This window comes from Pogona vitticeps, chromosome 4, assembly GCF_051106095.1.
Source record: "Pogona vitticeps strain Pit_001003342236 chromosome 4, PviZW2.1, whole genome shotgun sequence".
Lineage (NCBI taxonomy): Eukaryota > Metazoa > Chordata > Lepidosauria > Squamata > Agamidae > Pogona > Pogona vitticeps.
The window spans coordinates 23326425-23807778 of NC_135786.1; the positions used below are offsets into that span (position 1 = coordinate 23326425).

Sequence of the window (481354 nt, forward strand, 5' to 3'; positions counted from 1 at the left end):
GTCCAACATGCTACCACTGCTGTGACCAGCTCTTTAGTCCACAACTTGCAGCTAATCCTAATAAATTAGGATGTCTATATTCTTTAGGGTGCAGAGTAAGGAGAAGACATGCATACACCAACACAGCTGTCTGCATAGTTAGAACTTTCTTGTGGTAGATGCTACAAGGATTGATGAGTGTGCTGTCTGCTCTTCAAAACTACTGTACTACTATACCAGGATATCTGTTTTGTGTACTATTAGTCTAACAGGAAATCTGTTCTCTACAACTGTACAGCAGGGTCATTACTTTCAGGGATTTTCAGCTTTTAGAGGCAATGTTGTATCTCAGACAGTTTTACAGAACATTTGTTTCCTGAAAAATTGGAGGTTGTGTTTAAAGTTAGGATTCAGGATGCCTGAAAGCTGGGAAGTATGCAGAAATTTCTAATTTCATGTAATAATGTTGTACAATCCTGAGAGAGAGGAAACTGGCAACCACAACACAATGGGATCTAGACTTGAGGAAAATGGAACATTCTGTGACATCACAACCTTCATAAAGCCCTGGATTATTGTGCCTGATGGGTAGAATTAATTATTTGCAAACTTACAAAAAGCTGTTAACTGCCTCTCTTTAAAATAATTAATGACCTACTAATGATGAATTAGTACAAATTATTTTTGTAACACCCACAAACCTTTTAATTTTATTCCATTAAAACTCAATTTGTGGGTGTTTATTATATTAACAGTGATTTTTTTGTCCCTGTATTGAACTGAAGTCTAAACTGCCAAACAGCTGGACTCTCTTTTTTTTTACTCCCCCCCCCTTTCCGACAATCTTTTTATTGTGGGGGTAAACACTGTGTTTAGACACTATTTTGTGTTGCAGACTCTCGTTGTAAATTGCTTTAGTGCAGCACAAATTAGCAAAATTATCTACTTCATTCTTCTCCCTCTAATACCTCTGGATTAAAGAATATACGAATATCCCCATGCAGTTGGAGTTAACAAGGGTTCACCCCGTGGGTCCATACCATCCACTCACATGCCCACCGGCGGCAGCAGCCTCACTCATCCTTCCAATCACTCCCGGAGCCCTGCCCTCTTCCTACTCAGCCAGCCACTCCAGGCAGGGGGAGTCTCCCTGCACGGCTGCCAAATCGCCAAGCAGGAAGAGAGCAGGGAGTGATTGGACGGATGAGTGAGGCCACTGGCGGACAGGTGAGTGAATGGTCTGGCCTCAGGGGGCGGGCCCTTGTTAACTCTAGCTATGTGGGGATATTTGTATTCATATACAAATACAAATACCCCCATGTCTATTCTGGATATAGAAGTCTCTTGGTTCTGAATTTATGAACGTACTTAATGCTAGCACTTTCCAAAGCATGCATTGTAGCTGTGAAGGCTTATTATATAATCATTTACTCCAATGTGAACACCACAATACAGGACATATTCCCAATGAAATGTGCACAAAATGTAGCTTTAGTCACCACCAGGTAAATGGAGTGTCAAGGATTTACTGCATAGAATGAGTTGAGAGATGAGATAATAATTGCTGTGATTTGCTGTGATTAATGCTGGGGAACAGTTTATTACTACACGCTATGCCTCTGTAAACAAATGAATGCTATTGTTTCCATTAATCTCACCTATTATTTAGAATATTAGCTCCATCTTAGTTCTTAAGAAGACAAGTAAAGTTAAGCGACTTGGATCAAAGTAGAAGAAAGTACAAAACAGATTAACTATCTTACATGAGAAGGTACACCTAATACCGTATGTTTTTTTCTGAGAGTCAGTGCATTGTGCTTAAATCAGCAGAATATAGTGACATTTTTCATTTTTCTGTGGTTGAATTTGTAGTCCACATCACTCAAAAGACTAAGTATTGACAACAATATATTGTGTGTGGGTAATGCAAGTACAATATTATAGAAAATAAAATTTATTATTTGGGCTACCAGTTCATAGAATAATGGTGTTTTGAGGAGTAACTCCTCTTATTTATTTGTGGATTTCATTGCTTCCAACTGTGGCGATAGCCACTGACTGGGATAGTTTTAAAAGTAGATTGGGGGGGAAATGTGTTGCCTTCCAGATGCTGATGGACTACAACTCCCATTATTCTTCATCATTGGCAAGGGCTGATGGGAGTTACTGTCCAACAAAATCTAGAGGGTCAGATGTTCCCCATCCCTGTCTTAGAAGATAAATTTTTAAAACGTTACAGTAATTAGTTCTGACAGCCATACAGAACAATCTTTGTGGTCAAAGCTAGAATTAATATCAAATGCCAAAGAAAAACCATGAGAGAAGGCACAGAGAACATTCCTGTGCTTTCCATAAGCATATTAATCAGGTCCTACTTTTAAGTATAAGGGCACACTGGGCAAAAGGCTTGTGAACATGTGGATTGAACTGACCTACAGATATATAGCTTATGGACTAGGCCAGTGGTTATTAACCTTTGTTACTCAGGTGTTTTTGAACTGCAACTCCCAGAAACCCCAGCCAGCACAGCTAGTTGTGAAAGCTTCTGGGAGTTGCAGTCCAAAAACACCTGAGTAACCCAAGGTTAAGAACCAGTGGACTAGGCTACTGACCTGTGGAATTGTCTGCCTATGGGATGGCAATGAGGAAATGTTTGGTTGGTTTCATACACAGCACAATTGACTGTTTCCTGTTGGGAAAAGGGCTGAGGATTTTTCCCAGCCTGGACTTTTGCATGACGGAATGCGCAGGGGGGTAAAAAAATCAGATACATAGTTGTTGTGGCTGGAAGACAATGGAACAGTATGCACATTCTATGAAGTTTGATACTTTCAATGGCTTCAGACTCAAGAGTGTGCCCTAATAAGATATTATGGTCACATCATGTGATGCAGGATGAAGGATTTACTTTCTGAGAGTAAAGAAAATTGGTGCAATGCACATTTTTCCCCAGCTTGCCATCTACCAACACCGCATTGAATTTTAGGGGTGAAGATAAGGAAGCCAACCAGAATGCTGGAAAATTACAAGTATCAGTGGAGCAAAAAGTAATTGTTGCTTGGGTCTCAGAGTCACATTCATTCCTACGCACATCCATGCTTGCAGATGCTTTTCGGTTCACTTTTTCTCATGTAATCTTTACTTTTACAGATTTTGACTGCTCTGGGGCCTTTGAGCCTTAGTTCGTCTTGATTCTGAGAGATGGTTCAGTTTTTATAATGGATTAGATTACTCTTGGGGGATTCTACACCACACATACATACACACACATAGTTATTTCACTACTTTATTTTACCCTTTTCCTTTTACTTTTCTGGATTAATTCTCCTGCATATTTCCCTGTATTTTCAAGTCTTTCTTTCACAATCTTTAGGCCAAACAGCTGGAACATAGTGAACTTCAATTATAGGGCTGATGGAAAGTTAGGAGGAAACGTGTTTTGTAAAGGGCTAACTATGGTTTACAGGGACATGGTGGCACTGTGGGTTAAACCGCAGAAGCCTCTGTGCTGCAAGGTCAGAAGACCAGCAGTCGTAAGATCGAATCCACGCGACGGAATGAGCTCCCGTCGCTTGTCACAACTCCTGCCAACCTAGCAGTTCGAGAGCATGTAAAAATGCAAGTAGATAAATAGGTACCACCACGGTGGGAAGGTAACAGCGTTCCATGTCTATTCGCATTGGCCACGTGACCATGGAAATGGTCTATGGAGAAACGCTGGCTCTGCGGCTTGGAGACAGGGATGAGCACCATGCCCTAGAGTCAGACACGATTGGACTAAATGTCAAGGGGAACTTTTACCTAACTATGGCTTATTTTGCATAACTATAATTTCATCTGATACTTTACTACAGGTTATCCTGCTTTGCACTTTTCAAGTAATCATTGCACTGTATTTTGACAGAAATTAATTGATTTTCCTTTGATTTCTTTTATATTGTGCTTTCATTTTGTGCATCTTACTCTATGTTTATCTGCTGTGGTTTAAATAAATCTTCAAATTAATTGTACCTGTAGATAGCCTCAAATGTGGGTACACATTTCACCCACTTGGGTAAACAAAGGATCCTGTTTTCAAAGCATATAGCTGGCTAGATTTGGAAATGATAATAGACCACAGTTGATCCTTCGCCTGCTCCAAGGGATTCCTTATGTACTTACAAATTTAGATGGATGCAGAGAGTGGACAATAGTACTGTACCATATAGAGGTTTTTAACACTGAATGCTTCTTCACACTGTATATATGCTCATTCATATGACTGTGGAAATCTAACTTCGTGTTAGAGTTTGCCTGCAACATGAGTAGGATAAAAGAGAGAAGGGGATGTGAACGTGCAGAAGTACTCCATAGCCATCATCTCCATGTTCTCAGCAGCCTTGGAGATCTTTGTTCATTAAGCATGAAGATCTGAATGGGGCTTTGTAAGCACTTCTCAGCAGATATATTCAAGCTTACCCTAGCAGGGTTCCTGGTATAGTGAGTTGGTGTAGGTCCATATCCACTTCCTACCTTTGTCGCATGGTTGCTTAGGACTTTGGCCTATCTGCATTTGTAGCAGATTTGTGTCTAGGTTCAAGAAACCAACTTAATTGAAGGTACATGCATGATAGTAGCAATGGGTACTATACCGGGTTGATTGAAATATATATCATCAAGTGAATTGTCAGGGTGTGCTTCAACCACAAAACTCAGTGTAGACTCCAGATTGTTTTGTGTTATAGGAAAACAGCCTGATTCAACTCTGGCTCATTTGGAGACTGCTTAATTTGATTTAGGTCCAAATCTAAATCTTCGGAAATGCAAATCTTTGTACCTTCCATTGTTTATAAATACACAGTGTTAATGCTTTTTTCTGTTTGTCAGAACTGGATAAAATTTGCCAACACTTTAAACAAATAGATGCAGTAGGGGTTTTTGTGTGTGTGTTATAACTACCATTAAGTGGCAGGTTTGTTAGGAAATAAAGGGGAGAGTAATGGGGAACTGGTGGCAATTTTATTTCTGGAAGAAGTGTTTAAAATTTGCGCCACTGTTGTTCCTCTGACAGGATCAAGCCTATCTAGTTTCAAAAAGATCAGTTGTGTATTTATGGTTTGGGGTCTCCAGCATAAAAAAAATTTAATCCCTAGAAGTTGGGGTTTTGGTGCTTTGATGGGCTGGACAGTCCTTACGAAAATTACACAAATGGGATAGCCCTGCTGGAAATACATTTTAAGAAAGATAGGTGGAGAGTTCACAGGGAATTATATTAGGGGAATGTTCCAATTTTGGATTTAGGGAGTGCTTTTAATGAAAATGGCATATGGCATAGACAGTATTTGAGAAGGATAGGTGCATATAGGTATTGTAGTGGATGAAAAACAAATCAAATTTCCTTTTCTATTCTACATGATTTACCTGGAATGAATAGAACATTCATTGGAATTGGGAAAGTAGATGATAGATGGAAGACTTTCCATGGCAGAGATGGAAAGATACGAATATCAGGCATTTCCCAAGTAACTTCTTAACACAGCACTTTCCTTGGTGTTGCAGATTCCAGCAAAACACTTTCAACATACCAGATACTGAAAGAACCAGCCCCCCCAAAAAACTCCCAGTGATTAGAAGCTAGTCAGATTGACTACAAAATTAACACCCTCTCTTCTACTCTACTCTTAACCTGCTTTCTTTTCCTTATGCAGAACTTGGAGAGAGATGCTTAGTACAGTATTTGAAGATTCTATTGTGTGTGCCCCTACAGATATAGATAGTTAATGAATTTTCAGGAGTGGTCAAATTTAGATTTGGTTCACTCTAAAAGAGCCCACCTTAAATCCAGATACCTCCCAAATATATCCAAGTCAGCCTGAAGACCTTTCTATTAGTGGTACTCAGAAACAGAAAAGTCTTCCAGAGCAAATAATGAAAAGTCTTCTGGTACTTGAAAAACTGCAAGTTTTATTTAGCACACATGTTTGTGAGCTGCAGTCTGTGAAAACTTATGCCAGACAGAATGTATTGTTATTTTCCATAGTATTTTAATGTTGTATTTGTTTTTCTGAACCATCCACAGAACTTGTGTTGCAAATAAGCAGTTATATCAAAAGATAAGAAGACCAGCATGTTAGGGCAAAACAAGGCCATGGAGGACTTTAAAAACAGACAAAGGAAGTTGTGTTGGTTGTCAGAAGGACATTGCATCTTGCAAAAAGTAACAAAATGGAATTATTTTGGCACTGGAGTTTTGAGCAGAGGTGAAAAGTGTCCAATGAACTGTGGGAACAGAAGGCCAGAGGAAAGGTAGTAGTCATGATGATTGTGGCACTGACAGTAAAATCTGTTAGAGGAAAAAATCTATGTTGTGGCTTACCATAGTGTGGAATGCATACAGTGAAGAACGATGGGCACACATAGATTTAAAATACACAACAATTGATAATTTAAAAAAAAACCAGAAACAAACATACAGTATACCCAAATATTTATCCATTCTATATTATACTATGCCTAACAAAACCTTGTATTATTATGCATTTGGTTTAGAGGTTGTACATAAATTCAAGAAATACAAATACAGTACTGTACGTTTTCATGTTATGGGGTGGAACTGGATGCCTGGCATGTACCTACAGAAATCCTAGAGACACCATGAAACCAAACTAAGGTCTATAGCTGGATAATTCGATGGTTCACGAAGAGTCAGACACGACTTAACGACTAAACAACAACAACCTGTTGTCTGTGGAGACAGAGGCTGGGAGTTTGATTTCTGTGCCTCATTGACAGGAGCTTGAAACTATGGCTCATAAGGCCTCTTCTAGATTATGTGTGTCCTCCTTTTGGTCCAATTAAAGCTACCAGCTACACAGCCTTTTAGATGTCATCAAAGGACAGCAATTTGTTAGTCATATAATTTTTGTTATTTTAATATTTTCCAGTGTGTGAGAGAGAGACTTTGTGGCTTTCCTCTTTCAGATGCCAAAGCACATTCATTTGGCTGGCTTTGGGTAATAATAATGCAGCTTGTCTTGGGTGAGCAGATTTACCATTGGCTGTTCTGCTTATGTTCCCCCTGCATCCCTGCCAAGTGAGGGAGATTCAGATCCACTGTAAGCAAGTGTAGCGGTAGAAGAGATAGCCAGGATAATCTGTGCAAACATTATAGGTAAAAACAAAATAAAAATAAATAAAAATAAAAGAAATGAGAAGGTGCTTAAGCTTCTCTCTCCCCCCCCCCTTATCCTATTGGGAAAACTGGCGCAGCGTTTTGTTCGGGGAGAGGCGATCCACGAAGGGGTGACGAAGTTGGGAAGCGGGTGAGGAACGCTCAATAGAAAACCGCGCGGGTGCACACGCTGGACGTCCAGTTGTGCCCATCGGCGTATAATCCTCCATTCCTGCATCTCCCTCCGCCCCGTGGAGGAGGAGGAGGAGGAGAATGTGGCGGTGTCTCTCTCTCTCTCTCCCCCCCCCCCCCGCCCTCTTCTCTCCTCAGCCCCGAGCAAAAGAGGCGTTTTGCAACAGATGGTTCAAGACATTCCCTTCGGCGCGTCCCGCGCTCTCTGGCTGGCGAAGCGACCGGGGAGCCCCTCGGCGCGCCGGAGGAAGGGCGGGACCGAGGCCAAAGCAGCTGTGTGGTCCTGCGGGGGGGGGGGGACGCGCGGGGCTTCGGGTGACACTGGGGGCGCGCGCGGCTTCGCTCCCCGCAAGCCCTTTCTCTGCCCCCCCTTCCCCACTGAAAAGCAGCCCGGCTCGTTCTCTGTTGCCAGGGCAAACCCCAACCCCGCCTCCTCCTCCTCCTCCTCCTCCTCTGCCCGGGTCCACCTCACTTGGCAAGTGAAACAAGCGCCGCCTTGGCCCTGCGTGCAAGGGAAGGGCTGCCTGAGGTAAGTTCGCCGGGGGAGGGGGGGAGGGAAAGTGACCCGCTCCTTTTCGTTGTTGTTGTTGGCTGCTTTCGAAGTTTGACCTTGTTTCTGCACTTGAGGCATCAGGGCGGGAGGAGAGGCGCGTTTGTTATCACTGCTGCTCCTTTTTATTTCTTCCAAACCCAGAGGGGGAGGTGGGGGAGGGAGGGGGTGTGAAAGAAACCCTCACATCAAAACCTGGTCTCTCTTTCCACCTTGGTCCCACCCCGTCCCCAGAGCACCATCTTTGCTTTTCAGTGAGGGCGAGCTCAAGACACGCAGGTTTCCACAGCTGGTGTGTCTTTATGCTTAATAATAATCACGTGCCAGTCAAGTCATTTCTGACGTATAGCCACCCTTTTTAGGGGTTTTCAAGTAGAGACCATTTTACTCGAAAGTAAATCCCGCCTAATTCAGTGGGGTCTTATTTCCCAGTGGATATTGGGTTGCAGCCCAAAGAACCTGTTTGCTTGTTGGCTTGCTTGATTTATTTATTTTTGCCCAGTTATCCAGAGACAGTCTTCCACCTGCCTCAAAGCACATGTCTGCAAATCAAGAAGGAGTGCCCTTTACTGGGGCTCAGGAGGCCCCCCAGAGAACTCTGTTCCTCCAAAAAGGCAGTGAATAAATAAGGTATAGAATTATGAGAGAATGCCCTCCCCCTGATTATTTGAGAATATAGTGTACAGGAGTCATAATTTGTGGAGTGACTGGGAAGCACGTTGCCTCACAAATTTTGGGAAAGGTGCCCTCCTTGCTTGGTCCTATGGTTGGCAAGTTTCAGCCCCCTCAATGCATTTTTGAATGTTGGGGAGCTCTTTCTGCTCATATCACAAATTATTTTTGCACCATTGCTGGTGAACTGCTATAGCTGTGCACCTAGATAGGCTGGTTTGAAGCCTGACAACTGCCCACTTTAGAAATTAAGCGCTAACCACAGCTCCTTGCAACAGACATTAGAATTTGAGGACATCCTTTACTGTTGCAGCATTGATCTGCCACTATGGTTTCCCTGGGGCGACCTTGCAAGAGTACATGTATGTATAGACTATCAAGTAATCCACAGAACTCCATTTGTCACAGAATCGTTTGGGTTGGCCTGTTAACAAGAAAAGTGACTTCAACTAGCAAAGAATGAGCAGTTTTGATCTGGTAACTTAATTTCATAGGCCCCAAGGTTTCTGAATGGATCTACCTATAGGGTAAGAGTGCTGAAATTTATTTTATGCATCTGCACTGAAATGGTGTGCCACATCCAGTTGGCTTGAGTTGCAGGCTAGTGCAACTGAAAAGTTTACAATGTCAACAGGCTTCTATCACATCTTCTGTCACATGATGTGCATGAATTAAACTGTTTCCATAAGCTTGGTTTGTATGCTAGCTGCAGTCATTGTCCTCAGGTGACAATGACTGCAGCTAACATAGGATAAATTAGTACATCTACTGCAAGCATCACATAATGACTGCAACATCAAAATTTGGTTGAAATTGAAGAGATCTATCACATATCAACTGCCAAAGGTGTAGCTTCTCATAGTAGTTCTCCTGAACTCTTTCCATGGTGTTAGTTCACACTTTTCCATGTGTGAGGCAGTAAGAAACAGATTAAAGCACTGCTGTGCTATAAATGTTTATAACATATAGACAGGGCTTTCTAGGTATCAAGTAATCAGAAATGGTTTACCAATCCCTCCTTCAGAAACTATTTGGATTGCTCAAGGCTGCACAGTGGACAGAGGATGCAACTCCATTAGCCGCACATGTTCCTGATTATTTCAGCCGATCCCTGTCTCAGAAGTTGTAGTGGGAATTCAAATCCCAAACTCCTGAGTCCACAGCCTGGTGCTCCAACCCACTAAACTGTACCAGTTCATAAACAAGAAATGTGTTTAAAGTGTTTCTTGTGCAGCACAGTCTTTTCGCACGTTCCCTGTGCACAGTGCACACCATGAAGTATAAGAAAGTTCTGTCACTTAGGAAGCAACAGAATAGTGGTAGATAACTTTGCAGCGTATACCCTGTCTCTAACTAGGATGGGAAATTTGCCAAGAGATTGTGCTGTGTATAGAAATACTCTAAAGAAATTTCTTGCATGCTTTGTTTGGTGTGAAGCCATGGGTGGAGAAATGTGAGTGACAGTTCTGCTGGGTCACCCTATAGCAATTTGGTCTTCCCACCTGTTCCAAAGAATTAGCAACCATACGGTGGAACTCCTGATCTTAAATTCCAACTGCTAGCATGAGGAGAAGTGCTTTTTTAAAAAAGTGAGCCCAAAACTTTAATCTTTACCCAAGTTGCATTTATTATCTCCATGGCACACTTAAAAGGAAAGAAAACCACTTAATGTCAGAATGTTAAAAAAAAAGATTGACAATAATTCACCTCTTAGTCACTTCATAGGCTGGATTATTATTTACTTATTTTTATTTATTTAAAATATATTTTATCCCACCTTTCTCCTTTAAAAGGATCTAAGGTGGCTTGCATCATTAAAAGAAAGCATTTGAAAGCTAACAACAGTAAATAAACAACTACTGAAAAGGATCAATACCACATTAAAAATTATAAGCAACACAAAAACATTCAAAACAGTAAGGGACAACAATTCATTTAAAAATCTCACTCAGGTTGTCAGTCATTGAGGGAAGGCATGCCTGAAAAGAGAGGTCTTCATGTAAAGAGATTAGAGGAGAGGGGAAGTCCTTTTTCTATGAGCCTTTAGCCTGTGAGACCACCAGAGATTAGCACAATTTACCTTTAAGTTGGGGAAACCCCTTGAAAGGCATCCTAGCCTCTCGACTTAGGCTCCAGAAACTGGGGTTTAATGCTTTACAGTAGATGCTGCCACCATTCTCTGCTGGATCAGAGCATAGTGCTCTTTTTTACATGCCCAGAGGAGCTCCAGCTGAAAGACACAGTCATCTGGGAATGACCTAAAACAGCAATGATAGCTGGTTGAGCAAGTCTGGGATTCCGTGTGACTTTACATCAGTCTTCCAGCCTGATGTTCTCCAGATGATTTGGACTACAAATTGTATTGTTCCTAACCTTCCACCATCAGAATCCCTACCTGCCCCTAAATTATTCATTCTGCTATCTTGATTGCACCTTAAAATAGTTTTCTGTGTTGTATTTTTATGTTATAATGTTTATTATAATGCTTAGTATAATGCTTACTATTTGCTTATTCATTTTATATTATTTGATAGTATTATAATTAATGTTGTTTTACCGTGTTGTAAACCACCCAGAGTGGCCTTTGAAGCCAGATGAGTGGTAAATTAAACAAACAAACAAACAAACAACTATTATGTCTCAGATTGAGATTGAGGAATTTCCTGATGCTCTTGATAGAGCCTTTGCATTGATGAAAATGAAGTTTTGCACAAAACAAGAAAATTCTTGTGCAAAATTGCAGACTGCATGCATCATGTGAATTGTGTCAAATGCCCAAAATTAGGATGGTCACTGCTTTATGAGTGTTTTAGTGTGATACCTGTTTTGTACCTCGTATATCTGAAGAAGTGCGAGATGTTCCATGAAAGCTTACATTAAAATATAAGTTAGTCTTTAATGTGCCACAGAAATTTTTGTATTTTATCTTTTTTATTTTAGTTTTCGTTTTGCCTTATATATATGTACAGACTGACACAATTACCTCTTCTAAAACTGCTTTTTTAAAGAATTTCAAACACTAGATAGGGTTTTTTTTTGGTATCTTGCTTAACAACTAGACAGTCTTTCTGTGAATGCTTGCTGTGTGTATGTGTGTGCATATGCACACACATGTATCTGTGTTTGTATGTACGTGTGTTTGCTTCTCAGGGGAAAGGACACTAGAAGCATTTTATCTTTCTTATTAGGTTGAAATGTTTCGCTACTCAGAGTCCAAGTAGCTTCTTCAGTCTGAGGAGAGTTAGTAGGAGATCTCTCTGGTTTGAGAGAGGGGTGAGGTGCATATAGAAAATCCTTCACTCAACAGGGGTGGAGGCCTTAGATACAATCTGTCTCCTATTTATCATGTTGCCCTTTCATCTGTCCCCAGAAAGATTAGGACCACACACACCAGAAAGACCACTGTTAACGACTCTTAATGACCCACGGCAATGGGTGAAGAAGGACTGCAGAAGTGGGATTATCTCTCACCCCCAGTCCTTTGTCCTTCTAATGAGCCTATTCAGACTAAGGGGAAGTGAAACCAATGTGGAGATATCAGGGATCTCCTACCAACTCTCCTCAGACTGAAGAAGCTATTGTTTGTCACTTATTATGCTCCTCATAATTTCTAAGCCCTGCAGAAAAATAAAAATAAGGTGGTCTATGACTGCCTGGAATCTAATGACATGAAAAGAAAGGTAGAAAGAATTGGTGAAGAAGTGGAAAGCAAGGAAGTTGTTCGGTTTCTATAATTTCTGTGGCATAATATGATTTGGAAATGTGAGTCTGTGTGCCTTTAAGTACACAGATACACACAATCAAACAGCTGTTAGTTCCTGGCTGATAGCAGAGGCTGGAGCATTTTGCCTCTAGCTTTTCAACTCCAGGGCAACTGGCCTTTGGAGCCAATTTGGAAGTCAGGGAAAAAGGTGTTTATCCACTGATTGATGGATGGGGCATAGTGGATTTGCTGTTAGTTCTGGGAGGGCGGAAGTGCGGCGTTTTGTTCCCCAATTTCCTAGCTGGAGGCAAAGATGATGGTATTTTTCCCTTCAGGTCTCTAATAGGACAAAATTAGTCGTTTAGTCGTTTAGTCATGCCTGACTCTTTGTGACCCCATGGACCAGAGCACACCAGGCTCTCCTATCTTCCACCGCCTCCCGGAGCTGTGTCAAATTCATTCTGGTAGCTTCGATGACAATGTCCAACCATCTCATCCTCTGTTGTCCCCTTCTGCTCTTGCCTTCACACTTTCCCAACATCAGGGTCTTTTCCAAGGAGTCTTCTCTTCTCATAAGATGGCCAAAGTATTGGAGCCTCAGCTTCAGGTCTGTCCTTCCAGTGAGCACTCAGGGTTGATTTCCTTTAGAATGGATAGGTTTGTTCTCCTTGCAGTCCAGGGGACTCTCAAGAGCCTCCTCCAGCACCACTGTTCAAAAGCATCAATTCTTTGGCAGTCAGCTCTCTTTATGGTCCAGCTCTCACTTCCATACGTCACTAGAGGAAAAACCATATCTTTGACTATGCGGACTTTTGTTGGCAAGGTGATGTCTCTGCTTTTTAGGATGCTGTCAAGGTTTGTCATTGCTTTCCTCCCAAGTAGCAGGAGTCTTTTAATTTCATGGCTGCTGTCTCCATCTGCAGTGATCATGGAGCCCAAGAAAGTAAAATCTGTCACTGCCTCCATATCTTCCCCTTCTATTTCCCAGGAGGTGATGGGACCAGTGGCCATGATCTTAGTTTTTTTGATGTTGAGCTTCAGACCGTTTTTTGCACTCTCCTCTTTCACTCTCATTAAGAGGTTCTTTAATTCCTCCTCACTTTCTGCCATCAGAGTGGTATCATCTCCATATCAGAGGCTGTTGATATTTCTTCTGGGAATCTTGATTCCAGCTTGGGATTCCTCCAGTCCAGCCTTTCGCATGATGTATTTTGCATAAAAGTTGAATAAGCACAGAGACAATATACAGCCTTGTCGTATTCCTTTCCCAATTTTGGACCAATCAGTTGTTCCATATCCAGTTCTAACTGTTGCTTCCTGTCCCACATTTAGGATTATCAGGAGACAGATAAGGTGGTGAGGCACTCCCATTTCTTTAAGGACTTGCCATTGTTTGCTGTGGTCCACACAGTCAAAGGCTTTTGCATAGTCAATGAAGCAGGAGTAGATATTTTTCTGGAACTCTCTGGCTTTCTCTATAATCCAGCGCATGTTAGCAATTTGGTCTCTACTTCTTCTGCCCCTTCGGAATCCAACTTGTACTTCTGGGAGTTCTCGGTCCACATACTGCTGAAGCCTACCTTGAAGATTTTTGAGCATAACCTTGCTAGCGTGTGAAATGAGTGCAATTGTACAGTAGTTGAGAATTCTTTGGGATTGGGATGTAGACTGATCTTTTCCAGTCCTCTGGCCACTGTTGAGTTTTCCAAACTTGCTGGCATATTGAGTGTAGCACCTTAACAGCGTCATCTTTTAAGATTTTAAATAGCTCAACTGGAATGCCATCACCTCCACTGGCCTTGTTGTTAGACAAGCTTTCTAAGGCCCACTTGACTTCACTCTCCAGGATGTCTGGCTCAAGGTCTGCAACCACATTATCTGGGTTGTCTGGGATATCCAAATCTTTCTGGTATAATTCCTCTGTACATTGGTTGAACAGTTATCCTATGGATCACATATTTCTCCATCTCCCTACCTTACCCCCCCCCGAAAAGGGGAGGGGAGAAAAAGACTAAAAATGCTCTTTTTGTTGTGGGTCTTGTAGAATGAGAAATATGGCACAACTCATGCTTGAGGGTAGCAGTGTAGGAATAGGGAGGGGTTTGTTTGTTTTGCATTTCAGTATGGACTTACCTAAATTCATGCTTCCCAAACTATTGTATGAACTGGAATGCAAATCTCCTAATGTTGTTTACACTTCTCTTAATTCTGCAATGTGGTTCTCTGACCAAAACATACAGTATGTGCAAAACAACATACACACTTTTTCACAAATTTATTTTTGCATCAATCATTAGCTTAAATTCATACAACTATCTGTTGCATACAGATTGTTAACTCCAACATTCACAAGTTGACGCAGAAGAAGGATGGATCAAGTTTGTCCTTCAAAAACTTAAAAAGGTATAAAAAGACAAACAGATTTCTCCATAATTTGTTTTTATACCTTTTTAATTTTGTCCTGATGACAAAGGACAAAAATGGGAGAGACCCCACAGAAGCAGAAGACATCAAGAAGAGGTGGCAAGAATACACATTGTATTATTTATTTATTTTATTTTATTTATATGCTGCCCACACTACCTGAAGGTCTCTGGGCGGCTGACAACATTTAAAATACAGTCGTGCCCCGCTTAACGATTACCCGGTATAACAATGAATCCGCTTCATGATGATGTTTTTGCAATCGCAATTGCGATCGCAAAACTATGTTTTAATGGTTTTTTTTGCTTTGCGACGATTGGTTCCCTGCTTCGGATTCTTCGCATTACGACGCTCAAAACAGCTGGGTTTTCAAAATGGCCGCCGGCTGCTCAAAATGGCTCCCCACTGTTTTTAGGAGGCACTCAAAAATGGCTGTTGTATGGAGGATCTTCGCTGGATGAGCAGGTATTCAGCCCATTGGAACACACTGAACGGTTTTCTTTTAAAAAATTTTTTTATTTCATTTACACAGAAAAGAAGCGAGACAAATAAGAGACAAGGGAAAAAAGGGGGGGAGGAGAAAAAAAACTAACCCTTCAAATTAAACTAACCCCTCCCCTTTTGGAGTCAGAGACTCCAGCCTCGTTAACCCCTCTGCTCCCCCAATTTCATTTTTAGTATATACTGAGTAAATATACAGGCATCCTAAACTTTGCCCTACGCTCCTGTCTTCTTCTGGGCCCAAGAATATATTAGTTCCCAGCTTTGTTTTGCATAGTCTCTTGGCTGTTCCTGTAGAGTGTCCAATTCTGCTATATCCCATAGCTTCTTTAACAACTCTTCTATTGTCGGGACCTCTTCGGTTTTCCATTTTTGGGCCCAGAGTAATCTAGCTGCTGTGGGTATATACATAAGACAATGCTACAATTTATTATCGTTGATTCCTGATATGACATTCAATAATGCCATTTCAGGTTTTATATCTAATTTCTGCTGAGTGATTTCTTTTGCTAAGTCCCATACCTGTGCCAAATAATTTTTGACCTTTTAGAATGTCCACCACATATGATAATAAGTTCCTGCATTCTTTTTACACTTCCAACATATATTGCTGTTACCCTCTGATATTTTTGCTAATTTTACAGGTGTATAATGCCATCTGTAGAACATTTTAAGGATATTTTCTCTAAGATTTACCGGTTTAAGCATCTTATAACTTTCCACATCTTAAGTCCAATCATTGAGATCCACACTGTATCCAAATTTTTCCCCATTTTACCATTGTCTCTTTCACCCTCTCATCCTATAAATCATATTCTAATAAGTATATGTACATTTTTAAATTATTCTTTCATCCGTATATATCCACAGTCTATCCACTTGGACTTTACCCTCAAAGAAATCCACCATCTTATCTTTTTTGTATCTTGATTCTAATTTTACCATTGACCACCAATCAACAGCTACACCCAATTTTTCCAGCTCTTGTTTGTCCTTTATCTTCTGCTCTTTATTTAACAAATTTTCATATGTGGTCAGCATTCCTCTCTGGTTCAGGGCTTTTAATGTAAATGCTTCTATAGGTGCCACCCACAATGGGACTTTCTCGTAAGTTTGTGCTTGAAATTTTTGCCATACCATCCCTAGGGCCTTCCTAATAATATGTTCTCCAAACTGTGAGTGTTCCTTATGTTTCCCGTACCATACATATGCATGCCATCCCATCTTTAAATCATGTCCCTTTAGTTTCATAAGTCTTTGATTTTCTAAAGTTATCCATTCTTTAATCCAGGTCATCACGCAGGCCTTGTAATATAGTAACCAATTTGGCAAGCCCACTCCCCCCTTTCTTTCAGATCTTGTAGCAGTTTAAGTTTTATTCTTGGCTTCTTAGGTTTCCAGAGAAAATTTGATGTTAATCTGTCCAAGTCCTTGAAGTATTTAAAATTAAGTAGTATTGGGAAATTTTGAAACAGGAATAGGAGTTTGGGTAAGATCATCATTTTTATTGCTGATATTCTTCCCATAAATGAGAGTTGTAGTTTGCTCCAATCCTCCAGATTTTTCTGAATTTCTTTCTGTATTGTTAAGTAGTTCTCTTTCATTAAATTGCTTGGTTTTTTCGGTGATAATAACCCCTAAATATTTAATTTTTTTCACCACCTCAAAATTGGAGTTCCGTGCTAATTTTTTGACATCTTCCTTCTTTATGTTTTTTGTCATAAATTTTGTTTTTTGATAGTTTACTTTAAATCCGGCCACCTGTCCAAAATCTTCTATAACTTTCAATAATCCTTCAAGATTTTCCAAAGGATTTTCTAATATTATCGTGAATGCGTTGAACGGTTTTCAATGCATTTCAATGGGCTTTTTTATTTCTCTCTATGATGTTTTCGCTCTACAGCGATTTCGCTGGAACAAATTAACGTCGTCAAGCAAGGCACCACTGTACAATAAAAAGGCAAAATAATTAAAATGCAATTAAAAATATATACTCTAAAATTGCCTTCGGACCCACAGCTGATATCATTTCAATTAAAAGCCTTCTGGAACAGGAAGGTTTTGACCTGGCGCTGAAATGTCATCAGCGTTGGCACCACACGAATCTCAATTGGGAGGGCATTCCATAGTCTGGGGACAGCTGCCGAAAAGGCCCTTTCTTTACAACTCCTCCCTCTTATCTCCTTAAGGGACAGCTCTTTCAAAAGGACTCCCTGGTTAGATCTTAACTCCCGGGTAGGTTCATATGGAAGGAGGCGGTCCTTGAGGTATCCAGGGCCCAAGCCGTATTCCAGAACTGCAACTTTGATTTATTTACTTGGAAGTACAGATCAGATAGATTTTTCCACCCAACCATGTATGGAACAAAGGAACCCAGGAAACTGTCTTTTATAGAGTATAACCACTGGTCCATTGGGGCTAGTATGTTTGATGCTAACTGACACTGGTTGTCCAGAGTTTCAACTGGGATTCTTTCTTTGCCTGCTGACCTACTGAGAACACAGCTGTTCCCAGTTTCATTGTTAAGATGCAAACTGTTATGCCTGCAAACGTATCTCTTTTTCTGGCCAGTGCCCTCTTTGAATAGGTTGTGGTATTGGTAAGGTTTGGGGCACAATAAAAAAGGGCCATATTATAGCAAATAACAGTGACTAAAGTGCACAGGTCAGCACTAGTTTCAAGATCTAGTAGCACATCATTCTGTCAGCTAGATATACTGTGCAATAACAAAAACAAATCAGGCTCAAAGGTTGGAACTCCAGGACCAGGGACAGCTCCAACACAGTTGATAAGTTGTTTTGAGATGCAAAGAGTGCCCTTTAAATAAAGGTGCCATAATTGGCAGTGATGTAGGAGTTGTTTTTCTATGGTTTCATCTAGTGACACTTCTGTCCAATTTAAAGGCCTGTCACCATTGTACTGTGTCTGTTAACCTGGATCTACTACCCATTTGTCACCTATCAATTGAAATTGTGTGGGCATTACATATATGTGCATAACTGACCCCATCCATGTGGTAGTAGGTTTATAAATGGAGTAGCAGTACATGAATGAACTTACTGCTAAGCAGCTTCTGTTCTGCTGCTCTGATTTTTACAGCTGAGGTAAGAATCAGGCAGTCTGCTACCTTAGACCTCAGGCCGCATGTGTTTCTCAAACCATTTTTGTGGCTTCCAGTTTTCTCAGAAGAGCAAGAAAATTCTAGCAAGCAAAAATTGTAGAATCTTTTTTTTCCCGAAATTATTAGCAAATTGAACTTTTAGGGGGCACTGGCCTCTGAAAAAAGGTGTGCACTCCTCATATTTTAGCAACATATGTGGGGGGAAGAGACCCTGACAGCATTTTTAAAAGAGCAATCTTCTGGTCATTCCTGGTTTTGTTTAGATGGGCTGATAGGGCCCCTGGAGAGATATGAGCCAGAAAAATGTCCCCCAGACCCCTGGATCTTGCCTTTCCCTGACTAAAATTTACTAAGATGCTGAGCTAAATGGAGGCCTAACCTGGTGTATATGTTGTTAACTTCCTATAGCTCTTTTGTTCTTGCTTGGACATTCCAGACTATGCATCAGCTTCCTAGAGTGCTTTATGTTATCTGAAAGGAGGACTTAGTCAGATTTTACTAAGCTTTATCTGGACTTGGGAGAGGCAGGATTTTTCTGTGTATTATAGCTCTGAGTCTGCACCATTTTATGGCAATCACATTGATGGCAGCTGTGCTGGTGCCAGCTAGCCATTCAGGACATGTGCTACTAATATGAGTATATTCCACAAATTGAAACACAGGTCCCATTGCTTGGCAGGCTGCCACATAGAAACACTCTCTTTTTTACCATCTTCCATATGTTGAGTCAGCCCCAAGAGCCACAGGATATCTTGAAGGTTATATTATCTAAGGAAGTTTCACTTCGTTTTAATATTCTCTGAAGTTCAGAATGTCACAGATCCTTTCATCATGTTACAGGGAAGTGGTGACCTCTCCTCCTACTTAATATTTGGTAACAACACTCTGCTAGTTGCAACACAGAGTATTGAAGTGACACATCTCCTCCCCAAGGGACTTGCTATCTCGTTTGTACAGAAAATAAAAAGGAATAGGGAAAAAGCTGGGAATCGTTAGTGAACAGTGGGAATGTTAAGTGGAGGGTCAAACAGCAACAAAGCAAGAAAGGTGAATCCAAGGTGGTTTAGTAAGATTCTGTTGATCAAACAGAAAGTTGAACCTCTTCATACATGCCATGGGTTTTTACATACACAGTGATCAGAGTTTGAAAGTAATTAGTTATAAATAATTGGTCTTTTGTAATCATTTCCTTTTCCCAATAAAAGGTACAATTGCATTACATTATGACTGTAACTTAGTGAGGGAAAAACATTCCTTTTGCAGTGCAAGTACAGTTAATCTGTTCTGGATTAACCCTCGCTGTGTGAAAACATCGCTGAGCGGGACAGAAAGGCTCTTTTACTCACCGTTCAGCGATGTTCCTCTGTGGCCGGCAGCCATTTTCGTGCCCTCCCCTCGCTTAACGAGGGCGCGAAAACGCTGCGCGCGGCCATTTTGGGGCTTCCGGCAGCCATTTTGAAGCCACGGAACAGCTGATCGGTGGGTCGCAAAGCGAAGGTCAGTAAGCGAACCGCTTACTGACCTTCGCTCTGCGATTTTCGCCAATTGGGGCCATCGCTCTGCGATCGCATTAGCGATCGAAAAAACATCCCCGTAGAGCGAATTCATTGCTCTACGGGGTGCTCGTTGTGCGAGGCACCACTGTAATTGTTTCATAGTTACGGAGGTGTATGGCATCACTAGATGGAAGAGGAGGAATGTGACATGATTCAGTTGCTGGCTTACACTTGCTCTATGCTGGAGCCTTATACTCTGTAATAAATATTGAAGCTGCACTGAGATAGATGGGAAGACAGTGTGTATTATAATGACAGGGCAATGATTTATATTGTACAGATATATTTTTAAGTAGCTAAAAAACTTTTAGTGAATTTGAGAAAATAAGTCTTTAAAAAAATCAAACATTAACAAAAATCAGACATTAGACATTAATTATCTACTTTTAGGACCCTGAAATGGTATTTTAAAAGTAACTTTCCATGATCTGAGAGATGTGGCATAAACCAGTGAGAGAGGCAGGAGAAAGAACCTTATTACGTGCAGTATATCTGCTTAGAGTGGTGGAAAAAATAAATGCAAGTGAAAACCAGGGGAACAACTGAACCACTTCTGTCATTTCTACTACAGCAGCTTCTTCTTCTGCTCAGTTTTAAAAGAACCTTACTTCATTAGTCCTGGAAATGACTAGAATAGAAACAGTGAGGAAATCTGCATGCAATTTTCTTCCATTTACATTTCACTGTAGTTGGAAGCAAAGAGTGAAGATCTTTAAAAAAAATTAAATGTGCTCCTAGAATTTATTTTAAAAATTGAAAATCTCCTCCATCTGCAAATTCTGTAATGTGAATAGACTCTGTTCTGAAATTCCAAATCAGTCTGCTAAGAAGGAAATTCTACTCTGTTCATTACTTCCAAGTATTTTGTATTGGATTATAAATCAGTATTACATGGGTGAGCATGATCTATTGTTGTGGTATTGATACTTCAGGCTCTTTTACAAATCTGAGTACATTATCTTGTTACAGTATATTGGATTTGGCACAAAAAGGTGACATATCATGGGAATGTAAATATCAAACATACATGGTGAAAAATACTTAGTTGCTTTATTGTGTCTGATCCTACTTTCTACGAAAGAACAGTGCTCAAAGCAGCTTATAAATTAAGTGTTTTGCAGTGATAATGTTGCAATGTGGGTATAATTTAAATATGTGTAAATAAAACAATCTGATGCTGTTAACTGTGTTATGGAGCATTTAAAAAGTGGCCACTGATAGAACCACCTATATAATCTGAATATGCAGACAGGTTTCTGCTTTGCTCATATCAGACAAAATTGGAATTTCATGTTTGGGAGTTGTGCATGCTGATATGATCTGGAAAATAAGTGGTCCGTCTGTTAAGAAACCTAAAATGATTATACTTTGCAGTAAAAGGAACACACTTATTGTACTAATGCCACTCTTGTAAATTGCATTTCTGGAACAAAAGCAAAAATGGTATGTTTAGTCCCTATCTGTGTGAATTTTGACCAAAGGTCAAATTTTGTAAATCAGTGTGATTTGTTTTACACAAAGTCAATGAATGTGTAAGCAAACATGTAATCTGCATCGAAGTGGAACAGTTCATTATGCATTGGATTTTCAAGAAACTCTTTTTACAGCTCTAAACAGTTTTTAAACATCTGATCCCTCTGTACAGTACTCCTCTTCCAGCATGTCCCTGGCCTCAGACCACGCTCCCATAACTTTGCTGCCCACATCTGTTTTGAAGATCTTCACTGCTTAAAATATGTTGTCCTTTATTCCTACTACATCTTGTGACTAGAGCCTCCTTGTTGAATACCTGCACAGTCCCATTGCCTTTTGTCCTTCAAGTCTGTCTTCAGAAATAGTATACTTTTTGGCTTATTCCAATGAAAAAAAAAATCATAATGCGCAAGAGTTCAGTACCAGATCTGTAATGGGAGGTGAGGCAAGTGAGAGACAAAAGCCAAGGAGCACAATAATATAATGTAAGATATGAATTTATTATCCTAAGTATGCCATGCCATTAAGAAAAGGGAACATTTATATGGCCATATTCAGTCTTCTATCCAGATATGCTTGTCATACTAAAAGGGAAGAGGCTATTCACCTCCCATATTGGTCAAGCCTTTCTTCATGTGGAAAGCGACAGGTCTGCTGAGCAGATATGCCTGTTTGCATGTAGTCCAAGAATGTGTTGAAAGTCACGATAGAGAAGGCGGAGGGGGGTGCTATCTGCTTCCATGTAAATGTGGTTTGCTTATTTGGGTACAGCTGCACAATACTTTCCAATTCAAACTGAAGCAAGTGTTACAATGTTTAAATTTTTCATTGTGCCATGTATAGTCTTGGTTCTGCATTGCCTGCTCTCTCTATTCTTTCTGAGAATACTGGCTTCTTTGTACCATCAGAAAAAGTTTAAAATAGAAATAGTAAGAACTTTCAAATCAACAGTGCTGGTGGCTTGTGATGATATTTCTAGTTGTCTGGCAATATGTACACTTCAAAAATAGAAACACATTGACTTGTTTAATGTTTGGTGCATATCTAGTTTTCCTTTTTTTAAAAAGGACTGATTAGAATATCATACATCTGTCATTTTGGAGGGAATGTTTAGGAGAAAGTATGTAAATTTATGGAAGACATAAGATTGAAATCAACTAGAGGTATTTTAAAAAGTGTACTAAATGCTTGCTTGTGCACAAGTTTATGTATGCGCATCTCATATTGTGACATTATTCTAGTTTCTTTTTATTTACATATTCACTTTTTAATCAAACAACAGCTATGAAAACATAGAAGGCACAATTGTGTATTTTTGCCTCAGACATAACATTAGCTAGTTACAGCCCTGCTCATCATAACTCAGGGTGCAGCTACATGTTGACATTATCTGCTATTTGGATCATTTTTATCCTGCTTGAAATGAATATATTTTTGCAACTACATGACAGGGATCAATCAGCTTATTTTGAACAGGAGGCAAGGGGTTGTTTATTTTGAATTGATTTTATAAGCATACTTCCCCCCCCCCGTTTCCTTATATATGTAATTGCCTCATTTGGGGTGTGTCCCTAGGTGATATATTCATGGGAGCTAGTTCAAGAGTATGGCTGATGTTGACTGCTTCAAGAATGTTTTAAAAAAATTATCCTCTCCAAATTAGCGTTGTATCATATAGTCATTTCAGCAGTGAGATATCCTAGGTTGCTTTTTATTTGGTTGTGTCAGTTCTTTTCATTTCTTAATGCAGCTGCAGTTGCTGTGTCTTTTGGTGTGTCGTAGGGACAATATTAATTCCTCATGAAATGACTCCTGACTGAGCAGGAGGGACGGGAGAAAGGGGGGAGATGGGGAAGAGAAGGAGAAGACTGTGATGGGTGGTAATGAGAGTTGGGACCATAATTTTAGAGTAAATGGAAATGATTGGAGAAGCATGGTGTGGACATTCAAAACAGAGCTCTTTATCTGATAAGTGTGAATGTCAGCACCAGATCAAGACAATGGAAATGATATAGACTGGGTTTTAAAAATGCAAGGCAAAAATAAATAAATAAATAAATAAATAAATAAATAAATAAATAAATAAATAAATAAATAAATAAATCTGAACTATCTTCCCATGTAGCCACAGCATCATATCATAATTTAGGACTGTCTAACCAAGCAATAAGTGACTGTGGCCTTTACATCATTCTGGACTACAGCTCCCATAATTTATCATTACTAGTTGGGTTATCCAAGACTGATGTGAATTATTCAAAAACATACGGAAACCCATGGGATTAGTCTGTCAGTTCTCACTCCCCACTAAAATTTACCACTTATTGACTGACTGACTGACTGACTGACTGACTGACTGACTGATTGATTGATTGATTGATTGATTGATTGGATTTTTATACTGCCCATCTAATGCCATGCTACTACTCTGGGCGGGTTACACACATAAAAGTACCTAACCCCACCACCCATCAAACGTACAAACAAAAAAGTATCCCAAAATGACTCCTGCTAATGATTTTTTGCATAATTCATTACTTGCTAGCTTCTCATCTTTTCTTTTATCATGTTCCATTGAAATTTAGCCTTCAGTCTACTCCAATTACAGACCTGTCATGTTACTCTTTTAAATGCCACATTCCTTGTTGTTTTGCCTCTCTACCTATGTGGCTGTCTATCTGAATATCAAACTGCATATCTTCTTTTCTTTGGGGGGGGGGTATTCCAGAAAGTGAATACCACCACAGAAATTATCCACAAAGGAATAAAGTAATATAAAGTGTTGCAAAATGTACACATTGCAGGCTGAATGTGGATTGTACGTTGAATATGTACAAGGCCCATGATAAGTCTGGAGTACTTAATGTACCCTTCTTTGTTTACTACTCTCATTTGATCTATTAAACAAGCTTTTAATCCTCTGCAGTGATAGTGACCAGAGAGAATAGTTTTATTTTAATTGCTCCAAAATTGTGATGCATTTCTACGAATAGTGGGATAAATGATATGGCATATGACTGTGGATTCTTAAAGTATTTTGCTTTTAATTCTTGCCTTCCTGCTGTCTTATGCCTCTATAAAATTCAGAGAGTGAGATTTGTTTGGCAAAACATTAAGAGACTTCTCTGAATGCAGATGGCTTTTGCATTGCACTGTGTAATAGGTAGATTGATGCTTTTTCATTAGACCGTGACTTGGAATCCTCTTACTGCTTCCAGATCTCCATATCTCACTGTGCCAGGTGTTCACTATGTGTATCTTAAGGTTCAGTTGTTTCAAGAGGCATGTTAATATGTAGAAAAGGGAGATGCTATTTTGCATAAAGGCTAAATGAGGGGACAAAGTAAAAAGAAACTAATATAAAATGCGAACACTTACCCAATAAGGTTATTTTGGCAAGAAATTAAGTTAATTTTCTTGTCTCATTGTTTTAAGTGATTTGTTCAGTAAATCTATACTGCAAAACAGAACTCTGTTTTGTTTTCTTTTTTAAAGATGGTGAGGTTCAACCCAAGTGTCTAATACTCTGACTGCACTGATTTATATATATTTGTACTTGAGAATAACAAAAACCAAACTAATCCCAAAGCAGTTTGTTATTAGGTTATAAGAATTTGGTAAAACTGAAAGGATAGTAAGTTTGCTTGGCAAACATCTGGAAGGAATACCCACCTGACCACATGTATCTTTGTGTGCCTGAGAACATGCAACCAAATAAGTCAATGTGGGTTTGTTTTTAGTTGTACAAAGATTTTTCCCACTGTAACCATCTGCTAGGCACTGCAACATTTTCTTACTACGTTTACATGCCTCTGCTTTATAGTATACTGGCCTAATATAATATTTCCATATTTTACATTATGTGTTTTTGTTTAATTGAATAGTAGTTCCCAATCATAATTCCTCTTTGGAACACTTCCTAATTTCCAAAGCAGCTTGCGCTGTTGCATGGTAAGGCTGTGAAAGAAGGAATAATTATTTTTTTAAAATATTGCTGTACCTGTACACCAGGATCTCAAGGCATGACCAAAATTCCAAGGGTGTTTTAATGGCATACGTAAACCATTCAGTCCTGTGATACCAGCTCGCCACCCTCACGATGTTGAATTTCTCAGTTGTTTTATATAAAACAAAAGCATCTCCTTTTTTTGTGAATTTTTAAAGGAAATATAATGAGACCCAAATTGCACATCATTTTATTTCTTTGGTTCCTGATTCTGTATGCAGGTGCAAACATTTTGCATTGATTTTTGTGTTTCCCTATTGAGTACATTCACATAACTATTAACTCTGATCCCTTCTCTGTGCTATCTGCTATTTGTTCGATTCTTGAGAAGTTCTGTTTTGTCAAAACATTAATAATTCTTACTACATTCCTCTTACACATTTTGATCTGTTCATTTTGTAAATTTGAATTATTATTTTTTTGCAAAGTGAGTGCAGATACCAACTGATGTGCAACCTTTTAGCTGGCTGGGTAGCTCAGTGGTTTAGGTATCTGGCTGCTGAGCCAGAGGTTGGAAGCTTGATTCCCCAGTGTGTCTTCTGGGAGAAGAGCCAGCCTGTGAGGCTTTGGGGAAACTGCACAGTCCCAGGGCACCCCAGAAGAAGGGAATGGCAAACTACTTCTGTGTTATCTCTATCTGGAAAACCCTGAAAAGGATCCCCACAAGTCAGAATTGACTTGATGGAACATGATGATGATGATGATTTATTTCACATGGATAGCATTTTAACGATAATTGCTAGTGATGCCAGGTTTTAGAGTTCTGGCTGAAATTCCAAGGAATTTCCATGCTTTCCTGAGTCTGTAGATGGAGAGACCAATCTCAGGATGGATAGCACTGAAAGGGGAGAAGCTTTGGTTTCTGTGAAATATGTCTTTAAAAGTTGGACCCCTGCATTCTCCAACATTTCTGACTGTTGCTGCAGAAGTGTTTGTATATGTCTCCTACCTGCACGGTATCAGCATATATAAAAAAGCCAGGAGTCATAGTAGAGGACTGGGGAGACAGCCAGTGGTACATATTGTTTAGACCTTGTGCTAGCTGAGAGTGGGTTCTAGAGCACTCACATTGCAAGTTATGAGCCTTCTTGTTGCTGAAGCCCTGGTAGGGGTGTGCAGGACTTGAAGAGAAACAAGACATTCTGATGAGTTGGCAGTGAACCTGCATATCGAAGCGGAAGCATAAGACTAGAAAAATTATCCCATGTGGCATCTGTGCTATAAATAAGGCTGTGTGGAGTTTCAGCCTAGTAAAAATAGGGTTACTGACTACATGTCTGGTAGCTTTCAAATTCCCACCCCTTCCCCATTCATTATTACCCGGTCAGCTGGGTTTTACATGGATATGAAGCCCATTTACTCAAATTATCCTTGGGCCTATTTCCACAATCAGCTGAAGCAGTTATACTTCCCAAACCTTGCTTGTCCTTTGTGACCTGACCCTTTGCCATTCCAATACTGGCCCGGATTTCAATCATAGGCCCTAAAATCTCTGGAGATGCGCTGCTGCTGGCTTGACAATACTATTATCTTGCTCCCGTCATTTGCAGTCACACATCCCTAAAGTGATGCTCAAACAGTGACGTTCAGTTCGAACAGTCCAGCAACTGGGATGTAGTTTTTGACAACATTTGTGCATCTTGTTAAGTAAATATTAATGGCCTATCTTGGTTTATTGTGCATGGCTTCACAAACAACTATTAAAAAAATTAATTGGCCAAAATGTACAGTAATTGGTTATAGCTGCTAGTATCCTGGCACTAGCATGGAGAACAGATCTCACATCAGCTGCCCTAACTGCTAGATGATGACAAGCTGTTGTGGTTTTTACTGTATGTGCCATCAAGTCACCTCCAACTTTTAATCAAATCATGTTTCCTTAGGTGTATACCTCACATTAATACCAAAAATAATGTTTAGGGATTCAGTACAAACACAAAATGTTTTTTTAATATGCAAGATGAACAAAACTGATTAAAACATATTTTAAAGCACAACAATAAAAGAACTAAACAGCAATGAAAAAAATAACCCTCACCCCCTTTAGCAATTACCTGCTTATGTGCAGAAGCATGTCTGGATTAAAAAAAAAAAAAGAGTAGTTCTGCATTGGCAAAAAATAACAAGGGACGGGCCAGCCTAGACCTTGTGGATAGGGAGTCCTAGAACATGCGAACAGCCTTCAAGAATCTTTCTTTTTTCCTCAGTTGAATGTGTTTTAGGTTGCAATTTTCTATTTGTTTAAGTGAGTCCCACTGAACCCATGAACCCAGCTTGGAGTTGAACCAGGTGTGAAAGAGATGTAGCACAAGAGTTTTTTTTTACTTTTGAAGTCTTTGCAGAAAAAGGTATCCCTATCTCCTTGTACAGCTGTAAACCAGCTTTTCCTAATGGTGATCCCTGCTTACATTGCAGCAATGCTTTGCATAAGATCAAGATCCTACGTTATTGCACTAGCAGAACATTACACTCCACCAGTGCCCAAATAGGTCTTGGCCAGTGGCACGTACTGCTGAGTGGACTCAGGATGGCAGTGTTTTAGTATTTATCAAAGCTTTTCATTGTATAGCAGCTTTTTTAAAATTAAAAAAACAAAAAAAGAGAGAGAATCCTTTGGAAGGTTCCTGCATGTAAGCCCTCCATTTCAGGAACAAAATAGTACAAGACTCCAGGGATTTATGTAGGAGAAATGTGTTGGCAACAACAGCAAAATACATCTGCTGAGTTTGATATAAGCTTTATTCATGCGTTGCACGGCAATTTTTCACGCAGGGCGGGGGGAATGACAAGAATATGTAGTTGAAAGCCACTTAGTGAAGTGTTCATGTTACTATTTAGTTTTCTTTCAAGTTTTAACACAACTCTTTTTATCATATGCATTGTCCAGCTTCGTACACTGAGCTTCCTTTAAATTAGGAGGCAAAGAAATATTTTACCTCTCCAAGCTTAGCAAAATTTGTATACTATGGACCAGCACTAGAGAAGCCCTCCCTCCCTACAACTGTGGCAGGGATGTTAGGGCCACCGCGTAGTTGCAGCAGCATGTTGGCATGCATTGTCTCTCCCCCCCCCCGCCCCCATCATGACTTGCTGCATCATCTGCCTCATATGTAGAGATATGTGGATCATGGGAAATGGGAATGGCAGCAGTTACTATGACAGTTGGCTGCAAGCCTATATTATGGCACCAGTGCAAAATATAGGCTTTCACTGTAACAAATGCTGTTCTTACAAAGACCTGTGTTAGTAGTTTGTAGGATGGCAAATGAACTTCTTCGCCTCTTTTCTATTGCATCGAAAGGCATACAGTGAAAACTTGTTTTTCACTTTAAGAACAACCTGCAGTTCTACACTTCATGAATTATGGTTTTTCTAACCATAGATAAAGATAATTTGAGAATTTGGCTTGATAATCCAAGTAAACTACTCATTCTGGGCAAGATACATCAAGACAATTTGTTGTTAACCCGGAGCAGATGGCTCACTGTATCTTTGGTATGAAAATGAAGCAGTGTTTTTTTTTTGGGGGGGGGGTTGATGTTGCCACAATTTGTGCAAAAAGTATTTCCACAAAACTCGGGGTTTTTTTTGGGGGGGGGTTTGCACTTTTGTTAAGCAAAGCAAATGTACAGTGAGCTGAGGACTGGCTGACCCATTAAGAAGATAGAGGCGACCCACCAAATGTTTCTAACTAGGTGGCAGCTATTAGAGAACAGTAGTTCCTATGGAAGTCTGAACGGGAAGCAGGATACAGGGAAAAACAGGATAAATAAAAACTCAAATAAAATGGAGGCATGCAGGAAATATTGGGTGCCCATTTGGCTTTTCATGTTCTTGTAAAAGACCTTTAGGATAGCAAAAAAGAAAAAAGAAAGAAAGAAAAGCAAAGATGTGTTGTTGATTTTAAAGGTCTCAATTAGATTGACCTGAAGCACTAAATAAGATGACAGGCAGAAGCACCTCTAACACAATCAGGAGAGAAGGCTAAGGAGGGAGTTTTATATATCCCTTAGACTTCTGAAGATATGCTTGCCTCTTACATTGGGATTTATGTATTTGCTTTTAATAGTTTATCTCTAGTGAATATGAATGGATCCTTTAAAATAGGCCACTTTTTTGCTACTCAGAATGATTAATATGAAAAATGTAAAACACGCAAATCATCATTATAAAATAATAAAGTAAATGGCACCAGTGGGACATGGAGACAAACAGTTTAAAAAAGAATGGGAGAAACTTTCCCTGTTTCAATAACAACAGAAAATTCTCGGCAGCACTTTGGGTGGAACTTAATGATAAGAGTTAGCATGTCATTATAATCGGAACTCTCTTGAGAGCCCTTTCCTCCCTTCCTTCCACCAGCAGCTGAAAATGTCCTTCTCTAGAGAGGCTTCTGGAGAATCAGCAGGCACCTAAAATGAGGGGAGTTTTTAAAATCTGATTTATAGTTTTAAAATAATGGCTTAAATCCTGTTGCTTAGCTTAGTAAATCACAACTGGTATTAGGCCCATTGACTCAATGAAACTTAACAAAAGAGCTGAATGACCAAATTCCTACTGGTTCAATTAGCTTACTCTAGTCTTGCCATGCCAGGCAACAATTTTTCAAGCCAATATTTTTAACATTTTCTAATTTTGTACCCCTATTCAGATTCCCACTGAGGGAGAAAGGCTGGATAAAAATCATTTTAAAATATAATCATCATCATCATCATCTTAGAAATACAGAAATGGAGAGGACCCTATGAATCATTGAGTCCAGCTCTTGTCAGGGAGGTGCAGTGGTAAATCTAATTTCCAAATTCTGGCTCCACAGCCAGATACCTAAATGACTGAACTAGCCAGCAGACTTGTTTCAATCTGTATTTTGCTAACTAGCTTGCTTTTGTTTCCCAGTGAGGCACTGGGAGATAGTCATGAGTTTCATGCGTAGTATTTCAGGCACACAATTCTGAAATATTTTATATTACAGATGAGCTATGCCTGAAGACTGAAAAGATAAAGATTCGTAGAGGGCCAGATTCCCAGTTTAAAAATCTAATTGTGCCAGGCCAGCCTGAATGTTAATAAACTATGAATGACCATGAACAGTTTTGTAACTATTGATTCAAATATTGGCACTTTGGAAAAAGTGGTGAGAAATGTGCTCGGTCTTTCTTTGATTGTATAAATCTTAAGTGTTTTTCTTTAAAAACAAACAAACACTAGTTACATTTTGCAAGTAGGCCATTTTTAATTGAGCAACATGTCCTGTAGTCTAGCTTTATTATCAAACATCCAGCTATACTAAATAAGCTTTAATACAATGGCCAGAATTCTCTTGTGTGTGTAACGTAAGCAGTCAAGTGTGCAAGCAAGCGTAACTGTGCTATCATAATGATTCCCAAACTTTTTTTGACTCATGTTTCCCTTCACTTACTAGCCACTGGCCATGGCTCCCCCAATATGATACTTTGGGGGGGGGGGAGACTGGCTTAAGTAGTACTTCTGCGGATTCTGTGGAAATACTTCCAATGATACTGCAGCTGCGTTTGGCATTGCTGTGGAGCATCACAGTGCAGTTTGGGAACCACTATGCTATTGGATGGGAACCAAGTTCGAAAATGGAATATTTCCACAATTCTCCATGCTTTATAACAGGTTTTGTATGCTTCACTTATAAAGTGCTCTTTTCTCCAGGTTGCTCAGACTGGCATATGCATGGTTTCCAGGAGGTTTCCTTTTGCGCAATTTACATGGCCTGATCTATTTGGTTTAAACAATGGAACTATCATGTATATTCATTTGAGGCTATTCTCTTAAACTGTATGTGAAAGGGGCTTGTATAAATCAGAGACACAGTGTGATATTAATGGATCCAATGTAGCAGCATCAGCAATATTAACTAATTTCCTCATTTGCATCTGAGACATTTGTTTGGTAAAAGGATCATTAAGCATATGCAAACATTCCATGTAGTGTGTTAAGTTCTTGAGAGTCTAGCAAATGATGAATGGGAAAATTAGAAGTTGCAGGAAAATGTAAATATCATCTTTTGTAAACCTACCCACTGGCAAGAATGAAATATTCTCCCTGAAAGCAGTCAAGCATTCATTATATTCTTTTCACATGAGTAAAGAATGCCTGAGACTGTTTTACATATTTGATTTGTCCCTTTTCCTTTCTCTTTTTTCCCTGAGGACCCCTGTTGAATTGGGATTTCCCTTGGTTTTGTTAAACAAAAGCTCTAGCAATGCCCTGCAGAAAGAAGTGCCACATCTCCAATTAACTCCCATTTTATAATCTCTTTAACAGTTTTGGATGTGTCTCTTCATGTTTTTCATATTAACAGCCATGGGTCATTTGCTAGCTGTTTGGTTAAATAGTTGCACAGTGGATTAAACTGTAAATTCACATCTCAGGCACTATTAAGTACTGCAATCTGTGTATAATTGTGCAAATCTACCTGAAGAATACTGTGGCCTCTGGGCAGTCAACTTAGATGTAAGTGTAAATGGGGGGAAAGCTGTACTTTCTTACCATATATTTTGCAGATGAAAATGGATTGTCAATAGAGCACAATTTTTTCAAAGGAACTTTTCAAGTAATGGCTGAGGGCAAATAATCACCGTAGAGTAATAGGTTATATGGTGCTGCCCCATTTAGCACTGATCTGCTACAGTGTGTGTAATCATGCATCCATTTTATGCTGCTTGGTGGGGGGCCCAGTCTGCTAAAGGAGGTAGACTGGGTCTCTAGAATTCCAAGTGGCCCTCATTCCCTGATGCATTCTCCTTTGCCTCCTGTTCTGCAGCTTTAATCCTAAAAGTGGTGTGCACGCACATGGGCTTAATCTTTACCTGCTTTTCTACGGGTCTGATCTACTTGTTTTTTCTCACCTGTGCTATAAGGCATAATGTTAAAATGACTTCATTTAGTGCTGAATCAGTTAGTGCTCCATTTTCTTGGAATGAGCAATTTCTTGGAATGAGCAACAAGCAAGATATTACTATATTTAGTCAAGAACCAAACATACTAGCAGAACAACCCACCTGGAGAACAGCCCACAAGAATACTCAGTGGGGGCATATTAAAGAATGCAACTTCTGATGTTGTAATGTGTACACTTGTATCATTTCAGGAACTGTAAATGCTGTCTGCCAATCAATGGACAGTATGTATAAGATCAGAACCTTGTCACTGTCTGTCTTCATGCTATGTGGTCCGTTGTGTGTCAATAGTTGTTAAGGTTGGTAAGTTGTTCTTGGGATATAGGAGTAAGATAAAAGCATTGTGTTCTCCCCACAAATGTTATTTAATTTTGTCAGTGGACTGTTTTGCACATAGTGGCAGTTTCCTTCTCCCACCCTTAAAACCCCCCAGATTTTAGCACTTTCTTGTTAACCACTAAGTTTTATCTGTTGCTCCTCATAGGAACTAGTTTAGTAGTGATACTTATTCATACTTTCATATTTATTTGCTAACCCTTTTGTGAATAACTGTTCTCTAAATTTTATATTTCCATGATGTTGTATCTCAGAAGCATACATATGATGGAGCCTGCCCTGAATACAAAAATGACTGAAGTCATTCTGTGTGATACACTTTTGAAGTATGAGCAGAGTAGTATTGCTTTGCCTTAACCACTGGTCAGTCTATCTCAATTTTGTCTATAGAGTGGTGCCTCAAATTACGAACTTAATCCGTTCCAGAAGATGGTCGTAAGATGAAATGGTCATAAGTAGAAGCAGCATTTCCCACTGAAATGCATTGAAACCCGATTAATCCGTTCCGGCTGTTTTTTGTTTGTATGTAGAGGCACCGGTTGCAAGTCGAAGCGTTTGTTCCCATAGGAACTAATGCAAAAGCGGTTAATCCGTCCTCTACCACTAGGGGGAGAATTTTTCTTCTTTTAACCTAAGATGACTTAGGTTGAAAAAAGGGCAGGAAAGGAGGGAGGGAAGGAAGGAAGGAACAATGGGGGAAAGAGGAAAGAAGGTCATCCCTCGGGTAAACAGACAAAGGTCTGTGCCGTTAAGCCCAAAAAAGAGAAGATAGATAGAGAGAAGACAAGGGGGGGGGGAGACTTGAATCTAAACCACATTTTACACCATTCCAACCAGAACCCTTCAGAGAAAGGTTTCTGATTTTAAAACAAAAAGACTTTGGAGTCATATTTTAAACCCACACTTTTAAAACAAAAGAGAGGCCACAGTTCATAAACCCTGGGAACCACAGAAAGCAAAAAATCAATCGATCAATCAATAAATCCAGCAGCCATTATTCCAGCAAACAGATCTCTCAGTCTAATTTTACATTTTAAAATTATCGTCTAATTCTCATATTTAATTTTATTTTAATATTGCAGTATAATTTTCACCTTTTAAACCCACACTGCAAGACTCATCAGATCACAGAAACATAACCCTCCCCAGCCCAAACCCATGCTGCAAAAACCCTGTACACCACTCAGCCAGAACAGGTGGTCTCTCTGTTCTAAAAAAGAAAGTCAAAATCCAAAAAAACAATTTTGTTTTAAAAAGCTAAAAAAATACAGCACAGTACCAAGCAGTCTGAAGTCTCTCTTTGTACCCACACTCTCTAACCGCTGGGGTGAACGAGGTACAGAGAAGCAGCTTCTTCACTGACCAACAGTTAATTGAAAGCAGTTCAAATTTCCCGCTTTCCCCGCCTTGCCTGCGTTTTTTTTTTCGGTTGTAAGTCGAAGCTCTGGTCACAAGTCGAAGCAAAATTTTGCAACCTGAGCTGTTCGTAACTCGAAACGGTTGTAAGTCAGGATGTTTGTACGTCAAGATACCACTCTATTTTTGATTATATAGTGACTAGCGGCTGCTCTCCAAGATTCATAAGAGGAAACTTTCCAAGTCCTACCAAGTGATACTGAAAATTCAACCTGGGTTCTTAGTGTCCATTGGTGTGCGTGCGTTTTACCATCCACATTATTGTTTCAATTATTGTTTCAGCTTGCAAAAAAAGACGAATTATATTCTTTCATTATATCATGAGATTCAATCATGTGACAATTAAGCAGCATGTTAGACTGATCTTGTGCAGTGATTCTCCAGTTATCTACGTACTGCTTTTTATTCTTTCCAAGTTGCAGAGTTTCTCACAAGCTCTGGAGAATTACAGAACTTCTGCTTGCATCAGTTTGTACCTGGGGAGATTTCTAGCAACATTCTGTATCAAGACAGTGCACACTTCTTTTTCTACACAACACTAGTGTCTCAGAGAGAGTAAGATATCACATGCACCTCTTGGTCCCACTATTTCCTTTTCAGAGAATTTCAGGTAGTATTTTACAAAGTTTGAAGTGTAATTGCAATGAATTGATCAGGAATATAAATGCAAACTTGGTTCAAAATTGGGAAAGGAGTATGACAAGGCTGTATATTATCCCCCAGCTTATTTAACTTATAAGCAGAATACATCATGCGGAAGGCTGGACTGGAGGAATCCCAAGCCGGAATTAAGATTACCGGAAGAAATATCAACAATCTCCGATATGCAGATGATACCGCTCTGATGGCAGAAAGCGAGGAGGAATTAAAGAACCTCTTAATGAGGGTGAAAGAGGAGAGTGCCAAAAATGGTCTGAAAACATTAAAAAAAAAAACCTAAGATCATGGCCACTGGTCCCATTACTTCCTGGGAAATAGAAGGGGAAGATATGGAGGCAGTGACAGATTTTGCTTTCTTGGGCTCCATGATCACTGCAGATGGAGACAGCAGCCATTAAATTAAAAGACACCTGCTTCTTGGGAGGAAAGCGATGACAAACCTCGACAGCATCTTAAAAAGCAGAGACATCACCACAAAAGTCCGCATAGTCAAAGCTATGGTTTTTCCTGTAGTAATGTATGGAAGTGAGAGCTGGACCATAAAGAAACCTGACTGCCAAAGAATAGATGCCTTTGAATTGTGGTGCTGGAGGAGGCTCTTGAGAGTCCCCTGGACTGCAAGGAGAACAAACCTATCAATTCTAAAGGAAATCAAACCTGAGTGCTCACTGGAAGGACAGATCCTGAAGCTGAGGCTCCAGTACTTTGGCTATCTGATGAGAAGAGAAGACTCCTTGGAAAAGACCTTGATGTTAGGAAAGTGTGAAGGCAAGAGGAGAAGGGGACGACAGAGGATGAAATGGCTGGACATTGTCTGCGAAGCAACCAACATGAATTTGACACAACTCCGGGAGGCAGCGGAAGACAGGATGGCCTGGCGTGCTCTGGTTCATGGGGTCACGAAGAGTTGGACATGACTAAACGACGACGATAAATGCAAAATGTTTTTCTGTCCAGGCCCAGATGTAACACAAGTTGATTTCCAAGTTGTAACAAGTATCGTAGTTTTATTTAAGATGTATTTAGAATATGTCAGCTGTATATCTGCTGTATGCTTAGCAATGTTTGCTCTGATGTTTTTTATTGCATACTTTATTCCACCCCACAAAGTTCAGGAGAATTAATGCAACATTAATTCAGTACTGATTCATTGCCAGAGCAGTAAAAACATTGCCTTAATACTTGAAGACATTTAAATAATTGTGCATAATATTGTTGAGAATTTTGATTATAACGTGTATTTTCATAACATCAGCAAAGTAAGTAGATATTGGTTAGCAGAGATACTTATGACACTATGACACTGAGAGAGTAAAACCAACGTAGTCTGTTTACATATATACATAGAGAATAGACATTCCTCTGGCAGCATAACATGACATGAAGCAACACACAGCATAGGAAAAAGTGATCTGACTTACAGCAGATAAATACATTCATTTTACACATGACTTATATACAGTTCTGTGACCAATAAAAAATACATTACTTCATTTTCTGTTTCACAAAGTTTCATCATGTACCACAGCTATACAACATTAAGTCTTAATCCTTGATACCCACACCTGAATACAATCAGTACAGTGACTCAAGTAAAATCAGACATTTTACATTTAACTATACAACATTATTATTTAATACATTTTCATATCAAAATCTCAACAAATATTTCTATAACAGAGATATTTAACTTATTCCATATGTGCAGTTCTGAAATCTGACCAATATCCAAGGCATGCTGATGTTACCCTGTGCTGACAGCAAAAAAACAGTTTATTGATGTAAACCATTTGTATTTTGTAACAGAATACAGTACTCTATTTTGTAATACTTGCACTGATGCACGAGAAGCAAGGGCATATTGTGCATGACACACTGTTGGAACTGGGGTATAGTCTATGAATTATGGTTCCAGAATTTATCTCAGTATTTTGCTTGAAAATCCCCTGAAGATCTTCAGGCAAAACAGAGAAAACTACGGTAGGAAATAGTACAGCTGAAGAAACAATGATATAATACAATATATCAATATTTTTGGTATATGACACATACTGGTTACAGTATGTAATCCATGACACATACTGTAGTTGGATAATGCTCTTTCTTTTTATTTTAAGGTTGATATCTACCAGGTAGCTGCTCTAACAATGGCATGATGAAGTGGATTTTAAGGTTGTTGCTTTTTTCCCCCTCAAGTAAGTGATTCTTCCTTTTAACAACCTCTGTATTTCAAAATGTTTGAAATAGGCTATATTTTTATAGTATAAAATTAAGAAGATAATAGGACTTCAGATTGCTTTCTAAACTTTAGCTAGTTATTCGATGCCAGAATTCTGTAGACTGGGCAAAACATTAATGTCTTCTATGTGATTCTTTTTAAAAACAAAACATTTATGCTGTAATAGAATGAGGTATCATCTGGACTACATTTTAAATTAAGAAAAATAGTTACATTGGCTCTGCTACTCAGCAAATTTATTTACACAAAGTCTAGTTTGTATCTAGAAGTATTCTAACAATGAGAATGCTACTTGTTTATGGGTAGTGTAGATGTTTTTCAACTAAATTTCTTTGTGGTGCTGGCAACTCTAGGAAAGCATATTTTGAATGTCCTTGCATTCTGCTTCCAATAGTCTGTTTCTACACTTTTGTTGGCTTTTTAAAAGCCTCTTCATAAACTGTTGCAATATTAAGTTCTTCTGTCTAGTATACCAGCTAGTAAGCAGTGCCTTCCATTCTTTCTTTGTATTTTATTTTCTTGCTGCAAACTTCTTCCCCTTTGGTCTATGGCCATTTTTCACTGGATTCTTTGTGGGGGTTCAGACCTTTAGAGTTCTGCATATTTCTCAAAAAAGTAGAGTTCCCCAACCCTACTGATGCTATTCTGCCTGGAGTGGTCAGGACACAAATAACCTGCAATCTGTTATTTCATAATTCTAGTCTATCTGTGGCATTTTGTAAGGTAGCTGTAATTAAGGGAAATTACTCTTTGTACACAGTTAAACATTCTCCATATTTTTCTGGTTTATAAAACTTTATTATGACTTTTCTTTTGTATTTTTAAAAGGGTGCTATCCTGTAGTTTATCTCAGAAGCAATATGAGGTCAAGTTCAAGATTATAACATTGTGGTTTCTGTGCCTATTGCATAATTCCTGTCCTAAGGAGACTTTCTGTTTGTTTGAGTAATGACAGAATATTTAACAATAAAGGCTTCCCCCCCCCAATCCCACTGGTAAGATAAACCATTTGTCTCTTCTTATGCCTTTCAGAAAAGGAAGAAAAAAGTATTGTTGCACTTCTTTTTCTTATGTGTTCTCAAGTCACTTTCACTTGATGGTGTCCATATGGATTAATGACAACCAGATGGTCCTACCATTAAAAACTCTGTTCAAGTCTTGCAAACTCAATGCTATGCTCTGGTTTGCTTTATTCAGTCAATTCATCTCATGTAAGGCCTTCCTCTTCCCAGTGTATTTTCATTTTTCCTACCATTATTGTCTTCTCCAGTGAATCTTGTCTTCTCATGTTAGTTTCAAAGTATGATAGCCACAGTTTTGTCATTTTAGCTTCTAGGGACAGATCAGCCATAACTTGAACTAGAACCCACTTACTGGTCTTTGTGGCAGTCTGTGATATCTGTAAAGATCTCCTTTTATATCATATTATGAATGAATCAATATTTTTCCTGTCGCTTTCTTCATTGGCCAGCTGTCATATCAGGACATGGTAATCAGGAATGCCATAATATGGATGACCTTGGCCTTGGTTTCCAATAATGAATTCTACACTTAGTTCCTTTGTAGCTGCCCTTCCAGTGCTCAGTACTGGATTTCTAGGCTTCACTTGAATTGATGATTGAATTGAGATACAGAAAATCTTTTAACAATTTCAGTTTTTCTCCATTATCAACATTAAAGGCTTCCAATTCTTCTGGAGTCATTATTTCATTCAGCTGTGTAAGGGTACCCAGTCCATACACTGGCAGAGGGAGGTCAGAAGGTCCACTAGGATTGCTCTTTCTTTTAAGAAAAATACGGAGATTGGTATAACAAGCTGAACATTGGTTACAGAATTATTTTACATAGCAGACCAACAAGCCATGCAAGTCTTCACTCAGTCCCTTTCTTGACATTTTTAATAATCTCTTACTCCTTGTTTCATTTCACCACTGGGGCCTTAATGTATTTGTCCATTTGATACAGTCTTTTGAAATCTCTCTGGTAGTACACTGCCTTAGATGAGTTAAGGTTGGATTGATTGTTGCAGCTTGGTAATCGCCACATTCAGTAGGTAGATTGTCCGATTTGCCCACTGCTGGTTTGAAGTCTGCTGACATAAACCAAAGTATTTGACTGGGTGGAATGTTGGGACTATGGAGGTACCAGCAAAGTAAGAACAAATAGGCTGGAGATCATCTCTCTTTCTCTCTTCAGCCCCACGTTCCTCCTTGTTTCCTTCATCAGCAACCTTGAACTTGGTTTTCCCTGACTAATCAATCTTTCCTCCTTTCATTGCTTCTTTTCGGTGGGAAGTCTCTTGAGTGGAAAACTTTCTGTCTTTTCCCTGTGCCCTCCTCTGAGCGTTTGTTATGTAAACCACTGGGGCAATAGACATCTGTGAGTAGTGCCCCAGCACCACATATGGCCTTCTATCAACCTGTGGCTGGAACCCAGAGAGCATGGGGAAGATGTTGAGGATGACCCTTCCTGCAGCTCTATCTCCATTCACAAACAATAATCATGTTTGTTTTTTATGTTCTTATTTCACTTTCATTAATAGTCTCTTCAGGTTGTTGCTATCAGTAACATGGTGTCACTGGCATACTTTAGAATATTGATGTGTTTTCTACCAATTTTCACATCTGGCCTAATCAGTTTTTTTTGTATGATAGGCTTGGCATTTACTGTAAATTGAACAGACAGAGAAATAAAACACCTTTGTTCTACGTAGCATATAATAAATGGTAGGAAGCAGCAAATGCTTGTGAATATAGAAAAGCTTTTAGTACATACAGTCACTGCTAGAATTCAAATGAAAGTACAAACGCAGCCAACATATACAGATTTTAATTGAAACTTGGCACAAATCATCACTCTAAGAGGAGAAGATGTTCTTACAAATTTACAGGCTAGGAAGCCTGATCTGGAAGCCAGAAGCAGTTCTAGTTAGGTTGTTTGCCATCATATCATACACCTGTTTTGGTGCCATATTTTAAAATATGAAGGATAAGACTCTTAATCTAGATGACAGCAAATAATATTTTTAACAAGTACTGTAGTAAATTACCTGTTGTTGACTGTTTGAAGAACATGGTGTCTGGGCGTACACAGATAACCAGACTATTCTAACATCCTTCTTGTATTAACAGATGGTAAAAGTATTTTGCCATTTGTCAATTGAAGGAGCATAGTGACATAGTCTTTTGTTTCTGTTCATGGAGTTTTCTTGGCAAAGATACTGGAGTGGATTGCCAGTTCCTGCTTCGGGTGGATCGTGTTTAGTCAGAACTCTCCACTATGACCCGGTGGTCATAGTGGGCATGGCGTGCTCTGGTCCATGGGGTCACGAAGAGTCAGACAAGACTTAATGACTAAACAACAACAACAACAGTGACATAGTCTTCGGAATCCAACACATTTATAAATCTGCCAAGCGATAGTGATAATTTTGGCACACTTTTATGTCTGAGTCTAGGGAAACAAGGTAACATTGGCACATCTTCATTTTGTGCGTCTTATTCCCTGTTTATCCGCTGTGATTTAAATAAATCTTCCAATTCATTGCATCTGTAGATAGCCTCAGATCATCCCTGATTATACTTTTCACCTACTGAAGGACCTCATTTTCAGTTCAGAGCTCAGTCCTGGAGCAAGATAATTATTGATACAGGCTTGGATTACTGTCTTACACTGTCTTACTGCAGTACATGCATAAGAATTTTGTCCTTTGATACATGGTCCTTTTGTTATTATCCAGAGGTGTATTTTTCCATTGAATAATTTACAGTTTAATCCCATCTTTCCTGCATGAGCATGCCATTTTATAGCATTCTCTGCTTCATTCCTTTCATGTCTCTTCACCCAAATTTCCTGTTTCAGTACTCCACCCCTTCAAGTTGGTTGTGTGGAGACAGCATGACTGGCTCAAGATAATCTACTGAGCTTTGCGACTCAATGACAGTTTGAACCCAAAATTCCCGAATTCTCTAAATCAATGGACTACACTAGTTTTCAGGTCACATGAAAGTTAGGTGCTATTGTCAATATCTGATCAATGTTCTAACTCAATAAGGTTGGTTTGTAGAGAGCAAGAAGAGAAGATGAACGAATTACAGCAGGTAGACTCAAGAATTGTGATTGATTAACTATAATCAGAAATCCCAGGAAAGGAAGTTGTGGCATGTACAGAGTGGCAGAGAAAGGTGTGACATTCTATATAATAGTCCGTGCATCACAACAGCAGCTGTTGTGGTTCCGCTATCCAGTTTATGCCTTTTTTTTTATTTTTAAGACCCCCAACACTTCTGAACAACCCAGTCCTCCCTTTTTAAAATTTTATCTCCCTTCCCCACCCCTCCACTTTTTTGCAACTTGAGGGCACACAGGAGCTTTTTCAGTAAAAGGCAAAGAAACCCATACCATCATTTCTGTGAGGGTGTGGGTTGTAGATGTGTTGTAGTCTTCTGAATTCTAGGGATGTGTTTATGTGGCCCCTTCCTTTGAAGGCTGACATCTCATTCTGAAGTGTGGATTAATGTTGTTAGACACAGAGTAAAATAGTAAAACACAAAGTCTACTTAACAGCATGGAATTATATATTGTTTTAAAACAGAAGCATGGTGCAGGAGGTATCATGAGTGGTGTGTTTGGTACGAAAATTGGCAATGGATTTCTCCTTCTTTACCTTCTAGTCTTTTACTCAAGCACATTTCTGAGAGTTTTCTTGGATGGTTTTTAAAGCATGCTTTGGTAGAATATTGTACCCCTCTCAGGAGTGAGAAACTGTAAGAATGAAGATTTACTTGGGGTTGTCCTCCTTTGAACAAAGACTTAGAAATATTTGGAATATTTCATTTTATTTACAGATATGTAGGTTGAACATAGGTGAGGATACTGCCTAGATGCTTCCTCACATAGTCAATTTCACTGTACCACATCACATCTCCAGCGAATTAGCTAGCCCCCCAAAATATTCCTAGAGGTGAGAGCACAGCATTCTTTCTTTTATCTAATGCTCTACAAATTGCCACTTACCCTTTGTTCTTCATACAAAGACACCTAAATGAGATTATTGTTCAGTAGCAGTTGAGGAATGGTTGCTTTCATGTGGTCGAATTCAAAGAGTGAGTGAATATCCATCTTTCGGAAGCAATCACCTGAAGGTTACCTCCCATGGAGACACATTGCACATATATTTGAAATCTGTGAACACTCTCTGTTGTTAACTTCAGGGTTCTGTCCAGGTATTACCTTTGGCTAAAGCTAAATGATAATTTTATTCTCAGATGTCTGACCATAAATAACATTAGAGTGCAGATAGTCTGATTCTGCATCTCATTCCAACCCCAGAATGAAAGGCTAGATCAAGTCTAGCTTTATAAAAAAATACTTGATCTGTTTCCAGCAAATTGTTCTACTTTAGAAACATCTGTTTAAAGGTCAGACATTCTCTAGGTGGGTAATCTTCGAAGGCTATTGCTCTCTATCATGTAGCATACTTCCAGAATTGTTTCCATTCTGTCAAGAATAGAGGGACTTAACCAAAAGAATATTTCCTTAAATGGGTTTGTCTGAGATCCCTGACTTCTCTTGGAAGACAATCTCTGCCCCCGGACAAAATATTCCCAATCAGTAACAATTCCATTGTTTCACAATCTTACGCATGCTCTGGCTTCAGGTTTCTCCTTGTTGTGGTAAGACATATTTTCTTGAAATGTCATGGTTTTCATCTAAGCATGCTATCTATTTATATTGGTCTAAAAACTATTAAAACGTCCACATGTATGAAATGTTCTGATTTTCATGCCTGGAATCAATTTTTTTTCCTGCAGTGGTGAATACAATATTTTAAACAACTTGCATAATAAGGGTGTGTTGTTGTTTTATTTATTTATTTTTGCCAAACCACTGGAATGAAAACAATGATCAATTCAATGTCATTGTTTCATGATAAAGACTTTGCAAGGATAGCTGCCATTTAAATGTTCTCAACATGGGTTTGTGCAATGCTTCCCGAAACTGAATTTTGGGGGAGTGCTGGGTTTTCTTGAGTTTATTTTGTTTTGTTTGCCAGCACTGGCACTCAAAATGCTTTGGAAATAATTGAATCTTCCCCTTCTAGCCCTTGGTTGGAGCAAATTAGAATTCAGCTTGTTGCATCTTATCTTAAGGAAGCAGGGTCCACAGCTGATCTACAAATTTGTAAGCAGTAATTGTCACAGATAAATGTTTTTTTTTTCTTGCATATTCTTATATGTTTTCATAATAAGTTTCCCAAAAAGATCAATGTTTAATGTCTATCTTTGCACAACTTCAACTGATCCTCTCTTTGTGGTCTGGGAAACTCACACACATCTCATTTCCAGAACTATTCACTTTTCAAAATGGGAGATGGATTTCCTTTATTGAATGTTTGATCCTGGGTTGGTTGATCTTGTATCTATTCTCTTGTGAGCATGCAAGTGCCCGCTAACCAGTTGAGAGATGTCAGGCAGAACCATGTTTTCTGTAATTTCCAAAATAGGAGAATTATATTTTGGACAGTCTGCTCATGCTTCAGTTGTAAATTGTAATGCTGCAGCATCTTGTATATATACAGGCAAGGGCTATAGCTCAGTAGCAGAGCATATGCTTTGCATTCAGGAGATTGTAGTTTCAGCCCCTGGTGGCTTTTAAAATTTGATTTATATTACCACCTGAACACTAAGCACCTAAATTCTGTGGGGAAGGATGGGAATGAGATTTCATTGAAGCCTAGAAAGTGTAGATAATTCTGATTTAGATATACCAGTAGTTTGACTCTTCATATGTTCAAAGACTTGTTATCTTCTTAAAAGAGGTCATGAAACAATAGTACATAGCTGGATCCTACTTGATTTCTTTGCACCAGTTCTTACAATGAACTGGGAGGAGGCTTTTAAAACTTTGTAATAGCTTGTTTAGTGGTTGTGCAAATTGGTGCACTGATGTAAGGAAAACAAACTCAGGTTGTATCTCTGGTTCTCTTGTACATAATCGCCTTTTCTATCTTTTTAAATACATAGGCTGTTCCATCTGATTCTGCTTGCCTTGAATGAACAAAGCATACTTCATATATATTGTGGTATTTGCAATGCTCCCAAATTGTACTGACTTAGATGTTCCATTATCTCCTATTATGTTGAAATGCTGTCATTAGATATTTTTGTTGTAGCTAGACTTTTAAATACAGTCTTTGTATGGGATAATATCATTAATTTTGATGCAGAGTTAGGACTGGATCAAAATGATTTCATGCACAATATGGTTCACTGCAAGTTCATCTGCAACATTAGCATTTGGGTTTTGACTTGTGTCTAAACCACTTCATTCTGCTTTGATCTTTTGTAATGGTTTTTGTCTGTTTATAGCTGATTATGTTTTCAACTCAACCACAGATGAGAAGAATAGGGGGGACAGAACAGTGTCCTGACTGTATAGCTAGTAGAATAGATAGTGCATACATCATAGCTGCTACTTGAATAAATAGTTCTCCCTGTTTTAAAAGGAGTCTTGCTGTTAGCCACTTACCTGGGTGAGTTTTTTCCCCTTTCACTGACCATCTACAATCCTTTCTAGCAATCTTATTTCACCCCAGGACAGCTCAAATCAACTTCTCTACTTTTTCTTGATGTAATACAGTTCTATATAATTGTGGAGCAGTATAAACCTTTGAAAAGCTGTAATATATATAAATCCTGGGAGCATGCCGTTCTTCTCTTGTCTTCTCAATAGGCTAACCAGTTGCACCTTTTTATTGCTGTTCCTTCATATCAAAGCTTTGGCTCAAGCTGAGTCTAGAGTTGAAGGACAAGATCTAACAAAAGAACTTGTCAGATATTATTACTTTGTATGTAATAACAAACATATGAAGGAATCCAAGTAAGAGTTTTATAAATGAAACAGTGGACCCAAAAGGTCATGAACTGCAGTGAATAGAAATAGACATGTGACATATCTAATCTATATAGATACATATATTTCATTTTAGTACATGCGTAGCGTATCCCACTTTTCTTCTATTGCTGAACTCAATGTGGCATACCTGAAGAACCATCTCAAGCATCCTCCCATCCAGGCACTGCCTCAGTCTCAAATCTGCTTAGCTTTAACAAGGTGGTTGATTAATATGGTCTACTGTACCATGTCCTAGGATAGTGTTCAGATATACAGGAAAAGAACAGTAGCCTTTTGTTCAGCTGCTGAAAGCAATATTGTCCTCAATGCTCTATTTATATAGTCATTGGAAAGAAATGTACTTAATCAAGATTCTGATTTATTTCTAGTACGGGTGGTAATTTAATAGTCCTTATGTTTCATGATCTTCGGATTCCTATCACTTACAAAAAATTTTTTTTTCTGTAACATGTATTGCATATAATCCCAGATAACTGAAGATAATTAGTGTATGTTGCCTAATTACTTCTGACATATGGTGACCCTTTCCAGTGTTTTATATATATAGAAGGGTTTCCATTCACTTCTTCTGGGGGTACCCTGGAACTGTGCAGCTTGCCCAAGGCTATGTGGGATGGCTGTTCTTCTGGGGCACACAGTGAAATTGAGCTCCCAACCAACACCTCACTCACTGAGCTATTCAGTCAGCTACTAAATAAAGACAGTGCTTCTTATTTAGGAATACTCATTTTGGAATAGTCTGGATTTAGGTGTAGTCATGACGACCCACACCTTCTGGTTTGGGTCAGACATTGTGAAGGAAATTAATTCAGAATAATGGAAGGCACTTTGTTTAGAAGACTGTAAAACAGAAACTTAATAAAATAGTGTGAGTGAATAAAGGGAACTGCAAGAGAACTGTACATTCACAGTGAAACAAACAAATAAAAAAAATTCACTGTAATTCTTCTGAAGAAATAATTGCAAGCAGAATATATTAGGTTAGATATTACTTTAGGCTAGTCACAGTTCTGTTTCAGAGCAGTCGGTGGACTAAAACATAAATTGCTTTATGATCCAAGTATGGGAAATTTATCATCATTATATTTTTCAATGACTGCCCCCTCCAGTTTGGATCATGGGCTAACCTAAATCCCATTGATTTAATCTGGTTGAATGCATGACACAGTCTGGATTCACACCACTGTGCTCAAAAAAGTAAATACAAACTATATTTGCGCATAATCTGAGGTTATTTGCTGTTTGTGCTACAGGTAGTTTACCTTTTTGTGCTACAGGTAGTTTACCTTGGGCAACAACAGTGAGAGAGTAATGTTTTGTTTTAAGGTAACCATCCTTACTACCTTTGGCATTTGGTTGACCACTATGGCAACAGCATATTGGGCTAGATAGACCTTTATCCACCATACTTGTTAAATTATCTTCATTCTTCTTCAAGCTTAGATTGAGCTTCAGATCACTTAATTGTTTATGACTGTTTTCTTGAAATCTGTCCAAAAAAACCCCCAACAACACAAGAAAACCCCCCAACAAAGATACATGACAAAAGCAAATTTAAAAAAAAATCTTTAACAGCCCTCATGAGGCAATTTTTTTCTTCTTTATATAAGATATGGCTATATTATCAAGTTGTGTGAATAAAGAAAATGATATAATGCATAGGAGTAAGTTTTGCAGCAACATATTGATTGATGGATGGATGAATGGATGGATGGATGGATGGATTGTTTGATTGATTGATTGATTGGCTGATTGATTGAATTTGTACCCCGCACCATCTGGCAACCAGACCACTCTGGGAGGCTAACAGCAACATGAACAACAATATTAAAAGATGATAAAAATAAATGCATACATAGCCAAATAGGGTAAATTAAAACAGGTGGCAATGAAGGTGGTAAAAAGGGTGATGGAGAGGATGGCAAAAAGGATGGTAAAAGGGAGGCTGAGATCTTAAAGCTCCGGGAAAGCCTGGCATTCTCGTTTGAACCCATCCAGCGAGGGTGCCAGACGATCTCAATGGGAAGGTTGCTCCATAGACTGGGGGTGACCGCTGAGAATACCTGGTTTCTTGTTCTTTCCCTTCCAGGCCTCCTTCGGGGTCAAGGCCCTCAACTACCCTGACTGTGAAGAACGGGTATTACGGACAGATCTGGTTGGGAACAAGCGTTCTGATAGATACCAAGATCCTAAACCATTTACGACGTTGAATATTATCATCATAACCTTGAAGTTGATGTGGAAATGAACTGGTAGCCAATGAAGGGCGGCCAGAGTGGGGGAGAGGTGCTTGGAATTTCTTCACCCCAGTTATTAATCTGGCCGCTGAATTTTGGACCAGTTGAAGTCTCCACATCAGCCTCAAGGGTAGCCCCATGTAGAGAGCACTGCAGTAGTTTATTCTTGAGATTACAAGGGCATGAATCAGCGTCATGAGTGCCCCGACGTCAAGACAGGGATGCAGCTGGACAATCCTCCGAAGATGGAAATGGGCTGCCCAGACCACAGATGCCACCTGGGTTTTCATGGTGAGATCTGGGTCTACACAGATGCCCAAGCTGCAAACCTCACTCTTTGTGGGAAGAGTCACTCTCCCAAAGAAGAGAGAGTTTCCCAACCTACTGACGCCAGGTCCACCCATGCACAAGATTTCCGTCTTGTCCGGATGCAACCTGAGTCCATTTGCCCTCATCCACTCAAGAATGGTCCCCAAGCAGTGTTCAAGCTGCTTACAGGGTGATAATTAACATAGTGGTTTGAGTGTTGTCTTTGCGGACTGCTGAATTTACATTCTGTGCTCTGGCACCAGGGTATGCCCCAGAAGATTGGATCTTCACATTATAAACAAGCAGATATATAATCTGAAGTTCTTCAAAGGCTGGCCTGGAATATAACTGGCATTAATAGTTGTAACTCTGCTTTGGAGATCCAGAAGACAAGAGGTAGAATTAAAATGAAAATATGATGAGGTGGTTTTTTTTACTGCCTTGGGAATTCTGGGTGATTAGAGCTTTTACTGGATATTTCTTAATTGCACCTTCTGTTGCATCTTCAAGAAAAAAAATCCTCAAAAATGTAATGTAGCCTCTGAACTTTTAAATGTTTTTCCTGGCCTAAAAAACCCTGTTTTGATTTTGTAATAATATGTTATATAGTACATACGAGACTGTAACTTTCCATAAGTTAGAGTATGGAACAAATAATTGTATGACTTTGTACTAACAGATGAGCTGACTGGATAGTTCAGTGGTTTAGGTATCTGGCTGTGGAGCCAGAGATGGTGAGTGTGATACCCCACCATACCTCCTGCAAGTAGAACCAGTCTATATGGCCTTGGGCATCCTGCACAGTTCCAGAATGCCTTCAGAAGAAGGGAACAGTAACCACTTCTGAGTATTCTCTACCTATAAAACACTGAAAATGGTAATCATAAATCAGAATTGACCTGACAGCACATTATTATTACTATTATACTAACAGATGGTCTCTTTCTAGAGATGCAGATCCTTACTTGTCTCTTGCTTGCAAGCAAGGATGAGGAATTCCAACTAGTGGTGGAAAAAAAATACTCGCCATATTCATCAGCCTTAGTGATCTAGACAGTCTTGGCATGAGGAGGCACTCGAACAAGGAATTTAAAATTCTTTTAGAATCCTTTTCGCCAGCCAAGAATGAGACAAACAGCAACACCCTTCCCATCTCTGTAATTTGCAAAAGATGGCTTTGGAGAAGCAAAACACACACACGTATACACACACATATATATGCAAAGTAAGCGCAGAAGGACTTGATTGTTAGGATAGATACAAAGAATCCATCAAATGCATCAGATTTTGAAATAAAGCAGTAGTCATATTTGTTTTGAACATTGGTGTGAATTGCACTGTTTTGGACAATAAGTAATAATAAAAATAAACACCATGTGGAAATTGATTATTTTTTAAAAAGCAAAACATCATTCTTGACAAGAACCATATCAGGAGCTCCGGGAAATTCCTTGCTAGTGAAGAGAAGAACCTTGAAATTCCTAGCTTTTTTCTGTGAGAATGATACAAGCAAGCATTTGCATTCTCTAACTGCAGTATTCTCCTCACTAATAACAGTGAAGAATTTCCCAAGGCTTTCAACCAAGTTCTTTCATTGATAAAAATGATATTTTGCACAAAATGCCATTATTAAAAATAAAATTTCCTTGGTTTTGTGCAATTCACGAATTCTGTGAATTGTACAAATTGCCCAAAGTACAGACGGCTGTTGCTTTGTGGAGTTGTTGGCATCTATGAAGCCTGCTGTGCTCACTGTGCGGATAGGGTTCCTGAGACATCGAAGGAGGAAAGTTCTCTTATCCCACTCTCAACTGAAGGTGAGAAATTTTACAAGGTTCACTGAGATGTCTTGCTATATCAAAATGGTCGAAATAGATTAGAATGAGTAATTTAGCAGGTATCCTTTCAATCCCAATATACTCTGCAGAAAGGTTTTTGTAAATTAATTTGTCTTGATAGGCATGCATTATGTTATAAGAGTGAGAAGGTTTTGGTGCTGTGTAGTTTCCCTGTTGCCTTCCTTATCTGGCAATGCCATTACTGTGGCTGACTGCCCATCTTGGCCCTTTGACTGAAGATGAAGAGTTATTATATCCAAATAGGAGAACTAGCCATCTATTTCTTTGGCTGTTGTGTGATGTAATTGATTGAGTGATGGAATAGGACTCAGGAGCCACTCGTTACATATCTCACTTGCTTTGAGAATCCTCTTAGGGTTGTTATAAGTTGAATGTGACTCAGCAGTTTGTAGCACACATATATTTAATGCATGTTTATCTTACCTTACTGTTCATTTCAGAGGAATTTAAAGGTAACTCAAATCATAAAACAAAATAATACCATAGTTTTTAAAAAAGACCTGAAGCCAACAAGTAAAAACAGCACACTAGGACAGGGAAAAAGCAGCAAAAATCCAAAATTACTGACAGTTAACTTTATTTTATAAGCAAATAAAATAGATTTGCACTGGTGTCTGAAATTGTGTATTGGTCGCAGACAAGAGCATTAGATGAAAGTTAAATGGGACAACACCATCTGCTCACCACTCAGGTTTTTAAAGATTATTTTTTACATTTTCTGGTGACTTAATATCTGAAATCCTTTGCCATATATTTCAGCCACCTTCTTTAGCTTCTTTTGATTTTCTAAGGCAACTGTAGTTCACCCTATGCAAAGTACAGCTTTGAATTTTTATTACTCAGTTATGTACTAGTGCATGGCTGATAAAGGCTGCATCTTATTTACACCCAGACTTGGGAGAACTTACTTGTAAGCAGAGTAAAAACAGGCAGTATGCTGTCAGCGTTAGAATACTCTGGAAGCAGAAACTGCATATTTATTTATTTATTTATTTATTTATTTATTTAATTTATATGCCGCCTACACTACCCAAAGGTCTCTGGGCGGCTTACAGCATTTAAAATACAATAAAAAACATGTACAATTAAAATACAATTAAAATATATATAAAATTGCCATCAGACCCACAGTTAATATTATTTCAGTTAAAAGCCTTCTGGAACAGGAAGGTTTTGACCTGGCGCCGAAATGTCATCAGTGTCGGCGCCAGACGAATCTCAGTCGGGAGGGCATTCCATAGTCTGGGGGCAGCTGCCGAGAAGGCCCTTTGTCTACAAGCCATCCCTCTTACCTCCTTGAGGGATGGCTCTTTCAAAAGGGCCCCCTGGCTAGATCTTAACTGCCGGGTAGGCTCATATGGAAGGAGGCGGTCCTTCAGGTATCCAGGGCCCAAGCCGTTTAGGGCTTTATATGTCAAAACAAGCACTTTGAATTGGGCCCGGGCAGCAACTGGTAGCCAATGTAACTTGTACAGAATCGGCTTGATATGGTCCCTGGCGGCCACACCACTCACCAGCCGCGCCGCTCGATTCTGAACCAGTTGCAGTCGCCGGACCGTCTTCAAAGGCAGCCCCACGTAAAGCGCATTGCAGTAATCTATACGGGATGTTACCAGTGCATGTGTAACTGTCATGAGACTCCGCTCGTCCAGGTAGGGCCGTAGCTGGTATAGTTTCCGCAGCTGGAGGAAGCCGCCCCTGGCCACCGAGTCCACCTGGGCTTCCAGTGTTAGACTGGGGTCCAGGAGCACCCCCAAGCTGCGGACCCTGTCCCTTAGGGGGAGTGTAACCCCATTCAGGGCAGGGAGATGGCCCTCCAGCCTGTCTGGCGAAGCACCCACTAACAGCACTTCCGTCTTGTCTGGATTGAGTTTCAATTTATTGACCCTCATCCAGTCCATTATCAGGTCCAGACACGAGTTCAGCACAGAAACCGCCTCACCTGGATTGGTGGAAAACGAGAGGTAGAGCTGAGTGTCGTCAGCATATTGCTGACTCCTCAGCCCAAACCTCCTGATGACCTCTCCCAGCGGTTTCATGTAGATGTTAAACAGCATGGGGGACAGTATCGAGCCCTGAGGAACCCCATGACATGAATGCCATGGGGCAGAGCAACTGTCCCCCAGCACCACCCTCTGGACACGGTCAGCCAGGAAGGAGCGGAACCACCGTAAAACAGTGCCCCCAACTCCCAACCCAGCCAGCCTATCCAGAAGGACACCATGGTCGATGGTGTCGAAAGCCGCTGAGAGGTCCAGGAGTATCAACAGGGTCACACTCCCCCTGTCTCTCTCCCGGCAAAGGTCATCATACAGGGCGACCAAGGCAGTCTCTGTACCAAAACCCGGCCTGAAACCCGATTGAAATGGATCCAGAAAATCCGTTTCATCCAGCAGCGCCTGGAGTTGCCCAGCCACAACCCGCTCCAACACTTTGCCCAAATAAGGGAGGTTCGCTACTGGTCGGTAGTTAGCCACCAGCCTTGGGTCCAGGTTTGGCTTTTTAAGGAGTGGTCGAATTACTGCCTCTTTCAAGGTGGTAGGGACCACTCCCTCTCTCAAAGAGGCGTTCACGGCCTCCTGGACCCAGGTGCGAACCCCCCTGGATGATCTTCTAATTAGCCAGGATGGGCAAGGGTCGAGCGGAGTTGTGGTAGAACGGACAGATCCAAGCACCCTGTCCACATCCTCAGGTCTCAACAATTGAAACTCATCCATTAATACCTGACCAAAGCACGGTGCGCTGGACACATCCTCTGATTCTGCAGTAACTGTGGAGTCCAACCCACTGCGAATCTGAGCGATTTTTTCCTCAAAATGGATGGCAAACTCATCACAGCGAGCTGATGAGCAGTCCAGGACCTCCACCGGATTTCCCGGTTGAAGAAGATCCTGGACCACCCGAAACAGCTCGGCTGGGCGACATTCTGAGGAAGCAATACGGCTGGAGAAATATTGCCGTTTCGCCAGCCGTATTGCCACGAAATAGGCCCGATAATGGGCTCTAAGTCGTGTTCGGTCGGACTCCCAGCGGGATTTCCTCCACCTGCGCTCCAGCCGTCTCCCCTCTCGCTTCATCGCCCGCAGTTCAGAAGTATACCAAGGGGCTGTCTGGGCTCGGCGAGCAGGGAGAGGGCGCTTAGGCGCAATCGTGTCAACGGCCCGGGTCATCTCCTTATTCCATAGGGTGACCTGAGCTTCGACAGGAGCGCCGACCATATCAGACGGATAATCCCCCAGAGCATTCAGGAATCCATCTGGATCCATTAGTCTCCGAGGGCGGATCATCTTAATAGATCCCCCACCCTTGCAGAGGGAAGAAGAAGCTAATAGACTAAACTTGACCAGGAAGTGGTCTGACCATGACAATGGGGTCACAACCAACCCCTCCACATCCAAACCACCATCTTCCAGTCCCGTTGAGAAAACCAGGTCCAAGGTATGGCCCTTCTCATGCGTTGGGCTGATGACACATTGAGACAGCCCCATGGTTGTCATGGTGGCCATGAAGTCCTGAGCTGCCCCAGTCAAGGGAGCCTCGGCGTGAATGTTGAGGTCCCCCAGCACCAACAGCCTGGGAGTCCTCAACACCAGGTCCGAGACTACCTCCGTCAGCTCAGGCAGGGAGACTGTTGGTACGCAGCAGGGTGGGCGGTACACCAACAGAATCCCTAACCTGTCTCGCGAGCCCAACACACAATACAGGCCCTCAAGACCTCCTCTCAAAGGGATAGGAAGCCTGGTCAAGGAGATAGAACTCCTATAGACTATAGCAACTCCCCCTCCCCGACCCTCCGAGCGACCTTGGTGCTGGACCGAGTACCCAGGTGGACACAGCTGGGAGAGGGAAACACCACCCTCCTCTCCCACCCAGGTCTCAGTAATGCACGCCAGGTCAGCCCCCTCATCCAAAATTACATCATGGATGAGGGCAGTTTTATTTTGTACTGACCTGGCGTTCATCAACAGCACCGTGTGGCTCGAGGGTTTGCTGATATGGTCACCTGATACCATCTGGTTGGGAGTAGGACTAGAAGAGAGGATAGATGTAAGATATCTAAATTCTCTTCTCCTACGCGGGCATGTTCTACCCCCACCGCCATTCCTTCCCCTACCCAGCACCACCTCAATGGCTGCCCCCTCCAGCGCCCTCCCCCCTTCCTGTTCCATTAGATCCGCTGTGGGTCTCTTCTTAATTGATGGCAATTAAAAACAATTTAAAAAACATTTAAAACATATATAAAATAAAGCATTTCTAAAGCCCCTTCTCTCCCCCCCACCAAGTCATGTGGCTCATGTTGAGAGGGGATGAGGCAGCCTGGAGCAGCAGGACTTGGTCCTGCAGACACAGAGGGGGCCGAGCAGCTCTTCTGGAAAAGAGGGCTGGCGTCCAGCAGGGGCCCAACCACAGTCCACTGCCTCTCACCCAGTGGCTGTGGCCGGCCGATGGTCCCTGGCTTCCTCCTCACGCAGGCACGCTGGTCTGGTCAGGTCCCAAAAGCAGCTCTGGCTAAGAGCTCTCTCTCTCCCTCTCCTGTGTTATCTTCATGACTGCAGAAGATCTGTATATAGAACAGGTCATTTGTGTCCTTCAGGAATCATACATTCATCTTTGTTGTGTGAGTGAAGGAGAACAACAGAAGTTTGAGTAAGACATACATTATTAATCTTTTATCTCAATGATTCTGAAATCTGCTTTTGTAATGTTGTTAGTAAAATGCCATTTCTTGGTTTTATTTTAATCTGTCAAAACTGTCTTGGAGATAATGTGATTAAAACGCAGTACGTGCATCTTTTTTACGATTGTACAAGCCTGATGTAGTCATGATCATCATTAAGGTTCATAGGTTAGAATAGGGATGGGGAATCTACAGCTCTCCAAGTGTTGCTGGATGTCAGTGGCACGTAGCAAGGCCAGTGGTCTTGGATGGTGGTATGTTAAATCTCAACAATCTGGACTAAAGTAGGTCCCTCACTCCAGAGTTAGAGTATTGTGTTGGGACTGGCAAGACTCCAGTTTCACAAACTGATTAAGCTAGTGAGTTCCTTGGGAGCTTTTAAGCCAGTTATTGTCTTTCAGCTTACAAAGTTGCTTTGAAGCTAAAACATGGGCAAGAATCAGATATACATCCTAACTTCTATGGAGGAAGGAGGGGATGTAAATGTAGTTATTAATAGTAGGACAGAATTCTGTCTCTTGGGAAGCTGATGAGAAAGGTAGCCGAAATATGGTTAGATAGCTTTGCTATGTAAGGGCTATCTGCAGCAGAAGGGCAGTGAGAGGTACATGCAAAGTGCTGTTTACCTGCCGTTTTATAATGCATGGTTGGTGTGCGTGTTGTGATTGTGTAAGCTTTAGGTATAATAAAATTATACGTCTGACATTTATAAAATCTGTCATGCTGGAATGCATTAATATAGATATTTATGTTAGTCTGGTGGCCTCATATTGACTCTTGGTATATGTTAGTCTGTTTGTCTTGATTTAAAGTCAGATGCTGAGCTGTGCCAAAATAGCAGCATTTATTGCACTGACAGTAAAAGCAAGATATAGTGACCAAAATCTGTTTTCATTTTCATGCTGCTGTAACATAATCGTCATAAATCTCAGTGGCAAACTGCCACACATATAGAAGTCAGTGTGACACAATGTGAAATAGCACGAAGTTGTGCAATGGCAAATGCTTATGTTGACATAACTTGTAACAATTCTCTGCTGAAATATATACCGTATTTTTTCATGTATAAGACACCCCCATGTATAAGACACCCCCACTTTTCTAACCCAAAATTAAGAACTCTAAGTGGAGCTTAGCAAGTGTAGGGGGGAAGGGATCAAACTACTGCAGGATCACTTTGATCCCTGCTTTCCCCTCCACTTGTGTTTGTTCTCTCCTCAGCTTACTTCTGCGTATAAGACGACCCTCAATTTTTAAAGATTTTAGACAAAAGTTTAGTCTTATACATGTAAAAATACAGTAGTTTGCATTACATGCATTACATGAGAGAGAGAGAGAGAGAGAAAGAGAGACTAATACGGTTTTGTCTATTAAAGTGTGAACATGTATAGACACCTGAATAATCAGCACCTCATTAATGACCAGCAATTTGCTGCCAAAATTAATATGATTTTCCTTATGCAAATGTAAATTAGCAATAGACTTCTGGCCATCTTGTCGAATGATATATGTACAGTACACTGTATGTATGCATATAAACCATACATTGTGTATTTTGTGTTGCATTCTAACAGATGGTATTATTGTATATTATAACAAGATTAAAACTTAAAATCATGTTACAGAAATAAATAAGTAAAGTGAACACAAAAATAACACATTTCTTACAAGTGAACAAAAAAATAACAAGCACATCCTGACCTTTACTGTCACTGCCACCCCCGATGCTGATGGCTTGAAAGAAGTTTGCGTCTCTCCTCCCTGGTGGGGAGGAACATCAGGAGTAAGGGAACTTCACTGTGGCACAGGACTGAAAGGCAGGCAAATGCTCCCTTGCTCTACTTTGGATTGGTCTGTGAGAACAGGAGGAAAAGCAAAAGGTAAAGTAAAAAAGGCAAACTGTGCTGCTTGTATACCACTTCATAGTGCTTAAAGCACTCTCTGGGTGATTTACAATTTAATTATGCAGGCTATACATTGCCCACCCCCAACGAACTGGGTACTCATTTTACTGACCTTGGAAGGATGGAAGGCTGAGTCAACCTTGAGCTAGCTGCCAGGCCAGCTGCCAGGCACTGGGATTGAATGCTGACTGTGAGCAGGGTTTGGACTACAGTACTACAGTTTAAACAGAGTGCACCACATGGTACTGGAATCTGGATTTTATTATAAGAAAGTTAAAAAGTATGGTTGGTATTGGTGGAGGAAACCATTTCAGTTATATGGTTATATGGGGTAACAGAACAAGGGTGTCTACTAATGCCTACAAATAAAAACAGTGAAGTTATGAAATGCAATATTTAATTGTGGTAACCAATCCATTCCTTCCCATTGGATGTGTTGTATTTGGCAAATGAATTATTTATTTTTGCCAATAAAACAGTGTTCTCCAAGCCACATGTCCCAGCTAGGTCTCTGATTAATCAATATGTCTGTAGAGCTATAATTAGTGGAAATAAAAATAGGAACTAAAATTGCACCTCAGTAATTTGTTGGTGAAGAGGCATTGCTCTCTGTAATATACATTGAACATTTGTCTCAGCAAAATACTAGCCTTCATAAGAAGATTGCACCAGTGATGCAATATATTGTGATTTGCCTTTAGTATGTGCTCTGATGAAGGGAGGGCTATAAATATAATACGTAAACAAATAAACTTTTGAACTATGATATCATCCTTTCCCAGCTATAACACTCTCCACCCCCCCCCCCATCTGATGTCTACTTTTAGTGCTTGGCTGTTGAGAGTGTCTCAATTAGAGATGGGTATGAATCTTTGTTTGGAGGTTCGTGTCGATTTGTTGGTATCACAGGTACCATGCATCCCTTCCCACACACCCCAGCTGAATCCTCCACTCATCAGGTCACATGATGTTTTCCCACCATATAGGACCCCTGCGGGCTACCTAACCTCACTTTGCGCACCACAGGCTTGTTAGAGCAGTGGTCCCCAACCTTGGGCCTCCAGATGTTCTTAGAGTGCAACTCCCAGAAGCCTTCACCACCACCTCTGCTGGCCAGGATTTCTGGGAGTTGAAGTCCAAGAACATCTGGAGGCCCAAGGTTGGGGACCACTGCTGTAGAGCATTCATGCTTGCTAGACTAAATGTGTTTCCCTCAGCCCTTCTTCAGGGCAGATTTAAGGGAATCCCACACCAAGAAAGATTCTGTCCGTGTGAAAAAGGGTCCCCTGAATTTCTTGTGCATATTTTTTTATACTGTCCATTTTATGAACAAATTAGGAATAACCTAATCTGCTCATTGCTGAACATGTTTCAAGGCTACCCTTCCAGTTGGTTAGTACAATACTGCCTACCGTATTAGACCAAAACCCTTATACTACAGCATAGGTGGCAAAGTTTTTCCTAGCTGCAATGCGTAAGAGGGCAGATTATGTCCCGATTACTTAATCTCTCAATGCACCTATCTCCCTGTGGTCCCTATCATTGTTTTATTGTATCCTCATTTTCTGTATGGGTCATATGACCACAATAAACTTGCTTGTTTGTTTGTTTGAAATGTAGGTTGTTTTTTTTTTGAGGGGGGTATGTTTCGTAACAGCTTTGAATTCATCAAAGAACTGACTGGAGAATGAAGAACACATGCATATTCAACTTGCAAAGGCATCTCCCTTCTTTCAGCCACTCTGTGTTCATTATTAGATGCACTGTCATTTCCTGAAGGAGAGTCAGTCTCCATGTGTCACCTCACTTGGAGCAATTTCTTTTTCCCACTGGAGAGCTACATTACTTCTGTTTGGCCACATCTTACTTCTACCAAGGGCAGCATTATTATTTTACAATTATATCCCTGTTTGTTTTCATATGTCAAGGATAAAAAGTGCATTATGGTTGCAACTTTCCCTGCTAACATCTGTGTGTCTTTGGTATAATTTGTGCTGCAAAAGTGATGAAGAACTTGGAAAGCTGCCAACAGTAAATGCCCTACCCATTAAGCAAACGGTTTGTTTCCTCCACAGGAGACAGATCAATAATCAAGAAACAAAAGGAAAAAAAGAAAAATTTTAAAAGGAAAAAGCTTAAGTCATGCAAATTAGAGTGGGGGAGAACAGAGAAAGAGTCCCTCATTGGCATTCAGCAACATCTTCAGACCCCTATGGTTCATTAGCTAATTTCTATTAAAACACACAGCTTCAGAATAAGAAATGCCAGTGGCTTATTTCTAAAGGTTTGTCACAACTGAAGTAAACATCTCCCTGTTCCCAGGACACCAGAAGACAAAAAATTAACCAGAGGTTAACTGGGTCATTAGCTGAAGCACAATATAGGTCACCTCGGTTTTAATTTAGCTTGCCTTCAACCAAAGAATCAAATGCAGCAACCAGTTCTCACAGCAGGGAAACAAGTAACTTATCAGCATGTTAAGGTATCTTGGATACCAGGCATCAAGTCTGTCATGATGATACATGCCGCCCTGTTTTACATTGTTTTGGTGCCACGTTGTCTGTTATGCAGATAGTAAAAAATGGTTTGGTGAATGCCAACATGCAAAGGTATTGTGCAGTATTTACTAGGCTGCCAAATTCAGTGTGTGTATGCAAACTGTTATGCATCATGTCTGAATTTAAGCAAGTGCTTTTTTCTCCTATTCCAAAATGCAGAAAATGTAAGTTAAATGTCTTACAGGTAGATATATATTTATAAACTGTGTTCAGATGAACTGAACTATGTAACTAAAGCAGATGGTCTTTGTAATTAATAGTCATTTCTTGCTGCATCAGAAATTAAAAACTTTTCCAAACACCCTTTCAATAAGCCAGGATCCGAAACCATGGTTTAAAGTTGGTTTAGGATCCTGGCTTGATCTGAAACTGTTAGCCATAGTTTTCCAGTTTGGGCAAAATAAAAATAACCTGTTGTCCCCGTGTTTATTGCTTATGCCACAAATAGCTGAGCAAAGAGACTGCATATGTAGACAAAAGACTAAAGCTTTGGTTTGGATCGCAAAAGCGATCGCAAAACGATGTTCCCTATGGGGGAATTTCGCTTTGCGATGATTGGTTCCCTGCTTTGGTAAGCGATGATTTTCACACAGCTGATCAGCGGTTTCAAAATAGCCACCGGGTAAAAAACATGGCCGCCTGCTGTTTTCTGGGACGGATTCCTCACTGCACGGGCAGCGAAAATAGCTGTGCTATGGAGGACCTTCGCTGGATGGTGAGTTTTAAGCCCATAGGAATGCATTAATTGGGTTTTAATGCGTTTCTATGGGTTTTTTAATATCGCATGCCGACGTTTTCGTTCGACAGCAATTTTCGTGGAACAAATTAATGTCATCATGCAAGGCACCACTGTTGTTGGATTTAGTCTATCACCCTTCATCTTTTTTGTGTTTTAAGGTAGTGTGGAATCTACTTTATATGTATCTTGATTTTATCGCAATTTGTAGGAAAATATTGTTCTATCAAATGAGTTTGAGCAATATGGATACAAACAAATGGTACCTGATGTGTTATAAACGTGTCAATATGATGAACATCTGCCTCTCTTCTTGCAAGAAGCTCCTCCATCCTACTTCTGAGCTTTGAGATGGCAGAAGTAACAGTGATGATTATACCGTGAAAACTATTGAAGCAATTCTTGCAGTTAAAAAAAAATCCTGTTGGAAATGAGGAACAATATGCCCGTGTGTCTTGACAGGGTTGTTTTTTTTTTGCTTCAACACCTGTTTTCAGTGCTCACTGTTATATGATGGAGTTATTTCTTGCCTTCGGCCATACTTTAGAGGTACCACAGAAGTGGAGAATGGAAATAGAAGTGGAGCTTACAAATTTTCTCTGGCTACCAAAGACCCTCTGCCCTTGGTGCGTATGATGTCTGATATCTTCTGGGGAAGGGTCTCACAATCATAGAAAGACAATAATGTGTGAATATTCTTGTATTTAACATCAGGATTGTGTGTTACCTTTGTTGAAGCACCACAAGGTAAGCTTTCGAGCTTTCATTCATCTTCATCAGGGTAGGCATAGTGGAGTGCATTGCCAAGCCTGATTTCAAATTTTGTTCGTGATCTGCATATCTGTGTTTCTCCCCCACCCCCACCTGTTATTTTATTAACCTAGGCTTTAGATTAAAGACAATATTTTGACACTAGCTCCGTATGGTTTGATGTTATGAAGACTTAGATATAAATTAAAGCTAAAAAAGGAAATCAATCTTGTCCATGTTTTTTTCCAGAAGTAAGCCCCTCTGTGTTCAATGTTGTTTTCACTGCAGTCTTTAATTGCATATTACTTAATTTGAGAGATAAAACTGTTTAATGGAGTTCAATCTGGTTTTTTATTTTCTTCCTGTTTACATAAATATCTACATCAAAAAGACTAAATAATACCCTTTGAGTCCAGAAGAATGTTAAATTCCCTGTCCAAATTATTTCCACTTTATCAGCTGGAGCAGATTTTAAAACAGGAACTTCTTTTGTCAGCCCTCCATCAGGAACCAGGGAATTCCTCATACAAAACAGTGCTCTGCTGCCCTGCAGCTAATTCCTCAGCCTTCCCCCTCCCCCTCCCCTCTTCTCAGTTTATGAGCTTATTCTGTCAGAGCCTCTTAGTTTTGGTATTGTTAGAGGTTTAACAGGATTTCATACTTGATGGTGGTCCCCATGGGTCTCCTTCCCTCTTTTCACCCCGAATGTTCCTTGTGTTGCTGGTGATGGTGGGGGAAGGGTGCAACTGAGTATAATTGTTTTGCACATATTTATGGAGTTTGCTTTGATGTTGGTCAGTGCAGTGATGAAGAACTGGCCATTTTCAGTCTTTATTTGCACTGCAAACAGAATACCCAAACAATTAACTCTAAATACCCCAGCAAAATTGTCACCTCCTATTTCAATATTCATAAGCTTTAACACTGATTAAACTGACAAGTACACTCTTAAGCATGAATTCAAAGAATATAACCAATTTTAAATAAATAAATAAGAATGATATGAAACATCCTCACATGAACCATCTGGTCTCTGTGGAAACTGTGTGTCCAATCGCATGGGGATTTGCCCTGTCGTTTCAACTATTTTGGGGACAAGCAGATTTGATAATTTTCCTGGCAATCACATGATGAACAGGCCATCATGAATCAGCCCATACCTTTGGTCTTTATCAGGGGTTATTGGGTGGAGGGGTGGGGTAGGATGGGCAGGATCACTCCATTTTGGTTTGGTCTCTCCTCACAATCCTACTCCATACCACACCTGAAAGCAATCCTGTTGTGCACGATCCAATGTGATCCAGGATGGGATAATTTGGTCTTCTACAGTATATCACAGAAGTGAGTACACCCCTTCACTGGCAACAAAAGTGAGTACACCCTTAAATGACAATGTCCAAATTGGGCCCAAGTAGCTGTTTTCCCTTCCTGGTGTCATGAGACCTGTTAGTGTCACAAATCTTAGGTGTGAAAGGGGAGCACGTGTTATTGCTCTCACTCTCTCAGACTGGTCACTGGAAGCTCCACATGGCACCTCATGGTAATGAACTATCTGAGGATCAGAAAAAAAAAAAGAATTGTTGCTCTACATAAAGATGGCCTAGGCTATAAGACCATAGCTATAAGGCCAAAACCCTGAAACTGGCCAAAACCATACAGTGGTTTAACAGGACAGGTTCCACTCAGAACAGGCCTTGCAATGGTTGACCAAAGAAGTTGAGTGCCTGTGCTCAGCATCATAGACGTATGAGTACTGCCAGCATTGCTGCAGAGGTTGAAGGGGGGGGGGGGGTTCAGCCTGTCAGTGCTCAGACCATATGCCGTACACTACATCAAATTGGTCTCCAGGGCTGTCATTCCAGAAGGAAGCCTCTTCTAAATATGACAGAGTAGACTTCAGTCTAGATGGGCAGGGTATGAATGAATGAATGAGTGAGTGAATGAATGAATGAATGAATGGTGCACAAGAAAGCCCGTATACGGTTTGCTACAGACAAGCAGACTAAGGACATGGATTTCTGGAACCATGTCCTGTAGTCTGATGAAACCAAGATAAACTTATTTGGTTCAGATGGTGTCAAGTGTGTGTGGTGATAACCAGGTAAGGAGTACAAAGACAAATGTGTTGTGCCTACGGTCAAGCTTGGAGGTGTAAGCATCATGGTCTGGGGCTGCATAAGTGCTGCTGGCACTGGGGAGCTACTGTTCATTGAGGGAACCATGAATGGCAACATGTACTTTGACATACTGAAGCAGAGCATGATCCCCTCCTTTCGGAGACTGGTCCTCAGTATTCCAACATGATAATGACCCCAAACACACCTCCAAAATGACCACTGCCTTGTTGAAGAAGATGAGGGTAAATGTGATGGACTGGCCAAGCATGTCTCCGGAACTAAAACCCTATTAAGCATCTGTGGGCATCCTGAAATGGAAGGTGGTCTCTAACATCCACCAGCAGGGTGCAGGGTCTCCAACATCCACCAGCTCTGTGATGTTGTCATGCAGGAGTGGAAGAGGGTTCTAGTGGCAACCTGTGAAGCTTTGGTGAACTCTGTGCCCAAGAGGGTTAAGGCAGCACTGGAAAATAATGGTGGCCACGCAAAATATTGACTCTTTGTGCCCAATTTGAACATTGTCACTTAGGGGTGTACTCAATTTTGTTACAAGTGGTTTAGACATTAATCGCTGTGTGTTGCGTTATTTTGAGGGGACAGCACATTTACACTGTTGTAAAAGCTGTATACTCAGCTTTACATTGTAACCAAATATAATTTCTTCAGTGTTGTCACATGAAAAGATATACTAAAATATTTATGAAATTTGAGGAAGTGTACTCTCTTCTGTGATAGACTGTATTTGCACCCCATGTTGGCTGAGGCCAATGGTTCCTAACCATGGATAATCCAGGTGTTCTTGAACTGCAACTGCCAGAGACCAGCACAGCTGGTAGTAAAGGCAATCTAAGAAGACCTGGGTCACACAAGATTGGGAACCATTAGCGAAGGTTAAAAATGGTAAGTAATCGATGATCAGTATTAAGTGTGTGACCTTAGCAAGAAATATATCAATGTCTCCCAAAAATAAATACTGCTAAGAAAGAGAAAAAAAGATTCATTATGCTTAACTGTATCCAGAATGACTGCAATTTACACTGCAGTTTTAAATAGGATTGTGAGGAAGAGAGAAAATTGGAAAATTCACTAGTACTTTCAGAACTCTGAAACCACTAGCAAGCCAAGGCAGAAGCTTTGCTAGGGTTTTCAGTTTGCTGGATCTTGGTTTTAACACCCAATGCAAGTGTGTCATTGATATCCTTCTTTTGCTACAGAAGCAGGTCCCTATGTCCTTTTATTTTAGTAAACATGATTGCATTTTGTAAGGTACCTGGCTGTGAGGAGAAATACCTTCTCTTTCAGACAAAGAAGATTCAATTATGGAATCTACGTATATCCCTCTATTCTAGTCCATTTGTGCATAGGTTTGTCTTTTGATGGTTATGAACTCTTTGAATTAGCATCAAGAAGCGTTCCATGCTAGTCCTAGCAGTTTTGATACTATTATCAAATTAAGCAGAATCCAATAAATTTAATTTTTCCAAAAACAGTTCACTTACATGCCAAGGGAAGTGGATTGTAATACATAAAAGCTCATATTGAAATAAATCTAGATGTCTTTAAATGTTCTACAACACTTAAAGGTGCTTAAAAAATCAGTAGTGCTCGAAATGTAAGAGCCGCTGACTGTTCACAAAAACACATGTTCTGTTATGAAAAGGTGGCTGAACCTTTTCTAAATACAATGCAGTTCTGCATTCCTGGAAGTCCATATGTCAAATAGCTTTGTACAAAGCAGTAAGTATTGTCCTGCCCTTGAATCAAGGATTCTCTTTTTAAAACTTGGAATGACATGTAAAGATTTTACTAAATTGCAAATAACACAATACCTTGTTTCAGATGCTGTCTGTCTTGCACTAGCTAAAGCAGTAGAAATAAGCTGTTGAACAGAAAAGAGGTCATGCTTAGTCTGATTAAAAAAACAAAACAAAACAAAAAAACAACCTTCACCCAGTTCTGATTATGTGTTGACTTGCATGAATAACTCCAGCGCTATATATATATATATAATATTTGGCATTGAAATTGAAAAACTGTGAGTCCTCTTTGAAAAGACTAGCACTCTGATTACATTCCTGTGAAATCTTTTCTCAGCTGCTAATTTCACACTTGAGGGACAGAATTGTGAGCAGTTTATAACACATAGGTGTCATTTGAATAACTGGTTCCATGAACCCTAAATAAGTTTTGTATTAGCTGTCCTTGTTGGCCTTTCTTTTTTAAAAAAATAAGGTTTTTTAAAAAGTAATCATTTAGCCATTAGGTGCTGTGGATTTAACCTTCATTTTATTTCACAGTTATAGATGGGTGACTGAAGGAGAATAGAAGAGTGATGATATAGTCAGTATTTAATATTTAATAGCATATTTTGACTACATATACTGTATAGGATATGGGATGGGGAAACTGCAGATAATTTGCCTATTTCCCTTGAATATAGTTTGAGCTCTTCAAATAATATTTTATTCAGAATGGTGTAGAATGTTTTGTCTTACATTTTGAATTATTGGTACTAGGGGTTCCAACTTAGCAGAATCCTATTCTTTGAGATTTTAGGGCCAGACCCTAAACCTGAATTCTGATACCGTTATCTGTTACAGAAATTGTTGAAACTCATACTTTTTTTCGTTTGTGATCTTGCCTCATGCTTTTCCTCTGAGAATTTCTTCACGAATTCCAAAGGAAATCTCTCTCTGTGCGTTAAGGAAGCAAGGCTCTAGAACATGTGAGGTAATGAAAAAGAACTGGGTGCTTTCATACACATCTAAATGGCATACGTTGAAGCCATGAAAATTAACAACACGCTGATAACCACAATCACCCATCTCCTGAAAAGGTCAAAATCTGATCCCACAGCTATAAATACTCAACTATCCAAATAAACTGCACCAGAGCACAGACAGTTCTGACTCCTGTCCTCTGAAGATGCCATCCACAGAAACTGGCAAAACATTAGGAAGAACAACCTTCAGAACACGGCAAAAGAGCCTGAAAAACCCACAGCAACGACCATGAGAATTAACTCCAAAATAGGAGTTTAGAGTTCAAGTTTGAGATCTGAAGACTGGGCCATTAAATCAGTTTCAGCAGCAAAATTGAGAGCTGACAACCCTAGTTTGTATATACAGTGGGACCCCCTTATCTATGGGATCAGTATCCACTGATTCACCTTATCTGAAGATATTAAAAGAAAAAAATCCAAATTTATATATGTATATTTAACCATGGAGTTGCAAGAACTGGCCACTAAAGGCAGCCAGTGACCATGCTATGTATAGAATTCTCTATTAAAATAGTGTCCCATGTTTTTCATCATCTGGGGTGGGAGCTTGAAACCATTCTCCTTCTGCATATCAGTGCTTTAGGGTCAATATCAAGTCAGTTTTAAAAATAAAATAGAAATACAGGGGGCTTTGTAGGCTTTTCCATCCAAGCCTCTGCCTGATATAAGAAACTCTAAGCTAAGTGGCTATCAAGCTTTTACTTTAGGACACTGGTTCTTAACCTTGGGTTACTCAGGAGTTTTGGACTGCAACTCCCAGAAGCCTTCACCACCAACTGTGCTGGCTGGGGTTTGTGGGAGTTGCAGTTCAAAAACATCCGAGTAACAAAGGTTAAGAACCACTGCTTTAGGACATCTATTCACCTCCAAATAACTGGCTCCAATGACACAGTCCAGGACGTCTTATGATTAAAAAGTATATCTTGTTGTTGATGTGTTCTGTTATAGAACCCTGAGTTTTCTTCTGATTGCATTTGAGATTGTGTCCTTTCTTGGGTCAGAAGAATCTTGTCTGCACCCTTAATACAGCAAGATAGAACTGACAGACATGTAGCCATGCATTCTTAAATGTCGTTTCTGCCTGTAGGGCACCATTAGGTGCTTCAAAGTTGTTGTCTGGTATTTCACAAATACTTGCATTTTTTTCCCTGTATAGTGTAGCTAAATAGAAAGCAGGTGCTTAGAATTATTTTATGTATCTTTTTAAAATGTTTATTTTTAAATGCTATCTAATCCTGAGTATCTGAGGACAGAGTTATATAACCCCCCACCCCAAGCTATATATTGTAATATGCCTATGATTTGCAGAAAACGAATGCACTAGATACCTGCACATGAATTTTGTATGAGCCATATGCTTTTGATACTGTGCCTGAATATTTGCCTTGCAGAATTGCATTCATTGTCACTTTGGAAGACATGACAAGACTACTACTGGAGGAGGCATCCAGTAACACTAAGAGTTGGTCAAAAGCCTTGATTACTGTTGACATTAAGTATGCATCAGGAGGACAGAGCAGTACATTTTTTTCCAGGTATATACATGGCAGCAGCTTTCTACATATGTTTCACTAAAAGGAGCTTTAAGCTTACATTACACATTCCAAATTGGATGCTATATGTTTACAAAGCTGAGCTTCTTTGGCTGTGCATCTAAATGCACATCTTAAAGTAGACAGGAGTATGCATTAGAATTTGCATTTAAATGTACATTCCACTGAAAAAAATGTCATGTTGATAAATTGTACCTGCATTCAAATGTGCATTTGGATGCTCTTTTAACCTGTAAGAAAGCATTCCCTAGTAAAGCTGAAAGGGCCAGTTGTTCCCCAGGTCCCTTTCATGGTTTTTCATCCAAGCAGGCAGCAGTGCTTACTGCTTGCGCACAGACAGGTCATCCTGTAACATGTGCCTGGTTCCATACCATGCTCCTCAAAGATCATGCACAGGAATCCACAATTCTTTATATTTGAAATAAAGAAGGTTTAAAGCACATGCACCCAAGTCTAAGGGAGCAGGTGCTAAGCTGCTTTCTTCTCTTAACTTTGGTCTCCAAGGAGAAAAGACTGAGCCTTCAGGGTGTTATCTACTACCAGTGTTTTGGTGGCAATACAAAGCTACTAGTGCTCTTCAGCAAACATTTTGTGGTCTTTTGGGAGATATTTGTAAGAGCAATATTTTCCTGAATACTCGAGGCATGCTTGTCCATTTCTCCATTGCAGCATTTGGCATACCCATCTGTGGACACCCACATTTTATATACCTCCCAAGTAACAACTCTCAAGCGTGCTTGGGCAACCTTGAGTTTTTCTGATGTTCACATTTGAAAGAAGATTCAATAAGCATGGACACTGTTAAGGGAGTATGGATGCTGTGGTTCAAAACATCTGGCACACCAAAGGATCCCCATCCCTTTTTCAGGTCTTAGTGCAGAGAATCATAGCCAAGAAAACTAGTTTTCCTAATGCTCACTGTGTTTATTGCATGGAGTTGTAAAATCTTCACTCTGAAGTGATGTGTGGTTGATAAACTTTAATGATACGACCTGTTAGCAGATGTTAAGCAGGGAAAGACATCATGGGAAATGGGACATTTTAATATGCAATATCTCCTGTAAATGTGGAAGTATTTTCTTCGTAACTTTTCATTTATGAAACAGTTACTGTATATGAATGTAAAAATAAAAATAATGATTCTGTTTTTAATAATTACTGCTACTTCTAGGTCCACAAATTCAGTCTTTAAAAATCATGAAACCTAGCTCCTAACCTAAGTGTTGCAAAAAATTACAATTTTTAAAGAGCATGGCAATACAAGGGGAATTTTGAAACACTGAAAGTGAGCAAATGAAGAGGTAGAACTATGTGTAAAGATCATTGTGGCTTGGATCCTAAAGAAAGATAAACAATATAGTGCTTGGTGGAGGTGACTTTCCTTTCCATTCCTTTTTTTAATAATCATGCCATTTGGTAGTGTTTCTTAACTCATAGAGAGTTAACTATAACTTTTGTTTTTAGCTATACAAACTATCCAATAACCAAACAAGCAAAACTATAGCAACCTACATAACCTCTGAATTAAAAATAAATAAATATGCAAATTTGCCTCTTTAGCTCCATGCCATTTTCGAATGTGGTCTTTGTGCTGCCAGGAAATCTGGAAAAAGAAAAGCCCATGGACCCACCTAAAATGAGATGATAAGGGTCTGCCCTGGGAAATTCCTGCCCTGGGAAACAGTAACTCCTCAAGTAAAACACCTGAAGATTTTCAAAGAAGGTCAGTCTCTGTTAAGACTGACAAATTTTCCCAGCAGCATATTACAATTCCTGACTTGATTTGTATAAAATACCACTTCTTCATGTTTTCTTGTAAAATCTCAGAATTGTAGGACCGGAGGGGACTCTAAAGATCCTCTAGTTCCAACACATTGAAGCAGGAAATCTACAGTAAAAACATCTCTGACAGAGGGCCATCCAACCATTGTTTCAAAATCTCCAAAGAAAGGAAATAAACGAAATTCTCAAAGTAGTTCACTCTACTGTTATAATGCTCTTACTGTCTTGATGCTCTTCTTAACATTTAGTTGAAATTTCCTTTTTTGTTATTTGAATCTTTCAGCACATATCCTACATTCTGGAACCACACACAAGAAGCTTGGAATGTCTTTTATGTAACTTCTCCTTGAATATTTGAAGATGGCTATTGTATCACTTCTTACATCTCTTGTATTGATCAAACTTACCAAGCTGGGGCATGTTCCAGCTTGGTAATGTCCTTCTATAATAGTGATACTTAGAACAGGACACATTATGCCACGTGAGGTCTGACCAAATCAGAATAGAATGACGCGGTTACTTTTCTTGAACTAGACATTGTATGTTTGTTGATTGCAGCCTAGTATTGCAGCAAGGGAAGTGGTTGCCACTGCATTACACTGTTGGCTTCTGTTTAATTTGTGGTCTACTGTGTCCCCTAGATCCTTTTTGTATAAATCACTGCAAACCTAAGTGCTGTCTATTCTATATTTGTGCATCTTATTGTTCCTGCCTACATGTAGACATTTTGCCTAATCTGTGAAGGTCATCTCAAATCTTGATTCTGTCTTCTGAAGTATTAGCTCTTTCTCTATTTATATTCTGTAGCTGTAGAGTGAGGAGGCCACAAAGCATTTTGTTTTAAATGAATATTTGTAATTAGTAATCTTTTGAAATAGTTGTGTGCTATGTGCCTATGCAATTGCTGGCAATATCTTCAGTCATATTGGGTTTATTTGCTGATAAATTAGTGATTTGTGGTTGTGATGTTAAAATGCTCACTGTGCTGGGAACTTTGACAGAAGTGTTACCCTGTGACAGCTGTATCATGTGGCAGATGTGAGGCATTAATTGTGATGTTTACTGCTGGGCAGAGCACTTCCTGGAATTAAAAAAATCAATAAAAGATAATCAAATTGTATTCTGTTGACATCAGAAAGGCACCATACATTAAAGGAGATGATTTAAAAGATTTCTTACCAAAGTCCCATGCTTTCTTTATGAGCCTAGCTACAGAGAATTACATGTTCCTTTGGTTGTTGTTGTTTAGTCATTAAGTCGTGTCTGACTCTTCGTGACCCCATGGACCAGAGCACGCCAGGCCCTCCTGTCTTCCACTTCTGGAGTTGGTTCAAATTCATGTTGGTAGCTTCGATGACACTGTCCAACCATCTCGTCCTCTGTTGTCCCCTTCTCCTCTTGCCTTCACACTTTCCAAACATCAGGGGCTTTTCCAGGGAGTCTTCTCTTCTCATCAGATGGCCAAAGTATTGGAGCCTCAGCTTCAGGATCTGTCCTTCCAGAGAGCACTCAGGGTTGATTTCCTTCAGAATGGATAGGTTTGTTCTCCTTGCAGTCCAGGGAACTCTCAAGAGTCTCCTCCAGCACCACAATTCAAAAGCATCAATTCTTCGGCGGTCAGCTTTCTTTATGGTCCAGCTCTCACTTCCATACATCCCTACTGGAAAAACCATAGTTTGCCCAAGGCCACATAGGCTTGCTCTTCTGGGCACAGCGTGAAATTGAACTTCTAACCCCTGGCTCAGCAGCCACCTGCCTAACTCACTGAGCTATCCAGCCAGCTTATTGATTAAAAGCCAACAAAAAATGAAGTTTTCAGCTACTGGTGGAAGGACTGTAAGGAGGGGCCAACCTAGCCTCAAGAGGCATAGAATTCCACAAACTGAGAGCAGCCAGTTAAAATGCTTTCTCCTGAGTCTTTTTACCTTTGCCTTGAAAAACCCTTTCAGAGTTGCTATAAGTTGGTTCTGACTTAACATCACAGAACACACACATAGCTGACTACAGTCAGCAATCTGGTTGCAAAACTTTGAACCAGTTGAAGTTTCCAAACCATCTCACAGAGCCTATCACAGTAATCTGAAAGGACTGTAGCTAGGACATGTGTCACTGCAGCCAAGTTAGACATTTTGAGGAATGGGTGCAGCTGGCGCATCAATTTTCACTGTAGAAATACACTCTTAGACACCACTGAAATCAGGCTCAGAGATGAATCCAGGAGTACACCCAAGCTGCAAACCTGGGTTACAGGGGGAGTGTAACCCCATCTAATACCTGATGGATCCCTGCTCTCCAATCTACCTTACAACTGAATAGAAGCACCTCTGTCTTGGCAGGCATTGGTTTAGAGCCAAAATATTTTCCTTGGAATTAAATGGAAATGAGAGATAGAGCTGGGTGTCATCTGCATACCAAATCCAAAAACTCTAGGTACCTTCTCCCATTGGTTTCATGTAAACATTAAATACATGGGGTACAAAACCAAACCCGGAGGGATGCCACAAGCCAAAAGCCAGGGCGTCAAACAGGAGTCCCCCAAGACAACTCCAGGAGTAAAAGAACCACTGCAAAGCAGTTCCTTCAAGTCCTGTCCCAGTGGAGATAACCCAGAAGGATGCCCAGGTCAATGGTATCGAAAGCATCCAAGAGGTCCGGTGGAACTCACAGTGACATTACTCCCACTGATCCAGTTCTTGGCACAGGTCATCCACCAAAGCAACCAAAGCTGTGTCAGTCCTGTCACCAGCTTGAAGCCAGAAGGAAATAGACCTAAATAACCCATTTCATCTAGCGACCCCTCTAGCTAACACCATGCTCTCCAGTTACTTTGCCTAAGTAACTGAGATTAATTCCATTCTTGGTGAAAACCTATTTCATAATCAAATAAATTTTCAATTAGAATAAGTTATCCATGCCTATTATAAATTCTGAGGTTTCACTGTCCTCACTGTCTCCCTAGTATAAAGTTTTATGCCAGACAGCAGTAGTCCTCTGTATGAGTTGCAAGCACCTGTGAAAAGACTAAATTCCTCAGACTTGTCTATTGAGGCTGTCTTGATATGTCTTGATACAGAATTTTACAGCCATGCAAGATTTCTAGCAAGATTTCTTGCAAGAGGAAAATGTGTATAGCATTGCTGCCTAATAATTAAGAAGACCATCTCATGTATAAGGAAGTCTGACCTTTACAAAAAGCAAGGCCTTATTTCCAGTGTTTGAAGTGTCCTCTTCCAAGGGGTCATGATGCTATCTTAAAAAAAAGGGGGGGGGGCGAAATATTCTTTGCAGGGAACATTTAAAGTTTTATTCTTTTTGCTATTTGCTATTTAATTTGAATTAACATGGTTTTAAATCCATATTATGTATTTTAAAACCTTTCATCTTTGTTCACTGCTTTGTACATGTTCATGAGTATGGAACATTTTAACATGAATAAACAGAAAGCATGATTGGACTTTTTTTGGAAGTATCTCTCTCTCTCTAAAAGTAGACAAGAAGTTGGAAAACATAGTTCTGTCTTCGAATGATCAGCTTTTGAAAATCTTATGTTCTACTTAGGTTTTGGCAGAACAGTGAAATAAAGCAGAAAATTGCATACATATCAAAATAACAGCAAGGCCACCTGTTACTAGCAGCTGCTTTACTATTGTATGCTCAGATGATCATGAAGGTCATGTTGAAAGTCTACCTGAATATGCACATGTGGAATATGACTTAATAGTATTTTTTTTACCTGTAGTGGTTTTAAATGCAAATACTTGTCTCAGAGGTAAAACTTGTGAGCAGCCCTTTTTAGACTGAGAGTTGTTTTTTAGACTGAGAGCTAGTTGCACTGTACTTTAATTGCCCTTGCAAATTCGAGCTCTGTTCTGTGGCTAGCATAATTCATCATATACAGTGGGGTCTTGACTTAAGAACGGCTCGAGTTAAGAACATTTTGACTTAAGAACCACTCTCATAGGAAAATATTGACTTGACTTACATACTTAGATTTGAGTTAAGAACTGAAAAAACCACGTGGGAGGCAGGGAAAGTGCAAAATTTGAACTTTCAGTTAACTATTGGCCAGTGAAAAGGGTGCCTGTCTGCTTCCTCACTCCTCCCAGCGTTTAGAGAGTGGATTGGGAGACAGTCTTCAGACTGCCTGGTACTTGTACTGCCTGGACTGTATTTTCCCTGCCTTCCCTGAACCTTTCTTGACCTAAGAAAAAAAGAAACAAAATATCCCCCTCTAGTGGTCGAAGTCGGAATGGCAGCTTCCCATTAGTTTCTATGGACGGAAAAGAGCAGATACGGACCAAATGGTTTTCAATACATTCCTATGGGAAATGCAGATTTGACCTGAGAACTTTTTGACTTGAGAACCGCCTTCCAATACTGATTAAGTTCTCAAGTCAAGACCCCACTGTATGCCATTCATCTGAAATCAGTTCTGCAGAGGTGAAATTTGGGGTTTGGGGACATACCTCAAAATATTTGTGTGTAGTGTACCAATTTGCAATATAAAATGTATTTCCCACTTCTTAATGAAAGAAAAAGGCAACTTGAAGAAACTAATACCCCTATCTGTTAGCAGACCCACAATAAAGAAAAAAAATGATCTCGACAATGGGCGTTTTTAAGTGCCATTACAAGAACCCTAACTGCTAAACAGCTCAGTGGTTTAGGTAACAGACTGTGGAGCCAAAGGTGCCTGAGGGGGGAGATGATTGAGACATATAAAATTATGCAGGGGATGTATCAAGTGAATAGAGGGAAGCTCTTTTCCCTCTCACACAATACCAGAACCAGGGGACATCTTTTCAAACTGAGTGTTGGGAGAGTGAGAACAGACAAAATAATATTCTTTACCGGGTGTGTTGCTAGTCTGTGGGACTCCTTGCCACAGGATGTGGTGATGGCATCTGGCCTAGATGTCTTTAAAGGGGGATTGGACAGATTTTTGGAGGAAAAGTCCATCTCAGGTTACAAGCCACGACAGGGATGTATAATCTCTAGGTGTAAAAGGAAGGTACCTCAAAATGCCAGATGCAGGGGAGTGGTATCAGGAGACAGGTATTTAGTTGTCTTGTGTGCTCCCAGAGGCATCTGGTGGGGCCACTGTGAGATACAGGGAGCTGGACTAGATGGGCCCTTGGCCTGATCCAGCAGGACTCTTCTTATGTTATTATGTTACGGGTTCAGTTCCCCCTGTGCCTCCTTGACAGGGGCTGGACTTGACAATCCATAGGGTCCCTTCAGCTGTGTAATTCCAAGATGATTATGATTACAATTTCAGCTGCAGGATGTAAATTGAGCAATGTAAAAAATTCAGTATTTTCTGTATCTTTCACTGAAACGTTTATAGCTATTATTTAGGAAACCTTTTCTAGCTTGTATGCTTAGTCATATATTCATAAGAGTTTAACACGAAGCAGTTGTGGAGGAGAGAGTGAAAAATCTAATCTTCATCCAGATTCTAAGGGCTTCCCTACGTGCTCATTTGAAGGCAGTCAAAGCTTTTTTCACATACAACTTTGAAACAATTTAAAATTTATTTAACTTAATAATATATATTTCACTTTAGTTGAGTTTATTCAGAAACTTAATTTGTACAAAGAGCCGTGGCTAATAAGGGTAGACAATTTGTTTTTAAGCTGCTTGAAAGTTTGGAAAACAAGCAGAATTGTGTTTGGGCTTCCTGCAAGTAGTATTATACAATAATGTCAAAATGGCAATTAAAACAAGGCAAACATGTCTGGTCTTTGGATTGCACATCAGTTTTAATTAAGCCTCTTCCTGCATTCACTTTTGCTTCAAGAAAATTAATGGCAATATGGCAGTCCTTCAAAGAAATTAATTATCTCTGCTGATTCCCTATTCTTGTGTCCCTTTCATAACCTTTCACTCCTATGTCCTGCCACGGATGGAGTGGTACTGGTTACACAAGCAGTATGTTTCATTGCCTAGAGCAGGGTGAGCGCATTTGAAAAATGTACCAGCTGTTTCAGGTCACTTATGGCTGAAGCACCTTGTTCCTTCTGAACGATTTATTCAGCTGGTGGCTCATTGAGTTGCCAGAGTTTTACAGACACTAACCATGTGAAGCAAAGATTTATCAGCTTGAGGCAAAAGGACCCATTTGTTAGTCACAGCAATGGGCAATTAGTTCATTTTCTGGGCTTGACATACTATGTCTGAGATCCATGCACGCTGCCACATAGTCCTGTTTTGAGGTGAGACAATGGAAGGACAGTTAAATCAGGGCTTGAATTAAATGGATTATTTTTCAATTAATCAGGTTAATCTTTTGCTTGTTGCCCTATTTTTGGCCAAATACAATTAAAATGGTGACTTAATAAAATTATGTCCCGCTCAATATATAATCAGGTCACAATTAATTCAAGGATGAAAATTAAAAATAAAATTTGTTTTAATTAGACTCTCTTCAAAATGTCTCAGGAGCCAGGATAAGAAGAGGCAAAATTGATACTGTCGTTAAAAGCGGCAGGAGGGTGACATGGAGTGCAAGTTGTGTATTTGTAGAAGCTTGAGAGTGAAAGTCAGCATCGATTGTGTCAATCCCCCTCCCCCAGCCCTGCCCCACTCCAGTGGAAAAAAGAGGTCAATCAACTACTAAGCCAGATATGGCTAAAACAAACTAAAGTGTACTGAGAATGAAGTTTAGTTGGGCATGTTCTAATTGTTACCTTTTAAAATATGCTTTTGAACCATTTTAAACTGGGTTTTTATTCATTGGATTTAATATGATGCTACATTTAATGGGTTTTAAAGAAATAATTTAATCTAATTTTCAGCAGTATATGTATTTTAAATGTTTTATAGTCCTTCTTGAGTCATTTTACTGGGAGAAAGGCAAGATATAAATTAATTGCATTAATTAATGAATCAATGAATTTAAGGGGAAATCGATATAAAGCACTGATCCTTTAAATAGGAGGTGTCTGGAATTATATTTGGGACCTATGGCTCCTTATGCAAACCATGCCGTATTACTGATCTTTGTAGACCATGCTCCTTGATTCTAAGGATGTAGAGAAGCAGAAGGTGGAATTATTCAATAAAGCAGAAAAGCATTTTGCATGTGTTTGGAGGCATTCAAAATACAGTGGTGCCACGCTTGACGATGTTAATTTGTTCCAGCGAAATTGCTGTAGAGTGAAATCATCATCAAACGGAACGAAAAAACCCATTGAAACGCACTAAAACCCGGTTAATGCATTCCAATGGGCTGAATAACTGCTCGTCCAGCGAAGATCCTTCATACGGCGGCCATTTCCGGTGCCTGTATAGCGAGGAATCCGTCCTAGAAAACAGCGGGGGGCCATTTTGAAAGCCGGTGGCCATTTTGAAACCTGACGGTCAGCTGTTTGCTGATTGTCATAAAGCGAAAAAACAGGGAACCAATCATCGTGAAGCGAAATTCCCCCATTTAAAACATCATTTTGCGATCGCAAATGCGCTCGCAAAAACGTCGACATAATGCATATTCGTCGTGGAGCGGGGTAATTGTCTGTATATCTATTTAAGAATTTTGCACACTGATTTATTGACTGATCATTGTAGCCTGATCATTGATCACTTCAGTATTGCTCTGACTGAGTGGACTGAAGATGTCATTCTCTGTTAACCGTTTTATTCAGTCCATGGTGTCGGAAATATGTGTAAATAACATAACCGATTCTGGAGATTTTACTGCAAAGAAGGGAGGAGAGGTGCATATCAACAACAATGCTTAATTGAAGAGTTACTTAGATTGATGCTTTTGGGCAGCAGTTTCAAACTTGGCAATTTCCTTATAGTGGAGCTTGGAAAATACTACCAATAATATTATCTCCAGCCAACAACAGAATTGTGGCATTTTGTAATCCAAGAAATCTGGAGAATGCCAGTTTGGGGAAATCAGTTCAAACTACCAGGAGAGCCAGTTGGAAAGAGTAAACAGTCAAATGCTTCTACAGTCAACTACTGTAATTGACACCATTTTGTCTTAGGGATTTCCTTTAATCCTAGTAATTTAATATTTAACTTAATCTTTTTTTATTTACTTGATATCTTTTACTTAATTTGCTGGTATATCAATCTAAACCAAGTTAGATTTTTGCATCCTCTAAATCACTGGTTCTTAACCTTGGGTTACTCAGGAGTTTTGGACCTCAACTCCCAGAAGCCTTCACCACCAGCTGTCCTGCCTGGGGTTTCTGGGAGTTGCAGTTCAAAAGCATCCGAGTAACAAAGGTTAAGAACCACTGCTCTAAATAAAATATATATATTAAAAAAAATCACTATCCCTGAATTAAATGCAACTGCGGAAAAAAGGGGTGGAAAATCTATAAGTCTCCAGATGTCAGTTGACTCCGATTTCCCTCAGCCTCACTCAGCTTGGCCAGTGGTTAGTGGCAGTGGGAGTTATAAACCAAGAACATCTGGAAAGCTACAAGTGGTCTGACTGTAGAGGATGTAACATAGACTTATTTATTTATTTATTTATTTATTTATTTATTTATTTATTTATTTATTTATTTATTTATTTATTTATTTATTTATTTATTTATTTATTTATATCCCACCCATCTAGTCATTTGACTAGTCTGGGCGGCGTACATCAAACAAAAATATGTGATAATTTGCATCAAGACATGGTGGATGCATTTCTCACTGCAATGGAAGTGCTCTCATGATAATTAATACCATTATTTAGTTAATGAAGATATGAGGGATAATGTGTACTAATGAAACTAGATGTGATTTACACAGTTGCACCTTATCAGTTATGATCCAGTTCTAAAATGGTTGTCACTTGATTATTGCAAATCCAACTTGTGGTCTGCATGACCCGTCACAAACCTCAATTAAATCAACATCACTACTTGGAAGCTCCCGATGAGATATCAAATTGCATACAGAAAGGATATTTGATTTTTCTTCTCTTGAGTGATCCTGCGTGGCTTTTCATAATGCTACGAAGTTAATACAACATGTAATAGTGCAGGAGAGGTGGGGAAAGAAGGGTATGTATAAGGCATATTTTCATTGTGGTTTGGAATATCATCTACAGTATATCAACCCATGCTTTTGGGTGGGTGGGTATGAAAAGACCACTGGAGGTGCCACATTTGGTTTGACCTGTGCATCCGACATGACAGCATGGAAGCCTAGGAGAACCATCTGGACCAGGGCAGCATAAAAAAAGAGTGGCCCATTCTGGCACTGATATAACTTTTGATGAATCAATCCTTGACCCCAGCAGTGCCAGTGATCAAGTCATCTGACAGGGTGGCCATCCTCTGACAGCCCAAGCTATGTCAGACTGGAAATCCAGGCAAGTAAGAGTTGTGGAAAGGAAGCAGGTCCTGGAGATAAGTTTCCATAGGGGGATCAGGTTAAGGGCAGAGTTAGGATGAGAGGGGATAAAAGGAGATCTGCTCCCAAAGGAAGAAGAGTGAGCTGACATCAAACAGGGGCTTGGTCCCTACTGCAGCCATAGTTTGCCAACCTCTTGTGCACTGGGGGACGTTCCCCACTATGCTGTAGCTTAAGGGGATGACTCCCAGCAGACCTTGAGCTACCCAAGGACATGGGAGTCTAAAAGAGTTGTTGAGAGATACCATCACCAACCTGTAGGCTGTGCAACCCATCCTGATGGAGAGGTGGCACAGGTGGCACAGGTGTCAGCTGTGGAGACTCCACCAGCTGGAACAGGCTTTTCTGATGCAAGAGGCCGAAGACTGGTTGTCTAGCCACTGTCACCAGGCACTAGGGCCACCATTAGCTGCTGGACTTCTCAGAGGGAATTAAGAGAAACACCTTTGGAATCCTGAAAAAGAGGCAGAGGAAAGAAACTGCCATACCTCCTGAAGATAGAGAAGAAAACTATTCTTGAGCTGAATACCAAAGACTGTGGATAGTAGGAGCCTGTGGTAGGGTGGGATCAAGGACAAGCTCACTGGAGGAGGAGCTGTATTCCTCAAACACCATGAAATAAGCATGTATCAAGACTTGGAATCCTGTGTCTTACTGACTTGTCGTTTTGACAGCCCTCTTAAGATGGAGGACCTAGGGTCATGCATAAGTGGAGGTAACTAAAATAGAGCGCATTTATAACAATATTGGAACTTTAGTACTGTATCCAAAAACGCGTGAAGGTGAGTGATAATTGTAAATACCTCTCTTCATTTATCGTATGTTACCCATCGTCTAGCAACTCATGATTACAGAAGAAGGTCTGACTTTTTAAAAATTAGGTAATTTTATTACCATTGATAACACAGTGTCTAATTTATGATAAATCTCATGCTTCACAGAATAAGTTGTTCATTTTCAGGAACTGCAAGAGATGGCGGGGGGAGAAAGCAAGCCTCCTGGTATAATTATTTTTTCAGTTGACTACATTCATTGTCAGGGCAGGGGTAACGTGGCCTCTGGGAGAAGCAAGATAGAGAAACAGCAAGGAACACTAATGCTATGTCATCAAACTAGAAATGAAATGCTGTAAAATAAATGTTCACATTTTTCACCTTGAGAAAAGTTGGCTTTGAGTGTCTGACAGCACTTGGGAGTTTGCAAAATGAGATTGTAGAAAGATAACTGCCAAGAGCAATAAGTAATAGCTGTGAGTATTGGGAGGGCCTTTCTGTTTGCTGACTCCTAACAGATCACAGCAGAGGAATGAAGCTGAGATAGACTCCAGAGAGAGCTTACAGGGGTTTTATGGGGAAGGCCCTTTACAAAAATTTTAGTTTATGGATATAGTTACATGTTAGTGAACTTCCCCAGCATTCTTCAAAGCAGACAAGACTAAGGAAAGAGCACTCACAGACAAACAGAAGAAAGTAAAAAAAGTAACAGGGATAATGGAGGGAAGAGACACTTCAGTGGTGGTGACCTGCAAAGTGTGTCCAATGTTTGTCTTCATGGCTGACAACAACGTATCATATACATGCAACACTTGCAAAGTGGTAGCACTATTGGGGGGGAAAGTGAGATAATTGAAGGAGTGAGTGGCTATGCTTAAGATCAGAGATGTGATAGAAGAATGGCCATCACTCGTAAAGTCCATGGATGCATGTCCCTATGATTTCTCCTACAAAGGAGTTTAATAACTGGAGGAATTCAAGGGAAAAATAGACTTTGGTTTGGATTGCTGCATTGAACAGCGGGGCTGGACTTTATGGTTTTATAGTTCCCATCTAACTTCATTATTCCATGATTCTATGATTTAGTTATGTCTTCTACTGTTATAAATCTCGAATAGTTTTATAGAAGGCAGCCATGCTAGATTTCCATGACTTTACTGCAGAGAGGTTATGATAACAATTAGAAATTGCCCAGGTCTGTTTGCAATGTTTATCAAATTTATTGAGGGCTTTTATAGCGGAGCTTCTGTAAATTAATTTTGAACTATACCTTCCAGAATCCCCAAAGCAGTTGGGAATCTGGCTGTGTTGGCTCTGAAATTACAGTATATTAGCAATGAGTTAAAAAAGAAACTTTTTCAAGTTGTGCTATCAGTATGAATTGCTCTTGGAATCTATTCCAGCATTTGCAAAACTGGTGTATGGCATACTAGGTTCATATGATGCCCTGTTGTATATAAAGTGGTACTGCCTTGTTTTAAATGACTGATTTACATGCTATGCATTACAGAAGCACAACTTTGACCTTTTCAGTAGTATGAATGATTATTTCTGTCTTCACATCACCAGTCTGTGACCTGCAATGATTGCCAAAGGCTAAACTCTCCTAGTGCTGCCATCTATATTTCTTCTGTTCACAAGGCCTGCCAGCAATAATTTCTAATCTTCATCTGGAGTATTTTGCTTGCAACCGCGAACTGCAGAGTAGCAGATTCTCACTAAATATCAATATTGCAAGGGATGGTTCATATGGAAAGAAAGAAAGAAAGAAAGAAAGAGAAAGAAAGAAAGAAAGAAAGAAAGAAAGAAAGAAAGAAAGAAAGAAAGAAAGAAAGAAAGAAAGAAAGAAAGAAAGAAAGAAAGAAAGAAAGAAAGAAAGAAAGAAAGAAAGAAAGAAAAGGGAGTTGTTGTTTAGTCGTTAAGTCGTGTCCAACTCTTTGTGAACTCATGGACTAGAGCACGCCAGGCCCTCCTGCATTCTGCTGCCTCCCGGAGTTTGGTCAAATTCATGTTGGTAGCTTCGATAATACTGTCCAACCATCTCGTCCTCTGTCATCCCCTTCTCCTCTTGCCTTCACACTTCCCCAACATCAGGGTCTTTTCCAGGGAGTCTTCTCTTCTCATCAGATGGCCAAAGTATTGGAGCCTCAGCTTCAGGATCTGTCCTTCCAGTGAGCACTCAGGCTTGATTTCCTTTAGAATGGATAGGTTTGTTCTCCTTGCAGTCCAAGGGACTCTCAAGAGTCTCCTCCAGCACCGCAATTCAAAAGCATCAATTCTTCAGTGGTCAGCCTTCTTTATGGTCCAGCTCTCACTTCCATACATCACTACAGGAAAAACCATAGCTTTGACCATTTGGACTTTTGTCGGCAAGGTGATATCTCTTCTTTTTAAGATGCTGTCTACGTTTGTCATCGCTTTCCTCCCAAGAAGCAGGCGTCTTTTAATTTTGTGGCTGCTGTCACGATTTGCAGTGATGATGGAGCCCATGAAGGTAAAATCTTTCACTGCCTCCATATCTTCCCCTTCTATTTCCCAGGAGGTGATGGGACCAGTGGCCATGATCTTAGTTTTTTTGATGTTGAGCTTCAGACCATTTTTGGCACTCTCCTCTTTCACCCTCATTAACAGGTTCTTTAATTCCTCCTCACTTTCTGCCATCAGAGTGGTATCATCTCCATATCGGAGGTTGTTGATATTTCTTCCGGCAATCTTAATTCCGGTTTGGGATTCATCCAGTCCTGCCTTTCGCATGATGTATTCTGCATATAAGTTAAATAAGCAGGGAGACAATATACAGCCTTGTTGTACTCCTTTCCCAATTTTGAACCAATCAGTTGTTCCATATCCAGTTCTAACTCTTGCTTCCTGTCCCACATACAGATTTCTCAGGAGATAGATAAGGTGATCAGACACTCCCATTTCTTTAAGAACTTGCTATAGTTTTCTGTGATCCACACAGTCAAATGCATTTGCGTAGTCAATGAAGGAGAAGTAGATGTTTTTCTGGAACTCTCTTGCTTTTTCCATAATCCAGCACATGTTAGCAATTTGGTCTCTAGTTCCTCTGCCCCTTCGAAATCCAGCTTGTACTTCTGGGAGTTCTCGGTCTACATACTGCTGAAGCCTACCTTGTAGGATTTTGAGCATAACCTTTCTAGCGTGTGAAATGAGTGCAGTTGTATGGCAGTTGGAGCATTCTTTGGCACTGCCTTTCTTTGGGATTGGGATGTAGACTGATCTTTTCCAATCCTCTGGCCACTGCTGAGTTTTCCAAATTTGATGGCATATTGAGTGTAGCACCTTAACAGCGTCATCTTTTGAGATTTTAAATAGTTCAACTGGAATGCCATCACCTCCACTGACCTTGTTGTTAGCCATGCTTTCTAAGGCCCACTTGACTTCACTCTCCAGAATGTCTGTCTCAAGGTCAGCAGCCACACTATCTGTGTTGTCTGGGACATCCAGATCTTTCTGATTTAATTCCTCTGTGTATTTTTGCCACCTCTTCTTGATGTCTTCAGCTTCTGTTAGGCCCCTATCATTTTTGTCCTTTATCATGTCCATCTTTGCACAAAATGTTCCTTTAACATATCCATTTTTATTGAACAGATCTCTGGTTTTTCCCTTTCTATTATTTTCCTCTATTTATTTGCATTGTTCATTTAAGAAGACCCTCTTGTATTCTTGGAAGTCTGCATTCAATTTTCTGTAACTTTCCCCATCTCCCTTGCATTTTGTTTCCCTTCTCTGCTATTTGTAAGGCCTTGTTGGACAGCCACTTTGCTTTCTTGCATTTCCTTTTCTTTGGGACAGTTTTTGTTGCTGCCTCCTGTACACCAAATCTACCGTACAGGCACCCTGTTCACAAAATCTACTGTATTTTTCTGTGTATAAAATGACACTTTTTCCTAAAATAATTAGAGGAAAAATAGAGTGTTGTTTTATACACAGAAGGAAGCAGTCGCATGTGTGCTTGGGTGCCTCTTGCTGCTGCCGCCACTGCCTAATTGCCTCTTCCATAGCTCACAGCTTGTCCCCTCCGATGGCCAAGGTAGCTGGAGCAGCAGCAGGAGGAGGCATGTTTATTCTTGCCGTCTCCTGTTTGACCATATCCAGTTTACCAAGGTTCGTATATCCTACATTCGAGGTTCCTATACGGTATTTTTCTTTGCAGCATCAAACTTTCCTTTCACTTCCAGGCACGTCCACAGCTGAGCATCCTTTCGGCTTTGGCCCAACCACTTCATTAGCTCTGTAGGTACTTGTCCTTGTCCTCTGCTGTTCCTCAGTAGCATGTTGGACACCTTCTGAGCGTCATATCTTTTAGGCTTTTGTTTCTGTTCATGGCGTTTTCTTGGCAAAGATACTGGAGTGGCTTGCGAATTCCTACTCCAGGTGGGTTGCATTTAGTCAGAACTCTCTACTATGATCTGTCCGTCTTGGGTGTCCTTGCACGGCATAGCCCATACCTTCTCTGAATTACTCAAGTCCCTTCACCACGACAAGGCAACAACCCATGAAGGAGAGAAAAATAAAGAAAGAAAGAAAAAGGGAGAGCAGTGGTGATATTGATGACTACAGATTTCATGCTTCACTAACATATAGCCCTATGTCTTCATGTTACATATTAGACTTAGTTGGCATTTCCTAGGTTCATGTGCATGTTGCAGTTCACTGAAATATTCCACCTGCTGGCATTTCACTGTGTCCCTCTTGCCTTCAGCATGCCGCTTGAAATGTGCTTAGCAATTAACAATTAAATCATGCAAATTACCTTTTACACTTTTAATATTCCTAGACATATTGACTTGTGTATGTGGAAGAGTTCCTCACAGAGCTTGCAATGTTTAAAACTTTGCAATAAAACAGTGCTCAAAATCCTGTTGATTAGCATAGTAGAAGACACTACCATGTTTTCCTGAGAATAAGACAGGATCTTATATTAATTTTTGCTCCAAAAAACGCATTAGGGCTTATTTTCAGGGGATGTTTTATTTTTTCATGTACAACAATGTACATTTATTCCAATACAGTCATGCCATCTTCTTCTGGTTGCTGCTCAATGGTGGAGGTCGGGGTTTCACTTAACTGGGGCTTATTTGGGGGGTAGGTCTTATGAGTATCCTGAAAAATCATACTAGGGCTTATTTTCAGGTTAGGTCTTATTTTCATGGGAAACAGGGTAGAGTAGGCCCATTGAAAAAGTGAGGATTTGGTGAGTGATCAGTAAATTCCACTGATTCAAAGGGACCTACTCTCACTGAGACTTATTTTAGCATAGTAGGCAACAGTTAGAATAAACGTATTTGAATCCACAGAACTTGAACCCTCACTGATTCAGTGGGCCTACTTGAATGCAATTTATTAATCAAGCAACAGGATTTTGGCAAGTGTCCATTAACAGTGTATCTTTTCCTTCCTAAAGTGTAGTCTGCAATCCCCTTGTATGAATATTTGTTAATCTCAGCCAGAACTGTTGTTAGTAGATAAAATATAAAAAGCCTAGCTTTTAAAAAAAATGATTTACATATTTAGGAAGATGTGGTAGTTTTAACACATTAAATGATACAACAGATGGATAGCTGTCAACAAAGAAGGTGTGTGTGTGTGTGTGTGTGTTTAGTGTAAGTTTTTGGATGCTTAGTGTAGTTTGGAGTTATTAAGCAATCTTTCTACATCTCACTGGAGAAATCAGTCATCATCTTTCACGGTGTTGCTGCTAATGGGAAACCACTATCAATAGCACCCTGAGGAAAGCAAAACTGAACTTATTTTAAGAGTAAACTTTTAGTAGGTATTTTACTGAATGATACGGAGTGCTGAATCATCGGAAAGCTTCAGTATCCCTTCATGAGCAGCTGCTTCTTACAGATGAAACAGATGATCAAAGGCCGCAGGTGATGTCTCTCCAGCTGAGCTGTACTACTTCACACTGTAGGCGGGGATCAAATATTATCCTACTGCAAAAGAAAAAAAAAAGAATCCAAATCCTTTCTATACAGTAAATATATTAATACATTTTATACTTATTACATTTTACATAATACGATCATACATCAGGGTGAAAACTAGACTAAAACCTTTGTCTGATCAACTGTCTTCATCATCATTGTGACTGTTTTGACTTTGAATGTCGCTGCTCTAAACAAAGATGTTGCACTGCATCCAAACCAGCCTCAAAAGTTTTTGTAACCAATAAACTTTTCCCTTTCTTGCCCTTCTTTTCCCATGTATTTTACCTTGAATAATCATCTCTGACTAGTCATATCTTGTTAATATGACTTCATGGATTTTATATGTCATATGATTTCATGGTCTGTATTCGTTCCCTTTGCATTTCTTCATCGGTCACTCTCTTGATCAAGAATTTCTTAGCATTCAGCAGCAGAAACCAAACTTTGAATGTGTCTGTCTTTTTTTTTTTAATAGAAGCCTGTGTTAAAGTCTGTGATTCCATACTGCACAGAAGTCAGAATACATAGAATGCAAATCATAATTTGCATGCAAACTTTATGACTCACTTTATGACAGTGCTATCATTGGTTTCTTTTGATGATGATGATGATGATGATGATGATGCACATTTCTAGTAGTTTCCATGATCTCTTTCAGCATACATGGTATATCACAGTACTTTCTTTAAAGAAAAATAAATGTGAGAGTTTCACAAACAAAGAAGCCCTGTAGGCCTTCCTTAATTAATAGGTATTTCTAAGCTTGTATCAGAAAGATATATTGCCTAATATTACATTCCTTGCAGTCATATGCTAATTAAAAGGCATTGTGTATACAATTGCTCTCCATCAAAGTGATTGAAAGCCAACAAAAATGCATTCTTTCGCCTGTGGAGAGCATACAGAAGACATCAGTCACCATGTCATGCTTTAGGTTTACATTCTACTGTTTTAGATGCAGAGCTTTTTTTAGACATTAACAAAACTGAGAGATGTTTTATACTGTTCTTAATGCAGTTATCAGGGACTGTGTCTTCATGTAATAAACTATTACAATGACAAAGCAGTTCTCAGTAGACAAATATCTGTATTCAGTATTCAAATGCACATCTTGATCTTAATGTATTTGATGACTACATTGCCAATACAGAATCCAGGAATCCATGTTCTTTGGCTTTAATTTTTCTGGTCTGTCTCTGTCCCAAACTTTCTTGTTTTCTTTTGAAATATGCTGTTGCTGCTCTCAAAAAGACAGTGCCTTTCAAAACATAAGGGATAAAAAAAAGAAGAAAGAAAGAAAGAAAGAAAGAAAGAAAGAAAGAAAGAAAGAAAGAAAGAAAGAAAGAAAGAAAGAAAGAAATCTGATGGAAATCTGTAACATTTTTCACTTCAGGTTCTTTTTTACTACACACATGTAACCTAGCACCTCATTAGAATTTGATATTTAATGCTTGTGTGAGGTGTACCTTTATTTGTGCTCTTGGATACCCTGCTGGGTGCATTATGGAGTAAGTAGCTGAGGAAGTAAATCCCTCCACCTTTCTTAGGGCCAGAATTTATGTAAGGTTACTCACACGGTTTGGTTTTAGACTGCACTTCTTTCCCCTTAAATAGCCAACGTAGGACCCTTGATCTACATCAGAATTCTGGTGTGTATTACAGTACAGTGCTGCCTCGACTTAATGACCGTCCCTACTTACAACCATTTCGAGTTACGACCAGCTCCGGCTGCAAAATTTGCTTCAACTTGCTCCGGAACAGGCACCGGGGGCTGCTTGCTGGGACGGCTGTGTCGGGCCTCAATCCTTCAGCCTGCACAGGATGGCGAGGAGTGCCAAGGATTCACACGGCCACCCAGCGAACAGCCTCTGGTGCTGGTGTCGGAGTTGGAGGCAGCATCGGGCACCAGCAGCAGTAGCAGCATAGGCCCATGGAAGCCATTGGATGAGGCTGGGGACTTCCCTGGTAAGTAAGGTGCCTGTTTTTTGTTTTAAACAACTGTTCTAGGTGGGTTTTGCAGGGCGGTTTTGGGCTGGGGGGGTTATGTTTCTGTGCAGTGTTGTTGGTTTGTTTTTTGGTGATTTTTTTTTTTTGCAGTACCAGCGTGGGGTTTACTCTGGTTATTTTTGTGTTTTTTTCCAGCCCCAGCACATTACTATGGGGCCTGCAGTGTTTTATTTTTATTGTTTTTTAAGGGTTTTTTGGGGGGGGGCGGAACGGATTAATTGCATTCCCATGCATTCCTATGGGAATGCATGCTTCGATTTATGACCATTTTGAGTTATGTCCATCATCTGGAACGGATTATGGTCGTAAGTCCAGGCACCACTGTAATTGCCTTGCATTATCTCGATCTGAATTGTTCTCTCTATATGCATGTGTAGGAAAGCTGTTTTTCACCCTATGCAGGATGTAGTTGCAAGTGCCCTATTAGGAAGGAGGGCACAAAAGGCATAAGCTGTTAATCTCCTGTGTCAGGATGGGAGGGTGATATACTGGTTATTTTTAAATTGCTTTAGAACAACCTGTTCCATCAGTCTTGTTTAGTCTTCTGTTTCCCAAACTAAACAGTTACAATTGCACTGGTCACCTGCATCTTCTGCCCGATACAGTTTCCTTCTCTACTTAAAACGATATCATCATATTATAGAAGTGGACAATTGGAGCTCTCCAGAAATTTGAGGACTTCCATTCCAATAAACTCTCATGATTGGCTAAGCTGACTAGAGCTGATAAAAACCTCTGAAGGGCCGCAGCTGCCCATGCTTGATATGGTGGTGTCTGAGAGAACAAGTGTAGATCCAGTTGGTGTTTAGCTTTTTATATCCTCCCTGGCATATGTCCCAAAGGAGCCTGAAGGAACAAGTGGAAGCATCATGGCTGAAATTAAGTACATCTGGGGTAAGAAAATGACTGGAAACTGCCATCATGAATTTCATGATGTAAGCCTAGTGGTGCAGCATCTGTTTTGCACATAGAAGCTGATAAGTTAAAATGCTGGCATTTCTAGGGAAGGCTAGAGAACGTCCTGCCTGAAAACCATGGAATGCTGGTGCCAATCAGTGTTGATGCTGTTGGCTTAGATGGACCAATGCTCTTATTTACCCTAAGAACCATCCTATGAAGTGCTGAGGAAACATACCTCTAGGCCAGAAATGTGAGTGTAGTTCTGATGTGTTCGCTTAAAAACTTGAAGCAAATTATAAAAAATTTGAAGTATTATCAGATGAGGAATATGACATAGAAAGTGAAAAGATGGGATATGAGGTTGACCACTGAAAAAGCATATCCATTGGATTAAGCAGAGTAAATTTAGTAGCACACCAGAATGTTACCAGAACACGTCATACTAGGTAGGGCGTTCCCTGCTGAAGGTGCAACTATAGGAAAGGTCTCATTTTGCATCACTTCCAGCTGTGTCTTCCTTTGTGAAGAAGATACTTCTCATTGGTGCTTTATAAATGTGGGACATTCACATTGCCGCCCAGAGTAGACTACCTGTCTAGATGGGTGGGGTATAAATCTTAATAAATAAATAAATTAGAAGCGATTGGGCTTAATGTACAGGTATACAAAGCCAAATGCAAAGTACTTATCTAATGACTTCTCAAGAGATTATGTAAATTCACCTACTGTGAATTAAACACTAAAAATCAGAGTTCCTTTATCAATTTTTATAAGCTAATGTGAGGATTTAATGGATGGGCTAATTAATGGTTTTGTCATATAATGAAATAATAGTAACTCAATTCCTTTAACCATTATCTTTATAAAAATAGAGCTGAAATGTGAAGTTTTGCCCTAGGCCATTAAATTTAACACACCTGGCATTTAAGCACTGCAGCCATATTTTGTCAACTAATTGGTATATATAATGTTTTAGCGTCTGTACTGATTTTGCAGATAGAAAAATCATGTTGCTAAATTGTGGGTTAGTTTTATTGTCAATGCTTTTACTGTGCAACTACCGAGGCAAAGTGAACACAAGTGAATAAACCTTTTCTTTTTTGTTTGTGGAAAATCATAGTTTGCATGAAATGCTGTATTTGTTAACATATTTATTCTTTCAATGCATTTCTTAAGACTAAACTAAGACACAGTGGCTTTGACAAAGATTTTTCATTGCATGTTTGTGTTAGAAATAGTTCCATTTTTTGTGCTGGCCATTAGAGGCATGTGCTATATGGATTTTTTGGGACATACATCTCCAAGATTTCTCTAATAATTTTCCAGACAGAATGCTTAGAGTTTTAGCCCACAGACCCAGTCCTACTTTTCACTCACCTGCACCAGGGTCTAATTCTCTGAGGTTTCATGGCTGTCCACTTTTTGTTACTTCTTTTTGTTAATATACCAAAAAAAAAGGAAGTTGGTCAGTGACTTCCTGAATGATGTAGTTCTTTGAGAAATGTCCTTTGTAGAGAGAGCTAAAGGGCATCAAGATTGCAACAGCTTCCTTTTGGGGTGGGATACATTAGCAACAGGAATTAGGCCTGAGATAGCCATGCAGCCTTGGAGAACTAGGCCCTAGGTCAGATGAGCAAACTGTAGGAATCAGTAAGTGTGGATCTGTGGGGTGGAACTACAATAATTCTACCTGGAGAACTGTGGGAATTAAGGTTCAAAAAATGTCATTACTAATACAGTGGTGCCTCGACTTACGAACTTAATTGGTTCTGGAAGATGGATGTAAGTCGAAATGGTCGTAAGTCAAAGCACCATTTCCCATTGAAATGCACTGAAATGCAATTAATCTGTTCTGGCTGAAGAAAAAATTCACAAAAAAAAGTCACTGCAAGACTCATTGGAAATGCGATTAATCCCTTCTGGTCGAAGGGGGGGGGGGAGAAAAGCTTTCAAGCATGCAAGACACATTGGAAATGCACAGAAAGCAAACGGAGCAGATAGGAAATGCACAGAGAACAAAGCGACCAGGTCAGAAATGCACAGAAAACAAATGGAGCAGATCAGAAATGCACAGAGAACAAAGGGGCAGTTCGGAAATGCAAACAAAGGAAAAAGCAAGGGAAGCATGCAAGACCCATTGGAAATGGGGGAAACAACCCAAAAAAGCAACCAAACCCCCCAAGATCCATCGGAAATGGGAAAAAACACTCCAAAAACAACCAAACACCCCAAGGCCCATCGGAAATGGGGGAGAACCAAAAAAATTAACAAACCCCAAGATTCATCACAGCACAGAAACATAACCACTCCCCAGCCCAAAATCACACTGCAAAAAACCCAGAACAGTTTTTAAAAAGCAGAAAATAGCACCTTACCTTACCAGGCAGCCTTCTCTGATCGCACACTCTCTAACTGCTGGGCCGAAAGAGCTACAAAGAAGCAGCTTCATTGCCATCTACAATTAGAAATTTGAATTTCCCACCTTTTTTCCCTGCCTTTTTCTGTCCGTAACTGGAAGGTCCGGCTGCAAATAGAAGCAAAATTTTGCGGCCAGAGCTGGTCATAACTCGAAATGTTCCTAAGTAGGGACGTTTGTAAGTCGAGGCACCACTGTACTGTAATAATCTTAAGTTCAAAACAATGAAGGCATTTATGTGACACAGAAAGGGAAATGAGCTTATTTTTCAAGGTGAATTGTGAAGATACATGAAACAATTAATGCGTAGTCCCATTAGTTCTTTGGAAAAAGCAGATGATGCAAATGTATAAATAAACTGAAGTGCTGAAACATGAAAGTAATATCCTATTAATTTACCCATACTCAAAAAATGGCTCAGTAGTGGATGTCTTTCAGTAGTTACCAAGGACAGTAGAATACATTGAATGGTCTGGCCTCATGATGATGTACATTTGCCTATATTAGAGATGTAAATGCCTATATTAGAGATGTAATTAGATGTAATTAGAGATGTAAATATCATCCCCATGCATGAGGACAAAGAATTACAGCATTCTCGTCATCAGCAAGGGTGGCAAGGAATCGCTGGTGTTCTCATAAAAGATCTCACATTAGAAAAAAAGTATTTTGCATAATATTGTAAAATACTGGATGAAAACATATTTTTTGTTTAAAACTATCAATTTTTGCACAGGATTGTACAAATTCATCCAAACTACAATGGCTACAGGTTTGATTAAGAAGTTGAAGCATGGTGTTGTTTTATGACTCGTGAGACGTTTTATACAGATAGGTCCAAAGTGATTTGTGCTATCTACATTTTGCATTAGTTTTAGTTTACTAAAGATTGTCAATATATGTGATTATTTTCTGTTGTAGAATCTGTGACATGTATCTGGTGCTTATGCGCTAAGACTAACTTTAGCTGTACAAATGCACTGAGCAATGCAAATTGAAAATTACCATATTTTTCAGTGTATATGACCCCCAATGTATAAGACAACCTCCTAATTTTTACCCTTGCCAGAGGAGCAGTTAATGGGCAGCCACGAGGGGCGGCCCAGCACAGCTGCTCTTTCACCTCCATCTACTGCTGCTGCTGCCTCTGCTGCCTGATCACCTCCTCCAATGTGACTGCTGGGGCTTACCTCAAGCTCACGTCACTGCCTTGTCACCTGCCCGAAGGAGACGATCGCTGGAGGAGGCGATCTGATGGAGGCGGCAGCAATCAATGGGCACCAGCGAGAGGTGGCCGAGTGCGGCTGCTCCTTTGCCTCAGCCTCCACCTCCTCCTGCTGTTGCAGTCTCCTCCAGTGCCACTCGCAGGCTCGGCAGTAGGAGGAGGAGGTGGAGACTGAGGCAAAGGAGCAGCCGCACTTGTCCACCTCTTGCTGCTGCCCATTGAATGCTGCTGCCACTGCTGGATCACTTCCTCCAGTGCCACTCATGGGCTCCCTTTGGGCAGGGGACAAGGCAAAGTCATGAGCTGGAGGTGAGCCCCAGCAGTGGTGCTGGAGGGGGCAATCAGATGGCGGAGGCAACAGTCAATGGGCAGCTGCGAGAGGTGGCTGAGTGCGGCTGCTCCACCTTCATTAAGATCCATACAACTCAAATAAATAAAGTATAGTGGTACCTCGCAAGGCGATGACGCTGCTGAATGATGAATCCGCATTACGATGACTTTTTGCGATTGCTTATTCCAATGGGCAGTTTTTACTTAACGACAAATAGGTCTGTGCTCTGCGAACTGTTTGTTCGCAAGACAATTATTTTTCCGGCTCTGCAAAATGGCTGCCCTGTGTTTTCCTCCTCGCTCTCCGCAGGCTGCTGCTGCTGATGCCCGATGACACCTCCAGCTTCGGAACCAGCACCGGCAGCTGCTCACCGGGGCACCAGCAGCAGCGGCGGCATCGGCCCGCAGAGGGCGGCGAAGACTGACGCGGCCGCCCTGGCGGGCAGCTGCCGGTGCTAGAGCTGGAGGCGACAGCGGGCACCACCAGCAGCAGCGGCATCGGCTTGCAGAGGCCATCAGAGGAGGCTTGGGACTGCCTGCTAAGGTAAGGTGCCGGTTTTTGGTTTTACAAAACTTCTGGGTTGTTTTAGCAGGGTGGTTTTGGGTTCTTTGGTTTATATTTCTGTTATGTTTTGTTGTTTGTTTTTTGGTGATTTTTTTGCAATCCTAGCATGGGGCTTGCTCTGTTTATTTTTGGGTGTTTTTGTTTTTTGCAGCCCCAGCATGTTCCTATGGGGCTTGCAGTGTTTTATTTTGGGGGGAGGGCTTTCTTTTGGCCGGAATGGATTAATCACGTTCCCATGCATTCCTGTGGGAATGCATGCTTCGATTTACAACCATTTCGAGTTACGTCCATCTTCTGGAACGATTATGGTTGTAAGTCGAGGCACCACTGTATTGTTTTGCAGCATCGTGGAGACACAATCTCTCTGTCTTTTAATGTGTGATTCACAGTATTGTCCAAAAGGAAATTGGATTGATTTGGACCCAATTGAGACCTATTCATATCCACTTGGGATTTAATTCAGATCAGTCCAATTATCCTGACTCAATTTGGGATTCAGTTAAATTGGTTGCACAGAGCATATAAATTCAGTTTCTGCTGATTTTGTAGTCTAACTCCATAACATCCCTTTTCAACTTGGGACTTCCATAGGGAAGCTGCATGCTTGCTTGGATAATCGGCAGAGGCTCACTCAGTTGCACTTAAACAATGATGGCCTGTCTTTCTGGGATTTAGGAGAGGAATTCTTCATAGTCTCCCATTTAGGCACTGGAATTCCCTTCTGGAGAGAAGCCCAGTGTGATGTAGTGGTTTGAGTATAGGCTTGTAACTTGGGAAATCAGGGTTTTAATTCCCATTGGATAATTAGGCAAGAGACTGACTCACCTTCATGACCTAAGCTTTTCTGCTTTTTCTGCCACTCCTCGCCTTGTCGAAAGCAGCTCTCCTCACAATAGTTGTTTCAACCAGGAAACTGACCATCATTAAGGGTGGAGATTTTCTGTCAGGCTGCCTGAACCATTTATGACAAAGTACTTACTAATGAACACTGGAATTTATTTTTTCTGTCTTCTCTTTCCATACCTCAGTCCTTACATGTCATGTCTTAAGTTTAAATTGAAAGCCTAAGGGCGGACTGTCATACTACATATTTGGTAAGCCATTGTGTAAAACATTTTTGGCTTAAAGGCAATACTTTAGATAAACACATGAATATATACACTCATGCATACATATTCATTGGGTGACCTTGGGCCTGTCTCTCTCATTCTAGCTTACTTCAGATAGTTCTGTGAGGAGAAAATGGGGAGGCGAAAAGTCATGTATGCAGCCTTAAAATCATAAATAATCTCACCTGCTCCTCTCTTTTATCTTACACTATGTAGTATTTTCTCTAAGAAGGAAATCAAATTTGAAGTGTTACGTATTGTGCTAGTGGAGTTACTTTTGCTGCTACTTCTATGGGGCGGCATTTATGCATTTTTAAAATGCTAATGTCCATGTGGTCTTAACTGATTTATAAATATTAATCAGATCCAGTATTTATTGTATGTTATTATCTGATAGATTTTTTAAATGACAGATGCTCTTAAACCACATACAGTGGTGCCTCGCTTAACGATTACCTCGTTAAATGACGAAACCGCTTGACGATGAAGTTTTTGCGATCGCAAAACAATGTTTTAATGGTAAAAAATTGCTTAACGATGATCGGGCCCCTGCTTCGGGGACTGATTTTTCGCTAAACAACGATTTTGAAACAGCTGATCAGCGGCTCTAAAATGACCACCCGCTGTGCAAAATGGTGCCCCGCTGTGTTTTCAGGACTGATTCCTTGCTTTACAGGCAGCAAAAATGGCCACCCTATGGAGGAACTTCACTTGACACTGAGGTATTTAGCCAATTGGAACGCATTGAACTGGTTTCAATGCATTTCAATGAGCTTTTTTGTTTCGTTTGATGAGGATTTCGCTTAACAGCAATTTCAATGGAACGAATTATCCTCGTCAAGCGATGCACCACTGTACTATGGGGTAAGTGCATTACTCCTTCCTACCTTGGTGTCACTTTTAACATGTGACAGCTATAGTGTGAAGCTGAAAAAGTTGCTGTATTCATTAGGGCTTTCCCCATGAGCCAGAACCCAGATTGTGTTTGTGTGCATGCACTCTGGTTCACTGGGAGAGTCTTCATGAATAGAGCAGTCTCCCGAACTTCAAATTTGCTTTTGTATGTTGAAGATAACAGCATGGGAAGGCATAGCTGCCCTGCTACCCTCATTGCATGTGGAGAACTCCTGAATGTGGTTTATGTGTTGGCTAAAAGTATTGGAAGAATTAGTGAAATGTTCTTTTAATTGGTTGTTGTGGGTTTTTCAGGCTCTTTGGCCATGTTCTGAAGGTTGTTCTTCCTGACGTTTCTCCAGTCTCTGTAGCTGGCATCTTCAGAGCACAGAGAGCTATCCTCTGAAGATGCCGGCCATGAAAGCCTTCGCGAATACGTTCTTTTAATTGCCACTATGTCTTGGGACTCCAGACACATTACTAAATCAAGACAAACCCAGTTATTTGCTGAGTTAAAACAAAAAGTTAAACCCATAAATTGTGCATATCCAATACCTTTTCCCTCCAGGTCAGATATAGTAAGCATTACTCATTCAGTATTGATTTGATTCGACTAAAGTTAGCTTTCGTCTCAACTGCTCTGAAAGTACCCAGCAGTGAAGCGTGGTGAAAATGCCTTTTCAGTTGTTTACAAAATTCACCAGAGCTTCTAAAAGTAGGTTTTCCAGAGCTACTTACTGTGGTATATAGTTAAAAATACAGTCCAGCAACTATGACTTCATATTTTGTCAGTGTAAGGAAAAGATTTTAGGAATACATTATCAATAGTACCTTGAGTAATGAAGTTAGTTTAAAGAAAAAACTTTCAGGAGATATTGTAATGTGTGATATAGAATGCTGTAAGCCCAGGAACCAAGAATGAAATTGCATCAATTTTGCTGATATTGGTTGAGTTGACACTAGCTGATTATAGGGCTGGATTGAGACTTTCTCATACTTTTTGCAGTTTTTGCTTCATATTTTTGAAGTTTCCCCTGGTTTTAGAGGGACTCTCCAAACATGCAAAAAATATATATATAAAGAAAGACTTGTCAATCTTAAAAAGGTATGAATAGGTACAACACATATAATGGAAAAATATGCACCCTTTAAACTTTCAGTTAAAGTAATGTCATGCCCACTCCACAGATTTCAGACTAGAAAGCTATGTTCCAGTTTCCTTGAGTAAGGCAACCTGAGGAAGAAAAGCTGTATTAAAAGCTCTACAGACATGTCGTGTGCAAGTTTTCCAAAATATGTCCCTTTGTCTTTTGAAATATATATTAAAAAGAGAAGATATTGGAGTTCACAAAGACTGTCACTGGAAACCAAGGTCAAAATCATTCATATTATATGAAAGAAAGACAGCTGTGGACCCATTCCAGTCGGGCTTCAGGCCGCGCTATGGTATGGAAACGGCACTGGTCGCACTGATGGATGACCTGTTGAGGGAGGCCGATGGGGGCAATATGTCCTTGTTGGTCCTCCTTGACATCTCAACGGCCTTTGATACCATTGACCACAGTATCCTCCTGGGAAGGCTCTGAGTTAGGAGTAGGTGGCCTAGTGCTTGCTTGGCTCCGTTCCTTCTTGGAGGACCGGCCCCAGAGAGTACAGCTTGGAGAGAGGGTTTCAATTCCGTGGAGCCTCAATTGTGGGGTTCCACAGGGGTCAATATCATCTCTCCAATGCTGTTTAACATCTACATGAGGCCACTGGGAGGGGTCATCAGGGTGTGTGGAGCCTCGTGTCACCGGTATGCTGACAACACGCAGCTCTACATCTCCTTCTCGTCTACCTCAGTGGATGCCGTTCTGTCCCTCCAGCGCTGCCTGGAGACTGTACTGGAATGGATGCAATCGAATGGGTTGAGGCTGAACCCGGACAAGACAGAGGTCTTGAGGGTGGGCGGTCCTTCCATCAGCAGTATAGGTAACTCCCTTTCTTTTGGGGGGGACGACCCTTGCCGCAAAGAATGAGGTTCGCGGCTTGAGGATACATCTGGACACGGCACTTACCATGGAAATCCAGGTGGCGTCCGTGGTCTGCTCCGCCTATTTTCATCTATGGCGGATTGCCCAGCTGCGTCCATATCTTGATCGTGGGGCCCTCACTACTCTAGTACATGCGCTCGTAATCTCGAGATTAGACCATTGTAACACACTCTACGTGGGGCTGCCTTTGAGGCTGATGCAGAAATTTCAGATGGTCCAGAATGTGGCAGCCAGGCTACTTAGTGGGGTGAGAAAACACCAGCATATCTCCCCCACTCTGGCTGCTTTGCACTGGTTGTCCATCCGTTTCCGCGTTGACTTCAAAGTGCTAATGATCATTTATAAAGCCCTAAACGGTTTGGGACCTCAATATTTGGCAGATCGTCTTCTCCCACCCAGATCTACCCGAATCACCCACCATAGCCAGCAGGGACGGCTGAGGTGCCTGACGCCGACAGAGGCTTGGAAGGAAAAAACCAGAAACCGGGCCTTCTTGGCGGTGGCCCCTCAGCTGTGGAACGCCCTCCCAACAGAAATTCGGCTGGCACCCTCGCTGGGTGTTTTTAAAAGACAATTAAAAACTTGGCTATTTAGGCAGGCCTTCCCTCCAGTCAGCTAAGTCTTTTTATTTCTTCTTTCCTTATCCTACCCCATCTTGGTAATCCTTTTCTTAAATTAATTGTCTTAATTAATATAGTAATTGTATTTTTAATGATTATATATATATATTTAATATTGATTTATTTATGTTGTAAGCCACCCCGAGTAGACATGGTCTAGAGGGGCGGGGTATGAATAAATAAATAAATAAATAAATAAATAAATAAATAAATAAATAAATAAATAAATAAATAAATAAATTTGATGCTGATCTGATGTCAAGTTTCAAAGTTATTTTCTTTGTTTGGGGGCTCTCTAGTTTTTGAATTTCCTAATGGAAAGCTGAATTGAGCTGTTGCACAATATCTATTGTTGCATGCTTGTGCAGCAATGAATAAGCAGGTGGATTTGATGCAAGCAATTCCTTTTGAATAATCTCTCTGACGGGTTTCTACAGTGTTGAGGGATTCATGGGGCTGGCATTGCCGGTAGCATCCTTTGTCTAGATTTGCTAATATTGTTCCAAAGTGAGAAAGATTATGACACTCTATCACATTCTTTGAGAATTCTGTCTGAAGTCATTATGTTTGGATGTGAAGAGATCCCTCTCATGCCCTTTTAAAAATGTTTGCCCCTTAATGCTGCTTAGTTTGTTATCATTTTAAATTTTAAAATCTGAAGTGTTTGAAAACAGACTTCAGATTTGATTACAGCATGAATTCCTATGATTGTCGGGTAGACATTATCCATACTTACCAGTTATGCAGAGTTTAAGAAATATCTCATAATCCTTTTCTCTGAAATATTTGAGAAACAGGAAGTTTTCCTCTCTAGTGATTTAAGTCCTCCTGTCCTGCTGCTGAAGTTCACAAAAAAAAAAAGGGAAATAGAGAAACCATACAACACAATGAGACATGAACCCTGTGCATGTTGATAATGTGGATCCATGGAAGCTATAAGATTTTTAGGGAGGTCACTTATAGCCCCATGTGTTTGTAAATAACTTTGGATTATATAGAATTTTCTGCCATATTTATTATTAGTTCTTTTCTTCTTTGTGATAGGTAGTGAGTTCTGATTGGATTAGAGATGGGAACAAATTGAAAAATGAATTGCAAAATTCATCAAAAATCACTAATTCATCCATTCATATTCATATGAATCAATGACCCCGATGAAAATGAATCAATGAATTTTTAGCAATTTTTTATTCTTTGATTCATTGAGCTATAACATGCCCTCCCCGGCACTTAGAGACACCAAAATTGCAGAGAAGGTTCCCCTGACTGTCCTTAACAATCCTCCAAATTTGGTGAAGATTGAGTTTCAGATTTCCAAGTTATATACCCACAAAGAGGGCCCCCCAGAAAAGTCCCCCCCCCCAGGTACCTAGAGAGACCAGCATTACAGAGAAGCTTCCCATGACTGTCCTCTACAATATCTCAGTTTGGTTAAGGTTGGGTTTTCCCAAGCCAGCTGCTAAAGGACTATTTCTGAGGGGGCCACTTTGTGGGTGCATAACTCGGATGTCCAAAACCCAAACTTCACCAAACTTGCAGGGTTTGTAGAGGAGAGTCAGGGGAAGCTTCTCTGCAATGTTGGTGTATCTAGGTTCTTGTGGGGGGGTCATTTTATGGGGGTTTAAAGGCAAAAATGAAGTGATGCATTAATTCATCAGTTTGTCAAAAAAAATCATCAATTCATAATTCATCAACCTTGATGAATTCATAATTCATCAACCTTGAAGAATCATGAATCAAAATGAATCACCATTTTTCTGATTCATGCTCATCTCTAGTTTAGATTCCAGAACCTTGTTTTGAGTATTTCCTTCTCCCAAACTGTACAACTTTGCTACAGGAAACAGACATTACTGCAAGTGACAGAATGGCCAGTGATAATTTTTTAAAAGATGCACAAGATATCTCTCCCATTAGTGAGTTTGCATTGTCAAAAAACCTCATATACTCTGTTTTTAAGCAGCTTCTTTTCATTGTTGTAGAGCCTTTGTTCTTCAGTTTAGCAAATATCCTATACACTTTTGAGACTTCCAGGACTTAAATGCTCCCAAGAGGTTTATGCCTCCTAACCTTATAAGAATCAATTGCACACTGCTTTCTGGAACGCAACAAAAATGTGGAGTAATAAACCCCAGTCCTACTAACCTAGAAAATACTTGGCACAATGTTCCCTCTAAGCTGTGTGCACTAGCGCTCACCCAGAGTGCCACTGGAGCTGCACAAGGGCAGACAGCAGCTGGTTTGTTTACTTTCTGTTTTGAATTAAGCCCTGCCCACTCCCACACAGCAGGACAGAAAATTGCTTGCATATGAAACTGCAGGGAAGCTTTAAAGCAGTGACAATCTGTTTTGGTATAGAATGAAGAAAAGAAAAATGTTTCTGCCTTCACTTATACTTTTATTAGTATTTTATAGATGTTAACCATTGTTCACAGAACAATTATAAGCAATGTATTATTATCCTCTTTTATTTACATCTATAATTGGACTAAACTATATGAAATTGTGCAAAGTTTGACTATTTCTTGAGACTAAGTTTGTTCTGGGTAACCTTGCCTCTCACATTTCACATCAGTTGATTAAACCCCTTCAGGGATGGACAACTTCCACAAGTTCTGGGGACCAGTTCCCCACACTCTCTAGAAGTAGTTGTGGCAGCCATGCTCACTACCACTCATCCGTTGATGGTCTTTGTGGCCATGTTGCAGCCACCATGTTATGCATCTTGAAGTAGAAGATGAAGAATCCTCCTTCAAGGGGCCGCACATTGCTATCCTTAAACTTTCAAAGTCCACATCTTCTCCTGCTACCCTCACTCTAGATTTTTTCCTCTAAAAAATATATTTTTTAAAACAAGAAAACCTCCTTTGCACATTATAGTAGTGTGGTAGTGTGGGTAGTGTGGGCGGCATATAAATTGAATGAATGAATGAATGAATGAATGAATGAATGAATGAATGAATGAATAAATAAATAAATAAATAAATAAATAAATAAATAAATAAATAAATAAATAAATAAATAATAATCGTGGGGAGAGGGGCAGATATGCCAAAGGATCCTCCATCTTCTTTTTGTTTGCTAAGCCCTCCTGCTTCATCTTTCTCTGTCTTCCCTCTCCTTCCTCCCTGCTCTGTTGACTTGCTCTTGTGCTTCCTGTCTGTGCCAGTTCACAGTGCCAGTTACACTGACCATCATTTGGATGCTAGCAGGAGACCTTAGAAAGGTTATAAAAGGTTATAAAAGCAGGATATATGTGTGTGTTGAGTTTCAGATTTCCAAATTGAGTTATTGTAAGCAAAGGCGACGTAGTGGCGCTGCGGGCTAAACCGCAGAAGCCTGTGCTGCAGTCAGAAGACCAAGCAGTCATAAGATCGAAGCCATGCGACGGAGTGAGCGCCCGTTGCTTGTCCCAGCTCCTGCCAACCTAGCAGTTCGAAAGCATGCAAATGCAAGTAGATAAATAGGGACCACCTTGGTGGGAAGGTAACAGCGTTCCGTGTCTAAGTCGCACTGGCCATGTGACCACGGGAGATTGTCTTTGAACAAACGCTGGCTCTATGGCTTGGAAACGGGGATGAGCACTGCCCCCTGGAGTCGAACACGACTGGACAAAAATTGTCAAGGGGAACCTTTACCTTTACCTTTACCTGAAGTGTATACACTTGGATCTTGACAGCCCTTCCTTTGATTTCATTTCTCAGGTTAATTCTTAATGAGATGGCAAACAGGCCCTTCAAGTCTCACTCCACATACAACTGATCATGACCAAATGTTTCCCAACCTTTTTGGCCTACACATAGAAGATATTGAAGGACCACCTTCTTTCATGTGAGCTAACCTGCCTGCAGAAATATTCTGCAGTTCCTTTTTTTATCTTCTGGTGTGCTTAGAAATACCAGGGACCAGTGAGAAGGCCTCTTCAGTGACTGCTCTATGAGTTGCAGTTCCTTTTCTGAGGGAAATGAGATTTTTTTAAAAAAAATGAGTAAAAAGCTGCTTTTTATGAAGTCATTTGGCTTATACGTAATGTGTGGTATATTTTAATTGCTGTCTGATTTTTCTAAAAAACTTTATGGCTGCTGTTTTAGTATTAAAATGTAAGGGATGTTTTCAATTATTAATTTAGGATCTTCTTGTTAGCTCCCTTCAGTATATAGGTGGGAACTTTTGAATGAATTGTTGAAAGAAAGGAGTGCCATCATGTTCTTAGGCTTCCAGATCATGAATGAATATTAAGAGAGTCATCTGAGAAATATTGGAGACCAGTTGTTGCATTGATTTGTTTTGTGACTGACAATAAGAAAATACAGTGGTGCCTTGCAAGGCAATGTTAATTCGTTCCGTGAAAATCGGTGTTAAGCGAAAACATCGTCTTGCGAAACACATTTTCCCATTGAAATGCATTGAAAACCTGATAATCCGTTCCAGTGGGAATGGATTGTCATCGTAAAGCGAAAATTGTTAAGTGAAACGCGGTTCCCAAGCAAAGACAGCCGTCTAACGAAACAGAGACCATTAAAAGACTCGTATAGCGAAGCAAGGCCAAGCTGTCAAAAACATTGTAAAGTGAAAAACAGGGACCTAAAATTTAACCGTCTTGCGAGGCAAGGTCCCTAACATCGTAAAGTGAAAATCGCCCATAGGAAACATCGTTAAACGAAGTGCAAGATCGCTCCAAAAACCTCATCGTAAAGCGAATTCATCGTTATGCGAAGCAATCGTCTTGCAAGGCACCACTGTAACCATAGGCTAAAGTTGCAAGTCTACAGACAGTTCTGAAGAAATCCTGTCACTTCAGGACAAATATATGCTAGAAGCAGGAAATATGCTATCTCCGTAACATACAATTTGACCCCTAGTTCTACAGAATTACAGTTAGGACAAACATTGAAGGAACAATGAGTAAGAATCAAGGGGGAAAAACACAAACTTTGCACCTTTCTTTAGGCAGGCTGCATGTGTCCCGCAATAAAAAATGTTGTCCAATAGCATGTTTACTTTTCTACTTATATGCATGCTCTCCGCTGTTATGTAGAGAGAGCAAACCTTGCACACAAGCAGAAACTTCTAAAAACTCAAATTCTATGCAATGTTTCTCTTCACTTTGTTTTTCATCTCTATCTGCATTTGAAACTTAAGCAATTTTCAAAAACCCAGTAGTGCTTACAGATAAAAAGTTTTCATCTATTTTTCATCAAAGATTTAATCACAGATGGGTCAGAATGATGTCTTATTGCTAGGGCACGACTGCTCTTCTAAATCCCAACAGTAACATTTTTTTTACATTACTACATGCTGAGTTGTGATCATAAACAACTGAAACAAAACAGCTGTTCTTCAGCACAAGACATTCCATTAAAAAATGACACTTCTCTGTTTTAAAACTGTGTTTATTTTTAATTGCTGCCTGGTGCTGAGCTTTCTTCTCATTGGCATGAATTACTGTCTCACATCAAAAGTAATCTAGCAGTGTGGAGGAGTTACTCCTAATCTTTTCAGTATTTGCCAAATAATATTTTTGGGGTAATCACAGTAGCAGAAACATTGCCAGCTTGTATGAAACCACAGTGAACAATGCATGTTGCAGGCATCTGGCAATTAATTATCCATCTTTAGAACAGTAAGAAGTAAACTACATCAGGGATAACTGACTGGAAAAGTACTCACACGTCCATTTAAACTGGCTTCTGGTGATCCTTCCAAATTTGAATCATGCTTCCCACCAGTTCAGAGATGATAATTTCGGACGGGGGGGTGGGAAGTCAACTCTACTCCACTCTTCGCCCACAACCCCCAAGGCTAGTTTCTGCATTTATTGTTCTCCTTTATTGTTTGATGTGTGCCTACATATTCAGTGTGCAACTGACAAAAATATATTGTAATTCTAAAAATATAAACTGCATCTTGATGCTTAAGGGAACCATTATAGTTCAGGGATAGAACACATTATTGGTGCATCATGACACCACTGGAATTTATGTTTGAAGGATCCTCAAAGAAGGGGTTGTCCATTAGAATACTGTACACAGTGGTAGTCTTGAGTCGACATATGCCTGTTGTGTGTTTAAAAACTTTTAAACATATCAGATGCTGTTTGGTAATAAAGGAGGTGTATGACTGGAGTTGGGCATGAACTATGCTTTGGTGACTCAGCCCAGTTTGGTGCAGCACAAGCATAAGTGTTCTGTTGGTGCCATATACTTCCCTCCCCTGCCTCTTCTGCATGCTCACCCACTCACCAGCTACAGGATGCTTCCCTCCTCTGCCTTCTCTGTGCAGTTGTCTACTCAGATGAGGAGATGGGGCAGGGAAATCTGCATCACTGGCAATGAGAAAACAGTCGTGGAGAAAGCAGAGGAGGGAAGTGCACTGCAGCTGGTGAGTGGGTGAGCATTTATTTATGACACTAAGAGGAGACAGCGCTTTTAGACCACAGGAAATTATTACAAACATTCTAAACATTAGAGAGTAAGACCCTTGCATCCGCAGGATTATATCCTTGATTTATTACAGCCCTGTACACAACATACAAGGGGGTGGGTCTTGTGGCCTTTTTTCTATCTCCTTACATGTTTTTTTATAAAGTTTGCCCCTATCCATGGTTTTCAGGCATTTGCGGTAGATTGTGGAACAGATGCTCCACAGATATGGGAGTTCTACTGCACTAACAACACTGACACGACATGTAACATCACACCAGAAATTTGTTAGCATGCTTACCTCTAGCAAGTGAATTGTTTGTTTTAAATGTGCCTCTTCTAAGTGATCAGATTTTGGACATTAAAATATACCTGCACTGTAAAACAGCTGCCTTGCATCAGTGCAAACCTGCATTTGCACAAGCTGGCTAAAATCCTGTTGCTTAGTGTAGCAAATCACCAGGAGAGTAGGTCATTGAATCAGTGGAATTTACAAAGGAGTTACCAGATCCTCACTGATTTAACGGGCCTATTCTAGCTACAACTTACTATGCTAGCCAAGGGAATTTCTGCCACTGAGACATTAAATAACTGAATCACCTCATTGTTTCTCTTTTTCTCTCTTTGTTCTTCTAATAAAATTCACACGCTAAAATAGTTATTCCAGTACAAGGGAAAAACATTTATTTCCGTCACAGAGGTTTGTATTCATTGCCATGTTTTCTAGGAGATTTAATCAAGCTGGAAAATTTAGTGTCATCTTGTTCATCACAAGTGCAATCTGCATAGGCAATTTGCAGTGAGTCTATATGTAATAAATCTTCGAGATTTATATGCCAAGATAAGTGGTTCTGCAAGCATTGTCTACTGTGTGACTTTTTACTGTATTACTTTCTGCAGTATTTCCAGAATCTCAGCAATCTTTTTAAGATGTATGAGTGGCCGCTGGTTACTAGCATAGCGCTAGGTATACTTAGTGATAGAAATGAAATAAAACAAGGTTACCTTGGTAAATTTCAGAGCTTTAAAAATTTTATAAAGAGATATTAAACAAGAACAGGTTTCTATGGAGAGAAGAGGATTTTTTTTCCTATGGAAAAATGTGCCAGTGTTTACCCCAAGGACTTGTAGTGCTGCTCTGATTATTTGGATTATATAGGTCTCAGCTGCAGAGCAGAAGTGCTGACCTTCCTGCAGTCAATTTTGACATTTTAATGGTGCTTGCTTTCATTTTTAAAAGACAAACACAATACTGTCAAAATTCTATCCTGACGACTAAATATCTCAGCAAAAATATTAAAACATCCTAAATGTGAAGAATATTTTTTTTCATGACCTTGAATTTGGACGGAGAACTAGGGAGACTGATGAAAGGTCAATAAGCAATTGAAAGACTGCCTCAAGAAGCCTTCCTCTCTCTTTCTGCAAATCTAGTAAATAAGCCATACTGTCTAGCATAATGTCTGGAACATTTTACACATGGAGAAGGGTGCAAGCCTTAAAATTTAGAAGAAGGTAAAGGCTACAGGAAGTTAACCAGTGTGGTGTAGAAAACAGAATGTAAGAACAGATTCCCGGAATTCTGAATGTAAATCCCTTCTCAGTCATGGAAATTCACTGGTGATGTGGACCTGGCAAAACCGCACCTTAAACATCTCATTCACCTTGAAAGCTCTGTTAAGGTTGCTGTAAATCACAACAAAGATTACAGGAGAATGAAAAGCCTGATATTTATAAAGAGTAAGGAACAAAAATAGAGAAGAAAGCTCTGGTTTCTTAGTAAAATGGTATTTGATGGCAGATTTAGAATCAAGGAAAGGAACTAGCATGCAATTAAACACATAATTGGTTTGGAGGATTAACTCCAGAATTCTGTTTCTTAGGTGGCTTCAATATAACTGGGTTATATTCAAGAGTAAATTAGTCATGTTTTAGTTCCATTGGAATAAATGGGACAGGTCAGTGATGACTAAAATAACTACCATTGGCTTCTCTATTGCTAATGAATGATTGTTAGTTGACTGATTTACTGTGCAATCCTATACATGTCTAGTCAGAAATCTGCTTGAATTCAGCATGATTTATTCCAGATTTATTCCAGTTATAGGATTGCAGCTAGAGTACCCCTATGTCCCAGTCTAGAGACAACCAATATTAAAACTAAAACTAAAAGATCTATCTGTGATTATTATATGTGCCTTTTTGTTGCTGCAGTATGTCAAGAAAGAAGTAGATTGTTGCAGAATACAGAATGACTCTTAAGTATGGAGAACAAAGTCTAGCCACACAGCTATTATTGAGATATCCCAAAGATCCAGAGTTGGCCAAACCGCTTTAGAAAAAGGGTGAGACACCAGGTGGATCTTTGTCTGCTTCATCAGTACAATATGTACATTCTTAATCATTTGAAAAGCAGATATTTCTTATTTTATATGCTCTAATTCACATCCCTAAGAGGAGCTTTTAATATACCAAGAAGTGTTGTTTCTTTCTGGGGAGAAAATAGGAAAAAAATGCTAGTGCCGTTATTTACTTGTGAGGCAAACAAGTACTGTATATTTCTGGGAGGAAAGGAGCATATAAATACAACCAACCAACCAACCAATGAAATGAAATCTTTTTTCTTTGACTTTTTCAGGTTCTGCATATTCCATATACAGTCAAGCATTTTGGAAGAACCTGTTGCTTTTCCAGGCTTCTATACTTTCCTATCCAGTCCAGATTATATTCCCCCCAGGAATGAATTGAAGGTAAGTCTTTAAGTAAGATACCTGTGTTTCATACTGCATGGCAGGAAAGAGGGATGCTTAAAACAACAACAACAAAGAAACCTGTATTAAAGAATTTGTGCCTTCCTTTTAAGCAGCTATACATTACTTGCATACAAAAAAGGTGAATAATTATAATAATGTAGGGAATGGTGTGGATACAAGTAGAATTATAAGAATGATCCAATCTTGTTTTTACAAGGTAAAATCTTGTTGTAGAAGATTCTGGCTTTCTCTTTTACCCAGCTTGTTAAATGTCTCAGCTGACACAGAATTTCCATTATTTTTAAATATCTGGTCACCGTACAAATCATAGTAGCTTACTTTTAGGGCCTAAATGGCTAGTTGCAACTATTCCTGGAATGGGGGGGTGCTCTTGAAGAAATGGAATTAGATTTTGAATGCATGACTTTGTTTGCTCTCTTGTTTGGTGTACATGCATTTCTTTGACTTCATTAATTCCTTCACGTATTTTCCATCTGACTACAATGTTGTATCTCCAGTGATGGAGCTAACTTTTCGCTTCTAATACAAGAAGTTGAGAAATTCCCAGTTAACTTTATTTCCGTTGGTGAAGGCAGATGTCTCTTGCTGACTGACAGTGGGCAAGGGGACTTATTTTTGCATCCAAAGCCAATAATACTTCAGTGTCTGAGACCACTTGTAGGAAACTCTAAGAATTTCTTTAAGCTACATTGTTAAAATGCTAATTTCTTTAAAATGCATAATTAAATTGCAGAATTTACACAGTTTGGCTCTGGTGACACTGGATCATATCTTATTAAATGTATGGCACTGGAGAAATGGCAATAAGAAAAGCCAGCAGCATCTCTAACAGCCAGGTCTTAGGGAGGAGGCATGCCATGATTATTGGACATGAAAGGAACAGTGCAAAACAGGATGATAAGTCCAAAATTCCTTTTGGTGTTGTATAGGAGAGCAATAAAAGTCTGTGCCAAGGCAGCTTTGCTGCCCTACCATTCCACTACTTGAAGCAATTGCCTTTGGTTTTACTAAAGTAGAGCCAGTCCTGGCTGGCTGGGTGAACATCAGTATCACAAGAGGCATTAATTAACATTAATGTGGTACATATTCTAGTGCTACAGACAGCATTGCCAAGTGAGGCAGCTTTAGCAGACAGCATGTTAATTTCCATGTAAGGCCTCTGGATCTTCCTCTTGTTTTTTTTCTTCAGACTGTTTGGTCAACAGGAAAAGGAAAATGGCAAGAAAGCAAGTATCAACACAATGGTCCCTGGTCTCACACCATATTTATCTCTACACCATGGGATTTGTTCACTCATGATTTAGTCATCGCCACTGATATGTGCAGCCTTAAATGGGATTTGAAGAGATTCATGGAGGAAACAGCTATTGTTTCCAATCCCAAGATAGATGTACCGTATTTTTCGCTCCATAAGACGCACCTCTCCATAAGATGCTCCAAATTTTTAGGAGAAGAAAACAGGAAAAAATAATCTGTTTTCTTCGCTCCATAAGACGCACAGACTTTCCACCCCCCTGTTTTGTGGTGGGAAAGTGTGTCTTATAGTGCGAAAAATATGGTATATGCATACTGCAGTATCTTAGGTAATAGATTTCTAAATACTAGTATCTGGGGGACAAGAATTGGGAGGGTGAAAATATTGGTTGAGAGTTATGGGATATTCAGTCCAAAACATCTGTAAGGATGGGATATTCAGTCCAGAACATCTGTAAGGGGAAGGCTGTTGACATGATTCTGCTAATGTGTGACATTTTTTTTGAACTGTCTTCAAGAGAAGTTCCAGGCATTGCCTTCTAGACTACTTAGCTTACAAAGAAATTGTCACTTAGTGGTAGAGCACATGCTTTGTGTATAGGCAGTCCGATGTTCAATCTCTGCTGTGTCTTGTTAAAAAAATGGTTATATGTGATGTGACAGATCATCAGCTTGAGAGCCTGGAGATCCATGTGAATCAAACTTGATAGGTACATTATATAAAGAAGCATCCTAAGCTTGCCTGCTTTATTTAAGAAGTACTGTATTTGGGTGGGCTTCACTCACAAGTACGAGACACTTCTCATCAAAAGAATGCACTCTAAATGTTGCAGGGCTAAAAAAAAGTGCCTGGCAAAACTCCACCCCCCTTTTTTCCCTTTTAACTGTTCTTCTCTATCAAATGCAGGTCAACTTTGGTTAAATAAATGATTTCAGGAAAAATAAGGATGCCTTTTCATTTTCAGATAATGTGTTCGAGTTAATTTAATTTTTTCTAATCACACATACTATATTGTGCTTTGAGTTGTTCTGTCAGTTTTGATCCAGGGATTTCTTCCAGACAGTGAGTCCCTACTGCTCACAATGTAAAAACATTCTGGAGTTATTCCATCTATTTTCCTGATGAGATTTTCTCTAGTAAGAAGAAAGATTTAAAAAGTGGGGGAGATTCTGAAGGGAAAACACAGGAGTGCTGCACTCTGGAGCCATCATCAGCTAGAAATCTCGTGGACTTAATGAATGAGGCAGGAAATAATTGCCTCACATGGAAACACCGTAGATTTACTTGTATAATTTGTTCGTCTCTACATTTTCTAACTCAGAATGCAGAAAAGAATAGCATCCTCACTTGTGCTTCAAAATCTGGTGACATCAAACCTCCTTATGTGCGTAAAGCCATAAGGATTAAAGAAATGTATCTTGGAGAATGTAGAGGCTTCATGCTGAGTTCTGCTTTAGTGCTTAGTATGCCTCAGAGGTATAAAATGCTTGTAGGTCAATCTTATTTTCAAGTATGTTAAAGTCAGGTCAAGATGAGATAACACTATTCCTCTTCCTATGTATTATGGAGACCCATTGGTTATGCCTCTAACCTAGTCTGCTCTGCTCAGTTCTTAAGCAGGCAGCAGCACAGCATGAAAGAGGCAGGCGGGAATGACTTGATATCAACTTTGCGCATTGTAGATGTAGACGTTTTGGCCTGCCATCAATCCCAACCAGCATGTTTAAGGGCCAGAACAGTAGAAGTTGCATGTAAAGCAAAAGAGACTTGTGTTGGGGACGGCTCATGTATGCTATATTCAGGTCCATAATCCCTCTTGTATTTGTTCCAGAGTTCTACATGTCTGCTTATACTAGCATGAGCTTGTCTTAATCCACATGTTGCAGATTAGCTTGCTTTTGCTTTGTGATTGGTCATCAGGAGATAAACATGGGTTTCACTTGCAATTTAATACCTCAGACATACTTGGAAGAAACTATGACTGGAAGAAAAACATTGTAATAACAGAAAATGCACACTTCTCTCAATGTGTGATGTCATGCCTGTCTGTTTGTGTCACCTGTGATAGTTGTACAAAGGTTTGCCACTCATGTAAGCCTCTGTTTTTCAGCATGCACCTCTGGATAATTTACTAAGCTGTAGCCATGCATACCTAGTCTGTTATTCTTCTGGAGTCTTTCATTCCCTGACTCTGTCATCTTTTGCCATATCTATACCACTTTTTGCTCATGCATTATGAGGCTGGCAGTATTCTAGACTCTTTCCATTAGGTAATTTTTGTGACAGAGTATTCCGGGAAAAGCTGTAATGGGATACAATCTCAAAAATGATAGAATGATGTCAATACGAATCCAAGGCAGACCATTCAACATCACAATAATCCAAGTTTATGCACCAACCAGCATTGCTGAGGAGACTGAAATTGAACAATTCTATGAAGATTTACAACACCTTCTAGAACTGACACCAAAGAAAGATGTTCTTCTCATTCTAGGGGACTGGAATGCTAAAGTAGGGAGCCAAGAGATAAAAGGAACAACAGGGAAGTTTGGCCTTGGAGTTCAGAACGAAGCAGGACAAAGGCTAATAGAGTTTTGTCAAGAGAATAAGCTGGTCATCACAAACACTCTTTTCCAACAACACAAGAGGCGACTCTATACATGGAAATCACCAGATGGGCAATATCGAAATCAGATTGATTATATTCTCTGCAGCCAAAGATGGAGAAGCTCTATACAGTCAGCAAAAACAAGACCTGGAGCTGACTGCGGTTCTGATCATCAGCTTCTCATAGCAAAATTCAAGCTTAGACTGAAGAGATTAGGAAAAACCACTGGGCCACTCAGGTATAATCTAAACCAAATCCCTTATGAATACACAGTGGAAGTAAAGAACAGATTTAAGGAACTAGATTTGGTGGACAGAGTGCCTGAAGAACTTTGGATAGAGGCTCGTAACATTGTCCAGGAGGCAGCAACGAAAACCATCCCAAAGAAAAGGAAATGCAAGAAAGCAAAGTGGCTGTCCAACGAGGCCTTAGAAATAGCAGAGAGGAGAAGGGAAGCAAAATGCAAGGGAGATAGGGAAAGTTACAGAAACTTGAATGCAGACTTCCAAAGAATAGCAAGGAGAGACAAGAGGGCCTTCTTAAATGAACAATGCAAAGAAATAGAGGAAGATAACAGAAAAGGAAAGACCAGAGATCTGTTCAGGAAAATTGGACATATTAGAGGAACATTTTGCGCAAAGATGAACATGATAAAAGACAAAAATGGGAGGGACCTAACAGAAGCAGAAGACGTCAAGAAGAGGTGGCAAGAATACACAGAGGAATTATATCAGAAAGATTTGGATATCCCGGACAACCCAGACAATGTAGTTGCTGACCTTGAGCCAGACATCCTGGAGAGCGAAGTCAAGTGGGCCTTAGAAAGCCTGGCTAACAACAAGGCCAGTGGAGGTGATGGCATTCCAGTTGAACTATTTAAAATCTTGAAAGATGATGCTGTTAAGGTGCTACATTCAATATGCCAGCAAGTTTGGAAAACTCAACAGTGGCCAGAGGATTGGAAAAGATCAGTCTACATCCCAATCCCAAAGAAAGGCAGTGCCAAAGAATGCTCCAACTACCGTACAATTGCACTCATTTCACACGCTAGCAAGGTTATGCTCAAAATCCTCCAAGGTAGGCTTCAGCAGTATGTGGACCGAGAACTCCCAGAAGTACAAGCTGGATTCCGAAGATGCAGAGGAACTCGAGACCAAATTGCTAACTTGCGCTGGATTATGGAGAAAGCCAGAGAGTTCCAGAAAAATATCTACTTCTGCTTCATTGACTATGCGAAAGCCTTTGACTGTGTGGACCACAGCAAACTATGGCAAGTTCTTAAAGAAATGGGAGTGCCTGACCACTTTATCTGTCTCCTGAGAAACCTATATGTGGGACAGGAAGCAACAGTTAGAACTGGTCATGGAACAACTGAGTGGTTCAAAATTGGGAAAGGAGTACGGCAAGGCTGTATATTGTCCCCCAGCTTATTTAACTTATATGCAGAATACATCATGCGGAAGGCTGGACTGGAAGAAACCCAAGCCGGAATTAAGATTGCCGGAAGAAATATCAACAACCTCCGATATGCAGATGATACCACTCTGATGGCAGAAAGTGAGGAGGAATTAAAGAACCTTGTAATGAGAGTGAAAGAGGAGAGTGCAAAAAACGGTCTGAAACTCAACATCAAAAAAACTAAGATCATGGCCACTGGTCCCATCACCTCCTGGGAAATAGAAGGGGAAGATATGGAGGCAGTGTCAAATTTTATCTTCCTGGGCTCCATGATCACTGCAGATGGAGACAGCAGCCCTGAAATTAAAAGGCGCCTTCTTCTTGGGAGGAAAGCGATGACAAATCTTGACAGCATCTTGAAAAACAGAGACATCACCTTGCCAACAAAGGTCCGCATAGTGAAAGCTATGGTTTTTCCTGTCATGATGTATGGAAGTGAGAGCTGGACCATAAAGAAAGCAGACCATCGAAGAATTGATGCCTTTGAATTGTGGTGCTGGAGGAGGCTCTTGAGAATCCCCTGGACTGCAAGGAGAACAAACCTATCAGTTCTAAAGGAAATCAACCCTGAATGCTCACTTGAAGGACAGATCCTGAAGCTGAGGCTCCAGTATTTTGGCCATCTCATGAGAAGAAAAGAGTCCTTGGAAAAAACCTTGATGTTAGGAAGGTGTGATGGCAAGAGGAGAAGGGGACGACCGAGGATGAGATGGCTGGACAGTGTCTGCGAAGCAACCAACATGAACCTGACACAACTCCGGGAGGCAGTGGAAGACAGGAGGGCCTGGCGTGCTCTGGTCCATGGGGTCACGAAGAGTCGGACACGACTAAACGACTAAACACATTCCGTCTCTGTTCTGAAATGAAAATAATTGTAAACTGATTCAGTGTGGGTAGCAGAATGCATATATAGTAATAACTGAATAGCTTCCAGAAGCCTTTGCCACACCTTGTAGACATGGTATTTCATAATAATAATCAGTGGTATCATTTTAAAGAGCAAGCAGAGTGGCTTGTCCCTCCAATAATGTACATTCACTCCTTGTTTAATGAAAATGCTGTCTTTCTACAGCCTGGCACTTAATGATTGACAGTGGGATAATAATGAATTCATTTTTAATGGTTAAAAATTACTGGCTGGATAGTTCAGTAGTTTAGATATCTGGCCGCAGAGTCAGAGTTTGGGTGTTCAGTTCCCCACTGTGCCTCCTGTGAGAGCTAGCCTGTGTGACTTTGGGCGAGCTGCACAGACTTCGGATGGCTCCAGAAGAAGGGAATGGTAAACTATTTCTGAGTATTTTGTACCTGGAAAACCCTGGAAAGGGTCACCATAAGTCAGAATTGACTTGATGGCACGTGATTATTATTATAAATTGCTCAAAGCTCCTGAAATTTGTGTAGCTCCCAGTATGATTGCTAAGCAGTAGATGAGAGAGAAGTACCTTTTGCAGTTTGAATATGGAATATGAGACCTGAATGTGGAGCTTGCTGAGAAAACAGTCACTAAGATGTTTTTAAAAGACAAAGATTGTTATATTGATCTGGAGTGGGGAAATCTCAGATTCATTATTGTGCAGTCCCTTTGGATGAATCTAAATGTCACAAGTGAGAGTACAAATTTTTGATTGCTCTATAACTCTTTCCCTGATTCACTAGTAAATAGCAGGCATGAGAGACAAAGAAACTTATAAAATTTAGGCTAGATGCGGCTGTGAAGTCTGAATTTGTGATCCAGTCTTGGAGATTGCAGACTCAGTCCATTACAACGGTGTATTACAGATGTTAGGTTACACCTCGGATTTTGGGACAAGAAACAGTGGTTGACCCCATTTCTGAAAAAGTAAAGATGGGATATAAAGATGAATGTATGAATATGAAATGTTAGTTTTGACTAGCTGTTACCTTAGCTGAAACTTACACGATGTGGATAGGTGAAGAGCAGAAGTGGCTGGTTGGGTCACTGACTTGGAGCAGCAGGGGTTGCAAATTCCATTTCTTATTGTGTCTGTTGGGCAAAGAGCCAGCCTGTGTGGCCTTGGGTAAGTAGCAAAGTTCTAGAAGAAGGGGCTGGTAAAACATTTCTGAGTAGTTTGCATTCAAGAAACCCTAGAAAAATTTACTGTAAGTTGATGTGAGGGTTCAGTTTTTGGAACACCGGTCTCCACAATAATTCAACGAGTCTCTTTTACTTTGAACTGGGAGAAAGGTTTAATGGGTATTCAACAAAAATAATCATTCAAACAATTATTCCACAACTTGTTGCCTGCTGCCAATGGGTCCGACAGGGGTGCCCATGCATCTCTCAAAAATAGGTTCATGTCATTATCATTCCAGGTACTCGGCCAGCCTGCTACCCCTTCTTCTCTCAGGACCTCTCCGGCTTCTCCATCCAGGGGGGGGGGGCTCATCCTCGGACCGGTCAGTCCATCCGATGTCTCAGGTCGGGTAGAAGGGGGACCAAGGTCCATCCGGTAGCCTCTTCACCTCCTCCACTCGCCATGCCAGATGCTCTCTCACTCCCCTTTCCACAAGCTCCCTTTATTCCCTTAATTTCCTCCACCTCTCCCGAGCCTCAGTCTTACCCCAGTAAGGCGGCTTTTGGGGGATCCCCTTTCGGCGGCGGTGGTCTGCCTCTTCCCTTGGCACTCGCATCCTCTCCCACTTTCCAGTCCATGGAAGGTCCTATCGGATCTTCCCTCACTTTTATATCCACTATCCCCGCCTCAATCTCCACCCTCTTTTTCCTCCCGCCAGTTCAGCTGGGGTTTGAATTGCTACTGTTAACCCGCACAATTCCCTCTCCGAGTCCCAGGTATCAGTACCCCATTGTTTGGTTCTTCTAGGCTTGAGTACCGGCGAGGTTTGTACCTCCCTTTCTGTCTTTGACACAATGGATGCCACTCCAGTGAGAGCATCTTCCCTCTCACCCTGGCTCTTATATTTGAAATCAACTTTATGGCACATTACCATTATTGTTAGAAGAAGACAGAAACATCACAATCTTTATATTAGCAATAGTAAAGCTGGAAATCAATGTTAAGCTCAGTACACAAAGAGGTCAGTTGCAGCCATTTTTAAAATATAATGTTAGCTGCTGGCTGGAGGAATAGAACTCTCAAAATGTAGCTTCCTGGTTGTAGATTATAACGTGACTACATAGTACTCTCCAATTCACATACTACAAGCAATAATAAGTTGTTTTGGTCCTTGAGAAAAAACAGCAAAATCCACAACTGTTTTGACCAAACATGTCAGAAAACAGTGCATACACTTTCAGCTTCTCTAGAAAGTTTCAAGTAGTGGTGCCTCGCATAACGATTTTAATTGGTTCAAAAAAAAATGTTATGCGAAACATCGTTATGCGAAACACCATTTTCCATAGGAATGCATTGGAAACCGGTTAATCCGTTCCAATAGGCACGGATTGCCGTCCTTAAGCGAAAAAACCCATAGGAAACATCGTTATACGATACAATGTTTCCTCCATTGGAATGTATTGTAGCTGACTCAATACATTCCAATGGCTTTTCGAAGTCAATTTTTGCAAAATTAAGTGTGTCATAAAAGGGTCAAAAATGGTTTTAAATGCTTGGATTAGCTTCTGCACCCTCTAAAACGGATGCAAAAGTTAATTTGGCTTTGATCTGACTTTTCGTTAATTAATGGTGAATTTTTTCCCCCCAACTTTTGACAGCTGTCAAAATCTGACAGCTCCATTATTTCCTATGGGGGAAGAAAAAATTCACAAAAAATTAATGAAGACTCAGCAACTGTTCTAAATTCTTGGGTTCGTTAGAGGACCCCCTAAGTCGTGTGCAAACCTGATTTGGCTTTGATCTGAACTTTCGTTAATTTTTTGTAAATTGTTTTCTCCCCCATAGGAAAGCATGGAGCTGTCAGATTTTGACAGGTCCATTGGTTCCTATGGGCCGGAAAAAAAAAATTAACCATAAATTAACGAAAAGTCAGATCAAAGCCAAATCAGGTTTGCACATGACTTAGGGGGTCCTCTAACGAATGCAAGCATTTAGAACCGTTTTTGACCCTTCTAAGACACTTTTTTAATTGAAAAAAAAAACATCGTTAAGTGAAGCAGGGAACCTAAAATCGCATTCGTTATGCGAAGCATGGTCCCAAACTTCGCTAAAGCGAAAATCGCCCATAGGAAACATCGTTATACGGTGCATATTATTTTCTAAAAAAACACAGCGTTATGCGAATTAATCGCTAAACGAGGCAATCGTTAAGCGAGGCACCACTGTATTCCTGGTTTCCAGAAGTAACTTTGTTTTCATTTTTTTAATGTGCTTTATTGATTATACTCCACCCTATGATCTGTCAACCTAGGGCAGTTTAGAAACACATAAACAAGCTTCTAACATATTGAGAAGCTGGACTGCTTATTGCTTGGGGACTATATTGTCTGTATTCGCATCTTCCTTCACATATGCTTAGTATAACTATGGGTTTGTAAATGTAAAGTTAATTGAAAGAGACACCATGAGCCTCCAGTACTTTTGCATCACATGGAGAATGACCCTGCCCTCAGTGCCTCCTCCACCTTTTGGCAAGTGATGAATGCAAAAGAATGATTGGATCAATAGTAGCTGTGGAGGTTTGTTAATAGAATAGTACAGAAAGCCTTTACTTGAAATAAATAAAAGAAAGTTGAACACCAAGTAATCTTGAAACATTACTGCAGTGGGTTAAAAATGGATGAACCTCTTGCAAGGCAAAAGCATGTGAGAAGGAAGTCAAACTGCGTAAAGCTTTTGCACACCAGTATCTAGGAAGAGAAATATACAGCCCATGCACAAGAACAGATGCATCTGATCTAAGAAATTAGAGATTTGTATGAGAATACAGATGCTGAGAACCTAGGGATGTTGCTTACAGGGTTTATTTATACTGACAGCTGAACATTGCAGAATATGGCAGAAAGAAAATAGTCCTATAGGGGATTTCCTTGGAATTCCTGAAAAATGTTTTAATTAACATGGATTTTCCTGAGTCATGTTTGAAAAGCTATTGCAATAGTGAAATTAAGGGGGGGAACTGTATAAATAAAGCAAATTTGTGAATAACCATGTTGCTTGCTTGGGCACATTTTTAAACAGGAGCTGTCTTTCTGGAGATTATCAGAAAAAGTGACTTGGAAGTTGTGACTTTAAATGTTTTGCATGCATGCAAAATTGAAGGCAAAATAAATAAAAGAAGTCAATGAAAACCAATTAACCACAAATTGATTAAAATACTTTTTCTTCAGAACAGAATTACCAATTCATTCAGTAAAATTGGAAATGCATCTGTCCACCCACCATCCCCTGGCAGCTAAACAAATCGAAACCAATATTTTCTCTCATATCTCTTTGTTTTTGTTTTTTAGTCCTAATCTAATTCTATATTTGTGGCCCTGTGCTTGGATGAGTTTCATTTCAAAGGGGACTTTTTTTTTTTACCTGCTTCACAAATGTATTATGGCTACAGCATCAAGAAAGAACATTTGTGACACCCTCTCCTCTCTTTGAAGCACAGTGGTATCAGTCAGATCACCTGCAGCTACAAGTTACCAAGTAATGATGAAACAGATATTTATGCAATATATGTATGCATATGTAAAACCATTCCTTGACCCAAAGAGATGATATATCCTAATCCAATAGCTACAATCCTGTGGCAATGTGGAGGAAGATTTGTAACTAGAGATGGGCATGAGTTACAAAATGAATCACTGAAGTTGTTCAAAAATCACTAATTCACCAATTTGTATTTGTAGAAATTTACAGAATAACTTCCCAATTCTCCTCTACAAGCCCTCCAGGTTTGGTGAAGATTGGTTTCTCCAGGCCATCTGCTAAAAGGCACTTTCCTGCGGGGACCCACTTTGTGGGTGTATAACCTGGATATCTGAAACCCAATCTTCACCATATTTGAAAGAATTGTAGAAGAGAGTTAGAAAAAGTGTCTCTGTGATTTTGATGTTTCTAGCTGCCTGGGAAGGGGACTTTCCGGGGGGGGGCACTTTTGTGGGTATGCAACTCAGATGTCTGAAACCCAATGTTCACCATCCTGAAAGGCTTGTAGAGGAGAATTGGAAGCTACTCTGTTAATTTGGTGTCTCTAAGTGCTGGGGGTGGTGTTTCCTTTGGGCTTTAAAGTAAAAAACCAAATTGATGAATTGATTCATCAGAAAAAAATCACAAATTTGTAATTCATTATTCCTCAACCTTGATGAATCAAAATGAATCACCAATTTTCTGATTCGTGCCCATCTCTAACTTTCAGTCAGTTTCTAACCAGCAAATAAAAAGTCCCTGCTGCAGTTCTCATAGGCATGCATGCATCAAGCCAGCATGTACATGCTGTTCCAAGAATTGCATCACAGACTCTTCATTGGCCAGTTAGGAATGAACTGAAAGTTATGAAATTTCTGACACTAAGCAATGTGATTTCAGTAATTGATCACTATGTGAATTCCCTCTTCTCTCCAGAGAGGAAGCTATGTGTGATACAAAATACCAAATTTAGGGACAGAGGCACATTACTCCAGTTTCCAATACTCACTATTTCTACTCAAGTCTCTGCAGAAACTCTGTCTCATTCCTTTCGGTACTGTTACAGTACAGTCCTGTGCTTGCCTATTCAGAATTAAGCATATTGAGTTCAGTGGTTCTTACTCCTATGTAGATAGGAATAAAATTGTGCAAGTTCATATACAGTTTAGCCTCAGGTGACTCTTGAAGTTGATTTGTTTTGGCCAACATTGCCCTAATAAGTATTCAGTACCACACTTGTTAACAATGTTAACCAAAGAGCACAATGCTTCAAAATTAAACATTTCCCTTCTGTATAAAATTTATTTTCTGTTATCTTTAGAAGTATGTATGTGTGTCTCTGTGTGTGAACACTTAAAATAAACTCTGCTTATCTCACAGGACGTTTGTAACAAAAGAGGGGATTTAGAATGAGAATTAATTACATTAATGATGCTGTTTGAATGTTAATACTTCAGTGTCTTTCAGATCTCACTTTATATCCTTTGATAAAGCATGCTCCCAAGAATTAACATTTTTATCTTTCTAAGCTTCCTAGTGCAATCAAACTACTGGATATTAATGGCTAAGAAGTGTCTTTAATAAAGTATATTGAACTGGGAAATATAATATTATGCTGTTTATTTGTCTGTAAAACCCTGCTTACCTGAGCTTATCCATGCTGTCTTGTGCATCTTTAAATGTTAAAGAAGCTTTTCTTTATTTCTCTTTGGCAAAATGATTTAGGTTTTATGCAGCAGACGGTGTTCAATGCATGTTTATTTACGTTTATCTACATTTTGTTCTTCCATGCAGCAAACTATTAATCTTCTCAAAAGATGGCCCTTTTTTCTTGTCTTGCACCAGCTGCAGTTCTTGTAGATAAGCTGGCAGTGCGGGGGGGGGGGGGAGAAAAAATGGTAAATCTCAGGCATCATCTCTATATTTTTGCTTGCCCATGGTCACCTTCCATACACAACAGATTGTACAATATGCGAATACTGTTTTAAGACCATGGCTTGTTCCTTTTTAAAAGGTGTTTGCAACAATAACTAGGGAGGTCATTCACTGGAACTATTCTTTTAACATTTCAGTGTTTCAGTTTCTTACACCTTTAGCAATTGTTTCTACTCCTGGCTTCCTCAGTTATATTCATATCTACTCTAGGTAAAACATGCAGCTGTGTCTTTTATGATTATAATTATATGGGTAAAAAGATCATATGTATAGTGAGGTGATGGATCAGTAAAGGGCTTTAATACTACAATGCCTTGAATTCTAATCTTTGTTTTAACCATCTGTAATATGTCAGCTTGCCGTAAATGTCTGAAATCTGGTGTGAAACATATACCACAGTAAGAGTGAGTTGTTAGAGAACAATTCCAGTTGTGCTTGGCCAGGTGGTAGTGGGAGGACCTAGTACATCCCAGTAGATCAAGCAACAAATTCTCTCCCTGTGTGTGGATGCCAATAATGAGATGATCCATTCAAATCTTAAACAAAAAAAAAATAGTAGGATTACGCAGAACAACTTGAGTCAACACTACTGTGTGGATGAGCTCTTATTTGTTTATTTGTTTGTTTGAATTTTTCTGCTGGCTTTCTTCCAGAGAAAGGGACCCAAGGTAGCTCACAAATTGTTAAAAATAAAACCAACAAAATCCTTAAGATAGTGAAGGGTCCTGTTCGTGAAGGTTAAAATATATAGTCTTTGCAGCTAGCAATGAGAAGAGAACCCTCAAAGCTAGAAGAATAAGTCCATGAGTATTGCATCAACACTAAATGTATGCTTGTACATATTTTCAAATATTTTGCTGCAGTCTGGGTGGGTTGGTGGGGATGAGAAATATGGAACTTCATCAGCACCTTCACTTAGTCTTTCATGGGCAGGATCAGGTAAGCGTGTATGTGTTATCCTTCCACGTTTGGGCCTTCTACCCCATGGATGGCCACAGCCATGGGACCAATTCCTTCCATGTGTACCTGCAGACATTTCTGGAGGCTGTGCCTTAAGTCTGATTGCACCTGAGGAATGCTCTGAGGAAAGGATCTCCATCTTCATGGGTGCAATGCTCATTCGGAGTGACATTCAAAGGGCCATTACAGAGATTATCTCAAGTACAGTGCATTAATCCCATGCACTTCAGATTGCAGAACTCATAATGCAGAAACAGCTATGGCCAGGTGCAGTTTTTCCCACCCTGTTTTTATCAGTGGAGATTGTCTTCTCATATCAACCTTCTGCATCTATTCAAAGCATTCTGCAATTTGAATAGATGAAAAGGGAAATAAATATCCATAGTCCCAGCACCAAAGGGGAAGACTGATGATAATTAAATTGCTCAGTGAAGTCCATTTACTGCCCTGGACACTCCAATCACAAAGCTGCTAGGGAGGGCTGAGATGTGGTCATTGTGTACTATATTCTGTTGCATTTTACAATCCATTTTGTGGAGGTGTAGGGCAAAGCGAAAAACTTGCTTTGCTGCTTAGATGCCTTTTTTGCTCAGTTTAATTTACTAAACTTTACTGTTTATTATTGTTTTCTTGATCTTGCAGAGTTGTAGGGCAAAATGGGAGACTTGTGCTCCTGTTAAAATAGCATTTTTTTTTTTTTTTTGCATTCTGGAACAGTGTTCCCCCTCTTTCACTCAGCTTGATTTACTAAGCTTTACTGAAGTATTATTATGATTGAGTGTAACAGTGCTTGAGGGCAACAAGGATGATCAGGGGATTAGAAACCAAGCCCTATGAAGAAAGACTGAAAGAACTGGACATATTTAGCCTTGAGAAAAGAAGACTATAGGGAGATCTGATAGCACTCTTCAAATACTTGAAAGTATTTCAAGTATTTAAAGAGGAGGGGTAGAATCTATTCTTGATCATTTCAGAGTGAGGACATGTAATAATGGGCTCAAGCTACAGGAAGCCAGATTTAGACTGAATATGAGGAAAAATTTCTTAACTATTAAAGCAGTGTGGCAGTGGAATCAGTTACCTTGGGAGGTGGTTAGTGCTCCATGCTGAAGGCGTTCAAGATAACATTGGACAACCATCTGTGAGATCTGATTTGATTTGGATTCCTGCAATGAGCAGGGGGTTGGACTCAATGGCCTTTCAGGCTCCTTCCAACTCAATTATTCTGTGATTCTATGATTGCTGTATGGGCTTTGATGGATAGGCTAATTAGGGCATTAGACTTGCATTTTCTCCCCTTCCTGGACCCCCCCAACTTTTGGTATGGGGATGGAAACATCTGTTTACATACCCCCATTTGTAGTAACGTTTGCTTGTTATGAAGAGTCAAAAATGGACAATGTCATTTACTCTGTATGATCAAGTCAAAATGTCTGTTAAAGGGCACAGATCAGGACAGTCCCAATATATATGTTCATTATTTGAGTGCAGAGTGGATCAAAGGTCTTCTGCACATATCTATTAGTGGCTTACCCACAGGCAGATTTTTATTATCTCTTTAATATGTATTTTTTTTTATTTTATTTTTTTCAAAAATTTTATACTCTGTCTTGTTTCTTAAAAAGAATTCAAGGTGACTTACAGTCAAACCATTGGTTTCACAGTCTGGTGTAAACCACTCTTTTTGGATTTCCTGTAAAATATCTTGCAGACCTAAAATGCAGGGGGAAAAACAGAGGATCTTGGTTACATAAAATACTGTAATCCAGGTGGCAGAAGCTATTCAGCAGTCTAGACATCTTCTTGAACTGAAGCATGACTTTTTGTTTTAGATTAATTTAGATTAAAGCGGATCAAAAAAAGAGAGAGAAATATACTTAGCATTTATTTCTAGTGACTATTGACCTTTCCAAGGTTACTTTGTGATCCCATGCTAATTCTTCTGTAAGAGATAAGTGCTACAGATGCTATAAACTGGCTTGACTTGAGAATCGGAGAAATCTGTGAATATTAGCAACCCGCTTACAACTCTATGGAAGACCATTAATTCACTCCATAGAGAAAAGGACACAGCTTGATGTAGCACATAACTATTCCCATTTTCAAACATAAATTGTGCAACTTTTCAGAGTTCTTAGTGGCATTGACAAATTGATCTGAATATTATTCAGATAGTGAAAGTAGATGGAAATATCAGTCTAGGGGGAGCAGAAATTAATCCTTCATTTTTATCTCTAGTTTTACTGTTTGGATTTTATTACCAACTCATACCATCACTTTATTATAATAAATTCTAATAGTTTAACATCTTGATTCAGTTTAAGCCAATTTACTTTTTCTTATTCTAAAATCTGTGCTTTTACTAAGTGCTGTTTTTTTTAAATTTGTAAACCAATCTGATAGCATTGCTAATTAGATGGTATCTAAGCTGACCAGCTAAATAAATAAATAAATGCAATAAACCTCACATCTAGGCCAATTCAGCAACTCTCATGTGAATTGCTGAAATTGACTCAAGTCCAATCAACTATTCTTTTGGCACAGTACAGTTTACAGTTCCATTGCTATTGGAAAGAGTAAGATGGGGTGGGAGGGAATCTTTGCCTGGAAAGAATAGTAGAAATACCTGCCTTACCAGAGAATGCCATAGCAGGAACCAGAAACATTGTCATTTGTGTTAGCAGAGGGTACAGTTTTACCCCATACTGTAGTTCCTCAGAAGCTAGACACAGCACCTGAGCAGCAGGCCTGATGATGTTCACAGTGGACTCCAGGTATTTGCTGAAGCATTGTCACTAACCATGATATTCTGAGTTGTTTTACAGCTCACCTCTGATTCTTATTCTGATCCCTCCATCTTGCCAGGTCTCACCCAAATTTTGAGGAAGTTATTCTTCTGGATGACAATTTGTGGAATTTCTCAGCTCTGGTGTTGGAAGTCCAAATAGTAACTTCTGGATGTTGTAATTTTTAAAAAGTAACTTTTTGAACTCTGGTCTCACCATTACTCCATGACACCCCAGCATGGGCTGGAATAGATAATTGCTGTCACATATATGCAACATATCAGATGTAGATGGTAAACTCTTGGTGGAGCAAATCTGCCCCTGATACCGTGTAAGGAGCTATACAAGCAAACTGTTTATCCACATATGCATCATAAAACAGTTTAGGACCTCGATATCTGGCAGAGCGCCTTCTCCCTCTCAGTTCTGCCAAAGACACTTGTTCTAGCCAGGCTGGGCGACTGAGGGGCCTAACGCTGATGGAGGCCTGGAAGGAAAGAACGAGGAAGCAGGCCTTCTCGGCAGTGGCCCCTCACCTCTGGAACAACTTGCCCATAGAGATCCGCCTGGCTCCCTCTCTGGGTGTCTTTAGAAATAAACTTAAGACATGGCTATTTAGGCAGGCTTTCCCTCCTGCTCTATCTTAATATTTGTATTTTCACATCTTAGATTTTTGCATGTTTATTGGTTCTATTGTTTTTAAATTTTGTAATGCCGCCCAGAGTAGTCCATTGATCTAGATGGGATGGGAAGGAAGGAAGGAAGGAAGGAAGGAAGGAAGGAAGGAAGGAAATAAATAAATAAATAAATAAATAAATAAATAAATAAATAAATAAATAAATAAATAAATAAATAAATAAATAAATAAATAAATAAATAAAATATTTGTATTCCAGCAATTTGTGGAAGGTCATATTGTGCCTGTTGAGCAAGCGTCCATGTAAAATGGCTTCCCTTCCTTTTTTAAAATTATTCTTAATAAAGAGAATGACACAAGATTGATTTAATTAATGTCTCTTATTATCATGTGTACCTGTATAGTTTGAATTGACCAAGCCAAGTATAATCCAGAATGTTTACTGGCCTACCAACATTAAATGAACTATCTGTTTTTGATGCATTCAATCTGTAGAAAAGGTAGGAAGGAGACCAGCTGACTAGAATGCATTACAGGTGAAATATGTTTAGTTTGATGGGTTACATCATGTGCAGGCCTCAACACAAAACAATTTCGTACATTGACTGGTTCCGGTGCTTTGGAATTCCTGGCAGAAAATCAACGACTTCTCAGCCCTAGTTTGCAGGTGTGTAATTTATTCTGGTCACATCCTGATACAGCTTCATTTTATGCTGCTGTTCCTTGCCACAATATGTTCAAGGTGCTTTTAATAATCCCGATCAGAAACAAGACAGAAATACCAGTGTGATTCTTCTTTAGTCCTATGCTTTTGTATGTCAATGTCACAGCCTTCCTTAAGTAATGGAGGGATATTAAAGAAAGACGAAATATGTTTTTACCACTGCCCCTTCTCTTCTACCCTTTTGAATGCAATATAATCTGTCCTGTTTTTGCTTTTATGTGGGCTGTGAGGAAAAGAAAAGAAAAGCATTCCTCTGATACATTCCCTAGGTTGTAGCAGTGTGTGTAGAAAAGAAACTTTTGTTAAATATACAGAGTTAAATAGCTATTTCTGCAAGAGGCAAAGGAATAAAAAAAAGGAAAATTGATGCATTAATTAGCCATCTGCCCTACCAAATTCTTATGTGGAAAGAAAAGAGAACATGGGAAGATCTAATCTGGCCCCAGTTCAGTTCCTGGCATGCTCTGGTGGCAATATAACTCAATTAACAAACTTTACTTTGATGAACACAGATTGCAAGTTACAGCCTAATTCTGTGCGTATAAAGTTGTTGAATTGTTTAATTAGTTTGACATAATTGCTTTCATGTGCTAGTTTAGCATGAACTGTAAAGAGTTAAAATATCCTATGGAAAGTAATAGCTAGTATATATACACTGATTAATCAATTAATTAAAAATAGACTTGTCTTCTGGTAAAAAGAATACAGCTTGCTGTTGTTTTGTTGTACAGATTTTTTTTTAAAAAAAGACAAATTGCACAAACAGAGGAGAGCTGTAAACAGTTTATATCTTAAATGGCTTGTTCAAACTGTACACTCTAGTACAGTTTTAACTTTTTATGAAACATAATCAAGATGTCTCAGAACCTCTTCCAACGTTACATTTGGCAAAGTTGGGTGCACACAGTTATACCATAAGGTTCATTAAAATGTAATGTTGGAAAGGTGATGTGCACATCTGTTTTCAAAAGAGCACATGAGGGTTTAGGACGAGGCATACGATCCCATTTATCTCTTCTTCATTTTATGACCCTGACCTTGAGCAGAAACCAGAGTTCCAATACAAAGGGGAAAAAATCTAGTTGGCTGAGAGACACAATTGGCAGAAGCCTTTGAAGTTAGAACCATGGTGCTACACTGAGCTTGAATCCTGTTAGCCCAGATCCTGTCAAGACTCTTGGGAAACTTTCACACCCAGAACTCAGAGGACTGAACTTTTTTTTACCCTGGAAGCCTCATATACAGTATTTCACTATTTGCTCATTAGCAGCTAGCATACAAAGCAAGAACTAACAGTGCTAGGATATAGGAGTAGTCTGCCCTGAGGAAGATTCCCCAAAGTGAAGAAATCCTTCAGATTTAAGCAAAAATTTATTATTGACGTTATTATCTCCAGGGAAACTGCACCCATTCACAAAGGAGAGATTGCTGCCATTTAAGCTGACTCTTATCTGGGAAGAATAGCTGATAGCCCTCACTCTTCAAACTCTTCAAATATATACTTTGGCAGTTTGTTGGGTTCAAGATATCCCTCTCTAGCCACTCAGCCATGTTACCCTGTTTTTCCTGGGGTAGATGAATTCAGGAGAGTTAGCTATGGTGGAGACTATGGAACCAGCCTGGCACCAGTGCCTCCCAATGCTCCGATCAACTCAGTTTTGGTAATGCTTCCAGGGACTCAAAAAATTCACAGGCCTGGGCACTTAGGACACCTACCTTGCAAGGTAGACTGCCACCAAACAAAAACACACAGAGATACCAAAATCCCTGGTAACTGGTCAAGGCAAGACCTGGTTTTAGTACCATCAACTTGCTGTGAAAAAAAAAATCCAGATGGTTGGTTGGAAATATATTTATATTTTATTAGATTAGATTAGGCATCCTTCAGTCTCAAGAGTCTATGGTAACATGTTCTGAATAGAAAACTTAGAACAGCGTCTAGTGTGGCTGAGAAGGCTAATTCGAGAGTGGCAATCCCTTCCACACTGAAGACAAATACAATTGGTCCTCTGTCCAGCTCCCTGGTTTTGCTGCTTTCAGGACTGCCTCTTTGCCTTGGCATGCTGAACAAGTGTCTCTTCAAGTTGGGAGAGGCCATGCTGCACCGCCTGCCTCCAGGCTGAACACTCAGATGTCAAGATTTTCCATCTTTTGAGGTCCATTCCTAAGGCCTTCAAATCCCACTTGCAGATATCCTTGTATTGCAGCTGTGGTTACCCTCTGGGGTGATTTCCCTGCACTAATTCTCCATACAGGAGATCTTCTGGAATCTGACCATCAGCTATTCTCATGACATGCCTGAGCCAACGTAGATGTCACTGTTTCAGTAATGTATACATGCTAAAAATTCCAGCTCATTCTAGGACTACTCTATTTGGAACTTTTGTCCTGCCAGATGATACCAAAAATGCGTTGGAGACAGCGCATATGGAAGCTGTTCAGCTTCCTCTCCTGCCATGCACTGAGGGTCCAGGACTCACTGCAGTACAGGAGTGTACTCAGGACACAGGATCTATAGACCTGGATCTTGGTATATGCTGTCAGCTTCTTATTAAGCCATATTCTCTTTGTGAGTCTAGAGAACATGGTAGCTGCTTTGCCAATGCATTTATCCAGCTCGACATCTAGGGAGAGTGTGTCAGAGATCGTTGAGCCAAGGTACACAAGTCATGAACAACCTCCAATTCTTGTGTAGAGATGGTAATAGAGGGGGTGAGTCCATCCCCTAGCCCATGACTTTTGTTTTCTTCAAGATGATTGTTAATCCAAAGTCTTGGCAGGCCTTGCTAAAGCGATTCATGAGTTGTTGGAAGTCTTCAGCAGAATGGGCAGCCACAGCTGCATTTTACAATTTTATTAAAGATAATAAAAAGTAAAAAGACAAAAAGTTTCAAAAGAATACAAAATATAGTTGGAGCAAAAATATATTTGAGACAAAGCAGTTAAGAGAACACACTATAAAATAACAAAATTAAACTAGTCTACCTAATACTCACTTATTAGCATAGAGTCAGCATGGTTCTGAAGAACAGCAGAATGCATCCTTCCAGGCAAAACATAGCAGGACATCAACTGAACATAGTATGTCCTGAAAGGTAAGCTAAGTCAGCTAAAGTAACTTCTAATACTTCTTTTATTATCACTGTACAAAAGTGCAGTGATATTGTTGTGAAGCACAATAAATCAACATTCTACAAGGCAATTCTAAAAACGGGGGCAGCCCAAACAAAAATTCATAACTTTGAAAATGGACTTCAGATCAGCACCCACTTTAGAACAAATGTAGCAAATAGGCTGCTATTGCCCTATGCCATATCTGGGGAAGCATGGGCAAAGGATTTTGAGTTATGATTTGTTGAATAGTAAAACTGCCCCTCTGCAGAAACAAGTGTCCTTTAAATCCTCAGATTTAAATCAGATCAAATACATTTAAAATACCTATCTTGCTTGTCTTGAAAGAGAATGCTGGCCTCACCAGATTTTTTTAAAAAAGGAATTCAGATTGCAGGGGCTGAAATACTGGTCCTTAAATATGGTATTTCAAAAGGGGAAAACAACCACGTTGTTATAAGACTGAGCATGCATGAAAGAGGCTTATAAGCAAGAGCTTTACAAAGTAGATATATTGTTGCAGTTTTGTAGCCCGGGAATGGAGGTGTTTGGAGGGCAATGAAAGGTCACGGAAACACAAGAAGGCATCAGTGTAAGACCATCTTGACTGCTGCCATTTGTGTTGCAACATTCAGCTCAATCACCCTTTGCTTTGCAATGCATTTTTCCTTTTGGCAATACAGACATGGTATTATGCAGCAATATCGGGTCATTTCCTGATAAACTGTGCCTCGCTAGACAATTACCTCGCAAAACAGTTAATTCGCAAGACGATGGGTTTTTGTAATCGCTATAGTGCTTCGCAAAACAATTTTCCCTATGGGCGATTTTCACTAGACGATGTTTCGGTCGTGCTTTCCAAGACTTTTTTTGGGGACAGTTTTTCGCAAGACAACGATTTTGCAAGACAGTGATTTTGACAGCTGGGTCCGCATTTCACAAAATGGTTTTCCTATGGGCGATTATTGCAAGATGACGATTCCCCCCCCCATTGGAACGCATTAAATAGATTTCAATGCATTTCAGTGGGGAACCACGTTTCGCAAGATGATGTTTTCGCAAGACAGCGATTTTCGCGGAACAAATTAACATCATCTTGTGAGGCACCACTGTATTATGAATCATAGATACAGAAGCACAATATGCCACATTCATTAACTAGAGGGTTTATGAAGAATTTAATACATTAACTGCCCCATTCTAAACCCTTGCAGGTGGTCCACCAATCTGATTTGAGTTCCCTCAAATGTTCAAAAAGACCAGAACACTTTCTGCCTTCCTCTGTTCACACAGCTAAAATCATCTCCAAATTTAGTCTGATACCGGGGAACCAGCTAACATGGCCTTGAAGGCCTCTCTCACAGAAGATAAGCTGCCAGCTTTGTTCATGCACTCACACGAGAGCCTGATTTTCAAAGATATTTTATCTTTACCCAGTTTTTCAGTTTCTTGACACATAGATTTTATATTAAGTAATTGGCTGCTAAAATATGGGTTTTAAAGGTATTTTTATCTGTTTAAACATATTAAATATACTAAATTTATTAAATGCTTTGTCAGCCACCAGGAGTCCTTTTGTTGGAAGAAAAGAGGGAATATTAATTAAATAAACAAATAAAATAAATAATTACAAATCTTGAACTTAGAATCATACATCTGTTGTATTTATACACATTCATCATAGAAAGAGAAAATGTTGTTGTTGTTGTTTAGTCGTTTAGTCGTGTCTGACTCTTTGTGACCCCATGGACCAGAGCACGCCAGGCCCTCCTATCTTCCACTGCCTCCCGTAGTTGTGTCAACTTCATGTTGGTCGCTTCGATGACACTGTCCAGCCATCTCATCCTCGGTCGTCCCCTTCTCCTCTTGCCATCACACTTTCCCAACATCAGGGTCTTTTCCAGGGAGTCTTCTCTTCTCATGAGATGGCCAAAGTACTGGAGCCTCAGCTTCAGGATCTGTCCTTCCAGGGAGCACTCAGGCTTGATTTCCTTTAGAATTGACAGGTTTGTTCTCCTTGCAGTCCAGGGGACTCTCAAGAGTCTCCTCCAGCACCACAATCCAAAAGCATCAATTCTTCGGCAGTCAGCCTTCCAGAAAGAGAAAATAATTACTGTATATACTGTAAGCCGCCCAGAGACCTTCGGGTAGTGTGGGCGCCATATAAGTTAAATAAATAAATAAATAAATAAATAAATAAATAAATAAATAAATAAATAAATAAATAAATAAATAAATAAATAAATAAATAAATAAATAAATAAATAAATAAATAAATAAATAAATAAATAAATAAATAAATATAAGCTGATCCGAATATAAGCCGAGGCACCCAATTTTACCACAAAAACTGGGAAAACTTATTGACTCGAGTATAAGCCAAGGGTGGAAAATGCAGCAGCTACTGGTAAATTTCGAAAATAAAAACAGATGCCAATAAAATTACATTAATTGAGGCATCAATAGGTTAAATGTTTTTGAAGATACTGCCCTTCTGAGCTGCGAGACACACTTCACTGTCTGTGGAGGGAGGACTCATACCTGATGCTGCGCTTATCTACTGATCTATTGCTGCGTAACAAGATGGAGGGAGACGGAGGATGGAGGAGGAAGGTGGGAGGAGAAGGTGGGTACATAGAATATGTAGGAGGAGGATGGGAGTGTCCTGGAAGTGGAAATGCTGTGTACTTAACCCGCGTCATCGGACCACCCACCGAGGCTGCAGGTGCCCGTAGATGAGCGGGGGAGAACACCCGCACTGCAGGGGAGAACATGTACTTTTAATGCTGCCTCGAGTATAAGCCGGGGGGGGGGCTTTTTCAGCAAAAAAAATGTGCTGAAAAACTAGGCTTATACTCGAGTATATACAGTAATTATGATACTTACCTCCAGCTCATAAGGTAGTAGAAAGATGTTAACAAATGTTTAGCAAATATGTAGTCATAGTAGTTGGGACAATGATAGCTTTTTTCATACAGAGAGAAGATAGCAATAGTGAGACAGCTATGTGATATATGGAGTTGATAGACCTCAGTGGGTTGGAGTAATTAGCTGCAGAACCAGAGGCTGGGAGTTTGAATTCCCATTGTAACATCTGGGAGAAAGAATAGCCAAGATCACCCACATGTGTAGCTGATGAAGCTCTGCCACCCATGCAGCCTTGGGCAAGCTGCATAATCCCAGAACACTATCAGGAGTTGCAACTGATTAACTGCTTCTGAGTAGTTTATACACAGGAAGACAGGAAGGGTTGCCATAAGTTGGAACTTAAATTAATAGCTGCTGCTGCTGGTGGTGGTGGTTCAGTTGCAGGTGAGAGAGTAACCTAAATAGCAGATATATACAGGAAAGTAATATGGCAACAGAAAGCTATATTATCTGTTTTAAGATAATCTGCTTTATCTACAAAAGGTGGTTAAAAAGTGGGTGTTTTTACAATGGGTTCCCAAAAGCTAGAGGTTACTTGGGACACAGCTATCCTGATCTGTCTCAAAACAAAATGCACAGTAATTCAAACATAGCAACTTTATCCTCAAGCAGCTCTAAAAGGCAGTTGAAGGTTGAGCTATCCTGAACCCTTGTCATCTTACCATGAACAATTCATCCTTTGGATGACGGATCCTGGAACCAAAATTAATAGATTTGGATATTTGCCAATGGGATATTAAAAGAGAAAACATCACAGCAACCCAAGATCCTTGGCAGCTAATTTTGTACTGGCCAGAGAATCATACAGGCTTCCTTACTTTTCGCCTGTGCCCAGAGCAGAGCAGCTCACTGCTGGACATAAGTTTCCCCAAGTGAACAGACAAAGTTTCCACTCCCTATGGAATGTGGTCCAGGGTATGGTCAGATGCTTCATCAGGAGGTGAAGTTTTTCTCTCCCCCTCCCCTTTTTGTCAAGAGGTGGTTCAAGCACACAAAACCAGAATGACTTTGACCCCAAGGCATGGTGTCATTGTGAAGCTGGAGCATGCTAGGTACAGGATAGTCCCCAAATTTATTTTCAGATCTGAGAAGGAGTGCACAAAGGGAACATTGAAAACAAATATACTGTTTTCTGAGCTGGAGCCAGTGATTGATTTTTGATTTCTTAAGGGATGGATCAAAGACATACCGGTCAAAACAAAATGGACAGAAGATTCTTGCCAGATAATGGGAGATGCAAATTTACTTGTTTCCTACTTGTTTCATTCAAAAGAGAAAATCACCATACTTCTAGTGTGTTGTGTGGCTCCCTTCGCATACTGAAAAATTGAAAGGTTGGTTAAGGTTACACCAAAATCTTTCTTTATAAGCTACTTAAAAGTGCTTTTCACTTGGTAATCAACAAGATGTAAGCATGCTGATCAAATAAGACACAGTGCATTTATTCTTGTTAAAGAACCCCTGTTTAGTCCATCATGAGAACATTTGTCAAAGCCTTTTTTGATAAGCTACATGAAATTGATCTTCACTTGATAAATCGATGAAGTGGAGGCATGACAATCAGGTAAGACATAATGCATTATTTCCTAGTTAACAACCCCTCATAAAAAGAAATTTGGCTTCTAATTATGCAACTTTTCAGAATATATACCATCTGAATTTCTGTCCCTGCTTCAGGCAATATTTCCCAGAATCCAGCCACTGAGAAGCAGCATCTCACATTACCTGGGTTACAAGGGTCAGAATAACATGTGGTTAGGATAGTATTGCACATGTATGGGAAGCCAAGATCTCCAAAACTCCTCTCTAACAAATCTACCTTTAGGAATGATTTATCCACAGAGAGTTATTGGGTCCTGGCACTGCATTGTAGAAATCAAATTTGTTAATGATATCCCACACTGTGGTTCATTCATCAGTTCAAAGGGACAATAGTCAAGAAATCAAAGGACAGACACTCAGACAGGTAGTGATCAAGAAACTAGAAAAATTCCTCCAGAATAAAGATGTGTCACTAGAAACAAAGGCCAAGTTCATCCACATTTAATGTGTGTGAGGTGAAAGAAAGAAAAAAAGACATAAAAATTCATTCAAAATACAGTATGGTTTTGGTTGGAAGCTTTGTGGATACCACAGAACACTAGAAATGCAAGTACTTGGGTTCTATTAATTCATAGAGTTGCCATTGATTGGAAGCCACTTGGTGTCATATGATAAGTTCTTTTTGAAAACTCTTATTTATTAATTTGCATTTTTAAGAGTCATTTGATTATGGCTGATATTATGCTATAATTTCCATGTTGGAGAAGTAAGCTTTTTCAAAGAAAAAAAGAAGAAGCAGCAAACAGTCCTCAGAAGAATGAAAGCTTCAGCAGAAGAATGACAGAAGTTATGTCAGCCTTTCCACCATAGTGGTTGTGGTAGGAAGATATAGATTCCTACACATTCCATCACCACTACCACCCTGGGGAAGAAGTTAAAATAATGGCAGGGGAGAGACTTCAAACAAATATTGGATGTCTTTTGTTTAGGAACAAAGAAAAAAAAAGGAAGATACACATAACTAATTGCATGTCACACCTAGTTTAAGCCCCTGGCTGGCTTAGCTAGTTTTCTCTTACTGTGCCTCAGAAAGAGCACACGAGGAATTGTCAACATGTTGTGTTGTTTACAAAAATATTAAATAAATAAATAATTCCCTGTAGTTACTGAGAATGAGATAATCTGCTCTTTAACATAGATTGTTATCATCACCTTCTTGATGTGGTAAAGATTGGTACTACTTAGCTCTTTGAAGTGATTAATAAAATGTTGATCTTGTTAAATATCATGGGTTGCATGTAACAGCTGGTAATTTGTCATGTAGGTCGGTTAAAACTGACATGTTTACTGCCTTTCAGACATTTTATTTCATGTATCTCAACAGTATGAGAAGCTTGTGGCAATGGATGCAGAGAATTACGATTCCAAGAAAGTTACCATATTGAGTGATGTTCTTTAGTAGAGCTGATGTAAAAAAAAAAAGTAAATTATTTGAAATTAGGGATCACAGTTGTGGTTGTTCATAAATTTAGACTTCAGTATGAAGAGATTAACAGTTTACAGTGTAGGCCCTAAGACCTGAGAAGAAACATTGTTGTATACATTAATCAAAAGCATATCAAAATAAGTTTTAGTTCCTAAGGAACTCCTGGACACAAAGAAGCTGCTCAAACAAAGGAGGAGATAGATGTTGGAAGCCACTGCCTGGAAAGAAATGACTTGGAGATTGAATACTCAAAGATACTATTGCTTGGATCTCATTAGATCTTTTCTGAACACAAATGTGTCCTGGGGTCATACAGGCTCTTGTGTATATTGCAGCCTGCTACTCGTGCCATTTGTGTTACAGTTGTTTTGGCCCATGTGCAAGAACTGGCTTTGAAGGTAAGGTCTGTTTGATGATTTAATGCAGCTATTCTCAATGGGGGCCCTGGCATATTTGAAGGGGGCCACAGACTGGAAACAATTCTTCACGTACTGTCTTATAACGTTTGTTACAAAACTTGGACAATCCTCATTTGGCTTATATTTCTTTCATAATGTCTATGGCCATGACCACCCCCAAAAGAAGATTGAGAATGGTGGGAAATGCACTAAACATTTGTGTATGTAATTACTATGTGTTAAGAAGAATTACCTACCTATTCAAACCTATTTAATTGTCATTTTGGCCAAACTGGTTCTTACTTTTTGTGTTAGCTGACTTCTGTGTTCAGCCATTATCTTTGAAAAAATCATATATACCTGATCCTTCCTAATATAGGATTTATCTGAGGCTGAAATTGCTCATATGCAAGGGAAGAAAGTAATTGATGGTGCAGTCCTAAAGTTGACAAAACTCTGAGGAGTTACTGGATGTGGTCCAAAACCAAAGCCATGGAAGCTGGGATAGTAAGCTGGGGATGTAAACTGCTAGTTCTAATCTGTAAAGCTGTAAACATTTTGGGGCCAAGCTATCTCAAGGACTGAAACTCCCTTTATGAGCCTGTTTGAGTTTAAGTTTGTTAGGAGAGGCCTAGACTTTGGAATTCCCTCCCACAAGAGGCCAGACTGGACCCATCTTTACAGTACTGTCCTTCCACAAGCAAAGGGAACTTTCTCTTCAGGCAAGCCTTCCCTTAATGACTGGCTGCCTGAGTGGGGTTTTTTAATGGATACTTGTGCTTTATTGCTTTGAGTGTGTTTTTGGTGTTGCTTTTGTTTATTTTCTTTTAGTGTAGTATCTGTTTGATCCTTTTTAATGTTCGTATACTTTTTTTTAGATTTCATTATTGTCTTTTCATTATGTAAGCCGCCTTGGGTCCTTTTTCAGGAGAAAAGCAGAGTACAAATATTTTAAATAAATAAATATCAATGCCTAGGGGCTGTAGTACTTAATTTCTTCCCATTGATCACAGTGGGGCTTCATAGCTTTCTTAATCTAATGATGACCTTTTCTGATTATGCTCAATAGTTAGTTTTAACACTGCTGTGGCAAAAGACTCCTCCCCTCACCTTTTTTTTTAAGTTAAAAATGATTCCTCATTACCACAACATTAAAACTGAGTAGGTATTTACTTAGGTATTTCTTACTGGAATGTTTTTAAGAGACAACATACATTTGTGGCTCTATGCAGAAACATGATTTAATCAAGATGACAAAATGTGATTTATAACTGGAAGCATGCCTCTCTCTTTTTTAGATACTTATGTTGACTTTAGTCCCTTGTGAATTAAACCATTTAAAACACGAAATGGAAAAAGTCCTCTAATCTTCCTTTTGAATGAGCCGTGAAATAGGATCCATGAACTGCCTGAAGTGTGAAGAGGTTAGCATGGCTGGGTTCCAAGATCTTTCTGTGAGATATTAGGAGATTTATTCTCAGCTGAAAAGCTACAGGGGAAATGGCCATAATTTTTGATAAAGCCAGAACTATATCTAAAAATACCTGCACATGTTCACTGTGGAAAGTTTTAGAAACTTAAATCCTTCTTGGAAATGTGTGTGAAATGTCACAGGCTTGCAAGATGTATTATATGCATAGTTATAAATTATTGCCGTAAATGTGCAAGCAAATGGTAGTTTAATTCACTTGGTTTAGGTCCGTAATTTATTTATTTTTTTGCTGCTTTCCCACCCACCCCCATCTAAGATTAACACAGGCTTATGGAACGCTTTTGAACCATTTTATATGAAATTACCATGTTTTCCCGAAAACAAGACAGGGTTTTATATTAATTTTTGCTCCAAAAAACATGTTAGGGCTTATTTTCAAGGAATGTTTACTTTTTTCATGTACAACAATTCACATTTATTCAAATGCAGTCATGTTATCTTCTTCTGGTTGCTGAACAATGGTGCACAGTGGTGGAGGGCAGCATTTCACTTAACTGGGGCTTATTTTGGGGGTTGGGCTTATATTATGAGCATCCTGAACACAACTGAAAGTCATGCCAAATGGGAAAAGTGCAGTAGAAGAACACAGTAAATGGGAACTAGTGAAACTAGGCCTTCCAGTGATTATTGCAAAATTACGGGCAGATTCATAAATGATAAGGCAATTTGTCATATGTCGCAGCCAAATCTTTTAGTGAAGCAGATCTGCTTTGGGATGGAAAACACTGTATTTAGGACCAGGAACTCTATCCAAATTTAAAAAAATTGTCATCCAAAACTGAACATGGTGACAAGTCTAGCATTTCATTGCATCCCTGTGTAACGAGGGTACATGGAGGAAAATCCCATAAGAATATAGACTTTAAAGGGGTGGATGTCTGTTTTGACCTATTTCCTAAGTACCAGCTGAGTCTTCTCAGTTTCAGTGGCATCTGCCTATATGTAGAGACACTAGAAAATCAGCCCCAAATCTTTCTTCCTCCTAGTTCTCTTAGCAGTTATCTAAATGTAAATTCCTAGACTCAGCATAATCTCACTTATCCCTTATGAACATCTGGATTTAATGATTTTAAGTTCAGATCTTAAAAAACAAAGTCTATTGCATCATTTCCTCAAATTCATATTGTTTTATACTGTGGATGTGGTTTCTGTGTTCAAAAAGGCCACCAGGTGAAACCATTATGGTTCAGATCTCTGGACTCTGAAATAGGCTCCAAACATTTTACACTTGAAGGTCAAATATCTGTCAAATCTTCTTTTGCAATTGAACAGACAATATTCAGACAGTGAAGGAATCCAGAAAGCACTCTATATCCCCCTGTAGTCTTTTCCTTGTGTTCTTGTTTTTCTTTGCATGTATCTCTCAAACTGATCAGTGCCTCCTGATCAGCTTTCCCTCCACCACTTCCTTTTGAACCAGAAATATAAATGCAAATGCAAGGGGAGATCAAATTGCACTGTACCAAGGGATAGATCCACCAGTATCCTAGTTGGTCATATAACCATGATATTCATGCTACATTTCAAGGTGATTATCCAAATGTTCCAGAAAGGTGGAGAAAGAACCTGTGTTCTTTTTAACTATGGTTCCGGCTTTTTGTTTGTTCTGTTTTGTTTTGTTTCTGTTTTGGTGGCTTGGAAAGGCCACCACTTCCTCACTGAATTGCAAGGATGTAATGCTGGCCTAGGTGTATGTCACTAAGATGATGAGTCATCTACTGTTATGTCTTGTAAATCAGTTGGGAACATGCTAAAATCTCTGTCCAGTTTTCACCTGCAATAGTAAACTATCTAATTTAGTTGTCTTTGCAATCTACTATTGTGTGTGGACTTCATGTAGATATTTAAAAACTGTAGATACTGGCAGCAATTACATGCCTTAGAGCATGGTTATAGTAGGGAAAAATATATTTGAATCGGTTCAGCATCTTTTAAATCATTTTTTTAAAAAAAGGTGATTACATGATTCACATGGAAGCTCAGATTTCTTTTCCCAGAAAGTGTGTGTTTTGGTCTGAAAGCAAGGTTGTTTACTGGTGGCAGGAGGGTGGTTTACTTTAACTCACTTGTGAAGTTTGGAATACGACAATGCCTCTACACTGTAAATTGTGTCTATGGGGTTTGCCACTCCCACCACTCACAGGTGTGCCTTTACTCTCACCAACCCCTTGCCAGTTCCCTCTCTTTCTCCACCAGGCTTTTCTCTCTCTGTGTGTGTGTGTGTGTGTGTGTGTGTGTGTGTGTGTGTGTGTGTGTGTGTGTGTGCGCGCGCGCGCGCACGCGCACGCACGCACGCACGCACGCACACACACACACACACACAACTGTGTTGGCTGCAGTCTGATCTGTTTCCCCTCATTTGTTATTTTGTCATAGCAATATCCCAGTTTGACAGACATTTTTAAAGGCAGCCAGTGCAAAGGGGGGTAGTGCTCCTCCTTCACAATCCTAGAAATTACGAATCCTGGAACTTTGTCTTGTCAATTTCTCTTTCCTTCCCTCTTGCCTGCACTGGCTGTCTTGCTCCCCGCATCCCGTTGGGTGTCCTCTTCACTCAGAAGTTTTCAAAGAGAGAAAAAAGGCTGCTGCTACTTAAAGAATTTACTGAAAGAGGAGCCTCATGCTTCCATGGACTTCGTGGATCCTTTGTTTTATTTTTTCCCCCATCTGTAATACTGGCATATCAATATGTCAGTTTGAAATATATAACATAATAAAACAAATATTAAAAATGACACTGCAGCAGTGAGGGTCCAGCATGAGAGTCAACAGCCACAGGACAAAGCATCAGTTGCAATGATTTTAAAAGCTCATGTAACCACCTCAGCTGATATGCAACAAATTCTAAAAATGAATTAAAAGTTTTCCCAAAAGGATATATGTATTGACCCCAAATGCCATGAGAGTACCACAAACTTTTAACCTGATTTCAAATGCCCTGATACTTCTCCCAATTTATTTTAATAATGTAACCATGCCCTCAGTTTCTATTTGGACAATCAGGGCTTTTCTCTACAAAAATTATATTTGCATGTGAAAGACTGAGAGGCATTGACTCTTTGCAGTGATTCTAGAATAATAACCCAACTTCTTTTTTTTCTGTGTCCTAGAGGAGACTTTGGGTGCTAGAGTGCTTTTGAAGGAGACTCCCCCCATAAAACAAAAGTCATATGCATGATGAATCAGATGTCCAACCTTGATTTGCCTTTTTTTCATGCCTATGTGTTAGAAAATGTCCCAAATTTTGGTTGTATGAAATAGGTTCTTTAATCTGTCCTTTGCTAGGACAAATATTGCCATTTTATTACCAGTAGGGAACCTTTTCTTCATGACCTCTGTTCCCAAAGTCTCAGGTTTAGTACTTCCCTCTTGTAATGGTTGCACACTGCACATAACCTACACACAGAGATTATATCAAAACTTGGATTTAATTGCAATTCATCCTAGGGCTGAACCAGATGAGATGCTAACCTTGCAAATTAGACATTTATAAAATATTTCAGACAATTGGTTTGAAAACTAGTTGTGCAGACAGGTCTCCTGTGTTTGCACAATTAGTTTTCAAGCAAAGTCCATGCCTATCTCTCAGTGACCAATCACAAAACAAAAGCAAGCTAATTTGAAGCTTTCAGAGTTGAGAAATCCCATACTGGGATACACAAATAAATGTAGCCTCTGAGAGGACTTCCATACTTCATAGGTTCAGCACAATATGTGTTTTAGTGTATGGTGTTGCCATCCTAACAAACTGGGAGAGATCACCACATATGCAGCGTTTCCCATCCCCTGTCTCCTTATTTTGAAACTCATGGTTTCTGTTGGCCATAAAATGAGATTACATGGAAATGCCACAAACCCGTCTGCCCTCCCAATCAGAGAACTGAGAACAAACGTTAGTTGACCTATTAGACGAAGCCAATTGCAGCAAAATTAAGTGTCACCTAGTGATTGGAAGATGTTTTCTTCTTTCTTTCTTCAGTTTGCAGTCCAGCTTAGCTGATGTTAAGTGTCCATGTTGTCTTCTAGAGCAGTGGTTCTCAAACTTGGGTCCCCAGGTGTTCTTGGATTGCAACTCCCAGAAATCCTTGCCAGCATAGCAGGTGGTGAAGGCTTCTGGGAATTGCAATCCAAGAAAATCTGGTGACCCCAGTTTGAGAACCACTGTTCTAGAAGGTGCTCTGGGTAGCTATTCATAATCTCCTCCATAGAGAAGTAAGAGAAGCTGTAGTTTATTCCTTCTTATTGTGCTTTGTGTACTGTAGCCATCAGGAGAGAATTAAATTTCAGGTCACACTGCAACTACATTGCATGACTGAAAGCAGTGCCAAAGTGGAAAATATTTATAAATCAAATCTGTTATCTTGCTTGAAATCTTAAGCTTCATGTCAAGGACAGTTACTGACATAGTGGTTTACGCAGTGTGTCATTTAATACTCTGTTCTCCTTCTTTTATTTCCCTGTTTTATGTCATTTTTGTTTTAATACAGAGTTTTCCCACCCTGCACTCATATAATATTCTTTCATTATATGCCAACATCAATTAGCTGGAGCAGCTACGATCAGGCTACACATCTGTGAAAGAAAAAGGGATATAGATGGGGTTTTGATTTATAAGACTTCTTAATGCTGTCCTAATGGATTTTAAATGCTTTAAGATGGATGGCTAAATAGAGCCAATTCTTCATTGTTCCATGTGCATTTTTATTGACAAATTAACTTGAAATAAATCATAGGTAAGTGTTTTGACCAGTTTTACTCAGAACATTAAAAACACTGTTTTTTTAAAGCTTTGTAAAAATTATTGATAGTATATTCCAAAACACCATTCTGGATGGATAGCTCAGCGAAATAGGTACTGTATATGGCTGTGGAGCCAGTGGTTGAGAGTTCAGATCCCCACTGTGCATTCCAGAGAAGCTGGCCTGTTTGTCCTTGGACAAGTTGCACAGCTCCAAGATACCCCCAGAAGAAGCAAATGGTAAATCATGGAGTCTTCTCTACCTCAAAAACCCTGAAAAGTGTCACCATCAGCTAGAATGAACTTGTTGGCACACAATTATTTATTATTATGACTGGATTAAGAAAGCTGTTGTGGGAGTTGTAGTTTATCAACAACTGGAAGCCTTGGTTTCTCCACCCATGTTCTACATTGATGCTTTTCTTCCCTTGTTGAAAATGACCATTGATCTAGCAAAGCAGATTCAAATGTTAATATTTAGTGATACCTTAATATTTCAGACAAAATCTTGCAATAAATGGATTTTAAACACAGCTAATTGAATGAATCTTTTAATTTGTGCCCCGATTTTTGCCAAGCACAATTAGAATAGTAGCTTAATTTAATTAGGAGCCCAAAAATTGCTTTATGAAATGCTTATACATTTGAAATATAACATGACATATAGCACAAGCACCTCCTATGCAGCACAAGATCAAAGCCTCCCAGACTACCTAGAACTAACTGCATGATTATTTTTTCCTTGTGTATGAATGCAGTCTGGGACTGAGCAGTTTGCTGAAGGCCAGAAGAAGGGAATGGTAAACACTTAAGGTACTTTTAATGAAAGTACCTCCCCTTTATTCTCTCCCCTTTATTCTCTTCCCTAGCATATAATTATCATTCAGTCAGAATTTGGTACACATCAGAGGACCTCAAGATGCTGGCCACAGAGACTGGTGAAACGTTAGAAGAACAACCTTCAGAATATGGCCAAAGAGCCTGAAAAACCCAAAACAACCTTCAGATCCTGGCCATGAAAGCCTTCGAGAATACATTCTCATGATCCATAAGGACTAAGACTTTGCTGTAGTGTTTAAAGAATAGATTGATTTTCTTCTGAAATTCTTTGTTGTGCTCCAGTAGCCAGTGTATATTTGCGATGTGATCTTTAGTGCTTCCTCCTTTCTTGGAATCCAGTTTGAATGGCAGAAATCTTTCACTCCATATAGGTAAAAAATCTTTGTTGTGATACCTTGTATCACTTTGCTTGCCTGGGAAATTATTGCAGTGGTTTCATTGTGTATTCCTTGGCATCTCTTTTCTTGGGGATTGGAATGTATATTGAATGTTTCCAGTTTGTGGATCATTTTTGTTCCATATTTGTTGCCATATTCTTGTTAGAATTTGACAGATTCAGTTCCTACAGCTTGAAATAGTTTATCAGCATTCCATCTGCCTTTGTGATTTATTTCTTCAAAATGCTTTTAGAACAGCTTTCTCATTAGATGAAGGAAAACTGGAAAACTTTCTACTGTAGAACCTACAATTATTGCTTCTCTTCCTTTTTTAAAAAAATTACGTCTGAATGAGCATTTATATCAAAATTAAATGAGCATTTATATCAAAATATGTATTGGATGCATTGAAAGCATTTGCTGCTGTATAGAAAATAGTGCTTCCAGTTAGAGCCATTTTGAAACCTTGAGAGAGAAATCTTGATGAACCACTGCTAGTCCTCCAGATACTAATGGATAGCAATTCCCATAATCCCTCATCATTGGCCTGTTCATTATAGCCGATGGGAGTTGCAGTCTAACAAATGAGGAAGGACATCGTTGCCCATGGCTGGTATCTGCTAGTGATCAAAATCAACCAAGAATTTGCCACAGTGGGCAAAATCCTGTTGGCGTAACTTTGTGCAGTGTAACCCAGATTGGGTACCAGAAGCATTTACTCTAAACTAATTAGAGGCTTCCTGTCCACCCTCAGGTTCTGAGGCTCCCTTTTGCTATGAAAAAGCCTTTGGAACCTTGAGATAGGGTGAGGGAACCTTTAATAGTTTTTAAAAAACCATTGCCAAAGCTTAAAAGGAGGAGGATAGGAAGCATTTAATTATTTTAAATTAAATGTTTGTGCTGCTGGGTCTAAGTTCCACCCATTTAAAGTGATGCAGTAGGATTTTGCTCAATATATGGTCACTTTTTATGTTCCAGTTAGTGACAATGTACACAAATCCAGCCTTAATTTTCCAAGGCATAATTATTTTAAATTACTGGGAAAGTATTATATGTGAGCTGTACATTAGGCTTCATTAGCACAAGGGCACATCCTTGAGATGTTTGCATACATGTACAAAAATAAGACTCCCAATATTTGTGTTGGTATTCTACTTCTAAAGCACTTTCTCCTCCACTTCAGTAGGTCCCAAATGGCTTACAAAGCAATAAAAATATAAAGCAATTCCATAAAAACCATGTTATCCATTAAAAGATTATTGGTGGTGAATTCAAAGCAAGAACCTAATTATAACAATTTACCCCATAAAACTATGTGGTTGCTTAGTATTTATCTTATATATTTTTAAGTAGGTCGAGTAGGAATTTGACTGTAGATTGCATAGTTTGATAGGCCTTTAGGGAATTGTGAACAGCTGCTAAAACAGCTGTTAAGCCTTCTACTACTTTTAAGAGTTAACTAAAAACATTTCCTTTTGCTTGATCAGCTAAGTAAGTTTCACACTGCATTACATGTGTCTTGTAAACATATTGTTGTCAGCATGTTTATGTTGTGCTAGCTTTTCTGTTCTTCCCCTCTCCCTTTCTTTCCTATAGTCTATATGAATGGTTAGAATCAGTACTGTGTTCTTTAATCTGCCACTCAATCTCTAAATTCAGGCTTGATTTGACTACCAATTTCTGGAATTTCCTTCATCTTTATTGAGCACAAACAATGGCTATATTCATCAATCTGTAAACATCAATAGGGTTCATTCATTTGCTAGCCAATAACGTTGACCTTGTTCAAAAAGTCTCAGGTATCTGAGTCAGTAGCAAGCTTTAGTATACCTTATAGAGCTCACGTTTCAAATCTAAAGAAAAGATACTCCTTAGGACAATGGTACCAGAAGTTAAGATCTCAAATGTTATTGGGATTTCAAATGTTTTTGACTTTTAGTCCAAGGTTTTAGCATCAGCTTTAGGAATCACTGCCTTACAAGGTTCCCTCAAAACTAGTTGCACGTGCACATCTCCGCCCCCTTGTTACCAGCTCTCTTCCTCCTCCACTTTAGGTTCCAGTTGTGATGGAACCCTGTGTGCAGGAGTGGGGGGGTGGAGTCACATGCACACACAGGGGCAGTCAAATGAAAAAGCGCTGGAGCTCGGCCTAGTGGGCTGAAATTTAGAGGGTACGTTGCTGCCTTAGTACATCAGATGCCCTTAACTTTAAAGCATCTCTGCTGAGCTTCAAAACAGCCTGATTTTGTTGATGGAAGTCTTGTCTGTCCTACGTGCCGATCCATCATACCAGATTTACTCTTATTACTATAGAGTTCTACACATATTTACTTGGAGATAAGTCTCACTCATGTCAGTGAAGCTTTCAACTATGTAAATGGACATAGGATTGGATTGCTGGACACACATATTCTTCACAAGATGGGGAGTATCTGGCAGCACTTATAATGTATTAGATGCAGACATAAAACAACAATGTGATGGTAGGATTCCCATGAATGTATTGTGCCTGGGTTTTTAAAGACTTTGGCGTAAATTCAGTTGCTAATCCCATCTAGAATGAACCCACTGAATCAATCACTCAATGGTAAATCAACACTTGGTTGCAAAAGGACATGGTTGCAAAAGGAGGAGCTATTTAATTACATTGTACTTAAATGTAATTAAAACATGTACCGGAGGCAAGATTTGCAGCTGTGATCAAAATGGAAATTCCCATCCCCCTCCTCCATGTATGGTGACATGACCATTAGGACCACCAGGAACTTTGCTGCTAAGCTCTGTCACCACATATAATGATAGAGAAAGGGATAAACCTTTGCTCCCAATACCCTGTAGTCAGGATAATGGTCAGGACATAAATATGACTGGATGCTAATTGTGCAGTCTTGCCTAATGAATAGTGCTAGGGGCACCCGTACACATGCACAGGTGGGCGGGGTGCCCATACATGCACATGGGTGAGTGGGGCATCCTTCATGCATGCACAGGTGGGTGGGGCACCTGTACATGTGCATGTGGGCAGATGGGGCACCCATGTGTGGGGGCATGGATGCATGTGTGCGTGCATGGGGGTGTACGTGCGGGGGGCAGGAAATTTGATAAATAGTCCTAGATTAGCTTGCAAATGAATGAATCCTGTGTAGAACTCGCCTGTTTAGAGTACACTGTACTATTTGAATTTTAAATGTATAGCTGCATGGTTGGTGGCTGCTATTTTGAAGTGAAAGGAGTTACAGCAGCGTTCCCATTTTGTTGTTATGTGCCATCAAATTGCTCTGATTTATGACAACTGTTCGAATGAGTGATCTTCAAAATATCCTGTCCATAACAGGCCTTCTCAGCTCTTGCAAACTCAAGACCATAACTTCCTTTATTGAGTGACACTATCACATATTTGACATTCTTTTCCTACTGGCCTTTAAATTTTCATAGCATTATTTTCTATTCCAGCAAATCTTGTTTTGTCATGATGTGCCCAAATTATGACAGCCTCAGTTTTGTTATGTTTGCTTTCAGAAGAATGCTCAGGCTTGATCTGATCTACAACCCATTTGCTTGTTTTCTGATGGTCTAGGGCAGTGGTCCCCAACCTTTTCCAAACTGCGGACCAGTTGGAGGGGGTGGGGTCCATGCATAAGAGTGGGGCACCTGTATGAGGGTGAGGGGCACTCGTGTGTGCATGTGTGGGTGGGCGGGGCACCCGTACACATGTGCGGGTGGGCGGGGCACCCATACATGTACGTGGGTGAGTGGGCCATCCTTTGCGCATACATGGGTGGGTGGGGGCACCTGTACATGCACATACGGATGGATGGGGCACCCATGTGTGGGGAGCTTGTGTGCATGCCTGGGGGCATACGTGGGGGGGGCAGGAGATCTGTCTCCGCAGCTCAGTCCTGCAAAGGCCATGGCCCGGTACGGGGCCTCGGACGGCAGGTTGGGCACCCCAGGGGTAGGGTACCCACAAAGCTTCTCTCCGGCACCATAATGCAGATGAATAATTTTTTTTCCTGACAAATATCTTCACTTTCCAGCTTTCAGATTCATACATAACAATCAGGAATATAATCGCCTGCGTGGTCTTGCTCTTAGCTTTTAGTCACACATCTTTACACTTGATCTCTCCGGTTGCTTCTATTGCAGAAATAGATGAGCAAATGAACAAATTCATTACCATTTGCACCAATGGGGGTATGTCCCCTAGTGCATTGTTTTAGTTCACTAATGTTTTAAACAAAACATTTAGGCCTGGAAAGACTGTCCTTCCAAGTCTCAAGTCTTCTGATTTCTTGGCTGCAGTCTCTGTTTGGACTAATTGGACCAAATTATACAAAATCTTTAATGATTTCAATTTCTTCATTGTCAACACTAAAGTTGTGTAGTTCTTCTGTAGTCATTTTTTTTTTGTCTTGTTAACGCTCAGCTGCGGTCCTGCTTTGGCACTTTGTTTTTTTTTTTTTTTTTTTTCCAATTTCTTCAGAAGACGTTTCAAGTCACTGCTGCTTTCTCCCAGTAGGATGGCATTGTCTGCACATCTTAAAAATTTGATATTTCTTAAGAAATTTTTACTTTTTCATCTGAATCTTGTCCAGCCTTTTGTGTGGTTATTTACCTATCTATCTACGTATGGAGGTTTATTTTACCTATCTATGTACGGAGAAAGATAGGTACAATAAAACCTTTTCTAACATCATTACCTATGGGATACTATTCTGTTTTACTATTTTCTGTCCTAACAGTACCTTCTTGCCTTCAATACAGGACAATCAAAAGTTGAGGCAAACTCACTTGTTTCAGAACAATCCATAGCCTCTCATGATCCATAAGGACTAAGACTTTGCTGTAGTGTTTAAAGAATAGATTGATTTTCTTCTGAAATTCTTTGTTGTGCTCCAGTAGCCAGTGTATATTTGTGATGTGATCTTTAGTGCTTCCTCCTTTCTTGGAATCCAGTTTGAATGGCAGAAATCTTTCACTCCATATAGGTAAAAAATCTTTGTTGTGATACCTTGTATCACTTTGCTTGCCTGGGAAATTATTGCAGTGGTTTCATTGTGTATTCCTTGGCATCTCTTTTCTTGGGGATTGGAATGTATATTGAATGTTTCCAGTTTGTGGGTCATTTTTGTTCCATATTTGTTGCCATATTCTTGTTAGAATTTGACAGATTCAGTTCCTACAGCTTGAAATAGTTTATCAGCATTCCATCTGCCTTTGTGATTTATTTCTTCAAAATGCTTTTAGAACTGCTTTCTCATTAAATAAAGGAAAACTGGAAAACTTTCTACTGTAGAACCTACAATTATTGCTTCTCTTCTTTTTTTAAAAAAAATATGTCTGAATGAGCATTTATAGCAAAATTAAATGTCCCATATGTATTGGAATGCACTGAAAGTATTTGCTGCTGTAAAGAAAATAGTCACTAGTAAAGCCTGTATTTGGTTTCTTTAAATCATTTTGTGCTAGGCTTTAAGAACAGCTTCAAAATATTTTTCTAACAATTTTGAAGAGTACAACCACTGTTGTTATTTTCAAATATATGAATTTTGCATACATTTTGTTTCTTAAGTGATTGATAATTCTGGATGATTCTCTAACTTGCTGAGTTCCAGTACCATACACACATGACATTGTGCTCTGTAAACACCATGTGCTAGAGTGTGCAAAAGAGGAGAATCCAGTACAGTATCCACTTGCACAATCCATTGCAGAAATAGATGAGCAAATGAACAAATTCATTACCATTTGCACCAATGGGGGAAAAACCAAGTATGTCCCCTAGTGCACTGTTTTAGTCCACTAATGTTTTAAACAAGACATTTAGGTCTGGAATGATTCCCCATAAATAGACATGTCAATGTATTATATGAATAGATACAATACAAGATTAAACCGTTTTTTCATTTTGTTTTGGAAATCTTAATTTCACCAACACATTTCTTCTTCTGCAGTTGTGGGCAGAGGCAGGTCAAGTAGGGTAGCTAACCATCTAGTGAGCTCATTCATAATAAATCACTTGGCAAATTGCAAAGCACTACAAGCTTGGTGATTAAAATGAAATTATTTACAGTGCCAGCTGCTGCTTGTCTGAGACCCTGTGGATTCCTTTATAGTTCAGTGCAGGAATTTGGGGGCAGGTAGGATTAAGATCTAATGCTGCAAGCTATTGGCAGTAATACATAGCCTATTCTCAATTCTCCGGAATTTTTTTTTAAAAATCTATACAAGTAAAGCTAGTGTTTCTTTTCTTTTTTATAAGAGAGAGCTAACACAAACTTTAGTTTTCTGTATAGGCATTATTGTGTTGAACTTGCTATGTATTGCAGGTGGCTTAGAAGGGAATTAGATTTTGTTTTTGTTTCATACTCAGTAAATCTTCTTTCATGTAGAGATCTGTGTTTCCTGTTCACATTTGTCTAGTCATCCACCCTTTCTGTCCAATTTTTACCTTATTCTGCAATTACAAAAATGCATTACAATTTATTTTCAATGTTCCATACTGTTTTCCTGCAACATGTACTTTTTATATGATATTTCCCCTAGCATATGCATGTGCACAGGGTTTTTTCCTATATGTGTATGCTTGTAATTTCCTTTGATACACACTTTAACATAGTTCTTGAGCCAAAACCTGCATTACAAAATTCAGAGAACTGCATCCACAGGATAACTTGTGTTCCATTCAACGTATTAGTCAAAGAACTGGGAATTGGTTAGTCTGCTTCATATTGCAGACAAGATAGAATTAACCCCCTAGCCTGAATTACAGGATGGTCAAATTGGAATTCAGGAGTCTAGAGCTTTCAACTTGACAGCCAATCATCTGTGTTTGCCCATGTTCTTAGAATATTCTGACACACTCAGAGGACTTCAGTGGAAGGGAAAATGAAAGCTGCCTTTTTCTTCTCAACTTGAAGAGCAAAGGAGAAGAATGACTGTCATTTTCTCAAGTCCTCTAGTAAAAGGATTGGATAGCAACTCACATTGCACTCTGCTTCTGAGTCAGTTGGATGAAGCAAGAACGATACTCATAGCTTCCAATACTTCTGAACCAAGTGCAGAATAAGGGTTTGAATCATTTCCTTATTCATGTCCCCCACATAGGAGTTTCTCTGTGCTCCCCAAAATATAGCAAGAAATCCATCTCCTTCCAACTTTTCTCGGTACATTTTCAGCACTGGTCCTCTGTTTGTTGAATGCATTTTCAAATGCAGATCGTTAGGCATTGTCATTATAAACTTATAATTATTGTTCCTCTTCTTGGACAGCATCATGGCCATACCAACTTGGGATGTGGCAACTCTGGATAATGATGTATTGCATCCACACCTGTCTCTGAGGTTTTCGACAGCATGTTCTTCACTTCCTGCACTTTTTTTGCCACTTATTTTAGCTTGAATAACCACCTGTAAATATATACATTTCATTCATCATTACATGACTGAAATATTCTGAGTTTGTTTTCCCTTTCCTTTTTTATGTTTTATGATGTATTCATTTTTGTTCGTTCCTCTTAACACTAGTGATCTCAGCCCAAGAAATTCTTAGCATTTTATAATAAATTTACATTTAAAATGATTTTATCATATTTGAGATAGTCCATGATTCCATGACGTGTATTAGAACCAAGGATACATTGTAAAATACATTATCAAAGGCAATTTTAAGTTTTTGTATCATATTCACGAGCCTGCTCTGGGCCATCTCCATTCTACTTGTGTTGGACGGCTATATATCTCACAGTTCATTCAACAAAATTCCAAGACACTTCTGTTTGTCAACAAACCTCACATTTCATTTTGGATATTCAACTGCTTTTCTTGTGTCATTTTCTTTTTACTGATTAGAATGAACTTGGCTTGCTTAGTATTCATTCTTAGACATGTTCCTTATTTACTTCATTGACTTCTAGAGAGCTCTCAAAGACTCATTTGCTTTCTGTGGCTTTTTTACACACGGGAATTTTCTGACAGTCCTTCATTGTCTCATTTCAGTTGTATTTATTTATTTGATGAAATCCTCTTGCATAGTTATACAATTAGCATAATGTTTGGAGGCAAATTGCCTCAAGTTAAGGAATCTCTGTAGGCATTATCTATTGCATATTGAGTTGCATGACTTGGGCTATAACAGATAAAGCAAAGCAAAGCATGCTGCTTATATACCGCCCCATAGTGTGTCAAGCACTCTCTGGGCGGTTTACAATTATGCAGACTACACATTGCCCCCCCCCCCCCAGCGAGCTGGATACTCATTTTACCGACCTCGTAAGGATAGAAGGCTGAGTCAACCTTGAGACGGCTACCTGGCATTGAACCCCAGGTCATGAGCACAGTTTTGGCTGCAGTACAGCGGTTTAACCACTGCGCCACGAGGCTCATAAGGTCTATGGAGTTTTTTCTTTTTAACTTATCAGAATTTGCCTTTAAAAATTGTACTTCTTGTATAACTACAAAACAGGATTTCAGCCATTTTAAAGCTTTTTTGGAGGCTGGAAATTTTTTTAAATGTTACTTCTATTTTTATTGCTTTAAGGTGTTTGCTGTTACCTTCAGGCACCTTGTGATAATTTCAACCTTTAATGGTTTCATAGAAGTCTTTGAAATAAAACAAAATGTCATGTTTATGGAGGCCTGATAGAATTCATGGATACACCTTTACAATGGTAAAGTAAAGCCATGAATTCATTTTGAAAACTAAATAACCCCAAGGGACACACTCCTCAGTCCTTGAATGTGCCTTCTGGGCATACAATAGAGACTGACAGAATGCACTCCTTTGTTGGCATACTTTTCTGTTTACTGATAAAATTCAAAGTGGTGTGCAGAGCAGCATAGACGACAACTCTGTTTCTTCTCCACCTTCAGTGCACAAGATGAAATAAAAGTAGGGTGTTCACATGAGGTCTGTATAACTTATTGTGGCCAATTGTAGCTAACCCATGAGGTACTTGGGCACATTTTGGTTGTACAGTTAGGAACACGATCAGAGATGTAGTCAAGATGAATCCCAGCATCATGTCAATTAACCACAATTAGTTTGACAAGTTACATAATCCATATGTGAGAACCAGCAGGTTCTCACATGGCCATTAATTCTAACACAGCCATCTGGAACCTGGTAGTCTTCATGTGTGAGGGACTGTAGCTCCTAGGAATTCGTGTTCAGCTAGTAGCATGCTGCATCTGGAGGGCATGAAGGTGAGCAAGGCTGGATGAAGCTGTAAAATCTTTTGCTGAGCTTCATAATTTTTAAAAATCTACCTCCTTCCCTCTCTTTTCATGGATATTTTACTACTTGGGTAGGTTAGACATATGACATTAAAAACTCAGTGGATTGAAGGACCTGTGACAATGGTCTGCCCTCAAAGACTAAGGGATTTTCCAGCCAGAGTAGTTGGCAGTTATTCCAGGAATCTTATTAATTTGTGAAATACGGAGATTACCTAGGCAGCTGTTACAGTCATTCTTAAGCACATTTGTCTCCCTTGCACACCTCATAAGACTCCCCAGTTGATAGGGAGCTGGGAGTGAATTAAGCAAGCAGCAAGACAGCTAGAGTGAGAATGGAGGAACATTTGTAGTGAGCCTGACAGCACACAGTTTAGTGCTCATTACTGAGTTATTCTGTGACATTAAAATCTTACTTTCTCATCACCACTGTATTTGTGCTATATGGTGAAGGACCTTTGAGCTTGGCCTTCTGATGGAAGGGGAAGATTGCCAAGAAGGCTGCTGGACATTCAACAGATACAATTGCTATGATCTGCTTGGGCCTGGACTGGTACTTTTCACCTTTTTGACCTTGAAAATGTGGACATATTCCATTGAAAATGTGGACATATTCCATTGATAAGTGCAAGCAAACACTTACATTCTTGACCCTTGTCTGTAACGGCTTGTAAAATCAATATGGTCAGGCTTGCATAGAGGGGCTTGTATTTAGGAAGGATATTACCCAGGATTTTGAAAAGTACTTGTAGCAGGCAACTCTCTCCACATACTTCATACACAAGCCACTCTTCCTTTAGCATCACCTTCCGTTCACTCACTGGCTCCTTTTACACTGCTCAGCTGTGACGGACAGGTGAGGGCAGGGCTGAATGCTACAGTACTGCACCCTCTTCAAAAGCAACATCTCAAAGTTGTATTACTTTTATATCTGAATAACGTATCGTCCAACTTCATATGCACCTATTCTGGGCAAGTTGTACAAATGAATTGTAGTGTTGCAACTGTAGCACTTTCTGGATAAAATTGATAATTGTAATCTGGCTTCTAAACTGGTCTGGGAGTGGAGACTTCCTTAAGCATCCTGCTGGTTGACATAATTGTTCAAAAAAGAGAGGAAGTATGCAGTCATGTTAATTCTTCTGGATTTCTTAGCACAATTTCATACCAAGCATCCATTATCTTTCTGGGCCAACCCATGGAGATGAAGAATGGAAGTGTTATATTTGGATATCTGTTCCTAATGGATAAGAACCAAAGGGTAATGCTGCTTACACATAGTCCTTATATCTTTTTCACCATGCTATTCAACCTCTCTATGTTGGGTGGCATCATCATGGAACTGGATAGCAGTATGTGGATCACACCTGCTTCTATCTTTCATTTCATCTGAAATTTGGGAGGCAATAGATGTACTGAACTGATGTCTAGCAGCTGGAGTGGTATGTGTATATGTGGATGGATGGAAAAGGGGAAAATTTAATCTCAACAAGTTGAGAATTCTTATCCAGGATGAAGTGACGCTCTCTCTGAAGAATTAGGAGCACAGTTTGGGGATGTTGCTTGATCCTGCTCTCCCCAGCTTTGTCTAGGTCACCTAGTTGCAACCATTTGTAATGAAGGTGGGCTTTATTTCATACCAAAGGTGTATTTTTTGTGGTACTGTCCTTGAAAAGCACCCAGAAACTGCATTTGATGCAAAATATGGTGATGAGGTTCCTAGTGGTAGCAAGGGGTATTGACAACATTAGTTTATTTTAGTTGAGTAACACCAGCTGCAGGTTTGTTTCTAGGACCCGCTCAAAGTCCAGGTGTTAACCAGTGTTTTGGGGAACAAAGGTAAGGACAAAGCATTAAAAAGCATTTGAACTTGCTACTAATTTTTGTTACAGTACAGACACTCTGAACAATGCATTCTAATAAATTGGTGGTCTGTAAATCAGTGGCAAACTACATCCAGTACATACAGAAAGTTCAGTCCCTAGAGCTAGGGGGAAAATGGCTTGAAATCCTGGAGACTGGTTGTTAGACATTGCCAGTAATAATGAGCTAGGTAAACCAATGATCTAAGTATAAGGCAGTTTTCTATATTCCTGTATTTCCTAAAAGATTTGGAATCTGGATATCTTAAAAACCACATTTTCCCATGTATCTCTGCTGCCTGTTGCATGCTCTGGTCATCATCTGAAGAGCTACCTTTGCAAATCTGGCTGTACTATTTGGTTCAGTTACATGGCTGCCTCTGGTAGCAGGGCTCTGGGATATCAAATGTGTTGTTTTCCTTCTTCCCTACTTCAGCAGAATTTACACTGCTGACATTACTACTGTTTCGGGCAGCTCCACAGAGGTGGCTTTTTCCCTGCCTGTGTACACCACTGGAGTCAGAGGCAGAAGAAACTGTATCAACAGAATTAGAGGCCTGTTGCTCTCACACACCCTTGTTGCCTGTGTTTTGTAACTGGGGAAGAGAAAGTGGTCAAGCAAATTGAGTTGATATCACAAAAGAGTGTGGGCTGAAGAGATGGGGAAATTGGACTGTTGGTTGTTGTGGGTTTTTCAGGCTCTTTGGCTGTGTTCTGAAGGTTGTTCTTCCTAACGTTTCGCCAGTCTCTGTGGCCAGCATCTTCAGAGGACAGCACAGAAGGACCTTCAGAGGACCACAACAACCATTAGATCCTGGCTATGAAAGCCTTCACAAATAAATTGGATTGTGTCTGCTGGAAGGGAAAGTGTGTTTTTCAGGAAGGGAGGGAGGGAGAAGACAAGAAAGGTACATGGAGACATTAACCGGTGGTGTTTGATCTGCTGCCAGGGGTGAACCCACCTTCTCTTCTACTGTCTCTTCCTTTTCCTCCTCCAGTGGCATCTACATCATCTTTAAGTCTCCAGTCTAGTTGTGGGGGTGAAGGAGTTGAGCTATAAGGAAACAATGTTGGATAGAAAAGTTAACTCATTTCCCACCACAGGTATCAGGTGACCTAGTGCCTCTCCTGTACTATAGAAGCTTCTGAAGTCCTCATGAAATTAGATGTGCAGACATGAGTTATGAACAACTTCAATGGGTCTGAGAGCCATTGATGTTCCTGTGGGCTATAAACCTCCTGCTTTTCTTCTTGCTACTGCTGCATCTTGAAATTTGGTGACACAGCATCAAATGGGAAAGCATTGTATGATTATTCATTCATTCATTCATTCATTCATTCATTCATTCATTCATTCATTCATTCATTCATTCATTCATTCATTCATTCATTTAATCAATTTGACTTTTATACCAGCCATCTTTCTGCCAGGGCCACTTTGGGGGAATACTTCTCTGAAACCACATTTTAGGTATAAGGCATAGGGAGTGCGTACATCTTATTTTCCAGGGGAACCATGGTTCCTGGAAGTGATCATGGATGCATCTTCTATGTCTTGTTTTAAGGGGAAAAATACATGTGTGCTTGGCAACTGAAACTGGATTTAGCTAACTGGTGAGATGTCTATTGCTAGCTGGTCATGTAACTAGGCAGATCACTAGGCATATGTCCCATCAAACAACTAACACAGGATTGCTATTGTGAACTTGTAATTTGAACAGGATACTGATCATAATGTTTTAATTGTGCCACCCCCAAATGTGGAATAAAAGATTCCTTCTCTTCCTGCAAAGAAAAAAAAGCAAAAAAGTAAATATTCCCCTCACTTACCTTTCCTATGCTCAGACCTGCAGCCTCCCTCCCTGACAAAAAAACAGGATAAAGATTCGTGTGACCTGGTGGAAAGATGCATTTCATTTATATGTTGTTCTCAGAATGAATCTACATTCTTCCTTACAGAAAGTGGTTTAGAGCTATAATGCTGTATTTCTTTAAACTGTTTGATCTTTTCAAATAGGAGTAAAGCTTTGGTTTCTTAAGTTCTTAATCATCCCTAATAATGTAATTTCATGCATGTATGCATGTGTTATAATAAACAGTTCTCAAACTGCTATATCTTTGGGAGCATAATAAGGAGTGTGTGATGTTTTCATTCACGCTAATTTAAATATTTGTATTTTAAATGCCACTAATATGATTCCGGATTTTTGCCATGAAGGACAATGATGCGAATATGTTGCCTTCCAAAACATCTTTTTGATAGTTAATCTTACGTGCAGAATTCTGTTTCATCCTTCTGCCCGCACAGTGGTCTGTTAAACGAAGAGCTAGGCAGTTTTTGGTTTGCACAAGGAAGCAGCCAGTAATACTTTCTTGCACAAGCTCAAAAACTGCCAAGCCACACCCACAACGGACTGCTCCACATGCAGAAGTAGAAACATGCCTTTTCCTAAACTTTTCCAAACACAAAATCTCTATACCTTGTAATATGCATTGCTAGCCTACTCAGAGCAAAAGAGCTGAGATAAGCAGGGCCAAAATACATGTTCATAGAATAACTGAGTTGAAATGGGTCTATAAGGCCACTGAATCTAACCCCACATGTAAATATAAAAAGAATTTCCCTCCATCCATTTTAAGTTTGTTATGGTACAGTTCCTATGGGGGAGGGTCTAGCATACCTGGAGGGCACTAGGTTGGGGATGATTCCATATCTTTGTCGTTAGAATTGAACTGATATGACTCTTTATCAATTGTGAACAACAGTAGATTAACCAGCTGTCTGAGCAACAGCAGTAAATGAAACAATTCCCTCTTTAGTAGTGGAAGGTTTTTTGAGTCCACTCAGTGTCAGGCATCATGGGTGATGTATCTGTGGATATTTTACTGAACATATTACATTATTCTTTTGTATATTATACTCTTAGGTAATACACACTCTCATGTATAGTATTCCATTGGTTAAAACAGTGCCTTGTTTGACAAGAACACCGAGAAGAACTGATCAAGCAAAATGAATTTTATTTAGAACAGTGTAAAAGGTAGGAACATGATTGTTAAGTATTGTGTCGAGCAGTGTCTCTCTGTCACTTGAATGGATGCTGTTAGATTACATGTTCCTTCTCCAGTCCTTCACATGGCCTCTAGTCAACTCTAGAGTAGCCATTCTCAATGGAGACCGTATGGCACCTTGGACGCCCCTGGCACATTTCAAGTGGTCCACAGACTGGAAACAATTTTTCACACACCACCTTATAAGGTTCATTATGCATCTTGTACAATCCTGATTCAGCCTATATTTCTTTCATATTGCATTTATGGCTGGGGCAAAAAAAGGGGGGTTGAGAATGGCGGCTCCAGAGGGCCTTTTGCCATATTCGATTGTTAAGGAGATGCAGAATGTGGCTATGAAGATGACATGCTCTTGTGTGAGCAAAAATCTGTCTGTGTATGCCTACATGGTATTTTATGTTCAAATGTCATGCTGAGTAACAAAGGAACATATTACAAGAGTATCCCGCTGCTGCTGTGGCCCTGTTTGTATTTTGTACTGCAGTTCCTGACCATTGGCCATGCTGGCTTGGTTGTATGTAAGGCCAAAACATAGAAGCCATTGATTCTAAAAGCATTGCAACCTGAAGAGGAAATGTTGTTTGTTAATTCTGACATTAACTTGCGTCAATCCACAGCTGAAAAAAAAAGCTAACATCTTCTTTTGCCATTGGTCAAATCGGAGGTGGCACAGCTTTCTGTGTAAGTCCGATGTTTGAAGCACAAAGCAGTAAGATTTGCAAGCCTGGAGGATGAACATTGTAAGAAGAAGAAATAAGTCCTTGCTTTAATATGAGATCTGATGTTCTGTCTTCGTCAAAGTTGGAAAAGCTACAGACATGTCCAAAATATCTTGGAAACTGGCCCATAAGAAGAAGACACAACACACCCCACTTAGAACAAACAACGAGGCCTCTCTTATCAAGTTGATACATTTCTTTGAAGCATATGGTGTCACAGCATGATATGGCAAGAATTATTTTGAAGACTTAGTCTCATTGCACAAAACTCACAACAATCCTATGGATGTATACCCAGAAAAAAACTTTCATTGTACTGTATTTGATATGGCTTCTTCCTTAGCCAGTGTGACTTAGAATTGTAGCAAAGACAAGCAATCAGAAAAGTAGGAAGATGGTTTATGAATCTTATTACTGGAAGTAGTCGATTTAACAAACAAGAATTTTCAGAGAGTAGGATGGTGAGACTTGGATTCAGCTGAAAGAGAAAGCAGCTGGGAACAAAAGGCAGCAACATATGCCGCCTAGAGTGGTCGAAATGACTAGATAGGCGGGGCATAAATACTATTATTATTATTATTATTATTATTATTATTATTATTATTATTATTATTATTATTATTATTATTATTATTATTATTATTATTATTATTATTATTATTATTATATAATAATAATAATAATAATAATAATAATAATAATAATAATAATAATAATAATAATAATAATAATAATAATAATAATAATAATAATAATAATAATAATAATAATAATATGTTAAGACTTGCTTTTAGCCTAGACTGAGATTAATATATATAAATCCAGACTTTATTTTATTTGTTTTTATTTTATTTTATTTTATTGGATTTCTACCCCACCCATCTAGACCAAAGGTCTACTCTTTCCACCTGAGGCTAGGTTGATCCCCTCCATGCTATCCTTCCACCATCAGGCAAAGACTTTTCTTTTCAGGCAGGTTTTTATAAACCGAAGGGACTCAGAAAGGAATTTTAATTGTGAATTATGTACACCTTACTGATTTAAATTAGAATGTGGATTTCTGCATGTTTTTCTGGTATATTTTTAGAAGTGTTTTAAAGTACTTTAAATTGGTTGTCCTTTAATATTATTTTATAATCAGTTCTATTAAGTTCAACCTGTTTTTCAAACCATCGCTTTGGATCCTTGTATTCAAAGAAAAATGAGATAGAAATGGAATGAATGAATGCCTAAATGAATGATGAATTAGGAAAAATAAACTGTACTATTCACTGATCATATCTGGTTTTCCTCCTGATAAATCAAGAGACATCTGGACCCTTTTGATGGGCCATAGCAAGGGATGAAGCAATGGAAAGTGAAGTGTTATTCTTCTTGGCCTCCTTTATCTTCAGCACCATCACCTTTCCCCATTTTCTACTTTCAAGGCCAGAGAGGAAAAGAAAGCTGTATAGCAGGAAAGGGTTGGGGCAGAGTAACTGCCTGACTAGTCTTGCTTATCTCCCTGTGACTCAGTACAGTTGTTGTTTATACTCGTTTTCTTCTCCTACTGAGTCTTGGAAGCTTGTCATGTAAAAATACTGTAAGGATGGAGGAGTTACTTGGGGAAAGTTTACAAAGAAATACTTGGACATGAAGAAATGAAGGAAATAAACTGTTGGGAAAGGGCGAGGCACTGATCAGCAAGGGTAATACAAGTTTGAGTTATGGGGTCAGTGGCTTCTCTGTTTACTTAATGCTTTCAAGAAATTGTTATACAAAAATGAAATCTGGTAGATAATCATGGGGCATAAAGATACTTTGTGGCTTATAGCACATAATTTTCATTATCCTGTTAAGTGACTGGATTTTTGTACTATACCTCTTATCAAAGCACTGCAATCATCATTGCTCTGACATTCTTGCAATTATCTGCCAAAATCTAATGAACAGTGCTTGCTCTGTTTATAGCTTATACCTGCGTGTTACCCATAATACCACGACTTGTTTGCATATAACAGTAATTGATGTCAATTGCAGATGGTAGAATTGGTTTGTTTACATGCTGGGGACTTTGGGTACATGACTGTCAAGGTCCTTCACAGTGGTATAGATTACATGTGTAGTCTAGGTATTTCCAAGGGACATAAATTACAGCAATTAAAATGAACTAGAGGAGAAGCAAGACAGAGATGCATTATTAATTGGTAAAGTGATTAAAGGGCCACAAACTGCCTAAAAGATATACAGTGTCAATACTCAAACGCCAGAAGTGATGGACTGTGTGCAGTGACCAACAATGGCATTGAGAGCCTCAAGCCACTGAAGACACACAGGCAATTATACAGAGCGTTATAGCTCTGCAGGTAGAGATGAACGTGTTTCAACATAGTAACAATGTGTTACATTGAAAATTGTTATGATTTTATGGGAACAGTGATTTTCTAGTGATTACTTCAAGGAACAGGAAAACATAATTTATGTCCTCTAACAAGTGCCAGCATTCATTCTAGAGAAGAAAGGAGACCTGGAAAAATAACTGGCTGTGCAAGACTGGTTAATGCAAGAAGGAAATGAGTGTTTGGCTCCACCATTCCCACAGAGGTACAAACACTGCAGAGTCTTACGATTACCTACAAGCTGCCTCATCGATGTCATTTTTCCTACACGGAGATAATCTTGCTGCACCAGCTGCCAGACTTGTCTGCTTCTGCCAAAATAAACTTCTTATGCTATGGTCTGTTAAGTGATGGGCCATGCACTTTTCCCTGCATGGAGATTATTTTTACGTGGAAGAAAATGTAATATGTTATTTAGTGTCTTCCACCTATTGGATATGGAGAACCTACAGGGTATGAGGCATGCAACTTTACTGTTGTTGTTCTGAAGATGTGGAGATAACAAAGTTGCCAGGGGAGTTTTCCTTCTAATCTTCTTTCCTGACTTTAAAGTTCTCTTAACCAGAGAATTTTTATCTTACTTCTGAATATCACATGATACAATAAATGTGAGTAGATTTTATTTGCACAGGAATCCACCTTTGCAGAAAGGATGTTATTCCAATTCAAAACTTTAACACAAAGGACCAGGGGGAGAGCATCATGCAGCTGAGTCTCTTGCTCCTTTGAAAAACTCTCTCAGGTTCTTGATTACGCACTTCCAGTCTTCTGGATATCACCATCATCACTTCCTTACTTGAATGGCCAGAAGTTTCAGGGCTCTTTATTGGCTTTCCTTATTCTCTCACTTTCCTCAGATTTGTTATTTCCCAGTGCATTTGTCTCCTTTTTGTTTTAAATTCTCAAAATAGGATACTGCAAGGAGAACAAACCTGTCCATTCTAGAGGAAATCAACACTGAGTGCTCACTGGAAGGACAGATCCTGAAGCTGAGGCTCCAATACTTTGGCCATCTCATGAGAAGAGAAGACTCCCTGGAAAAAACCCTGATGTTGGGAAAGTGTGAAGGCAAGAAAAGAAGGCGACGTCAGAGGATGAGATGGTTGGACAGTGTCATCGAAGCAACCAACATGAATTTGACCCAACTCCGGGAGGCAGTGAAAGACAGGAGGGCCTAGCGTGCTCTGGTCCATGGGGTCACAAAGAGTCGGACACAACTAAACGACTAAACAACAAACAACAACAACAACAGTGCATTTGTCTCTTTTTTGTTTTAAATTCTCAAAATAGGATACTGTGAGCTCAGTAAGACTGCTCTTTATCCTAGAGCTCATTGTCATCCTACCACCCAGAAAACTGAGCCTTATTTCCAGCTGTCTTTTCCCTTAATGGTGGTAGATGCACAGTAAGGCTTTTCCTTTTCATCTCAAGCAACTTTTTTAAAAAAAAAATCAAATTTGCCTTCAGTAGATAATTAACTAGCTATCCAGCCACTGTACTACTTTCCCAATCATATATGTATATTTAATTGTAATCTATTTCCCAATAACAATGTGAAAACAGCTCACTGCTAGTTCACATCTGTACCTCCCAAAATATCATACAGTATGAACTTTTTCCCTCCCTTTTGCAAAGTGGGTGTGCTTTTAGGCTAAGTGCTCTGGCTGCTCATAATTAAAAGGCATTTTTTTCAACTATTTCATATTTTTTTCCTTAATGGATTTTCTCTGGTATGAAAAATTATGGAAACAACAAGGGGGAGAATATGGGAGGGCTACAAACTGAAGAAAATGGCATCTGGATCCCTTGTAAATTTCAGTGAATGGGGAATTTCAGGGCAAAGGTAAAAGTCCACTGAAATAAATTGTTGCAAGCCAAACCTGTTGTTTTAATAATAATCAGTTTCTAAATTTCATTTTGTTGTTGTTGACAGTTAATATTTCAGAGGGCATTCCTAGCTTGAGTTCAAAATGCCAGGTAGAATCATCATCCCATGTTTCTACAGGTGTCACATGGTTATAAGAACTGTTTGGAAGCGACAATCTAACTTAGAGAGGGAGAGTACATAGTTGCCATCCTGCTAAAATCTGCTTGTGATAATAATAGCAAATAGAAACATTAATTGGAAGCAAAGAGATAAAGTCCCTTGTTCTTTGTTTTTTCTCTAGTATCTTCCATTATTTCTGTTTTATCAGTATATTTTTAAGCAAGGGCTCCATTATTCTCATGCTTTGGTGTAGCCATCTTAACCTTATACAGAAATAGGAGTGTGTCTGTCAGGCATAGCTTCATATGAGTCAGATCTGGGAACATGCAGAATAAAAACTGAATGATAATAATTATAGAGACTAAATTATATGAATCAAAACAGTGAATATTGGCTGTAGTCTTCTAATAGGGGGTGTACGTCCAGTATTGCATGGAATGTGGTTTCCCCACCCCTGACCTTAGCCCACAAAATGAAAGAAATAAAAATAGTGCAGCGTTAAGGAATGAGGATTTGAAAAAAAAAATCTAAGCAGGAAAATCACTACATGCTCAGTGTTATAGAATAAGACAAAGGGAATTGTCTACCTAAACTCTTTAACTGTTCAGCTTTTCTTATATGGAGGCGGCAACACATGCTCCAGTGCTCTGAGTGATGAGGAGTTTTCAGGATACATTAGAATCACAAGGTTGGAAAGGGTCCCAAGTGACCGTCTAGTGCAATTCTGTAACTATAATATTGTTGTTGGGTTCCCCCCCCCCAAGTTAAAATCACCTTAAAGGAGGAGTTTCTGGACGTGTACAGCCAGCCCACGTTTGCTTCTATATTTCAGCAGGTTCTGCTATGAACAGCCCACAAATTAATCCCACTCTAGTTAGGCTTCACAAACAGAAAGCATGGAGCAGGCACAATGTCATGGATTTGGCAACAGGAAAAATATGCAGAGTTATTGAAGACACTAGTTCTTTTTCTTTTGCAAGACGGTTGCATTTACAGTATTTTACAAGTATTTACAGGCAGGCATCACATCAGCATGGCAGGAACTCTTTACACAAATGGACACAGTGGCTAGCAGCAAATGGTGGAGAAGGAAGAGGAAGCTACAGACACTGTTCACTTATATACATGTACATGGCATTTCTAGTCCAATCAGAAGACAGATGACTTCATCCTTTGCATCTGGTCTTCTTCTCATTTCCAGACATTGCATCATCTTCAGAATGAATCAGCATACTCACATCTGTGCACAATGGCAGCTCGTTAATGATACATTTATTCAGGTTCAGGCCTACAAAATTTCTATATTCTGACATGCCAGTGATGTTCTGCACAGTTCAAGGAGCATTTCAGTCTCCCCCTCAGCAGTAGCAGTGCCTTGAATTAATATAAAAATCAACAAGCTTCCCTCCTCTGTTTAACTGAAGCTACAATACTTCTGTACCAATGGTAGATGCAAATATAGAGTTAGATTGGCATGCAAATTTTGGTACAGAATGCACATATTTGCTGCAAGACAAGGGAAAGATTCTTGAACAATTATTTTTGCCTCCCAGTGTACACAAAACACTTGGCTGTTGCAGATTACCAGAAACACAAATTTCCTGTACCTTTCCTCTCTCATTTGCAGAATTTTCAGCATCAGCCAATGATTAGCTCTGGTATGCATTTGCCAAAATGAAAATTCTTTGTTGTTTTAGAGAAGCTGTGTGGTGTCAGAATTCAGCTGCTGTTCTTCTACAAAAAACTCTTCCTGCTGAAAAGGATTCCTCTGAGTCTGCCACCTTTGAAAAGAAATAGATCACAGGCAAGATTCTAAATCACCATGCAACTGACCTCTGGACTGGGCAGATGTACAAAGAATCTGCGAAAGCAGCACACATACAAGATAAACTTACTAAAATAAAATGGCTCTGTTGTAGATGATGCTATGTTTTGTGAGTTTGCTGAACTTAGTGGTTTTCAAATTGTGGCCCAGAGAACTTTGGAGCTTCTTAAAAAACTATAGAGCTGTATCAGTGGCATATTTATAAGCAAATCTGGGCTACAAACCAGTCTGACCCTCCTCTGTGCCCAGTTCAGACCCTTTTGCTTCAGTGGCAGGCTGCTCTCTTTTGGATCAGGAGGACTGGGTCACATTTGGATGGAACAATCGCTTTGAAGATTGCACCTAGAAAAGTGACCCTGGAAGATAGGAGGGCCTGGCGTGCTCTGGTCCATGGGGTCACGAAGAGTCGGACACGACTAAACGACGACGACGAGCCCACTTTTTTAGATGCATAGACCGTATGTCAGTAAACAGACATTTACACAGACATGGGGAGGAGGGAAAGAGTAAATGCAATTGAGATACAACATCTCCAGCATAGTGATGGTCTGTCACTGAGGGTAGTCGTTGTTATGTGCCATCAAGTTTCCTCCGACTTTTCCTATGAAGGAGCAACCTCCAAAATATCCTGTCCTCAACTGCCCTGCTCAGCTTGTGTAAACTCAAGCCTGTGTCTTCCTTTAGGCCAGCGGTCCCCAACATTTTTCGGTCCGTGGACCGTTTGGGATGTGTGTGCTCCATGCACGGATCGGTTGGGGGGGCACCCTCCTACTTACTGGTGGGTGTGTCATGCTTGCTGGTGGGTGTGTCATGCTTGCAGGTGGATGTGTGGCCTTCATGCTAACGCTTCCCCCAGCACCCCTTCCCTATGGGGAAGCTGCTGTGGGGCAGCCAGCCCGCGAAGTGCCCTGACGCACGGCTTTGATTCTTTGCTGGCTCGCTCCCCACCCTCCCTCTCCAGGGAGCAGCTGGCTAACAAGCAGCTGCTCTCCCCCCCCCACTGCCCTTGCCTGCCTGTGTCCTCCTTCATCTGCAAGAAGCCGGTATGTGGAGCTACTTGCGGGGGGGGGAGCGGGAGATACGGCAATAGCCAAAGCCAGAAGAGGGGAGAGAGAGATGGAGCTACTTTGCAACTCTTGCCTCCTGGAGGCAGCGCATCCTCCATGCACCCAGCCGGTCTGTCTGCAAAGTTGCTCCATCTCTCTCCCCCCCCCATCTGGCTTCAACTATTTCTGTCTCTCCCGCTGCCCCCCCCCAAGTAGCTCCACGTCCCGGCTTCTTGCAGATGAAGAACACAGGTAAGGGCGGAGGGAGGGAGAGTGGCTGCTTGTTAGCAGGCTGCTCCCTGGGGAGGGAGGGTGGGAAGCGAGCAAGCAAAGAAGCGAAGCCATGCATCAGGGTGCTTCCCAGGCTGGCTGTCCCATGGCGGCTTCCCCACAGGGAAGGGGTACTGCTCTCCTGAAAGGGGCGCTGGGGAAAGGGCTAGCATGAAGGCCAGACACCCACCAGCAAGTGTGACAGCCCCCCCCATGCAGGGGGGCGGAGATCTGGGCTGCCCAGTTCCAGCTAACCCGCGGATTGGCACCGGGCCGCGGACCGGGGCTTGATGACCTCTGCTTTAGTCCATCTCATATTTGGTCTCCCTCTTTTCCTGCTGCCTACCACCTTCCCCACTATTGTATTTTCTAGAGAATCCTGCCTTCTCATAATATGCCCAAAGTAAGACAGTCTCAATTTCAACATTTTGGCCTCCAGAGATAGTTCAGGCTCAGTTTTATCTAGGACCCACTTGTTTGTCTTTCTGGCAGTCCAGGGTACCCAGAAAACTGTCCTCGAACACCATATTTCATGTCGATCAGAAATACAAGTGTATGGACTATCTTGGTCTTGGTTTCCAGTGACACACCTCTACACTTGATGATCTTTTATAATTCCTTCATTGCTGCCCTTCCTAATCTCAGTCTTCTGATTTCTAAGCTGCATTTGGATTGATGATTGAACCAAGGTATACAAAATCACTAGCTATTTCAGTTTCTTCATTGTCAGTGCTACAGCTGTGTAGTTCTTTGGTAGGCATGATTTTTGTCTTCGTTAACTGCAGTTCTGCTTTGGCACGTTCTTCTTTCAATTTCCCTAAAAGTTGTTTAAGTCATTGCTGCTTTCTGCCATTAAGGTGGCATCACTTGCATATCTTACATTATTGACATTTCTTCCACCAGTTTCCACTCCCTCATCTGAATCTAGATTGACTTTCCATATATGACATGTTTTGTGCACAGATTGAACAGATAAAAGGGATAGAATGCAACCTTGTCTACACTAAGGTAGTCATTAAAGATCATTAATAGTGCTTGTGGATGTCAGATAGATATCTTAATAGTGGTTTTTATGAGTAATTTTAAGGCCATTGTTGGGTGACAAGTGCATGTAAGATGTAGATAATCAGATTAACAGATGTGAGGTGGATACAAGTGTTTAAGCCTGATATAAGGGACTTCAGTTTTCCAAGGTTGTGAGAGGGGGCAGAGGATTAGGAGTGCAAAAATAGAAAATTGTCAAGACAGTTGGCATAACCATTCAGTAGCTGGGTAGTAATGCAAATTTCCATTAATGAATTGATTAACATATGTAATGAGATAAAAACCTCCTATTTCTGTTCTGGCCAAGGGAAATATAGGTGGCTTTTCTTACTGAGCTGTTTCAATTTGAAATCCATCTTTAAAGTTCTTTTCCTCAAGAATGGACACCATGACATCAGAGACAGAAGGTCCAGGGAGACTGATGTGTCCGCCTGTATGCTGGCATGAGGAGTGAACAAACTGAACTGCCACCCAGGGCATCAAGTTGAAGGAATCTCCAAGCTGAATAGAAGTGAAGGAATCACCAAGCTGAGCTGAAAGGGATACCAAACTGAGTTTAGTGGCCGTATTTTTGAAACGTCTTACACTGAAGGAGAAGCAAAAAGCAAGTAATAACAATAATCATGTGCTGTCAAGTCAATTCTGATTATGGTGACCCTTTTCAGGGTTTTCCAGGTAGTGAGTACTCTTTTTTTTTTTTTTTTTTAGCCTTTTGTTTCTGATCATGGGGCATTCTTGGCAAAGATACTGGAGTGGCATTGCCAGTTCCTACTCCAGGTGGACTGCGTTTAGTCGGAACTCTCCACTATGTCCTGTCCGTCTTGGGTGTCCCTGCACGGCATAGCCCATAGCTTCTCTGAGTTACTCAAGCCCCTTCGCCACGACAAGGCAGCAATCCATGAAGGGACTTTCCAGTTGAACTATTTAAAATCTTGAAAGATGATGCTGTTAAGGTGCTACATTCAATATGCCAGCAAGTTTGGAAAACCCAACAGTGGCCAGAGGATTGGAAAAGATCAGTCTACATCCCAATCCCAAAGAAAGGCAGTGCCAAAGAATGCTCCAACTACCGCACAATTGCACTCATTTCACACGCTAGCAAGGTTATGCTCAAAATCCTCCAAGGTAGGCTTCAGCAGTATGTGGACCGAGAACTCCCAGAAGTACAAGCTGGATTCCGAAGAGACAGAGGCACTCGAGACCAAATTGCTAACTTGCACTGGATTATGGAGAAAGCCAGAGAGTTCCAGAAAAATATCTACTTCTGCTTCATTGATTATGCAAAAGCCTTTGACTGTGTGGACCACAACAAACTATGGCAAGTTCTTAAAGAACTGGGAATGCCTGACCACCTTATCTCTCTACTGAGAAACCTATATGTGGGACAAGAAGCAACAGTTAGAACTGGACATGGAACAACTGATTGATTCAAAATTGGGAAAGGAGTACGACAAGGCTGTATATTGTCCCCCAGGTTATTTAACTTATATGCAGAATACATGATGTGAAAGGCTGGACTGGAGGAATCCCAAGCCAGAATTAAGATTGCCGGAAGAAATATCAACAACCTCCGATATGCAGATGACACCACTCTGATGGCAGAAAGTGAGGAGGAATTAAAGAACCTTGTAATGAGGGTGAAAGAGGAGAGTGCAAAAAACGGGCTGAAGCTCAACATCAAAAAAACTAAGATCATGGCCACTGGTCCCATCACCTCCTGGGAAATAGAAGGGGAAGATATGGAGGCAGTTACAGATTTTATTTTCCTGGGCTCCATGATCACTGCAGATGGAGACAGCAGCCACGAAATTAAAAGACGCCTTCTTCTTGGGAGGAAAGTGATGACAAATCTTGACAGCATCTTAAAAAGCAGAGACATCACCTTGCCAACAAAAGTCCGAATAGTCAAAGCTATGGTTTTTCCTGTCGTAATGTATGGAAGTGAGAGCTGGACCATAAAGAAAGCTGACCGCCGAAGAATTGATGCCTTTGAATTTTGGTGCTGGAGGAGACTCTTGAGAATCCCCTGGACTGCAAGGAGAACAAACCTATCAATTCTTCCAGTGCTCACTGGAAGGACAGATCCTGAAGCTGAGGCTCCAGTACTTTGGCCATCTAATGAGAAGAAAAGACTCCCTGGAAAAGACCCTGATGATGGGAAAGTGTGATGGCAAGAGGAGAAGGGGACGACCGAGGATGAGATGGCTGGACAGTGTCTGTGAAGCAACCAACATGAATATGACACAACTCCGGGAGGCAGTAGAAGATAGGAGGGCCTGGCATGCTCTGGTCCATGGGGTCACGAAGAGTCGGACACGACTAAACGACTAAACGAACGAACGAGTACTCATTCCCTTCTTCTGGGGTCATCTTTGGGCCATGCAGCTTGCCACACAGGGTAGGTCTTCTCCCAGAAGACGAAGTGGGGAATTGAACTCCCAACTTCTGGCTCCATAGCCAGATACCTAAACCACTGAGATATCCAGCTAGCTAAAAAGCAAGTATCAGTAACCTTTTCTTCAAGGTTCTATAGGCTGTCACAAACATCTTCCTTCAATTAGCCATGAAGTACTTTTATTTTACAATTTCCACTTTTCATATAAAAAGGGAATTGTATGTTTGGGTGTGAGTTTCAGCATGAAGTTGTGGCCAGATGAGACTTACTGCTGTCCATGATATAGTAAATATAAAATCTGAAGTATAATAAATGGTAATTTGAGGCTAGTTTGATTTTTTTAAAAAAAAAATCTTAAAGGAATTTTTTTTGCTCCTATGATGAAACTGAAGTTGGCTGTAAAATATATCCCTGAGGCTGAAAGAAAGGGGCCTGCAGTGGTGCCTCACTTGACGATGTTAATTTGTTCCAGCGAAATCACTGTAGAGCGAAAACATCGTCAAACGAAATAAAAAAACCCATTGAAACTCATTAAAACCCGGTTAATGCGTTCCAACGGGCTGAATACCTGTTCATCCAGCAAAGATCCGCCATTTTCAGTGCCTGTATTGTGAGGAATCCGTCCTAGAAAACAGCGGGGGGCAATTTTGAAAGCTGGCGGCCATTTTGAAACCAGACGATCAGCTGTTTGCTGATTGTCGTAAAGTGAAAAATCAGTTCCCGAAACGGAACCGATCAACGTGAAGTGAAATTCCCCTATTTAAAACATTGTTTTACGATTGCAAAAAGCAATCGCAAAAACATCAACGTAATGCGTATTCGTTGTAGAGCGGGGTCATCGTCCAGCAGGGCACGACTGTACTTATTAGCAAGGCCTACAGCCCAACTCTATGGAAATCTAAACCAATATCAGGAAGGTATAATCTTGCTTTATAGCCTTGTTGTAAAGTTATGGAGGAAAATGTGGTTATGGCTAAAAGGGTTGGGTAGTAACTCAGCTTGGCATCCAGATGTCTTCTCCACCTGGAAATCACTCAGGTCTATTCAACACAAAGGTCTGCATTGATACTTGGAAATGGGTTTGACTGAGCGTGCTTACAGAGCTTTGCAGTTGGAAGCCCTGTCTTACCAATCGTGGGAGTTTGCACATACGAAGGTCTGAATAACTTCCATTTATAGGAGGGCATTGTCACTACCCATTTGGCCACCACTTTGCACACCACCCATTTGGCTCACCATGGCATAATGGCTGAATAGGGCTTCTGTCTGGTAGCAGCTGTGATAAGATTGGTCAGGAAGCTATGATTGGTTTAATACAGTGGTTCTAACCTTTGGTCCTGAGATATTTTTTTGACAACAACTCCCAGAAACCCTGGCCAGCACTGCTAGTGATGAAGGCTTCTGGGAGTTTTAGTTCAAGAATACTGTATCTGCAGACCCAAGGTTGGGAACCACTATCCAGGAAGATGCCAGTTGTTTATCAGTGTGTGAACACTAAGAAAGTGCAGTGGCTGGACACTGATGTTTCCCTTGCAAGGGCTATAGATGGCAGACCTGCATTGTTATAGAGATAATATAATCTCACCAACAAGAATACATCATGCAATATAGACCCAATCCTCAGTCTGCACTAGAAACACTTTTAAAGGATTTAATAATGTAATCCACAACATTAAGTGTTCATACACTTCTACTAAGTTACATTGTGTGCAACTGAAGAAGTGGGCTACAGTTGACAAAAACATATGCAAAATAGACACTGTTAGTCTTAAGGTGCCACAGGACTCTTTGCTGTTTGAGTGCAATGGATTAACATGGCTGCCACTTTGGAAACTGACATCAATGGAATTGATCTTGTCCGCGTGTAACTGGAGTTAAAGTTACAGCCTAAAAGATAAGGTGTTTCTTCCCGCTTTTCTTGAAGTGAACTGGATGAGTCAGGCTTCATTGAGACTTGTTGTTTCTGCTTGGGAAAAATTGCTAGGTTTCATACCACCTACTCACATAATTCAAGTTAACAGCAGCATAGTGTTAAGTATTTCAGAAGAGTACTTAGTCAATGCAAACTGCAACTGCACTGAAGACAAAGAAAAGAGGTGGAAGGGTTTCGGAAGACAGTGGCTCAGATAGTTTTTCAATTCTGCTAACTGAGAAGAATTAATTTTATGTAGGTCAGAAAGAAATGGGGTCATGGAACATAGAGCGTGTCACAACACAACCCAATTGTTTTGATTTTTTTTAAAAATATCCTAACCCAGACCTTTCAGTGATGGATTAAAGAAGGTTTTAAAAAGTTCTCTTTGATCAAAGTAAAGGTTCAGATAGTCTAGCATTCATTTTTCACTGAAGGCAATAGGTATGAAAGGAAATAGTTGTTGTTTGCCTGTGTTTGTGATACAGATAATCGAAGAGAAGGATTCCTTGTTCACAATTTTAAAGGGCAACTTCAAACTCAGTGCTAGTGTTTGGAGGTGGTGATTTTTTGGCCAGTATTGCATACAGGTGGTAAAGGTGTGTGAGTGCTTCACCCCTCTTTGGGCAGGCAGAACCTGACTCATTCCAGAAGAGTTTTTGACAGAGTCATGTGTTGGCACAGTGGAACCAGCTTTAGAAAAATAGAATTGACCCATTAATAAACTGAAACTGGTTGTGCTGCCACATTAATAGTAGTTTCTTAGCATGCTTTGAATGCCCCTTGTGCCTATTCATGAAGTGCTACATGGATTACTAATGTTACATGGTGTTAGGGGCTGTATCGTTTTAGCCTGGAATTACTGAATCACATTTTTGAATTATCCCATATGCAGAAAATTCACTGTAAACCAGAAACTAAACTGGAATGGAAGGGAACAGAGAGGCAAGATTTTCTCTCTATGTAATTTTTTTAAAATTTAATTTATATCCCGCCTATCTGGTCGGGTGAGGACCACTCTAGGTGGCTAACAATCATACAAAAATACAATAAAATGAAAATAGACAATTCTAAGTGATAAAAGCACTACATGAGGTTGCACGATACACCGAGCAGAAACAGTAAGGGAGGAAAGAAGAGGGTCAGGAATTATGTGATGGGAATTTATTTATTTATTTATTTATTTATTTATTTATTTATTTATTTATTTATTTATTTATTTATTTATTTATTTATTTATTTATTTATTTATTTATTTATTTATTTATTTATTTAGCCCACCCATCTAGACTAAAGGTCTACTCTGGGCGATTTACAAATTTAAAAACAATAAAACCAAAAAGTCCAAGATGACGAAGTATAAATAATTAAGATATGGCCGGAGGGAAAGCCTCCCCAAATAACCAGGTTTTACCATAAGTTTATTCCTGAAGACACCCAGAGAGGGAGCCAGGTGGATCTCCACAGGCAAGTTATTCCAAAGGCGAGGGGCCACTGCCAAGAAGGCCCTACTCCTTGTTCTTTCCTTCTGGACCTCCATCGGCGTTAGGCCCACCAGGTTCCTGGTCTGGCGGAACAAGTGAGTCTGGCAGAACTGGGTGTTTCTGTTAAACATGGTTTAGCATGGGCCTGAATGTAGTTGCTACTGATAGTTATGGCAGGCCATTGAATGAATGGAATTTACATAACCTGCCATTTAGCAGTTGATTCAATAAATGTACAGTACTCTGATTGGTTCTGGCAATTCAATTCAGCCTGTAAATTTGCAAAACCAAGGGCAAGTGCAGGTAGGTTTCTTAGAGATCTACACACCTTGAAATTGTCTGGTTTTGAAGGACTACATGCATATATAATTACACCTGACTGGACTCTAATATTAGCCTTGTCTGTCACTCTACCATCAAGGTTGATCACAGTAGTGAGCACTTGAGACAAAGAGAGTTTTCAATAATAACCCTGTATATCTGGAGTTGTCTTCAGAATACAGTATATATTGTCCTATCAATAATACCTTTTAGGCAGAACTGTAAACATGATAATAAAAATAATGTGTCACTCTCTGGTATCTTGTACTTTTGTTAATAGAAGATGCATAACATTAATCAATTTTTTTTCAGGAATTGTGTTTTTTAAATAATAGGAAAGCATTTAGGTAAGACATGTTGAGCCTGAAGTGGCATAACCAGTTCTACCAACTCAGAATGGTGTGCCTTCCTCCTGTGTAGCCCTGGCCTATATTGTATCTTACAACAAATTATTACTCCGAATTTGACCCACTTTAGCAAGAGCACTTGCAGTGTTACTTTCAGTGGCACAATAATAACATGAATGGACACGTTGTATAGTTATTATCTTATTGCCTAGTAACATCAAAAACTTTCCGACTGGCACTATTTCATTTGTTCTTTTATCATCTTTTCATTTCAAAGCTGAATGTTCACTTCCACAGTAGCTGACCCACCTCTAGTTACTTGCTTCAATCTTCAGTATGGGAACTGTGTCAAAAATATTTTGTCATGCTCAGTAATTTGCAGCTGGGCTCTGCCAAAATGTCTAGCTTTAATCTCTAGATGGAGACATCAGGATAAGTCAGGACAGATGACATGAATTCCCTCTTGCATGCTAGCTGAGGTATAAATGAGCACCTGACTCTTAAAATCATCGGTGATGGCTGGTTATTCAACCTAGTCTTGTTTCACTTCACAGTGTGTTTCTCCTGGTGCATTGTATTATTTGTTTAGCAATCAAAGATGAAAATATTATTAGAAAAACTGGTGAAGACTGTAAGATTAATGACTGTCTAGAACACTGGTTCTTAACCTTGGGTTACTCAGGAGTTTTGGACTGCAACTCCCAGAAGCCTTCACCACCAACTGTGCTGGCTGGGGTTTCTGGGAGTTGCAGTTAAAAAACGTCCGAGTAACAAAGGTTAAGAACCACTGGTCTAGAAGACTCTGCATTAAAGAAATATTAACTGATATATTGCATATAGAAAAAGCATGGGTGTGCTGTGTGGGTGCTCTTATGTGATGGCATCAATTTGCACTCTACTTTCAAGAATGACAGACAAGGAAAAAATGGAAACTGATGAATTTGTAATCTTAAAATTTACCGGAGGATAAGAGGAAAAAAGGGAGGATGAGGATGGGAGAACAACAGAGGTTATTGTTAAATATGAAAATAATTAATGCAGATGCACTTCCACATATTTAGTGTTAATCTCAAAGAGGAACGAAGACTATGTGAATGATACCAGGGACTGTTTTTTGATGGATGTCTGAAGGAATGTTTACATAGCTTTAGGCATAAGTAATCAAGTGATAGATCAAACTAGTCCGTATAATCCATAAAGTACTCTTTTCAGTCTGCTGCAATTTGAGAACAAGAAGAAACTATTGCATTCAAAGTTTCTAGCTCTCAGAGACAACACGTAAAAAGTTGGTCATGCTTAACATCTATTTGTTTGTGTGTGTGTGTGTTCCTGTTTTCTCAGGTTTGTAGTACTTACCTCGAGACATGGGATAGTGACAGGTATCAACATGATTCAAAGTGTGCCCTGTTTGCAGTCATTATTTGAAACTCCCGTATGTTGAGCATTTAAAATAATTAATATTGTAGCTCCTGGACCTTGCTTGGAAGAACAGTTGTAAAAATATCAGGCAAAATCAGAAGGAAAATAGAAAATTAAGAAAACAAAAATGTTGTGGCACCTTGAAGACTAACTGTGATATTATAATGTGAGCTTTCATGGACAAGTCCACTTCCTCAGATGAGTTGTAAAAAGTAGCACACATTGGCAGTAATACTTTTCGTTGCCGGGCATTACATTTTGAAGTGACATTTCTAAATATAATTTACTCTTATTCATTTACAAAATATAGGTCAGTCCAATGTGCCAGAGACACAACAGAACTAAAATTATTTATACTGCTAGTAACTCAAATATTTGTTCTCATTCATATTAATGTTCCGAAACATAAAACATAAATATATAACATAGAAGTTAGGAAAAACTGTCCATTTTCACTAATGAGGAATAGCGAATATGAGAAGGTTAGATATTGAGATTCAACAATTGGTTAGACTGGATTGTTAATTCTTAGGTTGCAACCCCTTTAAAGTAATTGCCTCAACCGGGCTTAAAATGAATTCACCCAAGCATCTGTTGAAACTCTGGCTCTCAATCATATGTGAAGTGCTTTTCTGACAATGTGTGACCTGTATTTTTAAAATCATTTTTGCTACATTTTCACGTTCTCTTCTGTTTTATTGGATTCATAGCCCTCCTTTTAAAAACTCAAACCTATATGGGATGACACCCTCCCTCTGCAAAATTTGAGTTATAAAATTCTAAAATATCCGGGGGGGGATGACATCACAGTCAAAAGTGAGACCCACATGCAAAAGCTCCATGTATACTCCCCCTTCCAATGTCTGCGTGTTAGTAAATTACTAAGAAAACCTAGAATCATTGTGTAAAGCATGCAATACTAACTGATGTATGCAGTTAACTAGTCATGTGTGCTGGTTGCTTACATGAGCTGAATATTCATGCAACATCATCCCTGTTCTTCCAGGAATAAAAATAGAGCTGCCTTTTTTTCAATACCAAAAAGAAAGGACCTTGCAGTTTTTTGTCACTGTACTTCCCCTGCAAGAAGGCTACTGGTGCAATTATCTGATTTGTGGAAGAAGGTGTCTCCTGTGGGTTTGCCTAACGTTTATATTGTTGACAAGAGCAGTTGTCTGTGCAACTATCTGGAGCAGTGTATCTCAGCACTCAAAAGTGGTTACCAAGTTACCTTGGTTTTAAATTGTGTTATTTTGCTCTAGACTGGTAATCTTTTAAAAGTGACTATGAAAGCTGCATTCTATTCAGCATGAGCTGAATAGCTGAATACTCCTAATTCTGATATATTGTTTATGTTTGTTTAAAAACAAAGTTCTGAAATGTACAGTATCAGTCTCTCTACTGCCACAAATGTTTTTAGATAGGCATACTTTCTGATTCATTCCTGTTAGTCTCATGGGTGATATCCCATTTAATTTGCAGTTTACTGTAATTTGCGCTGTTTGTGGACTATCTGATCATAACTTAGTGCATCATCTGGCAGTTATTTTTTTCCAGGATCTGCAGTACCCCTTTCTCCTCCTCTCATCTCACCCATGGCATGTCACTTCTGATTAAGCATTCTTAAAGCCCTTTCCCCGGATTCTAAAGGGTAAAAGTCAAAAATCAATAATGTGCCGGTCCTCCCTGAGTGCAGTAGCAGTCAGAGGTAAATGAATGATTAAACATGATGAATAACGGTGTAATGGAAGACGCAAAGTAGGGGAAAGTGCTCACTTTAGCCTAAACTGTGAGATTTATTGCTGAGTACTACAAATAATGGAATCATCAATCTTCCAAGGACTAAAGACGGCACCCACTGCAGTAACCAGAAAGCATTGAAAGAAATTTCACCACCTCATCCTTGGTAGTTGTCATGGCCCATTTAGTATTGCCATAGTACCTAATTAATACGTAAACAGGATGAATGTTAATTTTGCCATGGAAAGGGGATATTGATGTGACAGATGAATGATAGTGCTTTCATACATCAGAATAACACCATTGTTTTATTGGCACCAGTGCTGCTCTGACTGTAATTGCTGCTTAACTGAAGATATGAAACAAAAGTTTGAAAACTTTTAGTTTCCATCTGAAAAGTCTGGTGGAAAATGCCAAGGGCTAATCAAATTAGTGTGTGCATGCATGAACAGACACAGAAATACCTCAGAATGAGCCTACAATTACTTTAATTGGGAGAGGGGAAATTAGGTATAGATAACTGGTAATGTGAAAAATTAGCACTATTAACTAGGGGGAGAATAATCATAACTGATGTGTGTATTTTTAAACCCATGTCACACTAGAAACAGCTTAAGTGGTAAAATTTCTAACTTATAGAGAATCACTGCTTCTGCTTCAAATGTGATAGTTTTTATTTATTTATTTTTTAATTACTTTATTCCAATGCCAAAAAGTATTTAATTTGCAGCACCTAAAATCATCTCATGATATTGACTGGGATAGCTATGTGGTTAAACTTATACTCCAATCCTAAACATGCTTACTGAGGACTAAACTTAATTGAACCCAGTTTGATTGACTTCTAAGTAAACATGTCTAGAGTTGTCTATCTCACATTGTACCTTCTTAGTAACACGGAAGCATGTTTTGCTTCTAATTTCTTTCAGTTAATTGTAGAGGCATTGCACAGATTTCGTCATTGCAGGTTGGGCAAGTGATTTGTGAAAAAGATTGAGGAAGGGTTGGCAGAAACACACAATTATGATTTTGGTTTCTACTTTTGACACCATTTTTTGCTGGTTATTAAGTCTCCCTGGGCTAACACCAGAACACCTTCTGCTTTGGCATTCTTGCTAACATCAAAATTAGTTTCCTTTTTACATAAGGAAAAGGTTGTGGAGACAGGGATGTGACTATACTTGCTAAAAACAGAGACAGGTAACATGGAGTTATTTGTGAGGGATACTGGTTAGCATGGGTTCTAAGGACTGGTGGCATGAGAGTTAAGCCAGAAAACACAAAAGAACATCACAAAGAAGATTTGGCATTTCACATGCTAGTTGTGTTTTGTTTATCCCTAATTGTTTGCTATGATATTCTGACTTTAATTCTGTCTTACTTTGGGGTCAAAGAGCTGGGTACATCCAAGCCCTCAGGTCTTATTTTTCCTGACCCGTGTGCCATTTATTGTACAAACAATTAATCGGCCTTGGGAGGGTGATATTGATCTTCTCTTCCCATTAGAGTCAGTAATAGGTTTGTTCCTATTGCTGGATACTGAAATGTTGCCCTTTTCACTACCAGCTAATTCATATATGCTGTCTAATGTGCCAAAAGCACTATAGACCAAATAGGGTGTCATATTCTGGTTGTGCGTCCTCACTATAGCCATGCCAGAGTTAGAAGACTTCATAGATAGGTGATTGTACTGCATGCAAAGTGGGTGAATGGACGTATTTCCCCGTTAATGCTTGTGGGAATGCACCATGACCCTGGACTAAAGAGAAACATTGATGCTAACAGACAGACCATGTTATGTGAAGTTCAGGCCTTTTTAGCTAAATTCTCCCAGCTCAATTTAGACTACACACCATGTGTTGCTAACTTACGTGGCTTTCACTCAATTCCTGACACTTCCTCCCAATTTTAAATCCTTTCTTTCTTTTTCCATGGCAAGAGGAGAACAATGTATATTTAATAGTTTTTCCCCTCTTCTCAGACCTAAAAATGGAGAATTTCACATGCATATTTCATTACTAAATGCAGTGGTTTTTTTAAAAAAGAGTGTATTTCTTTATTCTTTTGGGGGGAAACTTCAAACACATTTTATATCTTAGTAGCAACTAACATTATTGAAAAATTCCCTTGTTCTGTTCATGAATTCTCTAAGAACATAAGAGTAGTTGCTTCTTCCAAAGGCTAGAAAAAGTCCAGTATTCATTTGCATATATTTACTTAAATTATGCACATTTGAAATTGCCCACTGAGAAGCATTAACACTTTAGCTGAGGAAAACTGGCTGTTCAGGCTACTAGCTGATACCGCATAACTACAGTACATATATTTAAAATCTTCTGGAATTTCCTTTATTTGTAAAAAACCTAACCCTTTTCTAACCCAAAAATTTGAAAAATTTTCATCGCTGGTTAAGATCACATTTTTTATGGCTGCCTTTCATGGCTGCTTCAGGATCAAAGGGGTGCAATCCTGCCGCCCTTTCACGTCTGCGGTACCCACTTCCTAAGCCCCGTGGGCTTAGGAAATGGGTAACACAGCCGTGAAAGGGTGGCAGGATCCCACCCCTTTGATCCTGAAGCCCTTTCATGGCTGCTTCAGATCAAAGAGGTTCGAGCGTGCCACCCTTTCATGGCTGTTTTACCCTGTGGCTTCGCAAAAAGCAGAGAAAGCGGCTGCTTTCCGTGTTGTTTAGTCATTCAGTTGTGTCCGACTCTTCATGAACCCATGGACCAGAGCACGCCAGCCCCTCCTGTCTTCCACTGCCTCCCGGACTTTGGTCAAATTCATCTTGGTAGCTTCAGTGACACTGTCCAACCATCTCCTCCTCTGTTGTTCCCTTCTCCTCTTGCCTTCACGCTTTCCCAACATCATGGTCTTTTCCAGGGAGTCTTCTCTTCTCATGAGATTGGCCAAAGTACTGGAGCCTCAGCTTCAGGATCTGTCCTTCCAGTGAGCACTCAGGGTTGATTTCCTGCAAAATGGATAGGTTTGTTCTCCTTGCAGCCCAAGGGACTCTCAAGAGCCTCCTCCAGCACCACAACTCAAAAGCATCAATTCTTCGGCGGACACCTTTCTTTATGGTCCAGCTCTCACTTCCACACATCACTACAGGAAAAACCATAGCTTTGACTATCGGACTTTTGTTGGCAAGGTGATGTCTCTGCTTTTTAAGATGCTATTGACGTTTGTCATTGCTTTCCTCCCAAGAAGCAGCCGTCTTTTAATTTTGTGGCTGCTGTCATCATCTGCAGTGATCATGGAGCCCAAGAAAGTAAAATCTGTCACTGCCTCCATATCTTCCCCTTCTATTTCCCAGGAGATGATGGGACCAGTGGCCACGGTCTTAGTTTTTTTGATGTTGAGCTTCAGACTGTTTTTTGCACTCTCCTCTTTCACGCTCATTATGAGGTTCCTCCTCACTTTCTGCCATCAGAGTGGTATCATCTGCATATCGGAGGTTGTTGATATTTCTTCCGGCAATCTTAATTCCCCCTTGGGATTCATCCAGTCCAGCCTTTCACATCATGTATTCTGCATATAAGTTAAATAAGCTGGGGGACAATATACAGCCTTGTCGTACTCCTTTCCCAATTTTGAACCAATCAGTTGTTCCATAGCCAGTTCTAACTGTTGCTTCCTGTCCCACGTATATGCTTCTCAGGAGATAGATAAGGTGGTCAGACACTCGCATTTCATTAAGGACTTGCCATAGTTTGCTGTGGTCCACACAGTCAAAGGATTTTGCATAATCAATGAAGGAGAAGTAGATGTTCTTCTGGAACTCTCTGGCTTTCTCCATAATCCAGCGCAAGTTAGCAATTTGGTCTCTAGTTCCTCTCCCCCTTTGAAATCCAGCTTGTACTTCTGGGAGTTCTCGGTCCACATACTGCTGAAGCCTACCTTGGAGGATTTTGAGCATAACTTTGCTAGCGTGTGAAATGAGTGCAATTGTACGGTAGTCGGAGCATTCTTTGGCAGTGCCCTTCTTTGGGATTGGGATGTAGACTGATCTTTTGCAGTCCTCTGGCCACTGCTGAGTTTTCCGAATTTGCTGGCATATTCAATGTAGCACCTTTACCGTGTCATATTTTAAGATTTTAAATAGTTCAACTGGAATGCCATCACCTCCACTGGCCTTGTTGTTGGCCATCCTTTCTAAGGCCTACTTCCATGTATAAAACAACCCTCAATTTTTGTCTAATTATTTAAGTAAAAAGTGTCATTTTATACCTGGAAAAATACAGTAGATTCCAGCCAGCACACTTCTGTATCACACTGCTCCCTGCTACTCATTATTCTGAGCTAGAAACCCACAGTAGGATGCTGTGCTGATGTGAAACATGTAATCCATTGAAATGCTGAGAACAGGGAAGAACTCTGGCGACCTTGAACACACAACTAAAGGAAGAGGCAATGCCCCCTCTCCCTGCCCATAAAAACATGTAATGAGTAAAATGGTGCTCTACTCCAAACACTGAACATGATTCAGTGATGTTCTTTTTTTTAAAAAAAAAGCCTGTCCCTTCCCAAATGCCCCAAAAGCAACTTGTAGCAGATAATGGATGTTACTATAAAAAGTGGCTGCCAAGCTCTCAACTTATTCACCTTTTTCTGCCCTCACCACCCCTTTCAAAATATCATGCTTCCCGTAAGAGGTCTTAAGAGAAAGCATATAATTCCAGATCCAATTCCAGAAAGAAGAGTGCTACCTTATTTAGCCTCTTGGGAAATGAATACTCCAGAGACAGTATTTTCTTGAAGCCCTTATAGTTAGAAAAGGGCTTCTGGATTCCCATTTACTTTGTGAAAAAGCTTTCTGGAATTGGTTGTCATTTAATACTGGCACAATGGATCAGCTGGAGAGACTACACTACCACTTTGTTATTTGGGAAGCAGTGACCATTCTGTCAGTCTGGTATGTAGAGGACCTGTGCTCTACACAGACGTAAGTGGGACTCCACAGGTGCACTTTGAAATGAAAACATATGTTCTGAAGCAATTGTGATCCTGAGATAATTTGAAGTCTCTACTCAACAGCAAGGAGTATAGAAAAGAAATAATATTACATGACCCTTGATTTCTGTGCCTTATCTTCTCAAGGCTTAAATGGCACAGTGTAGTCACTGTTGCAAACACAATCTTGGCCTGTTAGAATAATGGTGCTTTATAATTTCTGCTGAAAAAAGAAAGAGTATCATATTATCCTTGATACTATTTATTTATTTTTATTCATTATGCTTTTATATTGCCCAGTAATGAAAGAAGTGTGCTGTGCATCCATTAAAACTCATGTTATATACACTGTTAGTCTTAAAAATGCTATCCAACACTCTGGCTGTTGAACTCAGATGTAGAATAACTTTCCACTGGTGGAATAATGTGAATCACCTTCCCATGGAGTCTCTAACCCTATTTAGTTGTTAAGGAAGCTCGAGAAGCCCACAGATCCTCTGCCCTGTTTGTCATCCCATTGGACTCAGAAATACAACAGCTAAAGATGAGATGACTGCGCTATCCAGGCAGCCTCTCCATATAAGCCAAAACACCATTAAAACAGGATTTTGCGTCATATGGAAAGGTTCTTCCCCTCTGCAGATGCCAGGGCAAAGCTAGGATGTGAGCTCTGCATGCTTCCTTTCCTGTCTTCTTGGGATTCAGTTTTAGTTTGTTTGTTGATTTGTTGTGGCCATCTGAGTGGTGAGTGGTTTAGGCATCTGGCTGCAGAGCCAGAAATTCGATGTTCAGTTCCCTACTGTGCCTCTCTGACAGAGGCTGGACTCAATGATCCATGGAATGCCTTCCAGCTCTGTAGTTCTAAGAATATTAGAGATTATTATTCCATTAAACCTGTTACCTCATCTTGTTGTTTGGTCAGAACATGCAATTTTTCTTGTGGTTCAGATATTGTAGAGAAATACTGTATCAGATATGTATTGTCCGCACATCGATAATACTGTGCCTCAAGTTGCTACCCCCAGTGACATCACAGAGAGATTAAATACCTTTACAATCTGTTGCCAAATTAGAGTTGCCAGATCTCCAGGTATTGGTGTATTCAACCGATCTCCAGGCATGGAGACAAATCTCAGGGCAAGATGTGCTGAAAAAGAAAGAAGTCTGAAGGGTCTTTAAAGCTGGCTCAGCACACAGGAAGTTATCTGCATAAGTGAGTAAAGTGGACTGTCAAGAAAGCTAGTGGGTGCATGCACTTCATCTCTCCATATTATTCAGAGCAGATATTTTATCTGGATTCTCTTCATGCCCATTTCTAGTTATTTGGCTCAGAAGCAATTCTGCCACTCTCCCATCTTTGTCTATGATATCACAAGGATCCATTATGAGACATCACAAGCATATGGCCCCCACTCTTGAGTCTCAGGTTTTGGCTGAAATCTCACAAAATGGGATACTGCTGATTTGCCAATCCTACATCAAATTCAGATGTTCATTGATGTGTTCTTTCACTTGGAAAGGAAAGGTCATTTCCTAGATAGCCAGATTGTTTGCAAGTGTCATTGCCATTTTACCTTGTCAAGTTCTTTATTCTGCGTGGAACATTATTTGTCAAGGAGTGTGGAGGATGATGATAGTATTTCAGTTCTGACCCAGTGAGTGTTTTTGAATTTCTAATTCATATTAAGCTGCTTTTTTTAAAAAAATGCTTGCAACAGCCTAAATAATTAAGGAAAAATAGTTTTTAAATGCATGATAATCGACTGTCCTGCTACACTACCAGCTGACTTGAAATAAATAAATCATTAAAGCCTCCTGGTACTTCACAGCAAAGCACGTGTTTTGATGGACAAGCCGCGAGTCAATTCAGTTAGAGCAGCTGCAAGTTGAGTCGGGCTTGACAGCTCCGTATGACAAGGCAGCTTTCGCACATTGTGGAATTTGTAGAAATGAGGTTTATTTCAAAGGCCATTTGACACCCCCACTTCCTGCTTACAGGGCCAATACAGCATGCTGAGAGGCTGCTGAGACTGAGATATTTTGTTTTGTTTTTAATTCCATTCTCCAAATAGTGATGATTACTTGTATTGCAGAACAGGGCAGCTGGAAGAACACTGCGTTCTACATCAGGAACACAGTATAAAATAAATTATGAACAAATGAAGCTGGCCTTATTCCACCTCAGCCTAAAATACCAGGGAAGATCAGTGCTATCCCTGAAAGCAGTCCCAAGGATATGAAAGTCTTTTGTCCTGTCTCTTATTGGTAACAGATTGTGAGATGGGCTTTTCTTCCCACCGAGAAATTCATGTACATTTTATAGGCATTTCCCCCATTGACTATTGTGTTTTTGTCTGCATTCTTCCATTGTCCTAATTCTTAGTAGTTCACCTTCTTTAAACATAGGTGTGGTTTTGTGCATACATTATTCCTTCAAAAGAAACTCCAAGCCTTTCAAGTGTGGGAATATGTCTGGCAAGGTGCACTTTGTTTTGCAGTGGGTATTGACAGATGAGAGATTGATATGTTCACTGAGAATCTCAGCTCCAGTAAAATAATTTTCCATTACTAACCTTGACAGCTCTTCTGTTTGCCAATGGTCTTTCTCCAGTAACACCTAAATCCAGTTGTTTGTGGATGCTTGATTTCATGCTAATTCTAATTTGTCTGCATTAGACAAAAACACTACAGCTGGTGAAACCTTTTCAGTTAGCTTCCCTAGGGGGAAAATATCTCAGCTTGTTGGATTAAGGACAATTCTGAATCAGTCTTGATTGCTGCCAAGTCAGGACACAAAGTCCTGGGAGTTAGACGCTGCTGGATGTGGTTTGGCATAGACAGGTTTGGAAACCAGCAATACCTTGTTGCTCAAATGTCAAGCTTAGCTGCAAGCATCTACAAGAGCATGGCCTTACCATTCAACCTGTTCTTGCCTGTTGCTGTCCAAAATCTGGTCTGTCTGCTTACCCTGGAATTCTCTGCTTCATTCAGAATTTGCTGGAGACTCACAGCGTGAATCTGTGGCTGTGGGCTTCTGTCCAGGTGAAGTTCATAATTAGTAGGTTGCCTTCAGCAATCTCAGCATAACCAGCTGCCCCCTCTATCTTTCCACCCAGAATTAATGAGTTTATGGCAAGTAAAACTTCTGAGTCTGTAAATGACAGTATATAAATCTGTTTTTGATGCAATAGTATAACATAACTACCCCCTTGGGAACAACATTAAGAGTAAGAATAAGAATAATAGTGTTGCTGCTGCTTCTCTAAAGTAATATGGATAAACATGATAAAGATAAACTGATACAGATAAACAGGACTTTGAAAAAGAAAGAAAGGAATGACCACATTCACTGTATCATATCTAGCAACTACTCAATTAAAATTCTTAAAGTTAAGTCAAAGCTAAGTCATTAATTTTAAAAAAGAATTTGCTTTTTACATGTACTGGTGGAAAAATATTTCAGATTTGGACATACAGGATATAGGTGTGAGTGGGTTCCAGATAGTCCACCGCAGCAGCACCCAGTTCCAGATTCATAGACGAAGATATTGTGGGCCTTTTTATTTAACCCAACATTTGGTTTGTCTTATTTGGGCTTATTTGGTAACAAAGCCTCTTCAGAATATAACATCCAACTAGGATTCAATGGACTATTCAGTTGCCAGGCTAGGTTGTAGAGGTGTGAAAGGCTGGATCTCCAAACTCTGGTATGGGCAACCTGGATATAGTCCCCGATTCAGCCTTTCTTCCTGCCAAGAGATCACTCCTATGCCTCCAAGACACATCCCGGAAGGACTCTGACATCCCCCTTGTTCCTGGAGCCTTCTCTCACATCTCACTCAATCTCTCCTTATTGCTTTCTTAGCTCTCTCTCCCATTTCCCCCCAAAATGGGACTTTGGCTGGTAGCTGACACCTCCTATAGCTCTCAGCTTCTATAGCTTTCAGCTTCTTTGAGAGGGATTTTTAGTTTCTCCCATTCTCTTGTCAAAGCGTGCATAGTTGCGTACTCCCATCCATCAGGCAGTTTTTTTCTCTTCTTCCTTCTGCCCTCCTCTCTCTCTACATGTTTTAGACTCTCCTCTTTCCTTGAACACTCTTCCTCTTTTCCCAGGCTTTATTCCTGCTCTTTTTTAAACTGTCCCACCAAACACCCCCTTCCGTTCTCCTCTTCAGCTCCCAGACTATCTGCTCTACTGTCATTATCTATTTACATTTCCCCAAACCCAACTTCCAGTGTTGTACTACTAGTTTCAAACCCAGATCCTTTTTCTGGGAGGGAGGACAGCACGTGGTTTCCAAGTTGGCATCTTTCTTCTCTGCTCCCACAATAAGTCGTACTCCTCTGTTTATCTATATCTGCAGAACTGATCACCACATTTATTCCAGCATAAAATGGCCAATACATTTTGGACTATCAGCCTTCTTCTAGGGCTGTGTAAGATAAAAAGAATTACAATTACATGATTAATAAAGAAAATTATATTTTCTACATCCTGGGACCATGGTTTCCCCTTTTTTGACCTAATATCCCAGTGGATATATAACAGGCTGTTTCATCCTTATGTTCAAGAAGTTGCTGAAAACAGAACTATTAAAAGCTGCATCAACAGCTGAGTCTCCTGGATGCTGTTAATATTAATATTTTATTTTTTCATTTCTTGTTCCATCTTGTTCTTTGTTTGATTTTTAACACCATCTTTTTGTATATATTGTTATGCAGGGTCTGTGGGATTTTAAAGTTTCAACTTTTAAGCAGCCCAGACTAGTGCGTGCACTAATGGGACAGTATATAAATCAAATAAATAAATAAATAAATACTGTGCTTGATGTTGCCATAGACATTCATATAAACAGATTATTCTGGTCTCTCTGAATTGACTGGTGCATCTTTGCTGTACAGGTCCCCAGAAAGCATATAAATGCACAGTATTGGACACCGTTCTTAATGAAAACCCTGGAATTCAGTTGGTGCCATTCACAATTCAAATATTTTCCTTAAGTGAGTTTGATGAATAAAATATAGCTGTCTTTTTTTTAAGCAGCAGTTTTGTTAAACTGGTTCTCCCCTGCTTTCTATGGTCCTTGCTTTTTTTCTATTTATTCATTTTAGTAATCAGCAATCTTGCTTAATGGCTTTGTGCCTTTGATGGTCCACTTCCCTGTCCCATATATATTTATTTATTCAGCTTGCCATGACCTATTTCTTTGGAAAACTCAAAATGGGCTTGTGTATCCTATATTTCTTTCTGCCAGAGCAGGGAAGAGCAACACTTATTTATGTAGAGATTCACATGACAGGTTATGACTCATTTTTTATGCTATTGAACCTTTCCTTCTGCTAGCAAACAGCATATACATTCCTAGAGTTGCTTTATTTTTCCTTTTTCTTCTAAGCTTCGTTTCTTGCAGGGCGAGTCCAAGATATGAATGATACAGTATTTAAAAAAAATAAATTGGTTCTTAAGCATTCTAGGTGATTAGCTCTGCTGCTTGTTGCACCACTAAGACTTATATAATTTTTAAAAACATAGGTTTCCAGGGTCTGAAGTTCATTTCATTATCTGATGCTTTTAGTCTGATGGAAACAGACCCTTACATATGAGCTTAGCTGTTCCTCTGAAATCAGGAGAGAGAAACCAGACGAGCAACTCCAGGAGCACTGTGTTTTCGAGATTTATAGGAGCAGGTCAAGCCATATTGACACCTACTGTGTTATCAGACCCTGTCTGAGCTACCTGCAGTCCACCACATGGAACAGGCAGCCCATAGTCCAAGTGCCGCTCTGGGATGGAACACCTCCCCCACCTGCACCTCAGGCTACTACTGCTCTCTGGGAAAGCCTGCGTCAGCAGGGGTGGGAACCTCTGGAGGCCTTCCCCGCTGCCATAGGAGGCTTCACAGAAGTCCCCCGCCACCACCAATCCTGCCTCTGAAGCACAATTGGCGGTGGGGGGGGACCTTCGAGATGCCTCCCATGGTGGCGGAGAAGCCCTGGAAAGCATCCGGAGGCAGATCGGCGGCCTACGGACTGGAAGGGGGAGCCGGGGAAAGTGTGCTTTCCCCACCTCCCTCTTCTGGTCCATAGGTCGATTCTTCGGCCGCAAGTCGAAGTGAAACTTTGCGGCTGGAGAAGTCCAGAGGTTGAAAAGTTCGTAAGTGGAGCCGTATGTAAGTCGAGACTCAACTGTATCTTGATCCATTATAATCAGGTTTCAGGCCGGGTTATGGGATGGAGACTGCCTTGGTCACCCTGTTTGATGACCTTTGCTGGGAGAAAGACAGGTGGAATGCATTCCTGTTGATTCTCCTGGACCTCTCAGCAGCTTTCAACACCATCAGCCATCAAGTCCTTCTGGGCAGATTGACTGGGATGGGAATGGGAAGCACTGGTTTATGATGGTTTTGCTCCTGCTTGGCTGATCGAGTCCAGTAGATGGTGCTGTGGGACAGTAGCTCTGATCTATGGCGGTTGTGTCATGGGGTTCATCAGGGCTCTATACTGTCCCCCATGCTATTCAATATCTACATGAAACTGCTGGAGGAGGTTGTTAGGAGGTTTGGGATTTTTATCCCCTCAAGCAAATGGTGGAATAGACTGCAAAGATGCATAAGGTCTAAAATTTAGTATCTAAAATTTATCACATAGCTGATTTGAGCCATGGGGATACTCAAGAATGATCATGTATAGGATAGATCATAGTTCCTAAGTACAGAGGGATATTAGTGCTGAGAGTGCATCTGCTCAAATCACATAAACTGGCTGTAATTTCAGTATTATGCACCCAGTGTCTAATCAGTGACTCAGTAAAGTTCATTTTGGGCAAGATCTTTTAATCATTCATTCTTATTGATTCATCCCAATCCATAACAGCTATGAAATATAGCCTTTTTTTGAACGTGTGAATTATGAGTGTGAAAATTAATTATATAGAAAATAATGTTTTCCTTCTAGAGATGCAGAGTTTTTCTTCTCAGAAATTGTTGTTGTACTTTTAGGTAAGATGGATGTTATGGCTCCAGTGGAAAATAATAAAATGACAGACTTTGGAAATGTCATTTTTCTGAACTACAAACATGCCCATACTGTTTGGAAGATTCTGGAAATTTTTGTCCAAAAAAACCCCCACAACATTTTGAAGCTATGAAAACGATATGTAATATTATTACTTCGGTTCATTTCTTAGTGATCCAATGTTAGGGAGAATGATGGGATAGCAATCATTGATAGAAAAGAAAGGCAGTTATGAAAGAGCAGAAAAGAAACAGAGGAAATAAGGTTCTAATATACCAGATTACACAAGTAATTATGAAAGACTGAAATGGCTACCATAGCCACCACCCCAGTATTTGGAGTGATGGCAAGGTCTGCCTTTTGTCTTAAAACCATTGGAACAAATTAAATAAAAATAAATCCCAAGGTACAGTACAATTAATTCATGCCCCTCAAGCATCATTGTGGAGGAGCTTCAACTGAAGGTTCTATGTATTTAGAGTTCATTTCACACTCAGAAGTTACTCCGTCTGTAGTGGCTTTAGGATAAGAAGCCTCTTGTCCCAGGGTAAATATCCTTGTGCTAGCTGATCTCACATCTGAATACAGTATGCCAACACAACTTCTCTGCTAGCTGTGATCAGCCGTCAGGAGAGCAAAAAAAAGGAGCAAAAAAAGGAGAGTAGTAGAGAAGAGCTGAGTTATGCCAGCCCTCTCAGTGCAGACGTGTAGCAAAAGTTAGGCCAGGGTCAAGCTTGTTCTAAAGAATTTCCAAGACCTCTAGGGTGGGAGGGGTTTGGATTTAGCACAACCTAAGATAGCTAAGAGTGACCCTCTGCCAGCCCCTCAACCATCTTGCTTAGCTAGGTTTGTGCCCTAAATCATTGTCAAGAAAACAAATCTGTGGACTGTATTCCTTTGTTGCTGCAGTCAGCAATATTGGTAGCAGCCTTGGCTTGCAGATGTTAGCATGCAGTTCTGGCAGTGTGACAGCAGGTTCATTCCAGGTGAGTAGAGCATTGCTGGAGATGTGCCTTATGCTGCGTACTAAATGGCTTACAGCACTTATCCTGGTAGGATAGGCAAATGGAGCCATAAAGACTAATATAAATCAGTGTTCAATATTTAACACACTATTACTATTCATTATGTGTAACAGACTTTTTTTAAATAAAAAAACCCAGTAAAATATATTCTGTTAAAGAGGGTTGATTCTAGTAAAAGTACCAATCTCAATCTGGTATTGTACCAGTTGATAGCTCTAGGATGAGGCATGTGTGAGAGTTGGGAAAAGTTACCTTTTAGACTATGATTCTCAGAATCTTGTAACCAAGCTTTTACTATGTGTTATGTGTAGTGTGCAGCTGCCTTTTGCATTTTAACTTCATTAGTCAGAGGCAGGCCCTTTGGAAGAAGTTGTTCTTTGGATCACAAAGTCCAGAGATTAATCCTTTCCAGTTGTGAATGGGATGGAAATATCCCCGCTGTGTGTTGTTACTACTTGGAAGTTAGGATGGGCAGTGGTTGTGCGATTTGTAGAGTTGCACTAAAAACATAATTTGAATGCTCTAAGTGGCACTAATGGTGAAAGAGTACACCTATTGGTGGGATGTTACTTAAGCCACCAGATTTCCTGTATACTCTTTGTATACAGCCTTCCTCTTGAAAAATTTCATGAGTGTAGGTGTCCTGATTGTGGGGGAGGTAAACAGGTTTGTCAAGGATGGCTAAGAACCAGCAAGATTTTAAGTCTTTTTTTTCCCTCCAGAAGGATCTGTTGGTGCTAGTAATAGGTATCACATACCCCTATATGAGTCAGCCTGCATACTAAAATGTTCACAGGCACATTTGGTGAGGACATGAGACAGCCATTTTCAGTGCCTGCTCTCAGACCGTGGAATGCCCTCCCTTACTGTAAGAGGCTCCCTCCATGCTGCCCTTCTGGTGGCAAGGAAAGAGACGGGCTTTCAGCAATTAGACATTATTGTTTTAGATGGGGTTTGACCCATTTTAGATGGGTTTTAAGCCTATCTAAAAATGGATTTGTTATTGTTACTAACCGATTTATAGTGACCCTAATAGGGCTTTCAAGCTAAATGAGATATTTAAAGAATGGTTTTACAAGCCCACCCCCCAGTGGGTTTCCATGGCCAAATGGGGATTCAAACACTGGTCTCTCATGTCCTAGTCCACCACTATCCACCATAACATACTGGGTACTCATTTAAAAATTACTAGGTTTTTAAACGATTATATGTTAATTTAAACAAAAAAAAATTGTGTTTTTATTTGCATATGTTTTAATGCATTTGTGAGCGCTTTTGTCTCCCTATGAACTCCCATTGCTTGTCTCAGCTCCTGCCAACCTAGCAGTTCGCAAGCATGCAAATGTGAGTAGATAAATAGGTACCACCACGGTGGGCAGGTAATGGAGTTCTGTGTCTAGTCACGCTGGCCACGTGACCACAGAAACTGTCTATGGACAAACGCTGGCTCTACGGCTTGGAAACAGGGATGGAGTCAGATACGACTGGACATTTGTCAAGGCGAATCTTTACCTTTACCTTGTGCCCCTATGCCAGAAGAAAGGCAGGGTAAATAAATAAATAAATTTCTGTCAGATTCAATGAAAGGGAAATGTTTCGAACTCCATACCCCATCCAAAAGAGTCTTCCTCCCTAGCTACAGCAAGCTACCTGGGCTTGAGTAAGGTAAGTTATTGCACTGCAAAATAGTAATTGTTCAATCTTATGCACTCATGCACACAAACACAGTAGGATATCTCAGAAATATTTAATCTGAGAAGGCATGCATAAGGTTGTGCTGTAAACTTAGTAAATGGGAACGCTGCTTTCCCTGTAAACCTGCCCCAGACCAGACATTTATCACATGCCTCTCATTTCCTTGCATCTGGAAAAACAGGGCAGCAAACAGGCGTTTTCTGCTTGCAGGGATGTTTGTATCATCAGATAATCTGACCCTTCTTACTTACAAAGGATTTGCCCATTTCTGACTGGGAGTTGTAAATCTCCCCTGAAAGGATACAAATTGAGGACAGAACATTGAATAAAATATAGGCACCTGGGTGCCTGTCATCTAAGAAGGAGGATCAAAAAAAATCTATAGCAACTCTTTAAAAGGCATATTTTGGAAGCAGGGCATACACTTAAGGGGGAAAAGAGTTCTTCTGTTTTATTTTTTATTTTTATGTACTAAAAGCTATCTTTTGAAGCTGTTCCTCACATTTATTTGAAGGAACTGCCAGAAATAAAGTATCAGAATGTGGATTCTTGTAAAAGAATTATGGTACAAGAAAGTGCCTTTGGCCACTTCCTTGGTACCTTCATTCAGAGGAAAACATCAGGTACGTAAATTGAGCAAAGTTCTTTCCTGGATGTTTTACATCACAAGAAAAGGTGTAACAGAAGCGAAGTCCAAAGTAGTAAAATATTCTAATGGCCCAAGAGATTTATTCTTTTCTCAGGTGAGGCCTTCAGGGTTAGGGAAAATGAAATCCATAGATCAAGATTCTGGCAAGCTGTGCCTTAGATTTCTTTCCTGCCTATTTCCCCCTTTGTTTCTTCTCTTTGACTCATCTCTCTTTGCTGTTTCTGTGTATCACTGGAGCATCCATACAAGGAAGAGTCTCTCTTCTTTCTCTTCTTTGCCATTTGGCTTTCCCTCTTTTCTTTTCTTTCCTTGTTCTTTCTCCATGGTCTCCTTTTGTGGAGTTGCCAGTTTCCATCTAACCCTATATCCTCCCTGAATTTGGTTGATTTCTGCAGCCCTGCTTTATCATGAAGGATCAAGCTCTCTCTACAAAGGGTAAGGCTCCGGAAATCATTCCAAAATTTCACAGGGCTTGTTGAAATATATTCATGTATCTTTGTGCTTTTTTGTTTTAACTATCTGGTACACACAAAAATATTCTCAGCTTGTTTAAGAGACACTGTTACATAAAATCTTTTTCTTTAGATGACAGACTAGTGAAAGAAAATTGAGATGACCCCAGTAAATGAACAACAGTATTTTCCATCTATGAACTGAATTTTGTCATACACAGATTCATTCTTTTTTAGAACGGTTAAAGTAGGAAGAAATGTTTTTCAAGACCAACTGAATTTACCAGTCCCACTTTTTTTATATTACTGTTTACCACTCTGCAACTCATAAGAACACATTAGCATTTTTTTTCTAGTGAATATCGTATTTTCTAAGATGCTTAGGTTAAAAGTTTCAGGAATGAGAAACATTGCCTTTTTTATCTACAACATTCAAAGTATCTCAGGCAATACGACTTCTTTTACAGTTGTGGCCTGTAAGGCCATTAAGACTGACTCTTGGCTAACAACCACCCTTTGAGTTTTTCAAAGCTTTACTGCCTGACATCCTTTTAACTGAAAGTAGCAGAGGCTGAAACTGGAATATGTACACATTAAACATGTGCTCTCACATTGATGTTTTTAGTTCATATCACACTTAATAAAATAATTTACAAAAGATTCTTGCAATTAGTAGTGTTCAGGTCTAGTACGTACAGGAACAGAAATCAGTGTGATTTACTATTTGTCCATCACATTTATTTATTGCATTTCCTCCATAGAGTGCAAAGTGGTTTAGGTACCTCATCTCCTCCTTACGTTATCCTCACAACAACCCTGCGAGATACGTCAGGCTGACTGTCCCAAAATAGGTTTCGTGGAGAATTTGAACATAGTCCATTCTAACCACTACGCTACAATGGCCAGGGTCATGTGACTTGAAGGACCTGGCTGGCAGGACCAAACTGTGTACCAAACTGTTTTCCTTATCCTAAGCAAATGTTGTGGCAGTGTAACGCCATAGATTGTCTTTGGTTCCCTTTTGCCCAGCAAATACCTGGCTTTCACCTATGCCTTTGGCTCATTTTCTTGGTCCCTGCTTAGTTAGTTGAAGTGTTATAAGTGTGGCCAAACACTGTCCTATTCGTGTAGGGTTATGAAGCTGACATGTTTATTCTTCAATAGTTTTGCATGGACTGAGTTAGCTTTTTGAATTGGTGAATTACAGAGAAAACTTAAGTAAGGTCAAAGGGTGAGAGAAGTCACAGATCCTCTGCCACTTTCAAAAACCAGAAGAATTGCACCTGCCAGTGTGGAACTTCATCCTTTTTAAAAATCTGTGGTGGATTTTTTTTTTAAAAAGAAAAAATTGGGAGACTAGTATACCAGCTCCAGATTTGCACAGCTGGTAGGCCTAATCCAAAATAATCAGGTTTGGTCCAACAGTTCTAAATCCTTCTGCCCTGGCTTTAATGCCTGGTTTCATGGCCTCTCATTGGGAACATTATAGCCATAGTGTTTGCAGGTACGGTATATACCTGAAAGATATGTTCCAACAAAGGATGTTCCTTTGTTGGCGGAAAGTAACCTTTCCATATTCTGACGCTCCTGGACAATGATCCAAAAGGGTTGCCCCAGTGTAACCTTCTGATTTTTAAGTGCTGGGGCTAATTTTAATTAGTGACAGCAAATTTGAATCAGTGGCACTTTTAAGTTTTGTAGCTGTTTAGGTTTTGTAATACTGTATGCTATATTGTCTTTTGGGGGCTCTGCAGTGTTCTTTCTAAAAGTCAGTGGTGCCTAGTATTTATTAAATTTATTATTAAATAATTATTAATAAATATTTATTGAATCATAAGTTATCTGATAGTTTGTTATACCAAGAAGCAACCTATGTGGACATTTTGATGCATTTGTTAAAATGCAGGTGATGGAAATGTGTTCTGGTTCACAGAACCAGTTGCAGCACATGCAAGAACTGGCACAACCTCTGTTCTGCTTCAAATATTACCTATTATGGTGGCCAATAGTCACATGGTCCTGGGCAGGACCATGTGACTAGAGGGACTTGGTTGACTTTTCTGTTTATGGCAAGCACACTTTTGACTCATTATCATGAATTTTATCATGTGACAGTCAGCTGCTACTTGTGACTCTATGAAATCTTAGGTAATTGATTTAAATACATTGATAAGCAAATTCTTGGAAATCTCCTAGCTTAAATGAAGTCTTGAACATGCTATCCTACTCTTGCTTCATCCAGCTTTCCCAGAACAGAAGTTAACTTAATAACACACCTGACCTTTAATTTCCTGGCAAGAACATTCCCATGTGTGCAATTAAGCCAAACAAGATAAAGAGAAATATTAATAAGGCTGAAACTATCAAAGGTGTTGGGCAGGCTTTTGAAGATGCATCACAACAGATTTATTTAGGTGTCAAAAAGCCAGTACCTCAAGGTGTACATATGCACCAGCGTTCTCACTCTTTGAAAATCATAGCCATGTAGGTGAGAGGGAGGCATCCATAAGAGAGGAAAGAAGTAGCTTATGGTTTGCTAGAGAAACCAAGACAGTTGAGCAGTTCTGCAGTTGCACAGTTTGTATACCATCATCTCCAGAAACTGGAAACTTTTATTTTGAATCTGCAACTCCCAGAATACCCCTGCCAGCATGATAATGGCTATGGTGGCCCTATCCACCACTGGCTGCAAATCCAGACTGATTTTTTCCTGTGGATTTGTCAGTCTTCATAAGAAAATAAAATCCTCACCTGTCTTTTCAACAATGTCATATTCCAGTGCATTTACTTGGTACAACAACAACAGCTACAACAGTTTCTCCAAGTTTTTAGTGGAATATGACATGAAATTGTGCCTGAAGGAATCACAATAAACATAACTCGCCAGAGAAGTCTTTTTCACAGAGTTCACTGGAATGAATAGGAACCATTTCAGAACACTGTTGTGCTGCTGTATCACTCAAGTTCTTTCCTTCACTTTATTTTGTGTAGGCAGATTTCCCACTGGATTATGCCAAATGCCCTAACTTTTCACTTATGAACCATATCTTAATCTCTAAACTTTTATACAACTATTCAGGTAATCTATTATTTATTTTAAAAGAGAGGCCTAGCAAGAGAATGGCTAATATCTCCGCTATCACAGAGAAAGAGGCATTACGCTTCGTTGTGCCTGCCTACCATCAATCTCCTATGTAGCCTGTATTATGCTCTTAGGAATAGCCATCTAGGCCATAATCCTTAGGCTTTATGATAATGTGTGAGGGTGAGTGCCAAATACTTCAAAGATTAAATTACAGAAGCAGCCACCTTTTTACAAACACAGATGTAGCAAAGTGACCCATGAGACCATTCTTAAAAAGCAATACATTTCAAGTTGTAAAAGCTACTGAGCCTGGTTATTCTTATCTTAGCTTTTATTACACTACTAAACATAACCCAGCGTTTCATGAGCACTACTGCAGGCCAGTGTAAATGGAATTTAAACAGCTTTCAGTATCATGTCACAACCTGGAGCAAAGGTGGAGGAAGGGCAGTGGATTCATTTGTTTGCTTTGTAAAACTGAAGATAAATGAACTTTTCTAGTGACGTAGGTTTTGATGAAATTAAGTAATGGAAAATGTGGATTGCTGTCCAGCATATAAACATTCATATCCACAAATATACAACATCTGTACAAATACAGATGCTAGGCTAGGTCTGTGTCATACTGGCTTTGCCAAAACTTTTTAGGTATTTCCCATCCACACTACCAACATTGAACACTGAACACATCCTAGAGCCACTGTACAGCTCACACCCTTAATTCACTTTCATTCAGCTCTGCTAGAATTAGTAGATTATAAATTCTTAAACTCATATTGAGTGACATGTTGGGGCTTGACTGGACAGTTTGCTACCATAGACCTCAGTCCAATTACTTGTAATTCCAACTAGAGTGTAGTTCATCTGCCAAGGGAAAACCAAAAGAGGGATATGTTTTATAATAATTCTAGTTTGTATTACTTTCACATGAGACTTAGAAAAGACACCATGCAAGTTGCACACCCAGGCCACAGTGCATCTGAGTGTAAAGGTGTGATGGTGGAAGTAGATGAGTTATCTACTATGTTCTGTACTTCCAATGTTCCAGTGTTTTCTTATTGTATTCATTTGCCAAGAAACCAAGCCATTCTTTGTTACCCAGCACCTTGTCAGTATTGTATTAAACACAAACACAATACACTACGAAACGAATATTTCATCAGTGTATGTATAATGATATAATAATCCATCATTTCATTCTGTGCAGCTTTCTAGAATGATAGATTACATACTGAGTGAAGTTTTCACACTCAAGCTTTGCTGTTTCCTTTGGAAAGCAAATGGGCAAGAACTTCAGCTATGCATTCTAAACATGCATCTGTGATTGTCTCTGCCATTATCTGGATCTACAGATCTGGATGAAAGATTAAGTCAGGTCTGGAGATGACTTGCTCTTCTATCCATGATTACTAAATTATCAAACCTTCTCAGCAACAACAAGAAAGACTCCCAGTGTATTTTTCTGGAAGAATGCTTAGGCTTCCTTTCCAACGTGTTTGGAATATGTCATCTCTTATTTGGGAAGAATTTGGTTTCACATGAAGTTGCTGGCATTAATAAAAACAATAATAGACTCTTAAGGATACCATGTTAACAATAGACACATAATTAATTTTCTGAGCAATATGTTAAGACAGAACATTATTATTCATATAGTGCAACAGTGGATTTTACAGACAGTAAGAGGAGAGCTCCATGCACCAAGGAGTTTACAATTCAGTATTTGCTACAGAGGGAGGAAAAGGGTATGAAAATTTTAAAAGGCAAGAGGTGTAGTTATGCATAATTAGGCTTGATTATAGAATGTATTGACACTTTGATATTATACTAAGGTCTTCATGGGTAAAAGGAGTTTTGAGGAGGGCTTGACCCAGTTTTGTTTATTTTCTCCTTGTTTTTCTGTGCTACATCAGTCTCACTAGTAAGGTCACATTGCCTTTTAGAAGGTATCACCCATTCTATGTGGCTTGAATTGTCAGAAAGCAGAATAGATGACAATAGATATGCAACAGAGTCTGCAAAATAGTGTTTTTAAGTGGCCTAATCATAGCCAGTCTCAGTCTGTTTTTCCATGATACAGTTGCTGCCTCCAATGACAATTGCTTCTTTCTAAAATAGCAAATAAAGTAGGAGAAGCTTGTGAGTGTGGAGAAAATGAGAGTCTGCCCTCTCATCAAACAAGAAAAGAAATTAAAATGTCTTAACAAGTCTGTTACAATACTGAATAACAAAAGAGGACCAGTTGGGAATCCACAGTACAGTTTGCATTAATAAAGCCAAGTATAGTCTAACTCTAAATCAGTGGTTCTTAACCTTTGTTACTCGGATGCTTTTGAACTGCAACTCCCAGAAACCCCAGTCAGGACAGCTGGTGGTGAAGGCTTCTGGGAGTTGCAGTCCAAAACTCCTGAGTAACCCAAGATTAAGAACCAGTGCTCTAAATCACCCAAATATGTAATTATATGATGGGTGTGATGACTTGAAACAAAGATAATTAATGATTTTGAAGGCCTCAAATGTCAGTGGAGATACATTATTAAAGTAATTATCCCCAACTTTGGTCAAATGCAAAATAAATGTAAAGTAAATAAAGAGAAGCAGTGGGAGTTTCAAAACAAAGGCAGTAGTTGGGAACTGTTTTTATTGTTATTTTGGTTACATTTGAATTAGACTTGCTATTTTGTGGGCTACAAGGAACAAAGAGTTGTTCTGATTATGCTTGGAGAGCAAGAATGGTCTGTTTGAAGTTCTGCACCCATGTGCAGACATGAGCTTTGTTAATGTCACATTAGATTTCATATGGTATGAATGTAGAGAACTGCGTCTTCTCTGGAGTGGTGTTCCAACAGGACTATGGGGGTACCATAGAGCCAACACAACATTTCTGTCCTGGATATAGATTTTCAAACAACATTTTTAACACATCCATGTTTATGTACTGAGCCTTGTCTCGAAATCTTGGTATTCTGATTCCAGAGTTCCAACTCATGAAACAGAGTCTAAGCAAGCTCACTCCAGTGCATGTAGAAAATCACTTCAGCATTTTGTGTTGAACATATGAAGAACTATTTTATAATCGTGGGTATTACTCTACAACTCTGTTTATGCGTTCTCTATGAATCCCTGATTAGGGCTTAAAATAATATAGGCAAGGTAGTTTCACTACTCAAAAAGCACTCTGTAAAGTATTACTGTTATTTCCTGCTAGATGTTTGGAGATAAAGACAAGATACTGTTTTGGGAGGCTCCTAACTGCTGTTTGGTGGATTTATGGGAAGGTTTCTTAAGGGTCTCAAAGGTACAGATTTATTGCTGCTATTTTTACAGTCTGTTTTAATTAATGTTTTCTGCTGATGTTTATCTTTTTATTTTATTGTTCATCACTTAGGATTTACTAGGGAAAGAGCAGTATGAAAATGTCTTCATAAAAATATCTGAATGTGTGTCTCTGCTCTGGTAGTAAAATTGTCAAAAGAAGATATACAAAAGCAAGCATTAGTGTCTATGACCAATTGGTAGCTTACTGTACTTCTGACCTGGAACTATAGGCTCATGAAGAAGGAATCTGGAGGGGGAGGGGTTGTGAAACAGATTGTGTAGTTTTTTGTACTATGATCCACGAGCAGGCAGTCCTTCATACAGACTGTGACAAATGTGCTGATCCCTTTAATCTCCTGGTCAGCTGTTTGAAAATGGAGAAGTATTTCTAATAGCAGAGTCATGTGCTATAAAAGAGAAAGTACTTCAATACTCCTAATGTACAAAAATATTTCTGTACTAATACAAGTGCTTAGTAATTTCATCTATTTCAGTCACAGTAGATGTAAAGACTTTGGCTATCCTGCTCCCATGTATGATGCTTTCATCCAGATCAGTTGTGAAAGTAAAACCAAGTAATAATTCAAAGCCGCTGGAAAAGGAATTTATTCCTTTAAGGACGTGGTGATGTATTAGGGCCATTGAATCCATTCCTTGTTGAATAGATGACCATTTCAAGAAGATCAGTGAGAGACCCATCTCTGCTGAATGAAATACGGTGTAGAATGATAATAGTTGCTTGTTCAGTTTAGAAAAAGGAGTGACGATTACAAAAGTCCACCATGAAGCAGTGGGAAATTATCTGATTTAAAACAGCAACTGAGTACGGCTGGGCAATAGGCCAACAAGATCAGGAAGGAAAAGCCCTGCATTTGAGGCAGTACTAATGATACCTTGTTTTGCAGGGTGCTTGGAATCTACTTCAGCTTTAAATCTAGTTCAGCTAGACAGTTTTCAGGAACTATCCAGGGTGCTGAACCCTATACCCCCAAATAGGCTCCATACTCTGAATAGCACCTGTAAAGTGCAGAATACAATCTGGAGTGGACTTGAAGCACTCCTGAAGTTGTAATCCCCACCCATTATTGAACTGAGGTTTAAAACAGCAGAACCTTGTGGAAAACTAGCAACCATATTCTAAAATAAGTTTTCCTAACCAGAACCCCACTTCATAAGATCCAAGCTTGGGACTAGGTATGTCACTAAGTTGCACAAATCCCGCACTATGCACTATAGGTACATCTGAAGTAAAAAAATTTCCTCTGTTTATTTTTGCATCCATTTTACTTCCCTTCCTATGTTGCCTCTCTTGTGTCAAACAAATTTTGACATCAGAGGTGGTGGTGCAGGCTTCTGAGAGTTATGGTCCAAGAATATCTGGAGGCCCAAGGTTGGGGACCACTGCTCTAAATGACAGGGACTCATTAAGTTAATATTCATGTGAGTCCAATTGAACCAGTGGAACTAAGGTATTGATCTAGTCTTGGTAGTGCTACAGATATTTCTTGTTCTTATGATATAGAAGAAGAATTAACATTATTTTTATCCAGGGAGAAATCATTCATCCAATTGATTATGACAAGACCTAATTACCCTTCAGGAAGATAAAAGTGGAGTCCTCAGTGCTTGATATGGGAAACATTACTGCATCTAATAATGATACTTCTTTCCGAACTAAATGTAACGCCACGGGCTGTGCTGGGTTGTGTATTCTAGGAGCTGTTCGTCCAGAAAGGATTTTTACCCCAACACTAGGTTATATCATGAGGCCACTCCAGCCATCCCACTCCTTCCTTCCACCTTCCCAAAGAGAAAAGGCTTCTGCATATATGTTTGGATGAATAGTTGCCTGGTTCCATGTAATTGTACAAATGTTCCTTTCTCTATGTGTGCATAAATACCACTTTTCCCCTGGGCTCCATAGCAATATTGGTTGCTCTATCTTCTACCGTTCCAATTACAATGGGTACCAGCCATCACTGCTTTTCTACAGCCCCAACTTTTGTCAGAACATTCCTGCTGTGTCTTAAAAATGTAATTGTTTTTTCAACTCCATAATTTATTGTTTTTTTAATCCAATTTGTTTGAATTATTGTGAGTCACCTTGTATCCCCTCACTGGGAGAAATGTGACACACAAAAGGAAACAAACAAACAAACAAACAAACAAACAAACCTAGAGCTGGCCTTCTAGCCTCATCATCTCAGCCATGTCTTTTGACTTCTCAACTTTGGCTATCTGGCCCTGCTGGGGAACATGTACCATTTTAGAGCAAGCTACCTGAGAAGATGTAGCTTTTAACTTCCTTCCTAACAATCCAAATTTTGGTTTCCAGGACTTCACAATAAATGTGCTCACACCCTTGGCGCCAACATGCATCATAACTTGCTCCTCCACAGTGCTATGTACCACGCTATCTGGATGACGTGTATGTTCGCAGCCTTCTCATTAGACAGGAAGTGCACCATGTGGTCTGCACTTGTGGTCGCCAAAAACAGACAGATTTCTGAAAAGATCCCCTTGGCATGTCAAAACAGTTTGTATTGCTGAGAATGGCACTTTTGAAAAGATTGTTACTATTAGTGAAGAAGACTTAATGAATTCATTGTTAAAGAATCCCCACCACCCCTTGTCAAGACCCCAATGTGAGCAAGGTCAACAGCTGCACAAGGCTTACAAAGATACCCATTTCCACTATTGCTCATGCGAACAGGAGAGTAAAGCAGCCATTGCTTCTCCAGTGTTGTCATGTCCATGCAGAGAGCAGTATGTATGCAAGAAGTTCTTGCTAAACTTTAAGGCTTTCCTTGGAAAATCAGAGTTCTTGTATGTGTGGAGCATCTGTGTCCAACCGCATTACACAGCATGTGAAGAAAATAATAACACGGACACACTGGAATTTGTTGTATGTGTCTGTGCACGCATGATAAAAGTGCCAAGCATTCTTTACACCAGTTTGAGGAGAAAACTAATGAGGCAAAGTTTAAAATATGAATGAAGTACTACTTCACACAATAGGTTAATGAACAGTGATGAGGCTTATATAGCTAGTAATGTGGGGGGGGGGAATGAAGACTAAAGCTTTCCTTAATTATCAGACTGTCGCTGCCAAAAACCTGGCAAAGAATGTTGGTTGCTATGATGAAGCATGCAAAATAGTTATGTGGGATAGACTGACAGAATTGCTGAGGCAAGGGATCATGACAAATTAATTGTGTAATTATTATGCTTGTGTGCACTGTTTGGTTAATGATGCTTGCAAAAGATTGTTTTAATTTGTGTTTGTCTGTACATGCTTATGTTTTTACATGTGGCTCTTTCCCTAAAGTTCTTTTTCTTTGTGCAGGAAGGAGGGGCTGCACAGGGAAAGATGATGAGGGCTGTTAGTTCTGATCAGTAAAAACCAAAAGTGCCCAGTATTGCATTGCATAAATACCTAGCTTTTCTTTATCTGCCTTTTATTTTTAAAAAATGCAGATTCCAGAGGTTTAGCAATGAATTGTTTATTGAAACAAAACAATGAAGTGTCTCATAGCATCATTGACTGAGATGTAAAGTGGCCAGAATTCTGTTACTTACATGTTAGTGTAAGTGTAATGACATAAATCTCAGCAGCAAATTGCCACTAGTTACAGTGTTGCCACATGTATTCCCCCATTGTATGCAAAGTTGCTGGTGCTACGATCCAGGTTGGCTGGCTTTTTTAGATAGAAAATATGTAAAGGGATGTTTAATATAGTCATTCCAGAAACACCTTAGGAAATACAAGCATTAAAAGATGCATGCAAGAGTATTTTGGAGGAACTTCTGCTGGAAATTAGAGGCTGTACTTAGTGAGTACCTGAATCATCTGCTTGACATGATTTATTTTTCTCTTAAGAATTCTGGCAAATGAAGCTAGGCTTTTCATCTGAGCCAAAGGTCATCAATCAGGTCTTTGCCCTGGAACACCCTTTTATTGTCAGAACTGCATCCTGCAAAATATTCAGTAACAAAAATATATCTTTCAGTATGTATGGGTGCATTCACCTTAGTCCTTGCAGAACTTAGAACAGTTCCTGTCTCAAATCCTCTAGTACATATGGTATAGTTGTAGTCCAAAAGATAATTTCCTCAAGCTCTGATACTGAATAATCACAACCAAGCCCAGACATCAAAAATGTCACTTTGGCACAGATTTATTTCTCAAAAAAATGGTAAGTCTTCTGTTTTGGATTTTGTGATTCATTCTGAAACACACTCACAGGCCTCAGGATTATTTCAGTATTAAAACATTTGACTCAATTTGATATTAAATACAAAGCTATGATGTCTGGACAGCTAAGGGTGAGGCTGGAGGACTTGGTGACATTAAGCATGTATCTAATAATCTGCCAGCTGAGACAATGCGCCATGGATCCAAGATGGGCTACGGTCCGTAACAGCTTATGCCAGTTTGTTAATGTTTAAGGTTCATGGGACTCTTGTGGATTTGGATTACATTAAAACCTTACCAGAGATCTCTTCCGCTCTTTCTGTATCTCTGTGTCACCTACGGAAAACCTAAAGGTAAAACCAGAATGTAGTATTACCCACCTTTATGTTTTGGATTTGCTTCTGTTCTTTTATTTATGTGCACTGCCAAACAATAGCAGATACGGTTAATTAATGGGAATGATTTATAGGATATGGTTTTCAAGGAAATTTTTATCCTTCTAGCATTTATCCTTTTAGAAAGACAAGCAGCAAGCAAGGTGTGGTGTAGCAATAATAGGCATTGTGAGGAGCACTAGAAGAGAAAAATTTCTCTACTTCAATCTCTAGCATCAAGACATTTTTTCCTGGGAACTTGCCTGCTTTGGTTTTTGGCAAGAAGTTAAAACTCAGCATTCCAATTGCCTGTTCTTTTTCAATTGTACACTTAACACAACTAAAATATTATATGCAGGAGTCTATCTGCCTAGCTAATCTTTAGAAACAGTGCCTTATGCACCAAGACATTCATTACCTGAATAATTTCATAATTTGTGCCAAATGTATCTGCAATATTCAATGATTTTTCTGCCAAAATCATACCAATCTCTGTGCGAAATGTGCAAAATTCTGTTTTGTGCCATCTAGTGCCAAAGCAAAGTATTACAAACCATTACTTCGTAACTGTTACTCTCATCTATGCTTTTAATTTGTAGCTAGGCCGCTGTATGATTCCTTCCCTCCCTCTCCCCGTTCCTTTCCTTTCCTTTCCTTTCCTTTCCTTTCCTTTCCTTTACTTTACTTTACTTTACTTTACTTTACTTTTGTCTTGGTATTTTCCTGCACTGCTGTCTGCAGGTATGCAGTCCACATTAGAAGAAGTAACATAGCTTAATTGTTCAGCTCAGCCAGCAAAGTGAGTTTCCTCAATATTAGCATAGGTAATAGCTGGAAGAGCTCCAATCTGTGGTTCAAAGTAGGGTGTGATTACTCGTTATGATATTTCTCATTCTCAGCAGTTTCCTGTCATACTGAGCTTCTTAACCAAGAAATTGCACAATTTCCCCAATTTTTCACCTGTTTTGTGCAGTAGAATGTCATTTTCTACTCAGCTTTTCAAGTTTAATCCTGCACAGGAAAAATGCCATTCTGCATAGAAATTGTAACTATCCTGTGCTGTCCTCTGAAGATGCCGGCCATAGAGACTGGCAAAACATTAGGAAGAACAAACTTCAGAAAACAGCCAAAGAGCCCGCAAAACCCGCAATAACCATTATTCTGTGAAGCTTGGTGCTTTTTCTGCCCTTTCCTGATGAACCCTGAATAGGAATGATACTATTGTGCACAAGCCATGTAACCGTTTGCCTTTTCCAGTTGAATCCTGCACAGGAAATATGCCATTTTGTACAGGAATTGTGATAATTGCATACAGTCAGACAATATATGTTTGGGACTTTGGAGTTAACCTGAATAGAGTGGGGGCATGAAAGAGTTGCTAACTTTCATTTTTGTGTTTATTTGTTTAACCCCAAAAGAGAGCCTCTGAAATCTGAATCATCCGTTTTAATGAATAAGATGAACACAGATGATTCCGGTTTCATTTGTGGTTTCTTCTTTTGCCTGCCCTTTTTTTCAGCTCTTTTCTTTAAATTGCCTGGGAAGTGTTTAATCAAATAGTCCCTCCTTTGCATGTGGGAGGAAAGAATTTTGATTTGTAGAAGGTTGTGGAATCCAGTGATTTTGCTTCATTCCTTCTCTGTGGATGGGATCTGTATGCTCCTGAGCTCTGTGGTGCCCTGCATCTTCATTGTGTTCTCCGTTTGTGCCTATGGATCCATTTTGCATTTCCCCCTCTATTTTGGGGTGAAGATTTTGCCTTCCTTTCTTGGATTATTTTTGCTGCCTGCTGCTATGCCCTGGTGGCGGACTCAAGGAAAAGAAGAGAAAATATTGAGCAGTAGGGAGACAGAGAAATCTCCCCATATTCTAGTCATTGTGGTTGGGTGTGTGTGCTTTGGTTGTATGTTTTGTTTTTACAGTATTTGCTTCCTTGCTTTTCTTGGTTTTGAGGTAAGCAGCTGGTGCCTGTGTGATTTACTTTGCATTGTTCCCCCTGTCTTTGGGTGTGTGTGAATGTTTTAGCCGCTTGATATGTGTATTTAAATGGTGTTTGTTAATTTACTGTGAGTTGTCTGCCTTTCCCATGCTTTTTTATGCAGTTATTTAGGGTTTCTTAGGATTTTTTGGTATTGATTCTCCATTGCCTGATTTGTTCCTGCTGTTTAGAGTAGTTTAAGAAGTGTTTCTTAAAGATTTTGGATGAATCCCAGACAGATCTCATCCTGAATGAGGAAACCCAAAAATAAAGAACTCAAAAGAGGCAGCCCATTTGTGTTGAATAAAGGACAGGTAGCTGAAAGACCTGAAAATTAACAAGGCAGTCCCCAAAATGAATGAATGAAGTCAAAAAGTCTTCCCTATGTACACCACAATTTGGCATTTGTTCCAGGAAAAAAAAGTCCCATGAAAATTCCAAATTATCCCACAAGGTTTTTCAGGCAAACTGTGTGCAGTCTTGCTGTGAAAAGAATGAGGAGGAAAATCTATGTTCTCAGTATCAGTATGAGACCAAAAAGCTGCACCCATAGTTCAAACTTTTCCAAGCAAGTCCATTTTGTTCCTGTAAGGGAGAAGAAGAAGAAAGAATTAGATGACCCACAAGTTTTTGCTTGTGAGTGAAATTGATTTGACCACAGTGCCTCATCTTCATGATTCAAACAGCAGTCTGTTGCCTACAATAAGTGGGTTACTCTAATGCAGGGCTTGAGAACCTGTGGTTTTCTCTAAGTTTTGGACTTTAACTCCCAGAAGCCTCAGCCAGCATGGCCAAACATCAGGATCTTTGAGGGTTGTCACCAGAATATCTGAATGGCCAAAGTCTGCTGGCCCTATATAAATTTTGAGCAGAGTTAGGCAATTCTTTGGAAAACAGTTTCCTCCCTCTGACCAACTCTGGCTGCCAAAATTGCCCCCCAAAAGATAGAAAAAAGCAACACAAAAAGTGACATTAGAAATGGCTAGAAATCTGATTCCTGTGTTTTCTTTTGTGTGCGTGCGTGGGGGAGGGGAGAGTTATTTTGGAGTGTCAAACTGTGCAGAAGGGTTCTTTGATCTATTTCAAAAGCGAATCAACAGACTTGGAGACTTCCAAAAGCTGTAGTTCACCTTTTTTGTAGGAAAGAGATGGACCAGGGGATGGGAAGGGGCCTTAAAGCAGCCTTTGGGTATTTTGCCTACCCTCTGAGCTTAAAGAAACCTAAACTGCCATTTCAAGCTAGCCGAGAGCAATCCCCTGCCCACTGTGTCTGGCCAGATGTAACAATGAATGCTAAGGAGTAAACAAGCTCCCCATTAATGAGTTTCTGGTCCCCAACCCCAGTGGAAGTTGGAAGACTACTGAGAACATTTGTTGATTGTTGGAAGAACAGGACTGGCATCTACTTGTGCCTTTAACAAGAGAAGTTCAGAGGAAATCAGGAAAATAAGCCTCTCACAGGATGGAGCTAAACATTGCCTGCTAAGTGCTGATCAGGATGCTAAATGCTAGTCTAGTCAGGTCTTTGTTTAGAGCGCCACGGTAGATACTGATTCAAAATAAGGCAATGCCACTCTTGGTGCATGCATTGCAGTTAATGTAAACACATTGTTCTGACATTTTTGGAGCACCTCATAAATGGCATATGCTTGTTGGGATGGGTATAAGCTCAGTAACTGATGAAAGACAATAATGAGGAGGAAAATCTATGTTCTGTTTTCCTATCATTTACATTTGATTCTGTGTCACATTGATTCATTTGTTTTTTTCTATTAATTTGAAAGGAAGACCTAGTCAGTCTTCTGCTCACTTTTCTGTACTTTCCGTGCAAATGGAATTATATTTGCAAGCATCCTACTGGTCCCTAAATTACCAGTGCAGCCAAAGGGTCCCCATTGTAGAGAAACTTGTAAAGATTCAATGAACAGCCCCGGCATATTTGTATCTAAACTCAAGAACTTCCCAATTTGTCAGCTTTGCCACTCACTCTTCAGTTTCGCTCTGTGACCTTTCTGTGAAATGTACACAAAATACGAGCTGATATATCCAAAGCGAAGTTATGTCTGCCAAAGAAAAGCATCTAAGAAATTAATGAATTTTCAGTGGCTTTATTATCATTCGTCATTCCCACCTATTGGTATTTGTAATTGGGAGTGGAAAAATGCAGATCATTTACTCACTATCCCATTCAGTATGAGTGCACACTCCTGGATTTAGACTGACACAGAAGACACCTTGTGAAATCATGCTTCCAAAGTTAGAGAATTTAGTTTTTAAGGCCAGAGTTCACTGTACAGTATATCATTTTGAAGCAAATTCTACTCAACTCAGTGGAACTTCTCCATAAACATGTACGAAACCATACTGTTTGTCTTTCCTATCCATTGTTGAATCTTTACCATTTTTCCTTCAAACCCTGTTTTGATTTCAGGGAAACTTCTTGCCATAAAAAGAGAGGGGGGAAAATTGAAAGGAATTGGAACTACCTCAGAGATTACTACTTTGTTGTATAAATCCTCCTTTATTCATTAAAATGGTAATTTAATATGCACCTTCTATATAGATTTGCATTAGTTCCTGTCCAGCCATATTAATCATTTTAATACTCAATTATACATTTATTAATCTAGCTGACATGCTTTCATTTCACTGTACTAATAACATTTTGTATGTTAATCATTTGGAAGGGGGTTGACCGGATATTGTGGAAAGATAGATTACTATTTTGTTAAGCAGCTAGATGAGTTGTCATATTAATCAATATTATCTCAGTAATTTAATGCCACTTTCACTATGATTCCAGATTTCCTCAGCATCTTCAAAATCTAATTATTACCAGCCAATAGTGTGCTGCTAAGCAACATATATGCATCACTTTGAGTTATCACCAATATTTATATTGAGACATTTTAACTTGTAAAATGAGACTCAGATTTCTGGGATAATTTACACTGTGGTTTTGTGCAAGTCTTTTCAGAAGTTCATTCATTTCTACAACCAGGCAAGAGTGCGTGGGATTTCAGTTTTAGCATCAGTAGGTATTTAAATTGCATTGTGTAATTTATCTGCAGTTGAAAAAAATATTATACTGTTATTTCATCTTTTCAAGTGTGTCAACATTGCCCAATCTAATATGCTTCTGATGTGTTGCAAAACAACTCCTACTGTTGCTAGCAGGCACAACTGCATTAGCTAGGGTTAATAGAAATTGTGCTTCCCTCTCTACTTCATATTGCCCTGCTTTACCTCTTTGCAACTGTGCATCACATACTCTCAATACATCCCTTTCCACATATCCTGTGTCCTGAGAACTGAACACTTCTCTGTTAATCAGATATGTAATGTGGGATTCCTCCACTATACATTTGTTTCTTTTTTTTCTAATGAAAATTGTCTATGTTGTGATAATGATGATAGATGTACACTGCAATGCTGGAGCTGTGCTATCCAAGGTGGTCTCTCACTATCCATATTGTAAAACAGACTTTTCCACCCCAGCACAGAATACACAGAATGCTATACATTGGATTTACAGTGTTGGTGCAGGGTTTTAATTGAAGAAAAGGCATTGTGCTTCCCCCCAAAACTATGCCCTGAAATTCAAAAAGCTCTTGATAGGCTTGAGCACTAGGTTGAAAACAACAGAATGAAAGTGCAAAGTTCTACACTTAGGGGGCAAAAAAGCAAATGCACAATGGGGGATACTTGGCTCAGTAATGAGAAGGATCTTGGAATTTTTGTAGATCAAAAGCTGAGTATGAGCCAAAAGTGTGACGTGGCTGCAAAAAAGGCAAATGAAGTTTTAACAGAAGTACTGTATAGTCTCCAAATCCCCTGAGGTACTAGTTCTGCACTGGTTAGGACTCATCTGGAGCACTGTATCTACTTCTGGACACCACAGTTTAAGAAGAATGCCAACAAACTGAAACAAATTTAGAGAAGGACAACAGGAATGATTAAGGGACTGGAAAACAAGTGAAGACTGATAGAAATGGGTATGTTTAGCCTTGAGAAAAGAAGACTGCAGGGAGAGCTGATAGCACTTTTGAAATACTGGAAAGCATAAAGAGAAGGAACAGGATCTGTTCTGTATCATCCCAGAGTGCAGGATATGCAACAATGCTACAGGAAGCCAGATTTAGGCTGAATACAGTGGTGCCTCAACATACAAACTTAATTGGTTCCAGAACTTCGGTCATAACTCAAAATGATCGTAAGTTGAAGCATCATTTCCTATTGAAATGCAATTAATCGTTCTGGCCGAAGGAAAAAAAATCTCCCCCCAAAAATCACCGCAACAGCCATTGGAAACGTGATTAATGCGTTCCAGCCAAAGGGGGGGGGGAGAAAAGCATGCAAGACCCATCGGAAATGCAAAAAAAGCAAAGCACAAAGCAAGCAAAGTGTGCAAGACCCATCAGAAATGCAAAAAAGCAAGCAAAAAAGCAAGCAAAGCGTGCAAGACCCATCAGTAATGGGAAAAACCAAAAGCAAGCAAACCCCCTAAGACCCATCGGAAATAGGGGGAAACCCAAAAAACAAGCAAACCCCCAAGACCCATCGGAAATGGGGGAAAAAATCCAAAAAGCAAGGAAACTCCCCAAGACCCATTGGAAATGGGGAAAAAAACCTCCAAAAAGCAAACAACCCCCCAAGACCAATCGGAAATGGAGGAAAAATACCAAAATACAAACAAACCCCCCAAGACCCATTATAGCACAGAAACATAACCCCCCAGCTCAAAACCACACTGCAAAACCCACAGCACCTTACCTTACCAGGCTGTCTGAAGCCTCCTCCAATCACACTCACTCTAACCGTTGGGGCAAAAGAGCTACAAAGAAGCAGCCTACCAATGGTTAGCAATTTGAATTCCCCATCTTTTTTCCCTGCCTTTTTCTGTTTGTAACTGGAAACTCCAGCTGCAAGTTGAAGCAAAATTTTGCAGCCCGAGCTGGTCGTAACTCAAAATGGTCGTAAGCAGGATGTTTGTAAGTCGAGGCACTACGGTATCAGGAAAAACTTCTGTACTCGACTTACAAACGTCCCAAATTACGACCATTTTGAGGTTATAATTACATTTTTAAAAGTCCCTCCTACTTATGATTTGCTGTTTTGAAATTCTTGTCAGTTCTTTTTATTTCCATTGTATAGTTCCCAAAATGGAAACTGGTGGATAGTGATTTTCCTGCTTACACAATAATTCTTTGCTTATGTTCAAATTTGACTCTGGGATCCAGTGTGTTTTTCATAAGTAAGAAATGAGAGAAGTGGGACAAGGTATAATGATGGAGGCATACGGTCCTGTTTAGCAAACAATGTATAAAGAAGATGGAAATAAGATGAAAGTCTTGTTGCTGTTCCAATATGGAAAGAGATACTTTCCTAATTATGTCTGTAACACTTTTAAGTGCATAATAGGCCTCAGGGTTTGTTTGTTTTTTTACTTTACCATATAAATGATATTCATACTCCAAAAGTTACAAGGAGGAAGAAACTAGAGGAACAGCTATCCTTGACTAATGAAGATGACTTGGTGGATGAAAAGTGACCATATTATACTGGACTTCTTGATTTCTAAGGAAACAAAAGTGGAATGTAGCAACAAATATATACTGGGTTTTAGGAAAGCCAATTATATTAAATTCAGAACAGTGATAAATAAGATCCCATAGCAGAAAATTCTAACAGGAAAGGGAGTCCAAGGTGGGTGGGGGCTTCTTCAAAAAAGAACGTCTAAAGGCACAACTACGAAGAATTCCAACAGGAAAAAAGGAGGAAGAGAGCAAAAACAGCAATGCGACTTCATAAAAAGCTCAGAGGGGACCTGGAAACCAAATAGGACAGGTATAGGAAATGGAAGGCCAGGTCACAAAGTAAGAGTACAGAAAAATAATTGTAGGAATGGCATTAGAAAGGCAAAAGCTGAGAATGCTATCAAGACATACTAAAGGCAACAATAACAGCAGAACATTCTTCAAGTACATGCATAGCAAAAGAAAGAGAAAAGAAAAGTAGCTCACCTACTTATTGGGGACGGAAAAATGGTAACAGATGACAAAGAAAAGGCTCTATTTTTATTTTAGCTGTGATTATCTATGACCCTCCAGGCAAATATGAAGTACAAGTGGAGGGGACACGATTGCAGTTTGTGATTGATAAACAAATAATCAGGGGGAACTTTGTGTTGAAATCATAAGGCCCAGACATACTGATTCTAAGAGTGCTGAAGGAACTGGCTGAAGAACTTTCAATACCACTGTATTATTTTTGTGAAATCAAGGAGAATATGTGAAGTGCTGGATGATTGGAGGAAGGCTAATGTCCCTAACTTTAAAATAAAAAATGGAAAGACAGAGCAGACAGCCTGACATTAATCCCAGGAAAAATTCTAGAACAGATTATAAAGTGGTCAGTCTCCAGGTACCTTGCTGTAATAACTGGAAGCCAACATGGATTTATCGAGAATACTTTAAGAAGGATGCCAGCAAACTAGAAGAAGTTCAGAAGAGGGCAACAGGGATGATCAGGGGACTGGAAACCAATACAGTGGTGCCTCGCTTAACGATTGCCCTACATTATGATGAAACCGCTGTACGACGATATTTTTGCTATCACAAAACGATGGTCTAAATAGGGTTTTTCGCTTTGCGATGATTGGTTCCCTGCTTCAGGAACCAATTCTTTGCAAAATGATGTTTTTTTTAAACAGCTAATTGGCGGTTTCAAAATGGCCACCGGATGCTTAAAATGGCTCCCTGCTGTGTTTAGGGACGGATTCCTCGCTATACAGCAGCGAAAATGACCGCCGTATGGTGAGTTTTTACCCCATTGGAACACATTGAATAGGTTTCAATGCGTTTCAGTGGGGTTTTTAATTTCGTTTTACAATGTTTTCGCTTAACGGCGATTTTCCTGGAACAGATTATCGTTGTTAAGTGAGGCACCACTGTACCTATGATGAAAGACTTATAGAACTGGCATGTTTAGTCTCAAGAAAAGAACATTATGGGGAGATATGATACCACTCTTCAAATACTTGAAATATTGTCACGCAGAGGAAGGGCAACATGTGCTCACAATCATCCTAAACTGCAGGACATGCAATAATGGCTAAAGTTATAGGAAACCAGATTTAGTCTGAATATCAGGAAAACAATTATAACTGTTAGATCAGTGCAACAATGGAACCAATTACCTTGAGAGGTGGTGAGTGCTCCAACACTGGAGACATTCAAGAGAAAATTAGACAACCATCTGCCAGATCTGCTTTGATTCCTGCATTGAGCAGGGGGTTGGACTCAATGGTCTTACATGCATCTTCCAACTCTATTATTCTATAATAATTCTGTAAAAATCTTACGGATATGGGAAGAATTGCACAGACTTTTTATGTTCACCATAACATTTGGATCTGGCAGTTAAACCTGCCTCTTCACACATCAATGAGAGGAAGCACCCATTATAAATGCATTTTATATGTTTTTTAACTTGTTTTAACTGATGTAAGCCGCCCCGAGTAGACGTTGTCTAGAGGGGTGGGGTAAAAATCAAATAAATAAATAAATAAAATTATTTTTTCTGAATTTATTTTTGTTTTTGGAAAGACAAAGTAGTGTCAGGCTTGAGTAATGCAGCAGCTGGATCAGGGAAGATCCATGGATTGTTCCACTAGTCCAGGAATCGGGCAGCATAGAGTAATTTGTTAGTTTATATGAAGGGACCAATTGTAGAAAGCTAGCTCCTCCTTTAAGAGGGACGTGGTGCTGCTGCGAGTTAAACCACAGAAGCCTCTGTGCTGCAGGGTCAGAAGATCAGCAGTCATAAGATCGAATCCATGCAACAGAGTGAGCTCCCGTCGCTTGTCCCAGCTCCTGCCAACCTAGCAGTTTGAAAGCATGTAAAAATGCGAGTAGAGAAATAGGTACCACCATGGTGGGAAGGTAATGGTGATCCATGTCTAGTCGTGCTGGCCATGTGACCATGGAAACTGTCTACGGACAAACGCTGGCTCTACGGCTTGGAAACGGGGATGAGCACCATGCCCTAGAGTCAAACATGACTGGACTAAATGTCAAGGGGAACCTTTACCTTTACCTAGCTCCTCTTACTCCTGCTTCTCACAGGTGATATGGTTGAGTAAGCATATAGCTGAACCTGTAGGCTCCTTTATCAGTGAAATGTAAAATGTTAGCATGTTTCCAGAATTCACATGGACATACTGTACTTACTTTCCCTATGAATGTGAGCATGTGTGTGTATCTAGTGATTGTTTTTCTTCTAGTGTTTTTTCTCGTAAATTCCATATAAATTTGTTTTGATGAAGGTTGTTTCCATGTACTTCAAAAGATTTTTTTTTAAATGATGCATTAAGTAAAATCATATTGTCTCATCTAAAATCATCTCACTTGATCTTAACAGTATAGTACAAGAGGGCAGCAATTTTGAAAATCCACCCAGAACACAGCATTGCATAGTTTTTTTGGAACTGCCATCAGCAAGCCAATACCTTTTGACAGATGAAATGAAATGAACTTTCTCTTCAATAGGAAGCCATATTTATTTTGCAAGCTTGTTACCAATCAGGGGGTAGATTATCCTTTGAATGCACATACCTATTAACATTGATTGGAACTTGATGTCTTGGCTGAGAAAATCTGTACATTTTGAGGAAAAGGAACCTTCATCGTGACAAATTTTTCTGATGACATTAGTGATGATATCATCACTATATCCTGTCTTATCAAGTCAGTTGTGACTGATGGTGACCCTTTTCATGGTTTTCTAGGTGGAGAATACTACTATTACTCTTCTTCCGGGGCTACCCTGGAACTGTGCAACTTATCCAAGGCCACACAGACAGGCTGCTGTGGACTTGCACAGTGGAGAATTGAACTCCCATTTTCTAGCTCTGCAACCAGAGACCTAACTCACTGAGCTATCCAACCAGTGTGCACATGCATGTGCACACGTGCACACGCACATGCACACACACACACACACAGAGAGAGAGAGAGACAGAGAGAGAGATGCAATCCTTTTTCCTTCTCACAGAATAATATATTTAGAGGAAAGTATATGAAGTGGTTAAAACACAGTTATGAAGACAGATGAATTCTGGTTCCATTTATGGTAGTTTTCTCTGTTTTTCAACAAATTTATTGCAGCATGATACTTAATTCTGAAAACTGGAAAAATAATATTTCACTATCCCCTTGTGGGCCATTTTCACATGACACTTACTTGAGTTCTGCAGTTCTCGTGTCTGTAATGTGACTGGAACACCATGTATTGATTGGAACAAAGGATTTTAAACTTGTACTTTCCGTTTTATCCTGCTTCAGCAGCATATTTACAGTGAATGCCACACATCTGTTACTCTTTCTATGTTTTCAGTAATGCTGCAACAACTTTTAAGAGAATGATGCCTTTATCCCTTATGAGGTTTTATCTATACCCATAATATGTTCAGTGTGCAGTTAGGAGGGACAGAAAAGTATCATAATAAAAACACTAGAGAAAAATCTAAAAGGTTTATTTATTTTAAACATTTTATATATCAGGTTGTGAATAATTCAGTAAGATAGGAGTATCTGATGTCCTCCATGTTTGGGGCTACCGTATCCATAAGCACCAGTCAGCACAGTCTATAGTCAAAAACTATGGAAACTATAGTCAGAAAACACCTGGAGGACATCTGATGTCATTCGGATATAATAGTGGAAGAAAACAAATGCACAAGAGAATATTTTTGCTAAATTAAAAAAGAAACGTTTTCAACAAAAGATTATATTTTCAGTTGAAACTATATTGCTTGTATGATTTATTTAACACTTAGAAGCATTACCAGCTGTGCAAATTATTTCACTTTTTAAAGGTGTTTCTGTTCAGTAATGCAGCTTCCTTGCCTAGTAGGAATACTAATCTCTTGAATGTGATCATGCCAAGTGTTACACTTTTATAATGTTTCTGCTCTGGAAGATATTTGAGTATTAACCCCCCCCCCCCAAATTCTCTGCAAGACTCCCATAGTGGCTGGGTCATGTCACTCTGTGAACCTGGGAAATGCTGCCATGAACCATTTGAGATCTTCCAGCACCATGTCCCGTGATTTATCTTCAGGACCCAACCTGTTCTGCTGTTAATATTTACGTTGCCAGGGCCCAGAGGCTCCATTTGGGATCAGATCCAGTCTGGTGTTGTTGCATCTCTTAATCTGGATGAGGTACGCTGAAACCTTATAATTAGGCACGACATCTGGCAACAGCATAGAGGGAACCCGGTTTTTCCAAGGCACCTCTCTTCCCTCAAAGATTAGATCCCTAACCACCATCACCACCTCTGGCATTTTTACTGTAAGGAAACCCAGATGATTGCCAACAAGATGATTTGCAAGTTGCGTATTGAGTTGTCTCCTTTTTTCCTAAATGCATTCCAGAGGGAATCCATTAAAAGATAACGGGCGGGAGCCAAATTCACACAAGCGATTTTTGCATATCCTCGTTGCTTTTTCCTTCAAGCAACAGGAGAGAATTCCCTTTTCTCCTGTAGTCAAGGGGGGGGGAGAGGAAACCCTGTGCCAGCCAACCTTACCCAAGACGTTTTCTTTTGCTACAATCGTTAATTTTGCGGGAATATTTTTATGAAGATATGGAGGACGGCATTGAGCTAGTTCATTAACCTTAGGGGAGAAAAACGACTTTGTTTTGCATTCGGGGGAAATTCCTGCGCGTGGGAGGGAGGGGCCGAGTGGATTCGCTCCTTTTTTTTCTCTCCCTGTAGCTACGTTTACAGGGAAATGGATTTGTTTCTGAATGGCTCGCGCTCTCGTGTTTACACCCAGCCAAGTACAGTATTTGGGTAAGGTGGAAGAGCTGGGTGGCAAAGACTTCCCGCCGCTGTTGCTTTATTTGGACTTTGAAGAAATTGCGCGCCGGGGAGGGAGGGGGCACGGAACAGGTTTCCATCCTCCTTCCTCGGTCTAAGCCTCTTGAGGCTTACGTCAAGGTTGGGGGGGGGAATTGGTGGATCCTCCTGGAAATAAATTAACTCGCTTAAAAGAAGAAGAAGCCAAGCCTCCCGACGCCTCTCCCCTCCCCGCTCCTCCCTCCCCGCTCTGTTTTGAAATGGGATCCAGCCGCTGCCTCTTGCCGGCGCTTAATCGCTTTCTGCCCAGCGCCGATCCGCACCGGCAGCGGGAGGAAGAGCGCCTCGCTCCTCGCCCCTGCGAGGGTGGGCTCGACCCCATCACGTTTCATGTTTAAGCCTCGCTGCTTGGTGCAGCTGGCAGAATTGTAGGGGAGTGGGGGGGGGGCGGGGAGAAACCTTCTCGACTCCAGTAAAGCTGGGGAGGGAGGCATCGAAGGACTCGGGCGATTTAAGGAGGGCGAAGAGAGGGACACAACCCAGCGCCCCTTCCCTTCGCCTTTCCTCCCTGGCGGGGGAGACGCAGCGCGCGAGTCAGTCGCCTGCGGCTGGGCGGGAGAGGGGAAAAAAAACCAGTGAGGCGAGGATGCGATGCCGGGGCGTCCGGCGGAGCTCCGCGGCGGTGGTGGCGGCGGTTCCGGCGGCGGTAGCAGCAGCAGCAGCCACAGCCACAAGGGCGGCCACGGCCGAGCAAGCGAGTTGCTCCTGAGGCGGCGGAGCAGCCAAGGGCTATGTGGCTGCGGCGGCGGCTTTGGCGACAACCAGGTGAGTTGGGCTGAGGGGCTCGCGGGTCAAGCGGGCGCACGGGCAGCAGGCAGGCGGGGAGTGTGGGGGGTGTGGGGCCGGGGGAGCCACCTAACGGGAAAGCTGGGCGCCAACCGGCACTTGGGCCGAGCCCGGGGGAGAGCGAGGGGACGCCTCCCACCCACCTCCCCGTGGAAGAGTTGCGAAGCGCCGGCGCCCACCACCCGCCCCCCGCGCGTCCTTTGGGGTCCGGGGTGGGGTTTGGCGGCCGCCGCCTTCGCCGCCGCCCGCCTCTTCCCTCGCCGGCGGCGCAACTTCCAAAGGGACGCCAGCCGGATTCCCCGCCCCTCCGGCCGGCCGGTGTGGCGGGCCTGGGCGACCGGACGAGCTGAGAGGGCTGGGGTGGGGGCGGGAGCTCCATCTGCTTACCTCGCCCAAGGGAATGTCAGTTGCTAACTTTGCCGATCCTTGGGGGGCTGGAGTACAGCTGGGGGGGTGCAGACGGACGGGACCCGTTTGCGGAACAACAGCTGGTGCCTCCCCAGCCCTTCGCCCCGTAAGTGGTTCATTCGCCCGGGGGATAATTTTTTTCGGGGGGGGGGGCAGAATTAGTTTCCTTGCTTTCTCCGTGTGTGGCAGCGCCTTTCAGCCGGATGGCATGTGCTTCATAATCTCTTGGTTACTTGTTTCTTGTTGTCACGCCGAACCGGGAGTATGAACTTCCTATACCAAAAAATGTCCTGCTTCTGGGAGATGAGCAGAGTTCAGGTGGCTCATTCACACGTGCACGTCATTCCCTGCTGGCAGACGCGAGTCAGCTAAGGATAAAGGCGGCGGCATGTTGTTAGGACCACTAGAGGACAATGCTTGAAAAAGAAAATTTGTGGGGTTTTTAATGTTTTAATTAATTTTCGATTTTCATAGGGTTGGTTGTTGTGGGGGTTTTTTTGGGGGGGAGGGCTCTTTGGCTGTGTTCTGAAGGTTGTTATTCCTAATGTTTCACCAGTCTCTGTGGCCGGCATCTTCAGAGGAAGAGGAGTCAGAACTCAGTCTGTGCTCTGGGTTTCATAGGGTTCTTCATAATTTATGGTTGTAATTATCTGTTCTGTTGTGGCATTACTTTAATTGTAATTTTGGTTATTGTGGTATTTTGAGGGTTTGTGAGCTTTTAACCTTATGTAAACCACTTAGTTTTAGAATAAATAAAATAGAATAAATAAACAAATAATATTCATATAGAATAAATAAACAAATGGTATATGCTGTCATGTCAGAACTGACTTACAGTGACCCTAAAAGAGCTTGCAAGTTAAGTGAGATATTTAAGGAGTGGCTTTATCAGTTCCAGACACCCCAGTGACTTTCCATGGCTGGACTGGGATTTGAACTCATTCCTCCTGAGTCCTAGTCGGTTACTCTGTTACACCACAATGTGTAGAAAGAAAGAAAGAAAGAAAGAAAGAAAGAAAGAAAGAAAGAAAGAAAGAAAGAAAGAAAGAAAGAAAGAAAGAAAGAAAGAAAGAAAGAAAGAAAGAAAAAGATAAGAAAAGAAATCTCAGTCCTGGAGATTGGGCTGCATCCAGAAGCCAGTTGTTTCACACAGTGATCTACACAAGTGCAATAGCAAGGCTGACCAAGATTAATTGTGGGATGATCCTAGTAAACTAGACAGTTCACTGTGATTGTCTCCAGTTGGTGTGGAATGATGGGGACCCCCAGTAGCTTTTCCTCCACTGTCTTTTAACCAGGCAACACCCGATTTCTTACCAGATCTGAAGCAGACTGAATAGGCAGCAGAGTTAGGTATGACGGAAAAGAGTCTTTTGTTGGGCTGGCTTGGACGCATGAAATCATATTAGTCTGCACTTTGAGCTGAGTCCTTTCCTATGTATAGTATGAAATAATATGCATTAATGAATTAAAAGGAGTGGAAATTGCTCAGAAATGTTTAAAAATCAAAGTGAATGTAAGTATTTTGTCTTAAGGGCTGTTCTTAATATAGAACAATGACTGTTTTTTTAAATATAGAACATTACAATGTTATAAGGAACATAATCTAATCTAATCTAGAGCACTGTGGTCTTAGATGTGGTACAAACCTAGGGTCCAGTGTCCTTACTGCCTAATCCATATATACTTTCTCGAGTGCCTATTCTCACTGGTAACACTAGTATTTGTGGCTTTATTGTTCTTGGGATAGAACTTAAGACTCTGTTCAAGAAAGTTCCTGTTGTTTAATCCTGAGGTCTTTAGGCCAGGAATCCAAATAGTGGTGACACTTATTATGAGAAGGACTAGCTTTTCTGACTTCACTGGAACACAGCTGGATTTGGTGTACAACAAACAAACGTCACCCTAATTGTAGCTGTCATTTACTGGAAACATATCCCATTATTTGCAGTGAGCTACTTTGAGCTAAGGAAGTTTAGGTCTTGTATTGTCCTCACATAAAACTTTATTGAAATTCATACTTTTAAAAAAAATAGATGTAGAGAATATATGGAAGGGAGAAGTGTATTTTGCTGTATGGGAGTGAATGATGTGAACACAGATTTCAGTTATCACTGCTTGCAGTCCTCCATGGGAAAAATTATTCAAAAGTACCTATTGCCAGGGTATGTAATTTACTGTTAGAAAGAAGCACCTGGAACAATACAGTCTACTATTTTTCTAAATAGCTATTTAAATTTGTTCTTATAGTATAAGCTTCAGCTGTCATGATTAGCAGTGACTGGAAGTCTGAGTGTATATTTTCATGTTTTAGAGTTAGACTCTGCACAAAAGGGGTTGTCTAGTAACGGTGCGTCACTAGCACTATTATTTTTGATGCCTGTTTGCAAGCAGGGTAGAAACAGTTGTATTAATATGCAGTCTGAGAGGAAAATATTGACCAATGTGACCAATATTAACCACTCAAACTAGTTACATGGTTTTAATGGGATATTGACTGTGACCTTAGTCTCAGGGTGAAAACATGTCGACTAGAGCTAAGCTACTAAAGCAAAGACATATATATAAAATGTTCACACAGCTGAAATGGAAAGCATCAAACTGGTAATATAGTGATCAGCATGCCTCTTTCGTTGGGAATGATTGCTACCAAACGAACTCAGAGCAGGGTTTTTTTCCCCCCTATGATCTGGGAGGTAGGATGAATTTTGCATTCGCTGAATAGTACATCTGGATTAAACTGCAAAGTATTCTGAAACCCTGACAGGTTTGAGCTGCTGCCTAATAAGCTATATTTCCAAATGTACAGTTGTCCTTCAGTCATTATGTATTTCTGCTACTAGTTTATGTACTGGGGCTACTAATTCAAACAGATTTCCATTACATTCCAATCATAAACATACAGTATTTACATTTATTTTAATTCTCTAGGAATCGTTTCCAAGTAAAGATACATAAAATGGCAGCCTTTAGTGTTTTTTTAAAAAAAATTATTTATATCCCGCCTATCTAGCCAACTCAGGACCAATCTAGGTGGCTTACAAACTAGGCAAACTGTTAATATATGTATTATGTTAATTAATTAATTAAGTTATAAACAGTTGCTAATTTGACACAGGTTTTAAAAATCCTAAAGTATAAAGGAATCCAAGGCAATCTTTGGGATTTATTTATTTTTTTCTGTGTCAGTGGAACAATTGAATCAAAAGATTTTGTTTTTTGTATAAGTGTTATTTGGAATACTGAAGAAAATAACAAAATTTAATTCCAGGAGCAATACAAGGGCCTTTGTTTGTATGCCTATATCCCACAGTTGATCCAAAGTTTGATTTCCCTAGTGTGTAACAGTAACTCATATTCAGTGATTTACATATTGTTGTGTTCTGCTGATCTCCTTTGTTTCTCCATGGATCATCTTTTTTGATACTTTGATTTCCATTTGTGCTGATCCACCTTCCTCTAATCTGACATCCTATCTCCTCCTTTGTCATTCCCCATTTGTTATTGTCCAAGTGCCTAAGATCACCATTTCTTTCATTGTACATTTGACCTTTCTTCCTAGGATTTAATCCAGTACATTTTGCTGACATTATCAGTCTCATGGCTGAAACCCCCAGTTACTCATGAATTTAAAGTCAGTTTCCAATTTTCTAGCCTTCTATTAGATGACCATACAGGTTGTCTAAGAAACTGCTCAGATTTTAATGAGGGGGCGATCAGACGAACATATACTGTAGCTTGCTATTTGGTTCCCCTTTGGTGCAGTTTGGTTTGCTCTGTTTTCCAGTGACCACATGTGTTTTAAGTAAAAGCACTGCTACTCACACCTTTTGGAAACTCTGTTCTGCTCTTTTCTGGCACAGCGCAAGAGGTGCAGTTTATTTGGTGTATTTTGAAGCACTCCTGATTATCCCTTTCTGCAATCTGTGTAGTTCCTTTTGTTGTTGTTTAATTGTTTAGTCGTGTCCAACTCTTTGTGATCCCATGGACCAGAGCATGCCAGGCCCTCCTGACTTCCACTGCCTCCTGGAATTGGGTCAAATTCATGTTGGTTGCTTCAATGACCCTGTCCAACCATCTCGTCCTGTGTCATCCCCTTCTCCTCTTGCCTTCACAATTTCCCAACATCAGGGTCTTTTCCTGGGAGTCTTCTCTTCTCATGAGATGGCCAAAGTATTGGAGCTTCAGCTTCAGGACCTGTCCTTCCAGTGAGCACTCAGGGTTGATTTCCTTCAGAATGGATAGGTTTGTTCTCCTTGCACTCCAGGGGACTCTCAAGAGTCTCCCCCAGCACCACAATTCAAAGGCATCACAATTCAAAGGCATCAATTCTTTGGTGGTCAGCTTTCTTTATGGTCCAGGTCTCACTTCCGTACATCACTACAGGAAAAACCATACCTTTGGCTATTCGGACTTTTGTTGGCAAGGTGATGTCTGCTTTTTAAGATGCTGTCAAGGTTTGTCATCACTTTCCTCCCAATCCACTCACAAATAGAGCTGTTTGGTGACAGGTCTGTGATATGTGCATCAGAAAGGACGATGGAGAAATTATCTCCTCTATTTTCTTCTCACAATTTTAAAAAATATTCTCCTAAATGATGCACCGCTATTTAAGATATAAGGGAGTAGCCATCCTAAGTAGCACTGCATCAATACGAGTGAAGCACTGTGTCATTTACTAAATTAAACAACAGCCAAAAAGGAAAGTCACCATGGCTCATAGAATGAGAGTTGCAACAAAAGGTGTGGGGTATGTGTGTGTCAGTAATAGAAAATGGAAGAAATTGAAGTGATTTGAAGTACCGTCAGGATCCTCCTTAGGGGAGAAGAAAATCTACCATGTGAATGAAAGGAACACTCAAGTGCAAGATAAACTAGATTGCACTGAAGATAAGAGGCTTTTAAATGACTCAGATTGCTCCAAATCCCCCCATCTAGTAGCATCCCAAGTTACTTTTTTATCCTTCCCCAGCAGCAGTAGTGAACTCTTCCCCAGCGTAACAGATGTGTTGAAACTACTCAAGTCATCCCCGATCAGCACATCAATGACACATGGTTAGGGATTGTGAATTTTCAGTGTGATACATCTGGAGCTCACAGGATAGGAAAGAAGACTGCAGTGTGACTAAATTGATGGAGAAAATGGGAGAAATTGTTTTGGGATCTTAGTGTAGTTTTAGAGAGCTGCTTGCTTTAAAAATAGAATTGTGTGACAGAATTAGGGCTGCACTTGAATATTTCCCCATCTTGATTTTTGGCTCTTAGATAACTATTTGAAGTTGGTGGAAGGAAAAAATTCCAAGTATTGTTTTGATTGTGAGACTGGGCACATTTTTCACATCCTTTCTTACAACATTTTTTCCAGTAAGAATCTTCTTTATCGTGTGTGTGTGTGTGTGTGTGTGTGTGTGTGTGTGTGTGTGTCTGTCTGTCTGTCTGTCTGTCTGTCTGTCTGTCTGTCTGTCTGTCTGTCTGTCTGTCTGTCTGTCTGTCTCCTTCTCTTCTTGAGTGGTGTAGTTAGGTGATTTGGCAGTCAATGATTGTGGAGAAGACATCACAGCATTGCATAGCTAGTCAGAGCTGCCTATCTCAAAAGGTAACTGTAGTGAAAACTAAGAAGGGAGGAATCTAAATATAATGTTATGTGGTTTGCATTATGAACAATCACTTAAAAGTTGGACACTTCGGAACTGGCAGAAATGACTCCCCAACAACTGCAACTTGCTTTTTACCCCCTGCATGTAAAGCGATGTAATCAGGAGGGACTTGGTTCTAGGAATCATCAGGATTCCAAAATCACATCAAGACCTTTCTGACGAATCGGCTGATAATGTCAAGGAAAGACCTTGGAAGATAAAGGTTTTCCATCATCACAGTGGTAGCAGTGGACATTTTAGGTGCATCCTTCTTGTTCAGAGCAGTGAGCTTGACTGGTGCCCCATGCACTGTACACAGTGGTTCATCCTGAAAGAATGGACATGGAAAGAATTCTGGAATAAGAGAACATTTAGGCTGATCCAGTGACAAAATAACTGTCCAATCTCTCCATGAGAAACTGGGACTATTTGCCATTCTAGATGGAGGTGACGGTAAATTTCATCTAGCAACATCTGACCTCTCATAAGGCTGGGAAGGGTTAGTCATACATTTGTAGCTATTGTATACAGCTTTTTTTTTCTGTAGCTGAAAATCATTTTTGTTGCATTATATCTTGACTGTCTTGAGTCAGCTTAGAGGAGAGTGCATGCCCCATCCCTTTTATCCTTACAACCATTCTATGAGGTGGGTCAGTCTGCAGGAGGGCAACAGGCCTGAACACTCTGTGAGTTTTGGGGGTGGGGGGTTCTTGGACCTTGATCTTTCAACTCCCACTCCAACTGCTCTACCAGTTCTACTGTATAATAATAAATGATTTATTCACTCTGCAGAAAATTCTGTTGAGAAAGAAGCCAAGCTTCCATTTAACCTATCTTCATTTCGTTTGAGCCACTTGCAGATTTAGCATAGCTCGACCAGTTCTTTTTCCTTTAATTGTAAACTCCTGGAATCCTGATGGGACTTGCATATTAAGCAGGAATAATCAGGCTTTGCCAGGTTTGCAACAGCAATATGTCGGTCTTGCTTTATTCTCATAAAATAGAGCGGATTGCTTCCCCCCCCCCCCCCCATTACCAATATAAGAAAGTCTTGTCCGTGGAAAACTAGAGCAAAATATCTTGGTTATATGTTACACCATATTAAAAAAAAATTAAGAGCAGTTCTTCTGCCTTTCATTGTGGCATTTCTTGGGGTTCTTCTAAGTAATGGTGGGTGAAGGAATACAACTGAAGTTCAGAGAAGCTGCAGATTGTCAGGAATAGTTTACACAGTCAAATAGAAAATGTGGTTCAAGTGTGTAATTGGTGAACTTGGCATAGTGTCACATGGGTTGTGACTGTACAGATATATCCACCACATGTTCTCCGCATGTGAATTTATAGTTCTGTGAATTAGCCTTTGATCTCTTGACATGGCATGCTGTGGCTTTTGCTAGATTCAGTAATAATTGAACAAATCTTGACTGCAGTCTTATTTTGAATACTGTCTTAGCATTCGAGGTGACATCTTGACCACTCTGAATAAGCGAGCATCTTTCAGTATTCCTTTTATGCATAATGTGAAGCTGTTAATTAGCTTTTACAATGAATGTGGAGGCCTGCTGAAAGCCTGCATGACATTCAAATTCATGTTTGAGGAGCAAATAGGCTATTTCATTTTCCAAAAAAACTTTCAAGCTTTCTTACCTGGTTATTATATGCAAAACACAGTCTGATTGCAGGCTTTCAATTGGTTGTAAAGAGTATTTGCGAAGAGTACTTATTTTGATAATGACAGAGATGTAATGTGTGAAAATAGTTTAAACATCTGTGTAGGGAAAGTAAGCTGTAAAGTAATTATTTTAGTAAAATATGTTTGAAAGCAAACACACTGCTTTGTGCTCTCACAGCTGTAATTTTACAGCTTTAGACACATGTAAGAAATGGTAAGTACCATTTCATTAATATGTGTGTTGACTTCTGTACGTCTTGAGCAAGACGTTCCACAGACAGGCATTTTACCAGAAACATAAGGTCTGTGTCAACAACCTTATAATTTAATTTGAAAGGCAGGAGCAGTGCATGGGGTAGTATAGTGACAATGGGTTAAAAGAAGAAAATCTCATTTATTTGGTTTGATGAACACAGTAAACAGAACATAAGTTGCTGGCCAAAAAATCTACAAGGGCAAAGGAAGTGTGGTCAGAAACAACAGCGATGAAGAAGTTGAAGACTGAAGTCAGTAGCCAGAGAAAATTATTTTTTTACAGAAACAGGTAGCTGAGAGAAAATGTGATGCATCTTTGTAGTCACACAAATGTAAAACAGCTAATTAATATGCTAATTTTTCAACATCTACCTGTACCACTAAATAAGAATCCAACTTGTTACGAGAAATAATACCAATGTAACATCTTTTTCATGATAGTCCAGGAATCTCTATCTTCCTGATGCCGCCTAGAATGGACGAGTAGTCCAGATAGGCGGGGTATAAATCAAATAAATAAATAACTATGGAATTATGATGTATGTCAGGTTCCGTGTTCTGGACAATCAGATTCATCCACATATGTGCAGGAAATTCATCTATGGCTAATATTTTCAAAAAAAATATCCACTGTTTCTATGGAATCTTAGTATATTTCCTCCAGGTCAAATGCGACAGGATCTAAAGATACCAATTGGCAACTTGTCCTGAATTGAGATGCAAGGAACTTAAAGAAGTTTCTGTTGCTATAATGCGACAAAGAAAGAAAACAAAGTAAGGGGAGGAATTATCTTAACCAGTGGTAAAGGTCTGGGGCAGACGCTTTCCTGAAAATTATCCAGTGCTTAGTTTTTTGATGGTAATTTTTTCATTTCTAAATACATTATTAATAAACTTGATTAGTAACAATGAATGAATGCCAGTATGGTATTATATAAGCTTATTCGTTTTGAAGTACTCTAAGATGGAAAAGTCAATACTGTGCCTAGATTTGCTGTGACTTTACCATGTGGAGATTAATACTTTTAAGTAAAAGTTTTAGAAACTATTACTTAAAAATCTTTTTTCAGAGCAAATTTAAGTTTTTCTGGTTTTTAAAGGCAGGGGATAAAGTAAACTGCAAATACTTGTAATAATCCCAAAATTAGGTGATTTATTTATGTTTAATCAACAAAAACTAGTACCAATTGGTTTTATTTCATTTTTAGCAAATACTGCAATGTCTTTTTTGCTTTCTTAAGTTTGGGATGGTTTTTGTAACCAAAGAGTATCTTAAACATCACATCACACTAGCCTGTCCAGATAAGATTCTGTGTGGTTTGTTGATGTGTTTTAGATTCACAGTGAAAGAACGGAGATGTGTTAAGAATCCTTGTGAACTTGGTGGCTAGAGCGATTGGATCACTATCACATAGTGAATCTCATGGTCAAGTGCAGATTTAAACCCAAGCCTCCACAATTCTAGTTCTTGTCTGCCACTCTAACCACTATATTAAATATTTCACTTCAGATTCAATCAATCAATCGTTTATTTACGGTCAAAGACCAGCAATATAATTAAATTAAAATATAATTTCCATAACCTCTAAAAAACAGGTGATCCATTTTAAAACATTAACTTCCATGTTAACATCTTCCTTTAAGATGTCTAATATTGTAGTAAGCAAGCACAGATTAAACATAGGCCAAAAGCAATTATTGTATTATTGAAAGTTTATTGTCATAATGTTAGGCCAGGGCTCACTTCAGATTTGTAAAAGCTTTTGGGACTTCAAAAGTTTGGTTTGGTAAATATCAGCAAATAAACATCGCAGATCTTAACACGCTGTTTCCTGACTAGGTGACAACTTTTGTGGGCCACCCATTCCCCAGGCTGCCATGTAATTTAGAAGTCTAAAAAGCATCTGATTCTTTGTAATATCTTTGAACTGCAGAAAGCCAGTGCTGACTTTTAATAAAGCAAAACTCAAGAAATCTGAAACCCAGTCAAGTACACTACCTGAGTGTGTACTTGACTGGGTACAATTGATTGTACTATCTCCTCCTGTAATAATACTTCAAAAATGTCTGGTTCAGACAGAGGAACAACAGAAGAGTGCTTGCAGCAATGACATCCATATTTCAGCTAAACACCATCTGCAATATGTCCCAATGAAAAAGTACCTTCTCAAATGTTCACAGTGGTTTGCTGTATACCTGTGATACCAAATTTTCTTGAACAAGACCACTGAAATATCAAAAACAGATACAGGCTACCTTTTGAATGCAAAAGGACTGTTCACTAGGCTGGACACTGCAAATCTGGAGGGAGAGAAGCAAAAATTAAAAATTGGAAAAATAAGCTTGTCCAAATGTTAAGGCCAAAGTCTCTCGCCAAAGGTGAGCTACAAAATGGATATGGCATCCTACTGGAATTAGGTTGAGGTATTTTTTTTTCAGCTCAGACTACTAAATGTCTGCCGATATCTCAGCATTGTATCAAGGCTTCTGTTTTTGACCAAACTCTCTTGTTTAATATGAGCTTCAGAATGAATATATGTTGCCTCCCTGTCTGAGTTGTGCAGAAGTGATGCCATTGAGCTACCAAGTCATACAGGGACCTTCTGGAAAGAGGTGACCAACCTAATGCCTCCCCCTACATTCATATCATTGTCTTGCTTAAGTATTGATTCCAATAAAAGAACCCTGTTATCACAGTCCTATAAGGTCCATTGCTTTCAGTAAAGTACCGTATTTATCCGTGTATAAAATGATACTTTCCCCTAAAATAATTAGAGAAAAAATTGAGGGTTGTTTTATACATGGAATGCAGCAGGAGGAGGTAGAGACTGAAGCAAAGAAGCGGCCAGGCTCGGTCGCCTCTCGTAGCTGCCCATTGACTGCTGCTACCTCCACCACCCAGTCACCCCCTCCAGTGATCGTCTCCTTGTGATCGGGCAGCGGCGAGAGGCGGCCAAGCCCAGTTGCTTCTTTGCCTCAGTCTCCACCTCCTTCTGCCGCCGCCTCCACCGCTGGTTGTGGGCTCTGTGATCCTGCAGCCCTTGGATCCCTGCTTTTCCCTTCCTCTTGCTAAGTCCCGGGTTTAGGAAGTGGTGGGGAAAGCAGCGATCAAATTTTCAATTTTCAAGAAAAGGGGGGCCGTCTTATACATCAGGTCGTCTTAGAAATACCGTGTATTCCCAAACACATGTATGGGTAGGGCAGTTTGTGTTTTGTAGCAGTCTCTGGCCGGTCGCTTGTCCCAGCTCCTGCCAACCTAGCGGTTCGAAAGCATGCAAATACAAGTAGATAAATAGGGACCACCTCGGTGGGAAGGTAACAGCGTTCTGTGTCTAAGTCACACTGGCCATGTGACCACAGAAGATTGTCTTCGGGCAAATGCTGGCTCTATGGCTTGGAAATGGGGATGAGCACTGCCCCCTAGAGTTGAACACGACTGGACAAAAATTGTCAAGGGGAACCTTTACGTACCTTACCTAGCAGTGTCTGGCCATACATCTGCCCGCTTGCCATTGCACTCTCTCATCTTCAGGTATATGAAACATGTTCATACTTTTTCAGGCTAATAGTTTTGTTGCAGTTTGAAAAACTTCCCTTGCTTATCTGAGCAAAACAGTGGATAACAAAAAGCTACAGCTGTACTTAATCTGAAATATTCTACCATGAAAAGGTGAAGGCTTTATGAACAGAATGTCAACTTCATTTGACCAGGCAAAACTTGCTGTTATTCAGATTGTCTTCCTTTTTCTGCTTAGCTGCTTCTGATCTTCATGCAAAGCTGTGTCTCTGTATGTCACTTTTAGTTGATTTCCATCACATTAGTAGAGACAAAGTATATAGGGATTTTATCAAAACATTGACTTCCTGGTTCCTTGAGCTGGTGATATCCTTGGAACTTAATCTTAGAACTGTAGAGCTGGAAAGGACTCTGTCAAGGTGGCACAGTGGGGAATTGAATTCCCAACGTCCCATTCTACAGTCAGATACGTAAACCACATCATGTGCTGAGTACAGCTTCTTCACAGAGCTTTATTTCTCTTGCAGTCTATAGTCCTTATCCAAGTTTGCAAGCAAGCCATGAAGAAACATTTGCCAGGCACTTCTTATTCATCTCTTGTATAAGAGGTCTCTTTTCTACAAATAGATATCGATGTTCCAGTCATCTGTCACAGCTAATAGCTGTTAGTGGATCAGTTGTCTACGCATATTTTTTAAAGCCATCAAGGCAGTGTCTTACAAAGCCACAGAGATGACTCACTCTTCTTAATGAAATTATGGATCTAATACCATCTCCCAAGGAGCTCAGTCCTTTTGTTATATTCCAAACAAGTCAACAAAGGGATTGATGAATTACGTATGTCCTGTGCACACCTTCAAAGATTACTGAAATTGGGCATGATTGGTCATATATTTCCACTGAAGACACAGGGAATTTTGGTCCCATTCTTTTTCTTTGTCAGTCAGTGTGCTGCCAAAGAATTTGAACGATGCACTGATGCATCCCTGTTCTTTTGCCCCTGGCTGGTGGCTGGCTGGATAGCTCAGTGGCTTAGGTAGAGGTTGGGAGTTCTATACCCCACTGTATCTCCTGCAAGTTGAGCCAGCTTATGTGGCCTTGGGCAAGCTCCACAGTCTCAGCCTGCCCCACCCCCCGAAAAACGGAATGGCAAAGCACTTCTGAATGTTCTCTACCTGGAAAATTTTGAAAAGGGTCACCATAAGTCAGAATTGTCTTGATGATACATGACTATTATTAAGTTTGGTGTGCCTTTTGGTAAGCAAAAGGGAGAATGTGGCAACGGTGGTACTGTAGGTTGAATGAGCCCTGCATTTTGCTGCGTCCAGCCTGCACCTATTCATATACAGTCCAAGAGTGCTTGCTTGCTTTTATTAGCACTTTTGATTGGTTACTTGTAATAATCCTTAGACACAGTTTCAACTCTTGAACTTGTATAAATATTTCTATATTGCCTGTCACATATACATCATATCTGGACAGTATTTAATGTGTAGACCAATCTGGTATTGCTGTCAAAGCCACCCTGCCTTTTCCTGAAGAAAGCGAGACAAATACAATATCTATTAGCAGTTATTAAGCATAATCATGACTGCTCATTAAAAATAAAAATAAGAAGTCATGCCTTTCTTGAGACCTTCCTTTTTCTAGTTAAAAAACATTATCAGGTTAAATAATGCATGAATTGTAAACTATAGACATCTACAAAAGATTAAATAGGCTTTGGCCAAACCACAGTTTTCAAAATATGAAAATTGCTATTGTGCCTTAAGATTCATATAATAATGGAAATAGAATATTGATTTGTTTCACACATTCTGTGCTTGGTTTGATTTAGCTTGGAGGATTAAAGGGACAGAACAGGCTCTTAGATAACTAGTAATTTAAAATGGCATATTGTGGGGGTGATCCTTTGGTCTCTTGCACATTATTTATGTAGCTTGTAAGTTGTGTAAATATGAGCTAAACTGATCACAAAAGCTATAACAGTGAAAGCACCAATTTTTCAGTATAATAAGAAGGGCAGCTGAAACATTCTCTGGCAATTTACACCTCATTCCATTTGAAAACTGCCTGGAACATGAAATTGTGGGAAACAAGCACAAATTTCATTGTTATTACTTTTCAGTGCTGTCAGGGAGCATTTGACCTCACCTGTTGAAGGAGAGTTAAATTACTCCTTGTACTCTTATGAGATGCAGTTTATTGCGCTATTTTGATGACTTGTTCAGCTGTCTGTGGTTTGTAGTACAAAGGTTTTTTATTTTTAGTTAGCTGTTTTTGCAGAACTTGTTTGAGATCCATTAAGGTTTGTTCATGTTCTATTATTAATGTAAAGGAAAATGGCATACTATAAAATAAGGTACAAGAGGGAAAATGGTTGGTACAGTACAGGAATATTACAAATTGCCACTGCATTATAAAACAAACAAAAGCTATCTTTCTTAAAACCCCTTGCTGCTGTTGTCATTTTACCTTTCATAGAATTATAGAATAATGGAGTTAAAAGGGGCCTGTAAGGCCATTGAGTCCAACCCCCTGCTCAATGCAGAAATCCAAGTCAAATATATCTGATAAATGGTTGTCTAATTTTCTCTTGAATACCTTCAGCTTTGGAGTGTTCACCACCTTCTAAGTTAATTAGATCCATTCTTGTTCTGCTCTGACAGTTTCTTCCAGCGTGCTTTGGATACGGTAGGCGTCCTTAAGGATCATAGCTTAGTAATAGAGCTTTGCATGCAGATACTTCTGACTCAATCCTTGACATCTGCAATTGAAAATGCCAGATATTAGGGGATGGACAATGTCTTATGTCTGAGCCTCTGGTAAACTTTGGTGAGTTGGAGTCTCCAGGACTGGCCTAGGTGAAGAAAGAAGCCCTAACCAGTCATTTAAAAGTATGTTGCATTGATGCATGAAGAGAATTGTGTTGCCCCTCCATCATTTATGATACATCTAGACCTAGCCATGTACATACAGAGTGTTGTGTCTGAAGAACAGGGATTTGGTGTTCTGTGGTGTCTCTCTGTGAATTGAAATCCTAGAAAATCATGCTTCCATGTCATGTGGAGAGCTCCATGGATAGTGGAGACCTTGTTGTTTACCTTTTTCCACATGAAATAAGGCAACGTAAATCAAAAATGGAGGCCATCCGCCGGGACCTCTCTCCTTTTTTGAGTACAGTGAGTCGAGCTGAGATGTCCAGCGCTCCGTCTTGCCCGGTGATTTTGGACACCTTTCAGCCTGTTACGTCTGATACTGTCTCCAGGGCGCTTGATCGCTGTCGTGCCACCACCTCCTCTTTGGACCCTTGCCCGGCCTGGCTAATCAAAGCGGCCAGGCCGTTAACAACGGAGTGGGCCACGGCTATTATAAATGGGTCTCTCCTTGAGGGCAGATTTCCATCTGCCCTGAAGGACACACTCATTAGGCCCATTAGGAAGAAACCTAGTTTGGCGGCGGACGAAATTGGCAACTACAGGCCCGTCGCCAATGTTTCCTTCCTTAGCAAGGTAGTCGAGAGGGTGGTGGCCGATCAGCTTCAGGCGCTCTTGGAAGAAACAGATGCCCTGGATCCATTCCAGTCGGGCTTCAGGCCGCGCCACGGCACAGAAACGGCTTTGGTCGCCCTGTGTGATGACCTACTGAGGGAGGCCGACAGGGGTAAAGTGTCCCTGTTGGTCCTCCTCGACATCTCAGCGGCCTTTGATACCATTGACCACGGTATCCTCCTGGGGAGGCTCTCCGAGTTGGGAATAGGTGGCCTGGCATTGTCCTGGCTCCGTTCCTTCTTGGAGGACCGTCCCCAGAGAGTCCAGCTTGGGGAGAGGGTCTCGGCCCCGTGGAGCCTCAATTGTGGGGTTCCACAGGGGTCGATTATCTCCCCAATGCTATTTAACATCTATATGAGGCCGCTGGGTGGGGTCATCAGGGGGTGTGGAGCTTCGTGCCACCAGTATGCGGACGACACGCAGCTCTACATCTCCTTTTTGCCAACCGCAGGAGAAGCCGTCCTGTGCCTCCAGCGCTGCCTGGGGACTATACTGGAATGGATGCAGGAGAACGGGCTCAGGCTGAACCCGGACAAGACGGAAGTGCTGAGGGTGGGCCCGCCCACAGTTGGGGATTTGGGTAGCTCCCTCTCTTTTGGGGGGGTGACTCTCCCTGCTAGGGATGGGGTACGCAGCTTGGGGATCCATCTGGACCCGGTGCTCTCCATGGAGTCACAGGTGGCATCGGTGGTCCGCACCGCCTTTTTTCACCTTAGGCGGATAGCCCAGCTGCGGCCCTACCTGGAAGTGGGGGCGCTCACCACCTTAGTACATGCGCTCGTAATCTCAAGATTAGACCACTGTAATGCGCTCTACGTGGGGCTTCCTTTGAGGCTGCTGCGGAAATTACAGGTGGTGCAGAATGCGGCGGCCAGATTACTTAGTGGAGTGAAAAAATTCCAACATATTTCGCCCACTCTGGCCGCATTGCATTGGCTGCCCATCAGGTTCCGCATCGACTTCAAAGTGCTAATGCTTACGTATAAAGCCCTAAACGGTTTAGGGCCTCGATACTTGGCGGAACGCCTACTCCCACCAAGTTCTACCCGGGTCACACGGGCGAGCCAGGAGGTGAGGCTGAGGAGCCTAACCCCGAGGGAGGCCCGGAAAGAGAAAACAAGAAATAGGGCCTTCTCGGCGGTGGCTCCTCGCCTGTGGAATAACTTACCTCCTGACATTCGCGGAGCTCCCTCGCTGGGCACTTTCAAGAATCTATTAAAGACCTGGATGTTTCGGCAGGCCTTCTCATAAAACTATTTTTTGATTTTCTTATCTCTTTATTGTCTTTTTTTTTTTTCTCTTTTACCTGTTTTTGTATTGGTTATTTATTTTTATTGTATTTTAACGTTGCTGTAAGCCGCCTAGAGTAGTCCTCGCGACTAGATAGGCGGGATATAAATAAAATAAATAAATAAATAAATAAATAAATAAATAAATAAACGTAGTTGGGGGTGTGAGGGCAGGATTAGCAGGCACCACTTATGTATTGATACAATACACTTTAAAATGGCTTAATGGGATCAGAATCTGACATATTGTCAGGTAACTTCTATGTGTGATCCCACATCCTACATTGTAGCGAATTTGTGAAGTAGTTTAGTGTTGCAGAGAAGGTTCAGACTTAGTGGCTTTCTGTACATGTCTATTATGATATCTTCCTTTAATTAGATGTTATGCTGTTGGTGTAATACTTTACTAACTGAAGCAGTAGTCTATAGTTCAGATAAAGTGGGATACAGTCAATAAAAGCTTATGCCAAATAAAACATCTTAATCTTTAAGGTGCTTCAGGACTGTGTGTGTGTGCGTGCGTGTGCGTGTGCGTGCGTGCGTGCATGCGCGAGCACATGTGTGTGTGCATGTGTGAGTGTGTGTCTGTGTGTGTGTCTGTGTCTGTCACCAACAAAGGAACATAGCTACTTCTGAGCTCAAAATAGCAGGAGGTACGCCACGTCTTATTTTGAATCTTGGAAGATGCTGCCTACAGGGATTTTAGGTCCAGGTGACAGTTCTGAAAATGCTGTATACAGAAGAACCACATTTACTTTGATTACATTTCTGTTTAGATTGCATTAAAATGTGATGCTTACTCCATGATTAAGTATAGATTCATATATTTGTCTAGTAGGCATGCTGGTACCGTTCTTGTTCTGCTCATGACTTGTTTACTAAAGCCCATATTAATTGGCTTATCAAGAAGAGCTATGGTGAGGTAGCAACTCCACCCACCCACTTGATCATCAAGGTTTCTTTGTGAAGACAGCTATGTGGCATAACCTTAACACCTTTCTTTGTTCCAAGCATGGTGCTTCTCTCTTTGCTTCTCTGCTGGTAGTACTCCAATCTCACACCTCTAATTTGCTGATCAGAACCAATATTTTATCTGCTTTGCCATCACATGTTCTAGACTCAACCCTTGATCAAGCAGTCCTTTGAAATGTCTGTTTAAAAACCCATAATTGGTGCAATTCTGACAGCAGTTCATTCTGTTAGCTCTTTCCTTGCACTTATTCAACAGACTTGGAGAAAAACCCTCTGTGATCACATTGCTCTTCATGAACCTTCCCCCTATATTCCTGTTTCACATTGGTGCCCTCCTTTGCAGCCACAATGTCCCTATTTTCCCCTGCAAGTAGCACTCAAAGATCCATGTTGCTTTGTACATTCGGAGAGAAAAGAGAAATATCTGTATCCAAATTAAGTTCCGTATCCAGTGCAAAGTTGTCCATTACCTTGGCTTGGAGAAATTTGTTTCTGAGTGTTTCTCTTTTCTGAGTTCAAGAAAATATTTGGCATTTCTTAGCAAAAAGATAAGGATGTTCTTAGAGCTGTTCACTACAGAATTGGCTACTAAAACTCTCACAGTCTTTTCCTATGACATTCCAATTAATATTCTTAAACGCTCTTTATGAAATTCTAATTGGGATGCTCTCCTTCCAAATCTATTTCTGACCAATTTTATTTTAGTTTTAAGGCTAACAGTGGTTTTAACACCATTCAGTTTCTCTACCATCATCTAAATATTGAATTGATCAGAAAACACCAACAAGAACTTGGTAAAATCCAGTTTATAATTGCTTTTTATGATGACTTAAGGCTACAGCCCCATCTTGCAACTAGATATTGTCTTGTATTGTAGAATGGTAGGCTTCTATCAAAGTAGCCTTTTATCTTTTGGTGACCTAGTCTAGAAACATTCTCCTATTAATTCCAACCAACTCAAGACAAGTTATTATCACCATCTCCTGTTTTAACTCTCCTCCCTTCTTCATTGCTCTGCCTGTTTCCACTGCTATGGTGAAACCAAGGTAGAGGTGCCATAGTTTGGTTGATGTCACCCTCTGACATTTTGCACATGGCTTTATATTGGTCCACAAACATACATTTATGAAGAAGTCCAGTAACATTATTTGGGAGGTGATCAGACTCATGAAAGGTCAAAGTAAGATTTATAGCCAAAATAAATTTTGAGTCCAAACCTCACACTCTGGGTGTCTACAGATGGACAGCCCCCAAGCAAAGTACATTTTGCAGGTATTGTATGTTTTACTGTTTGCTTTCTTGTTAGTTTGTTTCTGGGAGGTTAGAAAAAAGGATGAAACAAGCAGTGGAAAACCTAAGAGAGTTCTAAGAGGAAAACAAAATATTTCCACCCCCTGTGAATTTTATGGATGAGGCAGGGTGATAGCATGTTAGAAGAATTATCTGGAACCACCCTTTGCCTACTGTGATACATCACTTATCGCAAAATTCAGAGTACAGTCAGACAGCTGTGAAAGTGCATGCCTGATCTCACTGGAAACAGTTGCAATCTTCCTTAAAATGACCCACCCATCTGTTGAGAACTCACTCCACCCTGGCCTCCAAAAGTAGAAGTACTGCTGCCGAGCCCAAAAAAAAAGGGCAGGGGTAGGCTGTAGCACATTTCCCTATGTGTTGTTTGATCACCACATTGCACCAGACCACTCCACAGTCCAAACTGCAATCTATTTCCCCATAAGATCACACCCTCTGTGAGCCCCAGAGCTAACCAAAGACATTTGGCTGCTTGAGGCCAAGCAGCTCTTATAATGCTCTTAGTGTGGGGTTTGGATTGTCATAAAGGCGTATCTCATAGCATGTTGGTTAACCACCCAGAGTTTGTCCTCTTATTGTGCAATATGGAGCTGTTGTAAATAAGTAATAATGTCATGCTAGCTCATCCATTTTTAGATATAAGTGGTGAAGGAGGAATTGATTGGCTCTTCCTGCATGCTGTGCTTCTTATTCGCACACAGAACATTCTGCATCACTTCAAATGCAAGTCAATATAGTGACAGGGTGCATGTACTGTAGCATACTCCTTTTACTCTGGGTGTGTTCCAGTATCCTCCAGGGATTCATTAAAATAGGGATGAATAACCGTTGATTTATAGATTGGATCAAGTTAATAACAGCTTTCTCTATTTGGATCCTGGTAATCCCTTTATGAACATTCCTGTTAATCTGGACTATTATAGGGTCCAGTCTAATCTTGTGTCTTGTCACTGCCGGGAATCTGCCTGGCTGAGAAAATGCTTTATAAAGTTGGTAAAAATAGAAGGGGTGGAGGAGAAAGGAGCAGACTGTGTGGCACTTAGAAGACTTGCAGATTTACATCACTGTGAGCTTTTGTGAATCAAAATCTACTACTTCAGACACAAAATGTACAAGTAGTTGCTCCTGGATTCATCCCTGAACCAGGTCTCAGTGGTGGGCAGAAGTGCATTTGCACAATTAAAACTAGTGTGCCAGCTACATCTATTTCGTGAGAAATCTGGCCACTGTGATACACGCCCTAGTTACTTCCTGGCTAGATTACTATAATACACTGTGTATGGAAAGTGTCAGGACATTTCAGCATGTTCAAAATGTAGCAGCCAGATGGCTGACTGGAGCTAGTTACAGGGATCACATACACCACACCTCCCGCATTGCAGGAGCTCTAGTGGCTGCTGATCAGTTACCGAGCACAATTTAAAGTACTGGTTTTAACCTATAAAGCCCTAAATGGCCTGGGTCCAAGCCATTTCAAAGACTGTATCTCCCATTATGAGCCAGCTTGGGTGTTATGATAATCAGGAGGCACCTTTCTCTGATGGGGACACAAGAGAGAGCCTTCTCTGTTACTGCACCCAGACTTTGGAACTCCCCTTCCACAGGTGGCCAGACTGGCCCCATCTTCGCTGCCCTTCCTCAAGCAAGCAAAGACTTTTCTCTTTCAGGCAAGCCTTCCCTCAATAACCAGCTACCTGTGTGTGATTTTTAGATAGGCTGTTATGCATTACTGCTTTGGCTGGATTGTTAGTACTACTTGTGTTTTCCGTGTTTGTGTTTTCCATTTCTCAGAGTGACATTCTTTAAAATGTTGTATAGTTATTGATCTTTTGCCTTAGGGTGCCTGATAATTGCTGTGAGATGCCTCCTTATTCATTGTTCATAATTTTTAAAAATCGTCTTTTAACCACCATTGTATACTCATTGTTTTCAGTAAGTATAGTTTTGTTGAGATAGACTAGCTCAGCTACATCTTTGGAAACTTCTCCACAGGGATCTGTTTCAGGACATGAAGTTCTATCTTTCTTTTTTACAGCACTACTGTATATAATGAAAGCTTCTGATAGTTTTGAAGGTCTCAGAGAAAGTGGTGTTGAACCAGAATATGCATTTGTCTACATGCACTCATGTTAATGTATTCATGTGGCACAAGAGTATATATAAGAGTTCTTCACCACCATCACATTTAAATTTAGTGCTGTGGTGCTAGGGCAGGGAGAAATTTTTAGGTTCTGCTATAATGTGTTTGGAAGTCATAAAATGGAACATTTCCTACTCCATTAAGGCTGCTGTGGTTTTTACCCCTACATCCTGGAAGAGTTGCCGTTTGCATGCTATTATAAGTACATCATTTCTCCTTGACTGACCCCATAGGACAGAGATAGAGGATCCAAGTATATTGTGGTACCACATTTCCTGTCCAGCATCTGCCCAAATTCTGTGCGTATATTTTTTAGAATTGTAACCTGATCAAGGTAACCTTACTAGATGCATTTTTATCATTTTTGGTAAGTTGATTTATTTCGTTGCATCCTATTGTAAAGGCAACAGTTGAAAAACAAGAAGTATTCCTTGTTTTTAAGTATTTCCAAGAGAAAATCAATGTTTGTTGCAGCAGAAGCGACAAAGAATCTTAAACATGAGCATGCTATTATTTGGCATAAAGTTGTGCAGATTGTGAGTCACTTTTTAAACTACAATCCATGTAAGCTTGAACCAAACAATACTTGTTCATCTTTATTGTGCCACATAATGCTTTAGATGGTGCTGTGGGGTGTAGAGAGAGATAGAGATTGAGGAAGAAGAAGGTAGCTGGGGTGAAAATTGAAGAATGTTTGAACTATTGGTCTTGCATTGATTCAGTATTGTCTACATAGACCAACAGTGACTTGTCCAGGTTATTTCCTAGCCTTACATAGACATGCAAGAAACTGGACCTGAGACTGTCTGCCTGCAAAGAATATGCCCTGGCACTGAACTTCCCTGCAAGAACAGATGGGAGAGAGGGATGCAGAAAAACAATTCAGGTCAGGACAAAAGCAAAGTGATTCACAGATTGAGGTGTAAACATTTGTAGTGTGGAATAAGAGTAGAAGCACCTGCTAAAAGAATTCTAAAGGGTGCATAGAGAAAGATGGAAAGGTTAATTGGGACTATAAAGATGTTTGGAAATAAATAGAAAAGTGGGTGTGAGAAGAAGAGGGCTACACATTATGGGTTATGAGAGAGAACTGGGTGAAATATGTATGTAGAGAAAAGGGGTTCAAGTAATAGATGGTGGATTTTAAAAAGACAATGATAGAAATTGTAATAAAAATGCTTTTGTCTACTTAACCTAGTGATGCAGGCTTCTTGAATTAGTGGAGTGTAGAAATGCTCTGTAAAGTGCTCCTAACCATGCTTGTGCTGCAGACTGTTTTCCTGTTGCCTGGCTAACACAGTTAATTTCTGGATTGTGCACAGTTGACAAGATGGCAATCCAGTGTTCCTTGGGGAAGTAATCCCTGTTGCGTTTTGGCTTATATCATTGTGCTTGTGAATAAGTTGTAGATAATAAAACTCTTTCTCAGCTGGTGAATTTTTTAGATGGGATCTATCCATTTGTCTTCTCTGTTTGAAACAAATCCAGACCCCCCCCCCCCACTAGCAATGACACATATGTTGTTGATGCATTACACCCACAGAGCCAGGAAGTTCAAAATTAAGTTGAGAAAAAGTCAGGACAAGACTGTATGATCCTTAAAACAATACAAATGCAGGAAGAGGTGAAGCCTTTATTAGACCATTAAGAAAATAAAACAAACAACAACAAAAAGCAAGTTTTCAATGATAATTCATCTTTCTCAAGCTATGTAACAAATTCTCGTGGGTAGCTCCAAAATTATATGTTTATATTAAAAGTCCCAAAAGTATCATGGCTTCTGTTGGAGGTCAGGTGTAGCTTCTTAGATGGAGACCAATGTAGTCTGCAAGACCCTTGTGGTGGAAGGGTGTGGTTTCAGTCCCCTTTTCAGCCAGTGGTTTGAAATTTGTTATTAATTTCTCTAAACAAAAGTGCCCAGCACTCTTCCCCCTCCCCTTTTTAAGCTGATAATTCTGGTGTACATTATTTCTGTATTTTTTCAGGACACATGAAAACAAATCAGTGTCATACAATGAAGAGCATTAGTTTAGTTCTAAGCCTTAATGTGTCAGGTTTTTAGTTTCTTTGACAGTAGAGGTCTGTGTTTCTATTACACTATGTTATTCTGCTTTTAAAAAGTTAGGCTTTCTTTAGTTTATACTCTTCAAACCAGGTTTCGATATTGAACTCCTTTTTCCTGAAGATAATGGATGAACTCTATGAGAGGCTTGTTTGCTGTGTTTTGTACAGATGTGTTAGTATGACTCAATTAAGAGTGTTCTTAATTGACCAGATAGGCGGGATATATATAAATAAATAAATAAATAAATAAATAAATAAATAAATAAATAAATAAATAAATAAATAAATAAATAAATAAATACATGAATAAATAAATATGACAGATATCTTGCATTTGAAGGGGAAATAAGGAAAGGAGTTATAGAAGATGTATGCTGACTAATTGCAGTTGGGATTGAATGGCTGTTGCTGACTAAATAGCTTAGTGATTTACAGAGACTGGGATGCGCGGATTATCTATAGTGTGAATCACAGAGGTCCACTCAAAGAACTACAATTACTGGAAGGTAACCTGTCATTTCATCCTAAGCTCTTATGTGCCTGCAATTTATGTCCCATCAGGTGTACAAAAGAAACAACGGCAGAGATAACTCTATGGAAGTAGCCCACTCCTGTTCAAAAATAGTCTAATAATTACATTAACATTTAAATATGTTTTTACTTTTACCTATATTTCATAAACTGTACATTTATAATTTTAAATTGTGCAGTGCCCTGATTCAAAGAAAGAAAGAAAGAAAGAAAGAAAGAAAGAAAGAAAGAAAGAAAAGTTACCGTAGTTTTTTATTTCTCTTGTGATGTAGTGAAGTTCTGTGGGTTTATGTATAGGTTATTCTTCAGAGGCACAGTGTTCTTTGTCCTAGGAATAGAAGCTCATTTTTAATTTCATTACAGTGGGGTCTTGACTTGAGAACTTAATCCATATTGGAAGGCGGTTCTCAAGTCAAAAAGTCTGTAAGTCAAGTCTCCATTGACCTACAGTGCATTGAAAACCGATTAATCCCGTAACAGGCCGTTTTTGTTCCATTTTGGTTTTTTTCTGGTCTGTAAGTCAAATCTCAGTCTGCAAGTCAAACCTAAATTTTGCGGCCAGAGAAGTCTGTAACTCAAAAAGTCTGTAAGTCAAGCCGTCTGTAAGTCAAGGGTCCACTGTATATTAAAAACAATGGTTTGTACACTGTATCAAGGTTTCTGTTGCATACATACATACTTACCTGCTCTCTCTTTTTGCCTCCTCATAGAACTGCCTTTGAAGAAAAAATAGAAGATATTTCCTCACCTTTGTTTGAACAGCATGCAAAATCAGCACAATATGGCACAGCGTAGCATTGCTGTTGGATTATTCATAATAACTCTCTTATCCTTGCTGGATGACAGTTCATCTTTCCTGTTAAATCAACGTCTGAAGGGAAGATTTCAAAGGGACCGCAGGAATATCCGTCCAAACATCATTCTTGTTCTTACTGATGATCAGGATGTAGAGCTTGGTAAGAGCTACAGAAGGTTCAGTGATAGCAATGAGCAAATGGGGTATACTTTTTGCAGGGCTAAGACTTCACTCTTGTCTGCATTGCTGCGGGATTGCATATGGATGTTTGTCTCATTTATAGCAGTAAAACTTCCAGTCTTTGAATGTACTGTTTCAGTTAGTGCTAACGAGTACCAGAATGCAGAAAGCCATCTATGTTTTTTTATATATAAACTGACATTTCACCAGTCAAAACACTAATTGGTGTTTTGAATCTCTTACCCTATGCTCTGGCTGTCTCTCCCTCCATACCCTATAGCTGCCTACTCTTGTACATATTACACTTTGTATAAAGACACACAAAATGTAGTGGAGCAGTGGTTCTTAACCTTGGGTTACTCAGGTGTTTTTGGACTGCAACTCCCAGAAGCCTGCACCACCAGCTGTGCTGGCTGGGGTTTCTGGGAGTTGCAGTTCAAAAACACCTGAGTAACCCAAGGTTAGGAACCACTGTAGTGGAGCATAAGGAACTGATCAAGCCATAAGCCTGTCTGGTCCAGAATTCTGTTCCTACCACAGACACCTGTGGAAAACAATAGTACTGTATGGAAGATTCCTCATGAAGTTGGAAGGAAATTTGCTCCCTTAATAGTTCTCATAATATTTTATCCCAAAAAATCCATTTTTAATTACTTCTTTTGTGTGCCTGGTTTGGTACCTCTCTGGAAGAATTAATATTGAGAGTGTACTCTAATTTTTTATTCCCACATGGAGAAGCAGCAGAATTTAGATGCCAGTGAAACAAAGTCCTGTTGATCGACTATATATAACCTTTGAAAAACAGTGTTCTAGTCTTTTTTTTCACTTAGGGACAAAAGTTCCACTGGGAGAAGTTACAGTGATATACATTGGAGTGGGAAGTTTCTTTATGAATCATAACTAGATTGCTGTGCAATAACACAGGAAGTGCTACAAGATTGGGGTGACCTGATTTGCATTTATGACCTCATAAAAGCCAATGCAAATCAGGACTTGAATGCATACACTTCAGTCCATCTTTCCTACACCTACTGGGGCTTCTACTTTTTTTTTGACAGTGCATCCATCTGCATCAGTTTTGGCAGTGTGATTGCTTGGACTGATGCAGAAAACTGTTCAGGGGTGCTGATAGTTGGCTCAATGGCGTGACTGATGGGGTCAATATTAAAATACTGGAGGGCTGGATCTGTGCAAATAATGCCATTTCTGTTCTTTAACCAAAAAAAAAGGCTTGATGCCAGAACTGTTGTATTAGGGCACCTAGACACAAAGAGAGAAAGAGAAAGAGAAAGAAATTGCCACTTGGCTCTTTTTTAACAGCTTATTAAGTTAGTTCTCCTGCAGCTGTGCCTCCTGCAAATCAGAAAGGCTATAGGAGAGCTATGCTAACCAGCTGCAAACAAGGCTGTTTATAAATTTCCTCCTCTCTCTCTCTCTCTGGCTGGTTAACACACGTTTACCCAGGGAAACCCAACTTCCCAGGTGTGACTTCACAGCTAGGCATGTCACATTTTTTCCATGTATACTCACACTCTCAGTTACTTAGAGAGCCTCGTGCATAGGTAGCTGCATTTATATAGGGTTTATGTAGTCATATGACTCAAGTACAGGGCATTCAGAGAACATGACTACCAGCCATTATCTTATTTCCTGTATTCACTGAATATAAATGTCCTTTTTTGCTTTCCTAATGTCTTTGTTCATGCTACATGTGCACTTTTTCTTTAGAACTTGCTAATTTTCAGTGGAAGTATTAAGTAGGGTAGATTATGACAAATCAGCATCAATTCTCCAGACATCTCAGAAATAGAAGATGTCTATTGTGAATGAATGACTTCAGAAACAACTTCTTTTTTATAAAGCTTGAAGGGAGCTCTACTAATGATAAATTGGAGAAAGGGATCAGTGGCATGGAAGATGATTCTTGTTAAGTATTTCAAGAGTGTGTCTGTATTTTAATCTGTGAAATGACAATGTAATGGGAGCCTTTTGGTGTAGTAGTTAACCTGCAGTTAAAATTCTGCTTGTGATTTGGGTTCAGTCCCAGGCAGGCAGCTCAAGGTTCACTCAGCCTTCCATTCTTCTGAGGACAGTAAACTGAGTATCCAGGTCACTAGAAGAACAATGTGTAGCCTTCATAATTAAATTGTAAATTCCCCAGAGAGTTCATTAAGTGCTATGGGGTAGTATATAATCAGCACATTTTGCTTTGGTTTAACACCAATGTTCCTCCCCAACCCCTTACTCAACATAGCATTTTAGGTCTGATGAAGTGGGCTGAAATTTATGAAAGCATCTGCTGAAGTTCGTGGACAGATGTTCTGCCCCCCAGAATCCTCTAGAGCTGCAAATACTGCCAGAAACATAAAGTGGGTGGGTGGGTGGAGGAGATTGGGAGTGATTGAAACCTCTGCTTTTGAAAGTCGAGTATTTGGTTTGTGTATGTGTATGTTGAGTCCCGCACTGGGCAGCTGCAACCTATTTAGAAGGTGAATTGCAGCTCTTCAAGGCTTCCAGAAATGCCAATGTATCCTTTTTTCTTTTCTGTCAGGGACTTTTATTTTTAAATGGGCAAGTGTGACAGAGCCAGGAACTGCAAAAGGAGCCTTTGCGTTATATGTGGCCCAGTGCTGCATTTTGCTGGTATGTGCCATAATAAAACTGTTGGGACCAAATCCAGTTGTAAGTGCCAAGTAGAGCAGACCCACTAAATCTTGATTTAATGGGTTTGCTTTAGATGGAACTATCTGTGGGATTTAGCTGCCTGTCTCTCAGGTTCCTAAAAACTCCTTATTGTTTCTGTTGTACTCTGTGGTGGAGTGGTAAATTTGGAAGTCCAGGTGCTCAACTTCATAGTCATTCCTTACCTGCTTCACGAAAAGGATCCCAAAATGCAGGCAGCTAGATTAGTATTCATATATGCTCCGATTAGCCAGTCCTGGCAGAAGGTGGGATGATGAGCCTCTCTGCCAGGTCGCAAAGTGCCTAATCCATCACGAGCAACAAAGTCATAGGAAAGCTCCGTGCAGCTCACGGCAGTGGCTTAATCATGAGTGGACAGTCTGGGCCCATGGGGTCGGAGTCTTATTATCGCCACCTGTGGGGGGAATATTCATATTCGTATACGAATAACCCCATCTCTACTCTTAAGGGATCAATCCAAACCAAAACACCATCAAATACTTGTATTACAACACAATCTGGCTTGCACCAATGTACTGTTCTTGGTAAAATCAGTTTCTGCCTCAGCTAATCTTTCCAGACAACAATCTTCCTGTTGCCTGGAAAGATTGGAGCTAAGTTTAGAGAGAACAAGGATGTCTGGGAAATGTGATAATGATATCATAGTCCTTGCTAATAAGGAAACCCAGGGGCTTTTCCCCTCCTTACCCTGCTCTATTACGCCACTGGTTGCGACAGAGTAACATGGAGAACATGTAAAAATAAAGTTTTTGGAGCACATAAAACTGGCTGTTCTGGACTTGTCTTTGATAGTGGTATGTTTTACAAGATGTTATAGCTGTTTGTGAGATGTTGTTATGGTCTCATATGGATAAGAAATACATATATGCTACCCATTGTCTTTAGCAACATTAATATATAATCTCGATGTTTGTCCTGATGCTGTACTTTTTGCCACAAATCTCAGTATTCAGGTGTAGAGATTAATCAAGAACATACTGTGTTGTATTTGATTCTCCTCTGTTTATTGGTGTTTTTAATCCCAAAACATTATTTAGATTAAATTCTCAATTAAAAATGACTTGCAGTGTGCACTTGCAATGCAGCAAAAAAAAAGTAGTTAAATGAAGGAAGATATTTTCTTTCATTATTTTGGCGAGCATGTTTGTCTTAAAGCTAGACAGAGTCGTTTCAATAATGCATATTCAGAAAAGCTGTGCACATTGTCTCACAGTCTCCTGTGACTAAAATCCAGTGGGTGGTCCTTAAAAATTTATCATTATCTGTTTTATGCCAGCCTGCTTGTCTCTGATGCAATTGTAAAAGTCCTCTGGGCAGTGTACTTCCTTTCTCTGATGACTTGTTGTCTCTTGCCAATTTCAAGCACAATGGCCCACATGTCCACACAAATTAAGATCTGGCCAGAGAAAATATATTTCATGAAGCCAAGGGCTTGTATTTATCAGGCCTCTTCAGAAGATCTCTGGAGCCACATACTAGTTTGAAATAAGAATTGTCCTTAAATTGGCTTGAGGCAGATGTGTCCAACTTTATCTGTCAGAATGGACATAAGGAGCTAAAACATTGTGATGGGTTCAAGATGTCCATTGCAGTGTGAATCTGTCAATTGAAAATGAATATTTTTGGTGAAGCTTGATCACGCTGTGGTGTTGAGAGTGCTGATGTATTGCTTGGGCATGTTGGTCGGTGACCCATTTGTGGAGGAAGGAAGGGACACAAATCTAATAAATAAAATGTCTGCTGCTTAATATTGCCTTAATGATATCCCCATGCTATCTTTTTAAAAAGATTGTTTTAACAAAATAATACTGGGAATAGTTTTAAAATGCCAGCTTCTGGGTCATGGAGACGTTGAGTTAGGAACAAGCATTTGCAGAACATGTTGATTCTGAAATGCAAAAATCTGCCAGCTCTGCAATCGATTAAATCATTTGAGGTAAGTATGTTTTTCATGAGTCATATACTCTGTCCCCACATAATGATGGCATTATATAAAGGAGCCTTAAGATTCCATCTGCACACCCTGATCCCCCTCCCTGACTTGCCTTGCCCATTCCAGATTTTCTTTTTTCCTTTTTGACCAGAAGACTCTGGATTCCACTTGCACTCCAGACAAGAAAGTGAAATCCTGTTTTTGATTTTTGCAGTTGCCATTTTTACCTTCAAGGGAGTCAGAAAGCAAAAAAGGTACCAATTTGTATGTAACAGCTATTGAGAGTGAGAGTGGAAATGAAACATACAAGAAAAGGAGGTAGTGTGCAAGCTGAAGCGTGACTCATGTAACAGCAATCACTGTTACATGAAATCCATGTGGATTAGGTTACTCTTTAGAACCCTAAACATGATTTAAGCTTCCAGACACATAGATGAAACATGTTTTTAGAGCTGCCTGTCTCCTTTTGTTCACCAGCTTATTCAGAATGTCTGCTGCTGTGGTATAGTGTATCTGGGGATGTTTGTGAAGATGGTTAAATAATTGTAACCATGGTTTGCCTCAAAGCTGGGAAGCATTCCTTTTTTGGGGGGACTAAACTGCCCCAATCCCCCACCTAATGCTTACTAGGAAGTAAGTTTAGCTGTGCAACTTGATTCTGAGCAAATGTGCCTAGGATTGGGCAGATAGTAAACTGTGAACCTTGCTTTTTAAAAACGAAGGTTCAAAAATCTTCTGGGACAGTGGTTTCCAAACTTGAGTTCCCTGACAATGAAAACTCCCAGAAGCCTTCACCACTAGTTGTGCTGACCAGGATTTCTGGGAGTTCTAATCCAGGAACCTCTTAGGCTGGGAAGCCCTGTTCAAGAATAATGGTGAGCCTTGTGATATTTCAAAAACGAAAAGGTTTTGCATTTCCCAAAGCTTTCATGGACTGAAGTCTACATCATAGGACGCTTCAGATATATGTCAGATGCTTGCAACTGATGTAATAGGCTGTAAGTAATAAAAGTTCATCCTGTAATAAAATGAATTAGTCTTTAGACAGTATTCATTGTCTTCTAGCCCATAAACAATTCTTGTACTGTTTGACTAACAATGTAAAATATCATTTTAATAAGCATTAGCCTCAAGAGGTGGAAAATATTCAGGAGACCTGCAGCAGTCATGTGGGTTTGTGTATATAACTGCTTTTCAGGTTTGATCCTGCCATGTGAGCTGCATGAAGTTGTTTTTGTTTTGACTTTTATATAGTGCCCCATAGTGCAAGAGCACTCCCTTGGCAATTACTATATAATTATGCAAACAACACTTTGCCCCACCCCCCACCCTGCCAACCAAGCTGAGTACTCATTATTTTGAAGGATGGAAGTCTGAGTTAGCCTTGAGCTGATTACCTGAATCCATCGTGATTGAACTCAGGTCAGGAACAAAAGCTTGACTGCAGTTCTGCGGTTTAACCACTGTACCATGGGAGCGTAAGTTCCAGAGTGCTTTGTTTGGTCAGCCAAATTCTCAAGGGGAATGGCCTGTTTGAGATGCCATAGGCTTGTACTGAGTCCAGCGCAGGAAGAAACAACATCTGTATGTGTCCATGGCAAACATTTCCAGTGTGCTAAAATGAATATGAAACTGAGGCAATGCACTTTACATTCTGTTTTGTTTCGTTCTAAATCCTATATCCAAACCTCCAGAGACTTGTCCTTGGCAACTTCAATGCTTTCAAGCAAAGTGCACTATTTGGTCAAAACCCTTTTCCAAATAAGTATGCTTAGGAAAACAGCTTTGATCTCAGCTGCTGCTGCCTTCCTATAATGTAACCTGCTGCTTTTTTATCTGATTCTCTCTAGCATTAAAGAACAATAGAGACCTGTCTTTTTGGTGGAAGTAATTTCAATAGTTGAAGATAGGTGTCCAATTCTTTTCACTGGATCCAGTTTCTTTTACTCTTAACTCATATTTCATGCTTTAAAGCTTGGTTGGTCTCCAGTTTGCCTCATCCTTGATAAAGTTGAGCAGCTAGGTGAGACTAGTTTCTCCAGCTACAACCAGTTCCCATCTTATTAGTACTTACCATGTGCCAAGGCAGACATTAAATTGAAGAGGTGTGACAATTCCCTGATTTTTGTATAATGAAAAGCTGTCACATGAGGTTGCCAGTTTAACCAGAGGCATGGTGGGAGAGGGCAACTGCTTAAGATTTTTTTCTGTCTGCTTTGTCTTTTCTAAACAAACAAACAAAAATCTTGCAAAATTGCTTAGGAATGTGATAGCTAAGATCGGAGGATTTGGGGAGCAGTTTGACTTGGAGGAGAAATGAGTAAAAAATGTTTCCCTTCTGTTCCCAGACATAGCCTTGGAGGATGCTTTTCAGTAAAATTATCATTATTGTTATCATCAGTCATCACCCTCTGATGATGATGATTGATTATAACAACAATGATAATTTTCACTATCAGAAAATTGTGAATTAAATCCAGTTATTAGTCCAAAGTAGATAAGACTCATTGAATGAGTGAGATTTGTCAAGGCAATCTTAAATAAGCCCTCTTGCTTTGATGCGTCTGCTCTAGTTGGCTCTGCATAACTACACTGTAAGATTCTTTGACTCTTTCATAGCAGAAGGGGGAGAACTGCAGTCTAGTATATGTGATAGCTTGTATATTGCAACCATTCTTCCACAGCTTTGTATGCTCCTTCAGATGGGTTGGATGCTAGTTACTTTAACTTACGTGCTCTGGTGTGTTGATGTTGATGGAATCATGAACTGAAATACCTTGTTTCAGGAAAGTTTCAGTAGCCTTGTAAGATAATATGTAACCTTAACATCCATGTCTTTTTGAATTTCCCATCACTGTGGGTTTGTCCTTCACCTTGGCATGCAGTTCTTCAATGGGGAGGAATTTGTGTGGGTTCCAACTACAATTCAAAGTAATACATTTCAGTCTGAAGTGCCTTCTTGGTGGCTGCTCTTGGTTGGGGGACACCTAGAGCAGGGTAGAGGTAGCCTGTACCCTTCTACTAGCAAGAAAAGGCTTTCTTCTACTGAGAAAGAAGCTTTTTAACAAATTGGTAATGATTTTTTTAAAAAAACACAAGTGTTTCTAAAGTGCTTTTAAAACAGTAATGTTTTGATGCTTCAGTTTATTTAGTACTAGAACATTTTTGTTATTTGTTCTTTATGTTTGTCCGGTTTTATCGGAGTTTGATTTTATCTGACTTTAGATCAGAGCTCTGGGAGAAGGGTGGAACAAGCCAAGTAAATAAATGCAAACAATAAACACCCACTTAAGGGAAGACTAGTTTAAGGTCATCTTTATATTATGGTTCTAAAATCTTTAAAATATGATATTTGCTAGCCAGTGTCCGAAACCCTGTAGCACAGCTCTGTATGCCCAGCAGCAATGACATTAAGTAATAATGACAAATCACTACTTACTAAGGCTTCCTTTGATGATAATGGGGTACACATAACTTCATTGCATTGTGTATGAGTCATGTGCTCCCCAAAATCACCTTTAATCAGCAGTGATTTGCTCCTGGTGATGACATCATTCCATTGTGGACACAGAGCTGCACGACAGGAACTCAGCCATTAAATTACTTTTAACCTACCATATTGGTGGGATATTTCAAATAAGAAGTAAAAGATGATGGGTCAGAACACACCACATGGATCTAGAGTAGATAGCTGCAAATCCCCGTAGCTGAAGCCACCATATTTTCCATAGATGTATTTTGCTGCTGGCCTAAAGTTTACCAGGTGCTGAACTTTACTGTACAGCAGCCTTCTCTGATTTGTCCAGATATTTTAGGTTTAAGCTGCCGTGATCCCTCACTGTCAACTGCATTTTATGGGAGTTATCCAAAATAGCTGGAAGGGAACAGGGAAAGGTTGCTGTAGATATTTTCTGCTTTGAAGAGAGACTGGAGCAAGTTGTTCATACATCTGCTTATTCAGTAGCAAAATCCGTACCATGAAAAATTCATATCCAGTCTTAAGTGGAATGAGAAATGGTGCTAGCAGCTGTTTCAAAAGCAATTAAAGGAAAACCTTGGTGACAAAGAAAGGATTTATATGGAAAGTAACTCGTTATGATAGATACTGCAATTAAAGTTTCAAAGGTTGTGCTGACGTCCCTACCTTTAATTACCTACTTTCCAAATTTTACTCCCTTGCACCATTTGGATTTAATTCCATCTTCCAATAACTGAAGCTGCCAGACCTAGTATTAATGGTGTCATCTCTGGCAATAAAATGCTAGCTAGTGAAAATTCAATATTTATTCTGCAGAGGGTCAATAAATTATTATTGTAACTTTTTATAATGCTGCACTTTTCCATTAAGTTTATAAAGCAGAAAAAGTTTTCATTTTTTACCAGTTGTTTCTCAATTTGCATATTCATGTTTGGTCTTTTTTACTTTTGAATCCTAAAATGCAGCATGGGAAAATGCTCACCAATACTATAATGCTGTCTTCCTTTATTTGCTGTTATTAGGTGTGTGGTTTTCTGAGTCATTTCTGGATACTATATAATGTGTGAAATACTTTACTGTCATTTCCTCACCCTTATGATTTAATGTTCTCATGTTACATTTTGGGGAGCAGGAGAGACTGACAGAACGTGATTTGCCCAAGGCCATCCTATGAGTCTGTCATTGAACTCAAACTGAACGTCATTCTCCCAGACCTCAACCTCCACACATCCATCCATTGGATTGTGTAGATTGAGAGTTTGACAAGTTCCTTGATTGTCAGTTCAGGAAATTAAAGAACTTCCTGTGCTAAAGTATTATGCTGATTGATTGGTATTTTTGTATAGCGTATATTTGACACTGTAAGAGAGATGTGTATATGTGTTTTGATACATGTGTGTGCTTATGTGCACAGTTATTGACTGGAAACATAACAGATGAATATGTGACTTTATTGCATTCATGGGTGCACTGTTACAGAAATTGGTTTACAAGAATCAGAACAAAGACTCTTGTAGGATGGCAGGTGGGGAAATACCTGCTAAAATCTGGAAGAAAATAGAATAGGGCTTAGCAGGTTCGTTTCAGTGCCTTGTATAGCACTTCCATTTCCCATGGCTTGCAAGAGCAGAATAAATCACGTTGTTCTACATAATATGCATCTTACAGATCATATTCTTTTTATGGAGAGTTTTGGATTGTAGGAGATGATGATAATGATGCAGAACTTTTATGTTCAGATAAGCATTACATGTATTTAGATTTAGATGGTACAGAAAACCTCCCACAATTAGCCAAGAGACTAACTGTAGAACGTTGGGCTCTAGAAGATTAAAAAAATAGATAAAAAAGAGTTGAACACGTAACAGCCTTGAATTCTTAAAAAGTCTTTATTTTCAAGTCATCTGATTTTATGTTGTGCCCTTTTAACATGAATTTGCAGACTTTGAGATGGCTCCTCTATTGCAATGGGGACTATCATGTGAATGAGACATTGTTTTTATCTTTCTTTTTTTGAAACAGCCACACTGACGCTGCTGGAACGTGGCAGTCTGGAGGCCTTTTGCTGCTCCAGGGGGAGATGTTTTGCTTAGATTAGTATGACCAATTAAGACAGAAGTGATGATGTTTACAAAAAGGAATAATTAAATCTCAGGGTTTTTTTTTCCTCTTGCATCTTCCAGTTGTATGTGGGGAGGCAGTATGAAGTAAGTTTTCAGTGGGTGACTCGGCATTGTTTTAAAATATTTAAAACTGCCCTACTTAAGATTGCATGGAAAGGGTATCCTGGATTTTTGCTATTCACTGATCTGTCACTTTGCATCAAGCACTTCTTCTCCAGCTTCGAGAGAAGATTAGATCATATGTTTCTGTATTAAAGACTGTTGATATATAGGGCCTTGTCATTACAGTGGTTTTATTAAAGGAGGTTAGTGTCCCCAAGGGATGACTTAACATGTAGTGTTATTTCCGCACAGATGCCTCTGCCATTTAAAGGGGTAGTTAAAATTGTGTTTTAATGGCACAATGACAAAACATTGATTCAGTCTAGGTTATTTCACAGTGAGGAAGAAATTTGTAAGATTACAGATGTCATTGAACTGATCCTCTTACCATACCTATTTGTGTGCTGTGTTGTTGTTTCTTTGTTTATTTTGCTTTATCTCCCAGTTTCATATTTGCAGTCCAGCAACAGCTGGAGGACCACAAGTTGATTTATCAAAAATATTTTTAGCTCACCTTTCTCCTTAAAAAAGGACCTAAGGTGGCTTACAACATTAAAAGACATTATGTAAAGCTAATGACAGTAAGTATGTGATACTGAAAGAATGAAGCACATGCCACACTAAAAATGTTCAACAAAGGCAAAACCGGAACACATTCAAAGTGGTAAAGTACAACAGTCCATTTAAAAAAACACAAAACACTGGTACTGGTTTCTCCTTCTGCTATGCTTGTAATTGAATTTAATTAATTAGACCTTTTCTTTATAGACTAAATGTTCCTACAATTTTGAGATGAAATTCATTTGAAAAATGCTTTTAAAAATCTCAGATGCAATGTTAATTGGGAAAAAAATGCTATTTAGTGATTGCCAGATGGTTGCAGCAGAGGGCATTGCCTGAAGATAAAATATTTATCCAACATAATATGGGAAGGATAGCAACGATTCTCTGTAATGTAAAACCTTCAGCTTGTTTTCTAAAAACATACACAGGCACATATGTAGCTGTGTCTGTAACAACAGGAGAGGTGAGCAAGAAGTGTCTTTCTTGTAATAACGTAGGAGTACTAAAATCTGTTTGAGGCATTTAGAATATACAGGAACACTCTATTCAAAGATAATAAAAATGCCAAAAACCAAAACATGATGTATTCTGTATATCACACATTTTTTTTCTTCTAAACAGTACCCAGTAATTATTTCCAGCATGTCACTGTAAGTGTGGAAATACAACTGATCACCTAGTTGGATTGTGCCACATTATCAACAATATTAAGCACTGTTAGGTCTCACTGATTTCAACTGGGGGGAAGAATGACGAGACTTTTAGAATGCTTGATCACCACTAGAGCATGATCTGTTTTTTAAAAGCAATATTAGTCTGTAGAGTGTTTGCCTGTCTTTATCAGCTTAATTTTCATACAAGCTGTTTTATATCCCTCAGTACACACCACAGTTTCTTGAGTGAAGAATTATCTATGAAATTGTGGTTTTGCACAAGGCCACCCAATGAGTCTGTAGCTTGATGACTGTAAAATGTCATTCAAACCGTGCGGAACATGTTAACACTAAATAATCTGCCAGTTGCATGTTCATATCATATATGCCCAGCTAATATTTTACTAATATTATTTTCTTCCACCATGCTGGCATGCATACAAAGAAATTTAGTGCATGAAAACATGGACGTGATAAAAGATAATTTCAGAAAATTAGATGGCTTTTTCATCTGCGATTCTCCTCTTACAAGCAAGAGTAGGTGCTTAAAGCAGTTTGAGCATGTTAACACAGTCATTTTTAACTAAATGCCGGTATATGTTTGCTAAAAGTGTGAGGTGGAAGCCCCTGATTCAAAGTTGTCTTCACTCTCATCAAACATACATCTGGATTGAGCTCTCATATGCTTGCTATGGAGGGGCAGGGAGAAGTAAAGTTTAGCTCCATGATACACAGCTGATGTAGCAGGCAGATGAATCTTTCAAAGTGCCTCTAGCTTCTCTTAAGTTTAGAAGGTATGTGTGAATGTAAATATAAAGTCTCTATTTATGTACAGGTAACCCAAGAGTCTTGTGGCACCTTGAAGGCATGTTTTGTTTGGCATATGCTTTTGTCGAGTGTAGTCCACTTCTTGCTCCAATGTAAGATACTAATCTTTGAAGTTCCACAAGATTCTTGATTGGTTTTGGCACGATAGACTAGCACGGGTGTTGTATGAGCTTCTCTTCTACACAGAATTGATTCTTGGCTGAAATAACTAGATCAGAGGCTCAAAGTTGATTTCAGCTTTACAGATGAGGACTTGTGGAGTCTTGGGCTATCATACTCTCAATGCTGAACAAAACATTCTCATGCAGCTGGAGAAATAAGCTGGGTCTTTGTGCTTTGAAAATTGGTTTTGACTTCATCGTTTTTTTTCTGCAAAGAGATCCAGTAAGTGCTTCACATGCATCTTTTAGCTGCATTTCTCTCTTGAGGAAAACAATGGGGTGCCTTTTTGTCATAGAGTTGCATGGGGACTTGGCAGCCATGACGTTTGCTACCTTTGAGTGTTTGACAGAGAGAGAGATCCAATGAAAGTCCCTATCCTGAGCCAACTGAATCTTCCGTTATTGTGAGATTGTTGTCTCTTTTTTTTAAGAGATTGATGCAAACTTTATTTGTATTAATTCGTCCAGGCATGAGGGCTTTCTTCACACAGATGGCATTCTTCAAATATGGACATATCTCTTCAATACTGGGAGAAGATTTAAGACACTGATTTCATAGCTTGTAGAGAGAAGTCCAGTTTGGGAATGACCTGTTTTGCTACAGTACGGCATAAGAAACCTCGTAATCACCATCTATTCTTTTGTGAAGTTTGCAGAAAATAACACTTGAATTAGTAAAACTCAAGTACATTCAAATTCTTTTGCAATCCTTTTCATATTCTGTAAACCAAATGCTGAAAAAGAACCACTTGAAGAAATCTATCTCCCAGCTTTCCTTCTTACGTGTACTTTGTGCCACCTGCCAAAGATAGAAACTGTAATGGATCACATAAATCTATGAAAAGACTTAGAAGGGCAAATTAAAATTTTAAGTACTATTACTGTAGTACAAACTCTGGAGTGGCTGAAATTCCCAGGGGGAAACCATGACACTAGTAAACAGGAAAAAGTTAAAGTGTTCCTGTGAATGTTTTATCATTCTGTGCTAGGTAGGAACATTCATTTCATAAAGAATTTAAAATGGGAACAAATAGGATCTATTCAATTTCCCTCTTTCCTGTTAGACTTCTTACAGTTCCTTTACACATTTTAAAACTCTTCCATACTGTTTCCTTACCTTTCCCATATGTTTTTGCTTAGTTGTTTTTAGGTTGTAGTGTTAGCAATCATAGTAATCACTTAACTGGAATTTAGTGAGGCAGGATTACACTGTTTAGCCTGATCACATAAAGGACAGAAGTGAAGAGAACACACAACTTCTTCCACAACATCCATGTTCATACTGTACATTGTTCAACTTTCCCATGTTATGGGGCAAGGCCTAAACCAGTGTTTCCCAACTTTTTTCAAGTTGCACCCCCCCCTTTTTTTTTAATAACAGCCAAGTAACCTGTGACACCTCCTGGCCATCTCTGCATAAAAAGACATTTTGAATGGGGTAAAGTCATCCCTTCTCAGAACGTAGAGGCTTCTTCCTCTCCCAAAGGGCCTATTTCTCATATACTGTACACACATACACACTAACTTTTATATCCAGCTCTGAAAGGTCAAGGAAGAGGTTATTTATCAAGGGCTACAACACATATAAGGCAAATTGTGACTACTACCCAGAAAACACTTAGACCCCCAGTTTGGGAAACACTAAAGGGAACTTCTACTCTGGTTCAGTTGTACACAAATGGAGGCATTTCCATAGTCGGGAAACCTTTACTATCCTGGTTCATGGTTGTCTTACATCTACTCAAGTAAGCACAAGTAGAATCTCCCCTGTTTCACTTCATTGCAAGGGTTTGTTGTAGGAAGCATGAGGAGTGAGGGGGGGTTACAGGGTTAGTTTTTGTTGTTGTTTTGTTTTTGTTTTGGCCTGATACAAGTGATGAAAAAATTGCTGGATAGCTCAGTATTTTATGTCTATGGCTGTGGACCCAGAGGTTGGGAGTTCAATCCTGATGGGGGGCTGGACATGATGACCCATAGGGTTTCTTCCAGCTCTGCAGTTCTCAGATTATTATTAGGAGCAGTATAAACTTTGGGACACTTTATCTAGCTGAAAAGGGGTGAACAATGAACACTTCTCTCTCTCTCTCTCTCTCTCTCTCTCTCTCTCTCTCTCTCTCTCTCTCTCTCTCATGTGCTACTCTGCTTTTTTCCCCTCAGGTTCAATGCAAGTGATGAATAAGACAAGGCGGATCATGGAACAGGGAGGTGCCCACTTCATCAATGCCTTTGTGACAACACCTATGTGTTGCCCCTCCCGCTCCTCTATTCTCACAGGGAAATACGTCCACAATCACAATACCTACACCAACAATGAAAACTGCTCTTCTCCATCCTGGCAGGCCCAGCATGAAATTCACACATTTGCAGTGTACCTCAATAACACAGGTTATAGGACAGGTAAGACTAAGATATACAGCAAACTGTCTTTCACATGATATTCAGTCTTGTGCTTCCTCCCTCTGGTGGTAAATCTGATAGATGAAGATAGATGTGTAAAACTCCTATTTTGTTCTTGTATAGCAAATGAACCTGAATTTCATTCCTGGGAAGACTTGCAGCTCCATTAAACTCAGTAGACATCCCTAATGTTGCCAATAGGAAAAGTTAACAGAAGGTATCTTTAATATTGTATTGTACTGAGTACTGAGTATAAGCAGAACAGGAGACGGATCTGTGGCATGGTCATCGTCTACCAAGAGGGAGACGGAAATTGAAATGAATAGAAGTTCATGTTCTCCAGTCCATGTCCATTTCAGTGTGGCTTGAGCAGGCCAGTGGCTTGTGTCTCATTTTAGTCTGTATATGCAAATAGGGGTGGTATTAAGATTTTCTTTCTCAGGAGGCAAATTCATTAAGTCAGCCTTGGCTACTTTAAAACTGGCCACTGTAGAGCAGAGTTGTCTAATACAAGTGGACTGGAGGTTCAAACTTTCCAGCAGATACCTAGAACCCTCATCCATTGCCTTTCACTGAAACGTTGGCAGAGCTCTTATAAAGAATACCTCTCCTGTCCAATTCCACAAGGCCATCCTTCCATATCTTGCCTCCTGAAAACCTTATAATGGCAAAACTCTCCAGTGACCATTTTTGCCTGCCACAGGCTTGACCATCACCCTTGCCATTCCAAACTTTCTACTGTCTACATGTTACTGCCTTCTCACAGTGTGATTATCCTGCCAGCCTGTTACTTTTGTTTCTCTTCTCGAGTAGCATACTCTTATCTGCAATATTGGCAGACTTCAACTTGCATATGGTGTTTGTCATCTGTACTGTTGAATGGGAAGAAGACACTAGTGCTCCTGTTACACACAATCACAGTCTTGATAGATCAGCTTCTTTGTCATCCCAAAGGCATCACTCTTAAGTTTTCAGCAATGTGCAGGGTGATGCAGTGGGTCACACTTTGTATCTTGCAATCTCAACATGGACTACAGCAATAAAAATGTATACAACCAATTAAACTTAGCTGCATATCATATGATTAGCTTAATATACCTTTAATAAGCATCAGAGACACTGAAAGCATGTTAAGAAGCTGCCATCCACCTCTTATTCTAGTTTTGAGAGCAAATGCAAACATGTAAATAAATCATATGATAAAGACTACAGTAATGTAAATATGTAGGACTGCACGTTGAGGATAGCATGTCTGAATATCCAGCAAAGTCTGAAGCAAACCAAAATTAATCACTGTGCTTAAACAGAAAATAATGCTAGGAAAAAAATCCTGCATAGAAAATTCATACATGGGGGCAAAGCGGGAGTAGAACCTTTTTCTGATCTCTTGTTTATCTGTGATCAGAGTCTTGTTGCACTGCTCTGTCTACACAATGGGAAAGGCTTCCTTTTTCGATTTTGGGATATGCACAACTCGGGTGCAATGAGACAAAGACATGTGCCCTTCAAAATTGAAGAATTGAGTGTTTAATTGTCAGCATTCTACCAGTGACAACCATATAATTCCTGTTGCACAAGTGATACAACAGGGTACTGTCCTGTAGGTGGTGAGAGTTTACATGGGAGATATTTTAAAAAGCATCCCTGACTTTGAGGTCAAGAATTGTATTATGTTAAACTCCATAACATGTGGAATTAAATGTGAAAATCATTGTTACAGAGGACATATAAACTGACTCTCTTTGAGACCAGATAAAGGGATCATTTCTTGAGGAGCCCATCCTCTTTTCTGGATTTGGGAAAATGCAATGAAGAAAAGAAGACCAAAATGCCTTAGAGCTGGCTTTCCTTTTCCTACACTGGGAAACCCTCTGTCATATGAACCAAGCAGCTAGGTAGTGAGCAGGTTGAGTTATACCTAAGAAATAACTAAGCCTTATATCTTGAGGAAAAGAGTTACAATGCATTGAAAGCAAAAAGTTAATACAGAATAGAAGAATCACAGAGACACAAAACTCTAAAAATAGAAGAACTGAAAGAACAAGAAAAAAACATGCAGAGATTTTTGGATAATCATGACACCCAAACAGAATTATAACCCCTGATGAAAACTACCTTACAGCCCTGATTCCACTCCTACTATCTAGTTGATTCTTATCCCCCACTGTCTTAGCATTAGTTCCCCAACATGGCCATCTGAAGAGAGAAGAAAGACCAAGGAACCCAAAAGTCTTGCTGATGATTTTAAAAGCCCCTCAGTTGACCAGTTCAGATGATACTTGTGAGGCATGAGCTGGTACCTTTCTTCAGGTGTTAGCGCTTTTCAACTTTTCCAGATATTTATCGTGCTTTATCATGGATGAATCGACTGTCATGACAAGTTGAACTGTTAATGTTCCAAATGATTCAGTCAGACCTTCATGTTTGAACAGCCACACGTCCAAACAGTTGAAGTGCTTATATGCTGAAGAAGAATTACAAAGTAAAATAAATGAATTGGTAAACTATGTGAGGTGAGAAGGATGCTTGATGAATCGGCTCAAGGACTTCCCTGTTCTAATGATGTGGGTGGGATGTACACCTAGGTTGGCCCCTAGAGAATCTTTGTATCTATCACTTCCTTCCTGTTTTCCTCTGCTTTCATAATAAGCCACACTGGGAATTTCTGTTTCTTCTGTCATGGAAGAAGCTTATTGTCAGCCATGAATTGTGACTCTAAATGAAACTCTGCAACTAACAAGAAGACTCCTCCAAGGTTCAAGCTGTCTCAGAGCCCTGCTCACACCTCTGCAATTGAACCAGGCACTTAGCCAGTCACTTCCAAGTAACAATAAAAACGTCAGCTCTAGTTGCCTTGATGCGGAGCAGAACACAGAGCTGTAGGAAAAATGCCCAGCACAGAGACAGCTAATTTGGAAAGCATTTTTCCTGTTGCAAATTACTGCATTAATTCCTTCATCACAGCTCTAGTTAATGCATGCTACTACCTCTGAGCAAGGTGTGGATGCATATACCCATCTTGAATGTAGCACACTGTAATTAAGACTTCCTGCTAGTGCTCTAAGTTTAATCATCATCATTTTGTGGAAAGACAAGCAAGGGTGTTTTCATACCAGGTTTTGCAAGAATACTATTTTGAAAGTTGAAGAGCAATAATTCATTCTATGCTTTATGGAATAATAAAGTTGTCTGACTAGACTGGAGCCTTGATCTGTTAGTAAAATTTAAATGTTTACTACTAAATGTAATAACAGTGATTTAGTGTCACACATAGTCTTCCTGCTCAGTTACTAAACCTGACTTTGTCTTCTATCCAACGAAATATGAAGACATAGTTGCTTTGTAGTACTTATTTTGTTCTTTCTGCTAAAATGTATTTGTAGAAAAATATAATTCATGTTCTGTTGTCTCTGTGGATATTGGATGTGACATGTCAATTATAGTTTTCCGAGGATTGTTGGATCAACTTGTAAAAAACTGTAATGACTGCATTTTTAAGTAGTATAGTAAAACAGTGAAAGCTGGGAGAAATTGGATCATGACTCTTGCAGAAACAAAAAGAACTTGCTGCCTAGAACTTGACATGGCAAGAAGCAGCCAGAAAGCTTGGAGACTACTGAAAAGATTGAATGCCAATCCAAAGAAAAGAACACTATGCAAATATATCCCCCAAACAAATAGCACACTAACTGCTCCTGGCAGGAAGATCAACCAGCACATAATAAAAATAAGCATCAAAGGGATATTCAGAGTGAATCCAATGAACTTTCTACTGCCTTCATATTAGAAGAACAAGAGAAAGCCGTAAGATGTAGGAATGGCAAAGCAGCAGCACTTTATATCTGAACTGAGCAAATTAAATATTTTGGATGAAACACACAGGAATAGCTTGTTCAAATCTTTAATAACTGCTAGATAAGCAAACAAGATTTTTTTTATTTTAATATTTTTAATTATTTTAATGTTTTAATTTGTTTTTAATTTACCTGTATTTCCTCTGCATTCATAATTTTAGTTTGTGCAATGCTGTAATGTAAATAAATAAATAAGTACCAATTTTAACCATGAGCTCTAGATCACTGGTTCCCAACCTTGGGTTACCTAGTTGTTCTTGGACTGCAACTCCCAGAAACCCCCGCCAGCAGAGCTGATGGTGAAGGCTTCTGGGAATTGCAGTCTAAAAACACCTGAGTTCCCAAGATTGGGAACCAGTGATTTAGATCACTGGTTCTTAACCTTTGTTATTCAGGTGTTTTTGAACTGCAACTCCCAGAAACCTCAGTCAGCAAAGCTGATGGTGAAAGGCTTCTGGGAGTTGCAGTCCAAAAACATCTGAGTAACAGTGGTTAAGAACCAGTAATTTAGATGACTATGATCAAGTATAAAATAAGTTTAATATGGTATGAAAAATGAACCAGGTGTCAAGCTCTTGATGGTGAATATACAGTACTTTGAAAACATTATTATTAAAAATTGTAAGTTGAGGTAGGTAGAACATATAAACATAAGCTGATTCAAAACTAATATAGAAACAATCTTATACAAGAAAACCTGATCAAAGGCACAATATTCATTGTATTTCAGGATAATGGACAAATGGCTGTCATCATTTGAAAGCAAAGCAGATAAACTGAAACAGAAGCTCATTTGTATTATATACATAAACTGAGATCCCAAATAGATTATGGCTTGCAATAGATAAAAAGATGAGCAATGTACATTATGTGTCACTGTGTAAGCCACTTCCACTTTATTTGAATAAGTAAGTGTTACGTATTATAATGGCTCCTTTATAATGGCTCCTGTTTCCTTCCCTGTAATTCTGGTAGACGGTAGAGTTTATTTAGGACGTCATTTGGGAATTCATGTATGGTGAGAAGTGTTCTCAACAATGGACAGTCCCTCTGTCACTGAACAGCTGCATAGCCACCAAAAGTCAGTTGCTTCTGTCACCCGACTATTGCAGTGCATATCAGAAAACACTTCTTGGATCCATTTTGCATATTTAGAAGTAGGACATAATCACTGCAAAGGCTGAATTGTAGATAATAGATAAGCCATTATTAGAACAGGGGATTTTATAGCTGCAAAAAAGTGTGTGATTGCCACAAAAGTAGTGTTTTGTTGTTGTTGTTGTTGTTGTTATTTTGCCTCCTACATCTTACAAATTGGTTTTCTTTGCTTTGTGACTGGTTTTGGGGAGCTAAGCATTACTTTCTTTACAGGTTTGATGACTCAGATAAGTAGGAACACTATCATGATTTCAGCTCTAATGACCACCTCACTTGATTTACCCCTCTTGGGCTTGCACTGTGGCATGGCTTTAGCCACAGAGTCTTGGAAATGCAATGTGTGAATTGAGAACTGGCAGAAGTCTTACATGAATAAAACGTTTGAAACCAAAGCAGTGACAACAACTTATTCTAATTTTGGGATTTTTCAGTATGCAAAATAAGGGGAGAAACAAGTTCATATGGGGAAATAAACATTCTGTCAGTCCATGCACTTTGTTGTCAGCAAGCTTTTTCACAATCTAAGGTTCTTGTATTCAAAGACTATCCTGGCCCAAATGTATTAGACTATATGCTTGTTTTCTCAGCTGGTCCAAGCTGCAACCCAGACCCTGAAAAATTACTTTTTACTACTACTACTACTACTACTACTACTACTACTACTACTACTACTACTAATAATAATAATAATAATAATAATAATAATAATAATAATACTAATACTAATACTAATACTAATACTAATACTAATACTAATAATAATAATAATAATAATAATAATAATAATAATAATAATAATAATAATAATAATAATAATAATAATGTAATGACATGTTGAAATCATCAATAAGTGAGCAGTGGTAGGATGATGCTTTTGGCTGTAGTAATATGGGAAGAATTGTGCTAGATCAATCTTGGTCCAGCAGATTGTTCCCAAAATGACCAACCAATTGTCCAAAGAAAACACACCAGGATGACATGAATGCAGCAGTGCTTGTGCTCTGCATCTGGCAGCCTGGCAGTGATGTCTGGCAATAAAAGGCTCCCATCCTAAAGCTTCCAAAGGCTTCCTCAGAGTAAAAGGGAGCCCCAAGGAGCCTCGAAACCTAAAGTGGGAGAATAGGGAGTTTTTTAATATCTTAAATTAATTCTACTGGTATATGCTGATGATGACATCAGCTTCTGCTGGCAGAAATTTACACAACAGTGATTTCTATCACGACTATTAGTCACGAGTAGCCCTGTCTGCCATGGGTTTGTCCAGCTCTCTTTTAAAGCGAGCTAGTTTGGCGGACATCACTACGTCTGTTGCTAGCGAATTCCACAGATTATGAATATGTGCTGTGTGGAAGAGTGCTTTTTATCTTCCTGGATTCCCCTGCCAATCAGCTACAGTGGATGACCAGGTTCTGGCAGCATGAAAGGAAGGAAAATTTCTGTAATTTCTCTGTGTCATTCATATCATCAGGCACATCAGACAGTCACCGGTAGGTTTGTGTTTATTTGCATTGTTAGAGGAATGGACTAGATGATCTTTGAGGTGATTTTTTATCTTCTTGATGCAACCATAGAGTATTAGTAGTTATTTGTTTGTTTGTTTTATTTGTAGGCCGCCTTTCTCCTGATAAGGTGACCCAAGCTGTTAAAATAAAGGTAAAGGTTCCCCTTGACAATTTTTGTCCAGTCATGTTCGACTCTAGGGGGCAGTGCTCATCCCTGTTTCCAAGCCATAGAGCCAGCGTTTTGTCCGAAGAAAATCTTCCATGGTCACATAGCCAGTGCGACTTAGACACGGAACGCTGTTATCTTCCCACCGAAGTGGTCCCTATTTATCTACTTGCATTTGCATGCTTTCGAACCGCTAGGTTGGTGGGAGCTGGGACAAGCAACGGCCGCTCACTCTGTCGCATGGATTCGATCTTATGACTGCTGGTCTTCTGACCCTGCAGCACAGGTTTCTGCGGTTTAACCCGCAGCGCTACCATGTCCCTAAGCTGTTAAGGACATGCCATTTGAATTTTTTTTTTTACTCCCAACTCCCAGAATTCTCCAAAAATCCAACAGACAGAATTCTGGGAGTTCCAGGCCACAGACCCACACCTTCAGACATGTCTACGTTTTGCTTTTCTAAAGGGAGATAATCCTCAATGGCTCCTTAGCCTATGATGTAGGTTATGCATGGAGATAGTTCACTAGATGCCATAAAATTAGCTTAGCGACTTTAATCCAGTCTCCTCAGTCCAGGTCAATCACTACCCCTCAGTGTGTCATTGAATACTTTGGGTTTACAATACTGAAGAAATCTGAATGAGCCTTTTGCATGGACTGTTGTTTTCAGCCACCTCTTTTGTCACTGTTATTTATTTTTCTTGTGGCCTGTTTTTTCAGCCAGATCTTTACTAATAAGAAAGTGCTGCTTCTGCTGTGTCGCTTGGCAGATTTTTCAACTCTCCTTCTGGGCACCTGCCCTAGTTCCACCTCTGCAGTGGTTTGCCGGTGTATTTTCCCAACTGTGGAGGATAATCCTAACCTGTTTTTTATACTTGTACTATGGTCTTATTTTCCTGGGAGCAATGACAGCAACAGAAATATCCAGACAGCTAAAGCTTCTGATAGATTTTATATTGCTCTCTGTGTGTGGTCTGGTGAACCAGCGTGAACAGGGATTCTGTCACACTTGGTGCAAAAATTGTAGAAGTTCATGTGGCATATCAATAGTATATCATTTTCAGATCCTCTCTGTGAAAGTGGCAGAGAGGCTGTGTATGTTTCTAACTACTATATTCATAGAAAACTAAGTTTGGATGGAACAGGCAATTTTTGTTGTTTAGTCATTAAGTCGTGTCCGACTCTTCACAACCCCATGGACCAGAGCACGCCAGACCCTCCTGTCTTCCACTGCCTGCCGGAGTTGGGTGAAATTCATGTTGGTAGGTTCGATGACACTGTCACATCCTCTGTCGTGCCCTTCTCCTCTTGCCTTCATACACCAGCTTCCCGAAAATAAGACCTAAACTGAAAATAAGCCCTAGTATGATTTTTCAGGATGCTCGTAATATAAGCCCATCCCAAAAATAAGCCCCAGTTAAGTGAAACCCCGCCCTCCACCAATTTGCAGCATTGTGCAGCAACCAGAATAAGATGACATGACTGTAAAATAAAACATCCCCTGAAAATAAGCCCTTATGTGGGGGGGGGGGGGTTGGAGCAAAAATTAATATAACACCCTGTCTTATTTTTGGGGAAACACAGTAGCTGCTGAACTTGCTCCCTGTTGCTGAACCCTTGGAGACCATACAAAGTTTTCATTGGACCCTTTCAGCATGAATTTGACTATTGCCTAGAAAATGCCAATACTGTAAACAAAATATTAAAGTTTTGGTCTTGTATCTTGCACCATACTGACAATTAGGAGTTGTTCTAGTATGCCAAAGAACCCCGCCCTTAAAGGGAGTTTCATATCTTTGCTTGTATTGCATGCTGTGGGAAGTTGGGCAGGAAGGCAATGTATGTAAACATGTCAAGTTAGATGAAGGATTAGTCTGCGGAAGCTTAGCCACTTGCTAGCTGAATCATTGCTGCATAGAAGAGTGGCCAGTGATGCTCTTTAGTGAGAAGAATGAGAAAACAAAGGCTTCTTGCAAAGGGGATTTCATGATGTCAGAAAAAAACCCCACCCTGCTTTTGCTAAAGAGTCTTTGTATAAACACTAAAGAAGGGAACATTCCAGTTTTTTCATAGCTGGGTGCATCTCCTTTCCTGAAAGAACATTTAAAACAAAGAATATGGTTAGGGAAAATAAATGTGAGTGAGAAGTGTGTGATTTCTCTCACCTTTCTGTCTGTAGGGTGAAGTACATCCTCTCAGATGTTATTGGATTGCAACTCCCAGCATTCCTTACTGTTGGTAGTGCTGGATATTTCTGATGGCCGTTGCAGTCCAATGACATTTGGAGGGTGGCTACTGAGGGAGAGTCTGACTTTTTAAAGTCTATGGGACCAGTGGTGAGTGGTGGACAGAAGAGTGATTGAACCACTTACAGCAGCAAAAACAGTGAAAGTAGTGGTTTGGTTTCATCAACCTTGCTGTGTAGAGGGAGAAGTTTTTTTTAAATTTTTGTAATTAAAGGAAGTCTGAGGAATGGGGGGAAGGAATTGAACCACAGGCAGCAATAAAAATGGGGGAGTGGGAATGCCTGGTTTCCATAACCTTTTATCCTATTACTCCGGAACATCATAGGCATCCTTCAGTCTCGAGAGACTACGGTAACATGCTCTGAATCGAGGAGTGTCCTCTCCAGAGCATGAAGCCCAGGTAAGGTAATATGGAGGATAGGCTGTTACCCAAGCAGCAGATCCCCCCTCTCCACATTGCTGAAATGGTCCAATGGAAAGGCAAGAGCCAATACAACTGGTTCCAGCAATGTCACAGGAGTTGGCAGAACGACACATGCTGCCTTCGGGACTCCAGCTCCGGATTTTGCCTCGAGGTTAACTCCTGAAGCCTTTTCCATGAGTGGATATAGCCACAAGGCAGTGGAGGTTTGAGATTGGAGTTTTCCTTCTCCTAGATGGGCTGCCTTCCATGGCTGACGAGCCCCACCTACCCGGCATAGCATAGAACATGGGCACCAGGATTCTGTTGTTTGACCTTTATGGGAAAAGAGCAATAGTACTCCGGAAATCAGGCTGAAAAAAGTATTTTTAGACTTTCCAGTCAGTTCTTATTTGAGCTGAGTATTTTGTAAGCTTTTTCAAGGGGCAAGAATGATCAGCCATATATAGATTAGAGTGGTCGCAACGACTGGATAGGCGGGATATAAATAGAATATATAAATAAATAGATTAGCAAATTTAAAAGTTGCATTTTATACCAGACACAGCTGTAGTGGGAATGCCATTACTGTATTCTTAAGCTTAGAATCTTCTATTTGAGGAGGAAAACCAATTGCCAGTAGAGCTGATAAGAAAGGAAATTGTTTCTGATAAGATTTTCTGCAGCATTGAAGAGTGCATCCCTTCACTAACTACCGTATCTGAATACATCACCTAAATTTTACTAGGTACATAGTAGCAAGATGACATGACCCAAGTTGGTTGCAATTGCCATGTGACCTTCCTTCTCAGTTGCCTTCATTTGCCCTCAGTAATGCAATCTCTTAGCAAGATATGGTTATACGTAAAGCTTTGTGATATTGTTTCATGTATTGCGTGATTCCTGGATTGTCTGGACCACACATTTGACTATTTCAGGAAGTTTGTTGGGATCATACAGTTGGCTGTTTCAGGAAGACGATGTCCCAGTAATTAGAAGATAGGAAAAATAGAGTGGTTAAATAGCAAAGTGCAAAAAACATTTTCAATGCTGTGTTCAAAATCAACTTTTACTCACAGTGCTGGATCTGGACAATTGGCTTGCCCAGACCCTGAATCAGCAGAAAACTAGTATAAAACTGTTCCATGGTCACTGTCTGCTTAAGATGACAATTGATAGTTTGTAGTCACAACCAGTGATTGTGTAAGCTAAAGCCCAGTTCAGGGTATTGGGGGGGGTTATTTGTTTGTTTTGGTCTTTTTGTGCTGTCAAGTTGCTTCTAACCCATGGCAATCGTATGACTGAGTAACCTCTAAAATGGCCTATAATCTACAGCTCTGGTCAGCTCTTACAAACACAGTGTGTGGCTTCCTCTGTGTCTTCACTCCATCTCATATTAAGATTTCCTCTTTTCCTGTTGCTTTCAGCATTTCCTACCATTGTTGTAGTTTCCAGTGAGTCCTGTCTTCTCATGCTGTGTGCAAGGTCCAACAACAGCCCCACCTTGGTCATTTTTGCTTCTAGAAAGAGTTCCAAATTGATTTAATGTAAAACTTGCTTGTTCTTCTTTCTGGCAATCCATGAACATGTGAGGAAATGGAACAGGGTAGTCCTGCTGCCTCCATCAGAGAAGCAGGCTGAAATAGACAGTCTTTGTTGTATGTGGAGATTTCTTGAGTGCACTGAAGCTCCTGAAAAAAATAGGATTTCTGATTGCATGGGGAACCTACATGCATAATATAAACTGCCATCTTTATTTTAAAAATAACAATTACAAATCCCAGAATCTTCTATGTGGTGTACACTTTAGATGTGGTATTCTGGACATAGTATTTCAAAAACTTAAATATGCTGATTCATACCTACATTCGGGAGTGCATGTGCCCACACAGAGAAACACACAAAACATATCGCTGTTGTACAGTAATGCATGGCTTAGAGTAAAATCAATTTTAAAATCAATTGTAAAATACTCTCCAGAGAACCCTCCCTTTTAAGTTCATCAACAATTGTTGCTGTGCTTAATCAAGAATAGATAATACAGGAACAATCATAAGTGTGTTGTAACCTTTTGCAAGTAAGTCAGTGATTGTGCAGGGAAGGAAATTGCCCAAAGTCAAACAGACAGAAGGGCAAACAACGGAAGTGCATTATCTAGGGTTGCAGAACCAGGAATAGGGACTGTGGCCTCTGAGTCATAGTTCTGTGTGCTGACTCCTAACCGCAAAAAACAGCTCATTGCCTTCTGGGACTTCTCAGTTTATGCTGGAGGCATGCATTAGATCAGAGTTAAAGAGAAGGGCTGAGCTCTACAACAAATTTTTAAAATGATGTTTTATTCTATAGTGAATTTACTATATGATGACGCTGAATGGTACCTAAATAGTCTAGAAGAGCTGCTATACTGGGAGGCACTTTCTAGCTCAGATAACCTCAGAGCTGTGCTAAAAGGGGCTGAAGAAGCCTCATTTATATCACTTCGTTGCCTGTGAGTGCTTATAAAACATGGAACTAGCATTATTGTTGGTATAGTTCAGTCTTCGTTGTTGTTCTTGTACTTCCTGCCTCCTTTACTGTCTCAGAATTAATATTGTTTTATTACCCACACAATGGCCCAAGTCTTCTTATTAGAGACACTGGTTAGCATCAACAGTGGCATCACTGTTGGATGTGAATTGCCCCAAGTTAAGAAATCACTGTAGACGTGACCATTTGGATACTGTATGACTCAGAGTGCCACTGGTAGGGTCTACAGAGATTTGTTAACTTGTGGCAATTTCCCCAAAGTTTTACTGTTTGCTTAGTTATGCAAGAGGATTTTGGCCAGGAGGGCTCTCTCTTTCTCTCCCTTCTTTCCTTTCCCCCCTCCTTTCTTTCTCTTTGTGAATTCTCGACTTGCATTTTTCCCTTTAAATGCACAGTTTAGAGTTTTGTCCTATGCCACTCTCAAATTGAAGCGTTTAAAATTATTTTAGTGTGCCATTGTTTTAATTATTTTTTGTCTCTCCCCCCCACCTGATTTTTATAATTCCATTGTTTTGTTTTAGCTTTGCTGTGCATAGCACTGGTGGGATTTTGACCAAAAGTGGAATACATATACTACTAATAATAATACTACGCAGAAGCCTGTGCTGCAGGATCAGAAGACCAAGCAGTCGTAAGATCGAATTCACGCGACGGAGTGAGCGCCCGTCGCTTGTCCCAGCTCCCGCCTACCTAGTGGTTCGAAAGCATGCAAATGCAAGTAGATAAATAGGGACCACCTCGGTGGGAAGGTAACAGCGTTCCGTGTCTAAGTCGCACTGGCCGTGTGACCACGGAAGATTGTCTTCAGACAAAACACTGGCTCTATGGCTTGGAAACGGGGATGAGCACTGCCCCCCAGAGTCGAACACGACTGGACAAAATTTGTCAAGGGGAACCTGTACTTTTACCTTTACCTTACTAATAATATAAGTAGTAATAGTAGTGGTGGTGGTGGTGGTGGTGGTGGTGGTATTTTCATTATCAAAAATCATCCCTTGCTGGTGATATCATCACCAGTAAAAGGTGAGCAACAAGATTTCCACCATTGGAATGCCAATAAGTAACTGAATGGCAAGTCAACATTTATGTAAATCCTGCCAATGCAGTGACTTTAGTTGAGACTAGGATTTCGATCTCAGCCACAACTAGAAACTCCTATTAGGCCTTGTCAGAATAACCAGTGACAAGAAACGCCACCAATTACATTCTGTCAGCATCTGGTGGGATGTGCTTTGCCTACTCTGCTCTGAACTCTTACCATAATGTTGGAATCATATTGTTGTTGTGATTACTATGAGTACCTTTATACCTGCGCTGACCCAATTCACGTCTTCATTTCTGCAATACAGTTTGCAGTATGTGCCTTAACTGAGCTTCTCTTGGGAATACTTGATGTGTAAGATTACTCTCATTCATAACTTTGCTTCTTCCTCTCCTCAATCCCCAGCTCACACTATGAAAATACAGTTTGTCAGCTCTTCAAGGCAAAGGTCTTTTGCTCTGTACAGTACCAAGCATGCTTGCAGCCCTATATAAATACTAAAGAAGAAAAGACAATGAGATTTTCCTCCCTTCTTTCCAGCCTGGATGTATTCATAGCTTTAAAATGAAGCTGAAGAATCAATGCAAACATTTAATCTTCCCTTGTGTTGTACCACAGAGCATTATATGTTTGTATTTTTCCATTTCTCTTTGCTTTTTTTTTCTGAATTTATCCCTGCTCTGTGTATTTTTAAATTGTCTAAAAGGCCCTCTGGTTTCATTCCACACCCTCTCACTGTTAAATGTATTGTTCCAAAGAGGAGCCAGCATAGCATTTAAAAAATAATGTTTTCTTGTATTGATTTATCACGTCTGGGAAGAAGTTGTGGTTTGTTTGGTATTTGTTAAAAAGGGGAGGATTCTTATCTTGAAGCCTTCAAAACAGTAAAGCAAAGTATTTTGCACATTGGTCAAAGGCTTCAACAATACATGTTCGATTTTGATCTTAGAGAAGCCACATTGCTGAAGAAAAGAAAGAAAGAAAGGAAAAGAAATCAAAAAGACTTATCAGATTATTGAGTCAATGCTTTTCTGGGAGGGTGATGTAGATTCTCCAAAGAAAATATAAGGAATTTAGGACATGTTTTGGTACTACCATGTATGTGTCATATTTCAAGTTCTGTTGTTGTTCTGCCATCTATATGCAAAACGTGCTCTTTGAAATTGGTGGTGGTGTGGGGGGGGACTAGGAAATGGCTAAAAAAATAACATAAAATTTACTCTCAAAATGGCCTGCTGAACCTTTTTTGCCCCTGTAGGAGTACTAATTGCAAGAGGTTTGGGATTATTTTTATATTGTTTTGCAGAAACAACACTTTTATGTCCTTATTATTTCAAAGCAAATTATGTGTAACATCATCACTTATGACCTGTTACTTCTGTGCTCAGGGCATTTCTATGAAATAGAAAGATTTTTGGGATGACTTGCATCTTAAAAGAGCTATTAAGGCCCATTAGCTTTGTGAAAACCCTGTTTTTTTGTGGAAATGAAAACCACTGGAGCGACTTGACACAGGCGATCATAGCTGTCTTGGAATCTCCTTGGGTGTGTTGTTATAGAGACTGTTTCCGAAATGAATTTTGAAATGTGAAAATTAATCACTAGCCTACTGTTGGCCATAGACTTTTTAAAACTTTAGAAATCATACTAAAGGCCCTGTGGCAGCCACCCAGTAGTGGCAAACTTGAATTTGTATCTTTGGGCCCACCAAATTGAATGCAATCTTCTGTACTACTTCAGCTTCCAGATTTTGTCTTAAGACTCTCAGCCCATCTCCATTTTTTGAGTGAAACATCTATAAAAGAAGCCCATCATAATTAACTCCAAAAGCTTAATAATTCTATAATCCTATACTTAACTTGGGAGCAAACTTTTTTTTAATTGGATAGGTTCGTCTAAGTAGACAGGAGCAGAATTTCATAGTAAGAATGAAAAACTTCATGTCCCTGTGTCTACTGATGTTAAATGAAGGGTAGGTAACACCATATCCACACCCCCACGTCCGCCTTGAGGGCAAAGCTGGGTAACCTTGTAAGTACTGTTTATTTAGGGAGAATTGTAGCCACCCAGCAAGTTATTAAAATCTAACCAGAAGGACAACACTCTGGCTAGACTCAATGAACTTCATATGTTGCCAGCTCTGGTCTGGACACAAAAGGTTATGTGAAGCGGCCTGGTTTATTGAAATTGTGTCATTGGCTCTGTGTACCTTATTTGCCCATTGATGGCTCCGGACCTTTTAATTTCTCAGCAGGAATTACTTAACTGAATGAATATATCCAAACACTTCCCAGTTGCATTTCTTACTACCTTGATCTTTCCAACTGGATTCTCCATGTGCCCCTTGCTTCAGACTACCCCTGACTTCCACTGTCTGAAACCAAAGGAAAACCTATTCCATATTTTGATTTCACAATGGCCATAATCAGTAAATATCTTCAACATGCATTTACAGAAACAAGGATAAACTGAAGAAAATTGGGAACAGCACTGTTTTCAAATCTGAGTTATACCATTTCTGAGAGGGGAACGTCAAACAGGATTTGTAAAGACATTTTTTTTCTTGCCAAACTTTCTGCAGAAAGAAGCTACTTTAAAATGTCACAGTAGAAACTCCCAGTTCCTGGTGTCTGAAAGCAGCTTCTGGGAAACTGGAATGTTTGTGGTTAGAACCAGTCAGACTCTCAATGAGTGGGAGGTTTTTCTTAATTATGTTCATTAAAATTATACTGTTTCCTTTGTCTATTTACTTATAATCCATGTTTTTACTAGTGCTTCTTCCAAGTTTATTAGTAAATGAACAAAAATGATTCTGTGCTTGGAGGTACTTTTTACACAACTCGGCCTATGACGTGAAGAATTAAGCAACCTTGTCAATTTTCTGTTGTCAAAGCAATAAAAAATAATCCTCATGACTGAGTAAGGCACTGTAAAGTTGTGCAAAAGGGAGCAAAACATAATGTAAAGATTGTTCATCTGAGGTAATACACTACAGTTTTTTTATTTATGCAAGATAGACGTTTCAAAGTGGAGATTTTTAAAAAGAATTATCTTATTGTAAAGTTAAAGGAAGCTGATAAATCATAAATACTGTAGAATAATAGCACCAATTCATCAAGCATAACAAATGAGAAGACACATCCCAAAAGGTGCAAGCCAAGGCAAGTCTGCAAACTTAATTTGCAGTACCAGCGACTCATGGATTTGAGGTTAGTCTTAAGTCAATTGAGATTGTATATATGTTGAGGTGTTAAAAGAACCATCATGTTGCACTTCAGAGTAAGTGCCCTTGGGTTCTGTCTGCACAACACGAATTATGTCATCAGTAGTGGCAGGTTGCTACTGATTAAACTCTCCCTTTGGTGATTTCGGTGCATGTGACTTTGTCCTGTTGTGTGCAAGTGTGAAATTGCAAAAGGAAGCCTTTAATCAGGAACAGTTTGCTTCTGCTACTGTCATTCCTATTGCACATGTACAACTATGCAACAGGATTTCACCCGTTGTGTTGTGCTTCACAAAAGTGTGCTTGAAAAGTTGCTCACTTCATACATTTTAAAACTAAGAAAGAAGAGGGGTCTCAAAGCTGTCCATCAGCAGTTAGCCTCTGGACAGTAGATTTCATCAGGCACATGAGGCAAACAGCCCCAGTACAGCATTGTTTATTTCTTTTTGAGTTATAATCATTTCTTAATTTGCACTGTACACCTGTGAATTGGCATCTGCAAAGTTTATGTATGTCTGTGTATTGTGCCCCCTTTCATGGGAATACATTATCTCTTGGGGGCTGTGTAATTTGAATGTGATCACCCTATTTTCAAGGCTTGCTGAGCACCCTGAGCACCTAGTGCAATTCCAGTGCCACATCCTTACTCCCTCTCATCAAACTGTCTGGGGAATAAAGGCATGGCGTGGAGCTTTTCACTCGTATATTGAACTTTGGAGATGCTTAGAAAGCAGTGAGCCTTCTCAGAGACCCAAGCTATAGTGATGGGCAGCAGCCATCAGTTTGAAATGAACTAAAGGAGCCTGGCATATTTGTCTTTGTGCAATGCTGTTATTATTTCCTGCAGTTAGTCTTTCAAGTGACCAAAGATGAAAGATGTTGAACAGAATGATAGGACAAAGGAGCCAAAGAACTATAGAATATTTTTATATTGAAAGAAAAATGGAGAAGAAAGTCAGAAAGCAGAGTGAGTGTCATGGTTTAAAAAAAAAGACCAGAGAATGTCACAAAGACTTGGGCTAAATTGTTTTTGAGAAATCTCTTTGTTTTGTCCTTTGGCAGAAGCATGCTATCTCCCATGCCCAATAGCTACTCCAGCTTTTGGCCTTGACAGGTACTGACTGGGAAACTAGGCTCTGGCTTTCCATGGAAAAGATGTCAGAACAGTGCCAGATTCAGCTGTGTTTGTATATAATATAACAGTGTGGTGCGCGCGCGCGCGCGCGCGCACGCACGCACACACGCACTCACGCGCACACACACACACACACACACACACACACACACACACACACACACACATTAGTTGGCTGTGCACATTATTGTGGACAAGAATCAATATCTCATTCCATTATCCCTAGACTCAAGGCCAGGAGAAGAAATCTACTCTCCTGTTCAATCACCCACACATTATTGGGAATCGTATTTATACTGCTAAATACTAAAAGTGGCTGAGAAAGCAGAGCAATCTGAGAAAGTGTTTCAATTATTGGAAGGAGAGAGAGAGAAAAAATGTAAATGTGTAAACAGATTCTTTTTATAATTTCAGGCTTTTTACGGAGATATTATTTTGGCCTGACAGAGGCAGATGACCTCGTTATAGATGAAGGCAATGTGATTGTCAGAATGACAGATCTGAAAGTTGCAAGCATATACCCTCTTGTTGTAAATGAATTTGGAAATCAGCTGCTATGTAGCTACATAAACTTACTACATCTAATGGTTGTGTTGTGGGTTTTTCGGGCTACACCTAACTTTATAAAACCTCAAATCTTGGCTTATCTTTCAGTGTACTGTATATATTTTATTAGGTTAGATGCACTGCTTTGCTTTGAAATGTTTCATTTTGTTTTTGTTTTTTTCCTCTTTATGCTACAAGACATAAAGTATGGCTTTATGAAGACTGGGCATGCAGAGCTAGAGAGAAGGGCTTTTTTTCTTTTTTCTTTTTTGGTAGAGCAGGAATGGATAGCATGTGCTTCCCACCAGATGTTACTGGAGTTTCCCCCACATTTGCCTGTGCTGGCTAGAGGGAGATGTGTTGCAGCCTAATGTTCAGAGGCTCACACTTTCTACAAACCTGATACTGAGAGCTTTTCTTTCTGAAAGTCTGAATGTTATCTTTAGTCATTTTTCTTTCTGAAAGTTTGAATGTTATCTTTAGTCATCGTTGCTAGTGACTGGTCATTGGCTATTTACTAGCCTTGTTACAAATGTTCTGTGCAAGATCTGTATGCATTCATTATATTGCCTAATGCGCTGAGATAATTTTGAGTTCTGTTTCATGCGCAAAGGTTGTATTGCAAAAATATTTTGTACAAACACTTTATGTAAGAGATGAAGACCTCAATACTATGATTGTCTCAGAGAAATTCATACATTGCTATCTCCTTACAATTTCTCCTCTTCCTGTTTCCAGCTTTCTTTGGGAAATATCTAAATGAATATAATGGTTCCTATGTGCCTCCTGGCTGGAAGGAATGGGTTGGATTACTAAAGAACTCTCGATTTTACAACTACACACTCTGCAGGAATGGAGTGAAGGAAAAGCATGGATTTGACTACTCTAGGGTAGGTCCTATTGATTTATTTTAATTCCCTCCCTCCCATGGCCACAATCATGAGAACAAAGCAATTGTTTTATGAGGTCTGTCCTATTAAAAGTATTTGTTTCATATTTGAAAGCCACTGAGGATAGTATAAACATCAGTCTATAAACCTGATCCTTTTGACTGTACATTATCGTTTTCACTCCTAGAAGGATATATAATTTAAAAATTTATTTAGCAACAGCAGGCAGTTCCTGGGACGGTAAACACCGCAGTATGGCCTACCAGCTGGGAAATAGATTGGTTTGTAGCTTGACTCACATTCCGTTGACTGCAGTTCTGTACTTTAATTAACACAGAGATACCTTGATCTGCTGCATACATGTGATTAATTCTCTTTATTGCAAGATAACTGTTTCCATGGTTGTGGTATGGTGATTTTGTGAAACTCTTAAATCTGTCCTTAATACAGAAATGGAATTAACATTTGGTTTCAGTGTTATGAAAGGAAATTCAGGGGCTCATGCTGTATGTTTCTCTTAATTACAATGTTATCTGATATTTAATTACATAGTCTGTATCCATCAAGACCCACTCACTCCTGACACCCAAGGAGGCCAAAAAAGCCAAAACTAGGAACTGAGATTTCTTGGTTGTGGCCCTTCCCTCTTGAACAAGACTCCTACAGAGGTTTGCCAGATGGCATCCCTCTCAGTTTTTAGGAAGCTAATTTAAACAGAATTATGTAAAACTGCTTTCTACTAATGAATATTGACCTGAGATGCTCAAGTGGGTTTTAATTTCTGGAGTTCTATTTAAGAGTAGGATCATTGTTTTTACACAGTTATTGTACATGTTGTATTTTTATTGTATTGATTACATTAAGTTTTATTGTAAGATTTTGTTGTACGTTGTGAACTGCCCAGGGAGTGATAATACTGATGAGGCTGTATAGAAGTGGAAATAATAGATGAATGAAAGAATGACCTTTACCATCCATTTTCATAAAAAGTGGCAAAGAATATAGCAAAAGAGATTAGACTGCAGTGGTGCCTCGCAAGACTAATGTCTCGCAGGACAAAAAACTCGCAAGACAAATGGTTTTGTCAATGGAGTTGATGACTCGCAAGACAAATGTTCCTGTGGCCGTGCTTCGCAAGATGAATGTTTTCTGTTTTTTGTTCCTGCCTCATGTTTGCTGATGTTTAAATGTTTTTCTATGATGTTTAAAAAGTTAAAGTTTTTTGATTGAAATTTTTTAAAATCATCTGCACAATATGTATGGCTTTAAAGAGCACTTAGTAAACCTTTTATAAACCAAATTTGACTTTGTTCTGACTTTTTTTGCCTATAGGAATGCATTAATTAGATTTCAATGCATCCCTATGGGAAAACGTGTTTCACAAGACAAATTTTTCACAAGACAACATTAACCGCAGAACGAATTAAATTCATCTTGCGAGGCACCACTATACCATTTTTAATCTATATACCCGAGGATGAACATGCTGTTAGTAAACTCAACATTGAACAAGCAATATTAAAATGTATTCTGGGTGAATTTAAAGAACACTGAAGAGGATATGATGACTTTTTAAAAATTACTAAACCTTTTAAAATACATATAGCTCACGAGTTTAGGTCTCTGACTAAGGAGCCAAAGGTTGGAAGTTCGAATCCTCACTGTGCCTCCTTGAAAGATGCTGGACTCGATGACCTGTAGGTTCCCTTCCATCTCCTCAGTTCTAAAATTATTATAATAGAGTGACAAGGGATGTAATTAAAAAAGAAGAATCAAATGGCTCTTCAGTCCTGAGTTTTCATAGGTTTCATATGTAGGTCCTGGATCCTCTTTCACACTCTGGATTGACCAAGAAATGGAACCCACCACAAGGCACTGCAAACAGAAGCAGTCTCAGTTCCAGTGGTTCTCTTGGTTATATGGTAGGAAGTACTCAAACTACTCTCTGCTCCTGAAGGTGGTTGATCCTGGTGAAAGACCCTACAACAGTGTTCCCCAACCTTGGGCCTCCAGATGTCCTTGGACTACAACTCCCAGAAGCCTTTAGCACCACGTCTGCTGGCCAGGATTTCTGGGAGTCGAAGTCCAAGAACATCTGGAGGCCCAAGGTTGGGGACCACTGCCCTACAAGATCCCACGAAGACTGTTTCTCTACACATTGCAAAGTACCTATTTTATGCTTCTCCACCATGGTATATGTTAGAGAATGAGACTGTTCTGCCACACCCTCCCTTGGAATTGGGATGACCATTTTGTTATCCTTTTTGTACCATTGAGAAATAACCAGTACAATTATCTGGAAGTTGAGTCATGGCAACTGGACTTCTTTCTTGTTCTTTCATGTTTCACTACTCATCCAAGTAGCTTCTTCAGCTTGAGGAGAGTTGGTAGGAGATACCTGATATATCCTCCATATTAGTTTCACTTCTCCCTGGTCTGAATAAACTCGTTAGAAAGTTTTATTGTTGACTAGCACAACAATGTCTTGATTAATTAGTAAACAAATGCTTTGGTGTTGTAATATAGTCTGCATTTACTGGCAGGGGCTGTCCAAGAGATCAGACAGACCTTTTCCAGACATATTTTGAATTGCCAGGGATTGAACCTGGAACAGGATTGAACCTTTGCATGCAGCAAATACACTCCAGTACTGAATTATGGCATTCTCAATTATTAACGTTATGTTTTGTTAAATTACAATGTAGAATAATATGAATATCACAGTTTGCATCTTGCTTCAAGTGCTGAAGTAATGTCAACACGTGGAACTCTTCCCCTCTTTGCCTAATATACCTTTTCGTTAACTGTAATTTCCTCTTCCAACAGCAGTAACATCAATTCTGAGAGGTTATCTTAATGATCCTTCAGTCTGATACTAATGTTTGCATTTATGTTTCCAAAAAATATCTTAACTACTGATTCAATTAGCAACCCATTGGCATTATTTTGAATTAATGACACACAGCCTTTTTTTGTCCTCTCAGATGCCTGCATGTCAAATGATATGTAATCAAAATGCAGTTGACATTCCTGTTCATATTCATTTGCAGTTTCTATTAGGCATCATCATCATCATTGTCATTGTTGTTATAGTCATTGTCATCATCATTATTTTTATTATTTCATCATCATTTGATCACTCTAGAAGTTTCCTGGAGAAATTTCAAGCTTTGTACCATTCTCTTATTAATTCTCATTCCCCCCTCCCCCCCAAAAAAACCAGTAATTAACAAAACAGGTAACAAACAGTGCAACAAAGAATGTGCAAGTTACTTTCAACACAGAGATTGTGAGTAATGGTAGCAGATCATATTTCAATGAGTAATGAGAGTAATGATTCAATGAGTAACAGAAATGGGATACTTTTTTAAAGAATGGTTGGGAACTATCTCAATTTGGGCCTCTAAAATAAACAGTTGCCCATTATCATTTTCAATTTTACAGATGGACCCCATGTCTCAATGTCTTCATCTCCTCCTAGGTGACGCTTTCGACCTCCTTATGCACTAGTTGCAGCTTTTCTCGTTGATTTCTATTCTGTATCATTTACCTCCCTCTGCCCCCTGTTTCCATACTCAGATTTCCTAGTTTGCTCTGTAGCAGACAAGACAGGGTGGGAAACTCGGAACAAAGGGATGGGGAAGGAACATGCTATCGTAATTTCCACTTAATGAATGTGTTCTAGAGGATAAAACAAATCCCTGATTGCAATCTTGCACCCCTGTGAAATGGTGCAAGAAAATACATTTAAAGACAAATCAGTCTTCTACATTTGCAAGCATTAAAATGTCAGTCTTGTTCCCTATTCATTCATCTGCTTGTGTGTTTTTGTGTACCTCCATCCATCCATCAGTTCCCCACTAAGCTTCTGGGTAGCATTTGATGCTGTTTTGCTAACTCTCCTAATTCTCCTCCTCCTTCTTTCAGGATTATCTGACTGACTTGATCACCAATGACAGTATTAGCTTCTTCAGAATCTCAAAGAAGATGTATCCTCATCGGCCAGTCTTGATGGTTCTAAGCCATGCAGCTCCTCACGGTCCTGAAGATTCAGCCCCCCAGTATTCTCATCTCTTCCCAAATGCATCTCAGCACATGTAAGGGAACAAAAAGAAAGAAAGAATCTATCCAAATGAAAGCATAATGAGTAATCATTTCTGGATCATTTCTGCCTTGGAATAAATTTTTCACAGGCAGCAAAAGCAGAACAGCTCAGCATTTTGTAGAATTTCTGCATATGAAATTCTATTAAGGGCTATTCTGGATCCAGCTAATGATTTTTAATTTCATGGGTGGGGTAGGGTGTGTGTTGAAGGCAGGAGAAGGTAGAGAGTCAAACGAAGCTGGAGTCTCTGACTCCAAAAGGGGGAGGGTTTAGCTTTGTAGGAGGGTTTTTTTTCGTTTGTTTGTTAGGCTTTTGATGATGTAAGTTGTGTGTTTTGTAGTGTATTAATTCAATAAAAGGTTAAAAGAAAGAAAGAAGGTAGCCCACAGTCTCCAGAAAATGCAAAATGGTCAATGATCCAAAATATGTAGGGTGGTAACAGTGAGATATACAAATCAGTTTCACATATTTATTTTCACCATATAGCTTCACGTACATCACATGTAATTTCTCTTGCTGCTATATATGCCTTTATGCATAATGGTTGGATATATTTTATAGGACTATCTCCCACCGTTGTTTCTGTAAGCAGTTTATTGTCTCTTTTTCCCAAGGTCAAATACAGTCAAGATTTGTAAAGTAACCAGATGCTCTCCCCCTGCTTCTGAATAAATGTGAAGGGTTTTTGTTTTTTTTTTTTGGTTCAACTTCCAGGATCATCGTACTTTATGTATTTGGACATAAGACTGACAAATCTGTTAAGTATAAGAGGGTTACATTTGTAGTAATCAAAGAAGATCGTGGACTTTGGGTGGATTAAACAGCAGGAGGTTTCAGATGAGCCAGGAAATCACAAAGCATGCTGGAAAAGGAATTTGCCAAGCGTTTTAGATTCATTCAGGCCATTACATAGCAACAGTTTCCATAACCATCAGCATTTTCAAAGCAGCAATGTCATTATCCAGCCACAATAACATTCTGAAATCAGGAGAGAACATGAACAATGTAGAGAAAATAGTAAGCAACCTTTCCTCACCTAAAAGAAGAAACCATCCTTTTCTGCTTCGGAGCCCTTTTCAAAACAGAGATGCCATATCAAATTGTTTTCCCTACTTAAAACGCAGTACTATTCATTCTAAAACATTTGAGAAGGAAATAAGCTCTCCAGTGCATGCATTCAGGCCACTGGACAACCTAGTAATAATTTTATTAGGAACCATGACCTCCCTTACAATATATTCACAGTCTTTAAAACAAAGTATTTTTATTTGCCCTGGATAACACCCAGAATGGCCCTTTTATATAAGCATTAGGGACCTAAATCAAACCCTTCCCTTTAATAAACCTTATGTATCAAAAACCAGTCGTAAGCATTCAGTAGCTTCCAGTTTCGACTTTTTAACATTTTCCCCAACTTTCCTGGGCTGGGTACAGCCTTCATTTCAAAAATTTGGCCCTTTGGGCCATACTTCTGTGCTGCATCTTGTGCTGAATTACCTTATTTGCATGTCTTTCCACTCTTCTTCCTCCTGTTCCATCTGAAACCTTCTCCTCCCCTCAGTTATACTGTACATATGAACTTTGGGTTTTTTTCCCCTGTGGACAGTATATTATATCTTTCCTTTTTTGTGTGCCATTTCGATCATACCAACTGAATTCACTATCCCAGGCCTTGAGAACAGTACTTAAAAACATAGCTACTGTAAAACTCTGCGATTTAACATAGAAACACCAGAATGGAATCTGTTACACACCAGGTAGAAAGCCTTGCTTTGTTGACCAGACAAACACAGAATCTTTGCACTGGGGATATAAGACTTTTTTTTTCTCCTAGCCTTGTCTGAGTCAGCAAGATCATTTCTGACTGTGTCAATGAAAGCTTTTGCCCAAACTGTGCATTTATGTAAAATTATGATAGTTGCTGCCTTGTTTCATAGACTTGCAGAAAATAGAAGTATCATATTTGCATCTTTCTAATCAAACAACCAGTCCATGGTACTTTTTCTTTTTGAGAAGAAGAGACACCTACTTTGCCTATAGACATTTTGTGGAAACTTTATGGAGGGGAGGGAAGTAAACTTTGTCACATTCTTATGCTGGGGTCAATAATTTTTTTACTGTGTGCCAAAACAGCCTGGAAATGGATAATTTTGTGGGAATTCTTCACATTCCTACTTTGTACAGTCCAGAGGCTGAATTCTGCAGGGTAGTCACAAATCTCAATACTGAACAATTGAGGTGTGCAGAAGCCCCTTGACCTACACTGTGCCCACATATTGGTCAGAACTAAGGGGAAACTAATGATTGCACAGTTCTGTTTAAAAAGAGACCATGTAAGCTGAACTAATTTTGAAAGCTGGTTCAGGTCCTGCCAGCTTTGACTAAGGCATGTCTTTGATAATAAACATTTTATTTTATTTAAAATATTTATATCTGCCGTTCTCCTTAAAAAGACAAAATTTAAAAGCTAAAAACAGTAAGTATACAATATTCAAATAAAGTTAAATAAATATTGTATTAAAAGGCAAATAAAATCAATACTAAAAACAAATTTAAAAGCATGTTTATGCTTGTTCGCTGCTAAATGCTTAGTGGTCAGGCTTAAATTCCCTAGAGGTGCTGAGTAGTGTAAACCCTCTCTAGCAAGTTGGATACCTGTTCTTAAAAGAGCTAATGTAAGGCATGATGGTCTGTGCAGATGAAACTGGAATAGGTTTGTCATTCATGTGTTCCTTCCAGTTAGCTTCCTAATACTAATCTGCTGATCTTGAACTATTTTCTCATTTATTCCAAGTGATAATTCCTATTCAGTAGGTTTTCATTTGATCGGAACAATTTTCACATTCCTTGTTGTTAGATAAATCATGAAAGAGATTTATGATGTTTATAAAAATTTCTGGAGTGCTATGGAGATATTAATCCTCCTGTGAAGGTTTATTCAAAATGAAGGAGAGTTCCTCAACTTATCTGTGCCCGAAACATCCATAGTTAATTATTTGATGTCAGTGACTTTTATTGTTATTGGGTACCTAATTGTATTTTGATATTAGAACTAGTTCTGTTTTTAGATGCAAGATATTATAATCATATTTTGAGCTATCTATGGTCTCTGCATTGGGAAGGGAGGGAGGGAGGGACGGGACGGGACGGGACGGGACGGGACGGGACAGACAGACAGACAGACAGACAGACAGACAGACAGAAATATAACTAGCCACAGTGAAGCACATTTGTTTGTCCAGTTTTTAAGGAATTAATAGAATTTACAATAACTGGGGTGTAACACTGCAACAATTGGGCACATAGGTTGGCATCCTAATTGTGCTGCCCTGATCTGAAGAGAATTCTGATGGCAAATGGTCATTTCTCTCTCCCTATTCTTGCAACATCTCCCCTATCCCGCATCAGATTATAAAACTATAGGGTTGAAGCACTGCAGATGTAGAGGGGGAGGTCCTTTAAGAGTTGTTTCCTCACTTCTACATCTTCAAAGCAGGATGGACAGTGTGTTGTTGGACTGCAGCACCCATCATCCCTCACCATTGGTTATACTGACTAGGCCTTACAGGAACTATAGTCCAACAGCATCTACAAGATTAGGACTCAGCCAAGCTTTACAACTTCTTGCCGTGTCTTTCATGATTCCTTCTGAATTTGGTAGCTTTTTTAAAAAAAGCAGAATGTAAGTGCTAAAGGATCCCTTCAACTATACCTAATGATTTAAAAAATGATGGCACCTCAGGCACTCCATAATATTCTGCATTCTAAGAGTAAATGAGTTATAGATGCTTGCTTGTAAAACTGAAGGGTTGATCATGAATTCTTTGTCAAGTACTGCATTGCCTGCATGTGCTGTACGTCTATGAACTCCGAATATACAGTACCTCAACAGTGTGGGTGGCATACCATGTTTATTTTGCTGACAGTTGTTCCTTATTTCTGTCTCTTTAGCACACCAAGTTATAATTATGCTCCAAACCCAGACAAGCACTGGATAATGAGGTATACTGGCCCCATGAAACCTATTCACATGGAATTCACCAACATGTTACAGCAAAAGCGGCTTCAGACACTCATGTCTGTGGATGATTCTATGGAAGCGGTGAGATTTAGTATCCCATTCCCGAGTTTTGTGCGTGGAACCCACATTTTTGTGCCCTGTAAGATTCACATTAAGCTTTTGCCAAACTAAACATAGCTTCTCATAAACTCATGACCTCAATTTTCCTATTTGGTTTATCATAGCATTGCTCCGGGTGTAATAATAGCAAAGAACTGGAAAAATTTTGAAGCAGTATATATTCCCAAATATCAATTGTCATTTCAATTGATAGGAAGGAAAATTGTACAGAAAACAAGGTCTGTGTGCAGCAGTGCACTCGAACATAAGCTGACTGTTCTACCCTCTCCCAACCATTGTCTCAGCTGAGCTATCAGAATATAAAACTGGTCTGATACAAAAGTATGTTCAGAAGAAGCTATACAATAGATCAGTGGTCAGGGAACAGGTTTAAATTACCCCAGATGGGATAAAAATGAAAATCCTGGGGGTAATGAGGATGGTTGCAGCAGCATGACCCTCCTCATTACCCCCAGGCATTTTATTTCCTATGATACTGTGTTACTGTGTGTAGTCAGGCATTCCATCACGGGAGAGCGAGCGCTGGCAAGGCGACCCCCTTCCCATCCCGCTTCACCTGAGCTCATGGCCGGTGGACCTGCTGGCCCTGCGGTGACTGCCTCCCTTCACCAAGGATGTGCTTTCCCGGTGGCGTGGCAGCCGCAGGTCCCAGGCCAGTGCAGAGGCGGGGAGGGGGGTCAGCCATGGATGGCGAGAATGGAGGGGCAGTGCTGGGAGGGGGTGGGGTAATGTTCGCATATATAAATTTGCGGGGGGGGGAGATAAAAAAGTTCCCTGACCCCTGCAAGAGATCAAAGGCTGTCCCTTTTACCAGCCAGGCCTACAGTCATAGAGGAACATGATGGATACAAGAGAGCAGCTATAAATAATGGTTGTGTGAGCCTATCACTTCTGGTCTTTTAAACAGTAGTGAAGGAGTCATCCTCTCACCACCCCCTCCTCTAATTGGAGCACTAATTCCAAGGTAATAATTAGAGCTGAGGTTCCAAGGGCGAGGGAGTCCATTCTCACCTCTTAAGCATTTTCCCCAAGTAATTTGTGCTGAAAATGTGAAGGCAGTGTTTTGGAGTTGTTTTTGAACCATGTCTCTGATATAAATGTAAACGAATGGGCATGGTCAGATTTTATTCACCTGCTCAGGCACTGGGGGAGGGCTTTTGCCTCTCTTAGTCAGGGAGAGTGCATCATTTGGAAACGTGAGAGAGGGTTTTCTCTGCCATAGTTATTGTCAAGGATAATTTCCAACCTCAACAAGTGGTAATCAGCAGCCATATTTCACAGACATGCAGAACACTGAGTCATGCAGGATGATGCAATATCCCCCAAGATTGGTTGTATGCAAATATGCATGTGTATATATGTATGGACATGTACAGAAGATGTATGGATCTCTTCTTTGGATGTCATGCCGTCGTGCTGCCGGTTTGTACTGCTGTATATACTGTAAACACATTTTGGTGAAGGAAGAAGCTGCCTGTGTTTGTGTGATCAATTGAACTGCCTGGACTGGGACAAACGCTCTGTTAATTTACACCAACAGTTATGGAATGGCCTGGCTGGCTCTGATGGTGATCTCATTTTGATACCTTAAAACTTGCCCTAGTGTATGTTTTGTTCTGAATTTCCATTTGTGATCTCAGATTGTGAGTTTTTCTGTTATTTCATGTTTTTGGCCAGCATCCTATTGTAGAATTACACTGGCATAAGTATAAATGGAAATTGTGAATCTCACAGCAGAGAATTGCAGTTAATTAACAAGTTGTAGTTCACTTTCATAATCTGGTGCCAAACTTCATGCACAGCTAGGAATATAAGCACCAGCTTGCTAATTAGCACAATTCACTACTATGATTTATGTGATTACACATATACTGATATAAATCCACGGTAGGTTTCTGAAATCCTGTTGCTTAGCATAGTTGGTTACACGGTAGTAGGTCCATTGAATCTCTGGGGATTTGCTGATCAACTCCTCTATTTAGTTCTTTTGACCCAAATAGGCCTTCTTTAGTTGTGACCCACTACACTAAAGTAAGGTGCAAACAGAGTAGACCTATTTGAATCAGGGGAACTTACAGAGAGTTGATTCACCGAATCCCCACTGATTCAGTAGGCCCACTGTAGTGTGATTTACTATGCTAAGTTACAGGATCTCAGACACTATTTTAAAATGTTTGTATTGATTTCCTCCCATCCATTGAGACCAGGGAGGTAGAAATATTTTAACTACAAAAAGGTAATAATAATAATAAATTAAGTGGATGGACCCAAACTCTCCTTTTGCTGGGGAAATGAGACCTCTGAGAAAGGAACAAGATGAGAGCACTTAAAAATAAAGAGTGTCCAGTTTTTGTGATGGGTGGTGGTGTAGTCCATGATTTGCCTGCTGGAGCCTCCAGGTTCAATCCATCATATATATGGTTTAAAGGTCAATAGATTACATGCCTGCCAAGATTTGATCCTAAAAACTAGAAGATTTACCATTGAGTCCGTATCAAGCCATTTATGTATTTATGTATTTATAATGCTCCAGTGATCCTCACTTAGCTTGTGCTCAAATTTGTGATATTAAAATGAAGCAGAAATATCTTACAGAGCTAACTGTACCCCTGTGCTGCAGTGACATTCATTTCAGTTGGCACCTTCTGTGAAAATTGATAGGTTGTGCTCAAGCCAGTAAAGCTGCCAGTCAGGCATGGAGGCAAAAGCATTTATTGCTGCTTATCCAATATTCTTTCACTTTGATTGTGATTAAGTATAATGCAGGCATCCTAAGAAGGCAAGATTAAACTTTTATGAAGGCCTGGAATCAGCCTACTAGTTATTATGGTGATTACTGTTACTACTGATTGGTGGTTTGCTCTGGGAAGATATTTCTCTCAAGTGCTATTGTAAGCACTTGGTGCTGTTTGCCATCAATTTTGTAACTTACCTAAGTTGAAAGCTTGCTTTATTTTTAACCCTAAGTCAACTCACAGATACGCAATCTCAGATATGCAGATGATACTACTCTGATGGCAGAAAGTGAGGAGGAATTAAAGAACCTTGTAATGAGGGTGAAAGAGGAGAGTGCAAAAAACGGCCTGAAACTCAACATCAAAAAAAAAACTAAGATAATGGCCACTGGTCCCATCACCTCCTGGCAAATAGAAGGGGAAGATATGGAGGCAGTGACAGATTTTACTTTTTTGGGCTCCATGATCACTGCAGATGGAGACAGCAGCCCCGAAATTAAAAGACGCCTGCTTCTGGGGAGGAAAGCGATGACAAACCTTGACAGCATCTTAAAAAGCAGAGACATCACCTTGCCAACAAAAGTCCGAATAGTCAAAGCTATGGTTTTTCCTGTAGTGATGTATGGAAGTGAGAGCTGGACCATAAAGAAAGCAGACAGCCGAAGAATTGATGCCTTTGAACTGTGGTGCTGGAGGAGGCTCTTGAGAGTCCCCTGGACTGCAAGGAGAACAAACCTATCAATTCTGCATGAGATCAACCCTGAGTGCTCACTGGAAGGACAGATCCTGAAGCTGAGGCTCCAGTACTTTGGCCATCTGATGAGAAGAGAAGACTCCTTGGAAAAGACCTTGATGTTAGGAAAGTGTGACGGCAAGAGGAGAAGGGGACGACAGAGGATGAGATGGCTGGACAGTGTCTGCGAAGCAACCAACATGAAATTGGCAGAACTCCGGGAGGCAGTGGAAGATAGGAGGGTCTGGCATGCTCTGGTCCATGGGTCACGAAGAGTCGGACACGACTAAACGACCAACAACAACAACTCACAGAAATTGAAATTTATGAATATAATTAGGTACAATGAATTCTGAAATCCAGCCAGTCAGTCCAACTTACCCCTTATGCTTTCTCATAGGTGCATTCCAGAAATACCTCTCTCTTGACCTGCTATTCTAAATCAGACACTGAGGTATCTGGGTCATAACTTGTCCTGGTTTCCCCTTTATTTCCCAAAGCTAAGAGTCTTCTATGGAAAACGGCATAGACATTTCATATTTTACCCTGGATTTTTTAATGCAGGGTGCCAATCTACTGAACACATAATTACTTGAAAAATTAGTCAAATATGCTTTAATTTTCAATTTGAAAGCATAGTAGCTGATGTGTTAAATCATGATCTTTAAGGCTAGTTACAATAAGACATACTGTGGTTATGTTAAAGTGAAACCCCATCCTTAATCTGTACATAGCACAGCTCAAAACATAAACACTTCTGGGAGTACAATTCTCAGTATCCATATCCATTCTGGGGGTGGGGAATTGTAAGCGATAATATATAGAACTCCAAAATTGCTCAGACAATATAACCATAGTGGCTGGGGAGTTCTGGGAATGTAGGATTCTTTGTAGGATTCCATGTAGCTTCACAGCTCCTATATAACCTGAAGGAGGTTGAAAGATCATTGGAAATGTTCCTTACTGACATACTGGGAAGGAAGGTCAGACAGTCAACAATTAATGCATACTGCTGGAAAGATACAGGTGGACTGAGCATAATGCAGTTGGTGTCAAATCCTTCTGGCTGCTTGAAATAATTTACCTGTCTCCATGGTTCCCATGCAATTACTTTTGCTTTAGTGCTTAACTATTCAAACAACACTGCAGGATAGATTTGGGTAAATTGTGTCTTATTTGTCACCTTTTTTTCCTTTCTAAAAATAAGTTATGAGACAGAAAAGTCAAGGAGATAAAGAATAGTATATATCAGCTGTCAAACTTCTGGGTTTCTACGTATAGGATTAATATAAAATGGCACATTGGTTATGTTTTTATATTTTTGTTTTTCAGATTTACAGTACATTGGTTGAAACAGGTGAACTGGATAATACTTATGTAATATATACAGCAGACCATGGCTATCATATTGGACAATTTGGACTGGTCAAAGGAAAATCCATGCCATATGAATTTGACATCAGAGTCCCATTCTATATACGTGGCCCAAATGTGGAGGCTGGATCTTTGTAAGTTTATAAGCTTTATGACTCCAGAGTGATATTCAAAAATCTTATGCTTGGTTCTGCTTAGGCTGCTATAAGATACACCAGTTTGGCACTTCCCTCCCCATTCAGAGTATTGTATGTATATAATGCAGAAGAATCTCAAAGGAATCCCCTTGGGAGTACAGTAGGACCATGTATGCATGAGGGATTGGTTCCAAGCTCCCCCTGCAGAGGCTGAAAAATGTGGATTTTAGCAAACAGACTATGGCTAAGTAAATCAGCAGATATTGATCCTGTGGATAATTGGGTCCTACTGCATTTGCTTATTATGTTCTTCTGCTCTAGGTTACCTCTTGGCTACATGCATTTCTCCCTACCATCCTTATGTTTTAGCCTGTCATATTTTTCACCCAACCAAGGAATTATCTTTTCACTTCGCCTGTTAATTTGTTGCACTGCATCAGAGGTTAGGTAGGTGGCAACCAGCAAAAAGGTATTTTCACCTGTGGATCCAGAAAACCTACTTGGTGCTTGATTTGATGACTTTTAGATACCAGAGTAAGACCTTTTTTATTTGCCATTCCATGTTCAGTGTTTGTATTTAGGGGGGAAAAGAACAAGAAATCAGAATAAGGAACAAGAAAGGAAGAGGGTCCCTTTTTGTCCAAGTCATTTACAAATATATTTTGCACATTTTCTCCAAAATTCACCTAACTTCTTTGTTGAAAAAGGACATGGTTTCTCATAACCAGTTGTGTTCAACTCTTGTCATATTTTCTGGGTTGGATCTGGGTTGAGTAAATCCATTGCAATCAGTGGTTCATTACTAATATCAGTTCAGTTTATTTCAGTGGGTCTTCTCTTAAGTACAGAATCATAGAATGATGCAGGAATTCAAGTTAAAGTACATTTGACAAGTGGCTGTCTAACTTGCTCTTGAGTACAGTACCTTCAGTATTGGAGAGCTCCTGAGGTGTTACCAGATCTGAATCTAAACATATATTAATACTGGATAGATTTAAAAATTTGTACTAGCTTTTTTTATCCTTCCATATATAGTCAGAGGCTTCCAGAGCATTACACTGTTGTTTACGTATTTCCATTAAGTGAGAAGAGAAATACAGTAAAGAATACCAGAAATATAGTCAGTCTCTTCCCTGACTATATTAATTTTGCATAAATCCATTCCATCCTGTATGGATATATTTTTTTAGAAGAAGGGAAATCCACATTCACATTACACGTGTTTGTCACTAACATGTGCATTTTCATGCATGTTGTACCAAATATTTTGGGGGTGGGAGAACAGCAGGGGGAAATTTGGAGTTGTAAACAATGCAACTTGTGTTCCTATGCTTTTATTAATTCAAGGAGTGCAAATTAGGTTGATCCACTTTAAAATGTGGACCAAACAGAATTACTCAGCATACCTTACTCCAGCTTATATAGTGCATGATAGACTGGGTAGCCTATGTATACACTTAAGTTACAAAATATTCTGCATTGCAGAGGAGTTTAAGAAAAAAAACAAGCAAAAATGTATGTGTCTGTAGCTGTGGAGAAATGCTTAGTCACTTTCTCTTAACTGCCTATTACATTTGAGACTATGAGATTTCCTACTAAAATATTCATGGAAATTGCTTTTATGCAAAATGAATGCAAGATTTCTACATGTTAAAATTACTAAGAGAGAAGCATGACATAAAATGTCTCCTTGGTTTCTCCTTTGAGATTAAAATTATGAGCAGTTTTTCAGTGACATACAAGAATACATGCGCATGATTGTTAATTAAATTGTAGCTCTGATAACCTGAAAAATTATGCAAATACTTTCCAAATAATTATTTTGATAGTAAATATTTGTACTGGAGCAATTATTTTGGTCACACTGCCAGAGTATGGAGACATTAATGTATACTTGTATACATATGGTAGTTTAATTAGCACTTACACTTTGCTACTCTTCTTAGTATAGAAAAAGTATTGTAAGGCAACTACAATATTAAGAACATAGCAAAGCAGCAAAGTTTTTTAAAAATATCTAAATTAAATACGATGTTTTCAATTTAAATACATTTTAGCATTTCAAGCAGGAAAGAAAATCAGAACAGACTTGATTTCGTTTTTTAAAACTAGTGCAGCCCTAATCTTGCAGACCAAGGAAGGAATCAGTCATTCAATCAGTCAGTCAGTCAATCAGACAGTCAATCAGTCAATACTGGGATTGCATGAAGAACATTTAGGTGGTATATTGAAACCAAAAAGCTAAGGGAGGAGAAAGAGAGGCACTAGAATTGAAATGATGGTAATTGACTATATTCTTAGAGTTTCTTCTTTTATTAAAGCTTTCTCAACGGATTTTGGAAATAATTCCTTTCTCAGGGCAATTTTTGTCATGGAATTGAGAAATTTCTCAAACTTCGCTCAAGGGTAAACAGATCCCTTGGTCACAAGCCTTACAAAGTAATCTGTATTCTCAGAGTGTGTTTATCCAGACCTATGGGGCATATTTTCATAAAAATAAACACACAGATTTTTCCCCTGGCACATGTGTTTGGAAATGATCAAAAGTTGTGTGCAGTGACAAATTCCTATGATTCCTCACTTTGAATATTGGCGGGAGAGCCAGGAAGTGGTTACCTGACGGCTGAGGGGCCTTAATGCCAAGGAGACCCAGAAAGAAAGAACAAGAAACCGGGCCTTCTCAGCAGTGGCCCCTCGACTCTGAAACAATCTCCTGTCAGAGATTCGCCTGGCTCCCTCGCTGGGTGTTTTTAAGAGCCAGCTTAAGACCTGGCTCTTTAGGCAGCCCTTCCCTCCTGTCACTACTTGATCTTTACTTCTCTATTTTTATTGTCCTATCTTTAATTTTTCATTTGAGCTTCTTCTTCCCATCTTGAATGATATTATTATTGTTGCTTAAATTGTTAATTGTTTTTATTCTATTTTATTGTAAGCCGCCCAGAGTAGACGTTGTCTAAATGGGCAGGGTGTGTGTAAATAAATAAATAAATAAATAAATAAATAAATAAATAAATAAATAAATAAATAAATAAATAAATAAATAAATAAATAAATAAATAAATAAGCAAGCTGTGTAGTCCCAAGAAAATTTTGTCATCTTTTGGAAAGCTGCATTCACCTTTTGGCCAGTTTTTCTATCTGTATATAATCAGCATGTTTGACTATACCATCAGATTGGGAAGTTTTCTGGGGAAGCATGGTTTCCAAGGATCCCTGCCTTTTATACTGTTGTTTTTCACACAGTAGCAACTCACACACAGTCATGTGATTGTTTCTATATGGCATGGAGAAAGTGGAAAGGGATATTTTTTCTGTCTCTTTCATAGCAGTAGAACTCAGGGTCATCTAGTGACACATTGCATAATTATCAATGTAATTTGGTGCCACTGAGTTTTATGACGACCACATTTTGTCGTTTGAGTCATTAAGAGGGAAATCTCCAGTCTATGATCCTAATCTGGCCCACAAAGATTCCAATGGTTTCCTGATGAAACTCAATTTCCTGGGGGTTCCCCCAACTGAAAACGGACCACAGATGGGGAAAATCCCACTGTTATCTCTGATAAGAAATAACCGCAGGGAGGCCTCCTTCCTCATGTCAGGGGAGGGTCATGTCTTCCAGAAAGATGTTGAATCCCAATCCCAACCCCCACAGCAGTAACACCTCCATTTTGTAAGGGTTTAATTTTCACATTTTTGCTTTTATCCAGTCTATTATTGAGCTCAGGCAGCACTGCTTCCTTAGTGTTAGATAACAAGAAGCAGTAGAGGTGCATGTCATCAGCGTATTCATGGCACCTCACTCAGAAACTTTGAATTACTTTTCCTTGTGGCTTCATGTATAATATGGGGGATAGGAAACAGTCCTGAGGGACACCATGCAGCATAGGCAAAGGAGTCAAACATTGTTCCCCCAACACAAACTTTTAGATGTGCCCTGTAAGAACAGAACAGCTTCAAATGCAACTGTGCAAATTTAGCAGCTTTGGAAACTACATCTTTTAATTATCCTGGTTGCAAATCTGCCTACCTTGTGTGTTCTTCTCCTTATTTTCTCTGTGGTGGAAGTGGAGGAACTGTATTATTTATGCAATCATAGCCAATGTCTCCCCAGTTTATATAGTCTCCAATAATTTCACTCATGCTTTTCTGGCTATGTGACCCTGTGCAAGCACCATGGTAAGAGTTATACCCATTCTTTGTAGTAGCCCAATTTCTCTACTCTTATGCATCACAAGTGAACTTACTTGATACATAGATCTTTATTTCAGAGCGTTCTGAGAGGATAAACCTGCTTCTATAATGTTACATAAAACAGCCAGAAAAAAAATCATATATCAGAGTTCTGCTCTTGAGAGAGAAACTAGCTTAAGGGGCACTTGAACACACTCAAGAAGGTGATGTATCAGGTGTAAAATAGATGCAAGCTCACGACAGAATCTGGTTTAATATCAGCTGCACCTTCTATTTTTCACATAAATTAATCGCTGACTGTCCTTGCTTATCAACTCTGATTTAATAGCAATTGCTGTAGTGAGGCCTCATTACCATAGGTTCATTACTTTTACCCTGATAGCTATACTGCATTAACTAGTAATTAAAATTAAGCTGCACTTGTCAAGCAAATGAATAAATCTATTGTCTTCAGTTCTTGTCATTGTTTGCTTTCAAATCCACAAATGGTCTCATTCATTGTTGCAAATTAGAATGCTGCTGTCTTGCTGTGTTTCTAAGCTGAAGGTTGCTCAAAAGCAGAACACAACCCAGATGGCACTATCTCTGAACTGTAATTTAGCCCTATAAATTATGACAAGTGTATGCTTTTCCTCAAACAGCAATGTCGTCCTTTCTAAAGACTCTGTTTCATGACTGGCTTTTCTGTTTGTATTAAGGATTTTATTTGGAGTTAGCTTTGCATACCAAAGTAAAAGGTTGAGAGTATGAATCAATATTGTATCTTGCTTTTTTTCCATGAATTCAGATATATAACCCTTGCCTGTTCTGACTTATTATCTTGGTTCCCCACTGTGCCTTCTGGGAGAAGAACCATCCTGTGTGGCCTTGGGCGAGCTACAGAGTCCCAGGACACCACCAAAAGAAGGGAGTGGCAAACCACTTCTGAGTATTTTCTATCCAGAAAACTCTGAAAAGGATTGTCATAAGTCAGAATTGAGGCAGCGGCTGGCAGACACAACTTAACGACTAAACAACAAGCAGTAATAGCAGTTGTAGAAGAGATGGGCATGAACTACTGAGCTGGCAGTTCATGCTGGTTCATTTCTTGGCCAAACAGGGTTTGGCAGCTCAGCCATGGTCCCTCTGGTGGGTACACTTGCAGAGGCAGTGCCAAGAGGGAATGGGGCAAGAAATCCAGGGTGCTGCCTCTGAGTGGATGCCTACCGTTGGAGGAGGGGCTAGGAAGCAGCAAAAACCTGTTTGACTGAGGGGCTAGGAAGCAGCAAAAACCTGTTTGACTAGCAAGAATCACTGAGCTGGTGGTTGGCCCATCTCTAAGTATTATTATTCTGATTTATTCTGTAAGGTTTGAGGTCACATTGTGGGTGTTTTGGAGGCCAAGTGCATTCAGTCAATTATTTTTCAACTTACTAGCTGAGATAGGACATGTCTTTTGCCCATGGACACAACCTCTTTGTGACTTCTTTTGCATGAGTTGGAAAAGAAACAAACCAATAAGACTTACATGGTCTAATTATCCAACCACTTCACGTATCTGATGAAGTGGAATATAGTCCATGAGAGGATATTCTATTATAAATTTGTTAATCAAAGTCCTGCTTTAATTATCTCTGGTTTCTTCTGAACCAGGACATTATGGCTAAAAGTTTCAGAAAAAGCCAAAATATTAAACCAAATTAAACCATGGTGATATTATGCTGAGTCATTCCGCAGTTGTTAACTGTGGTTTCCTTGTTCAAACAAAATCAGAAAACATAGTTATCTGAAGACTTACTTATTTGTTGACTCACATAGAATGTTGGCATGAGCAGACAAATGACTCACACATATCTTGGCTTGTTTAACCACAATATAATTATCCAAATTCGTCCATTCTCTTTCTTCTCAGGACTACTGTAGGTTATGATTACTCTTTGAGATGCTTAATAAAACTTGTCTGTGTATCTCTCATTTCAGGAATCCTCACATTGTACTGAACATTGATCTGGCTCCTACAATTCTAGATATTGCTGGTCTGGACATACCACCTGATATGGATGGGAAATCCATTCTAAAACTGCTGGATTCTGAAAGACCTGTCAATAGGTAAGGGTGGAAAATATTCTGAATACAAACCCAAGCATAACCTACAGTCCACACAGTGCTTTAAGCAAAGAGTGTAGTCAAGTAACAGGATGATGGCAGAAGGGAAGAGTTTGAAAACCTTTCTGGCATGTTTCACCTTTTCTTTCAATATATTTGCAATAATACTTCCGTGGTATTTTTACTGGGCCATCCTAATGGCTCCAGAGTCTGGGGGCTCAATAAACACATAGGCACCAGTTTCATTTTTGGATTAAATTAGCCCCACTTTTATTGGTTATAGCTACCAGTAGCTCCTGGTGCTGTTATGGAAGATGAATCCCATATCACCTATTTATTTATTTATTTATTTATTTATTTATTTATTTATTTATTTATTTATTTATTTATTTATTTATTTATTTATTTATTTGTTTGTTTATTTGTTTGTTTGTTTGTTTGTTTGTTTGTTTGTTTATTTGTTTATTCATTCATTCATTCATTCATTCATTCATTCATTCATTCATTTTATTTATACCCCCTCCTATCTGGTCATTTTGACCACTCTAGGTGGCTTACAACATAAAAACATAACAAATAAAAAGAAAAAAATCCCAACTGCCGGCTGATGGTAACCAAGATGACAGGATCTGAGTTATGCGGGTGTGTGCCAGTGTATGGCCCCTACAGGTCGCCAAGGGCAGTAGTGCGTGACAGTGCTTGAACTCACTGCCATCATCTCCTTGAAGGAGATCCACTTGGGAAGGTCTCTCTCTCTCTCCCTCCTTATTATATTCTGTATATAATTAATATATTATATTAAAAATTGACTGAAACCAACTATAGGAGGGAGAACCCTTTAACCAGAATGGCCAGCTGCCCTGTTTGCATCTATTTATATACCTAGCAGCAAAATTTTGTGCAGCAGCAATGGCACAGCGCTCCCTTATAGTCTCCTGAGTTCACAGGTCGACTGGTTTTAACATGAAGGTGGTTTACTATCAAGAGTAGAGAAATGTTGTGGCCCAAACCAAAGGGAGGAAATATTTCTATTTTAACCAAATAATATGTTTTCTGAACTGGTTGTACACTTTTTAAAATTGCATTTTGTGTATTTTAACCACATAATATGTTTTATGAACTGATTTTATATTTTTAAACTGGATTTTGTATATTTTAGCCACAGGATATCTTTTATGAATTGCTTGTATATTTTGAAGTTGCATTTTGTATATTTTAAACATAAATATGTTTTATGAGCTGGTTACCTGACCATGATAAATAAATTCATTGATATATACCTAGCAGGGGGACCAGATTGAAAACTTCACTCTTCCGGTCCTCCTGAAGACTAGGCCTACCTGCCAGCCCTCCCAATTGGTTGAGAGCTGTTGTGCAGGAAAAACAGTCCATGTGATCGCAAGGGAGACCAGGGTGGAGATGGGCAGGGCAAAATGGCATACTGCCCGATCTGCTGTAGCCACTGCCAACCAACACAATCTCCAGGTAAAGCTGGGCCGCTGCTTAAATGTTAATATAACTAATTAGAATACTAGTCCTCTGTGCACATAATGTATTTCTGTTTTCTGAAAAGAATATATTTTAATAATTTTCAGGTCATGAACTTATTATAACATTGTCAGTCAGAAAGTAGATTTTCTACGTTCTTGTACATCCTAGAGCCTTACAGAACAATGACCATTTTAGAAAAGTATACAAACAGGGCTCTCTGGTTCTTCCTGCACATGTACTCCAGTGGTAGGACTCCTGGCTCAGTAAACTAAATCATGTTCTCATTATATATTTTGAGATTTAAATCAGTATTTAAGTGACTAACACTTAATTGCAGTTAAATAGTATGTCTTGAACAAAGGCTCTACGTATATCAGAGATGCATGTGTATTCTAAGTTCTCTGCCCCATATAGGACTTTTTTTATCCCATAAACAAAATTCAAATGAATTCCTTTTAGAACTCAGGAACCTCATTCAAATTTCATATTAAATTTATTTTTCTAGGTTCCATTTGAAAAAGAAAATGAAGGTCTGGAGGGACTCATTCCTGGTAGAGAGAGGGTAAGTGGGTCTGTTCCCTTAATCATTGCAGTCGAATCAAGATGCACATTTCTCAGAAATTATGTTAATTTTGAGTGGGTTGTTTCGTGCTATGTGTGTGAAATTGCTGTAATAATGAAAAATGTTAACTAATGCTTTCATTTTTATTGGTTGGGATTTGTCATTTTCTTTGAAATTGCTGTACAATAATACATAGTTCAGAAAAAAAATCAGGACAATTAATATAGTTGATTAACATAATATCTCAAATAATTGTTTCTTTCAAGCAAGTCCATTTCCTACTTCATGACATAAGCACATTGTAAGAACGTAAGAAGAGCCCTTCTGGATTCTGGAATTCAGAATAAAAAAAAAATATTTTTGGTCTTACAACTCCAATGATTTTGGGAGTTATTTGTGCTTTATGTATTGCCAAGTCATGGTTGACATACTGTGACATTTAAGAGAGTTTTTGCTGTATGTGAGATATTTAAGGAGTGGATTTATAGGTGCTGCCTATAACCACAATTCATGAGTTTTTTGTGACCAAGTGGGAATTTGAACCCAGGTCTTCTAAGTTTGATATTGTACCTACTACACACACACACACACACACACACACACACACACACACACACACACACACACACACACACGCACACACACACACACAGGTTGAGGCAATGTCATGCTACAGGAGCCCAGAATTGCGCGCACACACACACACACACACACACACACACACACACACACACACACACACACACACACACACACACACACACACACACACACACACACACACACAGGTTGAGGCAATGTCATGCTACAGGAGCCCAGAATTGAACTCTGGTCTGAGCAGACACTTGATTGCAGTACTGCAGTTTAACCACTGCACCCCAAGGTTCCTCCAGGTCTTTTGAGTCTGTCATTCTACCCAGTACACCACACTGGTTCTTATAACGGAAGTTACTTTTTTTGTAGACCAAAATAGCCAGTATAATTATGTAGCCAGGCTTAATCTTTTGGTAACAGGCAAAAATTAACGTCAGGCCTCGATGGAAAGACTTCTTTGACCAGGAACCTGCTTTTGTATAAGAAATCTAGGAAGTAAAGTTGAAACCTTACAAGTTCACTAAAAGTAGAGCAGACAGTGCCCTCTCCTATGGACAAAAATCATTTGAAACTGTGGATGTAGTTTTACTAGAAGTACATTTTAATTGATTTTTTTTCCATTTCAGCAAACTGTTGCACAAACGAGAAAATGAGAAAATGGATGGTCAAGAAGAAAATTTCCTGCCCAAATACCAGCGAGTAAAAGATCTCTGCCAGCGAGCTGAGTATCAGACTGCTTGTGAACAACTTGGGCAGGTGAGGAATCATTTAGATCTCAAGCATAAGTGACTGTAGCGGCATTGTGATGTGATAAACTGGTAGAACATGGGCATGGCTCCCATGTTACCCATCTTCCAGTGATAAGGTGTTTTTAAAGTTTGCTTTCCCTTCAGCTCTTCCAGCGGCAACAGAGGCAGCAAATGTAGTACCTATGGCAAAAAGAGGGTGACATTTTCCTTGGAAATATGATCAAACAATAGGTTTCTTTCTTCCATTTATTTCTCAAGTACATTTCTTTCATATTCTGTTCCTCTTCAAAAAGTGCCAGTGTGTCAAAATAAGTTCCTAAAATCAGCTGTTGCCGTATGTTTTTAAAAGGTCTTCCATAAACTCTCTGTGAAACTCTTAACACTGCCTGACTGTTCTGCTAGCATATATTGACGTTGATGGTATGTCAAAGAAATGAGTCCTGTTAAGGACTAACAAATTTATTGTACCATGCTTTTGTAGACTTAGAATCATAGAATTGTTGGAAAGGACCCTAAGAGTCCTTGTGGCCAACTCCCTGACAAAGCAGGTAAAGTATCCCTGGCAGATTGCCATCCAGATCTCTGTTTGAAAAAATGCAAACACTTGTCAAGCAAATGAAAGAGAGAGAGAGACTGAATGATTTCGTAGTCCCCTTAGTTCCCCTAAATGTAGCTCACCTGGCCTGCAAACTTCAATACATTAAGAGTAGATAGGTGTTTTTCCACCTCCTGTTTAGTTATTTTGAGCAGCAGCATCTCTGTCTAGTCTACGAATGCTTGATAATTGGAGCTACGAAAGCATTCTGGCAAGATCTGGAGGATCAGAAGCAGAGTTTGGGGACTTGTTTGGTTGCTTCTGTTGAGTGTGTGTTGGCCAGAGGATGGACTTTGTGACTGTTGGTGTGTTGGTGATGGTGATTGGGCACAGTTTGGGGCATTTCTTCCTTTATTGTTGGATTGGCTAGACCAGTCAAATTCCATGTGTGAGACAGCTTGATTGCCCAGTAAAAGTACCCTAGTTATAAGAGAGTGGCATTCTCATGTTGCCATAATATTCAGTTTTGCTTTTAGGCCTTTCACTTTCATTTTTTGCAACTATTTTTTTCCACCGATATCCATCCTGATGCTTTAAGTTGCTTCTCCTTAAATGGTTACTTTAGCCCCACTTCCCTTGAACATTGCAGGCTATTTAAGGAAAGCATCCTTCCATTTAGCATTACACATGCCCTCTTGCCCATTGTTTTCCCTTTATCTTTCAAGGATAATAAAATGTTTCTATGATGTCCATGGAAAGTGAATAGCTAGCCATTACTCTAGTAGGCTTACTGCTGGCAAAGAAAAGATAAAAGCACTTGTCATCTTCATGTTTGTTGACAAGGAATGAAAGAATTGTTTGGGATATTTCACTGTGAATTAGATTGGGCACTCCAGCTTTGGATGAAATGGAACAGCAAAGACATCAAGAGAGACCTGCATCAATCAAGTTGATTACAGTCTGGGCTGATTTCCAAATGGTGACCCTTCCCACCATACCTCAAGTTACTCTCTTACACCTGTTGTTATGTCTAGACAAGAATTGTCACCATATGTAGGAAAAATGTGTCTGAAGGCTAATATTGCTGTTAACTGTATAAGTGAACTGGTTTCTCCACAGGTGATGGCTTTTTAAAACTGTATATCATAGCTCTCTTTAAGGACACTGATTATTTAGATATCTCATTTATGGCTACAAACATGTACACCCTATACAATTTGTTTATATACACATAAGAACTTCGGAAGCAGCCTTTCTGCTGAGAAAACCCTTGGTCTCTCTCTCGTCACAAAAAATAAAAACATTCACCAACCCTAGCACTAACAGATTTCACAGACAGTCCCAGATGTAGAACTCATGCTTTCCAAGCAAATATTCTCAGGTTCATTAAAAGATTAAAAGATGAAGTAGCAGATGATGGGAAAGGCTTGTGGTTGAAACCTTGAAGAGCCAGAACCCCCAGTACTTGCCCGGATGGTCACATGGACTGCATCCAAAGAGAGGCTCCTACACAACCAATCAAAATGCACTGTGCATCTATTCCATCTGAATTTTTAGACTACATCTCGAACGATCCCCCAACAAGTATGGCCATTTTAGAGACTGTGGTCCAAAAGAGTAACTTCTCCATGCTCTTCATTCCCCTCCTTTTCTGTGAAAGAACTAGTAACTGAAATAGTACAGATCCAAGTAGAAGATAACAACAGTTGGCTTTCCCATAAAGCTTCTTGTTTTAGGTGGTTGTCATCTAATTTGATAAAAGGTAGCTTTTTGGGTTGCAGTGGCCCAGGCCATCACGTTCTGCGGGGGGGGGGGGACGTTGAGCCTTGTGGTGGCAGTTTTCTGCCTTCTGATCCCACTGGGGAATGGACTGCTATCAATAATACTGAAATACAGTAATAGTGATAAAGTTGAATCAGTTGGTCATGTTCTCCTTTTCTGTACTTGTTATCGGGATCTTCATATGGAGCTTTTATCGCCTATTATCTGTAAATCTCCCAGGAGATCAGAGGAGGATTATGTGCAGCGGTTACTATCTGACAATACCCCTTACATTACGAGACAAGTGGCCAAATTCTGGGCAGCAGCAATGGTTATTCCTAATCAAATGTTTGGTTAGGTGATTTTAGATGGATATGTTTTTTATATAACTCTGTCTGAGGTTTTACTTATATTAAGGATACATGATGTTATTAACTGGAAAGAAGAGGTTGTTTTATCATGTTTTAATGGAATTTTATTACTCTGACTGACTTTACCAAACTATAATTATATGTATCTACTTTATATTGATTTGGTTTTACTGGTCTTTGACCATAATAAAGTATTCATTCAGTATTTGAGGGAGGAATCAAAATAGAGAGTGACAGTATAGCCACTTTTGTTTTGTTTTTTGATGGAGTTGGAAGGTTTGGGGGCTTTTTACATAGTACAGTACTTGCAAAGCTGCTTTTCCTGGATGCTTCCAGTATTAGAAAATGGTGGGTTTTTTTAAATTATGTATGGTGGGGATCTGGAAGTCTTAAAATAAGCTGCTAGGGGTTGTTCTGTTCTGATATTCCTATGCTACCTTAGAGATGGAGTTCTTTGAACATTTGTCAAGGAGGAGACAGAAAGCTGGTAAGGATTTTGAAGGATTAGAAAATATGTTTCCTATAGTGAGACTTCACAGAGAAATGCTGCAGGATGGGTCTTTAAAACAAACTCTGCACAGTACCGAAGTGATGGGTTGTGTATTGCCCTGTGCTAACATGAACTGAAGAGGAGGTCTAGCAATGCCAGCATGTTCTAATGTACAGTACAGCATGTTCTGTAATTTTACAACAGGAATTTCTTTTTTTTTCCCTATTCATTCCTTAGACTCAACAAAAAAAGGAACTCAATACCAATAAGTTTCAAGGCAGCTTAGAAATAATAATGATTATATTAACAATAACAGCAAAATTATTTAGCAGCACACTGTCAGAATGTCTCTTTGGCTTCAGTTTTAGTTTCTCATTCTCACTGAGGAAACCCATACATGTCTGTTGTTGTTATGTGCCATCAAATCACATCTAAGTTATGGTGACTCCATTAGAGTTTTCAAGATATGTAAGATATTTAAGGAGTGATTTTACAAATGCTATCTGCATTGAGTTTCTAGGCCATCTGGGGAAACCAGATCCCATATGTTAGCCAATTACTCGAAACTCTCTACCTGGACACCATAAATATCTATTCAGAAGTAATTCACACTGAATTCAGTGAATTCATTTTACCATACTCCCCCTGATAGATCAGATTCAGAGCCTGGTACAGAAGTAAAAGAGTAAACTTTGAAGATAAATCAGTCCAGTGAGAATGTTGAATAATTATAGCCTGTGTCATGACTAAATTTAGGAGAGTGTAATTTTCAAGGAGGTATTTAAGTCACAGGTGGGGAACCATGGACCTTCCAGATGTTCTGTATTTTTCTTCTCCTGTTTTATTTTTCACCACCATTGGCCATGCCGAATATGGTTTATGGGAACTAAAGTCCAAAGCAACTGGAGGGCAAAAGATTTCTCTATATGTAATATAAGATATCACTTTAATTTTAATGGGAAGTCTAGCTCACTTCATGGAATGGCCTCCCCCATGAAGCTAGACTGGCTCTCCTCTCTTTCCAATGGCAGTTGGAAAAAAGTTGGGTTATTTTTTGTTTAGTTACATCAGGCTTTTAATGTTTACTATCTAATTTTAACATAGCTAGTTACCCTACACTTGCTGCCAAGATATCTTTTTAATTTGTTTTTAAATGCTTTTATATTTCTTAATTTGTTTTTGCATGATGACTTTAATATTTCCATGTGTAGTTGTTTTAATTGGTTTTTGTATATTGGTTTAATTCTGTCTGTGAGCTGCATTATTCCTACTGCTGGGGGGAAAGGTGGCATAGAAATGCAGTCACTCACTCACTCACTCACTCACTCACTCACTCACTCACTGAATAGAAATGTCTCAGCAATTTAATATGTCGCTGTGGAACCAAAGTCCAGGGATTCAATTCCCTACTGTTTCACAAGCTGTGCAGTGCCAGAGCTCCTCCAGAAAAAGGGAATACTAAGCCACTCCTGAGAATGTTATACCTAGAAAAATCTGAGAAGATTCACTATAAGTCAGAATCGACTCTTCTTCTCTTCCTTCTTCAAAAATGCCAGGCATATTCAATCAAAATTATAAAAAACATTGACTGGTATTATGTGACAGATACAAGTTTTAACCAAAAACCTAAGTGTCTGTTGAATATTGGCACAGTACGTATGCTGTTCCTAATATTGCAATTTTTGTAGCTCTGATGATGTAATTTCTGAGATTTACAACTGCTTATAATATTGTGTAAAATTCCTTGATATTGTTCCCAAAGCCCCAATGAGTACAGGGACCACTGGAGTGTGTTTCATCCACAAGCAAGATGTTTTGATTGCCAGGTCACTGTACTTTGTTAGTTATTCCAGTTCTTTTATCTTCAATTCTGGCATACCCTGGAATTGCAATGTAAATTATCCAGACATTTTTTTTGTTCTGTTACTACCATATCTGGTATGTTATGTTCAAGGTGTCTATCAGTTTGATCTGGAAATCCCACAGGATCTTGACTTCCTCATTTTCTGACACCTTCTCTACCAGATTTTCCCATAGGTTTTTGGAGGCTGGCAAATGATATTTTTTCTATAATGACCAGTGCACTAATTTTACCACTCTGACATGTCTAATTTTGTAATCTCTGCAATCTTTGGACATTAATTGATGAGGAGTGTCACCGTTTCATCTTTTTCTTGGCAGAGTTGACATTTGCTGTTAGCACTAATTCCTTGAATCGTAGCTTTCATCAAATTGGTTTGAAGTGCTTGTTCTTGTACAGCAAAAATCAAGCCTTTGGTTTCTTTCTTAAGGGTCCCCAGTTTTAGCCATGCCCATGTCAAATTATGATAATGCTTTCCTTCAATATTTCTCAGGTGTTGTCCATGTAGTGGTATATTTTTCCAGCTGCTTAATTTCTTTTCAAATTGTTGTTTCTTATATTGAGCCTTTGTTTCTGTTTTCAAAATATTTTCTGTTTTCATGGCCTTAAGTAATTTTTCTCTACTTGTACTTATATAATCATTTAGGCTTCTTTTTCTTCTTTACTACCTACTGTATTTGCAGTAATCCACCAACTCCAATTTCTCATGGTAAATATAATCTGTCTACATCACTTTTTTGCATGTTCATTAGTTTCTGTGTTTTTCGATCCAATTCTTCTAATTCATTTTGAGTCTAATATATTATTCCAGCTGGGTATCTAATTACTGGAACTGCCCATGTGTTTATGGCTTTGATTGTATTTACACCATTTAATTTTGATTTTAAGATCTTCTGCAGTCTTTTGATATGTTCTCTTTTAACTTTTGTGTGCAGGATATTATCTGCTTCTAGTATTCCAAGGTATTTAAAATTTGCATCACTTGATAGTGATTTTATAATATTGCCATTTTTTAAAATTCTATTCAATCTAGCTCTTGGATCCTGCCATGGTATATAGACATAACTGCACATTTGTTAATTCCAATTTCATTTGAGTATCTTTGCTAAATATTTGCACTGTGTTTAGCAGTGATTCTATCTCTGTGGAACTTTTTGCATATAGTTTTAGGTCATCCATGTATAACAGTTGATTGATTTTTTTCCCTGCTTGCTTTGAAATATAGTAGCCCAATCCAGTTTTATTTACAATTATTATCATAGGGATTAGTGAGATGTTTGAATTGAATTGAATTTATTTATTATGGTCGGGTGACCAGCTCATAAAACATATTTATGGCTAAAATATACAAAATGCAGTTTAAAAATATACAACCAAGTCATAAAACATTATGTGGTTAAAATATAAAACATGCAATTAAAAAAAGTGTACATCCAGTTCGTAAAACGTTATTATATGGTTAAAATATATAAATGTAATTTAAAAAGTGTAGAACAAATAATTGTGTACTGGTTGTAAAATATGTGGAGAATCAAATACAGCATTTTTATAGCTATCCTTTAAACCAGTGGTCCTCAACCTTGGGCCTCCAGATGTTCTCAGACTTCAACTCCCAGAAATCCTGGCCAGCAGAGATGGTGGTGAAGGCTTCTGGGAGTTGTAGTCCAAGAACATCTGGAGGCCCAAGGTTGGGGACCACTGCTTTAAACCATTGGGTCGTCTAGGGCAAACTGGTTTGGACAGGGTCTTTGGGTTTGTAGTGAGATGTTAAACAGTGGTGACAAAGAATCCCCTTGAAATATTCTTATTTTGATGCTAACTTCACCAATTTCTTCACTATAGGCCATTAAAACAGTTTTTCATTTTTCAATATTTTTCTTAAGTAACTTCAGAGTATTTTTACTACTCCCCCCAAAATTTAGGCAGGTGTTAATCCAGCTGTGTGGCATTGAGTCTAATGCCTTTTTATAGTCTATCAAGGCTATGTTAATATTTGTTTTTCATCTTTTTGCATTCTTTATTATCTTTTTATCAATACACAGCTAGTATTTTGGGCTTCTTGACTTTTTAAAGTTCCCCTTCTGTTCAGTTGGGTATACAGAGGAGTTGTTGTTGTTGTTGTTGTTGAATCCTAAGACTGTTTAGCTTGCCCATGGCTACAGACGATCCCAGAATGCCCCCAGAAGGCAATGATAAACCATTTCTTAGTACTCTCTACTGTACTTAGAAACCCTGAAAAGAGTTGTATTTAATCAGAATTGACTTGATGGCACACAATTAATTAATGTTAATTAATTAATGCTAATGTTAAATGTTATTTAATGTTAAGTGCCAGATAACAATCAATAGCATTTCACCTTTTAACATTTTAAAATAGCCTTTTCAGTTATTACAGATTCTTGCTGCAGCTCTAATTGAACCTAATATGTAAAACTGTTGATTGATTCTTTGAGAAATCCATGGTATTCACCATATGCCTTGTGATGGGCCCACTCTCTGAGACCTTATTAATGGATATTTCAGGATTCTGCACTTACCTTCAACGTGGGGGAAATTCATGAGAAGTGGCTTGAGTCTGGGATTTATCCCATTAGCCTCCAGTGGCGTGTTTTTAATGCTGCCATGATCCCCCTTGTACTCAGAGCATGGAGAAGACTCTTAACACGCTCTCAGATTTATATGGTAGTCATGGATGAAATGGCTAGGCACGAGATTCAAAACCTGAGTTCTTCTAAAAGCAACCTCCAGACCAAAGGTCTTTTAAAAGTTAGTTGAAAAAGAGTAAAATGCAGATTAAAGAATAAGCTTGGTTTAAAGGCAAGAAACAAAAAAGTTGCAAAGTAATGAAACAGTTGCTAAACAGCAAACAGGCTTTTGAATTGTGGCAAAGAAAATACATACAAGAAAATAAATGGTTAATCTGACACGTTTCAGGCTCAGTTTCCCCATGTCTCTCCTTTTGCACTGACTTCCTAACAGTTACAAACAGTTAAAACAAACCAACTCTGAGTGCTCACTGGAAGGACAGATCCTGAAGCTGAGGCTCCAATACTTTGGCCATCTCATGAGAAGAGAAGACTCCCTGGAAAAGACCCTGATGTTGGGAAACTGTGAAGGCGGGAGTAGAAGGGGACGACAGAGGACGGGATGGTTGGGCAGTGTCATCGAAGCTACCAACACCAATTTGATGAAACTCCAGGAGGCAGTGGAAGACAGGAGGGCCTGGCGTGCTCTGGTCTATGGGGTCACAAAGAGTTGGACACGACTTAACAATTAAACAATAACAACACAGAAGTATATGTAACATAAATAGCAAAAACATAGTATAAAAGCTTAATGGCACAACCAACTTTTGAAGAGAGGCAAGGCATTCAACAAGGCTTGACGTGAAAGGCCTCCCTGACTAGTAGTGTTTTTAACCGCCTCCTAAATGAATACAGGGAGGGGGTCAGGTGTAGCTTCTATGGGAGTTAATTCCATAATGTAGGTGCCACTGCCAAGAAGGCCCTACCTCTAGCAGCTTATTTTTGGGCCTCTCAGAGTAGCTACATGAAAGAGCCTGGCCTGAGAAGCTCTGGTGGGTCAGGCAGATGACACTGAGGAAAGACATTCTGATAGGTAATATGGGTCCAAACCATGAAGGGCTTTTTTATATGTGAGTGCCAGAACCTTGAATCTGATCTGGAACACAACAGGGAAGCAGTGAAGGTTCTACATAGGACAAACGTCATGTTAAATCTCTCTCACACATGTCTGAGGAAGTGGATTTTATCCATGAAAATTCACATTAAAATATAACTCTTAGGCTTTAACATGCCACAATGTTTTTGTCCTTTTTATTTGTTCTTTTATTTTATTTTTATTTTGGTTTTACCTGTAATGCTTGCACAAACTAACAGGACTGCCTTTTCTACATTTACCCTGTTTGTCAGGGGCTTCCTTTCATTTCATTTGGCCATCTACATATCAGAGCCACATTTTATAGCATTGCAGCCAGCCTGACTGAAGCTAACTTCTCATCTTTGATATGCATGTTTCTTTGAACTCTGTTGTTCCCACGGGAAACTACTCTTAGCCAAGGCACACCTTGCTACAGGAAATCAGAAATTAAATCATAAAATCAATGTACATTATGCTTGTTTCTCTATATGCTTTTCCAAGGGCTGCCTGTAGTTGCAAATGAATTTAGGCTTTTACCAGAGGGTTTCATTTCACCACCAAGTGGTTTATTAAAAAAGGAATGAAACATTATTTTATTTTATTTTATTTTATCTTATTTGAATCACAGAGAATAAGATCAAAACTGCCCTTAAGGATAAGTGACTTACTCAAAATGTACTAAATAATTCTTTATGCTCTCCCTTCTATCTTAAATGTATTGTTCACTGTGATTTGGAGGTGTGCTGTTTGGGTTGCTTTGGGGAAAACAGGAGAGCAGAAAAGAGGCTTATGGCACTTTAAAGGCAAGTGAAGTCTGTATGACTCTCAGTTCCTAATTTGTAGGATGTGTTGTTCTGATCCTAGTAGGCATATAAAGTTATGTGAAAAAGAAAGTACTGGAGGGCCCCCATATCCACTGGGGATTGGTTCCACGCTCCTCATGGCTTGGAAAACTATGGATACTGAAAATCATGGATAATAGCAAATACCATATATATATTTCCCCTTTTACCATGAGATTGATCAATCTATCTCATGGTAAAGGGAAAAAACTAGGCAAAAATATTTCACATGTATTACCAGAACTGGCAGCAAGAAGGCACCAGAACTCATGCTATGTATTCTTCACTAACAAGTATTCATAGTCCAGTCTCTGGCTCCCTCTAGTGGCCAGTTCTGGTAATGCATGTGAAAACAGTTTTTTTGGGGGGGGTGGTTTTAATATTTTTAATAACTTCACTGTGAATAAGTGAATCAGTTGATACTGATCATGTGTATAAGGGGATCCTACTGTACACCCTCTTTGAATTGTATGGTTTTATGTATCAGGTCATAATAAAATTCATCTGGTCCTTAGCAGATCTGAAAATTAGGTAAATACAACCTGAGATGAACAACAACAAATGACATATTACACCGTGTCATGAGGTTGTATTTACCTAATTTTCAGATCTGCTAAAGGCCAGATTATTTTTATTATGTCTTGATAGATCATAAACTTATGACCAGTTAGTCTTGGTATTCAGTGATACAGTCCTTTCCAAGATCTTAAAAGACAACAATCAGAACCAAATGTTTTGGCTGTAAATATAGGATTTCCAATGCTGCATTTTCCTCTTGTTTGAGAAGTGAAATGGGGAAGGTTAAAGAGAAAAGTGATGAGCCTTTTGTGTATTGGCGCACACAGTCCTGACATTCTTCCTCAATTGACTTGAAAGTCTGATCTTAGGGCCAAGGTGGAGAAAAAGAACTTGTACAGCAGACACAGACACGGAGCTAGGAATTTTGTGTTTTCCACTGAATATCTATTGGGGATTGCAGGAGAAGTGAGTGAGTGGAAAGGAAGCAACTCTTATCATGTTGCAGAGATAATAAAGCAGATTTAAATTTTGAGCAGATGTAAATTTACCTCCCACTGGAGAAATGTTAAGACGTTTTGTCTATAAATAATTAAGTCAGACCTGCCCATTTTTGTTCTTCCATAGGTGGAGGGAAACGGCCAAATCCCTTTCCTATCTGAAGGATTGGATTGTGTCTGTATCTGTCCTTATCTTGACCCGCCCAAACCTTACATGGAGAGAATCTTTCCTTTGCCTCACTTCTAATAATGCAAGTTGTACCTTCTGTGTCTTTGGGAGGTCATGCACCATTATTGTCTTTATGATCAATGATATAATTGGAACATATTGAGTGATTTGGCACTCAGTCTGTTAACATTTCTGGGAGTTAAATGCCCATGTCCCTTTATCCAGGTAGTCTAACATTAAAATGTGGCAGAGGAAGTGGATTGTAATCCACAAAAGCTCACGCTGAAATAAATCTTTTCATGCTGGCACAACTTTTTTTATTTGTTATGAAACAGATTAATGTGGGTGCCTCTTTCAAAGTATCTAAAATTGAGACTGTGCATCTAATCACTAAAATATAGAAGCAGCACCCAGTAATAGAACATCCTAGGAAGGAAGGTCATAGCTGTATGTCTCTGACTGGAGCTCCAAGTAATGAGTTTAAGCTAACATCTGTAATTGCTTCTCACAGTAAGAAAGCTCTAAAGGACACTAATACAAAGCACTTGGTGTAGCAGGAGGGATTTGGAAGGAGGTCAAGACTTCTCAGTTGAAATCTTGCATGTGCCTGAGAACAGAGAGGGTTTGCATGAATGTTAAAGCATAAAATGCTGGCTAAGGAAATGAAGTGACTAAATTGTGTCAGAGCATAATGGGAAAGGACTGTTACTATTATGCTTTGAAATGGGTGATGAAACATTATGTTAACTAAACATGTATGGTCAGAATTAAATGAATATTTGGTATGCAGTTTGCAAACAGGTTTTGTTATCTTATCATGCAAGAGAGTTTTCAGACACCTATATTAATTTTTAGCAAAGCATAATGTACATAGCATTTTCCCATTTTATAAGAGTGCAGCTACATGATCAAATACCTTAGGATTTCCTCCACTTATAAAATTGGTGAATTCAAAGTATTTTTACCTGATTTTTTGCCTGCAAAGGCTGATTCAAATTGGCCTGGCCCTTTTTGCCCTCAAAGCGGTTCCCCCCCCCCGGTCTGCCGCTGGGGAGGGCTTCTACTTTTTCAAGCTGGAATGGTTGGAATGGGCTTTTCCCCATGCAGTCACTTGTACAGACAGGGAGAGTGTTTGTAGGTGGTATTTTGGTGATGTAGGCAGTTGGGGTATGATTTTCAATTGTTGGAAGGGCAGGGACATACAGAAGCAAAGGACCATGATTTTAGTGTAAGGGACTGAATGCAAACCCTGAATCCTGTCAGATTTTGTGGGAAGGCCTTTTTCTTGTGAAAAGCTCAGTGCAATTAAATACTTAATTGACAGTTCTGAATGTGTCATTAAAAGCACTTCCCCTTTCCATCCATTACTCTTTTCCCTTACTTTCAAGTAACACATGCAGGAGTTATCTGATCTCTTGTCACATATTGTTTTAAACTATTGCCATGATAAACTGTGACCAGAGATCAACTCATTCCTGCATGTGTTACTTGAAAGTAAGGAAAAAAGAGTAATGTACAGGAAAGAGAAGGTGGTGATTCATGTCATGGAATCATTCTTATACATGAATTGTGTATTCTGCAAAATTACTGCTCAAACTTTTGGTGTTCTTATACTTCTAGACTGTGAAGTACTTTTCCATGTTATTTTTCTATTGAAAAGGTTTTGAGAAATGTAGTAGTAGGCCACTTTAAATGAGAAAGTGGCTTTGCTATGAACCATAAAAGGATCAGCAGAGGCAAGAAGAGAGGAAAGAAGGGAGGGCTGTGAGCTGGAATGCAACTTACATTGCATCCAGTATGAATGTTGAACTCCCAAATCAATCTCCAGCCCATGTGTGACAACTGATTGTGATTTCAAAAATAATAAATGTTGTAGATTAAATCACAGCAAAGCCTATTCAGTCCGATACAGCTTTCCAGTGTAGCCGCACCTTAAGATCTATAACCAGTAAAGAGCATTCAAGTAGAACATAATTGTTCACACCATTATTAGCAAAGTTTAGTAGTGCTAAAGTTTTGTTGATCTCTTCTCATTACATTATCCCTATTAACTACAAACATATTCTTACCAACAGAAAATTGATCTCATGTACCAATTAAGTTTACCATACAATGGCTAGAATCTCTTTCCTTTGAGTAGTAAGTCACATCTAGAGTAGGATCATTGGATCAGTGGAAGTTACAGAGAGGTTTACTCACCAGGTCCCCACTGATTTAGTGAGCTTGGTCTAGTTGCAACATATTATGCAAAGCTATAGGAATTCAGCCATTCTGCTTGCTTTGCAGAAATCTTGTTCTAACTCATTAGTAGAATAAAGATTGTAAGCTTTTTGCAATTTAGAGTGCATTTTTTCCAGTAATCTAACAGGAAAGCAGTCAGGTCTCTAATGTCAGAAATTAATAATACTTTCCTAGGTAAGGTAAAGGTTCCCCTTGACATTTAGTTCAGTCATGTCCGACTCTAGGGTGCGGTGCTCATCCCCATTTTCAAGCCATAGAGCCAGCGTTTGTCCAAAGACAGTTTCCGTGGTCAATTGTCCAGCACAGCTAGACATTGAACACTGTTACCTTCCCACCTTGGTGGTACCTATTTATCTACAGTGGTGCCCCGCATAGCGAGGTTAATCCGTTCCGGATTAACCTTCGCTATGGGGAAGCATCGCTATATGGATCAAAAAAACCCATTCCAAATGGGCCCCAAACTCACCTTTCTGCAATGTTTCCCCATGTTCCGGCAGCCATTTTGGGTGTTCCGGCGGCCATTTTGGGTGTTCTGGTGGCCATTTTGGGTGGTTCCAGTGGCCATTTTGGGTGGTTCCAGCGGCCATTTTGGGTGTTCCGGCCACCGCCGAACAGCTGTTCCCCCCTTGCAATGCAAAGAAACATCGTTATGCAATAGCATTAGCGATCGCAAAATCCGCACTGGTATGCGGATTCATCGTTAAACGGTGCGCTCGTTATGCGAGGCACCACTGTACTTTCATTTTTATATGCTTTCGAACTGCTAGGTTGGCAGGAGCTGGGACAAGCGATGGGAGCTCACTCCGTCGCGTGGATTCGATCTTATGACTGCTGGTCTTCTGACCTTGCAGCACAGAGGCTTCTGCGGTTTAACCCGCAGTGCCACCATGTCCCTTCCTAGGAGATCTTAATTGGATATCACCAGATTTTTGGTGTACCATTACAATTACTCACTTTAGTGCATAACATTTGCTGGCTTGTCTTATTGCAATGGAAGAAGTAGTTATAAATAATGTAACATGCATTTACAACAAAGCAAGGTTGCTTATGATTTAACAGCTGTGGCAGATGGTTGGAATAGGGGAAAGATGTTTGGTTGAAAGGGGATAGAAGATGTTAGTCCCAAATTCTGGAGAGGAATTAGCAGTGTAAGAATCAGAGCGAATATTTGTTTGACCTGCATTGTATTTGCAGATAACGTTGGGAAGCCTGCAGGCAGGAGAAAAAAAGCTATAACCTTTCCACTATTGTTCCTCTTAGGGATAGCAGATGAAACAGAGGACAGGGTTCCTGTAATTTTACTACTTGTGTGGAGAATGACATTTCAGATGTAGCTTGTGTTAAAATTTGTATCGTCTGAAATTTCCCCCTCTAAGCATCTGTTAAAGTTGGAGGAACCCTGTCCTCTTCCTTTTTTTCACCATTGTTCTTCTGCAACTTATATTCAGAGACACAGTACCTTTAATACTGATGGTAATACATGGTAACCACTACTAGTCCCATCTCCCATGAACTTGTCTACAGTGGTGCCCTGCTAGACGGTTACCCCGCTTGACAATGAATCCGCTGTATGATGAGTTTTTGCGATCGCTATAGCGATTGCAGAACGATGATTCAAAGGGTTTTTTTCCCTTTACAACAATCGGTTCCCTGCTTCAGGAACTGATTTTTGACTTAATGACGATTCAAAACAGCTGATCGGCGGGTTGCAAAATGGCTCCCCACTGTGTTCAGGATGGATTCTTTGCAAGACGGGGACCGCAAAATGGCCACCGCATGGAGGATTTTCGCTGCACGAGCAGGTATTTCCCCCATTGGAACGCATTGACCAGTTTTCAATGCATTTCAATTGGGTTTTTTTTCCCGCTTGACAACGATTTTGCTCTACAGCGATTTTGCTGGAACGGATTATCATTGTCAAGCAGGGCACCACTATAGTTCCCTTTCAAAGACATTGGATACAGTGGCAATCATTGCAGTCCATGAAAACAAATTACCCAGTAACACTATGTGTTGCATGATGCAGTACATCCTTCTATCTGTCCTGGTTGGTAAGGACAGACTGACTTAGGAGAAACTGAGCAGTCTCTCGGTAAATGCAGGTTATTACTTGCCATTTGGAGTAGTAATTTGAATTCTCTCTTGGTTGCATTCATTTGAACTTTAGTTGCACTTTGCAAAAAAAAATTACATAGGAGAACTGAAAGCAGAGTTCAGTCTAATCAATGGAACGAAACAATTGATGTGCCCTTATTTATGAGCTCCAGCCGGCTGGCCTTTCCCCTTGCCCTTGTCATGACTGCTGAATAACTGCTTTTTTTAAAGAGTTATGTCCTGCTGGCTGATGCAAGTATCAAGGAGTGAGCATGAAAGAAACCCTGTTTACTGCCACTAAATTATCAAAGTCAATGTGAAGAATCTTATGGTACCTTTAAGACCAGCAAGTTTTGTTTGCCACAAGCTTTTTTGGATACAGCCAAGATCTTCAGATGCAGAGTGAATGATTAGTACCCAGTGATAATGTCATCTACAACAAATTTGTCTAAATCATGAACCAGAAGTGTGAATTCTGTTCTGCATGCTTCTGAAGAAGGGGGCTGTGGTCCATGAAAGGTGATGCCAGATAAACCTTCATATCATTTCCAAGTGCCATGAGCCTTTTTATTGTTTCTGCTGCAGTAGACTGTTACAGCTCTCTCCTTGCAAAGTATGTGTAATTGTATGTACTACAGAAATTATGTTGCATTGTAACAAACAACAAAACCTGTAAAACAACAGAAAATCCTGGCAAAATGAGTCTTCCAGTTCACATGTTTAATAATGTATTTTAGAGGAGCAATAGCATATGGGCATGGGTAATACATTAAGGGCTGTAGCTATTTTGCATTTATTAATTGACACATTCCTGACCACATTTGGGGAAAAGATATGGCATACACGTTCTACTACAGTATTATTTTTCTGGAGCAAGAATAATCAAAAGGGCATATCTGGAAAATACTCCATTTTTTGAATGGTATAGCATGAGAAACAATGAGATCAAACTTTGTTAAAGACTCACCGCTTCTTATATTTTAAAATTTCTTTGTCGATATTAGTGCTGACATCTTCATTTTATTTAAAGAAGAAGCAAAAACAGCATGTAGTTCTGTTAAGGCAGAAGATGGAAAGGATAACCTGAAAGCATTATAGATCAGGTAAAGTATGAGGGGGTGCTGATAAGTATTGAGCCTTTCCCAGAAAAAATTGAGCTAGGGAGCTATAAATTGCAGGGTGTATTGGCCAATTTGTCTGTATTCAATGGTGCAAAAATCAACTACATTTCATGGTCAGGTCCAAAGTGAACATGGTAGCACCTCCAGAAAAGTTCATTGTGGAACAGCATAGGACCATAATCAAGTTCCTGTTTCTCCAAGGGAAAGGTGCAAAGCAGATCCATGATGAAATGTCACAAGCTATGGATGATGGTGGCCTTTCATATGCAACAGTTAAATGCTGGGTTGTCAATTTTAAAACTGGCCATTTCGGTGTTGGAAGTGAGAAACCCAGTGGAAGGCTTGTTTCTGTCTCTGTGCTTGCAAATGTGAAAGCCGTCCACGACATGATCATGGAGGACTGCTGAATATCAGCCAAAAGAATTCCTATATATTTGAGAATATCACGTGAGAGAGTTGGTGCCATTATCTACAGCGACTTGGAAATGAGAAAGCTGGCAGCAAAGCAGATCCCTAAACTTTTGACAACTGAACAAAAGAGGAAATGTGTGGAGTCACTGGCGGCTGTTTTGGAACATTTTGCAAAAAATGAGTCAGATTTCCTGGGCAAACTGGTGAAACAATGGCAAAACTGACCTCCTTAGGCTTTCAAGGGATGCCCCATCCACCCTATTCTCCCAACCTGGCTCCTTCTGACTATTATCTGTTCCCCAAACTCAAAAAACACCTACAGGGACAACGATTTGGGAGTATTCTGGGGGCAACTAATGCTGCAAATTAGTGGTTACACCAGCAGTTGGAAGAATTTTATTTGCAGGGATTTTAGGAAGCTGCAGGACAGATGTCACAAGTGCATTGACTTCCTCGGGGAATATGTAGAATAGTGTGGCAGTTACAGCTTCCTAGCTCAATTTTTTCTCGGTAAGGCTCAATAATCAGCACCCCCTCGTAAAGGAGAATAGCCCTCATCAGTGAGTATTACTAGACAGTGCATCTCTGTTTTCAAAGGCATAATACCACAGAATACTAGTTTCTAAGGAGCAACAAGGAGGAATTAATGTCCTGCTTTTGGCAAGCAGCTAGCTAGGGTTCAAGGAACTGGAATCAAGGGAGCTTGGGTTTGATCCAACAAGATTGTTCTTTCGTTGTTACAGAAACCGTGGGCAAGGTAGAAAGAACTACTCAAAGACTTCTGCACATCCAACAAGACTTTTCTGTTCCTCATATCTCAGTGAAAAGCCACTTATGAAGGTCAGGGAATCACCAGAGCAGAGATGTGCAATTCCTTAGAGCAGAGAGCCACTTTGTCCTGTTGGCTGGTATCAACCTTCATTTAAAGTTAATATTTTGCTTGTTTAAAATGCATTGTAGCAGTTTTCCATATTGTAGCAACAATTTGTTTGTAAGTCTTATTGAGCTTCAAAGGAATTGCATGCCTGGAGAGGACACGTTGTGACAGCAAGAAACACTAATTCCTCTTAACATATGATTTCACACTGAGCAAGTGAGCAAACAATCAGAGGAATGACAGGAAGGATCAGTAACTTCCGCATGTACTTTCCAAGTCCTCTAGGAGATGCTGTAGTTGTGGTCTCAGAGGAATAAGCAAACAAGGTCTGTAATGGACTTGTAGCAAAGTGATGACAGCATTCACACAAGGGAGAAAGGGGGCTAACTTATATGATGGCGCCTCCCAGAAATACTGAGAAGCTGTGCCAGTCCCAACACTAATTGATGTGATCATGTGACCTGTTCCATCTGGAAAGATTCATTTCAAAAGAAAATACAGTGGGTGTGCAGAGATCACTATAGCTCAGGTTCAAACATTGTGAGGGATATATTTTTTCTGTTTTCTTGTCATAAATTTTGGTGGAAAAAATTTCTGTTAGCAAAATACAGATCTATAGCCCTGTAGGAACTGAAATTCTAGGATGGAGCTTCAGTGATAATCCCTTCAATGATAATAGTTTTTGCTGCTTGTCTCTCTGATTCGCTATGAGGCTGGCACAAGTGCTCATTGACCATGGAAAATACAGTTATGTAGGATATTGGGGGAAAGCCTATTCTTGATCTTTCCTCCACCGTCAGTTAACAGTGAACATGCTGCATCCTAATACCTTTCAAGAAAAAGAACATACAGTGGACCCTTGACTTACAGACGGCTTGACTTACAGACTTTTTGAGTTACAGACTTCTCTGGCCACAAAATTTAGGTTTGACTTGCAGACTGAGAATTGACTTACAGACCAGAAAAAAACCAAAATGGAACAAAAACGGCCTGTTACGGGATTAATCGGTTTTCAATGCACTGTAGGTCAATGGAGACTTGACCTACAGACTTTTTGACTTGAGAACCGCCTTCCAATACGGATTAAGTTCTCAAGTCAAGACCCCACTGTATTACATCACATGATGTGATTGTTTTATCGGCAAGGATAGTCTTTCTTGTATTTAGTATGATTTTAGAGTTACATGGATACCAGACACTAAAAAAGGGAAAAAAATCTCATCCCATGAAGAACATCAGAACGTTAAAAGCAGCTGTGTGCAGCTGTGCACAGATGACCATATAACATTATCCACCCTGGTTATAGGTGCAGCACAAAGGTTGATAATGGCTGTTCTAGTTCATCAACATAATATTCCATTCTCTTACTCACCCCATTTGCTGATCTCCCTACCAGTCAATTGGCATTCTGTGGCTATTGAGCATGGTCAGTCTTCATTGGGGAATTTTAGGGACCCACTTTGTGTCTGCTAGGAAAAGAGCCAGCCTGTGTAGCCTTGGTCAAGTGCACAATCCAATCCCCAAGCACTCCAGAAGATGGGAGTAGTAAACCATTGTATACTGTACAGTGGTACCCCGCTTAACGATTATCCCACTTGACCACAAATCCGCTTCACAATGATGTTTTTGCGGACGCAATTGTGATCGCAAAATGATGTTGCAATGGGCTTTTTTTTGCTTCCCGATGATTGGTTTCCTGCTTCGGGAACCGATTCTTCACATTATGACAATCAAAACAGCTGATTGTCGGGTTTTCAAAATGGCCACCGGCTGCTCAAAATGCCTCCCTGCTGTTTTTAGGAGGCATTTTTCGCTGCACAGGCACCCGAAAATGGCCGCCCTATGGAGGATCTTTGCTGGACGGGCAGGTATTTCGCCCATTGGAACGCATTGAACAGTTTTCAGTGCATTTCAACAGGCTTTTTTATTTCACTTGACGAGGATTTCGCTCTACAGCGATTTCTCTGGAACGGATTATGCTCGTCAAGCGAAGCACGACTGTATTTTCAAGAAAATCCTGGAAAGGGTGATTGTGAATCATAATCATCTTGATGGCACATTATTACTATTACTCTGTAGAATCATAAAGTCGTAGAATCAGAAGGGATCCTAAGGGTTATTGAATCTAACATAACACACTGACCAAACACAAAATCAACAGCTGAAACATCCCTGACAGATGACTATCTTAAGTCTGTTTAAAAACTCCAGTGCAGGAGAATGTCTTTTAAGGTAGCTCATTCTGTTGTTGAACAGTTCTAGCTGTCAGTAAATTCCTCTTCATGTTTAGTCAAAATTTCCTTTCTTATAATTTGAATCTATTGCTTTGGATCTATATTCTGGAGCTATAGAAAACAAGTTGGCTTCATGACAGCCCTACAAATATTTAAATTGGCTCTCACATCACTTCTCCACCTTTATTTTCCATGTGAACCTACAAAATTCTTTCATACATTCTTCAAAGGATTTGGTTTTTAAACCTTTTTACTGTCTGGGTCAGATTTCTCTGGGTATACTGTAGCTTGTCTATATTCTCAATAAACTGTGGTGCCCCCAGAAATGGGCACTATTTCTGGTTAGCTCTGATCAAACAGAATAGAGTGCTGCTTTTTTTAAATTCCTTTGATCTGGGTGTGATATTTCATTTGAGGCAGACTAGTATTACATTTAAAGGGATGTGGTGGTGCTGCGGGTTAAACCGCAGAAGCCTCTGTGCTGTAAGGTCTGTAGATCTTCAGCTGTAAAATCGAATCCACGTGATGGAGTGAGCTCCTGTCGCTTGTCCCAGCTCCCACCAACCTAGCTATTCGAAAATATGCAAATGCAAGTAGATAAATAGGGACCACCTTGGTGGGAAGGTAACAGTGCACTGGCCATGTGACCATGGAAGATTGTCTTCGGACAAATGCTGGCTCTGTGGCTTGGAAATGGGGATGAGCACCGCCCCCTAGAGTCGAACATGACTGGACAAAAATTGGCTAGTATTACATTTGCTTTGTCTGCTGCCACATTGCATGGTTGACTCATTTTTGGCACAACTATATTTACAAAGGTTTTGTAAATATCCATCAGGGTGGCCTATCATTTAGCCTCTCGATTTTCTGCACATGGTAATGAGGTTGTAGCCTGGCCTGAAACTTGCTCAGTTTCTAGGCACTGGGGGGGAAAATACATCTTTGCCTGCCCACCTTTAATTGATCCTTAACCAGCTGTTTATGTCAAATGATTTTGAATATTTAAGGTAGATCCCAGAACATTTTCTTTACAATATTGTTCCTTTATCATTTCCCTGTTTTGTGAATTTTAGAAATGGCAGTGTGTGGAAGATGCCACTGGGAAGCTCAAGTTGCACAAATGCAAAGGGATGGCTAGTCTTACAGCTCCTGGTGGTAACAAAGGGATTTCTAACCTCCTGCCCAAGTACTACAGCAGAAACAGTGAGGATTGCAACTGTGAGGAGAACGAATACAAGTTGAGCTCCGTTGGACGTCGGAAGAAGCTCTTCAAGAAGAGTAAGTGAACTCCTGTTTGTTCATAGTGGAAGAGAGGCATCTGTTTTATTTTGTTAGCATGGGTTTTCTTGAAAAATGCTCAAGTTAGTAAACAGAATATAGCAGGTATAAAAGGACCCCAAAGAAACTGTACTCTTAAAGGTTCAGCAAAAATTACAACGACAACAACAGAACAATACCTTTTCATCCAAGAGTACTGAAGGAACTGGCTGGAGGACTCTCAGAACCGCTATCCATTATTTTCTTGAAATCATGGGAAACAGGTGAGGTGCCAGAGGATTGGAAGAGGGCTAACATTGTCCTTATGTTCAAAAAGGGCAAAAGAGAGGAACCTGGGAACTACAGGCCAGTCAGTCTGACATCAATCCCAGGCAAAATACTGGAACAGATCATAAAGCAGTCATTGTACAAGCACCTAGAAAACAATGCAGTAATAACCAGAAGCCACTCCCTGATAGACAGAAGGAATGCTGCGGACATAGTATATCTTGACTTCAGCAAAGCTTTTGACAAAGTGCCCCATGATAACCTGATTAGCAAGCTAAATAGGTGTGGGCTGGATAGATTAAGTGTCAGGTGGATACACAATTGGCTACAGAATCATATTCAGAGGGTGATGATTAATGGGTCCTTCTCTAACTGAGAGGAGGTAACTAGTGGGGTTCCCCAAGGCTCAGTCCTGGGCCCGGTGCTTTTCAATATTTGTCTTAATTACTTGGATGAGAGTGCAGGGAAAGCTTGTCAAATTTGCAGATGATACAAAATTGGGCAGAATAGCTAATACCCTAGAAGACAGAAACAAAATTCAAAATGACCTTGATAGGATGGAGCACTAGGTCAAAAGCAACAGAATGAAATTCAACTGGGATAAGTGCAAAGTACTGAACCTCAGAAAAAGAAACCAACTGCACAGTTACAAGATGGGGCATATGTGGCTCAGCAAAACTATGAGTGAGAAGGATCTTGGAATTGTAGTAGATCACAAGCTAAGTACGAGCCAAAAGTGTGATGTAGCTACAAAAAAGGCAAAGGCTATTTTAGGCTGCATTAATAGAAGTATAGTTTCCAAATCCCACAAGGTGCTAGCCCCTCTCTGTTCAGCACTGGTTAGGCCTCACCTTGAGTATTGTGTCCAGTTCTGGACACCACACTTCAAGAAGGATGCTAACAAATTGGAACAAGTTCAGAGGAGAGTGACAAGGATGATCGGGGGCTGGAAACCAAGCCTTATGAGGAAATGCTGAAAGAACTGGGCATGTTTAGCTCTGAGAAAAGAAAACTGAGGGGTGATATGATAGCACGTTTCAAATATTTGAAAGGCTGTCATACAGAGGAGGGGCAAGATCTCTCCTCAGTCATCCCAGAGTGCAGGACAGGCAACAATGGGCTCAAGTTAAAGGAAGCCAGATTTCGATTGAATATCAGGAAAAACTTCTTAACTGTTAGGGGAGTACAACGGTGGTACCAGTTACCTTGGGAGTTGGTGAGTGCTCCAACACTGGAGGAATTGAAGAAAAACTTAGATAATCACCTGGCAGATATACTTTGATTGTATTCCTGTTTTGAGCAGGAGGCTGGACGTGATGGCCTTGTAGGCCCCTTCCAACTTCACTTTTCTAGGATTCTATAACCCAACATAGTAAGGTCTTTGCAAGATGGAACAATAGAAAGAAATCCCCTTACTTTGCAAATTAACAGTGAACTTTGTGACACTTTAATGACCAGTAATTTTTTACCTGGCATTCATTTTTGTGGACTGCAGCTTACTCCTTGAAATCCATAGAACGAAGCCTCAGCAGGTAGATACATATAACCAAGTGGGGGTGAGGGTGGGGTATGAAATGCAGTAAAAATGAAAAAGGTGCCAGCATGATGATAAATATAGTTTTAGTCCTTCAGGGGCATTCATGTCATTGCTAGATGATAACAACATCTATGCATTAATAAGCAGATGAATACATTTTTGCTCAAGCAAACTAAAATGAGTCCAGCCTCTTGATTAACGCTAGTTAATACAGTGTAGAATTGAAACCAGAAGGTCTGGAAGGAATAGGAATACAAAAATTAGAAAGGGAAAGTGTCAGTGAAACAGATAAATGTTTCTGTTGTTGCTACCGATTTCATTGTAAATTATTTTTATTTATTTATATAATTTTTACCCCACCTTTCTTTCCTCATGAGAACCCAAGGTGATATACAAAAATGCCCAAAAACCACACGTAATTAAAAAGTGTACTAATTAAATTAAAAACTATAATATACTAATATTTTAAAATATTATTTTAAAAACTATAAACATATTTTCAAAAACCACACCATTTCACTTGCCTGCTGACTCCTCAGATGCCTGTCCAAAGATACAGATTTTCAGCTGGTGGCAGAAGGGGAGAAGAAAAGGGACCAGTAGCATCCCTTGAGGCAGGGAGTTCCATAATCTGGGAGCAGCAACATAAAAAGCCCTCTCTCCAGTCCTCACCAGAGATGCTTGTGAAAGTGATGAGACCATGTGAACACGCTCCCCTTCTCTTCATTTCTGTGCTACCTTCCTTCTGCTGCTCAAAAATGATTAAACATGGGTACAACTAAACACACAATTTAAAATAGTACATTGTAACACTAAAAACTATTAAATATGTAACAATAAATAAATATTAAGTTAGTTACATGCCATCAAGTCAGAAGCAACTACTAGTGACCCTAATAGAGTTTTCAAAGTGAGATATTTGAGAAGTGGATTCAACAATTCCACTTCCCTAGTGTGTTTTCATGGCCAAATGGGGATTCAGAAAAGAGCTTCCAGAGTCTGTCATTCTATCCAATATACCACATTGAGTCTTAACAACGTTAGAAGGCTGCTAATTTAAAAAGAGTTTTTTAAAAGTGTGTATACAGATGAAAAGCAGTACAGGTGTGCAGCCTCCCACAACTAAACTCAATTATCCGATTCAGTTGTTTAAAATATTCCAGAAAAGAAAGATCTTTGCTTGCTGCCTTGAAGGACAGCATGGATGGGGTCAGTCTGGCATCCTCAGATAGGCCACTCCACAACCTAGGACCAAAAAATGAAGAAAAACTACATCGCTAGTCCTTTCCAGACATTCCTGTCAAGAAAGGCTCCTTTCCAAAGGTCTTTAAGGCCTTGAATCTCAAAGATTAAGTGGTAATACAGGAAATATGAGGTAACAGATTCAATGATGGGTTGATTAACATATGAAGTGAGAGAGAAAAAACTTCTGACTCTGTTCATGCCGCAAGAGAGAGATATCAACCTATTAATGTACTTGCTATTCCCTTTTCGAATCTGTTTTCAAAACCCTTTTCTTCAGGCATGACTACCTTGAAGTCAGAGACAGAGCATCATGGGAGTTAGAAGTGTTCTCCAACTGGTTTCTTAGTATTACTGTTTCTAATGTCAGATTTGTGTTTGTGTCTTCTTTTGTACATAGACTGACTCATTTGTCTTCAGTAAAATATTGTGGGGCATTGCTTGGGGAAGAAAAGAAGAAGCCTATATCCCATGGGAGGATAAGTGGCTGTACAATGATCAGATAGGCGGGGTATAAATAAATAAATAAATAAATAAATAAATAAATAAATAAATAAATAAATAAATAAATAAATAAATAAATAAATAAATAAATAAATAAATAAATAAATAAATAAATAAATAATACAGTCCCCTGATGCTGTGGACTGCATTATTATTTACAGAGTTATTTTCACTCCTGTGGGTGGGAATTGCAAGCTGAGAAGTGCCTTATTTAAAACACTGCTAGGGAGGAAATTCTGATGCTGAAACACAACTATTTAGGAAGCTTCCTCCATCATTCTCACTGTCTGCACATTAGTTAGCAGTGAAATACAAAGAAGAGTCTCTGGACAAACTCATTTCCCTCTGTATTTGTGAAGGCTTTCACGGCTGGGATCTAATGGTTGTTGTTGGTTTTTCATGGCTTTTTGGCCATGTTCTGAAGGTTGTTCTTCCTAACGTTTCGCCAGTCTCTGTGGCCGGCATCTTCAGAGGACAGGAGTAGCACTCTGTGCTGTGGTGCAGTTTGTTTGGGAGTTGAGTATTTATAACTGTGGGATCAGCTTTTGTCCTTTTCAGGAGATGGGTGATTATGGTGATCAGTGTGTTTTTTCTGTGTGGATGTATTGTTGTGATAAGGAGGAGAGATTATCTGTCACTGTGATTGATGGGTGTCATTAGCTGGTCTTTTGTGTGTAATGATCACTGGTCCTTGTGGCTGGGTAGAGTTTGTTGACCTTTTGCATGCAGTATTTTTCAGTGCTAGGAGCCAAGCTTTGTTGAGTTTTAAACTTTCTTCTTTTTTGCTGAAGTTCTGCTGGTGTTTCTGGATTTCAATGGCTTCCTTGTGCAGTCTAACGTAATGATTGCTGGTGTTGTCCATTATTTCAGTATTTTGAAATAGAATTTCATGTCCAGCTTGTTTTAGGGCATGTTCAGCTACTGCCGATTTTTCCGGTTGTTTTAGTCTGTAGTGTCTCTCATGTTCTTTGAATCTGGTGTGGATGCTTCCCCATACATCAAATGGGATACGGACCACATGCAGAAACTTTTGAAAAAACACAATCTACAAACAGTAGTCAAGCCCACCACAAAAATACAACAAATGTTACAGTCAGCGAAGGACAGAAGGGACCCCCTCACCACCACAGGAGGATACCAGATACCTTGCAGGTGTGGCCAGGTATATATTTGGACAGACATCTGAAGAGTCAGCTGGACATGAAATTCTATTTCAAAATACTGAAATACTGGACAACACCAGCAATCATTACGTTAGCAAAAGAGAAGAGAAATAGTGGCTTAGCTACTCAGTGGGAATGGGAAAATAATAACAGACAACAAAAAGGCAGAAATGCTCAATTCCAACTTTGGCTCAGTCTTTTCCCAAAAGACAGCCTATGACCCTCCAGGCAAATGTGAAGTACGAGTGGAGGGAACAGGATTGCAGCTTGAGAATGATGTTGATATAACTTAACTTAAGATCAGCAAAGCCTTTGACAAAGTGTCCCATGATATTCTGGTCATGAAGCTAACCAAGTGTGGGCTGGGTAGAACAACTGTCAAGTGGCTACCCAGTTGGTTAGAGTACTTAGCAATGGTTCTGTCTCAAACTGAGAAGCAGCAGCAAGTGGGGTACCACAAGGCTCAACCCTGGGCCTTGTTCTCTTCAACTTGTTTTTATTAAAACAAACAAATTAATGCTTTAGATGAGGGGGTGCAGGGAATGTTCATGAAATTTGTGGATTACACAAAATTGGGTGGAATAGCTAATAACCCTGGAAGACAGATATATAACATTCAAAAAGATCTTAATAGGCTCAAGCACTGGGCTGAAATCAACAGAATGAAATTTAACAGGGACAAGTGCAAATCATATGTCAGTTATATAGTACATTGATTTAGATTCCTGCGTTGAACAAAGCGTTGGACTCAATGGCCTCATAGACCCCTTCCATTTCTTCTATGATTCTATAAGCAGTGATCTGCTGGATCCAGGGCTTGTAATAAACCCTTCTTAAGCACTGGGATCCTTTTGATTATCATAGTTGAAGACATCATCTGCAAGTGTGGGCAAAGTGCAGCCTATGGGCTTCATGTAGTCTCCCAGAGTTCCTCAAAACAGTCCTCACTCAGTGTTTTACACCTGCTGTTCAGTGCTTAAGCACCTGCTGTCAGGAGAAAGTTTGGTTATTTGAGACAACTTTTATCACACAGTTATAGGCACCCCCAATCCCCAATATTTTACTTAGGCCTGAGGGTAGACCTCTGATATCTTGAGGGCTTTATGTTTAGTTGTAGGTGAAAATATGTCAGGGCATGGAAATATATACCTATGGATGAAGGCAACTGCTTGCATTTTTGCACTCGCCTTGGTGGCCAAGTCTTCAGGGAGAGCCATCATGAGTTCCTGAACATCAGCATTTATGACTACGCCACCAGTAATAATGGTCCTGATGCAAATGTGCATCAAAGAAGTAATAACAACATTCTTGCTCTTGTGTTTCTGAGACCTTGGATGTCCTGGGTTTAGCACTTGAGCAGCTCTCAGGGAATATTGCAGCATCATTTATTGTTAATAAGACCATGAGTACTTGCTGTTCCCAAAGCTGCAATGTGTAACATTTTCAGCTTGTGTTGAAGTAGAATCGCCTCCAAAGCAAGCTGACTTTCCTTGGCAAAAGCCTCATGTTTTTTGACACAGCCTTTCTACGGGCTCTTCTTTTAAACTTGAGTCAGGTTAATATCTATATTTGAAGTGCATAGCCTAATTATAGATTAAAAGAGCCAAACAGCAGCTCAGAATTATTATTCATCTGTAAAGTTTCTTTCGTCTTGCTCCACAAATGCAGAGCCTTAATTATTTAGCAGATTAGGCTTCCTCGGTAATGACCTGGCACCAGCTTCAAACAGGGAGTTTAAATTGATTTTTCTTCTTTTATATTTGCCTTGCAAGCTGATTAGTAACTACTAAGCTAATTTTTGGGTGAATCAAATTATTGGTTCTCAGGTGGAATTGCCTGCTATTTCTGCTGCTTGGAGTATGTGGCACAACAGATAATGTTTAAATAATGCTTGAGTTTGCAATTGGATTGAGTTGAATTGAAGGAAGACACCCTGGGAAGCATGGTCAGTTGCGTGAATGTTAGCAACATCTGTAAAATGAGATATTTACTAGATGGTGTTTAAGAAGGGACAGTGTTCACAACTGTAAAGAAATATAAAAATAAATAAAAATATCAAGTCCTCAATTTTTTTAAAAAAATCTTACCAGCATCTTTCTAAATCCCCTTATAATATCCCAATTACTAGACAGTATAATTTTTCTCTTTATAGTTGTCAGGAACCTGAGGGACTTTCCAGAGAATCTTTTATTCATGCTGTAAATGCACGGTAGTTAACTCATTTGTTGTACAGAATCCAGATGTTTTTCCTCAAGGTAGTTGGGTGTTTCTGCTTGTTGAGAAGAGAGGAATTTCGTTGTCTGTTATTTTCTGGCTATCCGTTTTGAGGGAGAGCAGGTGAATACATTTTTGTTCTTTTCAGCGAAATGAAGTTGAGATTTGCATCACAGTGTCATTGCGTTCATTTCGCTAGCAGACATGCATTCATAGAGTTAACACAAAGGCAGAATCCAGCTGTTTTTTGTTGCACAGATCCTTGTGCAAAAGATAGTGACTTAAATCCTGTTGTGTAAGTTCTGTCTGCATTTTTGGAATAACATAATCCTCAGATTGGTTCCTTAGCCATTTATATTGGAAATAGACCATATATAGGGAGGCGCTAGAAACAGTAAGCTGTTGGATGCATGCCAATGGTTTGCAGAAAGGTTTTTGGTTACCGTTACTGGCCAGATGCATTGCAGAGTTCTCAGTCTGTAGTTGAGAGGAGGAGAATTGCAGCATATTTTATGTCATTTTTTTTTCAGTCTATGTTTGAGTTTATTTATTGGGTTTGAACATGTTTATAACTTATTTGGTGAGGAAGGCCCGATTACTCCTAAACATGTTTGAGCTTGCTTGTATGTTCAAATGTAGATTACAGAGAAAATATGAAATGTCATAAAAATCCTCCCCCTGATTATGACATAGTGCAAAGGATGGCTGTCCTATAGAGTATGGTAGAAAAGACGCTGATGTGAATGTGGACTAGTTACTATGAGAATAATTAAACTGTGCAGCAAGAAAATAGGAAAGTAGTCACATAAACTATGGATGGAAAATTATGCCAGGGGAGGGGAGATTTACCCAAACTAATCTGCTCAGAGGTCACAACAGGTGTAAAAGCAAAATACAACTAAGCTTGTTTTCCATATAGCAGATCCTTTCAAATGAGTGCTGCCTAATAACATGGTTGAGAAAGCAAACACCTCAGCATGTATAAAAATAAATGGGAATGACGGAGGGAAGGGGATTTGAATGCGTGGAGGAGGAGGAGGTCTTTCAGGTTTTGGACCAAAGCCATTTAAGGATTTGTACTAAAAAAGGCCAATTATGTTGATGGAAGAGCATAGGCCAACCACAGCTTCCTCAGTAGGATCATTGGATGGACATAGCTTAAAGCAATTTGACAATCTCACTGTTAGTGGGAGTTAGTAATCATTGTATGTCGTCAGGTCAATTCTGACTTATGGTGATCCTTCCCAGGTTTTTCTAGGTATAAAATTCTCAGAAATGGTTTACTATTCCCTCCTTCTTGGGGGCATCCTGGGACTTGCCCAAGGCTTACAATGGCTGGATCTTCTCTTCAGAGGCACAATGGGGAATTGAACCCTCAGCCTCTAGCTCCACAGCCAGATACCTGACTGAACAAACTATCCAGCCAGCTAGGAGTTAGAATCCTCAAATCTCCACAAACTTTATGGGCTGCTGGGGGAAAGTATATATAAAATTGGGAATATTAGTTTTATAGTCACAATTATCTGGCTTACCTGCTGTCCAATATTTTCTTACTGGGGTTTCCTGTCTGCATTTCCATTCCAGATGTTGTTTTCCCTAAGAAAATTTATTCTGTATCTATGATATTAGGAATAACTAGTGACTGTGAAGAGGCGGAGCCTGGAGGAGAGAAGTTCAGTCAGAGAGAGAGCTAGAGAGAGAAGGGTAGTTTGGGGTTTGAAGGCAGAGAGTGTTTAAGGAATGATTAGGCAGTGATTAGTCAGAGTCTGACTAGTGTTAATTAATATTGAAGAGATTAAAGTAAAATGTTGAAGCTTTGTGGAACTTTAAAAATGTGCTTAAGAATTATACCTAAAACCATGTGTAATCAATAAACCTGTTTCTGTTTAAAAAAAAAAGTTTTTTAAAAAAGGAATAACTAGTGACTGGATGTTATTGATAAGCTTCAAGAACAGAAGCAATCTGAATGCTGAGCACATGTGTGCCAGATGCAAAGTTCATGGTTATTCTTGGACAATGTGATCACATTTTTCACGGCAATTATTTTCATTGTCCATGTGTTGCACTGCAATCCAATTGCATGGCAATGAAACAGCAGATTTTTTTGTGCTGTGGTTACAAAAAAAAACCTCTACCTTGTGACAAAGTCAATATCTTGTTGGTCTATATAGTATGTGTTTGTGCTGCATTTCTGATATTAAATGCCTGCATTTAATACCTTGTCCCCAGGTATTAAATGTAAGAGGTAACTAATTAATTATTTAACAAATATATATTAACATATATGCAATATACAATAAATTTATAAACATATTGGCCACAAGAATTAGGAAGAAGATTCCTGCTGAGAAAGTCTCTGTTTCTTCTAATGCTTTGGGTGTGACTCCTTGGAATTTCCTCTTAGTATTGAACAGGAAGGGAGTTCACTCCTTTTAGGCAACAGTTCCGTAAGTGAGAATTTACTCCCCCTCCTTGTTGGTTATGATTCACCTAGCTAAGCCTCAGGTGGAAAGTTTTAACCCCAGGCGGGTGAAAGTCTCAGTAGACTCATCCATTCAGTGTTCTGGAATCAATACAAAGTGATGATTCACTGTAGACAGAAATAATTATGAAAAATACTAAAAATGTAGATATAAGTGATCCATATAAACCTAAGTCCTTAAAGCATTTATCGTATGTTATCTTAATGAGCTTTGTACTGCTCCTTTTAGATCGTTCAATATTGTTGCCTAGCATTGCTGAAGCTGTTTATTTATTTATTTAAAATATTTTTACCCCACCTTTCTCCTTAAAAGGACCGAAGGTGGCTTACATCATTAAAAGCTAAAATATTTCAAAGCTAAAAACAGTAAGTATACAGATATTAAAAAGAATTAAAGAAGTATCCTGTTAAAAATGGTAAATAAAATCAATACAAATAACTCATTTAAAAGCATCAGAGCACAAGCATCCAATCTAAGTTGCTTGTTTCTGGCGAGGTAACAATGAATTGCATGCCGTCAGGCTGGTTCCAACTTATGAAGACCCTTTTGAGGGTTTTCTAGGTAGAGAGTACTTGGAAGTGGTTTGCCACTGCCTTTTCTGAAGGCATCCTGGGATTGTGCAGCTGTCCCAAGGCTACAGAAGCTGGCTTTTCTCCAGGGAGGCAAAATGGGGGATTGAACTCCAGACCTCTGGCCCTGTAACCAGGCTCCTAAATCACTGAGCTACTCAGCTAACCAGGTTAAAATTAGGTGCTACTAAAGGGGCCACTGCTGAAAGCATGTTTCAAGCTTTCTCCGTTCCTGGAGGACACCAGTTTGGGAGAGGCTGATTTAATGTTGTTTTACCATCCTCCCATATGAGGTAATATGCTGTGTGCTCCCATAACAGAGCCAGCAGCAGCCAGTGATGGGATTGCGAGATTGGGTGGGGAGGGCAAAGGGAAAGCAAATGGCTGATGTGGGTCTTCTATCCAAGCACAAGGATGCTTATAGCTCAGACTGTGCATCCCAACAAACTAAAGGCCAGTCCATGCTTTGAAAGTTGGTGTGATCATGTCTGTGCTTAAAAGTTCCTTATCCTCAGTGCAATCTGCATTAAGCTCCCTTTTAGCAATCTTTCCACCCACATCGGAGTTTCAAGGCTCATGGGAAGCTGGGCCACAGTGTTGAAGAGGGCTGACTGCCTCCCTGCTCTTCCTCTTCGCTTCCTAGCTGATCTCGCGGCTGCTCTCAGCTTGCAAGTGGATCGACGAGGGCAGAAAGCTGGCCACGGTGCCAGGGAGACTCAGAGAAGCTCGCAACCTTGGCTTACCACCTGTCATCTCTTCTTGTTCTTCCCCACCTGTCCCTTTCCCTGTCCTGATCCTGCGTTGAAAGTGATCTTTACTTGCATCACCCCCTCCTTCCTTCTAACGTTGCTGTTTAAGTGTTGCTGCTGATTCCTGTATCATACGTGTATTTAAACATTGTGCACTTAAGAGGATATGTGCTTCCTGAGCCTGCTGGACTCTGAAAGGTGCTAAAAAGAATGCATGCTCAAGCCCTGTGTGAAAGATGGGGACCAGCTCTTAAAGGGGAAGGATTGATTGTTCTAAATAGAAAAACTAGCAGATGAAGTCTTTTTTTCCATGCCAAACAATGCATCAGCGATCCATATACCATAAACTATATGCCAGTGTGGGCAGAGTCTATAATTTTCCTGAGCTTTGCTACTGGCCCTGAAATAGGGATTGAATAGCAAGAAATGAAGAATAATTTGACTAGTAGGTGGGAGCTGATAGCAAGAGGAGATGTACCTTAAAGTGAATCTTTCAAGAAATTTAAAGCAAAGACCACCATTAACCTCAGTAAAGATTCTTCCTCTCAGGTTTGGAACTCTTGGAAAAGCAATGGCCATTATTTTTAGATGCTTCCTTTCAGTATATTGAGCTTCTGTTGCCATCTAGTGGTTACTAAGTAAATAAAGGGAACAAGATAAAACCTCACTGAACACAAATGTCTCCATGCACAATCTAACATTATTATTTCTTCACATAAAATTTTATTTTGGCCGACTTAAGACAGTAAGATTCTCCCTTGGCCACTTACATACAGTTGTTGAAAACTGCAAGCAATGGACAGTTCTGGTTATTTCTGTTATACATTTACAAAGTTCTTCACCACCAATATTCTCACCTGAACCAATTAATGTTTATTATTTCATGTTACTACTAATGAGACATGGGGGAGGGGGGGCTGAGAGTCAGAGATTTGCTGACGAGCACAAAAAGATTCCACAGCAAAAGCAGAGCTTACACATGTTATGATCTTCTTGATTGCACCATGCTGGGCATGAAAATGTACAGCCCTATACTAATTGAAGGTAATAGAAATCGAATGTACAGTCCATGGGGCTACTTTTCCCTCTTTTCCCCAAAGGTAATTTCTGGCAAGTGCAATTAAGTATGCACATTAAAACAAAACTCGACAAACAGTTTTAGGTGTAATGAAAATTGAGTTATTTTTAAATGTTTGGGAAGGCGTACATGTGGTTGCAAGATGCATTTTCTCACAGTTCCATTTCATTTGGCTTTCATATGCTGAGGCCCTTGGTATGCTCTAAGAAACACGTCCAGTAGCTTTCTAGCTATTCAGAGTGATGCTGACTTTCTAGTAATGTCAGACCATACATGCCAAGCTTAGCTTCTTGTCTCTGGAACAAGACTGTTTTCAGAAGAGCAGAATAGTTGCTTGGAATAAAGAATGTTAGTGTCTCACTTGACCCTCAGCTACTTCTCATGCAAGACAGTACACTAAGAGTTTTCTGCATGCCAGTCCCATGTTTGACCTGTTAAATATAGACAAACCGGTTTTCTCCCACCCTTGCTCTTCACCCAGAATATAAGGCAAGTTATATTAGGAGTCGTTCGATTCGTTCAGTGTCTGTGGAGCTTGATGGAGAGTTGTATAATTTGGATTTGGAAGATGGGTACCAGCCTGTTTTGCCAAGGAATATCACATATAAACGTAAGAATGATAAAGCAGCTGAAGGAGAAGAGGAGGATGACGACGATGACGATGATAAGGATGTAGGTGAATACAGTGGTACTGGCAGCATTCCTGAGAAGGCAGCCCCTAATTTAATAAAGGTGACACACAGGTATGTTTTAATAAGAGTTTTTTATTAAGGTGATTTTATCTTCTTCTATTAATAATATGATTCGTAGCAATAGTAATAGTGTTAATTTACACTGAACAGAATGCATAGCACAGCACTTAACATTAATTATCCATTCTTGAACCAGCCAATTTAACCTCTAGTTGTTCATAGAACAAAATCTCCACTGAGCTTGGACATACACAGTTTTCCGGTTGAGTGTACACTAGTATGGCCACCATGGCTGTTTTCAAAGAAGATAGATTAATACAGTGCCATAAACAAAGATATTTTCAGATTTTTGGCATATTCAGCGCCATATTCTGTCTTTCTAGAATGAACCCTTGTTTGTCTGCCTACCTCATGTATCTTCAAGGAGAAAACATGATCCTTCATAAGTCTCTTAACAGCAGCCAATATATTAATGGTCCATTGTGCCATATAGTATATCAGTAGAGCAGGTGCTCATTTTTGCCCTCCCTGCTGTTTACTCTGTTGCTGGATCAATCCTTATTAGCATAATGTCTTTTTTTAGACTACTAGAAATGTACTGTGAGAAGCAGTCATTTGTACTGCTCGTTCTGCTGGCCAAATCTAGTAACCACTTTCTTTTTCTGCACAGATGCTACATCTTAGAGAATGACACTGTTCAATGCGACACAGACTTATATAAGTCACTGCAAGCTTGGAAGGACCATAAGCTTCATATAGACCATGAGGTGAGGGAGCCTCAGAGGTACACACACTCAAAATTCATGAGAAACATCCTTTGAATTTCATTACAAAATGCCAGAATATCTTCAGTGGGATCATCGTCTTACCATGGAGGCTATCGCTTCCAAACCAAGTTGTGCTCTTATTCTTCCCAACAAATGGCTAGAGCATAATTAAGGGGAGCAAGATGAAATGATAAACAGGCAGCTGTCACCTTTGGAGTGCATCCTAGTCAGTTGCAGAATGAGTACTAGCAATGTTGGCTGCAGGTGTTTTGAGACACTTGGCAGATCAAGACCTAGTCATAATAGCTTCTCAATGACATTCTGTGGCTTTTTAAAAAAAGAAAACAGAATTAATATTGGCTGTTTTTCCTACCTTCTGCTCACTGGCTTGTATTGAAATAGCATCAGGTTTATGCCATCCAAAGGCATAATCTAAAGCAACACTAGTGATAAAGTTAAGAATTCAAGACTGTTCTGTCAGGAAGATGTTTTCTCTTGCACTTTTATGTGCAGTGACTCAAGTCTTGGATGGGACTGTTTGCATTGATACTGAAAATGAGTTACACCCAGTGACACAATTCACTTTGAGGCACCTGATTTTGAGCCTGGAGATTTTGCTAAAGGTGGAGAGTGTGGAAGATTTTCACTATTTTTCTTCTACAAGTGCTACAATCCTATTGTTTTCCAGAGTAACCCATCCCTTCTGCAACAGTTTTTCACTGGATGCAGGCAACTACAGGGAAAAGGAGGAATAAGTGAAAATCCTTTCTAATTTTTGTTAGCAAAAGGTCTTCTGGTCAAGTGGAAGCCTCAGCTAACAGAAGGGCACCATTCAAATCAAGCCAATGTGCCTAGCTGGAAAAAAAAGTTATTTATTTATTTAATATATTTTTACCCCCACCTTTCTCCTTAAAATGATGCAAGAACTGAAGGGTAACAAAGAGAGCACACAAGTCCACAAACAAAATATAAGTCTAGTGCATTTGCAACACTTTTTTTCATGTGCCATCAAAGTATTTCCGACTTCTGGTGGTCTTAAGTTTTCAAGGTATGTGAAATGTTTAAGGAGTAGTTTATTACTGCTTCCCCCACTGGGTTTTCGTGGTTGAGCAGGGCTTTTACTCCAGGTCTCCTGAATCCTAGTCCAACACTATATCCATTGCACTATGTTGGTTATCATTTACAAATACAGACGTATGCAGTCTTAAGAACATGTTCACTGCTCTTTCAGAGGGTCAGCACTGCCCTATATTTTCCCTTCTGCAGAGTGCGTACATGAACATTTGTACAAGCAGTAGTCCAAGGCAATTCACAAAAGGGGACAGTCATGCACATACTCTGTTATCAACTATATAGTTATCTGTGTTTCCACACTGTTCATCACTGAAGGTGTATGTACACTTATTCATTATGATTTCCAAGGAACCCTGGTTTACTGAGGTACTTAGAATGCTTGGGTACAAAGCCCTGAGCTACAGTTCCCACGGTAGATCTAATATTCAGACTTCTTTGCAGGTGGCTTGGGAGATATAGTTAGGAGTAGGGAACAAATGAAAGTTCAAAGCATGAATAATTAGTCTTCGGAGAAATGAAAAAAGGGAAGAAATACTACCCAGCATTGGTAATAGTAAGGTTCCTTATGCAATGCAGTGTAATTTAATTAGAAATCTCATGTTTAAAACTGACTTTACAGCCTAGTATGCACTCTATCATAGATGGCCCCACCTTTCTCTCATCACACAGGAATATTTTTCTTTAAAAAGAAAAATATTTAAAATAAATTACAAATAAATAAAAAGAAAAGAATGTGACAGTAGCCACCCCGAGTAGACATGGTCTAGAGGGGCGGGGTATAAATTTAATAAATAAATAAATAAAATAAATAAGACAGTAAGTTCTGGGTCTATAAAGAGAATCTTCCTTATTCACAGTTACTCAAAAAGTTGTTCAAAAGAACTAGTGCAAGTTTCTGGTATTGCCATATCTTAACTCCTTTATGGAAAGATGGAAAGGTTTAAGAAGTCATCCTGGATTGTATCGACATCTTATCTAATATTCTGATGCCGATACCTGTGGGAAGCACACCAGCAGAAGCTGACTGTGCCTTCTGCCTCTGTTTCTCCAACAACTGATACTGTATATGGAAGCATATCACTTCTGATAATGTTTTTTTGAGAAATAGTGGAAATATAGTTCTATCTGATATAGAAGTCAGAAATCAGGTTGCACTTCTAGGCAGATGTTGCTCTTGTTTCTTCCCCATTTTGAGATTTTCATCCCTGTACAGAGACTGGAGTGCTGTCATCAAGCTTGCCTTCTTGCTTGAGGGCAAATCTGGTGCAACATCTTGCTTCTCCTGCTCTTCACAAAGGCAGGGGATCAAAGTGCACAAAGAGACTTACCTAGTTGGGTGGAAATCACACAGAAGTTGAAAGGGATATTTAATGGATATCAGCTGGGCAAATGGGATGGTAGAAACCAATTCATCTTGGAACTCCCCCCCCTCCCGGTTTTGTTTTTGTTGTTTGTTAGATTGAAACACTACAAAATAAAATTAAAAACCTGAGGGAGGTGAGAGGTCATCTAAAGAAGAAGCGACCAGAGGAATGTGATTGTAACAAGATAAGGTACTCCCCCACCCGCCCCTGACGGATATTGGAGAGTGTGGTTTGTTAAGGGTTTGGGTGGAAGGACTGTGAAGATGAAGAAAATGCTGAAGAACGCAGAGCTTATTCTTAGCTTGTTCTTTTGCCCTCGCTATGACCTTCAAGGCACTCACAACAAGAATGTACTAAAAAAAATGAAATTACTTCCATCTTGAGCAGTGGGCTTGATAAGTGAGGTGTAACAGATCTCCAAGTGACTATCATTCATACTTTACCAAAAGGATGAAATTCCTGTCTGAAAAATAATTTACAAAATCCCCATTATTGTTTTTTTTTAAATAGCAAAACTCATACAGTAGAGCTTCTCTTTTATTGATTTCACAAGCAAGACTCACAAACGGATGTTTCAGTTTCCTCAGAGCTCAGGGATATAGGGAAAAGTTTGGGGATACAATGCAGGCCAAGAAAAAAAAAACCTGGAGAAAAATTCTGGCACGCATTGCTTCTCTTCAGTTCAAAGAATGGGGCTAGAAAGTGATAGACCTCAGGAAGTTGACTGTATATTTAATATGTCTACTTCCTTGATACTTGGAAAGAATGGTATGCAAGACTGCCAGACACCTCATGTTTATTATCAAGGCAAATTTAGTTGAGAGTAACCAGCTATCTATGTAGCAAATTTTGTCTTTGTGCTAAACTGAATTACAGTATTACATTTAAAATGGTATTAGTTTTACAGTGAAAAAGTGAAAAAGCAGAATATGCATGATCACCTGCTTCAGTTTGAGGGTTTAGAGCTCTCGGCCAAGCTGGGGTGTCAGCATCTGATCACATAATTGCCCACTGTTAGAATTGTGGCTAGGGAGAGTCCAGCCCCTCTGCTTGAGCTGAAAAAGCTTTGCTGCTTCTGTTGATGAATCGCCACCCCTTCTGTTGGGGGATGTGCAACCCAGAAGTCGCGTTCAAAAAGAGAGCATAAAATGTTGCCTTGGATTTGACGAGCTCAGTGACTTTGCTAGTCACAAAACAGGAGGCTGCTCTGTAGGCCCTTGCAATGATCTGAACTTACCTTCTGGTTGCCAGGGGAAGGGCATCTCCTTACCGAAGAGGAAGCAGGCACCAGTGTGTCACACACACTCTTAGACCTAGGCCAATGCTGCTTTGCTGTTGAAGTCATCCAGGGCCAAAGCACACTGCTCACATGAGCAGAGAAGCCCTACTCTCTTTTAAAACCACAGGCCTAGAAAATGATAAATGCAACTTTTAAAGGAATGGTATGATTTCAGACTGTAGATAGGCTCATGTGACTGAATGTGTGTCCTCTGTAACAAACAGAATACAAGTTTCTATGTGGAAAACAACTAGCATGCTTTTCCTGCCCAGCATGTTAGCTGATAGTGAGGAGGAGCTTGAAAGAAGTTCATACCCGCTTTCCAAAATGAGCCAAATCAGGGTTACTTCCTCCTCTGTTGATTGACACCTAGTTTAGAGCTAGAGGCATTTTAGTAGTATGTGTCCTAGCTTTATTGTGTGGAAACAGAGGCCAGGAATTCTGGAAAAGAAACGGTGGCTTGGAGAAGGCCAATGGTCCAGTTAGATTTCACAGACAGCATAGTGTAGTGGGGTCTGATGACTCTTGACTAGGGGATGGGCAAAGAGTCTGCTCTGGGTTTGTGTGTGAACTTTATAGCACCTATCCAAGGTGCTGAACCCTATCCCTAAAATAGATTCAACATCTTGGAGTCAATGTGGATTCAGAGCACCTGCAAAACTGGAGTCTCCAGCCTCCCTTGTTGCACTCACAGATACATTTAGATGAGGTTGGGAGAGGGCTACGCAGCTTAACCATTATTTTGTTTTTATTGAACATGTGCATTTATTTCTTATTTTAATTTCAGTCTTTATCTGTTGCTGATTCTAGCTTTGGGGGAGGAAGTGGGACTGAAAAGGAGAAATGAAGAATGGATTGCTAATCACACATGTGGGATGTTTGTTTTACAGCTTCCATACTAAGCATAAGGGCAAACTGAGGCACAAAGGATCTGGTCTCCATCCTTTCAAGTATGTGCAAACAAGCATCCAGAGAGGACCAATAAATGTGAAATGCGCTTAAAGCAGCTTTTGCTGTGGCTTTGCTGAATAAAATCTAAACAGGCATATAGAGAAATGATGTGAATGCCATTTGCTAAGGCACACATGCTGGTCATAGTTTACAAGTTGCATAGAATTCCTGTGCGTTGTATATACACACGAGATTATAGAGCTCCTGGTTGTACTTCTTTGCTTTAAGCAATCCACATAAAAGAAGCTATGCCAGAGTGGGATAATAAGATTGTGGATCGAATTGTGGACTATGCCACTTTTACTGAGCCATAAAATGTCGTATCTTTAAACGTGCCTTCAATTTAAAATAAAGGTTGGGGGGAGGACTGCGTATGTGTCATACAATGGCACAGTATGGAGAACACCATGCTGAAGCTTTCAACTTAATATATAGCATCCAGAGGGGCTCCCCTCCCACCCTTTTTGAAATTGCAGGCAAGCATTTGAAATTGTATAATGAACTTGCCCCTTATTTCCAGGCTGAAACTTCAGTCCACAATTCTATATCCACATTTTTATGACCCCATTTTTCGTATTGTTTAGTAAAATAGCTCCAAGTACACCAGTACAGGGAATTTCTCTCTCTCTCTCTCTCTCTCTCTCTCTCTCTCTCTCTGTGTGTGTGTATGTGTGTTGGGTGTGTTGTTTTCGTTTGGCATCATTTAGCTTGTTCTCTTCTGGCTAAATGTCAGGAAATGCTGGTTCTCTACCTTGACAGCTATGAGATTTTACCCTGTGCAGCCATCCTACAAAATTAATTTTGCTGTAATTTGTAAAAATGCATGTATGAATCCCTTCTCATAACATTAAACACTTCACCTTCTAAGCTTGTAATGCATGTTTCAGGTTTATATGTTGTTGCCAGTGTGTTCAACAGATCAAGAAGTTTTCAGGGCACTCCCTGCTCTCTATCTGTGTTGTAGGAAAGCCCTGCAAGAGAAGGACAAATTGTGGCTCCTCCGAGAACAGAGGCGAAAGAAGAAGCTACGGAAGCTGCTTAAGAGAATCAAAAATAATGACACTTGCAGCATGCCTGGCCTGACGTGCTTCACCCATGATAACCAGCACTGGCAGACTGCCCCCTTGTGGACATGTAAGCCCCCTGGTGACTACTTCATCTTAATCCAGAAAAGCACAGTATATTCCTCGCCTGTGCTTAACTGTGGCTGTTAATTGTTTGCCAGCAAAGTCCTGGAGGGCATTTGTCTATGTCTGTTACCTCCGCTGCAAGCAGTCTGCCTAATCAAATGCAGTTTCTTCAGCTCCAGAGTTTGGAAAGCTCACCCTTGTGAACTGCAAACTTTCAGAGTCTCCCAGCTTTCACAGAGGCTGTTGGCTGTGAAATTCTGGGAATTGTAGTCCCCCCCCCCCAAAAAAAGAGGAGACATCTGCCATCTCTTCCATTCATGATACAGAACAAACATACCAAACTCTCTCTAAAAAAAAGAAGAAAACCAGTGAGAGATTAGGGATCAGGTCATAGGTCTACATAGGTTGGTGGAGTGTCTCGTGCCAAAGGCTGGGGGTGTTGCAGTCCTCTGCTTAAACACAAGCAATCTTTCTGGGAATCCCAGTGCCTACTTTGGGAACTCAGTCCCATTCTGGTGTGGGAGCTTGCTGGTAACACTCATTGGCAAAGGAGAGAAAGTCTTGACTTTATAAGCAAGCTTGATTATTTATTTAAAAGACGTTTAGATCACTTTATGTAGCACGTGTGGTTTGCAAATGCAGAAACAGTGAAATTGCAAATTCCAATAATACAATTTAACTTAATATTGAAATTTTTTTAAAATCTTAAAATTGTATGAAAGCATTTGTAAATATTACTAAAGGCAATGCTCAGGATAAGAGATAGTTCAATATTTATTGATAACTACCCAGTGCTTAGCACTATTTGGGCAGTATAGAAGCCTAAGAAATAAATAAATGTTCAGTATAAAATGGTAAGCACATCCTTTCCACTAGTGATCTGCTGCTGTAGAGATAGTGGGAGCCTTCTGGCTCTTAAGCATAGAATCAGAGTACTGGAAGCACATTGTTCTGTTCATTTTTTTCAGCAGAAGGAACACATGGGAAGGGGTGTGCCTGTAAAGCTTTCTTAAATACAACAGTTAGGCCTATATAAGCAATTCAGAATCCTGCGCAATGAAAACTTCTGGATCTGCAAGAAGTAGTTCTGCGGAAAAGGAGAATACTTAACTAATGAATTATTTAATGTTTTCAATATTCTGCTATTTTTAGAAGCATTTTTGTAGCTGGCTTTGTTGCTTCCTTTCTGTTTGTAGTGGGTCCGTTCTGTGCCTGTACCAGTGCAAACAACAATACCTATTGGTGCATGAGGACAATCAATGAGACACATAACTTCCTCTTCTGTGAATTTGCTACTGGCTTCCTTGAATACTTTGACCTCAATACTGATCCTTATCAGGTATCTACAAAAACAAGCAGAGCTTCAGAGGGTTTTTTTTTTTTTTTTTGGAGGGGGGGTAAGGGAATGGAAGTTCATGCTTTTTATGAGAAAATAATATAACGTTACAGTCTTATTAGAGTCCAATGTGATTTTAACCATCATGGGTGGCAGTGACTTTGGAACAACTCACTAGGTTAGGTTCTATTCCTGTTTGGCTTATCATCTATATTTACAAATATTTCATTCTTGAACGAGCATTCTTTATGGAGCCACAACATGTGACACACAAGCTGTTCAGAAGTAAAACAGAAATGGGAAATGGTGAGAGACGTAGAATGGACTGAAGAGGAGTACTTCATACTGCAACATTTTGATCCAGGCCTGATTTGAGGACCATCCAGTCCCCAGATTCTAGGGTTGAATGCCTACTGTATATTTGAAATGTGCTGCCACTTCACAGCCATACAAGAGCAATCATATGAGACATAACAAAAAAAAAGTATTGTGAGGCAACAGCCATCATTTACCATTCATGCTTTTGGTTATAGTGGACTGCTTTCCATGGAGGGCTCACTGCAAAGGGCACAATGAATATTTCTGATTTTGATAATATGCATTGATCTTGAATTATGTAAAGATGGTGCTTATGGTAGTGCTGCCATCGCATTGAGCTTGTCAGGTTAGAAAGTCTGATGCTTGAACATCTTCCCAAGAGCTCTATAGGAAAAATCAGAAGACTGTGTTTGTCACAGCTGGCATTTATCCTAGTGTGCGTTAAATCCAGTGTGAAGCCAGATAACCATTCCCAATCAATTAGGGAACATTGATCTGAGAATCATAAGTCATTTCAAAATGTTATGGGTGTAAAATGCTGGTGGACTAAGTTGGTTGAGTACCAATTTGCTCTATCCACATTTTAGGACACTAGTTTTTTTCTTCTTCTCAGTTGTCTTTCTATTTCTTATAATTTGTTTGCATGTTCAGCTGTCAGCTATGAAAGAGATTCTTTTGCAAAGGAATGTCATTGTACATTGACCTTGCTTTCCGATGTGGCTAGAGTTGGCTGATTTGCAGTGACTGAGTAAACTGCTGTTCGAATCTCATTTTAAAGCACAATGTGCATGTTCATGGCTGCACTTTCTACATCCTCCTTAACTGTTTTAGCACTCTATACACACAAAATTTCACATCTTGATAGTCAAACAGGGGAGCTTATAAGGAATGGGTCCAGCAGGGCCCTCATTCTTGCCATCACAGTCAGCCCCTTGAGCAGCCAGCACTTCTGCCACCTCTTTCTTTCCCATGGCCCTTCTGTATTTACAGTGGTGCCTCGCATAGCAATCACTCCGTATAGCGATGAAATCACTTTGCGATGGACTTTTTGCCATTGCAAGAGTGATCGCTTTGCGATGGTCCCTATGGGGAAAATTCGCTTTGCGATGATCGCTAAGCGAGGCACCACTGTATTTGGGATGGGAAAGTAGATGTGGCCACAGTGTGCTCAGTGCTACTTTCATTTTGGGTATTCTGTCACAATGGTCAGACAGTCCTGCTACACCCACTCTGCTACATACTACCCCTTTGCTCCCTCAGTATGAGTTAAACACAAGTAAGGTACTGGCTGCAGAACTTGTGTAAAAACTAGGCTTCCAGCACATCAGTTTGTAAGCCAAAAATCAATAAACTTGTGCACTTTATCTGGCATGCCTGGCCTGTGAGGTAGTGCTGCCATTACTCACACTTAACTCAAGAATGTTCACAGTCGATAGGCAAGAGTTCAGGGCTGCATTTAATGTGGGGTATGTTAAAGAATTGATGCTTTTGAATTGTGGTGCTGGAGGAGACTCTTGAGAGTCCCCTGGACTACAAGGAGATCAGATCTATCCATTCTGAAGGAAATCAAACCTGAGTGCTCACTAGAAGGACAGATCCTGAAGCTGAGGCTCCAATACTTTGGCCATCTCATGAGAAGACTCCCTTGAAAAAAAACTGATGTTGGGAAAGTGTGAAGGCAAGAGGAGAAGGGGATGTCAGAGGATGAGATGGTTGGACAATGTCACTGAAGCGACCAACATGAATTTGACCCAACTCTGGGAGGCAGTGGAAGACGGGAGGGCCTGGTGTGCTCTGGTCCATGGGATCACAAAGAGTCGGACACAACTTAACAACTAAGCAACAATGTTAAAGAAAAGCAAAATATATAAAAATATCAGAACAATCCAAAAGCAGTTTGGGGTGGAAACCATTCACAGTAAGAAAATACAGTATGACCCCCATATCCATGGAGAATTGGTTCCACCCCACGGATGCTGAAAAATGTGGATTACAGAAAACCTCCCCATTCCCAAACCAGACACCCGCCTTGCCCTCGCCAACTGTCCAGGACCTTTAGGGACAAATCCTCTCCCCCGGCCCCTGCGATTCTCGTAAACCCAACTGTTACCCAAAGTGAGGGCAAAGTGCAGAGGCTACCTCCTTGGGAGAGCCACTTACCTGCATGCTGAGCTGTTTGTTAGCATGTTTTCAGGCCTCAATGGAGACACACACACCCCAATCCTGCTTCTTGCCTAGATCACCAGGCACCGACACTTTTTTTAAACTTCTGGGTAAACCAGCAGGCAGGAGGAGCCTTTGCTGCTGCCTCCAAGGAGAAAGCTTGCAAGAGGAAAGGCCTTACACAGAGACCATGCTATGTATTCTTCATAGCACAGTCTCTCTAGCTCCATCTTATGGCCAATTCTGGTAAAATGTGATTTTTTTTCTGCATTTTTTTTACTATTTAATATTTGCAGACTATGGATAGGTGAATATCATTGGATACTGATCCCACGAACAAGGGGGTCCTACTGTAACAAATTATCTGGTGTCCATTTTCCTGGGGAAAAGTGATATCGACAGCAGTTTCAGCTCCCATCTCTTCCTTTGCTTGCCTTTCTTGTTCCCTGGTAAAAACTGAAGCAAAAATAGTCACTGGAGAGAATGCTTGAATGTTTCAAGGGATTTGCATGTATTTGCTTGGAAAATGTTAGAATCCCTCCAGGCTTTGCAGCCAGGTTGTTGAAATGTGCAGTTACACTGACTTTAAGGGGCAAACAAACCGGTAACTGTGTAGTCACGATCATAAAATAGTTTGCTTTGTGTAATGAAATTTCAAAAGGTTCTTCTGGAATCCTGTATTATTTTTTATCAGCTTGCTGCATTCTCTTCCAAAGAGAAGCCTCAAGATGGAGTAGAATAACAGACTGATGTGAAGTGGTTGTTTGAAATCTTATCCTGTCTACCTGTGGAAAGAGATTTTTTGATTGGATAGCTAGGAAGATATGGTTAGGACAGTTTGATTTGCTTGTTTCTCCTGTTGGAAAAAACATGGGCTTGAGAGCCTGATAGTATAAGATTTTTGGATAGAATATCCTTAACTTGTGAATTAATTTATAAATATAGCTTGTAATCTTGTAGATTGCTGTTACGATTAGTCCAATTGTACAAATAATTCATTGTATTATGTCTTATTAACCCAGTGCATTGTCATGATCATCAGGACATGCAAATATTCTCCGGTTCTTTCAGTTGGCTAATTCTTATACTGTATTTCATCCTATATATGTATCAGTTATGAGCCATCAAGGTAGAACCAACTACTAGTTACATTCCTTGTTCTCTAACAGTAATCAGTTACTTACAAGCTATAGTTTAAATAAATATAATGGTTGGTTTTGGTATATGCAGATAAAGATGCATAGTACTTACCTCAGTGGTCCTTACGTGAGTCCAGTGAAAAAATGTAATTTTCATTTTATAAAGCAATCTTATCTGCAGATAAGGGAATATGACTTCCTTTTGGCACCCAGTGGTTGTGTGCCTGTACAGCTCTGTAGCCAGAGTGTTAGCTTGGCTATGTGGAGAAAGGTGGCATATAAATAACATAAAGAAAAAAAACCTATGATGAAGTGGACTTGCCATGAAAGCTCAAATTGAATTAAAATATAGCAGTTAAGTCTTTTAGGCGCCATGTTTTTGTCTTCTTTTTTTTTTTTTTTTTTTACTTTTCTTTTGTTTTTGGTTGATAAATAAATGAATGAAAAATAAATATCAATCCAGAATCAGAGACAATTGTCAGAGTCCACTACCGTAGTATGTGTCACAAATAATGGGTAAAATCCTCGTTTTCCCCCCCCATTATTCATATACTGCCATTTTCCCCACAGGGGACCCAAAGCATCCCCACTTACTGCTTAAAAGTTTGCCTGAAAAGGAAGGTCTTTGCCAGAGAACTCTACATTGGCATAACTCAAATCAGGTGCCAAAAACACTTAAACTCATGGAAAAGTTCTTATCACCCACTGTCAGGTTCTGGGGTTTCCTTAGGGCTCTTTTTTAACTTTTAATAACTTAAAAAATCACTACTGTTAGATTTTGGGCCATTGATAGGGGTTTTCTCTTTTACTATTAAAGTCCCTCCCACTCACCCTCACTGTCCTGAAGTTACCAAAGGATTTCTCCAGCCGAAAGGGAGCCCTAGAAAGCTTCAGGACCTGACAGGGATAGACTTTGAGTGAGTTTAAATGTCTCTGGTGCCCAATCTGAGTTATGGTGGAATAAAGTTACAGCATTGTTTCTAATAATAACAAAACCTGTTGGTAAGGATTTATAAATAATTAATTTAATGTTTAAAAATCATTATTTATTTACAGCTAATTAATGCAGTGAACACATTAGACAGAGATATTCTTAATCAACTTCATGTGCAGCTCATGGAATTGAGAAGCTGTAAAGGATACAAGCAATGCAACCCAAGAACACGGAATATGGAACTGGGTAAGGACTTTCCAATGTTTCCTTTTGTTAGAAGAAAGGGTTCAACTATCAGTGATTGCCCTTTTGTAAAAAGATAGTGTATGAAGCTTTAACGCCTTTCTGTAAGCAGGTTACACATAAACAGCTTACAGAAATATTTTTATCTATAATTTGCAGCCTAGGAAGTTTCCTGTGAATTTTGCTAGTATCATTATAAAAGGCTATGGGAGAGGAAACTTCACAAAAGACCATCCATTCCCCAAATTTAGCAAGGGTCATTGTAGGGTGACAGATGAACAGGAATACGTTCCTGTGGAAGGGCAAGGTTAACAGCTCACAGATGGTGAAGACAGGTGGGCTCACATATCACATTATGCTAGTTTTAGTGAAACAAACCATGGTTTGTTGTGACAGCCAGTGCAATCAATGTGCAGGTCCTTAATTCAGTGCTAAAATATGTGTAGATTCCACTTCTTTGCATGTGGTAGCTGGTGTGGTGAGCTTACTAGGAACCCGCAATAGATATGTGCTCACCTTTAAAAGCAAAGTGTACTGCTTATATACCGCCCCATAGTGGGGCAGTCCCTGAGCAGTTTACAAGTTAACTATGCAGGCTACACATTGCCTCTCCAGCAAGCTGGGTACTCATTTTACTGACCTTGGAAGGATAGAAGGCTGAGTCAACCTTGAGCAGGCTACCTGGGATTGAACCCCAAGTCGTGAGCACAGTTTTGGCGGCAGTACAGCGGTTTAACCACTGCGCCACAAGGCTTTCTTTAACTGACTTACATTATTCTTTTATCGTCTTCCTGCTGTCTCTGCTGAATAATCAGCATGTTTTCCTCCATTTAGGCCTTAAAGATGGAAGCTATGAGCAATACAGGTACTGCTTAAACTACAATTCCTTCTAAAGTTATCTCCATGTTGGGTACTGAAGTGGGGAGGGTGAAAATTAAAATATTCTGGGTGACTCTAAATTTAAATTCCTCTATGGTAGTAATATATGCTCTTATGGCGCATACTACATATATTTTTCTTTCCATTCTTCTGTGTTGTAATGCTGATTGTTTTCTTGGTGATGGTTAACTTTTTTCTTCTTTTATGACTGAAATATTAGGCAGTTTCAGCGTCGAAAGTGGCCAGAAATGAAGAGGCCTTCGTCTTCCAAATCATTGTGAGTTGGAAACCCACTCTTGCAAAATCCCTAGATTTAACCATTTTGTCCTCCTCTTTTTCTTGCATGTATTACACATACACAGCTTTATCTCTTCTCATTCTTTAAAACATCTTTCTCCCAGTGAATTGCTTGTGAGAATAATGGCTCTATTTGCCATATTAAATCAACATCCTTCACAAAAAAATTCAATGAAGTTATGTTGAGAAGACAGTCAAATCTTAAAACTGGATTGAAGAACTACAAATACAAAGTAGTGCATTGTGGACATATACAATTTTTCCTTAGGGGTTAGAGATTTGACATAGATTGAACTAGACTGTGGTCCAAGGTAGCAATCTTAAGACCTTATGTTGCTTCTAAAATGATTGTTAGATGTCTGAATGAACTACCAGTCAAGTTTGTATATTATAAAAAGACAGTATCCTTGTCCTTGTATGCACTGCATTTGCCCAGATAAACCTATTATTTTTGTTATTTCAAAGCAAGTAGCCCAAGTCCAAAGTATAAAATACTGTCCAGTTAGCCTTATTGCACTAAGACTCTTTGGAAGGGGGAAAAAAACGATAAGCAGCCCACGTGGACAGAATGTCAAACTGTTCTGGCTGAGAAGATACCATGTGTTTTCTGTGTGAAAAGTGGGATCATATAAATCAAAGGTCCGTAGCCACCGGTCTGTGGCCCAGTGCCAGTCTGCGACCTGAGCCAGACCGGGCCGTGGAGACAGACCTCCTCCCCCACCCCCGCACGCACTCCCCCCACACAGCCCATTTGCACCTGTGTGCGAGCGTGCCCGCATGAGCACTGCGCTGCCCTTTGCACATGTGCATGAGCGTGTGCATGCCCATACGAGTGCCCCTTGCTCCTTTGCACATGTGCAGAAGCGTGAGTGGACACATTCCTTTGCCCATGCATGCTCAGGGGGGTGCCCCACCTTCCACAGCCGGTCCACGGGGCTAAAAAGGTTGGGGACCGCTGATTTAAATGACCCATATTTGTTAAAATGAAACGAGTGTAATGGCAACATCTTTGTTGAGGAGCATATCAAATTAAAATGTCAGTTGCAGCAAACAACATATTTTGCTTCTAGTTTGGTGGTGCCTAAGGGCTAGAATCCAATAGTAAGCTGAAACTTGAGTAGGCCCATTGAATCAATGGGGAGTTGGTGAGTCAACTCCTCCATAAATCCCACTGACTCAATGGGCCTACTCTAGCTGCATCTTACTACTGGATTTCAGTCAGCATCTTTCCCTTCTACAGAAAAGACATGTTGACTGAAAATACTCTGTTTTAATGCCCGTCTTACTAAAAGGCAATTAATAGTCTCTGTTGTTTCAATTTTACAGAGGACAACTTTGGGATGGCTGGGAAGGCTGATTTCCTGCAACTGCTGGACCTCAGTGAGGAAAAAAACTGGCCAGAACTTGAATTCCTTGTATAGACTTTAATGAAAGTGTATATGATTTCAGACTGAATTATGGTGTTAAGCCTGGAGGACTGGATGAACTTTAATGCTAAAGTAGATAGGGTTTTTGCACTGTTATGCAAGCCAAATAGATACAGTGATCTTCTGGAAACTACTGTCATCAAGAATATGTATCCTTTCTTGAAGCCTACCCGTTTACCTGCTTTTGCTTTGGATTATACCTCACTTGCTTCACAAGCTATTCTACTTCTGATCAGTCACTGCAGAGACTACTCTTAAGAGATGACAGTGGAAAAAGTGTGAATGGCCCATCAAAACACTTAGAACCCTAAAGTCCAAAAGCACACACAAGAATTTTTCAGTTGTAACCCATCCATTTTAATCTCCATTATCAAATGGTATCAGAAGGACAACCTTATGAAGATGCTAATCTGGATATTTGTTTCCTTTGTGGCTTAGGCAAGTCTGTGTTAGCAAAAATGGTAGGAAACAGTAACTAAAGGATGCCTGGATTTCAGGAAGACAATATCAAATAATTGCACAGATTCAGAACAGTAACAGCCTACTCTTTGTCTACTACAGTAACCAATTTGGTTCACAGTTCACTCATCTGCCTTGAGGCCGACAGGAAAAACAGAAGGCAATTCAGAGAACCCAGCTTCCAGCATGATACTGTAAATAATCAGTGTCCTGTTCAAAAGAAATCAAGCCTAGAATTTTGTTACCGAAGTGTTGGCATGCCCCACTACCACTTCTGAAAGTTTCACCTCATTGCATTGCATAATGAAACTTAAGAATCTGTCCATTTTCAAAAGCTGCAAAACTAAAGGCAGTTTATGTATGTCTTGAATTTTAACAAAGTTGGATTTGTATTATGTCTTTGTGATTATATTGTACGTTCAAAAACCAAAATTACTACTATAAAAAGCACTTGTTTACTTTTATATGCGAGTTTGTGTGTGTTCTGAATGATAGCAGCAATGAAACCTTTTATTTCATTCGTCAGTTTAGCTACAGTTTATGATGGATAATGTGCAGAATACAATATAACAAGGTGGACAAATCATTGGTATGGAGTTGTGGGCGCTGCAGTCTAAAAAATATGCAGAGGACCACAGTTGCCGACCCCTGTATTAAAACAAGCAATGATGTGAGAGAGCCTTTATGGCGTCCATTAGTGAGCAGATGGCCATTCTTTAATCAATACAGTGCTACTTAACAAATAACACCACTAATATAGACTGTGTTCCCCAAACTGCTACCCAACGCAGTCATGTGAATTTTACTACAAGATGCACCAGCTATCTGAATCTATCCAGTCCCAAGTTTCACGAACCGTTTTCCTTCTATCATTTCTGGCACCATTATGTTTACATTGAGAGACTACCAACTATAAAAAGAAGAAACATGCACCTACTTTTGTGTCTGAGGACCATCTCAGGATGCATATTATAAGCAATGGATACATGCAGTTGCTTTTTACCTTTTTCACAACTGCTATACTTAAACATTATTGAAGACTGAAGATAGCAATAAAAACTGAGCTGTTATGTGGGTTTAAGACAGGATGTCATTAATGGTTTGGTGTTCCCGTTATATATTACAATAGACTGCATTCCAGTCAGTGAAATTCATTAAGAATTACCTTGTTTGGAAAATGGGTAAAGTTAGTTATACTTCCAGTTAACCAAAATAGAGCAGACAGAAACAGAACCAAACTGGATTGTAGGTATATTTCAATGTGAATTAGTAGGAGAAAGAAAATTACTGTATTGATCTCTTTGATAAATGAGAACCTAATTAAGCCAACAAGTTCCAGTTTCCAATAGAAATGTTTATTTTCATTATTATTAACAGCCAAACAAAAGAAAATGCCCCCTGCAAAAAAAAAAAAAAAACACCCACAAAACCGTGTGACCCACCTTTTTTTTAATGTCAGCCCACGAACAGGACTTTCTGCAATGTAAAGACCAACTATTACAAGCAATACTTAATGTAAACTAATTTCAGATTCAACTCTCAATACTGTATGCCTTTCTCCTGAGATATTAAAAAATATTGCTCTCAGTTGAATGGTTTCATAATTGCTGCATTGCTGTCACATGACAGCCTGCTACTTAATTCTGTGTGCTAACTTCTGCAACATTCAAAATTTGTTACAAAAAATGAAAATAAAATAAAAACAGAGTAAAGACGGAAAAGTTCCTCTACATCCTGACACATACTGTGTTTGATAGCTCATAGGATATAGTGAAATGGATTTACTTGGGAGACAATGAGTTCATAAGGCACTGACACCAAGATAAGCTTATTGTCCCATTCAGCCATATTTGCTGCACCATTAGGCCAGTCCACATACCATATGATCAACAGTCCAGATACCGGGACCGCACTACAGCAGGATTCTGGGTTTTTAATTGCACACTGTTTTGATTCATTGTAAGCAACAGATCTTAGAATATTCTTGATAATGCCAATTCAAAGCATAATTTTTAAAATGTGCAATGACTTTTACATCAAGCTTTGAATACTCTTTGGAAACAGCAAATAGTAGCTACGGGGGGTGGGGGGAGATACCAGAACATTAACTAGTGATCAGCAGATGCCACTACATGTCAGAAATTCCAACAGAAACACTCCAAAATTAAGAAAGCAACACATTTTTAAAACATGACAGATCACAGCCAAAGTAATTAGAGCTCACAGTTGACACCAATATCCTCAACAGCTATAAAAGATAAGATATTGTCTACACTAATTTTATAGGCCCTTGGAATCTTTTACCATGAAGTTGCAGTGGTAGAATCAGCTGTTGGCTTCTGAAAAGCTGAAAATATTCCTTCTACAAATTATAAGGGTCTACAACGATATCTAAATGAATGCCCCAATTAAGCACCATGTGTGCAACTTATTTTCTTGCTGAGTTTAATGCTAGGGCCAGTTGCACATCCACAGTGAGATGTGTATGTAAAGTTTAAGCTGATTTATACTTCAAATAAAAGCATAGCTTTTGTATAAAAAATTTAAAAAACAAAAGCATAGCATTTTAGAAATCCTTAAAACTGTATATGACCCTACGTATGGATAGTTTAAAAAAAAAACAAGGAATCTCTTGGGCACGTGGGGAAAATCAATGAACAGATCAGAACACCTGACAGAATTCTTAACCAGAACCCAACTAGTTGGAGTACAACTTAACTGAAGCTTAATAAAATGCCTGGGTGAATTACTCAGACCAGGAAGTATTAAAATCTGCACTTGGGATAGTAGCTTTTGGGAGAGGAAAGAATAGAGAAACTTTTGCAGTAAATAATTCCACCTCACCAGACAGAATTTTGAGCTTTTGCAACAGGAAACCTAACTCCCATTGTGAATAAAAGTACAAAATCACCAGTTTACATTGTCAGCAGGAACTAGATTGAATATGCAATGGAAATAGTAAAAATACACACCACACTACTTCAGATATTTTGGCATGCCTTTCTGTTAAAATATCTTGCTATAAATAACTATAATATGTGGGTGTGTTTTTTGGGGGAGGAGTCAAGGGAATCTGTATTCATCCTTATTTATATGACATAAAACTGAAACAAGTTCATTATGATTCTGACTTCCCATGTATCACCAATATGAAGGAAACTACTTAGAAAATAAATATATATTTTACCAGTACAGCAATTAAATGCAATACACATTATTAATTGCCACAAAGAATTTTAGATATTTATGTAGCATTAGATGTGCCTCCTGGCAATAGAAGACATTTAACACACACGAAAACAAGTTCAGAACAACATTGAGGCTTCATTAAAAGTTCATCAAATATCCTAGAGCAGAGGCCCTTCCACTGAAAAGACAGGTTATATTTTAAAAATTCACAAACTGGTATGACAAAAGAGCAATTTTTGTCATTAAATTGTGTTATGTAAGAAAAAGTAACAAAGTGCACACATAAGGTGTAGAGAAAATATTAAAAGACCACTAAGATACACAGAAATGATCTTTTCAAAAGCCATTGCATACAAGATCTAAATAAACTGCTGGAAACCATGGGGCGGGGAGATAAGGGCCACAGTTACCCAATTCCAAAAACATTTAAATAAAAAAATCTATTAGAACAATTTTGACTTGAGTTTACAGAATTTCTCTTTGTTAAATATTTAGCTTCACAAACTCTGCAAAAATGAGTTAGTGGCCTACAAAAGTCATATATATATATATATAATACAGCATTTTAACATTATATTTACAAAACATTATTCACAAAGAGAACTCTTCAAACTGCAATCCCTTGCCTTGAGTTTTATTAAGATGAATAGCAAAAAATACGATTATTGCTCAAAACTTTTCATAGCAGAAACATATATAACAGTAATTTAGCTTGTCTTGGAAGGGGACATGGACTTGCCTATTTTTATACCGACCCATTCCTTATTAAAAGTATTGCATTGACCCGTTGTGTACAGCATTTTATAAAGTGCGCAAAGCTGCACATCAATATTGAAATATTTATCATGATTATACACGTTATTCTCTCCATAACCCTTTGGTATCAAAGAGCATGATTTGGACAGTGTGGCTGTCATTTGTACACCAAGACTTGCCAACACCAGGAAACAAGATGAAAAGAAGCATGATTGTTCAGTTTTCTTTTGTCTTTTAAATCAAGGCCAGGAATTACACTGTGTCAGAGACTCTTACTATAGAACTCAAGACTATTATACCAAGGTTTCTCCAGGCACTTTGGTCTGCCTGTAGTTAAGGGCTTTGGATAGCTACAGTAAACAGAACTGATACACAGAGCCCACCCATCACATTTGCTCAAATACAGTTGCCAAATTCATGTCACTAGAGGCAGAAAGCCAAAATAATACGTGATTTTCTTTCTCATATTATGGAGTGATATTTCACTTGTAATCCTCCACTGCCCCCACCCAAAAGTCCATAACTTAAGAAGTCACTTAGGACATCTCCATTGAAAAGAAGTGGCATTTCCACAAGGCCAGTACTTGTTGTCATGACGTTCACGTGCACTCTTCTGTAATACTTAATCATCATATATCATATTTGCATATTACGGCTGCAGATGTCAGCAATATTTCTGTGACAAAAAATAAGGATAAGAATATTATGAGACAAAACTTCTGTTGCTGATTTGAAGACTAAGGAATAGAAGTGCAAATCAAGTGGTAATCAGTAGTTTAGAAAACAGAGATTGACTTTGATGAGGAAAATATGTGACTGGTAGTTACAAGCTGCTGTACTTTGAAGGCTAGGATCTCAAATATGAATGGATTTCTTGAGTAAACTTATTAAGTGTTTTTGCCTGTGACAACTTTCCCAAATTAGTAGCTTCACTCCTCCTAACAGAGCTACAGGACTTGGCAGGCTAGCAGAAAGAAGAAAGCAATGCACAGTGATAAAAGATGACAGATGAAAAGGTTGAAGACCATCTGTGAATAATCTACTGCAGCAGAAATTTAAGAGGCTAGGCAAGTCTTGTAATCTATACATGAACAAACTGTTACTGACATCTTACCTGGTCTGGACCCATGGGCATTCCTGTCATAGGTATTGTATTAATGTTCATTTGCCCCATATGACCACCATTGCTGTTCATGTGCAACATATTGTAAGCTGCAGGGTTTCCTGGATGGTTGAACTGTTGCTGTGGAAAAGAACTAGAAGATACAAAACCAAAACAAAAGATGTATTTTACGAGTCTTTTCATATTTCACTTCAGCGACTGGCACAATACAAGTATAATAGCAATAGAAAGATTATAGAAAAAAGCAATAGAAAGCAATAGAAACTGCATTACTTCTACAATCCCAATCCTTGTCAAAGGAAATAAAAGTGTCACACATTTAGCTATTTTAAAAATTTCTGTAAAATGTTAATGTAAAGATCAGTTTTCTTATTTCCAGATCATGATATGTTTTGCTCAAAGTCATTAAAATTTTGTGGGGTGGCAACCAAATGAAATGGGATGCAGACAAAGCTAATATTACTAATATTGTTCATTATCTCTGGGTCTGTATACCCTTTCACCTGGTCCCCCAAACCACACACAGTGGCTCAAATCCTGTTGCACGTAGTAAATCTCACTAGAGTGAGCCCACTGAATCAGTGGGGATTCCGTGAGCCAACTGATCCAAAAATTCCACTGATTCAAACGAGCCTACTCTAACTGCTACTATGTTAAAATAAGTTAGTTCCAATCAATGGAACTTATAGAGCAGCTAACTTACCAAGTCCATTCATTCCATGAGCAAAGTGGGCTGCTTATATACTGCCCCATAGTGCTTAAAGCCCTATGTAATGCAGTTTAACCTCTGCACCACAAGGTAATAGAATTTTGGCCAGAGTATATAAATTGTTGGCCTAAATATTGTATCCCCATTACTGAGGAACTGGATTGTAATTCACAAAATTTCACACTAATATAAATCTCTTTGTCTTAAAGTGCCACAATATTTTGTGTTTTAGTTGTGTTTGTTTATTTTTCTTTTATGCTTGCTGAGACATGGCTAACTCTTAAACTCAGACAAAGAAAACCCTTAAAAGGCTTCATATTTTTAGTGTACATTAAGGAATTTAAAGTAAAATTTAAAAATATTCTGTAATACAAATATCTATCTCATCACAAAACAGGATGGGAGATAACTGTGTATGAGAGATCATCTTAAGAGGCTGTAAAGGTAAAGGTTCCCCTTGACATTTAGTCCAGTCACTTCTGACTCTAGAGAGCGGTGCTCATCTCCGTTTCCAAGACGTAGAGCCAGCGTTTGTCTGTAGACAGTTTCCATGGTCACATAGCCAGCGCAACTAGACACGGAACGCCGTTACCTTCCCACCATGGTGGTACCTATTTATCTACTCACATTTTTGCATGCTTTCAAACTGCTAGGTTGGCAGGAGCTGGGACAAGTGACGGGAGCTCACTCTGTCACGTGTATTCGATCTTACAACTGCTGGTCTTCCGACCTTACAGCACAGAGGCTTCTGCGGTTTTACTCGCAGCAGCACCACGTCCCTTAAGAGACTGTAATGTTTTTAAAATAATGTAATTTAGTCTTTAAAAATTACTACAGGCGTGTCTCCGTTTACGTATGCCTCGGTTTACATAATTTTCAGTTTATGAGACGAAATCTGTAAAAAATGCTGCCTTGGTTTATGTTTTTATGGGAAAAGGACACATCATGCCTGGAGGTTTCTAGTGCCGGCCCCATTGTTTACGTAATTTCCTCATTATGTAACATTCCGGATGATGGATTAATTTCATAGGGTGAGATATTACTATATTTCAGTTTATTTAAAACGAAATACCTACAATAACTGTACTTGAAGGCTTCTTTCAAAAACACATCTGAGATTCTCCCTCTCACCTGCTCCTGGTCATATTTCCTGATGGCCAGCCCTTCATCTCAGGAGAAGGATATATTGGTGTAGCCTGAGGATGCTGCATCATGGGATTTTGAGAAGGACCTATTCTCTGAGCCATCATAGGATTCGGGGGACTCGATACCCTGCCAAAGGCTTGATCTGGCTGCTGGCTCATTCCTGAAAAAGCAAATTAGACAGTAATTTGTAGTTGTTTTTAAAACTGTTATGACTTTACTTCATTTTGCTGAAACAGAAAATGTCTCAAAAGTTGTCTTTACAAAATTATACAGCTGCTCAAGCATATTCCACTTAATATGGAACTCTGGCAAATAGAAAGGTTACTTACCTGTAACCATGGTTCTTCAAGTGGATCTCTGTGAATTCACACATTTGGGTTAAATCAGCGCCAGCGCTGGAACTTTGGAACCTTCTAGAGCTTTTCTGAAAAAGATACAAAGTTTAGGTTGCCCCTAGCACGCATGCTCCATTCCCTCCCCGCCTCCAGTTCCATTTATCCGCCATTGCTAGAGGAAGAGCTCACTACAAAAGAAGCAGTGACGGATAGTGGGGAGGCCGGGTGGGAATGTGTGAATTCACAGAGATCCACTTGAAGAACCATGGTTACAGGTAAGTAACCTTTCTTTCTTCAACGTGGTCTCTGTGAATCACACATTTGGGTGACTGACAAGCTAACTTACCGGAAGGACGGCTGTCACTGCAGGACAGATGTCAAGACAGCCCTTCCAAAACTCGTCTCCTTCTTTGCACGAAGGTCCAACCTGTAGTGGATGACAAATGTGGACACTCTGGACCATGTAGCAGCCTTGCAGATGTCTGGAATGTCCACCCCACGTAGTAAGGCAGTCGATGTCGCCATGGACCTTGGGGAATGTCGTTTAAGACCTTCAGGCACATCTTTACTTGCCAGTTGGTAGGTAAGAGTAATGATGGAGACAAGCCACCGTGACAAGGTAGAAGATGATGCTGGACAACCCTTGTGTGGTCCAAAGAAGCACAGGAAAAGTCTTTCAGATTTTCGAAAATCCTTTTGTCCTGGAAACATAATATGCTAAGGCCCTTCTACCATCTAGGGAATGGAGCACCTTCTCGACGTCAGACGAAGGATCAGAAAAAAAGGTAGGTAATGAAATAGGTTGTTTGAGGTGAAAATCTGTAACAACTTTAGGCAGGAATGAAACATCTGGAAACAGCATAACTTTGTCATTATAGAATTGCAGGTAAGGAGGATCAGACCTTAGGGCTGCCAACTCACTTGATCTTCTAGCAGACGTAACTGCAACTAGAAACAGAGTCTTTAGGGAAAGAAACTTAACATCACAGGAAGCCATAGGCTCAAAGGGATGTTTCGTGAGTGATTGCAGAACCAATGTAAGGGACCACTGAGGTACTGGAGGTCGTGTAGGCGGGCAAATGTTGATTAGACCTTTTAAGAATGCTTTCAATGTAGGATGAGAAAAGAGACGTGAAGATTCTGAGTCCCTAGGTTGGAAAGAGACTACTGCAGAAATGTACACCTTGAGGGTCGACAAGGTAAGGCCGAGATCAAAAAGATGTTTGAGAGAAAGGAGCAAAGTCTGTAGGGAGACTGGAGAGGTCTGGAGGTTTCTGGCAGTGGCAAAACAAATTATTCATATTTGTATAAGAGAATAGTAAATGGTTTTTTGGATTTGTCTAACACCTCTTTGATTTCAGGCAGATCCTCCACGCAGCCAGTCCAACTCCGGGTGTAGAACATTCCCTGAATTCTGCATCAGTAGATGTGTACAAGTGGAAGTCTGAATACTTCGGTGGCCAACTCCTCCAGAGTAGGGAACCATGATTGACGTGGCCAGTATGGTGCTATGAGAACTGCTGACGACTTCTGCTGTCTGATCCTGACTAAAGATCTTTGGATCAGAGGGATCGGTGGAAACAGGTACAGAAGGTGGTCCTGCCATGGTATCATGAAGGCATCTCCCTGGGAACTGATGCCCCTGCCTGCTCAAGATGCATACCTCTCGCACTTCCTGTTCATGTGCGAAGCGAACATGTTGATGGTTGGTTGGCCCCATCTTCTGCACAGCATCTGGAATACATCGTCGTCCAGTTCCCACTCGTGGGATTGTCCCTTCCGGTGACTCAGCTCGTCTGCCAGTTGGTTTTCCGATGTGGATATGTGGATTGCCACTGGATAAATGTGATGGTGGCAACACCACTCCCACAGGTGCACTGCAAAGTAGAGAAGGGACAAGGACCTCGTCCCACCCTGCTTGTTGATGTAATACAAGGTCGTGGTGTTGTCTGTTACAACTTGTACACCACGACCATGTATCAGTGGCAGGAAGGCTCTGAACGACTTGATCACTGCTAGCATCTCCAGGTGGTTGATGTGGAGTCCTCTTTGGCGATGTGACCAGAGGGTATGTATGGTATGACCGTTGCAATGAGCTCCCCAGCCTGTGGGGCTCGCATCTGTTGTTACTTGTGCAGAGAGTTGCAAAGGTTGAAATGGGCGGCCCATTAGTAGATGGGGTCGGAAACCCCACCACTATACGTTGTTTTGCCAGCTCTGGGGTGACTAGGATCTTCTTCCTCAGATCCACTAACACTGGGTCGAAATGATGGAGAAACCAAGCCTGTAGCGAGTGCATTTTTAGCCTGGCATGTGGTAAGGATGCTGTAGTTGAGGCCATGAGACCCAGCAGATGTTGCGCATGATGTGCTGATACCAGGGTGTGTGGTTGAAACTTTTGAAGAGCAGTCTGTAGTTTGTAGATGTACTCTGGAGGAAGAAAGAGCCTTGCCTTTCTGGAGTCCAGTGTTGCTCCTATGTAACTCATAACTCGAGACGGCTTTAGGGTAGATTTCTCGAAATTTATGGTGAGGCCTAGACTTTGTAGAGTGTGGAGAGTGAATGTGGTGTCCTGAATGGCTTTCCGTCTGGACAACGACACTATGAGCCAATCGTCGATGTAGGGGAATACTTTTACACCTTGAAGATGTAGAAATGCAGCCACTGGGGCCATGCACTTTGTAAACGTGGGCGGAGCTGTTGCTAAGCCGAATGGTAAGGCCGCATACTGGTAAACCTAGTTGTTGATTATGAACCACAGATACTTCCTGTGATGATGGTGTATGGTGACGTGGAAGTATGCGTCTTCAGGTCTATAAGCACAAACCAATCTCCCTTTCTCAACAGGTGGACAATGGACTCCAGGGTGACCATCCGGAACCAGCATGGCTGAAAATAAGTGTTGAGGTCCCTGAGGTCCAGTATGGGTCTGAGACCTCCATCCTTTTTTGGAATGGTGATATACCAGGAGTAAAACCCCGAGAATGTCTTGACGAGGGACCCGCTGTATTGCATTCTTTGGGAGTAGAGTGAGAACCTCCTCCTCCAGGGTGGGATTGGATGTTGTCATTCGCAGATACCCTAGAAGAGGGAGTTCTACCAACTCTAGCCGGTAGCCGAATTTGATGATGTTCAGTACCCAATTGTCCTTTGATATCCTTTGCCAATTGTGATAAAATGGGGCAAGCCATGTGTGATGGTCCTGAAGCAGAGGGTTTATGCAGTCAAAGGTACTGCTTGGATTTCTTGTTGGGTGGATGATAAGATTGATGCTTATGTGATGTTTGCTGTTTATAGGGTGGAGCAGTAGAAGACTGCTGAGAAGATCTACCTTGAGAGCTCCTGTAAGGCCTGTACTCCTGAGAAGCCTGCTGCTGAAACTGCTGCTGGGGAAATTGCCTTTGCCATTGTTGTTTTTGGAAATAAGGTTGTTGGTGAATGGTGTAAAATTTAGCAGTTTTCTTGCTTTCATGTATGGACAGTCTTTTCGTTAAATAAACCTTTTGTATCAAAAGCCTGTTCTTCAATTTGCTTTTTCACGTCCTCAATAATACCAGATGTCCTAAGCCAGGCGTGGCGTCGAAGGGTTATGACAGAGTTCAAAGTCTTAGCCGAAACATCTGTGGCATGTCTTGCTGCCAATCTCTGGTGCTTGGACAATGTCATAGCTTCAGCATGGGAATTTAAACACTCTTGCCTGATATCCTCAGGGGCAGCTTGAGGTGCTGGCAGTACTTTATTCCAGAGATGCTTCTGGTATGCTCCCATTGCTGCCTGGAAATTGCATATCTTTAGCAGGAAGGACTGGAAGTTGTAGATTTTCCTACCCAACACATCCATCTTCCTGCCTTCTTTATTGGTGGGAGTAACATGTGGCTTCCCTGAAGCCTTAGACGCATTCGCATAGACAATAACAGAGTTGGGAGCAGGATGCTTAGACAAGAAATTGACTTCATCTCCGTAATCAGAGTAAAGAGCTGGGAAATGTAGTTGAGGCTCAGTGGTTGAGAAGACTCTCGATCGATGTCACCAAAAATGGGATCATCTGTTGGAGGAGGTAGAAGTTGTGTTTGCATTTTCAAAACATTAGCCATTCTGGTCACCATCTGTGAATAAGAGGAGAAATCCTCAGAGGGAGAGAGGATGGATGGGGATTCCCTGTATCTGACTCAAAAGAGTCCGCCTCCACTGGTGACTGGGCTTGCAAAGGAGCGAAAATCTCCTCATCTTGATTGGAAGACACCTCACAAAGCTGGTCATCTTCCTCAAATGGAACTCTATGCACAGCAGTCTCAGCTAAGGATAACTGAGTGTTTTGTTGGGCACTTTTAGCCCTCGACATCGAGGTAGATGAAGTCTTTTTAGAAGCCTTCATATCCATAATGGGTAGAGCAGCATGAGCTTGTTGATGTTGATGTGGAGAAGGTGAAGAACTCAAGGTCGAAGAGGGAGAATAGCACCTCCTTCTGTGCCTGCAGTAACTAGAAGAGGAAGAGGACGTTCGTGCTGAACGACTGCATCCGGATCGTTCATGCCTGTGTCTCTTCCAACATTGGAAAGTCTCCACGTCAGAATCACGACGTTGATCAGAAGAAGAATGCCGCCTTTTCGACCCCTTTTTGCGAGGAGGGAGATCTCTCCTCGGGGAGCAAGAGGGGGAATGCAGAGTCTCAGTCGCCCGGCCAGCAGATGCAGGGCCAAGATGGACAGAATGAGGGCTGGATAACACAGCGTCCTCAAATTTATCCAGACTGAGTGAATGCCCAGGCTCAAGTGGTGCCTCAGGTTGCTGGGAGAGTGGCAAAGATGTAGCCGCTTCAGATAGGGATTCATGGTCCCTTGAGGAATCCTCCAAAATCTGTGAAGGCAGTGAGGGTGTAACAGGTGGAAGAGAGGTGATCTCTTTAGCCTTGGACTTCTTAGGCTGTCCCACCTGTTTTTTAGCCTTTGCAATGTCATTGGGAACAGACCCCTTAGATGTAGAAGGAGCCTTCTTGGAGGGACCTGAGGTGGCTTTCTTAGAAGGCTTAGATGACTTGGAAGTTGATGTAGAGTGAAGAGACACAGTCATCTCAGAATGAGGGGTCCCTGAAGGATTGGAGGAAGTCTCCATCTCTGAGGGATGGGTTGCAAACAGTGTCTTTTCCCAAAGATAAAGTTTAAGTCTCTGCTGGTGCGCTTTCAAAGCAGCCTTAGTAAATTCTTTACAATGGCGGCAAGTAGATGTATTGTGCGCATCCCTGAAGCAAAATAAACAAAGACTATGTTTATCATAAAAGGGTATTTTCCTGGAGCACACCTTACATTTACTAAAAGGGCCTGTTGGGGACATAAAACAGTAGACAGAAGGCTATAGGAGCCTAAATTCTCACGGTAATCAGGAGATAAGTGGATAATGGAGCCTCCCGCTGAGCTGATAATGGCGCTTCCCGCTGAGGCAATCAGCCTGGCAATCTGGCAATCCACAAAGCGTGGGAAAAACCAGTCAAACAAGAGCCAAAGTCCATCAGGCAAGAGAATAGTCGAAGCAGTCCAAGATTAAGGGGCAATAGAAGCAAGAATAGCCAAAAATACAGTCCAAAATCAAGCCATATCGATCAAAATAGAGAGTTCTGTCTGAAATGTTCCTAGCACAATGGCGGGAAAAAAAGGAACTGGAGGCGGGGAGGGAATGGAGCATGCGTCCTAGGGGCAACCTAAACTTTGTATCTTTTTCAGAAAAGCTCTAGAAGGTTCCGAAGTTCCAGCGCAGGCGCTGATTTAACCCGAATGCGTGATTCACAGAGACCACACTGAAGAAATATGGTTTAAAACCCAGGCTGATTGCAATATGGGGAAAACTCTCTCCTTTTTCATTGGTTGTGTTTCATTCCAACACATCCCCTGGTCATATTATTGAGGGTTAGAAATATAGCCGCTACTGAGGTGTGCCACTTTTATCTTATCTAGCATCTAGTATAAGTGGTATAGCCTTAAATAAACTTCTTGTGGCTATAAAAAATCTCAAAGCTAGAAAAATTTTAAAGGATTAATTCAAATATAGCAAGCCAGAACAATATCTTAAATACTTGTTTATCAAGTATTTACAATATCAAAGTCTGCTCTACTGTCTAATTCTCTACTGTCTTGAGAACTTTCCCATCTCCAAGCATCAGACTACAGCTCCTGTCGTCCCTGGCCATTGGTCATGCTGCTTAGGGCTTATGGAACTTGAAACTAGACGATATTTTGAGAGCTACATGTTTTTCAAGCTACAGTCTGAATGAAGGTGGGTCTGAAACAGCTATGTAAAGATAGAGTTGTGTATATATATTGTTGCTCTGTGCCATCAAGTCACTTCTGACTTGTGGCACCCTTTCTGGGGGTTTTGAGGTAGGTAAGATATTCAAGAAGTAGTTTATCTTGTTACCACCCCCATGAGTTTCCATGGCCGAGCAGAGAATACATAGAAACCAGATCCTAGTCCAACATTCATATTAACTAACTCTACAGGCATGTATAAATAAAATAAAATAGTTATCTACAAATAAAGATAATCAATTCTTACAATTATATTTTAAAATATAACATACATTTTGTAGTAGACTATTTGGTTGCAGATGCCCTACTTTTACACTATTGCATTAATAATTATATCTAAAGTGTTTGTGCAATTCACGCAAGCCACCACAAACCACAAGAAACAGAAAGGAGAAAAAGAAAAGTGAACAATGGAGCAAGTACCATAATTTGATGGGTAAGAAAATTGCCGAGGTGGTAGTGGAGCCATTGGAGGACCTGTAACAGCACCATCTATGCTTCCTGAAGCAGTCACATTTGGGGGAGGACTGAAGGCCTGAGATTGCTGCTGTTGCTGTTGCATCATCATTGCCATCCTTTGTTGTCTAATATGATGACTTATTAACTCCCTGTTTCGCTGAGCCACCATCTGAGCATTAAGGAAGCCTTGCTGCTAACACCAAAAAAAAAAAAAAAAAGCATTACAGACTACAAAGAAAGCACTAAAACCATCAGAACAAGAGAAGTATAGAAGTTGTACCTTCATTTCGTAGCAATAATAAGTATCAACATCCAAGTGCTCATAATGGAAGGAATCCTGTGTGACTATGTGCATAAAGGCCGATGAAGGCATCAGCCATAGACTTCAATTTAAACTTTCCTCTTCACCCCCTTCCAGATTTTAAGATTCTCTTGCGATCTATTTCAAGCTATGGAAGCCTGTCTTTTGGGAGTCTTAGGATAGAGGGGAGAGCCTTTAAAATCCAAAAATCACCACCACTAGTCCAAGAACTGGTATCGGGACCCCTAGCAGTGATTTTTGGATATTAAAGAATGCTCCCTCATTGCTCCCAAAGGCTTCCCCAGGTCGAAAAGGATTCTTAAGGAAGCTCAGAACCAGGATAGGAATAGGAAAGTTTAAATTAAAATCTGTGGCTGTTAACATCATCAACCTGTAGATGTATGGAATTGATTGTGAACAGGATGCCAACCATTATATACTACTGCAAATTCATACACTAAAAGATAGTGTCTAACTTTATATAACCAAAATGGTACTCTTTCTGCACAAGACAGCAGAGCCAGTGAATACCAAGTTTGCAGATGTTTCCAAACATATTTCAGGAAGTAACTCATAGACTAATGAGAACTAAGGATTTTATTGTTCTTGAAATGCTGAATGACTGTCGAGGGAGGGGAAGGGACAGAAAAGAATGGAAAACGGGAGGGGCAGAAAAGAATGGAGTAAGCACTCCACTTTACTTGTTACCTAGTTTTACTTGTGCAACCTCAGTGTTGAGTCAAAGGTGGAAATTCCATGCTTGCTGGACCACCTGCGCCCACAAGTCCCAAACTCCTGAATAAAATTTAATCAGGGCTTGAAAAATTTTAGAATGTCTCACCAGTCACTCAAAAATTTCACCAGTCAGCATGACCAGACTATAGCCTTGCAATTTATTAGGATTGGGAATCACTGATTTATACTCTCAGATTTGGGTTGCTTTATTACCTGCGTCATGAAGCTTGTATTTTGATTGCTTTTCTTTCGAATGTCTCCAGCAAAAATAAAACTGAAAGCAAAAGCACCTGGCCTCTTAAGGAGCCATGGTTCCCTCCCACCCCAGGATGTATTTGGTTGAAATTGGGAACAGGGACTCTCCATATTCTCCAGCATAGGACTACTCTACATTCTTCTGCAGAGCTATAACTCTATGTACCACTCGAATTCTCTTCTCGCAAGAAGAGGACAGTTTTCCTTTTGCAATGGGAGAGTGGAGGGGAGGACTGCAGGATTAGAGAGAGTGAAACAGGTGGAGGGGAAGGAGGCAGGGAGGGAGGGAGCTGTGACTTGCCGAGCAGCATTTTTAACTCATCAAAGACAAGTGAATGAGTGCTTTTTTCAAGCCCTGAAAATTTTCTATGACTGTAAGTTAGATTTAATAGATAACATATCCAAACGATTTTAAAGCCATTGAAACAGCATGGTTCAGCTACATGAACAGGGCAAAAAGGGGTTGGGGTAGAAGACATAGCACTGTGTTGATATTTAGAAACTGCAGACAGACATGAAGGGGGCAAAAATATAGAAAAACTAAAAGTGGGAGATCACTGTACAATCTGATTTGCAACACTGCTATATGGAATAATTGCAATGATGAAGATGCTGACAGAGAAAACAGTGACAATAACTCACTTGTGATCCCATCTGGGGAGGCATAACAGGTCTCATCATTGATGCATTAGCAGGATTAGCATTCTCCATTTTTATATCAAGTGTTTGACGCGTCTGATTCAAAAACTTAAGAGGAAGCAACAGTTAGCAGAACTACATCAAAAAACATCAAACAGATTTCTTTAAAACACAATTTATACTACAAATACAGGTAATGTAGAATCATCAAACGAAACTGAAAACCTGTGTCTCATCAATTATTCTGAAAAGAAGACTAGTAGAACATAAAGATATGAACCTAAGCATTTATTTTCAACTTAATATGCAACAGAATTACTAGGAAAAATGTAATTCAGGAAACCATCACCAGCACTTGGGATCTCAGAAGTTCTGAACTGAATTGAAGACAACAGAAGAGCAATAAGGAATAAATATGTTTGCTCAGAAATAACATATATCATCAGATGCTAAGTTTAAACAATATAATACACTGTCTTAATCCTTTGCTACAAGATAAAGGTTCTCTCTTCAGGAAGGTGCTATAAATTAACTAAATTACCTGCTGCCCCTGAAGCCTCTGTTGGAGCTGCATGCGTAGTTGCTTTGGCGTATTTGTTCTTGGCCTCATGACATTTGCTCGAGGATGCATACTTTGCATTGGAAAATTGCTCTGCTGATTCATCTGATTCATCACAGAGTTAAATGCTGCCTGTTGGCCTTGCATGCTACTAAAACCTCCTGGCATTGCTGCTCCCTGTCCCTGGTAGGGTTGACCATATATTGGAGGCTTCTGGTCAATCATTATTGTAGATTCTTGCCCATGAAAGGATTCTTGTTTGGGTTCCAAAGCTTGCCCCTTTAAAGAACACAGAATTTTCAAATATACTTTACACAACACAACAGCATATTAAAGATATTAAAAAGAGTTATACAAAAAAACTCTGCATTTTTTAAAACTGGAGGGGTTGTCTTAACCTAAACTCTGATATACAAACTGAATTATCAATCAGATTTGAGGATAGTCGAGAAGAATTCAAATCTTTTGTGCAAAAGTATACTATAACTTTTTAAAAGTTGAGTCATGGCAACTGGGCTTCTTTCTTGCTAGGCTGAAATGTTTCACTGTTCATCCAAGCAGCTTCTTCAATCTGAGGAGAGTTGGTAGGATAACCCTGATATATCATCCACATTGGTTTCACTTCCCCCTGGTCTGAATAGGCTCGTTTGATGACCAAGACTATTCATTTTGGACTGAGAGGATAGAGGTTTGGGAGGCCATACATGTAGAAACTATAGAAAATAGAATATAGAAAAGGCATATAGAAAATCCCTCACTGAACGGGGGTGGGGGTGGGGGTGGGGGGTGGAGGCCTTAGATGCAATCTGTCTCCTATTTATCATGATGCCCTTTCATCGGTCCCCAGAAGGATTAGGGACAAACACAAGAAAGATCACTGTTAAGGACTGTCAACTACCCATAACAATGGGTGGAGAAAGACTGCAGGGCCTATTCAGACTAGGGAGAAGTGAAACCAAAGTGGAGAATATATGAGGGATCTCCTACCAAGTCTCCCTAGATTGAAGAAGCTGCTTGGATGAGTAGTGAAACATTTCAGCCTAGCAAGAAAAGAAGCCCAGAGTGGTTGCATAGATCAGATGGGAGGGATACAAATCAATCAATTAAATAAATAAATAAATAAATAAATAAATAAATAAATAAATAAATAAATAAATAAATAAACATTTCAACCTAACAAGAAAGAAGTTCAGTTGCCATGACTCCAGATAACCGCACCTGGATGACTGAGAATCTTGACAGATAGAACTTTTTGAATACTATATTTGATGGAAGCATATGATAAGTTAAAACAAAGAAAAACTCAGAATAGTGTTTCTTCAGACTAGGGGCTTCTGACAGTAAGACAAACCCCAATGTCCAAGATCCTCAGGTACCTGTGCACATTCAATCCTGGGTGAAACTATGGCAAGGCTAAATATTCTTTTCCAGAACTAACCAAAATAGTGACAGTAAGAGCAACGTGGTTACCATTACACATCCCTTTTGCATAGTCGAAGGGGAACATCCTCACAGATGGATCATCCCTCCCACCCTCTCATTTTCTTCATGAGGCAGCATTGTTAACCAATCACACTGATTCAGAACACTCATTAACAGGTTGGATAACCCTGAAAGTTCAGTCTCTTCTCCAGCTGCTTAACACAAGGAACTCACAAAATCAAAAAGCAACACCTGTGCAAAGGAGGTCAGAAGAAGTGAAAGACTCACTCTGTCTCCTTGGGCATGGGGTAGGGAAGGAGACAGTCCTCCTTCACGCACACAAAATTTAAGTACCAGTGTTCCTTTTTCATGTAATTGGGGAGAACATCCCGGCAAAAGGAAATTAACTAAGCCCATAACACTCAGGGAAGGAAAGAAGGCCAAATATCTATCCTTTGAGAAGGAAACAATTTAGTGCTAGGGCCCGAGGTGTTCCACTATCTACCATGATATCCAACTAGCAAAGGATGCTTCTATGGAAGCAAAGAAGTCCATTCTGTAATGTTGAATAAAGACCAAACCTTCCACAAGCTGCCTTACAGACATCTTCCAACAGTAGACTAGTATTAAAGGCAACCACAGTGGCTGTGCTCCTGGTGGAATGGGCAGTGAGTGACTTAACAGCTTTATGCCACTGAAGCTTTTAAGCCACCTGACTAGGTGGACTGTGACAGCTTTCTCCCAATGACAGTAGACTGCAAGGATACAAAGACTGAAACTGTCTCCTAACTTGTCTGCTTCTATGTGAATACATGTCTACTATAACCGGAAATAGATTCGAAGTTTCCTAAGCTACTCCTATCAAAACAGAATCCATCACCTGTCAGACACTTCTGAGAATCCAGTTTCACTTGATCAGAACTGTTAAATTATGACCACTACGATATCACATCACCTCAACTACACTGTAGAAAAGACAGCTGAATATTTAATTATAACATAGTAGAAGCACAATTAAGAGGAAATGGTTCTTAGATGAGAAGCATTGCTTCATTTTTTTTAAAGGAACCATTTTCTCAAAATAAATTTTCAAAGGGGTACTGCAACACCTTGTTTATAGATGAGATCTGCATGACTTGTAATACAGCACACTGAATTCAGCTCACCATTTTGATCAACCTTTTCCTTTACTCCCACCCCAGAACAGTAAGAAAAGTAGACTACAAGAAAAGCAGATGGTGGGCAGGGTTCAGTTTTGAGTTGGAAATTGCAAAGACCTAAAACTACTATATTTTTCACTCCACAGGACACACTTCCCCCACAAAAAAGTGGGGGGGAGTGTGTGCGTCTTATGGAGCGGATACTGGCTTCCTGCCGCCACCATCGCCAGGGAGCGCTTCCGGATGATGAGCTGGTTGGGGTTGAGGTTTTTTTTAATTATAATTAATTCTAAAGAAAACAAGTACAGTGGTGCCTCGCAGAACGAGCGCCCCGTTTAATGACGAATCCGCATAGCGATGCGGATTTTGTGATCGCAAAAGCGATGTTTCCTATGGGGAAAAATCGCAAAGCAATTTTTCCCCATAGGCTCCATTTTCCCCCAGCTGACCGGCGGGTGCTTCGGAAGGAGCCCTCCCCCGCGGTCTCTCCAAAGCCAGTGCCGCCCAGCTGGGGGAGAAGGCTTTAGAGTGACTGCAGGGGAGGGTTTTCTCCGCCGTCTCTCCGAAGCCAGCGCCGCCCAGCTGGGGGAGAAGGCTTCGGAGCGACCACGGGGGAGGGTTTTCTCCGTGGTCTCTCCGAAGCCTGTGCCGCCCAGCTGGGGGGAAATGGCTGCCCGCAGTGTTTTCATGCCTTGCTTACCGAGGCGGCGAAAATGGTGGCCGGATAGGGGATTCTTCGCTTACTGGTGAGTTTTTCCCCAATGGGTCACCCCCGCATAGCGAAGAATCCAGATAGCGACGTTAATCCTTGAATGGATTAACATCGCTATGCAGGGCACCACTGTACCATATTTTTCGCTCCATATGCCCCCTCCCCACTGCCAGTCTTTTTTTACCTTCCCAACCCAAGCCCGACAGCACACGGAAAGAAAACAGGATTTTATACCCGGCCAATCGAGACAAATCTTCTTTGGCTTCCTGCCGCCACCATCGTCACCACGCCGCCCTTCTCCTCCCCTTCCAGGGCAGGGAGCGCTTCCTGATGATGAGCTGGCTGGGGCGGAGGTTTTTACATTCTAATTGATTCTAAAGAAAACAAGTACCATATTTTTCGCTCCATATGCCCCCCCCCCCACTGCCAGTCTTTTTTTACCTTCCCAACCCAAGCCCGACAGCACACGGAAAGAAAACAGGATTTTAGGCCCGGCCAATCGAGACAAATCTTCTTTGGCTTCACGCCGCCGCCATCGCCACCACGCCGCCCTTCTCCTCCCCTTCCGGGGCAGGGAACGCTTCTGGATGATGAGCTGGTTGGGGCAGAGTTTTTTTCCTTCAAATTATTATTATTTACTTATTTAATTTTAAATTAGGTGCGTCTTATCATCAGGTGTGTCTTATGGAGCGAAAAATATGGTACATAAAGAAAAAAGACTGCCCAAGAGGGAAAAAAATCTACACTGTATTAGAGCAAGAGTGTACCACAATTTACCCATATATTCTAATGGTGCTCAACCAAGCAAAACAGCATTTGTGACTTACTTGATTTACAAGATCAGGAATTCCCAAGGCTCTGTCAATTTCTTCAAGGCTAGTGACATCTGTACTGCTCAACAATGTGTGTAGTTGATCTAAAAGGGCCCTTTCATCGCTTTGGCCATCAACACTTGGAGCAGAATATAAGAGTTCATCCAGGGAATTTCTAAGCAGCTGCCTAGGAAAGTCAAGCGTTTCAATACTAAGAATATTGATGAGAGTTTACATATGTCCTCATAGCTTCCACTATTCAATAAAAGGAAGGCTCAACTTCCTCACCACATACAACAACAACAACATGGAAATACATTCAATGTTATTTAGCTAGTGAGCAAGATCTCAAAACTGAATGGCCTACTGTAGTCGCAACCTAAGTCACAACTAGAGTAGGCATATTTGAATCAATGGAACTTACAGAGGCGTTGCCTTACCAAATCTCTGCTGATTCAAGAGCCTAGCCTACTCTAGGTCAACTTACCAAACGAAGCCACTGAAATGTTAACCCAAAATACACTTCAGTTTGTTTTCTTATACGATAGTTCTTTAAAAAGAAAAGAACATAAGTACCCCCAGCTTTCTGTCCAATACTTCACAGAATGAAATATACTAGAAAGTATTTATTGTGTGGCAATTTTACAATGTATTTGAGTCTTGAATGATTTGAGATGGTCTGAATTTGAGTGTTTTTCTGATTCCTCAAAATGTTCTGATAATATTTGACCATGAGGGGCAGGAATAGATACAGTTAAGTTAAGTAGCACTCCATGAACCTCATATTACCTGTTTTGTGAACCTCGAGAACCTTGTTCCATGGGTAGCACATTATCAGGCCATGTGTTTGGCTGGTTAGATGGGCCTGGATGTCCATAAGGATTTCCTCCCATACTAATATTAATCTCATTTGGTCCTATAAAATAATGTTTTGCAATTAATTTTTAGCCACTCAACAGCAGAAGGCAGTATTCAAAAATCAGTACATTCAAAAAGGATCAGTAACATTTTAAAAGATAAAAATGACAACAAAACCATTATACATCTATTTTAGCATTAAATAAATTGGCCTGAACTCTTACTAATAACTGATAAAGACTAGCATGAGACTGTGCCCTAACAGGTGTCCACAAGGATTTTAGAAGTTGGGCACTTCAACTTTCGATGTCATCACTTGGAGGAAGCACCAAGATTCTCCCACAGTGAACTCAACAGCAGTGACAGAGTAAGCAGATAGATTAAATTATTTAGTCTAATAACAATAATATTCTAAATTAGTTACAACTGTTGATCATCAGGATTTAACTGATTGATCTTTAGATCCACATATTCATTTGCAGAAGAGTTAGACACTGAACAACCACTAAAATAATCTCAATGAATACTCCTAAGTGCCTCAATGAATATTTATTGATAATACTTCAAGATTTTCTGAAGCACTACCTTATTTCTTTAAAAAGCACTGTACAAGGATAGATCATTATGACAACATATTTTTCAGATTAGGAAATGGAAAAAGTACTTTCACTGCTAAGTTTTGAATTTGAAGCTTTGTCAAAGTCATTAATACTTTATCAGCCCATACTTTATCATCAGCTGTACATAACTAGCTGCAGCTCACTACATGTAGAATCATGAAACTACCCATTGCTGGCCAATACACTTGAGGAATTTCTGCTGCCTACAATGTTTATAATAGAAATGGTGGTTTCAGTAAATAACCATTAACTTACTTGGATGAATCATCTGCTGTTGGAGCATGGATCTGGTGCCAGGCATGCTATTTGATCTCATGGGCAAACCAGGCATGGACCCACCAACTGAAGATCGAGAAAGAGAAGAGGTACAATCTACTCCTGGCCTTATCATTGAACCAGAAGGTGTAGGTTCCATCCTGCTCATTTTTGGGCTTTGTACACTCCAATCACCTGCTGAGTGCTGACCCACAGGCATATTTCTGTTGGATCCCCCTGCAAAAAACACATTTACCAGAACATTCAACCATACTTTAAAATGAAAGCCACAGTTTGAATGTTCAAAAACACAAGTCTCTATGTGTGAGGTGTATATATGCTTCCATTTCCTACCTGCTCAGAGCTCAAAAACCCTAAATATAATGGCATCTAGAGGTAGAAAGGAACAGCTTGTCTAAAATTTGACAGTTTTTCACACTAGACTAATAGCTGATGCAAATGGCAGTTTGCAAATCTCTATTTCAAAATATTGCATCCAATTCACAAATGCTAAATGACTGCAAAATAGCCTTTGTTTTCAGACATCAAATCTAAGCTATAGTAAACCTTTTAGGCTTATGTGTGAATTGGATCAAATGATCTCAGCCAAAGTTAGCAAAATACAATTCTAGCCATTCTTCCTGTACCTATCAAAAGACTGTGGTATTGTTAAATGTAAAAAAGAAAACAGAGAAGAAAAAATCGAAATCAAATTGACAAACCCATATTAGCACCAAAGTTTTCCTGGTTTTCAATCATTCTTGGACTGCCACCCATCATGTTTTGCTTCTGTAATATGGACAAAGCACTGATATTCTTTGCTGGTGTGCCTGAACCCATTGATATAGGGCTGTCTAAAGATATGGCTCTGCTGAAAGGAGGACGAGTGGTCTGCACAGATTGAGGACTTCTCATACCTGTTAAAAAAATTAGATACAATTGTCACTTTAAGCCTAAAAATAATAGTAGCTCCTTGTTAAGTTAAAAACCAACAGGAAAATAACATAACCCAATCCTAAACAAATATTGCTGCTGGGAACTAGGGAACGATAACAGAAATACAATTATATTTCCATAAATCCAAAGTGGTGTACCTTTTTAGAGCACAAAGTGTTCTATAAACATACATCTATTTGAGTGTATCATGATTCAATTCAGAATTTCCAGAAACAGCATAAAAGATAAACATTGGACCTAACAGTTGTTGTGGGTTTTTCGGGCTCTTTGGCCGTGTTCTGAAGGTTGTTCTTCCTAACATTTCGCCAGTCTCTGTGGCTGGCATCTTCAGAGGACAGCACTCTGTGCTCTGGTGTAGTTGGCTTGGGAATGGCTTGGGAGTGTGCTCTGGTGTAGTTGGCTTGGGAGTGGGAGTGCCCAAGCCAACTACACCAGAGCACAGAGTGTTGTCCTCTGAAGATGCCGGCCACAGAGACTGGCGAAACGTTAGGAAGAACAACCTTCAGAACACGGCCAAAGAGCCCGAAAAACGCACAACAACCATTAGATCCCGGCCGTGAAAGCCTTCGCGAATACATTGGACCTAACACACTACAAACAACTTAGTGGGGTTCATTGGTTTACTCATCAAAGCTGACAACTTTGACGATTTGTGTGTGTGTGTGTGTGTGTTTGTGCGCATTACAAAAAAATTAAAGCTTATATTTTTCTAAAGTTCACAACCTGTGAAGAATGTGTGCAAGATAATTACAGTTTATAGTAATTACAATAAGCAATACTAATTTAAAGGACTAAGCATCACTTCTCAAGAAATATAGTTTAAATATGCATTTAACAATGCCATTAATGTTAAGCAAAAAATTAGATCTAGTCCAAGCAAAGTCTTTACCCAGTGGTGTACTTCCTTGGCATAAGGGTTGCTTATTCCCCATATTACTTCCATTTGTAGATACAGGATTTCCACAAAAATCTGAGCTAGTTAGGTCACCTAAGATTGCATCTAAATTATCCACCAGATCTCTACTCATCTGAAAAGAAAAACAAAGGTTTACAATTTAATTTCATCCAGTCAGTCAGGAATTCCTTACACTCAGGAATGTAAAAGTGGATATAATCCCTAAAATATTATGACTTTGAAAGTTTCTGTATTCTTTATTCATGTGCTTACGTTCAATGTGCTCAATTTAGACAAGGAATATTTCAGAAAATGTATCTGAATATATTAGGGCCAGCATTTTTGACCCCTCCTTTCCTTCAGCAGCCCTCTCCAGGGCCACAAACATGCCCTGGGTTTTTTCTAGCCTTCCAAAATAGTTTTTAAGTATGTGGAGGTGCAGGAGGGATGTAGTATTTTCTTTTTCTTTTTTTGTTCCAATCAGAGGTTTATTACAGTATATACAATTTGTTTCATCTCATCCTATTCTAACACAATACTGATCTAATCTTTTCTAATTAAGTCAATGTAGATTCAATCCAGGTGTAAAGCAGTTCCCATTTGTTTTCCTCCAGTTGTTGTTCTGCCATTTAGTGCATCTGTCAAAATGTCCATTTCTGCCAGTTCTCCATCAGGGTTGAACTACAGTTCCTAGAACACCCTACCTAGCTATTGTTTAATTATGCAAGTCAAGGGGAAGTTGTCTGGCCCTCGTTTGTCTTTTTTTTTAAGCATTTTTATTAATTTTATCAACTAAAAACAGATATGCAATATAAATTAAAATAGGAAAAAAGAAAAAGAAATGAGAACAAAAAAGGGAAAAAAACCCAAACCCCACCCCCTTTGAGGACAGAGATTCAGACCTCATTGCATCCCAAATTTCCCAAGTTTCCAGAGCATTGAAAGCGAAAGAGGAAAAACAAAGTCCATCAATCATTTTGCCCTATCTTCAGATCTGTCCCTGGGCCCAAACATATATTAAGTTCCAACTTTGTTTTGCATAAGGGATGTAGTATTTTCCATCTCTTGCTATTGCTCACAGAAGCTACTTCTGCAGCTTCAGTGACAGCACTAGTTATCACCCTAGGTATGCAATGCTGATCAGACAATTTCCTTTTTGGAACCACTGAAAACCATATACCTAATTTGTCATATGGTGTTTTAAAAATAGGTTGATCTTCTAACAAAATTATTTTAAAAATCTATAAAATGAAGACGCCTAAAGATATGTTCTTTAAGAAATCATTCCATTGTTTCTCTTTCAGGAAGTAATGCTTTCCAGGAGTAACTCCTACTATGACATGTGCATACAACATTTAAAAACAAAGTAAGAATAGTCATGTTGCAATGTTAATAGCTAAAGAATTAAATTCTCCAGACATAAAACTTCTTTAAACATAGCTTTAAAAGCATTTGATATATTGTTATTTTGGGGGTCAGGTAACTTTATTTTTTCAGAACTTCCCCCCGCCCCCCACACACCCCTCTAACAGTACAAAGAATTATAGAATAATGGAGTTGGACGGAGCATGTAAGACCAGAGTCCAGGTTCCTGCTCAATTAGGAATTCACATCAAAACATACCTGACAAATGGTCATCTAATTTTCTCTTTAATTCCTCCAGCATTAAAGCACTCACCATTTCTCAAATAATTAGTTCATTTGTCATATTGCTCTATCAGGTAGGAAGTACTCCCTGATACGCAACTGAAATCTGGCTTCACATATATTGAGCCCATTATTACATTTCCTGCACTTTGGGATGCATGATAACAGATCCTGCTGCTCCTCTGTATGACAATCTTTCAGAACACAGCCAAGAAGCCCGAAAAACCCACAACGACCAATCTTTCAAGTATCTGAAGAGTGCTCTCATATCTCCCTTTAGTCTTATTTTGTCAAAGCTAAGCATGCCAGTTCTTTCACCTTTCCTCATAGGGATTAGTTTCCAGTACCTGATCATTCTTGTTGCTATCCTCTGAAATCATTCCAGTTTGTCAGCATCCTTTTTAAAGTGTGGTGTCCAGAACTGGATACAATACTCACAATGAGGCTTACCCAATGCTGAACTAGTACTTCACAGGATTTGAGGCTATACTACTGTTAATGCAGCTTCAAATGGTATTTGCTATTCAGCTTGTGATCTACAATAATTCCAAGATCCTTCTCACTCATAGAATTACTGAACCAAGTATCCCCCATCTTGTAACAATGTGGGTTTTTGACCCTACGTGTAGAACTTTGTTCTTATTCCTGTTAAATTTCATTCTTTTCTTTTCAGCTTGCTGCTCAAGCCTATCAAGACTCTTTTTTAGTTTTATTTCTGTCTCCTAGAGCAGGGTTTCCCAACCCCTGGTCCGTGGCCCGGTACCAGGCCGTGACCTTGGCAGGACCGGGCCATGGAGACAGATCTCATGCCCCCCGCACACACTCTCCAAACACACGGCCACCTACACATAGGGTGCCCTGCACAGGCCCTGCCCCCCCAACCAGTCTGTGGTTTGGAAAAGGTTGGGGACCACTGATTTAGAGTATTAGCTATTCCACCCAATTTTGTGTCATCTGCAGATTTGATATTCCCTGCACCTCCTCATCCAAGTCATTCATAAAAATGTTGAACAGGACCAGGCTCAAGAGTAAATCCTGTTGCACCCACCCCTCCTTGTTGCTTCCTCCCAGTTTGAGAAGGAGCTAATGACAAGCACTCTCTGAGTATGATTCTGTAACCAACTATGTATGATAGTTGTTCTATCCAGGTCACACATAATTAGCTTGCTAATCAGAATATCATGGGGTACTTTGTCAAAAGCTTTGCTGAAATCAAGATATATCATGTCGAGAGCATTCTCAATGACCACCACTGTTTCATTATTTGAAAAAGAAGGGTGTGTTTTTTTTTAAGCGAAAGCTTGTACAGTATCTTTCTACTTTACACTGGGACACTTACCTCTTCAGTGGGTTCTGCTTTTATTTTCATCTCCTTTTCTTGACTTGAAGTAGGAATGGCAGAATTACAGCACTGTCCCATCTTATCATCTACATTTTCTACCTTAGGTTTAATATCTTTTGAAAGTAGGTCTTTTCCATCACCTTTGTCAAGCAAGTATCTAAGCAAAGCATGGTTCTCTTTCTTTTTAGGACTCATTTGTTCCTGTTTCACAACTCCTTCTCCACAGGAAACATTACTACTGTCCTGGTATGTATCTTTGCCAGTTGCTTCAGCTGTGATTTTCGCTACTTCTGCTGGAGAATTACCATTCCGTAGCAATTTATGCAAAATCCTATGCTTTTCTTGCATATTTGATGAAGACACCCCACCAGATGTAGAAGAGGAGACACCTGATGAAGGGCTTGTAGCATTGGGAGAGGGCTCTTTGCAACTAGAATCTAAGGGAGAATTTGACAGTGTTGAATGTCCTCGATCATCTGAAGAACAAGTTAGTAACTGAAGAAGCTTTTTATGCCCTTTGCTTTCAGCTGGTCCTCTCTGATCAGAATTCTCAAGGCTCTCCTCTTTGCTATCCTTGTTGGTAAGAGAATCCCTGCTGTTTGACTGACACTGAGAACTTTCCACTTGTTCACAAAACATGCCAGGAGGGCTTTTTGAGTCCTGGTTTCCCACTTTACTTTGTTGAGAAAGATTCATACTTGGAGAACTGTCCAGTTTGGGACCTGGTGAAGAAAGCGTAGACAGAAGTGAAGTTCCAACTCCATCACTAATGGCCTGAAGAGCACTCAGTGAGCTGCTTGAAAAACTGCTGTTGCTAGTATTATTGGCAGGTCCCATTGGCGAGTGCACACCTACAGGAAAATAGCAACCTTATTACCATTTAGAATTTTTTCAGTGAAATGCTATGTATTTCGAAAAAGACTATTAGATACTTTCAAAAGCAGAGTAAAATGAAGAATTATGGCCCATATATCCTGAATAATGCTATTTTTCATAATGTTCTGATGGCAGGCATGGCGTGTCTGATTGTATTGTGTTCTTTTATATTGTTTCTTTATTCATGCTATAAGGCTTCTATAACATAATAGCTGAAAAGTAGTGGGAAGGACAGTAAAAATTATTAATTTTTTATTTGTTTGATTGATTTATATACTGTCCATCTAACCAGAGGTCATGGCATTCTGGGTGATACACAACATAAGACAGTAAACAATAAGCAAAAGGTCAAACATTAAACCAAAGCATCAGCATGAATATAAAAAAACAATACTAGCATAATAAAACATAATAACAGACATAAAACAATTGAACATTTAAACATTTAAAATATTTAAATACCAGTTTCAGGCCAAAGCACCAGGTGGCAAGCCTCTACCTAGCACTTGGACTAGAGACCCAATTACATCAAGCTGGGGAATCCCAAAGTCATCAAACAGCTGCAGGATGGGAGTTTAGCCTCCCACACTGATAGAACCCCCACCCACAATAACTAATAAATGCTAATTCATTGCCAAATGTGTATCATCTTATACAGATTCTTTTTAAAAAGAAAAAGAAAAATGGTCAAGTCATCAAAAGGTACATTATTACCTGCTGCAGGAGAAAACTGGTGTAAATTCACTTTTGGACTCCCACGATTCCTGGGGGATATCATTAAATTCTGTTGACTGGAATTTAATCCTGGGCTGCCATGAGGCGGGCTGCTTATATTTAATCCATAGGTACTTTGATAAGAAGACTGCAGTCCTTGACCAGAGTTCACTGATCCCATGTTTCCAGGGCCACCATATCTAGCACCGCTCATATGACTCATTAAGTTTGGATCACCCATACCATAGTTCCTGTTCTGCAAAGCTATGTTTTGCCCAGGCAACATGTTTATAACATTGCCACCTGAATTTGCAGTCCCATTGGAAGTTGCTCTGATATTCTGCCCCGCTGTACCAGGATTTAGACGATATCCATTTTGGTCTCTGAAATTTATCCACATACATAAATATACAAAGTTCCAGCAATCAGTGTGCAAGTATTAACAATAACACATTAAACAATCTTCTTATACTTTCTTTTAGGAAATTAATGAATGCCAGTATCCATGCCTATAACATCATAACATAATGAGCAGCCTCATATACGTTCTTTACTTAGTAGCTGATTTGGGGTTGTATCTAACAATGGTCATTCTGATAATGCTAAGCTTCCTCTACTTGCTAAAAACCTCTTTTGATCCTTGTGCAAATGTCAAACCAAGCACCTCAACAGTGCTTGCACAAGTCATTCCATAACTGTGGAAAAAATTATTACAAGCACTCCTCACTTAATGACTGAGGTCCATTCCTACCACTAGGTCATTAAGTGAATTGGTCGATGAGGAGCAATACAGGAGTAATAAATCACGTGATGTTAAGGTGCATGGTGAAGACTCAAGAATGTACAAGGCTCATAAGTGTCGCAAGTCTGAGCGGTCATTAAACAGGTAGGTCATTAAGTGAGGAGTGCTGTATTCCTCATTAGATTAGATATTGTTTGCACTGTCTGTCTAACTATCTATCTGATTGACTGATTGTTTGATCACCCATTAGTGCATGCACTATTCCAGGTGTTTTATAAGTTTAAACTTAAAAATCCCACAAACCCCACATAACAGTACATATGACCAAAAACAAACAAACAAAAACCAAAGAGAACAAGCAAAAATAAAATACAGTGGTGCCTCGCTTAACGAGTGCCTCGCTGAGCGATGAAATCGCTTAACGAGGCACTCTGGGCCATCGCTGGAGCATTCGCTCAGCGATGGCCCCTATGGGGTTTTTTCGCTTTGCGAAGATCGCTAAGCGATTCGCTTAGCGATCTTCGCATAACGAAGCCGGGGAGAACAGCTGATCGGCGGTTCCAAAATGGCCGCCGGAAGGTCCGCGCCGCATTTTCGCGCCCTGCCCTCGCTTAACGAGGGCGCGAAAATGGCGGCGCTATGAAGAAACATCGCTGAACGGTGAGTTTTCAAGCCATAGGAACGCATTGAACGAAGTTCAATGCGTTTCTATGGCTTTTTTTATTCCGTTTAGCGATGTTTCGCTATAGCGAAGGTTAATCCGGAACGGATTAACCTCGCTATGCGAGGCACCACTGTATTAATATTAACAGCATTGAGGAGCAAAGTTGTTCTCCTAACTTCTTGTACAACTTTTGTAGAAAAACTCTTCATGTTCTTTTATTTATTTATTTATTTGATTTGATTTATACCCCGCCCATCTGGCCTAAAAGGCCACTCTAGGCGGCTTTGCTAGTGTAATATTTGCTACAATTCAGCAACAGAAACCCACTGTGAAATCTAAAACCCTTTCTTAGCCATTGCTTTACCCTTTCCATCCACCAACAGCCATTTAAAGCACAAATGTTAATCTACTAGACCTCTCTACATAGGCCCCAACTACTAGGAGTAAAACTTAATTCCAGAAAGACAATAAGATAGAGTGAGGAGTCTGGAGGTCTTCTATCAGGAGGCACTTTGAATGGCATTTGGTAATTTAGTACCTCTCAGATCAACTCTATTGAGGAAAGTCATTTGTGGTGAAAGCAGCAGATGAAAACTGCAAAACTTACTATCTACCCACAAGTGTTATTTATGCATATTTATTAAAACAATATAGAAAAATCAGTAAGCTCAAATGATTCTCAGAAAGTTGCAATTTTCTATACATTCAACCTTCTATGTACAAGATAGAGGCAGAAAGTGTTGCTTCCCTTGTTTTTCTCAACTATCAATGAAGACTACATGTGAATTCACAGCCCTTGCCTTTCTATACTAAAAAATAATCTGAAGGGTAAAGAGATTGCCATTACTGCTCCTGAAAGCCCGTTTGCACCCTGCTTTGCTGTAAATCCAAAACTAGACTTCTGGATTCTATTGATTTCAATTTCCAGGGTTTGTGCAACTCCTAGGGTCTTAGACGCTGAAAAAGGATCCCATACCTATCCAACCTAAAGGAGGTAATACAAGGTTAGGGCCAAAAAAATCTAACTAAAGGGTTAAGAGTCTTAGTGAAAGGCATTCCCATGTAAGTTTTAACAAATGTGCTATATATCTTGAGATAATATGCCTTATCCTTCTCCAGGTAAGTGGGGGGGGGGGAGATACACACCAGATTATATGTATGGAATTTTAAGCTTACTATAGGAAGATACTGCAATATGGCAATTGTATGCATTTCCCTACAATGCCTGAGAGAACAGAAATTCACTGTTTAACTGAAACAATGCTTTGAATTGCCCACACATTGCCCTTTAAATGTTTAATAAAAACATGAACTTTTGAAACTTATTATAGATTATTGATTTCACCTTTGAAGAAAGTGAGTGGAGATAAAACCATGATGATCATTGGTAACTGGGTTTCGGAATAATTTACTTTTCGTTTGTGCTGTAACTACTGTTCCATCTGCTAAGGAAAACCGATAGAGTGGCGTTTCAGCATGCCCCTGTATATAAGCTGTAAGGAAGAACAGATGCTATTAACTGAGCAACAATCTGTTTATATTTCCTATCACAGAAACCAGAACAATATAAAACTGATACTACAACATCAGTATCTTTAAAAAAAAACTCACTTGAGAAGCTAAAGCATAAGGACTTTTTAAAACTCAAAACTTCCCTACCAAAAAACAAAACAAAGGAAAAAAGCAGCCAAATTCACGTTGAAGGGTGTATGTATATTTTATCTTCATATGTGTTCTGCTTTGTTCTTACAAATGCAGTTAGGATGTCAATGAGTCTTAAAAGAGCATGTGCTTTTAAATAACCAACTTCTCTAACTACAGGTAAAACTTAGACTTTATTCCAAGTGTTTTCAAGCACTTATAAAAAAATAACCATACGTTATGAAGAAATTAACCAGCACGACAATACTGAATTCACACATATGGCAAGAACTAACTAACCTGCTAATTATACAGTCTCACAAAGGAAAAGTGACCCAATTTGCTCCACTCACTTGCCTTTTCTAAAAAAGAAGAGGCTAGTTGAAGGAGCAACATGGCATATTTAAATTAAATAAAGAAAAATATATATTTGCACACAAAACAAGCCAGTAATCGTGTTACCATGTCTTCATTAGTTATACATCACTTATTCAGCCATGGGAGATACATAGTTAGTCTGTCATAAACAGGTGCTTTCTAGAATTCCATTTTTATTATAAACACATTTATAACAGAAATATTCACTATCTTTATTTTAAATTGATCCTAGATGTGAAAGGAAGGGCGAAACAATTTAGAAGGAAATCTAGCTTCTTGGAATTTGAGTTGTTACCTTCTTGATAGTGACGTTTGTTTGACCAGGGCTGTCCTTCATTCTGACATAAAAATCTTTGAATACAACGACGGATTGTGTCTTCAAATCCAGGTCTCATGGATCTTAATGAGTTTGTGTCTATGTTAACAAGTTTACCTGTTGATCATAATAATAAATTTGAAAACTATAGAAACACACAAACTTACAAATTAGGGACTAAAATAGTACCTGTATTTTATAATGTCCTTGACATTTATTGAAATAATCTAATGAATTTATTGTTACTTATTTACTGAATTGGTGTTCTTCAGTACCGGCCTGTAACTTTATTTGTAAAATAAATTATTTTTCTCAGATAATTCTTTTATTTATTTATTTATTTATTTATTTATTTATTTATTTATTTATTTATTTATTTATTTATTTATTTATTTATTTATTTTCTCCCTTCTCTTTTGAAATTATGAATACTCAGCAATATTCTTCTGGTATGATGAACACAGAAAAGAAAGCATGAACTATTGTTTCTCTACTATATCCCTCTATGTCCACTTGCCAATATAAAGTCTAGTGTTTATGTATAAATGGAATGTACACAGACCCTAATCATGTGGCCAGCTCAGAGACCTAGAGGAAGAATTCATAACATGATTAGGCTGAAACCCTGTTCTGTAACTCACATTGCATATGTCTGACAAAGCCATTAACTGCAACTTTTTTGAAACAAAAAAAAACTGATTCCCCCATCCCCACATTCCAAGGCTCCTGAGGGATCTCTTTTGTCACGGGGAAAGCACTGTGAGCCACTGAAACCTGGTGTGTGTGTGTTAATTTCTTTTTTAAAAAATAAAGCATCCTGATGGTCACAATTTTTGTAAATTAAAGACTCCGCTCATCCTATAGTCCCCCATATCTTCTCCACAATGAAAAGGGTATCATGAAAGCCTTGCAACCTTTGCAAGGGAATCAAAACAATTTTATTTCTGAAAAATTGGTGCAGCTAGTGACATCATCAGTCTTATATGGGGTAATTTCTCACAACAGGATTTGAGCATTGAAAATACATTTCATGAGTTCTTTAAGCATACTTCTCACCTGAAAGATCATGCCTAGTAACAAAACTCTCTGTGTTTGGTGAAAATACTCTTTCCACAGTTGAGATACGACGTGCTACGCATATCATACAGGACTGCAAATCTGCAATTAAATAATTATTGATTATAACTCATTAGTTTTAAAATATATTCTGACATTTAAAGACTATTATGGCATTAGGAGAAATAAAAACCACCGCTCACCACAGTGTAGATTAAATTTCACATAATAAATTAAACTCAACAATGGCAAAGCAACTTTCTATTACCTTCACCTTCCTCCAACATAGCTCTTGGCTGTGATAAAGCAAAACACTGCATGGTTTCATATCTGTGATGCGTATCCTGCTGGCCACCTACATCTTCCAGAAGTTCATGTACTGTTTTTACCATCATACGACAATTAAATGTATGGCTCTTCTGTCGGGGTGTTTCATTGGTCCAAGAAACTCCATTTACTAAAATTACAAAGATTTAATATATTGTCACAACTTGGGCAGAAGAGGTCTTTTAAATAATAAATAACAGCAATCATACATTTGCTTTGAAAAAATTCCACAGATAATCTGCGGAATTTGTTAACAAGAACAGAATTTAGGATGTGGATAAATTATAAAGATAAGTTCTGATCTCACATATGGATCTCATGCATCAGAAATGTACAGCATACTATCGAAGGGGGCAAAAAGAGAGGATCTTTCTGAATTTTCAGAACTGGAAACTTTGAAATTAGTGCACATCTTTGGAGGCTATGTGGCATCAAGCCACTATGAGTTAAGTAACCCTATGAATAAATTATCTCCAAAAGGTCTTGTCATTACAGTCTTCCTCAGGGCTTTCTGAATAAAACATGTAACTTCCTTTATGGAGTCCATTCATTTCATGTTCAAGCATCCTTCTTCTATCTTCAGTTCTTCCAAGCATTATTGTCCTTCCTTGTCTTCTCATATGCACAAAGTACATAGACTCAGTTTTAGTTTTTACTGAGAGTTTAGGCTTGCTTTGATCTAGAACCTACCTATTTTGTCTTTCTGGCAGATCACAGTATCTATAAAGGACCACATTTCAAATGAGTTGTTTTTGTTCTGTCAGCTTTCACATTTATACATAGTAATTATTTTGCCCTTTTATTTTGCCTTTTTATTGTATTTTAAATGCTGTAAGCCGCCCAGAGACCTTCGGGTAGTGTGGGCGGCATATAAGTTAAATAAAATAAAATAAAATAAAATAAAATAAATAAATAAATAAATAAATTGGGAAATATGATCTTGGTCCTAATTTCTAACAACACATCCTTACACTCAACGATCTTTCCAAGCTGCTCCATACTTTTCCAAGTTTCAGATTCTCCATTCAAATTGATGACAAAACCAAGACTTAGAAAATCTTTAATAATTTTGATTTTTCTATTTTTAGCATAAAAAGTTACGTAATTCTTCTGTAGTAATGATTTTTGTATTAATATTCAAATGCAACCTTGCTTTTCAACTTTACCTTTCATAAGTAGTTATTTCTAGTCACTGTTATTTTCTGTCAGCAATACAGTATCATTTGCACATCTTTAATTGATGTTCTAGTAATTTTGATTCATCCTTTATTTGCATGTTGGATGCACAGTGGTGCATGTTTGAATGTGTCAGGGAAGCAGATAGAAATACTATCATTATGAATCTAGACCCCCCCCCCAAAAAAAGAGTCACCAAAATGGAATGGTCAAAGCTGAGACACCAAAGAAGAGGCACTCATCCTTTTTAGAAATTAACCGTCACACCAGCAAAAGAGAATTGATTGTGCCAGTTGTGACAGGGATAGAGAAATTCTTAAAGGCCAGCTACTGCACAAAAGCATTAGTGGAATGTCACACATTTTCTGAAAAAAATGTCCATATAAAGACAGTACGTGAAAGTTTGGAAATAGAATATTATTCTACATTGCTTAATAATTAAACTAAGATTCATAATCTAATATCTTGTTTGGAATTAATATTTTGTACTGTTGACAAACCCAGTAAGCTCTATTACCTGCGGATTTTGGTAAATTTTTAAGAAAATCCTTCCGGTCCTCCTCATGCAAAATATTGTAAACACTTGTATTAACTAGGTCCTCTTGTTTATATTGCAAATACTGAGTAACATTTTCAGAAACAAATACTATGTTCCCATCTCGATTTACTACAAATAAGAAGCCATCCAATGCCTAGAAACAAAATTATAACAAGATGTTATCCAAACATATAGACACACACTCACTGTCCCTATATATAGTACATTATCAGTCTCTAACAGTTATTCATATGTATAAATATTTTCATGTTACAAAAATATACTGACATAAGTCATACAAAATTAAATGAGGGAGACTGCTTGTTGTGTATGTGACTGCAACCTGATTAAAGATTTACTGCAACTGTCATTTGTAGGATTATGGGGCTGCACAGATATATTTGTGTCTAATCATATGCATTAGCACACTTCCACACTTATCACACGAAAGTGCTGAGCAAAAACCACTTCTAACAGTGGTGCCCCGCATAGCGAGGTTAATCCGTTCCGGATTAACCCTCGCTATGGGAAACATCGCTCAATGAAACGAAAAAACCCATTGAAACGCATTAAACTTGGTTTAATCCGTTCCAATGGGCCCCGAAACTCACAGTTGAGCGATGCTTCCCTATGGCTGGCAGCCATTTTCGCGCCCTCCCCTCGCTTAGTGAGGGCGCGAAAACATTGCGCGCGGCCATTTCGGGGCTTCCGGCGGCCATTTTGGAGCAGCCGAACAGCTGATCCGCGGGTCGCAAAGCGAAGGTCGGCCATAGAGGCCATCGCTTTGCGATCGCATTAGTGATCGTGAAAACGTCCTCGCTATGTGGATTCGTCATTCTACGGTGCGCTCGCTAAGCGAGGCACCACTGTACACTCACAGCATCAATTATTTGTTGGCAAAGAATATGGAAAATACTGTAATGCCAGTCCACGTAGCTCCTGCCTACTTGAAAGAAGAGGAGGGTTAAGAGAGGTGTCTGCAAACAGGTATTTATTAACTACAAACAGAACATAGCACATGGCTTTAAAGTACAGTAGTGCCCCGCTTAATGTTTACCCCGCTCCATGATGAATCCGCTTAACGATTAGGTCGCAAAACAATGTTTAGATAGGAAAGAAACGCTTTACGATGATTGGTTCCCTGCTTCGGGAACTGATTTTTCGCTTTACAACGATCAAAACAGCTGATCGTCGGGTTTACAAAATGGCCACCCGCTGTGCAAAATGGCTCCCCGCTGTGTTAGGGATGGGTTCTTCGCTCTACAGGGAGCAGAAAATGGCTTCCCTATGGAAGATCTTCGCTGGACGAGCAGGTATTTCGCCCACTGGAACACATTGAACGGTTTTCAATGCATTTCAATGGGCTTTTTAATTTCGCTTGACTACCATTTCGCAGGAACAGATTAACATCATCAAGCGAGGCACCACTGTACTAATGTTTCTCTGGAACAGAGCCATGAAATTAACTGTCTGGAAAACTGAATATGGGTCCTTTGCTCCTGGACACAATGTTGTTATCTGATTAAACGGTTAAATTGGAAGCAACCTCTCTAAACAAGAGGCAGAAATCAGGATCAAAATATGATTCTCTGAATGGGACAATTACTTTCTTTCATTAACATGGATGCATTGCCTTCTTCACCTCTCAGTTCTCCTATGTTTATGACATGGGTCTGCCCCCTAGATTATGCATCAGTGTTAAACAGCATGTGTAGGACAGGGACACCCATCAGGTATTACCAAGCTTCTACCTTCACATGCACCTAGTTGGCACACCAGAACTCAATGGAAAATGACAATATGGCACATTCCACCAATCCTGTTACACACACACACATACACATACACATACACACACACACACACACACACACACACACACACACTTGTACTAGAACTCCCACAGTTCCTCACTATTGTATATGTTGGCTAGAACTGATGAGTTTTAGGCTAAAACATCTGAAGGGTCACAGCTGCTCACACCTCCTGCACAGAATCTTCCATATGGAACTATATTGGAAGCAACCCTCTAATGTTTAAAATACTTTCCAATATTCATATCAATGATATTCAAACTTTAAGTATTTTGATGGCAAAGGCTGTTCTCTCTGAAGACTTTATATGATGAATGTCTGCAGTAAGACCACCAGCACTTATCACACAGATAAAAAACGGTTGCTATATACATTGATCTGGTGCTCAAATAGAACAGATTACTGTATAAGCATGCCTGTAAAAGAAGAGGTCCCAACGAATCCTTATCAATAACACCTTGACCTGTTGAAGATACATCAGCCTTCTGAACATCATCATCAGTAGAAGATGTTTTTCCTGAAATCAGAAACAAATCTTTAAAATGGCACTGTAACTACAGTATCTTATTTTCTTCAAAAATTACAGTGAAAACATAATGAATTCATGGAAAAAATCTGAGAATAAATCCAGTGACCGTAACACATTTTCAGAAGACCTTCCTCTTCATTATGAGATAAATGAATCCAACCTATTATACGGAATCTTTCGGACCAGTAGAGGCAACTGTAAACCTCATGATTTCTGAGAGTGTACTTCCTTTAATCCCACATTACTGGCAAAGACTGATGGAAATTGTAGATTCTGATCCTTCATGTTTGGGCAGATTCAAAACGGGATGCTGGGGGAACACTGATCAACACTGTGTCTTATGACACCTTAGGACTCAACCATACTCCCAATTATATTTAAAATGTATATAGAACCACGAAAGAAGTCATTCAAAGCTCTAGACTGAGGTGCCACCAAGATGCTGATGGCATTCAGTTCTATTGCTCCTCATCCCCTAACATCAAGACCCTTGAATACTGCTGGAGCTCAATAGTAGGTTGGATGAGGGCGAAAAAACTAATTCCTGACAAGATAGAGGTGTTGCTGTCTATTAAAAAAACAGGCTCAAGGATTAGCATGCAATCCACAGAAGAGATTGCACTCTCACAAACAGGTCAGCTTTGTAGTTAAGAGTATTAGTTGATTCTGTGGCCCTGTTGGATTCCCAGGTGGCAATGATAACAAGAAGTGCCCTTGTATAATCCCCTTCTGTGCACTAGTTATGACCTCTCCTCAGATGATCTGACAATAGTTAAAAATCTCTTAGTTACATTGCATTTTTGACTACCAGAATGTGGACTACATGAGGAAAAAGAGAACTACACAGAAAGAGAAAGAAACCTATGACCCTGAAAAAAAATCTATGAGCTTGAAATTTGCTTTCTGAACTCATGGTAGAAGAATTTGCGGATGCTCAGAATGTTATTGACTTGTCCCTACAAGACCTATTGTCCTACAAATACTACAAGAGAAATAAATGTAAAATTAGGATTCAAATTTGTCAGTTAGTCCTTCATTTTGTACATTCTGCTCGCAAATTATGATCCATTTGTTATAGCTTTTTTGATTACTGTAAACTCATAGTAAGCAATCAAATGCTTAAAAAAGAACAAAAATATAACACATCTCTTACATAAAAGCTAGACATAAACTGATTCCACATATAACTATTTGAAAATGCAGTAATTTTTATATAATGGTATATAATGTTTCCTTTACAATTTAAAAATCCAAGACTTGCCTTGTTCTTTTATCTGTCTGATCTGTCTAACAGTTTCCTTTAAAATTGCACATTTATCCGGTTTGACATTGAAATTGTCAATGTCACTCAGATTAGCAGATATCAGCTCAGCTAGTTCTTCAATATACTTGCTTTCCTGTTCACGACGGCGTTTCTCTCCACTGCAGATCAAACTACAAAGACATATTTATATGTGGTTAAATTGTGTGGCTGTAGAAATTTTCACATAAATTGTCGAACTATTAAAGGTACCTACATACATATGGTTTTATATTTCACTGTAAGTCACACTAAATACATAGCAAGAAGGAATAAAAACGTTTTACAAAATTAAGAGTTCAACAAATGGAGATTGCTGAGTCAAATCAAGTGTATCAGAACCAACAGTCTACCACTCAAAAGCCACTCGAACTTCCTAATAGCTAAAAGTGGCCATGAAGAAAACAAATTGATAAGCAAAAATACTCCTTAAAGTTCACATCAACAGGAACCAATGAAAATAAGACAATAATAAACTGTGGCTAGAGAAACACGGGGCAGGGGTGTGAGATCTGTGACCCCCTTAAGGGGTTCATAACATACTGGCCAGCCTATAAACACCTAGCTGGCCATAGGCTCCTAGCTCCTGCAGTAGGGAAAGACACCATAACAGGAATACTTCTCAGAAATTCCAGCCTCATAAGGGCCATCTTCCATATGGCCAATTCTGAGTGGTACAGACCCACAAAAACACAGAAGGGAATTTAAGAAATCAGGGAGCAATCTGTAAAAGCTGAATGTGTCATATGTGAGTTGTCACCCTATAATCACAACTATGGACACTCTTGTTAAACCCACTGTGAACTGTGTAATTTTCCAAAAATTTATAGGAACAAGTTTTTTCATGAAATTTATATATGTATTCTCTATAATCTTTGAAGAAAACTCTTTTTAAATATTTTTTTAATATTTAATATTTTTAAAATATTTTTATGAAAAAGTATATGGAGGTAAAGTTAAGTAGCAATTTCTCCCTGCAATAATACGGTCGGCACGTTTCACATGAATGGATTACATTATATTAAGTTATGTCTCTAATAACTTACATTTCCTTTTACATACTAAAAATAATTTACTATCTGTAAATGTCTCATTAAAAAAAATTAAAAATACTCTCTACCCTGGTCCCGGGGTGTCACAGGGCAATGGCTTGCGCTTTCTTGAATCACTGGTCATGCTGTCCAAGGAGTTGTCCCCTAATCCACTCATTCTGAGCATGCATCAGCAACTGAAACAGTCAAGCAATAACCAAGTTGATTTTTTTCCAGAAATAAAACACAGTCGTGTTCAAAAACAGCAAAGTTAGAGTTTGGTTAAACTTTCAGAATCACAGAATTGCAAGTGATTTGAAGATCATTCAGTTTGGCGGTTTCAACAAAGGACACTGGAGAGCGTCAATTAAATGACAGCAGTGAAGATGACCCATGAATAAGCAACTAACAAAAGAATATACCATCACTGCCCATTTGTATAATAACAGTTTAGGGCTCAGTTTCAGGAAGAATACCAGCAAGATCCAAGGAGTTATCTGACACTGTAATTTAAGAATGGCATTGCTTTTAGATGTTTTCCCAATCTTACCACTGTACAATTGGAAGATGCCAAGCAGACCATGGATTAGACGCTTATAAGGTCAGCTGCGGAAGTTATATGCAAAGGCCTTGACAGGTTTTCCTACCAAGGGAGCTGGATGGGTATCACTAACTAGAAAGAAAGCAGCTCCAAAAGTAATGGTGGCCAAGTAAACACAACATGACTTTTGGGTCTTCCTTTCAGCTGATTGATATTTCTTCCAGTCAAGATGGAGGATGTATTAAAAAGAGATCAAACACAGGATCTGCTAGCTGCTTTCTGTCCTGTTCATGCAATGTAAGAGTGAAGGTCTAAAAAAACAAGCCCTTGTTTATCGAGTATACACAGAAAATTCTCTAACATGCAGATATTCTGTGTTAAGGCATTTAGAATTTCTACAACACAAGAGATTACAAAATATATGTTTTCTGAAGATAGTAGTAAGTTTGAAACCCATTTATGTTATTCAAATATAAGTAGGATGCCACCGCTCTCTAAAACAAGTATGTAAAATCTTTAGTATTACTATCTGCACAGAATTACACACACAAACACACAAAATTAATTTTTACCCTACATAGCAAATTTTCATTGTGTTTGAAACTCTACTGTGTAACAACAAATATAGACCACAATTCCAAAACTATTTTTCACTATAATCTGATCTAACTAGTATCCTTCACATTTCAGTTAACTAAAGGCTTAAGTTATTCACAGATTAAATCACAGCATTCAGATTTTGTAACTTTCAGTTTACATAAATTAGAAATTAAACAAGGTGCATCACACTAGTAACATAATTATCATTGTCATCATCTTAGAACTGCAGAGCTGGAAGGCATTGTATGGATCATTGAGTCCAGCCCCTGTCAAGGAGGCACAGTGGGAAATTGAACTCCAAACCTCTGGCTCTGCAGCCAGATGCCTAAACCACTGAACGATCCAACATTTCATATCAGTAACAAATAGAAAATGCTCCATACGTTTCACACAGTTGAGTAAAAAAAGCTCAAGATAGCAAAATAAAATGAAGAAGAAAACCACACACACACACACACACACAGAGAGAGAGAGAGAGAGAGAGAGAGAGAGAGAGAGAGAGAGAACTTTGGCTAATATATCAGAACATATTCAGGGTAGTATAATCCTTTACTTGTGCAACCAGAAGCAAAACCTATCTACCACCTTCTTCAATGAGACAGGATATGTCTCTCTACTAATACACTGGATCAATTTAAATGTCATGAAATGGAGCACCAAAGCATGATTGGATAGCAGTGGTGCCACGGAAAATGGATACATGACAGAGGAGGACACTTTCCATCTCTATCATAATATCATTATAAATTCTGTTATGATTGTATTCTACCCCACTATTTGAAACTATTCAAAATATGTGGTGGTATCTGTTGTAATATTTTATGTTGTAAGCCGCCTAGAGTGGTCGTAATTGACCAGATAGGCAGGAGCAATCCATATCCTGTCCAAGTACAGTGGGGTCTCGACTTATGAACTTAATCCGTATTGGAAGGCAGTTCTCAGGTCGAAAAGTTCTTAAGTCGAATCTGCATTTCCCATAGGAATGCATTGAAAACCATTTAATCCCTATCTGCTCTTTTCGTCCATAGAAACTAATGGGAAGCTGCTATTCCGCCTTCTGCCACTAGAGGGGGATATTTTTTTCTTTTTTCCTTTTAACCTAAGATGACTTAGCTTTTAAAAAAAGGAAAAAAAGTTCGTAACTCGAATCTAAGTTCGTAAGTCGAGTCCATATATTCCTATGAGAGCCGTTCGTAAATCGAGACCCCACTGTACTCAAAGGCAAAAATCCTGTTGATTAGTATAAGCTAAACATTAACTTTTGGTCCATTCCTCCTCAGTAAACAAAACATTTCTGATGCAATTTTTGAGGGCAGGGGAGACACATGCATACTGACAGTGTGTGTGTCTGCCCCCCCCCCCCAATAATCACAGCAGGGATTACTTGTTTTCCAGGAAGGAACAGACCAGAAGTTACAATTTGCCTTACAATAGGCAACAGTATTTCAGCCAATAAGTAAGTTTCCCGTAGTGCTCCTACTACTCATACTGGTGGGAACACGTGTCCTCATTTCACTGTAGAACAAGGGCCCCCACCCCCCTGGTCCGTGGCCCAGTACAGGGCCGTGGTCCTGGCAGGACCAGGCCGTAGAGACAGATGACCACACACACACACTCCACCCCCCGTGCATGCACATGAGTGTGCCCTGCCCCCGCAAGCATGCCCTTCTACCCGCGTGCATGCTCCCCATCCCCCCGCATGCATGTCTCACCACCCACAAGCAGACACCCCCCCGCATCTGCATGCGAGTGTGCCCCCACCCCCTGTGGGCGGTGCCCTGCGAATGGAGTCTGCTGCCCCAACTGGTCCACAGTTGGGAAAAGGTTAGGGGCCACTGCTGTAGAGAACTAACGTTTTATGGTCAGTACCAACATACCTTTCTCTTACAGTAAAGCAAGGCATCCTTGCCATAGGTTATACCCAATTTCAAATTGTCCCTGGTTGGTTCTAATATTGCAAATTCCGACCTCTGAAGAGACTGCTCCTGATCTCCTGCTTTCACCAGCTGCTATAAAACTCCTGCAGAGCTTTGTTGGTGCAGTGGGGATGAAGTCACTGGCATAGTGCTGCTAATTCAAGAGTTCTTTCTTCTATATCAGGGTACACAAGAGTTCTGCAAGTGGACACCAGCCCGTATGTCCAAAGGAGGCATTCTCTGACACAAAATTATTTAGCTAATAATGTTTCACAAAAGATGAAGGACCCATCCAAGTAGCAGGTCTATACATGTCAAAAAGAGAACCCTTGGTATATATACCATCCAAGCAGCCAGTTTCCAGTAGAGTATGCCCAGTTAGAAAGGAAACAAAGAGGGCAAGTGGCATGAATACTGATGAAACATAGCTAAATGAACATAATTCATTTGAAAGAATGGCTAGACATCAGCAGCGAGGCTTTGGCAAACCTGGGAATGCATATTGTATGGTACAGGTATTCTTGGTTCTGCTATGTGTTACAGCTTTCATGTTTGGCTTTGCTCACTGTTCATTCAGTGCGAATGGGTTCACTAACACTGGGTACACTAGTTGGCAGTTTTTTTGGGAGGGGATAATGTGATGTAAAATGTTTTGTTCTAATAATAATAAAGTTTAGAAATAGTATATTTACATGACAATAAACAATGCGAGAGTACAAAAAAATCCCTGTAAATTACAGACTTGCCAGTAGATGGGAGGACAGTACCAGGTAATTACATCAGTCACATTTAAAGCAGAGAAAAATCATGAAAAGATTGTCCTTTTGAGATAGAAAGAGTAAGCATTTGTAAATGCAGCTGAGCAAAAGATAGAGATAAAAATTATGCAAAAACTTGTAGTTACGACTTATGTATTTTTATGGTTTTATGTATCTATTTTAGAGGTAGCATTGTGTAGAATAATGTATTGGATTCTGCTCTCATAGCATCTACATTCCTTAACATACATCAGCTGAAATCCTCTTGCCATAATGTCATTCAGCCTATGACGTTCATTTTTAACCCTCTCCCCTTTGAAAGCATCTGGGAGCTTTGAGACAAGGGAGAACTTTTAATATCCAAAGGTCTCTTCCAGAGCACTTCTACCCGGTTTGGGACCACTGGCGGCAATCTGACAATGATTTCTACATCCCAATCCCATTTTAAGGCTCTCAAAGGCTTCCCCAAGTCAAAAATCCCCAGGGAGTATCCCAACTAGAATAAGGAAGATAGGAAGGTTTAAATTAAATTAAAGATTAACGTCACAGGCTGATGATTTCACAACTATGCTGATGTAGTAAGAAGGGAATGCCAAACTTACCTAGAAAACCCTGAAAAGGGTTCAGAATCAACTTGACAGCACACCAGAGTGGATGGGATTTGAATTAATTTAATTTACATTTTTAAAAATTAGATTTATTTATGATTTAATTTTAAAAATAAATTTTTTAATTTACACCATGATTTAAATAATGGTTAAAATTATGATTTAAATCAATTTGATTTTTAAAAACTCATTTGCTTTTATCCACCCTGCAGCACACAATTGTTGTTAGATTAATAGGATTCTGGCAACTATTTTGTAACACTACAAACTTCTGTTGAAAGAAAATGGTAGTACATAAAATGAAAAGATTTTGAAAAAAGCTTAGGAAGTATACATGTATAATAGACAAGTCAGAAATCCAGCAACCGGTTCTATACTTAGGAATAGGGTTGGGTGAAGAAGACCTGAGTGTCTCAATATACTCTTCAACAAGGAACTATTGCAGCTTTAAGAGATGCTCAAAATACTGTTGCATAAGAAAATTACACCAATTAGCATATTTAAAGAAAAATAGGTGGTTCACTTAACTTGTTGATAATAGATATACAGTATTTCAAAGTTACCAACTCTCCTTTTAAGCAGAAAGGTGGGATAAAAACTAACTTTGTTTTAAATAAATAAATAAATAAATAAATAAATAAATAAATAAATAAATTTCAAGTGCATTTGAACTTAGAACAATACCAGTTAAGTTGTCAGATAAGAGAATTTTTTAAAAGAGCCATTAAGAAAGTCTTACCATTTGTGCTCTCATTAGTGTGTTAAGTTCTGTTTTATTACCACAATAGTGGTAGTTTGAAATACAATACATCTTGTAAGGAATGGGAATGCTCCGATACAATGATGCAAGCTCAGAATGAGAGATAGCTGCACATACATTACCTTGGCAACAGTGTTCTAATATACTGTACACAGTATATTCCCCAGTAATATTGCATCTGCTATGTGGAAACCAATGAGATGCTGCAGACTATTTACCAAAAAAAGCTCTAAATAGCTATTCTCTTGCTGCTTAGGGCCCTATACTGAAACATCCAAATGACTGCTATTTTTCATGCAACAAGAGACCTTCACAACTGAGCCAATTAACCAATGCATTATTAATGCAAAAACCATTCATTAAGAACAGCAGCAGCAATGTTGATCCATCAGATGCAGACGTACAGTAACTGCAGTGGCTTCTTCTACTGCATTGTGTTATTTCTGTTAAACACATCTCTAAAGAATTCTATTTTCACAAGTATTCTGCTTACAAAGAAAACGTTTGCTATAGTTCTCTCTGGACATTAGCATTTCACAGCAATATGAAATTATTTTACTGGCAGACTAGACTTCAAACGATTTCATTCAACAAAGTCATATTTGGAATCATTCCAGAAGACAAGGAATGATACAGCAACCATATTACCTTTTAAGCAGTGCTGTGGTTGTCAACACTATTTACAAAATTCCAACTAAATCAATTATTGCAGGTTACCACTGGGTTTTGAGTACCTGTTTCGAATGTGTTGAACTTTCTTTCAAAGTGAAGATGGGTCTAGAGGCTAATCAGTTCACTGGAGGGAGGGTTATCTGTAAGGAGAGGGACTCATTCCTTGTGTCATCTGCACTTCTGTAAGACATCAGTAACTCCTTTGTTCCCATGAACTTCAAAGGGAAATTAATTAGAGAAGAATATTTTCCTTTTTCTAATAAACAAATATATTTATTTTTATTTGGCTTTTGCCTGATATTCTTGCACAGACTAACATGACTACCCCTTCAAAAAGTACAACTAATAAATTAGTAGGTTTTCAGTGTGGAAGGGATTGTCACTCTCGAATTGGCCTTCTCAGCCACACTAGCTGCTGTTCTAAGAACCTCTATTCAGAACATGTTAACATAGTCTCCCAAGACTGAAGGATGCCTACACACTTTGCTTCTAATATCTCAGGTTTCCCAAACTGATTTACAAATAAAGAAATAAAAAATAAGTAAAACTGCAGCCCTTACAATTCAACATTCAAAATGTCAGCTGATGATCAAATTATGGTCTCTTTCCCAAGGCTGGCAAAGAAAAAAAAAGATGTTTGAGTGGGGTTGGGAATTACCAAAATAAGGTGCTCTGCAGAGACTACACCACAGTAACTTCTTCTAGATGTTACAATGACATACAAAATCATAGCTATATCGTGAAATCAAAAGCACAGACTGACAGAAGGGTTCTCAATTGATGGTTCTCCATTTCCAAAAATCTAGTCTTCAAATGATTTACCAAAATCTTGAGATTGCAAGTTCCAAAAGTAAGTTTTGAATCCAGTTAAACAAAGAAAACAATGGCAACTGTAGTTCAGTAAGTAAATGCAAAGAGATGCACAGAAATACAAAAAGTTCCAGCTTCAAAACACATCTAGAAGTACCGTAGATGTGATATAAATCAATAAAATGAACTTGGGCATGTAGTAAACAGGTTAATGAAAATGTTGACTCACATGGGAACTGTGAAAAAGACAAATTGTATACCTGGGATTCTAAAGAAAAGGTTTGAAGATAGGACATATTAAAGCTGTTATGGTAACTTTTTAATACTTGGGAAAATGTGGATAATTCTACTTGCCATACACATACACAGAGAGTGGGGGGGAGAGGTTTTGATCCGTTTCTTATAATAACAGAACGCAATATGTATTGCAATGGGCCACTGACACAGATTTCTACCTAAGAACTTCTGTTCTCTTCCAGCATTCTGCATTTCAGACCCATAGAGTTTTCTATTGCCACCACTCCACCCAACATTCTATGTTCACAAGGTCTCAGTTTTCACTATCTCAAGGGTTGCACATTACTGTTTTCCCTAACTTTTTGGGACGGAAGGCTCAGTGTGGAAATGCTGGGTCTTATCCAAACCATGTTTCAGCTGCTATAATGTTTCTAGCATTCATGTTAAGAAGTAACAAATCTCTGAACACCAGCAAAATGGGAGAAGGCTCTTGCACTTCTACCATGTATTTCTGACCACTGTACAAAACAGCATGCAGGACTAAAAAGTTACTTGGTTTGGTACATGAAAATTATTTATTGCTAAAATAATATTGTGAATCTTACTAATGAACTTGTAAGAAGAACTGGTGTAACCAATGGCCAGGCAAAAACACAGATTTCCAAAACAAAAACAAAAAAGATATTTACAGTATTAATAACAATTACTGCATTGAAAATTATGGGTACAAATGCCACTAGGTAGGTAGGTAGGTAGGTAGGTAGGTAGGTAGGTAGGTAGGTAGGTAGGTAGGTAGGTAGGTAGGTAGGTAGGTAGGTAGGTAGGTAGGGCATACATACATACATATGGAATGCCCTCCCAAACAACATCCGACTGGTGCCGACATTACTGACATTTCAGCGCCAGGTTAAAACCTTCATGTTCTGGAAGTTTTTTAACTGAAGTTTTTTAATTTTTAACTGATAAGAGTTATGGATCTAGATTATTTTTGCTTTTTGTTTTATTTTTGCTTTTGTAGAGTATAGATGTAACCACATTGGTTTTTAGTGTGCTTAATTCAACTGAACTGTTTTAATTGCTGTTGGAAGCTGTCCAGAGACCCTTGCAGGGTGTGGGAGGCATACAAGTCTAATTAATTGATTGATTGATTGATTGATTGATTGATTGATTGATTGATTGATTGATTGATTGATTGATTGATTAATACATAGATACATGCTTCAAAAACCAGACAGCTGTACACACAGACATCAGATGGTCAATACAGAAATCAAATAGACTATGCAACTGTAAGCAGTAGCTCAAGAAGCTGTGTTCTCTCTCCCAAAATAAGACCAGGAGTGGGTTGTGGTACTGATCATGAACTTTAATATCCAACATTAGAGTAAAGCTGCGGGTGAAAACACTTAAAGAATCCTAGTGCCAAAATATAATTTTAAAATCATTTCTGATCAATTTAAACTCCACATAAAGGCCAGATTTGCATTACTAAACTCAACTGATAGTGGTCCAATATAACTGTGGATTGAAACCACAGATATTATTAGGGAAGAATGGAAAAAGTCAATTCCTGTAGTAATAAGGAAAGAAAAAACAAGATCAATGATGGAAGAAACACTTAAAACCATAAAGGACAGGCAAAAAGCAAAAGTAAAAGGTGGCAGAAATAGTCAGAACCCTGAATGTGGTTCTTCAGCAGCTGTCACAGAGACAAAATAAACTATTACAATAACCAGTGCAAAGAAATAGAGAAAAAGAAAAGGGGGAAACAAGAGACCTCTTCGAGAAGATACAAGAAACCAAAGAAAAATTTAAGCCTAGACTAAATTAAGAGAAGGTGAAACCAGTATACTGAAGACCTATACAGAAGAGATCAAAGGATGACAGACTCCTTTGAAGAGGAATCCTACAATAAAGAACCTGCATTTCTAGAAAGTGAGGTGAAAGCTGCTCTGAAAGCACTAGGAGGAAATAAATCACCAGTGGCAGATGGAATACCAATAAAACTATTTCAAGCCACAAAGACTGAATCTGTCAAAATCTTAAGAAGAATAAGCCAACAAATATGGAAAACCAAACCAACAAAACCAACAGCCCACAGACTGGAAACATTCAATATATCTTCCAAGACCCAAGAGAACAGATGCAAAGCCATGCAGTAACTAAAGGACCATTGCTCTAATTTCCCATACAAAGTGATGATCAAATATGGAGCAACAAATTTCAAGCTGGATTCCAAAAGGCAATCAAGATCATATTGCAAATATCACCTGGCTACTGCAAACCACCAAAGAATTTCAGATGAAAAACAGCTTTATACACTACAGCAGATTTTGACTGTGTGAATCATGAGAATCTATAGATTGTTCTGAAAGAAATGAGTGTGCCTCAGAACATGATTATGTACATAATGTGCAGCCTGTATTGTGAAGTTACCATTAGGATATGGACAGAAATATTTTTTTCCTGTCAGGAGGAAAAATTGGTTGTTAAATGTGGTGCTCAAGAAGAGCTTGCATATACCTTGCATATACCAGAAAGTGGGCAGATTGGGTAGATTGATCAAGCGGATAGACTGAATTAAGGAACTGATGACTGAACTAAGGCACAGAAATTATAAGCACATCAAATCAAGTCTGAAACTTCTCTGGAAGGAAAAATAATAAAAGTTGAATCTACTTTGGGCATGTCATGAAAAGGCAAGACTTGCTGGGAAAAACACAATGCTAGGAAAAGTTGAAAGGAAAGCCAAATATGAGGTGAAAGGCTGTGAATTGCTTTATTGAGTAACTCAGTATCATATTGGGTCTTCCTTCTTTCCTTCTGAGTTATACTTTTGTTAGAATCATTGTAGTTTCTAATCAAATCTTATCTGCTTGTCATGTGTCCAAAGTATGACAACCTGAGTTTACTTATTTTTGCTTCTAGTGGGAATTCAGGCTTCATTTGATCTATAAGCTATTTACAGGCTGTTCCAGTAGTCCATAGCTTTCCATATTATATGTTCTGCATAAAGGCAGAACAGATAGGGAGATAAAATACATCCTTGTTCAACACTTTTGTCTACATGAAACCATTCTGTTTCTGCATATTCTGTCCTAACAGTAGCTTCTTACCCACAGTATAGGTTACAAATCAGGACAATCAAGTGTTGAGACACTGCCCCCCCCCATGAACAACTTCTACATTCTCATGATTCAAATTAATCAAAGAGAAATAAATAACTCCCACCATAGGACAAGCAAAAGCAGTGTGGCTGAATAACTATAGATAGGAGATGGTTGTTGTGGGTTTTTCGGGCTTTTTGGCCATGTTCTGAAGGTTGTTCTTCCTGACGTTTCGCCAGTCTCTGTGGCCGTCATCTTCAGAGGACAGCACTCTGTGCTCTGGTGTAGTTGGCTTGGGAGTGGCTTGGGAGTGTGATCTGGTGTAGTTGGCTTGGGAGTGGGAGTGCCCAAGCCAACTACACCAGAGCACAGAGTGCTGTCCTCTGAAGATGCCAGCCACAGAAACTGGTGAAACGTCAGGAAGAACAACCTTCAGAACACGGCCAAAGAGCCCGAAAAACCCACAACAACCATTAGATCCCGGCCGTGAAAGCCTTCGTGAATATAGATAAGAGCGCTTGACCAGGAAACTGTGACACTCATTATATTTCATGGTTCAATATTATTTAAGGGCAGTACACACATGCAACAGGGATAAAAATAAAAATAATGCTCATGTTCCAATTTATAGGATTGTTTTGAGGATGCAGACAGAATGATTTCAGAGGAAAGACATGACATAGAGATAAGCCTTGCTACATGAAGAAACTAAAGAGGTCAAAATACTGTATCTGCCATCAACGGAAACTTTGGCATTAAGGATCACAGAATTATTGTTAACATCTATTATCAAAACAAAATAAGCAAAGGCAGCATAAATTCCCCTTTTTCTATTTTACTTATGAAGTGGAGAGGGTGGTTTAATTAATTTTTGATGGATTCTAAACAAGATATTATTAAATCTGCCAGTTAGCAAGCACTGCTAATATGCCACACAGAATTACAATAACTTAAGTGAAGTTTTTAACAACAGCTGTGTATTTGAATTGATTTATTCAAAACTGCTCGAAGCACTGTATAAAACAGAGACTTTTCCAGCTAATTAGAAAAATAAATTGCTCTTGGGAAATATTTATGAGGCATTCACATGTAAAAGTACACGTTATAGTCATATCCAAATTTCAGAGTTTTAAAATTGATACTTCCACTTAGACTACTCATAGATAATTACTAGTAGTTAGGTGAAGAGCTTTGTACAAGCAGAAAAATTCTTAAGATATTTAACTAGCGCCTTTCATATAAACCAGTTGCATATATATTTGCATGCAAGTTTAACCACTCCATTGACACTAGCTGTATTCAACTGAACTAAGGTTACCAATTAGAAGGATGATTGGCAATATGGTCACGTAAACCTGAGCATCAAGACTCAACTGGCTCCTAATTAAACACCTTTGTAAAGCCTACCCTGTAAGCAACCGCTCCTCAATGGCTAGGGAAATAAAATGAAAACATATTTTGAAAATCTTAAAAAATATGGTGACGTTTCTCTCTTGGGAGTCACAATTCATTTAACTTTATGAACGAATAAATCTTTTCCTAAGATATGACATGCCAGCAATAAGCTACAGCACTGGGGAAAACATACTCCTTCTCTCCTAAAATCCTGGGCTATCCAATGAAGATGAATAATGAGAGATGCAGGACAAAGGAAAGTACATTCTCAAATGGAGCATCGTTACACTATTAAAAATTGTGACCACAACTGCTAATGTGAAGAACTTTAGAATGGATCTCACCAATGCATATAGGATAAAGCTATCACAATGCACACTAGTCATGAGGGTTATATGCTACTCCAGTATTCAACTCAGTATACCTTTCAACACATTTCACTAGGGTACATGATGAATAGGAGCGTGCTATTGTGTTCATGTCATGCTTGTGGACTACCAATTAGACATCCAGCTGGCCACTGTGGGAACAAGATGCTGGATTAGACAGGCATTTGGACTCAATATAGTTCTTTCTGTGTTCTCATGTTATATTACTGTGATGTTGCTTTAAAGGATGTGTTCAAGGCTCCTTCTAAGCTGGGTGTGTGCAAACATCTCTGCCTCCCTATGCGCAGCTCTCTTCCTCCTCTGCACAACAATCGCATTAGTTTCTGGTCACGATGGAACCCTGCGCACAGGGGGAGGGCGGAGTTGTGAGTGTGGGGGGTGAAACTGCAAGAGAGGGAAGCAGAGCCTCATCTAGCAGGACTGAAAATTAGAGGGTATGCTGAATGTGTTGCATCTGCCTATTGTTGAAGGGTAATTGTTGTTACTGTACTATGTTCCATCAAGTCACTTCTGACCGTAATCCTATGAATGAGTGACCTCCAGAATATCTTGTCCTCTATAGCTCTGCTCAGCTCTTGAAAACTCAAGGCTATAGCTGCCTCTGAGGAGTCAATTCATCTCACATTTGGTCTTCTTCTTTCCTTAATGCCTTCCACTTTCCCTGGCATTAATGTAAACCACTCAGAATGCTTTTTGGCAATTGTTGTTGTGAAGTGCAATAAAGTCACCTCTGACTTATTACAACGCTGTGAATGAGTGAAGTCCAAAAGGTCTTGTTCAATTGACCTGTTCAGCTCTTTTAAACTCAAGCCTGTGGCTTCCTTCAGGGAGTCAATCCATTTCGTATGTAGTCTTTCTCTTTTCCTGTTGCCTTCAACCTTTCCCAGCATCATTGTCCTTTCCACTTAATCTTGCTTTCTCATGATATGCCCAAAGTAGGACAGTCTCAGTCTCATCATTTTTGCTTCCAGAGATAATTCAGGCTTGATTTGATCTAGGACCTACTTGTTCATCTTTCTGGTGGTCCAGGGCACCAGAAAAACTCTCCTTCAGCACCATATTTCAAACAAATCAATGTTTTTCCTTTCAGCTTTCTACAATGTCCAGGTTTCACACTCATAAATAATGATCAAGAATACAAAAGTCTTTGCAAAAATATACCGTTTCGAGTTGTTTCATGCTAAAGTAAATTATATAGTGCATAACTCGAATATAAGTGATTTCTAGCAATCCATGACTCCCCTCTTTTTAAAGAGAACTGTGTTCAAGAGATGGACAGTTACTGCAAAAATTAACATCTTGTCTATCTCCTAAATGAAGGAAATGGTTTTATTTGCATATAATAGCTGTCCCTGTTATGGTACACAAGAAGGCTTAGGATCTGTCCTTGTTCCTTTTGGTCTCTTTGTTTAAATATAAGGAAAGAAACGGACAAAATCAGTCTTCCCAATCACAACACAATAAACTACACAGTACAAATTAAAACACTGATAATCAGACAATCAGGAGTAAATAACTTAATTATACTGAAGACAGGGGATCCAAAGGTTTCCTTCTGAGGCGCTGATGTATAGAACTGTGTTCTGCGGATTACATACACAGATGGGGCCTGTTCCCCCCCACTTTGTTTGATAAACAAACCCAATAGAGCAATCAGTTTCTTAAATGTGCAAAATGAATAGGACTGTCATTGTTGTCTAGTCGCTTAGTCATGTCCGACTCTTTGTGACCCCATGGACCAGAGCACGCCAGACCCTCCTATCTTCCACTGAGCGAAAACGGACATCAGAAAGAGCTTCAAAAGCAGGAAAACGGAGATCAAAGAGCCCTTTCCAATGTCCGTTTTCGCTCATTTAAAAGTGCCTTACAATGTTTGGAACAGGTTTTAAATGCTTGCAATCGTTAGCCCACCTCCTGAACCCTATGCAAACTTAATTTGGTGTTGTTCTGAGTCGTCCTTAATTTTTGGTAATTTTTTGAATTTTCTCTCATTGGAATGCATTGGACGGAAAGTTCAATACATTCCAATGAGAGAAAATTTTAAAAATCACTAAAAATTAAGGACGACTCAGAACAACATCAAATTAAGTTTGCATAGGGTTCAGGAGGTGGGCTAACGATTGCAAGCATTTAAAACCTGTTCCAAACACTGTAAGGCACTTTTACAGGAGCGAAAAAGGACTTCGCAAAGCCATTGAAATGTATTGAGTCGGCTTCAATACATTCCAATGGAGGAAACATTGTTTCACTCAACTATGTTTCCTATGGGTTTTTTCACTTAAAGATGGCAATCTGTTCCAATTGGAACGGATTAACTGGTTTTCAATTCATTCCTATGGGAAATGGTGTTTCACAGAACGATGTTTCACACAACGTTGATTTTTTTGGAACCAATTAACATCGTTGTGTGAGGCACCACTGTATTTACATTACACTTTTTGCACCTCTTCAGTACTGTTTGTGAAGTTTGGTGATCTACATGCAGTACTGTATACAGTGTTCCAAGTGTTGTCTGTTTTAAGCTTCCAGAATTTTGAAGTCAACTCAAGGTCTAACTCATGCATTCTAATAAATGCATGTTGGCTTAAAGAGAGAAGCAGATATGAGTCCACACTAGACATCCTCAAAACCCACCCATACTAGCTAATTTTCCATTCTAATTATTGTTATTCGGCCCTTCTCCTGAAGGTACCTATATGTCAAAAACAGAGGTCTCAGATGGCAGATGGCTCATATGCATGTCTGCCCCCCCCCAATATAGAGTAGGAAAATCTAGCTGCTTGGAAAATGCGTTGCTGGGAACAACTTCATGGTGCTAACAGAGCTTCTCTGAGCCTGAAACAATGGGCTGGTATGAATATGAGTATGCATGAGTTACAGTCATTAGTGCTTCAACTTTGAATTGAGCATGCACAATTTCACCCAGAAATTTAAAATACACACACATTCATTCAAACTTTTAAACAGAATTACAATGACCCTATAGTATATCTGAGGGCTATGATGGGGAAAATGGATTTAATGCAACATGTAGTCAGATCTAAAATACTCTCAAGTACCATAACAGATAAAACTTATATTTTCTTGTTTGACACTGATATTAATAATATTTCCATTACTTCTAAATAGTAGTCGTGGAAAAACTAATTATTTTGATGAGAACTGCTGGATAACTCAGTGGTTTAGGTATCTGACTGCAGAGCCAGAGGTTAAGATTTGATTCTCCACTGTGGCCTCACTGACAAGAGCTGGACTCAATGATCCATAGGGTCTCTTCCAGCTGTACAGTTATAAGATGATGATGATGAAATAGTAAGATACTATTTGAATGACAGCATTCAACGCTGATGAGAACCACAACATGCAGCTATGCATCTAAGTTTGCAGTCAATTTTTTCGATAAATTTTTGGCTTTGCATGTTTATAACAAACCACATACTGCATCAAATGTATGCACTGGAAACAGAAGAAATGTAGTATGTTATGTACCTATGTAATGAAAGCTGCCTAATGAAAATTACATTATTTTCCTGGCAAGAGTACCTTGCCAAATAATACAATATTAGTTCTTGCAAGGCATTACTCCTGACAGTTTTTCAGATATTAGTTAATGTAGATACAAGAAAACTTACCTTTTAACTAACCAGCTAATAAAGTATTTTCTTTTTGAAAGAGAGGAACATTCTAAACACACAGCTTTGATGTTCAGCGTCAAACTCGTTTGCCAGTTTCTTGCTCCAATTATCATCCTGAAGACAGAACACATAATTCTAACTCTCTCAAAAACTAAGAGCAACAAAAGTTTTTAGTGAAAACGGGACATACAACCAACTCAACATACAATAGCTATGTTCTATCCAACAAAAAAGCACTTATCCTGTCCAAATATGTTGTTTTATTCTGCAGCTCCACTATCCATGCAGATCAACACATATGGGGGTTCAGTGAAAATAGAAGAATGATCTCTGAAAAGTCAGCTTTGTAGATCTTCTGCATATGGCATGTCTAGCATTACAATGGTACTGCAATTTGCATGAACTCCTTTATCCTCTTACATTTTTTATAAGTGAATCAAGTTTTAAGGAAGGCATTCTGACTCATTACTTTCAGAACACTAGCAAAGGCTATATTCCAAGATGACCTAATTCAGTTTTTCCATTTTGGTGAGGATTGTTTTAAAAAGGAAGCACAGAAGTCTTTAGCAATCCAGAGATTTAACACTTATTTGGAAAATGCACAAGAGCAACATAAGAATTGTTACAAGTCTGAACTTCCAAGAAAGATTTGCCAGAAATGGGCCAAAGAAAGATTATATGCATAACTTAATTATCCCTGTGATCTGATCTGATATGGCAATCTGCTCCCTTGAAGTCTGCTACAGGCATGGTCATCCAGGACCAAGCACAGCAGATGGACCACTGGGTGCACCACTACTCTGAGCTATATTCCAGAGAGAATGCAGTAACTGAAGAGGCATTAAATAACATTGAGTGCCTGCCTGTCTTGGAAGAGCTGGACAGTGAACCAACTTAAGCAGAAATAAAAGGGGCCTTGGATACCCTTGCCTCTGGCAAGGCACCTGGGAAGGATAACATCCCCATTGAAGTGCTGAAGTGCTGTAAAGAGATCATCACCGCCAAGCTGTATGAAGTCTTTTGTTTTTGCTAGAGGGAAGGTGGAGTACCACAGGACATGAAGGATGCAAACATCGTCACACTGTATAAGAACAAAGAAGACAGGGGCGACTGCAATAACTACCATGGTATCTCTCTTCTCAGCATTGTAGGGAAGCTGCTGGTCCATGTTGTGCTGAAGCGACTCCAGGTGCTTGCAGACAGAGTCTATCCAGAATCACAGTGTGGCTTTCGAGCTAACAGATCCACCACTGACATGGTATTTTCCCTCTCAGACAGTTGCAGGAGAAATGTAGGGAACAACAGCCACTCTTTGTGGCCTTCATAGATCTCACAAAGGCCTTTGATTTGGTTAGCAGGGATGGCCTTTTATAAATACTTCCCAAGATTGGATGTCCACCTCGAATCCTTAACATCATCCGGTCCTTTCATGAGGAAATGAAGGGCACTGTAGTTTTTGATGACTCAACATAAGATCCCTTTGACATCCAAAGCGGAGTAAAACAAGGCTGTTGTTACATACAGCACTGATGTTACCTGTCTGTCATGGGTTTGGAGGGAAAGTTCCATCCTATGGGGAGTGGAAGGCGGGACATCAGGAGGAGGGGCTGTACTGTATATATATGTGGAGCGTGTGTGGAGAGTTTAGTAGAAGAAGAAGCAGCTGGTGTGGGAGTCTGTGTGTCAGACAGGGTACTACTGTGTGTCAGTCAGTACCAACCTGATAGGTTCAGGTGTCTGTATGGTTAGCCAGAACTGATAGGTTCAGGGTCTGTGCTTCAAGTTGAGTGTTCTGTGTGAACCAAACTGTGTGTATGTATGAGTGAAACTAAGCCACGTTACTATATCTTATTCACCTGATCATTTTATTTTCCCTGTGTGTTGTTTTAAATAAACCTTATTCTTTTATTTGTTGAAAATCCATCCCTGGTCTGTGTGACTTCTTATAGGGAATGGTTGGTGGCAGCTTAGTTAACGTGTGGCAGATCCCAGTAGGTCTGGGTTTGTCACATTGATTGGTGTCCAGCGTGTGGGATACGACTGGTCCAGTTGTCCAGTGGTCCAGCAAAGCCTTGGCAAGTGTGCCCAGAGCAAGGGGGGTCTAGTCAGGGACAATCTGAGAGCGCGTAGGTAATCTTCTAGGCTTACCTCACGGGGGGGTAAGCTAGTAGAAGAACGTGTAACCTCAGATTGGGGGCTAGATTAGGGAGCTCTGAGGCAACCTGGTTTTGGCGGGAAAAAAGCTGAGGCAAAACTGTAAAGTAGCAGTGAGCTAGCTTGTCTGCTGAGAGGGGGGTAGACTCTGGCTCGCAACTGTTGCAAGTTAGTGCTGAAGGACAGCAGCAATCTATAGAGAAAGCTGGTTCTGAGGCAAAAGAAAAAAAAAGTGGTCGCTTTATTTTGAGGCTTGACTTTTGAAAGCAGCCTGTTCTGGGGGGGGGGGGATTATGCCCTTGACTCGAAGCCAAATGGCAGAAATGGGTGAAGTGAAAGACCCCCAGGTAGACTAAGGTTCTGAGGATGAATTTGGCTCAGTGCAGGGTGACAGCACGGGAGAACAGAACCCAGAACTCAGAAAATTGCTCATAGTCCAACAGCATGAACTGAGGATGAGGCAATTTGAAATGGAGGAAAGGGAGACAGAAGAAAGATTAGAGAGAGAGAAAATTGCTCTGGAAAAAGAAAGGATGGCGTTTGAATTAAGAAGATTGGAACTGATGAATCAGAACAATAATAACAATAGGGATTCTGAGGGAGGCCAATTGTCTAAAGCTGACCTGAAGAAATTCCCTGTGTACCACAAGGGAGATTGTCCTGAGGTGTTCTTTTCCCTAGTGGAAAGAGCGTTTGTGGACTTCTCAGTAAGGGAAACTGAGAAGATGACCATCATGCGATCTTTAATCAGTGGCAGCCTTGCTGAAGTTTATTCAGAGATGCCAGAGGAACTGATGAGAGATTTTGCAGAGTTTAAAAAACTGGTGTTTGCAAGACATGGGATAAATGCGGAACAGCTGAGGCAAAGATTCAGGTCAATCACCAAGAAACCAGAGCAGACTTTTACCCAAGTGGGGGCCCAATTGGTGAGGCTGCTAGAGAAATGGCTATCTCAGGAGGGGACAGAGACCTTTCAGCAGCTCAAAGACTTGATAGCGCTGGAACAGTTCTATTCAGTCCTGCATGGGGAACTGAAATTCCAGGTGAGGGAAAGGAAACCGAAATCTGTGGCAGAAGCAGCCGAGATCGCAGATTTTATTTCCCAAATAAGAAAGCCCTTGGGTGAGGGGAAAGCGATGGGGAAACCAGAAGAAACCTACAGCAAGTACTCTCAGGGACCAGGGAAAAGCCAGCAAGGGGGAGGGGCCCATGGTGAAGGGAAGCCCTCAGACATGAAACCAAGACCTCAGATTTTGGAGGGAAAACCAAAACAAGATGAGAAAGAATCAAAATATAGCAGAAAATGTTATTTCTGTCAGGGAAAGGGCCATCTAATCTCAGAGTGTGAGAAATTAAAGCAGCTAAAAGGAATTGTGCCTCAGGATTCGAGTGGAACCAAGCCAAAAGCTGTGTTCTGTGTCCAGAAAGAGCAAGGCTCATTGTCACTGAGGGAGCCTGTTGCCATGGCTACTCAATCTGGAACAGTGACATCTGCTGATCAGGCTGAGGAAAATGGTCCTCTTGTGGAGGTCAAGCGATGCTTGCTCGTGAGAACAGATTCTCAGTTGTTTGAGACAGCAGGGGTGGACGTAGGAATACTTGGCCATCAGTATCGGGGGCTGCGGGACACTTGTTCTCAGGTGACCCTGTGCCATCCAGATATTATTCCTAGGGAGTATGTAATCCCAAATGAGAGCATGAAGGTGGCAGGGATTGAGGGGCAGGTGATCTCACTGCCAGTAGCGGAGGTACCTGTGAACTTTCAAGGCTGGAGGGGAGTTTGGCGGCTAGCAATTTCATCGACTCTGCCAGCAGCCGTGCTCGTGGGAAATGACCTGGCTGAACATGTGAAACGGGTGCTAGTGATTACACGTTCACAAGCCACCACGGGGACAGTTCAGGGGGGTAATGATGAGCCAGAGACGGAAGCAGAGGGGAGTTCAGAAGCTGTGGTGGAAACCTTAACCACAGACAGCCGATTTGGACAAGAGCAAAAGGCAGACGCCACTCTCCAAAAGTGTTTTGAACAGGTGACTGACGCCCAGCTAACACCTGAAACCCCAGTGAGATTTCTAGAGAAAAAGGGATTTTGTATAGAGAGACCCTGAGGAATATCTCAAAAGGGGGAGATGGGATCAGAAGTCAGCTAGTGGTACCGGAAAAGTATCGCCCCATGATCTTACAAAGGGGGCACTCTGACATGTTTGCTGCGCACTTAGGGGTAAACAAAACACAGCAGAGAATCACACAGAATTTTTACTGGCCTGACATAGGGAAGCAGATCAGGGAGTTCTGTAAACAATGTGATGTGTGCCAAAGGCAGGGGAATAGCCGCGATAGGACCAAAGCAAAGTTGTGCCCTTTGCCTGTGATTGACACTCCGTTCAAATGCATAGGGGTGGATATTGTGGGACCTTTGCCCAAGGCCACAGAGGGGGAACAGGTTCATTCTCACCATTGTGGACCATGCCACGAGGTACCCTGAAGCCATTCCCTTGACTAACATTGAAACTAACACAGTGGCAGATGCCTTGGTGGGGTATATGTCCAGGATGGGATTTGCCTCAGAAATAATCACAGATTTGGGCGCATCGTTTACATCGAAGCTCATGAAACGGTTATGGCAAATCTGTGGAATTAAGCACAAGGAAACCACTGCCTATCACCCTGAAAGTAATGGGTTAACTGAGAAGTTCAATGGGACTCTAATGCGCATGATTAGGGCTTACTTGGCAGAGAATCCAAACAATTGGGACCAGAAGCTGCAATCCCTTTTGTTTGCTTATCGATCAGTGCCACAAGCCAGTACCGGGTTCAGTCCGTTTGAACTTTTATTTGGGAGAAGGGTGAAAGGGCCCCTTGATTTGATCAAACAAAATTGGGAGCAGATCACCCAGGATGACCCACAAGACGTTGTGACATACATAGGCTCTTTAAGGAATGACCTAAAGAGAAACCTAGAGCTAGCAGCAGAGACCCTGCAAGCTCAAAAGGTCAGAAAGAAAGCTTGGGATGACCAGGAAGGCAGGGAGAGGCGCTTTAATCCAGGGGAGGAAGTGCTTTGGCCTAGACTCTGCAAAGAGAACAAACTGCAGCTGGGTAGCCCAGAAATAAAATACTTGGGTCACTTAGTAGGGGGAGGAGTGATAAAACCCCTCGAGGCCAAGATAGAAGCAGTTCGTGATTGGCCCAGACCCAACACCAAGAGAAAAGTCAAATCATTTCTTGGGTTGGTGGGCTACTATAGAAAGTTCATCCCGAGGTTTAGCGAGATTGCGGCTCCGCTGACCGATCTGATGAGGAAGAAGGCTGATGACCGCATCCCGTGGACCAGCGACTGTGAGGAGGCGTTCCAGAGGTTGAAGCAGGCGCTAATCAACTATCCAGTGCTGCGTGCTCCAGACTTCGACCGGGAATTCATCATCTACACCGATGCGTCTAACAGCGGGGTAGGAGCAGTTCTTTGCCAGGAGGATGAGAATGGTGACCAGCATCCAGTGTCCTACCTGAGTAGGAAACTCCAGAAAGGTGAGAGACATTTGGCAACCGTGGAGAAGGAGTGCCTGGCCATAGTCTACGCGATCCAGAAGGCCAAGCCTTACATCTGGGGAAGACATTTTATTCTGTGCACTGACCATTCACCACTGCAATGGTTAAAGACAATGAAAACCCACAATAGTAAACTTATGAGGTGGGCTTTAAACCTGCAAGACTATGACTTTGAAGTGAAGGTGGTCAGAGGGTCAGTGAACTGTGTTGCTGACGCCTTGTCAAGAAGACCTGAAGAATGAAGACGGCGAAAGAAACATGGACTATGTATATATTTTGATGACAAAAAGTCAAATGTGTCTGTTTATTAAACATGTTGGTTTGTATGAATAAAGGTAACTTGATGTATTGTTAATGGTAAAGGTTTAAATGCCTAATAGAGTGTAAGTATAAGTAAGTATGGTATTGTATGTATAACTGTTTTTGTGTGTTTTATCCAGGTTGTTTTTTGGTGAAAAGCACCTTAGCTTTCCCCCTACAAAACAACTTATAAAGAGGGGAGGTGTTACATACAGCACTGATGTTACCTGTCTGTCATGGGTTTGGAGGGAAAGTTCCATCCTATGGGGAGTGGAAGGCGGGACATCAGGAGGAGGGGCTGTACTGTATATATATGTGGAGCGTGTGTGGAGAGTTTAGTAGAAGAAGCAGCAGCTGGGAAGAAGAAGCTGGTGTGGGAGTCTGTGTGTCAGACAGGGTACTACTGTGTGTCAGTCAGTACCAACCTGATAGGTTCAGGTGTCTGTATGGTTAGCCAGAACTGATAGGTTCAGGGTCTGTGCTTCAAGTTGAGTGTTCTGTGTGAACCAAACTGTGTGTATGTATGAGTGAAACTAAGCCACGTTACTATATCTTATTCACCTGATCATTTTATTTTCCCTGTGTGTTGTTTTAAATAAACCTTATTCTTTTATTTGTTGAAAATCCATCCCTGGTCTGTGTGACTTCTTATAGGGAATGGTTGGTGGCAGCTTAGTTAACGTGTGGCAGATCCCAGTAGGTCTGGGTTTGTCACAGCTGTGTCCTCGCACCAACGCCATTTGGGATCTTTTTTGCTGTCATGCTGAAGCATGCCTTTGCAACAGAAGGTGTCTATCTCCGGACTAGATCAGATGGAAAACTGTTTAATCTCTCTAGATTGAGAGCAAAGACCAAAGTCCAACTGAAATGCATACGGGACTTCCTCTTCGTTGATGATGAAGCCATTGTTGCCCACTCTGCTGAAGACCTCCAAGAACTCATGAATCATTTTAGCAAGGCCTGCCAAGACTTTCGACTAACAATCAGCCTGAAGAAAATACAAGTCATGGGCCAGGGTGTGGACTCACCTCCCTCTGTTACTATCTCCACGCAAGAATTGGAGGTTGTTCATGACTTTGTGTACCTTGGCTCAACCATTTCTGACACACTCTTTCTAGATCTCGAGCTGGATAAACACATTGCCAAAGCAGCTACCATGTTCTCTAGACTCACAAAGAGAGTATGGCTTAATAAGAAACTGACGGCATATACCAATATCCAGGTCAACAGAGCCTGTGTCCTGACCACACTCCTGTACTGCAGCAAGTCCTGGACTCTTTGTGCACGGCAGGAGAGAAAGCTGAACACGTTTTATTTATTTATTTTATTTATTTATTCGATTTTTACCCCACCCCTCTAGACAACGTCTACTCGGGGCGGCTCACATCAGTTAAAACAAGTTAAAAAACATATAAAATGCATTTATACTAAATTAGTACTAAACGTTCCATATGTGTTGTCTCCGACGCATTTTTGGTATCACCTGGGAGGACAAAGTTCCAAATAGAGTAGTCCTAGAACGAGCTGGAATTTTTAGCATGTACACATTACTGAAACAGCGCTGTCTACGTTGGCTCGGGCATGTCGTGAGAATGGCTGATGGTTGGATTCCAAAGGATCTCCTGTATGGAGAATTAATGCAGGGGAAGTGCCCCAGAGGGAGACCACAACTACCATACAAGGATATCTGCAAGCGGGATGTGAAGGCCTTAGGAATGGACATCAACAGATGGGAAACCTTGACATCTGAGTGTTCAGCCTGGAGGCAGGTAGTGCAGCATGGCCTCTCCCAATTCGAAGAGACACTTGTCCAGCAGGCCAAGGCAAAGAAGCAGTCCCGAAACCAGCAAAACCAGGGAGCTGGACAGGGGACAGATTGTATTTGTCTTCAGTGTGGAAAGGATTGTCACTCTCGAACTGGCCTTCTCAGCCACACTAAACGCTGTTCCAAGACCTCCATACAGAGCACGTTATCATAGTTTCTCAAGACTAAAGGATGCCTATACAGAGAAAGATGGTTGAAGATGCAAAATACAATATGGATAATATCAAAGCAAAATGGACAGAAAAGACAGTTGTTGTCAATGTAGCAGATGTACATGCTAGCATGATCAGTACCAACAATGCAGCCACTGTTGGCATCAAGAGCTGTATCAATAATAGAGCCTGACAGTGAGTTGCTGTTTTTCATGTTCCAGGTAGATGGCTATTTAAGACTGATTCAGCAAACATCAGTAATGCCTATGGTACAGAGATTGCTAATGGCACCATCCAGGTGATGGCGAGTGATGTTACTGATGATAGTGTAGAGCAGTGGTTCTCAAACTGGGATCCCCATATGTTCTTGGCAATTCCCAGAAGCCTTCACCACTTGCTGTGCTGGCCAGGATTTCTGGGAATTGCAGTCCAAGAACATCTGGGGACCCAAGTTTATGAACCACTGGTGTAGAGTCTGAATACTGTGTATTTTTTCAACCAGTTACTAATAACTGTAAATAAATACAGTGCTGCCTCGCATAACGATTGCATCGTATAACGATGAATGAAGATTTCCGATGTTCCCTATGGGGGTATTTCACTTTGCGATGATCGGTTCCCTGCTTGGGTAACTGATCATGGCAAAGCAAGCCTTTTTAAACAGCTGATCGGCGCCACACTTCCCCCCCCCCCAGAGCTCCTGCTTAAATAGCAGGGGCGCTCCGGCTTGGCATCTCAGGAGGGAGGGAAGGAGGGGCGAAGGGCCTGGCCCCGATCTCCGTGCGCACCCCTGGGGAACCGAGCCAGAGAGCAGTTGCGGCGGGGGGGAGGTGCTGCAAAGGAGGAGGTGCCCGCCGGACTGGGATCAGGGCGGCAGCAGCTGGATGGGGGCTGCGCGCCAGAGACCCCCTCCTCGCCCCGCCAAGGAGACCGGGCATCTGGGGTTGGCTGGCTGGCGGTGGGTGGCGCACCCCTTCCCGCCTCAGAGGCAGCCGCCCGGGCGGGAAGGGGATCTCTTTGCAAGCCTTTTTTAAACCTGTAGCCTCAGAGCCTTCCTCTCACGGCTCCCCTTGGTGCTCCTGGGCATTGTAAGGGTTAAGAGAACCAAGCCTTGCCTGCTAGAGAGGCCGAAAAGGAGAAGGCCCTTACAATGCCTCCTTTCCGGCCTCTCTAGCAGGCAAGGCTCGGTTCTCTTAACCCTTACAATTCCCAGGATCAGCACAGGTGGAGCCAGCCTGGGAGACAACCGGCCTCCTTGGGCCGCGAGCGGCGAGAGGAGGGCTCGGAGGTTGCAGGTTGGAGTGGGATGGAGGAAAGAGTCCCGGGGAATCACTTCCAAGGGGAGGAGGAGGTGGTGAAGCTGCGGGGTGGGGATGGGGGTGGGAGAGAGCGGGGAAGGTAGGGGGGTGCCAGAAAGGTGGGGTGAAAAGAGGACGCAGGGCTCCTCTCGGAGTTGCTCCAGGACAGTGGGGGGAGGCCTCTCTCTCTCTCTCTCTCTCTCTCTCTCTCTCTCTCTCTCTCTCTCTCTCTCTCTCTCTCTCTCTCTCTCTCACACACACACACACACACACACACACACACACACACACACACACACACACACACACACACACACACACACACACACACACACACACACACACCCCGGCAGACAGAGAAATCCAGCTTTGTTTTTCCCGGAGGCCCCCCCCTGTGTGCTGATCTCGTCCCTGTGACTCTTCGAGGGTGGGGGGAAGGCAGAGGAGGGAATGCTGGGGAGTAGGACCTAGTGGGGAGAACACGGCTGCTTTCATGCTGCGGGGCTGCCGGACGAGGGTCGGTTTGTTACCAAAAAAAAAAACTTTAAAAAAGGCTTGCAAAGAGATCCCCTTCCTGCCCGGGCGGCGCGGTTTCAAAATGGCCGCCCGCTATTTTCTGGGACGGATTCAGGCAGCGAAAATGCCCACGCTACGGAGTATCTTCGCTGAACGGTGAGTTTGAAGCCCATAGAAACGCATTAATCACATTTTAATGCATTTCTATGGGCTTTTTTGTTCCGTATAGCAACGATTTTTTCGGAACGGATTATCGTCGCTATACGGGGCACCACTGATATAGATACAATGAAGAGGGTAACAGCCTATAATTATTTAAGTATAAAATAAAGTAAATTTATTTATTTACAGCAACAGTCTCTTTCAATTTTTGTTAAAATTTCAGAAAAGTCCTAGTAGGGCATAGCTGATATATTATGTGCCATCAAGTTGGAACCTACTTACAGCAAACCAAACAGCACTTTCAAGATGAGATATTGAAAGAGTGGTTTTACCAGTTCCATACACCCACTGAGTTTCCATGGCTGAGGGGGGAATTGAATCCAGGACTCCTGGCCACTAATCTATCACTCTATCTACTACAGCACGCTGAATATCCCTGTTGCCACTATGGAAAATGATATAGAACTGGGTGTGCTGGAGCATGCATTAAGGGAGTGGTGGAGCAACAATCAAAGTCCTCTGTCTAAAAGTTTCCAAAAGGGGTGGCACTGCACATAAGTGTGACTATAGACAGACACCAAGATGAAGAACTAAACATTTCCAATTCTATATTCACATTTTGAAATAGTACAGATCAGAAATTAATGTACAATTGAAATAAAAGAATTTTGTAGTTGGAAATACTCTATGAATCAAGTCCAACCTCCTGCTAAAATTAGCTGATAAAGTATTCCTGATAGATGGCCATCCATCCTCTGCTTTAAAACATCCAACAAAGGCGAGCCCTCCACTTTCTGAGGTAGCCTGTTACACTGTCAAACAACTTTTATACAGAGAGATAATCTGTGGGATGGCGAGAGCTGCTAGTTTAACAGTTCTCCCCATATGATCCCCACTAAGTAGTCAACAAGTTCTAGTCAGCTCTTCAACTCAGCTAAACAATTTTAGAAATGATGTCAAGAATGTATAAACATGCTTGAGTAAAAAAAAAATAACCTTCCATTTAACATCACTGAAAGCTGGAAGCTTGAGCCATAACATCTGATAATACCTCTGAACTTTACAAATAGTTATACACCTAGATTCTTTTGTTCTACATCACTGAAAGACAGCATAAAACATTTCTTCAGCCTAAAATGGTTCTTGCATATCTTTCTTTTTAAAGTATACCACCATCAAAACTTTGTCTTCTCTTATTTTCTGTTATGATTAAGTAATTTTATAACAAAATACAATTTTGCAAATTACATTCTTTAAAGAGATACTTCATTAACCACTTCCAAGCATATGGTCCACCAAGTTAATCCTGCATTGCTTAGTACCAGATTTCTCACAAACCATATGTAATATTAGCAGCGGTAACTATCAATATTTGCATATATGAAAAAAATTAAGCTTTCTATTTCAAATTTACCAACTATAAGTATCCTTCATTTTCACATTCCATACCCCAATTTTGATTTTAGAATCAATTTATTTCCCAAGAACCTTATTTTCTACACAGCTCCATGTTTTGAAGTTCAAACAAAGAGCCTGTTTTAGCCTTTTAAAATACATGTGGCAGAGTGCGATTTGAGACAGTGCCACTGCAGTCTTAGTCATCCACTGGCAAAATGCAATTGCAATACTTTTAAAATCCAGAGTACTCCAACAGCTAACCGAAGGAGGGCTTCAAGACCAAATAAAGGATGAAGTTTGGTGCAATTTAATTACTGTTGCCTAGACAGGAAACAATCATGCTGCTACTTTATGAATAAGCTGCAAGCATTCAAACCCCACTATAAACAAGACCCATGGAAGACAGAATTTTTAAAAATATGAGACATCTTCAAGGCAATAACTATCTTGGCAATATTAACCTAGAATATATACTGTGTTTCTCCAAAAATAAGACAGGTTCTTGTATTAATTTTTGCTCTAAAAATGCATTAGGGCTTATTTTCAGGGGATTTTTTTTAATGTACTATACAACAATCTACATTTATTCAAATACAGTCATATCATCTTCTTCTGGTTGCTGCACAATGCTGCACAATGCTGAAGAGCAGGGTTTCATTTAACTAGGGCTTATTTTTGGGATGGGCTTATATTACGAGCATCCTGAAAAATCATACTAGGGCTTATTTTCAGGTTAGGTCTTATTTTCGGGAAAACAGGGTGTTAGCATTTACCTAGCTCCTCCTTCCCTTTTGCCTACTAAAAATGTCACATTCTTTATTCAGAAAATAACTCTGAGAAAAGACAATGCAAGGTTTTGATGCTGAATGGAAAATGGAAGTCCACATACAATACGAAGCAAGCATCTGTGTTAACCATAGCAACAAACCATACGCTGTCTTACCAATCCTCAATTTTCTTTCCCCACTCCTTCTGTCAGCGCCCATCAGCTATCCAAAATGCCTTTGTGATAATCAAAAACACTGCTACAGCTTCATCATGACACCAGTCAATTTACCACTGGCCAGCCCCAGAAATAGAATAGGGAACTCTTGAACAAGCTACATAGTACCACAGCACCACTAGAAGGAGAGATCAGTAAACCACTTCTGAGTATTCTATGCCTAGAAATACCTGGAAAAGTTCAGCCTGGGGACCACTGCAAACCAACTACAAATTTTGATTTATACATAACAATAAACTGATTATATCAGACCATGACTTGACAATGGTGTTTCTGACCAAAAAAAAGGAAATACAGATTCAGTGGTTTGAACCAGTCATATCATGAAACACATGCAATGCACCAATCATTGTGTCACCTTCTGGATAAAGATGGTGCCCTGGAGTTTACCTCTCTTCTCAGATCCCCTAAGCACATGAGTAATTGTCCCATCTCAGAACTTTTGGGCAGAGTGACAGTAAACTTCACTTCATAAATCTAATACAGTGTCCCAATGCCATAAGTTGCCCTGTAACACTTCTCTAACATTAAACTCAAATCTTACCATAACATAAAACAATCTGCAATTAGAAGGGTTTTCTTTAAGCAAATGACTTGCAGGAGAGAAATATGAAATTAGGTAACTTCTGGAATAGAACTGAAGCTCATCTATCACATAAAGGGAATATTTGGTTGGAATGTTTAGAAGCCATCTATAAAAGGGTGTGTATCTAAAACATAGTTCAAGAGTGCAAAGGAAGGTCATGCAAAAGAATTTCCTGTTTTTCTAGATAACTGCCTTGTTCTGCTCCAGCCGATCTGAAGCTTTATGAATAAACTTTTGAAACATGATACTGTAACCATCATTATTTCAAATATTCAACATTACTTACAAGATACAGACTGGAATCTGACTGCTTAGCACAATAAGTCACAACTAAAGTAAGCCCACTGAATCGACTGAATTTGCAGAGAACTGGCTCCCCAAATCCCTACTGATTCAATGGGCCTACTCTAATTGCAACTTACTCTGCTAAGCAACAGGACTTCAGACATTATACAATTAAAGTATAGCTATATATCTTTTGTGTAAAATTGTAAAAAGCAGTGATATTTATTTATTTATTTATTTATTTATTTATTTATTTATTTATTTATTTATTTATTTATTTATTTATTTATTTATTTATACCCCGCCTATCTGGCCCACCGGACCACTCTAGGCGGCTTCCAATATAAAATCAGATAATAAAAACAGAGACAAATACATAATAATCAAACAGCAACAGCAGTAAAATAAAGAAGGAAAAGTAAGAGAGAAATCAGGAGTTGGCTGGAGGGAAGGCCTGGATAAATAACCATGTTTTTAGTTGGGTTTTAAAGGTGCCCAGTGTGGGGGCCACGCGAATCTCCGGAGGGAGATTGTTCCAGAGGCGAGGAGCCACCGCTGAGAAGGCCCGGTTTCATGTTTTCTCCTTCTAGGCCTCTCTTGGCATCAGGCTCCTCAGCCTCACCTCCTGACTTGTGCGGGTGATCCGGGTAGACCTTGGTGGGAGGAGGCGTTCTGCCAAATATCGGGGTCCTAAAACTTTGAAGTTGACACGGAAACAGATGGGCAGCCAATGCAATGCGGCCAGCATTGGAGAGATGTGTTGGTATTTCCTCACTCCTGTAAGGAGCCTGGCCGCCGCATTCTGCACCACCTGAAGTTTCTGTGTCAGCCTCAAAGGTAGCCCCACGTAGAGCACGTTACAGTGATCTAATCTTGAGATTACGAGCGCATGCACCAAATGCGGACAAAATCATTAATTAAAATAGGTATTTAAAATACTGAAGATCCTTCAAAAATAATATTATATTCATTTCTATTAAAATTTGCCAAACAACTGTAAATAAAGTTATTTCCATTTTTATGCACATTAGCAATGCCAGCCTTTGGCCAGGATCCAGAGAACTAAAAAACCACTGCACCCAAGAGGGCTGAGTTTATATTTCTTGCATAGCAGCTCCCAATGCCATATGGCCAACCACTTCTGAAGCTGAGGAAGCAGTCTGGGTTATGCTCTAACATAAGAGCTTCTGTTTTAAAGAAGAGTTAAAAAATAACCTGGATGCCAGCCACTGTTGATGAGTACAAATTCATATTAAAAAATTCACATACAGGAGCATGTTGCTCCATTCATTTCAGTGAAAGAAACACATCTGTACTAAGCGATCAGGCCCTTCCAGTAAGATTTGAGAGCATAAAATTCTACCCCAATGCTCATGTAAGGGGAAACAAACAGTTACTGGTTAATGTGCATAAAACTTTGCATGCTTGACTATTATATTTCCTTCTCCCTATCTCAAGCAGCCATAAGGAGATATTAAAAAAATAGGCCCACCTTCAAACAAAGCATGGTTTCCAGACTTGGGAAACTTTTTTTTAAAGCAAACTCTAGTGACCTGATTAAGAGTATAATAAATATTCACAAATTATCTCATCCTTTAAGAAAAGCATGTCTCAGCAACACAACTGTCAACTGCTGGAAACTTTTTTTGCTACTACATATGTGCAGAAAACTAATACTTTTTTCTGTCAGCAGAAGCTTTAACAAGGAAACAAACTTTTGTGCAGAAAGCTAGCATTTTGTGCTAAATACGTGTTTTTATGTTAGGGCTTCTTGTGCAGAAACACTCACTTTCTGGCTGCCAAAAAAGAAACACTCACTTTCTGGCTGCCAAAAAACTCATTCAGAAAGAAAACACTTGAAAATGCTTCCTCCACATCTGCAAGAAGAACATACACAAAAATATACACTCCAGGATCAAATCATCTAATTCTGATCTCACACTTCATTTGTAATAAGTGATTAAACTATATTCTCCTGACTTGACAGCAGAGAAAGCTGTGGTTTAAGCAAGCCAGAACAGAAACAGCAAAGCCAGACAATATAAGTGAAAGAGAGAAAAGACACAGGCATATGGCTGTTCACAAACTGAGGCAATTTAATAAAACTGAACCTGCCATGTCTAGATCTAGCCTAAAGTACCAAGTAGCAGCATCTGACAGAGGCTCTCTACAAGAATAGAAGGCACAGAATTGTGTAAAAGATGGTAGCCTGGTAAAACTTAATTTGCAAAACAGGCAAAGAGTTCTTTTGCTACCTGGCTTAAATTAAATCTTCATTCCCTAGTGCTTTATTCTCAAGCCTGCTCTTCTTCTCCACTCAAGCACGGCCACACACACACACACACACACAAAAACACAGCATTTACTTCCACTGTCAAATAGCTAGTTTTGTCATCGTATTTGAAACCTAGAAAACTAATACAGTACTTAGCTTTAACTTTCATGTATCCATATAAATCAGCTGAATCAGAAGTCTGTTTCATTTGACCAAATCACAGTTATAATTTTCTATTGTTTTTCTATGATGTCCTAAGACATCTTTCTTTAAAGATCTGGCTTTTAATTAATTTAATTACCCATCTGAGTGTTTTTTTTTTCAAAATGCCAATCAGAGTAAAATAAACAATTTGCTTTACTTGACAGAGACTTAAATACTGTATCCTCAAAAGAAGTAGAGAAGTTAACTATTATCCATGGGAAAAAAACAAAAAAGGGATGACTTAAACACAGTGACAAAAGATATGTGACTATATAACAAGTGGACTGCATATCGAGCCATCTCTCAAAAGAAATAATTTGTATATGTGTATTATATATGTGCTTTGAATATAAATTCTGAAAATGTGCTTCAGAAACTTATAGTTAAAATTTCTGTTACAAACCTCACATTACAGACACATAAAGGCAAAAAATAAATTAAAAGTGGAATAATCCATATAGGTGAACAGTGACTCCAGTTCGTATTTTAAAAAATTAACATTCCTTCTCAAGAAATCAACAATTTCAAGTTCAGTTAGGTCTTTCTTTTTTGCAAAAGGACATTTAAACTAAATAAAAAATGTAGATGGTGCATACTCAACATGGAAAGTCTTGTCAGCCAAGGCATAAACTTAATTAAGAACACTCTTCTGAAAGAAACAGTGAACATAGTCTCTAAGCCTTTTAATATTTCATACAGCTCTGAACCTGACTGTGCAGAAGATATAAACTGAGATACTGTTCAGATGACATATTCTAAGGCAAAATCTCAAAATGATAAACACTTTCTAACTGACTTGGGGAAGCATAAATTTATCCAAGATCTGTCTGTGATACTGACAATCCCCTATGATTAATGCCATATGAACAGGATGTCTGTTGCTTTGTCATAGTTAAACTTAAAATTTCCAGAATTCAATGGCTTCAATCCCCCAAAGAGTTTTTGTACAAGGGCATTTCTGGCTGTCTCTAACACAACCCCAGAAAATAGAAAAGTCTACTCCAGCTGCACCTCCTGTTCTGTTCCAGGGGATTTAGTGCCTCAAAGAAAGCACTTCAAGATAAGACACAAGAAGTAGCAGTAAAAGGCACTTAGAAAAGTCCCATAACATGAGTAAATACCAAACCCAATGCTTAGGAAACTGGGAAACTCTTGTTAACATTTATGTTTGAAGCAGATTACCGTATTTTTTGCTCCATAAGACACACCAGACCTTAAGACGCACATAATTTTTTAGAGGAGGAAACAAGGAAAATATATTCTGAACCAAATAATGTAATAAAATATTTAGTAAACTATAACAGAATAACATTTGAACCATGTAAAGTGAGCAGCAGTCAACAGTGGCATTAAGAACCATTACCACTGTCATTAACAAATGGAGAGACTTAAAGCTTTGTGTACTCTAGTTTATGTACCATAAATTTGTGTACCATAAATTTAATTCAAGTACATATAGACCATTATCAGCCAGTGATAAGACCTATTTTACATTTCCTTTCATTCACCTCCTCCCATGCTTATAGAAATGTCTCAATGACAGATGAGATTGTTGTGCAACTCTGCCCAGCTACAGCTCAAGCCTATATTAAGTTAGAAATGGTTTGTCTGATTTGGCACTGCATTGAGAGGTCCCTTTTAGTTGTGTGGAGCATAAATAGTGGAATTAAACTATTTAACAGCTGGTTTTCCTTATTTACGTTAGGTTATGCAAAAGAACAGCAACACAAAGCTTAACCCATTCACCAGCAGTAGCACATGCTCAGCGTAAGACCAAATCTCGGGTTTCTGACATAACTGAACATTTATAGCATGCAAGGCACAACAGCCATGAACAATGTTCTTCACGAGGCAAAAAAAAAACTGAATACAAACTATAGTAGCTGAAATCAGGAAGCAGGTACAGTGGGGTATTGACTTGAGAACTTAATCCGTATTGGAAGGCGGTTCTCAAGTCAAAAAGTTCTCAGGTCAAATCTGCATTTTCCGTCCATAGAAACTAATGGGAAGTTGCTATTCCGCCTTCGACCACTAGAGGGGGATATTTTGTTTCTTTTTTTCTTAGGTCAAGAAAGGTTCGGGGAAGGCAGGGAAAATACAGTCCAGGCAGTACCAGGCAGTCCGAAGACTGTCTCCCAATCCACTCTCTAAACGCTGGGAGGAGTGAGGAAACAGACAGGCACCCTTTTCACTGGCCAACAGTTAACTGAAAGTTCACATTTTGCACTTTCCCTGCCTCCCACGTGGGTTTTTTTCAGTTTGTAACTCAAATCTAAGTACTTAAGTCAAGTCAATATTTTCCTATGAGAGCGGTTCTTAAGTCAAAATGTTCTTAACTTGAGCCGTTCTTAAGTCAAGACCCCACTGTACTGTAATCTAGTTACAAGTCACGAGGCACAGTTAGTTTCCTTGCTGCAACACCCTTTGGAAATACATTCTCTATTAGATGCCCAGAACTAGTTGAAAAGTTTGCAAGTTGAATCCAAATTTATCTTAAGAATGCATTGAATATTAATTAATGCATTCTTATGGGGAAAAAAGGTCAGAAACTTTTTAGAAATTAAAAGAAAGTCACTTACTAGGTACTGTAGACTGAGCCCAGCTCTTCACAGTGCCTTGGTAGACCCCAAAACAGTCAAAAAAAGAGCCCCAAACAGCTAAAAGCCAGCTGGCAGCAGGCAGCCATTTTGTGCTCTTCTCCGCTCCTGCCCCCTCCCCTCTCCCCATCTAAAAGGTGATCGGCGCTGGTCTGAAACGCTTCCCAGGCAAGCAGGTTTCAACTCAAACGGAGTACCTTTTCACCCAAGCATGGTTTAACCCAAAACAAGCAGCTTTTAAAGAAAAACAAGCAGATTTTTAAGGCAAGCATGGACGTTTCTACACAAGCAGGTTTCAACTCAAACGGAGCACCTTTTCACCCAAGCATGGTTTAACCCAAAACAAGCAGCTTTTAAAGAAAAACAAGCAGATTTTTAAGGCAAGCATGAACGTTTCTACACAAGCAGGTTTCAACTCAAATGGAGCACCTTTTCACCCAAGCACGGTTTAACCCAAAACAAGCAGCTTTTAAACTAAATGTTACATTTTAAAATGACAATACCAGGCAATTCCAGGTCTCTCTCCCAGCTCTCTAACTGCTTGTACTAGCAAGGAAGCAGACAAGCAGCCTCTTCACTAACTGAAAGTTTGAATTTCCCCGCTTTCCCTGCCTTCCCCTCATATTAGGTATGCTAATATCTGTGCACTGGAGGATTGTGTGGGAGGAACATTCCAGCCCCTGATGGGGGTCCTGTGGGGCACCCCAAAACACTGAGTAGGTCTCTTGGCCTCTTTCAGGACTGGGGCTGTGCAGCCCTGCTCTGATCAGGAGGTGCAGCCGGGGTGTCACCATGCCTTTGGGGGGTAGGGCACAGAAAGGGGAAGAATTTTCAGGGGCCATTCTAACTCATATCTGGCAGGGGAGATACCATTATTGTAAAAATGGTTTTCCCAGGGTAAGGCTCATCTGTTGCATTTTGGATGTTCTGATCCCTGTGATTTCCCCAAATGTGGGAAAATCAACTGCCTAAGTGGGGGACTGTGTTTATGGTTTCCCCTGGTCTTTCTAGAATCACCCTTTCCCCTTTGGTCCTTGGCTGTTTTCACTGCCTGCTGCCATAGGCCTCTTGGCCTTGCTGGTTTTCCAGGTGGGCTGCAGGAAGCAGATCCTGGAAAACTAGCAGTGCAGAATGGTGAGGTCCGAACAGCAAGCAGTCTTTGGTGCCAGTTCAGAGGCCTCCCAGCATGGCAGTGGGAGGCTTCTGGGTGTTGGTGGCTGAACCCCTTTTTTACTGTATTTACTCCGTAAGACGCACATACTTTCTCCCCCTCTATTTGGGGGAGGGTGCGTCTTATGGAGCAAAAAATACGGTAAATAAATTGATATTTTAAATGTTGAATGTTAGCTATGTAGACCACTTAAGCACCCTGTCTTAGAATCACAGGCCTCAATCTTACTATACTCTGCTGAAAAACTCAACAGCAGAAAATTCTCAGAGCCTGCTGCCAAAGCAATTCCTGTTGTTTTTACAAGCAGTGCCTCCCATTGAGAAAGAATAACCTACAACAGTACAAAGTACATGCCACCTTGAACAAGTAATGTAAATCCTAAACCACTAGTACTTTGGCCTGTTTCACAAGTTGTTTGGATTCTATCCATAGAATTAGAAAGGGTATCTTAAAGATCACCGAGTCTAACATATTACAGAAACAGAAACTCAATTACTGAGTGATTATGATCGGTGGCCACATATATAGCCTCTGCTTTAAAATGTCTAAAAGAAACTACCACCCTGTGAGGTCATTTTTAAGATGTTGAGCAGTTTCTATCATTCTGAAAACTGTTCTGAATATAAACTGTAATCTGATCACTTTGATTGGTTACTACGGTTGTATATATTTAAGCAACTTTCAAGATTAATACAGACTATTTATATAACATATAAAGAATCCTCCATAAAGCACATTTATCTACTAGTAATCAGGGAGTAATCTGACATGATGAAAATGTGTTCATAATTGTTAAACTAATTTATAACTTTTAATGAAAACTTGAAGAAAAAACACAGCACAACTAATGCACATGCATATGCACAAATATATTTGGCAGTGATGGCCCATTTTAATTGGAGGCCTAACAACATCAAGGGAAAAATCTAAAACCTCAAAGCACCTTTGGAAAACATTCCAGTATTAATCTCTTTCAGGATACAGTATATTTGAGCTGAAGATAAATGCCAGACTTTTGCCTTCAGCTTCTCCAGACAGCTTTGGATTAAATTTTTCAATTTCTCCAATGAAATGAATACAGCAGACACGAAAAAACAGAGTAGTAAAAAATGCCTGATTATACCTTTTGTTTTCATATGGACATTTTCATATATTTGTGGCTATTGAATTCAATATATTAGGTTCCTTTGGCAGTAAGATGTTAATGGAGAGTTCAAATACAGTGGTACCTCGCTTAATGGGTGCCCCGTTTAACGACGAATCCGCATAGCGATGAAGATTTTGCGATCGTATTGTGATGTTCCCTATGGGGAAAAATCGCTTTGCGATGATGGCTTCCCCCCCATCATCGTAAACGCCCCATTTTCACACAACTGATCGGCGGGGGCGTGCGATCTTCGCAAAGGCCCCCCGATCAGCTGTGCAAAAACGGACGCGTTTGCGATGATTGGGGGGAAGCAATCATCGCAAACGCCCCATTTCTTGCGAGGAATCCATCCCAGAAAAGAGCCGGGAGCCATCTTCTCCGCTCCAGCCCCTTCCCCTCCCCGCCTCACAGCTGATTGGCACTGCTCTTAGAAACTTCCCCAGGCTTGCCCAGCAGGTAAACAGGCAGTGAAAATGCACTGGGGAAGCCTCTGAAACCTGCGCTTTGCCGGGGTGGGGGTGGGCGGGGGTGTGGCAGGGGCAGGCCCGCCACCCCCCACCCCCAGAGCCCCCCCTCGCGCCGCTTTCAGAAGCCTCCTGGGACTTTTTCAGCAGTCAAAATGCACCTCTTTATATTAATGAGCAGCCATTATGAACAGATGTGTAGAAACTGAGTCATGATGACTCATCAGCACTGACTCATGCATGATGCAACACATAATGTGATTGGACAGAAGCAGGTGTGTGTGTGTGTGTGTGTGTGTGTGTGTGTGTGAGTGAGAGTGAGAGAGAGAGAGAGAGAGAGAGAGAGAAACTGAACAGTTGATCTATCTTCCTGCTTTGTGATGAATACTACCTGTTATGCTGCCAGACTGAACTGCTGTAAATATCTTCTAAGTACACGTTGCTAGAGGAGAAGCTGCTGGTGTGTGCGTGAGTTATTCTGGACTACCAAGACTGTTTAATACTCTGCTAAACCTGCTGTTCTTCCATGTTTTTGCGCTAACAGTCTACCTCTTGGATGGTAGGCAGATGGTCCTGAAAAAGCAAGGGCAACACCTCTCTGCAAAAATACCCATCCAGAAGAGATCTCACATTCAACAATAGTGTGACAAGAAGGTGTCAAGTTGACTGCATCCAGCCACCTTACAGCCCTTGTTGGATTGCTGCCTTGTCATGGCGAAGGGGTCTGAGTAATTCAGAGAAGCTACTGGCTATGCCATGCAGGGACACCCAAGACGGATAGGTCATAGTGGAGAGTTCTGATTAAACACGATCCACCTGGAGTAGGAATTGGCAAGCCACTCCAGTATCTTTGCCAAGAGAATCCCATAAACAGAAACAAAAGGCTAAAAGATATGACGCTGGAAGATGAGCCCCTCAGGTCAGAAGGCGTCCAACATGCTACTGAAGAAGAGCGGAGGACAAGTACAAGTAGCTCCAGAGTTAATGAAGTGGTTGGGCCAAAGCCAAAAGGACACTCAGCTGTGGACGCGCCTGGAAGTGAAAGGAAAGTCTAATGCTACAAAGAAAAATACTGCATAGGAACCTGGAATGTAAGATCTATGAACCTTGGTAAGCTGGATGTGGTCAAACAGGAGATGGCAAGAATAAACATTGACATCCTGGGCGTCAGTGAACTAAATTGGATGGAAATGTGCAAATTCAACTCAGATGATTATCATATCGATTATTGTGGGCAAGAATCCTGTAGAAGAAATGGAGTAGCCCTCATAGTCAACAAAAGAGTGGGAAAAGCTCTACTGGGCTACAATCTCAAAAATGATAGAATGATTTCAATATGATCTAAGGCAGACCTTTTAACATCACAGTCATCCACGTTTATGCACCAACCACCGATGCTAAGAGGCTGAAATTGACCAATTCTATGAAGACTTACAACACCTTCTAGAACTGAAGGATGTTCTTCTCATTATGGGGGATTAGAATGCTAAAGTAGGGAGTCAAGAGATAAAAGGAACAACAGGAAACTTTGGCCTTGGAGTTCAAAACTAAGCAGGGCAAAGGCTAATAGAATTCTGTCAAGAGAACAAGTTGGTCATCACAAACACTCTTTTCCAACAACACAAGAGGCAACTCTACATATGGACATCACCAGATGGGCAATACTGAAATCAGATTGATTATATCGAATAAATAAATAAATAAATAAATAAATAAATAAATAAATAAATAAATAAATAAATAAATAAATAAATAAATAAAATAAGAACAGTGGAGGTGATGGCATTCCAGTTGAACTACCATATTTGCTGGTGTATAAGGCGACTAGGTGTATAAGACGGCACCCCAACATTCCCACTCAGAATGTAGAGTTTGTTATATACTTGCTGTATAAGACTACCCCCCCTTCCGCATGCGTGATTCTGCTTTGGCTGCATCATGGGGAGAGTTCCTTTTGCCCCTTTCGGTTTCCTTTCGGAGGCCGCAGCCATTTTGGAGAGGCGGCAGCCATTTTGGAGAGGCGGCAGCCATGTGGTCGCATCTCAAAATGGCTGCCGCCTCTCTGCTGTTCTGACAGTCAGCTGTTCGGCACTAGAGTCAGGCTGTTCCCAGGCTAGGAGCGGGGCTCTAATGGGTCTTACTACCAGGTAAGCGACTTCACTGGGAGAGAGGAAGGGTTTTCTAGACATGCACCTGGCGTACAAGACGACCCCCCCCACTTGGAGGCATGTTTTTCAGGGCCAAAAAGTCATCTTCTACGCCGGCAAATACAGTATTTAAAATCTTAAAAGATGACACTGTTAAGGTGCTACACTCAATATGCCAGCAAGTTTGGAAAACTAAGCAATGGCCAGAGGATTGGAAAAGATCATACTCTTGAGAGTCCCCTGGACTGCAAGGAGAACAAACCTATCCGTTCTGAAGGAAATCAACCCTGAGTGCTCACTGGAAGGACAGATCCTGAAGACTCCCTGGAAAAGACACTGATGTTGGGAAAGTGTGAAGGCAAGAGAAGGGGACGACAGAGGACGAGATTGTTGGACAGTGTCACCGAAGCTACCAACATGAATTTGACCCAACTTCGGGAGGCAGTGGAGGACAGGAAGGCCTGGTGTGCTCTGGTCCTTGGGGTCACGAAGAGTCAAACACAACTTAATGACTAAACAACAACAACGCCACCTTACATATACAGTGGTATCTCGACTTATGAACATCTCCACTTGCGAACGTTCTGAGTTATGAACGGCTCCATTCACACAATGTTGCTTTGACTTGCGAATGAAACAAACTTTCCTGCCCTATTTTTGACTTAAGTTCATCTTAGGTCAAAAGAAGAAAAATTTTTAAAAATTCTCCCCCTAGTGGTAGAATACAGATTCACCGGCTTTCCATTAGTTCCTATGGGAACTAATGCCTCTACCTACAAACAGCGCCTTGACATACGAACGAGAAACAGCCTGAACAGATTAAATGGTTTTAAGTGCATTCCTATGGGAAATCTTGCCTCGACTTACAGACTTTTCGATGTACGAATGCCATTCCAATAAGGATTTTCATAAGCTGAGGTACCACTGTATCCTAAAGAGGCACTCCTCTCAAGAAGACCGCTGAGGTTGCTGTGGATCTCACTGAATAGCCTCTAACAAGCTGTGGCAATGGTATGCAGGTTATTTGGTAACACAGTGTTATATTTGTCATCCGCATTGCTAGGCATTGGGGAGATATCAGTTGTTCTTGTTTATGAAAGCCATAACAAATAAACAGTTTCTAGGACTATCTAAAGGGCTATGTGTAATAGACATAGAAGGCAAGTGCCCTTCATGCATTCAAATTGTGGAGTGATCTTTCAATCAATGTAGCCAGGTTAGAGTATAGAACTTGGAGTGAAATCATGTAGCTCAGATGGAATTCCATTATTGCTTTGGACAAGATAGAAATGGAGCTCAATACTGGTAACTAAACCATTAGAAGCAGCATGTAGATTCAGCCCTAAGTAGGGGACACCAAACACCTTGAAATAGTTTTAAAGGTGTTACCAGGTGTTACTTTATAGAGCTACACTAAGGTGCTGATCACAAAAATCTGCAAGCTAATAACAGGGGGCAGTGGGGTAGCAATCTCAAGCATACCTTTTTAATGGTTTTTACCATACACAGAAAACACACATATAAAGCACACAAAACAGGGGTTTATATTCCTTAAATTATGAATCTAGGAATAATTTTCCAAATGTTACTCCTGAAACATTTAGACAGGTGTCATTAAAGCAATTAAGCCCTGAAAGTGTCCAACTTCCCAAGGCAAACAGTTTTAGCATGCCGTGGGTAAAAAACACCAAGTTGAAGCTTAAAAGTAACTAACTACAAATAACTACAAACCTATTCCCCAATAAGACAGATATACCTACTTTATACACTATGAATACAACATAAAATGATTTCATTCCTTATGCAACTGGACAATTTAGTTATTTATATAGCTGCAAGGTGCAGCCTCACTAAATTGAATATGAAAAATATACTATATATGAAGAACATTTAGATGGCTTCTTTTAAAAAGTAACTAAAATAACTTATTTTGTTACTAGAGATGGGCATGAACCACTGGTTTGGTGGTTCATTTCCTGGCCAAACAGCAAATTCATGGTTTAGCGCTTCCATTCCCTCCAGCGGGCATCCAGACCTCTAAACTCCTGACCTCAGATTGATATTACCATGTACGCAGCTGCTGACATCAAATTTAGCTTTTAGAGGTTTTGGTTTATGAGTAGAAGATAGTGGACTTTATTTTTTTATTTATTTGTATCAGAGGGTTGCACAATTTAAATTTATAGATACATATATGAAATATTGACAAAATTAAAAACAAATTAAAATGTTAAGATAATTAGACTATTTTAGACCAGAAGCTGGCTACTTCAATAGCATTACCATTTGCTAGATCCTCTTTTGTACATGTGGTGGGGTATAAATTGCATGCAAATAAGTGCTGCATTGATTAAATTTTTCCATGGTCCTAGAGAATTTGTCGTGTATCCAAGTAGCTCTATTTTTTATATTCTAAGCATTGCACTGTTGCACACAGTGGATTTAAACTGTATGACACCTGATATTTATCAAGAGTAAAAGGAGTTTTGCTCATTTTCACATTTTTGTGCAAACTCTGAACCCTCTGTGTATACATATGTTTAGCATGTACAAAAATCTGCAATGTCCGGTTGTGTATGTTCAGAGCAGTCAAGTCGGAACCAACTTACAGCGACTAATAGGGCTTTCAAGGTAAGTGAAATATTTAAGGAGTGGTTTTGCCAGTTCATTTCCCCAGTCAGTTTCTATGGCTGAAAAGGATTAAAACCCTGTTGTCCAGAGTACTGGTCCATAATTCTATCCACTACACCACACTGGGAATCACAAACTCCTGTTAGTCACCCTGTTTTGAAGAGGCTGTGACAACACTTCTTTCCTTTAAATCAACATAACACATAATTTAAATTAAATTCCAGCTCTCAGTGTATGCATATTGATTTTCAGTATGATTCAGTACTTTAACTGGGCTGTGGGTAGCACTGCCCCTCTTGATCTCTATTTTTCACACTGTTCTGGTTTAGAGTTCACTATTCCCTGTTACTGTGGTAACTCAATATATTGATATGCAGATCACATTGACTTGCAGCAAGGTAGCAGAAGGCTCTAGGTGACTTGTGTAGATAAATGCAATCGTGATCCTGGACTAGTATGTTAAAATGCAGCTCAGGAATCAAAACAATATTTGTTCCTTTTAATAGAAGGCAGGAAGTGTTAATCCAAATACCAAAGGAACGACTCTGCTTTTTAAAATTAATGCTGTTTATCATTTGTTGTGTATCAGATGAACAAACATGAAGGTGCTAATGTTTAATACCAATATTCTTCAAGGACAGTATACACGAGAGAGAATAAATATATTATGCTGGGTTATTTAACAATAAAAACATCAAGTGGAAACATCAAGTAACATAAAGGAACTACATGGGAACAGATAGTACTGTGGAGAGTGAAGACAGCACAGAAAGAGAGGCCATATCACTTACTAAGCCTTCCTGGACATGATTTTGCTGGAGTGGGACAGAAGACTATTCCAGTTCCTTTTTGTATTCCAGCTTTTTAAATAGAAATGTACTGCTTTCAGTACAAAGGAAAATACTGACTGTAGTATTTTTTTTCTCCCCCACCAGAGACATACTGAACACATTTTGATCTTATCCACAGTCCCAGGATGCCCCTAGAAGAAGGGAATAGTAAACCTGAGTATTAAAAAAAACTGCAAACGGTTGCCACAAATCAGAATTGACTTGATGGTACACAAATATTATTATAGGGCTTTCAAGGTAAGTGAGCTTAGGGACTGGTTTTACCAGTTCCACAACCAACCAAGGTGAGTTTCCAAGGCTGAAAAGGAATTTGACTTAGGCCTTCTGAGTCCTAGTCCATCATTCTATCCATTACACCATAATCTGGATTCTTACCCAATCTTGGAAAGGGTTTAAAAATACTTGGATAAAGTATTAGTTCAGCATACATTGTGATTAAGAGATGAGGACCTCAGACACTGGCTCAATGACCAGACTTCTAACACCACAAGTATTCATAGTTTCAGTTTTAGAAGAAGTAGCCATGATAGCCTGTCCTAACATGTCAGGCAAAAACAAAACAAAAATGAAAAAATAAAGAAGACAGAAATGTTGTTGCATCTTAAAGATTAACTGCTATATTTTAATGTGAGCTTTCATGGACAAGTCCACTTCTCCAGACATGAGAGTGCGATGTCATGGCAAATATGTATACAGTAGATTGTTTACTGAACAATGCTTCCTGAAAGGGGAACTGAATATTGTAGCGAACAGCCCTACCCTCACCTGTCCGTCACAGTGGAACAGTGAAGAAGGAGCCAGTGAGTGGATGGAAGGCGGAGCCAAGTGGGGAGGGGGCTGGATATAAAGGCTGGTGTATGGAGTATGAAGGCAGATTCTGTGAGTGAGAGACTGTGTGAAACTTAAAAGTGAACTTAGAGTGAGTTAAAGGTGTGTAAGAACGCTGAATGGAACAGAGAGTTGATAGAGCTTTAAAGTTAAAGTAGAATTGATTCTAATACAAGTGATTAGCAACCTGTGATTTACTTATTGACTATTAATCATATGTTAGCTTCCCTGATCTAATAAAGGAGTTAAGTTTCAAAAGTACACATGTCTCTTTGAGTGAATGGTATTGAGACAGCAATACCTGGTAGCAGCAAAGAAAGCAGAAGAGCGAGAACCTCGTGGAGACCTGAGGGGATAGGGGCTTCAGAGGGGATCGCCACAAATATCAACAGGGGTTTTAATGGTTGCTGCCAGGTGTGAAATGCCATTTCATCAACTACTTGTGCCCAGGAAGCAATCAATCTCTTTGTTTTGGCACCATGTTTACAAAACAAAATAAATATTTGCCATGCAGTTCCATTCTCATATCTGAAGAAGTGGACTTGAACGCGAAAGCTCAAACGAAAGCAGTTAGTCTTTAAAGTGCCACAACCATTAGTCTTCTTTGTTTTTTCATGTTTGTTTTGTTTTTGCCTGACACAGATATTGAGTTGACAAGTGTTAAGTTTGCCTCAAGTAACTGGGGGAGGGGGGTAGGGAGCATGGACAGAAAACAAGTTCCACCCTATTGGACAGGTTGGTTTCATTTTTAAAAACCATGTACAGTGGTGCCCCGTATAGCGAGGTTAATCCGTTCCGGATTAACATTCGCTATACGAAAACATCGCTGTGCGGGTAAGTAAAACCTATTGGAACGCATTAAACTTAGTGTGCAAACTTACCCCTCCAGCGATGTTTTCGCGTCCGGCGGCCATTTTGGAGCCGCCGAACAGCTGATCGGCGGCTCCAAAATGGCCGCCGCATGACCCGAAATGGCCCCTATCAGCGTTTTCGCGCCCTCCCCTTGCTTATGGAGGTCGCGAAAACACTGCGGGGGGGCATTTTGGGTCATCCGCGGCCATTAAAATTAAAATGGCCGCGGATGGCCCGAAATGCCCCCCCGCAGCGTTTTCGCGACCTCCATAAGCAAGGGGAGGGCGCGAAAACGCTGATAGGGGCCATTTCGGGTCATGCGGCGGCCATTTTGGAGCCGCCGATCAGCTGTTCGGCGGCTCCAAAATGGCCGCCGGAGCCCCAATCGTCGCAAAGCGAGTGCGGCGATTGGGGCTGATCCGTATAGCGATCCCCAAAAAGGGATCGCTATACGGATTTCTCGTTAAGCGAGGCACCACTGTATGTTAATGCAAGATAAGGCAAAGCACTATCTCCAATATGTGATAAAGTATGTCTCTCAGAAGCAATTGCTGGAAAAGGTGAGCAGAAGAGTGCCATTACTTTCATATCCTGCTTACCAAAGGTATTCAGTTGGTCATAACTCAGTGGCTTAGATCTCTGGCTGTGGAGCCACAGGTTGGGAGTTCAATTCCCTACTGTGCCTCCTTGACAGAGGCTGGACAAGATGATCCATAAAGTCCCAGCTCCACAGTTCTAAGTTTATTATTGTTATAATATATATTATTTTTATAAGATCCAACCAAAAGTTTTTGAAAGCTGTCTTCCAACCAGATTCTCTGCTACTCCTGATAATTTTTTAATTAGATATTTTAAACAAAATCATACAAACATAAAACATGTCATACAGTAGGACCCCCTATCCATCGATCAGCATCCACAAATTCACTTTCTGCTGCCTGAAAATATAAATTAAAAACACAGTGTATTTACCAAAACTAGAGGGAGCCAGAGACAACGCTATATACTGTATACCATTCACCATGGGGTAACTTGAAACCAATTCCCTGTGGATACCACGCTCCTACTGTAACACATATTTTTAAAAAAACCTAATACAAGCTGTATATACACCCCAACAACACCATTGGGGAATTACAGTCATTCTCCCCCTTCTATGGAACCCCTTTCCCCTTCCAAATTGCATTAATTCTTGTGAAGGTACACCACTTCATTGAATACAAAAAAAACATTGAATTCTCCCCATATATCTATAAATACATTCTTACTTATCAATCTCTTTCTTAACGTATGTATTACATGTTAATTTGTCATTAATAGCTATATCCCAAACCTCTCTATACCAATCACTTAACTGAAAATGATATAATATTCCAATTCCTAGCTACAATTAATCTTGCAAGTGTTAATAAACTGGAAATTAATTCTTTAGGACTCCAATTACATTACACCATATCAAATGTTTTCATGTTTACTGAAACTAATCCTATCACTTTCAGTAGGGCTTACTCCTACTTAAACGTCCATGGAATCAAACAATTAGATTCCTGAAAACAATGGAATTTTAGCTTACTGAGAAAGTATTTCCAGATAAATATGCTTGATCAAGAGTATATGACAGTACAGCCAGTATTAATATAGTATTGTGATTTTGACTTTTTTGTTTTTAATAGACAAACAGAATGATATCTCTGGTTCATCTGCTTGTACAATCCTAGAAGTCCATATAGTCTCAAAAGAGGACATGACTGTGATGAGGCAGAGTATGACCATCATGAAAAGATCCTGCATTCTAAATTTGCTGCTAATCTAATGGAACTTGCTCAGATGAATTGCTCAGAGTAAAAAAAACACAAGTGCAGTGTATAAGAGATTAGAGGCTACAGAGAGTACTATTGAATTCAAAGTAAACTGCAGATCACAAACAGATGATATCTTTTCCATTTATTAAACTGCTTCGAAGGCTTAATATAAATGCAAATAATAACTGTGTTAGTTTTTAAGGTCCCACAGGAATTTTTGCTGATTTTAATGACATATTGGATAAATGAGACAGCTCTGTTTTCAGCAATGAAAATGTTAAGCTCCATAAAATGTGAACGAGATCATGTCTTTGGATACCAAAAAGCCATGAACCTGGAATTCCACATTTAGTATTAAATAGTTATTATAACTGGAATAAAATGACAAATTTCCTAAGCTTCTGAAGACATCCAGACAAAGTCTTTATGGTAATTTTAAGTCTGGAGCAAAAGCTGTCTTTATTTTAAAACATCAGCAAATGTAAGACCAGAAGCTCTTAAGAGAAATATTTAGCTAAAACATGTTTTCAGTATATTTTGATTTCTACTAACCAAACTCATCACTACAGTTTCACAATTCTGTAGAAAGAAAGATAACTATGTGTGGAGAATTACAATATATTGTACTTTTAAAAGCTTCTGCTAATTCTCCTCTGTTTAGAACAGCTACAATGCTGGCAAGCATGGCTCAGAAACTAGCTACTGCAGAGCCTATATTCAACCAATACTTTTCAGTACCAATTATTGCAAGTCATACTATACAAAGAGATGTTGGGAGCCTGTTCCACATTTTGTCAACCTTGTCACACACACAATGGCCAGAATAGCTCAAACGACACAGCTTTTGCGAGCAAATTGCTGCAAGTTATTAAGTCAACGTAGACAATATTTGTTGCATGCGGAGTTGTGTAATTTGCTTTATTATGCCATCCATAGTTATGCTGAAAATAGGATTTTGGCCTGTGATTTTTAAGTCATTCACAAAAATCCTTAAGCAGTACCTCATGACATTTCTAAAGTCATTTACTTGAGGTTGGGCTATAGTAGAAAATGACGACACATGACACATGCACACAAACACCTCTATATGGATGCTCAGAAAAACCGAATACTGTATTCTGTGCACAACTATTTACACAGCAATGAAAATATTAAGCTGGAAAATTAATGGGGGTTGTGTGCTCGACAGAATAGATAGTTCAAAATATAGTTGAACATATTTAAGGCAATTTTGTAATGTCCTAGAAAAGAGCTATATAATTTGTAAGACGTCATAAAATTAACTTTTCTTAGAAAATTTCACACCAGAAAGAAATGTTTCATTGATTTAAAAATGGTAGATTTGTTGACATGAGAATACAGCTTCTCAGAGACATTTTACTATAATGCACTCACGTCTAGCACTAGTTATTTCTAATTAAATGACTGAAAGATTATAATAAATCTTAAATATACGTATCATCTTCAAATCTCAAAAGTAACATGGCTGGCTATATCAAACTACATGTACAATTAGCAAAAAACAAATACAGCTCTGAATGAGAAAAATACCCAGGGTGCATAGTGTAAAAAGATGCCAGACAATAGATGAGGGTAGGAGGGTGGGGAGAATCAAATTGCACAATAGCCGTTACTCAGGTACACTGATTAGAACAAACAGAGACCGCACAGAGTATCATTAGGAATGCATTTTGCTCACATTGCTTCAAGGAAGATACTACACAAGGAGGAGAGGGAATTTGCTGTCAATCATAGTAAAATCATTGCTCCCTCCATGGCACTGGTTGCGCTACAGTGGAATTCTGTCTCCTCAATTCTCATATTAAGCAGTAGGAAATTTTAAAAGATAAATCATAATTTCTAAACCATATATGGTAATGTATAAGTTTATTAAACAAATATTGTAAACAATCCATGGCATATACATATTTCATAGGATTGTTTCGTACAAGCAGTTTCTAGTTAGCATGTGTGAGGTTAACACAGGAGGCTTCAACTTGTTTCTTTGTCTCTGAGTGAAGGGCAAAGAAAAAGATTTTTGTTAATAATGGAAACCCTGATTTAATTCAACATGCATTAAAGCTCCAGTACACTAATTACATGGTTAGAATACTAAACTAAGCACCTCAGTTTATGTATAAGTGTAGTCAGCTGATGAAGTGAAATGCCTACAGTACTCTACAAGTCTACCACCAATGTGAAGAGTAAGAGAATTACTATTTTAATACATATATACATCTAAGAAATCTATATTTAAATCACAATTGTTTCAAATTTTGTCTAGATTTATATTAGAAAAATGTGCTATCATGCACACCAAATATGAGAAATAATGGCCAGAATCCTGCTGAGAAAGAAAACCCATGCAATAGTAATTGCACATGCAGTGACTGGCAATCTGTCCTTTGCACAGCTGATTTCACAAACAATATATGACCAGTCACTCAACAAATGCATTCCGAAGGGAAATGCTGCACAGACAACTTTCCCCAAGAAGATTCTGGTCAAAGACATTCAAGCATGACCCCCCTCCCTATAATAAAAGCCATAAAATTTTCAGTGTTAAATTAGTTGTAATTGGATTAAAAAGTTTCATAGTATATTTACATGAAAACCAATACATGAAAGGTTATGATCATGTATTCCTTCCCTTATGATGCTGGCTGGAATTTGAAATCTCAGCCTCAGTGCATATCACAATGCTCTAGACATTAGGTTGTTGGGTACAGAAGACAGGGCTTTTTCTGTCATGGTTATTTTATTGTAGATCCTCCCTCCCAAACAGGGCTATGACAAGTAATGGTGCTGGGGAGAACTTCACCACATGCCAAATTGAGGTGATGCAATGATGAACTAAAGTGGAGTGTCTGCCTTTTTTTTTCAATCTCTCTTGTGGCATGTGCTGTTCAAAAATTTTTATTTCTTTTTCCAGCACCTAGGAGATTGCAATGCATCTTGGGTAAGCATGGCTTCATAGAGGGCACCCAGTGTTACTTTGCTTTCTGCTCCAGATGGATGAGATTGGGTTGCATAGCTGCCTCTCTTTTGCTCATCACTTCTGTGCAGGTTCAGCAGAAGCCGGGGCAACCACCATGGCTGCGCCCCATAGAACACTGAGGCCCAATTGCTCCATTTTGGCTATGGGCCTCCTCCCAGGAGAAATCAAGCTGGCTCCACCCACTGTTTCAACAGACTGACAAATTTTGTTTTGCCTGCTTTCTAAATTAGTATATTTTAAACAATGTGTGGTTCTGTTTTGTTTTTATACTGCAAGTTTCTTTTTATCACTGTGGAGATCTTAATAGGCAGAAAAGCAATTTATATAAACTGTATTCTCAAAGGCTTTCATGGCTGGGATCCAACGGTTGTTGGGGGTGTTTTGGGCTGTTTGGCCATGTGCTGGAGGCAAACAGCTTTTAATAAATAAATTCATTAAATTGCTTTTAATGAATAAATAGTGAACTGATGTAAAAAAAATCATTTATTTAGAACACTCTCACATACAACATGCACTGTACATTTCTTCATGCATGCAATGCTGCACTCACCTATTTTAGTAAATTCTACTCAAACAGGAACACTTATGATCAACAAAGTAAGTAGGGGTGGGATCTTCAGAATTAAAGAGCTCTTAGACTCATAGAGGATATATGGAGGCAGCCTCCACTGAAATTGGTGCCCCCATGTACCCTTGCGAATCGCAGTGAAACCTCATGACTTCCACAATACAGCAGGACACTTTTCAAACAGTTTCAAGACGCAGCTCAGAAACAGACTGGGTTCTTTTAATTCCTAAAGCTCATCTGTAAAAGTATAAAACTGGAATTAAAAAAAAAATAACTCAGCCAAGACAGGATCTTGCATGTTCAAATATATACACTTCGTGTATGACCCAAACTTGTGAAACAAATGGGAGGGTAATGTGGCTAATTTTCCATTTCATGTAAGTTCAAGGAACACTGAACTGTGTAAACAATGTTCCCCACCTATTCTGAAAATTAAACTGTAAGCAAGCTAAGGAGGGGCTGTATAGAGCAAATGAGATTCAGATTTAACAGAACACAGCAATCATCTTTTTGAGTATGAAGGAAATCAAGAAAAGTGTTATTTTTATTAGATTCATGTCTGCCTGGCTTTTAGTGAAGATATTAAAAGCTGCCAGTCTTTGATAAATCATACCAGCACTTATTTCCTCATCCAAAGCTCCCTGGTATTTTGGTATACAAATGTCTGTTTGATGAGTCATCTGAAATTGTTGGAAGCTTCCATACATAATTTCTGCACACAGAACAGAAGTCATCCTGAAATGAAGGCAAAAGCACTGCACCTTTGCAGGCTGGGATTTGTTTTGTTTCTTAAACTGTTCCTGTTACTAACTAAGAAAACAAATTCCAACTTTGCTATTACTGAAATATGCATGCTACTAGCTTTTACTTGTTTTTCTTCCCTCCCCCAACCCTCCCACTTCAAAAGGTTGCACGCAGAGCTGCACAGATCATATAGAATAAATACAGGAAAGCAAGCAAAAATCCCCACCCTCTTTCCTGCAGTTGGTAGGCGTTCCATAAGAATTGCTATGGGGTCAAAAGTTCACTGTGGTTTCAATTTCACCTTTTAGTAACCAATCAGGAAACAGGCACTGTGATAGACCCTCCAGCTGCAAATAATAAGTTAACTCACTGAGTACCAGTCTGGTGTGGGGTTTTTTAAGCTGTTCCTGCTGCGTCTGTTTCATTCTTAGGAAATAGGAAGAGAAAATTATATTCAGTGTACTTTTTCTGCTGTGTAGTTCCACCATATGTATACACACACACTAATTTCCACCAAACAAGTTATGAAGTAAAATGTAATGGTAACAGTTGCACTGAGTACGTTTATTAATACCAGTCAAAGGTCACATACTAAGCTATTTTGAAATTTTCCCACCTCTACTACTTACCTGCCAACATTTCTAAAAGTTTCCAGAGATGAACATGTTACTTATAAAGAGCAATTTCTAACCCCCCACAGCAGGCTTTTCCTCTCTACTCCTGCTTCTTTTTTAGTTCAACATACAGTCTAAAAGCTACAAAAGCTAATTCACTATTTTGTGACTTTCATTTAATGATAACCAATATATTGTACTGCTAGTGCTGTTTCAATGTTTTCTAATAAACTGATAGTTCAGAGCATACCAGAAGAAAGTTGCAACTCCTGCTTGTGACACTGCGCGATTCCCAGACTTGCTTTTCTCTCAAAACAGTGAATTTACATAATTTTTGGTTTTTAAAAACAAACCATGCCTTCCATGAACTTATCCTTCTAAAAAAGCAGAAGTTGAACAAGATTCATTTCAAGTAGCACCTATAAGTCTCATGAGATTTTTATCTTACTAAAAACTAATTTATTGCTTCTCTTTTGCTACAACAGACAAACACAGCTATCTGCTAGATTATCTTTCTCACAAAAACTAAGAAAGTCTATCCTTCACAATTGTGTCTGTTTCTGTATCTGTTACTTCAATCTTTTTTTAATGATTAGAAATTGTATAAAATAATTCCCACATAATTTCCTCAAACATGCAGCTCCCTTACACACACACTTGATCCATCCTTGGCACCACAAACTCAATGGCAAGCAACACTTTAAGCAATCTTGAGTTTAAAAAAAACTTACAAACATTTATTTATTCCAGTTCTATACCACTCCATTAGTGTTATCATTCTATGGGCAGTTACAAAAGTGGAATTACTCCAACCACCTGGACTTCCAATCTCAGTTTCTATGCCTGGGCTACTCCAGGTGAAATCTAACAGTATCACATCATTCCACTTTGGAAGTTTGCAGAGCCTTCAAACTACAAGGATTTATGTTCATAGCTTTCCCACTTTCCTCTTGCCCTATTTATATTTCTAGTATTTTGCCTTACAAACATCTGTGATCTTGAAAGCTCACACAGTTTGCGGTACCTTTTTGATATTATCCACTATGCATTTTGGAATTTCTATAAAATTGTTCCATGAATTACAATCCACCTCAAACACACAGGAGTAAAACATTTACTGTAGCTACACATTTATATACAGATGTACAGTGTAGCAATCCAGTGAAGAGACGGAGAATGACATATGTATTGAAATGACAATAGCATTATGAACACAAGTAATGAACTTTCAGAATGTTAATTCCATAAACATCCTGGAAAGCGACATACATGTCTATCATGTCAGCTATGGTTGTCTTTGACGGGAAAGCTGTTGATTCCGGACATCACTTGGGTTTGGGGTTGTTGTTTTTTCCTGAATCAACCTCTTATTCTAAAGCTCATAGTAAATAACTGTTACCTCCGGACAAGACTGTAAAGAAAATTACTTGTAGTTAGTTATAAAGTCTTGATGTTATCTAAACCAGCCATTCTCAGCCTTTTCTTGGCATGGTCATAAACAAAATTTGAAAGAAATATAGGCCAAATTAAGATGGTATAAATTGCCTAACAACCCTTCTAGTGAGTGTAAATAATTGTTTCCAGTCTGACTTCAAATGTGAAAGAGACCCCCTTGAGAATGATCCAAGCCTTCAGACATACTTTGCAATCTGTGGATATAACCTAAACCTACATACATAATCTATCTCCCTCTCTAATCTACCTTTTCAATTCCCATTTTCTATAGCATTCACTTTCAGGCCTTTAAAAGTGTCCTGGGAGGCCAAAGCTTTATGAAGCTGGCTCAGAACAATAACACAAATTTCCTTTATACAATTTTACCTTAGTAACAAAACTTAACTCACCTTTCCCATTCAAACAATCTGGCTGCAATCCACAAGTCTTCCTGAGCTCAGAACAAGTGTCTTGTGCTAGCCCACTGAAAACTTTACTCATGTGGATGAGGCTGAAAGATAGCAAAAACCACCCAAGTTAAGATTCAAAAAAGAAATCTTATCATTGTCCTGAATCTAAATCCAAGGTTAATTTGTATCACTATACTGGATCACACAAATGCACAACTTTTAACAGATGTCCCATATCCCAAATTGTAGAAGGCATTAAAAGCAAGCACTGGCTCTTTGCACTGATTTTAGAACTAAGAATGACAGTGAGTAACACTGTTTAAGGACTCGTCTGTTGTATATCCATCTAAACGCTAATGCTCTTTAGTCTTGTAGCAATGCTCTCAACCAATTGCATTTTTTTCTGAAAAATATTCAAAGATAGCATACAATATAACACAGTAATCCAATGCTGGTCACTAAAGTATGAAAATCAGTGGCCAAATCATCTCTTTCTAGAACAGGTTGCAACTAATGTACAAACCATTATTTATTTTATGCATTTAAAACATTTTAACCCACCTTCACCTTAATAAGGATCCAAGGCAGGTTACATAAGTAGAAGATGATGTTTAAAAGCTTAAAACAAGTATACAAATATTACAAAAGAACCAGACACCACATTAAAACAGTAATAAACAAAATCAGAACAAAACTATTTATAATGGAGGTACCATGCATCTAAAGACAAATTATATCTGTAAAGAAATCCTAACTCAGGCATTTTATTCCACCTGGGATCAACATATGCGGACCAAGAATGCCCTAGCCCTCTATCTTTCACTGCAATTTCTGATAAAGAGATCCTCTGTTGTTTATAGATTCTCTCCATACAAACAGAAATTCCGATTTCTCCCTCTTCATACATTGATCCTATATGAAATTCCAAGCACTGACTCAGCATTTCTATATGCCACTTGAATCAAACAAAAAACTGAAGAAGGAACTACAGTGGTGCCTCGACTTACGAATGTCCCGACATATGACCATTTTGAGCTTCGACCAGATCTGGCTGCAAAATTTTGCTTCTACTTGTGACCGGAGCCTCGAGTTACAACCAGAAAAAGGCAGGGAAAAAAGGTGGGAAATTCAAATTGCTAACTGTTGATGGCAAAGAGGCTGCTTCTTTGTAGCTCTTTTGCCCCAGCAGTTAGCGATTGTGTAATCGGAGGAGGCTTCGAACTGCCTGGTAAGGTGCTACTTTCTACTTTTTAAAAACTGTTTTGGGTGGGTTTTGCAGCATGGGTTTGAGCTGGGTGGTGGGATTATGTTTCTATGCTGTGATGGTTTTGCAGGGCTTGTTTGTTTGGGTTTTTTCCCCCCATTTCCAATGGGTCTTGCAGGCTTTGTTTGTTTTTGCGGGGGTTTTTATTCCCCATTTCCGATGGGTCTTGCAGAGTCTGTTTGCTTTCTGCTTTTTTTTTTTTTTTTTTTTTGCATTTCCAAAGGGTCTTGCATGGTTTCTTTGCTTTTTTGTATTTTGTTTCCCTTCAGATTAATCGCATTTCCGTATGGTGTAGGTTATTTTTATTTTTTTGTTTTTAGTTTGTTTTAGTGACTTAATTGCATATCAACGCATTCCTATGTATGGGAAATGGTGCTTTGACTTACGACCATTTCAAGTTACAACTGGAGTTCCAGAACCATTTCATTTCAAACTCCTTGATGACTTCATACAGTAGTTTAATATGGGAGCAACATATGCCATTGCACACTGTCATGGCTCAATATAGTAGGACAGCACCCTCTTCCATCATTACTTTCTCATCATTCAGATACAACTAGTACCACTGAAGCAAAGGCCGATAATCCAATTAATGGACAATAACCCTGACAGGCCCAGAGCTTGAAAGTATTGATTGATTGATTGATTGATTGATTGATTGATTGATTGATTGATTGATTGATTGATTGATTCACTGCCCATCTGGCAGCCAAGGCCACTTACAAGTAACCACTTACAAGTAACATAGACATGTGTAACTAATTATTTTACATTACATGAGTGTAAATAAGTTACATATCAAAAGCAACATGTCAAGTAGTTACTAATAACTTTTGGTATAATAAGTAATTTCTAGTTATTTTCACAAATAACTCTGAAGAGACATTTTAGGATATTTCTAGAAGCATTTTGGCAGAAATTTCATGTTTTTGCCATTCTGGGCAAAATCCTGTTGCATAATATTGCACCTGGTGTAATTCGGTTCAAATATAAGAAACATTCAATTTATACAAATTAAAAGCTTCCTATAGTCCTTTTTTAGGTTCTGAGGCTCCCTTTGGCTCCCTATTGCCATGAGGGAGCCTTGAGATAGGGAGGACCCTTCAAAGGTCAACAACTGCCACAAAATTGCCACTACTCGAATCAAGACCGCCACTGCCAATCTGGCAGCATTTTTTGACTTTTGAAGACTCCTAACCACACATCTGTAACAAAGTCTCCTAAAAGCTTTTCCAGGGCAAAGGGAACCCAGGAGCCACAGAACCTAAAATGGAGATGATGAGAAGACAACACACAATACAAAATTTTTTCCCCAAAAAATGAACAATGATAATAGCAATCTGGCAGCCATAAAATAATGAGTAGCACAAGCTCATTCTAAAAAGTAATGTTCCAAGCTCTGAGTAGGCCTAAGAATCTTCCATTATTCATATACATTTCATTGACATGCCCTTAAAAGCAAGAGGGCCAGCTCCTTATCAAGGCTGTGAGAATCAAATTAAGAATTCCAGGAAGAAAAATAAAACCACACACACAATTGCTTCGTCTACTTTTTATAAGATCTGGAAAGTGTGTAGATGGCTACAATGTCTCCTTGCCCAGTCCCATACCTTTTAAAATCAAAATTGTAACAGCAGGATTCTCAGCACTGGCCAAGATTCTGTCTATTATACACAACCAGATTTTCCAATTACAGTACTTGAGGACCATTTCCCACTCATTTTCATAAGGGTAATATTTTGGCAGAAAGCTATGAAAAGCTGGTAAGATGTCATGATACCCTGGATATGCAGAAAAAGAGATTTAACAAACTACTTAAGTGGGAAAAGGCTTGGCAATGTCAACAACACTAAGGAAAATAGCCTTTTTGTTTGACCCGCAGTCACAAAATCTGTTCTGACTGCAAGATCCCCGAAGTCCCCAAATCACATACTTATAATGATCTCAGTTTAAGTACAGTCCTTATATAGGCAACATTAACCCCATAAATGAAAGCTTGACAAAATATTATGAAATATCTAAAATATTATAAAGAAAATAAGAAAATTTGTACAACATTAGATATTACAATAAAATATTATCAAACACCCTTGTGTTTCCTCATACAAATATTTCTCTAAGCTCAGGACTTTACATAAATCACATTTTGATGCAAGAATGTATATGAACATATATCATTCAGCTAATGAATTATGACAGCTAAGGAGGCAAAACCTTCATACATTTCATTTTTAAGACTCAATTGTCTAATCCTAAAATTCTGAATGGCAACAGGTCAGTATCATCACAAAACTGTGCTGCTTCAGTCGCTATTATAGCAATGTCAGAGTTTCAGCATTACTGTATATGCATAAGAGCAAAACCCTTTTTAACACAATTGCAAAAATAACTTGCTGGATTTACATTAGGCGGTTCTTCTACTGGGGGGCTTTGAGTAGTCATTCTGAGGAAACTTCACATGACTACTTCTTTGATGCGTTGATTCTTGATGTGCAAAGATCAAAATTCCAAAATGTCAGATGTATAGATTGGCTATTACTTAAATATATTTAAATACAAATCAGTGTTTAACAGATTGTTATATCTCGGACTTTTTAAAAGTGCACAATGAATAATTTTAACTCAGGCTTTCTATTTTAACCACCCACATCATAGTTAACCTCTATACAGTTCTGCTTAAAGATCACTGAAAACTCCTTTAAAGGAAGATGTTAGAGACTCCTTTTTTTCCCCCTCATGGCTTTGATTTAAAAGAAAATGAATGCTCTAACATTTTGTATCAAGTCAGCATGTTACCAAGCAGCTTTTCCGTGTGTTCTGAATTTGATTAATACAAGCCAAGGTCACTTCCTGAAAGATGTTTAGTACTGCAGCTGCAAGCAAACCTGGCTTCTCTGCACTTTAAAGCTGGGGGGATGGGGACGAGTGTTACTAGTTGCTAATACCAAGTTCAGCAGCAATGCTGAATCTAAACTCTTCCTGATAGCTAGGTGGAAGAAGAGTGAAAATATTCTAAAGTCTTCCTTAACGTATGCACAGGCATAATACTATTTTTAAGCAGAAATCTGAACACTGTTATGGTTCTCTCCTGAATTCAAAAATTGCCAATGAATCTTCTAGGACACATTTATTAAACCTGCCATTTTATGTCCACTAAACTGGCAGTAAGCCTTACTACTGAGTAGACACCTACGCCACAGCACTGTAATCATATGATGTTACTTGTCTGAACAACGTGTATCTATAAAGCACTGAGCAGTCCTACATATTTTAAAGCAATCTCTAGACACTAAATGACTTTGTTTTACATTAAACTGTTCCAAAAATATTCATTTCTACCTAACAAAGACTTAATAAATATGTGAGCCAGCTCTGCAATTTGGGTATTAACTGCTTGTAAATGCACCAACATAAGACAATAGTATGTTCCAAGAATGCAAGACAATAGTTTTGCATGATGTCAGCAACTCTGAAGTCAGCAGGATGTCTCCCAAAATCTCATGCACATTACACATTATATAATATAAACAACAATTAATCCATTCTGGCTGAAGAAAAAAACCACCACCACCACCCCAAAAAAAAACACTGCAAGGGGGGGGGGAAGAAAAAGAAAAGCAAACAAACTGTGCAAGACCCTTCGGAAATGCAAAAAGAGCAAAGCAAAAAGCAAACAAACCCTGCAAGACCCATCAGAAATGGGCTGGGAAAAACCAAAAAAGCAAACAAACCCCACAAGACCCATCAGAAATGGGGGGAAAACACCAAAAAACAAACTCAGCCCCACACATTCTCCTGTATGAAATGGATTATCTAGATCCATTTCAATCGGGTTTCAGTCTGGGTTATGTGACGGAGACTGCCTTGGTCGCCCTGTTTGACGACCTTTGCCAGGAGAAAGACAGAGGGAATGCATCCCTGTTGATTCTCTTGGACCTTCCAGTGGCTTTCGACACCATCGGCCATGGTGTCCTTCTGGACAGACTGGCTGGGATGGAAATGGTTCCGCTCCTACCTGGCTGCTGGAGTCCAGAAGGTGGTGCTGGTGGACAGTAGCTCTGATCTATGGTGGTTGCATCATGGGGTTCCTCAGGGCTCTATACTGTTCCCCCATGCTATTCAATACAAGAAACTGCTGGGGAAGGTCGTTAGGAGGTTTGGGCTAAGGAGTCAGCAATATGCTGATGACATCCAGCTCTATCTCTCATTCTCTACCAATCCAGGTGTGGCAGTCGCCATTCTGAACTCATGCCTGGACTCGATAATGGACTGGATGAGGGTCAATAAACTGAGGTTCAATCTAGACAAGTCGGAAGTGCTGCTGGTAGGTGCTCTGCCAGATAGGTTAAAGGGCCATTTCTCTGCCTTAGATGGGGTTACACTCCCCCTAAAGGACAAAGTCTGCAGCTTGGGGGTGCTCCTTGACTCGGGTCTGAACTTGGAAGCCCAGGTGGACTCGGTGTCCAGGGGTGCCTTCTGGAGAATATATCAACATTGCCCTTACCTGGATGAGGGTAGCCTGGCAACAGTCACACATGCACTGGTAACAACCAGACTGGACTACTGCAATGCACTGTACGTGGGGCAGCCTTTGAAGATGGTCCGGTGACTGCAACTGGAACAGAACCAGGCTGTGCAGCTGGTAAGTGGTGCTGCCGCACGGACTCATATCACGCTGGTTCTGAAAAAAATTATGCTGACTGCCAGTTGCTCTTCAAGCCCAATTCAAAGTGCTTACTTTGACATATAAAGCCCTAAATGGCTTAGGACCTGGTTACCTAAAGACCTGCTTTGTTCCATACAAGCCTGTTCATCCTCTAAGATCGGTGCCATCCCTGAAAGAGGTGAGGGGGGGTGGCATGTTGAAATAGGGCCTTCTCAGCTGTTGCCCCCTAACTTTGGAACACCCTCCGTATAGAGATCCGCCTGGTTCCAACACTTTTGGCGTTTTGGCACCAGTCAAAGACCTTTCTGTTTAGCCAGCATTTTAATTAAATAGTATTCTTTAGCTGGCCATATGAGCAGCAGGATTTATTAATACAGTGGTGCCCCACTTGACGACGATAATCCATTCCAGGAAAATTGCTATTAAGCGAAATCGTCATCAAGCAAAAAAAAAAAAAAAAGCCATTAGAATGCATTGAAAACCAGTTAATGCATTCCAATGGGGAAATACCTCATCGTCCAGCGAAGAATCGGGGATTTCCACCATACTGTATAAAACATATGCTTTTCTGCCAAAACAGTTCCTTCTGCAGACTTGGCATTTCTAGTATGTATGAAAAGGGTTGGGGAAATGTGGAATACATGAATGCTCCGTTTTCTGCCAGAGGGGTTAGAAAATTGTTCTCAAATTGTGGGCGCTCCACCTCCTTTTGCCAAAGAGGATAAAGTATTACTTTTTTCTGAGAATGCAAATGGTGACAAAGACCATGGTACCCCTTCCTAAGACCTGAACTCATCTTTTTCTTTCTATCACCACACACTACTAGCATCATTAATGTGGTTAATGGGGCCATGTTCTGATCATCATAAGTTCACTGTCTGCCGTTCTGTTCTGATGGCACATGGGGACAGTTGCCAAAACAGTTTGTGCTTAATTTGTTTGTGGCATTACTCCTAGGAATACTGTTTTTAATTATACTTCCATATTTTTATTTCTGCTTTTCCTCTCTTAAATGTGGCAGCCTTTGCACCTATACTGCTAAATCTCCAAATCTGAGTAAGGTTAGAATTGCTCTATAAAAGCAATCTTCAAGGATACCACATCAAAAAATCTATAATTCTAAAAGAGAAGAATAGATTTCAAAAAAAGCTATGTTTGATGTGAAGTTTTTTTCATGTAGCAGTGGTTTTCTACTTAAAAACATGTAAAACAAAGACTGTATAACTTTAGCAGTTAAACACTTGAATTAACACATACTGTGCCTGCAAAGTAACATGCATATTTATTGTTGTTATTATGTTCCATCAAGTTGCATACTAGTTATGGTGATTCTAAGAGAATTTTCAAGGCATGTGAAATATTTAAGGAGTGGCTTTACCACTAGTAAATCCTCCCCATCAGTGTCCATCACAGATCAGGGATATGATTCCAAGTCTCCTGAGCCCTAGTCCATCACTCTGTCCACAACATCATATCAAAATGGAAAAGTCATTTGTGAAAAACTTAGTACAACCTTACTGCTTCCAAAGGAATTATGAGGCTAAGCAGCAGCCAGCTAACACCTCTATAAATACTGAAGTTTTAGCAGTGTGCTGGTTTGTAGAATTCAGGTGTATATTAACACAGTGCCAAGGAGGAAACACATCAGCAATGTCCATAGTGAAACAACTTTTGCTGGGAAGGTTATAAGGCAATTAGCAAACAATTTAAAGTCCATCATTCTACACTGAGAAAGATTAATCACAAGTGGAAAATATTCAAGACACTTGCCAATCTCTGCAGGAGTAGATGTCCAAGCAAATTCACCCCAAGGTCAGACCGTGCAATGCTGAGAGAAATTGCAGTTAGCATGTTAAATGTTAATGTTCATGACAGTACAATTAGAACAACATTGAACAAGTATGGTTTGTTTGGAAGTGTTGCCAGGAGAGAGCCTCTTCTCTCTAAAAAGAACGTGGCAGCACAGCTTAGGTTTATCAAGCTGCATCTGGACAAACCACAAGGTTTCTGGAACAATGTCCTTTGGACAAACGAACCCGAAGTGGTGATGCTTGGCCATAATGCACAGCACCACATCTGGCAAAACCTATGTCCTGATACATAAACCATAGAATTGAAAGAGAGTGTACTTTTTCACAGAACTATATAAGTATTTTAGAATATAACCAAAGTTATTATGAATGAAACTCAAAAAATATATTAAATCATTAATGCATGAAGTAACTCTATGTCTATGTGGAAAATTAGAGCCCAGCCACAGACAGTGGACTGTACAGTACTAGCCCAGTAATGGGAGCTAGAAGCAATGGAGATAACTCAGCCCCCCTGAAGACTGTGAAGCAGCATGCACCATGCACCCAACCTATCCTACTCTGTTCTCCCACCTTAATAAAAACCAGTTTGAGAAGTAACAAAAGTCTTGACTTCATGGAGTGCATAGTTAGAGGCCCTTGCCATCATCCCCAGTTGAGGCGGGGACAGCAGCAGTCGCACATAAATATTTGATCAATTACTGTCAGCACTTTATGTAAAATATCCTTCAAGTTATTTACCTGATACAAAATGCCACTTAAAACAACTATCTTATAATCAGGTTATCCTATAACATCTTCAGAAGATCTGCTTGTTATATTCACATTAATGTACAAACATTCAACAACAGAAAGATATGACCATACAGAAATATCACCACTTGGTCGAGATAAACACAGCTACTATTACTATCCTCTACAAACTCAGATTGACAAGACACATATCTTTCCAAGTGCTCTGTCAATGTTACACTATGAAACTCTACATATATTAAGGATGTTTCTTTTATCATCTTGTGCACATGGCCAAAAGGTGAGCAAAGGTTTGTCACTCATTGATTTTGCTATCAATATTTGAAATGAGTTAAATCAAAATGGGAAAATTGAATCAATTGTTTTAGCTTCAATCAAAGAATAATCACTACTTAGATAATTAATGCCATTTTTATTTTAAGAGATTGAGATGAGAGAGATGATGATATTAATAAACACAATCTGTCAATTAAGTCTTTAAAAACCAATGGATATAGTTCTGCAAGGGTCTATTCAGTGTAATGTTTTACCAACCATAGCGAGTGAATGGATAGTATCTGGAATGCATTTATTTGAAACAAAATGTCAATCTGAAAAATGTTTAAATGATATAAGTTCTCTCCAGTTTCACGGTTGCTTCTACACTAATTGAGTAGAGACCAGAAGCAAAAATGTGAACATTTGCTACACAGCACACAAGTTGGGCAATTATTTTTTCTCAATCTATACATCTGGCTGTTTAAACAGAGATGTATAAGCATAAGCATTATTCTCACTTTTTGCACCTGCTGCAGAAAAAAAGGTAATGCTCATGTTCCCTGCACTACTCATATCTCATACTGACCAAAGATTAACTGCAAACCTACACATTTCCTACATTTCTCTTGTTGAATACTACATGCTAAGTACCGTAAGTAAACTGAAGATTCAGCCATTCACTCCAGTCCAAAAACTTGAATATGAAGCAAAATACACTCAATCTCACATTTATTTGAATAGAAAGAATCAGTTTAATTATCAATATAGTCATCCAGCAGATAAAATAAATAAATGGGGAAACTATGACAGAGAAATTCTAGGTAAACATTCCTCCATCCAGAAGATATGACAGAATCACATCAACTCAGGAAGCACTGATCTTCCTTGTTCTGTAACTGCTATTCTAAAGTTCTCATACTTCTAAAGAAATATGTCATTTCCAGATTCAGTCAGAGTAAACTCATTCATTTCAGTGACTCCATTTAACTGAGAGTACAGTCCTCACAGCTAAGTGAGCACTACACAGCTGAAGCTATGCTGGATCCAAACCACTGTCAGCCAGCAATGGTGGTCTATCCTTCATGCAGATCTAACTTTGTCCCAGCGTTACGACTCTACTCTTCCGCTGGAGGAGGCTTGGATCAAGTATAACAGTTTCTACTTCATCCTGCCCTTTTTTGTGTTCCCTGTAGTTCCTCTGGCAGAAGAGCATAGCCAGGTAAGCAGTTATGCTGGCAGATCGCTCTTCTCACAGATATCTAAGATCAGCCGGTAGTGAAACCTTGAGAACAGGGGTTCTCAATCTCGATGGTGGTTCATAAACTAGCTGTATTCAGGTTGTTGAAAGAATGTTGAAAGAAATCAAGGAACTGCACTCAGCTTCAGGTTTTTTATGTATATTACCTATATTAATTTTTATGTGTAAGCCTCAGTAGGTTCTGAACTGTGGCTACAACAATAAACTTACTACTAGTAATACAAAAGTATAAATGACTGAACTGCCCATTTTCAGAATTTCCACTTAATCACAAGTGGGAAAACAGAGCATATATAACTAACACAAAATGAAAACCAGGCCACAGTTATTTATTTTTCTAATATATGTCCCACTATTCTTGTCACAACAAATACCCAAGGCAGCTTTCATCTACTCGCAAACTGATCAGACTTTCCCTTACCAAGCCAGACAGACAGAGAAAACTTCCTTTTACCACAGATTGTTGAAATCAATGTTCAAAACAATAGAACATTCATCTCCTTTTTTACAGGAAAAGTATTGGATATACTAGGCAGTATCCAATCCTGGAATTCCATCAATGGAACAGTAGAGTCCAAAATAAATAAATAAATAAATAAATAAATAAATAAATAAATAAATAAATAAATAAATAAATAAATAAATAAATAAATAAATTAGGAGACGGGCAATTTCCCCTTTGCACTGCAGCCTATTCATGCACCCTGCAAGTTTTTAAGTAGCTGCACAGACTGCAAAAGGAATGTGAGAGAAATTCCATAATAGTGCAATTAAGCCCATTAATAAGTGCTGCAACTACAGATGGCCTCATCTGATGTATGACAAAGTTAACTGCTTGTTTAAGAGGCTACACACATTAATTTCTTTTAAGTATGGCTATTTACATTTTTGCATTATTAAAAAAATCTAAATATTACTGTTTTGGGATGCCTATTTATATATTAAGTAATGGAATGGTGGAGTACTTCATTAAATGGTATTTTAAGGTGCAAGTAGTTGTGGGCGACATGTCCTTGACACTGCTAACTACTAAATTTCTTTTTGTTATTTTGTACAATATAAGGATTTTGAAACCACAAGACACCTAAACACACACCTCTGGATCCTCATGCCCATCTCTTTTACAAAAAAAGTAACATTAATTAAGATGTAAATGCTCTACATTTACTGTATTTTTATTCTTCAGCATATTTAGTGACACCATATGAAATTGTGAATAAAGAAGCAAGTAACAGTTCCTGTTAGGCATTCCTACTTTGCTTAAAATCCAAGCACTCTGGGCTATGGCTGATAAGTGACCTTGAGGCAGCTCTCAGAAGGTAGTTGCCATAGCAACACTATCACAAAAGTGGCTCATCCTTTGCAACACACACCAACTTGGTGCATCATGTTGCTAGATATAATACTATTGCTATTCTGTAGCTCTGGTGAAGCTGTAATATACATTATAAACACTGTGGGCTACAGGATTTTTTAAACAGTCCATTATGTCTAAAATCCTCTTTCTTAATACAAAGGATAGACATTACCCACAGTAAAAATATTTGGATCAGGTAATCCCTGCACTTTTCTACTTTTAAGAATAGAAACAAAGCATTAACTAAAATCACTAGGCAGATTATTAAAATTATTTTAATACAACTATTTATTGTAAAAAAAATAAGTGGCAGAAAACACTTAAAAGACATTTTTCTCGCATCATACAGAAAGCCTCTTCCTAGTACAATATATGCACAATCACAGATAAGCTAATAATGATCCTTTTAAAAATTCTCTCCTTTTTTCAGAACTAAAGATATACAGCTGTTATATTTTGGTTCAGCAGCTGAGTAAAACAGTCCAGAACATGCTCAGTATGATCAGTAAGGAATAACTCAACTGCTATTAGATAATGAAATAAACTGCCTACAGTGAAAGAATACCTTTAAAACACTATTTTACATTGGTAGGCAACATTCAAGCAGTTTATCAGCAGATTAATTCGAAGGATGCCCCCAATAACTGTTAAAAAGTTCTGAAAATGTATTGTTTTGATAATAGTCACAAATACTATGGGATAAAAGCACCATCTGAAAAACATTCCCAATAAAGCAACCAGGAAACATATCTTCTAAGATTATGCCTGATGTGACACAAGAAAAAAGAAACAAATCCCAATGCTTCTGAAAAAGTCATGGACAGTGCATGAAAGTTAATGCTAAATAAAATGTGTTCATCTTTAAGGTGCCAGAAGACTTTGGCCAAAATCTTCTTAGCTAGTTACAATGGTGTGATGCAAATGGCATAACTTTTAGAAGCAAATTGCCTCAATTTAAGAAATCTCAGTACTGCAGACATTATCTGTTGCATACTGAGTCATGCTACTCAGCATAACTACTCAGCATCCACTGAATAATATCTACAGAGATTTCTTAAATTGATGCAATTCACCTCAAAAATGTAAGCCTTCTGTACAACTACACAAGATGATTTAACCTCTTTTTAAAGTAACAGATATGTGTTTCTTTACTACAATACTGTGTTTTTTCCACCTCTAATGCATATTTTTTTTAAAATAGCTGACACATGTAATTGGGAAGCAATCCAGATTTTAAACCTCATATTCTGTAGTACTATCATTGCTGAGTAGCACTGGGATAAAGTGGAAATTAAAAATCCCACGCTGCTGCAACTTTTAGATTTAGAGTGACTCTTATGACTACAACAACATAAGAAACTGTGAGATATTCTGAATATTAACCCAGTTTCTCTATACTATGTTTTATGTTATTACACCAAATGAGAAATATTAGATAGCCAAGAAGTTGAATAATGTTAGATGTATTTACAATGTGAAAGAAACTTTAATTGACATTAAGCAGTTATACTGAAGGCTCCTGAATATTGCCGGCTAATTATATTAACTTTCTCCAACAATACAGTAAGATGAAATACTCACTTCCACGTATGATACCAAGAGATTTGGAATATCTAGTTCCCTCTCTTATGGGATCACAAAGTCAAAACACACTGGCCATATTAATAGAAAAAGTACAGTATTAACTTTTGAAGAATTCAAAGCCTATTCTTCAATATTTAGTTACAGTAGAGATAGGAATCATGGAATTCACAAGCTACACACAGTCCCATAGGGTCATGAGTATGTTTTTTAAAAAGGAGAAAGAACAGAAAATTGAAGGCACATCTATCTCCTTGTCTTTGTAACCCCTGGATTCTAGGGTGCTATGGATCAATTAGAAGAGATAACTAACACAAACTTGGGAGTCAATGCTACAACATGGTTTAGAATTTTCTATAATTTGTTTATTGGCTGGATAGTGCAGTGGTTGGGAGCCAAAGGTTGGGAGTTCAATTCCCCACCATATCTCCAGAAAGAAGACCCAGCTTGTGTAGTAATGGGCAGGCTGCACTGTCTCAGGATGCCCCTGGAGATGAAAGGAATGATAAACCTGTGAATCCTAGAAAATCCTGAAAAGGATTGCCATAGGTTAGAATCAACTTGATGGCACACTATTATTGTTGCTATTGTTGTCTGAGCAGTCCCAATGTTTTACATAAATTATTTCATTAATTCTTACATTAATGAAAAATGAAGTAACTCAGTATTGTTGTTCCTGTGCTGCAGATGGGGGACAAAGCAGATTTTCCCTCTCTCTAAACTACTACTCTACATCAGCAATATTTGTGTGTGCACAATAACATATCTGTGTATACTGGAGCCAGTCACAAGACCATTCTCTTTTTCCATTTAACTTGTCCTTAAATACAGTGGTACCTCAACTTACGAACGTCTCCACTTGCGAACGATTCAAGTTACAAACGGCTCTGTTCGCGAAAAGTTGCTTCAACTTGCAATTGGAGCCTCAACTTATGAACCAAAGAAAAAAGAAAAACAAGCTTTCTTGCCTTTTTTTTTTTTTACCTAAGTTCATCTTAGGTCAAAAGAAGAAGAAAATTAACAAATACACCCCCTAGTGATAGAGTATGGATCAACTGGCTTTGCATTAGTTCCTATCTACGAACAGCACCTCGACATACGAACGAAAAACAGTAGGAACAGATTAAATGGTTTTCAATGCATTCCTATGGAAAGGTTTGCCTCAACTTACGAACTTTTCAATGTATGAATGCCGTTCCAATATGGATTACGTTTGTAAGTCGAGGTACCACTGTACAGGACAGAATCCTGTTTTGTAAATTATACCGATGTGAGGAAGAGAGACTGCCAATACTTAAAGAGTTCTTGCTTTGATCCCAGAATACATACACATGATCAATCTCATTGCATGATAGGACTTAAACAGGAGCTCTTTAGTTACCAGCAATTATCCTTGTCAATGACGTCATCTTACTTATGCCAGGATAATTTATAAAACAGGATTCTAGCACTAGCCTTTAATTTCCATACCATACAAATGTTATGGCCAAAAGTTACCTGCTTGTTCTATCTAAGAATCCACTCTATTAATGCAATAAACTGAATAAGATGACACAATAAACTACCCCTGTTAATACAATAAACCTTGGCGGCTGCCTTGAGAACAGTGTTTTTTAATGGGAAAGTAAGATAGATAGAGGGAGGGAGGGAGGAGGGAGGGAGGAAGGATTAGTTAAACATTCTATGAATTGTTCAAAAGTGAAGGTGCTGAACTCAATTAAGATTTCACACCTATAATTCTGAATTCAAACAAGTTTAGGTATGAAAGTAACAAACTTCACTACTCAGCTAAACTGACCTACTTTGGAAGTAATTTATTACCCTATACAACTGTGTAACAGCAATGTAGGAAGCAAATCTTGTTAGGAAGTTGTTCATTGCATTCTCCCTCAATTTCTCGTGGAGCAGATAGAGGCAATCCAGTTGTGCAGCAAGCTGCATGACAGCAAATGAAAGGAGAAAACGACCTGAGCAACTGCACTTGTGTATGCAGTTTTTCCCACTTATGGATTCTGGTTTGCAGTCTCAGTTTCCAATACTGTATACCCTTTGTTAAAGGCATGTGTACCTAAATCCTATACACCCTCAAAAATAGGTATACTGTACAAATTGCATATAAAACATCCATCTGATTAGCTGGGCCAAAATCCACTTCTAGATTCATTATCTAATACTTGAGTAAAAGAGATCCACAATCCCATATTAGTTATTGATACAATGTTCTGTGTTGAAAAGAAGGCAGGTTCATGGAGAAGACACAATTAAAGTAAGCTAGTGACTAGCAAATCCACCAGGAAAATGTCACCTATAGCTTCACCCTAACCACAAGGACGAAGCCAGCATGAAAAGCAGGCTTTACTTTGCTCTCAAAACTCTAGGATCATCAAGGAAGAACCATTACTGAAATCTGATGCACGATGCACTTATTATTCCGGCATGGTAAAAATGACATTCCTTAAGCCATTAACAGCTTAAAAGGCATTTGTTGATGAGCATGCTTTGGGATCAAGATTCTTCTTTCAACATCACCATGACTACGGCAGCAATCCCAGTAATCTGCATAGCACCTGAACAGTTTAGGGGACCAGTATAGAAACATCTGAACATAGGCTATGCAATTTAATCAAGCAAGTATCTTTAAATAAAGAATTCCATATAAAGAACTTTACAGCTGTCAACAGTATAAACAATTTTCAGTTCAGTTCCCTGCCTTTAATGGATCAAATAATTGAAATAAATTGGCATTTTGCCAAAATCTGATGTTATTTGGAAGATACTGAGAATAAGAAGCATTTGCTAAATCTTTCCCTCTGATTCAGAAGAAAAAAGTCATCAATACTCCTTTATTAATTCTGTATTAAAATAAGAACTAGAGTATTTTTAAAGAGTACATCTTCATTTTTAACAAAACCAGCATTTGCTCCCAACTGACATTTTCAGAAAGAAAAGTTCAGTTGACCTATCTGCCCGTTAGATTTTTCAGCCTTAATTAAAAAAAATTCTTGCTGTAATTTCAAAGGAATTCAGTTATAATTCAGTAACTCAAGTGCCTTCAAAAGATGGAAGTTGGCAGTCAAAATTCCAGCTCAGCAGCAGAAAGGTTCACATCCAACTACAATAGGTTCAGAAAATGCAATACAAAAAGAAAAGATAAATTGTATATTCCAAACAACAGGATAGCATAAACCTATTTCACTTGCAATTAAATAGGATAGCATAAACCTATTTCACTTGCAATTAAATACATCACCTGATTCAAAAACATACAGAAACATTCTAAATATTGCTAGATAGATGTGTGTCTTCTTTCTTGCAGTTCTGGCTACTTTTCTATTTATCACAGAAAAAATAAAATAAAATTTATTTCAAAGTAAAAATCGCTGACCAGAAAACATGCCTTCATACTACTTATGGATGTGACGGAGAAACTCACAGGCTGATATCCATAAAGCATGCAGCTCACTTTCACATATCTTTCCTTGTATAATGCAACAATTAGATCATGACCTCAAATCCGCTTTGTGGCGTAAATCCTGTTGTGCAGTTACACAAATTCTGTGGCTTTTATATACAAAAAATCTCAGTTTAAAATTCTCTATAGAATATGCTTGCAACAGGTAATTCCTACAGAGATTTCTTAATATATGGGAATTCATGTCTAAATATAGCACTATTTTGCATAACTGCTTGACAGGATTTCAGCCTGTAAATCTAGAAAATTTTCACCACTTGATTGAGCACTGAGATGAACCCAGGCACCTCATCAATAAACCACAAGTTCAATAAACCTCGAGTTATGCCAATCTTACATAAACATCAGTAAGAATTCTGCCTATGTCCTTCTACTATTTTACTACAGAAACATTTCATTGACATGCATCTACTGGATATACTGAGTCAAAGTGTAATACACTCAAAGAGAAGAATGGTCAATATCTTTAAAACATACCACTGCAGCAAATGATATAGAAATAATTTTGCCCTAAGGGTAGCAACATTCCAAGATACACTGAACATACTGTTTTCTAACCCCCCCCCCACACACACACACACACAAACCCCAAACCTTCCACTCTCTCACAGTCAGTTTTGCTTCCTTTTTCAGGTTCCAGTTCCCTTACAAGCAGCAAAGGAAAGATCCTTTCCTGCTTATAAGTATTATATATGTGGCTGCATTTGTTGCACTCTTGGGGAATATGTTGCTCCTGAGTTGGAAACAGAAACTGTTGAAAGAAGATACTAAATCCTTTCATAACAATGTATATTTCTGTATTAGGGTCTTTATGGCAAATGGGTTCTTTTTCACACCTGAACTGTTAATTATGTCAAACAGGGTAATAAGAAGCCATGCCAGAGGTATAGAAAACTAGTTAATTCCTAAACTTTCAGAAATGTTTGCTTACAGTGTAACTCCATACATACCAACTCAGAGATAATCCCCAGTGTGGAAGGTATGACTAGCTTTTACTGAAGGTTTGCTTTTAACTAAAATGTTGATACTAAATTAGAAACTACACTTGACTTCCCATCATTACCTGCCTCTAAATTTTGTACTCCTTTCAGCATTTTATCAAAGGAGTATTTTTATAAAACAATGGGGCTAGGGCTTCCTATAGACCAGTGGTCAGAGAACAGGGTAAATTACCCCAAATGGGGTAAAAATGAAAATCCTGGGGGTAATGAGGACGGTTGTGGCAGCGCTACCGTCCTCATTACATCCAGGCATTTTATTTCCAATGATACTGTGTGTAGGCGGGCATTCTATCGCGAGGAGAGCGAGTCCCGGCGAGGAACTGCACAGGGCACCCGCCTGCCCTCCTCGCCTCCAAAGTGGGGGTGGAGGTGGGGGTGGACGGGGCCAGCTGGACTCTTTGCCTGGTGGAGCCCTGGCTGGGGCTCTCCTTCCTGCCTGCACCCACTGCGCTGGCGAGGAGGCCCCCTTCCCACTCCGCCTCACCTGAACTCATGGCTGGTGGACCTGCCGGCCCTGCGGTGCCCAGCTCCCCTCGCCAAGGAAGTGATTTCCCGGTGGTGTGGCAGCTCCAGACTGGCTGCTCAGGTGGCGGCCGCAGGTCCTGGGCAAGCGCAGAGGCGGGGAAGGGGGTTGGCTGCGGAGGCGAGAGCAGAGGGGCAGTGCTGGGAGGGGGCGTGGTAATGTTGGCGTATATAATTTTTTTTGGGGGGGGGGAAGTTAAAAAAGTTCCCTGACCCCTGCTATAGACCAACTCAAAACTTCAAAAATATTTGTGGTTATTACATGCTATTATGTTGCTTCTGACTTACAACAACCCAATGAATGGGTGACCTCCAAAACCTGATATTATTTGTTGGTATATTCCAGTAGCCAATATATATCTCCGATATAATCTCTAGTGGCTCTTTCTTTTTTGTATCCATCTTGCATATCAGGCAGCCATCCCTCCTTAGAGGGTAATCAAAAAAGTAATATCTTCCTAAATTAATAAATGCACACTAACAAGCTGCAAGAAGGCTAGCCCTATACCATTAGACAAAAGGAGATAATCACCTTAGATGGTGAATCTTGGAGGTAGCAGTGGCAATCAGCTACCAAGCCCTCCTGAACTATAAGCCATTCCACTCTCCTGAAGACAGAATTATGTGTACTCCATGGTCAGCTGCCAGATTTCTCAACCTCTGTACATGGAAAAGAGGGTATTTCTCAGACAACAAACATATCTGGGCAGTCCTGAGCTCAAATGCAGTTTTATCTCATACTTCCATCGACATATTCCCAAGAAGGTTCTAGACAGAATTTGGAGCTGATCCGACATGACAGGTTGTCCCTAATGTTGCTAATTGTTGTCCCTCTCTTCAAAAAGGGCAAAAAAGAGGAACCTGGGAACTACAGGCCAGATAGCCTGATTTCAATTCCAGGGAAAATTCTGGAACAAATTATAAAATGGACACTATGCAAGCACCTAGAAAACAATGCAGTGATAACTAGAAACCAACATGGATTTGTCAAGAACAAATCCTGCCAAACTAATTTGATCTCATTTTTTGTATCATGTAAGCTCCCTGATAGACATAGGGAATTCTGTAGACATAGTGTATCTTGACTTCACCAACGGTTTTGACAAAGTGCCCCATGATATCCTGATTAGCAAGCTAACTAGGTGTGGACTTAGATCTCTCAAGGTACTAGTTCCTCTCTATTCAGCACTGGTTAGGTCTCACCTTGAGTTATCTTGTCCACTTCTGGACACCACACATCAAGAAAGATGCTGACAAACTGTAACAAGTTCAGAGGAGGACAACAAGGATGATCAGGGGGCTGGAAACCAAGCCCTGTGAGGAAAGACTGAAATACAGTGGTGCCTCACACAACGAGGTTAATCCGTTCCGGATTTACCCTCGCTGTGTGAAACATCGCTCAACGGAAAGTAAAAAGCCACTGGAACGCGTTAAACATGGTTTAATGCGTTCCAATTCGGCCGAATACTCACCGTTGTGCGATGTTCCGGGATGGCCGGCAGCCATTTTCGCGCCCTCCCCTGCGCGTGGCCATTTCGGCTGTTCCAGAAGCGTTTTCGCGCCCTCCCCTTGCTTACCAAGGGCGCGAAAACGCTGCGCCTGGCCCTTTCGGCTGTTCCAGCGGCCATTTTTAAACTGCGGAACAGGTGATCGGCGGGTCGCAAAGCGAAGGTCGGTAAGTGAACCACTTACCGACCTTCACTCTGTGAATTTTCCCCTATCTAGGTGCCGTTTTGCGATCGCAAAAACGGCATTGTTGCACGGATTCGTCGCTCTACGGAGCGACCGTTGCGCAAGGCACCACTGTAACTGGAAATGTTTAGCCTTGAGAGAAGAAGATTGAGGGGTGATAAAGCATTTTTCAACTACTTGAAAGGCTGTCATATAGAGGAGGGGCAGGATCTGTTCTTGATCATCCCAGAGTGCAGGACACACAACAATGGGCTCAAGTTACAGGAAGCCAGATTTTGACTGAATATCAGTGGAACCAATTACCTCAACAGGTGGTGAGTGTCCAACACTCAAGGTAATCAAGAGAAACTTAGACAACCACCTGGAAGATATCCTTTGATTTGTATTCCTGCACTGAGAAGGGGGTGGGACTTAATGGCTTATAGGCCCTTTCCAACTTCACTATCCTATGATTCTATGATGTTGTGCTTCCCCTGAAAGAAGCATTCAATCTGGGAATCCTCCTGGACCCTCATTAATTGCAGAAAGTGAGATGTTCTGAGCTGAGCTGGGGCTGAAGACCAGATTTGCCTGCATGGACATTTTGCTGAGTTTGTTTTTGCTGGGATTTCTTTTGTTTCCCCCCACCACCGCATGGCCTAGGAGATGGGGCTTTCCCTCCTTAAATGAGGGTGTGTCATGACCGCGCGCCTAACAAAAATCCTCAAGTACTCTGACTCTATCTCTGACCCTAATACGGTAAATAGGAAAGCCAATTAGCATTGCATACACCTGGGAGGCAGGAAAGTTTTAAGGGTCGGATCATACTTCCGCAATATTAGAGAGCAGGTCGGGTAGGTGGGGCTTGTCAGCCATGGAAGGCAGCCCACCTAGGAGAAGGAAAACTCCAATTTCAAACCTCCACTGCCTCATGGCTATATCCACTGATGGAAAAGGCTTTAGGAATTAACCTAGAGGCAAAATCCGGAGCTGGAGTCCCGAAGGCAGTTCGTGTCGTTCTGCTAACTCCTGCACATTGCTGGAACCAGTTGTATTGGCTCTTGCCTTTCCATTGGACGATTTCAGCAACATGGAGAGGGGGGATTCGCTGCTTGGGTAACAGCTTATCCTCCATACTACTTTACCCAGGCTTCATGCTCTGGGGAGGACACTTCTCGATACAGAGCATGTTACCATAGTCTCTCAAGACTGAAGGATGGCTATGATGATGATGAGATGTTCTTGCCTTGAAATACTGCAACTTAGCCTGCCAGAACCTCTTTTTATATGCGGTAAGTATTTCTAAAAAAATTATTTTAAGAGTTTGGGGGATCATAGTGCAGCTCACCATTTTTATATGCTTCAGTTGCTGCCCCGCATACCTGTCATACTAACCTGTATATTCCTAACCTAGTGGATCTCAACTCACAGACCTTCCTGAGCTTAGTCCACCTTGTACCCCTCACATTAAAATTCTGATTAAGCAATAATCATGCAGAGATTCTTATATTACAGTTCCATACACCCTATAGCTGCATTCAGGAATCAACAGACTGGGACACCATAATAAAATTTACAACAGCACAAACTCACTACCTTTAACAATATAACCTTTGATTATTTGTGTTGGTCAAATAAGCTGCTCTTGTTCTCATTATTTGAACATGAAGTGCAAAAGGGAATCACAGCCTTTACACCTTAGTCTTTCTTGTCAACTTTTATGTAGAACTTTTATGAAGAAGTAGACCTGTCCATGAAAGCTCACATTAAAATAGTGCAGTTAGTCTTTAAGGTGCCACAATGTTTTTGTCTTCTTTATTTGGGGGGTTGTTTTGTTTTTGCCTGTTGGCAAATTGTGTTTCAGAATGGACAGAGGTACCACCATGCATTCACCAAATAGCATATTTATACATTCTAATGAGAAAACTGTATTTTGTTGCAAATATTTATTTCCAGTTGGCTGACTTATCAATCTGAGCTATTATTATGCCTTTAACTGAATTGCAACTAACAAATTAAAAATGCTTTAACTGAGTTACGGTTCTAAAATGCATCACACTGTAATGAAATAAAGCCTACATAACTCAAAAATGCAATTCATAACCATTGGCCACAAAGCCCACACAAAAGGGAGCTGGTATAGTGCAGTGAATAGAGTATCAGACTAGGACTAAAGAGGTCTTCGTCCAAATAGGCACTTAGCTGTGGAAACTCAAGGAGGAGAATAGTGAACCACTCCTTGAACATCTCACATATGCAAAAATCCTATCAGAGTCACCACAATTTAGAAGCAACTTGATGGTGCACAGCAATATAGCCTTCTGCAGAACAGAATTACCACCTGCTGAAAGACAGGCTTCTGTTTAGTTCTCTTAGCACAGCATAGAAGGAAAATAAATGATTCATTTGAAAGTAGAGGTGATGATACACCCACTTATTTGGCAAGGCATTCATTAAAAGTACAGTATTACTTAATACTTAAAAATAAGTAAACATACACAGGTTAAATATACTATGTCCAGAACTTTCCAGAAGCAAGGAAAAGAGGGAGAACAACTGTTCTTTGTGAAATGGAGAATAAATACCTGTTGGCCATTATGAAGAAACTGTGAAATAGTGAAGTTCAACATTGATAAATGTAATTTTACATAGTAACTATTGAGGTAAGACATTAGCAAAATAAAAGAAAAACCATGTGTTCTTCACTACATCCTAAAGCCAAAGAAGGCATATATGTACATTACATGGTTATTAATTGTTCCTATTCACCAGTTAGGAAGTTCTAGGAAGCTAAGTTTCAGTCGTCTAAGATGGGAGAAAGAATGTGAATTAGATTTGATGGGGGTGGTCTATAGAACATTCCAAAGAGGCTTACTAGTGCTGAATTTTCAACAAGATACTATGATGAATGGCTGGTCACCAAGAAGTTGATGGGCTGGCGGTTATCAACAAGAGCAAATATAGGCAGTGTTGTGGGGGCTGAGATTCAGTAAGGTGGTCAGCTATGAACAGGATTCGTCTATAAGGAGAGAGTCATAGTGAAGAATCCAATTGGAAATAGCTGAAGTGAGTCCTTCCCTTCACTAAAGAGCTGAAGCTCTACTAGCTGATGGCAAAGAACTGAAGAGACAGCAATTGTTAGACCAAACTACTAGACCAGACATTCAGAATGTCTCTGGTGAAATGCTCTAAATCCAGCCAAAGGGAAAAAGAAGCCCTTCAGTTTGCTAACTGAGAATCAACAGAAAATTTAGTTGATTAAGAATAAAACCTGTATTTGCATAACTCTTCTCAACTGGTAACTGCAGCAAGATTAAGACTAGGGATAGGGCTTTCAGAGCATTATGTCCTGGGGGAGGAGGGGTGTTTCATGGATTCCTGTAAAGGAGCCCCTCGAATCCATAACTTCGTATTCCATAAGAGTAGGTACTGAATCATACAGATTTTTTATGTTTTTCATATTTCAGTAAAAATGTCAAGTTCTGCCAGTCCCAATTTTTCTAGTCCCCTTCCTTCCATTGCTCCCTGCAGCCACCACTTGCTCATAGCCTTATCTTGTCAAGCTCTGTCAGCCAGAAACCAGAATGGGAATACATAGAAAAAAACCAAAAGAATTGGTTTCTTACAGGTTTACTCTAAAGCATAGTACCCATAAGACCACCAAAACAGAAAAGCAGCCTGAAAGGAAGATCCCAAAATGAAATGAACATTCCCTGATCTGCACATCCCTAATTAAGACTCAAAATGTTTTAAATAATCAGTGAGTGATATAAAGAAAGTTTTACGGTCTACTTAATAATATCATTTGCAGTATATTTATTTCACATTACCTCAATCTCATATTTGTTTTGTCTTAGCCATAGGGTATGTTAATCATACAAGGGAACACTTAAAGTTAAAGGATGCAAGATGCATGGTGGTAGTAAAAATTGGTATGGTTTGAAATAGGAGTGTGCGAATACCATATGTTTTAATTGTCCTAATTATTTGTATTAGAGATAAAAACAATTCACTTCAAATTGTAGCCCATGGAATCTTATTTGTACCCAGATAATATGAAGTATTTGTACATACAGTGCAGTATCTACGGAGCACAGGTTCCATGACACCCCAACACAGATGCCAAAAAGTGTGGATATAGAAACCCTTTATATAGTATAGTCTCTGGCTTCCTCTATGGGCCCAGTTCTGGTAATACACCTTGCAAACATGTATTTTTGGGGTTTTATTTAATATTTTCAGGTATTCCACCCATGGACATGGTGTTCCTACTGTATCTTTATCAGGATGTTTTAAAAACATGCAAATGGGACAAATAAAGAGCTATGAGTTGGGATAGAAGGATGATTAAACTGACTGCCATCAACTATTGCTTGACCTCCAGTATGTAAGCAAAGTTACCACCAACTGCCTTCTTCCCTCCCTCTCCCTGCCTCTATATAGGAGCCATGCAGTTTAGTCAAATGTGCTTAACAAAAACATCTGCTGAAGGAGGAAGGAATATTCCCATTAGAAGCCTTGATGCCCATTTATATAGGGTACCTCATCATTGTCTCATGTGTCACCTTTGCCATTACAAAACACAGGCACTGCACAAGGAAAAAGAGAAAGTGCAACAAAAATAAAAGTACCAAGCACGGAAAACCCATACAAAATGGGTGTGGCATGAAAATAGTCTTACGTCTAATGTTAACGTGACCTACCCTGCTCAAAACATGCAGAAAAGATTCAAGATGTCCACAGCACACTCTTATATACAGGCTCTTCAGTGAGTGGATTTGAAATTTTAAAGCAAAATAAGATTTATGACTACCTTTAAAAAGGCACCCTATTGATATGAAAGTGATACAAAAAGGAATTTCTAAAATCCTTCCTTTGCTGTGCAAGGACAAGAAATGGTCACTGATCATGGGGACAAGGTAACTTTTCTGGCTGAACTGACCACTCCAAGGCTCCATGACTCGGAATTCCCAGAGAGTTTCAGTTTCTCATTGGTACTTATGTCATCAATTTCCATTTCCTTTGGGCTTTCTTGTTGTTGATACTAATTTCATTTTCTGAGTGAGATTTACATACATCAAAAGGAGCCCCCCCCCAAATTTCAGCATTATTAACTTTCAAATAATCAAAGCAATATTTGGCAACACAGAGAGCCCTGATTTGATTCAAGCACTGGTTTCCTTGATTTGCTTTGGATCCCTTCAGAAAGGGACAAATGATATAATTTTCCTCTTCCCCCCCCCACAATAAATCTGAAGCATATCCCTAGTTTTCAACAAGATTGGATATTTTGCATGAAAGAGCGGATCGACGCAAATCTGACACCAGGAATGGTGACAGAGAAACCAACTTCATAACACTTTACCCTTCTACAACAGCCTGTTATGGATCTCAAAGTGGCTACTGTAGAAAAAAAGAATTCCAAAAGGAGTTTGGTGAGGGAAACAGCAGAAGCAAGCTACATAAACAATTTCCAATGCATCTCTAAGGGCTGAAATACAAATTAACAGTTTCTTAATACACTACCTACATATATCAATAAGTCAGTTTTGGGGAACATCTCTTGCACATAAAATAGTTCTTTCCCTTGACATACTCTGATTGCTGCTTAAAAACACAGCATTTCTATAACAACCAAACTTACCCAGCTGGCAGCTGATCTACCCAGTTGTTGCCTGCAATAATCTCACTCCTGTGTTAATAACATATTGCCACTTTGTCCACTTTGCCTGTTACCTGCCCGTTTCTCTGGCCATGACCTCCACCACTGTGTGGACATTTATAAAACAGATGATATAACACAGGTAACTCCATGTGTCTGAGGAACTGAATTTTGATTCACAAATGTTCTCACTGAAATAAATGTTAGTTTCTAAACAGCCACAATATTTGCATTTTCCCCCTTCTCCTTTAATTTTACCAACATATTAAGACTAACATTGTTACTTCTTTAGAAATTAATTGAACAAAAGGCAACTGTAATAATTCAAACCATAAATTAGAGAGGTTTTATAAACTACTAGTTTACGTCAAATGCACACACAGACTTTCCTCCCTTTTCTCTTATTGGGTGTTTTCAAGTACAAATCTAGAGAGAGGGATAAAAGGTCCTGGATTTTTTGGTTCAAGTCAAAATATTTGACTGAACGTGCTTAACACGATGTAGCAAATTAAAATTAATATCTGTATGCAATTACAAAATCCAATAACACCAAGAAATAGGTCCAAAATTTATTTATTTATTTTATTTTATTTATTTATTGCATTTATATGCCGCCCATCTAGACATAGTCTACTCTGGGCGGCTCACAAAAGTATTCTACAATGGCATTTATTGATGCTTATAGTTAAAGCACACAATTTACTAAGATGTAGTGATGGGCACAAACCTGTACAATAGGAGTAAGGAACATCAAGGAATTCACAGAAAATAGGTTTTCTGATTACTATTCATGATGATGGCTATATTCTAGAATCAGAATAAATAGCTATGGTTGCTGTTAAATATGAGTGGGAAAGCACTTTTTCACTCATGCCTCTACATGGGCTTCTTGGGGACATATCATTGGTTATAACCCATCAATAAATGAACTTGCTCAAGTAGAGGAAGTGCTGAGTATAAGTCATGGGCCAGGGTGTCGACTCACCTCCCTCTATTACCATCTCCACACAAGAATTGGAGGTTGTTCATGATTTCGTGTACCTTGGTTCAATGATCTCTGACACCCTCTCTCTAGATGTCAAACTGGATAAATGCATCGGCAAAGCAGCTACTGTACCATGTTCTCTAGGCTCACAAAGAGAGTATACCAAGATCCAGGTCTATAGAGCCTGTGTCCTGAGTACACTCCTGTATTGCAGTGAGTCCTGGACCCTTTGTGCATGGCAGGAGAGGAAGCTAACATGTTATATATGCATTGTCTCCAATGCATTTTTAGTATCACCTGGGAGGACAAAGTTCTGAATAGAGTAGTCCTAGAACAAGCTGGAATGTTTAGCATGTATACATTACAGAAACCATGATGTCTACATTGGCTTGGGCATGTCATGAGAATGGCTGATGGTAGGATTCGAAAATATCTCCTGTATGGAGAATTAGTGCAGGAAAGCACCCCAGAGGGAGACCACAGATGTGATACAAGGATATCTGCAAGCGGGATCTGAAGGCCTTAGGAATGGACCTCAACAGATGGGAAACCTTGACATCTGAGCATTCAGCCTGGAGGCAGGGAGTGCAGCACGGCCTCTCCCAATTTGGAGAGACACTTGTTCAGCAGGCCAAGGCAAAGAGGCAGTCCCAAAACCAGCAAAATCAGGGAGTTGGACAGGGGACAGATTGTATTTACAGTCCTCAGTGTGGAAGGGATTGTCACTCTCATATTGGCCTTCTCAGTCACACTAGACATTGTTCCAAGACCTCTATTCAGAGTAGGTTACCACAGTCTCTCGAAACTGAAGGATGCTACAACTATAATACAGTGGTGCCTCGCATAACGAGCGCACCGTTTAACGATGAATCCGCATACTGATGCGGATTTTGCGATCGCTAATGCAATCGCATACCGATGTTTCTTCGCATACTGAGGGGGAACAGCTGTTCGGCGGTGGCCGGAACACCCAAAATGGCCGCCGGAACACCCAAAATGGCCACCGGAACCACCCAAAATGGCTGCCGGAACACCCAAAATGGCCGCCGGAACAGGGGGAAACATCGCAGAACGGTGAGTTTTGGGCCCATTTGGAACGCATTAAACGATGTTTAATGTGTTCCAATGGTTTTTTTGATCCGTATAGCGATGTTTCCCCATAGTGAAGTTTAATCCGGAACGGGGGCACCACTGTAATTTAAAAACAATTTAAACCAGTTAGTTATTACAGTTCTACAAGGAAAACTGGGAATTTTAGTTTTGTAAGGAGATGAATATGTCTAAATAAAATCCTAAACACACCCATAAATTACAATTTCCATCTGTGATCTGAGAGAAGGAATCCATAATCTATAGATCTATTTATATTAGGAGTGCACATATGCCTTGCACCTTCCGCAGAACTTAATGTAATGCCAATGCTATAGTAAGGCAAATCTAGAGCAGAATGAATACTGAACCTGTTTCTCAGCATCAGTAAATATACGAAGTTTCTTAATAGTCCTGAAAGTTCAAAGAACAAATAAACAATAAATACAGCAAAATAATAAAACAGTAAATGTAAATTACACAAGTTTTTAGAAATTAATAACCTTAAAAGATTTTAAAACTGAAAATAGAAATGTTTACCCCCAGTAGCTGAATATATTATCATAAGTGCAACAGCATAGTAGTTCAGAGAAATGGTTCCATATGATACTCTTGCTTCTCCTTACTTTGCCTGAAATGAACCAAGCAGTGGAGAATATGATGACACCCACCATAGAGCTATAGGCAAAGATAACCCAGGATTGCTTCAGCTCTGTCACAGAAGCCTGGGGATGGAAGTCCATGACCACCTCTCTGTAGTTGGCAGGTACTCCACATCAGATACAGACCCTCCCACATTAGTCTGAGGTGTTGGAAAATATGACACTTTGATTCCAACCTAATACAGTCAACCCTTGACTTACGAACGGCCCTAGTTACAAACATTTTGACTTACGAACTGCTCCGTTGGAAAAAATTGGCATCGACTTGCGAATGGAGCCTCGACCTACGAACGAGGCTCCATTCGCAAGCCGATGCCAATGCAGCGATCGGCGCCTTCAGAGCTCTCAGAGGGCTTCGATGAGACCTCCAAAGCCAAAAAGGCAGGGAGAAAGGACAGGAAATTCCAATTTCCAGCCCTTTCGCCCTGCCTTTTTGCCTTCAGAGCTCTCAAAGGGCTTTACACCCGACATTGGAGGAAGCCCTTTGAGAGCTCCGAAGGCGCAGATTGCGGCGGCAGGGACACCCCCCCCCCCGGAGGTCTCCCAGGGCTTCTCCACCAGCATGGGAGACTTCCCTGGGGGTCCCTGCTGCCACGATCTGCGCCTTCGGAGTTCTCAAAGGGCTTTCCCCCCGACATCAGAGGAAGCTGTTTGAGAGCTCCGATGGCATATGTCACGGGAAGCAGGCCTGATGAAAAAGATTTAACCAGCCATTGAAACTACCCAAAATGTATCCATACAATTAAGGTAACTAGATTCAAGCCATGTGAGGCTTCACATAACCCCTATGCTACAGCAGCTCCACTGGTTGCCAATCCATTTTCAAGCATAATTCTAAGAACTGGTTCTAACCTATAAAACTCTGAATGGTTGGGCCCAAGGTATCTCAAGGACTACATCTCCCTGTAAGAGCCTGCTGGGTTGTAAAGATCATCAGGAGAGGCCTTTCTCTCAGGTTGGCCTCATCTCGGTTGTCCTTCTGCAAGCAGGCAAAAACCTTTCTCTTCAGGCCAGCTTTCCCTTAATGACTCACTGCCTTAGTGGGGTTTTAAATGGATGGTTGTAACTTACTGCTTTGAATGTGTTTGTGGTGTTGCTTTCTTTACCATCTTTTAATGTGTCTGACATTTTTTAGTACTGTATTTGTAAACTTACTGTTTTTAGCCTTAAATGTTGTCTTTAAATTATGCAAGCCACTTGGGTGGTTTTAAAGGAGAAAGGCAGGGTAAAGCATATTTTAAATGAATAAGTAAAATAATGATGAGACAAAACAGCTGAAATATTCTCAGAAACAACTAGTTAACTTTTCAAAACTGACAAGAAAAAAAATCCCAAGAAATGGTTCCTATTAAAATCCTAGCATTTTTGACTGGATGCAATTTCCAGGCAGTTGTCAAGGGTAACTTCACCAACAACACATTCAGTATCCTAAATTAGATTATGCCTGTCCAAGATTATTTGCAGCTGATATACTATAAACTAAGCTCGTAAAAATTACTCTAGACTATAATGATCCTTCCTGTTAAATATGCTGCAAGTTTTAAGAGGCTTACTAATTCAAACATTGGATTAATGAGACACTGTTAGAGACAGAATTCAACATTACTATTTTATATTAAGATGCCACTACATTTTTATACAAAACTAGTTCTCTTTAATTAAGAAAAATTCTCCACATATCACTTAAAAGTATTCAATGACAAAATACAGATAACAACCTGAATATCAAAACTACAATTTTGTTTCTTCAATAATAGTATAAAAACTCAAGCATGTGGAAGTGTCTGCTGTTAGTCACATTCAAGCTTTTAGCAAGAGGTTCTCCAAGGGTTACCATTCTTACTGTTTTCTTAAAACCCAAAATGATTCAACTTTTCTCAAAGTAATAACTGTTTCATAACACTTTTGATAGAATGCAAAAAAGCTCCAGAAGTGAATAGAGGCACATTCTAAGAAGAAAAATCTAAAAGTAGCAATTCTGCTTATACTTTTTATTAAATGCTTTTGTGTATTATTTGCCTTCTAGAAAGTCCAATTTGAAGGTTATTAATACTGTATAACCAGACAGTTGAATCCACATTAATTGACTTAAGATTAATGGCATCCCTACATTAAACCATCTGTCTCCTAAAATAACTCCAGAAATAACTATGCAGCTTTTCAGTATTACTGAAAAGTGTAAAGATCAAGACATGGGGATCAGAATTAGGAATAAGATGGCATTAAAAATTAAATAAATAAATAATTGAACTTACAATAGGCAAAATTCTGTTAAGTTATACCAGTGTAAACCAGATCTAGCACCAGAAACATTTAAATTTAAAGTTTCATATATCCAAGGCTCCCAAAAGCTTCCTTTTGCCCTTTGGGAGCCTTGGAATAAAGGAAAACTCTTTGTTGTTGTTGTTGTTGATGATGTTGATGTTGATGATGATAACCACTACCAGATTAGCACTGCTGGGATCAGGAAGACTGGCTGTGATCCCATGGAGGTTTTACATATCAAAGGCTCTCCTCCCTTTCCCCCCACCCCAGCAAACAGGAGCCCTAGGGAGCCTTGGAACTTAAAATGGAAGGACAGGAAACTTTCAATTAGTTTAAATTAAATGTTTTCAGACCAGATCTGGTTTATACAATGTAACTTAATGCCAACAAGATTTTGTCTAATTTGCATTAAAACAGATACTGTACAGTATTTCAGGGTAACACAATTTCCAGAAGTGAAATATCCTTTCTTTGTTGAGCATTAAGATTAACTCAAAATACTTTAAGAAAACTGCAACTGATGCAAACCAACTCTTCATCAAAGCAACAATCCAGATGTGTAAAACCTTGTAAATAAATAAATACCAATAACAGTAGTCAATGAGTACCCCAGATTTGTTGTTATGTGCCTTCAAGTCAGAACTAACCTATAGCAACCCTAACAGGGCTTTCAAGGTAAATTAGACATTTAAGGAGCGGTTTTACCAGTTCCACACTTCCAATTAATTTCCATGGCCAAGTAGGGATTCAAACCCAGGCCTGTCTGTTGCTACAACACACTAGGCATCAACCCCCACTTTACCCATCTGATTTTCTCAGCACCTGTTTTAAAAGTATTCAGATGTCTACCCCAACTGTCAGAAACACATCCACAAGAAGTCAGTGATTCTGAAACTATGGAGAAGAGTGATATCCCTTTAAAAATACACCTGATAAATACATCAGGCTGCAAAGTGGAGCACTGAATAAAAAGGATGGTTACTTTATTTGCTCACAAAAGGTTCCTAGAATAGAGAATACTGGTCAACTGTTGAGCACTCATTTTCTCAGAACTGTTTCCTCCACTAGTTATTTAGAGTAGTGGTTTCCAGCCTTGATTGCCCAGATGATGTTCCGCTTCCAGTCCCAGAGGCACCAGCCCAAAAAGCTAGAGCCTGTATTACAACTCAACATCTTGAGAACACACAGACTGAGAACCAATGGTGCAGGATACCTATATAGAGGGCAATCCTACCCGTTTTTAATACAAAGTCCCAGTAAGTTCAGTTGAGCTTACTTACACGCATGTGTGCTTAAGAATGCAGCCTTGGTAATATGCTTAGAGAAAGGTTGGTGTAAAATATTATAAGCAATTCCTTTTCTGAAACTTAATTCTGTAAGAAATCCTCTGATTCAGTGTGTTGTTTGTAGATACACACTCCTTCAATAGCTGGGATTTTGTTTTGGGGGGTTGTACAGGCTATTTTATTTATATCATACTGTCAGATTAAACTGCATCCCATATCATTTTAAAAAGCTTTTCTATTTAAGAATAAGAATGTAAAGCTTTTCCTGGATGCAATTTCAAAAAGCCATCTTGTGCACACACCCATTTTAGCTAGGTTTTAAAATTCTAATTGAACATCTCTTAATGTATAATAGCACCACTTGAGAGCCTCATAGGTAAATGACAATTCTGGGCAAGTATTAAGGTAAAAAAAATGAAATACCATATCTTAAAATTATAACAAATGGAATGAAACAACGTATGACATGCACAAAACGGTTTTCTTTTTGTATTCAGAATAATTGTCATAGCATATCTGAAACAGCTTGGCAAAGACAATGAAATAATAAGATATTCGATCACTGCTCATATTGCTCATTTATATGCAAGTCTTGAAGCACCTTCCAATGCGAGACTAGTGTCCACTATCGTTTTAGACACAGTAACAGAGTTCATCGTAGATATAATGACTTCCTATTCTTATGTGTTTTAGGAAGTGTGGAGGTTCCTCTCTCCAATATAAGACCAGGCTTTTTGGTACATTTTATATTTGATCTATACTGTTAAGATCTGCATAGTATAAGAATACTGCTCCTTTTTATTCTATTGTGATTAGGGCTTTCCTCCTCTAGTCTACATTTTGGTTCAGATATATGATGCATATCCAATATGCAACTGCACACAGAACACATATGTACAATGAAAACTTGCATACAGTATAAGCTTTTGTACATCAAGAAGATTTAGACAGAGATTAAATACTTTAAAAACCTATGAACTAACCCTGCCTACAAATAACCATTTCACATCTTACGATCCTTACTGAACATTTCTGTGTTGAAAGCTATGGCTCCTTCTACAATTATCATGCTCTGTGCTATATTATCCCTATTAGTTATTATCTACATGGTAATTCATTCATATATTCAGCAGAAAAAGTAATCTAACAGAATGGTTCATAAAGAAATAATACTAAAACAATTTTTTAAATGACCCCAGACCACATTTGTATATTTAGTATTCAGCATTCCAAGTTTTTATTACCAAACACTTCAGGAAGATATGCTTTCTAAGAGCTATTAACATATTGCAGTGAGGTACTGCCATCTGAAGTACTCAAAGAAGCTACAGTACACAATATTCTCTGTCATGGAAAGTGGAGACATTACACTGCTGTTGTGCAGCACAGACCACATGTCTAATCATTTTTATTAAGAACCAATACACAGATTTAAGGCTATCATATAGTTATGGTAACAGAAACTTAATATCTGTTCTATTTGTACATATTCTTCATATTCTAGCTACCGAAGAGATCTTTATTCATTTTCATACTCAGCACCTGCACCGTATCGTAAGCAGGATATCACCCCCTTTAAAATAACACGACTTAAGTGTGCTACAAAAATAGACAGGAAATAAAGATTTTCTTGAGAAACTTGCCAAAGCGAAGACACCAAAACCAGCCACTGCCTCCCACAGGAGCAAAACAAAACTTTTAAACCGACAACTTTGCTAAAATGGCATAAAATAAATAAATAAATAGAATCACTGGATGGCTTTAGTTTCAGACTGAAGCACCCAGCGCCTCTCCTCCCACCACCGTCCCCTTTGGCTTTACAGCCGTGTTAACAAGCAAGAAAACGGAAGCTGCTTCTGCTCGCTTCCACATCCCATCCCGCTCGCCATCGCTGGGATGATACACAGCACAAGAGGGGCAGAGACTCCGGGCATCCTCGCACGGCCTCCCAAACCAGCGGCTCCCCTTCACGCTGGCTAGAAGAGCCGAAGAGTCTACCCACGCCTGAAACTTACCAAGTCCGCGATCCAGGAAGGCGGGGAGAGAGATGGGGAAGCACAAAATCTGAGGCTTTTCAGAATGTTTTTTTTTTTTTTTTGAGAGAGAGAGAGAGAGAGAGAGAGAGAGAGTCACGTCCTGTTCTCTCCTTACTCCCCAAATGTACCCTCAAGTTAACCGGCTCCCTTCCCGCCCCGATTCTTACACATTTTCACCAAGGCTCAACAGGAATAGATATGGAGAAAGAAGAGAAGCAGCACGACACGGGTCTGAAGGGCTCAAGAAGCCTCCCTCCTAAACGCCTCTCTGCATGCCTTCTAGGCGCTCTTGAGACCCCAGCCACCCAAAATTCACGTGGAAGGCACACCATCTCCCACAAAGTCTATACACACACACACACACACACACACACACACACACACACACAGGCACACGCACACGCACACGCACGCACACACACAAATCCCGCATGAATGAGCTCCGAATTCCTGCACTACCCAATACTGCTTCATGAAATTCTTCTTTCTTCTCTCCACACCCCACTCGCGGGGTACTTCAAACTTAACATGACAAGATGAGGAAATACGTAGAAATTATCCTTTCCAGCACGGAAAAGGAGCGTTTCGGGCAACTTCCCGCACTTTCCCAAGCTCTCCACGAAGCCCCCTACTCCCAAAAAAATGCACCCAGCCCAAGGACGCCCCCCTTCGGCACGCCTAAAAGAAGGTCGCCCCTCAAACTCTTCCCCCTTGGTGGTCTCTAAGTGGGAGAAGGAAGGGACGCTTCGCCTTTTCCGTGGCTTAAGTACTGCACTGTTATCCCCTCTCCGCCGCTCCATGTGTGTACCTTGCACTCACCGGGTAAAGGAGCTGAGCGCGCTTTCGCCTCAGCGTGTTTTCTCCCCACCTCACGCTCAGCTCGTAGCCGCCATTTTGATCGCTGACTAGATTTAAAATAGGAACCAGCCTCCTCAGAAGCAGCCGCCAGCTAGAGCCGGAGCCAGTCCGGCAAGCGCGTAGTCAGCTGGGAGTTGTAGTTCTCAAGCTTCCTTACGGGAGGGAGGGCGCACGACACACGCGCTCTGTTCTTCAAAGCCTTACTTCACCGCATACCGCCTAGGCGCCGCCGCCACGGTCCCGCAAAGCCCTTTGGGATTTGTAGTCTGGGCGCAATATGATGACTACAGTACTGTACACTGTGCTTATTTTCCTCATGCCCGCCAATACATCTTCCTTGTAAAAGAAGGAAAACGTGCTGAACCATACTAATGATTTATCCGGAATTTAGCAGTTTTAATTGTGGAGACGCACCAAAACGAATTTTATTCTGAAGGAAATCAACCCCGAGTGCTCCTTGGAAGGACAGATCCTGAAGCTGAGGCTCCAATACTTTGGCCATCTCATGAGAAGAGAAGACTCCCTGGAAAAGACCCTGATGTTGGGAAAGTGTGAAGGCAGAAGGAGAAGGGGACGACAGAGGACGAGATGGCTGGACAGTGTCACCGAAGCGACCAAGCCGCCCAGAGACCTTTGGGTAGAGTGGGCGGCATATAAATTAAATAAATAATAATAATAATAATAATAAAATAAATAACATGAATTTGACCAAACTCCGGGAGGCAGTGGAAGACAGGAGGGCCTGGTGTGCTCTGGTCTATGGGGTCACGAAGAGTTGGACACGACTTAACGACTAAACAACAACAACCAAAACTAATGTTTTATGTTTTGATTATGTAAGAAAGCTATATTTCTTGCAATTGAATTGCCCCAAAACTATAATTAAAATTGTTTAGGTTTCCGCCCCCTCAATAAGCACAGTAGTTAATTGCACGCCATTCAGTCATCACACTAAAAAAACAGTGTTAGTGCCTGAGGTAAAGTTTGAGATCTCCAGATTTCGAAGCCAAATTACAGATATACACAATCACTCTAATTCAGAAAAGGCAGATATACAGAACCTCATTTTTACCTCCAAAGCTCATATGTGTGTCCATGGTAAGCACGGAGTTCAAGGCATTACTGTAGTACAGCACAAGATTGTGGATCAGTAGTATAGTGCAAAAGCATGCAATCTCCTGAATTCAGTATTAAATAACATTAATCCAAATCCATGGATTTCACAGTAATGAAAAGGTCACAGCTGCAGTAGTTGGAGCCACATTACATCATAGTAAACATTTTCGTGCATTTGATCATTGTTACGGAGAAACTGTCCACACTGGCATCTAGTTACGCTGTATGGACCTCTGATGGCACTATTTGGCATGCGGGGGGATATTATTCAAAGGAGACACCATTGCCTCAGAGTATCTCCTGATTCCTGTACAGTATGTTGCATGTCATAAAGTAAAATTTAATTAATGGAAACCTTCATGTGTGTGTCCTGTGCCGTCAAGTCAGAACTGACGTTGCGATCCAATAGAGTTTTCAAGGTACGTGAAATATTTAAGAAGTGGTTTTACCCCCAGTGAGTTTCCATGGCCAAGTGGGGGTTTGAAACCTGTTCTCCAGAGTCCTAGTCCATCACTCTGTCCACTACACTGGCAACCTTAATAGGTAGGGTTTAAAAAGTGTGTGAGATGTTCAAGGGGTGGTCTACCACTGTCACCACCTGGTGAGTTTCCATGGACAAAGAGGGATTGAAACCCAGATTTCATGGATTCTACTACCTCTTTCTATCCACAGTGGCTCATAAATCAACATCTGAGATATTCAAAATCCAGCACCTAAGAATAAATGTATGTAATAAATGTACATACATTTAACAGTTTGTACACAGATACATAATTACATAATAAATTCACGTTAAACTTATTGCCTGCCTTTTTCTGGATCAATACTAGGGAATAGGAAATACTTGGATTGATCCACCAAGTTAGAGTGGTTTGCCAGATCACTTTAGCAGTGGCAATTTTAATTTCTGACTTAATACACCATCCTATTGTAAATGCACAAATAAATGGAAACTAAATTACAAGCCAGAAAAAACAGAGTTTGATCATACCCAGTTACACAACTTTTTCCAGGTAGAGTAGGAGACAATACTGCACTGTGTGGTATATGAACACAAAGCAGTAAGTTTCATTTAGAATAGAGGCATTAGGATCAATTGAATTTATAGAGGAGCTGACCCATCAATTCCCCATTGATTTTCTGGACCGAATCTAGTATTATTTACTATGCTAAGCAACAGGATTTTGACCACTGGGCAGAGTCCTATTGCTGGCTTACAACTCAGTAACTGAAATTGCATAAGACTTGGTGGCAAATTGTTGTCATTAATAAAGTAGTGATTGCGTACCTGGGCCTTCACCCAAGAATCAATATCTCTTTAATGAGTGGCAATATTCTGCCAAGATTTATATGATTTCCCTTGTGAAAGGTTTTGGCAACTGAATATTATTTTCTGGCATTAACACTACTATCACAGCATTGACAACTTCACAGGATTGTTCAGAGAAATTCCTCCCATGTTCTAGAATGATTGTGTGCCTTCTAAGTCTGCTCTCCACATGCTCATCCAGGCAACATCAAGCTCCCTGACATGCCTCCTTTTGGTTTTTTATGTCAAAATCAGACTTGGACTGGACAGGCCTTCAAATGGAGGACATTGTCCATCCTTCTGTATAGAGTGGCCACCTTAAAAGGATGTGAGGGTGCCTGTATCTTCAACTGTTGCATAAAATAGAAAATTCAGGAAATACTGCTTGTTATTTCTGCTTCCTCACAGCTATTAAAGGTATAGCAGCCTTGACTTCTTTCATGTGGCCATCCTGCAGATGTTGATAATTAGGGAGACAGAGTTTTCACCATAGTATAAGTACCTTAAACACTTGAAAGTTGGCACACAAATGAAAATAATCTGGGATTATTTCATTTTTTAAAATGGATTAATTAATTTTAACTCAAAACTGTTGTTAGCATGCAGTACCCATGGTTGAGTCACTAGGTGGCAGGCACCAGTCTCCTCACAAGCAGAGAGCCTTGCTTTGCCTTTACTGTAGTGCAAATATTTGTTGCTGGTTTAGAGCAGCCTACTTAAGGTTTTGTTTTTGACCCCATGAAGCCACATTGTGCTGAACCTCTTCTGTCTAACCTGCTAGGAACTGCATGTTCATGACCCTAAGTCTCACCTATGTAGACAAGCATGCAAATTTTAAGAAAGACAGAATTCCTGCTATCTGTATTATGGGTTCAGGAAATTAAATAGACGAAAAGACTGAATGAGTAGTGAAATAGATGGAGACAGTAAACAATCAGAAAAAGCATGGAAGGCACATTTGACCCATTGCCCAGTTGGTTAAGATTTACTTGAATTCTAGTCATGCCAGGTTTTGCCTATTTATAATATAATGTAATATCTTAAAACTGCAGAGCTAGAATGGAGCTATTGCATCCTCCAGCTCAGCTCCATCTGCCCTGGACTGTCAGATTTCATTTCAAAAACTGATATATATTTGCACTCCACATCATTCCAGTTTTAATTTTACACATTTATCCTAAAGAGATCTTGGGATTTATGAGGTACTCACAAAGTACCACGGTACTTTTAGAAAAGATGGGTTAAGACATAAGGTAAAGTAAAAGTTGCCCTTGACATTTAGTCCAGTCGTGTCCAACTCTATGGGGTGGTGCTTATCCCCATTTCCAAGCCATAGAGCCAGCGTTTGTCCATAGACAGTTTCTGTGATCACGTGGCCAGAGCAACTAGATACGGAATGCTGTTACCTTCCCACCATGGTGGTACCTATTTATCTACTTGCATTTGCATGCTTTCGAACTGCTAGGTTGGCAGGAGCTAGGACAAGCGACGGGAGCTCACTCCGTCATGTGGATTCAATCTTACGACTGCTGGTCTTCCGATCTTGCAGTGCCTCCATGTCTGTATTCATACATGGAATGTAAAATGTCTGGTGTTCAAGCTGGATTTAGAAAAGTAAGAATCACTAGAAATTATATTGCAGATTAGCTATTGGAATGTATCAAATAATTTCAGAAGAAAACCACCTGGTGCTTTTATAGGTTACAACAAAGTTTCTATATGGATCTGGAGAACTATGGATTGTTCTAAAGAAATAGGTGTGCCCCAACAATTTATTGTCCTGATGCAAAACCTATATACTGAACAAGAAGAGACTGCAACAGTCAGAAGAAACTGACACTCAGAAGGCTGGCTACAAAGGAGCTAGAAAATATCCCCTAGTGCAAGGATGTATTAGTGGAGACTAAGGGGAAAATCACCTACACTACGGTATTCTCGATTATGATGTACAGATGTGAAACCTGATTTCAAATAAAAATTTGAAATTGGATGATGGAGGGGAACTTTATCATTACCATGGAGAGCCAGAAATACAAATAAGTAAATCATTTATTAAATCAAGTCTGAACTATCCGTAGAAACAAAAAACTGAGGCTATAGAATAGTCCCAAAACCCGCAAAATCAGGGAGCTGGACAGGGAACATATTGTATTTGTCTTCAATGGAAGAGATTGTCACTCTCGAATTGGCCTTCTCAGCCACACTAGACGCTGTTCCAAGACTTCCATACAGAGCATGTTACCATAGTCTCTCGAGACTGAAGGATGCTTACTAGGACTACTAGGATGGTCTATTGTACTAAAAGAGAAACCAGAAGTCTAGTTTTATAGTGTTAGAGCAGGTTGGCTGATAGATCAGCAAAGTTGTGTGCATCTGAAATGTCCTTAGGGAAAAGGGAATGGTAAGACTGCCAAAATGAGTACCTCTTCAAAGCACAATAATTGCTTATTTATTTAAAATATGTATATGCTGACCTTCTCCTGAAGGATCCAAGGCAGCCGACAGCATTTAAAAGAAACAAAGTGAAAAGTCAAATAACAAATTATTGAAATATTTAAAAAGCATTAAGCAACTATAATATTAAAACTCATAATAAGAACAATATTAACATTACAAGTAAAACACAGAATAAAACTTCATAGTGGTCAACGAGATGGCATACTGTAACTTCACAAGCAGCTCATGTTCCACACCAACTTCCTGTATGTGTTCCAGTAACTGTTGGTCAGAAACACATTGTCCATGATGTTGGCAAGTAATATACATCTATCACAACCAATAGCCATGGATAGTCTTCATGCATTAATCTAATCCTGTTTCAAAGCTGTACAAGCTGGCAGTCTCAAATTTTGTGGTAATGAAATCTCTGGTTTTAATTATGTGCAGTCTGAAAAATATGTCTGGACTTTTCCATTACCATACAGGTTCATTACGTGGTGACCCTGCATTCTACTATTATCAAACAGGGGGAAGTCTATTGCTAGCTCCTCCCCATAACACATAATTTTATACACCTATATTCCCCCTTTCTAAATCTAAAAATCCTCATACAGTACACTGATTTTTTTTCAGATGAAAGTATTCTATATTTGTCCTGATTGTGTGACTCTCATTTATTGCTCCAGCCCCATTTTTGTACCACCTAGCCTAATAAGATTCCAGATAAATTTTGCACACTTGTGGCATTACAGCGCACCCTCATAAAAATAGAATCCGAAATGTGGATTTGTAAAAATCATTACTTTATCCTTCTATAGATCGACAGTATCACTTTAGGTGACCACAGTATTCCACAGGTAATCTCATTAGAGATTTTATAAAGACATTACTGTACTTTGCTTGCAGTTGTAGTTTTAATTCCTTCCCTAAAGATCTCCCATATGAACTTTGGCTTTTTTTAAAAAAACACAAACACACAACAACAAAAGCAGCTTCACGTTAGGTCGACATTTTCATTGAACTTCTCACAATCACAAGATCTCTTTCTAGTCAGCCTGGGGCATCTCCATCCTTGGTTAGTGTCCCCTTAAAATTCTGCAACAATTTGCGTTGGAAGTTAAGGAGGTGGAGTTGTGAGGTGGGTGAGAAACTTGTGATGATCGCAGTGTGTGGTAGCCGCTTCTCTGCCTCTTCAGTCACGACAAGAACAGTGCGGCGGATGAGTCTTATCTCCTCATGACTAGCCAGTGGAGTCACACACCCTCCCACATCGACTTCCGAAGGTAACGACCAGTTGTTATTGTTTTTAAAAGCCAGGAGATCGTGGGCAGAGTCAAGTTGGCTTAACTTCTGGCCAAACCCCCTCTTCGCTGTCCCCGCGGCTACCATAGCAACGAGCAAAATGATGGACAGGGAGGTTGGAAGTTGGGGGTAACATCTCACGCCGTACACCGTTGCCCTGGCAACCTGGAGAGCAAAAGGGGGCGGGGTCCGGCGGCGAAAAAGGCAACGGACTCACGCACGCGCAGGCTGCGGCGAAGAGTGAGGAAGTGGGCGTGGTTCAGGAATCAGAGAGCCGCTCGATAGATTTATGATTTTATAAACCAGCAGTACTGGCCAGCGCTGAGGTCCAGCGGATTGAGTGCCTGAGGAGAGACAGGGGTTCAAATCCCCACTCCGTCATGAGAAGTCACCGCGGGAGAGGGTTGTTGTTTAGTCGTGTCCGACTCTTGGTGACCCCATGGACCAGAGCACGCGAGGCCCTCCTGTCTTCCACTGCCTTCCAGAGTTGGGTCAAATTCATGTTGGTTGCTTCGCAGGCACTGTCCAACCATCTCCTCTTCCGTCGTTCCCTTCTCCTCTTGCCTTCACACCTTCCCACCATCAGGGTCTTTTCCAGTGAGCACTCAGGGTTGATTTCCTTTAGAAGGGATCGGTTTGTTCTCCTTGCAGTCCAAGGGACTCTCAAGGGCCTGCTCCAACGCCACAATTCAAAAGAATCTATTCGTAGGTGGTCAGCTTTCTTTATGGTCCATCTCTCACTTCCATACATCAGGACAGGAAAAACCATAGCTTTGACTACGCGGACTTTTGTTGGCAAGGTGATGTCTCTGCTTTTTAAGATGCTGTCGAGGTTTGTCATCACTTTCCTCCCAAGAAGCAGGCGTCTTTTAATTTCGTGGCTGCTGTCACCATCTGCAGTGATCATGGAGCCCAAGAAAGTAAAATCTGCCACTGCCTCCATATCTTCCCCTTCTATTTGCTAGGAGGTGATGGGACCAGTGGCTATGATCTTAGTTTTAATGTTGAGCTTCAGACCGTTTTTTGCACTCTACTTTTTCATGCTCATTACGAGGTTCTTTAGATCAGATGAGTGGGATACAAATCATATAAATACAGTGGTGCCTCACACAACGGGCGCCTCGTAGTGCGATCGCAAAACGGTACCCGCATAGGGCAAAAATTGCAGAGCGAAGGCCGGTAAGCGATTCGCTTACCGACCTTCGCTTTGTGACCCGCCAATCAGCTGTTCGGCGGATACAAAATGGCCGCCGAAGCCCCAAAATGGCCACGCGCAGCGTTTTCGCGCCCTCATTAAGCCAGGGGAGGGCACGTAAATGGCTGCCGGCCATAGGGAAGCATCGCTGAACGGTGAGTATTTGGCCCAATTGGAACACATTAAACCATGTTTAATGCCTTCCAATGGCTTTTCCTGCCCCGTTCAACGATGCTTTCACACAGCAAGGGTTAATCCAGAACGGATTAACCTCGCTGTGCGAGGCACCACTGTAATTCCATTTTGGGATTCCTCCAGTCCGACCTTTCACATGATGTATTCTGCATATAAGTTAAATAAGCAGGGAGACAATATACTCCTTTCCCAATTTTGAACCAATCATTTGTTCCATATCCAGTTCTAACTGTTGCTTCCTATCCCACGCTTGACGACCCCGCGTGATGGCGAAATCGCTTGACGAGTTTTTTGCTATCGCTATAGGGGACTCTCAAGAGCCTCCTCCAGCACCACAATTCAAAAGCATCAATTCTTCCATTGTACAGGATAGCAGAAGGAAATTAAGCAAATTATGGTAGTGGGCCAATAATACTAGTAAGAGACATCATAACCTGGATAGCTCAGCAGTTAGATATCTGGCTGTGGAGCGAAAGGTTGAGAGTTCAATTCACCACTGTGCCTCCTTGACAGGGTTGAACTCAATGATCCATAGAGTCCCTTCCAGCTCTTTGTTCTAAGATGATTAACTGTCAGAATATTCCCACAAGTAAGGTGTAATTAGAAACACCAGGACCTAGTTTGAATGATATTTCAAATGTTACAATATATTGTGCCACGATGAAGAGTTCCTTTGGGCATCTATAAAATGTCATTCCCCTCATTGCAGAATAACCACTGTTTATCACTAGGCTAAGAAAACCATCATGGTGTTATTCTGAGACTTCAAAGACTCCTACTTAGATATGAAACTCACTGCACAACCTTTGGCCATTCACATTCTCTCAGACATATCTGTCTCACAGGGGTGTTGTTAACGTAAGAAGGAAGAGTCATGCACGCCAGCTGAGCTCACTGTGAAGTGGGATATACAGTAAATGTAACAATGACTGTAACAAATCTAGGCTGAGTTTGATGATAATGTAGAAGTTAACTGAATCGCTGGTGAAATTTAATTTCTGCCTCTTTTTCATCAGTCCTAAGCATTTGTATTATCCACTTATGAGTTTGCCATTCAAAAAGCTCAACCATAGGTTTTGGTGTTTTCCCTGATATACTCACTGTGTCTATTTTAATTTATGTCCCTTGTAAATCTCTCTTATGAAATAATTCTGAATGGATGTGATTTACTGGATCCAATCTGCTTAGATGTACTGTAGCCAAATTTGAAATATTCAGAACATGTACAGTATGGGATCATGCACGACTTGAGAGGATTGTAAGACAAGAATGGCTTTTTGCTCATTGTTGTTGATGCCGTGGCTTACCTTTAATAGGGACCATGTCCTTTGAAACACATACCTCAGGCAATTAACTCCCCAGACTGAGAGGATGGCATCCATGGGCACTATCACACAGGAAGTCTCTCTAAGGGAGCACATCTGTTTGGTGGTTGGTCAGTCTCTCCCACCTGCTGGAGGAATATCTCAAAATGGAAGAATTAGTATCTGTAAAACATGAGTGGACAATGTCCAGAAGCTGAAGTATGTGTTTTGTCTTTATTAGGCCACTAAGAATTGCAAACATCAGTAGCTTTCAACCCCATACAGGCCTTCCTCAGACTGAGCACCACAAGACCATACATGGATGGTGCAGAAAAAATATAAAAGTTCCCAAATTATTACCAGATGTGCTTCCCAGGATAATTTCTTAAAAGTCAGATTCAAAATTGGGGCCGCAGATTTGTTTAACTGTCTTTTACTGGCAAGAACATCTGATCATAATTTTGGGAACTTCTACGTTTTTTCTTTCCCCTCCATAGCCCAGGTAGAGCCCAGCCAAAGACCTACATGAAGTAAAAACACAACTAATGTTTGTGGTTTTTAATCATTTAATAAAAGTAACACCTACCCTTGCCTTTTGACTTCTGAAAGTTGCCCACTCTTGTTTTGCAGGTATTGAACAGGGGTAAAAATTTCAGTGCCGGTTAGCCAATCTTGTACAGTGGTGCCCCGCTTGATTACCTCGTTGTATGATGAATCTGCTGTACGATGCGGTTTTTGTGATTGCTATTGCAATCGCAAAACAATGCGTCTATGGGGAAAATCCGCTTTACGATGATCGGTTCCCTGCTTCGGGAACCGATTTTTCACTTAATGATGATCAAAACAGCTGATCGTCAGGTTTCCAAAATGGCCACCTGCTGTGCAAAATGGCTCCCCGCTGTGTTAGGAACGGATTCTTCACTCTACAGGGAGCAGAAATTGGTTGCCCTATGGAGGATCTTCGCTTTACGGTGAGGTATTTCGCCCATTAGAATGCATTAACCAGTTTCCAATGTATTCTAATGGGCTTTTTACTTTCGCTTGACGACGATTTCGCTGGAACACATTAACGTCATCAAGCGAGGCACCACTGTAATATAAAATCTTCCTGCATGTAAATAAAAGTAGATAAATAGGTACCACCATGGTGGGAAGATAACGGTGTTCTGTGTCTAGTCATGCTGGCCACATGACGACAGAAACTGTCTACGGACAAATGCTGGCTGTGCAGCTTGGAGATGGGGATGAGCACCGCGCCCTAGAGTCGGACACGACTGGACTAAATGTCAAGGAGAAACTTTACCTAATATAAAATATAGTAACCACAATAGGAGAGCCCAGGAAGCTATGAATATTCTCTTGGGCAGCGGAGGGAATGAACTGCAAGGCAGAGGTTGAATAAGGATTCCCTACCTGTTCTGGACAGTAAAAGGAATTAACCAATTTTCTCACAGGAAACCGAGAATACCAA

At 39.8% G+C, this 481354-nt stretch overlaps 2 protein-coding genes and 1 pseudogene across 26 annotated transcripts; 2 read left to right on the forward strand and 1 right to left on the reverse strand.

Annotated features, from left to right (window-relative positions):
* The first annotated feature begins 7706 nt into the window (after nt 1–7706).
* SULF2 (sulfatase 2) lies at nt 7707–344349 on the forward strand. Of its 9 annotated transcripts, XM_078392669.1 has the most exons (24): nt 7707–7850; nt 36786–36863; nt 99986–100112; nt 105342–105453; nt 237871–238116; nt 252839–253078; nt 271615–271766; nt 275694–275863; nt 279823–279973; nt 284813–284988; nt 291145–291273; nt 293267–293323; nt 294544–294673; nt 315423–315627; nt 327915–328176; nt 328796–328892; nt 331425–331519; nt 333500–333559; nt 334525–334694; nt 335887–336029; nt 340703–340826; nt 341658–341688; nt 341923–341979; nt 343326–344349. In XM_078392669.1, exons 5-24 carry the CDS (start codon nt 237924–237926, stop codon nt 343354–343356), a joined length of 2673 nt encoding a protein of 890 aa, XP_078248795.1. In that variant the 5' UTR covers nt 7707–7850; nt 36786–36863; nt 99986–100112; nt 105342–105453; nt 237871–237923; the 3' UTR covers nt 343357–344349. The 9 variants fall into 9 exon arrangements, with proteins under 9 accessions (XP_078248795.1, XP_020635112.3, XP_078248796.1 ...); XM_020779453.3 differs by lacking the exon at nt 99986–100112; XM_078392670.1 differs by lacking the exons at nt 99986–100112; nt 105342–105453.
* An 869-nt stretch (nt 344350–345218) lies between these two features.
* Nucleotides 345219–471222, reverse strand: NCOA3 (nuclear receptor coactivator 3). Of its 17 annotated transcripts, none has more exons than XM_072996883.2 (24): nt 470985–471176; nt 436567–436667; nt 399599–399715; nt 384263–384370; nt 383104–383276; nt 381730–381830; nt 379479–379653; nt 377727–377915; nt 377459–377560; nt 376382–376519; nt 375413–375560; nt 372662–373044; nt 371069–371922; nt 368077–368215; nt 366953–367147; nt 366231–366467; nt 365287–365413; nt 364513–364684; nt 360374–360670; nt 359836–359940; nt 357867–358095; nt 350794–350968; nt 348945–349086; nt 345219–348506 (listed from the first exon to the last, which is right to left on the reverse strand). In XM_072996883.2, the coding sequence occupies exons 4-24, from the start codon at nt 384358–384360 to the stop codon at nt 348495–348497; spliced, it is 4191 nt and encodes a 1396-aa protein (XP_072852984.2). In that variant the 5' UTR covers nt 384361–384370; nt 399599–399715; nt 436567–436667; nt 470985–471176; the 3' UTR covers nt 345219–348494. The 17 variants fall into 17 exon arrangements, with proteins under 17 accessions (XP_072852984.2, XP_072852985.2, XP_072852988.2 ...); XM_072996884.2 differs by lacking the exon at nt 399599–399715 and adding an exon at nt 434479–434534; XM_072996887.2 differs by lacking the exon at nt 470985–471176 and adding an exon at nt 470145–470967.
* Nucleotides 418752–418906, forward strand: LOC140707114 (U1 spliceosomal RNA; annotated as a pseudogene).
* Nucleotides 471223–481354: the final 10132 nt, after the last annotated feature.

Bases quoted from the DNA above. Each gene is read 5' to 3' on its own strand.
- NCOA3 (XM_072996882.2), bottom strand. From the start codon at position 384,360: ATGCTCAGAATGAGTGGATTAGGGGACAACTCCTTGGACAGCATGACC. The intron at 373,045-375,412 runs GTGAAATCAATA...GATAAATTTCAG, and splicing joins TCCACTCACTTTCTTCAAAG to AGACCAAAATGGATATCGTC. The intron at 358,096-359,835 runs GTGAGTTATTGT...TTTTGGTGTTAG, and splicing joins CTCCCCAGATGGGATCACAA to CAGCAAGGCTTCCTTAATGC.
- SULF2 (XM_078392669.1), top strand. From the start codon at position 237,924: ATGCAAAATCAGCACAATATGGCACAGCGTAGCATTGCTGTTGGATTA. The intron at 333,560-334,524 runs GTATGTGCAAAC...TCTGTGTTGTAG, and splicing joins TCTGGTCTCCATCCTTTCAA to GAAAGCCCTGCAAGAGAAGG. The intron at 334,695-335,886 runs GTAAGCCCCCTG...TTCTGTTTGTAG, and splicing joins GACTGCCCCCTTGTGGACAT to TGGGTCCGTTCTGTGCCTGT.